Source organism: Bufo bufo, chromosome 2 (genome assembly GCF_905171765.1).
Source record: "Bufo bufo chromosome 2, aBufBuf1.1, whole genome shotgun sequence".
Lineage (NCBI taxonomy): Eukaryota > Metazoa > Chordata > Amphibia > Anura > Bufonidae > Bufo > Bufo bufo.
Window position 1 is genome coordinate 15,484,806 of NC_053390.1, and position 552,021 is coordinate 16,036,826.

At 45.5% G+C, this 552,021-nt stretch overlaps 3 protein-coding genes, 1 long non-coding RNA gene and 3 pseudogenes across 4 annotated transcripts; 5 read left to right on the top strand and 2 right to left on the bottom strand.

Annotated features, from left to right (window-relative positions):
- The first annotated feature begins 2,553 nt into the window (after nucleotides 1-2,553).
- LOC120992024 lies at nucleotides 2,554-366,397 on the top strand (annotated as a pseudogene).
- LOC120992027 lies at nucleotides 43,775-251,611 on the bottom strand (annotated as a pseudogene).
- Nucleotides 107,858-108,399, top strand: LOC120992065. The gene is made up of 2 exons (XR_005776909.1): nucleotides 107,858-107,914; nucleotides 108,051-108,399. It is a non-coding gene; the product is annotated as an uncharacterized LOC120992065 (long non-coding RNA).
- Nucleotides 366,398-456,857: 90,460 nt separating the features above from the next.
- Nucleotides 456,858-462,073, top strand: LOC120990630 (gastrula zinc finger protein XlCGF57.1-like). The gene is made up of 3 exons (XM_040419549.1): nucleotides 456,858-456,871; nucleotides 457,314-457,366; nucleotides 460,766-462,073. Exons 1-3 carry the CDS (start codon nucleotides 456,858-456,860, stop codon nucleotides 462,046-462,048), a joined length of 1,350 nt encoding a protein of 449 aa, XP_040275483.1. The 3' UTR covers nucleotides 462,049-462,073.
- A 6,163-nt stretch (nucleotides 462,074-468,236) lies between these two features.
- Nucleotides 468,237-489,917, bottom strand: LOC120990631 (zinc finger protein OZF-like). The gene is made up of 3 exons (XM_040419550.1): nucleotides 489,803-489,917; nucleotides 485,934-486,911; nucleotides 468,237-468,676 (listed from the first exon to the last, which is right to left on the bottom strand). The coding sequence occupies exons 1-3, from the start codon at nucleotides 489,864-489,866 to the stop codon at nucleotides 468,237-468,239; spliced, it is 1,482 nt and encodes a 493-aa protein (XP_040275484.1). The 5' UTR covers nucleotides 489,867-489,917.
- Nucleotides 489,918-510,436: 20,519 nt separating this feature from the next.
- LOC120992040 lies at nucleotides 510,437-515,259 on the top strand (annotated as a pseudogene).
- A 25,941-nt stretch (nucleotides 515,260-541,200) lies between these two features.
- Nucleotides 541,201-544,569, top strand: LOC120992043 (gastrula zinc finger protein XlCGF17.1-like). Its single transcript, XM_040420803.1, has 2 exons — nucleotides 541,201-541,315; nucleotides 543,201-544,569. The coding sequence occupies exons 1-2, from the start codon at nucleotides 541,252-541,254 to the stop codon at nucleotides 544,208-544,210; spliced, it is 1,074 nt and encodes a 357-aa protein (XP_040276737.1). The 5' UTR covers nucleotides 541,201-541,251; the 3' UTR covers nucleotides 544,211-544,569.
- Nucleotides 544,570-552,021: the final 7,452 nt, after the last annotated feature.

A 552,021-nucleotide genomic window follows, 5' to 3' on the forward strand; every position in this document is an offset into this window, starting at 1 on the left:
TGCTGGGAATGCTGGGAAATTCTCCAGTAACAGCACTGGAGGGGTCTGGGTGATGACGGTGTCATTGTGTTGTCAGGTTCCTATAAGGTGTCAGGACGTCACTGTCTATTTCTCCATGGAGGAGTGGGAGTATATAGAAGGACACAAGGATCTGTACAAGGAGGCCATGATGGAGGAGCACCAGCCTCTTATATCACAGGGTAAGAGCCGTCATGTGCAGTGTGTACACGTGTGTGCAGTGACATGTAATGGAGGAGCACCAGCCTCTTATATCACAAGGTAAGAGCCGTCATGTGCAGTGTATACACGTGTGTGCAGTGACATGTAATGGAGGAGCACCAGCCTCTTATATCACAAGGTAAGAGCCGTCATGTGCAGTGTATACACGTGTGTGCAGTGACATGTAATGGAGGAGCTCCAGCCTCTTATATCACAAGGTAAGACCCGTCATGTGCAGTGTATACACGTGTGTGCAGTGACATGTAATGGAGGAGCACCAGCCTCTTATATCACAAGGTAAGAGCCGTCATGTGCAGTGTATACACGTGTGTGCAGTGACATGTAATGGAGGAGCACCAGCCTCTTATATCACAAGGTAAGAGCCGTCATGTGCAGTGTATACACGTGTGTGCAGTGACATGTAATGGAGGAGCACCAGCCTCTTATATCACAAGGTAAGACCCGTCATGTGCAGTGTGTACACGTGTATGCAGTGACATGTAATGGAGGAGCACCAGCCTCTTATATCACAAGGTAAGACCCATCATGTGCAGAGTATACACGTGTGTGCAGTGACATGTAATGGAGGAGCACCAGCCTCTTATATCACAGGGTAAGAGCCGTCATGTGCAGTGTATACACGTGTGTGCAGTGACATGTAATGGAGGGGCACCAGCCTCTTATATCACAGGGTAAGAGCCGTCATGTGCAGTGTATACACGTGTGTGCAGTGACATGTAATGGAGGAGCACCAGCCTCTTATATCACAAGGTAAGAGCCGTCATGTGCAGTGTATACATGTGTGTGCAGTGACATGTAATGGAGGAGCACCAGCCTCTTATATCACAGGGTAAGAGCCGTCATGTGCAGTGTGTACACGTGTGTGCAGTGACATGTAATGGAGGATCACCAGCCTCTTATATCACAAGGTAAGAGCCGTCATGTGCAGTGTGTACACGTATGTGCAGTGACATGTAATGGAGGAGCACCAGCCTCTTATATCACAAGGTAAGAGCCGTCATGTGCAGTGTATACACGTGTGTGCAGTGACATGTAATGGAGGAGCACCAGCCTCTTATATCACAAGGTAAGAGCCGTCATGTGCAGTGTATACACGTGTGTGCAGTGACATGTAATGGCGGAGCACCAGCCTCTTATATCACAAGGTAAGAGCCGTCATGTGCAGTGTATACACGTGTGTGCAGTGACATGTAATGGAGGAGGAGCACCAGCCTCTTATATCACAGGGTAAGAGCCGTCATGTGCAGTGTATACACGTGTGTGCAGTGACATGTAATGGAGGAGCACCGGCCTCTTATATCACAGGGTAAGAGCCGTTATGTGCAGTGTATACACGTGTGTGCAGTGACATGTAATGGAGGAGCACCGGCCTCTTATATCACAAGGTAAGAGCCGTCATGTGCAGTGTATACACGTGTGTGCAGTGACATGTAATGGAGGAGCACCAGCCTCTTATATCACAGGGTAAGAGCCGTCATGTGCAGTGTATACACGTGTGTGCAGTGACATGTAATGGAGGAGCACCAGCCTCTTATATCACAAGGTAAGAGCCGTCATGTGCAGTGTATACACGTGTGTGCAGTGACATGTAATGGAGGAGCACCAGCCTCTTATATCACAAGGTAAGACCCGTCATGTGCAGTGTATACACGTGTGTGCAGTGACATGTAATGGAGGAGCTCCACAGTTTCTTCTCACATTACATTAGAGGCTACGTGTTCTTTATATGTCAGTCATATCCATAGGGCTCCAGTCACATGATGGGAGCGTGTCCTTCTGGCCTCCATCGGGCCGGTATAGTAGACTATACTGCTCTATCAGAGGCGTCCTGTGAAATCTGTGTTCCGCAGCGTATACATTGTAGATGATACATGGAGCTTCTGGGCAATGTCTGCCCCTGTGTGACTGTATAGAGCCTGACGTCGGAGCTTCTGTCAGAGGGAGATATCAGGAAACCCTCCAGTGTTATCTCCTCCGATCACTAAACCTAGAAGTGAAGGAGCTGAGAGAAGAGTCTGATCTATAGACAGATCTACAGGAGGCCATGTATTCAGTCACTGTGTCCTTGTGTCTCCACAGATGGATCCAGGAGGAGAAATCCACCAGAGAGATGTCCCCGTCCTCTGTATTCCCAGGACTGTCCAGAGGAGAAGGTCCCAGAGAACCCTCAGGTAGATGGAGCTGAGCCCTATACACATCTATATAGGGGGGTCCTGCAGTCATAGAGGGGTCATAGATTGTGGGGGTCTCTTCTGTGGACCTGTTAGATTTCCCACCTGTCTGCTGTATTGTACTGAATTGTTACAGATGACAAATCAGGGAGAAGATCTGACTGATATTAAAGTGGAGGATGAAGAAGAGCGGATGATGGGTGATCCCCCGTGTAAGAGTGAGGTGGAGGAGGACATTCCAGGAGATGTCACCACAGGTATGGAATCATGAATGGGGAAAGTGACTTCAGGTTCTGTCCTTGGTGCCTTCAGGGCAGGAGGAGAATCTGATCACCGGCTGCTGCTCTCTGATTGGAGATGTCTCCATCACATCATGAAGTGTTCCCCTTATCCAGCTGACGGAGATCTCTGATCAGATTCTTCTCTGATCCCGGCTGTTCCTGCAGGACATGACGGTCAGTCACATCCACACACCCACTGGGGACTATGTGGGCACAGATTTTGTGTCTGTGATATCATGATGAACTACATGTACACGGCATTGTGCAGGAATTACATGACATCAGTGACCTACATGTACCTCATTGTACAGGAAAGGGTTAAGCATCGTTTTGGGCTCATTAGTAGACCTTACAATAAATCCTGACATTTTGGTGATTTCAGTTAAATCAAAGAAATTTGTGAAGAAATCCCCCAATAATAACAGCGGAGAAGAAAGCTCCTCATCTTACTTCTATATTTCATATATGAGGCTGGGGGCAAGAACTGAGGAGACATCTGACAACACACAAGGTCTCCTGACAACTCTGCACACAAGTCACAGGGGGACATGTTGTCTATAGAACAACCTTAGACTGTGATATCAGCAGTCAGATGTCTATAACCTAGTGCCCACTATACAGCTCTCCGGGAACATGTCTTCTGGGGGTCTCCTATAAGGTCTATGGAGGGAACCTTTCCCCCCTTATGCCCCCTCTCTGAGCGGTGACCGGCTGATGTCTATAATCTAGTGCCCACTATATAGCTCTCCAGGAACATGTCTTCTGGGGGTCTCCTATAAGGGTCTATGGAGGGAACCTTTCCCCCCCTTATGCCCCCTCTCTGAGCGGTGACGGCTGATGTCTATAATCTAGTGCCCACTATACAGCTCTCTGGGAACATGTCTTCTGGGGGTCTCCTATAAGGGTCTATGAGGGAACCTTTCCCCCCTTATGCCCCCTCTCTGAGCGGTGACGGCTGATGTCTATAATCTAGTGCCCACTATACAGCTCTCCGGGAACATGTCTTCTGGGGGTCTCCTATAAGGGTCTATAGAGGGAACCTTTCCCCCCTTATGCCCCCTCTCTGAGCCGTGACCGGCCGATGTCTATAATCTAGTGCCCACTATACAGCTCTCCGGGAACATGTCTTCTGGGGGTCTCCTATAAGGGTCTATGAGGGAACCTTCCCCCCTTATGCCCCCTCTCTGAGCGGTGACGGCCGATGTCTATAATCTAGTGCCCACTATACAGCTCTCCGGGAACATGTCTTCTGGGGGTCTCCTATAAGGGTCTATGGAGGGAACCTTTCCCCCCTTATGCCCCCTCTCTGAGCGGTGACGGCTGATGTCTATAATCTAGTGCCCACTATACAGCTCTCCGGGAACATGTCTTCTGGGGGTCTCCTATAAGGGTCTATAGAGGGAACCTTTCCCCCCTTATGCCCCCTCTCTGAGCGGTGACCGGCTGATGTCTATAATCTAGTGCCCACTATACAGCTCTCCGGGAACATGTCTTCTGGGGGTCTCCTATAAGGGTCTATAGAGGGAACCTTTCCCCCCTTATGCCCCCTCTCTGAGCCGTGACAGGCCGATGTCTATAATCTAGTGCCCACTATACAGCTCTCCGGGAACATGTCTTCTGGGGGTCTCCTATAAGGGTCTATGGAGGGAACCTTTCCCCCTTATGCCCCCTCTCTGAGCGGTGACGGCTGATGTCTATAATCTAGTGCCCACTATACAGCTCTCCGGGAACATGTCTTCTGGGGGTCTCCTATAAGGGTCTATGGAGAGAACCTTTCCCCCTCATGCCCCCTCTCTGAGCGGTGACCGGCTGATGTCTATAATCTAGTGCCCACTATACAGCTCTCCGGGAACATGTCTTCTGGGGGTCTCCTATAAGGGTCTATAGAGGGAACCTTTCCCCCCTTATGCCCCCTCTCTGAGCGGTGACCGGCTGATGTCTATAATCTAGTGCCCACTATACAGCTCTCCGGGAACATGTCTTCTGGGGGTCTCCTATAAGGGTCTATGGAGGGAACCTTTCCCCCCTTATGCCCCCTCTCTGAGCGGTGACAGGCTGATGTCTATAATCTAGTGCCCACTATACAGCTCTCCGGGAACATGTCTTCTGGGGGTCTCCTATAAGGGTCTATGGAGAGAACCTTTCCCCCCTTATGCCCCCTCTCTGAGCAGTGACGGCTGATGTCTATAATCTAGTGCCCACTATACATCTCTCCGGGAACATGTCTTCTGGGGGTCTCCTATAAGGGTCTATGAGAGAACCTTTCCCCCCTTATGCCCCCTCTCTGAGCGGTGACCGGCTGATGTCTATAATCTAGTGCCCACTATACATCTCTCCGGGAACATGTCTTCTGGGGGTCTCCTATAAGGGTCTATGGAGGGAACCTTTCCCCCCTTATGTCCCCTCTCTGAGCGGTGACGGCTGATGTCTATAATCTAGTGCCCACTATACAGCTCTCCGGGAACATGTCTTCTGGGGGTCTCCTATAAGGGTCTATGGAGGGAACCTTCCCCCCTTATGCCCCCTCTCTGAGCGGTGACGGCTGATGTCTATAATCTAGTGCCCACTATACAGCTCTCCAGGAACATGTCTTCTGGGGGTCTCCTATAAGGGTCTATGGAGAGAACCTTTCCCCCCTTATGCCCCCTCTCTGAGCGGTGACCGGCTGATGTCTATCATCTAGTGCCCACTATACAGCTCTCCGGGAACATGTCTTCTGGGGGTCTCCTATAAGGGTCTATGGAGAGAACCTTTCCCCCCTTATGCCCCCTCTCTGAGCGGTGACCGGCTGATGTCTATAATCTAGTGCCCACTATACAGCTCTCCGGGAACATGTCTTCTGGGGGTCTCCTATAAGGGTCTATGGAGGGAACCTTCCCCCCCTTATGCCCCCTCTCTGAGCGGTGACGGCTGATGTCTATAATCTAGTGCCCACTATACAGCTCTCCGGGAACATGTCTTCTGGGGGTCTCCTATAAGGGTCTATGGAGGGAACCTTTCCCCCCTTATGCCCCCTCTCTGAGCGGTGACCGGCTGATGTCTATAATCTAGTGCCCACTATACAGCTCTCCGGGAACATGTCTTCTGGGGGTCTCCTATAAGGGTCTATGGAGAGAACCTTTCCCCCCTTATGCCCCCTCTCTGAGCGGTGACGGCTGATGTCTATAATCTAGTGCCCACTATACAGCTCTCCGGGAACATGTCTTCTGGGGGTCTCCTATAAGGGTCTATGGAGAGAACCTTTCCCCCCCTTATGCCCCCTCTCTGAGCGGTGACCGGCTGATGTCTATAATCTAGTGCCCACTATACAGCTCTCCGGGAACATGTCTTCTGGGGGTCTCCTTTAAGGGTCTATGGAGGGAACCTTCCCCCCCTTATGCCCCCCTCTCTGAGCGGTGACCGGCTGATGTCTATAATCTAGTGCCCACTATACAGCTCTCCGGGAACATGTCTTCTGGGGGTCTCCTATAAGGGTCTATGGAGAGAACCTTTCCCCCCTTATGCCCCCTCTCTGAGCGGTGACCGGCTGATGTCTATAATCTAGTGCCCACTATACAGCTCTCCGGGAACATGTCTTCTGGGGGTCTCCTTTAAGGGTCTATGGAGGGAACCTTCCCCCCCTTATGCCCCCTCTCTGAGCGGTGACCGGCTGATGTCTATAATCTAGTTCCCACTATACAGCTCTCCGGGAACATGTCTTCTGGGGGTCTCCTATAAGGGTCTATGAAGGGAACCTTTCCCCCCTTATGCCCCCTCTCTGAGCGGTGACCGGCTGATGTCTATAATCTAGTGCCCACTATACAGCTCTCCGGGAACATGTCTTCTGGGGGTCTCCTATAAGGGTCTATGGAGGGAACCTTTCCCCCCTTATGCCCCCTCTCTGAGCGGTGACGGCTGATGTCTATAATCTAGTGCCCACTATACAGCTCTCCGGGGACATGTCTTCTGGGGGTCTCCTATAAGGGTCTATGGAGAGAACCTTCCCCCCTTATGCCCCCCCTCTGAGCGGTGACCGGCTGATGTCTATAATCTAGTGCCCACTATACAGCTCTCCGGGAGCATGTCTTCTGGGGGTCTCCTATAAGGGTCTATGGAGGGAACCTTCCCCCCCTTATGCCCCCTCTCTGAGCGGTGACGGCTGATGTCTATAATCTAGTGCCCACTATACAGCTCTCCGGGAACATGTCTTCTGGGGGTCTCCTATAAGGGTCTATGGAGAGAACCTTTCCCCCCTTATGCCCCCTCTCTGAGCGGTGACCGGCTGATGTCTATAATCTAGTGCCCACTATACAGCTCTCCGGGAACATGTCTTCTGGGGGTCTCCTATAAGGGTCTATGGAGGGAACCTTTCCCCCCTTATGCCCCCTCTCTGAGCGGTGACCGGCTGATGTCTATAATCTAGTGCCCACTATACAGCTCTCCGGGGACATGTCTTCTGGGGGTCTCCTATAAGGGTCTATGGAGAGAACCTTCCCCCCTTATGCCCCCCCTCTGAGCGGTGACCGGCTGATGTCTATAATCTAGTGCCCACTATACAGCTCTCCGGGAACATGTCTTCTGGGGGTCTCCTATAAGGGTCTATGGAGAGAACCTTTCCCCCCTTATGCCCCCTCTCTGAGCGGTGACGGCTGATGTCTATAACCTAGTGCCCACTATACAGCTCTCCGGGAACATGTCTTCTGGGGGTCTCCTATAAGGGTCTATGAAGGGAACCTTTCCCCCCTTATGCCCCCTCTCTGAGCGGTGACGGCTGATGTCTATAACCTAGTGCCCACTATACAGCTCTCCGGGAACATGTCTTCTGGGGGTCTCCTATAAGGGTCTATGAAGGGAACCTCCCCCCCCTTATGCCCCCTCTCTGAGCGGTGACCGGCTGATGTCTATAATCTAGTGCCCACTATACAGCTCTCCGGGAACATGTCTTCTGGGGGTCTCCTATAAGGGTCTATGGAGGGAACCTTTCCCCCCTTATGCCCCCTCTCTGAGCGGTGACCGGCTGATGTCTATAATCTAGTGCCCACTATACAGCTCTCCGGGGACATGTCTTCTGGGGGTCTCCTATAAGGGTCTATGGAGGGAACCTTTCCCCCTTATGCCCCCCCTCTGAGCGGTGACCGGCTGATGTCTATAATCTAGTGCCCACTATACAGCTCTCCGGGAACATGTCTTCTGGGGGTCTCCTATAAGGGTCTATGGAGGGAACCTTTCCCCCCTTATGCCCCCTCTCTGAGCGGTGACCGGCTGATGTCTATAATCTAGTGCCCACTATACAGCTCTCCGGGAACATGTCTTCTGGGGGTCTCCTATAAGGGTCTATGGAGGGAACCTTTCCCCCTTATGCCCCCTCTCTGAGCGGTGACCGGCTGATGTCTATAATCTAGTGCCCACTATACAGCTCTCCGGGGACATGTCTTCTGGGGGTCTCCTATAAGGGTCTATGGAGAGAACCTTCCCCCCTTATGCCCCCCCTCTGAGCGGTGACCGGCTGATGTCTATAATCTAGTGCCCACTATACAGCTCTCCGGGAACATGTCTTCTGGGGGTCTCCTATAAGGGTCTATGGAGGGAACCTTTCCCCCCTTATGCCCCCTCTCTGAGCGGTGACCGGCTGATGTCTATAATCTAGTGCCCACTATACAGCTCTCCGGGAACATGTCTTCTGGGGGTCTCCTATAAGGGTCTATGGAGGGAACCTTTCCCCCTTATGCCCCCTCTCTGAGCGGTGACGGCTGATGTCTATAATCTAGTGCCCACTATACAGCTCTCCGGGAACATGTCTTCTGGGGGTCTCCTATAAGGGTCTATGGAGGGAACCTTTCCCCCCTTATGCCCCCTCTCTGAGCGGTGACGGCTGATGTCTATAATCTAGTGCCCACTATACAGCTCTCCGGGAACATGTCTTCTGGGGGTCTCCTATAAGGGTCTATGGAGAGAACCTTTCCCCCTTATGCCCCCTCTCTGAGCGGTGACAGGCTGATGTCTATAATCTAGTGCCCACTATACAGCTCTCCGGGAACATGTCTTCTGGGGGTCTCCTATAAGGGTCTATGGAGGGAACCTTTCCCCCTTATGCCCCCTCTCTGAGCGGTGACGGCTGATGTCTATAATCTAGTGCCCACTATACAGCTCTCCGGGAACATGTCTTCTGGGGGTCTCCTATAAGGGTCTATGGAGAGAACCTTTCCCCCTCATGCCCCCTCTCTGAGCGGTGACCGGCTGATGTCTATAATCTAGTGCCCACTATACAGCTCTCCGGGAACATGTCTTCTGGGGGTCTCCTATAAGGGTCTATGGAGAGAACCTTTCCCCCCTTATGCCCCCTCTCTGAGCGGTGACCGGCTGATGTCTATAATCTAGTGCCCACTATACAGCTCTCCGGGAACATGTCTTCTGGGGGTCTCCTTTAAGGGTCTATGGAGGGAACCTTCCCCCCCTTATGCCCCCCTCTCTGAGCGGTGACCGGCTGATGTCTATAATCTAGTGCCCACTATACAGCTCTCCGGGAACATGTCTTCTGGGGGTCTCCTATAAGGGTCTATGGAGGGAACCTTCCCCCCCTTATGCCCCCTCTCTGAGCGGTGACGGCTGATGTCTATAATCTAGTGCCCACTATACAGCTCTCCGGGAACATGTCTTCTGGGGGTCTCCTATAAGGGTCTATGGAGAGAACCTTCCCCCCTTATGCCCCCCCTCTGAGCGGTGACCGGCTGATGTCTATAATCTAGTGCCCACTATACAGCTCTCCGGGAGCATGTCTTCTGGGGGTCTCCTATAAGGGTCTATGGAGGGAACCTTCCCCCCCTTATGCCCCCTCTCTGAGCGGTGACGGCTGATGTCTATAATCTAGTGCCCACTATACAGCTCTCCGGGAACATGTCTTCTGGGGGTCTCCTATAAGGGTCTATGGAGAGAACCTTTCCCCCCTTATGCCCCCTCTCTGAGCGGTGACCGGCTGATGTCTATAATCTAGTGCCCACTATACAGCTCTCCGGGAACATGTCTTCTGGGGGTCTCCTATAAGGGTCTATGGAGGGAACCTTTCCCCCCTTATGCCCCCTCTCTGAGCGGTGACCGGCTGATGTCTATAATCTAGTGCCCACTATACAGCTCTCCGGGGACATGTCTTCTGGGGGTCTCCTATAAGGGTCTATGGAGAGAACCTTCCCCCCTTATGCCCCCCCTCTGAGCGGTGACCGGCTGATGTCTATAATCTAGTGCCCACTATACAGCTCTCCGGGAACATGTCTTCTGGGGGTCTCCTATAAGGGTCTATGAGGGAACCTTTCCCCCCTTATGCCCCCTCTCTGAGCGGTGACGGCTGATGTCTATAATCTAGTGCCCACTATACAGCTCTCCGGGAACATGTCTTCTGGGGGTCTCCTATAAGGGTCTATGGAGAGAACCTTTCCCCCCTTATGCCCCCTCTCTGAGCGGTGACGGCTGATGTCTATAACCTAGTGCCCACTATACAGCTCTCCGGGAACATGTCTTCTGGGGGTCTCCTATAAGGGTCTATGAAGGGAACCTTTCCCCCCTTATGCCCCCTCTCTGAGTGGTGACGGCTGATGTCTATAATCTAGTGCCCACTATACAGCTCTCCGGGAACATGTCTTCTGGGGGTCTCCTATAAGGGTCTATGGAGGGAACCTTTCCCCCCTTATGCCCCCTCTCTGAGCGGTGACCGGCTGATGTCTATAATCTAGTGCCCACTATACAGCTCTCCGGGAACATGTCTTCTGGGGGTCTCCTATAAGGGTCTATGGAGGGAACCTTTCCCCCCTTATGCCCCCTCTCTGAGCGGTGACCGGCTGATGTCTATAATCTAGTGCCCACTATACAGCTCTCCGGGGACATGTCTTCTGGGGGTCTCCTATAAGGGTCTATGGAGGGAACCTTTCCCCCTTATGCCCCCCCTCTGAGCGGTGACCGGCTGATGTCTATAATCTAGTGCCCACTATACAGCTCTCCGGGAACATGTCTTCTGGGGGTCTCCTATAAGGGTCTATGGAGGGAACCTTTCCCCCCTTATGCCCCCTCTCTGAGCGGTGACCGGCTGATGTCTATAATCTAGTGCCCACTATACAGCTCTCCGGGAACATGTCTTCTGGGGGTCTCCTATAAGGGTCTATGGAGGGAACCTTTCCCCCTTATGCCCCCTCTCTGAGCGGTGACCGGCTGATGTCTATAATCTAGTGCCCACTATACAGCTCTCCGGGGACATGTCTTCTGGGGGTCTCCTATAAGGGTCTATGGAGAGAACCTTCCCCCCTTATGCCCCCCCTCTGAGCGGTGACCGGCTGATGTCTATAATCTAGTGCCCACTATACAGCTCTCCGGGAACATGTCTTCTGGGGGTCTCCTATAAGGGTCTATGGAGGGAACCTTTCCCCCCTTATGCCCCCTCTCTGAGCGGTGACCGGCTGATGTCTATAATCTAGTGCCCACTATACAGCTCTCCGGGAACATGTCTTCTGGGGGTCTCCTATAAGGGTCTATGGAGGGAACCTTTCCCCCTTATGCCCCCTCTCTGAGCGGTGACGGCTGATGTCTATAATCTAGTGCCCACTATACAGCTCTCCGGGGACATGTCTTCTGGGGGTCTCCTATAAGGGTCTATGGAGGGAACCTTTCCCCCCTTATGCCCCCTCTCTGAGCGGTGACGGCTGATGTCTATAATCTAGTGCCCACTATACAGCTCTCCGGGAACATGTCTTCTGGGGGTCTCCTATAAGGGTCTATGGAGGGAACCTTTCCCCCCTTATGCCCCCTCTCTGAGCGGTGACGGCTGATGTCTATAATCTAGTGCCCACTATACAGCTCTCCGGGAACATGTCTTCTGGGGGTCTCCTATAAGGGTCTATGGAGAGAACCTTTCCCCCTCATGCCCCCTCTCTGAGCGGTGACCGGCTGATGTCTATAATCTAGTGCCCACTATACAGCTCTCCGGGAACATGTCTTCTGGGGGTCTCCTATAAGGGTCTATGGAGAGAACCTTTCCCCCCTTATGCCCCCTCTCTGAGCGGTGACCGGCTGATGTCTATAATCTAGTGCCCACTATACAGCTCTCCGGGAACATGTCTTCTGGGGGTCTCCTTTAAGGGTCTATGGAGGGAACCTTCCCCCCCTTATGCCCCCCTCTCTGAGCGGTGACCGGCTGATGTCTATAATCTAGTGCCCACTATACAGCTCTCCGGGAACATGTCTTCTGGGGGTCTCCTATAAGGGTCTATGGAGGGAACCTTCCCCCCCTTATGCCCCCTCTCTGAGCGGTGACGGCTGATGTCTATAATCTAGTGCCCACTATACAGCTCTCCGGGAACATGTCTTCTGGGGGTCTCCTATAAGGGTCTATGAAGGGAACCTTTCCCCCCTTATGCCCCCTCTCTGAGTGGTGACGGCTGATGTCTATAATCTAGTGCCCACTATACAGCTCTCCGGGAACATGTCTTCTGGGGGTCTCCTATAAGGGTCTATGGAGAGAACCTTTCCCCCCTTATGCCCCCTCTCTGAGCGGTGACGGCTGATGTCTATAACCTAGTGCCCACTATACAGCTCTCCGGGAACATGTCTTCTGGGGGTCTCCTATAAGGGTCTATGAAGGGAACCTTTCCCCCCTTATGCCCCCTCTCTGAGCGGTGACCGGCTGATGTCTATAATCTAGTGCCCACTATACAGCTCTCCGGGAACATGTCTTCTGGGGGTCTCCTATAAGGGTCTATGAGGGAACCTTTCCCCCCTTATGCCCCCTCTCTGAGTGGTGACGGCTGATGTCTATAATCTAGTGCCCACTATACAGCTCTCCGGGAACATGTCTTCTGGGGGTCTCCTATAAGGGTCTATGGAGGGAACCTTTCCCCCCTTATGCCCCCTCTCTGAGCGGTGACCGGCTGATGTCTATAATCTAGTGCCCACTATACAGCTCTCCGGGGACATGTCTTCTGGGGGTCTCCTATAAGGGTCTATGGAGAGAACCTTCCCCCCTTATGCCCCCCCTCTGAGCGGTGACCGGCTGATGTCTATAATCTAGTGCCCACTATACAGCTCTCCGGGAACATGTCTTCTGGGGGTCTCCTATAAGGGTCTATGGAGGGAACCTTTCCCCCCTTATGCCCCCTCTCTGAGCGGTGACCGGCTGATGTCTATAATCTAGTGCCCACTATACAGCTCTCCGGGAACATGTCTTCTGGGGGTCTCCTATAAGGGTCTATGGAGGGAACCTTTCCCCCCTTATGCCCCCTCTCTGAGCGGTGACCGGCTGATGTCTATAATCTAGTGCCCACTATACAGCTCTCCGGGAACATGTCTTCTGGGGGTCTCCTATAAGGGTCTATGGAGGAACCTTTCCCCCTTATGCCCCCTCTCTGAGCGGTGACCGGCTGATGTCTATAATGTAGTGCCCACTATACAGCTCTCCGGGAACATGTCTTCTGGGGGTCTCCTATAAGGGTCTATAGAGGGAACCTTTCCCCCCTTATGCCCCCTCTCTGAGCGGTGACCGGCTGATGTCTATAATCTAGTGCCCACTATACAGCTCTCCGGGAACATGTCTTCTGGGGGTCTCCTATAAGGGTCTATGGAGGGAACCTTTCCCCCCTATGCCCCCTCTCTGAGCGGTGACCGGCTGATGTCTATAATGTAGTGCCCACTATACAGCTCTCCGGGAACATGTCTTCTGGGGGTCTCCTATAAGGGTCTATAGAGGGAACCTTTCCCCCCTTATGCCCCCTCTCTGAGCGGTGACCGGCTGATGTCTATAATCTAGTGCCCACTATACAGCTCTCCGGGAACATGTCTTCTGGGGGGTCTCCTATAAGGGTCTACAGAGGCTCAGATCTATGGACATCCTATAAAAAAAAAAATCTAATCCCAAGCGGATATTTGGAGAATCCTCATTCTTTTGTTGTCCACACCATGAAGCAATTATTTTTCCATATTTAAGGTACATTTTGGAGGTGGTAGACTTTCTACTACATAGTTAGTTCTGCACCACTCTCAGATATGACATTTTGTAACAGGATGGATTTCTCAAACTCCAGGCGGATAACTGCAGAATTTGTAAGTGTTTGGTGGCGGACTGGACCCTGGGTCAACAACCCTGGAGATAAGGGGAGTGTGATGGGTTTTCATTAGGCCGAACTATCTCCTCCTGGGTCAGTATGGTATGATGAGAACTTGAGTGCAGTTCTCCTTCATGAACTTCTGAAAGTCTCTGGGAATCAAAGGAATGCAGGAAATTCCAAATTTCTGGGTCTTTGCTTTACAATGGAGAGAAGTATCATCCCTATCACATGTGGACACAAATTGTACTGATGTCAGGCTAGTCACAACAATCTGAGCTGTAGGGGGCTCTGATACCGAGCCTTGTGTGGCTGGGACACTCGTGCTGAAGCTCCAAAGATGGCCCGTCCAGAAGGGAAGCTGGCTGGATTATAGGTAATAGTCCCGGTGCCATTATAAAAGACCATGTGCTTTAAGGCTGTGAAGACTGGAAAGGGCACGTTCTACCCCCTGAGTCTGATGTGATCACCAAGGCCTTGCTCCGGTCCCAAGCTGCCTTTCCACATTAAGCCCCCTGGGCCACCACTGGAGGGAATTTCATTAGGGCTACAGTGACTGCAGAGTCGGGGACCAGGCCGCAACATGAGGAGGGAATGCCGCTGCCCGTCGGATCTGACCTCGGCCTAGACAGAGTAAAACCCCAGAGGAGCTCCCCGCACCTCACTGATCTGCCTGCCTTTGACAGGACAGGAAAGAACACTGGAGGGGTGGGGTTTTAAACCTTTGTTTTTTCCTGTCCTATCAGGAGAAGGCAGTCTCAGATGTGCTGTCATGGAGACGACAGGGGAAATAGTTTTTCTTTAAAATTGTTAACCATAGAACAATCTACATATTTGGTTCCAGTGCAATCCTAGCAACCCATAGAATAAATATAACTTATTCATACTCAACTACGCATTGCGCTAAAAATAGACATATTTGCCATCATTTGCCTTCCCCCACCCCAAAAAAATTAAAATTGTCAATAGATTAATTGTACTGCAAAATCATTACATGTACCAATAAAAATGAAAACTCATCTTGCAAAAAAATAAATCCTCATACGGGTATGTCGAGCAAAAAAGTTAGGAGTTTTGGAATTAAATAAAAAAATTACTTTTTGATGCATAAAATAAGATTTTTTGCGTAAAAGTACTAAAACATCATAAATATTACAACATATTTGATATCACCACATAGTTACCTAAACAATATATTACATATACCCCAAAATGGTCACAACTCTTCGCACAAAAAACCAAGCCCTCATACAGCTACACTGCGTGCAGAATTATTAGGCAAATGAGCATTTTGACCACATCATCCTCTTTATGCATGTTGTCTTACTCCAAGCTGTATAGGCTCGAAAGCCTACTACCAATTAAGCATATTAGGTGATGTGCATCTCTGTAATGAGAAGGGGTGTGGTCTAATGACATCAACACCCTATATTAGGTGTGCATAATTATTAGGCAACTTCCTTTCCTTTGGCAAAATGGGTCAAAAGAAGGACTTGACAGGCTCAGAAAAGTCAAAAATAGTGAGATATCTTGCAGAGGGATGCAGCACTCTTAAAATTGCAAAGCTTCTGAAGTGTGATCATCGAACAATCAAGCGTTTCATTCAAAATAGTCAACAGGGTCGCAAGAAGCGTGTGGAAAAACCAAGGCGCAAAATAACTGCCCATGAACTGAGAAAAGTCAAGCGTGCAGCTGCCAAGATGCCACTTGCCACTAGTTTGGCCATATTTCAGAGCTGCAACATCACTGGAGTGCCCAAAAGCACAAGGTGTGCAATACTCAGAGACATGGCCAAGGTAAGAAAGGCTGAAAGACGACCACCACTGAACAAGACACACAAGCTGAAACGTCAAGACTGGGCCAAGAAATATCTCAAGACTGATTTTTCTAAGGTTTTATGGACTGATGAAATGAGAGTGAGTCTTGATGGGCCAGATGGATGGGCCCGTGGCTGGATTGGTAAAGGGCAGAGAGCTCCAGTCCGACTCAGACGCCAGCAAGGTGGAGGTGGAGTACTGGTTTGGGCTGGTATCATCAAAGATGAGCTTGTGGGGCCTTTTCGGGTTGAGGATGGAGTCAAGCTCAACTCCCAGTCCTACTGCCAGTTTCTGGAAGACACCTTCTTCAAGCAGTGGTACAGGAAGAAGTCTACATCCTTCAAGAAAAACATGATTTTCATGCAGGACAATGCTCCATCACACGCGTCCAAGTACTCCACAGCGTGGCTGGCAAGAAAGGGTATAAAAGAAGAAAATCTAATGACATGGCCTCCTTGTTCACCTGATCTGAACCCCATTGAGAACCTGTGGTCCATCATCAAATGTGAGATTTACAAGGAGGGAAAACAGTACACCTCTCTGAACAGTGTCTGGGAGGCTGTGGTTGCTGCTGCATGCAATGTTGATGGTGAACAGATCAAAACACTGACAAAATCCATGGATGGCAGGCTTTTGAGTGTCCTTGCAAAGAAAGGTGGCTATATTGGTCACTGATTTGTTTTTGTTGTGTTTTTGAATGTCAGAAATGTATATTTGTGAATGTTGAGATGTTATATTGGTTTCACTGGTAAAAATAAATAATTGAAATGGGTATATATTTGTTTTTTGTTAAGTTGCCTAATAATTATGCACAGTAATAGTCACCTGCACACACAGATATCCCCCTAAAATAGCTAAAACTAAAAACAAACTAAAAACTACTTCCAAAAATATTCAGCTTTGATATTATTGAGTTTTTTGGGTTCATTGAGAACATGGTTGTTGTTCAATAATAAAATTAATCCTCAAAAATACAACTTGCCTAATAATTCTGCACTCCCTGTATATCGAAAAAATATATAGAAGTTGTGGGTCTTATAATGTGGCAGCGAAAATATAAACAGTACAAAGTAAAAAGTGCTCCATAAAATTAGATTTCACAATACAGATTACATTAAATTGGTCTCTTACATCTGATGAGGCCGGTGTACTTACTTTGAAACACTATTAGAATGGCTGATATAAAAATAAGCATTTTATGAGTCCATCTAGAATATTAGCGTTCTCATGAGTCCGATGTGTCCACCTATAATATAATTGACAGGCTCCTTTACCTTTCAATGTACCTCCTCCTCTGCTGCTGCTGAAATGTCACACATGTTTATCCTGCAGTAAAAAGAACATGTTCATTTTATTCTATGGGTTTGTACAAATATTTATTGCATTTATTTGTCTTGCTCGTGCTCGGTACAAGCTGCAGAACAATAAAGGAATTAGAAGCTGTGATTTCCCATGCCCCTAGAAGATGGGTGCTCTCTCACTAAAGAGCCAGGGAGACTGCAGCCTGTACTGAGCATGTGTGGGATTCTTATCAGGGGAGGAGGTGCACTAAAAATAAAAATGGACATTATGACATGGATTCTTCTAATGAGTACACCAGTGTCATCAGGTTTAATAGCTGTTTAATAATAGATGCAGTTTGTGTTGAAAGGTGACAGATCATTGATCCTTGTTGTTAAGAATATGTGGAGTTATAATTTAATTGCTGCCATTTGCTCCAGTAGTGGGCAGAGGAAATCAGGCTCCACAGGTCACAGCAGGGCCACGTGTTCACATTTCACACCCCACTCTGCCACACTGGCAGCTCAGCTTCTCTGGCAGGATGAATGCCTGTGGGGGCTGAGCAGGTCAATAAAAACAAAGAAATTCTGTAGACATCGTGGAACCGGCACCTTTCACGTCTTTGCGACCATGGGTATTCTCTTGTATGTGGGATGCAGAGAAGGGGAGATTCGGAGAAATCCTAGTAGGAACCAAATAATGGTGCCATGTTTGGTCTCGAATTGTACCCAGAACCCAGGCGGATCCGTTGGTACCAGAACCCTCCCCTATGATCTTCCGGTGTGGAGCTATGAGCCATAATAAGTTTTGTGGATTTTTGGCGACCAGGAAGGGGAAGTGGAATCCTCCCAGGTGGAGGAAGGGGCATAAGGTTTAAAGTGCCCGTGCAGGGCACAGGTCATTGTCTTTTCTCTGAAGGAGGTCATGTTGTGTAACATGTTTGGAGGAACATCACTACCTCCATGTGACTGTGACAACCATCCAAGAATAAAGCTAAGGAACTATAGTTTTCATATTTGGTAACAGACTTTCATTTGCTAACTGATTATACCACAATCTGTATTTGCACATCTGACCATTGCATATACCTGTGTGTGTGTATATAGTGTTGTGTGTGTATATAGTGTTGTGTCTAGTGCACCCTTAAGACAATTAAATATATAACTGAATCTTGCGTTGTTCTGTATCTCAATCCACGAATCCCCACATCCGTCTTTTGGCATAACGTTATATGCTACCTGTGGGTTGGTTTCTAACCCCATATAATCCCATTAATGGACCAGGCTTATATCTTATGAGAAACTGGTGGCAGTCTCGATACCATTCGATACCACGTGAAAAAAATAAAACACCAAAAAAGCCACGTGCATTCCGCATTTAAAAAAAATGGCGAATCACGCAGTTTATATATATATATATATATATATATATATATATTTTTTTTATTTTTTTCTGTACCGGCGTTCACCGCATAGATTTTTTTAAAATATTTTAATAGTTTGGACTTTTCTGACGTGGTGATATGTATGTTTATTTATTGTTTATATATTTTATATGTAAAATTGGGAAAAGGGGTGATTTTATAATAAATATATATACATATAATGTTTTTTTGTTTTTTTTACTTAGTTATTAAAAAAAAAATTCCCCCCTTAGGGGCTAGAACCTGGGATCTTTTAATCCCTTGTCCTATTTACCCTGATAGATCTCTGTTGTGGTGAATAGGACTTCACACTCTCCCTGCTGCCCTGTGCATGGTACACACAGCAGCAGGGAGCTGACTATGGCAGCCAGGGCTTCAGTAGCGTCCTGGCTGCCATGGTAACCGATCGGAGCCCCGCAATTACACTGCTGGGGCTCTGATCAGAGGCTGCCACTGCTACCAATGATGAGGACGGGAGGGGACCCTGTGGCCACTGCTACCAATGATTTTAATAATGGGGGGTTTGAGGAGGGCGGGCGCACTTCGCCACCAATGATAATTAACCTTTAATACAGGAGGTGGGTGCCGGCAGCAGATCAGCGGCAGTCAACCCCTCAGGTGCCGCACCTGAGGGGGTTAATTGCTGCTGATCGCAACTCCCTGTCAGAGACATGCGCTCATGTTCTGTGATACTAGACTGTGCAGCAGCGCAGCCCAGTATCGATACCGGGACAAAAGTATCGATTGGCTATCGAAACCCTAGTCATGCCTGAAGGTAGCGTGGACCACCCTCTCTCACTCCCCGTGCCCGCGTAATGCCAGCGTACAGTGACATCAGGCGGGGCTGCGAGGTGTGGTATCGTCACACTTGTGAACTTGTATAAAAGCCCAGTTGGAGAGCAAAAAGTACTGTGGCAGAGAGCAGGACTGGGTGCCAGACATGGTCGGGCTTTTCACATTTTTGAGTTTTATCAAGTCATAATTTACTGTATGTAATAAAAGTCATGACCTGGTGTAAAACAGAATCCTGGACTTTGTCAGGAAGTTATAGAAGCTTTGTAAGGTGGGAATCCCAAATGTAGTTTTTATTTTTGTTAGCCAAAGCCAGGACTGGTTTCAAAGTAAATGGCCTATAGTTCTCCTTCCTGCTCGATCAACCTTCAGTCTAATGGTAATGTTATAAGTTTCTATACTCTGCATTTTGGAAAAATAAAATAATTTTTCAATTCTTATCTTAACAGAAAACCCCAGTAACCATTCTGAGGAAAACTTCATGTTATCTCTAGAAGATGAAGATATCATGGAGAACTTTACAGAACAAAACCTCATTACCCCTAATGTTCATCCAGGAAGTCACAGTACAGAGCTTTCATATAATCCCCCTAATCATGAAGAACCATCTTCTGATCAATCACAGATTGTAACCACAAGTACAACTCAGAAAGGAGGTGAAAGGTTTCATTGTGATAAAGAGTCCACAAAAAGCTCAGGTCTTTCTACACACAGAGGAATTCACACAGGAGAGAAGCCATACTCCTGCTCAGAATGTGGGAAATGTTTTACACTGAAATCACATCTTGTTATACATGAGAGACGCCACACAGGAGAGAAGCCATATTCATGTTCAGAATGTGGGAAATGTTTTACATATAATTCACAACTTGTTAGACATGAGATAATTCACACAGGAGAAAAACCTTATTCATGTTCAGAATGTGGGAAATGCTTTAGAGAGAAATCACATCTGGTTACACATGAGAGAAGTCACACAGGAGAGAAGCCATATTCATGCCCAGAATGTGGGAAATGTTTTACACAAAAATCAGCTCTTGTTAGACATGAGATAAGTCACACAGGAGAGAAGCCATTTCCATGTTCGGAATGTGGGAAATGTTTTGCACGGAAATCGCATCTTGTTAGACATGAGAGAAGTCACACAGGAGAGAAGTCATATACATGTTCAAAATGTGGGAAATGTTTTACACGGAAATCACATCTTGTTACACATGAAAGAATTCACACGGGAGAGAAACCATATTCATGTTCAGTATGTGGGAAATATTTTAGACAAAAATCAGATCTACTTAAACATGAGAAAATTCACACCGGGGCAAAGCCGTTTTCATGTTCAGAATGTGGGAGATGTTTTACACAGAAATCAAATCTTGTCATTCATGACAGAATTCACACATCAGATAAGTCACAAAGGAGAGAAGCTGTTTTCATGCTCAAAATGCAAGAAGCGCTTTTCAGATAAATAAAATCTTGTTATACATAGATATCACAGAGGGACCATTTTCATATATATTTAACATATTAGGCAATTCATTGTCTTTAAAGGGGTTGTCCACCTTTTAACATGTTATATCAGACCCCACATAGTGGCCAGACCCGTGGTAGTGATCATACTTACCTGGTCCCTGCTGCTGGGTTCTGGCTAATCTGTTCTCATATCTGGGCATGTGACTGCTGTAGCCAATGAATGGCAGCGAAGTATTACCCATTTGGCATGTGACCCTGTGATATGCCACACAGGTGATATGTTACCGCTGCCGGTATTCATTGGCTGCTATGTTCATGTTCCCAGGGTCTGGGATACCCGTGGAGCCGACTGGGCAGGAGAGGGAGCCGGAAACCAATGACAAGGACCAGGTAAGTATAATCAGCATTGTATATCTGGCCACTCTGTGGGGTCTGATAAAACAACCCCTTAATCTTCTTGATGAGGCCGGTGAGCAACATGGCCTCTTCGTAGGCCAGTAAAGTACTGTTCACGGGTCACATGGCTTATTTGTAGTTCACTCCTTTTGAAGTGAATGGGGCTGAGCTGCAATACCAAGCACAGCCATTATACAATATACGGCACTGTGCTTTGTAAGCTGCATGGAGGCTGCGGTGGTGCTGGGAGTCAGACTTCTAATATTTCCTGGTCGTCCTACCAACGGGGATTTCTAATTCTCCTGAAACATAGGACAGGAGATTTCAATTAAATGCAGATCCTATAAGACTGCCTAACTTAGACCCTCCTATTTTTTTTATGTCCTTCCTGGAAAACTCCTTCTATGAAGAAGTGGGGAGATGTTGAGAAGTATTTATTTGTTATATTCCCTCCTTTAGATCGTGGCAATAGGTTGGTTAGCAGCCTTAAACTTAGGCTAAATGCACACAGTCAGGATTCATGTTCGGAGAATCCGCACGGAAATCCGCAGGTGTTCGCAGGCAAATCTTTTTGGTCAATCCGCATCAAATGCGGATTTTACTAAGTGAATTAAGAAAATCCAGTCAGGAAAAATAAATTGACATGTTGCGGATTTTAAAATCTGCACGGAAAAAAATCTGCATCATGTGCATTGAGAATTTCAAATTCTCATAGAATACAAATGTCAAGATAGGTAGGTAAGCGGGGAAATAACCAAACACGGGAAAACAAACAGAACAAACGACTAGGCCCAAAAGCTAGGAAGAAAAGGGTCACCTCCTAGCGATCCCTAAAAGCTTTCCCTAAACTGCTGTGCCCATGTGCATACCCTTAGGGTGGATATGCACATGCCCTCGTGCTTAAACCTAAACACCCTGGGCAAACGCTAAGCAGCAGGGGAAAGGGAAGAGGCAACCTGCTTCTTCAAATTAGGAGGAAGCAAGCATCTCCCTAGAGGCCTAGATAAAACACACAGGGAAATAAAGGAGAGGACTTATCTTGAGCAGAGCTGGAGCAGACTATCCACCACAAATCAAGAGCTCCCAGGAAAAAACTATAACCCGCACAGGCCACTGGGGGAAGGAGGGATAAATAGCCTCACTAACAATGAAACCCAGTACACCTGAGGGAAGGTGGATCCAGCTCAAACCCAAAACAAACAGAGAAGTCAGACATGTGCAGCCAGTCTGACAGACCTCCGCACATTCACAAGGCAAGGCATGACAGTAACCCCCCCTTCTACGGGTGACCTCCGGACACCCCAAACCAACTTTATCCGGGTGCGCCCTGTGAAAGGCCCTCACTAGGCGGCTAGCACTGACATCAGCAGCAGCACCCACATTTTTTCCTCGGGACCGTATCCCTTCCAGTGCACCAGGTACTTGAGGGAACCCCAAAGAACACATATTTCTTTAATAAAGACCTGTGAAACACATTAAGGATCTTCCAGGTCTGCGGAAGATCCAGACAAAACGCCACCGGGTTAACAATCGCAGAGATTTTGTAAGGGCCAATAAATCTTGGACCCAATTTCCAAGATGGTACCTTCAGCTTAATGTTTCTAGTGGACAACCACACCGAATCACCCACACACAGGTCCGGACCAGTCATGCGTCACCTGTCAGCCATCCGTTTGTATCTTTCACCCCTTCTTTTCCAATTTAACTTGGATCTTCCGCTAGATAGATGACAAGGCGGAAGAGAATCTCTCCTCTTCTGGCATCCCAGAAGATCCAGTCCCAGAAAAAGTACCAAACTGTGGGTGAAAACCATATGTGCCAAAAAATGGCGACTTATCAGTGGACTCCTGTCTACCGTTATTCAAGGCAAATTCGACTAGAGACAAGAACGATGACCAGTCATCCTGGTTCTCGGCAACAAAACACCTCAAATAGGTCTCCAGGTTTTGGTTAGTGCGCTCTATCTGACCATTCGACTGGGGCTGAAAAGCCGAAGAAAAAGTTGAATTCCCAGACGAGATCAGAACGCCCTCCAAAACCTGGAAACAAATTGCGTCCCCCTATCAGACACCACATCAGAAGGAACGCCATGTAGTTTCATAATGTTATCAATAAAAACCTGAGCGAGAGTTTTGGCATTGGGCAAGCTAGGCAACGGTACAAAGTGAGCCATCTTACTGAAGCCGTCCACTACCATTAAAATCACCGTTTTCCCATAGGAACTCAGTAATAAAGTTCATGGACAAATGCGTCCAAAGACGGAATGGATAAAGGAAGAAGGGATCCTGAAGGCCGAGTGTGAGCCTCCTTCGTGCGTGCACAGGTCTCACAAGCTGTCACATAACCCTCCACACCCTTGCGCAACTCTGGCCACCAGAATCTCCGGGAAATAGGGTCTATGGTGGATTTGCTTCCAGGATGTCCCGCAAAGACCGTATCATGATGTTCCTTGAACACCTTGTATCGCAGTTCAGCAGGAACAAACAACTTGTCTATAGTCGTGGCCAAAAGTTTTGAGAATTACATAAATATTGGAAATTGGAAAAGTTGCTGCTTAAGTTTTTATAATAGCAATTTGCATATACTCCAGAATGTTATGAAGAGTGATCAGATGAATTGCATAGTCCTTCTTTGCCATGAAAATTAACTTAATCCCAAAAAAAACTTTCCACTGCATTTCATTGCTGTCATTAAAGGACCTGCTGAGATCATTTCAGTAATCGTCTTGTTAACTCAGGTGAGAATGTTGACGAGCACAAGGCTGGAGATCATCATGTCAGGCTGATTGGGTTAAAATGGCAGACTTGACATGTTAAAAGGAGGGTGATGCTTGAAATCATTGTTCTTCCATTGTTAACCATGGTGACCTGCAAAGAAACGCGTGCAGCCATCATTGCGTTGCATAAAAATGGCTTCACAGGCAATGATATTGTGGCTACTAAGATTGCACCTCAATCAATAATTTATAGGATCATCAAGAACTTCAAGGAAAGAGGTTCAATTCTTGTTAAGAAGGCTTCAGGGCGTCCAAGAAAGTCCAGCAAGTGCCAGGATCGTCTCCTAAAGAGGATTCAGCTGCGGGATCGGAGTGCCACCAGTGCAGAGCTTGCTCAGGAATGGCAGCAGGCAGGTGTGAGCGCATCTGCACGCACAGTGAGGCAAAGACTTTTGGAAGATGGCCTGGTGTCAAGAAGGGCAGCAAAGAAGCCACTTCTCTCCAAAAAAAACATCAGGGACAGATTGATCTGCAGAAAGTATGGTGAATGGACTGCTGAGGACTGGGGCAAAGTCATATTCTCCAATGAAGCTTCTTTCCGATTGTTTGGGGCATCTGGAAAAAGGCTTGTCCGGAGAAGAAAAGGTGAGCGCTACCATCAGTCCTGTGTCATGCCAACAGTAAAGGATACTGAGACCATTCATGTGTGGGGTTGCTTCTCATCCAAGGGAGTGGGCTCACTCACAATTTTGCCCAAAAACACAGCCATGAATAAAGAATGGTACCAAAACACCCTTCAACAGCAACTTCTTCCAACAATCCAACAACAGTTTGGTGAAGAACAATGCATTTTCCAGCACGATGGAGCACCGTGCCATAAGGCAAAAGTGATAACTAAGTGGCTCGGGGACCAAAACGTTGACATTTTGGGTCCATGGCCTGGAAACTCCCCAGATCTTAATCCCATTGAGAACTTGTGGTCAATCCTCAAGAGGCGGTTAACCCACTAATTCTGACAAACTCCAAGAAGTGATTATGAAAGAATGGGTTGCTATCAGTCAGGAATTGGCCCAGAAGTTGATTGAGAGCATGCCCAGTGGAATTGCAGAAGTCCTGAAAAAGAAGGACCAACACTGCAAATACTGACTCTTTGCATAAATGTCATGAAATTGTCGATAAAAGCCTTTGAAACGTATGAAGTGCGTGTAATTATATTTCACTACATCACAGAAACAACTGAAACAAAGATTTGAAAGCAGTTTAGCAGCAAACTTTGTGAAAACTAATATTTTTGTCATTCTCAAAACTTTTGGCCACGACTGTAGAGGACAAGAATCAGGAGCCTCCTCCTGGGCCCCCAAAACCTCCAACTCAGGGTACAGAGCGGAAACCACCACCCCATCAGCCAAAATCGGAGCAGGATCCTCCGAATCACTCCCCCCAGGTAAACTACGTGACAATGCATCTGCCTTGATGTTTTTAACCCCAGGGCAAAAGGTGACCACAAAATTGAACCTAGTAAAAAAAACAGTGACCATCTAGCCTGTCTAGGATTCAGGCGCTTAGCAGACTGCAGGTAAGCCAAATTCTTGTGGTCAGTATATACCGTAATAGGATGAGTAGCCCCCTCTAACCAATGACGCCATTCTTCAAAGGCCAATGTAATGGCCAGCAACTCTATCTCCTACATCTTAATTTCTTTCAGTGGCCGAGAGTTTCTTGGAGAAAAAAAGCACACGGATGCCATTTGATAGGGGATGGACCCTGCGAGAGAACTGCTCCGACTCCCACTTCTAAAGCATCAACCTCCACGATGAACGGTTGAGACACATCAGGTTGCATCAGAATTGGAGCAGAGGCAAAACATTTCTTAACCACTTAAGGACCACAGGTTTATAACCCCCTAAAGACCAGGCCCTTTTTTACAAATCGGCACTCCACAACTTTAACGGTTTATTGCTCGGTCATGCAACTTACCACCCAAATGAATTTTACCTCCTTTTCTTCTCACTAATAGAGCTTTCATTTGGTGGTATTTCATTGCTGCTGACATTTTTACTTTTTTTGTTATTAATCGAAATTTATTGATTTTTTTGCAAAAAAATGACATTTTTCACTTTCAGTTGCAAAATTTTGCAAAAAAACGACATCCATATATAAATTTTTCTCTAAATTTATTGTTCTACATGTCTTTGATAAAAAAAAAATGTTTGGGTAAAAAAAAATGGTTTGGGTAAAAGTTATAGCGTTTACAAACTATGGTACAAAAATGTGAATTTCCGCTTTTTGAAGCAGCTCTGACTTTCTGAGGTTCTACAATGCCCAGACAGTACAAACACCCCACAAATGACCCCATTTCGGAAAGTAGACACCCTAAGGTATTCGCTGATGGGCATAGTGAGTTCATAGAACTTTTTTTTTTTTGTCACAAGTTAGCGGAAAATGATGATTTATTTATTTATTTATTTTTTCTTACAAAGTCTCATATTCCACTAACTTGTGACAAAAAATAAAAACTTCCATGAACTCACTATGCCCATCAGCGAATACCTTGGGGTGTCTTCTTTCCAAAATGGGGTCACTTGTGGGGTAGTTATACTACCCTGGCATTCTAGGGGCCCAAATGTGTGGTAAGGAGTTTGAAATCAAATTCTGTAAAAAATGACCAGTGAAATCCGAAAGGTGCTCTTTGGAATATGGGCCCCTTTGCCCACCTAGGCTGCAAAAAAGTGTCACACATCTGGTATCTCCGTATTCAGGAGAAGTTGGGGAATGTGTTTTGGGGTGTCATTTTACATATACCCATGCTGGGTGAGATAAATATCTTGGTCAAATGCCAACTTTAGAACAAAGTTGTATGGACGAGCACTCTAGCAGTTGGCACACATTTATTGAAAATATATAATAAGCTAGCAATATAAAATAGATAAAACAATACAATAAAATACAAGTGTATGAATACAACCACTATGGGGTAATGGGTATTGGTGGATATTCTTCAATATCCGAAACAGTCCTTGAGATGAAATGATAAAATTGGTATAGAGGCCTTGTAATGGCCTGAGTGTCTATAGGAGTCCAATATACCCTAATCAAATAGCAATGATGCTTATATAGCTCCAACGGTTCTGGCAAGCTGCCGCTATTCAGTGCATTCAGTGGTAGTCCCGTATCATACAAAAATACTCTAATGGAGATACACTTTCCGGCTTTTCAGCCGCTTACCTCCCCTTCGTATGCGGCTTCAGTCCTGCGGTTTGCTCAGACTGCGTGCATGGGGCCCATAGGATGCGGCGTCTCCCGTTGTTAGATACAATAGCCGGGCTTGCCGACTATAATAGCGCTTACCTTTTCTTGTGAGTGGTGTACTTAGCTTTCACAGTGTGGGTAAAGCGCATAGATCACCCCTGTTGGTATGCAGGGCCGGCGTCTCGCAGTGTTCTGTTTGATGCCCGCGTTGAACGCTTGCGGGGTGACGGGATAGTATTTGCTTGCGTCACTTCCTGTAGATACCGGTGGTGACGTATTCCTTGTATAGCGTCCGATAATTCCAGGCTTCTTGCTGTTCTCCTTCGTTTGACATGTGCTGCACATGTCAAACGAAGGAGAACAGCAGAACACTGCGAGACGCCGGCCCTGCATACCAACAGGGGTGATCTATGCGCTTTACCCACACTGTGAAAGCTAAGTACACCACTCACAAGAAAAGGTAAGCGCTATTATAGTCGGCAAGCCCGGCTATTGTATCTAACAACGGGAGACGCCGCATCCTATGGGCCCCATGCACGCAGTCTGAGCAAACCGCAGGACTGAAGCCGCATACGAAGGGGAGGTAAGCGGCTGAAAAGCCGGAAAGTGTATCTCCATTACAGTATTTTTGTATGATACGGGACTACCACTGAATGCACTGAATAGCGGCAGCTTGCCAGAACCGTTGGAGCTATATAAGCATCATTGCTATTTGATTAGGGTATATTGGACTCCTATAGACACTCAGGCCATTACAAGGCCTCTATACCAATTTTATCATTTCATCTCAAGGACTGTTTCAGATATTGAAGAATATCCACCAATACCCATTACCCCATAGTGGTTGTATTCATACACTTGTATTTTATTGTATTGTTTTATCTATTTTATATTGCTAGCTTATTATATATTTTCAATAAATGTGTGCCAACTGCTAGAGTGCTCGTCCATACAACTTTGTTCTATTTTCATTTTCTTTAGAGAGGTAGGGTGTCCTCTCCCTGGACTTGTAGCACCATATCATAGGCTATATAGGAGAGCAGCCACCACCAACTCCATTTTTTCAAATGCCAACTTTGTATAAAAAAATGGGAAAAGTTGTCTTTTGCCAAGATATTTCTCTCACCCAGCATGGGTAGATGTAAAATGACACCCCAAAACACATTCCCCAACTTCTCCTGAATACGGAGATACCAGATGTGTGACACTTTTTTGCAGCCTAGGTGGGCAAAGGGGCCCATATTCCAAAGAGCACCTTTCGGATTTCACTGGTCATTTTTTACAGAATTTGATTTCAAACTCCTTACCACACATTTGGGCCCCTAAAATGCCAGGGCAGTATAACTACCCCACAAGTGACCCCATTTTGGAAAGAAGACACCCCACGGTATTCCGTGAGGGGCATGGCGAGTTCCTAGAATTTTTTATTTTTTGTCACAAGTTAGTGGAAAATGATGATTTTTTTTTTTTCTTACAAAGTCTCATATTCCACTAACTTGTGACAAAAAATAAAAACTTCCATGAACTCACTATGCCCATCAGCGAATACCTTGGGGTGTCTTCTTTCCAAAATGGGGTCACTTGTGGGGTAGTTATACTGCCCTGGCATTCTAGGGGCCCTAATGTGTGGTAAGGAGTTTGAAATCAAATTCTGTAAAAAATGACCAGTGAAATCCGAAAGGTGCTCTTTGGAATATGGGCCCCTTTGCCCACCTAGGCTGCAAAAAAGTGTCACACATGTGGTATCGCCGTACTCAGGAGAAGTTGGGGAATGTGTTTTGGGGTGTCATTTTACATATACCAATGCTGGGTGAGATAAATATCTTGGTCAAATGCCAACTTTGTATAAAAAAATGGGAAAAGTTGTCTTTTGCCAAGATATTTCTCTCACCCAGCATGGGTATATGTAAAATGACACCCCAAAACACATTCCCCAACTTCTCCTGAGTACGGAGATACCAGATGTGTGACACTTTTTTGCAGCCTAGGTGGGCAAAGGGGCCCATATTCCAAAGATCACCTTTCGGATTTCACTGGTCATTTTTTACACATTTTGATTTCAAACTTCTTACCACACATTTGGGCCCCTAGAATGCCAGGGCACTATAACTACCCCACAAGTGACCCCATTTTGGAAAGAAGACACCCCCAGGTATTTCGTGATGGGCATAGTGAGTTCATGGAAGTTTTTATTTTTTGTCACAAGTTAGTGGAATATGAGACTTTGTAAGGAAAAAAAAAAAAAAAAAAAAATCATCATTTTCCGCTAACTTGTGACAAAAAATATAAAATTCTAGGAACTCGCCATGCCCCTCACGGAATACCTTGGGGTGTCTTCTTTCCAAAATGGGGTCACTTGTGGGGTATTTATACTGCCCTGGCATTTTCCAGGGGCCCTAATATGTGGTAAGTAGGTAAATGACCTGTGAAATCCTAAAGGTGCTCTTTGGAATGTGGGCCCCTTTTCCCACCTAGGCTGCAAAAAAGTGTCACACATGTGGTATCGCCGTATTCAGGAGAAGTTGGGCAATGTGTTTTGGGGTGTCTTTTTACATATACTCATGCTGGGTGAGAGAAATATCTCAGCAAAAGACAACTTTTCCCATTTTTTTATACAAAGTTGGCATTTGACCAAGATATTTATCTCACCCAGCATGGGTATATGTAAAATGACACCCCAAAACACATTGCCCAACTTCTCCTGAGTACGGCGATACCAGATGTGTGACACTTTTTTGCAGCCTAGATGCGCAAAGGGGCCCACATTCCTTTTATGAGGGCATTTTTAGACATTTGGATCCCAGACTTCTTCTCACGCTTTAGGGCCCCTAGAATGCCAGGGCAGTATAAATACCCCACATGTGACCCCATTTTGGAAAGAAGACACCCCAAGGTATTCAATGAGGGGCATGGCGAGTTCATAGAATTTTTTTTTTTTTGGCACAAGTTAGCGGAAATTGATTTTATTTATTTTTTTCTCACAAAGTCTCCCTTTCCGCTAACTTGGGACAAAAATTTCAATCGTTCATGGACTCAATATGCCCCTCACGGAATACCTTGGGGTGTCTTCTTTCCGAAATGGGGTCACATGTGGGGTATTTATACTGCCCTGGCATTCTAGGGGCCCTAAAGCGTGAGAAGAAGTCTGAAATATAAATATCTAAAAATTTTTACGCATTTGGATTCCGTGAGGGGCATGGTGAGTTCATGTGAGATTGTATTTTTTGACACAAGTTAGTGGAATATGAGACTTTGTAAGAAAAAAATAATAATTTCCGCTAACTTGGGCCAAAAAAATGTCTGAATGGAGCCTTACAGGGGGGTGATCAATGACAGGGGGGTGATCAATGACAGGGGGGTGATCAGGGAGTCTATATGGGGTGATCACCCCCCTGTCATTGATCACCCCCCTATAAGGCTCCATTCAGATGTCCGTATGTGTTTTGCGGATCCGATCCATGTATCCGTGGATCCGTAAAAATCATACGGACATCTGAATGCAGCCTGACAGGGGGGGTGATCAATGACAGGGGGGGGTGATCAATGACAGGGGGGTGATCAGGGAGTCTATATGGGGTGATCACCCCCCCTGGAAGGCTCCAGGGAGACGCCTGTATGTGTTTTGCGGATCCGATCCATCTATCAGTGGATCCGTAAAAATCATGCGGACGTCTGAATGGAGCTTTACAGGGGGGTGATCAATGACAGGGGGGTAATCAATGACAGGGGGGGTGATCAGGGAGTCTATATGGGGTGATCACCACAGTCATTGATCACGCCCCTGTAAGGCTCCATTCAGACGTCCGTATGCGTTTTGCGAATCCGATCCATCTATCAGTAGATCCGTAAAAATCATGCGGACATCTGAATGGAGCTTTGCAGGGGGGTGATCAATGACAGGGGGGTAATCAATGACAGGGGGGTGATCAGGGAGTCTATATGGGGTGATCACCACAGTCATTGATCACGCCCCTGTAAGGCTCCATTCAGACGTCCGTATGCGTTTTGCGGATCCGATCCATCTATCAGTGGATCCGTAAAAATCATGCGGACATCTGAATGGAGCTTTACAGGGGGGTAATCAATGACAGGGGGGTGATCAGGGAGTCTATATGGGGTGATCACCACAGTCATTGATCACGCCCCTGTAAGGCTCCTTTCAGACGTCCGTATGCGTTTTGCGGATCCGATCCATCTATCAGTGGATCCGTAAAAATCATGAGGACGTCTGAATAGAGCTTTACAGGGGGGTAATCAATGACGGGGGGGTAATCAATTAAAGGGGGGTGATCAGGGAGTCTATATGGGGTGATCAGGGGTGATCAAGGGTGAATAAGGGGTTAATAAGTGACAGGGGGGGGGGGTGTAGTGTAGTGGTGCTTGGTGCAACATATTACTGAGCTACCTGTGTCCTCTGGTGGTCGATCCAAACAAAAGGGGCCACCAGAGGACCAGGTAGCAGGTATATTAGACGCTATCAAAACAGCGACTGATATACCTTTCAGGGGTTAAAAAAAACACATCTCCAGCCTGCCAGCGAACGATCGCCGCTGGCAGGCTGGAGATCCACTCTCTTACCTTCCGTTCCTGTGAGCGCGCGCGCCTGTGTGCGCGCGTTCACAGGAAATCTCGGCTCACGCGAGATGACGCCAATCGGCGTTAGCGTAGCCTGGGGGAGCCGCCGCGATGACGCCTTTCGGCGTTACAGTTGCGGCAAGTGGTTAATAGCAGAAAAGGCCTGTAATGTCTCATCCGACCAGACAGAAAAGTCGGCGCCTTTTTTAGTCATATCTGTCAAAGGTTTTACAATGGTGGAATAATTTAAGATGAATTTTCTGTAGTAATTGGTAAAACCCAAAAACCGCATCAGAGCTTTCTGATTCTCAGGCCGGTCCCATTCCAGTACCGCCCGGACCTTTTCGGGGTCCATATGAAAACCAGAGTCAGAAAGCAGGTATACTAAAAACGGTAGTTCCTGGACAGCAAATACACATTTTTCCAATTTTGCATCCAATTTATTCTCCCAAAGGATCGACAACACCTGTCTCACGTGATCCTGATGGGTCTCCAAATCGGGTTAGTGAAATAGTATATCATCAAGGTAAATAACAATGAACCTTCCCACTAAATGATGGAAAATATCATTGACAAATCGCTGAAAGACCACTGGCGCATTAGTTAAACCAAAGGGCATGACAAGATTCTCGAAATGACCTTCGGGTGTATTGAAGGCCGTTTTCCACTCATCTCCTTCCTTAATTCTGATCAGATCCTCTTAAATCCAACTTGGAGAACACCTTGGCTCTGACAATTTGATCAAATAGATCAGAAATCAAAGGAAGGGGATATGGATCACGGACCGTAATGAGATTCAATTCCCGGAAATCTAAACACGGTCTAAGTGATCCGTCTTTCTTTTTTACAAAAAAGAAGCCGGCGGCCACAGGGGACTTAGATGGCCTAATATGTCCCTTTGCCAAACTCTCTGCAATATACTTCCGCATAGCTTCTCTTTCGGGTTGGGAAAGGTTTTATAGTCGAGATTTTGGCAGTTTAGCTCCAGGGATGAGATTGACCAATCATATTCTCGATGGGGAGGCAGCTCCTGAGCTCCACCCTCCGAGAATACGTCTGCAAAATCAAAGAGAAACTGAGGTAGGACCGTAGTTGACACCCCTGAGATAGAAGCACAAAGACAGTTTTCCAAACAAAATTCACTCCAGCTACTGATTTGTCTTGTTTGCCAGTCAATAGTAGGGTTATGCTTTATCAACCACGGTAAACCCAGAACCATCGGAGCAGGCAAGCCCTTCATAACAAAACAAGCAATGGACTCAAGATGTGAATCACCCACCCTTAACTGAATGTCATGAACGATATGAGTAATCAATAGCAAACACTGGTATATCTTTATCTAAAGTGCTAGTTCTAAAACCAAGATTTTGGAGGAACTGAAAATCAATAAGGTTTACCCCCGCACCACTGTCAACAAATACCTCAAAATTTCCTGAGTCCAGCGCCACCATGGCAGGCAGTAGTAAACGGGTATTGCAGGGAGAATGCATATTTGCTTTCTCAGACCCCCCATTCACACTACCTAGAGTCAGGGAAGTCTTTTTTTTTCTCTTTATGTGAATACCTCCGTAGTTTTTCATTACCGCTTTGAGGTTTAACAAAAGGACACGCACAAACAAAATGACCTTTTTTTCCACAGAAGTAACATAGCTTATTCAGCTTCCTAAAATCCCTATCACCTGAGCGAAAGGAAACCTGGCCCAACTGCATAGGCTCCTCTCCTGCCCCAGATTCAAAAGTCATATTACCCCGCGGGGACTAGGTGGGACGGATCCTCTTACAGACGGGACCCCGAGAGGAATCTTATACCTCTCTCTAAGACGTCTATCAAGCCGCACTGCCAAAGACATGGCCGTCTCCAATGAATCGGGATACTCATGAAAAGCAAGGGCATTTTTCAACCTCTCAGATAGCCCCTGACAAAACTGACTCCGGAGTGCAGGATCATTCCACCCCGAGTCAGTTGCCCATCTTCTAAATTCTGCACAATACGACTCCGCAGTACGTTATCCCTGTAACAAACTGCGCAGCTTACATTCAGCCATAGAGACCCGGTCTGGGTCATCATAAATCAAGCCCAAGGCTCTAAAAAATACATCCACCGACCAGAAGGATGGTGAACCGGTCGGCAGAGAAAAAGCCCAGGACTGCGCATCCCCTTTGAGCAAAGATATAATGATCCCCAGATGACATCGGCCGCAGACGAAAATACAACCTGCAGGACTCCCTGAACTGAATAAAGTCATCACCACCCCCTGAGAATCTATCAGGGAGAACGACTTTAGGCTCTAAGCAGACCTGATTTCCTCCAACGGCGCCAGACGCCAGAGCATTCTGACACAGTGCAACAGAACTGCGGAGATCAGCAACCTCCAGCGATAATCCCTGCATGCGATCAACCAAGTCATCCATAGCCTCCATTTCGCAAACAGCAGGTTATAATGTCACGATAGGTAGGTAAGCGGGGAAATAACCAAACACGGGAAAATAAATAGAACAAACGACTAGGCCCAAAAGCTAGGGAGAAAAGGGTCACCTCCTAGCGATCCCTAAAAGCTTTCCCTAAACTGCTGTGCCTATGTGCATACCCTTAGGGTGGATATGCACATGCCCTCATGCCTAAACCTAAACACCCTGGGCAAACCGTAAGCAGCAGGGAAAAGGGAAGAGGCAACCTGCTTCTTTAAACCAAGAGGAAGCAAGCGTCTCCCTAGAGGCCTAAATAAAACACACAAAGGGAAATAAAGAGCTGAGCTGGAGCAGATGAACCACCACAAATCAAGAGCTCCCAGGAAAGAACTATAACCCGCACAGGCCACTGGGGGAAGGAGGGATAAATAGCCTCACTAACAATGAAACCCAGGGGGAAGGTGGATCCAGCTCAAACCCAAATCAAAACAGAGAAGTCAGACATGTGCAGCCAGTCTGACAGACCTCCGCAGATTCACAGGGCAAGGCGTGACAACAATGTACATGACCTAAGGTGCAGATTTTCCGCATGCAAACCCGCACGGAAAATCTGCACGCAATCCTGATCATGTGCATTGGGTACTGCAATTTGCGGTCCCCAATGCACGAGCATCGTGCGGCTGGGATGGATCCATACTCATTTAACTTAAATGGGTCTGTGATCCGTCCGCATTGCAAAAAAATTGAACATGTTCTATTTTTTTGCGGTGCAGAGGCACGGACAGAAACACCACGGAAGCACTCCATAGTGCTTCCGTGGGGTTCCGATCCGTGCTTCCGTTCCGCATCCCTGTGATTGTGGACCCATTTAAGTGACTGGGTTCACATCCGTGATGCGGAGTGCACTTGGGCCAATGCCCGTGTATTGCGGACCCGCCGTATTCGGGCTGCAATACGGCCACGGGCACACAACGGTCGTGTGCATAAGCCCTTAGGTAACACTCAGGATTTTTATCCTGTATGCTTTTATCCTGCAAGAGCTAAACAGCGCGCTTGTGCTGTTGTGCAGGAGATTTGTATTTTGTGTGCAGACGTAGGCTGTTACCTATGGTGGCGTGTCCCGGCCGACACTGCAAGCGTGCTTCTTGCGCGTGCGCTGCCTCGCAGGGAGGGGGAGAGGGATAAAAACATGGTGGTGTCCATCATCCTCTACACTCTGCTGGGCTTTGCCACACTCCTGCTAAGGTAAGCGTGCTCTATGCTGGATCTTGTACGTATTGAAAGAGGCCCCTTACACATGAACTCTGTTGTAGTAGGGGCTTCTCTGCTGGGGGCACGTTATTATTGTTTGCCTTTGGAGCTGCTGCTGCTGCTGATGTTTTCTATGCTGGGTCTGCTCTCCTAAGGCATGGAGGTTCTTTCTTTTTTTCTCACTCTGGTGTATGTGTAGTAGTATGGCATTGGCTCTCTGCAGTTCTCAGACTTTACAGTAAGCATTACGCATGCAGTTTTATGAACCTAGGTTGTTGTTTTTTTTGACTGTCACAATAGAGCAGAATAATCTTAATGACTTGCTCTGCTCTATTGTAGAAGAATGTCTCAAGGTTCTGAATATAGAAACTCCTCTGCAAGAAAGTCCGCTGGGAAGCGGAAACACGTGTCCTGCAGATCGTATAACACCCCCCTGCCGGATGGCAGTGAGTTTTATTTCTGCTCAGACTGCAGAGCAAATTACTTTCCTGTGGAGGATCAGCCTTTATCCAATAAGGATGTGTTACTATGGATGAAAGACTTTGTACAAACAGTGAAACCGCTAAGAATAATGAAGCTGAAGCTTCTCCGACAGAGTTGAGGCTGGCAGCTACTTCTGAGAGGATGGATTCTTCTCCCAGAGAGTCTGACATGTTTGATGAACACAGAATCATAGATGAGATTAACTCTTCAGAATCTGAGAATAGCGATCAGGAAATACATTTATTTTCATTACAGAAAATGTCAAAACTATTTAAATCTCTAGAGCCTGAGTCTGTAGTACAGGGAGAAATAGTTGGAGATGATGGTATCCCATATATGAGAATCAAAGGGGCAGTAACATATTAAAATATAACTTTTAATGGTCTAGATTAGAATATCCCAAAAACAGGGAGATATGACCCCTTACAAACATGAACAGACAGACACAGTCGGGACCCTAAATGCGCGTATCCCGTGGTGAAACGGGTCACGCTAGGTGGGGTCCCACGGTCAGACCCTTGTTATGAGGATGTTGGGTCTGACTAGACACCTGGAAAGACGAGAAATGCAAAGCCTAATATGTGTGGACCCCAAGAGTAAAGAGGAGCCACACGTAATGGTGAAGACTAACGTCAGAGTCCTGTGTATCAATGCAAGGACTAGGACGGTGCCTTATGTGGGTAAGATAACAAGGAAAGAACTTACCGGTAAAGATTCATAGGCAGCGCTATTCACCGATCACAGGATGTCGCTGGAAAGGATGGTCTTTTCCAAATTGTAGATTCTGAGTAAGGTGTCTTTTTAGGGGGGGTCTTCAGGGAGTCGGTCATATGTCGTAGAGAGCCTCAGGGAGGTAAACTGCCCCTGTTGCACCCTACTTGACCTGTTAAGACCTTAGTGCCCTAACACGGGATCCGTGCCCCGCAAGGGGTGGTCCCGCCCGGAACCTCACCCTGGTCTAAGGTCCCTGTAAGACCCTGCAACCCTGGATAAACACCTGGTGTGATGGTAGTAAAACCGTAAATGTAATAAATGGGTATATTCACCTGTCCCTACGCGTTTCATCAATTGAACATACCTATGGGTTAGTCACAATAAACCCCATGAATCGTCAGGGGACGAGGGGTGACACTATTGGAGCTGCCCTTAACTGCAAAGTGTAGATAGTGTATTACTAAGCAGGGGGGAGGGGGACGCAGACTGGCTCAGACCACTTAATAGTATCTGGCATACTTTCACTGTATACCTGGATCGCGTATGGCAAATAACCAGGAGCACCTGTAACACACAAAAGTACAAGGGAAAGCCCTCTAAACAGAACCGTCTTAAGCTAATTATAATACACTAATTATAATACACATGGAGATGCATCGGCTGACCCCATTGGAAGAGGGGCCTGCAAGCAATGCACCAAAGGTCATATGAAATGTATAAAGTGTATATTGTGTCTACTTACACTCTACCTAGGGTGCGTGTGGCAGTCGTCTAGGTGAACCGGCGTCAGACAAGATGTGTCATGCCGGCAGCGTAGCATCTGGCAGCACTGTTTGGCGCGCTGATTCTATTTCAAAGGAAGGGGGGAGAAGGAGATTAGTCAGTGCATGTGCGCATGGGACGTTGCCGCGGGTGTGACGAGCAAGCATCACGCGTTGCGGCATGTGTCACATGAGCGCGCGCCAAAGTTCAGGTGAGCGCAGGAGCTGTCCTACTGTTATCGGTACATGTCAGTGCAATCTGGCCATGCGCATTGCTACCGGAGGGAAGCCTATTGAAGTGGGCAGATGCAAAGTGGACACAGTGGGCAGATACAACACATCGCTCAGTTAATCTGAGTGGGTGGAGCTAGACAACGTGTCAGTGCCCAGCTACTACAGAACCACTCACATATATACTTAGGGGTGGGGGGGGGGGGGTCATAGTAACAGACCCCACCAATAATGGACAACATAGTGGACATTAAAAGGCAGGGAAACCACGGTAACTAGAAGGGACCATATTGGGGAGTGAGTGAGTGACAGACTCCCAACCCTCATGAAGGGGTGATAAATAAACATGTTAAAAGGGTATCACGGAATGAAGTGTATGTGGGCAGTGAGACGTCATACACTTATCAGGAGGGTATATTTGGGCTTATGTCTGACGCTTATGGGTGGCGAAATGGCGCTCATTCGCCCCAGACCAGCTACAGATGGTGCAGGTTGGAATGAAGGCAGGTCTAAAACATGACCCCATTAGAGGAAGCATCCAAACTGTAGCTGGTCATTAAGGCCATGGGGGTTGGTGGTATTCAATTTGAAGATCCACCAACATTCCCAGTCTCCCCCCCCGTTGAGGTTTCAGGACATGCTCAATGCACATAATGTCACGGCTGAGGTCCGGCCACCATGATCGGTGTGGATATGCCTCGCCACCGGGGTATCTCTGTAATTGCGTATGTCCCCAATGTGTTCACCCATACCCTTTTCCCCACATAACGCTTGCCGCATTCACAGGTGAGAAGGTAAATAATGCCTGTGGTGCGGCAATTGATGAAATCACATATGTTGTGGGTGTTACCAGCAGGGTCCAACGCAAAAGATTTACCTTGGGTGAGACAACTGCAGAAGCTGCAGTGTCCACATTTGTAGCAGCCTCTAACCGGGCTATCCAGCCACGTGCGTTGTCTCTCTGGTGGGCTGTAGTGGCTGCCTACCAACCGGTCCTTTAAATTGGTGCCTCTCTTAAAAGTCACAGAGGGGTGGGGGCTTAAAACCGCGGCCAGATCCGGGTCCATGAGAAGAGTCTGCCAGTTACAGCCTAAGATCTCCCTTATTCTGGTGGCTGCTGAATCGAAGGTGCCTATCACTCGTATAGTTTTCTGAGAGTCATTCCCTGGGCACGGGGTGGGGTGTAGGAGGGTGGTACGCGTCTCCGCCCGTGCCCTCTGATAGGCCCTTATTATTGACTTATCGGGGTAACCGCGTTCTCGGAAGCGCCTTCTCAGATCATCTGCCTGGCGCTTGAACTCCCCTTGTTCGGAGCTATTTCGTTTCAGCCTTAAATATTGCCCAACAGGTATACCCCGTTTCAGCGGGGTGGGATGACAACTATCCCACCTGAGCAGGGAGTTTGTTGCCGTGGATTTACGGTAGATAGTAGTCTGTAGGCCACCACTACCGTCCCTGGATATGGAGATGTCCAGGAAGGGAAGATGATTATGTACAATTATGGAGGTGAACCTAAGATTAAAAGTGTTATGGTTAAAGGATAACTGTCTTTTTTTTTTTTTTGGAGTATTGGATTGTGGTGATTAATATCTCCTTGGTTTAGTTCCCTGTACTGCCTACTTTTACCTCTGCTTAAAATCAGGTTGCTATGCAGGTCCGTCCTCTGTGTTGAAGGACGCAAAAGCACGCAGCCTGCAAGGTCAGATTACAGAAAGCCAGGGACTGTAGGTAAATGATTAAAGCCAGGTCCTCCCCAGCAGCTGATAACAGTGCCTGGGCTGTGTGCACTTCTCCATGTCCCTGCACTTGGCAGACGCTCCCTCACTCAGCAGAGCTGGAGAATGCAGAGTTGGAGCAGCGCAGAGCAGGGAAGGGAGATCTGCCGTCTGCTCAGTGTATACATGAAAGCAACATGTGGTAAGAGGACCCCTCTGTGCTGCAGGAGATTAACCCTTTAGGGGGGAGGGCTCTGGTTACTGACACTTTTGGGGGGCTATTGTTACTGGCTAGTGAGGGCAGGTGGGATTAGCCTCAGGGTGAGGGCAGTGGCGGCCATCTTAACTGAATAGTGAAATTACATTTTTATGCAGACTGGTTGCTAAGGGCTGAATCTTATTAAATATGGGGTAAGTCAGTCTAATAGTAACTGATTCTGGAATATCATGTTATTAGCAACTACATATATGAAAATTGAAATTAGGGTCTAAATGTGACAGTTATCCTTTAAGTTCTTTGACCAGCCTCATAAAGTCACCCTCTGACCCGCTCCACAGAATTAAAATATCATTTATGGAATGAGACCAGAGGGCGATATGCTCAGAGTAACAACCAGGTACATCACCAAAGACCACTGTCTCTTCCCACCAGCCCAGGAGCAGATTTGCGTAGGTTGACCCACATGAACTGCCCATCGCGGTGCCCCTGAGCTGGTGGTAAATGTGGCCGTCAAATAGAAAATAGTTGCTGCGGAGAACAAAATTCAATAGGTTCAGAACCAATTGTTGTGTGCAGAGAACTGTTGACCCCTGGCTCTCAGGAAGTGTGCAGCGGCTTCGAGACCCTTTTCGTGCGGAATGGATGAATATAGGGCCTCTACATCGATCGAGGCTAGGAACCAGTGCGGTTCAATATATATATTCTCTAGTTTAGTCAGCAAATCCCCTGTGTCCTTCACATAGGAGGGTAGTGATTGTACGAAGGGGCAGAGTATGTGGTCCACATAGATGCCAATATTCTGTGAAAGGTTCCCCACTCCTGAGACAATGGGGCGTCCCTTAATAGGCAAGGTGTCCTTGTGGACTTTGGGTAAACAATAAAATGTTGCCGTGACTGGTTGGGGAGGATAGAGAAACTCAAATTAATCGGCACTGATTAGTTTGTCAGATTTGTTAAGATTTATAGCAGCTCACTCCGAAATCTAGGAGTGGGATCAGAGGGCAGGATTTCATACCCCTGGCTGTCATTAAGAATCACTAGACACATGTCCCTGTAAGTTGGAGTGTTCATAACGACCACGTTTCCCCCTTTGTCGAAGGGTTTAATCGTTCTTTTCTTATCTTTCTCCAATACTTGTATCGCGCACCTCTCTTCCCTACTACAATTGAACCTCATGGAGGCAGAGTCCAAGGTAGAGAGTTCAGAAATAGTATGTTTTAGGAAGACGTCGATGCACGAGATCTCCCCTGTGGGCGGCATTTTAGTGCTTCTGTTTTTGAGGTCCGTAAAAGGACCTTTTCCTTCGGGGTTACTAGGCATAGTATCCAAGTTATACAGGAGATGGATGTCACCAAGGATCTCCACCGGTATCCCAAGCTCACGACTTTCTTTTTTATCTCTTAGCTTAAAGTGCTTATGCCACTTTAGCTTGCGGGCAAAGAGGTGGAGATCCTTGGTTCAGCGAAACAAATCGAATCTTGTGGTGGGCACAAATGACAGACCACATCTGAGAACCTTGATCTCAGTTTGGGTCAGGGGACGAGATGACAAATTGATAACCAGCTTGTCATCGGTTAGCACTGTTGTGTTGGCGGTGGTTGATTGTTGCGACTCTGCAGTGGATAGTGCGTCCCCTGATCTAAAAAAGATGAAGAGGAGGATGATTGAGCGGCAGAGGGGACACATTGTGGTTGGTGAGTGTACTGACTCGTATTATAGCGCCCACCCCGGCGCCTTGATCTGTAACCACCCCGGCCCCATCCCCTGGTCTTGGGGTATCTATCTCTTTCGTTATCTGAGATCTCGGTTTCAGTTGAGGATTGATCGGTTTTCTGGGAGGTATCAGGGTTCGTCAGGAATAGGTTTGCCTGGTTTTCCTTGAAGTCCTCTGGTGAACTGCCTATGCTTGCGTTCCTTAAGGTGGTACTGGTAACGCTCTATAGTATTCTGAAATTGAGTTTCCTTGTTATTGAACTCAGGATCTTGATGGAACTTTTTAGTTATATCAATCTGATCTGCTAGATTTTTTTCGACCCTTTCTAGTACAATCTTCTCCTCGTCCAATAATATTTGCATAAATCTTAAGGAGCTGTTTGTGGCCTCCCTTTCCCACTTTCTCAGTAGATCTGGGTTTCTAATGCGATTTGCTGGGGTGAGGGATATGCGGAGGCCCCGCGGTACAATCCCCTGTTTGATATATTGATCTAAACCCTGCACCTCCCACCATGAGCTGATGTGATCCTTGTAAACACGGGTCAGTTCAGCAAATGCTCCGTTCAAAGTGGGGGTGTATTTTTTCTGAGTAAAAGTTTGTTCAGAAAACACTCTTTTGGCCTCGCTAAGCCAAATGTCCCTATCTAGGCCTGTGGTTAAGAAACCTGCCATGTACACAAGAAAAACTAGAAAATACAAAAAGGGAGAGTCGTCCCTCCAAGGGAGAATGGTGCGGCCGCACCTCTCACCGAAGTACTGCTCAAAAACGTAAATACTGTATATGAGAATCAAAAGGGGCAGTAACATATAAAAATATAACTTTTTATGGTCTAGATTAGAATATCCCAAAAACAGGGAGAAATGACCCCTTACAAACATAAACAGACAGACACAGTCGGGACCCTAAATGCGTGTATCCCGTGGCGAAACGGGTCACGCTAGGTGGGGTCCCATCAAGAAATCTAAAGCCTTTAGGTATTAAAATTGGACCCTCGCCTCATTCTCTGTATAATCTCAACTATACACCGTTGATAAAGCAGATTAAACAAGAGCTAGAGAGATGGCAATCACTGCCCTTAACTCTGCTGGGTAGGTGCCATTTGATAAAAATGGTTAGTGTCCCCAAACTGTTTTATCCAATGCAAACATTACCCATTCTAATCAGACATAGGGATATAAAAGAGTTAAATAAAGCATTCTCACAATTTATATGGTCCAAAAAGAGAGCTAGGATAGCCCTACGGAAGCTATATTTGCCAGCGGAAAAAGGGAGGGGTCTGCTTTCCTGACCTTAGAAGATACAATTTGGCCAGTCTTTTCCCCCATTGTAGGGATTGGTTGGCTAAGACATCTTACTATTCAAATCTGTTGTTGGAAAAAGAACTAGCCCAGGGGTGGGATTTGGGAGCACTTTTGCATACACACTTAGCCTCGATGCCAATAGATATTAAGAGTTCAATAATACTGAAAGATAGAATATCATTGATGTTGAATGATACCTGAGACATGTGATATGTATACTCTCTTTTATGTACCTGTCTGTCTGAATAATTTTTTCTATATGTGGAAATGAAATAAAATGTTTTGGAAAAAAAATAAAAAATGGTACCAATAAAAACGTCAACTCTTCCTGCAAAAAACGAGACCCTGCACAAGACGATCGGCAGAAAAATTAGAAAAAATGTGGCGTTCAGAAAATGGAGACACAAAAACATAATTTTTTTTCAAATATGCTTTATTATGTAAAACTGAAACCAACAAACAAAGTAGTCATATTTGATATCATTGTGTCTGTAACAACCTGCTCTATAAAAAATAGCACATGATCTACCCTGTCAGATGAATATTGTAAAAAATAAACAGTGCCAAAACAGCCATTTTTTGGTTACCTTGTCTCACAAAAAATGTAATATATAGAGCAATTAAAAATCATATGTACCCCAAAATAGTACCAATAAAATTGGCACCTTATCCCATAGTTTCCAAAATGGGGTCACTTTTTGGGAGTTTCTACTGTAAGCGTGCATCAGGGGGGCTTCAAATGGGACATGGCATCTAAAAACCAGTTTAGCAAAATCTGCCTTCCAAAAATCATATGGTGCCCCGTTTATTCTGCGTCCTGCCGTGTGCCCTTACATCAGTTTACGACCACATGTGGGGTGTTTTATGTAAACCGCAGAATCAGGGTAATAAATATTACGTTTTGTTTGTCTGTTACTCTCGATGTGTTAAAGAAAAAAATGGAATAAAATGGAAAATCTGCCAAAAAAGGGAAATTTTTAAATTTCATCTCCATTTTCCTTTAATTCTTGTGGAACACCTAAATGGTTAACAAAGTTTGTAAAATTAGTTTTGAGTAACTTGAGGGGTGTAGTTTCTACAATGGGGTCATTTATGGGAGGTTTCCACTATGTAAGCCCCACAAAGTTGACTTTTTTGATTTTCTTAAAAATTCTAAACCTCCTAAAAATAATAAAATTACATTACCAAAATGATGCCCACATAAAGAAGATATATGGTGAATGTTAATTAATTAATATTTTATGAGGCATCACAATGTAGAAAACAGAGAATTTTTTTCAAATTTTCGTTAACTTTTGTATTTTTTTTATAAATAAAGAAATAAATAAAACATATTGACTCAAATTTGCCATTAACATGAAGCACAATGTGTCATTAGAAAACAATCTCTGAATGGCCTGGATGAGTAAAAGCGTTCCAAAGTTATTACCACATAAAGTGACACATGTCAGATTTGCAAAATTAGGCCTTGTCAGGAAGGGGGTAAATGGCCCGGTCTGGAAGTGGTTAAGGTCCACGAATAACCTAATATGTTACATTATGTGAAAATGTTTCTCTCCTATGTGAATTTTCTCATGTGTAACAAGATCTGATTTATCTTTAAAACATTTCCCACATTCTGAACATGAATATGGCTACTCCCCTGTGTGAATTATCTTATGTTTAACAAGATATGATTTTTGTGTAAAACATTTCCCACATTCTGAACATGAATATGGCTTCTCTCCTGTGTGAATTCTCTCATGTTTAACAAGATCAGATTTTTGTTTATAACCTTTCCCACATTCTAAACATGAATAAGGCTTCTCTCCTGTGTGAATTTTCTGATGTGTAACCAGATAGGATTTCCATGCAAAACATTTACCACATTCTGAACATGAATACGGCTTCTCTCCTATGTGAATTTTCTGATGTGTAACAAGATTTGATCTATTTGGAAAACACTTCCCACATTCTGAACATGAATATGGTTTCTCTCCTGTGTGAATTCTCTCGTGTTTAGAAAGATATGATTTTTGTGTAAAACATTTCCCACATTCTGAACATGAATATGGCTTCTCTCCTATGTGAATTTTCTGATGTGTAACAAGATTTGATCTATTTGGAAAACACTTCCCACATTCTGAACATGAATATGGTTTCTCTCCGGTGTGAATTCTCTCGTGTTTAGAAAGATATGATTTTTGTGTAAAACATTTCCCACATTCTGAACATGAATGTGGCTTCTCTCCTGTGTGGCATCTTTCATGTATAACAAGAAAAGATTTATATTTAAAACATTTCTCACATTCTGAACATGAATAAGGCTTCTCTCCTTTGTGAATTTTCTGATGTGCAATAAGATTTGATTGCCATGTAAAACATTTACCACATTCTGAACATAAATACGGCTTCTCTCCTGTGTGAATTTTCTGATGTGTAACAAGATTAGATTTTTTGGGAAAACACTTCCCACATTCTGAACATGAATATGGTTTCTCTCCTTTGTGAATTCTCTTGTGCGCAGAAAGATAAGATTTATATTTAAAACATTTCCTACATTCTGAACATGAATATGGCTTCTCTAATGTGTGAATTCCTTTGTGTGTAAAAAGACCTGAGCTTTCTGTGAACTCTTTACCACAATGAAACCTTTCACCCCCTTTCTGACTTGTACTTGTGGTAACAATCTGTGATTGGTCAGGAGAAGGTCCCTCATGATTTGGAGGATTATAGGATATATCTGGACTGTGAAGTCCTGGATGTACATTAAGGGTAATGATGTTTTTTTCTGAAGACCGCTGCAGGATATCTTCATCCTTTAGTGATAACAAAAAATTTTCCTCTGAATTCTTGCTGGGATTTTCTGTTAAGATAAAAATTAGAAACTGCATTTTTTTCCCCCAAACTAGATAAACATAATATCCCTCTTAGGCTGGAAGTGGATTCAACAAAAAGGAGAAGCCTAAGCCATTCTTCTGGATTTCAGTAAAAAAATTTAATAAAATCAGCACCAAAAACTGCACATAAGACTGAATTGATATTGCCTTAAAGCATGTTGCATGGTGACACCATTAAAATACATTACATGAGATGTCTCGCGACTTTGTCACATGACACCATCACCGTGGAGCCCTAGATTAAATCAAAATAACGATTAATTGAACATTTTTCTGTGGTTACAATGAATGGACCGATATTTTGTTAGCGATGTGCAGGCAGACTGCGGCCACCCCTCTCTGCTGTCTCCATCCCTGCAGTCAGTGGCTTCTCTGGGATATATGAAGGTGCTCTGGATAGCAAGCATACCCTGAAGTATCACTGGCACTGCTCCTTTTAATGGGAGTACCATCTGTCCCAAGGAAACACGATTCAATGAAAGAGCGGAGGGAGTACCACCTTTTAGTGGGAGGGAAATATATATATATATATATATATATATATATATATGTGTGTATCCTTCAGGAAACAGCAGCTGGATATGGCAGGAGTACCTCCACCAGCTTCAGCTTATTTTATATGGGAGTACCACCTGTCCTTGGAAGACAAGACTATTTCAGTGGCAGCTGGGAGTACCACCCTTCTATGAAGGGCAATACACTCAGCTATGTGTAATATATAAGAAATGAAGCATTTTCAGCAGGACATTACAGGACTACCACCACCACCATCCTGAGCTGCTTTCAATGGCTCAACTAATAAAGTTTTGCTTCCCATAAAGCAGATCCTGGATTTGAGACCCAGCAATATTCCCCTAAGCACCTCCACCCCTTCCACAGGACTCCTTACAGCTCAGCGGAAGGGCCCTTCCCTGAGGAAATCCCCATCCCTATGACGGGACTCCTTACAGTGCAGCAGAGCCGATGAGGGGCGAGGACACGATCAGGTCAGTTACTGAGTCTGCATTTTGGTTTCTATTCTATTTCTATTAATTGCCCAGACCAAACTCCACGTGTGATCCCAGCCTTATAAAGCCTTCTATAAGTTCCTGACAGAATCCAGGATTCTTCTCTACACCCGGTCATGACTTATATCTAAACGCCCGACCATCTCTGACAACCAGCCCTGCACTCTTCCGACATATTTTACCCTTCAACACCAACTGGACAACACTTTATTTTAACAAGTTTATGTAAAAGGATCCGTCAGCACATTCCTCAACACAACCTGCATTCATTATTTAACAGATCTTAGCCCTGAGTAAGTACACCGGCCTCATCAGGTCTAAGAGATCTCCTTAATACTACATGTCTCCTGTATTGAGAAATTTAGTGAGAGATTCTCTACTATATTATTATTTTAAGTATCCAATGTGTGAGAGAGAATCTAAATCGCACATCCTCACTACTATGCTTTTGATACAACAACTGTTTTAAATTTAAGCAAGATAAACAATGGCTATACAGCACTTCTTATCATGAATTTGCTATGCACTATTAGGAGGCATTAGTATACAGTTTGATCAAAGAGCATAGGCCCACTTACCACGACAAGGTCGCCTCCTTTTAAGTGGGGACCTACTCTAACTATGGCGCGGCGCAGTGCGGCGACCATCGCGCCCCCACACCGCTCCAGCTGGCAATGGGACCCAGTAGCCACACAGCACCCACTGTGCAGAAAAGCCACCAAGGCCCTGGGTCCCATTACTCCACCAGCACGGCACAAAAGCAGCGACGGCCACCGTCCAGCACCGCATTATTTTAACATTAGTTTTTTTTTTTTAAACATAATATGTAGCAGCTTCACGTTTGTTACAGCAGTAATAAAGATATAAAATCTTCCATTATCACCTGATTATATTTATATTACATATGTAAACTGCCTGATAGAGACATAAGAAAAGAAACATAAATAAAACTAAATGAAAGTAATAAACCTTTCAAGTATCAGATCTGGTCCGAGTCTGTAGGGAGAGTCTTATATCTCACCTAACTCCGACAACAGTCCGAGATCGAGAGTCAGAGGGAGTATCTGAGATTTCCCCAAACTAAGACTGCTCTTCTATCTTCATCGTCCTCGTCCCTTTGGCATAAAAATACGTCTAGCTATGTTGGAGCGGTTTTTGGGGGGTGCTTCCTCCATAGGTCCCACAAGGTTTTAAATGCCTCATATCTGTTTAGTCTGATTGCAGTCATTTCCTCCACAGAGATCCTCTATAATATTATGGACAATCTGGTCCTGACCACACAATCCTACATTTACTAAGATCATGCACCATGAGGTGAAGCGCACGTCTCAGGGAGAATTCACGGACATGACAATGCGGTCTGTAATGTCTAATGGCCGCACAGTAATCAGATCTCGGGTTTATAGACATCTTTTGAGTTTTTTATGTCATGACTTGTATTTCTTGATGGCACCACTTTGGGGCACATGTAATCGGTTTAGGTTTTATTCATTTTATTTGAGGGAACACATAAAGCCCCGCTATTCCTCCAATGTTCCTTGTGTTTTTTTCCCCCCGTTTATTGCTGTCACGGCGCGGTGTGGGTGGTGAACTCCACACCGAACACAAGAGGGAAGGGAAAAGGCTCTAGGCCCGGAAACTAGGGAAAGGGGAAAGGTCACCCCCTAGTGAATCCCTAAACCGAGCCTGACTACTATCAGTATGAACAGACCTCGATGGTAGGAATGTTCATACGCTGGAACCTAGAGCCCTATCTGACCCTAAAGGGCCCTGGAAATAGTGTCAGGACAAAAGATGACCCGTTTCCTCCCAGCTGAAGGAACATGAGATTCCCTCAGGCCTAACACCAAAAGATAAGGGAACACAACAAACAAGAAATAGGGAAAAGACACTTTACTCCGAAGTATGCGGACGATCAGGAACTCAGAGGAGAACCAGCACCTGCACAACCAGAAAGGAGCTATCAACCGCATAGCATGGGTGAGACCAGACTAAATAGAGGAGTTGGAATGACCACTAAGCTACACCTGAGACAAGAGGTGTGGTCATAACCAGCAACAACACAGAAACAAGTAAAACCAAAGAGGCTGTCAGATCACATCACGTGCAGCCAGTCTCTTAGATCTTCTGACTCCTGTCACAGGGGAGACCGTGACAATTGCGCAGTAAAAAAAAGTGTGACTTTTATTCAATGGGACGGCACGAATGATGTGCCACCAGAGATGGAGATTATTTATGATGTTTTGCTCAATACAAATATATTTTATAAACAAAAAAGTGCTTTTTGGATTTTTTTTTCTTCTTACAAGACACAACTATTTCCTGTTACCATCGATGTGCCGGTACGAGGCCCTTATTGTTTTACTGAGTTATCATTTTTAATGGTTCCATTTTGGGGTACTTATAATTTATTGACTAATTAAAACATTTTGGGGGGTGGAGAATGGAAAAAATTGCGAATCCAACTTTTTGTTTTTTTACACATTGCTCTGTTCTATATGAATACGTTCTCTTTATTCTAGGGTTCTTTATAAATGTGTCTAAACCAAATTATATATACAGGGTCGGACTGGCTCACCGGGAAGCCGGTGAAATGCCCGGTGGGCCCCTTGCCTGTCTGCTTATACTACAGCCAGAGCCACCAGCAGGGCAGTTACTTTCAGGCGCCTGGCTGTTATCAGGTGCTGGACTGCAGCACTGGCACACATATCATTTTACTTTGATGAAAGGGACAGCACAGTACCTTGCGGCGCTTGTTCCTTTCTCCAAAGTAAACTTCACCGACCCGACATGAGCGGACAGCTCCCCCCCTCCTCTCTGCAGTGTGCTATTCCATCATGTGTGAGGAGGGGGCGGAGCCAGAGGAGCCAAGGCAGCAGCAGGAGGTGATGGAGACGCTGCTCTCTCTGAGTCACTGTGCCTCCAGTATAAAGTTCAGTCCTCTTCTCTGGTCCCACTACTCCACACAGCAGCACGGGGGTAAGTTACTGTGGGAGGGAACTGGGAAGTTAGGAGAGTCCTGAAGCTGCTGCCCCTGCACATCTTGTGTCCCCTCACAGACCTTTCCCACCAACTATCTCACCTATACTTTATACAGGGCAAGAAGTCATGTCTCCCAGTGTCCCCCTCTTCCCTCTCATCAGTGGCATTTCACACTTTCCCAGCCCCTCACCCCCACATAATATGTAATGTCTCTGGAGGTTATATCAGCACTGGAGCGCTATAAGAGGAGCGGCTGATATCAGTCACATAGGATGTAATGTCTCTGGAGGTTATATCAGCACTGGAGCGCTATAAGAGGAGAGGCTGATATCAGTCACATATGATGTAATTTCTCTGGAGGTTACCGTATTTTTCGCCCCTATAAGACGCACTTTTCCCCCCCAAAAGATGGGGGCGAAATGCCCCTGCGTCTTATGGGGCGAATGCTGACATTTTTACATCGCAGGCTGCGATGTATGAGCGAGCGGGGAGGGACTGGGAGGAGGAGCTGGGGGCCGGCAATTGCGCGGGGCCGGTGCAGTCACTGTACTCCGGCCCCGCCGCTCCAGTGCTGCAGTATACAAATATAAAATGTCTCATTCAATTAAAAGTGATTAAACATGCCCCCCCCCCCCCACTTTTAATATTACCGTACACCCTAACAGCTTCTGTACAACGCAGGCAGGCCAGGTGGGCGGCAGTGTAACTCCCTGATGTCACGTGCCTGCGCCGCCTACTTTATGAATGAAGCAGGCGGCGCAGGCACGTGACGTCAGTGAGTTACGCTGCCGCCCGCCCGGCCTGCCTGCGTTGTACAGAAGCTGTTAGGGTGTACGGTAATATTAGGAGTGGGGGGGCATGTTTAATCACTTTTATTGAATGAGACATTTTATATTTGTATACTGCAGCACAGGAGCGGCGGGGGGGGGGGGGAATCATCTGTGGATGGCACTGTTAAGGGGTGGGGGGGTCTGTGGATGGCACTGTTATGGGCTGGGGGGTCTGTGGATGGCACTGTTATGGGGTGGGGGGGTCTGTGGATGGCACATATATAACAGTGCCATCCACAGATCCCCCATAACAGTGCCCTCCACAGATCCCCCATAACAGTGCGTCATCCACAGATCCCCCATAACAGTGTCCTTCACAGATCCCCCCATAACAGTGTCCTTCACAGATCCCCAGTAATAGTGCCATCCACAGACCACCATTAGTTCCAAACCCACCAAAAGCACACCTTTTGGTTAAAAATATTTTTTTTCTTATTTTCCTCCCCAAAAACCTAGGTGCGTCTTATAGGGTGAAAAATACGGTATATCAGTACTAGAGCGTTATAAGAGGAGCGGCTGATATCAGTCACATATGACTGTAGATAGGTCATCAGTATCTGATCGGTGGGGGTCTGACACCCGGGACTAGGGATCAACCGATATTGATTTTTTTTAGAGCCGATAACCTGTGAACTTTCAGGCCGATAGCCGATAATTTATACCAATATTCTGTGCAGTTTTATTTTTAAAAAATAAAAAATTCCTACACAAATCTGTTGTTAAATGAAGAGATGCCATTATATATCTAAGATTAAATATTTATACTTAATATTTAGTTTTTTTTTAAATTTAATAACTATTTCCCCCTTAGGGGCTAGAACCTGGATCCCTTGTCCTATTCCCCCTAGTAGAGCTCTATTAGGGTGAATAGGACCTCGCACTCTCCCTGCTGCCCCGTGCATAGTACACACAGCAGCAGGGAGCTGACTATGGCAGCCAGGGCTTCAGTAGCATCCTGGCTGCCATGGTAACTGATCGGAGCCCCAGGATTACACTGCTGGGGCTCCGATCAGAAGCTGCCACTGCCACCAATGAAGATAACTTGCCCATTAATTCAAATATAGCGACACCTGACCTCTATGAGAGGTAGCTGCGATCCGCGGCAGTTAACCCCTCAGGTGCGGCAGGGGTTAACTGCCGCGGATCGCAGCTACCTCTCATAGAGGTCGGGTGCAGCTATATGATTCACCCGCCTCCTATATTTGAATTAATAACTGCGTTAACATCATTGGTGGCGCAATGGCCACAGCCCCTCCCCTCCTCCTCCCCTCTTGCCTCTCACTGGTGGCAGCGGCAGCAGCGGCACAGGGGGGAGGGACCGCTTCCTTCTCCCCTGTGCTGCTGAGGGAACATTGAACGCGTTGATAGCAGCGCGATCCATGTTCGCGATTCGTTATCGGCATATCGGCAAGGTAAATCCGATAATCGGTCGATCCCTACCTGGGACCACTGATGATCAGCTGTTTGAGAAGGCACCGGGGCTCCTGTGAGCGCTGTGCTCTTCTCTGTGATTTTTCTGGGCCATGTGACGTCACGTTAATTGATCAAGTGGCCTAGGAGCAGCTCAGCCCCATAGAAGTTAAAAGGGGCTGAGCGCGATACCAAGCACAGCCGCTATACAATGTACGGCGCTGAGCTGAGCTGAGAGGAGGTCGGGGCACTACTGCCAGCACTTCAATAAACTTATCCTTCTGAATATGCAGGAAACATTTCCTTCACTTTGGATATTGTTTAGGCTGGGGGACTGGGTGGTTCATCTAGGACATGGAAGGTCCATGTGTGACCGCTGTCCACACTACTGACTGTACATAACAGACACAGTTATCAACTAAATGAGTTACTTAAAGGGAGTCTGTCATCACAGTTTCACCCTTTTAACCCTTCCCATAGCTTTCGAGCAGTATTACAGTTGATAAAAAACGTTACCTTTATAAGCAATCGTGGACTTATAAAACTGGCAAAAATCATCTTAGTAGGATATGCAAATGAGGGCTCGCAAGTGCCCAGGGGCGGCGTCAACCTCGTAGGTGCCCAGGCAGCTCTGCCTTATCGTCGCTTCCCCCCACTCAGTCTTTCCCTCTGCCCGCCCATCTTCTTACTTCTTCTTTCGCCGAGATCCCGCGCCTGCGCGCTGAGTCCGTCGGCCGGCGCATGCGCACTGCGATGTCCATTCCTGGTACGGCATCACAGTAATTAATGCGCATGCGCCGGCTAACTCGCGACGGACTCAGTGCACAGGCGCGGGCGGGATCTCGGCGAAAGAAGAAGTAAGAAGATGGGCGGGCAGAGGGAAAGACTGAGCGGGGGGAAGCGACGATAAGGCAGAGCTGCCTGGGCACCTACGAGGTTGACGCTGCCCCTGGGCACTTGCGAGCCCTCATTTGCATATCCATAAGTCCACGATTGCTTATAAAGGCATCACGGCGTTGTGTATATTACACTGCGCCTGCTCAGAGTAGCGCCAATCGGGAAGCTCATGCAGCCGCGGACGTTATGCGTCATAGCCACTTGCCGACGCATGCACCTTCCCCAGCTAGCGCACCACTAAGCAGCCTCGGTGGGTTGAATATTCTGCGCATGCCCAGTATGGTTCAGGCACACACCCGCCATCTTAGTTAGTGGAAAACCCACCGAGGCTGCTTAGTGGTGCGGCAGCTGGGGAAGGTGCATGCGTCGGCAAGTGCCTATGACGCATGACGTCCGCGGCTGCATGAGCTTCCCGATTGGCGCTACTCTGAGCAGGCGCAGTGTAATATACACAACGCCGTGATGCCGCATGGATTGTGCCCCTTACCCGATTGGTAGGTCTGCGCTACCTTTTCTTTTGCTCCTCCCCCTGTATTTTAGATCATCACGTATCACGGTCAATTTTTGTATATGAATAATATGTTTTTGTCACAAGATTAGCACATCATGTATCACGATCCATATGTATGACCAGCTCCTTACTCAATGTTGGATTGTTTTCACTGTATCATTTTGTAACACACCCACCGGACGGATTGTGGTCACATGACTTGTATACGGATCGTTTCACCTATATATATGTCACCATTTGTATGAGTTCTCTGATTGAAAAAGGCTCTAGTACTGAGCCGAGACCTTGCACCGCACGGGAGATTAACGGAGTCATTTGTTCTTAATCTACTGGAGTGCCGTTCATTTTCTGGACTATTTATTGGGGTAAGAAGCCTATTCCCTTAGGAGCGTGCACCCATTTTTTCTAACATTTGCCGGTGCTGCCATTTTTCTCTGTTTTATAGATAGATAGATAAAACAATTCTAAGATCCCCCATAACAGTGCCATCCACAGATCCCCCATAACAGTGTCAGCCACAGATCCCCCCATAACAGTGTCAGCAACAGATCCCCCCATAACAGTGTCAGCCACAGATCCCCCATAACAGTGTCAGCAACAGATCCCCCCATAACAGTGCCATCCACAGATCCCCCATAACAGTGCCATCCACAGATCTCCCATAACAGTGCCATCCACAGATCCCCCATAACAGTGTCAGCCACAGATCCCCCCATAACAGTGTCAGCAACAGATCCCCCCATAACAGTGTCAGCAACAGATCCCCCCATAACAGTGTCAGCAACAGATCCCCCCATAACAGTGTCAGCCACAGATCCCCCATAACAGTGCCATCCACAGATCCCCCATAACAGTGCCATCCACAGATCCCCCATAACAGTGCCATCCACAGGTCCCCCATAACAGTGTCCTTCACAGATCCCCAGTAATAGTGCCATCCACAGACCACCATTAGTTCCAAACCCACCAAAAGCACACCTTTTGGTTAAAAAAAATTTTTTTCTTGCCTCCTCAGTTCTTGCCCCCAGCCTCATATATGAAATATAGAAGTAAGATGAGGAGCTTTCTTCTCCGCTGTTATTATTGGGGGATTTCTTCACCAATTTATTTGATTTAACTGAAATCACCAAAATGTCAGGATTTATTGCAATATCTGCTGACGAGCCCAAAACGATGCTTAACCCTAGAGCAGCAGCCGGTGATCAGATTCTCCTCCTGCCCTGAAGGCACCAAGGACAGAATCTGAAGTCACTTTCTCCATTCATGATTCCATACCTGTGGTGACATCTCCTGGAATGTCCTCCTCCACCTCACTCTTACACGGGGGATCGCCCATCATCCTCTCCTCTTCATCCTCCACTTTAATATCAGTCAGATCTTCCCCCTGATTTGTCATCTGTAACAATTCAGTACAATACAGCAGACAGGTGGGAAATCTAACAGATCCACAGAAGAGACCCCCACAATCTATGACCCCTCTATGACTGCAGGACCCCCCTATATAGATGTGTATAGGGCTCAGCTCCATCTACCTGAGGGTTCTCTGGGACCTTCTCCTCTGGACAGTCCTGGGAATAGAGAGGACGGGGACATCTCTCTGGTGGATTTCTCCTCCTGGATCCATCTGTGGAGACACAAGGACACAGTGACTGAATACATGGCCTCCTGTAGATCTGTCTATAGATCAGACTCTTCTCTCAGCTCCTTCACTTCTAGGTTTAGTGATCGGAGGAGATAACACTGGAGGGTTTCCTGATATCTCCCTCTGACAGAAGCTCCGACGTTAGGCTCTATACAGTCACACAGGGGCGGACATTGCCCAGAAGCTCCATGTATCATCTACAATGTATACGCTGCGGAACACAGATTTCACAGGACGCCTCTGATAGAGCAGTGTAGTCTACTATACCGGCCCGATGGAGGCCAGAAGGACACACTCCCATCATGTGACTGGAGCCCTATGGATATGACTGACATATAAAGAACACATAGCCTCTAATGTAATGTGAGAAGAAACTGTGGAGCTCCTCCATTACATGTCACTGCACACACGTGTATACACTGCACATGACGGGTCCTACCTTGTGATATAAGAGGCTGGTGCTCCTCCATTACATGTCACTGCACACACGTGTATACACTGCACATGACGGCTCTTACCTTGTGATATAAGAGGCTGGTGCTCCTCCATTACATGTCACTGCACACACGTGTACACACTGCACATGACGGCTCTTACCTTGTGATATAAGAGGCTGGTGCTCCTCCATTACATGTCACTGCACACACGTGTATACACTGCACATGACGGGTCCTACCTTGTGATATAAGAGGCTGGTGCTCCTCCATTACATGTCACTGCACACACGTGTATACACTGCACATGACGGGTCCTACCTTGTGATATAAGAGGCTGGTGCTCCTCCATTACATGTCACTGCACACACGTGTATACACTGCACATGACGGCTCTTACCCTGTGATATAAGAGGCTGGAGCTCCTCCATTACATGTCACTGCACACACGTGTATACACTGCACATGACGGCTCTTACCTTGTGATATAAGAGGCTGGTGCTCCTCCATTACATGTCACTGCACACACGTGTATACACTGCACATGACGGCTCTTACCTTGTGATATAAGAGGCTGGTGCTCCTCCATTACATGTCACTGCACACACGTGTATACACTGCACATGACGGCTCTTACCTTGTGATATAAGAGGCTGGTGCTCCTCCATTACATGTCACTGCACACACGTGTACACACTGCACATGACGGCTCTTACCCTGTGATATAAGAGGCTGGTGCTCCTCCATTACATGTCACTGCATACACGTGTATACACTGCACATGACGGCTCTTACCCTGTGATATAAGAGGCTGGTGCTCCTCCATTACATGTCACTGCACACACGTGTATACACTGCACATGACGGCTCTTACCTTGTGATATAAGAGGCTGGTGCTCCTCCATTACATGTCACTGCACACACATGTATACACTGCACATGACGGCTCTTACCTTGTGATATAAGAGGCTGGTGCTCCTCCATTACATGTCACTGCACACACGTGTATACACTGCACATGACGGCTCTTACCTTGTGATATAAGAGGCTGGTGCTCCTCCATTACATGTCACTGCACACACGTGTACACACTGCACATGACGGCTCTTACCTTGTGATAAAAGAGGCTGGTGCTCCTCCATTACATATCACTGCACACACGTGTATACACTGCACATGACGGCTCTTACCCTGTGATATAAGAGGCTGGTGCTCCTCCATTACATGTCACTGCATACACGTGTATACACTGCACATGACGGCTCTTACCCTGTGATATAAGAGGCTGGTGCTCCTCCATTACATGTCACTGCATACACGTGTATACACTGCACATGACGGGTCTTACCTTGTGATATAAGAGGCTGGTGCTCCTCCATTACATGTCACTGCACACACGTGTACACACTGCACATGACGGCTCTTACCCTGTGATATAAGAGGCTGGTGCTCCTCCATTACATGTCACTGCACACACGTGTATACACTGCACATGACGGCTCTTACCTTGTGATATAAGAGGCTGGTGCTCCTCCATTACATGTCACTGCACACACGTGTATACACTGCACATGACGGCTCTTACCTTGTGATATAAGAGGCTGGTGCTCCTCCATTACATGTCACTGCACACACGTGTATACACTGCATATGATGGGTCTTACCTTGTGATATAAGAGGCTGGTGCTCCTCCATTACATGTCACTGCACACACGTGTATACACTGCACATGACGGGTCTTACCCTGTGATATAAGAGGCTGGTGCTCCTCCATTACATGTCACTGCACACACGTGTATACACTGCACATGACGGCTCTTACCTTGTGATATAAGAGGCTGGTGCTCCTCCATTACCTGTCACTGCACACACGTGTATACACTGCACATGACGGCTCTTACCTTGTGATATAAGAGGCTGGTGCTCCTCCATTACATGTCACTGCACACACGTGTATACACTGCACATGACGGGTCTTACCTTGTGATATAAGAGGCTGGTGCTCCTCCATTACATGTCACTGCACACACGTGTATACACTGCACATGACGGCTCTTACCTTGTGATATAAGAGGCTGGTGCTCCTCCATTACATGTCACTGCACACACGTGTATACACTGCACATGACGGCTCTTACCCTGTGATATAAGAGGCTGGTGCTCCTCCATTACAGGTCACTGCACACATGTGTATACACTGCACATGACGGCTCTTACTTTGTGATATAAGAGGCTGGTGCTCCTCCATTACATGTCACTGCACACACGTGTATACACTGCACATGACGGGTCTTACCCTGTGATATAAGAGGCTGGTGCTCCTCCATTACATGTCACTGCACACACGTGTATACACTGCACATGACGGGTCTTACCTTGTGATATAAGAGGCTGGTGCTCCTCCATTACATATCACTGCACACACGTGTACACACTGCACATGACGGCTCTTACCCTGTGATATAAGAGGCTGGTGCTCCTCCATTACAGGTCACTGCACACATGTGTATACACTGCACATGACGGCTCTTACCTTGTGATATAAGAGGCTGGTGCTCCTTCATTACATGTCACTGCACACACGTGTATACACTGCACATGACGGCTCTTACCTTGTGATATAAGAGGCTGGTCCTCCTCCATTACATGTCACTGCACACACGTGTATACACTGCACATGACGGCTCTTACCTTGTGATATAAGAGGCTGGTGCTCCTCCATTACATGTCACTGCACACACGTGTATACACTGCACATGACGGCTCTTACCTTGTGATATAAGAGGCTGGTGCTCCTCCATTACATGTCACTGCACACACGTGTATACACTGCACATGACGGGTCTTACCTTGTGATATAAGAGGCTGGTGCTCCTCCATTACATGTCACTGCACACACGTGTATACACTGCACATGACGGCTCTTACCCTGTGATATAAGAGGCTGGTGCTCCTCCATTACATGTCACTGCACACACGTGTATACACTGCACATGACGGCTCTTACCTTGTGATATAAGAGGCTGGTGCTCCTTCATTACATGTCACTGCACACATGTGTATACACTGCACATGACGGCTCTTACCCTGTGATATAAGAGGCTGGTGCTCCTCCATTACATGTCACTGCACACACGTGTATACACTGCACATGACGGGTCTTACCTTGTGATATAAGAGGCTGGTGCTCCTCCATTTCATGTCACTGCACACACGTGTATACACTGCACATGACGGCTCTTACCTTGTGATATAAGAGGCTGGTGCTCCTCCATCATGGCCTCCTTGTACAGGTCCTTGTGTCCTTCTATATACTCCCACTCCTCCATGGAGAAATAGACAGTGACGTCCTGACACCTTAGAGGAACCTGACAACACAATGACACCGTCATCACCCAGACCCCTCCAGTGCTGTTACTGGAGAATTTCCCAGCATTCCCAGCAGTGTCACCTCTCCAGTCAGCAGCTCCATCATCTTGTGGGTGAGTTCTAGGATCTTCTGCTCATGTATCAGGGGGTGAGGGGGAGGCTCTGTGATGGGGGGAGGGGTCCTGCTCCGCCCTCCTGACTCCTGGAGATGGATGATGGGAGTCACACAGTCCCCCGATGTCTTCTTCACTATTGTGTACTCCTGTGGATGGAGAGAGACACTTAGGGAATAAACCCTTCAGGGGCCATGTGCTCTCCTCCGGCCCTCTCCTCCTGGTACAACGTGCCTACTTACCTCCTCATGGCTCCTACAACATGACTATTGGTCACTGGTCACATGACACATCACTCACTATACTGGGGGCTGATCTTCAGGTTCTCCATCACTTGGAAGGTCTGGAGGCCGTTCTCCAGGACCCTGGACTCTTCCTATCACTTCCTATGATGGATTCTCCTTCCCGATGTCTGACTTGTTACAGAATACAATAAAGAGGAGAGAAATCTGATAAGGTTTACCTCTCCGCTCAGCAGGGAGATGATCTCCAAGGTGAGGTCTAATATTCTTCTGCTGATCTCCTTCCTGTCCATCCTTGGTGGTCATTCAGGAGAAGAGGAGAGAACTGGAGGAGCTGGAGGCTTCTAGTACTGCAGGCGCCTTTATGAGAAGAGGAGAGGACATCATCCAGGGGACAAGACCAGATGTCACCTCCAGAACCGCACTTCCTGAGCCTGGAGGGGCCCCGCTTCTCAGAGCCCCCACCACATGGATTCCAGGGGCCCCAACATGGAGATCTCTGGTGGCTCCACAGGAGATAAATGTCTGATAGATGCAGGTCCCACCTCTGGGCTGTGCTCAGCTGTGTCCACAACTCCTAGAGAAGAGACTGGAGAGAGCTGAGCTCAGGCCGGGCCCCGCTCCATTCATTCTCCTCCTGGAGGCAGGGGCCCCTCACCAGGACAGTCAGGGGCCAGCGAATGATGACAACCCCCACTATCCCCACTACTACTCCCCCATCATACTAAGCTGAGGAGCGGAGAAGGATTCCTTGTGTGTAATGGAGGAGAATCTCCAGAGGTGACATGTCTGAGCTCTCCACCACACTGTCTCCTCACAGCTCATCTTACCTGCAGGCTGGAGGAATGGCTGATACCAGAGAGAACAAGAGCCCTGACTACCGACCAGGACCTGCCCAGTATCTGCTGCACTGCCAGAGCTGAAGGACCTGGGGTGACATCAGTCATGTGATCAGTGCAGGGGGCGGGGCTCAGCAGTGACTACCGACCAGGACCTGCCCAGTATCTGCTGCACTGCCAGAGCTGAAGGACCTGGGGTGACGTCACCGTCATGTGATCAGTGCAGGGGGTGGACCTGAACTTTAACAAAGATCACATGACAATGACATCATCCCAGGTCCTAGAAATACCTGAAGCCTCCAGCTCCTCCAGTTCTCTCCTCTTCTCCTGAACGACCACCAAGGATGGACAGGAAGGAGATCAGCAGAAGAATATTAGACCTCACCTTGGAGATCATCTCCCTGCTGAGCGGAGAGGTAAACTTTTCTAGATTTCTCTCCTCTTTATTGTATTCTGTAACAAGTCAGACATCGGGAAGGAGAATCCATCATAGGAAGTGATAGGAAGAGTCCAGGGTCCTGGAGAACGGCCTCCAGACCTTCCAAGTGATGGAGAACCTGATGATCAGCCCCCAGTATGGTGAGTGATGTGTCATGTGACCAGTGACCAATATATATATATATATTTGCTAAATCGATCGATTCTAACCAATTTTTTCGAATATTCGCTATATTGCAAGAAGCAGGGTGGAATCAATCTTGTTATTCGAGTTCCTGATTTTTACCCGAAAATCGGGAATGTTATGAATGATCGCGTGAGGAATGCAAACTGCAAACATCATTCAGTATTCCGGTCAACGTCCACGACCATTACATACATCCCCTACTTAATTTGCATGGGATTCAAGATTATATGTATGTATGTTCCGCAAAAACTCAAAAACGCAACCATCGATTTCAATTAAACTTGGTATACACATCCCTTGCTACCTGGAAAGAAATCTTGCAGGGTCTCGGCTCTCTACGACGTACACGAGAGATTCCCAAAAAATTAACTGTATTATCCAATACAAGCCTGCCGGCCTTTCACTTAAATCCTAACTGCCAATTGACGGGAGCTGTGGAGTTCACAGTTAAAGGGGCGATCACTGTGAAAGGGGCGGTCACCATCAAAGTCACTGTTAAAGGGGCGGTCACCATCAAAGTCACTGTTAAAGGGGCGGTCACCATCAAAGTCACTGTTAAAGGGGCGGTCACCATCAAAGTCACTGTTAAAGGGGAGACTTTAAGCCTCCTTCTAATTATAAAGTTACCTTGACAACTAAATCAACAGGGAGGGAGGGCGGTTTGGCAGCAGATCTTCAAAATGCGGCTTGGCAGACAGTCTAACGCTGGCAGCCACAAAAAATTATATACCCAACATAACACCATCCAATAACCCCTTATCTAATTTCCAAACTGTTTGGTTTACCTAAACATCCATTACCCAGTCACAATACCCCATAGGGCACCTTCCTAACAAATCCCATGTTACCTCATCCTACCTTTACCCATCTATAACCGTTTTTTTTAATAAGGTAAATCCACTATTGGTATAATTCATAATCCCATATAGGAATTTCTTGATCTTTACCTTGGTTATGGTTTATGAGTTGTTTGTGTAAATTCTTAACATTGTGTCATTGTTACAGGTAAACCTGTTCCCTCGGTCCGCCACCACAAAAAAAAAAGATGGCGCACATCGAGGAGGAGGTCGAAAATGTGCAGGCCACTTCACCCCCAGATGTAGGTGATACAGAGGCCACTGAGGAGGAGGCCAGACCTTCCCAGCTCCAGAAGAGGTGGTCTACACCCCCCACCGGGAGGGTAAATATGTGCACACATTACTATAATTTGGTATACATAACATATTCACAAGCATCCCACGATCCCCCCAACACCCTGCATCTCCGGAGCTGTAATGCACATGTGTAATGAATCTGACAAATAGCAGCCCTTAGTTAACCACTTAAGGACCACAGGTTTATACCCCCCTAGTGACCAGGCCCTTTTTTACAATTCTACACTACTTTCACCGTTTATTGCTCGGTCATACAACTTACCACCCAAATGATTTTTACCTCCTTTTCTTCTCACTAATAGAGCTTTCATTTGGTGGTATTTCATTGCTGCTGACATTTTAACTTTTTTTGTTATTAATCGAAATTTTTGCAAAAAAATGAAATTTTTCACTTTTGGTTGTAAAATTTTTCAAATAAAACTACATTTCTATATAATTTTTTTTCTCTAAATTTATTGTTCTACATGTCTTTGATAAAAAAAAAATGCAATAAGTGTATATTTATTGGTTTGCGCAAAAGTTATAGCGTTTACAAACTATGGTACAAAAATTTGAATTTCCGCATTTTGAAGCAGCTCTGACTTTCTGAGCACCTGTCATGTTTATTGAGGTGCTAGAATGCCAGGGCAGTATAACTACCCCACAAGTGACCCCATTTTGGAAAGAAGACACCCCAAGGTATTCCGTGAGGGGCATGGCGAGTTCCTAGAATTTTTATTTTTTTGGCACAAGTTAACGGAAAATGATGTATTTTTTTTATTTTTTTCGTACAAAGTCTCATATTCCACTAACTTGTGACAAAAAAATAAAAACTTCCATGAACTCACTATGCCCATCACGAAATACCTTGGGGTGTCTTCTTTCCAAAATGGGGTCACTTGTGGGGTAGTTTTACTGCCCTGGCATTTTCCAGGGGCCCTAATGTGTGGTAAGTAGGTAAATGACCTGTGAAATCCGAAAGGTGCTCTTTGGAATTTGGGCCCCTTTGCCCACCTAGGCTGCAAAAAAGTGTCACACATCTGGTATCGCCGTACTCAGGAGAAGTAGGCAATGTGTTTTGGGGTGTATTTATACATATACCCATGCTGGGTGAGAGAAATATCTATCTAAAAGACAACTTTTCCCATTTTTTTTTTTTTATACAAAGTTATCATTTGACAGAGATATTTCTCTCACCCAGCATGGGCATATGTAAAAAGGAGGGGAAAGGCGTCTGCCAGGACATAGGAGGTCCGCCCAACATCCATACCCACTTAGCTCGTATGCCCTGGCAAAATCGATTTCTCCATTCACATCAATCGATGTGGATGAATAAATCATTGCCGGGATTTTTTTTTTTTTTTTTTTTATAAAAAAATTTGCCAAAGTATATGAACACCGCCCCTCAGCTCATAAGCCTCGGCAAACGTATCTTTTACTGCAGAGGAGAAATCTCGTCTTGCAGCGCCGCATACACCGACTTTTGTGTAATCTGACAGCAGCGCAATGCTTCTGTCCGAATGCACATCAGTGCTGCAGCTGGTTGATCGCTTGGTCCACCTAGAAGGTAAAAAAAAAAAAAAAGCCGCAACGTAATAAATTTATTAACATTAAATTTTTATAACATTTGAACAGAACATTAACTTTTTTGCTTACCTATGATTTTTATTTTTATTTTTTACCTTTATAGGACAAACCTCTCCTTCCCCATGGGACAATGTGCAAAAGCGCAAATCGCCCAGAGATGTGGCGAAGTACGTTATGCTCTTTGTCCCAGGAGAAAGGAGAGGTTATCAGCAGCTCTGTGTGTAAGGGCCCTAAGACCCCTGTGTGCCTGTCCTGTGTCACGCGATCCCTACACTAATAGTGTACCTGTGTGTGGTACTTGCGGAAACACTCCCCTATGCATAGGGCAGGCTGGTCAGGACAGTCAGGACAAAAAACGGTGGTGTCACGCCTTATTCCAGCCCTGCTACAGACACAACATCTTTTTGTTGCCGGCTAACTACATCAGGGACTTGGGGCACGGACCCTCCTGGATACAGGATTTCCAAAATGATCTCTTCCTGCAATTTTAGGAAGGATCCTGTTCTCCCAGCCTTACTGTAGAGAACAAAACGATTATAGACAGCCAATTCAATTAAATAAACAGACACCTTCTTATACCAGCGTCTGGTGTGGCGGGACACTAAATAGGGAGCCAACATCTGGTCATTGAAGTCCACCCCTCCCATGTGAAGGTTATAGTCATGGACAGAGAGGGGTTTCACAATGACTCCAGTTGCCAGTTGTACTGTTGTGTCTGCGTGAATGGTGGACAGAAGGTAAACGTCCCTCTTGTCCCTCCACTTCACCACAAGCAGTTCTTGGTCACACAAGGCAGCCCTCTCCCCCCGTGCAAGTCAGGTACTAACGAGCCGTTGGGGGAAGCCCCGGCGACTAGGTCGCGCGGTGCCACAGCATAGAATTCCAACTATATGTAAGTGCCGAAAGAGGCCCACACTTGTGTAAAAATTGTCCACGTATACCTTGTGGAGTAAGGGTGACACCAAGTCCCAGACAATCTTGCCACTGCTCCCCAGGTAGTCAGGGCATCCGACCGGCTCCAGTTTTGAGTCTTTTCCCTCATAGACCCTAAAACGATATGTATAGCCTGTGGCTCTTTCACAGGCTTATACAGTTTGACCCCATACCGGGCGCGCTTGCTGGGGATGTACTGTTTGATGCCAAGGCGCCCGGTAAAATGTACTAGGGACTCGTCTATGCAGATGTTCTGATTGGGGGTATACGCATCTGCAAATCTGGATGACAAATGGTCTATGAAGGGCCCAAATTTTGTGGAGCCGGTCATAAGCAGGGTGGCCTCTTGGATGACAGGTTTTATTGTCAGTGAAATGCATAAAGCGCATGATGACCTCAAAACGTGCCCTGGACATAGCAGCAGAGAACATGGGCATGTAATGTATTGGGTCTTTAGACCAATATGACCGCAATACATTTTTTTTTTAGTTAGACCCATGCTGAGGAGAAGGCCCAAAAATATTTTAAACTCGGAAACTGTGACTGGTTTCCACCGGAAAGGCTCGGCATAGTAGCTTTCCGGATTGGCGGTAAACTGTGTGGCGTAGCGGTTGGTTTCTGCCACAACTAGGTCAAAGAGATCTGCGGTGAAGAACAGCTCAAAAAACTGAAGGGCCGATCCTAAATGAGCCGTCTCCACTCTAACTCCAGACTGGGCGGTGAAAGGGGGCAATACGGGTGCGGCGGAAGCAGGGGAGTGCCAATTAGGATTTGCCAGCACCTCTGGGAGACTAGGGGTTCTACGGGCCTGTGAACGCGGTGGCTGCAAGTGTGCGCACAAGAACAGGCCTGATCGGGCGAACACTGCGTTTTTTGTAGAGCCTAAGGTGACCCTAATGTACTGATATAGATCTGATTGCGATCAGTCTTGATCACTTACAGATACTATATAGTACTAGTGCTGATTAGTCGCTGATTAGAGTCATCGCTGTCGCTAATCAGTGACTGCGGTGCGGTGGGCTGGGCGCTAACTACCTGGCGGTGATGAGGGACCCTTACAGGGGGGTGATCAATGACGGGGGTGGACAAGGGGGTGATCAGGGAGTCTACTATGGGTGATCAGGTGCTAAATAAGGGGTTAATAAATGACAGGGTAATGTGTAGTGTGGTGATTGGTGCTACTTACAGAGCTGCCTGTGCCCTCATGGTCGATCCAAGCAAAAGGGACCACCAGAGGAGCAGGTAGCAATTATATCAGACGTTATTTTCAAAATAGCGTCTGACATACCTCTTTGATTGATCATTTCAAAAATCCACAGCCTGCCAGCCAATGATCGCGGCTGGCAGGCTGCAGATGAACTTGTGAACTGCGCGATCCTGTGAACGCGCGCTCCTAGGAAATCTCGGCTCACGCGAGATGACTCCGATGGGCGTTAGTGTGACCTGGCAGCGCCGCCGCAATCACGCCTTTCGGCGTTAGCGAGACGGGAGGTGGTTAACATGGCTGCCTGTTTAGCTGAGTTGCATTTGCACCCCGGTTCACAAACGATTATGCCTGGGGGCAGGGTGTTTGTTGGTCCGTAATAGACTGTCCCTCTGCATCAAGTCACGTTCCGCTGAGGCCTACGCTTAATGGCCGGCCGTGAAGTGGTTAAAAGTGGTAACAATGAGGGGACAACAGAAACTAGTGTTATAGTAAAATAAAATAAAAATGCACTATTTGTCTTATAAGTAACCCTAATTTTAATTATAATATTTTTTTGATGTTGTGGAGCCTAAGAAAATGCAGCATCGCTTTAATAAGAGGATTCGGCAAATGGAGGAAAAACACCTTCACCAGCTCCAAAAAATTAACAAAATATTATTGGAGCTAAAAATGTTGCCATAGAGGCTTGCTTTATTATTTTTGTTATAAATAAATTTTTTACAGTTTGACGTGTGTTTTTTAATTTTTTTAATGTAATGTTACGGTGTAATTTTAGAAATTTGTTGTAAGGCCCCTTTATTCCAGGGTCAGGACAGACAGCAGAACAGACAGCATTAGGTACATGGTAACACTGTAGTATACGCCCCACACATAACTCAGCAGTGTCAGGACCTACAACAGCAAGTATCGGTAACGGTGGAGTATAATGCCCACACATAACTCAGCAGTGTCAGGACCTACAACAGCAAGTATCGGTAACAGTGGAGTATAAGGCCCACACATAAGTCATCAGGGTCAGGACAGACTTCAGCAGCAGGTAGATGTTAAGGGTCCAGTATAAGGCCTACACATAGCTCGGCCTAACTCAGCATGACAGCCAGCAGCATGTTCGAAGTGTGCAGCCAGCAGCGGGTTCGAAGTGTGCAGCAGGAATTTGTTCACAGGAATGGGCCCCTACCAGACCAGGACAACACCGAAAATAAACCAAGACACCTCTAACAGCATCATGTTGTAAGTGTGCAGCAGGAATGGGCTAGCATGAAAAAAATTACATTATTTGACTTTCTAAAATTTTTGTTTAAATAAAAAATATATTTTTTTAAACAACAAGAAAAAGAAGTACAAAATTAGCTACACACGACAACGCATTCCTCTGACTGATAGAACTTTCAAGATCGGACACATCAAGTCTGTGGCAGATAAATGTTTTTAATAACATTTTAACAATAACAGTCATTTTTGGCTTATTTTTAATTTGTTTCATGAAATGCATATGTTTTATTATTTACGGTTCCTCTGATCCATCCTCCAAACCTTTTTTGAAACCCGCCGCAGAAGCTTATGTAGAGCCAATCGATCCTTTTCTTGCTCCTTCTGGTACTTGGCCATTCGTTTATAACATTTATTGATTACTGTAGGTTTAAAAGAAAATATTAATGCAATTTAGTTTATCAGAGAATTAGTGCATTATGTGGAGTAGGTGTATAAACACTTAAGATTTACATCTAAATCCAAAAGTTACACGTTTATGGTCATTATAGTGTTTTTTTAGATTAGAGATAGTTCGGATACAGTTTAATGTTATTTTTTGGGGTAGTTTATATTTATTAGCTACTTTAGACACTTCCCTGAGATCGTGTAAACTCAGATCCGATGGTATATTCTAACCCACAGGCGTTCCCATGGTTATGGGGACGCTTGTCAGGGAGCAGTATGCCAAAGTGGAATAACAGTACACATTGGAAAAAAAAAAGACGAATATTCTAAATAACGAATTTATTCGCTCTATTGCTATAACTTCGTCTTTTAGAATATTACGAATATTCTAAAAAACGAAGTTATAGCAATATAGCGAATATTCGTAAAATAAACATACAGACTGTAATTTAGCTAATATAGTGCTATAGTAATTTTTTTAATAGTCTACATATTTTCCAAAACTGAAGTTCAGAAGAGGCAAAAAAAATTTGACCAAAAAAAAAAAAAGATTATAGCACTATATTAGCTAAATTAGTCTATATGTGTATTTTACGAATATTCGTAATATTGCTATAACTTCGTCTTTTAGAATATTCGTTATATTCTAAAAGACGAAGTTAGAGCAATATTACTAATATTCGTAAAATACACATATTAGCCTAGCCATAGTCATAGGAACGTTGCCTTATACTGTCAAAAGAAAAAAAAAAAATCACAATACGCGAATAATTAAATCGTATATTATTCGCGATAAATAGAATAATGACGAATATTCGATTTCGACGAATATAAGACAAATATTCAATCGAATATTCGCAAAATATCGCGAAATCGAATATGGCACCTCCCGCTCATCACTAGTGTATACATGTGTGTGCAGTGACATGTAAAGTAGACATATTAGGTATCGCCGCATCCGTAACAACCTGCTCTATAAAAATTCCACATGACCTAACCCCTCAGTTTTATACCGTAAAAAAAAGTAAAATAAAAAGTGTCAAAAAAGCCATTTTTTGTCACCTGACATCACAAGAAGTGTAATACCAAGCGATCAAAAAATCATATTCACCCTAAAAAAGTACCAATCAAGCCGACATCTTATTCTGAAAAAAATGATACCCTACCTAAGACAATCGCCCAAAAAATAAAAATAAACTATGGCTTTCAGAATGTGGAGACGCTAAAAAATCATATTTGGTATTTTCCAGTCCGTAACAACCTGCTCTATAAAAATGCCACATGATCTAACCTGTCAGATAAACATTGTAAATAACAAAAAATAAAAACGGTAACAAAACAGCTATTTTTTTGTTACCTTGCCTCACAAAAAGTGCAATATAGAGCGACCAAAAATCATATGTACCCTAAAATAGTACCAACAAAACTGCGACCTTATCCTGTAGTTTCCAAAATGGGGTCATTTTTTGGGAGTTTCTACTCTAGGGGTGCATCAGGGGGGCCTCAAATGTGACATGGCAACTTAAAATTATCCCAGGAAAACCTACCCTCCAAAAACCACATGGCGCTCCTTTCCTTCTGCGCTCTGCCGTGTGCCCATACAGCAGTTTACGACTATATATGGGGTGTTTCTGTAAGCTACAGAATCAGGGCAATACATATTGAGTTTTGTTTGGCTGTTAACCCTTGCTTTGTTACTGGAAAATATGGATTAAAATGGAAAATCTGCCAAAAAAAGTGAACTTTTTAAATTTCATTCCCATTTTCCTTTAATTCTTGTGGGGCACCTAAAAAGTTAACAACATTTGTAAAATCAGTTTTGAATAGCTTGAGGGGTGTAGTTTCTAAAATGGGATGATTTATGGTTGGTTTATACTGCAAAGAAAAAGGGGGTCAGTCAGCACATCCCAAAGCGCAGGGGCACGTTGCTATGGCTGAGAACAACACTGTAAAACAAAACATGCAATGCAACAGCTCACTGCAAACCAAATAAAGTACAAAATTGCATAATAATTGCAAGTGCTATACTAATAAGTTAGAGATGCTTGGCAAATCATTTTGCACAAAATTATTTGAGCCCGTCTGCCGCACATCAAGGCGATCTCTGTAAGACGGGTTCCTAAAACTAAATTCTACCTGTTATGTGCCATGACGGCTACCATATAATTCAGCGAGTGTAGGTTCCACATGCATGCTGGTCCTGCTTTACTTTCTGTAATTTTTGGTGCCAAAATGGCCTCCATTATATCCAAGGAATGCAGGTACCAACATGCATGCCGGGCCCATTCAACACCACCCCTGGTGCCAAATGGCCAACAAAGACTGCAATGAGAGTCCACAAACTATCTCTCTCCTGGTGCCAAATGGCTTCCAGTGAGTGAGGAGGAGCAGGCCAAGCTATATACTCACACTAATTAAAATCAGCCTATGGGGCAGACGAGTTTGTCACTAGCATAATAATGATCTTCCTGAACAATGATCTTCCTTAAAAAATAGGGCTAATAGTATGGCTAATAGATTCTTAGCCCTATTTTTTAAGGAAAATCATTGTTCAGGAAGATCATTATTATGCTATGTCGGGTATTTATTTCATATAAGATATGAAATCATAAAAATTATGATTTCATATTTTTATGAAATATGAAAAATTAAAAATTAAAATTTTTATTGGCGGACATATAAACGCCAGTTCTTTTATTGATGAGATCTAAAGTTAATTTGTGCAGATAATGAAACAGGGTGCAATTAATTATATAAAATATAATTTATTACAAATAAATACATGCAGTAAAAATGGCATACAAATGAATACAAGGATAATATCAAAATTGACCACAAAATGATGCTCCGCCGTTTACGCCGGGCTTACTTAATTTAGTACACCAAGTACAATACAATGTTATTCAAATTATTATCAAATTATTACCGATTATTAAAATATTATAATGTAACAATAACAACAAAACAATAGAAATGAATCTGTGGAAAATTCCTTATGCTCAATCAAAGAATATGGCAGTAAGAGACATCTTATAAATACGCCCGTTGGCCTAACTACGGATAATAAAATCCGATCAGAGATTCCACTCTGATAGCAATATTACAAGAATTCTAATGATGTGCACGTTCATTAAAATTTCCCATAAAATTATTGTTTTAACACTATTGACCCACTAATAATGGGGTCTCAACTATATGCCAATTGGAGCGATTTATAATTACTGCAAATGAAATAAATTATACATTACCCCTGGCTTTGGGATAAAGAGCTTTTAGAATGGACTCAGCTTTCCAAGGTTCAGATATGTCCCGTCCTATGGTATGTTCCTGACGTGTGAAGTGATGCTGATGAATGAATCTTTGTAAAGAGTTCCGTTGTGAAGAAGTCCTTGTGAAGTTTTTCTTTTTGTGAAGTTTGTGAAGTGTCTGTGAAGAAGTTTTTGCTCTCCCAAAAACTGGATCAGATATCCCCATCCTTATCTATGCCCATCCCCTCTTGGAATAGGGATTACCAATTAGATAAGGTGGGTGTGACGTATGTTAAACATGGGGATGATGTCATCTAATTGACATTCCTAAGAAACTTCTGGCCATCTACCACTTGATGGCACTGTTGTATCACATAACAATTTTAAATATTTTAAGAATTAACATATTATATTGCTTTATTATACCACTAAAACTTTGACCTTTCCCACCTTAAATCAATTAGGAGGGACTCTTTCTTACACTTTGCTCAGACTGACTGGCGGTATCAGAAGTTTTCCTAATCCCTGAATTTATGGGGCAGATAGGAGTTCTTCTGGTTTGTGTATCTTAACTGTCTCAGCGATTGAGTGATGATGTTTGAGATAACATCAGCTCCTCTAAAATAAACCCTATTTAAGAAATTTCCACTTAAACACATTTTATATCCCCTAGAATATACCCTCTCAGTGAGATACAGACATATAAAGATACATTAATAATATTTGGTTATAATACATCAATATCACATAGTATATATGAATCATTAATAAGTTCAAACGCTAAATAAATGCACACAGGAATATATATCTATATGCGAATATATGAATAGATATCTGTTCCACACCAGATGTGTTTTATGGACGTCTCTTATCAGATCATGGTTTAGCCATGAAACACCCATTGTTCCTCAGACAGACAAGTTTAGAGAAACCTGTGTAGATAAATCCATGTCTCTAAACAATAATAAAAGTATAGTCTTCTCTATAGATTCACTTTTAACACATTGAACTTGCTATGAACCCATCTTGGTTTTTTTCAGGTTCATGCTGATCACATGCTGTTAAAGGCAATGATCATCCATATTGAATATAGTATCATCAGATACATTATACACTTATGAAAATGCACAACAGCTAGTGGGTCCGAAAATTCATGAATCTTATTATGCATCTGTGATATACACTCACCTAAAGAATTATTAGGAACACCATACTAATACGGTGTTGGACCCCCTTTTGCCTTCAGAACTGCCTTAATTCTATGTGGCATTGATTCCACAAGGTGCTGATAGCATTCTTTAGAAATGTTGGCCCATATTGATAGGATAGCATCTTGCAGTTGATGGAGATTTGAGGGATGCACATCCAGGGCACGAAGCTCCCGTTCCACCACATCCCAAAGATGCTCTATTGGGTTGAGATCTGGTGACTGTGGGGGCCATTTTAGTACAGTGAACTCATTGTCATGTTCAAGAAACCAATGTGAAATGATTGGAGCTTTGTGACATGGTGCATTATCCTGCTGGAAGTAGCCATCAGAGGATGGATACATGTTCTCATTCTGTTTACGCCAAATTCGGACTCTACCATTTGAATGTCTCAACAGAAATCGAGACTCATCAGACCAGGCAACATTTTTCCAGTCTTCAACAGTCCAATTTTGGTGAGCTCGTGCAAATTGTAGCCTCTTTTTCCTATTTGTAGTGGAGATGAGTGGTACCCGGTGGGGTCTTCTGCTGTTGTAGCCCATCCGCCTCAAGGTTGTGCGTGTTGTGGCTTCACAAATGCTTTGCTGCATACCTCGGTTGTAACGAGTGGTTATTTCAGTCAACGTTGCTCTTCTATCAGCTTGAATCAGTCGGCCCATTCTCCTCTGACCTCTAGCATCAACAAGGCATTTTCGCCCACAGGACTGCCGCATACTGGATGTTTTTCCCTTTTCACACCATTCTTTGCAAACCCTAGAAATGGTTGTGCGTGAAAATCCCAGTAACTGAGCAGATTGTGAAATACTCAGACCGGCCAGTCTGGCACCAACAACCATGCCACGCTCAAAATTGCTTAAATCACCTTTCTTTCCCATTCTGACATTCAGTTTGGAGTTCAGGAGATTGTCTTGACCAGGACCACCCCCCTAAATGCATTGAAGCAACTGCCATGTGATTGGTTGACTAGATAATCGCATTAATGAGAAATAGAACAGGTGTTCCTAATAATTCTTTAGGTGAGTGTATAACCAAGTTAAACGAATAGAAACATAGAATGTGTCGGCAGATAAGAACCATTTGGCCCATCTAGTCTGCCCAATATACTGAATACTATGAATAGCCCCCGGCCCTATCTTATATGAAGGATGGCCTTATGCCTATCCCATGCATGCTTAAACTCCTTCACTGTATTTGCAGCTACCACTTCTGCAGGAACGCTATTCCATGCATCCACTACTCTCTCAGTAAAGTAATACTTCCTGATATTACTTTTAAACCTTTGCCCCTCTAATTTAAAACTATGTCCTCACAATATGGCTCACAATATGTCTGAGAGTACTATTAGATTTTATATCAGTGAATGTGATACCCTGTAACTTGACCAGATATAAAGTGTGTTTATGAATAGAGATGTCGAGAACATAAAATTTTCCGTTCGCGAAATGCGAACGCGAATTTCCGCCAATTTTCACGAACGGGCGAACCGCCATAGATTTCAATAGACAGGCGAATTTTAAAATCCACAGGGACTCTTTCTGGCCACAATAGTGATGGAAAAGTTGTTTCAAGGGGACTAACACCTGGACTGTGGCATGCCGGAGGGGGATCCATGGCAAAACTCCCATGGAAAATTACGTAGTTGACGCAGAGTGTGGTAAGTTAAATTCGCAATGCGATTAATATAACCTGCATTAATCGCATTGCGATTACAACTTAGATCTGAGTTCCTAATGGTTGTATTGCTAGAATATAACGAAGATTGAGAATATAGTGCTATATTCGTCAATTCTAGCAATACAACATAAAGTAACACAGTACTGTGTGTTAAGTAGTACTATTCCTATCAGTTTAATCCCTGTTACGTTCACTAGTATTATTATTATTATAAGGTGTGTTAAGTAGTACTATTCCTATCAGTTTAATCCCTGTTACGTCCCCTATCAGGGGACGTGTATATGGAATCGATTTTAGGAACCGGGAGATGGAAAAAGATGCTTGGTCGGTCCTCCTACTTCAAATTTGGGGCACTGCGCGTGCAATCTAATGTGCCACCAGATATGAGTGGTGTGTTAAGTAGTACTATTCCTATCAGTTTAATCCCTGTTACGTCCCCTATCAGGGGGCGTGTATGTGGAATCGATTTTAGGAATCGGGAGATGGAAAAAGATGCTTGGTGAGTCCTCCTACTTCAAATTAGGGGCACTGCGCGTGCGCTGCGTAATGTACTGTGCAATCCCAATATGTGTGGTGTGTTAAGTAGCACTATTCTTATCAGTTTAATCAGTTTAATCCCTGTTACGTTACGTGTATGTGGAATCGATTTTAGGAACCGGGAGATGGAAAAAGATGCTTAGTCGGTCCTCCTACTTCAAATATGGGGCACTGCGCGTGCAATCTACTGTGACACCAGATATGAGTGGTGTGTTAAGTAGTACTATTCTTATCAGTTTAATCCCTGTTACGTTCCCTATCAGGGGATGTGTATGGAATAGATTTTAGACAACCGCAAAGAGTTGTCAATAGTTGACACACTCATGACATAAATTTTATTCCTCTATGCGTCAATCTTGGTGTAGTTATGACTTTGCTTGTGCGCACGTTTGGGAGATTGCAGGCGATGGGGGTTTTTCAAAGCCTATGGTCATGCTGAGGTAGTTCAGTGACAGTTAAGTGACCCAGAAAACAATGATTCTGCAGTGTGGGCCCATTGTTGGCCTAGTAGGCTTTAATGATCACCTTAGATGATCACAAAGAAAATTAATGTTTTTTCTATGCAAAATTATCCAGTCGATCGCTTTTGGTCTGTTCACAATGAAGCAACGACCTTATCATCTGGGGTGTGCCAACATTGCCATTGCCAACACACTCATAGAGGTGGTCGCTTCATTGTGATACGCAAGCCCCTTCACCATGACAAGGTAACGATCACGAAGGGGAATTGACACATGTATGTGCCTTTTTTTTTTTTTGTTTTTGAAGCCACAGTGCAGCACCAGAGGCCAGAAAAATTAGGCATGTACACATGCCTGAAAAATTAGGTATTGTTGCAGCCGCTGCTGTAGCAGCGGCCAGAAAAATTGATGTTTGTTTCCCAGGCAGAAAGTGCCCTAAAACATTGCGGCTTTAACCCTAGTTGGTGGCGGATAAGTCACGCAAGTCATCTGGCATTCAGAGATAAAATACAGCAGCGTGTGGACCATTTTTAGCTCAAGGCAGCTCATCTCATCAGGCCTTTTTTAGTCGAATGTGTCGCCTACTGTCACTCCCTTCGGGATCCATCCCTCATTCATCTTAATAAAGGTGAGGTAATCTAGACTTTTTTGACCTAGGCAACTTCTCTTCTCAGTGACAATACCTTCTGCTGCACTGAAGGTCCTTTCTGACAGGACACTTGAAGCGGGGCAGGCCAGAAGTTCTATCGCAAACTGGGATAGCTCAGGCCACAGGTCAAGCCTGCACACCCAGTAGTCAAAGGGTTCATCGGTCCTCAGAGTGTCGATATCTGCAGTTAAGGCGAGGTAGTCTGCTACCTGTCGGTCGAGTCGTTCTCTGAGGGTGGACCCCGAAGGGCTGTGGCGATGCGTAGGACTTAAAAAGCTCTGCATGTCCTCCATCAACAACACGTCTGTAAAGCGTCCTGTCCTTGCCGGCGTATTCGTGCGAGGAGGAGGATAACTTTCACCTCTTCCCCTGTTAGATTCCCGTTGTGCTGTGACATCACCCTTATATGCTGTGTAAAGCATACTTTTTAATTTATTTTGGAACTGATGCATCCTTTCCAACTTGCGGTAATTCGGTAACATTTCAGGCACTTTCTGCTTATACCAGGGGTCTAGTAGCAAGGACACCCAGTACAAGTCGTTCTCCTTCAGCCTTTTTATACGAGCGTCCATCAACAGGCACGACAGCATGAAAGACCCCATTTGCACAAGGTTGGATGCCGAGCTACTCATGTCCCATTCCTCGTCCTCAGTGATCTCACTGAAGGTATGTTCTTCCCCCCAGCCATATACAACACCACGGGTACCAGATAAGTGACAACGAGCACCCTGGAATGCCTGCTGTGGTTGGTCTTCCTCCTCCTCAAAGCCACATTTCTCCTCTAACTCCTCTTCCTCACAATCCTCTTCCAGCGTTGCCGCAGGTCCAGCAAGCGATGCTGATAAGGCTGTTTCTGGTCGTGATGGTGACCACAACTCTTCCTCTTCCTCTTCACGCTCATCTACGGCCTGATCCAGCACTCTTCGCAGGGCACGCTCCAGGAAGAAAAAAAATGGGATGATGTCGCTGATGGTGCCTTCGGTGCGACTGACTAGGTTTGTCACCTCCTCAAAAGGACGCATGAGCCTATAGGCATTGTGCATGAGCGTCCAGTAACGTGGCAAAAAAATTCCCAGCTCCGCAGAGGCTGTCCTAGCACCCCGGTCATACAAATACTCGTTGACGGCTTTTTCTTGTTGGAGCAGGCGGACGAACATTAGCAGTGTTGAATTCCAACGTGTCAGGCTGTCACAAATCAAGCGCCTCACTGGCATGTTGTTTCGCCACTGAATATCGGAAAAGTGAGCCATGGCCGTGTAGGAACGCCTGAAATGGTCACACATCTTCCTGGCCTGCTTCAGGACGTCCTGTAAGCCTGGGTACTTATGCACCAAGCGTTGTACGATCAGATTACACACATGTGCCATGCACGGCACATGTGTCAACTTGCCCAAATTCAATGCCGCCAACAAATTGCTTCCATTGTCACACACCACTTTGCCGATCTCCAGTTGGTGCGGAGTCAGCCACTGATCCATCTGTGCGTTCAGGGCGGACAGGAGTGCTGGTCCGGTGTGACTCTCTGCTTTCAGGCAAGTCAACCCCAAGACGGTATGACACTGCCGTATCCGGGATGTGGAATAACCCCTGGGGAGCTGGGGGAGTGCCGTTGATTTGGAGCAAGACGCAGCAGCAGAAGAGGACTCATCCGAGGAGGTTATGGAAGAGGATGGAGTAGGAGGAGTAGAGGAGGTGGCAGCAGGCCTGCCTGCAAGTCGTGGCGGTGTCACCAACTCCTCTGCAGAGCTACGCATTCCATGCTTGGCGGCCTTCAGCAGGTTTACCCAATGCGCAGTGTACGTGATATACCTGCCCTGGCTGTGCTTTGCAGACCAGGTATCAGTGGTCAGATAGACCCTTGCCCCAACACTGTGTGCCAGACAAGCCATTAATTCCTTTTGCACAATCGAGTACAGGTTGGGGATTGCCTTTTGTGCAAAGAAATTTCGGCCGGGTACCTTCCACTGCGGTGTCCCAATAGCTACAAATTTTTTGAACGCCTCAGACTCCACCAGCTTGTATGGTAAAAGCTGGCGGGCTAAGAGTTCAGACAAACCAGCTGCCAGACCCCGGGCAAGGGGGTGACTCTGTGACATTGGCCTCTTACGCTCAAACATGTCCTTGACAGACACCTGACTGTGGGCAGATGAGCAGGAACTGCTCAAGGCGAGAGACGGAGTGGCGGATGGTTGAGAGGGGGCAAGGAAGACAGCAGTGGTTGACGTGGCTGAAGATGCTGGACCAGGAGGAGGATGGCGGCTTCGAGTTTGTGTGCTGCTTGTACTCATGTATTGATCCCATAGGCGTTTGTGATGTGCGATCATGTGCCTTCGCAAAGCAGTTGTACCTAGGTGGGTGTTGGACTTCCCACGACTCAGTTTCTTTTGGCACAGGTTGCAAATGGGATCGCTGTTGTCAGAGGCAGACACACAAAAAAATGCCACACTGCTGAGCTCTGCAATGACGGCATTCTGGTGGTGGCAACAGCATGCGTTGATTGGCGTGCTGTCTGGCTGACCCCGGGTGCCGATTCATGCTGTCTGACTGTGCCACTAGCTCCTTGCAACGACCTCCCCCTGCTTACAACTCGTCTCCTCCTCCTCTCTGTCTCCCCATCAGAACTTTCCCCCTGTTCTTCTCTTTGAGCGGGCACCCACGTGACATCCACGGACACATCGTCATCATCAACCGCTTCACTTGTATCTGACAACTCAGCAAAGGAAGCAGCAGCGGGTACAACATCATCATCATCACACCGTACGTCCATGTGTGTAATGCTGCCTGACTGAGACATATCCCTGTTATCTACATCCTCTGGCAATAATGGTTGCGCATCACTCATTTCTTCCAACTGATGTGTAAATAACTCCTCTGACAGATCAAGTGAAGCGGCTGTGGTGCTAGTGTTGGTGGTGGCAGCAGGCGGGCGAGTGGTAACTTGAGAGGTGCCCGAAGCTGAGCTGGAGGAGGATGGTGCATCAAGGATCCGAGCGGAAGCTGTAGAAGATTGGGTGTCCTGTGTTAGCCAGTCAACTATGTCCTCAGAACTTTTCGAGTTCAGGGTACGTGGCCTCTGAACACTGGGCATTATTCTAGGGCCAAAGGGAATCACAGCACCACGACCACGACGGCCCCTGCGGGGTGGCCTGCCTCTGCCTGTCATTTATTTTTGGATTCGTTAAAGGCATTCTGTCACCAGGTTTCACCCCTGTCAGCTAAACATATGCTGATGTTCAGGGCCTCATCAGGATTCCTAATGTGGGCTTCTAAATGTGATCTGTAGCCTTATTTTGCTAAAAAACTGGTTTTACTAACCTGTCACTCAAAGAAATAAGGTGCCCAAGGGGATGTCAAGGGATGCAAGGTGCCAGCCGCACCCACCGCCGTTCGTGCCCAGCGCCGCCTTTCCAGACTTCTGCACTGCCTCCTAATCCTCTGTGCCGCCTCTCGCTCTCCCTCCCTCCCCCCTCCTCCTGCTGCTGTAAGATCTCGCGCGTGCGCACAGGGCTCTGAGAGGCTGGCGCCAGAGTGCAGGTCATACCTGGGTTGTGCGAAGTGCAGGCGCATGCGCACTTCGCTTTAAGAAGCAAATCGAGAAGTCTGCACGGGCGCATCAGGCAGAGCCCTGTGCGCACGCACGAGATCTTACAGCAGCAGGAGGAAGAGGAGGGAGGAGGGAGGGAGAGCGAGAGGCGGCACAGAGGATTAGGAGGCGGTGCAGAAGTCTGGAAAGGTGGCGCTGGGCACGAACGGCGGTGGGTGCGGCCGGCACCTTGCATCCCTTGACATCCCCTTGGGCACCTTATTTCTTTGAGTGACAGGTTAGTAAAACCTGTTTTTTAGCAAAATAAGGCTATGGATCACATTTAGAAGCCCACATTAGGAATCCTGATGAGGCCCTGAACATCGGCATATGTTTAGCTGACAGGGGTGAAACCTGGTGACAGAATCCCTTTAAGTTGTACTATGTGTGCAAGCTACTGTGACACCAGATATGAGTTGCGCTGAAGTGACACTATGCGCTTGCAGCTGGGCCTTAAACACATAAACACGTGTGTGCAACTGACTGCTATTTATTCACAGTCAAAATTGTTGTTTTTCTTTAAATGGAATCGAATGTGACACCAGATATGAGTTGCGCTGGTGACACTATGCACTTGCAGGGCATGAAACACACGCGCGTGCCGGCAACTGACTGCTATTATATTACAGTCAAAAAAGTTTTTTTTTTTTAAATGCAAGCTACTGTGACACCAGATATGAGTGGTGGCACTGGGCAAGTGGGCACAGTACACGCTGTGAGCCTGACACACACGCTGGCAGGCAGGCAACTGCAATTAGATTACACAGGGGAAAAAAAACAAAGCAGACTGATGTTCTAGCCCTAAAACTGGCTTTTTGGGGTGCTGTCCTTACAGCAGAGATCAGATGAGTCTTTCAGGACTGTAGTGGACACTGAATACCTAGCTATCGATTTCCCTATTAGATCAGCAGCAGCTGCACTGTCCCTCCTCTCACTAAGAATGCAGCTTCAGAATGAATCTAAAATGGATGCTGTCCAGGAGGTGGGAGGGTCTGGGAGGGAGGGTCTGCTGCTGATTGGCTGGAATGTGTCTGCTGACTGTGAGGTACAAGGTCATTAGGAACCAGCTCTAAGTTGAATTCGCAATGCGATTAATATAACCTGTATTAATCGCATTGCGATTACAACTTAGATCTGAGTTCCTAATGGTTATATTGCTAGAATTGACGAATATAACGAATATCGCACTATATTCTCAATCTTCGTTATATTCTAGCAATACAACCATTAGGAACCCAGCTCTAAGTTGAATTCGCAATGTAATTAATATAACCTGTATTAATCGCATTGCGATTACAACTTAGTCAAATTTGTGACACTGCAGCTTCCGAATGAATCTAAAATGGATGCTGTCCAGGAGGTGGGAGGGTCTGGGAGGGAGGGTCTGCTGCTGATTGGCTGGAATGTGTCTGCTGACTGTGAGGTACAGGGTCAAAGTTTACACAATAATGATGACGAATAGGGGGCGGACCGAACATCGCATATGTTCGCCTGCCGCGGCGAACGCGAACAAGCGATGTTCGCTGGGAACTATTCGCCGGCGAATAGTTCGGGACATCTCTATTTATGAACTATGGAATATCTCCCATTCCTTAATAAACAAATAGATATTCTACCATTGTACTAGATTCGAAAATGACTGGATAATCAGAGGACGGCGATTTTTGTTATATAGAAATATATCATGGATATGTATTGATATACAAGGATGTCATTTAACTTATACTATGTTTTACTGAAAATATCCTATTACAACGCTTGTATTGGACTGTGAGAAATGCAGCAAAGGCTGCAAATGTATTATTTTGCACAAAATGGGCGTTTTTTTAAACCCAGAATATAACTGCAGTATTTACAGCTTGTATTTGACTGTAACAAATGCACATATGCTGTGCTGGTGCACTGAACTTGCACAAAATGGCCGCCGACGCCCACCTAACTAACAGATGGATAAAAGTTCTTTTTCTGTGTTACTGGGCTCAGGGCAGGGTAAACAAATGGTGCCCTGCACCCACACAACAAAATCGCTGTCGATCGCAGAATTAACAAGTACTTCTGATAACAGATTCTGTCCTATTCTCTCCCTCACAGCAGCAGCATCCTCTCCCTACACTAGTAACAGCAGAGTGACGTGCCGCACTACGTGACCCAAGCTTATATAGAGGCTGGGTCACATGCTGCACTGGCCAATCACAACCATGCCATTAGTAGGCATGGCTGTGATGGCTTCAAAGGGCACAAGAGATAAACGCTTGTTGATTGACTGCTCTGCAGCCTTTCAAAAAGCGCCATTAAATCGCCGAACACCGAACTCGAACTTTTACTGAAAAGTTCGGGCCCATTGTTTTTATTATGTGTATTCACACATCCGTGATTTACCACGGTCCAGGGATCCATTGTTACATAATGGAAGCACGCCCATTTCTTAGTGTTTACGGATGGATCATGCCCATTATAGTCTATGGGTCCATGAAAGGACACAGACACAACACAGATGGCATCTGTATTTCATCCCTGTTTCATGGATCATTGCTAGATGCTCCTAAATTAATCTTCTGCTGAATAGTTCTGGTAGAATACGGATGAGACACAGAAGGCAAAAAATGGACGCACTGATCTTTCATGAACATCTTCACAGATAAACCACTGACTGTCTTGTCACTGATGTAATGGAAACATATGTGTGAATGAGTCCTCATTCTAGATTCTCCCGCAGTGTGGGTGGAGGTATGAATACAGGGATAAGAAGCAAGATTCATGGGGACAGTTCATCTTCACTGCTCTGGAAGCAAACAATGTGCAACGTCCAACGGCGGCAAAGCAGTCCCTTTATAGAAATGGCGTTGGTGGTACCCAGGTGTAGGAATTGGAGGGTTGGAGGGTTGGAGGGTTAGAAAAAAGAAAAAAAAAAAGACAGCAGTGGGGTGCAGACGTGGTAATGCCACTCTGGGGTATTACAAAAGCTCTTCTCTTCCTTAAATCCACAATACTTTTCCTCCATGGATCCCGGACAGTTGACCTCAGAGAAATATCATTAGGTCATGTGGGAGATCCAGCATAATACCACCCAAAAAATAAACCTTTTTAACCACTTTACAACCGCCAATTGACTATAAACTTCCTATGGGCGGTTGTTTATCTCTGGACGTTCTGGAACGTGTAGCTGACGAGCGGGGGGCCTGCTGTCAGTGACAGCAGGACAGCCCAGAGAGATAAATAAATAAAAAAGTGAAGTTAAATGTCCCCCAGAGGTCTTGTATGACTTTATGGGGGACGCAAAGTGTAAAATAAAATATAAAAAAAAAAAAATATATAAAAAATAGGTTTCATATGTAAAAAAAAAAAGTTAACAAGTGTTAAAAATGTTAATAAATACGTAAGCGTGCATCTGTGGGCTTCAAATGGGACATGGCATCTAAAAACCAGTTCAGCAAAATCTGCCTTCCAAAAACCATATGGTTCTCCTTTTCTTTTGCGCCCTGCCATATGCAGAGTCAGGGTAATAAATATTAAGTTTTGTTTAGCTGTTACCCTCGATGTGTTAAAGAAAAAAATTGATTAAAATGGAAAATCTGCCAAAAAAGTGAAATTTAGAAATTTCATCTCCATTTTCCTTTAAAGGATTAACAAAGTTTATATAATATGTTTTGAGTAACTTGAGGGGTGTAGTTTCTACAAGGGGGTCATTTATGGGGGGTTTCCACTATGTAAGCCCCGCAATGGGACTTTAAAACTGAACTGGTCCTTAAAAAAATTTACTTTGATTTTATTAAAAATATTCTAAACCTTCTAACGTCCTAAAAAAAAGGGACGTAACCTGGGTAAAGGTATCTATATGCAAAAATAACAATGCCAATAATGGTCTAAACATATCTTGACCCAGGTACAACGTATTTGCTAAAATGTCACTTTTAATTGTTCATAATAATAAAACAGCCGTTTTATTATTATGAACAATTAAAAGTGATGTTTTAGCAAATACGTTGTACCTGGGTCAATATAGGTTTAGGCCAGTATTGGCATTGTTATTTTTGCTAAAAAATTAATAAATTACATTACCAAAATGATGCCCACATAAAGAAGATATGGGGAATGTTAATTAATGAATATTTTATGAGACCTCACAATCTGTCTTAAAAGCAGAGATTCAAATTTAGAAAACATAGATTTTTTTCAAATTTTCGGTATCTTTATAAATAAAGGTAAAACATATTGACTCAAATTTACCATTAACATGAAATACAATGTGTCATGAGAAAACAATCTCTGAATGGCTTGGATAAGTAAAAGCATTCCAAAGTTATTACCACATAAAGGGATACATGTCAGATTTGCCCGGTCTGGAAGTGGTTATGGTCCACGAATACATAAATCACTACGAAAGGTGCACCACAATGAAATGCAACTGACAACACTGGCCAATCCCTCAAGCTGATGTTAAGAACTGAGACTTTAGCCAATGTATTCCTGTCAGGAACACATCGGAGCCCTTATGCACCACCGTCAAGGTATCTTAGTGTGGCATGGGGTCCTACCATTAGACTACCTACGGTGTGTGAACACGGTCCGAGAGGTGCTAAGATACAACTTACAGCCAAGCTCCCACACACCTCCATAGTGAGATCACTCAGGTAGTGGGAGAGATGATAAGGCTGTAAGCCCCGCCTATAACAGGCCATGTGACACAGGCTACCAGGTGCAGCAGAATGTTACCAGCAGTACGCAATGGCACATTCTAAACATATCAAGCAAAATAACTGAAATAGCATTCTGTTGCACCTGGTAGCCTGTGTAACAGGGCCTGTTATAGGTGGGGCTTACAGCCTTATCTCTCCCACTACCTAAATGATTTCACTATGGAGGTATGTGGGAGCTTGGCTGTAAGTTGTATCTTAGCACCTCTCAGACCGTTGTTCACACTCCGTAGGTGGTCTAGTGGTAGGAACCCATGCCACACTGAGATACCTTGATGGTGGTGCAAAAGGGCTCCGGTGTGTTCCTGACAGGAATACATTGGCTAAAGTCTCAGTTCTTAACATCAGCTTGAGGGATTAGCCAGTGTTGTCAGTTGCATATCACGGTTGTGCACCTTTCACAGTGATTTATGTATTTTTATATTTGCATCACACATCATCCCATCTTGTGTAGGATGCTTTTGTGGTCCGCTGCCGACATCCTCCATTGTATGCATTTTTGCTGGGGATTCCCGTTAGCAACGGATCACATGCGGAGGAATTGCTCCCCCAGTTATAAACACGCCACAGTGTTTGGGGTTTTTGAGCATTTCCTCCCATTTATTAGGCCACTTTATTTCAGTTATTTTCCTAAGGTCCGCGAATAACCTAATATGTTAAAATATGTGAAAATGTTTCTCTCCTGTGTGAATTCTCTCATGTGTAACAAGACTTGATCTCTTTGTAAAACATTTCCCAAATTCTGAACATGAATATGGCTACTCCCCTGTGTGAATTATCTTATGTTTAACAAGATATAATTTTCGTGTAAAACATTTCCCACATTCTGAACATGAATATGGCTTCTCTCCTGTGTGACTTCTTTCATGATTAACAAGATCTGATTTTTGTATAAAACATTTCCCACATTCTGAACATGAATATGGCTTCTCTCCTGTGTGAATTTTCTGATGTTTAACAAGATTTGATTTCCATATAAAACATTTACCACATTCTGAACATGAATATGGCTTCTCTCCTGTGTGACTTCTTTCATGATTAACAAGATCTGATTTTTGTATAAAACATTTACCACATTCTAAACATGAATAGGGCTTCTCTCCTGTGTGAATTTTCTGATGTGTAATAAGATTTGATCTATTTGGAAAACACTTCTCACATTCTGAACATGAATATGGTTTCTCTCCTGTGTGAATTCTCTCGTGTTTAGAAAGATATGATTTTTGTGTAAAACATTTCCCACATTCTGAACATGAATGTGGCTTCTCTCCTGTGTGGCATCTTTCGTGTATAACAAGAAAAGATTTATATTTAAAACATTTCTTACATTCTGAACATGAATACGGCTTCTCTCCTGTGTGAATTTTCTGGTGTGTAAGAAGATTTGATTGCCATGTAAAACATTTCCCACATTCTGAACATGAATACGGCTTCTCTAATGTGTGAATTCCTCTGTGTGTAGAAAGACCTGAGCTTTCTGTGAACTCTTTACCACAGTGAAACCTTTCACCCCCTTCCTGACCTGTACTTGTGGTAACAATCTGTGATTGGTCTGGAGAAGGTCCCTCATGATTAGGAGGATTATAGGATATATCTGTACTGTGAAGTCCTGGATGTACATTAAGGGTAATGATGTTTTTTCCTGAGGACTGCTGCAGGATATCTTCATCCTTTAGTGATAAACATTTTTCCTCAGAATTCTTGCTGGGATTTTCTGTTAAGATAAAAATTTGAAATTGCATTTTTTCCCCAAACTAGATAAACATAACATTCCTATTAGGCTGGAAATGGATTCAACAGGAAGGAGAATCATAAGCCAGTCTCCTGGATTTCAGTAAAAAAAAAAAAAAAAAAAAACAGCACGAAAAACTGCACATAAGACTGAATTGATATTGCCTTAAAGCTTGGGCTACATGGCCGCTTGGATTTTAGTCACAGCTTGTTGCATGGTGACACCATTAAAATACATTATATGAGATGTCTCGCAACTTTGTCGCATGACACCATCACCGAGGAGCTTTAGCTTAAATCAAAATAACGATTAATTGAACATTTTTCTGTGGTTACAATTAATGGACCGATATTTTGTTAGCAAAATGTGGGGAGACTGCAGCCGCCACTATCTGCTGTCTCCAAACCTGCAGGCAGTGGTTTCTCTGGGATATATGAAGGTGTTCTGGATAGCAAGTATACCCTGAAGTATCACTGGCACTGCTCCTTTTAACCCCTTAAGGACACAGCCTTTTTACACCTTAGGACCAGGCCATTTTTTGAAAATCTGACCAGAGTCCCTTTAAGTGCTGATAACTTTAAAACGCTTTGACTTATCCAGGCCGTTCTGAGATTGTTTTTTCGTCACATATTGTACTTCATGACACTGGTAAAATGAAGTCAAAAAAATTATTTTTTTTGCACCAAAAAATACCTAATTTAACAAAAAATTTGGAAAAATTTGCAAATTTCAAAGTTTCAGTTTCTCTACTTCTGTAATACATAGTAATACCCCCAAAAATTGTGATGACTTTACATTCCCCATATGTCTACTTCATGTTAGAATTGATTTGGGAATGATATTTTATTTTTTGGGGATGTTATAAGGCTTAGAAGTTTAGAAGCAAATCTTGAAATTTTTCAGATATTTACAAAAACTCAATTTTTAGGGACCCGTTCAGGTCTCAAGTCACTTTGCGAGGCTTACATTATAGAAACCACCCAAAAATGACCCCATCTAAGAAACTACACCCCTCAAGGTATTCAAAACTGATTTTGCATACGTTGTTAACCCTTTAGGTGTTGCACAAGAGTTATTGGCAAATGGGGAGGAAATTTGAGAATTTCATTTTTTTGTCTAATTTTTCATTTTAACCCATTTTTTCCACTAACAAATCAAGGGTTAACAGCCAAACAAGACTGTATCTTTATTGCCCTGACTCTGCCGTTTACAGAAACACCCAATATGTGGCCGTAAACTACTGTACGGCCACACAGCGGGGCGTAGAGTGAAAGGTGCGCCGTATGGTTTTTGGAGGGCTGATTTTTATGGACTGGTTTATTTACACCATGTCCCATTTGAAGCCCCCTGATGCACCCCTAGAGGAGAAACTCCCTAAAAGTGACCCCATCTAAGAAACTACACCCCTCAAGCTATTCAAAACTGATTTTACATACATCGTTAACCCTTTAGGTGTTGCACAGGAGTTATTGGCAAATGGCGATGAAATTTGAGAATTTCATTTTTTTGCCTAATTTTCCATTTTAACCCATTTTTTCCACTAACAAAGCAAGGGTTAACAGCCAAACAAGACTGTATCTTTATTGCCCTGACTCTGCTGTTTACAGAAACACCCCATATGTGGCCGTAAACTACTGTACGGGCACACAGTAGGGCGTAGAGGGAAAGGTGCGCCGTTTGGTTTTTGGAGGGCTGATTTTGCTGGACTGTTTTTTTGGCACCATGTCCCATTTGAAGCCCCCCTGATGCACCCCTGGAGTAGAAACTCCATAAAAGTGACCCCATCTAAGAAACTACACCCCTCAAGGTATTCAAAACTGATTTTACAAACTTTGTTAACCCTTTAGGTGTTGCACAAGATTTAATGGAAAATAGAGATACAATTTCAAAATTTCACTTTTTTGGCAGATTTTCCATTTTAATATTTTTTTTCCAGTTACAAAGCAAGGGTTAACAGCCAAACAAAACTCATTATTTATGGCCCTGATTCTGTAGTTTACAGAAACACCCCATATGTGGTCGTAAACTGCTGTACGGGCACACGGCAGGGCGCAGAAGGAAAGGAACGCCATACGGTTTTTGGAAGGCAGATTTTGCTGGACAGTTTTTTTTTACACCATGTCCCATTTGAAGCCCCCCTGATGCACCCCTAGAGTAGAAACTCCAAAAAAGTGACCCCATTTTAGAAACTACGGGATAGGGTGGCAGTTTTGTTGGTACTAGTTTAGGGTACATATGATTTTTGGTTGCTCTATATTACACTTTTTGTGCGGCAAGGTAACAAGAAATAGATTTTTTGGCACGTTTTTATTTTTTGTTATTGACAACATTCATCTGACAGGTTAGATCATGTGGTAATTTTATAGAGCAGGTTGTCACGGACGTGGCGATACCTAATATGTATACTATTTTTTTATTTATGTAAGTTTTACACAATGATTTCATTTTTAAAACAAAAAAAATGTTTTAGTGTCTCCATAGTCTAAGAGCCATAGTTTTTTCAGTTTTTGGGCGATTATCTTAAGTAGGGTCTCATTTTTTGCGGGATGAAATGACGGTTTGATTGGCATCTATTTTGGGGTGCATATGACTTTTTGATTGCTTGCTATTACACTTTTTGTGACGTAAGATGACAAAAAATGGCTTTTTTTTACACCGTTTTTATTTTAATTTTTTTACGGTGGTCATCTGAGGGGTTAGATCATGTAATATTTTTATAGAGCCGGTCGATACGGACGCGGCGATACCTAATATGTATACTTTTTTTTTTATTTATGTAAGTTTTACACAATGATTTCATTTTTGAAACAAAAAAAATCATGTTTTAGTGTTTCCATAGTCTAAGAGCCATAGTTTTTTCAGTTTTTGGGCGATTATCTTGGGTAGGGTATGATTTTTGCGGGATGAGATGACGGTTTGATTGGTACTATTTTGGCGTACATGCGACTTTTTTGATCACTTTTATTACCTTTTTTGGGAAGTAAGGTGGGCAAAATTTCAATTTCATCATAGTTTTTTATTTTTTATTTTTATGGCGTTCACCGTTCGGGTAAAGTAACATAACCGTTTTATAGATCAGGTCGTTACGGACGCGGCGATACCAAACATGTGTAGGGAATTTTATTTTTTTCATTTTTAATCAGTGATAAATGTGTTTTTTGATTTTTACTTTTTTTTCACTTTTTTTCACTTTTTTTTTGACCCAGACCCACTTGGTTCTTGAAGATCCAGTGGGTCTGATGTCTGTATAATACAGTACAGTACAATATATATTGTTCTGTACTGTATTTTACTTACACTGAACAGATCTATGCTTTCAGCACAGATCTGTTCAGCACCATGGACAGCAGGACGCCTGAGAGGCGTCCTGTTGCCATGGGAACCTTCCCCGTCTGCTCAGAACTGCGCAGACGGGGAAGGGTAAGCACAGGGCTGAGGGGGGCTCTCTGGGGGCTCTCTCCCTCTCCCATCGGGGGGCTGCAAAGGCACAGCAGCCCCCCGATGGGAGAGGGAGGGAGCTCCCTGCGCTGTTAACCTTTTCCATACAGCGGTCCGTACGGACCGCTGTATGGAAAGGGTTAACGGCTGACATCGCATCGCAGATGTCAGCCGTTTATACCAGGGTGCCAGCAATGTGCTGGCACCCTGGTATACCCACTAGAAACCAACGATTATACAAGGGGAGGCGGGCGGGGGATCGCGATCCCGCCTGCCGCACCGCCCGCCTCCCGCACCGCCCGCACTGCCCGCAACCCTCCCCCTGCACCTCCCACCGGGCTAAAATCACTCGGGGGGTGCAGGGGGAGGGATACAGATCTATTTTAGGAATACTAAAGTTTCTGATCCCCGCGGTCAGGGACCGCAGGGATCAGAAACTGCAGAAATCGCAGCAAACCGCAGGTCTGAATTGACCTGCGGTTTGCCGCGATCGCCGACATGGGGGGGTCACGGGACCCCCCCGCGCATTTAGCCTAGGTGCCTGCTCGATGATTTGAGCAGGCACCGGGTTCCGATCACTGCTGGCCGGGCGGCAGTGATCGGAACAACACATGACGTACCGGTACGTCATGTGTCCTTAAGTACCAGGACATCATGACGTACCGGTACGTCATGTGTCCTTAAGAGGTTAATGGGAGTACCATCTGTCCCAAGGAAACATGATTCAATCAAAGAGCAGAAGGAGTACCACCTTTTAGTGGGAGGGCAATGACTAGATTTTTGTACTTACCGTAAAATCTGTTTCTCTTCCGTTCATTGGTGGACACAGGGTTTGACCATGGGTATAGCTGTTGCCGCTAGGAGGCAGACACTAAGCAACAAAGTGTAAGCACCTCTCTCTTCAGCTATATCTTTCCTACAGGGACTAAGCTAAATCAGTTTAGTGCAAAAGCATTAGGAGAAGCCAGACACCAGAAAATTACGTTATGTACAAACCCAGAACCACACAGGCCCGAAAAGGCCCACAAACAAAAGAATGGGTGGGAGCTGTCCCCCCCAATGAACGGAAGAGATTTTACTGTAAGTACAAAAATCTAGTTTTCTCATCCGTCTCATTGGGGGACACAGGCTTTGACCATGGGACATTACAGAGCAGTCCCTGAGGATGGGCTTAAATTCAACCCCCCTGCCAATCGGAGAACCGCTGTCTGCAAAACTCTACACCCCAACAAAGCGTCAGAAGATGCAAAAGGTATGCAAAGACGACTCGCCACCTTGCACACCTGAAGGGCTGAAGCCCCATGATGCACCGCCCAAGAGGCCCCCACTGCCGAATGAGCAGTCACCCGGAAGGGTGGAGCCCGGTCCATAACGCGGTACGCTTCCACAATAGCCAAACAAATCTATCAGCCCTCGTCTCGCTGCCAGCCCTCGTCTCGGCCCCTCTGGAATCACGAACAGGGAATCCGTCCGCCTAAAAGATGCCGTCTTGGACAGATAAACCCGCATGGCTCGTACTAAATCCAGGTTATGGAACGACTGTTCCTGAGGAGAATAATCTAATTTAAATGGAATGCCGACACCACCTTCGGCAGGAAGGACTGCACAGTGGAAGGACCAACTTATCCTGATGGAGAATCAGGAAGGGCAACCGACATGACAGAGCCGCGAGTTCCGACACTCGACGGATAGAAGTAATTGCAACCAAAAAAGCCACCTTATAAGACAGGAAGTGCAGCGACACCTGCTGCAAAGGCTCAAACGGAGAAGATTGGAGAGTGTTGAGCACTAGATTAAGATCCCAAGGATCCGATGGAGGACGCAAAGGGGGCGCAGCATGTGCCACCCCCTTCATAAAAGTCTGTACCACCGAAAATGAAGCTAAATTTCACTGAAAAAGAATGGAGAGAGCCGACACTTGCCCTTTGAGGGAGCTGAGAGCCAGCCGCAAGTCCATGCCCGACTGCAGGAAAGCCAAAAGTCGCGGGAAAGAAAAACGAGCGGGAGACAGCTGTCGCCACTCGCACCAACTAAAGTAGGACTTCCAGGTCCAGTGGTAGATTCTGGAAGACGACGGCTTCCTGGCCTAAATCATTGTCTGAACCACCACATCCGAAAACCCACAAGCTTTAAGTACGGCGGCTTCAACGGCCATGCCGTTAAATGTAGTGACCTTAAATTCGGGTGGAAGATCGGCCCCTGCGACAGCAAGTCCTCCCGAAGACGCCAAGGTTTGTTGGCGAGAAGTGCGACTAGGGATGCGTGTCACACCCTGCGTGGCCAATCTGGGGCCACGAGAATGGCGGGCAGTCCCTTGGACCTGATCTTCCGGAGAAGATGCGGAATGAGAGGAAGAGGCGGGAACACGTAAGGAAACGTGAACTGACTCCACGGCATCACAAGCGCGTCACATGCCAGGGCCATGGGGTCCCTGGACTGCTCGACAAAGTCCTCGACCTTGTTGAAGCGTGAGACCATGAGATCTACATCCGGCTGACCCCACTTCTCACAGATGGCCCGAAAGACCTGCAGGTGAAGAGCCCACTCGCCGGGATCGAGACGCTCCCGGCTGAGGAAATCTGCAATCCAGTTGTTGACGCCGGGTATGTGAACTGCCGACAGTGCCGGTACATGTTTCTCCGCCCAGCTAAAAATCTGCGCCGTCTCCACCATGACTGCTGGGCTCCGGGTGCTGCCCTGGTGATTAATGTACGCCAGCGCCTTGGAGTTGTTGAAGTGCACCCGCATCGGACAACCCCTGAGATGGTCGGCCCAATGTCGCAGTGAGAGACGAATCGCCCTCAACTCCAGAACATTGCTTGAAAGAGAGCGCTCCTCGTGTGACCATACCCCTTGAACAGAGAGATTTTCCAACACTCCCCCCCCCCAACCCTTGAGGCTTGCGTCTGTTGTTAACACCTTTTAACGGAAAAGGAGGAACGAGTGACCCGTCGTCAACATCGGAGAGACCATCCACCATTTGAGGGTCCGGCGCACTGGGGCAAGGAGATGCATTGGCCGATCCAAGGAGGCTGGGGAGCAATCCCAGCTGGACAGAATGGCTTGCTGAAGCTTTCTATTATGGAATTGAGCATAGGGAACTGCTTCGAAGGCAGAGACCATGTGCCCCAGAGCCTGCATGCAGAGACGAATGGGAACCGGAGCTGGCCACAACAAGGGGAGAATCTGAAGACTGAGAGCGGATAGTTTTTCTGGAGGCAAGAACACCTTGGCCTGACAAGTGTCCAGTACCATGCCCAGATAAGTCAACCGCTGCGATGGATAAAGACAAGACTTCCATCCGAAGGATAAAGACCTGTTCCATCCGAAGCGCTCCAGGGTGTCTAGAACAATGTTCAAGCTGTCCGCCGTCCCCTGCAACAACGGACCATTCACCAGGATGTCGTCTAAGTAAGGGATCGCCACGATCCCCCTGGCATGGAGCAGGTCCATGACTGCTGCCAGAACTTTTGTAAAAACCCTGGGAGCTGTGGCCAGGCCGAACGGGAGGGCTATAAATTGGTTGTGAAATGGACCCACTGCAAACCTGAGAAACCTCTGATGACTGACGCATATGGGCACAGGAAGATAAGCGTCCTTGATGTCTATCAGGGACAGGTACTCTCCCGGTTCCATGGACGCAATGACTCACCTCAGTGACTCCACCAGGAATCTGCGTACGCAAAAGGAAACAATTGAGCGCATTGAGGTCCAGAACGGGACGGACAGTCCCCTCTTTTTTGGGAACCACAAAAAGATTTGAGTAAAACCCCTGAAAACGGTCTTGCACAGGAACCGGAACAATCAAGCCTTGCTGCAGCAGCATGTGAATTGCCAGAAAAAAAGAATCTGCGGCTGCAGGAGAGGCCGGAGGAGATGACCGAAAAAAACAGGACAGAGGGGAGGACTTGAAGTCCAGCTTGTAGCTCTCTGCAATGACCTCCCTCACCCACGCATCTGAGATGTGAGCCAGCCAAACATGTCGAAACACATGAAGCCGGCCACCCACCCAAACGGAGGACGCCGGAAGCTGCCCGTCATGCAGTGGAGCTCATAGGGTTAAAGGACTTGGAGCCCTGTTGATGGGAATGCCAGGAAGGCCGCGGCTTGAAGGAAGGCTTGCGCTTCTGGCCGCTCTTATCGGACGCTCCCTTGGAGCCGGAAAAACTCTGAAAGGGACGAAGAAAAGGCTTCCGCTTTTTTGCCTTATTAGACCGTCCCCTGTTCTGAGGTAAATGGGTACTCTTACCACCTGTAGCGTCCGAAATAATCTCATCCAGGCGCTTACCAAAAAGTCTGCCGCCGATAAAGCATTATCTGACACCCAACACGAGAGCCATAGGGTACAGCGAATAGCCACTAACAGTGCCGATGAGCGAGAGCTGCAGGGCCACATCTGCACATTCCCCTGAGGGGACTCCCGAGTCGAGACCCTGATGTAAATTACTTGCCCACTCTCCCATCACCTTGCTCACCCATGTAAAGGCAAACACCGGCTGCAGCGCTGTGCCCATGGCAGATTTTGCAAACGCTTCCAGCTTCTTATCTTTGATATCAGAAAAAGAAGCCCCACCCACGATTGGCAAGGTGGTATGTTTAGCCAAGTGGGAAACTGGCGAGTCCACTATAGGTGGAGCCGACCATTTCTTAGTCAATTCCTCCGGAAAAGGATAAAGAATGTTCAAGCGTTTTGGCAACATGAAATGTTTATCAGGGAAATTCCCCTGGCACCCTAATGAGGAAAAAAGGGACAAACCACACTTACCCAGCTTGTGTCCCTGCAAGCAGCAAGCACAATCAGCGTCCCGCCAGGTGGTTAAAATCCCGGAAGTGGGCGGAGCCTACACTCCATCTGCTCAGCTGTTGGCGTGGAGGCGGGGTGATCACAAGCCCCGCCCCCAAAATGACGCCGACTCTCAGGACCCACCCATTGTCTTTGGCATCATCTCGCTGGAACTACGCTGGCATCACCGGCCGTCTCAGACACTGGCCAGGGAAAAAATAAGCCCTGCAAGAGTAGGCCGCACAGAAGCCGGGGCCTCAATTAATAATGGCCCCGGCTGCTCTAGAAGACGCGCCAACCAGAAAGTGGCTCTCGGGAAGAAAAAAGCTCCGCCCCCTCCTCCCCCAGGCGCGTTCAGGAGAACGCCGCTGGATCAAGCAAGCCGCATGAGGATGCCACAGCGTGCAGCCAACCGCAGGAGCAGCCCCCTGAGTCCTGTAAGACGAACGCCCCCAGGTACCATTAAAGGGCTCCTTTGCTGCCCATAATACAGATGACATCACACATGAGGGGGAAGAGGGAACTGGAGGGGGGCACTGTGGGCAGTCTCCTACTCACCTGTCTGAAGTCTTCTGCCCCCCTGGCTCTAGCTGGATCACCACCTTCGGTGTGCGGCCCCTTGGTGAGGGACGCTACACCAGAAACAGAGGAGACTTTCGCTGGGGGGGCCGTGGTGATGCGATTGCTGGCGGGAGACAGAGGTTTTTACGGGAACCTCTGGTACTTCTTTTCTTCCAGAGGGCGGGAACGAGCAGGGGGTTTGGGTGACCCCCTGGTCTCCCGGCTCCTGGTTGGGAGTGCAGGCTGTTTAAAAGACTGCCTAAAGCTTCCCGCTAGAAGGAAAAAAAGAGACAAAATTTGAAAACTAGCAGACCTGCAACGCAGGAAGGTCTGCCTCCTACAGACACTAAGCTAAAACTGATATAGCTTAGTCCCTGTAGGAAGGACATAGCTGAAGAGGGAGGAGCTTACACTTTGTTGCTTAGTGTCCGCCTCCTAGCGGCAACAACTATACCCATGGTCAAAGCCTGTGTCCCCCAATGAGACGGATGAGAAATATCTATGTGTTGTATCCTTCAGTAAACAGCAGCTGGATATGGTAGGAGTACCTCCACCAGCTTCAGCTTATTTTATATGGGAGTACCACCTGTCCTTGGAAGACTAGACAATTTCAGTGGCAGCTGGGAGTACCACCCTTCTATGAAGGGCAATACACAGCTATGTGTAATATATAAGAAATGAAGCATTTTCAGCAGGACATTACAGGACCACCACCACCACCATCCTGAGCTGCTTTCAATGGCTCAACTAATAAAGTTTTGCTTCCCATAAGGCCTCCTGCACATGAACGTGTGCGCCCCGGGACCGAGTTGCAGGCCGCAATGCACGAACACCGACCGTTGGGCAGCCGCAGCGGATCGCGGACCCATTCACTTTAATGGGTACGCAATACGCCCGTTCCGCAAAAAGATAGGACATGTTCTATCTTTTTACAGAACGTAAGCACGGAACAGAACCCCACAGAAGCACTCCGTAGTGCTTCCGTAGGGTTCCGTTACATGCTTCCGTTCCGCATCTCTGGATTTGCGGACCCATTCAAGTGAATGGGTCAGCATCCGTGATGCGGAATGCACACGGAACGGTGCCCGTGTATTACGGATCCGCAAATGCGGTCCTCAATACGGCAATGGGAAGCGCACGTTTATGTGCAGGAGGCCTAAAGGAGATCCTGGATTTGAGACCCAGCAGTATTCCCCTAAGCACCTCCATACCTTCCACAGGACTCCTTACAGCTCAGCTGAAGGGCCCTTCCCTGAGGAAATCCCCATCCCTATGACGGGACTCCTTACAGTGCAGCAGAGCCGGTGAGGGGCGAGGACACGATCAGGTCAGTTACCGAGTCTGCATTTTGGTTTCTATTCTATTTCTATTAATTGCCCAGACCAAACTCCATGTGTGATCCCAGCCTTATAAAGCTTTCTATAAGTTCCTGACAGAATCCAGGATTCTCCTCTACAGCCGGTCATGACTTATATATAAACGTCCGACCATCTCTGACGACCAGCCCTGCACTCTTCCGACACATTTTACCCTTCAACACTTTAATTTAACAAGTTTATATAAAAAAGGATCCGTCAGCACATTCCTCAACACAACCTGCATTCATTATTTAACAGATCTTAGCCCTGAGGATGTTGGTGGACTCACTAGAAGAATCCATGTCATAATACACATCTAGAGCTGAATTCACACTGTCTTTTTTAGTGCACCTCCTCTCCTGCTGCTGCTGAAATCTCACACTGTTCAGTACACGCTGCAGTCTCGCTGGCTCTTTGGTTAGAGAGCGCCCGTCTCCAGGAGCAGTTTCAGTGTGGACTTCCATCTGCTGCTTTATTTTACTGCACGTTGTACTGAGCATGTGTGAGATATCAGCAGCAGCAGGAGAGGAGGTGCACTGAAAGGAGCTCGTCAGTTAAGCCATAGATGGTCAGAGAATGAGGATAGGTCATGAATACAGGACTCAGGAGCGCTCTTACTTTCTAGATGGGGTCATAAATGCTCATTTTAAGATCAGCCATTCTGACACAGAATTTCAAAGTAAGTAAGTACACCGGCCTCATCAGGTCTAAGAGATCTCCTTAATACTACATGTCGTCTGAATTGAGACATTTAGTGAGAGATTCTCTATTATATATATTTTTTTAACATTACTTTTTTTATTTAAAGTTTTACATCCAACAAATATGCAGCAGCTTCACATTTGTTACAGCAGTAATAAGTAATAAAGATATAAAATCTTCCATTATCACCTGATTACATTTATATTACATATGTAAACTGCCTGATAGAGACATATAAGAAAAGAAACATAAATAAAACAAATCATATCAGATCTGGTCCGAGTCTGAAGGGAGAGTTTTATATCTCACCTAACTCTGACAACAGTCCGAGATCGAGAGTCAGAGGGAGTATCTGAGATTTCCCCAAACTAAGACTGCTCTTCTATCTTCATCGTCCTCGTCCCTATGTTGGAGCGGTTTTTGAGGGGTGCTTCCTCCATAGGTCCCACAAGGTCTTAAATGCCTCATATCTGTTTAGTCTGATTGCAGTCATTTCCTCCACAGAGATCCTCTATAATATTATGGACAATCTGGTCCTGACCACACAATCCTACATTTACTAAGATCATGCACCATGAGGTGAAGAACATGTCTCAGGGAGAATTCACGGACATGACAATGCGGTCTGTAAGGTCTAATGGCCGCACAGTCACCAGATCTCGGGTTTATAGACATCTTTTGAGTTTTTTATCTCATGACTTGTATTTCTTGATGGCACCATTTTGGGGCACATGTAATCGGTTTAGGTTTTATTCATCTTATTTGAGGGAACACATAAAGCCCCGCTATTCCTCCAATGTTCCTTGTGGTATTTTCCCCCGTTTATTGCTGTCACGGCGCGGTGTGGGTGGTGAACCTCACACCGAACGCAAGAGGCAAGGGAAAAAGTTCTAGGCCTGGAAACTAGGGAAAGGGGAAAAGGTCACCACCTAGTGAATCCCTAAACCGAGCCTGACTACTATCAGTATGAACAGACCTCGATGGTAGGAATGTTCATACGCTGGAACCTAGAGCCCTATCTGACCCTAAAGGACCCTGGAAATAGTGTCAGGACAAAAGATGACCTGTTTCTTCCCAGCTGAAGGAACAGGAGACTCCCTCAGGCCTAATACCAAAAGATAGGGGAATACAACAAACAAGAAATAGGGAAAAGACACTTAACGCCGAAGTATGCGGACGATCAGGAACTCAGAGGAGAACCAGCACCTGCACAACCAGAAAGGAGCTATCAACCGCATAGCATGGGTGAGACCAGACTAAATAGAGGAGTTGGAATGACCACTAAGCTACACCTGAGACAAGAGGTGTGGTCATAACCAGCAACAACACAGAAACAAGTGAAACCAAAGAGGCTGTCAGATCACATCACGTGCAGCCAGTCTCTTAGATCTTCTGACTCCTGTCACAGGGGAGACCGTGACAATTGCGCAGTAAAAAAAACGTGTGACTTTTATTCAATGGGACGGCACGAATGATGTGACACCAGAGATGGAGATTATTTATGATGTTTTACTCAATACAAATATATTTTATGAACAAAAAAAGTGCTTTATTGTTTTTTTCCTTACAAGACACAACTATTTCCTGTTCCCGTCGCTGGGCCGGTACGAGGCTCTTATTGTTTTACTGAGTTGTCATTTTTAATGGTTCCATTTTGGGGTACTTATAATTTATTGACTAATTAATTTTTTTGGGAGGGTGGAGAATGGAAAAAAATACTGAATCCAGCTTTTAGTTTTTTCACACACTGCTCTGTTCTATATGAATACGTTCTCTTTATTCTAGGGGTCGTTATAAATGTGTCTGAACCAAATATATAGAACAACTCTAACGACGTTATTTTTCATTGTATACGTTTTTTTTTTCTTTTAGTTTTTTTGTGCGGAGGGGGAAGAATCCTACATGTCTTTCTTCCTAGGGGACTTGAATCCTGATCCTTTTATCACTTGTATAATGCTTTGCAGTTTATAGTTTTCCATAGCATTACTGGCGGTAGTACACTGACCGGAGATCTATTAGGCTGTACCGCTGGGGTCTCCTATTACACAGCAGGTCTGGGGTCTTTGTGAGGCCTCTGGGCGCCATTGTACCTGATTACATTTTGGGGTGTCTATGGCCAGACAGATGGAGACCCAGCCTCGTCTATACCACTTAGATGTTGCTACACGTATGATGGACATTTCCATTATGAGTCCAGTGTATTCATCAGATATGGGCTCCCCCCACCCTCATACTACTGACTTGCCCCCAGCCTCATATATGAAATATAGAAGTAAAATGAGGAGTTTTCTTCTGCTGACGAGCCCAAAACGATGCTTAACCCTAGAGCAGCAGCCGGTGATCAGATTCTCCTCCTGCCCTGAAGGCACCAAGGACAGAATCTGAAGTCACTTTCTCCATTCATGATTCCATACCTGTGGTGACATCTCCTGGAATGTCCTCCTCCACCTCACTCTTACACAGGGGATCGCCCATCATCCGCTCCTCTTCATCCTCCACTTTAATATCAGTCAGTTCTTCCCCCTGATTTGTCATCTGTAACAATTCAGTACAATACAGCAGACAGGTGGGAAATCTAACAGATCCACAGAAGAGACCCCCACAATCTATGACCCCTCTATGACTGCAGGACCCCCCTATATAGATGTGTATAGGGCTCAGCTCCATCTACCTGAGGGTTCTCTGGGACCTTCTCCTCTGGACAGTCCTGGGAATACAGAGGACGAGGACATCTCTCTGGTGGATTTATCCTCCTGGATCCATCTGTTGAGACACAAGCACACAGTGACTGAACACATGGCCTCCTGTAGATCTGTCTATAGATCAGACTCTTCTCTCAGCTCCTTCACTTCTAGGTTTAGTGATCGGAGGAGATAACACTGGAGGGGTTCCTGATATCTCCCTCTGACAGAAGCTCCGACGACAGGCTCTATACACACACGTGTATACACTGCACATAACAGCTCTTACCTTGTGATATAAGAGGCTGGTGCTCCTCCATTACATGTCACTGCACACACGTGTATACACTGCACATGACGGCTCTTACCTTGTGATATAAGAGGCTGGTGCTCCTCCATTACATGTCACTGCACACACGTGTATACACTGCACATGACGGCTCTTACCTTGTGATATAAGAGGCTGGTGCTCCTCCATTACATGTCACTGCACACACGTGTATACACTGCACATGACGGCTCTTACCTTGTGATATAAGAGGCTGGTGCTCCTCCATTACATGTCACTGCACACACGTGTATACACTGCACATGACGGCTCTTACCTTGTGATATAAGAGGCTGGTGCTCCTCCATCATGGCCTCCTTGTACAGATCCTTGTGTCCTTCTATATACTCCCACTCCTCCATGGAGAAATAGACAGTGACGTCCTGACACCTTATAGGAACCTGACAACACAATGACACCGTCATCACCCAGACCCCTCCAGTGCTGTTACTGGAGAATTTCCCAGCATTCCCAGCAGTGTCACCTCTCCAGTCAGCAGCTCCATCATCTTGTGGGTGAGGTCTAGGATCTTCTGCTCATGTATCAGGGGGTGAGGGGGAGGCTCTGTGATGGGGGGAGGGGTCCTGCTCCGCCCTCCTGACTCCTGGAGATGGATGATGGAAGTCACACAGTCCCCCGATGTCTTCTTCACTATTCTGTACTCCTGTGGATGGAGAGAGACACTTAGGGAATAAACCCTTCAGGGGCCATGTGCTCTCCTCCGGCCCTCTCCTCCTGGTACAACGTGCCTACTTACCTTCTTATGGCTCCTACAACATGACTATTGGTCACTGGTCACATGACACATCACTCACCATACTGGGGGCTGATCTTCAGGTTCTCCATCACTTGGAAGGTCTGGAGGCCGTTCTCCAGGACCCTGGACTCTTCCTATCACCTCCTATGATGGATTCTCCTTCCCGATGTCTGACTTGTTACAGAATACAATAAAGAGGAGAGAAATCTAGAAAAGTTTACCTCTCCGCTCAGCAGGGAGATGATCTCCAAGGTGAGGTCTAATATTCTTCTGCTGATCTCCTTCCTGTCCATCCTTGGTGGTCATTCAGGAGAAGAGGAGAGAACTGGAGGAGCTGGAGGCTTCTAGTACTGCAGGCGCCTTTATGAGAAGAGGAGAGGAAATCATCCAGGGGACAAGACCAGATGTCACCTCCAGAACCGCACTTCCTGAGCCTGGAGGGGCCCCGCTTCTCAGAGCCCCCACCACATGGATTCCAGGGGCCCCAACATGGAGATCTCTGGTGGCTCCACAGGAGATAAATGTCTGATAGATGCAGGTCCCACCTCTGGGCTGTGCTCAGCTGTGTCCACAACTCCTAGAGAAGAGACTGGAGAGAGCTGAGCTCAGGCCGGGCCCCCGCTCCATTCATTCTCCTCCTGGAGGCAGGGGCCCCTCACCAGGACAGTCAGGGGCCAGTGAATGATGACAACCCCCACTATCCTTACTACTCCCCCATCATACTAAGCTGAGGAGCGGAGAAGGATTCCTTGTGTGTAATGGAGGAGAATCTCCAGAGGTGACATGTCTGAGCTCTCCACCACACTGTCTCCTCACAGCTCATCTTACCTGCAGGCTGGAGGAATGGCTGATACCAGAGAGAACAAGAGGCCTGACTACCGACCAGGACCTGCCCAGTATCTGCTGCCCTGCCAGAGCTGAAGGACCTGGGGTGACGTCACCGTCATGTGATCACTGCAGGGGGTGGAGCTGAAATTTAACAAAGATCACATGATGATGACATCACCACAGGTCCTAGAAGTCCTAGAAGCCTCCAGCTCCTCCAGTTCTCTCCTCTTCTCCTGAATGACCACCAAGGATGGACAGGAAGGAGATCAGCAGAAGAATATTAGACCTCACCTTGGAGATCATCTCCCTGCTGAGCGGAGAGGTAAACTTTTCTAGATTTCTCTCCTCTGTATTGTATTCTGTAACAAGTCAGACATCGGGAAGGAGAATCCATCATAGGAAGTGATAGGAAGAGTCCAGGGTCCTGGAGAACGGCCTCCAGACCTTCCAAGTGATGGAGAACCTGAAGATCAGCCCCCAGTATAATGAGTGATGTGTCATGTGACCAGTGACCAATAGTCATGTTGTAGGAGCCATGAGAAGGTAAGTAGGCACGTTGTACCAGGAGGAGAGGGCCGGAGGAGAGCACATGGCCCCTGAAGGGTTTATTCCCTAAGTGTCTCTCTCCATCCACAGGAGTACACAATAGTGAAGAAGACATCGGGGGACTGTGTGACTCCCATCATCCATCTCCAGGAGTCAGGAGGGCGGAGCAGGACCCCTCCCCCCATCACAGAGCCTCCCCCTCCCCCCCTGATACATGAGCAGAAGATCCTAGAACTCACCCACAAGATGATGGAGCTGCTGACTGGAGAGGTGACACTGCTGGGAATGCTGGGAAATTCTCCAGTAACAGCACTGGAGGGGTCTGGGTGATGACGGTGTCATTGTGTTGTCAGGTTCCTATAAGGTGTCAGGATGTCACTGTCTATTTCTCCATGGAGGAGTGGGAGTATATAGAAGGCCACAAGGACCTGTACAAGGAGGCCATGATGGAGGAGCACCAGCCTCTTATATCACAGGGTAAGAGCCGTCATGTGCAGTGTGTACACGTGTGTGCAGTGACATGTAATGGAGGAGCACCAGCCTCTTATATCACAAGGTAAGAGCCGTCATGTGCAGTGTATACACGTGTGTGCAGTGACATGTAATGGAGGAGCACCAGCCTCTTATATCACAGGGTAAGAGCCGTCATGTGCAGTGTATACAGGTGTGTGCAGTGACATGTAATGGAGGAGCACCAGCCTCTTATATCACAAGGTAAGAGCCGTCATGTGCAGTGTATACACGTGTGTGCAGTGACATGTAATGGGGGAGCACCAGCCTCTTATATCACAGGGTAAGAGCCGTCATGTGCAGTGTGTACACGTGTGTGCAGTGACATGTAATGGAAGAGCACCAGCCTCTTATATCACAGGGTAAGACCCGTCATGTGCAGTGTATACACGTGTGTGCAGTGACCTGTAATGGAGGAGCACCGGCCTCTTATATCACAGGGTAAGACCCGTCATGTGCAGTGTATACACGTGTGGGCAGTGACATGTAATGGAGGAGCACCAGCCTCTTATATCACAGGGTAAGAGCCGTCATGTGCAGTGTATACACGTGTGTGCAGTGACATGTAATGGAGGAGCACCAGCCTCTTATATCACAGGGTAAGAGCCGTCATGTGCAGTGTATACACGTGTGTGCAGTGACATGTAATGGAGGAGCACCAGTCTCTTATATCACAAGGTAAGATCCGTCATGTGCAGTGTATACACGTGTGTGCAGTGACATGTAACGGAGGAGCACCAGCCTCTTATATCACAAGGTAAGAGCCGTCATGTGCAGTGTATACACGTGTGTGCAGTGACATGTAATGGAGGAGCTCCAGCCTCTTATATCACAGGGTAAGAGCCGTCATGTGCAGTGTATACACGTGTGTGCAGTGACATGTAATGGAGGAGCACCAGTCTCTTATATCACAAGGTAAGAGCCGTCATGTGCAGTGTATACACGTGTGTGCAGTGACATGTAATGGAGGAGCACCAGCCTCTTATATCACAGGGTAAGAGCCGTCATGTGCAGTGTATATACGTGTGTGCAGTGACATGTAATGGAGGAGCACCAGCCTCTTATATCACAAGGTAAGAGCCGTCATGTGCAGTGTATACACGTGTGTGCAGTGACATGTAATGGAGGAGCACCAGCCTCTTATATCACAGGGTAAGAGCCGTCATGTGCAGTGTATACACGTGTGTGCAGTGACATGTAATGGCGGAGCCCCAGCCTCTTATATCACAGGGTAAGAGCCCTCATGTGCAGTGTATACACGTGTGTGCAGTGACATGTAATGGAGGAGCACCAGCCTCTTATATCACAGTGTAAGAGCCGTCATGTACAGTGTATACACGTGTGTGCAGTGACATGTAATGGAGGACCACCAGCCTCTTATATCACAAGGTAAGAGCCGTCATGTGCAGTGTATACACGTGTGTGCAGTGACATGTAATGGAGGAGCACCAGCCTCTTATATCACAAGGTAGGACCCGTCATGTGCAGTGTATACACGTGTGTGCAGTGACATGTAATGGAGGAGCACCAGCCTCTTATATCACAAGGTAGGACCCGTCATGTGCAGTGTATACACGTGTGTGCAGTGACATGTAATGGAGGAGCACCAGCCTCTTATATCACAAGGTAAGAGCCGTCATGTGCTGTGTATACACGTGTGTGCAGTGACATGTAATGGAGGAGCACCAGCCTCTTATATCACAAGGTAAGACCCGTCATGTGCAGTGTATACACGTGTGTGCAGTGACATGTAATGGAGGAGCACCAGCCTCTTATATCACAAGGTAAGAGCCGTCATGTGCAGTGTATACACGTGTGTGCAGTGACATGTAATGGAGGAGCACCAGCCTCTTATATCACAAGGTAAGAGCCGTCATGTGCAGTGTATACACGTGTGTGCAGTGTATACACGTGTGTGCAGTGACATGTAATGGAGGAGCACCAGCCTCTTATATCACAAGGTAAGAGCCGTCATGTGCAGTGTATACATGTGTGTGCAGTGACATGTAATGCAGGAGCACCAGACTCTTATATCACAAGGTAAGAACCGTCATGTGCAGTGTATACATGTGTGTGCAGTGACATGTAATGGAGGAGCACCAGCCTCTTATATCACAAGGTAAGAGCCGTCATGTGCAGTGTATACACGTGTGTGCAGTGACATGTAATGGAGGAGCACCAGCCTCTTATATCACAAGGTAAGAGCCGTCATGTGCAGTGTATACACGTGTGTGCAGTGACATGTAATGGAGGAGCACCAGCCTCTTATATCACAGGGTAAGACCCGTCATGTGCAGTGTATACACGTGTGTGCAGTGACATGTAATGGAGGAGCACCAGCCTCTTATATCACAAGGTAAGAACCGTCATGTGCAGTGTATACACGTGTGTGCAGTGACATGTAATGGAGGAGCACCAGCATCTTATATCACAGGGTAAGACCCGTCATGTGCAGTGTATACACGTGTGTGCAGTGACATGTAATGGAGGAGCACCAGCCTCTTATATCACAAGGTAAGAACCGTCATGTGCAGTGTATACACGTGTGTGCAGTGACATGTAATGGAGGAGCACCAGCATCTTATATCACAAGGTAAGACCCGTCATGTGCAGTGTATACACGTGTGTGCAGTGACATGTAATGGAGGAGCTCCAGCCTCTTATATCACAAGGTAAGAGCCGTCATGTGCAGTGTATACACGTGAGTGCAGTGACATGTAATGGAGGAGCACCAGCCTCTTATATCACAGGGTAAGACCCGTCATGTGCAGTGTGTACACGTGTGTGCAGTGACATGTAATGGAGGAGCACCAGCCTCTTATATCACAAGGTAAGAGCCGTCATGTGCAGTGTATACACGTGTGTGCAGTGACATGTAATGGAGGAGCACCAGCCTCTTATATCACAGGGTAAGACCCGTCATGTGCAGTGTATACACGTGTGTGCAGTGACATGTAATGGAGGAGCACCAGCCTCTTATATCACAAGGTAAGACCCGTCATGTGCAGTGTATACACGTGTGTGCAGTGACATGTAATGGAGGAGCACCAGCCTCTTATATCACAAGGTAAGAGCCGTCATGTGCAGTGTATACACGTGTGTGCAGTGACATGTAATGGAGGAGCACCAGCCTCTTATATCACAGGGTAAGAGCCGTCATGTGCAGTGTATACACGTGTGTGCAGTGACATGTAATGGAGGAGCACCAGCCTCTTATATCACAGGGTAAGACCCGTCATGTGCAGTGTGTACACGTGTGTGCAGTGACATGTAATGGAGGAGCTCCACAGTTTCTTCTCACATTACATCGGGCCGGTATAGTAGACTACACTGCTCTATCACTTTGCAGCTTATCTTCCTCACTTCCTCTCTTCTGAATCACCAACTCTTATTATGAGTGTTTTTAATATCCCCATTGATGATCCCATCTCCCTATCAGCCGCTCACTTTCTTTCTTTAACCTCCTCTCTTGGCCTATCACAACTGACTTCCTCTGCCACGCATGAACAGGGCAATACACTCAATCTAGTCTTCTTCCATCACTGCTCAGTCTCAAACTTTAGTAACTTATCCTTCCCACTTTCTGACCACAATCTTCTTTCATTTACTAAGACCTCTCACTTTTCTCATGACAATCCTACTTTTCACATTTCCAGAAACCTACACACCATTAACCCCCAGCAACCTATTAACCCCCTACAATTAGCTCTTACCCCAATCTCTTCCCTCCCCTGTCCAGACTTGGCTGCCAATCATTACAACCAGACCCTCAAAACCACCCTAGAGGAAGTTGCTCCAATATCAATCCGACCCTCCCTACACATAACACGGCAGCCCTGGCACACACCTGAAACACGTTTTCTCCAGCGCTGCTCCAGATGTGCAGAACGCTTATGGAGAAAATCGCAAATATCAGCAGACTTCCTCCATTATAAATTTATGCTCAAAAATCATCTCATCTCCTTACTCTCAAATAACAAAATGACTCTGACGCTTTACATTCCCTTCTAAGCCCTAAAGTTCCAGAACCTGTCACTGACCTCTGCGCTGATGGCATGGCCAGCTACTTCAGAGACAAGATTGGCAGTATCCGGCAGGAAATAATCTCCCAGTCCCCAAATAATTTCAATCCTCCTCCCTCCCATTCCTCCACATGCTTTCTCTCCTCTTTTGACCCTGTAACAGAGGAAGTAGTCTCCAGGCTTCTCTCTTCTTCTCGACCCACGACCTGTAGCAGTGATCCTATTCCATCACACCTCCTCCAGTCCCTCTCTCCGGCTGCCATCACTCACCTACCTACAATTTTTAACCCCTCGCTCTCCTCTGATGTCTTTCCCTCCTCTTTCAAACACTCTGTTATAACCCCACTACTAAAGAAACCATCTCTTGACCCGACCTGTGCTGCTAACTACTGACCTGTTTATAACCTCCCCTTCATCTCTAAACTCCTTGAACGTCTTGTCTACTCTCACTTAATAAGCTATCTCTCTGCAAACTTTCTTCTTGACCCCTTACAATCTGCCTTTCGCCCTCCTCACTCTACAGAAACTGCCCTTACTAATCTCCTAACAGCAAAAAGAAATGGTGATTATTCTCTACTGATTCTGCTGGATCTTTCTGCAGCATTTGATATCGTAGACCATAAACTCCTCCTCACCATGCTCCACTCATTTGGCCTTAAGGACACTGCCCTCTCTTGGTTTTCTTCCTATCTCTCTGGCCGCTCCTTTAGTGTATCATTTGCTGGCTCTTCTTCTCCTCTTCCTCTTGATGTCGGTGTTCCTCAGGGCTCAGTACTAGGTCCTCTACTCTTCTCCCTCTAAACAGCCCCCATCGGACAGACTATCAGTAGATATGGCTTTCCGTACAGTGACGAAACCAACCTCGCCACTGGGTTTTGGAGGGGCCTGTTTGCCAGCCTCTTGCCTCAGGATTATGGTCCATATACTAACTTTGAAGGAGAAGACAGACCGGCCGCACAGCCTAAATCTGTGGAACTGTTTTAGGCAGCAAAGCTATGCTTGCGGTCGGCAAAATGTGATTTCCATGGAATTCGGGAACCCCTGCTCGGATCTGGGTGATTTTTGGATGTGTTGTTCACCCAGATCAGAGCTATCCATGGATGTATAAATTATGGGAATATGTAGGGTTTTGAGGTGTGTTCTGTGTTTTGGGGAAAATGTGTGCATTAAAGGCTGACATGTAGCCCCATTAAAGAGTCCCTGTTTTATCCTTAACATAGAGCCTCGTCTCATGTGTGGGGGGAAAGGCTGTATCTACACTGGGGAATGCTATACGCTGTATATTCCCCTGGCTATAATCACTGAGCTCTTTTAAGAGCTTGTTCCTGCATCGCTCTCTGAAGGAAGAGAGGTTCACCCACTGGATCCTGGAGCCTTGTCATAGGTCCATGGTGGGAAGGAGACGGTGAGACCCCCAACCAAGCTGCGGCGGTTCGTGGGGTCTGCAGTGCTTACGGTGTCAAGTGGAGTGCTTGGAGCCCTCGGGAAGCACTAGGAGCATCCATTAACGGAGGTACCTAGTCGGGGTGCCAGGAGATCTGTTAGTTACCATCTCTATGCTGATGAACCCAACTATACACTTCATCCCCTGACATCATCCCTGCTTTACTCCAGAACACCAGTAATTGTCTGGCAGCTGTCTCTAACATCCTGTCCTCTCTGTATCTAAAACTGAACCTCTCAAAAACTGAACTTCTTGTCTTTCCCCATCTACTAACCCACCTAAACTTGATATTTCAATTTCGGTCTGCAGCACTATCATATCTCCTGTGCAACATGCCCGCTGTCTTGGGGCCACATTTGACTCTGATCTTTCCTTTGTTCCCCATATTCAGTCACTTACACGCTCTTGTCGTCTGCACGTCAAGAATATCGCCAGAATCCGCCCTTTTCTTTCCATGGAAACTGCAAAATCTCTTGTTGTTGCCTTGATTCATTCTCGTCTTGACTACTGCAACGCATTACTAATCGGTCTCCCTCTCACTAAACTCTCCTCCTTCAGTCTGTCCTAAATGCTGCAGCCAGGCTCATCTATCCATCTAACCGCTACACTATTTCTACTAGTCTGTGCCAGTCACTTCACTGGTTGCCCATCCACCACAGAATACAGTCCACACTTCTCTCCCTCATGCACAAAGCTCTTCACAGTACTGCACCTCCATACATCTCCTCCCTCATTTCCATCTACCACCCTACTCCTGCTCATTGTTCTGTTAGCGATTAAGATTAATAACCTCCATAATTCGTACCTCTCCTGTCTTCAAGACTTTTCTCGAGCTGCACCTACTCTCTGGAATACTCTGCCCGGAATACTAGGTCAATTAACAACTTCTCCACCTTCAAACGTGCCTTAAAAACACATCTTGTCAGGCAGGCTTATCAAGCTTCCTAAACTGACTTTTCCCCGACTAAACCTTCCCCCACCAACTCCTCTGGCTTGAACTCTATCCTCTAGCAGTCCCAAACCCGAAGCAGATCGGCCGGCACCACTCCTGTCGGTTCAATAATGGCTCAAATCCTACTTATCACAATCAACAACCTTATGTGTCACCCCCAATTCCTCAAAGATTGTAAGCAGGGCCCCGACTCCTAGTGTTTCAGTTGTATATTAGGCAGTTACTTTTGTTTTGTACATGAACCCTATGAATTTGTAAAGTGCTGCAGAATATGGTGGCGGTATAGAAATAATAATTATTATGAGAGGCTTCCTGTGAAATCCGTGTTCCGCAGCGTATACATTGTAGATCATACATGGAGCTTCTGGGCAATGTCCGCCCCTGTATGACTGTATAGAGCCTGACGTCGGAGCTTCTGTCAGAGGGAGATATTAGGAAACCCTCCAGTGTTATTTCCTCCGATCACTAAACCTAGAAGTGAAGGAGCTGAGAGAAGAGTCTGATCTATAGACAGATCTACAGGAGGCCATGTGTTCAGTCACTGTGTGCTTGTGTCTCCACAGATGGATCCAGGAGGAGAAATCCACCAGAGAGATGTCCCCGTCCTCTGTATTCCCAGGACTGTCCAGAAGAGAAGGTCCCGGAGAACCCTCAGGTAGATGGAGCTGAGCCCTATACACATCTATATAGGGGGGTCCTGCAGTCACAGAGGGGTCATAGATTGTGGGGGTCTCTTCTGTGGATCTGTTAGATTTCCCACCTGTCTGCTGTATTGTACTGAATTGTTACAGATGACAAATCAGGGGGAAGATCTGATTGATATTAAAGAGGAGGCTGAAGAAGAGCGGATGATGGGCGATTTCCCCCCGTGTAAGAGTGAGGTGGAGGAGGACATTCCAAGAGATGTCACCACAGGTATGGAATCATGAATGGAGAAAGTGACTTCAGGTTCTGTCCTTGGTGCCTTCAGGGCAGGAGGAGAATCTGATCACCGGCTGCTGCGCTGCTCTTTGATTGGAGATGTCTCCATCACATCATGAAGTGTTCCCTTATCCAGCTGATGGCGATCTCTGATCCCAGCTGTTCCTCCAGTATATGACGGTCAGTCACTGTCACTGCCGGCCCTGTGAGAGATCTGAGGAGATCAGATAAACTTGCTGCATGTAAGTCTCACAGGTTCTAGGTATTTCCTTTCAGTTTGTTGTTGTGGGCGGGATCCCACCTCTCCACAGGTTCAGCTCGTTTGCTGGTTAGAGGCTATATTTTAGTCTGCCTCTGACTTCTCACCATGCGGTTGATATTTCCTTCTGGAGTTCCTGCTGGTTGTTTGTGGATCCCTTGTTCCTCACTTTTCCCAAGCTAAGTTCCGCTTTTGCTCTTTGTTGTTTGTGTCAGTCTAGGTCTCAGGGACACGCTGGCCCCTTTTCTGTGGAAGGTACCAGTAGTCCCATTCCCCGTTCCCTAATCTAGGGTTTGCTACAATATTAGCAGGGTCTAGGTACGTGTGTATGTGTTCGTCCACCATCAGGGCTTGCACATACTGTCAGGAGTCAGGGAGAGACTTGGGGATTGCTAGGAGGTAACCATCTCTCCCTCACTAGCTTCTAGGCCTAGACTGTTATCCTATGCTGTCTGTTTATCTGGTGTACCTGTTATCCACATTACCCCGTGACAATAACATCCACACACCCACTAGCGATTATGAGGGCACAGCTTTTGTGCTATCATGATGAATAAATGTACTTCAGTGTGCAGGAGAGAGTTAAAGGTATGCACATCATCCGGGGAAATTTTTCATAATTGCAAATTGCCAATTTTGGGCTAAAAATCTTTTCTTTTTCAATTGGTCTTTATTAAATATATTAAGCCATTCTGTCAGAAAGCGTTCACTTTCTAGCTGTGTGAATCCTACTTTCAGTTTTGTTTTGTGTTGCTTTTCTAATAACCCTTATCTCTAAATTCCTAATAGCTCAAAACACTTGGGTAAGCCACGTTCTTATTAGTAATATAAGAGCGGAGCTATAATGTTTACAAGGTCAGAGCTAAATAGCCGTCAGCTGAGCTGCCTGACTGGAAATAGCAGAAATACAGAACCTGCTACTAGAGAATCTCAAGGCTGTACAGAGAAAGGGGCTCAACACATTTTAATAGAGATCAATTGCAAAAAAAAAATTTTTATCTCAAAATAAGTGCAATGCAATAATAAAAAATTGCCCCAAAGTTGTACATAGCTTTCTCATCTGTCTCATTGGGGGACACAGGCATTGACCATGGGTATAGCTGTTGTCGCTAGGAGGCGGACACTAAGCACACAAAGTGTAAGCTCCTCCCTATTCAGATATATATTTCTTCCTGCAGGGACCAAGCTAATCAGTTTTTGCTTAGTGTCTGTAGGAGGCAGACCTTCCTGCGTTGCCAGTCTGCTGATTTACTAAATTTGTCTCTCTCTTTTTTTTCTATCAGGAAGCTCAGGCTGTCCGGGTAAAAACTTCCTGCACTCCCACCCAGGAGACGGGAGACTAGGGGGTCACCCAAACCCCCTGCTCGTTCCCACTCTCTAGAATAATAAAAGGACCAGAGGTCCCTGTAACAACCTCTGTCTCCCGCCAGCAAGCGCATCACCATGACCGCCCCAGCGAAAGCCCCCTCTGTTCTGGTGTAGCGTCCCTCACAGACGGTGGTGATCCGGCTGGAGTCAGGGGGGCAGAAGACGTCGGACAGGTGAGTAGGAGCAGTGCTCCCTTGCACCGTCCCTCCAGTAACCCCCTCAGTACCACCTCCAGTGCCCCGATCAGTGCCCCCTCCAGGACCCCGGCCAGTATTCCCTCCTCCCCACGTGTGGACTTGAGCAGCAATCTCCTTTAAGAGTTAACATACCTGGGACACTGCTGCAGAAAGGGGGTGTCTGCTTTCTTTGTACACGCCGTGTAGCTGGCCAGCTAAGACCTGTCCTAGGTTGCTAGTATAGCTTATATGTGTATACAGCTAAACCTGCTAATAGCCTTAATACAGTTCCTATGTTTATGTCTTAAAGACAAAAGCAGAGTTATTTACTGTGACATTATGTTTTGGATGTCATATAACTGATATTTTGTGTTCACAGAAGCAGAAAAAGATAATATGCCTTTAAGATTTATTTTGTAATGCAAGGTAAGCTCAGTGACACAGCAGAAACAGAAAGCATAGTGTTAATCTGAAAAAGTCTAGATCAATCAAAGCCAGCTTCTCACACAGAAAGTTTTCACCAATCACAGCCAGCCTCACACACAGCCTGTCTGGGAATTCACCTAGCAGGAGCTGCTAGAATGATTATTCACCAGAGACAGGAGCTGAAGAGACATTCACTCCACTGAAAGCTGTGTTTTTATGGAAGCAGAGAGGCCAAAATACTGTAGGTATTTAAAACAGTTATATAATGTTCCTACTGTTAGTATAGTGATAAGAACTGTATACTAGTGATAAGAACTGTATACAAATTGCAAGCTACAAATTGCAAGCATTCAGAATCCATATTGCAATCCAAATTGCATACAACCATACCAGATTATACTCGACCAATCTGCAAATAGTCACTGCTAACTACATACTGCAAGTAAACCAGTAGTTAATTCTCAGATATACCTCTCAGAGAGATCATAAAGTGCTTAAATAACTTGAAGTGACAGTACAGATAATGAAGAGAGAAATATATCCATAATTTTATGTTGACTGACAAGATTGAAGAGTTGAACCACCATCTTATGCATACCGACATTTTGTGATATCTTTTCAACACGTGTTTTGTACATGGACTATCTGCTGCGGAGGTGGCAGTGTTATATATGAAGAAAAGTTAATAAAGAAGTTATTTGAAGCATTTGGTGTGTTCCTTAAACCTACTGTTTCCATAGAACAGCGCTAGTGGAATTTCAGAGTAATAGACAGTCTGGTTAGACTAAAAGTCAGAGATATTAATATTCTTCTAATGCCACAGCGCAAAAGGCACTTCATAGTGCTGCGCCTGCCACAAGCGCGTCTGCTGCAGCTTCCCGGGCTGATGGCGTCCTCTGGAGAGCATCGGGAGATGAGGGGGCGGAGTTTACTCCTGAGTGCCGCTTTCGGGTCAGTGCAGCGGTTCTGGGGCAGCCGGGACCGTTGTTAATGGAGGCCCCAACTTCTGTGCGGCCTATTCATGCAGGGTCCCCCCATGGCTTATTTTCACTGGCCAGTATCTGAGACGGTCGGGGATGCCGGCATAGTTCCGGCGAGCTTGGGGGCGTGGCCTGAGAGCGAGGGGACATGGCTTGAGAGAATGGACGGGTGCTGGAGTCTGCAGCATTTGGGCGGGTGGCAGGGCTTGTGTTCGCCCTGCCCCCACATCGGCTCCGCCCACTTCCGTATTTTTAAAGCTCCTGGCGAGAAATGAGGGTCTGACTGGCATTTGGAGGGACACAGGCTGGGTAAGTGTTGTTTGGCCCTTCTTGCAGGGCCTAACTCTCCCATTTGCCTAATTGGGGTGACAGGTGTTTCATTATGTCTGAACCCATGTCCCGAAGCAGGCGGTCCCTTTGGTGCGTCATTTTGCCTGCGTATCATGCTGCGCAAAATTTCCATCCCCTCAGTCAGACTCCCTCTGCTTTGCATGTGCTGCGCCGCCGTTAAGCGGCTCTGCTCCGGACCCATTGCCTCCCGCTGGCCAACCTATGGAAGGGTGCGTTCCCTGTCTAAGGTGGTACAGGATGTCTCCAATACCAACAAAGCTATTGTTGATATATTGGGGCGTTTGTCGGCAAGGCAGCCCTCTGACCTGTCTGACTCTGGGGATCATGGGGCTCGTGCCCATCGCGGCCGCCCCACAAAACGGGCCAGAACTTCCTCCCCCAAAAGGGGTTCTGTGTCTCCCTTGTCCTCAGCCTCCTGATAGAGAGTCTCACTCCGACATGTCCTTAGCTGAAAAGAATTTTCCGAGGAGAGAGGGTCAGATGAACATGTTGTCTCACCGGCCGGTCAGTCACCCAAATCCCGCTCTGTCATCTGCCAGCTCGGGTTTTTCCTTTAGAAGGTCCCGTCGCTCGCACAAGTGTTCCCCCAACCACCAGGAGTTTGATTCCTCTCTCTCCAAGGAGTGGAATTTTTCAGATAGAGGTTTATGTTGCAAACACGCTTGAACATCCTTTTCCGGAGGATTTGACTAAGAAATGGTCGGATCCACCTATAGTGGACCCGCCAGTTTCCCGCTTGGCTAAACATACTACCTTGCAAATGGCGGATGGGGCATCTTTTTCTGATATCAAAGATAAGAAGCTGGAAGCGTTTGCAAAATCTGCCTTTGAAGCAGTGGGCACATTGCTGCAGCCAGTGTTTGTCTACATGGGTGAGCAAGGCTATGGGGGAGTGGGCAAATAACTTACGTCAGGGTCTTGAGTCAGAAGTCCCCTCGGAGGAACTTGCAGATGTGGCCCTGCAGCTCTCGCATGCCAGTGCATTTATTTGTGAAGCATCTTTGGACGCGGCCAGGTTTATGGCTCGCTCGTCAACCCTTTTGGTGCCTATTCGCCGTGCCCTATGGTTCTCATGCTGGGTGGCAGATAATGCTTTAAAGCGGAACCTGACGGCCCTCCCATTTACCGGCATGTCCAGCTGGGATCGCTCCCTTAGACTCCTTGGATCGGCCGATGCATCTCCTTGCCCCAGTACGCCAGGCCCTCAGATGATGGATGGACTCTCCAAAGGTGACATCGGCGTGTTCGTTTCTCCCTCTCTGTTGGAGGGTGTTAACAACGGATGCAAGCCTCAGGGGTTGGGGGGAGTGTTGGAAAATCTTTCGGTCCAGGGGGTATGGTCACGTGAGGAGTGCTCCCTACCAATCAATGTTCTGGAGTTAAGGGCTATTCGGCTCTCTGCAACACTGGGACGACCATCTGAGGGGTTGTCCGGTGCGGGTGCAGTCCGACAACTCCACGGCGGTGGCGTACATCAATCACCAGGGTGGCACTTGGAGCTCGGCAGTCATGGAGGAGACGGCGCTGATTTTCAGCTGGGCTGAGAAACAGGTTCCGGTGCTATCGGCAGTTCACATTCCAGGCATAGACAACTGGATCGCAGACTTTCTCAGCCGGGAGCGTCTCAATCCCGGCGAGTGGGCTCTTCACCCGTAGGTCTTTTGGGACATCTGCGAGAGGTGGGGTCAGCCGGATGTGCCTCTCATGGCCTCACACTTCAACAACAAGGTCGAGGAATTTGCTGCACGGTCCAGGGACCCCAGGGCCCTGGCATGCGATGCACTGGTGATCCTGTGGAGTCTGTTCATGTTTCCTTACGTGTTCCCGCCTCTTCCGCTCATTCCGCGGCTTCTCAGGAAGATCAGATCCGAGGGACTGCTCGTCATTCTCGTGGCCCCAGATTGGCTGCACAGGGTGTGGCACGCATCCCTAGTCGCACTTCTCACCGATGAACCTTGACGTCTTTCTCTTCGGGAGGACTTGCTGTTGCAGGGGCCGATCTTCCACCCGAATTTAACGGCATGGCTGTTGAAGCCGCCATACTGAAGGCTCAGGGTTTTTCAGATGCAATGATCCAGACTGATGCCAGGAAGCCGTCGTCTTCCAGAATCTACCACCGGACTTGGAAGTCCTACTTTAGTTGGTGCAAGCGGAGACAGCTGTCTCCAGTTTTGTTTGTTTTTGCCGCGACTTTTGGCTTTTAATGTAGTCGGGCATGGACTTGGGGCTGGCTCTCAGCTCTCTCAAAGGGCAAGTATCGGCTCTTGCGGCTCTGTCATGTAGCTCACCCTTCCTGATCCTCCATCAGGATAAAGTGGTCCTTCGCACTGTGCAGTCCTTCTTGCCAAAGGTGGTGTCGACATTCCATCTAAATGAGGAGATTATTCTTCCTTCATTTTGTCCGGACCCGTCTCCTCCTCGAGAACAGTCGCTCCATGCTCCTAGATCTGGTGCGTATCTATCTGTCCCAGATGGCATCTTTCAGGCGGATGGATGCCCTGTTCGTGATTCCAGAGGGGCTGAGACCAGGGCTGGCAGCGTCAAAGACTTCTATTTCCAGATTGCTTCGTTTGGCAACCTTCCGGGTGACTGCTCATTCGGCTTGGGCAGTGGGAGCCTCTTGGGCGATGCATCACAGGGCTTCGGCCCTTCAGGTGTGCAAGGCGGCAACCTGGTTGTCTTTGCATACTTTTTCTAAGTTTTACAGGGAGCACACCTTTGCATCTTCTGATGCTTCTTTGGGGCGTAGAGTTTTACAAACAACGGTTCTCTGATTAGCATGGAGGTTGTAGTTAAGCCCATTCCCAGGGACTGCTCTGGAACGTCCCATGGTCAATGCCTGTGTCCTCCAATGAGATGGATGAGGAAACTAGATTTTTGTACTTAACGTAAAATCAGTTTCTCTTACGTTCATTGGGGGACACAGCTCCCACCTAGTTTTTTGTTTATGGGCCTTTTCGGGCCTGTGTGGTTCTGGGTTTGCACATAATGTTATTTTCTTATGTCTGGCTTCTCCTACGGCTTTTGCACTAAACTGATTAGCTTGGTCCCTGCAGGAAGGGATATAGCGCTTGCACTTTGTGTGCTTAGTGTCCGCCTCATAGCGTCAACAGCTATACCCATGGTCAATGCCTGTGTCCCCCAATGAACGGAAGAGAAACAGATTTTACGGTAAGTACAACAAATTTTGGGCTTGTCAGCAGACATTACAAGAAATCTAGACATTTTTGTAATTTCCTTTTGTAAACGGTTAAATCAAATAAATTAGTGAAGAAATCCCCCAATAATAACAGCGGAGAAGAAAGCTCCTCATCTTACTTCTATATTTCATATATGAGGCTGGGGGCAAGAACTGAGGACCTATCTGACAACACACAAGGTCTCCTGACAACTCTGCCCACTAGTCACAGAGGGACATGTTATCTTCAGGACTTTCCTATTGTGCAACCTTAGGCTGTGATATCAGCAGTCAGATGTCTATAATCTAGTGCCCACTGTACAGCTCTCCGGGGACATGTCTTCTGGAGGGGTCTCCTATAAGGGTCTATGGAGGGAACCTTTCGCCCCCTAATGCCGCCCTCTCTGACCGGTGACAGGCTGATGTCTCTGGTATATCACGTATGTGTGGATCTTCAGTAGTTCTGGAGAAGTCACCGATTGTGTGAGTGCTAGGAGTCCGGAGATGAGGCTCTTACTGCCCACCTGCCGCTGATTGACAGCCTTCTCCCTATTAGCGTCAGTATTATGAGAGTGGGGGGAGGCAATATCTCATGAATACACTGGACTTCTGCTTTATCCCTTTAATGACCCATGATGGTAATGTCCATAATATATGTAGCAACATCTAAGTGGTTGACAGGATGTTGGGGCTCCCTCTTTCTAGCCTTCAGCACCTCACAGTTTAATTGGTCAAGTTGGGTACAATGGCACGCAGGGACCTAACAAATAGGCCATGCCAGATGCACAGTTCAATAGATTTTACCAATTAATCATTTAAAGGGGTTCTGCACTTTCATTTAACTGATGATCTATCCTCTGGATAGATCATCAGCTTCTGCTCCGCGGGGGTCCGACACCCGGGACCCCCGCCGCAGCCTTCTCACTGTTTACTGCCGGCCCACTGACGTCACGACTAGTATCAACTAGCGGGGCTAAGCTCTGTTAACTTGAATGGAGCTTAGCCGCGCCCACGCTAGTTGATACTAGTCGTGACGTCACTGGGCCAGCGGTAAACAGTGAGAAGGCCACGGCGGTGCTGGAGCGCCGCTGCCTTCTCAAACAGCTGATTGGCGGGGGTCCCGGGTGTCGGACCCCCGCCGATCAGAAGCTGATGATCTATCCAGAGGATAGATGATCAGGTAAATGAAAGTACAGAACCCCTATAATAAATTATTTAGCCCATTTAAAAAATAAAATAAGGTAGCAGACTCTCTGGTAATTCTGTTTCCTACAAGTCTCCATGACCACACATCCAAGACTTTCTTTCCCTGGTAAGACAAGAAAGAAAAACCTTGTTTAAACGCCAATTGTACTGGTTGAATGGGCTTTAGGAGCAACGGGCAATCTCGCCACTAGCTGTACTCTTTGGGTTAGCACAAAAGAATGGAATTATGACATCATATCACCGATGGAAAGAGGCGGATACCTTGGGTAAAAAACTCAGGTCTAACTAAAACATAAGCATCAGTGATTCTGAGAAAAGGTTCCTGAATAATGAGAGCTTGTATCTCACTAACTCTCCTCGTTGAAGGAATCACTACTGAGGAAATTGTCTGAAGTGTAAGAAACCTCATGGAGATTGCATCTAGAGAGAAGTCATAACAGAACTACATTAAGGTTCCAAAGAGGAACCAGATTTTAAATTTTTGTTTTAAACCTGTCAGCTGCTCCAAGGAGTCTAGAAAGTAACTTTCAACAGACTGGTGTTCTACAAAGCACTCAAGGCTGAGACTTGGATCTTAAGCGTACTATGGAAAAAGCTCAGATCTATGGACATCCTGTAAAAAAAATCAAATCCCAAGGGTATATTTGGAGAATCCTCATTCTTTTGTTGTCCACAACATGAAGCAATTTTTTTTTTTTTCCATATTTAAGGTAAATTTTGGAGGTGGTAGACTTTCTACTACATAGTAATTTCTGCACCACTCTCAGATATGACATTTTGTAACAGGATGGATTTCTTAAACTCCAGGCTGATAACTTCAGAATTTGTAAGTGTTTGGTAGAGGACTGGACCTTGGGTAAACAACAACCCTGGAGATAAGGGGAGTGTGATGGGTTTTTCTAAGCAGATTTTTCAGTAAGCCCAACAAATTCCTCCTGGGTCAGTATGGGAGGATGAGAATTAGAGTGTAGTTCTCCCTCATGAACATCGGAAAGACTCTGGGAATCCAAGGAATAGGGGGAAATTACACATTTCTGGGATTTTGTTTTACAATGGAGAGAAGTTTTAGTCCTGTCACATGTGAACACAAATTGTACTGATGTCAGGCTGGTCACAACAGCCTGGCCTCCGCATTAAGCCCCCTGGGCCACCACTGGAGGGAATTTCATCAGGACTACAGTGCCTGCAGAGTCGGGGACCAGGCCGCAACATGAAGAGGGAATGCCGCTGCCCTCCAGATCTGACCTTGGCCTAGACAGAGTAAAATGTCTTCAGCTCGGAACCCCAGAGGAGCTCCCCGCACCTCACCAATCTGCTTGCTTTAACAGGACAAGAAAAAAACACTGGAGGGGTGGGGTTTTAAACATTTCTGTTTTTTTTTCCCCTGTTCTATCAGAAGGCAGTCTCATATGTGCTGTCATGGAGACAAAAAAAAAAAGAATAAAACTGAAACATAAATTGCAAAATGGTGCCATTAAAAAAACACAAGTCTTCACACAAAAAACAGGCCCTCATACAGCTGTATCAATAGAAAAATATAAAAGCTACTAGTACTAAGGTACTAGGCCCATTTCATAACAATATTAAATAGGATCTCTGACTAGACATCACAATACAGACTATGTGTAGTATTAAATTGGTCTCTTACATCTGAGGAGGCCGGTGTACTTACTTTGAAACACTATTAGAATGGCTGATATAAAAATAAGCATTTTATGAGTCCATCTAGAACAGGCATGCTCAACCTGCGGCCCTCCAGCTGTTGTAAAACTACAACTCCCACAATGCCCTGCTGTAGGCTGGTAGCTGTAGGCTGTTTGGGCATGCTGGGAGTTGTAGATTTGCAACAGCTGGAGGGCCGCAGGTTGAGCATGCCTGATCTAGAATATTAGCGTTCTCATGAGTCCGATGTGTCCACCTATAATATAATCGACAGGCTCCTTTACCTTTCAATGTACCTCCTCCTCTGCAGCTGCTGAAATGTCACACATGTTTGTTCTGCAGTAAAAAGAACATGCTTTACACAGTCTGACACCCAGTCCTGCTCTCGGCACTGCACATTTTGCCCTTCAACACTAACTGGGCTTTCATACAAGTTCACAAGGATTAGTGATTTGTCACCATTCAACAGAAACTGCATCCATTATCAAACAGATATTAAACCCGATGACACTGGTGTACTCATTAGAAGAATCCATGTAATAACGCCCACTTACAGCTTACTTATTTTTAGTGCACCTCCTCCCCTGATAAAAATCCCACACATGCTCAGTACAGGCTGCAGTCTCTTTAGTGAGAGAGCACCCATCTTCTAGGAGCATGGGTGTAACGGATCTCCTGGCACCCCGACTGGGTACCTCCATTGATGGATGCTCCTAGTGCTTCCCGAGGGCTCCAAGCACTCAACTTGACACCATAACCACCACAGACCCCACGAACCGCCACAGCTTGGTTGGGGTCTCACCATCCTCCACCCACGCTGGACCCAAGACCGGGCTTTAACTTCCAGTTGGTGAACCTCTCCTAAATCCAGAGAGCAGGAACCATGAAGAAGCTCTTACAAGAGCTAGTAGTTATAGCCAGGGGAGTATAGCAAATCTTCAGCGTATAGCAATCCCCAGTGTCAATCAGTTACCCAAACACCAGCCTCAACATGATGAAGGGTAAAACAGGAACTCCCTTTTTGAACACACAAGCATTGACTTATATACACATTTTCCAACAAGGGTACAACCCCCGTGGACCTGGCTGGGAACTGAGGACATAACATAGCAGCCAATCCTTTACAGTTTTACAGTTTAAACACAAAAGCTATACATTCAACAAACACAATGTCATTGCCTGTGACGCAATTAACAAACACAATGGCATTGCCTGTGACGCACTCAATAACAGAATAGGCATTGTCTTTGACGCAATCAACAAAATACAATTACCAAAACACAATGGGCTAACTTAATTACTCACAGGCCATATGGGTTTCCCCCCAGGACCAGTCTATGAGGTCCCCTACCTCCGTAGCTGGTACTGAAGCAGGGGATACTTCAGTTGGGTCTTCCCAGCTGTAGAGTTGTAGGTCTGGGACTGCCACCCAGCTCTCTGGCAGTGTATGTTGGGGCCGAATTGAGCTGAAGAAGTATTGGTAATCCTGCTCCAGCTCCCATTCCATTGTCACTAGAGATGCCAGGTCTTGTCTCACCTCTCTCGCTGTAGCCCAATCATGCATAGCCTCCCTGTAGTCATAGATATCCCAGAACCGGGACTCTCCAGCATCTCTGAACTCCGGTTCTGCGAAGGACTCAAACAACAGGCCAGGGCCATCATAATACTCACCCTCAGGTCTGTCGTGCTCAGCCATCCAGGGGGAGTGCCGAATCACATACCACCAGAGTGCCTGGTAGGCGTCGTCTAGCCAAAGCTCCTTCTATACCAGGCTCTCAAGTTCCGTCACCCACTCATCCAGGGGCTGCTCTCCCAGAAGGGGCATTCGCAGGGCCACTCGCATCCGCAAGTGCTTCTCCTCACTGGGGAGACTCTCGCCCCACTGACACTGTACATCTTCCAGGGCCTCGTGCCAGACGTTTTTCCGGACCAGTCCGGGTAATCCTCTTCCTCATCGTGGAACGCTGTCCTAAGACTAACCGATTCCATCCTGCTGTATCCCGAGGCGCTGTATGGATACTAGCATTGCCCTCAATTTTGTAAATCCACGAACGGTGTCACTGAGCTGCTTCTTCCATTTACTAGGGCGCCATCCCACTGCTGCCACCAATGTAACGGATCTCCTGGCACCCCGACTGGGTACCTCCTTTGATGGATGCTCCTAGTGCTTCCCGAGGGCTCCAAGCACTCAACTTGACACCATAACCACCACAGACCCCACGAACCGCCGCAGCTTGGTTGGGGTCTCACCGTCCTCCACCCACGCTGGACCTAAGACCGGGCTTCAGCTTCCAGTGGGTGAACCTCCTAAATCCAGAGAGCAGGAACCATGAACAAGCTCTTACAAGAGCTAGTAGTTATAGCCAGGGGAGTATAACAAATCTTAGGCATATAGCAATCCCGAGTGTCGATCAGTTACCCAAACACCAGCCTCAACATGATGAAGGGTAAAACAGGAACTCTTTATTGAACACACAAGCATTGACTTATATACACATTTTCCAACAAGAGTTCCACCCCCGTTGACCTGGTTGGGAACTGAGGACATAACATAGCAGCCAATCCTTTACAGTTTTACAGTTTAAACACAAAAACTATACATTCAACAAACACAATGTCATTGCCTGTGATGCACTCAATAACAGAATAGGCATTGTCTTTGACGCAATCAACAAAATACAATTACCAAAATACAATGGGCTCTGCCTGTGATACAATTGCCAAACATAATGGGCTAACTTAATCACTCAAGTCAGAATACACACATTTTTTCCCAAAACACAGAGAACACCTTAAAACCCCACATATCCCCATAATTTATGCATCCATGGATAGCTCTGATCAGGGTGAACAACATATCCAAAAATCACCCAGATCCGAGCAGGGGTTCCCGAATTCCATGGAAGTCACATTTGGCCGACAGCAAACATAACCAAAACAGTTCCACAGATTTAGGCTGTGCGGCCGGTCTATCTTCTCCTTCAAAGTTAGTATATGGACCATAATCCTGAGGCAAGAGGCTGGCAAACAGGCCCCTCCAAAACCCAGTGGCGAAGTTAGTTTCGCCACAATGGGAAATCACAGCTTCTAATTCCTTTATTTTTCTGCAGCTTGTACTGAGCACGTACATAGATGCTAAAAAGAAAACAAACAAAAAGGCAGAAAGAGGGGGGGGGGGGAGAATCTACTCATTTGTGGCCCTAGTATACAGATATATATAAAGAAGGGTCATCCCTTATAATGTACCAGAAGATCGAATCTGTATATACAGTCAGGTCCATAAATATTGGGACATCGACCCAATTGTAACATTTTTGGCTCTATACACCACCACAATGGATTTGAAATGAATGAACAAGATGTGCTTTACCTGCAGACTGTCAGCTTTAATTTGAGGGTATTTATATCCAAATCAGGTGAACGGTGCAGGAATTACAACAGTTTGCATATGTGCCTCCCACTTGTTAAGGAACCAAAAGTAATGGGACAGAATAATAATCATAAATCAAACTTTCACTTTTTAATACTTGGTTGCAAATCCTTTGCAGTCAATTACAGCCTGAAGTCTGGAACGCATAGACATCACCAGACGCTGGGTTTCCTCCCTGGTGACGCTCTGCCAGGCCTCTACTGCAACTGTCTTCAGTTCCTGCTTGTTCTTGGGGCATTTTCCCTTCAGTTTTGTCTTCAGCAAGTGAAATGCATGCTCAATCGGATTCAGGTCAGGTGATTGACTTGGCCATTGCATAACATTCCACTTTTTTCCCTTAAAAAACTCTTTGGTTGCTTTTGCAGTATGCTTTGGGTCATTGTCCATCTGCACTGTGAAGCGCCGTCCAATGAGTTCTGAAGCATTTGGCTGAATATGAGCAGATAATATTGCCAGAAACACTTCAGAATTCATCCTTCCGCTTTTGTCAGCAGTCACATCATTAATAAATACAAGAGAACCAGTTCCATTGGCAGCCATACAAGCCCACACCATGACACTACCACCCCCATGTTTCACTGATGAGGTGGTATGTTTAGGATCATGAGCAGTTCCTTTCCTTCTCCATACTCTTCTCTTCCCATCACTCTGGTACAAGTTGATCTTGGTCGCATCTGTCCATAGGATGTTGTTCCAGAACTGTGAAGGCTTTTTTAGATGTTGTTTAGCAAACTCTAATCTGGCCTTTCTGTTTTTGAGGCTCACCAATGGTTTACATCTTGTGGTGAACCCTCTGTATTCACTCTGGTGAAGTCTTCTCTTGATTGTTGACTTTGACACACATACACCTACCTCCTGGAGAGTGTTCTTGATCTGGCCAATTGTTGTGAAGGGTGTTTTCTTCACCAAGGAAAGAATTCTTCGGTCATCCACCACAGTTGTTTTCCGTGGTCCTCCGGGTCTTTTGGTGTTGCTGAGCTCACCGGTGCATTCCTTCTTTTTAAGAATGTTCCAAACAGTTGTTTTGGCCACGCCTAATGTTTTTGCTATCTCTCTGATGGGTTTGTTGTGTTTTTTCAGCCTAATGATGGCTTGCTTCACTGATAGTGACAGCTCTTTGGATCTCATCTTGAGAGTTGACAGCAACAGATTCCAAATGCAAATAGCAGACTGGAAATTAACTCTGGACCTTTTATCTGCTCATTGTTATTGGGATAATGAGGGAATAACACACACCTGGCCATGGAACAGCCGAGAAGCCAATTGTCCCATTACTTTTGGCCCCTTAACAAGTGGGAGGCACATATGCAAACTGTTGTAATTCCTGCACCGTTCACCTGATTTGGCTGTAAATACCCTCAAATTAAAGCTGACAGTCTGCAGTTAAAGCACATCTTGTTTGATTCATTTCAAATCTATTGTGGTGATGTATAGAGACAAAAATGAATTGTGTTGATGTCCCAATATTTATGGACCTGACTATGTATATATTTGTTTCAGGAGTTTTACTAGGCATTCATAGGAAGTTTTGATAATCTGCAAACTGGTCCCCTGATGATTTGGCGGATGCCAATGAAACGCATCGGGACAATATAGCATAATTGCACCTGGGACCATTGAGTCACTTTTTGGATTACTATATATTTTTCCCTTTCTGTTTCCTTTTATTCTTGACAACTGGGCAGTCACTGTTGCCTTATTAAGGGACAGTAAGGGGAAGTCTAGAGAGGGAGTACCACTAGTGAGAGCTTCCAGGGATACATAGGGGCAGCGTCCCAGTACCCCTGTCTCTCCACTCTATCCTCCATCCCGTCCTTTGCCTATAGGATTGTGCACTGTTCTGAAGGCATTTAGAGGTCGCATTGATTGAATTTTTCAGTGTGTCCTTGTCTTGTTTTATAAATAATTTTGGGCCTTTTAATATTGTATATCAATAAATGTTATGTTTTAATTGCGGTGAATCATTCATGTGAAAAGAGTTGTGACGCGTCATCGGGTGCTATATACACATATGTGGACCGTATACGGAAACATTCATTTCAATGGCTCTGCAAAAAAAAAATGCATAACGCACAAGGATAGTACTGTTCTATCAGGGGCCAGCTGTTCTGTTCCGCAAAAAACGGAATGCACACAGACGTCATCCGTATTTTTTGCGGATCTGTTTTTTGTGGACCGCAAAATACTGAAAAAGCCATAATGTCGTGTGCAAGAGGCCTTAGTCAGGGAGAGCTGTCCCTTTTTTTTTGAAGAAAAACTTGTCAGAGACCCAAAAGTCCTGTTAAGGACTATTGTGTGTGACAGCAATATCTATTTTTAGCGCATCCTGCGCTAAATAGCTTGCAATAGTTAGGCTGCTGCAGACAGCACCATTATCTGCGCTACATTTCCTGTGTAACGTGTGCGCACCCCAAAAATATCTGTAACATCCAGTGTACTTTTGCCGTAGACGTTGTCCGCTGTGAACAGTGAAATTAGCTGCGCTACATCTCCTGTGTAACGTGTGCACATCCCAAAAATATCCGTATGCCTTCCATTTCCATTTTTCTGTTCCATTCAAAGATAGAACATGTCCTATTATTGTCCGCATAACGGACAAGGAAAGTACTGTTCTATCAGGGGACAGCTGTTCCGTTCCGCAAAATACACACGGACGTCATCCATATTTTTTGCGGACCACAAAATACAGAAAAAGCCATACAGTCGTGTGCAAGAGGCCTTAGTCAGGGAGAAAGTTTAGAGGAAAAGATAGTGTAGGGAGTGAAATTCATTATTTTTTGGTAAAAAACTTGTTAGAGACCCATAAGTCCTTTTAAGGACTATTGTGTGTGGCAGCAGCAATATATATTTTTAGCGCAATCTGCGCTAAATTGCTAAAACTTTACAGACCCAAAAGTACTTTTAAGGACTATTGTGTGTGGTGGCAATATCTATTTTTAGCGCATCCTGCACTAAGTAGCGTGCAATAGTTAGGCTGCTGCAGACATCGACATTATCTGCGCTACATCTCCTGTGTAACGTGTGCACATCAAAAAAGTATTAATGACATCCAGTGTACTTTTTCAATAGACGGTGTCCGCTGCGGACAGTGACATTACCTGGGGTACATCTCCTGTTCAACGTTTCCACATCCCAAATACCTGTGACATTCCCTGTAATTTTTTATTAGCCGCTGGTGACATCCGCAACATTATCTGTGGTATTTCTCCTGTGTAACGTTTCCACATCCCAAATACCTGTGACATTCCCTGTAATTTTTTATTAGCCGCCGGTGACATCCACGACATTATCTGCGGTATATCTCCTGTATAACGTTTCCACATCCCAAATACCTTTTTTTTTTTTTTTTTTTTGCGCATACACTTACAAATCCTACGCTACTGTACGTGTGACATACTTTCAAGCATATGTAACATTTAATATGAAGACGGCGAGCAGTAAGGGACAGGGAAGTGGCCGTGATGCTGATGGAGCACGCAGAGTCCGTGGACCTGGGCGCGTTGAAACTGTGCCTGCTGCCAGAGCACAAGAAAAACAATCATCCACAATACCTAGCTTCATGTCCCAGTTTGCAGGGCGGCGCAGGGCAACGTTCTCGAAGTCAGACCAGTGCGGTGGTCGGTTGGATTGCAGCAGATAATGCTTCCAGTCGGTTAAGCACCACCCTGTCTTCCACCAAGTCCAGTCTCAGTAGCCAAGAGTCTGGTCAACACACCCCCTCACCCTGATCCTCCTTCCTCCCACCATGTAGAGTCTTGCCAAACAAGTGATACCACACTCGGATATTCCGAGGAGCTCTTTTCAGCACCATTCCTTCATTTGGGCCTCTCAACAAGCCCGCTTGAAGAGGGACATGAGATCTTGTGCCCTGATTCCCAAACTCTTGAGCATCCACAGTCACAAGAAGATGACAGTGGGGAACGGCAATAAGTGTTTCACGAGGTGGATGATCATGATGAGACACAGTTGCCAATAAGTCAATGGGAATTAGTGTCTCAAGAGGTTGATGATGAGGATGAAACACAGTTGTCAATAACTGATGTGGTTGTTAGGTCAACAAGTCAGGGGGATGAGCAGAGTGAGGAAGTGGAAGAGGAGGTGGTGGACGATGAAGTCACTAACCCAACCTGGGAATGTGGCAAGCCGAGCAAGGATGGCAGTACAGAGGGGGAGGGATCCGCAGCACCGCAACAGTCTGTAAGAGGCAGTGGGGTGGCAAAAGGGAGAAGGCGGGCACCACCAAACAGGCTCACAACTGTTCTCCGGAGCACACCCTTGCGGAAATCTCCCTTGCCAAGGGGTAGGTGTTCCGCAGTATGGCGCATTTTTGAGGAAAGTGGGGACAAAAAAGAATTGTAATTTGCAACCTGTGCCATACAAAAATGAGCAGGGGCGTGAACACTAGCAACCTCACCACCACCACCAGCATGATCTACCACATGGCATCAAAGCACCGTAATAGGTGGGCCGAACACCTGGGTCTACAATCTGTGTCTGCGGGTCACACAACTGCCTCCTCTTCCCCTGTGTAACGTGCTGGCCAATCCCCTGTCGAAGGCGCAGGCCTCCTGCCTTGTACCTGGACCTTTGCAAGCACCATCAGCGACCACATCCACTTCCGTGTCCCAGCGCAGCGTATAAATGTACTTACCCCAGGCATTTGAACGCAAGTGCAAATACCCAGCCACCCACCCACAGGCCATAGCCCTAAATGCGCACCTTTTCAAATTACTGGCCCTGGAAATGTTGCCATTTAGGCTTGTGGACACTGAGGCCTTCCGCAGCCTGATATCGGCGGCCGTCCCTCGTTATGCAGTTCCCAGCCGCCACTATTTTTCACGGTGTGCTGTGCCTGCCCTACACCAACATGTGTCCCGTAACATCACCCGTGCCCTGACCAACACAGTTACTGGTAAGGTCCACTTAACCACTGACACATGGACAATTGCTTGTGGCCATGGACGCTACATTTCCCTGACGGCACACTGGATGAATGTTGTGGAGGCTGGGAGCGAGTCGTACCCTGGGAGGGCACAGGTGCTACCGACGCCAAGGATTGTGGGCCCTAATTCCATCAGGGTTTCCGCCACCACCTACGTTAGTGGCTCCAACCTCAACTTCTCCTCCTCCACTTCCACCTCTGAATTATCATCTTGCAGCACCTGTCATGCCCTGCTCAGGTTATGTGCGGAGGTCTGCCAGGTTAGCAGCACGTGTGTAGTTTTTGTTTTGGAGTTGAGCTGTATCCGCCTCCCATCAGGTGCACTGGGTGGGGTCGTTTGTATGAGTTTAAAGGGTTTCTACCACCAGAAATACTGTTATGTAGCTGACTGACATTAGCGATGTGCTAATGTCAGCACTACATAACAGTATGTTTCTAACGTTAGTCCCTGCAGCTGTTTTTGTTAAAAAAAGCACTTTTATAATATGCTAATGAGCCTCTAGGTGCTATGCGGGCGTAAAATCAGCACCTAGAGGCTCCGTCCACTCACCCAGTATGCCGCCCAGGTCCAGTGTTGTGCCCACCCAGCTCCTCTTGATTGATGGCACGGTCCGCCGCATCGCTGCCGAAATCCCGCACCTGCGCCGTTCACTTCTGTCTTCGGCGCAGGCGCAGTGAGTGAAGGCCGCTCTCCCGATTCCGGCTTCCTCACTGTGACGTAGTCGGCGCAGGTGCAGTAAGGAAGCCGGCACCAGGATGGCATCATTCACTCACTGCGCCTGCGCCAAAGACAGAAGTGAACGGCGCAGGCGCAGGATTTCGGCATCGATGCGGCGGACCGTGCCATCAATCAAGAGGAGCTGGGCGGGCACAACACTGGACCTGGGCGGCATAATGGGTGAGTGGACGGAGCCTCTAGGTGCTGATTGTACGCCCACATAGCACCTAGAGGCTCCGTCCACATAGTAAAAAACTTGTTAGAGACCCATAAGTCCTTTTAAGGACTATTGTGTGTGGCAGCAGCAATATATATTTTTAGCTCAATCTGCTCTAAATTGCTAAAACTTTACAGACCCAAAAGTACTTTTTTTTTTAATAGTATCTTTTTATTTATTAATTTAGCAAAAAGCATAACAAACACATCAAATACAGACAATCATCAATTGAGTCCAGTACAAATCAAATACATGGGATCAATCATAACAGTTCCTCATGACCCAAGTTCGGGACAGAAGAAAAAGATATCACTTTCAGGATGAACAGTACCCAACATATCAATCCTAAGGAAGATTCAAAGTACTGCACACACACACACACACACACACACACACACACACACACACATTCACACCTGCCTTCATTGGTCAGAACAGTCTTTCAGTCTTCTATGGTACTAGAGTCTGGGCTCCAATCCAGGGGTCCCATATCTTCATGAAACGATCAGGGGTCCCTCTTCTCTCAAACACAAACTTGTATAATTCAAGATCAGCATTAACTAGATGTACCCATTGTTGCACAGTAGGATTCTTAGGAGGTTTCCAGTTGAGAAGGATAGTTTTCCTAGCATAATATAAGAGTATTCTATACAGCTTCCTGCCAAATTTGGTTGGAACAATCTCGTTAGCTACTCCCAACAGACTAGTGAGCTCAGTACAGACGTTAGGAAAGACTAGTTTGTCATTAAGATATTTATGGATTTCTTCCCAGAAGCCAAGAATAATCAGACACTGCCAAACCATGTGTATAAGACAACCGTTTTCATGTCCACATCTTGTGCAATGAGGGTTCGGCAATTTACCCATTTTAAATAGCCTCACAGGAGTATAATAAATCCTATGAAGCCACTTAACTTAAATCAACTGATCCCTAGCACTTACCACTGTAGATCTCCATGTACAGCTAGATTCTTTAACATGAACATCTTCCAAACCTTCAATGTCCCTTTTCCACCTAACAAATGCCCTGTCCAGGGGGGAGTCCTGCAACGCCATCAACGACGCATACAGGGTCGACACTGGTTTGACCAACGGAACCCTCCTAATCGCTGCCTCAACTGTACCACACTCCAGTTTTAAAGGTTCTCTACCAAACTGAGCCTGACAGGCATGCCTGAGTTGAAGATATCTATACAAACAACGCTGGGGCAAATTAAATTCCTGTTTCAAACTATTAAAGGTTCTAAATAGGCCTTTATCATATAGTTGGGTAAGGTAGCGCACCCCCCTCTGAGGCCAAAATTCAAACTCCAGTAATGAGAACAGCTCCGGAAGCACTCTGTTTCTCCACAAAGGCAAATACGGCGACCAAGTAATATCATTCTCATCAGGGTTACATTTCTGACCCCATTTGACCCACATCTGTACTGCAGCAGCCATTGATTGGGTGTAGTGTACTGTACTAGCCCCCCTCCTATATGCCAAGTTCGTAAGTGCCTCATAGGACCCCAATAAAGCTGCCTCCAACACTACCGCCGGGTTACCTGAGTCAGCCCGTACCCACCACGCCACATAGCTCAGCTGCACCGCTACATAATACATGTACAGGTTTGGCAAGGCAAGACCCCCCCGCAGGTAAGACGCCTGGAGGGTGGATCTCGCTATTCTGGGAGAAGACTTATTCCATAGAAAGGGAGCGATTATCCTATCCAAAGTAGCAAAATGTCTCTTGGGGAGTAACACTGGGGCAGCCCTATATAAGTATAGCAATTTTGGAAGAAGAATTATTTTTACCACATTGATACGCCCAACCAGAGTTAAAGGAAGGTTTTCCCAAGCCTCTAGCTTTCGAGTAATGGATTGCATTGTAGGAGCAACATTCAAATCATAAAATTTTGCCACTTCTTTATGAACAATAATCCCCAAATACGTAAATTGCTCCACTATCTGAAGCTTATTGTTCACTGAAATGCGAGCTGGGTCAACATCATCAACCAGACATAGACTAGACTTAGCCCAGTTCACACGGAGACCCGAGAAACCCCCAAATTGATCAACAACACCTAAAAGGGTATCCAAGGATTTCCCTGAATCTGCTAGGTAAACCAGCATGTCATCAGCATATAATGAAAGCTTTTCTGATATTCCAGCTATTTCCCAACCTTCTATACCTGAGTTAGAGGATATGAGTATCGACAAAGGTTCCATGATTAATGCAAATATCAGGGGGGAGAGAGGGCAGCCTTGTCTAGTGCCTCTACCCAAGGGGAAGGAGTCCGATGTGTACCCATTCACCCTGACTCTCGCCGAAGGGGATCTATAAAGCATTCGTAACCAGCACAAAAATTTCTCCGGAAAGCCCATTTGAGTCAGCACTGCCCACATAAATTCCCATTCTACTGAATCAAATGCTTTTTCATTGTCTAAGGACGCAAGAGCCCTCATACCTCTGTTATCATGTTTGACCTGAAGATTAGTGAACAATCGCCTTAAATTAATATCTGTGGTTTCCCCTGGCATAAAACCCGATTGATCTACCCCCACCAAGGAGAGAATTACCCCCCGCAATCCTAACGCCAGTACCTTCGCAAAGATTTTGAAGTCAAGATTCAGAAGTGAGATAGGTCGATAAGAGCTACACTGGTCAGATGGCTTCCCCGACTTGTGAATCACTACTATCGTTGCCTCCAGAAAGGACGGTGGCAACGAACCACTTTCCAGTGCATACCTCAACAGCTTCCCAAATCTACTAACCAGGTCTTTAGAAAATCGCTTATACCATTCAGCAGGAAATCCATCGGGTCCCGGGGTTTTCTTGGTTGCTAAGGAACTAATGGCCGTTTCAATCTCCAGGTCAGATATGTCTGCCGCCAGGGCCCCCCTGTCATCTCTGTCCAAAGAAGGGATATTAATATTGACAATTTTCTCCAAAGTACACGTGATCTTGGGGGCATACAATGTCTCATAATAGGAGGCAAACTGTCGGCAGACATCTCTAGGCTCCCTCAATAAGATCCCTTGGTCATTCAGAACTCCCGCCACCACCGTTTGTTGAGTCTCAGATCTAGTCAAGTACGCCAAGGCCCTGCCACATTTATCACCATCTGAAAAAATAGTTTGCCTCTGATTTAAAAGTTTCTTCTCAGTATATTCAGTTAAATGCAAAGTAAACCTACGCTGCGCCTCAAGCCACAAAGTCTGTTTCTCAGGGCACGGATCTAGTATATATAACCTCTCCTTATCAGCTAGTTCCGTCTCTAGTTTTATCCGTTTGATATTCAGTTCCTTTCTATGAGTTGCAATAGCAGCAATCAATGCCCCCCTCATTACTGACTTGAAAGCATCCCATTCTACCAGAGGATTCGTAGACCCTTCATTTTCTGCCCAGTAATTCCCCATTGCATCTAGACTCTCGCTCACCACAGGTAATACCTCGAGCCACATAGGGTTTAACCGCCACTGCTTATCAGTCGAAGCCAGCGGCTGTGACAGTATCAGAAGGAGGGGGGCATGGTCTGAAACTCCTCTCGGTAGATAATCACTAGACTTGATATAGGGGGATAAATCTCTTCTGACAAAGACCATATCTATACGAGAGAGTGAGCCAGTAGAAGCTGAATAGCAAGAGAATTGCGCATCTGTGGGGTGGAAATAGCGCCAAGCCTCTACTAAATCATAAGTATTAGCCCAATGTGACAGAACATTGTTGTGTGAGGCCTGGGGAACCCTTCTGTCCCGTATAGGATCTAAAGTGGCATTGTAGTCACCCATAATAATATAAGGCATTGCTGGAAATCCTGCTATTTTAGCTGTAATTAAGTCTAGGACCTCTCTGCGGAATGGCGGAGGGATATATAATCCCACAAATAGGTACTGCAGGCCTCTGACACAAGCATGTAAAATCACATACCTACCATAAGGGTCCAGCTGCACAGATAGTATTTGAAACTGAAGACTTTTAGCAATTAAAATAGACACGCCTCTAGCGTGATTTGAGTAAACTGCATGATATGTGGGGCCTATCCATGGGCGCCGCAAAGCTAGTACTTTCTGGCCCTGCAGGTGCGTTTCTTGCAATAACATTATGTCAGGATTATACCTCTTCAGATAATTGAACACTAAAGACTGTTTAATCTTATCATTCAGACCCCGAACATTCCACGAAAGTAGCTTAATTTCCGCCATTTATTCTTCCAAAGATAACATCTCCATAGTTTCCGACCAATGAAGGCACATTCACGCACACATACAATCCACATCAAAGAACCCCTCAACAGAGAAACCCTCTCCAACCCACCCGCTCCCAACCTCCCTAACCCACCCTGCCCAAACCTTCCTAACATGGTTGAGCCTGACACCCCAAACTAGTAACTCCTGGGTACGATAACCTACCCTAACTCATTAGAACATATATACCATATAGGTACGTTGGTGATAGGAATCAAGTATATACGTCTACCCACAACAGTGCATAGTCATACAGAGTGTTGCCACCCAGCATACCAATATGGGGTTAAACATCTGATCAATAGACAAAGTCAAAGAACAGGGATTCTAACAGGAGTAATAATGGTGCATTTAAACCAGATACTCCCCCCCCTCCCCCAACTATCTTGTCAGCAAAACAATTTAACATTTAATCATGTATTATTTGCTCCAGCTGCCAACACTATAGTATAGACCAGGGGTCTCCAAACCCCGGCCCGCAGGCCACAACCGGCCCGCTTGTGCGTTCGATCCGGCCCGCCCGCAGCTGGCAGGTTGCAGGAACCAAATCCGCACAACCGCCCATGCTGTCACGCTTGTGTTGTGTGTTCGATTCCGCGCCCGCCCGCAGCTGACAGGTTGCAGGAACGAAAGCCGCACAACCGCCCATGCTGTCACGCTGTGCTTTTTGATTGGCTGCTGGGACCGCCGATGTCCCGGCAACCAGTGACGTCACAGGTGCGGCACCTCCCCTCTTCCCGCCCGCTGTTTGAAATAACAAATCCACGTGTGTAGCAGCGGGCGGGAGTCGGAACTCAGGAGTCCAAGAAGAAAAAAAAAAGAAGAGGAGCAGAAGCCGGCTACAGCGGAGGCAAGTGTTGCACAACGCTGATGGGGACACAATGGGGAACGCTGACATTGCTGTGCTGCGCTGATGGGGACACAAGCTGCTGGGGACACCTCTGATGGGGACATTGCTGTGCTGATGGGGACACTGCTGATGGGGACTTTGCTGTGCTGATGGGGACATTGCTGTTCTGATGGGGACACCGTTGATGAGGACACGGGTGTCCCCATCAATGGTGTCCCCATCAGCACAGCAATGTCCCCATCAGAGGTGTCCCCATCAGCGATGATGGGCACACTTTTGATGGGGACAATTCTGTTCTGATGGGGACATTGCTGGGGACACCGCTGTTTGGCACACTGCTGATGGGGACATGGGTGTCCACATCAATGGTGTCCCCATCAGGATAGCAATGTCCCCATCAGCGGTAACCCCATAATCGATGTCCCCATCAGCACAGCAATGTCCCCATCAGAGGTGTCCCCATCAGCGGTGATGGGGACACATGCTGCTGGGGACACCGCTGACAGGGACATTGCTGTGCTGATGGGGATGTTGCGGTGGACACTGCTGATGGGGACAGTGCTGTTCTGATGGGACATTGCTGGGGACACCGCTGATGGGGACATGGGTATCCCCATCAGCGGTGACCCATCATCGGTTTCCACATCAGCACAGCGGCGTCCCCATCAGCAATGATGGGGACGCTGCTAATGTGGAAACTGCTGATGTGAACATTGCTGTGCTGATGGGGACATTGCTGAGGACACCGCTGATTGGCACACTGCTGATGGGATAAAGGGTGTCCCCATCAATGGTGTCCCCATCAGTACAGCAATGTCCCCATCAGCGTCCCCATTCTGATGGGGACATTGCTGTTCTGATGGGGACACCACTGATAGGGACACGGGTGTCCCCATCAACCGCGTCCCCAAAGGCAGTGTCCCCATCAGTGGTGTCCCCATCAGCTGCTAATGGGGACTCCGCTGATGGGGACATTGCTGTTCTGATGGGGACATCATTAATGGGGACATTGCTGTGCTGATGCTGACATTGCTGTTCTGATGGGGACATTGCTGTGCTGATGGGGACACCGCTGATGGGGACATTGCTGTGCTGATGGGGACACCGCTGATGGGGACATTGCTGTGCTGATGGGGACAACGCTGATAGGGACACGGGTGTCCCCATCAATGGTGTCCCCATCAGTGGTGTCCCCATCAGCACAGCAATGTCCCCAACAGCAGCGTCCCCATCAGTGGTGTCCCCATCAGCACAGCAATGTCCCCAACAGCAGCGTCCCCATCAGTGGGTGTCCCCATGATGGGAATATTGTTTTTCTGATGGGAATATTGTTTTTTTGATGGGAATATTTTTTTTTTTATGGGAATATTGCTTTCTGATGGGGACATTGCTGTTCTGATTGGCCATTGCTGTTCTGATGGGGACACCGCTGATAGGGACACGGGTGTCCCCATCAATGGTGTCCCCATCAGCCGCGTCCCCAACAGCAGTGTCCCCATCAGTGGTGGCCCCTATCAGCTGCTAATGGGGACTCCGCTGATGGGGACATTGCTGTTCTGATGGGGACATCGTTGATGGGGACATTGCTGTGCTTAAGGGTGACACGGCTGATGGGGACATTGCTGTGCTGATGCTGACATTGCTGTGCTGATGGGGACATTGCTGTGCTGATGGGGACATTGCTGTGCTGATGGGGACATTGCTGTGCTGATGGGGACATTGCTGTGCTGATGGGGACATTGCTGTGCTGATGGGGACATTGTTGTGCTGATGCTGACATTGCTGTGCTGATGCTGACATTGCTGTGCTGATGCTGACATTGCTGTGCTGATGGGGACATTGCTGTGCTGATGGGGACATTGCTGTGCTGATGGGGACATTGCTGTGCTGATGGGGACATTGTTGTGCTGATGCTGACATTGCTGTGCTGATGCTGACATTGCTGTGCTGATGGGGACATTGCTGTGCTGATGGGGACATTGCTGTGCTGATGCTGACATTGCTGTGCTGATGGGGACATTGCTGTGCTGATGCTGACATTGCTGTGCTGATGCTGACATTGCTGTGCTGATGGGGACATTGCTGTGCTGATGGGGACATTGCTGTGCTGATGGGGACATTGCTGTGCTGATGGGGACATTGCTGTGCTGATGGGGACATTGCTGTGCTGATGGGGACATTGCTGTGCTGATGGGGACATTGCTGTGCTGATGGGGACATTGCTGTGCTGATGCTGACATTGCTGTGCTGATGCTGACATTGCTGTGCTGATGGGGACATTGCTGTGCTGATGGGGACATTGCTGTGCTGATGCTGACATTGCTGTGCTGATGGGACATTGCTGTGCTGATGCTGACATTGCTGTGCTGATGCTGACATTGCTGTGCTGATGGGGACATTGCTGTGCTGATGGGGGACATTGCTGTGCTGATGGGGACATTGCTGTGCTGATGGGGACATTGCTGTGCTGATGGGGACATTGCTGTGCTGATGGGGACATTGCTGTGCTGATGGGGACATTTTTGTGCTGATGGGGACACCGCTGATAGGGACACGGGTGTCTTTGCGTTGTTTGCTAAAGTTTTTTCTCTTTTGTTCTCAGTCATATCATGCTGATTACAAAAACGATCCATGTAAAATATATACATTTAATTTAATACATAACTGATTTTTTTTTCCGGCCCCCGAATACTTGTAAAATCTTCAATGTGGCCCTCCTGTTGAAAAGTTTGGAGACCCCTGGTATAGACCATCAGCGGTGAGGCCTTGCATTTAGATTTCTCTCAATCCATTCAGTAGCCTCTTCAGGAGTACTAAAAAAACGGACTGTTTCACCATCTTGCACCCTCAAGCGAGAAGGGTAGATCATGGCATATTTCACATTTTTGTCCCTCAGCCGCGCTCGGACCTCAGTGAACTGCTTCCTTTTCTTCTGGACCTCTGCAGTAAAGTCCGGGTAAAAGGACAAATGGACATTCTCATAGCTGACATTTCTCTTCTGTCGAGCAGCTAGCAAAATAGCGTCTCTGTCCCTGTAGTTCAGGATCTTCATGATGAAAGGTCTAGCAGGGGATCCCGGCGGTAAGGGCCTGGTTGGAATCCGATGCGCCCTTTCTATAACAAAGCAACTGGAAAGTGAGATGGGATGTAATACTTCTTTTATGAGCTGTTCCGCAAAAATTTCCGGGGTAGACCCTTCTGCTCGCTCCGGTAAGCCCAGGATACGAACGTTGTTACGTCTATTGCGGTTCTCAGCGTCCTCCGCCCTGGCTTGCAGCATCTGTACCTGTTGCAGTAACTGCCTGGTGTCATTTCCAGCTGCTCTGGATGCATCTTCAACATCACTCACTCTTTGCTCCACTGCAGATGTTCTTTCACGTATTTTGTCAAAATCGTGTCGCAAACAGCTAAGGTCAGACTGTAGATGGTCTATCTTTGATGTAAGAGCAGCTTGACAATCAGCAATAGCTTTCATAATTTGAGAGGCTTCAGCAGAGGCACCAGGGACAGGAGACCCCTCACTTTCCTGTTCAGTTTGACTCATGGCGTCCATGAATCGTTTAACAGATGATGGAGCCACAGAAGAAGTTTTGCGGCCCATAGAAATAGTCCACAGACACTTTAAAGATCTGCTGGGGTTTGTCACTCATGCAGCAAATCAAGATGAGGCTTTATTAAATTCAGCAAGTCCTGCCACTCAGCCAAGTAGACTGCCAGATATCTTTACATTCCTCAGGGGGGAAGGGAATAAGTACACCAGCACCACCACTAAACTTTCATATAAACTGTGGTGAACTCTGCAGCTTTCATATATAAGGGCTCCTAAGAGGATTACCACTGCAGGACTTCAGGATAATAGTGGAAGTAGGGAGATACAGAGCGTTTCGCCGATCCCCTCCGTTTGCTGGGGCAGAGAGGAGCGCCGCTGCACATACACTTAACGGCAAGATGGCGCCCACCGCGCGGCTTCTTCCAGCCTCGGTCGCCGGGCTCAAGACACCAGCAGGTAACAGCAGCAGTCCAAGGTAAGTTGTTAGCTACCTGCTCTGTGTACCTTGCGGCGGATCGTGCCCCGGCCTCACTCCACACTCTCCTCAGTTTGCGTCCCTCCGCTCCTCTCCCTCAATCCGTCGGCATCCACAGTGCCACAGCCAAAACTCAGCAATCCAGCACCAGGCAGAGTGTCCCTGAGTATGAAGGGATCCAATATATGATGAATGAGCTCAATAAACCCCGATTATGCCAGGTGTATAAAGGATATTTCACAGAATTTTGTAGGAGCACTGCAATCCTGCTTCCTCACTCCATGCTGGCTCGGCCACGCCCCCTCCAAAAGTACTTTTAAGGACTATTGTGTGTGGTGGCAATATCTATTTTTAGCGCATCCTGCACTAAGTAGCATGCAATAGTTAGGCTGCTGCAGACATCGACATTATCTGCGCTACATCTCCTGTGTAACGTGTGCACATCTAAAAAGTATTAGTGACATCCAGTGTACTTTTTCAATAGACGGTGTCCGCTGCGGACAGTGACATTACCTGGGGTACATCTCCTGTTCAACGTTTCCACATCCCAAATACCTGTGACATTCCCTGTAATTTTTTATTAGCCGCCGGTGACATCCGCAACATTATCTGCGGTATATTTCCTGTATAACGTTTCCACATCCCAAATACCTTTTTTTTTTAAATTGCGCATACACTTTGTTCTGTCCCCACATGAAGGCGAATGAAGGTGTACTGATAATGGCTTTGTGACTGGCCTACCTTCGTATCCAAGCAGTGGAGCAGACCGGACCGGCAGATGCTCAGGTTAGATGGATCCGACGTAGACATGAGGATGCCTCAAACGTGGGTTTATTTGATCCAGAGCAGTGACATACGGTGATACAATACAGGAATACAGTAGATGCTGTCATGTGGATGTCTTTCCTGAGGCTAACTGCTGAGGCTACTGCTGGTCAAAAACTGATGCCTTCACAAGCCAAGGTGGGTGTCTCCAGTCCCAAAGGAATGCAGCACTGAAAAAGGCTACAGGAAGTGACAAGGCCCAAGGCTGCTAAAACCACGCCCAGAGATAACTGTATAGACAACGAACGAGGCGTGCAGCATGCAATTCCGGCCAGCAGATGGCAGCAGAGAACAATAGACTTAAACAACATAGGTAAAACAAGAAACTAATACAGTGCAGAAATTCAATATGAAAGGAACAGCACACTCCCCGTCTGAAATTCACTTTGGGGATTTCACTATGACGAATGTCCATAAAATATAAACAACCTGTAAAAGAAAAACATGTTAGAATGCAAACATAGATTAGTCCTGTGTTCCAACTTGGATGGAGAAGATCTGCGAAGCTAGATACAGTCCTGTTCACCCAGCAGGGACGTTCTCGATGGGCAATATTAAAATGAGTTCGTTGATTGGTCTTGAGAACGTTTTGAGCTCGCCTTTCCTGAAGATCTTCACTTCCACCTTTCTGACCTTGCCATCCTTGCTAGGGAAAACCTTTGAAATTAGTCCGATAGGCCAGTCAATCCTTTCGGTTTGTTGCTCTTTTCTCGGAGGGAAGTGGGGTATCCCAATCCTTGACTGTTTTAGAAAACTGTCTCAGTAGAGATTTACCTTGTATGGTGATGGGCGCTACAAATCCAGCGGATCAAATAGGCTGTTTACCACTGATAGGACGCCTCGTTTTGTGAATGGCTTGTCTGCACAACTTATCTGAAAACCGAAGGAGTCAGCCGAGAGATCCCATCTGAGGCCCAAGCTCCTCTGCACAGGTGGACTGTCCAGTCCCAAGTTAATGTCCTTGAATCCTGGTGCATGATCGCCTGATTCGAAGGCCCTCATAACGGCCAGGCTGTTTGAAGCAATTTTGTGTAGTCTAAGTTTAGCTTGGTACAACATACTTTGAGTCCTTTTTGAGCAGATCGATAGCCGCTTCTTCAGTCGGTAGTGATTTGAGTTCATCGTCTACGTAGAAGTCCTTTTCTACAAAGTCTCTGGCGTCTTACCGTACTCGGATTCTCCCTCTAATGCAGTGCGCCGAAGGCCATAAGTTGCCACGGCAGGTGAAGGGCTGTTTCCAAATACGTGTACCCTCATTCGATATTCTGCCATCTCTGCGCTGGTGTCATTATTCTTGTACCACAGAAACCTGAGGAAATTCCGGTGGTCCTCTCTGACTACGAAACAGTGGAACATCTGTTCAATGTCGGCGGTGATGGCAACGAGCTCTTTTCTGAACCTCATCAGCACTCCACCTAGGTTATTCGTCAGATTAGGGACCTGTGAGAAGGACATCATTAAGCGATACACCTTGATGTTTGGCCCTTGAGTCGAAAACAACCCTAATTTGATTAGGTTTCCGTGGGTGATACACTCCAAATGAAGGCAAGTACCAGCACTCGTCGTTCTTTCCCTAAGGATGGAGCTGGTTCTGCATGGTTGTTGCGGAATATTTTGTCGCTAAAGGCAACGATGTGTTCTCTCATCTCAGGCTACTGTTCATGGTACGCTGAAGAGAGTTAAATCTAGACAGAGCTTGTTCCCTATTGTTCGGGAGTCTCACCCTGGTAGCTCGGAAGGGTAATGGAGAAACCCAGTGATTGGTTTCGTCTTTAAGGAACTCATTGTCCATTATCTTGATAAAATTCTCTGTCCTCTACTGACAAAGCTACTTTTCATCGTCCTTGCTTGTGTGAAAGACTAATCTTCCCAAGTTGTCAGCAAAGTAGGGAGGAATGTCGTCAGGTGGTTGTATGAGGTCTGGAGGCTTCTCTTTCACCTCCATAGTGATGAGGGCAGGCTTAATGCAAGTTGTGCGTCCATCTCCCGCACGTACGTTTTGAGTGAGTGGATTTTTGGCTGATCCAAACATACATTTCCTATGACTACCCATCCCAAGTCCAGTCTCTGGGCGTATGGTGCATAGTCGGGACCATTACACTGTTGACGCACCTTGTGTACCCTTAGATTGTTTCTGCCAAGCAGGAGTAGATCTCAGCGTTGTTGCCCATAGGTGGGATAACGTTGGCTAGGTGCCTTAGGTGTGGATGTGAAATGCAGCTTCCGGGGTAGGATTTCATCCCTATGGTGGGTATTTGATCGCATTTCGATCAGCGTCGGTAGAGATATTTCCGTATTTCCCACTGACGGAACAAGCGATGAATCCTTGTGCCCTCCTGCCGCTAGTCTCTATGCGACCCGAGCAGGTGTTTAAGATGTAGGGTTCTGATGGTCCCTTTATTCCAAAGGCTTCAAAGAATTTAGGTCCTGCTAGGGAGCGGTTGCTTTGGTCGTCAATGATGGCATACATTTTTACTGCCTTTCTGGTAGCCCCTCCGGGTAGACCTTGATTAGGCATATGCGGGCACAACATTTCTCACTCTGGCCCTCCCACATACGTCCGAGCATGAGCAGGAAACAGCAGTGGCTGTGTTAGCGTGGTTCTGGGGCTCCCCGCCATGACTTTGAGCAGGACTGGTGGTGACAGCAGCAGGTGAATCCCTTGTGAGTGGAGTTGGGTGCATAGCTGAGGCATGTCTTTCACTATGACACTCCTCACACTTGATAATGGATTTACAGTCCTTAGCCATGTGCTCCAATGAAGCGCAGCACCTGAAGCATACCCCAAGCTCGGTGAGGACTTTCTTGCGCTCCTGTATGGTTTTGGATCTAAAGCCTCTGCATTGGTTCAGTGAGTGTGGTTTTTTATGAATGGGACATTCACGATTGAAGGCCCTTGTCTCCTGATGAGGTAGTGTACTGTTTACCAGTGGGTACTGCAGATGATGGTAGGTTAGTCTTTCTAACATTCACGCTGCTCTTAAGTCTCTGTGTTTATGTACAATACTTTCATACCTTGATGATGGTGTCACTGAGGCTGTAGTATTGAACTCCAGGAAGTCAAGGCTGGGGGTCATTCCTCATCTGGGACTGTTCATCGATGAACCTACAGAAATGAATAAATGGGGGAAAAGTGACGTCATGCCACTCTTTTGTACCTTGAGACTGATGCGCCCACTTCTCTTGCAGGCTGTATGGTAACTTCACGACAATTGGGTTCACCCCATGGGCTGTATCCAGGTAGCACAGCCCGGACAGACGAGGGTCTCTTTTGGCGAGCTCCAGTTCCATGAGCAAATCACTTAAATCCTGAAGCTTATGGACATCTTTGAGACTGATCTTGGGACGTTCTGCAGTCTTCTGAATAGTGCCTTCTCTATTGCTTCTGCACTGCCAAAGGTGCGTTCGAGTCTCTGCCAGGCTGCAGCGAGACCTGCTCTGCTTGTCCCACATAGACAGTTCTAAGGCTCTTGATGCGATTTGTGAGCCTGGGCCCAGCCATTTGATCAAGAGGTCGAGCTCCTGCTCTGCGGTTAGGTTGAGGTTGGCGATGGCAGCTTTGAAGGTTGCCTTCCAGGCTCTGTAGCTCTCTGCACGGTCATCAAATTTTGAGAGACTGGTGTTAATTAGCTCTCTGCTCACCATAAACCTGGCAAACTCAGACATATCTGATTTCTCACTGCTTGTTGCCATGACAACTTGTGATGCCCCTGGGGCGTATAGGCTGCGTGGCGTGAAAGGGTGAGATGCTTCCGGGTAGAATGATGTTGCTGCAGGGTTGAGCTGTGGTCCTAGCCTCTGTAGATTCTGATGACTGCTGCTTGAGCTGTGGAGGTAGGCCAGGAAACACCTGGTAGCCATCTTGCTGTAATAACTGCCCTTGAGAGGGCGCGTCTGGGCGACTGTTATTGAATTGCTCGTGTGCTGTGGGTAGAGCTGACTTGGAGGTTTCAGTGTTGTTGGCTTGGACAGTGCTGGCACACTGGGGGTGGTGCAGATAACTGTTTCAGTACATAGTCGCTGGTGCGATCAACTGGATCGTCTATCTCCTCTGGTGGTAAGCAGACTGAATCAAAGCCTTGGCTCAATGCTTGCTCAAGTAGTCTTACTTTTGCTAATGCGATTTCCTCTTCCCTCTGTGATTCAAGGATCTTTATTCGAGCCTCCTGCTTTCCGCTTCTGCCCTCTTGGCTTCTGCCCTCCGCTTCTGCCCTCTTGGCTTCTGCCTCCGCTTCTGCCTCTTGGCTTCTGCCTCGCTTCTGCCCTCTTGGCTTCTGCCTCCGCTTCTGCCCTCTTGGCCGCCGCCGTCTGTGCTTCTGCCCTCGCAAGGACTTCTTTTTCGCCGAAGGAACGCCTCACTTTGGATTGCTCTGCATTTATGCGGGCCTCTAGTAATCTGTCGCTCAGGGTGGAGCTTCTAGAGCATGATGATCTATAGGACCGCGAGGAATGTTTTGATGAATGCGATCCTGTGTGATCTGGTTTCTTGTAATGAGAGATGCGGAGTCCACTTATCTTTAGCATCCAGCACCATGGCGTCTCTTTGTCTGTCTATTGATTCTGCCTTGCACAATTCTGACGGGGCTTCTTCAATATTAGAGTCCTTTTAGAAAGGTTATATACCTTGTGGACAGTTTCTTGTACCTTTCATGGGCTGCATCCAGCCGCCGAAGGCAACTTGTAAGCTGGTGGCATGCCTGAGGAGGACTTAAGTCCTGATATGAGGGAGGAAATTCGTTCCCATAGCTCTTCCAGGTTTGTCACATAGCTCATCTTTCCTGGTGTGATAATTTTCTGTGATCTTTATAGTTGGTTTGAGAGAGCGCCTAGGTCGCGTGACTTGGTCTGCTGGAAGTGTGGGTTCTACCTCCAGCTCTTCATAATGATCAGTATCAGGTTGCATTGCTTTGTTTTCATCACTGGGGAACTGTACGAGGTCCTTTTCGGCCATTTTGATTTAAGGTGTGCTGTCTCTTTAGAAATGAACTTTTGAATTGGGGGCTGAAAATTGCAGTGCGGCTCAGATAAGGGACACCCCGATGAGTTTCCCAAGGTGTTTGAGTGAATTGCGGGGTTTTGGTTTGAGGGAGGCCCCGCGTGCGTGAACAGTTCTTATATCATGCAAGCAAGGTTAATATAGGATGTAGAAAGTGGCTTGGCGAGTAGTGGAGGACTTCCAGGCGAGAGTATATCTACTGCGGACACGCCGTGCTTCCCTTTAGGCTTATGGGACATGCACTGTTGCTGGGCAGATTTGCTGCGAGTGGGCCTGTTGCAGGGGAGGTTCCTGAGTGTGGCGCTGGCTCTGAGGGAACCTGTAGCCGGGCATTGGACGTTGAGACGGGTATTTACTGGGGTATAAGGCTTTAAGGCAGTTTTTGACTGTTCTGTCCCCACATGAAGGCGAATGAAGGTGTACTGATAATGGCTTTGTGACTGGCCTACCTTCGTATCCAAGCAGTGGAGCAGACCGGACCGGCAGACGCTCAGGTTAGATGGATCCAGCGTAGACATGAGGATGCAATCAAAACGTGGTTTATTTGATCAGAGCAGTGACATACGGTGATGAACAATACAGGAATACAGTAGATGCTGTCATGTGGATGTCTTTTCCTGAGGCTAACTGCTGTGGCAACTGCTGAGGCAACTGCTGGTCAAAACTGATGCCTTCACAAAGCCAAGGTGTGTGTCTCAGTCACAAAGGAATGCAGCACTGAAAAAGGCTACAGGAAGTGACAAGGCCCAAGGCTGCTAAAACCACGCCCAGAGATAACTTTATAGACAACGAAACGAGGCGTGCAGCATACAAATTCGGCCAGCAGATGCAGCAGAGAACAATAGGACTTAAACAACATAGGTAAAACAAGAAATAATTACCGTGCAGAAATTCAACTATGAAAGGAACAGCACACACTTACAAATCTACGCTACTGTACGTGTGACATACTTTCAAGCATATGTAACATTTAATATGAATACGGCGAGCAGTAAGGGACAGGGAAGTGGCCGTGATGCTGATGGAGCACGCAGAGGCCGTGGCCCTGGCGCGTTGAAACTGTGCCTGCTGCCAGAGCACAAGAAAACACATCATCCCACATACCTAGCTTCATGTCCCAGTTTGCAGGGCGGCGCAGGGCAACGTTCTCGAAATCTGCCAGTGCGGCCAGGTGGTCGGTTTGGATTGCAGCAGATAATGCTTCCAGTCGGTTAAGCACCACCCTGTCTTCCACCAAGTCCAGTCTCAGTAGCCAAGAGTCTGGTCAACACACCCCCTCACCCTGATCACCTTCCTCCCCACCATGTAGAGTCTTGCCAAACAAGTGATACCACACTCGGCTATACGAGGAGCTCTTTTCAGCACCATTCCTTCATTTGGGCCTCTCAACAAGCCCGCTTGAAGAGGGACATGAGATCTTGTGCCTGATTCCCAAACTCTTTGAGCATCCACAGTCACAAGAAGATGACGGTGGGGAACGGCAATTAGTGTTTCACGAGGTGGATGATCATGATGAGACAACAGTTGCCAATAAGTCAATGGGAATTAGTGTCTCAAAGGTTGATGATGAGGGATGAAAACACAGTTGTCAAAAACTGATGTGGTTGTTAGGTCAACAAGTCAGGGGGATGAGCAGAGTGAGGAAGTGGAAGAGGAGGTGGTGGACCGATGAAGTCACTAACCCAACCTGGGAATGTGGCAAGCGAGCAAGGATGGCAGTACAGAGGGGAGGGATCCGCCAGCACCGCAACAGTCTGTAAGAGGCAGTGGGTGGCAAAAGGGAGCAGGCGGGGCACCACCAAACAGGCTCACAACGGTTCTCCGGAGCACACCCTTGCAGAAATCTCCCTTGCCAAGGGGTAGGTGTTCCGCAGTATGGCGCATTTTTGAGGAAAGTGGGGACAAAAAAGAATTGGTAATTTGCAAACTGTGCCATACAAAAATGAGCAGGGGCGTGAACACTAGAACCTCACACTACCACCAGCAGTGAGTGAAGGCCGCTCTCCTGATTCTGGCTTCCTCACTGTGACGTAGTCGGCGCAGGACGCAGTGAGGAGAAGCCGGCACCAGGATTGCATCATTTCGCTCACTGCGCCTGCTCCAAAGACAGAAGTGAACGGCGCAGGCACGGATTTCGGCAGCGATGCGGCGGACCGTGCCATCAATCAAGAGGAGCTGGGCAGGCACAACACTGGACCTGGGCAGCATAAAGGGAGAGTGGACGGAGCCTCTAGGTGATGATTTTACGCCCACATAGCACCTAGAGGCTCATTAGCATATAATAAAAGTGCTTTTTAACAAAAACGGCTGCAGGGACTAACGTTAGAACCATACTGTTATGTAGTGCTGACATTAGCGCATCGCTAATGTCAGTCAGCTACATAAACAGTATTCTGGTGGTAGAAACCCTTTAAATGACGCCCCTTCCCAGTGTCCTGTGCGGGTTATAGCTCTATCTAGCTCAGTGGAAGGAAGGAAGGATTTGCTGTATCTGCTCTGTGACAAGATAAGTTGGTTTTGTTTTCTTGTGTGTGTTCTGTCTAGGCTGTTAGAAAGACGCCTGCCTCCTCCAGGTCTGGGGAAGCAAGCTGTCTCTTTCCCCCTGTCACCATCTTAGGGATTTTCGGGAATCTTCACCCTTAGGCACGGGGCACGTTTATTCCAACCTCTAGGGTATGAACGTGGGCACAGAAGTCTAGGGAAAGCTGGGTAGGGATTTGTAAGGAGGTGACCTTTAATCCCCAGCTTCTGGCCTAGACACTTGTTTGTAGATTTTTGTTGTATCTTGTATCCTGTCCAGCGTGACCGTATAACCCCGCCCAAAACCTAGACTGACATTTCTCAGCATCTTTGAAATGTAGTCAATTGATTCGTTGGTGATCGCATGCAGGAGTTAACTTGGGAGGTAGCTGACCGCCGCCAATGCAGTTTCACTTTGTCAGAATTTTCTGCTTCATGGCTCCGCTGGTGGGAGTCAGTCCAGCCTTGAACCTAAGGTTGCTCTCCCTGATCGGTTTTCTGGGGGTGTGGATGATTTTTATCCGCTTTAGAGAGTCATGCAAGTTGTATTTTCAGCTGCGGTCGTCTTCATCTGGTGATGAGAGTCAGAGAGTAGGGATAATAATTTCCCTGCTTAAAGGGGACGCGCAGTCCTGGGCCTTTTCTCTGCCGACCGGTTCTCAGTGGATGAATTTTTTAAAGCCTTGGGATTAATTTATGAAGACCCAGATCGGGTCTCAATGGCAGAATCTAAGTTGCGTACTTTATTACAAGGAGAACGTTCTGCAGAGGTGTATTGTGTTGAGTTTAGGAGATGGGCTACGGAGTCTGGGGGGAATGACCCCGCGCTTCGTAGTCAGTTTTGTCAGGGGTTGTCTGAGAGATTAAAAGATGCCCTCGCTTTTCATGAGTATCCGGATACATTGGAGAATGCTATGTCTTTGGCATTACGGTTAGATAGACGCATTAGAGGGAGGTGTAAGGTCCCCTCCACGCGAGGGATCCCTTCTGTGAGTGGTTTCGTCCCACCAGTTCCCCAGAGTATTATGACATGTAATTCTGGGGTAGGGGAGGAACCCATGCAGCTGGGTCAGGTGTTGTTCCGTTCTGGTAATAGGAACTTTAGGAGGTTGCATAAGCTATGTTCTTACTGTGGAGAAAGTGGTCATTTTGTTTATTGCTTGTCCTTTTGTTAAATCGCGTGTTGATGATAAAGAACCACAAAGAGGTTTACATAAAGAGAAAAAAAAAACATCCTTGACTCTTGGTAGTGTGAATGTGCTGCCGGAGCAAGCAAGTATGCAATCTCCCTGCAATACTCGTTTTCTCCTTCAGCTATAGTCCGGCGCTAGACTCTAGAAAATTTAATTTTGAAGTATTCCTTGATTGTGGTGCTGTGGTAAACCTTATTGATTATCTTTTTCTTCAAAATCTGGGCCTAAGTACTTGCAGCACCTTGGAAAGAGAGATTCTCGTGTTCGCAATCGATTCTTCCCCTCTTTCTCAAAGGAGTCTCACTCATATTGCTCATGGTATTCAGTTAAGGGTGGATGATTCACATGTTGAGATCATCTCTTGTTTTGTCATGAGGACTTGCCCGCTCCTTATGGTCTTAGGGTTACCCTGGTTGATCAAACATAACCCTACTATAGATTGGCAGGCAAGGCCAGCTCATTGGTTGGAGTGAATTTTGTTCGGACAATTGTCTTAGTGCCTCTATCTCTGGGGTGTCTACTACGTTTTACCCCAGTATCTCTCAGATTTTGGGGATGTATTTTCAGAAGGTGGGGCTCAGGAATTGCCTCAGGAATTCATCGTAATATGATTGCCCGGTTAATCTCATCCCAGGGGCTAAGTGCCAAAGTCTCGGCTATACAATCTTTCTCAACCCGAAAGAGAGGTCATGCGGAAGTATATTGCCGAGAGTTTGGCAAAGGGTCATATTAGACCATCTAAATCTCTGGTCGCAGTTGGGTTATTTTTTGTTAAGAAAAAGGATGGATCGCTTAGACCCTGTTTGGATTTCTGGGGAATTGAACCGCATTACGGTTCGTGATCCGTATCCCCTTCCCTTGATCTCTGATCTCTGACCTTTTTGATCAAATTGTTGGAGCCAAGGTGTTCTCCAAGTTAGATTTAAGAGGGGCCTACAATCTGATCAGAATCAAGGAGGGGGATGAGTGGGAAACCGGCCTTCAACACACACGAGGGTCATTTTGAAAATCTGGTTATTCCTTTTGGGTTAACTAACACGCCAGCCTGTGTTTCAGCGATTTGTCAATGACATTTTCCATCATTTTGTGGGAGGTTCATGGTAATTTACTTGGATGACATTCTAATTTACTCTCCTGATCTGAAGACTCATCAGGATCACGTGAGACAGGTTTTGTCGATCCTTCGGGAGAATAAATTGTATGCTAAATTGGAGAAATGTGTGTTTACTGTTCAGGAGCTTCCGTTTCTGGTTACCTGCTTTCTGACTCTGGTTTTCGTATGGACCCCCGAAAAGGTTCGGGCGGTTCTGGAATGGGACGACCGGAGAGTCAGAAAGCTTTCATGCGGTTTTTGGGGTTTACCAATTATTATAGAAAATGTATCTTGAACTACTCTACCATTGTAAGACCCCTGACTAAGAAAGGCGTCGACTTCTCTGTCTGGTCGGATGAGGCATTGCAGGCCTTTTCGGCTATTAAGGAATGTTTTGGGTCTGCTCCCATTCTGATGCAGCCCGATGTGTCTCAGCCATTCGTGGTGGAGGTGGATGCATCAGAGGTGGGGGTTGGAGCAGTGTTGTCGCAGGGTTCATCTCCTGGCAAGTGGCGTCCGTGTGCTTTTTTTTCCAAGAAGCTCTCGGTCGCCGAGAGGAATTATGATGTAGGAGATAGGGAATTGCTGGCCATCAAATTGGCCTTTGAGGAATGGCGTCACTGGTTGGAGGGGTGTCTCATCCAGTATGGTATATACTGTCATAAGAACTTGGCTTACCTGCAAACTGCCAAGCGCCTGAATCCTAGACAGGCTAGATGGTCACTGTTCTTTACTAGGTTCAACTTGTGGTTCCTTTTTGCCCAGGGGTTAAAAACGTCAAGGCGGATGCATTGTCTCGTAGTTTTCCTGGGGGAGGTAAGATAAGATGCCTTTATTGTCACTGTACAATACAATGTAATACAATGTACAATACAATGATTCAGAGGATCCTGCTCCGATTTTGGCTGATGGGGTGGTTGTTTCCACGCTGTACCCAGAGTTGGAGATGGAGGTATTGGGAGCCCAGGAGGAGGCTCTGGATTCTTGTCCCCCAGGTAGGTTGTTTGTTCCTGCTGGATTGCGATACAAGGTATTCAAGGAACATCACTATACTGTCCTTGCGGGACATCCTGGTGGCAAGTCCACCTTTGATCTGATTTCCCGGAGGTTTCTGGTGGCCCCGGGTTACGTAAGAGTGTTGAGGATTACGTAGCAGCTTGTGAGACCTGTGCATGGGCAAAGGTTGCTCACACTCGCCCTTCTGGTTCACTTCTTCCTTTGTCTATTCCATCTCGTCCTTGGACGCACTTGTCTATGGACTTTATTACTGATCTGCCGAGTTCCTCTGGGGAAACTGTGATTTTGGTGGCTGTTGACCGTTTCAGTAAAATGGCTCACTTTGTATCGTTAGCTAGTCTGCCCAATGCCCTTGCTCAGATTTTTGTGGATAACATCGTGAAATTACATTGCATTCCCTCGGATGTGGTTTCTGATAGGGGCACGCAGTTTGCTTCCAGATTTTGGAGGGCGTTCTGCTCTCGTCTTGGTATCCAACTTTCGTTCTCTTCGGCTTTTCATCCGCAGTCAAATGGACAGACAGAGTGTACTAATCAAAACCTGGAGACCTACTTGAGGTGCTTTGTGGCTGAAAAACCAGGAGGACTGGTCCTCATTCTTATCACTAGCAGAGTTTGCTTTGAATAACCGTAGGCAGGAGTCCACGGGTAAGTCGTAATTTTTTGGCGCATACGGTTTTCATCCTCAGTTTGCTACCTTTTCTGAGACTAGTTCCTCTGGGATGCCAGAGGAGGAGAGATTTTCTTCTGCCTTGTCCTCTATCTGGTGGAAGATTCAAGTGAATTTGGAGAGGATGGGTGAGAGGTACAAGCGAATGTCCTGACAAGAGACGTATGACTGGTCCGGACCTGTGTGTGGGTGATCTGGTGTGGTTATCTACTAAAAATATTAACTGAAAGTACCATCTTGGAAACTGGGTCCAAGATTTATTGGACCTTACAAAAATATCTGCGGTGATCAATCCAGTAGCGTTTCGTCTGGATCTTACGCAGATCTGGAGGATCCACGATGTGTTCCACAGGTCTTTACTTAAGAAATATGTTAAAACCGATGGAACCATGGCCATTGCCTCCTTCCCCTGTTCTGGTTGATGGAAATGTAGAGTTCAAGATCTCTAGGGTTCTCGACTCACGGGTTCTTCAGGGTTTCCTTCAGTACCTGGTACACTGGAGGGGATACGGCCCTGAGGAGAGGATGTGGGTTCCGGCTGTGGATGTTAGTGCCAGGTGAGGGCTTTTCACAGATCCCACCCGGATAAAGTTGGGCCGGGGTGTCCGGAGGTCACCCGTAGAAGGGGGGGGGTACTGTCATGCCCTGCTCAGGTTATGTGCGGAGGTCTGCCAGGTTAGCAGCACGTGTGTAGTTTTTTTTTTTTGTTTTGGAGTTGAGCTGTATCCGCCTCCCTTCAGGTGCACTGGGTGGGGTCGTTTGTATGAGTTTAAATTGCGCCCCTTCCCAGTGTCCTGTGCGGGTTATAGCTTCTATCTTGCTCAGTGGAAGGAAGGAAGGAAGGAAGGAAGGAAGGAAAGAAGGAAAGAAGGAAGGAAGGATTTGCTGTATCTGCTCTGTGACAAGATAAGTTGGTTTTGTTTTCTTGTGTGTGTTCTGTCTAGGCTGTTAGAGAGACGCCTGCCTCCTCCAGGTCTGAGAAAGCAAGCTGTCTCTTTCCCCCTGTCACCATCTTAGGGATTTTAGGGAATCTTCAGCCTTAGGCACGGGGGCACGTTTATTCCCACCTCTAGGGTCTGAACATGGGCACAGAAGTCTAGGGAGAGCTGGTAGGGATTTGTAAGGTAAGGAGGTGACCTTTATCCCCAGCTTCTGGCCTAGACACTTGTTTGTGGATTTTTGTTGTATCTTGTATCCTGTCCAGCACCAGTCAGCCATCAGTCGGTAGCTGGAAGCAGTGGTGAAGCGTCAACAGGCCGTGCTTAAGCTGATCTGCTTAGGTGACAAACAGCACACTGCCGCAGAGCTGTGGCAGGGGATAAGAGACCAGACTGAGTTGTGGTTCTCGCCACTCAACCTAGGACCAGGTATGGTTGTGTCTGAAAATGGTCGTAACTTGGTGGCGTCTTTGGAGCTCGGCAAGCTCACACACATCCCATGCCTAGCCTATGTCTTCAACTTAGTGGTTCAGCGGTTTCTCAAACCTACCCCAATTAGCCTGAGCTACTGGTGAAGGTGCGCTGTGTGTGCCCATTTCCGCAAGTCATCGATAGCTTCCGCCGGTCTGTCACGCTGCAGCAGTGCTTACAATTGCCAGCTCAATGACTGTTGTGCGATGTGAGCACACTCTGGAACTCGATGTTCCACATGTTGGCCAGGCTTTGTGAGCAGCAGAGGGCAGTAGTGGAATACCAGCTGCAACATGGTCATCGCTTTCCCAGTCAGCTTCCCTCTTCACAAGCGAGGAGTGGGCATGGATATATGACCTCTGTGGGGTTTTAAGAACTTTGAGGAATCAACACAGATGGTGAGTGGCGATAACGCTATTATTAGCGTCCCCATCCCAATTTTGTGTCTACTCAAACGCTCGCCGCTCACAATTAAGGCCGGACGCTTTGCATGTGTAAGAGGTGAAATGGGAGAAGACATTACACAGGGTGATAGCCAGACCACCCTCAGTTTGTCTTCTCAGCGCAAATTGGATGAGGAGGAGGAGCAGGAGACGGTTGCCTCCGCTACAGAGGGTAGTACCCATGGAAGTTTAATTCCATCTGTTCAGTGTGGATGGGCAGAAGAGGAGGAAGAGGATGAGGAGATTGAGAGTCATCCTCCTGATGACGACAGTGAAGTCTTGCCTGTTGGGACTCACATGGCTGACGTTATGTTAGGCTGCCTTTTCTGCAACCCACGTGTTTTAGGCATTTTGGACAACACTGATTACTGGTTGTTTACCCTTCTCGACCCCCGCTACAAAGAGAACTTCTCATCTCTTATTCCTGTGGTGGAGAGGATAAACAAAATGGTGCAATAACAGAAGGTCCTTGTGAAAAAATTGCTCCCAAAATTTCCAGCTGACAATGCTGGCGGCAGAGTACGTAGTTCCTTGGGCAACAAAGGAGGGGAGATGAGGGGAACACACAGCACCCCTTCCATCACAAAAAAAGGGTATATGGTTCAATCTTCCTTTTCTCGTTCTCCTCCTCCTCTTCCATCAGGGGCGTTCCTAGGGTCTCAAAAGATTCTGGGGCCAAGCCCCAATGCATAGTGACCAATTCTCTAAGTCGACCAACCGACCCCAACCCCCCCACCACCGCAAACACTAGCACTGAAGACATTTTACTGTACTTGCTATGCAGCTAAACCTCTTATATCCAGTGCCTCCAATGTGACGTCTCCTCTCATGTAGATCTTCTCTGTCATCATCTTCTCCTTTCGGTCCGGACAACTTCTCTCAGCTGCCTCTTCTCTGCAGAGTGTGACAAACAGACATCTTAGGTTCCTCACTTTTGTGTACCCCCAAATACTATTCTGAAGAACAATTTGTGCCATACAGATAATCTTCCCCATAGTAATAGTGCTCCTCATAGTCCCACCAATAGTAATTCCCTTCTAGAATGCCCCCATTAGTAATACTGCTCCCTATAGTGCCCCCAACAGTGATAGTGCTCCCCAAGAGTGCTTCCATTAGTAGAAGAGCCCTCCAGTATTAATAATGCCCTTACAGAGCCCCCCAGTAGAAATAAGGCCCCTATTGTTCCCCCAGTGGTAATAAAGCTATCTACAGAACCCTCCGTAAAAATAAGGCCCCACCAGTGCTCTTAGTAGAAATAATGCGGATCTATAAGTCCCTCCTATCGAGCCCTCAGTAGTAATAAGAATGCCTAATGTCCCCTGGATTTAAAATGCCCCCACCGTGCCCCTATTTTTATATAACCCCCTACTGTTATAATGCTCACTCTGAAGTGCCCCAGTATTTATATCTCCCCCTACTGTTATAATGCCCCTACAGTGCCCCCAGTATTCATATCGCCCCCTGGTGTTATTATACTCACCATGACATGCCCCAGTATTTATATTGCCCCCTACTGTTATAATGCCCCTAAAGTGCCCCCAGTATTTATATCGCCCCTACTGTTATAATGCCCCCTTCAGTGCCCCCTGTAGGTATATTCCTCCATTTAGTTTCCTCAGAAACTATAATTCCTCAGCCCCTCACCATACAGTCATATGTAAATAACATTATTTCCCTCCCTTCATCATAGAGTCCCATGTAAATACCATCACACCACCTCTCCAGCCCCCTCCAATATACAGTCCCATGTAAATAACATCCCTCTCTACCTACAGCCCCCTCCAAAATACAGTTTCATGTAAGTAACATCACACCATCTCTCCTGCCCCCTCCAATATACAGTCCCACGTAAATAGCATCACCCCTTCCGAGCCGCCTTCAACATACAGTCCAATGTAAAGAACATCACCCCCTCCCCAGCCGCCTTCAACATACAGCCTCATATAAATAACATAACCCCTCAACATTAATAATAAATAATATCACTCCCTTCCACAGCCGCCTTTAACATATAGTCCCAAATAAATAACATCACCCCTGCCCTAGCAACCTCCAACATGCATCCCCATGTAAATAACATCACCCCCCTCAATTTTCAGTCCCATGTAAATAACTTCCCTCCCTTCAGCCCTAACATACAGTCCAAGTTAAATAACCACAACTCCCAGCATTGCTCTGCCTCTCCCTTCACTTACCTCTCCTCATGTAGCAGACATCACCATAGCTTCTTCCCAGGACTTCTCTTCACTGCTGAGCCGTCCTCTCCTGCACTGGTCACATGATGGTAACATCATCACAGGTCCTTTTCAGCTACTGCATTTAGAACTGATCACATGACCTATGATGTCACCACAGGTCCTTCAGCTCTTGCAGTGCATTAGATTCAATTGTATTGCTGTCCTGAGGACGGCAATACAGTTGTATCTATCTGGCAAGCAGGAAATTCGGGGTCTGGGACAAAACATCAGGGGCCCAGGCCCCAAATGTTTTATCCTAGCAACGTCCCTGTCTTCCATCATATCAACATGCTTATTAGTCTGCCCTCGCTCCTAATGTTGTAGAGGGTCAGCTCACCAGCAGACCCTCACCTACAATCTTTTAGAGGGTAAGTTCACCTGCAATCCCTTGCATATAATGTTTTAGAGGGTCAGCTCACCAGCAGGCCCTCACCTACAATCTTTTACAGCTTCAGCTCACCTGCAGGCCCTCGCATATAATGTTTTTGAGGGTCAGCTCACCAGCAGACCCTCACCTACAATCTTTTACAGGGTCAGCTCACCAGCAGGCCCTCAATCATAATGTTTTACATGGTCAGCTCCCCAGCAGACCCTTGTCCATAATTTTTTAAATGGTTAGCTATACAGCAGGCACTCGCCCATAATTTTTTCAATGGTCAGCTCAGCAGCAGGCACTCGCCCATAATTTTTTCGATGCTCAGATCAGCAGCAGGCCCTCGCCCCTAATGTTTTAGAGAGTCAGCTCTGCAGCAGACCCTCACCCCTAATGTTTTAGATAGTCAGCTCAGCAACAGGCCCTTGCCCGTAATGTTTTAGAGGGTCACCAGCAGGCCCTTGCTCCTAATGCTTTTGAGGGTCACCAGCAGGCCATCAATCATAATTTTTCAAGGGTGCATGATGCCCTCCTTTATGTGTAATAAAGGGTGTATTGGAGTGCCGCTTCCTTGTAATTTTTGGAAGCCCTTTCACCTAGTGCATAGGCTTTATGAGTGTAGGAGCCCCACTACCTGAACAATTGTACCACAATGTGAATGGGGCCCTCCTTTATGTGATATACAGGTTGTGCCTCTTCCTTGTAATTTTTGGCAGCACTTGCACTTTATATACAAGTAAATATACAGGAAAGAATGTTTCCTTCTCGTCTTACAGCAGCAGAACCAATGGGGATTCCTGATCCTCCTGAAAGATAGGACAGGAGATGTCAATTAATCTGATTAACCTTTCGTCCTATAAGAACCCTTCATGCAATAATGCTCACTGTGTTTTTTTTTCTGTCCTTCTGGAGGAGTGTCTTCCTGGATCAGAGGAGACCAGGAGATGTTGGAAAGTAGTTAATATCTTTTATTTTTAGGATAGAGTGAAGTTTATCTACCTTAAGCTGCCTTGTGGATAAGGGCGCAGGATAAGCTTTCGGCAGCTGCCTTTACGTGCCTCTGGAGGTTCCACGTTTCTTCTGTGATCTACGGGTGCGCAGCCTTACGTGCCTCTGGAGGTTCCACGTTTCTCCTGTGATCTACGGGTGCGCACGGTTCTGTGCGTATGCGCTGGTATGCGAGGAGAAGGGGAGGCACTATTTAAACATGGCGGCGCCCTATTACAGCGCCGCTCTGCCACGCTTTGATGCCCCTCTATTAAGGTAACTTGGAGCGCCAGTTCGCTCTTTCTGTCATCCCTCTTGTGAGGTATGCGTCTCCCTCTGGGGGGGGGGGGGGGGGTAGGGTTATATACTGTATATATAAGTATATATTACATATGTGTACTGATACAGCATACTAGGGTTACTGTTATCTCTTCTTATAGAGTTATAACTTACTATAAATGGGAGGTATTGTGCTAAGTGCTGGGACTTGTGGTTCCATATTTTGAGCCTTGTCTGTGGAGATCTAGTACTGTTAGTTGGTGGGTCCTTATGATCCAACCCTTTAAAAAAAAGCCTGACAACAGAGAGGAGGTGTATGCATCCCCCAGAGAGTCTGACTTATTAGAGGAATATAGGATAATTGATGAGGTTGAGACATCTTCCTCTGAAGAGAGTGATCAAGAGTTAAATCTCTTTCTGTTTCTAAAAATGTCTAAGCTTTTTAAGATGTTTCAGCCAGAGGGTGTAGTTCAGGGAGAAATAGTAGGAGAGGATAGAGTTCCTAAAAAGTCCAGAGCTTTTAGAATTGATAGTATGGTGAAGAAATTCATGGCGAATGAATGGAAAACTCCTGATAAGGGGCCTATCTTAAATAAGAGATTTAAAACAATGTGTGTAGTAGAACAGGAGGAGGATAAGCAGTGGGGAGAACCACCAAATGTAGATGTAGCAGTATCAAAATTATTTAAAACGCACGATAGTACCAAGTGAGGATGGTTCTAATTTTTCGGACCCAATGGACCAGAAAATAGATAAAGCTTTTCGCAGAGGCTATCTCACGGCCGCAGCTCAAGCAAAGTCTGCGATCTCCTCCTATACGGTTGCAAAAAAGATTTTGGAGAAGCCCAGATCTTGGCTTCTCCAAATGGAGGAGGACATAGATAAAGGAGTACCAAGGGATGATATGCTTTTTTCCTTTAAGAGGATTGCTCTAGCTTCCGATTTTATCTGTGATATGGATGTTCAACTGGCCAGATTTGCTGCAAGATCTATGTCTCTATCGATAGCGGGCAGAAGATCATTGTGGATTAAGCCGTGGGGAGCTGATGGTCACTCCAAATCTACCTTGTGTGCTAGGGCGTTCCGCCCTAACAGACTGTTTAGTCCTGATTTAGATTCCCTGATGGAGAACCCATCAGACAAGAAAGGAAAATCTCTCCCTTATCTTAAAAGGCGGAAATGGTCTTCTTCCTTTTGTTCATCTAACAGGACAGATCGGAGAAGATCAGATAGCGGAGAACCATCTGTGGCAAGAGGTGGAGCTTAGCAGAGGAGGCCAACCCAGCAAAGAAGAGGACGTGGAAGAGGAAATCCATCCGACAGCCGCAAGCTGGAGTTCTGACGCCAGAGGTATGCCTGTAGGGGGAAGATACTGCAGTTTTTCTACCCACAATGGGAGAAAGTGGTAAAAGACCTGTGGGTACTAGATGTAATAAAAGGTGGCTATCGTATAGAACGTATCGCTCATCCCCCAGACAGGTACATTATAACACCAAGGTTGGTCACACAAAAGCAGCTCCTACTAGAGCAGGCGGTACTGGAGTTAGTTCACATGAACGTGCTGGAAGAGGTCCCTCATTCAGAAATAAACCAAGGGATTTACTCCAGAGTGTTTTTAGTTCCAAAACCTCAGATGAGGTGGAGAACTATTATAGATCTAAGATTCCTAAATCGGTACATAAAGAAAAAGGGGTTCCGCATGGAAACAGTACAGTCCGCCCTAAACATATTAGAGGCAGGAGACTACCTTGCCACTATCAATTTAAAAGACGAGTATCTGCATATCCCTATACATACGAAACGCATAAAATGGTTACGAATAGCAATATTTATAAGAGGGGAACTCCACCATCTTCAATTCACCTCACTACCCTTCGGGATCTCATCTGCCCTGTTCACATTTACAAAGACAAAGAAAAGCATTTACAAAGACAAAGAAAAACAATACTTTGGCAGACAGACTAAGTCGCAATCTGCCCCTCCCGGGAGAGTGTTCGCTAGACCAGGAAGTCTTTCTCCATCTAACAAGGCTATGGAATGTTCCTCACATAGACTTGATGGCTACACAGGCCAATGCCAAGGTAGCCCGGTTTTGCGTCTGTTCAAAGAAGACAGTCCATGGGCACTGGATGCCCTGTCAGCTCCATGTCACTACAAGCTAGTCTATGTGTTTCCGCCCATTCCCATGATCTCAAAGGTCTTACAGAAGATAAAACGGGACCAGGTCTCCAAAATTCTAGTGTGCCCATACTGGTCAAAACAAACATGGTTTACGTTTCTGATCAAAATGAGCCGCAACACATTCTGGAAGCTCCCAGACATTCCACATCTGGTGACACAGGGCAGCAGATGTTGCCCACACCTAAGCCAACTGTAACTGACAGCCTGGAGATTGACCGCTCCCTTTTAAACAAAGGTCTTTCAGAGGCAGTGGTCAACACTCTACTACAGTCTAGAACGCAGACTACAAATAAAGTGTACCTTAGGGTCAAAAAAGAGTTTCTCACGTGGTGTGGGGAAAATCATGTGTTTGCAGAACACCCCTCAATTCAAGATATTTTGAATTTTCTTCAGCAGGGTTTTGATAAAGGCCTAAAACCTGGAACGATAAAGGTTCAAATGTCAGCCTTGTCAGCTATACTAGATAGAAAGCTGGCACACGAGCCACTAGTGCAAAGATTTGTGAAGGCGATACTAAAGATCACCACAGGTCATACAACCGGTTCCAAAATAGGACCTTTCTGTTGTTCTAGACCAGTTATGCAAACACCCTTTTGAGCCATTAGAAGAGGCGGACATCAGATTCCTTTCTCTCAAAGTCTGTTTCCTGGTGGCTATCACTTCAGCGAAACGTGTCAGTGAGATACAGGCTCTATCATGCATCAAACCTTATATAATCTTCCTACAAGACAAAGTAGTACTGAGGACATTGCCCTACTTTCAGCCCAAGGTGCCTTCATTCACTAATTTGAATCCGCTGATTGAGCTACCAGTCTTCTACTCAGACCCATCTTCTGAGGATGAAAAAAAACTAAATTCTTTAGATGTGGGCAGAGCTTTGAAAATATACATTGAACGCACAAAGCAGTTCAGGAAGAGAGACCATCTGTTTGTATCCCATTCCGGGAAATCCAAAGGAAATAAATTAACAAGAGCTACCTTGTCCAGATGGATAAGAGAAGCGATTACCTACACTTATGAGCAAGAAGGTCTGGAGGTTCCAGGCACATTCAACCAGGGCTGTGTCCACTTCATGGGCTGAAAGAAATTCCATCCCAATAGACATCTGTAGAACAGCATCCTGGAGCTCGTCCAACACGTTTGTACGGCACTATAGACTCAACATGTGCGCGGCAGGGGAGGCAGCCTTTGGCAGAGCGGTAATACAGTCCGTGATATGAAATACCCGCCCGAGAGAGGATTAATTACTAAATCCCCATTGGTCCTGCTGCTGTAGGACGACAAGGAAAGTGTAATTTTGACCTACCGTAAATTCTCTTTCCTTTAGTCCAAAGCAGCAGCACATAATTGCCTCCCTTTTTGCTTGGAAACAGTTCTTGAAGCGCAATTTTTTCTCTTATTCGTTATAAATACATAATGAGCATTATTGCATGAAGGGTTCTTATAGGACGAAAGATTAATCAGATTAATTAACATCTCCTGTCCTATCTTTCAGGAGGATCAGGAATCCCCATTGGTTCTGCTGCTGCTTTAGACTAAAGGAAAGAGAATTTACGGTAGGTCAAAATTACACTTTCCTAACAATTTTTCCTCTAAAATTGATTTTATCTTTGGCTTTGTGCGTAGTATTGTCAGTCTGTAAAAGTGGCGTACTTCTTGGACAACATCATTCACAGCAGAGATCTGGGAGTCCAAGATGCATTCAGACATCCTCCCCATGCTGTTCCCGAACCATTTGGTGTTTCCATCAATTTCTGACCTTTTCATGTGAACCAGACCCCCCCCTCTTCAGAGCAGGGGGTGCCTGGTTTAAAGGGAACCTGCCATCAACTTTTTGCTGACCTCACTGAGGGCAGCATAAAATAGTGACAGAAATGCTGATTTCAGCAGTGTGTCACTCGTGAGCTAAAAGTAAGTGGTTGCTGAGAACCAGCATCATAATCCTTGAAAAGATTCAAATCACAGCACAGGCCTTGAACCAGAACAGGCCTTGAAAAGAGTCAAATCTACTTGAGAAGAGTCCTGGTTATTCATAATCTCTTGCACTCTCACCCATCTGGTGATGATTGGCAGTTCTCTTCTAAGGAGAAAACTAGGCAGAAGACTGTCAGTCATCAGCAGGTGTAGTAAGGTAACGGCCAAAGGGTGAGAAAGGCGCTCATAGAGTAAGTAAATCGAGGTACAACAGCTTCCTTCAAAGAGCTGGTGGATACGATAGACTCACCTGTTATGGTTGCACCGAAGTTAAGGTCACCAGCAGGTGGGCAGGGAGAGCAGGAATTTATGAGTAACCATGACTCTTTTGAGGTGGCCATGACTCTTTTCCAGGCCCAAGCTGCAATGATTATGATGTTGGTTCTCGGCAACCACTTACTTTTAACTTTTAAATGACAGACTGCGGAAATCAACTCACCTGTCTCTACTTTATTCTTCCGTTAGTATGGGCAGCATAAACTTGATGACAGGTTCCCTTTAACCCCTTAAGGACACATGACGTACCGGTACGGCATGTTTCCCGAGTCCTTAAGGACACATGACGTACCAGTACGTCATGTGTTGTTCCGATCACCGCCACCCGGCGGGGGGTGATCAGAACAAGGTGCCTGCTCAAATCATTAAGCAGGCACCTCGGCTAAATGTGCGGGGGGGTCCCGTGACCCCCCCCCCGTGTCGGCGATCGCAGCAAACTGCAGGTCAATTCAGACCTGCGGTTTGCTGAGCCTTCTGCAGTTTCTGATTCCCGCGGACCCTGACCGCGGGGATCAGAAACTTAAATCTATATTTTCGGCATATTATTCACCCCCCCCCCTGCACCCCTGAAAGATTTTATGCCGGCGGGTGGTGCAGGGGGGTTGCAGGGGGTGCGGGCGGTGCCTCCTCTTGAATGTATGAAACTGTAGAAAAGGTAAATCAGTGGCACATGTGCTTTTGGAAATAAATACCAAGGAGTGATGCTTTGCGGTGGTGCTCAGCCTGTAGCAGCAGTACGTATGCAAAATAATCTTCAAAGGAGAGAAACAAAACAAGCGGCACTCACCGATTTGTAGAAAGGTATACTTTAATCCAAAGCAGGAGGGGGGTGCATGGGGTGCAAACACAGCATCAAGCAACAGCCGTTTCGCGCGTGTATGCGCTTCTTCTGGCTTTCCACCATTGACAGGAAGCCGCATCATCGCAGTAATTGCTTACTTAGTCAACACCTGAGGTTTGATAACGAACGACAGGGATTGTTAATCGAAGGCGGGATCCCTTCAATGGTGTAAAGTGCATGTGCAAATACATAACCAATAAAAACAATATAAGTACGTAAATACAATTAATACAAGAATGCTTCATTACAGAAATACACTCATATCTATTTTTTCATTTAATCCCAGAGGACCCATTGCGTCTGTGCGTAGGATCCACCTCGTTTCTCTTCTCAGAAGCTCCCTCTCCCTATCACCACCTCTCTCAGTGCGATTAACTATTTCAAGACCGGCAAAGGTTAATACGCTGGGATTTCCGTTATGTGCCCTGTTCACATGATCTATTAACCCTGGCACCCCCTTCCCTGTTTTTAGGGAATTTAGGTGTTCGTGGAATCTTTCAAATAGACAGCAGATGGTTTTTCCAATGTAGAAGCGTCCGCAACTACATAAAATAATATAAACCACAAATTTCGGCCATGGGGCTAAATTTAAAGGAGAAAGCAAAGGGTGGGATTTTGTTATGGTTTTACCCTCCCTCAATTCGGTCTGATGTACTTTTGACGCTTTTTGCATAGCTTGATTTAACAAATCTGAAGGATAGCCTCTATGTCTCAGCCTCTAGCGCAAATCCAGCGCCTGTTTTTTGTAGCTCAATGGGGTAGTATTGATACGAGCAAGTTGTCTAAATTGGCCATATGGCACCGATTTTTTCACTGTATTTGGGTGATAGCTTGAGAAGTGGAGGAGGGAGTTGGCGGCTGTCGGCTTGCGAAATCACTCCGTCACCAACTCCCCCTCCACTACAGACACCACTACATCCAGGAACTCGATTCGATTACCCCCAAACTGGTAAGTAAAGCGCATATTCATGTCATTCTGTACGTTCAAGTGTTCCACAAAATCCTGAAACTGTGCCTCATCGCTGGACCATATAATAAAAATATCGTCCACAAATCTGTAATAGGCATGTATATGTTTCAAAAATGGATTGGAAACAATATACAAAGCGATCTTCGAAACGGGCCAGGTACAGATTGGCAAAAGTACATGCCACAGGGGTACCCATCGCGGTACCGACCATTTGTTTATACCATAGATCCCCAAACATGAAGGCATTGTTGGTGAGAATTAATTTCAGGCCTTCTTGAATATTCATTGGCGTCCAGTGGTTATACCAGAGTGTCAGCACATTGCTGACACTCTGGTATAAACGGCTGAAATCTGTGCTGTGATGTCAGCCGTTTAACCCTTTCCATACCGTGGTCCGTACGGACCACTGTATGGAAAAGGTTAACAGTCAGGGAGCTCCCTCCCTCTCCCATCGGGGGGCTGCTGTGCCTTTGCAGCCCCCAGACAGGATGGGGTCACAGAGGGAGGGAGCCCCGCTCCTTCCCCTTCCCCATCTGCTCAGTTGTGGCCACAATTGAGCAGACGGGGAAGGTTCCCATGGCAACAGGACGCCTTCTCAGGCATCCTGCTGTCCATGGTGCTGAACAGATCTGTGCTAAAGGCATAGATCTGTTCAGACAAAGTGTAAGTAAAATACAGTACAATACACTATATAGTGTACTGTACTGTATTATACAGACATCAGACCCGCTGGATCTTCAAGAACCAAGTGGGTCTGGGTAAAAAAAAAATACACTACAGATATTAGGTATCGCCGCGTCCGTAACGACCTGATCTATAAAACGGTCATGTTACTTTCCCCACACGGTGAACGCCATAAAAATAAAAAAAATATAAACTATGAGGAAATTTTGCCCACCTTACTTCCCAAAAAAGGTGATAAAAGTGATCAAAAAAGTTGCATGTACGCCAAAATAGTACCAATAAAACCTTCATCTCATCCCGCAAAAATCATACCCTACCCAAGATAATCGCCCAAAAACTGAAAAAACTATGGCTCTTAGACTATGGAAACACTAAAACATGATTTTTTTTGTTTCATGACCTAACCCCTCAGGTGACCACCGTAACTAAATAAAAACGGTGTAAAAAAAGCAATTTTTTGTCATCTTACGTCACAAAAAGTGTAATAGCAAGCGATCAAAAAGTCATATGCATCCCAAAATAGTGCCAATCAAACCATCATCTCATCCCACAAAAAATGAGACCCTACCTAAGATAATCGCCCAAAAACTGAAAAAACTATGGCTCTCAGACTATGGAGACACCAAAACATGATTTTTTTTTGTTTCAAAAATGAAATCATTGTGTAAAACTTACATAAATAAAAAAATTGTATACATATTAGGTATCGCCGCGTCCGTGACAACCTGCTCTATAAAAATACCCCATGATCTAACCTGTCAGATGAATGTTGTAAATAACAAAAAAAAACGGTGCCAAAATAGCTATTTCTTGTTACCTTGTCTCACAAAAAGTGTAATATAGAGCAACCAAAAATCATATGTACCCTAAACTAGTACCAACTAAACTGCCACCCTATCCCGTAGTTTCTAAAATGGGGTCACTTTTTTGGAGTTTCTACTCTAGGGGTGCATCAGGGGGGCTTCAAATGGGACATGGTGTCAAAAAAAACAGTCCAGCAAAATCTGCCTTCCAAAAACCGTATGGCATTCCTTTCCTTCTGCGCCCTGCCGTGTGCCCATACAGCAGTTTACGACCACATATGGGGTGTTTCTGTAAACTACAGAATCAGGGCCATAAATCTGGAGTTTTGTTTGGCTGTTAACCCTTGCTTTGTAACTGGAAAAAAAATATTAAAATGGAAAATCTGCCAAAAAAAGTGAAATTTTGAAATTGTATCTCTATTTTCCATTAAATCTTGTGCAACACCTAAAGGGTTAACAAAGTTTGTAAAATCAGTTTTGAATACCTTGAAGGGTGTAGTTTCTTAGATGGGGTCACTTTATGGAGTTTCTACTCTAGGGGTGCATCAGCGGGGCTTCAAATGGGACATGGTGTAAATAAACCAGTCCAGCAAAATCTGCCTTCCAAAAACCATACGGCGCACCTTTCCCTCTACGCCCTACTGTGTGCCAGTACAGTAGTTTACGGCCACATATGGGGTGTTTTTGCAAACTACAGAATTGAGGCAATAAATATAGCCTTTTGTTTGGCTGTTAACCCTTGCTTTGTTACTGGAAAAATTTGATTAAAATGGAAAATTTGCCCAAAAATCTAAATTCTGAAATTTTATCACCATTTGCCATTAACTCTTGTGGGACACCTAAAGGGTTAACGACATTTGTAAAATCTGTTTTGAATACCTTGAGGGGTGTAGTTTCTAGAATAGGGTTTCTATTATGTAAACCTCACAAAGTGACTTCAGACCTGAACTGGTCCCTAAAAAGTGGATTTTTCAAAAATTTCAGAAAAATTTAAAGATTTGCTTCTAAACTTCTAAGTCTTGTAACATCCCCCCCAAAAAAAAAAAATATCATTCCCAAATTGATCCAAACATGAAGTAGACATATGGGGAATGTAAAGTAATAACTATTTTTGTAGGTATTACTATGTATTATAGAAGTAGAGAAATTGAAACTTTGGTATTTTTTTATAAATAAAAAAGATTTTTTTTTTACTTAATTTTACCAGTGTCATGAAGTACTGTACAATATGTGACGAAAAAACAATCTCAGAATGGCCTGGATAAGTCAAAGCGTTTTAAAGTTATCACCACTTAAAGTGACACTGGTCAGATTTGCAAAAAATGGCCTGGTCCTTAAGGTGAAATAAGGCTGTGTCCTGAAGGGGTTAATGCTCGGGTTCTCCCATTGTCTTCCATTGGGCTCGGGTGTTCTGTAGAGCTTCCGAGCATCCTGAGGTGTTCGACCCGAGCACTTTGGTGCTCGATCAACACTAGTCATTAATGACCAAGCCAGATTTTAGAAATCTGGCATGTGTGACTTTATCAGAGAATTCATGAAAGTTATTGCACATCCAAGTAATTCTGACATTGGTTTTTCCTCGCATATTATACTTTATTTAGGTGGTAAAATTAGACCTATACAATTTGCATATATTTACAAAAAATACAAAAATTGGTGACATTACAGATATACATTTTCATATGTTTACTTTATTTTAGAAGCACTTTTGAATCAGGTCATTACAGATGCATATATTACATTCATATATACCCTGCACATGTAGAGGCACTTAATATCGTGTATACATTTAGTCGTAGACTACTGGTTGCCTACTCTTGACATGTGCATTTATGTAGTATTTTGTATTGATTTAAAATATAACTTTTATTATTTGTGATAATACTAAAATGAATTTTTTTCCCAATAATTATCTAACCTACTAGTTAAAACTCTCTCTGGACTTCGAGATGGTGCTTCCTTTTCTATTTATTTTTAGATTTTTATTTTTATACACTCTAACTGCAGCAGTGGTGATTAGTTAGCAGTTGCTATCAATTAAACAGCCTTTGTGGATGCAGGCTGCCTTATATTTCAATACTGTATTTATACCTTATCTTATAGTAATTAGGTGGTTATTACTGGTATATTTTGGCTCCAGCACTTGGATACTTTAGAGCCAGCCTGCTTGCTGCTCGTTGTCCAAGACTTGTGACTGTAGCCTATTTATTGCAACATTGTTGCCTGTAATTGCCCTGTAACTTTTCCTATATAGCTGCTGCTATGCGCACCACTGTCTGCTGGTAGTGCTCTTTCTGTATTCTAACTGCTTTGATCGCTGACTATTTGTGACAGCCTGTCTCTGTTTAAACAGTCTATTGGCCCACTATTGCGGTTTGCTGCGTTTGCTTATAATGCTGTTGCCAGCGTGGTGCCATGGTGGGCTGTCACTAAGTTAGTCAGACGCTGGGTCACTGATCTACTAGATGTCCAGAGTCTAAAATTCTAATTGCTGCCCCCCGACATGTTTCGCCATGTCCATGGCGTCTTCAGGGGATCGGGCAGTCTGCACGGAGTGATTGTGTGGCTCGGTTCTTTATAACCTCCCCTAGGGTGACGTGACATATGCTCGGCCTATCACTTTCCTTGTAAGACCTCGCTTACTTGGTACCTGGAATCTGTGTGGCTAGTTGGATTCAGTTAGAACTGACGTGCGTCTTCTCGCGATAGTTGGTCAGTTTACGCGCATGTCATTTGACTTAGAGTATTTTCAGTTTGTTGTTATTCTTCGGCCGATGATGCGCATGTCTTTATCTTGTATCGTCGTGTAATTCCTTTTCATACCTCACTGCTTCTCCATTCTTTTGCCATTGGTTGGCTAGTTTTCATGATTTATTAGCGTTAGTATTGCCATCTGAAGTTAGGTCTCTACTAAGTGTGTATTAATTTTGTATATAAATCTAGGTGGTATTTATGATAGCTACTTATGTCTGATGATTTATGAATTCTATATATTTATTTATTGGTTGTTCTAAATTTATAGTGATTCTTTGGTGCTTTGTGAGAACAATTGTATTTGAATTTATCAATTTACTTCTTTTATTACATTATAATTATATCCATTGGCTATCTACTTGTGACAGTTATAATGGTGATGGTGTGCTTACATATTTGCCCTAATTAATTGACAATTATTTTATAGTTGATCTTTATTCTATAATATATTAATTTCATAGTACTTTTATACCTTTTGTGATTTTCAAAAATTATTTATTGTGATTTTGAATTTTTGTGTATATTTTTTATTTATTTATTTTTTAAAATATATTTTATTTTATTTTAAGTGTATTTTTATTTTTTTAAGAGTTTTTATTTTTTTATTTTTATTTTATTTTTTTATTTTAAATTTTTAATTGGTATTTATTTTATTTTGGTGACTTTTTAATGTGGTAGAGACATGATTTGGAGTTCTATCTAACAATTATTTATTTCTTGATTTTACTCACAGATGGATACTTCACTTCGGATGGATTGGACAGTGAGGTAATGATTTGATTTTTAATTTTTAATATATTTTAGATTTTTTATTATATGGATTGTGATTTGGGTAGGTATTGGCCACTACTCCATGGTTTAATAATAGTTAGATACCTGATAATTCTCATATATTTATGATTTTTTAAGGGTGTGCATTTTTTTCGTATATTAATTACAGGAATGATGCATACGTGAAGCCTTCGTTTAAACCTTGAGGTGTGAGGCTTTTTAGTCTATAAATCCAGCGCGTTTCTTCCTGCTGTAGTTTTTTATCTATATCGCCCTGTCTCGGGCCTGATTTAATTTTTATTATTCCCCATATTTTTAAGCTGTCGCTTTTACCGCTATGTACTGCTTGTACGTGTCTGGATAGGGTGTTGTCCGTTTTTAGGTTGATATCACTGAAGTGTTTTGATACCCTTCTTCTGAGTTGTTGTACTGTTTTTCCCACGTATATTTTGGGGCAACTGCATTGTATGGCGTAAACTACCCCTGTAGTCTTACAGTTTATATACTGGGAAATTTTGTACTTCTTCTGATCAACCGGATTTTCAAATTCCTTACAAGCTAGCATCTTGCAGCAAAATTGGCAATCGCCACACGGATAAGATCCTTTTGTGGTTAGCCATGTGGTCTTTTCTGTGTGTTGATAGTTCCACTGAAAATGGCTGTGCACAAGCTGTTCTCTGAGGTTAGGTCCTCGTCGGTATGTAATGGAGGGGTATGGTGAAATCACTTGCTGTATGTCCTGCTGCAGTTAGAGTGTATAAAAATAAAAATCAAAAAATAAATAGAAAAGGAAGCACCATCTCGAAGTCCAGAGAGAGTTTTAACTAGTAGGTTAGATAATTATTGGGAAAAAAATTCATTTTAGTATTATCACAAATAATAAAAGTTATATTTTAAATCAATACAAAATACTACATAAATGCACATGTCAAGAGTAGGCAACCAGTAGTCTACGACTAAATGTATACACGATTACAGATGCATGTCTCGACCAAAATCTGTTCTCAGGTCTCTTCTACACGTTTTCAATGTTGGTGCATACTGGGCGACTCACTTGGGTACAAATACAGCTTTTTCTTCAACTCTACCCACAAGTGTACATTTTTATTTCATTTTTTTGTTTTTCTTTTTTCTTATATTCACACTTTTTTTTTCATCAAGTCCCACTTGGATCTAGAAGATTCAGTGGGTCTGATGGCTATACAGTACATTGCAATGCTGTGTACTGTCAGTTTTACACTGACACAAAGCCTGATCACACTCTCAGGGTCTGTCAGGCTTAGATACCATGGCAAGCCTGGATGTGTGTGTAAGGCATCCTGTTGCCATTGTAAACATCAGCCACGGATCTATGCTGTCTGAGCGTGAGCTGCAGGGAGAAAGTCCCCCTCCCTCCCGCTGCAGCTGAAGTTCGTTCTGCATTTTATTTTTAAAGTCTCCATTGGTTGTGTGAGGTCAGGGTGTGTGGCCTAACAGGATCGGGGCATGGTTTAGTTGAGCCGGGTACGGCGTTGTAAAGTCCAGCTTTGAGGGTGGTCTGAGTGACCACCTTAGCTTAAAGGCTCCTGTAACCAAGCCTGGAGAAGAACAGCAGCACATGTCTTGTATCAATATCTCAAGGTCCATCATTGACCGAACTTACAAAGTTTAAGTCGAAACGTCGCTATGAAGTTTGTTCAATGATACAAGATACAAGGCGCGTGCTGCAGTTCTTCTATAAACTATATACCATATAGTCATCTTGTATACGCATTCATCAACGGTTTCCAGAAAGCGGCCAACCCCTTTAATATGCCTACATATGTTATAAATCAATTACATGGAGTTATCCAAATGTCAGGCTTTATTCAGACATCAGTGAATCCTGGAAGTGTGCTGTCATGTTCTTCCCATAGCCATTGTTTTTATTATGTGTATTCACAGATCCGTGATTTACCATGGTCCAGGGATCCATTGTTACATAACGGAAGCATCGCCCATTTCTTAGTGTTTACGGATGGATCATGCCCATTATAGTCTATGAAAGGACACGGACACAACACAGATGGCATCTGTATTTCATCCCCGTTTCATGGATCATTGCTAGATGCTCCTTAATCTTCTGCTGAGTAGTTCTGGTAGAATATGGATGAGACACAGAAGGCAAAAAATGGACGCACTGATCCTTCATGGACATCTTCACAGATAAACCACTGACTGTCTTGTCACTGATGTAATGGAAGCATATGTGTGAATGAGGCCTCATTCTAGACTCTCCCACAGTGTGGGTGGAGGTATGAATACAGGGATAAGAAACAAGGTTCATGGGGACAGTTCATCTTCACTGCTCTGAAAGTAAACAATGTGCAACGTCCAACAGCGGCAAAGCAGTCCCTTTATAGAAATGGCGTTGGTGGTACCCAGGTGTAGGAATGGCCGAGTGGTATAGGGTGGCCTACAATGTCCCTTAATGTTTGTGTTGTGTAACGGTGCTCCTACCTGGATACACTGAACCCCAGGCATTGTCGTCCGAAGCAGCAAAAAGGGGGTAGTAGTAGAAAGGGATGAAGAATAAATTGAGTCCAGACCTTGTGATGAAGTTGAAAACAGCTTTACTTTGGTAAACGTTTCTCCAAACGGTTTACAGACTTTGTCTTGGTTCCCAGCAGGCTTTAGCATTAGAACTCTGTAGCAGGCAAACTCTTCTCTACTACATCTGTTGCTCTCTGGCTCTGCTGTACTAACAGGGTATCTGTATAACTTTGCTTCCTCTGGATGCTGCAACTTCTATCGGTAGTCCTTCTCTAGGTTTGGGAACTATACTTCCTGGCTTCTGAGGCTTTAGGCTGTGGCCTCCAGATCCAGCAGATATGAAGGTGCTCTGGCTGGCTTGCTTTGCTTGGCTGGGACACGTCCAGCAGGGACGTGCACCTACTGCACACCCTTCCCCTAGCTGGGGTTGCACTAGACTGACCTAACTAACTAGTCCCCTCCTTAGAGGGAGGGTTAGAAAGGAATTAAGGGTTCCATTCTCTGTAACTGTAGCTCTGTCTTGCTTGCTGCCACCTACTGGTGAACCAGGTACATTACATATTAACATAACCGTTTCAAAATAGGAAATGTACAGTGTTTGGACCTGAAATAAATACATAAGATGACATGATGTTAAACAATAAAGACAGTAGCGGGGTGAAGACGTGGTAATGCCACTCTGGGGTATTACAAAAGCTCTTCTTCTCTGGTGGTACCCAGGTGTAGGAATGGCCGAGTGGTATAGGGTGGCCTACAATGTCCCTTAATGTTTGTGTTGTGTAACGGTGCTCCTACCTGGATACACTGAACCCCAGGCATTGTCGTCCGAAGCAGCAAAAAGGGGGTAGTAGTAGAAAGGGATGAAGAATAAATTGAGTCCAGACCTTGTGATGAAGTTGAAAACAGCTTTACTTTGGTAAACGTTTCTCCAAACGGTTTACAGACTTTGTCTTGGTTCCCAGCAGGCTTTAGCATTAGAACTCTGTAGCAGGCAAACTCTTCTCTACTACATCTGTTGCTCTCTGGCTCTGCTGTACTAACAGGGTATCTGTATAACTTTGCTTCCTCTGGATGCTGCAACTTCTATCGGTAGTCCTTCTCTAGGTTTGGGAACTATACTTCCTGGCTTCTGAGGCTTTAGGCTGTGGCCTCCAGATCCAGCAGATATGAAGGTGCTCTGGCTGGCTTGCTTTGCTTGGCTGGGACACGTCCAGCAGGGACGTGCACCTACTGCACACCCTTCCCCTAGCTGGGGTTGCACTAGACTGACCTAACTAACTAGTCCCCTCCTTAGAGGGAGGGTTAGAAAGGAATTAAGGGTTCCATTCTCTGTAACTGTAGCTCTGTCTTGCTTGCTGCCACCTACTGGTGAACCAGGTACATTACATATTAACATAACCGTTTCAAAATAGGAAATGTACAGTGTTTGGACCTGAAATAAATACATAAGATGACATGATGTTAAACAATAAAGACAGTAGCGGGGTGCAGACGTGGTAATGCCACTCTGGGGTATTACAAAAGCTCTTCTTCTCTTCCTTAAATACACAATACTTTTCCTACATGGATCCCGGTCAGTTGACCTCAGAGAAATATCATTAGGTCATGTGGGAGATCCAGGATAATACCACCCAAAAAAATAAACCTTCCTATTGACTTTTTAAACACTTCACAACCGCCCATTGACTATAAGCGGCCTATGGGCGGTTTATCTCTGAATGGACGTGCTGGATGCGCTTCCTGTCCCGACCTGGTGGTTATGAGACCGCCGGGGCCGGGGGAGTGCAGGAGCTGTACAGCCTCTCTGGGGGGAGTATTTCCCCTTGTAACTGGGGCTACTATGTCAGCCCTGCACTGAGGTTGTACTATGAGGCTACTATGTCAGCCCCAGTTACAGGAGAAATCAAAAGAGAGAAAAAATATAAAAAAGTGAAGTTAAATATCCCCCAGAGGTCTTGTATGACCTTATGGGGGACACAAAGTGTAAAATATTTTTTTTTTAAATAAAGTGTTTTATAAAAGAAGGTTTCACATGTGAAAAAAAAAATATATTCCCCAATTAAGTAATAAAAAAAAAAGTTAAAAATAAATAAAAAAATATAAAATAGACATATTTTGTATTGCCGCGTCCGTGATGGCGGCTCTATAAATATATCACATGATCCACCCTGTCCTATAAACACCATAAATTTTTTTTTAAAAACTGTGTAAAAAAAAAGCCATTTTTGTCACCTTACATCACAAAAAGTGCAACACAAAATGGTACCAATAAAACCATCACCTCATCCTGCAAAAAATTAGCCCCTACATAAGAAAATCACTCAAAAAATAAACTAAAGCTCTCATGGAGACATTAAAACATCATTTTTTTTTTCAAAAATGCTATTATTGTGTATAAGTGAAATAAAGAAAAAAAGACATATTAGGTATCGCCGCGTCAGTAACAACCATCTCTATAAAAATTTCACATGACCTAACCCCTCAGATGAACACTGTAAAAGAAATTAAATAAAAACAGTGCCAAAAAAAGCCATTTTTTGTCACCTTACATCAAGCGAGCAAAAAGTCGTATGCCCCCCAAAATAGTATCAAACAGTCACCTCATACCTCAAAAAATGAGATCCTACCTATAACAATCGGTCAAAAAAGAAAAAAAAAATATGACTCTCAGACAATGGAGACACTAAAATATGTTTTTTTTGCTTCAAAACTGCTATTATTGTGTTAAAGTGAAATAAATAAATAAAAAAGTATACATATTAGGTATTGCCGTGTCCGTAACAACCTGCTCTATGAAAATATCACATGAGCTAACCCTTCAGGTGAACATCGTAAAAAAATAAAATAAAAAAAGCCATTTTTTGTCACCTAACATCACATAAAGTGCAACCCCAAGCGATCAAAAAGGCGTATGCCCCCCAAAATAGTACCAATGAAACTGTCACCTCATCCCACAAAAAATTAGACACTAAGTAAGACAATCGGTCAAAAAAAAAAAAAAAAATATGGTTCTCAGACTATGGAAACACTAAAACATAATTTTTTTGGTTTCAAAAATGCTATTATTGCGTATAACCTAAATAAATAAGAAAAAGTATACATATTAGGTATTGCCACGTCCATAACGATCTGCTCTATAAAAATGTCACATGACCTAACCCCACAGGTGAACGCTGTAAAATAAAAAAATAAAAAAATTGCTAAAACAACCAATCTTTGTTCACCTTGCCCCATAAAGTGTAAGGATCTCTTAACAACCAACAGTAAAAAACGCATTGCATCCGCACCTGCTTGCGGATGCAATGCGTTTTTCACGCAGTCCCATTCACTTCTATGGGGCAAGGGCTGCGTAAAAAAAAACGCAGAATATAGAACATGCTACAATTTTTTAACGCAACGCAGAACTGATACGTGAAAAACAACGTTCGTGTTCACGTCACTCATTGCACTCGCGCGGAAAACTCGCTCATGTGAACGAGGCCCAATAATAAATGTCAACTCTTCCTGTAAAAAACGAGCCCCTGCAGAAGACAATCGGCAGAAAAATAAAATTACATTACCAAAATGATGCCCACATAAAGAAGATATATGGTGAATGTTAATTAACGAATATTTTATGAGACATCACAATCTGTCTTAAAAGCAGAGAGATTCAAATGTAGAAAACAGAGAATTTTTTCAAATTTTCATTAACTTTTGTATTTTTTTTTTATTAATAAAAGGTAAAACATATTGACTCAAATTTACCATTAACAGGAAGTACAATGTGTCATGAGAAAACAATCTTTGAATGGCTTGGATAAGTAAACATGTCAGATTAGCAAAATTAGGCCTGGTCAGGAAGGGGGCAAAGTCCACGAATAACCTAATATGTTAAATTATGTGAAAATGCTTCTCTCCTATCTGAATTCTCTCATGTGTAACAAGATTTGATTTATCTTTAAAACATTTCCGACATTCTGAACATGAATATGGCTACTTCCCTGTGTGAATTATCTTATGTTTAACAAGATATGATTTATGTATAAAACATTTCCCACATTCTGAACATGAATATGGCTTCTCTCCTGTGTGAAATCTCTGATGTCTAACAAAAGCTGATTTTTGTATAAAACACTTCCCACATTCTGAACATGAATATGGTTTGTCTCCTATGTGAAATCTCTGATGTCTAACAAGAGCTGATTTTTGTGTAAAACATTTCCCACATTCGGAACATGAATATGGCTTCTCTCCTGTGTGAATTTTCTGATGTGTAACAAGATTTGCTTTCCACGCAAAACATTTACCACATTCTGAACATGAATACGACTTCTGTCCTATGTGAATTTTCTGATGTGTAACAAGATTTGATCTATTTGAAAAACACTTCCCACATTCTGAACATAAATATGGTTTCTCTCCTGTGTGAATTCTCTCGTGTTTAGAAAGATATGATTTTTGTGTAAAACATTTCCCGCATTCTGAACATGAATGTGGCTTCTCTCCTGTGTGGCATCTTTCATGTTTAATAAGATAAGATTTATATTTAAAACATTTCTCACATACTGAACATGAATACGGCTTCTCTCCTGTGTGGCATCTTTCATGTATAACAAGATAAGATTTATATTTAAAACATTTCCCACATTCTGAACATGAATATGGCTTCTCTAATATGTTATTTCCTCTGTGTGTAGAAAGACCAGAGCTTTCTGTGAACTCTTTACCACAGTGAAACCTTTCATCCCTTTTCTGACTTGTACTTGCGGTAACAATCTGTGATTGGTCCGAAGAAGGTCCCTCATGATTAGGGGGATTATAGGATATATCTGTACTGTGAAGTCCTGGGTGTACATTAAGGGTAATGATGTTTTCTACTGAAGACCGCTGCAGGATATCTTCATCCTTTAGTGATAACAAAACTTTTTCCTCAGAATTCTTGCTGGGATTTTCTGTTAAGATAAAAATTTGAAATTGCATTTTTTTCCCCCAAACTAGATAAACATAACATTCCTATTAGGCTGGAGGTGGATTCAACAGGAAGGAGAAGCATAAGCCATTCTCCTGGATTTGAGTAAAAAAATTAATAAAAAATGAGCACCAAAAACTGCACATAGGACTGAATTGATATTGCCTTAAAGCTAGGGCTACATGGCCGCTTGGATTTTTTGATATTCTCATCGCAGTCACAGCATGTTGCATGGTGACACCATTAAAATACATTACATGAGATGTCTCGCGACTTTGTCGCATGACACCATCACCGAGGAGCCCTAGCTTAAATCAAAATAACGATTAACTGAACATTTTTCTGTGGTTACAATTAATGGACCGATATATTGTTAGCGATGTGCGGGCAGACTGCGGCCGCCCCTCTATGCTGTCTCCATCCCTGCGGGCAGTGGTTTCTCTGGGATAAATGAAGGTGCTCTGGATAGCAAGCATACTCTGAAGTATCACTGGCACTGCTCCTATTAATGGGAGTACCATCTGTCCCAAGGAAACACGATTCAATCAAAGAGCGGAGGGAGTACCACCCTTTAGTGCAGTGCAATATATATATATATATATATATATATATATATATGTGTTGTATCCTTCAGGAAACAGCAGCTGGATATGGTAGGAGTACCTCCACCAGCTTCAGCTTATTTTATATGAGAGTACCACCTGTCCTTGGAAGACAAGACTATTTCAGTGGCAGCTAGGAGTACCACCCTTCTATGAAGAGCAATACACTCAGCTATGTGTAATATATAAGAAATGAAGCATTTTCAGCAGGACATTACAGGACTACCACCACCACCATCCTGAGCTGCTTTCAATGGCTCAACTAATAAAGTTTTGCTTCCCATAAAGCAGATCCTGGATTTGAGACCCAGCAATATTCCCCTAAGCACCTCCATCCCTTCCACAGGACTCCTTACAGCTCAGCTGAAGGGCTCTTCCCTGAGGAAATCCCCATCCCTATGACGAGACTCCTTACAGTGCAGCAGAGCCGGTGAGGGCGAGGACACGATCAGGTCAGTTACTGAGTCTGCATTTTGGTTTCTATTCTATTTCTATTAATTGCCCAGACCAAACTCCACGTGTGATCCCAGCCTTATAAAGCTTTCTATAAGTTCCTGACAGAATCCAGGATTCTTCTCTACACCCGGTCATGACTTATATATAAACGTCCGACCATCTCTGACAACCAGTCCTGCACTCTTCCGACACATTTTACCCTTCAACACCAACTGGACAACACTTTCATTTAACAAGTTTATGTAAAAGGATCCGTCAGCACATTCCTCAACACAACCTGCATTCATTATTTAACAGATCTTAGCCCTGAGGATGTTGGTGGACTCACTAGAAGAATCCATGTCATAATACACATCTAGAGCTGAATTCACACTGTCTTTTTTAGTGCAACCTCCTCCCCTGCTGCTGCTGAAATCTCACACTGCTCAGTACAGGCTGCAGTCTCGCTGGGTCTTTGGTGAGAGAGCGCCTGTCTCCAGGAGAAGTTTCAGTGTGGACTTCCATCTGCTGCTTTATTTTACTGCACATTGTAATGAGCATGTACAGCTTCCCGTTTGTTACATCAGTAATAAGTAATAAAGATATAAAATCTTCCATTATCACCTGATTATATTTATATTATACACTGCTCAAAAAAATAAAGGAAACACAAAAATAACACATCCTAGATCTGAATTAATTAAATATTCTTCTGAAATACTTTGTTCTTTACATAGTTGAATGTGCTGACAACAAAATCACACAAAAATGAAAAAATGGAAATCAAATTTTTCAACCCATGGAGGTCTGGATTTGGAGTCACACTCAAAATTAAAGTGGAAAAACACTACAGGCTGATCCAACTTTGATGTAATGTCCTTAAAACAAGTCAAAATGAGTCTCAGTAGTGTGTGTGGCCTCCACGTGCCTGTATGACCTCCCTACAATGCCTGTGCATGCTCCTGATGAGGTGGCGGACGGTCTCCTGAGGAATCTCCTCCCAGACCTGGACTAAAGCATCTGCCAACTCCTGGACAGTCTGTGGTGCAATGTGACGTTGGTGGATAGAGCGAGACATGATGTCCCAGATGTGCTCAATTGGATTCAGGTCTGGGGAACGGGCGGGCCAGTCCATAGCTTCAATGCCTTCGTCTTGCAGGAACTGCTGACACACTCCAGCCACATGAGGTCTAGCATTGTCTTGCATTAGGAGGAACCCAGGGCCAAACGCACCAGCATATGGTCTCACAAGGGGTCTGGGGATCTCATCTCGGTACCTAATGGCAGCCAGGCTACCTCTGGCGAGCACATGGAGGGCTGTGCGGCCCTCCAAAGAAATGCCACCCCACACCATTACTGACCCAATGCCAAACCAGTCATGCTGGAGGATGTTGCAGGCAGCAGAACGTTCTCCACGGCGTCTCCAGACTCTGTCACGTCTGTCACATGTGCTCAGTGTGAACCTGCTTTCATCTGTGAAGAGCACAGGGCGCCAGTGGCGAATTTGCCAATCTTGGTGTTCACTGGCAAATGCCAAACGTCCTGCACGGTGTAGGGCTGTAAGCACAACCCCCACCTGTGGATGACGGGCCCTCATATCACCCTCATGGAGTCTGTTTCTGACCGTTTGAGCAGACACATGCACATTTGTGGCCTGCTGGAGGTCATTTTGCAGGGCTCTGGCAGTGCTCCTCCTGTTCCTCCTTGCACAAAGGCAGAGATAGCGGTCCTGCTGCTGGGTTGTTGCCCTCCTCCACGTCTCCTGATGTACTGGCCTGTTTCCTGGTAGCGCCTCCATGCTCTGGACACTACGCTGACAGACACAGCAAACCTTCTTGCCACCGCTCGCATTAATGTGCCATCCTGGATAAGCTGCACTACCTGAGCCACTTGTGTGGGTTGTAGACTCCGTCTCATGCTACCACTAGAGTGAAAGCACCGCCAGCATTCAAAAGTGACCGAAACATCAGCCAGAAGGCATAGGAACTGAGAAGTGTCTGTGGTCACCACCTGCAGAACCACTCCTTTATTGGGGGTGTCTTGCTAATTGCCTATAATTTCCACCTGTTGTCTATCCCATTTGCACAACAGCATGTGAAATTGATTGTCACTCAGTGTTGCTTCCTAAGTGGACAGTTTGATTTCACAGAAGTGTGATTGACTTGGAGTTACATTGTGTTGTTTAAGTGTTTATTTTTTTGAGCAGTGTATATGTAAACTGCCTGATAGAGACATATAAGAAAAGAAACATAAATAAAACAAAATTGGTCAGAGTCTGTAGGGAGAGACTTATATCTGACCTAATTCCAACAACAGTACAAGATCGAGAGTCAGAGGGAGTATCTGAGATTTCCCCAAACTAAGACAGCTCTTCTATCTTCATCGTCCTCGTCCCTTTGGCATAAAAATATGTCTAGCTATGTTGGAGCGGTTTTTGGGGGGTGCTTCCTCCATAGGTCCCACAAGGTCTTAAATGCCTCATATCTGTTTAGTCTGATTGCAGTCATTTCCTCCACAGAGATCCTCTATAATATTATGGACAATCTGGTCCTGACCACACAATCCTACATTTACTAATTAGTTGAGCGGAAACCTCGATGTTTGGGTTCGGCCGAACTTCACCAAAAAGTTCGAGTTCGGGACCCGAACCCCATTGAAGTCAATGGGGATCCGAACTTTTGAGCACTAAAATTGCTCTAAAAATGTCATGGAAAATGCCAGCAAAATGTGGTTAAGAGCATGGCAAGTGCTCTGCAAACAAATGTGGATAGGGAAATGACTTCAAATAACATAAAATATGTAAAAATATAAAATAATAATCTTGATCTCGGACAGTGATGGTGAACCTTTTAGAGACCGAGTGCCCAAACTGCAACCCAAAACCCACTTTATTGCACAGTGCCAACACGGCAATGTAACCTGAATTCTACAGTCCAATACAGTATATCTTCCATGTACTTCATCACTTAGCTATAATAGCCGTAGCCGCCTACATTCAATGCGCTGCCTGTGCTGTTCATAGTACGCCCTGCGCTGATTAATGGTAGCAAAAGTCTAAGGCATATTAGTACACCATAGACTTTTTCCAGGGCTCTGAGTGCCGCCTCTGGCACCCGTGCCATAGGTTCACCATCACTGATCTAGGAGGACGAGGTCCATATGGAGTAGGAGGTTGAGGAGGCGGTGGATGTGGCGGTGTAGGTGGAAGCGGCGGTGGAGGAGGAGCCGAGGAGGTAGCCTACACTGCTTTTTGGCTTTAAATGTATTTTTTTAAATTAGGGTACACCCCAAAACATTGGGAAATATGACCTGTGATAACCCCCTCCAGTCGTGCTAAACACACGTTCATAAATACACTGGCTGCAGGGCAGGCCAGCACCTCCAAGGGGTAAAGGGCAAGCTCAGGCCATGTGCCCAATTTGGAGACCCAGAAGTTGCAGGGGGCAGACCCATCAGTCAGTTCATGTAGGCGTGTGCACACATACTGCTCCACCATGTCGCACGTCCCCGTGATGTTCACGATCCAATTGGATATCTGCTCTATAAACTTTCGATGTTCATTTCTGCGCCTACCATGTTGATCACGGTTAGCGGCGAATCAGGGTTCCACGCTGGAGAGGGAGCCTGAGAAAGAGAGACCACATCCAAGGGAGATCAATGGATGAAATTTAATTGTGATTGAGCGGAAATGTGGGAGAAGCTATTAAAACGGAAGAATTTAAGGAAAGGAGGGGACGCGTGGCAATTACCCACTCCCGACTCGGGGAGGTAGTGACGATAAATAACAATACAGGACTCTTAAGATGCCCCGTTATTGGAATGATTAATAAAAAGTTATAGGGAATGTCACTGGGGGATTTAGGATTTGGAAAGGTTAGCCAGGAGAGGCCCTGCTGCCGCTTTGTTGACTCTAGATAACTTCTGACTGATCGCACGTCCCTGTGACGTCCACGATCCATTTGGATATCTTCTCTATTAACTTTCGATGTTCTTTTCTGAGCCTACCATGTTGATCACGGTTATCGGCGAATCAGGGTTCCACGCCAGAGAAGGAGCGTGAGAAAGAGAGACCACATGCAAGGGAGGTTAATTTTTTTAAATTAAATATGATCGAGCGGAAATATGGGACAAATTATGTCCCTGTCACCTATGCAGAGCAGGGGTTTAATCACGGCAAAAATGGTCAAATGTCACCCAAGAATGTAACAGACAATTTAGTGAAATTTGTTTACCTGTCTACTATGTACAGCAGGGGTATATCACACCCAAAAATTGGTGAATTTCACCTGAATATGTAACAGACAAATTCATGATTTTTTTTTTACCTGTCTACTAGGTATAGCAGTGGTATATCACACCCAAAAATTTGTGAATTTCACCCGAAAATGTAACATACAAATTAGTGAAATGACAAAATAAAATACGTACAAAAAAATAAAAATAAACTTGATTTAAGAGGTGGCGTTCCATATGGAGTAGGAGTTTGACTAGGCGGTGGACGTAGCGGTGTAGGTGGAAGAGGACGAGGTAGCCAACACTGGTTTTTGGTTTTAATTTTTAATTATTATGGTACACTCCAAAAAATTTGTGAAATATCCAAAATACAACAATGAGCAATTGCGCTTCAGTATAACAATGGCTGCTTAGTGCCGGTATACATGTCTATTCTGCACAAGGTACGGACAACTCCTGTGGGATCCATGCCTGGTTTATTTTAATGAACGTGAGCTTGTCCACATTGGCTGTGGACAGGCGGCTGCGCTTATCTGTGATAACTTCACCTGCCGTGCTAAACACACGTTCAGACAATACACCGGCTGCAGGGCAGGCCAGCACCTCCAAGGTGTAAAGGGCAAGCTCAGGCCATGTGCCCAATTTGGAGACTCAGAAGTTGAAGGGGGCAGACCCGTCATTCAGTACGTGTAGGCGTGTGCAGACATACTGCTCCACCATGTTGGTGAAATGCCGCCTCCTGCTAAGACATTCCATATCAGCTGGTGGTGCTGGTTGTTGTGGCGTGCTGACAAAGCTTTTCCACATTTCGGCCATGCTAACCCTGCCTTCTGAGGTGCTGGCGGTGCCCCAGCTGCGTTGGCGACCTCTTCCTCCTCCTCTGCCTTCGCCTTGTGCTTCCACTGTGCCCCCGCTGTCAGGTGGGAATGCTACCAGCAGCGCGTCTACCAGCGTGCGCTTGTACTCGCGCATCTTACAATCACGCTCCAGTGACGGAATTAAGGACGGTAGGTTGTCCTTGTAACTGGGATCCAGCAGCGTGGCCACCCAGTAATCAGCACAAGTTAGAATGTGGGCAACTCTGCAGTCGTGGTAGAGACACTGCAGCATGTAATCGCTCATGTGTGTCAGGCTGCCCAGAGGCAACGAAAAGCTGTCATATGAGGGAGGTGTATCATCTGTGTCCTCTATATCCCCCCAGCCACGCAGCAGTTATGGCCATTAGCTGGTCTGGGTGCCACCCTGCTGTGAACAAGGTTCCTCCTCCTCCATCTCTTCCTCCTCATCCTCCACCTCGTCATCCTCCAGAACTGTGCCCTGGCTGGACAATTGTGTACCTGGCGTTTGTGGGTGCAGGAACCCACCCTCGGAGCCACTTGTGAATGACTGTCCGGAAACCCTATGAAATTATCCCTCATCCTCCTCCTGTGCCACATCCTCTTCCATCATCGCCGCAGCGTTTTTTCAAGAAGGCATAGAAGTGGGATAGTAATTCTGAGAACGGCGTTATCGGCACTGGCCATGTTGGTGGAGTACTCGAAACAGTGCAACAAGGAACACAGGTCTCGCATGGAGGCCCAGTCATTGGTGGTGAGGTGGTGCTGTTCCGCAGAGCGACTCACATGTGTGTGCTGAAACTCCACTATCACCTGCTGCTGCTCGCACAGTCTGGCCAGCAGGTGCAAGGTGGAGTTCCACCTTGTGGGCACGTCGATATGAGGTGGTGAGCGGGAAGGCCGAAGTTACGATGCAGCACTGACAGGCGAGTAGCAGCAGGGTGAGAACGCCGAAAGCGCACAAAGACGGCCCGCACTTTATACAGCAGCTCTGACATATCGGGGTAATTTTTAGGGAACCTCTGCACCACCAAATTTAGCACATGCGCCAGGCAAGGAATGTGCGTCAAACTGGCTAGTCCCAGAGCGGCTACGAGATTTCGCCCATTATCGCACACCACCAGGCCGGGTTTGAGGCTCACTGGCACTAACCACTCATCGGTCTGTTCAAGGCCCGTCAACAGTTCCTGCGCGGTGTGGGGTTTGTCCCCCAAACAGATACGTTTTAAAACTGCCTGCTGTCGTTTACCCTGGCTGTGCTGAAGTTGGTGGTGAAGGTGTTACGCTTACCGGATGAGGAGCCGGTAGAGGATAAAGAAGCGGAGTAGGAGGAGGAATGAACAGGAGGCAAACTGAAGCGCCCTGCAATCCTCGGTGGTGGAAGGACATGCGCCAAACTGCTATCCACCTCAGGCCCAGCCGCCACTGCATTTACCCATATATAATGTCCCTAACTGTGCTTACTGGTCCACATATCCGTAGTTAGGTGGACCTTGCCACAGAAGGCGTTGCGCAGTGCACACCTGATTTTGTCCCCCACTTGGTTGTGCAGGGAAGGGATGGCTCGCCTGGAAAAGTAGTGGCGGCTGGGCATGACATACTGTGGGACAGCCACCGCCATAAGGCTTTTAAAACTCTCTGTCTCCACCAAACGGAATTACAGCATTTCAAAGGACAGGGATTGCGGGTGGGAAGGGGGGTACTTCCTCTTCCTCTCCAGTGTTTGGGAGATGGAGAGCTGAACGCTTCCGTGGGACATTGTGGAGATGCTTGGTGACCCAGGTGGTGGTGTTGTTGGCAGATCCTCTGTTTGCGGGGTGGAAGGTGGCACTGTCACTCCAGAGGTGGATGAAGAGGCTGAGACTGCAGCAGAAGAGGAAGCAGGAGGAGCCAGAGACCTTTCTTTGTTTTTGAGGTGTCTACTCCACTGCAGCTCGTGCTTTGCACTTAGATACCTGTCATGCAGGTTGTGCTCAGGTTGAGAACGTTTATGCCTCGCTTGAGGCTCTGATTGCACAGCGTGCAAACCACTCGTCTTGTTGTCAGCACATTGTCTGAAGAACTGCCACGCCAGGGAACTCCTTGGAGCTGGCTTTGGTGTGCTCGGTCCCTTGCTGCGGTGGGCAGTAGCAGGCGTACTGTCTAGGGGACGGCCGCGCCGCTTTTGCACCCTGCTCCCTCTTCTGCTGTGTTGGTGGCTCTGTGCGACCACCGCCTTTTCCTCCGAACTACACAGGTCACTCGCATGACCTTGATTCCATGTGGGGTCGAGGACCTCATCGTCCTCCACATAATCTTCCACCCAGTCTTCACCCCTGCACTCCTTGTCGGTCTGCACACTGCAGAAAGCCACAGCAGTTGGCAACTGTGTTTTGTCATCATCCGAGACGTGCTGCGATGGTCCTCCCATGTACTCATCTTGAAACATAAGTGGTTGGGCATCGGTGGAATCTAATCCACTTCTGGGGCAGGGCTAGGTGGATGGCCCTGCGAAACCCTGCTAACAGAGTCATCAAAAAGCAGAAGAGACTGCTGCATGACTTGGGGCTCAGACTGCTTGGCTGATTTGAAAGGGGGTGAGGTGAAAGACTGATGGACATCGGCGGAAGGTGCCAACTGTGGTCTTTTAGCAGGAGACTGGGTGGAAGACAATGTGAAGGAACTGGATCCACTGTCACCAACCAATCTACTATCGCCTGTACTTGTTCAGGCCTCACCATTCGTAGAGTAGCATTAGGCCCGACCAAATATCGCTGCAGGTTCTGTCGCCTACTCGCACCTGAGGAAGGTGTTTCACTTGTGCGTGTAGCTGGCACAGATCGACCACGTCCTCTCCCTGCAACAGGAGCTCCACCAGCAGCACCACGACCGGGGCCACGTCCCTTATTTGACGCTCTCCTCATATTTCTCAAATTTAGGATCTTGCCTAAAATGGGTGTTTTTTAATAACAGAATAGAACAAGAGGATCTAACGCGTGTATCTCACACTGGCAGATGCAGCTAAGGCTGCATAATTCAGTATTTTGCCCAAAATGGGCGTTTTTGCCAGAAAAGAACTGATCAGGCATATCCCAATGCATTCTGAATGGATAGAAATCCATTCAGTTTGCATTAGTATGCCTTCCGTTCAGTCACTGTCAGGTGTTTTGGCCGGACATAATACTGCAGCATGCTGCGGTATTATGTCCGTCCAAAATGCCTGATCAGTCGCCGGAATGCCAGATTAATTCCCATTAACTTCCATTAGTGCAGGATTCGGCATTGCAAAACAAATGAAGGACGGAACCGCCCTCCCATCTGCGCATGCTGTGAAAAAGACTGCAAGACGGATCCGTCCATCCGCATGACAAGCGGAGAGACGGATCCGTTCTTGCAATGCATTTGTAGACGGATCCGCACCCGGATCCGTCTACAAATGCTGTCAGTTGTCACACTGATCAGCGAATCCGGCAGGCAGCTCCGACGAAGTACCCTAAGGCTGCAAAATTCAGTATTTTGCCCAAAATGGGTGTTTTTTTTAAACCCAGAATATTGTTGCTGTATTTCAAGCTTGTATCTCACACTGACAGATGCAGACAAGGCCGCAAATTTAGTATTTGGTCCAAAATGGGTGTTTTTTTTAATACCAGAATAGAACACCAGTATCTAACGCATGTATCTCACACTGACAGATACAGAAAAGGCCACAAATTTAGTTTTTTTTACCAAAATGGGTGTTTTTTTTAATAACAGAATAGAACACCAGTATCTAACGCATGTATCTCACACTGACAGATGCAGCAAAGGCTGCAATATTAAGTACTTTGTCCAAAATGGGTGTTTTTTCAATAACAGAATATGAATTTCACTCTGACAGATGCAACCAGAGCTGTAAAATTGAGTATTTTGCCCAAAAAGGGTGTTTTTTAAAACCCAGAAAATTCTAGCTGTATTTCTAGCTTAAATTGCACACTGACTTATGCTGCAGAGGCACCAAATGGGTGTTTTTATTTATTATTGCAGTATTTCAAGCTGATTTGAATGTCACAAATGCACAGATGCAGTGCTGGTGCACTGAGCTTGCCTAAAATGGCTGCTGTCACTGGGCTCAGGGCAGGGTAAAAAGATTGTGCACTGCACCCACAAAACTAAATCTAGGTAGATCGCCGAGTTAACAAGCACTACAGATTAAAGATTCTCTCCTATTCTCTCCCTCACAGCAGCAGCATCCTCTCCCTACACTTGTATCAGCAGAGTGACGTGCAGCGCTACGTGACTCCAGCTTATATAGAGGCTGGGTCACATTCTACACTGGCCAATCACAGCCATGCCATTAGTAGGCATGGCTGTGATGGCTTCTAAGGGCACAAGAGTAAAACGCTTGTTGATTGGCTGCTCTGGAGCATTTCAAAAAGTCCCAATAAATCGGCAAACACCGAACCCGAACTTTTACTGAAAAGTTTGGGTTCGGGTCCGGGGTCCAAAAATCCTAAAGTTCTGTACGAACCCAAACTTTACAGTTCTGGTTCGCTCCACCCTAACTAAGATCATGCACCATGAGGTGAAGCGCACGTCTCAGGGAGAATTCACGGACATGACAATGCGGTCTGTAAGGTCTAATGGCCGCACAGTCACCAGATCTCGGGTTTATAGACGTCTTTAGAGTTTTTTATGTCATGACTTGTATTTCTTGATGGCACCATTTTGGGGCACATGTAATCGGTTTAGGTTTTATTCATTTTATTTGAGGGAACACATAAAGCCCCGCTATTCCTCCAATGTTCCTTGTGGATTGTTTTGCCGTTTATTGCGCAGTAAAAACTACGTGTGACCGTTATTCAATGGGACGGCACGAATGATGTGACACCAGAGATGGAGATTATTTATGATGTTTTGCTCAATACAAATATATTTTATGAACAAAAAAAGTACATTTTTTTTTTCCCCTTACAAGACACAACTATTTCCTGTTCCCGTCGCTGGGCCGGTACGAGGCTCTTATTGTTTTACTGAGTTGTCATTTTTAATGGTTCCATTTTGGGGAACTTACAATTTATTGACTAATTTACATTTTTTTGGGGGGTGGAGAATGAAAAAAATACTGAATCCAGCTTTTAGTTTTTTCACACACTGCTCTGTTCTATATGAATACGTTCTCTTTATTCTAGGGGTCGTTATAAATGTATCTGAACCAAATATATAGAACAATTCTAAGTAGGGATGTCCCGATACCATTTTTTTTAAGACCGAGTACGAGTACCGATACTTTTATTTAAGTACTCACTGATACCAATTACCGATACCAATTATGGTGTGGTAAGGTTTTTACTTCAAATTTAATTTAGTCTTAGGGGAGATTTATCAAACTTTGTACAAAGAAATAGCGGCGCAGTTGCTGATAGCAATGAAAAAAATTAAAGCTGGAATTTGGTTGCTATGGACAACTGCTTTACTTTTCCTTTGTACAAGGGTTAATAAATTAATAAATGGGCATATAACAGTGCTTCCCAACCAATGTGCCTCCAGCTCTTGCAAAACTACAACTCCCAGCATGCCCGCACAGCTTTTGGCTGCAGGCACACTGGTTGGGGATCACTATTATATGCCCATTGCCCCCCCACCACCACCTTATTTTATTATTCACAGTTTGTCTGTTTTAACATGAAATGGAGAGAAATTAACTGGATTTCTTCTCCATTTCCTGCATCATACCCACCTGGCCACGTGACCTCTCCGATATTCTTTACTTCGTTACATATTTCCGGCATAAATCTGTGACAACCCCTTTAATGGCCAGCATGATGAAGGCGACTGAGTAGTCACAGACTGTAGGAGTGCTCCCAGTCTGGTAGATCCTTGGTGACAACCACAGCAGCCAGCGTCACAGCAGTCACAGGGGTTGTCACCCACTTTCCCTGAAGTTCTCAATGCCAGATCCCCCCACTTCTGCTCTGGATGGCTCTGCTTATGAGAGGCGGCCATATTGGCTGTCACACAGCTTTCTCAGAATCAGATGTGGCTGGCAAACATAAGAATGGACTGCAGTACCTGGGCTCCGGCAGCTCCTGCCATCTCTCCACCTCCGGCCCAGCTTCTTGCAGTCCCCTGAGGAGAATATCCAGAACCCCAGCCAGAGGCGGCCTCCTCCTGCCGCTGCCGCGCCAGCACGTCCCCAGGTGTATAATATCCGCTGCCATCCCCACACTGATCAGCTGGGAGCAGCGCCACCGCCGACCGGAAGAGAAGATGGGACACGCCGCTGCAGCCGCCGCCCGGAAGAAGATGGGACACGCCTCCGCCACCGCTGATCTAGGGCCATGAGGTATCGGCGACATTTGCACGAGTACAAGTACTCGTGCAAATGTCCAGTATCGGGACATCCCTAATTCTAAGGACGTTATTTTTTATTGTATAAAAGTTTTTTTTCCTTTTTTGCTTTTTTTTTGTGCGGAGGGGGAAGAGTCCTACATGTCCTTCTTCCTAGGGGACTTGAATCCTGATCCTTTTATCACTTGTATAATGCTTGGCAGTTCATAGTTTTCCATAGCATTACTGGCGGTAGTACACTGACCGGAGATCTATTAGGCTGTACCGCTGGGGTCTCCTATTACACAGCAGGTCTGGGGTCTCTGTGAGGCCTCTGGGCACCATTGTACCTGATTACATTGTGGGGTGTCTATGGCCAGACAGATGGAGACCCAGCCTCGTCTCAACCACTTAGATGTTGCTACACGTATGATGGACATTTCCATTATGAGTCCAGTGTATTCATCAGATATGGGCTTCCCCCCCCCCTCATACTACTGACTGACAGTAATAGGGAGAAGGCTGTCAATCAGCGGCAGGTGGGCAGTAAGAGCCTCATCTCCGGACTCCTAGCACTCACACTGCACTGCCACAATCAGCGACTTCTCCAGAACTACTGCAGAGTCACAGATATGTGATAGACCAGAGACATCAGCCGTCACCGCTCAGAGAGGGGGCATAAGGGGGGAAGGTTCCCTCATAGACCCTTATAGGAGACCCCCAGAAGACATGTTCCCGGAGAGCTGTATAGTGGGCACTAGATTATAGACATCAGCCTGTCACCGCTCAGAGAGGAGGCATAAGGGGGGAAAGGTTCTCTCCATAGACCCTTATAGGAGACCCCCAGAAGACATGTTCCCGGAGAGCTGTATAGTGGGCACTAGATTATAGACATCAGCCGGTCACCGCTCAGAGAGGGGGCATAAGGGGGGAAAGGTTCCCTCCATAGACCCTTATAGGAGACCCCCAGAAGACATATTCCCGGAGAGCTGTATAGTGGGCCCTAGGTTATAGACATCAGCCGGTCACCGCTCAGAGAGGGGGCATAAGGGGGGGAAAGGTTCCTCCATAGACCCTTATAGGAGACCCCCAGAAGACATGTTCCCGGAGAGCTGTATAGTGGGCACTAGATTATAGACATCGGCCGGTCACCGCTCAGAGAGGGGGCATAAGGGGGGAAAGGTTCCCTCATAGACCCTTATAGGAGACCCCCAGAAGACATGTTCCCGGAGAGCTGTATAGTGGGCACTAGATTATAGACATCAGCCGGTCACCGCTCAGAGAGGGGGCATAAGGGGGCAAAGGTTCCCTCCATAGACCCTTATAGGAGACCCCCAGAATACATGTTCCCGGAGAGCTGTATAGTGGGCACTAGATTACAGACATCAGCCGGTCACCGCTCAGAGAGGGGGCATAAGGGGGAAAAGGTTCTCTCCATAGACCCTTATAGGAGACCCCCAGAAGACATGTCCCCGGAGAGCTGTATAGTGGGCACTAGATTATAGACATCAGCCGGTCACCGCTCAGAGAGGGGGCATAAGGGGGGAAAGGTTCCCTCATAGACCCTTATAGGAGACCCCCAGAAGACATGTTCCCGGAGAGCTGTATAGTGGGCACTAGATTATAGACATCAGCCGGTCACCGCTCAGAGAGGGGGCATAAGGGAGGAAAGGTTCCCTCCATAGACCCTTATAGGAGACCCCCAGAATACATGTTCCTGGAGAGCTGTATAGTGGGCACTAGATTATAGACATCAGCCGGTCACCGCTCAAAGAGGGGGCATAAGGGGGGAAAGGTTCCCTCATAGACCCTTATAGGAGACCCCCAGAAGACATGTTCCCGGAGAGCTGTATAGTGGGCACTAGATTATAGACATCAGCCGGTCACCGCTCAGAGAGGGGGCATAAGGGGGGAAAGGTTCCCTCCATAGACCCTTATAGGAGACCCCCAGAAGACATGTTCCCGGAGAGCTGTATAGTGGGCACTAGATTATAGACATCAGCCGGTCACCGCTCAGAGAGGGGGGCATAAGGGGGGGAAGGTTCCCTCCATAGACCCTTATAGGAGACCCCCAGAAGACATGTTCCCGGAGAGCTGTATAGTGGGCACTAGATTATAGACATCAGCCGTCACCGCTCAGAGAGGGGGCATAAGGGGGGAAAGGTTCCCTCATAGACCCTTATAGGAGACCCCCAGAAGACATGTTCCCGGAGAGCTGTATAGTGGGCACTAGATTATAGACATCAGCCGGTCACCGCTCAGAGAGGGGGCATAAGGGGGGAAAGGTTCCCTCCATAGACCCTTATAGGAGACCCCCAGAAGACATGTTCCCGGAGAGCTGTATAGTGGGCACTAGATTATAGACATCAGCCGTCACCGCTCAGAGAGGGGGCATAAGGGGGGAAAGGTTCCCTCCATAGATCCTTATAGGAGACCCCCAGAAGACATGTTCCCGGAGAGCTGTATAGTGGGCACTAGATTATAGACATCAGCCGTCACCGCTCAGAGAGGGGGGCATAAGGGGGGGAAGGTTCCCTCATAGACCCTTATAGGAGACCCCCAGAAGACATGTTCCCGGAGAGCTGTATAGTGGGCACTAGATTATAGACATCAGCCGGTCACCGCTCAGAGAGGGGGCATAAGGGGGGAAAGGTTCCCTCCATAGACCCTTATAGGAGACCCCCAGAAGACATGTTCCCGGAGAGCTGTATAGTGGGCACTAGATTATAGACATCAGCCGGTCACCGCTCAGAGAGGGGGGCATAAGGGGGGAAAGGTTCCCTCATAGACCCTTATAGGAGACCCCCAGAAGACATGTTCCCGGAGAGCTGTATAGTGGGCACTAGGTTATAGACATCAGCCGGTCACCGCTCAGAGAGGGGGCATAAGGGGGGAAAGGTTCCCTCCATAGACCCTTATAGGAGACCCCCAGAAGACATGTTCCCGGAGAGCTGTATAGTGGGCACTAGATTATAGACATCAGCCGGTCACCTCTCAGAGAGGGGGGCATAAGGGGGGGAAGGTTCCCTCATAGACCCTTATAGGAGACCCCCAGAAGACATGTTCCCGGAGAGCTGTATAGTGGGCACTAGATTATAGACATCAGCCGGTCACCGCTCAGAGAGGGGGCATAAGGGGGGGAAGGTTCTCTCCATAGACCCTTATAGGAGACCCCCAGAAGACATGTTCCCGGAGAGCTGTATAGTGGGCACTAGGTTATAGACATCAGCCGGTCACCGCTCAGAGAGGGGGCATAAGGGGGAAAGGTTCCTCCATAGACCCTTATAGGAGACCCCCAGAAGACATTACACACTGCACACACGTGTATACACTGCACATGACGGCTCTTACCTTGTGATATAAGAGGCTGGTGCTCCTCCATTACATGTCACTGCACACACGTGTATACACTGCACATGACGGGTCTTACCTTGTGATATAAGAGGCTGGTGCTCCTCCATTACATGTCACTGCACACACGTGTATACACTGCACATGACGGGTCTTACCTTGTGATATAAGAGGCTGGTGCTCCTCCATTACATGTCACTGCACACACATGTATACACTGCACATGACGGGTCTTACCTTGTGATATAAGAGGCTGGTGCTCCTCCATTACATGTCACTGCACACACGTGTATACACTGCACATGACGGGTCTTACCTTGTGATATAAGAGGCTGGTGCTCCTCCATTACATGTCACTGCACACACGTGTATACACTGCACATGACGGGTCTTACCTTGTGATATAAGAGGCTGGTGCTCCTCCATCACATGTCACTGCACACACGTGTATACACTGCACATGACGGCTCTTACCTTGTGATATAAGAGGCTGGTGCTCCTCCATTACATGTCACTGCACACACGTGTATACACTGCACATGACGGGTCTTACCTTGTGATATAAGAGGCTGGTGCTCCTCCATTACATGTCACTGCACACACGTGTATACACTGCACATGACGGGTCTTACCCTGTGATATAAGAGGCTGGTGCTCCTCCATTACATGTCACTGCACACACGTGTATACACTGCACATGACGTCTCTTACCTTGTGATATAAGAGGCTGGTGCTCCTCCATTACATGTCCCTGCACACACGTGTATACACTGCACATGACGGCTCTTACCTTGTGATATAAGAGGCTGGTGCTCCTCCATTACATGTCACTGCACACACATGTATACACTGCACATGACGTCTCTTACCTTGTGATATAAGAGGCTGGTGCTCCTCCATTACATGTCACTGCACACACGTGTATACACTGCACATGACGGCTCTTACCTTGTGATATAAGAGGCTGGTGCTCCTCCATTACATGTCACTGCACACACGTGTATACACTGCACATGACGGCTCTTACCTTGTGATATAAGAGGCTGGTGCTCCTCCATTACATGTCACTGCACACACGTGTATACACTGCACATGACGGCTCTTACCCTGTGATATAAGAGGCTGGTGCTCCTCCATTACATGTCACTGCACACACGTGTATACACTGCACATGACGGCTCTTACCATGTGATATAAGAGGCTGGTGCTCCTCCATTACATGTCACTGCACACACGTGTATACACTGCACATGACGGCTCTTACCTTGTGATATAAGAGGCTGGTGCTCCTCCATTACATGTCACTGCACACACGTGTATACACTGCACATGACAGCTCTTACCCTGTGATATAAGAGGCTGGTGCTCCTCCATCATGGCCTCCTTGTACAGGTCCTTGTGTCCTTCTATATACTCCCACTCCTCCATGGAGAAATAGACAGTGACATCCTGACACCTTATAGGAACCTGACAACACAATGACACCGTCATCACCCAGACCCCTCCAGTGCTGTTACTGGAGAATTTCCCAGCATTCCCAGCAGTGTCACCTCTCCAGTCAGCAGCTCCATCATCTTGTGGGTGAGTTCTAGGATCTTCTGCTCATGTATCAGGGGGTGAGGGGGAGGCTCTGTGATGGGGGGAGGGGTCCTGCTCCGCCCTCCTGACTCCTGGAGATGGATGATGGGAGTCACACAGTCCCCCGATGTCTTCTTCACTATTGTGTACTCCTGTGAATGGAGAGAGACACTTAGGGAATAAACCCTTCAGGGGCCATGTGCTCTCCTCCGGCCTCTCCTCCTGGTACAACGTGCCTACTTACCTCCTCATGGCTCCTACAATATGACTATTGGTCACTGGTCACATGACACATCACTCACCGTACTGGGGGCTGATCTTCAGGTTCTCCATCACTTGGAAGGTCTGGAGGCCGTTCTCCAGGACCCTGGACTCTTCCTATCACTTCCTATGATGGATTCTCCTTCCCGATGTCTGACTTGTTACAGAATACAATAAAGAGGAGAGAAATCTAGAAAAGTTTACCTCTCCGCTCAGCAGGGAGATGATCTCCAAGGTGAGGTCTAATAGTCTTCTGCTGATCTCCTTCCTGTCCATCCTTGGTGGTCGTTCAGGAGAAGAGGAGAGAACTGGAGGAGCTGGAGGCTTCTAGTACTGCAGGCGCCTTTATGAGAAGAGGAGAGGAAATCATCCAGGGGACAAGACCAGATGTCACCTCCAGAACCGCACTTCCTGAGCCTGGAGGGGCCCCACTTCTCAGAGCCCCCACCACATGGATTCCAGGGGCCCCAACCAGTTGCGTCGCCAGGCGGGGGGCCAGAGGGGGCCACGGCCCCCCCTACATCATGCTGTGCCCCCCTATGTGCCCCCCCCCAACTAAAATGCCCCCCCCCCCCCCCCAAGTGAGCCGACGCCGCAGCCGCTGCCGCCGGGCACAGGGAGATGAGCGCTTCCATTGCGCTCATCTCAATTGTAATCTGCCTGTGCCAGCGGAGGTGCAGGGGAGGGAGAGGCGTGTCCCTTCCCCTTCCTCTGATAGGCTGCAGGCACTAGGCCGGCAGCCTATCAGAGGCCGGCGCAGGCGGGGCGATGACGTCATCGCGCCGCCTGAGCCTTACAGCGCGGGACACAGGAAGAGTCTGCATCGCATCGCTGACACTGAGGTAAGTATAAGTGTTTTTTTTTTTTACAATAGTGTTACTGGCACATTGGGGGGGGCTTATTACAATGGGGGGGGGGGACTTAATACTGGCACATGATGGGGGGGACTTATTACAATGGGGGGGGCTTATTACAATGGGGGGGGCTTAATACTGGCACATGATGGGGGGGACTTAATATTGGCACATTGGGGGGGCTTATTACAATGGGGGGGACTTAATACTGGCACATAATGGGGGGGACTTATTACAATGGGGGGGGGGCTTATTACAATGGGGGGGACTTAATACTGGCACATGATGATGGGGGGGACTTAATACTGGCACATGATGATGGGGGGGACTTAATACTGGCACATGATGATGGGGGGGACTTAATACTGGCACATGATGGGGGGGGCTTAATACTGGCACATGATGGGGGGGGCTTAATACTGGCAAGTGATGGGGGGGGCTTAATACTGGCAAGTGATGGGGGGGCTTAATACTAGCACGTAATGGGGGGCTTATTACTGGCACGTGATGGGGAGCTTATTATTGGCACGTGATGGGGGCTTATTACTGGCACGTAATGGGGGGCTTATTACTGGCACGTAATGGGGGGGCTTATTACTGGCACGTGATGGGGGGCTTATTACTGGCACATTGGGGGGCTTATTACTGGCACGTGATGGGGGGCTTATTACTGGCAGGTGATGGGGGGGCTTATTACTGGCACGTGATGGGGGGGCTTATTACTGGCACGTGATGGGGGGGCTTATTACTGGCACATGATGGGGGCTCTTGTTACTGGCACGTGATGGGGGCTCTTGTTACTGGCACGTGATGGGGGCTTATTACTGGCACATTGGGGGGCTCTTGTTCCTGGCAGTGGCACGTTATTGAGGGCACTTATTACTGGCACATTATTGGTGGGCACTATAGGGGCATCTACTGAGGCCATAAAGAAGGGGTGTTTTATATGGGGGGCTCTGTACAGTAGCATTTTATACTGGGACACATTATGGTGGGTACTATGGAGAAGGGGAGAGGAGTACTATGGAGTCATCTACGGGGGGCACTAAGAAGGGGTATTTTATACTTGCAAATTATAGGGGACACTGAGGGCATCTACTGGGGCACGATATATGGGGCATTTTATACTGGTACATTATGGGGGGCACTAGCAGGAAGGGGGGAGAGGAGCACTATGGAGGCATTTACTGGGGCACTATATAGGGGTATTTTATACTGGCACATTATGGGGGACATTAGCTCAACTGGGGGCATAAGGGGGTATGTTTTGCACATTATAAGGAGAATTATTTCTACTGGGGGGGGGGCATTATGGTGGGCTTTATTACTCCCAGATGGTATGAGCCCCTAGTAGCAGCACCAGCCTCTCCCTGCTCTGATATCCCTCTGCCCCTTCTCCAAATCCTTATTATGAAATCTTTCTCATTAGGATAAAGCACAACATCAGCTCCGCCGAGCCCCCGGCCAAAGTGTTGAAGTGGATCCCCAAGGGCCAAGTAACTGTAAGTGTTCATATGAAATATGTTTATTTTATTTTATATATGTACACTCCTGTGAGAGGCGGGGAGGGAGATCTGTGGATGACACTGTTATAGGGAGGGAGATCTGTGGATGACACTGTTATGGAGGGGGAAATGGGGATGACACTGTCATGGGGTGGATCTGTGGATGACACATATAGCATAAGATGCTATATACGGTATGTGGCATCCACAGATCCACCCCATGACAGTGTCATCCCCATTTCCCCCTCCCTATAACAGTGTCATCCACAGATCCCCCTCTCTATAAAAGTGTCATCCACAGACAGCTGGACTTTTCTTCCCTGTTGCGGTTTTAGGTATTGGATAAAGTATTGCAGCATTTCTAAGCATACTTGTGTAAATGTATCGTTGTTATAGCTGCCCCCCCTACTTTTGTCCTGGCCCCCAGTGTGGCCCCCCCCCCCCCCAAAATTTGAAAGCTAGAGACGCCACTGGCCCCAACATGGAGATCTCTGGTGGCTCCACAGGAGATAAATGTCTGCTAGATGCAGGTCCCACCTCTGGGCTGTGCTCAGCTGTGTCCACAACTCCTAGAGAAGAGACTGGAGAGAGCTGAGCTCAGGCCGGGCCCCGCTCCATTCATTCTCCTCCTGGAGGCAGGGGCCCCTCACCAGGACAGTCAGGGGCCAGTGAATGATGACAACCCCCACTACTCCTCCCCCATCATACTAAGCTGAGGAGCGGAGAAGGATTCCTTGTGTGTAATGGAGGAGAATCTCCAGAGGTGACATGTCTGAGCTCTCCACCACACTGTCTCCTCACAGCTCATCTTACCTGCAGGCTGGAGGAATGGCTGATACCAGAGAGAACAAGAGCCCTGACTACCGACCAGGACCTGCCCAGTATCTGCTGCACTGCCAGAGCTGAAGGACCTGGGGTGACGTCACCGTCATGTGATCAGTGCAGGGGGCGGGGCTCAGCATTTGGTGGGGAAATGAGGTGGTGAAGGACCTGGGGTGACGTCACCGTCATGTGATCACTGCAGGGGGCGGGGCTCAGTAGTAGAGAGGAGAGGAGGTGGTGAAGGACCTGGGGTGACGTCACTGTCATGTGATCAGTGTAGGGGTTGGAGCTGAACTTTAACAAAGGATGACATCACCCCAGGTCCTAGAAATACCGGAATACCTCATACATGAAATATAGAAGTAAGATGAGGAGCTTTCTTTTCCACTGTTATTATTGTGGGATTTCTTCACCAATTTATTTGATTTAACCAAAATGTCTAGATTTCTTGTAATGTCTACTGATGAGCCCAAAACGATGCTTAACCCTTTCCTGCACAATGAGGTACATGTAGGTCATCATGGAGGTGCAGACACAAAATCTGTGCCCTCATAGTCCCCAGTGGGTGTGTGGATGTGACTGACCGTCATGTCCTGCAGGAACAGCCGGGATCAGAGAAGAATCTGATCAGAGATCACCGTCAGCTGGATAAGGGGAACACTTCATGATGTGATGGGGACATCTCCAATCAGAGAGCAGCAGCCGGTGATCAGATTCTCCTCCTGCCCTGAAGACACCAAGGACAGAACCTGAAGTCACTTTCTCCATTCATGATTCCATACCTGTGGTGACATCTTCTGGAATGTCCTCCTCCACCTCACTCTTACACGGGGGATCACTCATCATCCTCTCTTCTTCATCCTCCACTTTAATATCAGTCAGATCTTCCCCCTGATTTGTCATCTGTAACAGTTCAGTACAATACAGCAGACAGGTGGGAAATCTAACAGATCCACATAAGAGACCCCCACAATCTATGACCCCTCTATGACTGCAGGACCCCCCTATATAGATGTGTATAGGGCTCAGCTCCATCTACCTGAGGGTTCTCTGGGACCTTCTCCTCTGGACAGTCCTGGGAATACAGAGGACGGGGACATCTCTCTGGTGGATTTCTCCTCCTGGATCCATCTGTGGAGACAAAAGCACACGGTGACTGAATACATGGCCTCCTGTAGACCTGTCTATAGATCAGGCAAAACAACTCCTCCCAGTCTTCTCTCCACCAGGCTCCGAGGTGTTTGAGAAAGCTCTACATCTATATCCCCCTCCAGGTCTTTTTTTTCCTGGGAAGACAAATCCTTTCTCCTAAGGAGTAGAGTTGAGCGAACACCTGGATGTTCGGGTTCGAGAAGTTCGGCCGAACTTCCCGGAAATGTTCGGGTTCGGGATCCGAACCCGACCCGAACTTCGTCCCGAACCCCATTGAAGTCAATGGGGACCCGAACTTTTCTTCACTAAAAAGGCTGTAAAACAGCCCAGGAAAGAGCTAGAGGGCTGCAAAAGGCAGCAACATGTAGGTAAATCCCCTGCAAACAAATGTGGATAGGGAAATGAATTAAAATTAAAATAAAAAATATATAAATTAACCAATATCAATTGGACAGAGGTCCCATAGCAGAGAATCTGGCTTCACGTCAGCAGAGAATCAGTCTCTTCATGCCATAGCAGAGAATCTGGCTTCATGTCAGCACAGAATCAGTCTTCATGCCATAGCAGAGAATCTGGCTTCATGTCAGCAGAGAATCAGTCTTCATGTCATAGCAGAGAATCAGGCTTCACGTCACCCACCACTGGAACAGGCCACTGTCAGACATTTAGGCCCCGGCACCCAGGCAGAGGAGAGAGGTCCCGTAACAGAGAATCTGGCCTTATGTCAGCACAGAATCTGTCTTCATGTCATAGCAGAGAATCAGGCTTCACGTCACCCACCACTGGAACAGGCCACTGTCACACATTTAGGCCCCGGCACCCAGGCAGAGGAGAGAGGTCCTGTAACAGAGAATCTGGCCTTATGTCAGCACAGAATCAGTCTTCATGTCATAGCAGAGAATCAGGCTTCACGTCACCCACCACTGGAAAAGGCCACTGTCACACATTTAGGCCCAGGCACCCAGGCAGAGGAGAGAGGTCCCGTAACAGAGAATCTGGCTTCATGTCAGCACAGAATCAGTTTTCATGTCATAGCAGAGAATCAGGCTTCACGTCACCCACCACTGGAACAGGCCACTGTCACACATTTAGGCCCAGGCACCCAGGCAGAGGAGAGAGGTCCCGTAACAGAGAATCTGGCTTCATGTCAGCACAGAATCAGTCTTCATGTCATAGCAGAGAATCAGGCTTCACGTCACCCACCACTGGAACAGGCCACTGTCACATATTTAGGCCCAGGCAGAGGAGAGAGGTCCCGTAACAGAGAATCTGGCCTTATGTCAGCGCAGAATCAGTCTTCATGTCATAGCAGAGAATCAGGCTTCACGTCACCCACCACTGGAGCAGGCCACTGTCACACATTTAGGCCCCGGCACCCAGACAGAGGAGAGCGGTCCCGTAACAGAGAATCTGGCCTTATGTCAGCACAGAATCTGTCTTCATGTCATAGCAGAGAATCAGGCTTCACGTCACCCACCACTGGAACAGGCCACTGTCACACATTTAGGCCCCGGCACCCAGGCAGAGGAGAGAGGTCCCGTAACAGAGAATCTGGCCTTATGTCAGCACAGAATCAGTCTTCATGTCATAGCAGAGAATCAGGCTTCACGTCACCCACCACTGGTAAAGGCCACTGTCACACATTTAGGCCCAGGCACCCAGGCAGAGGAGAGAGGTCCCGTAACAGAGAATCTGGCTTCATGTCAGCACAGAATCAGTCTTCATGTCATAGCAGAGAATCAGGCTTCACATCACCCACCACTGGAACAGGCCACTGTCACATATTTAGGCCCAGGCAGAGGAGAGAGGTCCCGTAACAGAGAATCTGGCCTTATGTCAGCGCAGAATCAGTCTTCATGTCATAGCAGAGAATCAGGCTTCACGTCACCCACCACTGGAACAGGCCACTGTCACATATTTAGGCCCAGGCACCCAGGCAGAGGAGAGAGGTCCCGTAACAGAGAATCAGGCTTCATGTCAGCACAGAATCAGTCTTCATGTCATAGCAGAGAATCAGGCTTCACGTCACCCACCACTGGAACAGGCCACTGTCACATATTTAGGCCCCGGCACCCAGACAGAGGAGAGGTTCATTCAACTTTGGGTTGCCCCACAATATAATGGTAAAATTAAAATAAAAATAGTATTGAATGAGGAAGTGCCCTGGAGTAGAATAATATATTGTTAAGGGGAGGTAGTTAATATCTAATCTGCACAAGGGATGGACAGGTCCTGTGGGATCCATGCCTGGTTCATTTTTATGAACGTCAGCTTGTCCACATTGGCTGTAGACAGGCGGCTGCGTTTGTCTGTAATGACGCCCCCTGCCGTGCTGAATACACGTTCAGACAAAACGCTGGCCGCCGGGCAGGCCAGCACCTCCAAGGCATAAATGGCTAGCTCTGGCCACGTGGACAATTTGGAGACCCAGAAGTTGAATGGGGCCGAACCATCAGTCAGTACGTGGAGCGGTGTGCACAGGTACTGTTCCACCATGTTAGTGAAATGTTGCCTCCTGCTAACACGTTCCGTATCAGGTGGTGGTGCAGTTAGCTGTGGCGTGGTGACAAAACTTTTCCACATCTCTGCCATGCTAACCCTGCCCTCAGAGGAGCTGGCCGTGACACAGCTGCGTTGGCGACCTCTTGCTCCTCCTCTGCCTTCGCCTTGGGCTTCCACTGGTTCCCCTGTGACATTTGGGAATGCTCTCAGTAGCGCGTCTACCAACGTGCGCTTGTACTCGCGCATCTTCCTATCACGCTCCAGTGTAGGAAGTAAGGTGGGCACATTGTCTTTGTACCGGGGATCCAGCAGGGTGGCAACCCAGTAGTCCGCACACGTTAAAATGTGGGCAACTCTGCTGTCGTTGCGCAGGCACTGCAGCATGTAGTCGCTCATGTGTGCCAGGCTGCCCAGAGGTAAGGACAAGCTGTCCCAGCCACGCACCAGTGATGGGCCCGAGCTGCGTTGTGGGCCAGCCCTCTGTGAACCTGCTTCATCCTCATCCTCCTCCACCTCCTCATCCTCGTCCTCCTCGTCCTCCAGTAGTGAGCCCTGTCTGGCCACATTTGTACCTGGCCTCTGCTGTTGCAAAAAACCTCCCTCTGAGTCACTTCGAAGAGACTGGCCTGAAAGTGCTAAAAATGACCCCTCTTCCTCCTCCTCCTCCTGGGCCACCTCCTCTTCCATCATCGCCCTAAGTGTTTTCTCAAGGAGACATAGAAGTGGTATTGTAACGCTGATAACGGCGTCATCGCCACTAGCCATGTTAGTGGAGTACTCGAAACAGCGCAACAGGGCACACAGGTCTCGCATGGAGGCCCAGTCATTGGTGGTGAAGTGGGGCTGATCCGCAGTGCGACTGACCCGTGCGTGCTGCAGCTGAAACTCCACTATGGCCGGCTGCTGCTCGCACAGTCTGTCCAGCATGTGCAAGGTGGAGTTCCACCTGGTGGGTACGTCGCATATGAGGCGGTGAGCGGGAAGGCCGAAGTTACGCTGTAGCGCAGACAGGCGAGCAGCGGCAGGGTGTGAACGCCGGAAGCGCGAACAGACGGCCCGCACTTTATGCAGCAGCTCTGACATGTCGGGGTAGTTGCGAATGAACTTCTGCACCACCAAATTCAGCACATGCGCCAGGCAAGGGATGTGCGTCAAACCGGCTAGTCCCAGAGCTGCAACGAGATTTCGCCCATTATCGCACACCACCAGGCCGGGCTTGAGGCTCACCGGCAGCAACCACTCGTCGGTCTGTTGTTCTATACCCCGCCACAACTCCTGTGCGGTGTGGGGCCTGTCCCCCAAACATATGAGTTTCAGAACGGCCTGCTGACGTTTACCCCGGGCTGTGCTGAAGTTGGTGGTGAAGGTGTGTGGCTGACTGGATGAGCAGGTGGAAGAAGAGGAGGAGGAAGCTGAGTAGGAGGAGGAGGAGACAGGAGGCAAAGAATGTTGCCCTGCGATCCTTGGCGGCGGAAGGACGTGCGCCAAACAGCTCTCTGCCTGGGGCCCAGCCGCCACTACATTTACCCAGTGTGCAGTTAGGGAGATATAGCGTCCCTGGCCGTGCTTACTGGTCCACGTATCTGTGGTTAGGTGGACCTTGCCACAGATGGCGTTGCGCAGTGCACACTTGATTTTATCGGATACTTGGTTGTGCAGGGAAGGCACGGCTCTCTTGGAGAAGTAGTGGCGGCTGGGAACAACATACTGTGGGACAGCAAGCGACATGAGCTGTTTGAAGCTGTCTGTGTCCACCAGCCTAAATGACAGCATTTCATAGGCCAGTAGTTTAGAAATGCTGGCATTCAGGGCCAGGGATCGAGGGTGGCTAGGTGGGAATTTACGCTTTCTCTCAAATGTTTGTGAGATGGAGAGCTGAACGCTGCCATGTGACATGGTTGAGATGCTTGGTGACGCAGGTGGTGGTGTTGGTGGTACATCCCATGTTTGCTGGGCGGCAAGTGCCAACGTCCCTCCAGAGGCGGAGGAAGAGGCCGAGGCGGCGGCACCAGCAGAAGAGGCCGAGGCGGCAGCAGCAGAAGAGGTAGCAGGGGGAGCCTGAGTGAGTTCCTTGTTTTTAAGGTGTTTACTCCACTGCAGTTCATGCTTTGCATGCAGGTGCCTGGTCATGCAGGTTGTGCTATGGTTCAGAACGTTAATGCCTCGCTTCAGGCTCTGATGGCACAGCGTGCAAACCACTCGGGTCTTGTCGTCAGCACATTGTTTGAAGAAGTGCCATGCCAGGGAACTCCTTGAAGCTGACTTTGGGGTGCTCGGTCCCAGATGGCGGCGGTCAGTAGCAGGCGGAGTCTCTTGGCGGCGGGTGTTCTGATTTTGCCCACTGCTCCCTCTTTTGCTACGCTGTTGGCTCGGTCTCACCACTGCCTCTTCCTCTGAACTGTGAAAGTCAGTGGCACGACCTTCATTCCATGTGGGGTCTAGGACCTCATCGTCCCCTGCATCGTCTTCCACCCAGTCTTGATCCCTGACCTCCTGTTCAGTCTGCACACTGCAGAAAGACGCAGCAGTTGGCACCTGTGTTTCGTCATCATCAGAGACGTGCTGAGGTGGTATTCCCATGTCCTCATCATCAGGAAAAATAAGTGGTTGTGCGTTAGTGCATTCTATCTCTTCCACCCCTGGGGAAGGGCTAGGTGGATGCCCTTGGGAAACCCTGCCAGCAGAGTCTTCAAACAGCATAAGAGACTGCTGCATAACTTGAGGCTCAGACAGTTTCCCTGATATGCATGGGGGTGATGTGACAGACTGATGGGCTTGGTTTTCATGCGCCATCTGTGCGCTTTCTGCAGAAGACTGGGTGGGAGATAATGTGAACGTGCTGGATGCACTGTCGGCCACCCAATTGACTAATGCCTGTACCTGCTCAGGCCTTACCATCCTTAGAACGGCATTGGGCCCCACCAAATATCCCTGTAAATTCTCGCGGCTGGGACCTGAGGTAGTTGGTTCACTAGGACGTGTGGCTGTGGCAGAACGGCCACGTCCTCTCCCAGCACCAGAGGGTCCACTAACACCACCACGACCATGTCCACGTCCGCGTCCGCGTCCCTTATTAGATGTTTTCCTCATTGTTACCGTTCACCACAATAAGAAAAATATTATTCGGGCCAATGTATTGAATTAAAATTCAGGCCTTTTTTTACAGACACCTAACACTATCTGGCTATCTATTTAGGTACCGTATTACACTAATACAGGCACACCAGTAATGACAGATTTAGCTGAATATAAATGTGAGGCCTATTATTTAGGCGCTGGGTGACAGGTATACGTTTACACACAGAATTAGACTTGGATCTGCACTGTAGCGTGTGTGTTAAGTTTTTCAGAATGACACTATCAGCACCTTGAATCTAAGATATCCTTTTTGGGATAGATTTAAAGTAGGCCTGATACAGCAGAAACCACTAATATTGAGAATTGCAAATTTGGGAATTGTATTTCAACCCAGAACAAAAACTGTGCTTTTACGGTCACTAAAAATAACTTGACCAGCTAAAACAGTACTGATTTGGAGGAATATAAATGTCAGGTCTATTTTTTAGGCGCTGGGTGACAGGCTCAACTTGCCCCTGATGTAGTATATGGCCAAAAAATAACCACACTGTTGATGGTTAAATGCACTTGATGAAAGCTTGACCCTGATGTAGGATATAGCAAAAAATAACCACACTATTGATGGTTAAATGTACTTGGTGGCAGCTTGTGCTGGCGCACCACAAGCCACAAAATGGCCGCCGATCACCCCAGAAAAAAGTGATATAAAAACGCTCTGGGCAGCCTAAAAACACTGAGCAATTGAATATCAGCACTTCAATGATCCACAGCTGTAGATCGATCACTGAATGAAGTCTTTTGGAGGAGTTAATCACTGCCTAATCTCGCCCTAACGTCGCAGCTGCAACCTCTCCCTACACTTGTATCAGCAGAGTGACGTGCAGCGCTACGTGACCCAAGCTTATATAGAGGCTGGGTCACATGCTGCACTGGCCAATCACAGCCATGCCAATAGTAGGCATGGCTGTGATGGCCTCTTGGGGCAAGTAGTATGACGCTTGTTGATTGGCTGCTTTGCAGCCTTTCAAAAAGCGCCAAGAAAGCGCCGAACACCGAACCCGAACCCGGACTTTTACGAAAATGTTCGGGTTCGGGTCCGTGTCACGGACACCCCAAAATTCGGTACGAACCCAAACTATACAGTTCGGGTTCGCTCATCCCTACTAAGGAGCTTTCATGGTGAATTGGGGAAAAAGAAAAGTATCAGATGAGAGAGACTGCCGCCCTGCTGGACAGGATCAGGAACCTCTGAGATCACTGAAACCCCCATTTTCCTCTGTAGGAAGTTTCATCGGAAGGACAGTTACACCCTTTTTAGGTTGATCCTGCTGACAGATCCAGTGTTATTGATGTATTTTATTAAGTATACACATTTGGTGGATACAAAATAAAACCCTTTAGGAGGAAATAGAGCTACTGCCCCAGAAGAAGCAGAAAACGAGGAGAAACTCAGGTTGGGCGTTTTTATAGACTCCATGCGACTTCCACACTGTAGATGTTCTGTGAAATTGCTTAACCCTTTCCTGCACAATAAGGTACATGTAGGTCACCGGCAACCACCCTCTGTATTAGTGGGAGAGGGGGAAAGATGTAGACAAAGAGATTCTTTCACTGCAGAGAGAGGGCATTTACCGCGTACCGAAGATCCTTTTTGTAAACAGAGCAAAATAGTGGCAGTTTCGAATTCTCTCTGGTTGCCATTAGATCAATTTTTGGCTCTCCAACTCCACTGATGATCTGGTGGAACATTGTCTGATTGAGTCACCATTCTCCCGGCTCTAAAATGGTTCATACATAGTAACATAGTTTATAAGGCTGAAAAAAGCCCTCTGTCCATCCAGTTCAGTCTGTTATCCTGCAAGTTGATCCAGAGGAAGGCAAAAAAAAAAACATGAGGTAGAAGCCAATTTGCCTCATATTAGCTGAAAAGGCATCAGAATATCTCCCTGGATCAACGACCCCTCTCTAGTAGCTATAGCCTGTAATATTATTACACTCCAGAAATACATCCAGGCCCCTCTTGAATTCCTTTATTGTACTCCCCATCACCACCCCCTCAGGCAGAGAGTTCCATAGTCTCGCTGCTCTTACCGTAAAGAATCCTCTTCTATGTCTGTGTACAAACCTTCTTTCCTCCAGACGCAGAGGATGTCCCCTCGTCACAGTCACAGTTCTGGGGATAAATAGATGATGGGAGAGATCTCTGTACTGACCCCTGATATATTTATACATAGTAATTAGATCTCCCCTCAGTCGTCTTTTTTCTAAAGTGAATAACCCTAATTTTGACAATCTTTCTGGGACCTGTACTCCACACATTACAGTTATTACTTTAGTTGCCCTCCTCTGGACCCTCTCCAGCTCTGCTATGTCTGCCTTGTTCACAGGAGCCCAGAACTGTACACAGTCCTCCATGTGTGGTCTGATTAGTTATGTGTAAAGTGGAAGCACTATGTTCTCATCATGGGCAGGTATGCCCGTTTTGACTCAGTACATCTGCTTGAGTGTGTACTGCTGAGATTTTGACAGAACGTCACTGTGCCCAGTTCATGATTTTCTGACACTGTTTCGCTAGTGTCATTGACCTGGGGCCCCCTTGCTTGTTGAGGTGGAACACACAGACCAGATTGTCCGTCTGTATTTATATTCCTTTGTTCACCAGAAGTTGAAAGTGTTTCAGGGCCAGATATATCACTTTCATCTCCCTCATATTGCACGCAAGGCAGCGATGCTATGACTGCCACAATCCTGCCACGTGACCTGTCCCGCTATTCCAATGGGGTCCCCCGCAGGCCGAGCCCCACGAGAATTCCTGGGGGCCCCATTGGACCGCGAAACAGGAGAGTGTCTTACACAACCTTATGGATTCCATCTTGGAAAAGATTTTCTTCAGATACTTGTTTAGAAATAGAAGATGTATCATTAGTCTCCATCTGCCGTCTGGTTTGGGAACCGCAAAAATAATTAACTCCAAAATTCCGCTTTGTCACTTCTTTCAGGACTTATTTTGCTAGAAACTAGGTCTTGAACATGATGTTTTCCTGCAGACATGGTGACTAGAGATGAGCAAAGTTTCGAAAAATTCAATTCGGCTGCCTTGCCGAACTTCAACAAGAAATTAGATTTGTTACGAATTACTCCATCACAAATCGCTTTCCATTGTATGGCACAATGACTGGAAATGGTGATCGCTCCACTCCCTGTCATTTAACCCCTCAGATGCCGCATTCAGCACATTCACATTTAGTCGTTCAGGGATCAATCAGGGAATGAATGATGTCGTGTGTGCCCAGCATGATCAAGTGGTGAGGTCATCACGCTCTTCGCAGGTCTGTTGGCGGGTTTTCTTCAATCAAGACAGGAGCAGATAGTCTCTATGCAAGCAAGTGGATGACGTGGGTATAATTTTTTTTATTTTTGCCCACCATTTTAGGAAAAATTGATTTTAAGAATGAGGAAATTTGGCTTTGTGGTGAATTGAAGTTTTCCTGAAATTAAAATCAAAGTACACTTGGGATACTTTGATTTGCTCGACACTAATACTGACATATTTGTTTGGAGGCAGGGTTTTGAACTCTAGTGCGTAACCTTCTTGGACTGTGGACAAGACCCAGAAATGAGTGGTGACATTTGCTAAAGGTGAGCAAATTCTTGCAATCTGGAACCTACAGGCGGCAGAGCAAGGCTGGTGTCAGAACTGGGTTTTCTTGTATTTCTTGGGAAAGAAAGAGCTCTGGTTCCCAGTGGCAGCCCTGGAACGTTGCCTTCCAAACCCGCGATAGGTTTGACTATTTCTCTTTGCGAACAAAAAGGCTGTGGCATGAATTCCCTTGGAACCTAGGTAAGAGAATTGCCTTTCTATTCACTGAGATTTCGCAAGACATCTTTAAGTTCTTCGCCAAACAAGCTAGAGAGATGGAAGGGCAGAGTACAAAAATGTCGCTTGGAGGCTACATCTCCCGACCATGGTTTTATCCAGAGAGCCCATCAACCATAATTAACAGCCCCAGTGTGTCTACGAGAAAATCACAAAGAATATCTGCTGCCAATTTTAAACTGGACAAAGATTTTTTTCTCTTACTCCATCCAGTAGGTCTTGACCAATTTGACTTAAAGTGGTCCTCCAGGAATTAAGAATATGAAAATTTTTAAATATTACTTTATTATAAATATATTCCCAAATACCTTTCATTAGTTATAGTGGCTGGTTTTGTCTAGGGAGAAATCATTAGGAGAAATAAAATGGCTGCTGTCTTATTAGTACACACAAAATCTGTCCTAATCACACAGCAGGACAAGTTACTTCACAACACTGAGCTAAAGAGCTGCCTCATATTCCTCTCTGCTCTGCTTTGTCAGGGACTATGATCCTGAATGCAGTTTGATATGCTCTTCAGCTGAAGCTCTGGAGGAATGGAGTTCATAAGGAGACATGAAATACAGAGACGACAGACTGTGGTAATGTGTTGCTATGGTAATGGAGACTGCATACAAGTGCTGCTGCTCATTATTATACCCCCACCTTCTCTCCATACTTCACCTTTCATGAACTTCATTCCTACAGAGATTCAGCTGAAGATTTTATCATGTGTATTTAGGATCATAATCCCTGACAAGCAGAGAGGAGGATGTTGTGAAGTAACTTGTCCTGTGTGATTAGGACAGGTTAAGGGGGTACTAATAGGATGGCAGCCATTTTGTTTCCCCTGATGATTGCTCCCCAGGCAAAATGAGCCATTATAACTAATGAAAGGTATTTGGGAATATATTTATAATAAAGTAATATTTAAGTATTTTCATTTTTTTAATTCCCGGAGAACCCCTTTAACCAGAGCTAAAGGGCTCTTGCCACTGGTACGACAGCGAGTGATGCTTTAGATACTGCAGCAGAAATTTTATAGCTTCTGCACAGCACAGCATCCTCTTTATGGTTAAGGTCAATCGTTGGTAGAAAAGATGGATTTTTTTGGCCTATGTCAACTTTAGGTGGCATTTCCTTAGGCATTGGATCAAAGTTTATAAACTGCCCCAAATCTAGACCCATAATCAAGTCTTTGCCTTGCTCAGAAACAGAACTTTTAACTCAGGGTGACTAAGTAGCACTTTAGCTTTTTTACAGGGGAAATAAAATAAGGTATTTTTATTTATTTTGTCACCTTATGAGAATCGTCCTTCTCCACCAAACTTTTAACAGCTTTAATAAGTCTAGCAGCTTTATCTTTCTGGAGAAAAAAAAACCCTCTGAGACATCAGGATCAGAGTCATCTGAGTTCTCCTCGTCAGACACAATCTGTACAGATGAAAAGTAAGAAGACAACGAACGTCTCAGTTTAGACTGTTTTTTTTAGCTTTCTGGGGTTTGCTTTTTTTCGATTTTTTTGGAGTGAATTTCCTCAAAAAATTTACTTAACTTTTCTTTGAACCAATCAAGAAAACAGGCACCTTATCTTGTGACGCAGGATCGGAGATTTTTAATTTACATTTTATTTTTTTTTACACCCAAAGAAAACCTTTAAGGATAGGGAATGTGAAAAGGTGAAACAGCTATGACACGACAGGTGATAAGTGTCTGATTGGAGTTGGATTTATCATGTAGAGAAAGTTAATACAAGCCACTTACTAATATATTGTTATCCATATTGCTTCCTTGGCTGGCTGGATTCATTTTACCATTATGCACTGCTCGTTTCCATGGTTACAGAACACCCTGCAATCCATCAGTGGTGGTTGTGCTTGCACACTCTGGGATAAAGCACTAGCCTATGTGTGCTCCTATGGTCCCGGCCACCAGAGAGGCTGATGCTTTTGCCTATAGTTTTCAAGCATGACCACCACTAAAGGATTACAGGATGGTCTGTAACCATGGAAACGAGCAGTGTATAATGGGATGGAAAAATGATTCCAGCCAGCGAAGGAAGCAATATGGATAATAACAGTATAATAGTAAGTGGTTTGTATTAACTTTCTCTAGATGATAAATGCCACTTACTGAAGTGACAGGACCCCTTTAAGACCCTTGTGTACATAGATCGGCCCCTTTTTTCATGATCAGTGGGTGTTCCAGCAGTCAGACCCCAGCAATCTGATATTTATCACCGATCCTGTAGATAGGCAATAGGTCATTATGGTAGGACAACCCTTTTAATTATACTGTAGATTATGTGCAATATGAGGAGGTTACGATTTGGTAAATTTCCTGCCAGACATTTATGCTTAAGGCCTCTTTCACACGGGCGTGTCCGGATTAGGTACGGATGCGTCCCGGTGCAAACCTGCGCGAGTAGGTACGCAATTGCAGTCAGTTTTGACTGCGATTGCGTTCCGATGTTCAGTTTTTATCACAGAAGTTCAGGTTTGGGTTAGGTGTTGTGTAGATTGTATTATTTCCCCTTATAACATGGTTATAAGGGAAAATAATAGCATTCTGAATACAGAATGTATAGTACAATAGTGCTGGAGGGGTTAAAAAATAATTTAACTCACCTTAATCCACTTGTTCGTGCAGCCGGCATCTCTTCTGTCTTCACCTGTGAGCAATAGGACCTTTGATGACGTCACTGCGTTCATCACATGGTCCATCACATGATCCATCACCATGTGATGGACCATGTGATGAGTGTAGTGACGTCATCAAAGGTCCTATTGCTCACAGATAAACACAGACAAGATGCCGGCTCCGCGAACAAGTGGATTAAGGTGAGTTAATTTTTTTTATTTATTTTTTTAACCCCTCCAGCCCTATTTTACTATGCATTCTGTATTCAGAATGCTATTATTTTCCCTTATAACCATGTTATAAGGGGAAATAATAATGATCGGGTCCCCATCCCGATCGTCACCTAGCAACCGTGTGTGAAAATCGCACCGCATCCACACTTGCTTGCGATTTTCACGCAACCCCATTCATTTCTCTAAATCACCGCTCGTGTGCACAGCCCCATAGAAATGAATGGGTCAGGATTCAGTGCGGGTGCAATGCGTTCATCTCACGCATCGCATCCGCGCGGAATACTCGCCCGTGTGAAAGGGGCCTTAAGGGGTGAAAGGGGTTGTCTCACTTCAACAAATGGCATTTATCATGTAGAGAAAGTTAATACAAGGATTCTCCATATTGGCTCTTTTCCATCACATTATACACTGCTCGTATCCATGGTTTTGACCACTCTGCATTCCAGCAGCGGTGGCCGTGCTTACACACTATAGGGAAAGGCTGGAGGTGTGCATAGGCCAACACCTTTACCTATAGTGTGCGAGCACGGCCACCGCTGCTGGAATGCAGAGTGGTCAAAACCATGGATACGAGCAGTGTATAATGTGATGGAAACGAGCCAATATGGAGAATCCTTGTATTAACTTTCTCTACATGATAAATGCCATTTGTTGAAGTGAGGCCGCCCTTTACACTTAATAGGGTTAGGCATTGTAGGAAGGTGCAAGGATCCGTCATTGACGGAAGGTATGTGTCACCGAAATTTCTGGCCTCGGTGAGGTAAGAGCCGGTAATTTCATGTGTCAGCGACAGCTAGTGCTGGCTAACAGCACCACACAGTATGCAGTATAGCACCCCACACTATACAGTACCCCACAGTATAGCAGCCCACAGTATACAGCACCCCACAGTATACAACACCTCACAGTATACAGTAGAGCAGTATAGCACCTCACCGTATACAGCACCCCAAACTATACACGATACAGCACCCCACACTATACAGTACAGCAGTATAGCACTCCACACTATACAGCACCCACAGTATACAGTATACAGCCCCCCCACAGTATACAGGCCCCCACACAGTATACAGGCCCCCCACAGTATACAGGCCCCCCCACAGTATACAGGCTCCCACACAGTATACAGCCCCCAACACAGTATACAGCCCCTCACACAGTATACAGCCCTTCACACAGTATACAGGCCCCCACACAGTATACAGCCCCCCCCCCACAGTATACAGCCCCCCCACAGTATACAGCCCCCCCCCCACAGTATACAGGCCCCCCCACAGTATACAGGCCCCCACACTATACAGCAGTTTACAGTATATTAGTATAACAGGCCCTGTCACCTTTTTCTGATGTAATCTTCACAAAAAAAAGCCAAACTTCTCCTACAACACTCCTGATAGGACCTGTGATGACCTCATAGCCATGTGACCAGTAATATTGCTAGGTTACTGGTCACATGGTGATGATGTCATCTAAGGTCCTAGATCACACTCACAGCTCTCAAAGACACAGTTTGCTAGCTGGACTCAGTGCCGGCAGGCATTGCATAGTATGGCAGCACCCCCTGTGTAGCTGACAGCCTGACAACCGGGGCAGTGGCTAGCAGGGCTCAAGAGGCAGCTGCCTTGGGCCCCCCAGGAGCAACTGGGCCCGGGGCAGCTGCCCCTTTTGCCCCTTGGTAAAGACGGCCCTGTAAGGGGGCAATTCCTGAACACCACTCTCAGAAAACACATCCGAAAATTCAGAGAGAAAAGATGGTACAGTCTTAGTAGAAACCTCTGAAACAGATGTCGTGAGGCAATTCTCTCTGCAAAAGTCACTCCAACCATTTAGTTGCCTCGCTTGCCAATCAATGGTGGGGTTATGTTTAGTGAGCCAGGGTAGCCCCAACACTAGAGGAGTAGGCAACCCGTTTAGGACGAAACATGACACATCCTCAACATGAGCATCACTCACAATCAAACGGATATTGTGAACTATGCCCTTTAACGATTTCTGAGAGAGTGGAACGGAATCAATAGCAAAAACAGGTATATCCTTTTCCAAAGTGCATACCTGGAAACCATGAGTTATAGCAAATTGATTATCAATAAGATTGACAGCTGCTCCACTATCCACAAAAATCTCACAAAAAATATTCTTGCTCTCTAGCGCCACCCTGGCAGGTAGGACAAAACGGGAACTACAAGCAAACGGAAAACCTTCAATTTCCGCATCAACCTTGCCAATAGTAACAGATGGAACGTTTTTAGAGGATTTTTTTCTTTTTGTTTCTTTATTACTCTCAAAAAACTGCCTGAATCTCCTAGAGCAGTGGTGGGCAACCTTTTTTGTCAACTGAGCCAAATATCGCCAAAACCACGATTGGAATTTCTTTCGAGAGCCACATTTTTAAAACCTAAAATATTGCATCAACAGTACCAGTGAGGACTATTAGGCTCATGCACACGACCGTGTGCCAGCAAAAAAGTAGCACATGCTGAAGTGAATGGGTCCATGATGCGGGCTGCACACTGCCGTGTGCAGCCCGCATCAAGGACCCATTCACTTCAATGTGTCCAGGATCCGGGCGCATGCACTACTTTTTTGCGGTGCGGAGGCACAGCCAGAAGCACCACGGAAGCACACTGTAGCACTCATATCCTGGATCCTGGATCCTGGACCCATTGAAGTGAATGGGTCCATGATGCGGGCTGCACACGGCCGTGTGCAGCCCGCATCATGGACCCATTCACTTCAGCATGTGCTACTTTTTTGCGGTGCGGGCAGTCGGATGCGGATCGCGAACCCCATTAAAGTGAATGGGTCCGCGATCCTCATGCAGCTGCCCCATGGTCTGTGTCCGTGCATTGCGGACCGCTATTTGCGGTCCGCAGCACAGGCACGGCGCCCTTACATTCGTGGGCATGAGCCCAGAGTGTGTTTTTGAATACTTTTATATGTACTTTCTTTTATTTGGATCTTGATTATTATTTCATTTTATCTTTATCATTTTTTACTTTTCTTAAACTTGTCTGCAGATGTGGATGTAATGTGGATGACGCACTTATGGGGGATATCTGTGGATGACGCACTTATGGGGGATATCTGTGGATGACGCACTTATGGGGGATATCTGTGGATGACGCACTTATGGGGGATATCTGTGGATGACGCACTTATGGGGGATATCTGTGGATGACACATATATAGCATAAGATGCTATATATGTGCCCTCCACAGATATCCCCCATAAGTGAGCCATCCACAGATATCCCCCATAAGTGCCTTCCAGTAAGTAATGTATTAGTGGGGGGAAGGAAGGGGGCAGGGACACTTGCGGCGGGGCCGGTGCAGTGCACACACCGGGGGCAGGTCCTACCTTTCTGCTGCAGAACATTTCGTTCCTCCTGAGCGGCGGCCTCTTCACCACTCCACCCCTCCTCACAGTGGGCAGCCGAACTAGAGCCACGCTGCCCGCCCTTCTGCTGCTGTGCGCAGCGTGACATCTCTCCCTCCGTCATGCGCCTCCTGCCCCGCCTGCCTGCTTCATTCATAAAGTGGAAGGAGCAGACAGACGGGGCAGCAGGCGCATGATGGACAATTTACAAGCAGCTTGAGCAGCGCGATATGGCTGCGCGGCCGCCCACCCGCCAGCCCGAACCAAAGAGCCACAGTGAAGGATCAAAAGAGCCGCATGTGGCTCGCGAGCCGCGGCTTGCCGACCACTGTCCTAGAGGGACAAACATTTGCCAAATGATTTATACCTCCACAACAGAAACAAACCTTCCCATGAGAGCTGAATCCTCTAATCTCAGAGGCAAGCAAACCCAGCTGCATGGGCCCCTGCTCAGAAGGGATTGAGAGCGACTGAGACCCCTGTGCACTGAATGAGACCGCCGCACTGTCCTTGGACTGAGTATGACAGGAAGGAGTGATCTCTCCTCTCTCTCTCTAAGACGCCTGTCAATACGAACGGCCCGAGACATGGCAGAGTCCAAGGAGGTAGGTCTCTCATGAAAGGCAAATGCATCTTTCAATCCCTCTGAAAGACCATGGCAAAATTGACGTCGGAGTGCAGCATCATTCCAAGCAGTATCAGCTGCCCATCTCCGAAATTCTGAGCAGTATATCTCTGCGGATTGTTTACCCTGGCATAAAAGACGTAGTCTAGACTCAGCCAGAGCAATACGATCCGGATCATCATATATCTGACCCAGGGCTAAAAAAAATTCATCCACTGAACGGAGGGGCCGTGCCCCCACCGGCAGCGAAAAGGCCCAAGACTGAGCGTTATCCCTGAGCAGCGAGATGATGATCCCCACCCTCCGCTCCTCATCACCAGAGAAATGGCGAAGTAAGCGAAAATGGAGTTTGCAAGCCTCTCTAAAATGAACAAAATTATCACTTCCCCCGGAGAACGTATCCGGAAGCGAGATTTTAGGCTCAGAACAAATTCCATGAACGCAAGCAGAAACGGTCACCTCAAACTGAGAGACAGTTTTCCGGAGATCTTCTACCTCCAGTGAAAGACCCTGCATGCGGTCAATTAAGGTTGAAACCGGATTCATGCTTAAGACGGTTTTGGCGGTTTATAATGTCACGGAAGGTGTACAAAAAACTAGAAGACACAAAATGAAGATCCGACTGACTGGATACAAAACTAAGGAACCAAAGGGATAGCCCTGCAACAGACCTGGCTCTCTCTCTAACTGCTCAGCCTATGCAAAAAAATCAATGGTAGATGATCGCATATCCTCGTACCTCGACTGTATAACACCTGAACACCCTATAATAGTGAGGGGACACGACCACCGGCTCCCTACACTTGATACGGAGGGAGTCAGGGTCACCTGGGATCCAGCAAACAGGGAAATACAAATGAATGAACAAAACTTATCTGTAGAAGACTCAGTAGTAGCATCCAGCGTGGATACACTCCAGGAAGTTGTATAAACCGCAAAGTTATGCAGTATGGGAAGGGATTTAAAGGGATGCAATCAGTGCAACTACATGACAGCTGAGAGAGGCTAACGAGATGAGAAAATGAAAGCAAAACAAAAGGAACCTCAAGGAGGAGGTTCTGAAGGACGTCTGTCAGAGCTTCTCAGATGTCTGGTGGTGACAACAACGCTTTGTGTCTAAGTACCCAGGCTTACAGCACTTTTCAGACATTCAGCGCCGAAACAACATGCCAGTGAGGCGCTTGATTTGCGACAGCGCGACACGTTGGAATTCAACACTCCTAATGTTCGACCGCCTGCTCCAACAAGAAAAAGCCGTCAACGAGTATTTGTATGACTGGGGTGCTAGGACAGCCTCTGCAGAGCTGGGAATTTTTTTGCCACGTTACTGGACGCTCATGCGCAATGCCTGTAGGCTCATGCCTCCTTTTGAGGAGGTGACAAACCTAGTCAGTCGCACCGAAGGCACCATCAGCGACCTCGTCCCATTTGTTTTCTTCCTGGAGCGTGCCCTGCGAAGATTGCTGGATCAGGCCGTAGATGAGCGTGAAGAGGAAGAGTTGTGGTCACCATCACCACCAGAAACAGCCTTGTCATCATCGCTTGCCGGACCTGCGGCAACGCTGCAAGAGGAGTATGAGGAAGATGAGTCAGAGGAGGAATGTGGCTTTGAGGAGGAGGAAGACCAACCACAGCAGGCATCCCAGGGTGCTCGTTGTTGTCACCTATCTGGGACCCGTGGAGTTGTACGTTGCTGGGGTGAAGAACAGACCGTCAATGACATCAGTGAGGACGAGGAACGAGTAGCTCGGCATCCAACCTTGTGCAAATCGGGTCTTTCATGCTGTCATGTCTGTTGAGGGACCCTTGTATAAAAAAGATGAAGGAGAACGACCTGTACTGGGTGGCCACGCTACTAGACCCCCGGTATAAGCAGAAAGTGGCGGAAATGTTACCAACTTACCGAAAGTCAGAAAGTATGCAGCAGTTCAAAACAAAACTAAAAAATATGCTTTACACAGCTTATAAGGGGGATGTCACAGCACAACGGGAATCTAACAGGGGAAGAGGTGAAAGTAATCCTCCTTCTACCACGACCACGGCGGCAAGGACAGGACGCTTTACAGATGTGTTGTTGATGGAGGACATGCAGAGCTTTTTCAGTCCTACACATCGCCACAGCCCTTCGGGATCCAGCCTTAGAGAACTACTCGACCGACAGGTAGCAGACTACCTCGCCTTAACTGCAGATATCGACACTCTGAGGAGCGATGAACCCCTTGACTACTGGGTGTGCAGGCTTGACCTGTGGCCTGAGCTATCCCAGTTTGCGATAGAACTTCTGGCCTGCCCTGCTTCAAGTGTCCTGTCAGAAAGGACCTTCAGTGCAGCAGGAGGCATTTTCACTGACAAAAGAAGTCGCCTCGGTCAAAAAAGTGTTGATTACCTCACCTTCATTAAGATGAATGAGGCATGGATCCCGAAGGGACTGACAGAGGGGGATACGTTTGACTAACAAAAGGCCTGATGACATGCCTTGGCCTCAAAATGGTCCCCACGCTGCTGTATTTAATGTCTGCATACTGAATGACTTTCGTGAATTCTCCGCCACCAACTAGGGTTCAAGCCGCAATGTTTTAGTCACCTTTCTGCCTTGAAAACATACATTTTTCCAGCCGCTGCTACAACAGCGGCTGCAACAATAACATTATTTTTCAGGCATGTGTACATGCCTAATTTTTCTGGCCTCTGGTGCTGCACTGTGGCTGCAAAAACAAAACAAAAAAAAAGGCACATACAAGTGTCAATTCCCCTTCGTGATCGTTACCTTGTTGTGGTGAATGGGCTTGCGTATCACAATGAAGCGATCATCACCTCTGAGTGTGTTGGCAATGTTACCACGCCCCAGATGATGAGGTCGTTGCTTCATTATGATCAGACCAAAAGCGATCGGCTGGATAATTTTTCATAGAAAAAACTTAAATATTATTTTTTTTTTTTTTAAGTTGTATGGGTGGGTTTTTAATACATAAAATAAAAAAATCATAATAAAGTCTCTTAATAGTTTATTAGAAATAATGCAGACAATTTAAAAAATCCCCATCAATTCCAATACAAAGGGATTAAACTGATGAGAAGAGAGAACTACAGAAAATAGCACTCATATCGGGTAGGACAGTAAATTGCGCGGCACAGACGCAGTGACCGTGGATTCAAACAATGGGGAGGGAGCCAGCGTTTTTTTAACCATCTCCCCCTTCAAAAAATCAATTCAATTCACCTTTCCGGGACCCTTGGTGTTGTACGTGGCTGGGTGGAGGAAGAAACCTTTAATGACATCAACGGGACATGGCTAGCTTGGTATCCAACCTTGTACAAATGGGGAGTTTGCGGTTGGGCAAATGGACTGTTTGCGGTTGTTTGCGGTGCATTAAAAGGGGAGTTTGGTCTGTCAATGTCTGTGAAGCGGGCGTAACCCTTACACTACCTGATCGATACAACATCATACCTGATCGTATACACACCCTGGATGTTTTAAACCACGTTGTTCAAAAAAAATTTGGATTGTTAGGTTAAAATCCAACTCTGCGTCAACTATGTAATTTTCCATGGGAGTATTGCCATGGATCCCCCTCCGGCATGCCACAGTCCAGGTGTTAGTCCCCTTGAAACAACTTTTCCATCACTATTGTGGCCAGAAAGAGTCCCTGTGGGTTTTAAAATTCGCCTGCCTATTGAAGTCTATGGGGGTTCGCCCGTTCGCAAACATTTGCAGAAATTTGCGTTCGCCGTTCGTGAACGGAAAATTTTATGTTCGCGACATCTCTAATGGGGTGTTGTCATTCTCGGGAAAAATTAAGTAAGAAAATTGCAGGTGCTTTTTCTAATATTACTACTTATGAAACTACATATAATTGAAATACAATGTCATTTTTCATTTCATGTCCCCATTTAAAAAAAAAAATTCTATGAAACACCTGTGGGGTCACAACGCTCACTACATCCATCGGAAAATTCCTAGAGCGGTGTAGGTTACAAATATGAGGTCCCTTTTTGGGTCTTTCCACTATACTGGTACCTCAGGGTGTTTTGAAATACAACATGGTGTGAAAACCATTCCAGTGAAATCTGCTCCCTGAAAGCCATATGGCACTCCATCCATTCTGAGCCCTCCCATGTGCCCATACAGCAGTATATGACCACATATGGGGCCTTGCCGTGTTTAGAAGAAAATTGGTAAGAAATTGTGGGGTGCTTTTTCTCCTAGTACCCTTTGTGAAAGTGAAAAAATTGGGGCTACAGCAACATTTTTTGGGAAAAAATATAATTTTTCATTTTAAAGGCCCAGTGTTTCTAAATTCTGTAAAACGCTTGTAGCTCATTGTGTCTTCTATTATGACATGGTGTCCAAAAACCATTTTAGCAACATATGCCCTCAAAAAACCATATTGATCTTCTTTCCTTCTGTATCCTGCTGGGTGCCCCTACAGCAACTTACAACCACATAGAATCAGGGTTATAAATATTGAGGTTTGTTTTGCAGTTAACCCGTGCACTTCCTTGCCAGGAAAAATTTATTAAAATGGAATAGCTGCAAAATTAAATTAAATTACATTTTTAAATTTCACCTCCATTCTGCTTTAATTCCTGTGGAACACCTAAAGGGTTAACAAAGTTTGAGGAGTGTAGTTTCTAAAATGGGGTCATTTATGTTCATTTTTGTAGCTCTATGCTATTTTCAAGTATAATCTGTGCCCTGAGAGAAACTGGCTGCTCCTTCTGGGCCCTGCAATGTGTGCCGGCACCGGATTAGAGCCACAAGAATAGGTCTGAAAATGGGAGAAGTAGAATGATAAAATATCCGGTGCATTTCTTCATTTTTATGTGCACTGTTCAAAAAGTCGTCTTTAAAAGGACACATTTGCGGAAAAAAAAATGCAATTTTAATTTTCACTTGCTTTTCATTTATTTCTTCCAAAAAGATAAGACCCCTTGCAGACGAGCGGTTGTAAGACTTCAAAACTGTTCAAAAATTTTCAAAAGTGCTTCTAAAATAAAGTAAACATATGGAAATGTATATCTGTAATGCAAATTGTATAGGTCTAATTTTACCACCTAAATAAAGTATAATATGGGAGGAAAAACCAATGTCAGAATTAGGCCTCATGCACACGACCGTTGTTGTGTTCCGTTCCGCAAATTGTGCGTCCGTTGTTCCGTGATCCGTTTCCGTTTTTGCTTCCGTGTGTCTTATTTTTGGAGGATCACCAGACATGAAGGAAAGTAAAAAAAAAGTCTAAGTCAAGTTTGCCATGCAAATGATAGGAAAAAAACGGACGCGCGGATGGCAATCTTGTGTGCTTCCGCGTTTTTTCACGGACCCATCGACTTGAATGGGTCCGTGAACCGTTTTCCGTGAAAAAAATAGGACAGGTTATATTTTTTTGACGGACTGGAACCACGGATCACGGACGCGGATGACAAACGGTGCATCAGCCGAGTTTTCAACGGACCCATTGAATGTCAATGGGTCCGCAGGAAATCACAGAAAACGGAACAGACACGGAACACAACAACGGTCGTGTGCATGAGGCCTTACTTGGATGTGCAATTCCTTTAATGAGTTCTCTGATAAAGTCACACATGCCAGATTTCTAAAATCTGGCTTGGTCATTAAGGCCTTCTCAGGGCTGGTCATTAAAGGGTTAAATTTGCACACACAATATAAAAACCACTTCTCCAGCCATACCCGTTACATGCTACAGTAATAGGTGATCTGATCTATTAGCCGTCACCGGTTCTGTCATCAGAAAAATAAAAATGTTCCGGGTCTTGGAGTGCAGCCACACAAAAACATCAATTTTTAAAACAGGTGTTTATTATTATGCAAGTATAACGTAATAAAACCAATATAAATGTGGCATCATCATAATCGTAGTGACCCACAGAATAAATGTATCATATTACTTATAGCACACAGTGAACATCGTAAACATCAAAATAATATGTAACAGATACTCACATCCATTTGCTAATACCTCACTTACCTATGTTCATTATATCTATGACCATTTCTTTATCTGCTCACTTCAGTCATTATAGTTGTGCGGCCACTATATTTACTCCAGAAGTCTGACTCCCAGCACCACCGCGGCCTCCACGGAGTGCCGTATATTGTATAATGGCTGTGCTTGGTATTGCAGCTCAGCCCCATTCACTTCAATAGGAGTGAGCTACAAATAAGCCAAGTGACCCATGAACAGTACTTCACTGGCCTACTGGTCCATGTTGCTTACCGGCCTCTTCAGGCAGATTAAGGGGTTGTCCAATTATAAGCTTGTTTTATCAGACCCTACAGAGTGGCCAGATATGCAATGCTGATTATACTTACCTTACGCTGGGTTTAAGCTTCCTCGCTGCTCAGTCGGCTCCCGGACAACAATATCCGTTTTGACACCTGAGAACATGACCATAGAAGCCAATGAATGCTTGCAGCAGTAACATATCACCCGTGTGGCACGTGACCCTGTGACAGTGGCTACAGCAGTCACATGCCCAGACATCGGAAGTGATTAGCCAGAACCCAGTGGCAGGGACAAGGTATGTATGATCACTACCACAGGTCTGGCCACTATGTGTGGTCTGATATAACAAGTTAAAGATGGACAAACCCTTTAAGACAATGATTAACCTAATATGTTAAAATATATGAAAATGGTTGTAAATTGTTCCTGTGTGATATCTATGTATAACTTTATCTGAAAAGCGCTTCCTGCATTCTGAGCATGAAAACAGCTTCTCTCCTGTGTGACTTCTCTCATTAATTTTTTTTTCTTTTTATAGTATCTGTTTATTAAATTTTCAAAGAGAAAAACAACCCTTTCAAGGTATAACAGTGCACAGACAATTACATTTGCATATGTAATCCAGTGGTTTCTACTGAACAAAGTCCATGTCCTTATTCAGAACTGAATGTACAGGTAGTTTCTGTCCGAAAAGAAATTGGTGGTGAAACCTCAATATTAAATGCCAAATGTTCCATCACAGTCACACGGACACACATTCAAACCAGTCACTTCCCCACGGGACCAAACAAGGAAATATTACTCAATCAAGGTGTTACTGTTTGTGCATTAATCCAAGGATCACATATTTTAAGGAAACGGTGAGTGGTTGCCCGATGTTTGTAAACAAGCTTGTAAAGCCCTAGATCAGAATTGACTAACTGTATCCAGTGTTGTTTGGTGGGTATTTTAGGGGTCTTCCAGTTTAGAAGGATAGTTTTCCTTGCGTAATATAGCATGTATAGTTTCCTACCATATTTTGTGGGGATAACATCATTGACTATTCCCAACAGACTCGTCTTTGGCGTGCAAATCTCTGGAAATCCTAGTTTAGTGTTTATGTAGGCATGTATCTCTACCCAAAAGTTCTGGATAATCGGGCATTGCCCCACCATGTTAAAGAAGTAGCCATCATCACATCCGCAGCGGGTGCACTGAGGGCTAGCCAATCTGCGCATCTTAAATAATCTACCAGGTGTATAGTACACTCTATGTAACCATTTCAACTGTATAAGTTGATCTCTGGCACTACAACCGTGGATCTCCACGTGTGGCTAAATTCCTTCACATAATGAGCCGCTAGATCCACCACATCTCATCTCCATTTGACAAAAGATTTATCAATCGGAGAATCTTGCACAGCCATTAATGCTACATACAAAGTGGATAATGGTTTATTTAATTAAGCCCTTCTTATTTCCACCTCCACCGGGTTACATTCCAACCTCAGTGGACTGTTACCGAACTGAGCACTGAATTCTCTCATGTATAACAAGACTTGATTTCCGTGTAAAACATTTCCCACATTCTAAGCATGAAAACGGCTTGGCCCCTGTATGAATTCTCTCATGTTTAAGTAGATCAGATTTTTGTCTAAAACTTTTCCCACATACTGAACATGAATATGGTTTCTCTCCTGTGTGAATTCTTTCATGTGTAACAAGATATGATTTCCGTGTAAAACATTTCCCACATTCTGAACATGAATATAACTTCTCTCCTGTGTGACTTCTCTCATGTCTAACAAGATGTGCTTTCCGTGTAAAAAATGTTCCACATTCTAAACATGAAAACGGCTTCTCTCCTTTGTGACTTTTCTGATGTATAACAAGAGCTGATTTTTGTGTAAAACGTTTCCCACATTCTGGGCATGAATATGGCTTCTCTCCTGTGTGAATTCTCTTATGTATAGAAAGATGTGAATTATATGTAAAACACTTCCCACATTCTGAACATGAATATGGCTGCTCTCCTGTGTGACTTCTCGCATGTGTAATAAGACTTGATTTCTCTGTAAAGCACTTTCCACATTCTGAACATGAATATGACTTCTCCCTTGTGTGAATTCTCTCATGTGTAACAAGATGCGATTTCTGTGTAAAGCATTTCTGACATTTCGAACATGAATATGGCTTCTCTCCTGTGTGACTTCTCTGATGTATAACAAGATGTGATTTCAGTGTAAAACATTTCCCACATTCTGAGCAGGAGTATGGCTTCTCTCCTGTGTGAAATACTCTGTGTGTAGAAAGACCTGAGCTTTTTGTGGACTCTTTATCAAAGTGAGCTGTACTTGTGGTTAAAATCTGCCATTGGTCAGAAGATGGTTCTTCATGATTAGGGGGATTATATGAAAGATCTGTACTGTGACGTCCTGGATGAACATTAGGGGTAATGAGGTTTTCTTCTGAAAAGTTCTCCATGATATCATCATCTTCTAGAGATAACATGACGTTTTCCTCAGAATTGTTACTGGGGTTTTCTGTGAAGATAAGAATTGAAAACTTGTGTCTTTTTCCCAAACTACATAGTAGACAAACTTATAGCATTACTATTTGGCTGGAAGTTGATCCAGCAGGAAGGAGAACTATAGGCCATTTATTTCGATTCCACTCCTGGCTTTAGCTAACAAAAAAACTACACTTGTTATTTCAATCTTACGAAGCTTCTATAACTTCCTGACAAAGTCCAGGATTCTGGTTTACTCCAGGTCATGACTTATATTACATACAGTAAATTATGACATGATAAAAAACTAAAAAATTTAAAAAGCCCGACCATGTCTGGCACCCAGTCCTGCTCTCGGCATGGCACATTTTGCCCTTCAACACTAACTGGGCTTTCATACAAGTTCACAAGGATTACTGATCTGTCACCATTCAACAGAAACTGCATCCATTATCAAACAAATATTAAACCTGATGACACTGGTGTACTCATTAGAAGAATCCATGTAATAACGCCCACTTACAGCTTACTTATTTTTAGTGCACCTTCTTCCCTGATAAAAATCCCACACATGCTCAGTACAGGCTGCAGTCTCCCTGGCTCTTTAGTGAGAGAGCACCCATCTTCTAGGGGCATGGGAAATCACAGCTTCATTAATTCCTTTATTGTTCTGCAGCTTGTACTGAGCATGTGCAAGACAAATAAACGCAATAAATATTTGTACAAACCCATAGAATAAAATGAACATGTTCTTTTTACTGCAGGATAAACATGTGTGACATTTCAGCAGCAGCAGAGGAGGAGGTACATTGAAAGGTAAAGCAGCCTGTCGATTATATTATAGGTGGACACATCGGACTCATGAGAACGCTAATATTCTAGATGGACTCATAAAATGCTTATTTTTATATCAGCCATTCTAATAGTGTTTCAAAGTCAGTACACCGGCCTCATCAGATGTAAGAGACCAATTTAATACTACATGTATTTAATATTGTTATGGAGCAGGTCCGGTACCTTATACTTTTTATATTTTCGCTGTCACATTACAAGACCCACAACTTTTATATTTTTCTATTAATAAAGCTGTATGAGGGCCTGTTTTTTGTGTGAACAGTTGTGTTAATGGCACCATTTTTGGGTACATGTAATTTTATTCATTTTTTTGTTGTCTCCATGACAGTACATATAAGACTGCCTTCTGATAGAACAGGAAAACAAAAAACACAGAAATGTTTAAAACTCCACCCCTTCAGAGTTTTTTCCTGTCCTGTTAAAGCAAGCAGATTGGTGAGGTGCGGGGAGATCCTCTGGGGTTCCGAGCTGAAGACATTTTACTCTGTCTAGGCCAAGGTCAGATCTGGAGGGCAGCGGCATTCCCTCCTCATGTTGTGGCCTGGTCCCCGTCTCTACAGTCACTGTAGCCCTGATGAAATTCCCTCCAGTGGTGGCCCAGGGGGCTTAATGCAGAGAGGCAGCATGGGACCGGAGCAACGCCTTGGTGATCACATCAGACTCAGGGGTCAGAACGTGCCCTTTCCAGTCTTCACAGTCATAAAGCACATGATCTTTTATAATGGTGCCGGGACTATTACCTACAAACTTGCCTTGTGGGCGTGCCATCTTTGGAGCTTCAGCACGAGTGTCCCAGCCACACAAGGCTCAGTGTTGGAGCCCTCTACAACTAAGACTGTTGTGACTAGCCTGACATCAGTACAATTTGTGTCCATATGTGATAGGACTGATAATTCTCTCCACTGTGAAACAAAATCCCAGAAATGTGTAATTTCCCCCTATTCCTTTGATTCCCAGAGTCTTTCCGATGTTCATGAGGGAGAACTGCACTCTAATTCTCATCATGCCATACTGACCCAGGAGGATTTTGTTGGGCTTACTGAAAAATCTGCTTAGAAAAACCCATTAAACTCCCCTTATCTCCAGGATTGTTGACCCAGGGTCCAGTCCGCTACCAAACACTTACAAATTCTGCAGTTATCAGCCTGGAGTTTGAGAAATCCATCCTGTTACCAAATGGCATATCTGAGAGTGGTGCAGAAATTACTATGTAGTAGAAAGTCTACCACCTCCAATTTACCTTTAATATGGAAAAATAATTGCTTCATGTTGTGGACAACAAAAGAATGAGGATTCTCCAAATATCCCCTTGGGATTAGATTTTTTACAGGATGTCCATAGATCTGAGCTTTTTCCATAGTACACTTAAGATCCAAGTCTCAGCCTTGAGTGCTTTGTAGAACACCAGTCTGTTGAAAGTTACTTTCTAGACTCCTTGGAGCAGCTGACAGGTTTAAAACAAAAATAAAAAATCTGGTCCCTCTTTGAAACCTTAATGTAGTTCTGTTATATAGGACTTCTTCTCTCTAGATGCAATCTCCATGAGGTTTCTTACACTTCAGACAATTTCCTCAGTAGTGATTCCTTCAGCGAGGAGAGTTAGTGAGATACAAGTTCTCGTTATTCAGGAACCTTTTCTCAGAATCACGGATGAAAACCTATGTTTTAGTTAAACCTGAGTTTTTTACCCAAGGTATCCACCTCTTTCCATCGGTGCCATGATGTCATAATTCCATTCTTTTGTGCTAACCCAAAGAGTATTCAACGTCAGGCAGGCCACCCTGCAATATTTAGAAGCAACTAAAGACTGGAGGTCCACATAAGGGTAGAAAAGCAGCAGAGTTGTATTCCCAGATCGATTTCTTTAGGTATTTGGCGAGATTGCCCGTTGCTCGTGCAGAGTCTGGGACCATCTTTCTCTTTCAGAAGAGTAAGTAAGGGCCTCACTGCCCTACGCAGCTGGAGTGTCCTCCTGGATAGATCCGGCATGGTCTGAATGATAGAACCCCCAACCTCCCTCTTGTCTGCCTGGCGGGGGCGGCTCTCAGAATGTCCTCCTTTATTTTGGGGTCGGGAGATGTCGTTAGAGCGGGGCCCTAGGGCCCTGTATATGCGATCCAACTCAATAGGAAATTGCACCTTGCCTTGCAGCAGAGACTCGAACAGGTTCTGGATTGTGGCCTCCAGCTCCCCCGTCTGAACTGTTTCAGCGACCCCTCTTATCCGCAGGTTATTTCTGCGGTGACGGTTATCAATATCGTCCAGGTGGGTCAACAATTGAGATATATGCTGGGAGTGGGCCGTCAGTACCTTGTGATGGTCCTCTAGGTGCGTGTGCATAGCCTCTTGCGTCTTTTCAGAGGCCTCGGCTCGGTGGCCTACAGTAAGTGCTTGATTTCTCCCTTTAGGGTCTCCATCTCTGTGCGGTATGTCCGCTCCAACCTGGAAACAGTTCTCCAGATCCTCCTTTGTGGGGAGAGATTGTAATTGAGCCTGGAGGTCCCATCCCGCGGCAGACGATGCCGATGCTGGGCTGCCTGATTCACGGTCAGACATAGAAGAGCGCGTGCTCTGGCTTGCCGCCGGGGGAGACGCTCCAGCGGCCATCTTGGGTAAATCCGGAGGCCCCGGCGTTTGAGACTGGGATCCGAAAAACTTTTGGATGCCCGCTTTGTCGGACTGCTGGTCAGCCTCAGATGATCCCTTAGTTGTTCTGCGACCCATCAGGCTGGTATTTTAGTGAAATTCACTGGCTGGATGGTTATATCAGAAGTGGATGGAGAGTTGCAGTCCTGCACGTCCTACTCCATCAGCAAGCCAAGCCCCAATTCCTCATAGATTGTAAGCTCTTGCGAGCAGAGTCGGGGACCAGGCGCAACATGAAGAGGGAATGCCGCTGCCCTCCAGATCTGACCTTGGCCTAGACAGAGTAAAATGTCTTCAGCTCGGAACCCCAGAGGATCTCCCCGCACCTCACCAATCTGCTTGCTTTAAAGAGGACCTTTCACAAGGTCACGCCTCATACAAGAAATCAGTCAGAGGGAGCGCAGACACCGGAGCCTACACCGGGCAAACGGAGCGGCACCCAGACATACTAGTAAGTGCAGGGGGACCCCTGGGCGCCGCTCTGCCCACTGATATAGTTAGTTTTTATTTTGTACAGTTGTGAAAGGTCCTCTTTAACAGGACAGGAAAAAACTCTGAAGGGGTGGAGTTTTAAACATTTCTGTGTTTTTTTTTCCTGTTCTATCAGAAGGCAGTCTTATATGTACTGTCACGGAGACAACAAACAAAAAGTATAAAACATTAATTACATGTACCCAAAAATGGTGCCATTAACACAACTGTTCACACAAAAAACAGGCCCTCAACCAGTACAATGTCTGTTTCCTGGACCGAGAACAAATCTGCATAGAAGAGAAGTCATACCTTCATCAAGCACTATAAACTTGAGGTTTTTGCTAATAAAGATATGGCCTTTGGACGCAAAGACCTTTGTGGGGTTATCCCACCCTGGTCCTTCCGTAATTCCGTTTCAAGTCTCCATGACAACACAGGGGATTCCAGCCCAAATTTTTTTTCTTTTCTTTTTCCTTTCATGTTTGTCTTTGGTGGTTCTGTTAAAATACACTGGAGGTGGAGGGAGATGGGGGGAAGGGGGGGCGTTTAAACCAGTATTTCTTTCTTGTCCTACCAGGGAAAGTCTTGGATGTGCAGTCTTGGAGACTTGCAGGAAACAGAATTACCAGAGAGTCTGCTACCTCATTGAATTTTTTTTTTAAATGGGCTAAATAATTTATTAAATGATTCATTGGTAAAATCTATTGAACTGTGCATCTGGCATGGCCTATTAAATACTGATGGCCGGTCTGGAGGAATTTTCTAGGTCCCTGTGCGCCATTGTACCTGACTGGACCAATTAAACTGTGAGGTGCTGAAGGCCAGAAAGAGGGAGCCCCAACATCCTTTCAACCACTTAGATGTTGCTACATATATTATGGACATTACCATCATGGGTCATTAAAGGGATAAAGCAGAGTCCAGTGTTTTCATGAGATATTGGCTTCCCCCACCCTCATACTACTGACGCTAATAGGGAGAAGGCTGTCAATCAGCGGCAGGTGGGCAGTAAGAGCCTCGTCTCCGGACTCCTAGCACTCACACTGCACTGCCACAACCAGTGACTTCTCCAGAACTACTGCAGAGTCACACATATGTGATAGACCAGAGACATCAGCCTGTCACCGCTCAGAGAGGGGGCATAAGCGGGGAAAGGTTCCCTCCATAGACCCTTATAGGAGACCCCCCAGAAGACATGTTCCCGGAGAGCTGTATAGTGGGCACTAGATTATAGACATCAGCCTGTCACCGCTCAGAGACGGGGCATAAGGGGGGAAAGGTTACCTCCATAGACCCTTATAGGAGACCCCCAGAAGACATGTTCCTGGAGAGCTGTATAGTGGGCACTAGGTTATAGACATCAGCCGGTCACCGCTCAGAGAGGGGGCATAAGGGGGGAAAGGTTCCCTCCATAGACCCTTATAGGAGACCCCCAGAAGACATGTTCCCGGAGAGCTGTACAGTGGGCACTAGATTATAGACATCAGCCTGTCACCGCTCAGAGAGGGGGCATAAGGGGGGAAAGGTTCCCTCCATAGACCCTTATAGGAGACCCCCAGAAGACATGTTCCCGGAGAGCTGTATAGTGGGATCTAGGTTATAGACATCTGACTGCTGATAGCACAGCCTAAGGTTGTTCTATTGGAAAGTCCTGAAGACAACATGTCCCTCTGTGACTAGTGGGCAGAGTTGTCAGGAGATCTTGTGTGTTGTCAGATTGGTCCTCCGTTCTTGTCCCAGCCTCATATATGAAATATAGAAGTAAGATGAGGAACTTTCTTCTCTGCTGTTATTATTGGGGGATTTCTTCAGTAATTTATTTGATTTACCGTAACCGTTTACAAAGGAAATTACAAAAATTTCTGGATTTCTTGTAATGTCTGCTGACGAGCCCAAAATGATGCTTAAAGGCTATGTTCAGCTTTGGGGCAATTTTTTTATTATTGTATTGCACTTATTTTGAGATAATTTTTTCAGTTGTTATTTATTAAAAATGTTGAGTCCCTTTCTCTGTACAGCCTTGAGATTCTCTAGTAGCAGGCTCTGTATTTCTGCTATTTCCTGTCAGGCAGCTCAGCTGACGGCTATTTATTTCTCATCTTGTAAACACTATTATAGCTCCGCTCTTATATTACTGATAAGAATGTGGCTTACCCAAGTGTTTTGAGCTATTAGGAATTTAGAGATAAGGGTTATTAGATAACCAACACAAACTGAAAGCGAAAGTAGGATTCACACAGCTAGACAGTTAATGCTTTCTGACAGATACTGATAAAAACCAATAAAAAATATTTTTAGCCCAAAATTGGCAATTTACAATTATGAAAAAAAGATGTGCATAACCTTTAACTCTCTCCTGCACAATGAGGTACATTTATTTATCACGATAGCACAAAAGCTGTGCCCACATAGTCCCCAGTGGGTGTGTGGATGTTACTGACCATCATGTCCTGCAGGAACAGCCGGGATCAGAGAAGAATCTGATCAGAGATCAGCTGGATAAGGAGAACACTCCATGATGAGATGGAGACATCTCCAATCAAAGAGCAGCGCAGCAGCCAGTGATCAGATTCTCCTCCTGCCCTGAAGGCACCAAGGACAGAATCTAAAGTCACTTTCCCCATTCATGATTCCATACCTGTGGTGACATCTCCTGGAATGTCCTCCTCCACCTCACTCTTACATGGGAGATCGCCCATCATCCTCTCTTCTTCATCCTCCACTTTAATATCAGTCACATCTTCCCCCTGATTTGTCATCTGTAACAATTCAGTACAATACAGCAGACAGGTGGGAAATCTAACAGATCCACATAAGAGACCCCCACAATCTATGACCTCTGTATGACTGCAGGACCCCCCTATATAGATGTGTACAGGGCTCAGCTCCATCTACCTGAGGGTTCTCTGGGACCTTCTCCTCTGGGCAGTCCTGGGAATACAGAGGACAAGGACATCGCTCTGGTGGATTTCTCCTTCTGGATCCATCTGTGGAGACACAAGCACACAGTGACTGAATACATGGCCTCCTCTAGATCTGTCTATAGATCAGACTCTTCTCTCAGCTCCTTCACTTCTAGGTTTAGTGATCGGAGGAAATAACACTGGAGGGTTTCCTGATATCTCCCTCTGACAGAAGCTCCGACGTCAGGCTCTATGCAGTCACACAGGGGCGGACATTGCCCAGAAGCTCTATGTATAATCTACAATGTATACGCTGCGGAACACGTATTTCACAGGGCGTCTCTGATAGTAATAATAATAGTAGTTATTTATATAGCGCCACCATATCCCGCAGCGTTTTACAAATTCATAGGGTTCATGTAGAAAACAAAAGTAACTGGCTAATATACAACTGTCAATAGGAATCAGGGCGCTGCTCGCAAGAGCTTACAATCTATGAGGAATTTGGGCTTGGCTTGCTGATGGAGGAGTAGGACGCGCAGGACTGCAGCTCTCCTTCCACTTCTGATATTATAACCATCCAGCCAGTGAATTTCACTAAAATACCAGCCTGATGGGTCGCAGAACAACTAAGGGATCATCTGAGGCTGACCAGCAGTCCGACAAAGCGGGCATCCAAAAGTTTTTCGGATCCCAGTCTCAAACGCCGGGGCCTCCGAATTTACCCAAGATGGCCGCTGGAGCGTCTCCCCCAGCGGCAAGCCAGAGCACGCGCTCTTCTATGTCTGACCGTGAATCAGGCAGCCCAGCATCGGCATCGTCTGCCGCGGGATGGGACCTCCATGCTCAATTACAATCTCTCCCCACAAAGAAGGATCTGGAGAACTCTGTTTCCAGGTTGGAGCGGACATACCGCACAGAGATGGAGACCCTAAAGGGAGAAATCAAGCACTTAGGCCACCGAGCCGAGGCCTCTGAAAAGACGCAAGAGGCTATGCACACGCATCTAGGAGGACCATCACAAGGTACTGACGGCCCACTCCCAGCATATATCTCAATTGTTGACCCACCTGGACGATATTGATAACCGTCACCGCAGAAATAACCTGCGGATAAGAGGGGTCGCTGAAACAGTTCAGATGGGGGAGCTGGAGGCCACGATCTAGAACCTGTTCAAGTCTCTGCTGCAAGGCAAGGTGCAATTTCCTATTGAGTTGGATCGCATCCACAGGGCCCTAGGGCCCCGCTCTAACGACATCTCCCGACCCAGAGATATTGTGTGCCGGGTCCATTTCTTCAAAATAAAGGAGGACATTCTGAGAGCCCCCGCCAGGCAGACAAGATGGAGGTTGGGGGTTCTATCATTCAGATCATGCTGGATCTATCCAGGAGGACACTCCAGCTGAGTAGGGCAGTGAGGCCCTTACTTACTCTTCTGAAAGAGAAAGATATCACATACAGATGGGGATTTCCATTCCAACGTTCAAGGATCCTGATGACCTTCCTAAGTTCCTGGAGATTTCTCTGCCCGATTGGCCGATCGTGTCATTGCCGAGGCCATTGCCCATGAGTGAGCAGTGGTCTCAGGTGTCCCCTAGTTCTTCTAAACAAAGGAAGACACCGTGAACCATGTCTCTTATTTACAATGTTTTACTAGTTCTGCTGCCTATTTTGTTGAGAGGGTGCCTGGGTTAGGTCCCTTGATCAGAGTAATACCTCATTGGGGCTCCTTGTGGGAGGGGTCCGTGTTATTTACTCCCCCTACCGCTAGGATGCCTCTCTTCATTGGGGGCGTTTTGTTGGGGGGGGGGGGGGGTCTTCATCGGTTTAGGCAGTCAAATGTTGGATGGTTTCATAATTCTATGTTATAAGAAATATATCAGAAGCAGAGGTGGAGGGGGAACGTTCGCTGCGTTGAGGCTTTCACTTCCCCCTTGTGTAGTTGGTGGTAGCAGTGGGTTCTCCCCTAGCTGTTGTTTATAATTGATATCCTATCCTAGAGGGTAGATAGAAAGTGTGCCACATGCATGCTGTTTTCCCCTGGTATGTCTTGTCTTTCCTCTTGTTCTTCCCACCCCCCTCAATTCCCACTCCTGGGTATACAAAATTGGTAACTAAGATACCACAGTTAGCACTATGGCTTCTATTAAGATATGTTCATACAATGGCTTAAATGACCTGGCCGAGAGGAACCAGATTCTGTATAGCCTCCATAAACAGAAGGTTGCTATAGCCCTCCTGCAGGAGACTCACTTTAAATCGGGACATGTCCCGTCTTGCAAGAATCGGTACTTCTCGGTCTGGTCTCATAGTACATTTGATGCCTCCAAAGCTAGGGGTGTATCCATAGCTGTTCATAAGTCATTCCCTTGCACCATATTAGATAGAATGGCCGATGATTTATGTCGTTATATCTTTCTTAAACTGACTATTTCTTCAAAGACGCTTTTTATTGCTAATGTAAATTTCCCTAATTTAGGACAGGCCTTATTCGCCTCTACGGAATTTGCAGCTTTGGATGACTTTGCAGATGGCCTCCCAGTCATTCTGGGTGGAGACCTAAATTTCCCTCTAGAGGCAGCTCTGGGCACATCTACAGGTAGGTCCTCCGTATCTGCTGGAGTTGCCCGATGCTTTAGGCGACGCCTCCAGTCCCTTAGATTGGTGGAGGTGTGGCGTATCCTGAATCCCACTGCTAAAGACTTCACATACTTCTCCTCTGCTCATAATTCATACCATCGCCTCAACTATCTTTTCCTTTCCCACTCACTCCTGAATCTGCACCCTAGTGCAGGTATTAAACCTGTCCTCTTCTCTGATCATTCTCTCACATGGGTTTCACTGAGGTTGGGTGATCCTACCCGTTCTAGAGGCTCGTGGAAGCTTAATGATAATATCCTTAGAGACCCACTATGTGTAGCAGATATTAGATCTACTATCTCAGAATTTGTGGAGGTTCATACAGGGGATGCTTCAAGCCCTACGATTAAATGGGAAGCATTAAAATGTGTGGTACGTGGTAGATTTATCTTGCATGCCTCTAGGCTTAAGAAAATGCGAGCTGCGGAAATACAGGCACTCCTTCATAAACTGGCGGTCCTGGAGAGGAGACACGAAGGCTCCCTCTCTACTGTGGTTTATCAAGAGCTTTGTGATACAAGATCAGCTCTTAGGAAACTGATAGATCAAAAGTACTTAAATGCACGGGATAAGCTCAAGAAGCCTTTTTATGGTCAGGGAAATAAAAGCGGCAGGTGATTGGCAAGAATGTTGAGGCCCAGACAGACTTCCTCTTATATTCCCACCCTTAATAGAAGAGTGGGGGGTCGCATTCACTCTACTGGGGACATCCTGCAGGAGTTTCAATTGTACTATGAGGACCTCCATAACCTAAAAGGAAAATACACAGACCTTCCTATAGACCTTAAGACTCAAAAGATCAAAGAATATATCTCCAACCTACTGGGCCCTAGGCTATCGTCAGCTGATAGGGACAATTAGGAGAGGGAAATAACATTACAGGAAGTTCAAGGGGTTATTAAAAAGTTGGAGGTTGGGAAATGCCCTGGTCCTGATGGATTCACTCCTCGTTTTTATAAGAGATTCCTGAAGGATGTCTCCAAACCTCTCAAAATAATGTGTAACTCCCTCTCGGGGGGTGCCTCTTTTCCTCCTCAGGCCCTGACTGCTCACATCTGTGTCCCTAAACCGGGCAAAGACCCCCTGGCATGTAGTAACTACCGGCCGATTTCACTGATCAATATCGATGTAAAGATTTACTCAGAAAATTCTGGCTGATTGACTGAAAATCCATATGCCTTCCTTAATTCATGAGGACCAGGTGGGCTTTGTCCCGGGTAGGGAAGCCAGAGACAATACAATACATTCTTTGGCTCTTATAGCTCGTGCCCAAGCAACAGCTTCCCCCCTGTGTCTGCTCTCGGTCGACGCTGAGAAAGCGGTCGATCGGGTAGACTGGGTCTTTTTGGAAGAGACCTTGGAGGCCTTTGGATTGGGCCCTCAAGTGGTTACTCGTATCCTTGCTGTTTATGAGAACCCTAGAGCCCAGGTTCGAATTAATGGCTCGTTATCATCTCCTTTTGGGATCCACAATGGTACCAGACAGGGGTGCCCACTTTCCCCTTTATTATATATTATGATTATGGAATTCCTGGCTAGGGCCCTGAGGGCTAATAAATCCATTAGAGGAGTAGGTCTTGGAGAAGTAGACTCTAAAATAGCTACTGTATCTATGCGTACGACCTCCTCATATATTGCTCAGACTCGGTTGTTGGCCTTCCCAATATTCTGAAGGAGTTCTCGGCCTTCGGGGACTTAAGTAACTTTAAAGGGAACCCGTCACTGGGATTTTGGGTATAGAGCTGAGGACATGGGTTGCTAGATGGCCACTAGCACATCTGCAATACCCAGTCCCCATAGCTCTGTGTGCTTTTATTGTGTAAAAAAAACAATTTGATACATATGCAAATTGACATAAAAGAGTCATATCTTACTTGTGTGACCAGAGAAGAGTCATATTTTCAAATTTGCATATGTATCAAATCGGTTTTTATACACAATAAAAGCACACAGAGCTATGGGGACTGGGTATTGCGGACATGCTAGCGGCAATCTAGCAGCCCATGTCCTCAGATCTATACCTAAAATCCAGGTGACAGGTTCCCTTTAAGGTGAACCTCCACAAATCTGAGATACTTAATATAAACCTACCCTCTTCCACTGTACTTATGTTACAGTCGTCATTTCCTTTTCAATGGGCGCAGGGTCATATTAAATACCTGGGTATTGCTATCCCCTCAAACTTAAAAGACCTCTACTCTGCCAATTTCACCCCCCTCTTGGAGGAAATTACAAAGGATTTACAGGCTTGGAAGACAGCACCATTATCATGGTTTGGAAGGATTCATACTGTCATGCCCCACTCTGACGATGTGCGGAGGTCGGCCAGGATAGCAGCACGAGTTTAGTATTTGTTTTGGTGCCGTGCTGGATCCGCCTCTCATCAGGTGCACTGGGTGGAGTCATTAGTTTAAATGGCCTCCAGCTAAGTGCTCTGAGCGGATTTTACTGATCATTTGGGTCTGGGAAGTTTGGAGGAAAGGTTGGCTGTCAGTTCCTGCTCTCAGAAGATAAGTGTCATTTCTAGTTTGGTTGTTTGTGTCATCTATCCCATCCAGGTTCTGTGCGAGCAGGCTGCTCCTATCTCCCCACTTCACCATCTCAGGGAGTTCAGGGTTTTGTCAGTCCAGGCTGGAGGACACAGCACACCTACCATCAAGGTCTGCCTGTGGGCTGAGCAGTGCAGGGAAAGAGGTCAGGGATAAACTAGGAGGTGACCCTTCCCCTGTCTCTCGTCCAGAGCCTGGTTGGTGTGTTATCTTTTATACTGAGTGCACGTCCGTCGTGACACATACGATCAAAATGAATATCCTGCCTAGGATTCTGTATGTTTTTAGAACTATCCCCATCACCCTACCATATAAATACTTTAAGGCCTTCAGATCAATGTTCCTAGATTTTATATGGGCAGGTTCATCTCCTAGGCTGGGTATACGTTTCTTGACTCGTTCCAAGCTGAGGGGTGGAGTTGGGCTCCCTGATCTACAATTGTATCATAAAGCATCTATGCTTTCATACATTCTCGACTGGTTCCACAGTGGCTTAACTAAACGGTGGATCCAGTTTGAGAGGATGGAGATTGGACGGCCAGCCAAGGACTTGTTATGGATTACGAAATCACAAAGACCCAAAAGCCTTCCCCTTTTGACATCAGGAATATTACAATTCCGGGATAAAAGTGCGGCACCTTTGGGTATCACAACCCTCCCGGGGCCCATGACACCTATGTTTGATAATCCAGATTTCCCCCCAGGGGTGGGGCAACAGGTATTGCTGGGCCTGTGGAGAGAGGATTGCCCGAGGGCATACCAGTTACTGAAGAGGGGGACAATACGTTCTTTAGACTCATTCCCTGGTGACAGGGGTAGAGGGGCTTGGTATCTATATACCAGTATTAAAACATTTTTGCTGTCCCTGGGTCCCTTATCGACTATCTCCAGAGATCTTACCCCCTTTGAATCTTTGTGTCTTCAATCTACTCCACCTACACATCTTGTGTCTTTGGTCTACGGGCTGCTCCAGGAGAGCGGAGGCTCCCTATCCTCCCTACCATATGTGTCGGCCTGGGAGAGAGAGTTGGGTAGATCCTTTTCTTCGGAGCAGTGGTTGAAAGCATTTACCCTATCGCATAAGGCGTCCATTAGCTGTGATATACAGGAGAAGAATTTCAAGACCGTGTCCAGATGGTACAGAACCCCAGCACTTCTTCACTCTTTTTATCCCACTTGTTCGGATTTATGTTGGCGCTGCAAAAAAGAGATAGGCTCAATGTTCCATATTTGGTGGCAGTGTTCCAGATTAACTTCCTTTTGGGAGACCTTAAATGATCTGTATGAACGAGTATGTGGTTGCTCGGAAAGGTGGACTCTTGAAGGGGCTATACTTTTTATGCTCCCGAGATCCATCTCCGCTCTAAAAAGGGGTCTTTTAAGATTTTTTTTGCAGGCTGCACGCTTGGTCATACCTAGATACTGGAAATCCCAAACCACACCACACATTAGGGACTGGTTGCACACTTTTGAACAAATACGTAGAATGTAGGAGTTGTCAGCAGAGGATGAGGGAACAGATGAGAAATATATCAAAATCTTTACTCCTTGGATCATCTTTAAAGGATCTCAGGCATTCCAAAATTGTCTTGAATGTGTCTAGTAATAAAAGGAAACAATATACCTAACTGTAATCCCTCCCAGTCTTCCCTTTCCTGTTTTCCATTTCCCCTTGAGTATGCAGATGGGTTGTCTATTTGTAATCCTTTCATGATCATTTATATTACATGTTTTTCACAAAATTTGGTGATATTCAAAATATTCTGAAGTGGATAGGTGTCTGATAACTGTACTTGATTTCGATTGGACTGTGTCCAAAGTGATTTTATTCATGTCAATAAATGTCATGCCCTGCTCAGGTTATGTGCGGAAGTCTGCCAGGTTAGCAGCACGTGTGCAGCCTTTTGTTTTTGTTTTGGAGTTGAGCTGTATCCGCCTCCCTTCAGGTGCACTGGGTGGGGTCGTTGGTTTGAGTTTAAGTTACGCCCACTCCCAGTGTCCTGTGCGGGTTATAGGTTCTGTCTTGCTCAGAGGAAGGATTTTCTGTTCCTGCTCAGTAACAAGATAAGTTGGTTTTGTTTTCTTGTGGTTGTCTGTCTAGGCTGTTAGAGAGACGCCTGCCCCCTCTAGGTCCTGAGGGAGCAGGCTGCCTCTTTCCCCCTTTCACCATCTTAGGGATTTTAGGGAATCTTCAGCCTAGGCATGGGGACACGTTTATTCCCACCTTCAGGGTCTGAACGTGGGCATAAAAGTCTAGGGAGAGCTGGTAGGGATTTGTTAGGAGGTGACCTTTATCCCCAGCTTCTTGCCTAGACACTTGTTTGGTGGTATTCTGTGTATCTTGTATCCTGTCCACCGTGATAATAAAAGTATTTGAACAACAATTTATGAGGAATTGGGGGTGACACATAAAGGTAGTTGATGGGTGAGCCATTATTGAACTGACAGGAGTGGTTCCGGCCGATCTGCTTTGGGTTTGGAACTACTAGAGAATCGAGTTTAGGCCAGAGGAGTTGGTGGGGGAAGGTTTAGTCGGGGAAAAGTCATTTTAGGTAGCTTGATAAGCCTGCCTGACAAGATGTGTTTTTAAGGCACATTTGAAGGTGGAAAAGTTGTGAATTGACCTAGTATTCCGGGCAGAGTATTCCAGAAAGTAGGTGCAGCTCGAGAAAAGTCTTGAAGATGGGAGTGAGAGGTACGAATTATGGAAGTTATTAATCTTAGGTCGCTAACAGAACAGAGAGCACGAGTAGGGTGGTAGATGGAGATGAGGGAGGAGATGTATGGAGGTGCAGCACTGTGGAGAGCTTTGTGGGTGAGGGTGAGAAGTTTGAACTGTATTCTGTTGTGGATGGGCAACCAGTGAAGTGACTGGCACAGACTAGTAGCATCAGTGTAGCGGTTGGATGGATAGATGAGCCTGGCTGCAGCATTTAGGACAGACTGAAGGGGGGAGAGCTTAGTGAGAGGGAGACCGATTAGTAATGCGTTGCAGTAGTCAAGACGAGAATGAATCAAGGCAACAACAAGAGTTTTTGCCAATTCCACTGTAAGAAAAGGGCGGATTCTGGCGATATTCTTGAGGTGCAGACAAGAGCGTGTAAGTGATTGAATATGGGGAACAAAGGAAAGATCAGAGTCAAATGTGGTCCCAAGACAGCGGGCATGTTGCACAGGAGTTATGATAGTGCTGCTGACCGAAATTGAAATATCAAGTTTAGGTGGGTTAGTAGAAGGGGGAAAGACAAGAGGTTCCGTTTTTAAGAGGTTTTTTTTTTAGATAAAGAGAGGACATGAGGTTAGAGACAGCTGCCAGACAATTACTGGTGTTTTGGAGTAAAGCAGGGGCGATGTCAGGGGATGAAGTGTACAGTCGTGGCCAAAAGTTTTGAGTATGACACAAATATTAGTTTTCACAAAGTTTGCTGCTAAACTGCTTTTAGATCTTTGTTTCAGTTGTTTCTGTGATGTAGTGAAATATAATTACACGCACTTCATACGTTTCAAAGGCTTTTATCGACAATTACATGACATTTATGCAAAGAGTCAGTATTTGCAGTGTTGGCCCTTCTTTTTTAGGACCTCTGCAATTCGACTGGGCATGCTCTCAATCAACTTCTGGGCCAATTCCTGACTGATAGCAACCCATTCTTTCATAATCACTTCTTGGAGTTTGTCAGAATTAGTGGGTTTTTGTTTGTCCACCCACCTCTTGAGGATTGACCACAAGTTCTCAATGGGATTAAGATCTGGGGAGTTTCCAGGCCATGGACCCAAAATGTCAACGTTTTGGTCCCCGAGCCACTTAGTTATCACTTTTGCCTTATGGCACAGTGCTCCATCGTGTTGGAAAATGCATTGTTCTTCACCAAACTGTTGTTGGATTGTTGGAAGAAGTTGCTGTTGGAGGGTGTTTTGGTACCATTCTTTATTCATGGCTATGTTTTTGGGCAAAATTGTGAGTGAGCCCACTCCCTTGGATGAGAAGCAACCCCACACATGAATGGTCTCAGGATGCTTTACTGTTGGCATGACACAGGACTGATGGTAGCGCTCACCTTTTCTTCTCCGGACAAGCCTTTTTCCAGATGCCCCAAACAATCGGAAAGAAACTTCATCGAAGAATATGACTTTGTCCCAGTCCTCAGCAGTCCATTCACCATACTTTCTGCAGAAGATCAATCTGTCCCTGATGGGTTTTTTTTTTGAGAGAAGTGGCTTCTTTGCTGCCCTTCTTGACACCAGGCTATCTTCCAAAAGTCTTTGCCTCACTGTGCGTGCAGATGCGCTCACACCAGCCTGCTGCCATTCCTGAGCAAGCTCTGCACTGGTGGCACTCCGATCCCGCAGCTGAATCCTCTTTAGGAGACGATCCTGGCGCTTGCTGGACTTTCTTGGATGCCCTGAAGCCTTCTTAACAAGAATTGAACCTCTTTCCTTGAAGTTCTTGATGATCCTATAAATTGTTGATTGAGGTGCAATCTTAGTAGCCACAATATTCTTGCCTGTGAAGCCATTGTTATGCAACGCAATGATGGCTGCACGCGTTTCTTTGCAGGTCACCATGGTTAACAATGGAAGAACAATGATTTCAAGCATCACCCTCCTTTTAACATGTCAAGTCTGCCATTTTAACCCAATCAGCCTGACATAATGATCTCCAGCCTTGTGCTCGTCAACATTCTCACCTGAGTTAACAAGATGATTACTGAAATGATCTCAGCAGGTCCTTTAATGACAGCAATGAAATGCAGTGGAATTTTTTTTTTGGGGATTAAGTTAATTTTCATGGCAAAGAAGGACTATGCAATTCATCTGATCACTCTTCACAACATTGTGGAGTATATGCAAATTGCTATTATAAAAACTTAAGCAGCAACTTCTCCAATTTCCAATACTTTTGGCCACGACTGTACAGGGTGGGCCATTTATATGGATACACCTTAATAAAATGGGAATGGTTGGTGATATTAACTTCCTGTTTGTGGCACATTAGTATATGTGAGGGGGGAAACTTTTCAAGAAGGGTGGTGACCATGGCGGCCATTTTGAAGTCGGCCATTTTGAATCCAACTTTTGTTTTTTCAATAGGAAGAGGGTCATGTGACACATCACACTTATTGGGAATTTCACAAGAAAAACAATGGTGTGCTTGGTTTTAACGTAACTTTATTCTTTCATGAGTTATTTACAAGTTTCCGACCACTTATAAAATGTGTTCAATGTGCTGCCCATTGTGTTGGATTGTCAATGCAATCCTCTTCTCCCACTCTTCACACACTGATAGTAACACTGCAGGAGAAATGCTAGCACAGGCTTCCAGTATCCGTAGTTTCAGGTGCTGCACATCTCGTATCATCTGAAGGCAATCGTCTATGCTGTGAAGATACGAGATGTGCAGCACCTGAAACTATGGATACTGGAAGCCTGTGCTAGCATTTCTCCTGCGGTGTTGCTATCAGTGTGTGAAGAGTGGGAGAAGAGGGTTGCATTGACAATCCAACACAATGGGCAGCACATTGAACACATTTTATAAGTGGTCATAAACTTGTAAATAACTCATGAAAGAATAAAGTTACGTTAAAACCAAGCACACCATTGTTTTTCTTATGAAATTCCCAATAAGTTTGATGTGTCACATGACCCTCTTCCTATTGAAAAAACAAAAGTTGGATTCAAAATGGCCGACTTCAAAATGGCCGCCATGGTCACCACCCTTCTTGAAAAGTTTCCCCCCTCACATATACTAATGTGCCACAAACAGGAAGTTAATATCACCAACCATTCCCATTTTATTAAGGTGTATCCATATAAATGGCCCACCCTGTATAGTTGGGTGTTTTCAGCATAGAGATGGTACCGAAATCCAAATCTACTGATAGTCTGTCTGATGGGGGCTATATAGAGGGAGAAGAGTAGAGAACCTAGTACTGAGCCCTGAGGAACGCCAACATCAACAGAAAGAGGAGAAGAAGAAGAGCCAGCGAATGATACACTAAAGGATGGCCAGAGATATAGGAAGAGAACCAAGAGAGAGCAGTGTCCTTAAGGCCAAATGTGGAGCATGGTGAGGAGGAGTTTATGGTCTATGGTATCAAACGCTGCAGAGAGATCCAGCAGAATCAGTAGAGAATAATCACAATTTCTATTTGCTGTTAGGAGATTGGTAAGGGAAGTTTCTGTAGAGTAAAAAGGGTAAAGGCAAATTTTAAGGGGTCAAGAAGAGAGTTTGCAGAGAGATAGCTTATTAAGCGAGAGTAGACAAGACGTTCAAGGAGTTTAGAGATGCTTTTCTTTTCTTTAATCCATTTTTGCGCTGCCTCAACTGTGTCAAAAAAAACTAATTTTATTCTCCTATTCAACTTAGCTGGAAACATCATTGAGTTCTTTACATTTTTTAAACGCAACATTTTTTTTTGTCAATAAATTGACTTCTTTTTCTTACTGTTCCTTGTTCATAATCAGAGAATAACATTATTGCGGTACCCACATATTCTAACTTGCCCTTAATTCTTGACCTGCGTATTATCTCCTCCTTATCTCTAACCGATAAAAAGTTAATTATAATTGGTCTTGGTCTTGTACCCGGAGGGGGCAGCCTTGCTGACAATCTATGAACTCGCTCTATAAAGTTTTTATAATCTGAAATATCCTGACCCAATTGCTCCCTCAAACATCTCAAATTGGACCTCCTGGACCTATTTTCCAAATCCAATATTTTTTTTTTTTAAGTTCTCTATTTTCTTCCTTTAATACACTTTTTTTGTTAACTATTGTCTGCAGCAGGTCCTCAGCATCAGATGTTCTCTTCTCTACTATTACCAGTCTGTCTTTATATTTATGTAAATCTGTCCTAAGGAGTCCCACTGTTTCCTTGATATTTCCAGTCTGGAGAGAGAGATCCTGTATCGCCAGGTTACATTTTTTTATTTCTCGAAATATATCCTGCAAACTTGGCCCCTGCTCCTCCTGGGCAGGAGTAATTCTCTCCACCTTTTTCAACTGATTGTTGCCGCTCCCTCCAGGCTGGAATTCATCAACAGGTAATCTCATATTAGATTTCTCTATTACACAAGTAGGTTCCCCCTCAGGAATTTGGGATACATCATCCTGACCTTCTTTCTCCTAGGGGGGCTGATCTGTCCACTTGTGTTAATCAATAATTGTTGTTTCGATCTTTTAAACATAGGAGAGATAGAGGTATTTAATTCTGGTTGGGTTCTCCCCTTTTTACCTACCACCTGTCTAGACATTTCTACTTTTTCTTCCTTTCCCCTTCTCTTCTTCCTTCTCCCCTCTCCTATCCCCCTCCCCTCTCTTTTTTCCCCCCTCCCCCCTTCTTTTAATACAATCAGCCGATTAAAAAATTAGTGAAAACCAAGAAAAAAAATTGTTCAGTATACATAAATAATTAATAATTATGAAGCAGTTCTCCAGAAGCAGTTCATCAAAGGCGACTCAGCTTTCGCCTAGCACCAGATTAAAAACCTGCTCCAAATCAATCAGTATGTTAAAGGGTTCAGTTAATCCACCATTATTAGTAAGGGGGAAGGAAAAAATGCCGCTATACATGTAAAGGGAGCAAAGGAGAAAAATGTTCTAGAATCTTGCAGTCCACCTATCTTCTTAAAACAGAGACCAACAGAGTCAATCTCAGAGGGAGAAGGGGGTACCTCCAGGATCTTCCAGTTGCGCAAATTAGAGAGGCATATATTACCTCGCCACTACAGGGCTCATTCACATAGACTACATCACATATAACTGGAAGAGGAGAAAAGGGGAGAAAAAAACAAACAAAACAGCAGTCATGTACACATCGTTCTCTCCACAAAACAAGAGTTCAGCAATCCTCTCCAGTTTGAAATTGTCTGCCGACCATCTGGTCTACGGGTAGGGAAATTTGCAGGGTGCTACCCTGGCCAGAGTCAATTCCAGATTGTACTCCACTCCCTCTGTCCCCCTCTTACTCTTCACGGTGCATAACATCGGGCATCTCACTTCAACTCCAGGGTATGGACTCAGCCTCTAGTGTATATTCCAAGGCAGGAGGGGGCTGCCAGCCGGCTCCACAGCTGGACTTTGGGACCGCTCCGCCAGCAACCCCAATCCCCTCAGCAATCTCCTCACCACACCACTGCCTCTCCTCGGCACACAGCCCAGCCCGATGATCAACTCCCCAACGGCATTGCACCAGAAGCACCAAAAACAGCGAGTTTCGCCTTGTCCACGGCTCTCGCCAAGAGAGGGACCCGAAAGTAGGGGAGCAAGCAACTTTCAAACCTGAATAGGAGTCGCCATCTATCGCAGCCCGTCTTCTTCTGTATTCCAATCGCGCTCCCCTTAAAGCCGGGTTCGGCTAGAACTCAGCGGTTCACTTTTCCTTCAATGCGCATACCGACTGGATACATGACCACGGTAACAGCTACGATTCGTAACAGGGTTTTGCAGGCAGGAGTTCACCGCAGGCTACGCGACCACATTCACAAAGGCATTCGCATGTTAAACCGGCTAGTGGGCAAGCTCACAGCTGAAGCGGCGTCTCACATGAATACACCTGGGCTGGGTGCTCACTGCACGAGAGGGAGGCGCATGCAAGATAAAAACTTGAGTAAATAGGGCTGGGACCTAGCCGGGAGGGAGTAATGCAAGAGAGAGGGCCAGGTTCGGATGTTATCCTGGGCCATTCAGCTAGGGTGGGTTAGGGAGGGATTTGTAACCTGTTGCTGCGTTTACTCCTGGGTAGGTGGTAAAAAGGGGCAATTTTTTTTTCTGCTTCTCCCTTTCCCCCCTCCTCTGCCCCCCTTGGTGTCCCCTCCCATCCCCACCCCTGGTTTCATATTGATAGATAGGAAATAGATAGCCGCCATAATGAGATTGGATGAGACTAATCTCATAGAATATTAGGGGATTTAATAGGGCGATAAAGAGAGTCACAGTTTTTGATGCAATACATAGGATTCTTCCCGCCATAGTCTGCTTACAAGAAACACATCTGACAGGCGAGACGACAATAGGGCTGGATAGGCCATGGGTACAATATGCTTTTCATTCGGTTTTTTCATCATATGCGAGAGGAGTGAGTACATTGATTCATCGAAATATAGACATTAAAATAGTAAATACAGCTATAGATGAGGAAGGTCGATATGTATATTGGAAGGCAGACCATGGATAATAGCTAATGTATATATCCCCCCCCCCCCCCCCTTTAGATCAGATGTTTCTATTAAAGATAAATGAGTTTGTGCTTAAGGTGGGAGACAAGCCACTTCTAGTTATGGGAGACTGGAATAATGTAATGGATGGTCAAATGGACAGATGTAGATTAAATAATCCCCAATTTCGGATCACAATTCAATTATTATAAATATAAAAACACAAAAAAACTAAAAATAGAGGGATGAATAGAAGTATAGGATTGATTAATATAATGGGTATTCACAATAAGATATTAAAAGAGATTAGGGAATATTGTGAGTTAAATGAGGGGTCAACTGAAAAATAACATGGTATGGGACGCCGCAAAGGCCTTTTTAAGAGGGATTATCACTAAATACACCATAATATATAGGAAGGGTATAAGGAAAAAAAATTATGGATTTAGAAAGTGAGGTGGAAAAATCTTAAATAAAATCTATCGATGACCCCATAGTCCAAAATTATAAAGAGTGGACAGATAAAATGGCCAAATTGGAAACGGATTTGCTCCTAATGGCGGAACAACATAAAGAGAACTATGTAAGGGACAATTTCATATATGCACATATACCCGGAAAAAATGTGTCCGCTTTGGTGGCAACTCATACAAAAAATAACAAATATATTCATTGCCTGATAGATAAATCTGGCCACAAAATTACTGAACAATCGGCTAAAATAGTTCTCCTCAAGGAATATTTTGAAGATACGTATTGTAGTAAGCTAAATAAGAGTGGGCTGGAATACAACAGTTTTATAGGTAAAATTACTATTACCATGTTAACTGCTGATGAAAGAGAAAGCCTAGAAGCTCCTATACACTCGGTAGAGGTGGAGGCAATATTGTCAAGGATAACTAAGAACAAGACCCCAGGAAGAGATGGGATCCCATTTGAAATCTATGCACAATATGAAGAGCTATTCATTCTGAAACTCCTTACAATGTGGACCGCCTTGAGGGAATTAGGAAAACTCCCAGATTCTGTGAGAGAAGCCTTGATAACACTTATTTTAAAACCAGGGAAAGACAACACTTCCGGACACCGATCACATAATATTAGCAAGGATCCTGGCAAATAGACTTGGGAGTGTGGTCCCTGGGATTATTCATGAGGATCAGTCGGACTTTATGTCAGGTAAAACCACAACTGATAATATAATGAGATACTTTATGGGCACCCAGTTGGAACCCACAAACCGTGGAGAACGTATGATTGTAACCATAGATGCATCTAAAGCTTTTGATACGATAGAATGGCCCTTGGGATTTGGAGATAATTTTATAGATTGGGTCAAGTTACTATACACTGAAGCCTCTGCAAGGGTAATATTGAATGGTGAATATTCGGATAAAATATATATTGGCAAGGGGGTTAGGCAGGGTTGTCCCCTATCCCCTCTGCTATTTGCTTTAGCTATGGAACCCTTAGCTGACCTGATTAGACAAGATAAAGAAATCGTTAATTTCTAACGATAATTTGTTTTCCCTTAGTCCTAACAGCAGCACAGATGGGGGTTAACTGCCCCTGTGGACTGGTGGAACCGGCAGAATTTTTAATGAGCCCAAGAACCAATAAACGATCTTCAGCTCCCTAAAAGGGAGGAGATCGCCCCCCAGCCCACCGTGTTTTTAACCAGCATAATGTACCTAGGGTGGGATATGTGTGTGCTGCTGTTAGGACTAAGGGAAAACAAATTATCGTTAGAAATTAACGATTCCCTTACATCCTACCAGCAGCACAGATGGGGAGATAGCAAGAAGAATCCCCTAGGGAGGGTCCTCATGCCTGGCAGATCTAAGAACTGTCTGCCCAAAAGCCGAAAACTCTGCCATCCTAGCATCTATCCTATAATGGGAGATGAAGGTTGACTCAGAACTCCAGGAAGCCGCCTTACAGATCAACTCTAGGGGGAGAAGTCTTCTCTCCGCAACAGAGGTGGAGACAGCCCTAGTAGAATTGGCCCTCACAAACTCCGGAGGATCTAGAGATTGGGAGACGAAAGCCTCCCTAATGGCTTCCTTGATCCAGCGACTAATGGTAGCTTTAGACGCTTTACGGCCTTTAGACTTACCGGCAAACAGGATGAGGAGATTCTCATCTATCCTGAACTCTCTGGATCTATCCACATAGACCTGGAGGCACCTTGAAATATCCAGCGGGTCTCTAGCTGGAGTATCAGAGGAGGAGGCTGAAAACAAAACTGGTAAAGAGATTACCTGGTTAATATTTTGGAAGGTTGGAACCTTAGGCCTGAAGTAGGGTAAAAACTTCAGGAGTACTCTGTCCTGCAAGAAGATGATGTAAGGGTGAATTGCAGAAAAAGCCTGCAATTCAGATATCCTTTTGGCTGAAGCTACAGCCAGAAGAAAAACCATCTTTAAGGTCAAAAATCTGAATTCCACCTCCTCCAATGGCTCGAAGGGGGGAGATGCTAGCCCCCTGAGCACTACTGAAAGATCCCACTGGGGAATAGGTTTCAGTATAGTAGGCTTTAGTCTTTCAGCTCCCTTCAGGAAGCGTTTGATGAGTGGGTCCCGAGAATGTGGCCTGTTAAGACAGGCCGAGATGGCACAAATCTGTACCCTCAAGGTAGCTGGAGAAAGACCTTTATCTAATCCATCTTGAAGGAATTGCAATATCGCAGGAAGGGGCGGATCTGCAGACGCCACCTGTTTGTAATCACACCATGACACGAAGATTCTCATGATCCTGGAGTAGGCCTTCTTCGTAGACTCTGCTCTGGAATGCGACAAAGTTCTCAGGACCGACTCGGAAAGCCCTTCTATGTTGGGAAGGGACTGATCAACCTCCAGGCTGTCAGGTTGAACCTGTGCAGATCTGGGCAGAGGTGAGTGTCCCACGACACCAGGGTCTGCTCCGGGGGGAGTCTCCAGTATTGTCCCTGACTCATCTGAATGAGCTGGGTAAACCAGGATCTCCTGGGCCAGAACGGTATGATGGCTATTACCGAGGCCTGATCCTGACCGATAGCTCGCATCTCGCGAAGATTGGAAGAGAGACGCCGCTCCAGAGGAGACCAAGATCCCTGTACTGGGGATTCATCCAGGTGAGCGCCCCAGCCTACAAGGGACGCGTCTGTAGTCAATATGAGCCAAACTGGTTGGGTCATAGACTTCCCTGCTGTTAGCTGGAACCACCATCTGAGGGAATTCCGGGTTTGACCGGACAGGGAGCACAGGGAATCTAGCCCCGCAGGGCTGCCGTTCCATAAGTGTAAGACCTCCGACTGAAGGGGACGGAGGTGCCATAGCGCCCAAGGGACTGCGTCCACAGCCGCTGACATGAGCCCCAGCATCTTCATGAGAGTCCGGATGGAGACTCGACGAGGGACATAAAAGGACCCTTGCCAGGTCCTGAATCCGCGCTCTCCTTTCTAGAGTCAACTGGAGGGACATCTCCACAGAGTCAACCACGAATCCTAAATAATGGATTGAAGTCGATGGGCTCACATCCGACTTCTGCCAGTTGATAATCCAGCCCAGGCGGAGGAGAAAAGAGATTGCGATCTGAAGATGGTGGGTAAGGATCGGAACTGAAGAGGCTATGAAAAGCCAATCGTCCAGATAAGGAATAATAGTCAGTCCTTGAAGTCTCAAAGCTGCCACCACCGACACCACCACCTTGGTGAAGATAAGAGGGGCAGAAGAGATTCCGAAGGGAAGCGCAGCGAACTGAAAGTGCCTGCAAACCCCTGAAATCTGGACAGCGATCCTGAGGAACTTCCGGGAGGTGGAATGGATCGGGATGTGAAGGTAAGCATCCTTGAGGTCCAGAGTAGCCATGACGTCCCCGGGGTTGAGGATATGGCTGACTGACCTTATGGTTTCCATCCGAAACCTGGTTTTCCTTATAAATCGATTGAGGAATCTCAAGTCGATGATCATCCGGAGATCTCCAGTCTTCTTGGGAACCAGGAACACTGGAGAATAAATCCCTAGGCCTCTTTCCCCTGCCGGCACCTCCTCCAGAGCTCCCTTGGAGATATAGTCCTGAATGTAAGACTCTAGGATCTTTTGTTTGGCAGACCCGAAGTTTCGTGTGGCGATGAATCTCTCTGGGGGGAGGGAGATGAGAGCTACCCGGTAACCGGCAGAAACTATACCCTGAACCCAGGGGTCTACAATTTGCTGGGCCCAAAAGTTTTTGAAGTGGGAGAGACGGTCCCCCATGGGAATCTGGGGGAGGGGTACGGGAAAATCTAGAGGAGATACTGCAGGGGCAGCAGGGCTTAACCAAGAGCCTCGGGGAGGCCCATAGTCAGGAGGGTTTCGCCTCCTTGGTGGGTTTGCGGGGGCTTCGAGGATCTACAAGACGGCCCCCCCCCCCCAATCTCTGCGCCTAGCCTGCTGCCCTGAACGGCCTCCGACTTTTTGATCCTGTCTGGGGCGTCCCCGAAAGGGCTGCTGGGGGAGACTCTTCCCTTTCTTGTCGGAGAGTACCTCCATAATCTTGTCCAATTCGGACCCGAACAGCCTATCCGGCTCGAAGGGGAGCCCACATAAATTAAATTTGGACGCGTTGTCCGCATTCCACGGCTTCAGCCATAGTGGTCTGCGGGCAGCTGAAACCAGAGCCATTGTTTTGGCTGCCAGTTTCAATTGCATCTGGGTGGAATCACACAAAAAAATCCATAGCCAGATTGACTGACTTGAAGGCGGTCGAGATGTCGTCTTTGGAAACGCTTTGGTCCACGTCTGTCTGGATCTGATTCAGTTTGGAGCGTAGGAAGGAGGCTACTTCAGTGGCCGCAATAGATGTCGATGCGGAGGCAGCGGCCGCCGCGTAACCCCTTCTAAGGGTGCACTCTGCCCTCCGGTCTAGAGGGTCCTGCAGACTAGACCCATTGTCTGCAGGGACCAGAGTGCGCCTGGACAACTTGGCTATTGCCATGTCCACCTTGGGAACGGAACCCCACGATTCCACCAAGAGTTTAGCCATTGGGTACATCAGCTTGAACTTCCTGGTGAGGACTGGACCTTTTTCAGGCTTTCTCCACTCTGTGCGCATCACAGAGAGAAGGGTCTTATCCGCTCTAAAGACACGCTGTGTCCGTCCGGCGGGATCGGAGGACTCCCCCATGTCAACATCATGGTCCCCCGACCTGATGGACTTCAGCAACTTCTGTGTTTTCTCTGGAGGAAAAAAACAAGAAGTTAGTTCTTCTTCCTCAGAAGATGACCCCACCGAACAGGGGGTGGGTCTCTCAACAGGTGCAGCCACTTCCATGGGAGTCTGGGAGGATCCTGGTAGCCTATCATTAAGAAGGCGCACAACTCCCTTTATGGAATCATCCACGTAGGTTTTCGTCCACTGGAACATCTCCTGCATCGTGGGTTCCGTGGATGCCTGTGTTCGACAACTTTCACACCTTGAGTAAGGGCAGTTGTCGTCCAAGGGTGTGTTACAGTTGTAACAGGCCAAGTGCTTTCTTTTGGCCCCGGACTTCCGCTGTTGATCAGAATCCCTAGGGGAAGCCATCACTGTAACAGAAAAAAAGACAGGTCATAACACCTACAAACACCTGGGGAGGTGAAAGAGAGACCATATGGGCGCCCACCAGCACTTGAAGCAAATAGAGCTGCAAGAAAATACCCAAAGCAAAGCAATATATCTAGCAATATATCCAAGCACAGGGAACTCTGGAGCTAGCTTGTGAAAGCGATGCAACCAGAGACTGAATGACCGGCTCTGGGCGTTTAAAAAGGGGAAGCCCCGCCCCTTGGGCGGGACCTCGAGGGAACAAAGCCCAGAGATGTAATGGAGCCTTATTCTAGGCTCAGTTTAAACCTATATGTCTCCCTAAACTACCCTGACCATTCAGGATGTCCTAGGAGGAAAACAACCGAGCAGTGAGAAGAAAAACCCACCGCATCGGAGATACGAAAAACCGGAAGTGACGTTGCGCACCTGCGCATCACTTCCGGAAGATGGCGGCACCCATGGCGCCGCACAAATGCGGCGAGAGTAAAACGGGGCACCGCTGAGTCGCCGAAAACCAGGCGGAAGAAGAGGGGAGGGAAGCCCCCCCGGGAGGGAAGCCCCCCCGACGGTACCCTGTTTAAAATATAGCCGCAATTAAGCCTAAAATAAAGGCAAAAAAGGCAACAAAAAGCGGCGATTTCTTTAGATAAAAACAAGAGAGCCCCCTCAGCACTCTTCAGCTCCCCGAAGGGGGAGCGACACGCCAGTCCACCTGTCCAAAGGACAGAAAAAAACACGGTGGGCTGGGGGGCGATCTCTTCCCTTTCAGGGAGCTGAAGATCGTTTATTGGTTCTTGGGCTCATTAAAAATTCCGCCGGTCCTACCAGTCCACAGGGGCAGTTAACCCCCATCTGTGCTGCTGGTAGGATGTAAGGGAATTGTGGGTTTCAGGTTTGGGGCCCATGAGGAAAAAATTTCCTTATATGAAGATGACATCATGCTGTTTGTAGGATCGCATGGCTCACTTAGGAAGATTTTTCAAGTATTTGAAGAGTATAGTAATTATGCTGGACTGAATATAAACTGGTCCAAATCAGCTTGTATCCCGACTGATCCCTTGAATGGTTTTTTACCAGGGCTACTTGAAATTAAAGAGAGGCAGGAACCGGTTAAGTGTCTAAGTATTCAAATAACAACTAACCCTAGGGATTATGTACAGTTGAATGTACTCCCCAAAATAGATGCGTAAAAGGATAGAGGTTTGGAAGAAAATACATATTTCGATGGCGGGTCGCATTTCGCTCGTGAAAAGGTGTATATTGCCCTCCTTGAATTATATGCTTTGGATTGCACCGATAACAATCCCTAAGAGAATTTTTAAAATAATAGCCACTTTAATAACAGACTTGATATGGCGAGGGGAAAAAAACGAGAATAAGAGCACAGATATTGTATATTCATTAGAAAGAGGGTGGACTATCAGTTCCCGATTTGGATCTTTATTTTATTGCTGGACAGATTAAAAATATGATAATGTGGAGTAAGTCACATAGTTACACGAGTATGATAGCAGGGATTAATAAAAACGTGGAAAATTGCAGTATTTTTCAACTACTAGAAGCGGATATTTTGTCACAAGTTAATAAACTACCCTTATTTGAGTTGTGGACTAAATCTTGGAATAGTGTAAAGGAACTGTGGTCCCAGAAGGGACTACATTCAGACACGTTACTAGGGGACAACATTCATCTAAGGGAATTCAAATTAATAGAACAAAAAGTCTGGTGGAAATATGGAATTTTTAAACTGGGCCAAATATGGAGAGAGGGAGATATAATTTCTTATCAAGACCTTAAGAATGAATATTTATTTGAAGACAGAGATTTGAGTTTTTTTTTATTTTCAATTAAAACAAGCTGTACGAGCAGAGATAGGAAAAGGAACGTAAATTGCCCCCCTCCCACCACCAAGTTAGTTGCAGGGAAGAAATTGGCTTCCAAGATAAATTCCAAGATATATAGAGGTCTACTTTATCAGAAGACAAAAAAAAAAAAGAGCTGTTACTACTCTAAATCATAGATGGGAAGAGGTACTAAACCTGCAACGGGAAGAATTTTGGGAAAAGGCTATATGGTCCAAAAATAGTGTGTCAAATATCTTCTCTTATAGAATCACGCAATTTTGGAGGACGGTGAACGAAAAAATAGAGAGGTATCATTTGTTTAAAGTCCCGACTTGCCTTGAGGTCTGCATTTTGGGAGTGATGGACAAAATAGATATTGCTCAAGATCGAGAAGTAGCAGCCAAACTTCAGTTTTTAGTAAAAAAATGCATTGTAGCACATTGGGGAGCCAGAACAATACCAACAGTTAATGAATGGGAGAATTTGACTAGACTGTCGCTTGTCAGAGAGGAATTTCACTTGGCATCAATTAAGAAAAAATACATATTTGCTAAAAAAAAATGGCTGAAATAGCAGCTAGGCGGGTGGTGGACTCGGGGAGTTGGGGGTACGGGATATGTGGTGGACTCGGGGAGTGGGGGTACAGGATATGTGGTGGATGCGGGCGGGGGGGAGTAGCGGGAGAAGCAAGGCTGGAATTTTTTATTTTTTTTTCTTCCCCTCTGCCTCCTCCAGGAGAGGACTAAGCAACAGTCCAGGGACCACAGGGTATGCAACTGTGCATGGAGTTAGCAGTACAGGTCGGGTCAAGAGATGGTTTCTTTAGTAGTGGGGTTATAATAGAGTGTTTGAAAGAGGAGGGAAAGACACCAGAGGAGAGCGAGGGGTTGAAAACTGTAGGTAGGTGAGTGATGACAGCCGGGGAGAGGGACTGGAGGAGGTGTGATGGAATAGGATCACTGCTACAGGTCGTGGGTCGAGAAGAAGAGAGAAGCCTGGAGACTTCTTCCTCTGTTACAGGGTCAAAAGAGGAGAGAGAGCATGTGGAGGAATGGGAGGGAGGAGGATTGAAATTATTTGGGGACTGGGAGATTAGTTCCTGCCGGATACTGCCAATCTTGTCTTTGAAGTAGGTGGCCATGCTATCAGCGCAGAGGTCAGTGACAGGTTCTGGAACTTTAGGGCTTAGAAGGGAATGTGAAGCGTCAAAGAGTCGTTTTGGGTTATTTGAGAGTAAGGAGATGAGAGAGGTGAAGTACTTTTGTTTGGCAATGTTGAGAGCCGAATTGTATGTTTTGAGCATAAATTTATAATGGAGGAAGTCTGCTGATATTCACGATTTTCTCCATAAGCGTTCTGCACATCTGGAGAAAACGTGTTTCAGGTGTGTGCCAAGGTTGTCGTCTTCTGTGTATGGAGGGTCGGATTGATATTGGAGCAACTTCCTCTAGGGTGGTTTTGAGGGTCTGGTTGTAATGATTGGCAGCCAAGTCTGGACAGGGGAGGGAAGAGATTGGGGTAAGAGCTAATTGTAGGGGGTTAATAGGTTGCTGGGGGTTAATGGTGTGTAGGTTTCTGTAAGTGTGAAAAGTAGGATTGTCATAAGAAGAGTGAGAGGTCTTAGTAAATGAAAGAAGATTGTGGTCAGAAAGTGGGAAGGATGAGTTACTAAAGTTTGAGACTGAGCAGTGATGGAAGAAGACTAGATCGAGTGTATTGTCCTGTTCATGCGTGGCAGAGGAAGTCAGTTGTGATAGGCCAAGAGAGGAGGTTAAAGAAAGAAAGTGAGCGGCTGATGGGGAGATGGGATCAATGGGGATATTAAAATCACCCATAATAAGAGTTGGTGATTCAGAAGAGAGGAAGTGAGGAAGCCAAGCTGCAAAGTGATAGAGCAGTGTAGTCTACTATACCGGCCCGATGTAATGGGAGAAGAAACTGTGGAGCTCCTCCATTACATGTCACTGCACACACGTGTATACACTGCACATGACGGCTCTTACCCTGTGATATAAGAGGCTGGTGCTCCTCCATTACATGTCACTGCACACACGTGTATACACTGCACATGACGGGTCTTACCTTGTGATATAAGAGGCTGGTGCTCCTCCATTACATGTCACTGCACACACGTGTATACACTGCACATGACGGCTCTTACCCTGTGATATAAGAGGCTGGTGCTCCTCCATTACATGTCACTGCACACACATGTATACACTGCACATGACGGGTCTTACCTTGTGATATAAGAGGCTGGTGCTCCTCCATTACATGTCACTGCACACACGTGTACACACTGCACATGACGGCTCTTACCTTGTGATATAAGAGGCTGGTGTTCCTCCATTACATGTCACTGCACACACGTGTATACACTGCACATGACGGCTCTTACCTTGTGATATAAGAGGCTGGAGCTCCTCCATTACATGTCACTGCACACACGTGTATACACTTCACATGACAGGTCTTACCTTGTGATATAAGAGGCTGGTGCTCCTCCATTACATGTCACTGCACACACGTGTATACACTGCACATGACGGCTCTTACCTTGTGATATAAGAGGCTGGTGCTCCTCCATTACATGTCACTGCACACACGTGTACACACTGCACATGACGGCTCTTACCTTGTGATATAAGAGGCTGGTGCTCCTCCATTACATGTCACTGCACACACGTGTATACACTGCACATGACGGCTCTTACCTTGTGATATAAGAGGCTGGTGCTCCTCCATTACATGTCACTGCACACACGTGTATACACTACACATGACGGCTCTTACCTTGTGATATAAGAGGCTGGAGCTCCTCCATTACATGTCACTGCACACACATGTATACACTGCACATGACGGCTCTTACCTTGTGATATAAGAGGCTGGTGCTCCTCCATTACATGTCACTGCACACACGTGTATACACTGCACATGACGGCTCTTACCCTGTGATATAAGAGGCTGGTGCTCCTCCATTACATGTCACTGCACACACGTGTATACACTGCACATGACGGCTCTTACCCTGTGATATAAGAGGCTGGTGCTCCTCCATCATGGCCTCCTTGTACAGATCCTTGTGGCCTTCTATATACTCCCACTCCTCCATGGAGAAATAGACAGTGACGTCCTGACACCTTATAGGAACCTGACAACACAATGACACCGTCATCACCCAGACCCCTCTAGTGCTGTTACTGGAGAATTTCCCAGCATTCCCAGCAGTGTCACCTCTCCAGTCAGCAGCTCCATCATCTTGTGGGTGAGCTCTAGGATCTTCTGCTCATGTATCAGGGGGTGAGGGGGAGGCTCTGTGATGGGGGGAGGGGTCCTGCTCCGCCCTCCTGACTCCTGGAGATGGATGATGGGAGTCACACAGTCCCCCGATGTCTTCTTCACTATTGTGTACTCCTGTGGATGGAGAGAGACACTTAGGGAATAAACCCTTCAGGGGCCATGTGCTCTCCTCCGGCCCTCTCCTCCTGGTACAACGTGCCTACTTACCTTCTCATGGCTCCTACAACATGACTATTGGTCACATGACACATCACTCACCATATTGGGGGCTGATCTTCAGGTTCTCCATCACTTGGAAGGTCTGGAGGCCGTTCTCCAGGACCCTGGACTCTTCCTATCACTTCCTATGATGGATTCTCCTTCCCGATGTCTGACTTGTTCCAGAATACAATAAAGAGGAGAGAAATCTAGAAAAGTTTACCTCTCCGCTCAGCAGGGAGATGATCTCCAAGGTGAGGTCTAATATTTTTCTGCTGATCTCCTTCCTGTCCATCCTTGGTGGTCGTTCAGGAGAAGAGGAGAGAACTGGAGGAGCTGGAGGCTTCAGGTTTTTCTAGGACCTGGGATGATGCCATCATCATGTGATCTTTGTTAAAGTTCAGCCCCGCCCCCTTCACTGATCACATGACAGTGACATCACCCCAGGTCCTTCACCAACTCTTCTCCTCTCCACTGCTGAGCCCCGCCCCCTGCACTGATCACATGATGGTGACGTCACCCCAGGTCCTTCAGCTCTGGCAGTGCAGCAGATACTGGGCAGGTCCTGGTCGGTAGTCAGGGCTCTTGTTCTCTCTGGTATCAGCCATTCCTCCAGCCTGCAGGTAAGATGAGCTGTGAGGAGACAGTGTGGTGGAGAGCTCAGACATGTCACCTCTGGAGATTCTCCTCCATTACACACAAGGAATCCTTCTCCGCTCCTCAGCTTAGTATGATGGGGGAGGAGTAGTGGGGATAGTGGGGGTTGTCATCATTCGCTGGCCCCTGACTGTCCTGGTGAGGGGCCCCTGCATCCAGGAGGAGAATGGAGCGGGGCCCGGCCTGAGCTCAGCTCTCTCCAGTCTCTTCTCTAGGAGTTCTGGACACAGCTGAGCACAGCCCAGAGGTGGGACCTGCATCTATCAGACATTTATCTCCTGTGGAGCCACCAGAGATCTCCATGTTGGGGCCCCTGGAATCCATGTGGTGGGGACTCTGAGAAGCGGGGCCCCTCCAGGCTCAGGAAGTGCGGTTCTGGAGGTGACATCTGGTCTTGTCCCCTGGATGATTTCCTCTCCTCTTCTCATAAAGGCGCCTGCAGTACTAGAAGCCTCCAGCTCCTCCAGTTCTCTCCTCTTCTCCTGAATGACCACCAAGGATGGACAGGAAGGAGATCAGCAGAAGACTATTAGACCTCACCTTGGAGATCATCTCCCTGCTGAGCGGAGAGGTAAACTTTTCTAGATTTCTCTCCTCTGTATTGTATTCTGTAACAAGTCAGACATCGGGAAGGAGAATCCATCATAGGAAGTGATAGGAAGAGTCCAGGGTCCTGGAGAACGGCCTCCAGACCTTCCAAGTGATGGAGAACCTGAAGATCAGCCCCCAGTATGGTGAGTGATGTGTCATGTGACCAGTGACCAATAGTCATGTTGTAGGAGCCATGAGGAGGTAAGTAGGCACGTTGTACCAGGAGGAGAGGGCCGGAGGAGAGCACATGGCCCCTGAAGGGTTTATTCCCTAAGTGTCTCTCTCCATCCACAGGAGTACACAATAGTGAAGAAGACATCGGGGGACTGTGTGACTCCCATCATCCATCTCCAGGAGTCAGGAGAGCGGAGCAGGGCCCCTCCCCCCATCACAGAGCCTCCCCCTCACCCCCTGATACATGAGCAGAAGATCCTAGAACTCACCCACAAGATGATGGAGCTGCTGACTGGAGAGGTGACACTGCTGGGAATGCTGGGAAATTCTCCAGTAACAGCACTGGAGGGGTCTGGGTGATGACGGTGTCATTGTGTTGTCAGGTTCCTATAAGGTGTCAGGACGTCACTGTCTATTTCTCCATGGAGGAGTGGGAGTATATAGAAGGACACAAGGACCTGTACAAGGAGGCCATGATGGAGGAGCACCAGCCTCTTATATCACAGGGTAAGACCCGGCATGTGCAGTGTATACACGTGTGTGCAGTGACATGTAATGGAGGAGCTCCAGCCTTTTATATCACAAGGTATGACCCGTCATGTGCAGTGTATACACGTGTGTGCAGTGACATGTAATGAAGGAGCTCCAGCCTCTTATATCACAAGGTAAGAGCCGTCATGTGCAGTGTATACACGTGTGTGCAGTGACATGTAATGGAGGAGCACCAGCCTCTTATATCACAAGGTAAGAGCCGTCATGTGCAGTGTATACACGTGTGTGCAGTGATATGTAATTGAGGAGCCCCAGCCTCTTATATCACAGAGTAAGAGCCGTCATGTGCAGTGTATACACGTGTGTGCAGTGACATGTGATGGAGGAGCACCAGCCTCTTATATCACAAGGTAAGAGCCGTCATGTGCAGTGTATACACGTGTGTGCAGTGACATGTAATGGAGGAGCTCCAGCCTTTTATATCACAAGGTATGACCCGTCATGTGCAGTGTATACACGTGTGTGCAGTGACATGTAATGAAGGAGCTCCAGCCTCTTATATCACAAGGTAAGAGCCGTCATGTGCAGTGTATACACGTGTGTGCAGTGACATGTAATGGAGGAGCACCAGCCTCTTATATCACAAGGTAAGAGCCGTCATGTGCAGTGTATACACGTGTGTGCAGTGACATGTAATGGAGGAGCACCAGCCTCTTATATCACAAGGTAAAAGCCGTCATGTGCAGTGTATACACGTGTGTGCAGTGACATGTAATGGAGGAGCACCAGCCTCTTATATCACAAGGTAAGAGCCGTCATGTGCAGTGTATACACGTGTGTGCAGTGACATGTAATGGAGGAGCACCAGCCTCTTATATCACAAGGTAAGAGACGTCATGTGCAGTGTATACACGTGTGTGCAGTGACATGTAATGGAGGAGCACCAGCCTCTTATATCACAAGGTAAGACCCGTCATGTGCAGTGTATACACGTGTGTGCAGTGACATGTAATGGAGGAGCACCAGCCTCTTATATCACAAGGTAAGAGCCGTCATGTGCAGTGTATACACGTGTGTGCAGTGACATGTAATGGAGGAGCACCAGCCTCTTATATCACAAGGTAAGACCCGTCATGTGCAGTGTATACACGTGTGTGCAGTGACATGTAATGGAGGAGCACTAGTCTCTTATATCACAAGGTAAGACCCGTCATGTGCAGTGTATACACGTGTGTGCAGTGACATGTAATGGAGGAGCTCCAGCCTCTTATATCACAAGGTAAGAGCCGTCATGTGCAGTGTATACACGTGTGTGCAGTGACATGTAATGGAGGAGCTCCAGCCTCTTATATCACAACGTAAGAGCCGTCATGTGCAGTGTGTGTAGAGCCTGACGTCGGAGCTTCTGTCAGAGGGAGATATCAGGAAACCCTCCAGTGTTATCTCCTCCGATCACTAAACCTAGAAGTGAAGGAGCTGAGAGAAGAGTCTGATCTATAGACAGATCTACAGGAGGCCATGTGTTCAGTCACTGTGTGCTTGTGTCTCCACAGATGGATCCAGGAGGAGAAATCCACCAGAGAGATGTCCCCGTCCTCTGTATTCCCAGGACTGTCCAGAGGAGAAGGTCCCAGAGAACCCTCAGGTAGATGGAGCTGAGCCCTATACACATCTATATAGGGGGTCCTGCAGTCATAGAGGGGTCATAGATTGTGGGGGTCTCTTCTGTGGATCTGTTAGATTTCCCACCTGTCTGCTGTATTGTACTGAATTGTTACAGATGACAAATCAGGGGGAAGAACTGACTGATAATGAAGAGGAGGATGAAGAAGAGAGGATAATGGACGATCCCCCATGTAAGATTGAGGTGGAGGAGGACATTCCAGGAGATGTCACCACAGGTATGGAATCATGAATGGAGAAAGTGACTTCAGGTTCTGTCCTTGGTGCCTTCAGGGCAGGAGGAGAATCTGATCACCGGCTGCTGCTGCTCTAGGGTTAAGCATCATTTTGGGCTCGTCAGCAGATATTACAATAAATCCTGACATTTTGGTGATTTCCTTTAAATCAAATAAATTGGTGAAGAAATCCCCCAATAATAACAGCGGAGAAGAAAGCTCCTCATCTTACTTCTATATTTCATATATGAGGCTGGGGGCAAGAACTGAGGAGACATCTGACAACACACAAGGTCTCCTGACAACTCTGCCCACAAGTCACAGGGGGACATGTTATCTTCAGGATATTCCTATAGAACAACCTTAGGCTGTGATATCAGCAGTCAGATGTCTATAACCTAGTGCCCACTATACAGCTCTCCGGGAACATGTCTTCTGGGGGTCTCCTATAAGGGTCTATGAGGGAACCTTTCCCCCCTTATGCCCCCTCTCTGAGCGGTGACGGCTGATGTCTATAATCTAGTGCCCACTATACAGCTCTCCGGGAACATGTCTTCTGGGGGTCTCCTATAAGGGTCTATGGAGGGAACCTTCCCCCCCTTATGCCCCCTCTCTGAGCGGTGACCGGCTGATGTCTATAATCTAGTGCCCACTATACAGCTCTCCGGGAACATGTCTTCTGGGGGTCTCCTATAAGGGTCTATAGAGGGAACCTTTCCCCCCTTATGCCCCCTCTCTGAGCGGTGACGGCTGATGTCTATAATCTAGTGCCCACTATACAGCTCTCCGGGAACATGTCTTCTGGGGGTCTCCTATAAGGGTCTATGGAGGGAACCTTTCCCCCCTTATGCCCCCTCTCTGAGCGGTGACGGCTGATGTCTATAATCTAGTGCCCACTATACAGCTCTCCGGGAACATGTCTTCTGGGGGTCTCCTATAAGGGTCTATGGAGGAACCTTTCCCCCCTTATGCCCCCTCTCTGAGCGGTGACGGCTGATGTCTATAATCTAGTGCCCACTATACAGCTCTCCGGGAACATGTATTCTGGGGGTCTCCTATAAGGGTCTATGGAGGGAACCTTTCCCCCCTTATGCCCCCTCTCTGAGCGGTGACGGCTGATGTCTATAATCTAGTGCCCACTATACAGCTCTCCGGGAACATGTCTTCTGGGGGTCTCCTATAAGGGTCTATGGAGAGAACCTTTCCCCCCTTATGCCCCCCTCTCTGAGCGGTGACGGCTGATGTCTATAACCTAGTGCCCACTATACAGCTCTCCGGGAACATGTCTTCTGGGGGTCTCCTATAAGGGTCTATGAAGGAACCTTTCCCCCCTTATGCCCCTCTCTGAGCGGTGACGGCTGATGTCTATAATCTAGTGCCCACTATACAGCTCTCCGGGAACATGTCTTCTGGGGGTCTCCTATAAGGGTCTATGGAGGGAACCTTTCCCGCCTTATGCCCCCTCTCTGAGCGGTGACGGCTGATGTCTATAATCTAGTGCCCACTATACAGCTCTCCGGGAACATGTCTTCTGGGGGTCTCCTATAAGGGTCTATGAGGGAACCTTTCCCCCCTTATGCCCCCTCTCTGAGCGGTGACGGCTGATGTCTATAATCTAGTGCCCACTATACAGCTCTCCGGGGACATGTCTTCTGGGGGTCTCCTATAAGGGTCTATGGAGGGAACCTTTCCCCCCTTATGCCCCCTCTCTGAGCGGTGACCGGCTGATGTCTATAATCTAGTGCCCACTATACAGCTCTCCGGGAACATGTCTTCTGGGGGTCTCCTATAAGGGTCTATGGAGGGAACCTTTCCCCCCTTATGTCCCCTCTCTGAGCGGTGACGGCTGATGTCTATAATCTAGTGCCCACTATACAGCTCCCTGGGAACATGTCTTCTGGGGGTCTCCTATAAGGGTCTATGGAGGAAACCTTTCCCCCCTTATGCCCCCTCTCTGAGCGGTGACGGCTGATGTCTATAATCTAGTGCCCACTATACAGCTCTCCGGGAACATGTCTTCTGGGGGTCTCCTATAAGGGTCTATGAAGGAACCTTTCCCCCCTTATGCCCCCTCTCTGAGCGGTGACCGGCTGATGTCTATAATCTAGTGCCCACTATACAGCTCTCCGGGAACATGTCTTCTGGGGGTCTCCTATAAGGGTCTATGGAGAGAACCTTTCCCCCCTTATGCCCCCTCTCTGAGCGGTGACGGCTGATGTCTATAATCTAGTGCCCACTATACAGCTCTCCGGGAACATGTCTTCTGGGGGTCTCCTATAAGGGTCTATGAAGGAACCTTTCCCCCCTTATGCCCCCTCTCTGAGCGGTGACCGGCTGATGTCTATAATCTAGTGCCCACTATACAGCTCTCCGGGAACATGTCTTCTGGGGGTCTCCTATAAGGGTCTATGGAGGGAACCTTTCCCCCCTTATGCCCCCTCTCTGAGCGGTGACCGGCTGATGTCTATAATCTAGTGCCCACTATACAGCTCTCCGGGAACATGTCTTCTGGGGGTCTCCTATAAGGGTCTATGGAGGGAACCTTCCCCCCCTTATGCCCCCTCTCTGAGCGGTGACCGGCTGATGTCTATAATCTAGTGCCCACTATACAGCTCTCCGGGAACATGTCTTCTGGGGGTCTCCTATAAGGGTCTATGGAGGAACCTTTCCCCCTTATGCCCCCTCTCTGAGCGGTGACCGGCTGATGTCTATAATCTAGTGCCCACTATACAGCTCTCCGGGAACATGTCTTCTGGGGGTCTCCTATAAGGGTCTATGGAGGGAACCTTTCCCCCCTTATGCCCCCTCTCTGAGCGGTGACCGGCTGATGTCTATAATCTAGTGCCCACTATACATCTCTCCGGGAACATGTCTTCTGGGGGTCTCCTATAAGGGTCTATGGAGAGAACCTTTCCCCCCTTATGCCTCCTCTCTGAGCGGTGACAGGCTGATGTCTATAATCTAGTGCCCACTATACAGCTCTCCGGGAACATGTCTTCTGGGGGTCTCCTATAAGGGTCTATGGAGGGAACCTTTCCCCCCTTATGCCCCCTCTCTGAGCGGTGACCGGCTGATGTCTATAATCTAGTGCCCACTATACAGCTCTCCGGGAACATGTCTTCTGGGGGTCTCCTATAAGGGTCTATGAGGGAACCTTTCCCCCCTTATGCCCCCTCTCTGAGCGGTGACAGGCTGATGTCTATAATCTAGTGCCCACTATACAGCTCTCCGGGAACATGTCTTCTGGGGGTCTCCTATAAGGGTCTATGAAGGGAACCTTTCCCCCCTTATGCCCCCTCTCTGAGCGGTGACCGGCTGATGTCTATAATCTCGTGCCCACTATACAGCTCTCCGGGAACATGTCTTCTGGGGGTCTCCTATAAGGGTCTATGTAGGGAACCTTTCCCCCCTTATGCCCCCTCTCTGAGCGGTGACCGGCTGATGTCTATAATCTAGTGCCCACTATACAGCTCTCCGGGAACATGTCTTCTGGGGGTCTCCTATAAGGGTCTATGGGGGAACCTTTCCCCCCCTTATGCCCCCTCTCTGAGCGGTGACGGCTGATGTCTATAATCTAGTGCCCACTATACAGCTCTCCAGGAGCATGTCTTCTGGGGGTCTCCTATAAGGGTCTATGGGGGAACCTTTCCCCCCCTTATGCCCCCTCTCTGAGCGGTGACGGCTGATGTCTATAATCTAGTGCCCACTATACAGCTCTCCAGGAACATGTCTTCTGAGGGTCTCCTATAAGGGTCTATGAGGGAACCTTCCCCCCCTTATGCCCCCTCTCTGAGCGGTGACCGGCTGATGTCTATAATCTAGTGCCCACTATACAGCTCTCCGGGAACATGTCTTCTGGGGGTCTCCTATAAGGGTCTATGGAGGGAACCTTTCCCCCCTTATGCCCCCTCTCTGAGCGGTGACGGCTGATGTCTATAATCTAGTGCCCACTATACATCTCTCCGGGAACATGTCTTCTGGGGGTCTCCTATAAGGGTCTATGGAGGAACCTTTCCCCCCTTATGCCCCCTCTCTGAGCGGTGACCGGCTGATGTCTATAATCTAGTGCCCACTATACAGCTCTCCGGGAACATGTCTTCTGGGGGTCTCCTATAAGGGTCTATGGAGGGAACCTTCCCCCCCTTATGCCCCCTCTCTGAGCGGTGACCGGCTGATGTCTATAATCTAGTGCCCACTATACAGCTCTCCGGGAACATGTCTTCTGGGGGTCTCCTATAAGGGTCTATGAGGGAACCTTTCCCCCCTTATGCCCCTCTCTGAGCGGTGACCGGCTGATGTCTATAATCTAGTGCCCACTATACAGCTCTCCGGGAACATGTCTTCTGGGGGGTCTCCTATAAGGGTCTATGAGGGAACCTTTCCCCCCTTATGCCCCCTCTCTGAGCGGTGACGGCTGATGTCTCTGGTCTATCACATATCTGTGACTCTGCAGTAGTTCTGGAGAAGTCGCTGATTGTGGCAGTGCAGTGTGAGTGCTAGGAGTCCGGAGATGAGGCTCTTACTGCCCACCTGCCGCCGCTGATTGACAGCTTTCTCCCTATTATTGTCAGTCAGTAGTATGAGGGTGGGGGGAGCCCATATCTGATAAATACACTGGACTCATAATGGAAATGTCCCTCATACGTGTAGCAACATCTAATTGGTTGAGACGAGGCTGGGTCTCCATCTGTCTGGCCATAGGCACCCCAAAATGTAATTGTGGGGTTCCAATCAGGTACAATGGCGCCCAGAGGCCTCACAAAGACCCCAGACCTGCTGTGTAATAGGAGACCCCAGCGGTACAGCCTAATAGATCTCCGGTCAGTGTACTACCGCCAGTAATGCTATGGAAAACTATGAACTGCAAAGCATTATACAAGTGATAAAAGGATCACAGCTTCAAGTCCCCTAGGAAGAAAGACATGTAGGACTCTTCCCCCTAAAAGAAAAAAGAAAAAAAACGTATACAATGAAAAATAACGTCCTTAGAATTGTTCTATATATTTGGTTCAGACACATTTATAACGACCCCTAGAATGAAGAGAACGTATTCATATAGAACAGAGCAGTGTGTGAAAAAACAAAAAGTTGGATTCACAATTTTTTCCATTCTCCACCCCCCCCCCCAATTTTTTTTTATTTGTCAATAAATTGTAAGTTCCCCAAAATGGAACCATTAAAAATGACAACTCAGTAAAACAATAAGAGCCTCGTACCGGCCCAGCGACGGTAACAGGAAATAGTTGTGTCTTGTAAGGAAAAAAACAAAAAAAGCACTTTTTTTGTTCATCAAATATATTTGTATTGAGCAAAACATCATAAATAATCTCCATCTCTGGTGTCACTTCATTTGTGCCGTCCCATTGAATAACGGTCACATGTAGTTTTAACTGCGCAAAAAACAGCAAAAAAACCCACAAGGAACATTGGAGGAATAGCGGGGCTTTATGTGTTCCTTCAAATACAATGAATAAAACCTAAACCGATTACATGTGCCCCAAAATGGGGCCATCAATAAATACAAGTCATGAGATAAAAAACTCAAAAGATGTCTATAAACCCGAGATCTGGTGACTGTGCGGCCATTAGACCTTACAGACCGCATTGTCATGTCCGTGAATTCTCCCTGAGACGTGCGCTTCACCTCAAGGTGCATGATCTTAGTAAATGTAGGATTGTGTGGTCAGGACCAGATTGTCCATAATATTATAGAGGATCTCTGTGGAGGAAATGACTGCAATCAGACTAAACAGATATGAGGCATTTAAGACCTTGTGGGACCTATGGAGGAAGCACCCCCCAAAAACCGCTCCAACATAGGGACGAGGACGATGAAGATAGAAGAGCTGTCTTAGTTTGGGGAAATCTCAGATACTCCCTCTGACTCTCGATCTCGGACTGTTGTCGGAGTTAGGTGAGATATAAGACTCTCCCTACAGACTCGGACCAGATCTGATACTTGAAAGGTTTATTACTTTCATTTAGTTTTATTTTTGTTTCTTTTCTTATATGTCTCTATCAGGCAGTTACCATATGTAATAAAAATATAATCAGGTGATAATGGAAGATTTTATATCTTTATTACTTATTACTGCTGTAACAAACGTGAAGCTGCTACATATTTGTTGGATGTAAAACTTTAATTTAAAAAACTAATTTTAAAAAACTAATAATATAATAGAGAATCTCTCACAAAATTTCTCGATACAGGCGACATGTAGCATTAAGGAGATCTCTTAGACCTGATGAGGCCGGTGTACTTACTTACTTACTTTGAAATTCTGTGTCAGAATGGCTGATCTTAAAATGAGCATTTATGACCCCATCTAGAAAGTAAGAGCGCTCCCAAGTCCTGTATTCTTGAACTATCCTCATTCTCTGACCATCTATGGCTTAACTGACAAGCTCCTTTCAGTGCACCTCCTCTCCTGCTGCTGCTGATATCTCACACATGCTCAGTACAATGTGCAGTAAAATAAAGCAGCAGATGGAAGTCCACACTGAAACTGCTCCTGGAGACGGGCGCTCTCTCACAAAAAAGCCAGGGAGACTGCAGCCTGTACTGAACAGTGTGAGATTTCAGCAGCAGCAGGAGAGGAGGTGCACTAAAAAAGACAGTGTGAATTCAGCTCTAGGTGTGTATTATGACATGGATTCTTCTAGTGAGTCCACCAACATCCTCAGGGCTAAGATCTGTTAAATAATGAATGCAGGTTGTGTTGAGGAATGTGCTGACGGATCCTTTTACATAAACTTGTTAAATGAAAGTGTTGTCCAGTTGGTGTTGAAGGGTAAAATGTGTCGGAAGAGTGCAGGACTGGTTGTCAGAGATGGTCGGACGTTTATATATAAGTCATGACCGGGTGTAGAGAAGAATCCTGGATTCTGTCAGAAACTTATAGAAAGCTTTATAAGGCTGGGATCACACGTGGAGTTTGGTCTGGGCAATTAATAGAAATAGAATAGAAACCAAAATGCAGACTCAGTAACTGACCTGATCGTGTCCTCGCCCTCACCGGCTCTGCTGCACTGTAAGGAGTCCCGTCATAGGGATGGGGATTTCCTCAGGGAAGGGCCCTTCAGCTATAGGAGCAGTGCCAGTGATACTTCAGGGTATGCTTGCTATCCAGAGCACCTTCATATATCCCAGAGAAGCCACTGACTGCAGGGATGGAGACAGCATAGAGGGGCGGCCGCAGTCTGCCCGCACATCGCTAACAATATATCGGTCCATTAATTGTAACCACAGAAAAATGTTCAATTAATCGTTATTTTGATTTAAGCTAGGGCTCCACGGTGATGGTGTCATGCGACAAAGTAGCGAGACATCTCATATAATGTATTTTAATGGTGTCACCATGCAACATGCTGTGACTGTAATGAGAGTCTCAATCAGTTCAGTCCTATGTGCAGTTTTTGGTGCAGATTTTATTTTTATTTTTTACTGAAATCCAGGAGAATGGCTTATGCTTCTCCTTCCTGTTGAACCCACTTCCAGACTAATAGGAATGTTATGTTTATCTAGTTTGGGGGGAAATAATACAATTTCTAATTTTTATCTTAACAGAAAATCCCAGCAAGAATTCTGAGGAAAAATGTTTATCAATAAAGGATGAAGATATCCTGCAGCGGTCTTCAGGAAAATACATTATTACCCTTAACGTACATCCAGGACTTCACAGTACAGATATATCCTATAATCCTCCTAATCACGAGGGGCCTTCTCCTGACCAATCACAGATTGTTACCACACATACAAGTCAAAAAGGGGATGAAAGGTTTCACTGTGGTAAAGAGTTCACAGAAAGCTCAGGTCTTTTTACACACAGAGGAATTGACATATTAGAGAAGCCACATTCATGTTCAGAATGTGGGAAATGTTTTAAATATAAATCTTATCTTGTTATACATGAAAGATGCCACACAGGAGAGAAGCCACATTCATGTTCAGAATGTGGGAAATGTTTTACACAAAAATCATCTCTTTCTACACATGAGAGAATTCACACAGGAGAGAAACCATATTCATGTTCAGAATGTGGAAAGTGTTTTCCAAATAAATCAAATCTTGTTACACATCAGAAAATTCACACAGGAGAGAAGCCATATTCATGTTCAGAATGTGGTAAATGTTTTACATGGAAATCAAATCTTGTTACACATCAGAAAAAACACACAGGACAGAAGCCGTATTCATGTTCAGAATGTGGAAAATGTTTTGAATATAAATCTTATCTTGTTCTACATGAAAGATGCCACACAGGAGAGAAGCCACATTCATGTTCAGAATGTGGGAAATGTTTTACACTAAAATCATATCTTTCGATACACGAGAGAATTCACACAGGAGAGAAACCATATTCATGTTCAGAATGTGGGAAGTGCTTTCCAAATAAATCAAAACTTGTTACACATGTGAGAATTCACACAGGAGAGAAGCCATATTCATGTTCAGAATGTGGTAAATGTTTTATAGGGAAATCAAATCTTGTTACACATCAGAAAATTCACACAGGAGAGAAGCCGTATTCATGTTTAGAATGTGGAAAATTTTTTACACAAAAAACAGATCTTGTTAAACATGAGAGAATTCACACAGGAGAGAAGCCATATAAATGTTCAGAATGTGGGAAATGTTTTACACTAAAATTACATCTTGTTAAACATAAAAGAATTCACACAGGGGAGAAACCATATACATGTTCAGAATGTGGGAAGTGTTTTCCAAATAAATCAAATCTTGTTACACATGTGAGAATTCACACAGGAGAGAAGCCATATTCATGTTCAGAATGTGGTAAATGTTTTATAGGGAAATCAAATCTTGTTACACATCAGAAATTTCACACAGGAGAGAAGCCGTATTCATGTTCAGAATGTGGGAAATGTTTTACACAAAAATCAGATCTTGTTAATCATGAGAGAATTCACACAGGAGAGAAGCCATATTCATGTTCAGAATGTGGGAAATGTTTTACACTAAAATCATATCTTGTTAATCATGAGAGAATTCACACAGGGGAGAAGCTGTATTGATGTTCAGAATGTGGGAAATGTTTTAAAGATAAATTAAATCTTGTTACACATCAGAAAATTCAGGAGAGAAAATTCACACAGGAGAGAAACATTTTCACATAATTTAACATATTAGGTTATTCGTGGACCTTAAGAAGCCAATAAGAAGGTTTATTTTTTGGGTGGTGATATCCTAAGGACCTGTTGATATTTCTCTTTTTTATATAATAGCATTTTTATTGAAATATAACAAAACAATTCTGTTTCAACTGTATGCACAATTGTACAAGGTAAAGTGAACAAAGCAATATGCACGACTCATGCAATATGCAACAAATAAACATATACTATAACTTCACATTTTATGTGCAATGTAAATCAATCAAGAACCAATATAAAGGTTACTTAAGAATCCAGTGTCTTGTCGTACTCATTTCTTTGATAAAAATGGATATTGGAAAAAAAGAAAAAAATGTAAAGTAATTAAAAAAAGAAAGACAATTATAAGGATGTCCCAACATATAAGGAACTCTCGTGAGGGAGTAGCTACATTGATCTAATATTAGGGTGTGTGTGATCTAAGCTGAAACCTATTTGAATAACACTAATAAAGAAAGACATAGACAATACAGACAATGACACATTAAGGGGGGGGAATACATCATTCTCTTGGGCTCTTCTCAGGGTTGCCTAGTAGCCCAGTAATTGTTCCAAACATCCCAAATAGCATGAAATAGATCTATTTTGTCCTGGAACATTGCAGTCGTATATTCCAGGGTTCATATTTCCATCACCCTGGTATATACAGTGGATATAATAAGTCTACACACCCCTGTTAAAATGTCAGGTTTCTGTGCTGTAAAAAAAAATGAGACAAAGATAAATAATTTCAGAACTTTTTCCACCTTTAATGTGACCTATAAACTGTACCACTCAATTGAAAAACAAACTGAAATATTTTAGGTGGAGGGAAGAAAATAAAATAATGTGGTTGCATAAGTGTGCACACCCTCTTATAACTGGGGATTTAGCTGTGTTCAGAATAAAGCAATCACATTCGAAATCATGTTAACTAGGAGTCAGCATACACCTGCCATCATTTAAAGTGCCTCTGATTAACCCCAAATAAAGTTCAACTGCTCTAGTTGATCTTTCCTGAAATTTTCTTAGTCGCATCTCACAGCAAAATCCATGGTCCACAGAGAGCTTCCAAAGCATCAGAGGGATCTCATTATTAAAAGGTATCAGTCAGGAGAAGGGTACAAAAGAATTTCCAAGGCATTAGATATACCATGGAACACAGTGAAGACAGTCATCATCAACTGCAGAAAATATGGCACAACAGTGACATTACCAAGAACTGGACGTCCCTCCAATATTGATGAAAAGACGAGAAGAAAATGGGTCTGGGAGGCTACCAAGAGGCCTACAGCAACATTAAAGGAGCTGCAGGAATATCTGACAAGTACTGGTTGTGTGGTACATGTGACAACAATCTCCTGTATTCTTCATATGTCTGGGCTATGGGGTAGAGTGGCAAGACAAAAGCCTTTTCTTACGAAGAAAAACATCCAAGCCAGTCTACATTTTGCAAAAACACATCTGAAGTCTCCCAAAAGCATGTGGGAAAAGATGTTATTGTCTGATGAAACCAAGGTTGAACTTTTTGGCCATAATTCCAAAAGATATGTTTGGCGCAAAAACAACAATGCATATCACCAAAAGAACACCATACCCACAGTGAAGCATGTTGGTGGCAGCATCATGCTTTGGGGCTGTTTTTCTTCAGCTGAAACTGGGTCCTTAGTTAGGCTTGAGGGAATTATGAGCAGTTCCAAATACCAGTCAACATTGGCACAAAACCTTCAGGCTTCTGCTAGAAAGCTGAACATGCAGAGGAACTTGCAACGACCCAAAGCATACAGTACAGACCAAAAGTTTGGACACACCTTCCATTCAAAGAGTTTTCTTTATTTTCATGACTATGAAGGCATCAAAACTATGAATTAACACATGTGTAATTATTTACATAACAAACAAGTGTGAAACAACTGAAAATATGTCATATTCTAGGTTCTTCAAAGTAGCCACCTTTTGCTTTGATTACTGCTTTGCGCACTCTTGGCGTTCTCTTGATGAGCTTCAAGAGGAAGTCCCCTGAAATGGTCTTCCAACAGTCTTGAAGGAGTTCCCAGAGATGCTTAGCACTTGTTGGCCCTTTTGCCTTCACTCTGCGGTCCAGCTCACCCCAAACCATCTCGATTGGGTTCAGGTTCGGTGACTGTGGAGGCCAGGTCATCTGGCGCAGCACCCCATCACTCTCCTTCATGGTCAAATAGCCCTTACTTTCAACGTTTTCCCAATTTTTCGGATGACTGACTGACCTTCATTTCTTAAAGTAATGATGGCCACCAGTTTTTCTTTACTTAGCTGCTTTTTTCTTGCCATAATACAAATTCTAACAGTCTATTCAGTAGGACTATCAGCTGTGTATCCACTTGACTTCTCCTCAACGCCACTGATTGTCCCAACCCCATTTATAAGGCAAGAAATCCCACTTATTATACCTGACAGGGCACACCTGTGAACTGAAAACCATTTCAGGGAACTACCTCTTGAAGCTCATCAAGAGAATGCCAAGAGTGTGCAAAGCAGTAATCAAAGCAAAAGGTGGCTACTTTGAAGAACCTAGAATATGACATATTTTCAGTTGTTTCACACTTGTTTGTTATGTATATAATTCCACATGTGTTAATTCATAGTTTTGATGCCTTCAGTGTAAATATCCAATTTTCATAGTCATGAAAATAAAGAAAACTCTTTGAATGGAAGGTGTGTCCAAACTTTTGGTCTGTACTGTACATCCAAATCAACAAAGGAATGGCTTTACCAGAAGAGGATTAAAGTTTTGGAATGGCCCAGCCAGAGCCCAACCCTGAATCCATTGAAAATCTGTGGGATAATCTGAAGAGGGCTGTACACGGGAGATGCCCTCGCAATCTGGCAGATTTGGAGTGTTTTTGCAAAGAAGAGTGGGCAAATCTTGCCAAGTCAGAATGTGCCATGCTAATAGACTCATACCCAAAAAGACTGAGTGCTGTAATAAAATCAAAAGGTGCTTCAACAAAGCATTAGTTTAAGGGTGTGCACACTTATGAAACCATATTATTTTATTTTTATATTTTTTCTTCCCTATACCTAAAAGATTTCAGTTTGTTTTTCAATTGAGTTGTACAGTATATAGGTCACATTAAAAGGTGGAAAAAGTTCTGAAATGATTTATCTTTGTCTCATTTTTTTACATCACAGAAACCTGACATTTTAACAGGGGTGTGTAGACTTTTTATATCCACTGTAGGTCGGAGACCTCTGGGGAAGTCAGGGAGTTTCTAAAAGTGCAAAATAAGGCAGCGGGCTGCAGTTAGTACTTGTATTAACAGTTTGAGTGAATGTTTCCTTATATGTGTTGGTGTGATATTAAGTAAGAAGGATATGGGGTCAGGTGGTATACTGCAGGCAAAAATGTCACTCAGGGGAGTGCTGACTATGGTCCAGAAGGGATGTATTAGAGGGCAGTCCCAGAAGATATGGTGTAACATAGCCCCATGTGTCCCGCATCTCCAACAGACCTTCGCAACTGCCGGGTTCAATCTATGAAGGAGATCAGGAGTATACCAGTAAATCAGGATCTTATACTGGTTCTCTTGGTAGAGAACTGACATTGAGGATTTCGCTACTCTCCTCCATATAAGGCGCCACAGTGCATCTGGCAGAACTCTCCCCAAGTATTCCTCACATTGGACCGATTAAGAGTGTCTTTGAATCCGTTCCAGGAAGGGGGTCAGCAAGATGGAGTATAGCTCAGATATCAGCCCTTTCATATGCATCCCTCTTCTACAAAGGCATTCAAATGCCGTCGGGAGGGAGACATTGAACCCCGAGAAGATAGATTGGGCAAAGTGTCTAATCTGAATGTAGATATAGTTGGTCGATGGGGAAAGGCCATATTTGTTCTGAATAGCTGAGAAGAGTAAAAGGTCCCTAGTGAATGGGTCTACAATGTCTGCATAGCGAAAGACCCCACGCTGAAACCATAGTCTCGTCGCTGAAGCGATGAAACTTGCTGGAAGTAGAGGTTGATATAGAAAGGAGGTCATGGAAGAATTGCAAGAGACCAGAGGAAACCTACTACTATAGGTCCGCCAAATGGATTTAGTGGAGGCCAACTAGATCCCTAGTTGATGACGTACTATATGGGTTAGACCATAGCAGAGAATAAGGGTGTATAAGAGCCAGCCAGATTCTTTCTATCTGCATCCAGATAGAATAAGGTTGCAGAGATGCCCAAGCTGTGATGCAGTGTAGCTGAGCTGCCCAATAATATTTGATCAAGTCAGGTACTCCCAGACCAACCTGAGACTTGCTAGACAGAAGTACAGACCTAGGGATCCTAAGGCGTCTATCAACCCATATAAATAGGAGGAGCTGGGATTGAACAGATCTCAAGTCTTTGAGGGGGACCATAACGGGTAAGGTCTCAAACAGGTACAGGATGTTAGGGAAGATTGTCATTTTTACCGCCGCAATGTGGCTTAGGAAGGATAATGGGAGTGTGTGCCATTTGGCAAAGAGATCTCTAATATCTTTATACATACATGGGAAATTAGTCCTGTAGAGGTCTGTGTAACAGGGGGGGGGGGGGGTAATGTCCACGAGTATCGCAAAGAGTCCTCCTTCCAATGGAAAGGAAAGTTTGCCCGGAGGAAGCCAAGGGTTGCCTGAGGAATATTGAGGGGGAGACCCTCAGTTCTATGGTTGTTGACTTTATACCCCGACAGACGTCCAAACTCTTGTAAAATGGAGTAGAGGTTTGGGAGGGAGATATGGAGTTTAGTGAGGGTGAGGAGGACATCGTCCGCATATAGTGACAGCTTAAAATCTTCATCCCTGACCATGATACACCTGACATCTGGGCAAGCCCTGATTGTAGCCGCTAGGGATTCAATACACATTGCAAATAGTAAAGGGGATAAGGGACATCCCATTGGCTATGTGTATTGGTCGAGACTCAGCGTGTGGAAGCTTCATTGTCGCCGTGGGGGAGAAGTATAAGCCTCGAATGGCCTGAACAAAGGGGCCAGAGAGACCGTATGCCTTCAAGGTCACAAACAGAATTGGCCAACTTAAGCGGTCAAACGGTTTTTCAACATCTAAACTATGAAGCAATGCCTCCTTCCCTGAACGGTCAGCCACCTCCATCAAGTCGATGTTCCGGCTTGTGTTGTCACTGCCCTGTCAACATGGGACAAACCCTACCTGGTCTTTATGAATCAATAATGGAAGAAAGGCGTTTAAGCGGGAGGCCAATATTTTAGTAAAAATCTTGAGGTCCGAAATAGTAGTGCAATGGGCCTGTAATTTTGGCAATCGAGAGGGTACTTTCCGGGTTTTGGGATCAACGTAGGATGTGAGTGGGACATGGGAGTAGGTACCACATCACCAGTTGGAATCCATTAAAGAGATTTGCCATATGGGGGATCAGTTCTGTCTTAAAGATCTTATAATATTTATAGGAGAAGCCGTCAGGGCGCGGGGACTTACCCTCCGGTAGGTGGTCAATAACCTCCTCTATCTCTTCCACAGTCACAGGTCTATTAAGAGCAGTAGTATCTGCAGTTAAGAGGGTGGGGAGGTTACATGAGGCCAAATATGACTTCAATAGGCGCTCTCTGGTCCCTTTGTTTCTGTGGAGGTCACTAGGCAGATTATAGAGGGTGGCATAGTAGGTCGAGAATCGATCTGCAACTTCCCTGGGGTCATAGTGAACGGACCCATCCGCTCCCTTAACTGCACAGGGACCTTTTTGTTGGGGGCGATTCCTAATTTGTCTGGCCAACAGCGTGTGGGGCTTATTCCCCCATGCATAATACCGTTGTCGGGTGTATGACATTAGTTTGTCAACCCTGCCAGGACTATCCTATGTAGGTGGACTCTAACATCAACTATATGCTTTAGTGTGCAGCGGGTAGGGTGGGCAGACAATTATCTCCTCCAGGTTATGCAAACGGGATTTCAGGGACCGTACTGTAGCTATCGAGTCCTTTTTTAGTCTTGTGCCCATAGGGAACATATATTCCCCACCGACCCTTTATTAAGCTCAAAATAGGATTTTAGGTGACTGCGTAGTTCGTCCCGTAATAGTGGTCTCGTAAGGAGAGTGTCATTAAGACGCCAATGACATTTGCGAGTGTGGCCGGACCCGAGGTCTATTCCAACCATTACTGGGGCATGGTCGGACCAGGTGATTTGACCCATATGAGCCCCCTTAAACACACGGAGTAAAAGGAGAAGGACCTATCAGTAGGACGATTAAGTCGCCAAAGGTCATATAAGGAGTATCGCCGGATTAATTTGCGAAAGTCCCTGGCTAATCGCTGTTGTGTTGAGTGAAAGGGCCTGCCCGGCAGAGTCAGCCTGTCCATAGAGTCAGAAAATATGTTGTTAAAGTCCCCTCCCAGTAGAACCAATCCGAAAACCTTGTGGAACACTCTGCTAAGAAACTGAATCTGGGACGTGTTCGGGGCATACAAATTACAAAGCGTGATTGACTGACCTGCAAGTTTACCTCTTGATATAGAATGATATAGCGCCCCTGCGGATCTAATATTGAAGATTCAATTCTGATGGGGCAGTGGGCTGAGAATGGGTGGCCGAGTATGCAGTGGGATATAGGTGAGATGCAAAGTGAAAGGAGGACTTTTCCTCAAAGTGGGTTTCCTGAAGAAACACAGTGTCCGCTTTGAGGGATTTCAACTCCAAGAGCAAAAGTCTCCTCTTGGCGTTGGAGTTGAGTCCCTTGACACTTAGGGTCATACACTGCACCATGGTAGTGTAGGAGGGAGTGAAGTGTAAGAAGAATACAGCTCACCAATATTCACAGAAATTAATTCTGTGTGTTCCTTGTTCGTTAGTCGAGGAACTTCACATCTGATGAATTCTCGTCTAATGCCGAGGTCAGAGTCCGTAGGGGCTTTGATCGTAGCTAGAAAGGGATATGGAAACAAGAGGAAGAGGGAGACAAGACAAGACAAAACCCCAAAAAATATAACTAGCAGTCTGTTTTATCAGACCCTACAGAGTGGCCAGATATGCAATGCTGATCATACTTACCTGGTCCCCGCCGCTGGGTTTCAGCTCCCTCGCTGCCCAGTCGGCTCCACAGGTTTTCGGGTTTTGACACCTGGGAACATGACCATAGAAACCAATGAATTATTTTTTTTTGGGCTTGTTAAAATCCTTATTTAACGACTATTCCCTATATAGGGCTCTTACCTTTGTCTGTGGCTTTGTTTCCTTAAAAATCGATCTTTTAAAATATGCAAATCACTTCACTACCAGCAAGTAGGGTGTCTACTTGCTAGTAGCCGCCGCAAAAACTGCCCCCTCCTCCTGTTGATTGACAGGGTCAGGGAGCGCTCTCCTCCTCCGGCTGGCCCTGTCAGCATTTCAAATCCTGCGGCTGTCTTCATTTGGCGCCGGCGCTCTGAAAGAAGGAGGCTCGCCTCCTCAGCACTCCCTCAGTGCGCCTGCGCCGATGACGTCTTCTCTTTCGGTGACGTCAACGGCGCAGGCGCACTGAGGGAGTGCTGAGGAGGCGAGCCTCCTTCTCACAGAGCGCCTGCGCCGAATCAAGACAGGCGCAGGATTTGAAATGCTGACAGGGCCAGCCAGGGGAGGAGAGCGCTCCCTGCCCTGTCAATCAACAGGAGGAGGGGGCGGTTTTTTGCGGCGGCTACCAGCAAGTAGACGCCCTACTTGCTGGTAGTGAAGTGATTTGCATATTTTAAAAGATCTATTTTTAAGGAAACGAAGCCACAGACAAAGGTAAGAGCCCTATATAGGGAATAGTCGTTAAATAAGGATTTTAACAAGCCCAAAAAAAAATAATTTGTGTTTTGGGGGTGACAGAAGCGCTTTAATGTAGTTGTGTTATATATGACGACTTGTCACTAGATACAATCTCCATGAGGTTTCTTACACTTAAGACAATTTCCTCATTAGTGATTCCTTCGGCGAGGAGAGTTAGTGAGATACAAGCTCTCATTATTCAGGAACCTTTTCTCAGAATCACTGATGAAAGCTTATGTTTTAGTTAGACCTGAGTTTTTTACCCAAGGTATTTACCTCTTTCCATCGGTGCCATGATGTCATAATTCCATTCTTTTGTGCTAACCCAAAGAGTATTCAGGAAACAACCTACCATAACCTCAACGTCAGGCAGGCCGCCCTACAATATTTAGAAGCAACTAAAGACTGGAGGTCCACATAAGGGTAGGAAAGCAGAAGAGTTGTATTTCCAGATGGATTTCTTTTGCTATTTCTGCAGCTTACACAGCTAGTGGCGAGATTGCCCGTTGCTCTTAACCCCTTCAAGACTATGCCATTTTTCACCTTCAGGACACAGCCTAATTTTGCAAATCTGACATGTGTCACTTTATGTAGTAATAGCTTTAAAACGCTTTTACTTTTCCAGGCCATTCTGAGATTGTTTTCTCCTCACATATTGTACTTCATGACAGTGGTAAAATTGAGTCAAAATATCTAAAAAAAATTGCAAATTTCAATTTCTCTACTTTTATAATAGATAGTAATACCTCCAAAAATAGTTATTACTCTACATTCCCCATATGTCTACTTCATGTTTGGATCATTTTAAAAGCAAATCTTAAAATATTTAATAAAAATTCTAATTTTTTCAGGACCAGTTCAGTTATGAAGTCACTTTCTGGGGCTTACATATTAGAAACCACCAATAAATCACCCCATTTTAGAAACTACACCCCTCAAGCTATTCAAAACTTATTTTACAAATGTTAACTTTTTAGGTGCCCCACAAGAATTAAAAGGAAAATGGGAATGAAATTTTAAAATTTCATTTTTTTGGCAGATTTTCCATTTTAATCCATTTTTTTCAGTAACAAAGCAAGGGTTAACAGCCAAACAAAACTCAATATTTATTGCCCTGATTCTGTAGTTTACAGAAACACCCCATATGTGGTCATAAACTGCTGTACGGGCACACGGCAGGGCGCAGAAGGAAAGGAACGCCATATGGTTTTTGGAAGGCAGATTTGACTGGGATAATTTTAAGTTGCCATGTCACATTTGAAGACCCCCTGATGCACCCCTAGAGTAGAAACTCCCAAAAAATGACCCCATTTTGGAAACTACGGGATAAGGTGGCAGTTTTGTTGGTACTATTTTAGGGTACATATGATTTTTGGTTGCTCTATATTTTTTTTGATCAAATAGTTTTTTATTGATTTCCTCCATTTTTTGTACATAAACAGAGATAACATAGATTTACATATGTGAACATATATATACCCTAATTGGGTACAGCATTGGTCAAAGACTGAACACATACAAACACTATGTAATTATATAACCCCTTTCCCCCTCCCTACCCTGAACCGCACCATGCCATATTGACCTTATATCTCTCTCCTTTCCCGGTTTGTAATGCAATATTTCTTGTGGTCGGGGCTACAACTAGAACAGGAATCCAAACTAAGTAATTACCTGAATAAGCGGTTTGATTTGTGCCGTAACCGCAACGTTGTAGGGATGAGTGAAGGAGGCCATTCCCTGGTGTGACAATGGAATAGAGGGTGGGAAGGGTGGGTGTGCTGAAACGGACGTACAATGTGGAGGGGGGAGAGTGACCTTAAAATAGCGGGGCAGAGCCCACTCCCACAAATACAGGCCAATAAATCGGCCTTATTACTTGTGGTCGGGGCTACAACTAGAACAGGAATCCTAACTAAGTAATTACCCGAATAAGCGGTTTGATTTGTGCCGTAACCGCAACGTTGTAGGGATGACTGAAGGAGGCCAAAAGAGACAACATATAACCAGAAAAACGTTATTAAAATTCGCACTTACAACACCAAGTTCTGAAAGGCAAGAGACATCTCAACGTTCGGATGAGGTATACATATATCTGTAATAACAGGAGGACTGACACCGCCCTAGTTTCCTGATGACATGAGCCGGAACTTGGTTCTTGGATGCTGCAGAAGTGGTGCCAATTCGAAAGGAGTGGCCAGAGACAGATGCTGGGTCTATACCTAGGTTGGCCACCAGGGTACGGATATGAGAGACAAATTGCGTAGTTGTGAGATGCGCAGCATTCAATGGCAACAATGGACTATCGGGTGGTTTACTGTATGAATTTTTTAACAACTGGCGTAGCACTTGAACAGGGCACCAGCGGTGGGTGGTAGGCAGTGCTTTAAGTGGGCCAAAAGAGGTGCCGGTACTCTATTAGGCGCCGGTGCTCCCCCCCCTGCACATCAGACCCCCCCATCACACACATATATATTAGTTCCTCTATGTACCAGTACCCCCCCCCCCCACCACCGCACATTCGTTCCTCTCTGTACCAGTACCCCCCTGCACATCAGACCCCCCCCCCCCCACTCATCACACACACACACATTAATTCCTCTCTGTACCAGTACCCCCCTGCCAGGTACAGAGAGGAACAGAGAGGAACGAATGTGCGGTGGTGGGGGGGGGGGGTCCTGGTACATAGAGGAACTAATATATATGTGTGTGATGGGGGGGTCTGATGTGCAGGGGCCCCCTACACATCAGACCCACCCATCAGACACATATATATTAGTTCCTCTATGTACCAGTACCCCCCCCCCCCCCCACCGCACATTCGTTCCTCTCTGTACCAGTACCCCCCTGCACATCAGACCCCCCCCCCCTCATCACACACATTAATTCCTCTCTGTACCAGTACCCCCCTGCCAGGGGGGGGGGGGGGGTACTGGTACAGAGAGGAACTAATGTGTGTGGGGGGAGGGGGGGTGCCTGTCACTCACCAGTACTCTTCAGAAGTTGGATTCCAAAGCAAAGTCGATGTTCTTTGCTGCACCGTCCGACTCCTGACTCCAAGGAGGACCAGTCACTGGTCGCCGCACTGATCGCTCCACAGTCACAGGCGCGCGGGAAGGAGTTGACGTCACCTAACGTGAGGTCAACTCCCTGCCTGCGCCAGCCTGAGCCGTACTCTGCAACGACCCGCCCCCCTCCACTAGCTGCCCAGCCAACGACATTAGGAAGGAGATACTGCCAGCAGGGGCGGATTAAGTGCATGATAGGCCCGGGGCTGTCTAACCAACTCTCCCCCCCCCCCCCCCCATTGTAGTTTAGTGTTTTTTTTTGTATGAAGAGGCTGTGGTGCTTCATGAGCGCCACAGTCTCTTCATAGGCCATATGACATCTTCAGACAAAAAAAAAATACCCCAAATTGGGTCCTAAACTGAAAAATTTGGTCGCCAAATTTAAAATACATATAATTATAATAAAAAAGACATGGAGGAGAATACAGCACCACATACCTCTTACATCCAGTGACATCTCCTGTCATGTAGACCTTCTCTTTCCTCTTCTCCTCCATTTGACCCAGACCGCCATGGCAAATTCTTTCAGCCGCATCTCGTCTCTACAGTTTGTAACACAGACACGTTAGATTTCTAAATTCCTCCTCATCCTGGTGTCCCCACAGTGTCATCCTGCTGCCACTCCCAATACTGTGGCCGTTGTGCCCCCCAATGCCCCAGGTACTATACTGCTGAAAAAATAGTGACCCTAATAGACATAATTGGAGTCATTTATCAAACTGGTGTAAAGTAGAACTGGATTTCCAAAAGAGCTGTCAAATATGAAAGTTGGAATCTGATTGGTTGCTATGGGCAACTAAGCCAGTTCTGCTTTACACCAGTTTGATAGATTACCCCAAATGTTCCTATAGTGTCCACAGCAATTATAATGTCCCCTAGAGACCCCCAGTAATAATAACACCCTATATTGTGCTCCAGGTAATAATCCCTGTATAGTGTCCCCAGAAATAATAGAATTGTCCCTACAGTGCCTCCCCAATAGCAACACCCCCATATAGTAATTTCCACCACACTGCCCCCACATAGTAATTACCCCATTGTAATTTGCCCCCACACAGTAATTTCCCCCAAACTGCCCCCACACAGTAATTTGCCCCACACTGCCCCTACATAGTAATTTCCCCCACATAGTAATTTGCCCCCACATAGTAATTTGCACCCACACTGCCCCCACATAGTAATTTCCACCACACTGCCCCCACATAGAAATTACCCCCACACAATAGTTTCCCCCCACACTGCCCCCACATAGTAATTTGCACCTACATAGTAATTTGCCCCCACATAGAAATTACCCCACACTGCCCCCACACAATAGTTTCCCCTACATAGTAATTTGTCCCCACATAGCAATTTCCCCACACTGCCCCCCACATAGCAATTTCCCCCACACTGTCCCCACACAATAGTTTCCCCCACATAGTAGTCCCTCCCATAATAATTTGGCCCCACACTGCCCCCACATAGTAATTACCCCACACAATAGTTTCCACCACACTGCCCCCATATAGTAATTTGCCCCCACATAGTAGTCCCTCCCATAATAATTTGCCCCCACACTGCCCCCACATAGTAATTTGCCCCCACACTGCCCCATATAGTAATTTGCCCCCACATAGTAGTCCGGCTCCCATAATAATTTGCCCCCACATAGTAGTCCCTCCCATAAAAATGTAGCCCCACACAACCCCACATTCCCCCTCCCATGTACTCGAGGTCCCTTCCCTAATATGTCCTCCTCTGTGTCTCGTCCCCCACATGTCTCCCAAAGTAGGCACATGAAATAAAAAAATTAAAATTGGAAAACAAAATGAAAAGCTAAATACTTACCGTCCAGGGCCAGGCACTTGATCGCAGACGGAAGCGGGATGAGGCAGGCACACGTCAATGTGCTGTGTCCCGGCACAGGCGCGTGATGACGTCATCACGCACGCCTGCGCCGGGATTTCACTACCGCATAGGCCTCAGGCCTACTAGGCCTGAAGCCTATGGCGGTGATAGGCGACGGGACAGGGAGCTATGCGCAGGGCCGGACTGGGGATAAAAACCAGCCCTGGAAAAAGTTGCATACCAGCTCCACAGCATTGCGTCGTTATTTACTTGTTTATAAAAGGCGAAAGCATTCATTTTAAAACACGTGTGTAAACACGAATATGAATTTTGCCCCACAATAGCTCTTTTGTAGAACCCCCATTGTTTATATTATCACAGCAGACCAGCTTTTCCCAAACAGGATGCGATAACGATATGCGATGCGATATTTTAAGGGAATTGTGGTAGAGGTCTATTTGCAGTGTTATGGGGGATCTGTGGATGGCGCTGTTATGGGGGATCTGTGGATGACACTGTTATCGAGGGGATCTGTGGATGACACTGTTATGGAGGGGATCTGTGGATGACACTGTTATTGAGGGGATCTGTGGATGGCACTGTTATGGGGGATCTGTGGATGGCACTGTTATGGAGGGGATCTGTGGATGGCACTGTTATGGGGGATCTGTGGATGGCACTGTTATGGAGGGGATCTGTGGATGACACTGTTATTGAGGGGATCTGTGGATGGCACTGTTATGGGGGATCTGTGGATGGCACTGTTATGGAGGGGATCTGTGAATGGCACTGTTATGGAGGGGATCTGTGGATGGCACTGTTATGGGGGATCTGTGGATGGCACTGTTATGGGGGACGTATGGATGATGCACTGTTATAGGGGATGTGTGCTATGACACATAGGGCCATGAGGGGGGCCTGCATAAGATGCTATATGTGTGAATGACAGACATATAGCATGTTTTGCTGGCCCCTCTCATGGCCCTATGTGTCACAGACTCACAGCATTACTTTATTAATGTCCCCTCATGTGTCCTAAACCACGAACATAACTGTCTTTGTATGCAAACAAAGTCTTTCTTTACTGCTGAAACAATCCCTCTCCTATTGATATTGAAAATCACCAGCCTCTCTGTATTCAGCCTCCTACCTGACACACAGCCCTGGCCCCTGAACAGCCGGATGACAGCTCTGCACAAGCAGGCTTAAGGACCTTCCGTGATGTCATGATCATGTGATCAGTCACATGTGTGGGAGGAGTCAGGCTCCGGGCAATGTCTGTGCTGGAGCCTGCTGTTGGGGGCGGGGCCGGGGGTGGGCTCCTCTCTCTGTCAGTCACTCTGTGTAAAATACTACACCAGCCAAGGAGCCTCCTCGCTGTCTGCACGGCCGGCAGTATGTGGGCGTTCGGGTCGGCGCTGGGCCCCCCAGCGGTGCTGGGCCCGGGGCTGCCGACCCGAACGTCCCTATTGTAATCCGCCACTGACTGCCAGCTCTCCGCTGCGCTCCGGTACCGGAAACCCACGTACTGGGCGCACGGAGAGGTGCTGGTACTCTCCAGGGCAATTTTTGGAAGTGGCGGTACTGAGTACCGCCGCGTTCCGGCCCACTTCAAGCACTGGTGGTAGGGTAGTATATGATCTGGGTTGGAGGGCCTGATTGTGATGTTTTGGTGGATGTGAGCGAGAGAATAAAGCTTTCTCTATTTGCCTTGAGTTGACCGACGGTAAGATACCTACTGCTACTAAGGGCTGAGGTAAATTCCCCTGGTCTCAGGAACCCATAGAAAGCCAGGTACATGGCTGCTTTGATCACTAGATTCTGTTGGGCTCCAAAGGGGCTTCTGTCTAGCATGTCAGATAACTCACGAAATGTTTGCCCGGTGATGGCCTGTCGGCCAGGACGTTTATCTTGATTGCATTTGTCAAGACCCCTGAGAGTAGCCTTAATTACATGAATGGAGAATAGTGAGAGAGCTTCTGGTTGACTCAAGGCTCGGAAATGCTGAATACCGGCTAAGTAGGACTTAACTGTAGAGTATGACAGTTTCAATTCAGAATGACAATAGCCGATGAAAGCTAAAATGTAGTTGGTAAAATCGAGATTGCCTTGGGGAAACCTACCTTGGAACTTGAGAAATGCCCTCCAACCTGTATGGTAAGATCTGGCCGTGGTAGGTGACAGGGACTTGGCTAGTAATGAACGAGCTATGACCAGATGAGAGTTTAAACCCAGATCAGTGACGGAAAAGGAGGGACTGTGGCACCGTTGACGTCCGCATCGGGAAATACCTGTGAGAAAAGGGCAAAATTAGCTCTAGACAGGGCATCGGCCACGACATTCTTTTCCCCGGATATATGTGAGCATATGTATCGAAATTGGTGCTGCAACGAAAGAAGCACTAGACGTCTGACGAACAACAAAACCTGAGGGGATTTAGATGACCCGTTATTCAAGATATCAATGACCGCTGCGTTGTCGGAAACGAATAATACCGTATGACCGATCCATTCGTGACCCCAAACAGGAGCGGCTGCAACTGTGGGGTAAATCTCAAAGGAAGCTGAAGACTGTAGAAACGCCGGCAGTGTCTTGACCTCGTTAGGCCACTCGTTCGCTAGCCAGTGTGTGCTAAAAATGGCTGCGAACCCAGAACTGGGAGCGGCATCGGAGAATACTACAGGGGAACTGTTGGACACTTCAGGGATGAAAAGTGAAATACTTTTGTTTGTTACTTACCCCTCCCACCACCTGTGCAGGTGAGGGGAGTTGGTGATGATGTCACAAGGGGAGGAGTTATCCCATTATATATACTTGGTCATTTTGTATACCTGTACCTGTTGATAAAGGCATGCTAGCCAAAACGCGTCCTGGATTGAGGACATCTTTTGATTTGATGCAATAAAACATCATATACTTGAAGACATGACTGCTGGGAGGCAGGCTGGGCCCAGTGTGGGCTGGAGGCAGGCTGGGTCCGGTGTGGGCTGGAGGCAGGCTGGGCCCGGTGTGGGCTGGAGGAAGGCTGGGCCCGGTGTGGGCTGGAGGAAGGCTGGGCCCGGTGTGGGCTGGAGGAAGACTGGGCCCGGTGTGGGCTGGAGGAAGGCTGGGCCCGGTGTGGGCTGGAGGCGGGCTGGGCCCGGTGTGGGCTGGAGGCGGGCTGGCTCCGGTGTGGGCTGGAGGCGGGCTGGCTCTGGTGTGGGCTGGAGGCAGGCTGGGCCCGGTGTGGGCTGGAGGCAGGCTGGGCCAGGTATGGGCTGGAGGCATGCTGGGCCCGGTGTGGGCTGGAGGCAGGCTGGGCCAGGTGTGGGCTGGAGGCAGGCTGGGCCCGGTGTGGGCTGGAGGCAGGCTGGGCCCGGTGTGGGCTGGAGGCAGGCTGGGCCCAGTATGGGCTGGCCGAGTTGAGGGAGGCTGAGCTGAGTGCCTGAGATTGCTGCTGCCTGGACCTGGCTGGCGAGGGTGTTTTCAACAGTCGAGTGAGTGTTTGAGAGTGTCTGAGTGTGTGTACACTGTACTGTAGTCTGTACAGACTCTGTAGATAGAGATTGGGCAAGTGTGGCAGTGGCGGCAACTGCGGTCTCTCCACGTCCGACGCTCCTCTGTTCCCGCCTGTAAAAACCAGAATTGGCTGGTGCTACGTGCAGTGCTGATGATGATACAGCGCACTGTGATCTGGACCTGCTGCCAGGCCCTGCCTCCTGTCAGGGATACTTAAAACGACCATGTCTGAGCCGGAGGCGGCCGGCTGTCAGCTTAACCGGCAAAAAGGAGGACTTATGGCTGACCATCCTGGCCTTGTGCCGGACGGAGGACCAGAAGTCTAAAAACCGGACGTCTGGCCACCCTAGGAGATAGACACTTTGGGAATAAACCCTTCAGGGGCCATGTGCTCTCCTCCGGCCCTCTCCTCCTGGTACAACGTGCCTACTTACCTCCTCATGGCTCCTACAACATGACTATTGGTCACTGGTCACATAACACATCACTCACCATACTGGGGGCTGATCTTCAGGTTCTCCATCACTTGGAAGGTCTGGAGGCCGTTCTCCAGGACCCTGGACTCTTCCTATCACTTCCTATGATGGATTCTCCTCCCCGATGTCTGACTTGTTACAGAATACAATAAGAAGGAGAGAAATCTAGAAAAGTTTACCTCTCCGCTCAGCAGGGAGATGATCTCCAAGGTGAGGTCTAATATTCTTCTGCTGATCTCCTTCCTGTCCATACTTGGTGGTCGTTCAGGAGAAGAGGAGAGAACTGGAGATGCTGGAGGTCAGAATTAAAGGGAACCTGTCACCTGGATTTTGTGTATAGAGCTGAGGACATGGGTTGCTAGATAGCCGCTAGCACATCTGCAATATCCAGTCCCCATAGCTCTGTGTGCTGTTACTGTGTAAAAAAAACGATTTGATGCATATGCAAATTAACCTGAGATGAGTTCTGTACCTGACTCATCTGTCATACAGGACTCAGCTCAGAATAATTTGCATATGTATAAAATCGTTTTTTTAAAACACAATAAAAGCACACAGAGCTATGGGGACTGGGTATTGCGGATGTGCTAGCGGCCATCTAGCAACCATGGCCTCAGCTCTATACACAAAATCCTGGTGACAGGTTCCCTTTAAGGAAGAGAATAGTTGGCGAAATACCTGTAATAATGTCAGCATCATGTGATCAGTGCATCAATGGCTGAGCCCCGCCCCTTGCACTGATCACATGATGGTGACATCATCACAGGTCCTTTTCCACCACTTCTCCCCTCCACTCCTGAGCTCCGCCTACTGCACTGATCATATGACACTAAATTCATCCCACCTCATTCCCTCTCCAGTAATGTGCCCCTCCCACTGCACTGATCACATGATGTATATCACCACAGGTCCTTCACCACCTCTTCTCCTCAACTCTGCTAAAATCCGCCCCCTGTACTGATCACATGACGGTGACATCAACCCAAAGGTCCTTCCCACTACTTATCCTCTCCACTACTGAGCCCCGCCCCCTGCACGGATCACATGACAGTGACGTCACCCCAGGTCCTTCACCACATCTTCTCCTCTCCACTGCTAAGCCCCGCCCCCTGCACTGATCACATGACGGTGACGTCACCCCAGGTCCTTCAGCTCTGGCAGTGCAGCAGATACTGGGCAGGTCCTGGTCGGTAGTCAGGGCTCTTGTTCTCTCTGGTATCAGCCATTCCTCCAGCCTGCAGGTAAGATGAGCTGTGAGGAGACAGTGTGGTGGAGAGCTCAGACATGTCACCTCTGGAGATTCTCCTCCATTACACACAAGGAATCCTTCTCCGCTCCTCAGCTTAGTATGATGGGGGAGGAGTAGTGGGGATAGTGGGGGTTGTCATCATTCGCTGGCCCCTGACTGTCCTGTGAGGGGCCCCTGCCTCCAGGAGGAGAATGAATGGAGCGGGGCCCGGCCTGAGCTCAGCTCTCTCCAGTCTCTTCTCTAGGAGTTGTGGACACAGCTGAGCACAGCCCAGAGGTGGGACCTGCATCTATCAGACATTTATCTCCTGTGGAGCCACCAGAGATCTCCATGTTGGGGCCCCTGGAATCCATGTGGTGGGGGCTCTGAGAAGCGGGGCCCCTCCAGGCTCAGGAAGTGCGGTTCTGGAGGTGACATCTGGTCTTGTCCCCTGGATGATTTCCTCTCCTCTTCTCATAAAGGCGCCTGCAGTACTAGAAGCCTCCAGCTCCTCCAGTTCTCTCCTCTTCTCCTGAATGACCACCAAGGATGGACAGGAAGGAGATCAGCAGAAGAATATTAGACCTCACCTTGGAGATCATCTCCCTGCTGAGCGGAGAGGTAAACTTTTCTAGATTTCTCTCCTCTGTATTGTATTCTGTAACAAGTCAGACATCGGGAAGGAGAATCCATCATAGGAAGTGATGGGAAGAGTCCAGGGTCCTGGAGAACGGCCTCCAGACCTTCCAGGTGATGGAGAACCTGAAGATCAGGCCCCAGTATGGTGAGTGATGTGTCATGTGACCAGTGACCAATAGTCATGTTGTAGGAGCCATGAGAAGGTAAGTAGGCACGTTGTACCAGGAGGAGAGGGCCGGAGGAGAGCACATGGCCCCTGAAGGGTTTATTCCCTAAGTGTCTCTCTCCATCCACAGGAGTACACAATAGTGAAGAAGACATCGGGGGACTGTGTGACTCCCATCATCCATCTCCAGGAGTCAGGAGGGCGGAGCAGGACCCCTCCCCCCATCACAGAGCCTCCCCCTCACCCCCTGATACATGAGCAGAAGATCCTAGAGCTCACCCACAAGATGATGGAGCTGCTGACTGGAGAGGTGACACTGCTGGGAATGCTGGGAAATTCTCCAGTAACAGCACTGGAGGGGTCTGGGTGATGACGGTGTCATTGTGTTGTCAGGTTCCTATAAGGTGTCAGGACGTCACTGTCTATTTCTCCATGGAGGAGTGGGAGTATATAGAAGGACACAAGGACCTGTACAAGGAGGCCATGATGGAGGAGCACCAGCCTCTTATATCACAAGGTAAGACCCGTCATGTGCAGTGTGTACACGTGTGTGCAGTGACATGTAATGGAGGAGCACCAGCCTCTTATATCACAAGGTAAGAGCCGTCATGTGCAGTGTATACACGTGTGTGCAGTGACATGTAATGGAGGAGCACCAGCCTCTTATATCACAAGGTAAGAGCCGTCATGTGCAGTGTATACACGTGTGTGCAGTGACATGTGATGGAGGAGCACCAGCCTCTTATATCACAAGGTAAGAGCCGTCTTGTGCAGTGTATACACGTGTGTGCAGTGACATGTGATGGAGGAGCACCAGCCTCTTATATCACAAGGTAAGAGCCGTCATGTGCAGTGTATACACGTGTGTGCAGTGACATGTAATGGAGGAGCCCCAGCCTCTTATATCACAAGGTAAGAGCCGTCATGTGCAGTGTATACACGTGTGTGCAGTGACATGTAATGGAGGAGCACCAGCCTCTTATATCACAAGGTAAGAGCCGTCATGTGCAGTGTGTACACGTGTGTGCAGTGACATGTAATGGAGGAGCACCAGCCTCTTATATCACAAGGTAAGAGCCGTCATGTGCAGTGTATACACGTGTGTGCAGTGACATGTGATGGAGGAGCACCAGCCTCTTATATCACAAGGTAAGACCCGTCATGTGCAGTGTGTACACGTGTGTGCAGTGACATGTAATGGAGGAGCACCAGCCTCTTATATCACAAGGTAAGAGCCGTCATGTGCAGTGTATACACGTGTGTGCAGTGACATGTGATGGAGGAGCACCAGCCTCTTATATCACAAGGTAAGACCCGTCATGTGCAGTGTATACACGTGTGTGCAGTGACATGTAATGGAGGAACACTAGCCTCTTATATCACAAGGTAAGAGCCGTCATGTGCAGTGTATACACGTGTGTGCAGTGACATGTAATGGAGGAACACTAGCCTCTTATATCACAAGGTAAGAGCCGTCATGTGCAGTGTGTACACGTGTGTGCAGTGACATGTAATGGAGGGGCACCAGCCTCTTATATCACAAGGTAAGAGCCGTCATGTGCAGTGTATACACGTGTGTGCAGTGACATGTAATGGAGGAGCACCAGCCTCTTATATCACAGGGTAAGAGCCGTCATGTGCAGTGTATACACGTGTGTGCAGTGACATGTAATGGAGGAGCACCAGCCTCTTATATCACAAGGTAAGAGCCGTCATGTGCAGTGTGTACACGTGTGTGCAGTGACATGTAATGGAGGAGCACCAGCCTCTTATATCACAAGGTAAGAGCCGTCCTGTGCAGTGTATACACGTGTGTGCAGTGACATGTGATGGAGGAGCACCAGCCTCTTATATCACAAGGTAAGACCCGTCATGTGCAGTGTGTACACGTGTGTGCAGTGACATGTAATGGAGGAGCACCAGCCTCTTATATCACAAGGTAAGAGCCGTCATGTGCAGTGTATACACGTGTGTGCAGTGACATGTGATGGAGGAGCACCAGCCTCTTATATCACAAGGTAAGACCCGTCATGTGCAGTGTATACACGTGTGTGCAGTGACATGTAATGGAGGAACACTAGCCTCTTATATCACAAGGTAAGAGCCGTCATGTGCAGTGTATACACGTGTGTGCAGTGACATGTAATGGAGGAGCACCAGCCTCTTATATCACAGGGTAAGAGCCGTCATGTGCAGTGTATACACGTGTGTGCAGTGACATGTAATGGAGGAGCACCAGCCTCTTATATCACAAGGTAAGAGCCGTCATGTGCAGTGTATACACGTGTGTGCAGTGACATGTAATGGAGGAGCACCAGCCTCTTATATCACAAGGTAAGAGCCGTCTTGTGCAGTGTATACACGTGTGTGCAGTGACATGTGATGGAGGAGCACCAGCCTCTTATATCACAAGGTAAGAGCCGTCATGTGCAGTGTATACACGTGTGTGCAGTGACATGTAATGGAGGAGCACCAGCCTCTTATATCACAGGGTAAGAGCCGTCATGTGCAGTGTATACACGTGTGTGCAGTGACATGTAATGGAGGAGCACCAGCCTCTTATATCACAAGGTAAGAGCCGTCATGTGCAGTGTGTACACGTGTGTGCAGTGACATGTAATGGAGGAGCACCAGCCTCTTATATCACAAGGTAAGAGCCGTCATGTGCAGTGTATACACGTGTGTGCAGTGACATGTAATGGAGGAGCACCAGCCTCTTATATCACCGGGTAAGAGCCGTCATGTGCAGTGTGTACACGTGTGTGCAGTGACATGTAATGGAGGAGCACCAGCCTCTTATATCACAAGGTAAGAGCCGTCATGTGCAGCGTATACATTGTAGATTATACATGGAGCTTCTGGGCAATGTCCGCCCCTGTATGACTGTATAGAGCCTGACGTTGGAGCTTCTGTCAGAAGGAGATATCAGGAAACCCTCCAGTGTTATCTCCTCCGATCACTAAACCTAGAAGTGAAGGAGCTGAGAGAAGAGTCTGATCTATAGACAGATCTACAGGAGGCCATGTATATAGTCACTGTGTGCTTGTGTCTCCACAGATGGATCCAGGAGGAGAAATCCACCAGAGAGATGTCCCCGTCCTCTGTATTCCCAGGACTGTCCAGAGGAGAAGGTCCCAGAGAACCCTCAGGTAGATGGAGCTGAGCCCTGTACACATCTATATAGGGGGGTCCTGCAGTCATAGAGGGGTCATAGATTGTGGGGGTCTCTTCTGTGGATCTGTTAGATTTCCCACCTGTCTGCTGTATTGTACTGAATTGTTACAGATAGCAAAGCAGGAAGAAGATCTGATTATTATTGAAGTGGAAGATGAAGAAGAGTGGATGATGGGCGATCCCCCGTGTAAGAGTGAGGTGGAGGAGGACATTCCAGGAGATGTCACCACAGGTATGGAATCATGAATGGAGAAAGTGACTTCAGATTCTGTCCTTGGTGCCTTCAAGGCAGGAGGAGAATCTGATGTCTATAATCTAGTGCCCACTATACAGCTCTCCGGGAACATGTCTTCTGGGGGTCTCCTATAAGGGTCTATGGAGGGAACCTTTCCCCCCTTATGCCCCCTCTCTGAGCGGTGACAGGCTGATGTCTATAATCTAGTGCCCACTATACAGCTCTCCGGGAACATGTCTTCTGGGGGTCGCCTATAAGGGTCTATGGAGGGAACCTTTCCCCCCTTATGCCCCCTCTGAGCGGTGACCGGCTGATGTCTATAATCTAGTGCCCACTATACAGCTCACCGGGAACATGTCTTCTGGGGGTCTCCTATAAGGGTCTACGGAGGGAACCTTTCCCCCCTTATGCCCCTCTCTGAGCGGTGACGGCTGATGTCTATAATCTAGTGCCCACTATACTGCTCTCCGGGAACATGTCTTCTGGGGGTCTCCTATAAGGGTCTATGGAGGGAACCTTTCCCCCCTTATGCCCCCTCTCTGAGCGGTGACGGCTGATGTCTATAATCTAGTGCCCACTATACAGCTCTCCGGGAACATGTCTTCTGGGGGTCGCCTATAAGGGTCTATGGAGGGAACCTTTCCCCCCTTATGCCCCCTCTCTGAGCGGTGACAGACTGATGTCTATAATCTAGTGCCCACTATACAGCTCTCCGGGAACATGTCTTCTGGGGGTCTCCTATAAGGGTCTATGGAGGGAACCTTTCCCCCCTTATGCCCCTCTCTGAGCGGTGACGGCTGATGTCTATAATCTAGTGCCCACTATACTGCTCTCCGGGAACATGTCTTCTGGGGGTCTCCTATAAGGGTCTATGGAGGGAACCTTTCCCCCCTTATGCCCCCTCTCTGAGCGGTGACGGCTGATGTCTATAATCTAGTGCCCACTATACAGCTCTCCGGGAACATGTCTTCTGGGGGTCTCCTATAAGGGTCTATGGAGGGAACCTTTCCCCCCCTTATGCCCCCTCTCTGAGCGGTGACGGCTGATGTCTATAATCTAGTGCCCACTATACAGCTCTCCGGGAACATGTCTTCTGGGGGTTTCCTATAAGGGTCTATGGAGGGAACCTTCCCCCCTTATGCCCCCTCTCTGAGCGGTGACGGCTGATGTCTCTGGTCTATCACATATCTGTGACTCTGCAGTAGTTCTGGAGAAGTCGCTGATTGTGGCAGTGCAGTGTGAGTGCTAGGAGTCCGGAGATGAGGCTCTTACTGCCCACCTGCCGCTGATTGACAGCTTTCTCCCTATTACTGTCAGTCAGTAGTATGAGGGGGGGGGGGGAGCCCATATCTGATGAATACACTGGACTCATAATGGAAATGTCCATCATACGTGTAGCAACATCTAAGTGGTTGAGACGAGGCTGGGTCTCCATCTGTCTGGCCATAGGCACCCCAAAATGTCATTGTGAGGTTCCAATCAGGTACAATGGCGCCCAGAGGCCTCACAAAGACCCCAGACCTGCTGTGTAATAGGAGACCCCAGCGGTACAGCCTAATAGATCGCCGGTCAGTGTACTACCGCCAGTAATGCTATGGAAAACTATGAACTGCAAAGCATTATACAAGTGATAAAAGGATCACAGCTTCAAGTCCCCTAGGAAGAAAGACATGTAGGACTCTTCCCCCTAAAAGAAAAAAGAAAAAAAACGTATACAATGAAAAATAACGTCGTTAGAATTGTTCTATATATTTGGTTCAGACACATTTATAACGACCCCTAGAATGAAGAGAACGTATTCATATAGAACAGAGCAGTGTGTAAAAAACTAAAAGCTGGATTCAGTATTTTTTCCTTTCTCCACCCCCCAAAAAATTTAAATTAGTCAATACATTATAAGTTCCCCAAAATGGAACCATTAAAAATGACAACTCAGTAAAACAATAAGAGCCTCGTACCGGCCCAGCGACGGGAACAGGAAATAGTTGTGTCTTGTAAGGAAAAAAAAACAAAAAAGCACTTTTTTTGTTCATAAAATATATTTGTATTGAGCAAAACATCATAAATAATCTCCATCTCTGGTGTCACTTCATTCGTGCCGTCCCATTGAATAACGGTCACACGTAGTTTTTACTGCGCAATAAACGGCAAAACAATCCACAAGGAACATTGGAGGAATAGCGGGGCTTTATGTGTTCCTTCAAATACAATGAATAAAACCTAAACCGATTACATGTGCCCCAAAGTGGTGCCATCAAGAAATACAAGTCATGAGATAAAAAACTCAAAAGATGTCTATAAACCCGAGATCTGGTGACTGTGCGGCCATTAGACCTTACAGACCGCATGGTCATGTCCGTGAATTCTCCCTGAGACGTGCGCTTCACCTCAAGGTGCATGATCTTAGTAAATGTAGGATTGTGTGGTCAGGACCAGATTGTCCATAATATTATAGAGGATCTCTGTGGAGGAAATGACTGCAATCAGACTAAACAGATATGAGGCATTTAAGACCTTGTGGGACCTATGGAGGAAGCACCCCCCAAAAACCGCTCCAAAATAGGGACGAGGACGATGAAGATAGAAGAGCAGTCTTAGTTTGGGGAAATCTCAGATACTCCCTCTGACTCTCGATCTTGGACTGTTGTCGGAGTTAGGTGAGATATAAGACTCTCCCTACAGACTCGGACCAGATCTGATACTTGAAAGGTTTATTACTTTCATTTTGTTTTATTTATGTTTCTTTTCTTATATGTCTCTATCAGGCAGTTACCATATGTAATATAAATGTAATCAGGTGATAATGGAAGATTTTATATCTTTATTACTTATTACTGCTGTAACAAACGTGAAGCTGCTGCATATTTGTTGGATGTAAAACTTTAAATAAAAAAAGTAATGTAAAAAAAATATATATAATAGAGAATCTCTCACTAAATGTCTCAATTCAGGCGACATGTAGTATTAAGGAGATCTCTTAGACCTGATGAGGCCGGTGTACTTACTTACTTACTTTGAAATTCTGTGTCAGAATGGCTGATCTTAAAATGAGCATTTATGACCCCATCTAGAAAGTAAGAGCGCTCCTGAGTCCTGTAACATAGTAACATAGTAACATAGTAACATAGTACATAAGGCCGAAAAAAGACATTTGTCCATCCAGTTCGGCCTGTTATCCTGCAAGTTGATCCAGAGGAAGGCAAAAAACCCTGTGAGGTAGAAGCCAATTTTCTCCACTTTAGGGGAATAAAAAATTCCTTCCCGACTCCAATCAGGCAATCAGAATAACTCCCTGGATCAACGACCCCTCTCTAGTAGCTATAGCCTGTAATATTTTTACGCTCCAGAAATACATCCAAGCCCCTCTTGAATTCCTTTATTGTACTCACCATCACCACCTCCTCAGGCAGAGAGCTCCATAGTCTCACTGCTCTTACCGTAAAGAATCCTTTTCTATGTTTGTGTACAAACCTTCTTTCCTCCAGACGCAGAGGATGTCCCCTCGTCACAGTCACAGTCCTGGGGATAAATAGATGATGGGAGAGATCTCTGTACTGACCCCTGATATATTTATACATAGTAATTAGATCTCCCCTCAGTCGTCTTTTTTCTAAAGTGAATAACCCTAATTTTGATAATCTTTCAGGGTACTGTAGTTGCCCCATTCCAGTTATTACTTTAGTTGCCCTCCTCTGGACCCTCTCCAGCTCTGCTATGTCTGCCTTGTTTACAGGAGCCCAGAACTGTACACAGTCCTCCATGTGTGGTCTGACTAGCGATTTGTAAAGTGGTAGGACTATGTTCTTATCACGGGCATCTATGCCCCTTTTGATGCAACCCATTATCTTATTGGCCTTGGCAGCAGCTGCCTGACACTGATTTTTGCAGCTTAGTTTGCTGTTTATTAAAATTCCTAGATCCTTTTCCATGTCAGTGTTACCGAGTGTTTTACCATTTAGTATGTACGGGTGACTTGCATTATTTCTTCCCATGTGCATAATCTTACATTTGTCAGTGTTAAACCCCATCTGCCACTTATCTGCCCAAGCCTCCAATCTATCCAGATCCCTCTGTAGTAGTATACTGTCCTCTGTAGTATATATACAGTATACTGTCCTCTGTAGTATATATACAGTATACTGTCCTCTGTAGTATATATACAGTATACTGTCCTCTGTAGTATATATACAGTATACTGTCCTCTGTAGTATATATACAGTATACTGTCCTCTGTAGTATATATACAGTGTACTGTCCTCTGTAGTGTATATACAGTATACTGTCCTCTGTAGTATATATACAGTATACTGTCCTCTGTAGTGTATATATACAGTATACTGTCCTCTGTAGTGTATATATACAGTATACTGTCCTCTGTAGTATATATACAGTATACTGTCCTCTGTAGTATATATACAGTATACTGTCCTCTGTAGTATATATACAGTATACTGTCCTCTGTAGTATATATATACAGTATACTGTCCTCTGTAGTATATATACAGTATACTGTCCTCTGTAGTATATACAGTATACTGTCTACTGTAGTATATATACAGTATACTGTCCTCTGTAGTATATATACAGTATAAGGTCCCCTGTAGTATATATACAGTATACTGTCCTCTGTAGTATATATACAGTATACTGTCCTCATCAGTGTAAATTACTTTACACAGTTTAGTGTCATCTGCGAAAATTGATACTTTACTATGCAAGCCTTCTACAAGATCATAAATAAATATATTGAAGAGAATAGGGCCCAATACTGACCCCTGAGGTACCCCACTAGTGACAGTGACCCAATCTGAGTGTGTACCGTTAATAACCACCCTCTGTTTTCTATCACTGAGCCAGTTACTTACCCACATACAGACGTTTTCTCCCAGTCCGAGCATTCTCATTTTATATACTAACCTTTTATGCGGTACAGTGTCAAATGCTTTGGAGAAGTCCAGATATACGACATCCATTGATTCGCCGCTGTCAAGTCTAGAACTTACCTCCTCATAGAAACTGATTAGTCTGACATGACCGATCCCTCATGAAGCCATGCTGATATGGCGTTATTTGCTTATTTCCGTTGAGATGCTCTAAGATAGCATCTCTCAGAAAACCTTCAAACAGTTTACCCACAACAGATGTTAAACTTACCGGCCTATAGTTTCCAGGCTCTGTTTTTGGCCCCTTTTTGAATATTGGCACCACATATGCCACGCGCCAATCCTGTGGGACATTTCCTGTCAGTATAGAGTCCGCAAATATCAGAAATAAGGGTCTGGCTATGACATTACTTAATTCCCTTAGGATACGGGGGGGTGTGCCATCTGGTCCTGGCGATTTGTCTATTTTAATCTTTTTAAGTCGCTGATGTACTTCTTCCTGGGTCAGACAGGACACTTTTAATGGAGAATTTATTTTTGCATTCTGCATTTCATCTGACAATTTATTTTCCTCAGTGAATACATTGGAGAAAAAAATATTTAACAGCTTTGCTTTCTCCTCGTCGCTCTCTGCGACTCCCCCCTCATTACTCTTTAAAGGGCCGACACCTTCAGATTTATACTTTTTAACATTTAAATAATTGAAGAACATTTTAGGGTTAGTTTTACTCTCTTTGGCAATTAATCTCTCGGTCTCTAGTTTGGCCGCTTTTATTTGTTTTTTACATGTTCTATTTTTTTCCTTATAGTTTTTCAGTGCTTCCGTGCTACCCTCCTGTTTTAGTGTTTTATATGCTTTCTTTTTGTCATTTATTGCTTTCTTTACAGTTCTGTTTATCCACATTGGTTTCTTTTTGTTCCTTAACTTTTTATTACCATACGGTATGTACCTCTCACAATGAGATTTTAGGATGTTTTTAAAGATATCCCATTTTGTGTCTGTATTTGTGAGGACTTTGTCCCATTTAGTTAGGCCTATGGCCTCTCTTAGTTGGCTAAATTTAGCTTTTTTGAAGTTTGGTATTTTTGTTCCTCCCTGTAGAAACGCTCTTTTGAATGATAATTGGAAGGTTATTACTTTATGGTCACTATTTCCCAGGTGTCCCCCAACCTGCACGTCTGTTGTTCTGTCAGGTCTATTCGTTAATACTAAGTCCAGTATGGCCGTCCCTCTAGTCGGGTCCTGAACCAGTTGGGAGAAGTAATTGTCTTTGGTTATTGTATTCATGACCTATCCACATTCTCTGACCATCTATGGCTTAACTGACGAGCTCCTTTCAGTGCACCTCCTCTCCTGCTGCTGCTGATATCTCACACATGCTCAGTACAAAGTGCAGTAAAATAAAGCAGCAGATGGAAGTTCACACTGAAACTGCTCCTGGAGACGGGCGCTCTCTCACCAAAGAGCCAGCGAGACTGCAGCCTGTACTGAACAGTGTGAGATTTCAGCAGCAGCAGGAGAGGAGGTGCACTAAAAAAGACAGTGTGAATTCAGCTCTAGATGTGTATTATGACATGGATTCTTCTAGTGAGTCCACCAACATCCTCAGGGCTAAGATCTGTTAAATAATGAATGCAGGTTGTGTTGAGGAATGTGCTGACGGATCCTTTTACATAAACTTGTTAAATGAAAGTGTTGAAGGGTAAAATGTGTCGGAAGAGTGCAGGACTGGTTGTCAGAGATGGTCGGACGTTTATATATAAGTCATGACCGGGTGTAGAGAAGAATCCTGGATTCTGTCAGGAACTTATAGCAAGCTTTATAAGGCTGGGATCACACGTGGAGTTTGGTCTGGGCAATTAATAGAAATAGAATAGAAACCAAAATGCAGACTCGGTAACTGACCTGATCGTGTCCTCGCCCTCATCGGCACTGCTGCACCACGGTGATGTACCATGTGATTGGAGCATGTGATCTGACGTCACCAAAGGTCCTTTAGCCCATAGTTCATCTTTTAAAGAAGTAAAGAAGAGACCGGGACCTACGCGAACAAGAGGAGAAGGTGAGTTAATTTTTTTTATTTTTTTTAACCCTCAATTGATCACCTACTAAGCATTCTGTTTTCAGAATGCTATTATTTTCCCTTATAACCATGTTATAAGGGAAAATAATACAGTGAATAGACTGTCACCTAGCAACCATGCGTGAAAATCGCACCGCATCCGCACTTGCTTGCGGATGCTTGCGATTTTCACGCAACCCCATTCACTTCTATGGGGCCTACGTTGCGTGAAAAACGCAGGATATAGAGCATGCTGCGATTTTCACACAACGCACAAGTGATGCGTGAAAATCACTGCTTATCTGAACAGCCCCATAGAAATGAATGGGTCAGGATTCAGTGCGGGTGCAATACGTTCACCTACCGCATCGCATCCGCGCGGAATACTCGCCCATGTGAACGCAGCCTAAGGAGTCCTGTGGAAGGGATGGAGGTGCTTAGGGGAATATTGCTGGGTCTTTATAGGAAGCAAAACTTTATTAGTTGAGCCATTGAAAGCAGCTCAGGATGGTGGTGGTGGTAGTCCTGTAATGTCCTGCTGAAAATGCTTCATTTCTTATATATTACACATAGCTGAGTGTATTGCCCTGCAGAGAAGGGTGGTACTCCCAGCTGCCACTGAAATAGTCTAGTCTTCCAAGGACAGGTGGTACTCCCATATAAAATAAGCTGAAGCTGGTGGAGGTACTCCTACCATATCCAGCTGCTGTTTCCTGAAGGATACAACACATATATATATATTGCCCTCCACTAAAAGGTGGTACTCCCTCCGCTCTTTGATTGAATCGTGTTTCCTTGGGACAGATGGTTCTCCCATTAAAAGGAGCAGTGCCAGTGATACTTCAGGGTATGCTTGCTATCCAGAGCACCTTCATTTATCCCAGAGAAGCCACTGCCTGCAGGGATGGAGACAGCAGAGAGGGGTGGACGCAGTCTGCCCACACATCACTAACAATATATCGGTCCATTAATTCTAACCACAGAAAAATGTTCAATTAATCGTTATTTTGATTTAAGCTAGGGCTCCACGGTGATGGTGTCATGTGACAAAGTCACGAGACATCTCATGTAAAGTATTTTAATGGTGTCACCATGCAACATGCTGTGACTGCGATGAGAGTCTCAATCAGTTCAGTCCTATGTGCAGTTTTTGGTGCTGATTTTTTATTTTTGAAATCCAGGAGAATGGCTTATGCTTATACTTCCTGTTGAATCCACATCCAGACTAATAGGAATGTTATGTTTATCTAGTGGGGGAAAAAATGCAATTTCTAATTTTTATCTTAACAGAAAATCCCAGCAAGAATTCTGAGGAAAAATGTTTGTTATCAATAAAGGATGAAGATATCCTGCAGCGGTCTTCAGGACAAAACATCATTACCCTTAACGTACATCCAGGACTTCACAGTACAGATATATCCTATAATCCTCCTAATCACGAGGGGCCTTCTCCTGGCCAATCACAGATTGTTACCGCAAGTACAAGTCAGAAAAGGGATGAAAGGTTTCACTGTGGTAAAGAGTTCACAGAAAGCTCAGGTCTTTTTACACACACAGGATTTGACATATTAGATAAGCCACATTCATGTTCAGAATGTGGGAAATGTTTTAAATATAAATCTTATCTTGTTATACATGAAAGATGCCACACAGGAGAGAAACCACATTCATGTTCAGATTGTGGGAAATGTTTTACACAAAAATCATATCTTTCTACACACGAGAGAATTCACACAGGAGAAAAGCCATATTCATGTTCAGAATGTGGGAAGTGTTTTCCAAATAAATCAAATCTTGTTACACATCAGAAAATTCACACAGGAGAGAAGCCGTATTCATGTTCAGAATGTGGTAAATGTTTTATTGGGAAATCAAATCTTGTTACACATCAGAAAATTCACACAGGAGAGAAGCCGTATTCATGTTTAGAATGTGGAAAATGTTTTACACAAAAAACAGATCTTGTTAAACATGAGAGAATTCACACAGGAGAAAAGCCATATTCATGTTCAGAATGTGGGAAATGTTTTACACTAAAATTACATCTTGTTAAACATAAGAGAATTCACACAGGGGAGAAACCATATACATGTTCAGAATGTGGGAAGTGTTTTCCAAATAAATCAAAACTTGTTACACATGTGAGAATTCACACAAGAGAGAAGCCATATTCATGTTCAGAATGTGGTAAATGTTTTACATTTAAATCAAAGCTTGTTACACATCAGAAATTTCACACAGGTGAGAAGCCATATTCATGTTCAGAATGTGGAAAATGTTTTACACAAAAATCAGATCTTGTTAATCATGAGAGAATTCACACAGGAGAGAAGCCATATTCATGTTCAGAATGTGGGAAATGTTTTACACTAAAATCATATCTTGTTAATCATGAGAGAATTCACACAGGGGAGAAGCCGTATTGATGTTCAGAATGTGGGAAATGTTTTAAAGATAAATTAAATCTTGTTACACATCAGAAAATTCAGGAGAGAAAATTCACACAGGAGAGAAACATTTTTACATAATTTAACAAATTAGGTTATTCATGGACCTTAAAAAGCCAATAAGAAGGTTTATTTTTTGGGTGGTGATATCCTAATGACCTAATTATATTTCTCTTTTTTATATAATTGCATTTTTATTGAAATACAACAAAACAATTGTGTTTCAACTGTATGCACAATTGTACAAGGTAAAGTGAACAAAGCAATATGCACGACACATATACTATACAAATAAACATATACTATAACTTCACATTTTATGTGCAATGTAAATCAATTAAGAACCAATAAAGGTTACTTAAGAATCCAGCGTCTTGTCGTACTCATTTCTTTGATAAAAATGGATATTGAAAAAAAATGAAAAGTAATTAAAAAAAGAAAGACAATTATAAGGATGTCCCAACGTATAAGGAACTCTCATGAGGGAGTAGCTACATTGATCTAATATTAGGGTGTGTGTGATCTAAGCTGAAACCTATTTGAATAACACTAATAAAGAAAGACATAGACAATACAGACAATGACACATCAAGGGGGGGGGGGATACATAATTCTCTTGCGCTCTACTCAGGGTTGCCTAGTAGCCCAGTAATTGTTCCAAACATCCCAAATATCATGAAATAGATCTACAGGGTGGGCCATTTATATGGATACACCTTAATAAAATGGGAATGGTTGGTGATATTAACTTCCTGTTTGTGGCAAATTAGTATATGTGAGGGGGGAAACTTTTCAAGATGGGTGGCGACCATTTTGAAGTCGGCCATTTTGAATCCAACTTTTGTTTTTTCAATAGGAAGAGGGTCATGTGACACATCAAACTTATTGGGAATTCCACAAGAAAAACAATGGTGTGCTTGGTTTTAACGTAACTTTATTCTTTGATGAGTTATTTACAAGTTTCTGACCACTTATAAAATGTGTTCAATGTGCTGCCCATTGTGTTGGATTGTCAATGCAACCCTCTTCTCCCACTCTTCACACACTGATAGCAACACCGGAGGAGAAATGCTAGCACAGGCTTCCAGTATCCGTAGTTTCAGGTGCTGCACATCTTGTATCTTCACAGCATAGACGATTGCCTTCAGATGATACGAGATGTGCAGCACCTGATACTACGGATACTGGAAGCCTGTGCTAGCATTTCTCCTGCGGTGTTGCTATCAGTGTGTGAAGAGTGGGAGAAAAGGGTTGCATTGACAATCCAACACAATGGGCAGCACATTGAACACATTTTATAAGTGGTCAGAAACTTGTAAATAACTCATGAAAGAATAAAGTTACGTTAAAACCAAGCACACCATTGTTTTTCTTGTGAAATTCCCAATAAGTTTGATGTGTCAAATGACCCTCTTCCTATTGAAAAAACTAAAGTTGGATTCAAATTGGCCGCTATGGTCACCACCCATCTTGAAAAGTTTCCCCCCTCACATATACTAATGTGCCACAAACAGGAAGTTAATATCACCAACCATTCCCATTTTATTAAGGTGTATCCATATAAATGGCCCACCCTGTATTTTGTCCTGGAACATTGCAGTCGTATATTCCAGGGTCCATATTTCCATCACCCTGGTATATACAGTGAATATAATTAGTCTACACACCCCTGTTAAAATGTCAGGTTTCTGTGCTGTAAAAAAATTAGACAAAGATAAATCATTTCAGAACTTTTTCAACCTTTAATGTGACCTATAAACTGTACCACTCAATTGAAAAACAAACTGAAATATTTTAGGGAACAAAATAAAATAATGTGGTTGCATAAGTGTGCACACCCTCTTATAACTGGGGATGTAGCTGTGTTCAGAATTAAGCAATCACATTCAAAATCATGGTAAATAGGAGTCAGCATACAGTGTGCCAACTACTGCCAGTGCACAGTGCCACCACTCATATCTGATGTCACAGTAGATTACATAAAAAAAACAAAAACTTTTTTGACTGTAATATAATTGCAGTTAGTTGCCTGCAAGCGTGTGTTTCAGGCCTACAGCGTGTACTGTGCCCACTACTGCCAGTGCCCAGTGCCACCACTCATATCTGGTGTCACAGTAGATTACATTTAAAAAAAAAACTTTTTTGACTGTAATATAATTGCAGTTGCCTGCAAGCGTGTGTGTCAGGCATACAGCGTGTACTGTGTCAACTACTGCCACTGCCCAGTGCCACCACTCATTTCTGGTGTCACAGTAGATTACATTTAAAAAAAAATACTTTTTTAACTGTAATATATTTGCAGTTATTTGCCTGCAAGCATGTTTTTTCAGGCCTACAGCGTGTACTGTGCCTACTACTGCCAGAGCCCAGTGCCACCACTCATATCTGGTGTCACAGTAGATTACATAAAAAAAAAATATAATTGCAGTTGCCTGCAAGCGTGTGTGTCAGGCCTACAGCGTGTACTGTGCCAACTACTGCCAGTGCCCAGTGCCACCACTCATATCTGGTGTCACAGTAGATTACATTTAAAAAATAAAATAAACTTTTTTAACTGTAATATAATTGCAGTTAGTTGCCTGCAAGCGTGTGTGTCAGGCCTACAGCGTGTACTGTGCCAACTACTGCCAGTGCCACCACTCATATCTGGTGTCACAGTAGATTACTGTCAGGGCGGACAGGAACTCAGATACACAGACAACCAAATACACCAGTGTCTAGGCTAGATGCTGGGGACAGTTCACCTCCTAGCACATCCCTGACTTCTCTCCCTATGCTGCTAAGCCCACATTCAGACCTTAATGGTAGGAATGAAGTGTCCTCGTGCCTGGACTGCAAACACCCTAGAATCCCTGAGATGGTGAAAGGGGAGAAGGGGCAGAAGACACACAAATAGCCTAGACCGCAAACAACACAAACAGAAATCAAACTTATCTGAGCTGGAACAGACAATCCTTCCTTCCTTGAATCCAAGGCCAGACTGAAAGCTATAACCCGCACGGCCCTCTGGGATTGAAGGCAATTTAAGCCAATGACCCCACCCAGAGCACCTGAAGGAAGGCGGATCCAGCATGATTCCAAAACAAACAAAAGGTTAGACACATGCTGCCAATCTGACAGACCTCCGCACACCGTCTGAGCAGGGCATGACAGTACCCCCCCTTCTAACGGGTGACCTCCGGGCACCCCGGACCAACCCTATCCGGGTGGGCTCTGTGAAAAGCCCTAACCAGTCGGCTGGCGTTGACCTCCAGTGCCGGAACCCACATCCTCTCCTCGGGGCCGTGTCCCCTCCAGTGTACCAGATACTGAAGGGAACTCCGAAGAACTCTAGAGTCAAGAATCCTGGAGATCTCGAACTCTAAATTCCCATCGACCAGAACAGGAGGAGGGGGCAATGGCGATGGTTCCACTGGTCTCACATATTTTTTCAATAAAGATCTATGGAACACATCATGGATCTTCCAAGTCTGCGAAAGATCCAGTCGAAACGCTACTGGATTGATCAGCGCAGATATTTTGTATGGGCCGATAAATCTTGGACCCAGTTTCCAAGATGGCACTCTCAGTTTAATGTTTTTAGTGGACAACCACACCAGATCACCCACACACAGGTCCGGACCAGTCACACCTCTCCTGTCAGCCATTTGCTTATATCTCTCACCCATCGTCTCCAAATTCACTTGTATCCTCCGCCAGATAGAGGATAAGGTAGAAGAAAACCTTTCCTTCTCTGGCATCCCAGAGGAACTAGTCCCAGAAAAGGTACCAAACTGAGGATGAAAACCATTTGCGCCAAAAAATGGCGACTTACCCGTGGATTCCTGTCTACGGTTATTCAAAGCAAACTCCGCTAAGGGCAGGAATGAGGACCAGTCCTCCTGATTCTCCGCCACAAAGCACCTCAAGTAGGTCTCCAGGTTCTGATTAGTACGCTCCGTCTGTCCATTCGACTGCGGATGGAAAGCCGAAGAGAACGAAAGTTGAATGCCAAGCCGAGAGCAGAACGCCCTACAGAACCTGGAGACAAACTGTGTGCCCCTATCAGAAACCACATCCGAAGGAATACCATGCAATCTCACGATATTTAAGAAACAGAGGTAAAGGACGGCTCACCTCTGATTAGTGATGGCCAGGTGCACCAAACAGATGTTGTACCCAATCACCAAAAAACAATAGTAGTAAAAATAGAATGGGCACTCATATATCCGGTACACAAAGTAGGCAAAGCGACTCGGGTGGTGTGATAATAATATATTAGTTTATTATAGCAATATATGTGTGCAGATAAATATCAATAATATTGTAACCATACACAATTAATATTATAACCTGAATAGAGCAATATCCCCAATATATCCTAAATAGATAAAACTTACATAAAATACACGATATATAATAAAAGATACACGAATATATATAACAATCCACTGTTGTAGCTAATAGAAATCCGGTGCAAATAATTGCGCTAAATAGATTATTGCTGTTATCTAGAACAGTGGCTAGCAGCAAATATATCTCCAGAGATAAATGAAGTGAATAATGATTAAATAGTGTATCATGTGATATAAAACAGTTTAGTGCATATTATACCTCTATATAAAATATATAAAAATAGTGAATATAGAAAAAATGGTGTACAATCTGTGCAAAATTGAAAATATAAATATATGAATATATAAATAAATGTGAAAGTATCTCTAGAGAGTCAACAGTATGAAATAGTATGAAATAATTTGCTGCGTCCTACTGGTATAGTCTTTCTTTAATATTAGGAAGTGTGGTCTGAATATCAACTGGATCCACACAATTCCTAGAGGTAGACTCGATTCCAGCAAATATCTGCCTAGGCAGGCTTGAACGCAGTCAGCCGCAACAAGCGCGGCAAGATAATTGTGCCGCAATATAAATGTGTCCAGCAATGTTGCAAGGTAATTGAGCAACAATACAATTTTCTCCGGCAATGTTACAGAGACAGTGCAGATGTATCTAGCAATGTTACGCCGGTTCAAATGTAGCCAGCAATGTTACTCCGGTTCAAATATAGCAGTGCCGAATCGGTTTTACTCACGTGCAGTCCTACTCCCACCGTGGCGTCCCACGTGGTATGGGTTCAGGAGGACTTGCCTTTAGGTAGCACGATCAGAGTCTGTCTTGTTATCCGCTGGCAATGCTGTGTCTATCCGACTGTAAACGGGAGCACTGGCTATCTCAAGCTGTGAGTCCACGTCAGATTTCTTTGATTAGGATAAGTATCCCACCTGTCTGGGTCAGTACTGGTGATAGAAAGTCTCACCCGCTGTACTATATCCAAAGGGATCCACAGTTCGGTTGGCCGCAATTCAGATGTCCTTTTTTAGAAAGCGCTTTCTCAATTCAGTCAATAGTAGAAAATTGTAGCCGGTCTTTTGTCAGGTCCAATTGCTCCTCACCAGACGCATTTCGAAGGCTATCTGCCTTCTTCCTCAGTGGCTAATTTGGATCTGACTGACTTGCCGGCTTTTTATCCATTTTACCTCCAAAGGGCTCCTTATTAAACCTGGGATGGGCCCAAGAGATCTGGATTTCATGAATATAATTAACATGTGTTGCGGTATTCCTGCGGTATATCTGCGGTTTTTATACACACATGCGTTTTTTTATATTGTGTGTTCTTAAATCCGCCAAGATCCTTAGGCATGTCCAATTTTTATTATAGCAGGTTGCATTTAGATCCTATAAACATGATTATATCCAATATCATATATTAATAAAAACACATTTTTATTTTTTTTTAAAATAAATATATCAGATATATATAAAAGCTAGACACCTTAATTAAGAACATATTAAATAGTAGGGAGCTTCTGTATAAGGTCTAAAAATATATATAAAAAACTCTTTATAAAAATTTCTATATAAAATATAGATTATATAATTATTATATTCTCCATGGTTTCTTGGGGTATTATATCTACTGCAGGGTATATATAAATATTTTTATAAGGTGTATATCAACATTTTTAATAGGCGGCAGGGTATATCTGGTGAGGCTCATCCCCTAAAATGGTTCGGGCAGAATATAGAAGAATGGTAAAGATGGTATGGGGCCGGAGATCTCCAGCGCAGGGGGGGTCATAGTGCTGCTAAACAGCCCGACTAGTACCCCCCATGGGCCGAAGACACCCGACCCATCACAGAAAACCAAATATTTCCAACTCGGCATTTAGCCCTGCTGGGGCCAAACTGCCGAATTCGAAAATCTTCCTAGACTCTGCCCTAGACATTCGGGCAATGTGGTTGCCCCCTCTCCAATGCCGTTCTATCTGTTCGAATGCTGCGAAAGTTAGAGACTTAGGATCTTGATTATGTATCAATTTAAAATGTTTTGATAGTACATGTTTTTCATACCCTTTCTTAATATTATTTATATGTTCCGCTATCCTAATTTTTAAGGGTCTTTTAGTCCTGCCAATGTATTGTTTAGCACATGAGCATTCAATGATGTAGATTACATTTGAACTATTACAAGTGAGAAGATCTTTTATCTCAACTGAAAAATTATTTTGTGTTGAGGTCACTCGTGTAGTCTTTTTTGCAAAAGATGTATTCCTACAATTTATACAGCATCCACATCTATGAAACCCACTCCTTTTTAACCATTTATTAATGGATCCGGTTTCTCTTGTCTGACTTTTAATAGATGGTGCTATCTTCAGGCCCAAATTAGGGGCCTTTGTATACACTATCTCCGGTGTTGGTGGGATTAGAGGGCCTATAGTTTTATCCTTCTGGATAAGATGCCAGTTGTTTTTGATGCTCTGCTCTATTTTTTTGTGTTGTGCGTTATAGGGCAGTATTATGCGGAATTTGTTGTCATCAATGGGTTTATCATCCTTTTGTTTAGTTTCAAAAAACTATTTTCTATCCATTTTTCTAACCTTACATAGAGCTTTTTCAACAACCATCTCTGGATATTCCTTCTCCAAAAATTTATTCCTCATAATAACAGCTTCATCTTCAAACTCTGTCTGATTTGTGCAGTTCCTCTTTATTCTACGGAACTGTCCTGTAGGTATATTCAATAACCAAGAGGGCAAATGACAGCTAGAAAAGAGGATGAAGCTGTTCTTAGCTACCTCTTTCTGAAAAGTGGTACAGATATAATGTTCCATCTGGGTAGTGATCCGAATATCTAGGAATTCTGTATATTCCTGATTGATATTAGAGGAGAATTTTTAATTAAATTCATTTTTGTTGATGTCCTCCAAGAAGGTGTGGAGACTAGATATATCTCCCTGCCAGACAAAAATAATATCATCAATATAGCGCTGCCAGAGCACCAGATCCGACCCCAGCATGGGTAAGATGGTCTCCTGTTCCCATTGCGCCATAAATAAATTGGCATAGCTGGGGGCGAATCTGGTGCCCATGGCAGTGCCACGGGTCTAGAGGTAATAAGCCCCCTCAAAAAAGAAATAGTTGTGCGTTAAGATATATCTCACACCCTCTGCCAAGAATTCTATTTGTCTATCTCTAAGATTGCCATAATTCCTCAGCTGTGACTTCATACTGTTTATGCCCTGTTCATGATCAATCACGGTATAGAGTGACTGTACATCCAATGTCCCTATAAGCCAATGTGGCTCCACCTTCAGATTTTCCAATATCTGGACAATCTGTGTGGTGTCTTTGAGATAAGATGGAGTGTTCTTCACTGTAGGCTGAATTAGTTGGTCTATATATTGGGACAAATTGGATGACAAGGACTCTATACCCGAGATTATGGGGCGACCTGGTGGATCCGACATACTTTTATGTATCTTGGGCAGACAGTAAAACACAGGTAATCTCTGTTGTGTCCCCAAGATAAAATCAAATTCCTGTTTGGAAAGTAGTCCGTCCTCCAGTCCTCCATTACAGTATTGACTTAATAATTCTGAAAATTCTTCTATTGGATCCTTCCTCAGTTTCTTGTATGTTGTTGTATCCGCAAGCTGCCTCAAACATTCTGCATTATATTTGATAGTTTCAAGGAGAACAATAGCTCCGCCTCAACTGTTTGAGGAGAAATAATTTGACCTCACAGGAGATTAAAGCAATCAAGGAATTACAAAAAATCAATACCCTGACTATTCGCCCTGCCGATAAAGGCGGAGCTATTGTTCTCCTTGAAACTATCAAATATAATGCAGAATGTTTGAGGCAGCTTGCGGATACAACAACATACAAGAAACTGAGGAAGGATCCAATAGAAGAATTTTCAGAATTATTAAGTCAATACTGTAATGGAGGACTGGAGGACGGACTACTTTCCAAACAGGAATTTGATTTTATCTTGGGGACACAACAGAGATTACCTGTGTTTTACTGTCTGCCCAAGATACATAAAAGTATGTCGGATCCACCAGGTCGCCCCATAATCTCGGGTATAGAGTCCTTGTCATCCAATTTGTCCCAATATATAGACCAACTAATTCAGCCTACAGTGAAGAACACTCCATCTTATCTCAAAGACACCACACAGATTGTCCAGATATTGGAAAATCTGAAGGTGGAGCCACATTGGCTTATAGGGACATTGGATGTACAGTCACTCTATACCGTGATTGATCATGAACAGGGCATAAACAGTATGAAGTCACAGCTGAGGAATTATGGCAATCTTAGAGATAGACAAATAGAATTCTTGGCAGAGGGTGTGAGATATATCTTAACGCACAACTATTTCTTTTTTGAGGGGGCTTATTACCTCTAGACCCGTGGCACTGCCATGGGCACCAGATTCGCCCCCAGCTATGCCAATTTATTTATGGCGCAATGGGAACAGGAGACCATCTTACCCATGCTGGGGTCGGATCTGGTGCTCTGGCAGCGCTATATTGATGATATTATTTTTGTCTGGCAGGGAGATATATCTAGTCTCCACACCTTCTTGGAGGACATCAACAAAAATGAATTTAATTAAAAATTCTCCTCTAATATCAATCAGGAATATACAGAATTCCTAGATATTCGGATCACTACCCAGATGGAACATTATATCTGTACCACTTTTCAGAAAGAGGTAGCCAAGAACAGCTTCATCCTCTTTTCTAGCTGTCATTTGCCCTCTTGGTTATTGAATATACCTACAGGACAGTTCCGTAGAATAAAGAGGAACTGCACAAATCAGACAGAGTTTGAAGATGAAGCTGTTATTATGAGGAATAAATTTTTGGAGAAGGAATATCCAGAGATGGTTGTTGAAAAAGCTCTATGTAAGGTTAGAAAAATGGATAGAAAATAGTTTTTTGAAACTAAACAAAAGGATGATAAACCCATTGATGACAACAAATTCCGCATAATACTGCCCTATAACGCACAACACAAAAAAATAGAGCAGAGCATCAAAAACAACTGGCATCTTATCCAGAAGGATAAAACTATAGGCCCTCTAATCCCACCAACACCGGAGATAGTGTATACAAAGGCCCCTAATTTGGGCCTGAAGATAGCACCATCTATTAAAAGTCAGACAAGAGAAACCGGATCCATTAATAAATGGTTAAAAAGGAGTGGGTTTCATAGATGTGGATGCTGTATAAATTGTAGGAATACATCTTTTGCAAAAAAGACTACACGAGTGACCTCAACACAAAATAATTTTTCAGTTGAGATAAAAGATCTTCTCACTTGTAATAGTTCAAATGTAATCTACATCATTGAATGCTCATGTGCTAAACAATACATTGGCAGGACTAAAAGACCCTTAAAAATTAGGATAGCGGAACATATAAATAATATTAAGAAAGGGTATGAAAAACATGTACTATCAAAACATTTTAAATTGATACATAATCAAGATCCTAAGTCTCTAACTTTCGCAGCATTCGAACAGATAGAACGGCATTGGAGAGGGGGCAACCACATTGCCCGAATGTCTAGGGCAGAGTCTAGGAAGATTTTCGAATTCGGCAGTTTGGCCCCAGCAGGGCTAAATGCTGAGTTGGAAATATTTGGTTTTCTGTGATGGGTCGGGTGTCTTCGGCCCATGGGGGGTACTAGTCGGGCTGTTTAGCAGCACTATGACCCCCCCTGCGCTGGAGATCTCCGGCCCCATACCATCTTTACCATTCTTCTATATTCTGCCCGAACCATTTTAGGGGATGAGCCTCACCAGATATACCCTGCCGCCTATTAAAAATGTTGATATACACCTTATAAAAATATTTATATATACCCTGCAGTAGATATAATACCCCAAGAAACCATGGAGAATATAATAATTATATAATCTATATTTTATATAGAAATTTTTATAAAGAGTTTTTTATATATATTTTTAGACCTTATACAGAAGCTCCCTACTATTTAATATGTTCTTAATTAAGGTGTCTAGCTTTTATATATATCTGATATATTTATTTAAAAAAAAAAAAAAAAAAAAAAAGTGTTTTTATTAATATATGATATTGGATATAATCATGTTTATAGGATCTAAATGCAACCTGCTATAATAAAAATTGGACATGCCTAAGGATCTTGGCGGATTTAAGAACACACAATATAAAAAAACGCATGTGTGTATAAAAACCGCAGATATACCGCAGGAATACCGCAACACATGTTAATTATATTCATGAAATCCAGATCTCTTGGGCCCATCCCAGGTTTAATAAGGAGCCCTTTGGAGGTAAAATGGATAAAAAGCCGGCAAGTCAGTCAGATCCAAATTAGCCACTGAGGAAGAAGGCAGATAGCCTTCGAAATGCGTCTGGTGAGGAGCAATTGGACCTGACAAAAGACCGGCTACAATTTTCTACTATTGACTGAATTGAGAAAGCGCTTTCTAAAAAAGGACATCTGAATTGCGGCCAACCGAACTGTGGATCCCTTTGGATATAGTACAGCGGGTGAGACTTTCTATCACCAGTACTGACCCAGACAGGTGGGATACTTATCCTAATCAAAGAAACCTGACGTGGACTCACAGCTTGAGATAGCCAGTGCTCCCGTTTACAGTCGGGTAGACACAGCATTGCCAGCGGATAACAAGACAGACTCTGATCGTGCTACCTAAAGGCAAGTCCTCCTGAACTCATACCACGTGGGACGCCACGGTGGGAGTAGGACTGCACGTGAGTAAAACCGATTCGGCACCGCTACATTTGAACCGGAGTAACATTGCTGGCTACATTTGAACCGGCGTAACATTGCTAGATACATCTGCACTGTCTCTGTAACATTGCCGGAGAAAATTGTATTGTTGCTCAATTACCTTGCAACATTGCTGGACACATTTATATTGCGGCACAATTATCTTGCCGCGCTTGTTGCGGCTGACTGCGTTCAAGCCTGCCTAGGCAGATATTTGCTGGAATCGAGTCTACCTCTAGGAATTGTGTGGATCCAGTTGATATTCAGACCACACTTCCTAATATTAAAGAAAGACTATACCAGTAGGACGCAGCAAATTATTTCATACTATTTCATACTGTTGACTCTCTAGAGATACTTTCACATTTATTTATATATTCATATATTTATATTTTCAATTTTGCACAGATTGTACACCATTTTTTCTATATTCACTATTTTTATATATTTTATATAGAGGTATAATATGCACTAAACTGTTTTATATCACATGATACACTATTTAATCATTATTCACTTCATTTATCTCTGGAGATATATTTGCTGCTAGCCACTGTTCTAGATAACAGCAATAATCTATTTAGCGCAATTATTTGCACCGGATTTCTATTAGCTACAACAGTGGATTGTTATATATATTCGTGTATCTTTTATTATATATCGTGTATTTTATGTAAGTTTTATCTATTTAGGATATATTGGGGATATTGCTCTATTCAGGTTATAATATTAATTGTGTAAGGAAAAGGATTTAGGAAAACTAGAAGAATGGTCAGAACTCTGGCAACTGAAATTTAATGTGGATAAGTGCAAGATAATGCACCTGGGGCGTAAATATATAGAATATTTGACACAGTCCTGACCTCAGTATCTGAGGAAAGGGATTTAGGAGTAATTATTTCAGAAGACTTAAAGGTGGGAAGACAATGTAATAGAGCAGCACGAAATGCCAGCAGAATGCTTGGATGTATAGGGAGAGGTATAAGCAGTAGAAAGAGTGAAGTGCTTATGCCGCTGTACAGAACACTGGTGAGACCTCACTTGGAGTATTGTGCGCAGTACTGGAGGCCATATCTCCAGAAGGATATAGATACTCTAGAGAGAGTTCAGAGAAGAGCTACTAAACTAGTACATGGATTGCAGGATAAAACTTACCAGGAAAGGTTACAGGACCTTAATATGTATAGCTTGGAAGAAAGAAGAGACAGAGGGGATATGATAGAAACTTTTAAATACATAAAGGGAATCAACTCGGTAAAGGAAGAGAGCATATTTAAAAGAAGAAAAACTACCACAAGAGGACACAGTTTTAAATTAGAGGGGCAAAGGTTTAAAAGTAATATAAGGAAGTATTACTTTACTGAGAGAGTAGTGGATGCATGGAATAGCCTTCCTGCAGAAGTGGTAGCTGCAAATACAGTGAAGGGGTTTAAGCATGCATGGGATAGGCATAAGGCCATCCTTCATATAAGATAGGGCCGGGGGCTATCCATAGTATTCAGTATATTGGGCAGACTAGATGGGCCAAATGCTTCTTATCTGCCGACACATTCTATGTTTCTATGTTTCTATGTGTATGGTTACAATATTATTGATATTTATCTGCACACATATATTGCTATAATAAACTAGTATATTATTATCACACCACCCGAGTCGCTTTGCCTACTTTGTGTACCGGATATATGAGTGCCCATTCTATTTTTACTACTAATCTCACGATATTGTCAACAAAAATTTGCGCAAGAGTCTTGGCATTAGGCAGACTAGTTAACGATATAAAATGAGTCATCTTGCTAAAACGATCAACTACCACCAAAATTACTGTTTTCCCCGAGGAACTCGGCAGATCTGTAATAAAGTCCATGGACAAGTGCGTCCAAGGACGAGACGGAATAGATAAAGGAAGGAGTGAACCAGCCGGTCAAGTATGAGCAACCTTAGATCGTGCACAGGTCTCACAAGCTGCCACGTAATCCTCAATGCTCCTACGTAACCCGAGCCACCAGAACCTCCGGGACACAAGGTCACAGGTGGACTTACCACCAGGATGTCCGGCAAGGACAGTATCGTGATGTTCCTTGAAAACCTTGTATCGCAGTTCTTCGGGAACAAATAACCTCCCTGGGGGACAGGAACCAGGAGCCCCCTCCTGGGCTCCCAACACCTCCATCTCCAATTCGGGATACAGAGCGGAAACCACAACCCCGTCAGCCAAAATCGAAGCAGGATCCTCTGATCACCTCCCCCAGGAAAACTGCGAGACAACGCATCTGCCTTGATATTTTTGACCCCCTACCTTTAAGTAGGAGGAGGAGGGAGGGAGAGCAGGAGACTCGCAGCAATCTTACAGCAGGAGGAGGGGGGGGAGGGAGAGCAGGAGGCGTCACAGAAGATTATGAGGCGGCGCTGGGCACGAACGGCAGCAGGTGCGGACGGCAGCTTGGAGCCATTTACATCCCCTTGGGCACCTTATTTTTATGAATGACAGGTTAGTAATAGCGTATTTTTAGCAAAATGAGCCTACAGATTACATTTATAAAACCACATTAGGAATGGTTAAAGCTCCCTGAACATAACCATATTTTTATCTGGAGCTGGTGACAGAATCCCTTTAATAGTCGAAAAGGCCTGCAATGCCTCCTCCGACCAAACAGAGACGTCAGTGCCCTTCTTTGTCATATCAGTCAGAGGTTTAACAATGGTGGAATAGTTTAGAATAAATTTTCTATAATAGTTAGTAAACCCCAAAAATCACATCAAAGCTTTCTGATTCTCTGGTCGGTCCCATTCCAGAACCGCCCGGACTTTTTCGGGGTCCATACAAAAACCAGAGTCGGAAAGCAGATATCCCAAAAAAGGGAAGCTCCTGCACGGAAAACACATTGCAGATTTGAGACCGGCCGAGGTATTTTATGGGCCTCCCTAACTTATCGACTAAACCAGAGGTTTCCTGGGGTTCAGAGTACCCAGATGGCTGTGCGGAAAGGCTGCTATCGACACTTGAGGCAGCTTTGTGACACCATCCTGCTGTATGGTAGATGGACTGGCATAGGGAACAAGCAGGAGCCCTAAGGCCAGCAAAATGTCTACAAAATATCTCAGTGTCGAAATTAGCCCAGTTCGTGACGAATTGAAACTGACTAAGGGCCGCAGCAGCCTTAGCGGAAAAGGAACAGTGATAGTTGTAGAACGAACTACCACCATATTTGTACCCCAATTCGGTTACTCTGAACAAATAAAGATCTAATTCCTCCCTCCGGTCTGGCCGTACAGAGCAAATAACAACCCTATATAGGCTAAAAGCTAGAATGAACTCAAGGATGGTAAGCTTTCTATTCAACCTGAGATCACGGCTCCTGAGTACCACTGAAACATCACCGCACGCGATGACTTTGCTGTCTGAGAAATCCCGGGTAGCAATCAACAAGGAAGCCAAGTTGACGTCCTTGCCTTCAAGGATATCTTTTTTGGTGTTAGCCGGTATGAAGTGAGCCGGAGTGATATTGGGAACTGAGACTGTCGTACCGGTACCCCCAGTGGCGGACGTGGACGGGATGGCCAACTCCGGATTCGGAGGAGTGAGGATGGCACCACGGGACTCGACCGTTTCCAGTCTGGATTGAATGTCGTGACCGATGACGTGAGATTGTTAAGCATAACATGAATTTGAGCGATTGAAGTCTGGACCGTGGCCATAGAGACTTCCTCCTGGCGTTGAGGACATGAATTGGACATGAGTAGGCGGTATAATTCTGCCTTTCTGGCTGAGGCTGAAAACGGTATACCCATCCTAGATAGCTCCGACATCAACTTGGGTACGGTTCAATTCCTTAATGACGGGATGCTACCCCCTTCGGACAGTCTGGTGGCATTATCATTGACCGAGGCCTCCACAATATCAGAAGCGTGAGACATGGTCCTGTAGGTACAGTATGTAACAATGAGGATCAGCGACATGACCCGAGACCAGACACCAGTGACAAACCTACCACCGAATAATGTGGTGTGCACAAACATGCTATTTTGTGAAAAAAGGAGTCGCGAATAGTGTCACCTCGTGACCGAGAATTGTTGCAACCGATAGACTGAGCTGACTTACCCACAGCGCGGGGAGAGCAGATGGCAAGTTGAGGAGTTAAACCGTATGTTGTAGAAAACAAATAAGGGAGCGAACCTACCCCTGTAACTTCCCTATACTACCTGTTGGAAACTAAACTGGACCACCCAGAATCGATAGTTGACCCAGAGAAGAAAGAACGTCCCTGGAGAGAGAATGAAAAAACATACTTAAATGGATAAGGAAACCGCGATAAGTGACTTGAAACGTGAATGAGATTGATGAATATACGAGCGTGCTATGCGTGGTCTGTTGCGGTATGAAGCGAACTAACGTGATAATTTCGTATCTGAAAATGACTGAACACGATCTAGTGAGATGAGAATGGAGAACCTCGCTATAACCATTGTACGTGTATCTATATATATTTTTTTTTTTGCAAACATATATATATATATATTTTTTTTGCAAACATATATATATGAGTATATATATATATATTTTTTATTTTTTTTATTTTGTGCAATAGCAGGAGTGAAACACCAGAAGGCGCCAGTATCCTTGCCTGCAACAATGCTGGCTTGCGAACCCCCGGCCTGAAAACCCAGCTGTGGCCACCAGGGGCGCAAGAACCCAGACAGGATCGGGGAGCGTGTCAGCCAAAGACACCGCGCGGGAAACCGGTAGCGAGCAAGCCAGCTGATACAAGGAGAGGGGACAAAACGTGAGTGATCGGAGAAAAACAAAAAACAAAAACCCTGCCTCACTAGTGGCACAGCGGCCCATGCCAAACATTAACCGAGCGGCGAAACACGAGATCGGGATCACGCTGACCCCTGCATCCTACCTACACTGCCGCGTGGGAGCCGGGGCTGCCGGGCAGATCGCTTAACTGGGGGACCGGACTGAAAAAAACGGGGCCGCTGACTGAGGTGGCTACTTACCTGGGCTTGCGGGGCGCAGTCCGGAGACGAACGAGGGACAGTATGGGAATGTTGTAGCGCTGCAGTCTGCTGTAGCCACGCTTACCTGGGTAACGTGATCTGAAACGGACGTACAAAGTGGAGAGGGGAGAGTGACCTTAAAATAGCAGGGCAGAGCCCCTCCCACAAATACAGGCCAATAAATCGGCCTTATTACTTATCACAGGTGTGTCCTATGTTCCGACAAAGTTAAATTATACCCTTTTTTTCATTACTTAGCGGCACCTCCCACCAATTGGATAGATAAAAGGCACCCTGAGGGCAATCCCGGTGCTGTCAGCCATGGTCCCCATATAGACTCAAATTTTTTAATAGTTCCTCTACAGTTGTGGCCAAAAGTTTGGAGAATGACACAAATATTAATTTTCACAAACTTTGCTGCTAAACTGCTTTTAGATCTTTGTTTCAGTTGTTTCTGTGATGTAGTGAAATATAATTACACGCACTTCATACGTTTCAAAGGCTTTTATCGACAATTACATGACATTTATTCAAAGAGTCAGTATTTGCAGTGTTGGCCCTTCTTTTTCAGGACCTCTGCAATCCGACTGGGCATGCTCTCAATCAACTTCTGGGCCAATTCCTGACTGATAGCAACCCATTCTTTCATAATCACTTCTTGGAGTTTGTCAGAATTAGTGGGTTTTTGTTTGTCCACCCGCCTCTTGAGGATTGACCACAAGTTCTCAATGGGATTAAGATCTGGGAGTTTCCAGGCCATGGACCCAAAATGTCAACGTTTTGGTCCCCGAGCCACTTAGTTATCACTTTTGCCCTATGGCACGGTGCTCCATCGTGCTGCAAAATGCATTGTTCTTCACCAAACTGTTTTTGGATTGTTGGAAGAAGTTGCTGTTGGAGGGGTGTTTTGGTACCATTCTTTATTCATGGCTGTGTTTTTGGGCAAAATTGTGAGTGAGCCCACTCCCTTGGATGAGAAGCAACCCCACACATGAATGGTCTCAGGATGCTTTACTGTTGGCATGACACAGGACTGATGGTAGCGCTCACCTTTTCTTCTCCGGACAAGCCTTTTTCCTGATGCCCCAAACAATCGGAAAGAGGCTTCATCGGAGAATATGACTTTGCCCCAGTCCTCAGCAGTCCATTCACCATACTTTCTACAGAAGATCAATCTGTCCCTGATGTTTTTTTTGGAGAGAATTGGCTTCTTTGCTGCCCTTCTTGACACCAGGCCATGTTCCAAAAGTCTTCGCCTCACTGTGCGTGCAGATGCGCTCACACCTGCCTGCTGCCATTCCTGAGAAAGCTCTGCACTGGTGGCACTCCAATCCCGCAGCTGAATCCTCTTTAGGAGATGATCCTGGCGCTTGCTGGACTTTCTTGGATGCCCTGAAGCCTTCTTAACAAGAATTGAACCTCTTTCCTTGAAGTTCTTGATGATCCTATAAATTGTTGATTGAGGTGCAATCTTAGTAGCCACAATATCCTTGCCTGTGAAGCCATATTTATGCAATGAAATGATGGCTGCAAGCGTTTCTTTGCAGGTCACCATGGTTAACAATAAAAGAACAATGATTTCAAGCATCACCTTGCTTTTAACAGGTCAAGTCTGCCATTTTAACCCAATCAGCCTGACATAATGATCTCCAGCCTTGTGCTCGTCGACATTCTCACCTGAGTTAACAAGACGATTACTGAAATGATCTCAGCAGGTCCTTTAATGAAATGCAGCGGAAAGGTTTTTTTGGGATTAAGGTAATTTTCATGGCAAAGAAGGACTATGCAATTCATCTGATCACTCTTCATAACATTCTGGAGTATATGCAAATTGCTATTATAAAAACTTAAGCAGCAACTTTTCCAATTTCCAATATTTATGTAATTCTCAAAACTTTTGGCCACGACTGTATATTCCTCTCTGTAGCCCAATTATTACATTCATACGTGCAATGAACTCCTCTTTAGTTGGTACATTGGTACTGATCCAATATTTGGCTATTAGTTTCCTAGCCTGATATAGTAGTCTACTTATACCGATACTAAGACCCTCTGTGGGATCATCTTGTAGTAGGCCCAATATACATGTCAATGGCTCAGCTGGAAGTCTAATTTTATATACCTCAAAAATAATATCCAGTATTGCTCACCAGAAAGGGCCTAAGACAGTACATTCCTAAAACATATGGATTAGATGCATCACATACACCCAGCCTATGGAGGAACATGGGTGTCCTGTATACCCTATGTATCAGATACATCTGTGGGAGTCTGTGCGTCCCACACAATGATAGCAAGGGACCCTGGGATAGCACCTCCGACCATTGTGAATCGGTTAAGGGACCTCATCTCTAGATCACTTTTCCCTGACTGTTAGTAGAAAGCGCTCCTGATAGAATGAAAGCAGTCATTTATAAAAGAAAGAGATCACTCCCTTAGTCTCACCCTCTGTTCTAATCTGCTCCACTCTCATAGAAGCCTGTATAGTAGGTACTGTAGGTACTGGTAAAAGTAAGTATTAGTGAGGCTAAACTCCTCCTTCAGTTGTTCAAAGCTTTTGAGTGTCTCATTAACATATAATTGTGACATCCAGTATATACCCCTGCCCTCCCAAGCACCAAAACCATCTAATCTTCTTAGTTCTGATAGAGTATGATTGTTCCAAAGAGGAGTGAGGGCACTGCATCCCGAAATTTTAGCAATATCTCTCAGTTTCTGCCAGACTTTGCAGAATAGGTTCACGCTCGGGACATTATCTGGGGCACGTATAACTGAGCCAAGTTCCAGTATATATCCTGGTGGCCTCTGTCCTATCAAATGAGACACCAGCATGCCGGGCTCAAGCTGCACACCATACCCCATGTTTTGCATTGTGGGGCCTGTGCCGCCAAGAAATATAGCCATGGGTTGGGGATTGCCAATCCCCCATTATCCTCATCTCTTTGTAGAGTTTCTAAAAATGGAGACTTCTTGTTCCATATTAGGGACCTGAAAAGACCCTGTATTTTATAAAAGTGTCGCATTGGTATCCACACTGGGCTCTTATGCAATATGTAGAGAAATTGTGGCATTAATACCATCTTGACTAGGTTGGCTCTCACTATAACTGAGAGTGGTAGTTTACACCAACTAGTCACCTTCTTAGTACTCCTTGATGTAATTTTGTGTTCTATGTGACACCTGTATTCCTAAGTATTTGAAAGTTGTAGCTATTTGTAGGGGGGCTATCTTGTTCCGAAGTGGTACCGACACAGGGTCCAGGGGGAGCATTACGGATTTGTCCCAATTCATGGCTAGACCAGAATAGGTGCCAAAATCCTCTATTAGCTTCATTACATAGGACAGAGAGTGCTCTACTTTATCCAAAAATAGCAGCATATCGTCAGCATAGAGTGCAATTTTCTCCTCCATGCTTCCATATTTTAGACCTGTCACTTTGGGATAAATACGTATCATCTTGGCCAGGGGTTCTATAGCATTAGTAAAAGGGGACAGCCCTGACAGGGGCAACCTTTCTAGGGCAAATGCATCAGACAACAGCCCATTCATGAGTATACGAGCCCTCGGTTGGTCATACAACAATTTTACCCATGACATGAATTTTGGCCCAAAACCCATAGCTTCCATCACTCCCCATAAGAACTTCCACTTGACGCTGTTGAACGCTTTTGCAGCGTCAAGTGAAAGAATAGCATGACCCCCCGCCCTACCTCCAGACATTTCCATATTAAAATATAATCTTCTAATAATGATAGCGGTTGTTTTGCCTGGCATAAAACCAGTTTAGTCACCATGAACCAGGCTAAGGCTACTTTCACACTAGCGTTCTGCTGTCCGCTCGTGAGCTCCGTTTGAAGGGGCTCACGAGCGGAGCAGAACGCTTCCGTCCAGCCCTGATGCAGTCTGAATGGATGCGGATCCGCTCAGACTGCATCAGTCTGGCGGCGTTCAGCCTCCGCTCCGCTCGCCTCCGCACGGCCAGGCGGACAGCTGAACGCTGCTTGCAGCGTTCGGGTGTCCGCCTGGCCGTGCGGAGGCGAGCGGATCCGTCCACACTTACAATGTAAGTCAATGGGGACGGATCCGCTTGAAGATGACACAATGTGGCTCAATCTTCAAGCGGATCCGTTCCCCATTGACTTTCAATGTAAAGTCTGAACGGATCCGCTCAGGCTACTTTCACACTTAGAAAATTTTCTAAGTTTTAATGCAGACGGATCCGTTCTGAACGGATGCGAACGTCTGCATTATCGGAGCGGATCCGTCTGATGAAACATCAGACGGATCCGCTCCGAACGCTAGTGTGAAAGTAGCCTAAGAATCACTTTTGCTAACCTATTGGCCAAGAGTTTAACATCTGTGCATAAAAGAGAAATAGGCCGGTACGATTCTGGACACGTGGGATCCCTGCCAGGTTTGGGCAACACTATTATTATCTTGCATGGTTTCGGGTGGTCTGCCGCCTGCTGAAAGACGGTCAGGAGCTGGCAGCAGAAAGTCTTTATATTTTTTTAAAAGCTCCCCTGGTATTCCATCCGACCCAGGTGCCTTCTCATTCGAAAGCCCCCTCACTGCCTCCTCAAGTTCTTCTAAGCTTAGAGGTTCTTCAAGACTCGCTTTCTGTTCCGCCATCAGAGCTGACAGTCGAATAGAGGTGAGGAGATTCCTGATCTCACTGTCACTACGCTGTAATCTAGTGGAGTACAGTTGTTTATAGTAGTCACTAAATACCTTCAGAATGTCTTGACTTTCCGCTACCAAGCCACTTGTCACATCCTGGATACATCCTATATAGGAAGGACCCTGTTGAGCCTTAATAACAGTGGCTAGCATATGTCCTACACACTCTCCCTCTTCAAAGTACTTCTGTTTCCAGAAAAAACTTTTACGGTCCGCTACTTCCAGCTGATGATCCCTAAATGTGTGCTGTGCCTCGATCCAATTAGTCCGGTTCACATCCGTGGGATTTTCTACATACTTACATTCAGTGTCAGTGACTCTGGACTGCAATTCTTCTAACAATTCCCTATTTTTGGTCTTATGCCGTTGAATAGGTTTAATGAACATCCCTCTAACAAAAGCTTTGAAGGTGTCCCAAACAACCGTCATAGATGTCGACCCAATGTTAAAGGACATGAATTCCTGCATCTCTGCCAGTATTCCCACATCGTCTTGTAATATACAGTACAGACCAAAAGTTTGGACACACCTACTCATTCAAAGAGTTTTCTTTATTTTCATGACTATGAAGGCATCAAAACTATGAATTAACACATGTGGAATTATATACATAACAAAAAAGTGTGAAACAACTGGAAATATGTCATATTCTAGGTTCTTCAAAGTAGCCACCTTTTGCTTTGATTACTGCTTTGCACACTCTTGGCATTCTCTTGATGAGCTTCAAGAGGTAGTCACCTGAAATGGTCTTCCAACAGTGTTGAAGGAGTTCCCAGAGATGCTTAGCACTTGTTGGCCCTTTTGCCTTCACTCTGCGGTCCAGCTCACCCCCAAACCATCTCGATTGGGTTCAGGTCCGGTGACTGTGGAGGCCAGGTCATCTGGCGCAGCACCCCATCACTCTCCTTCATGGTCAAATAGCCCTTACTTTCAAAGTTTTCCCAATTTTTCGGACTGACTGACCTTCATTTCTTAAAGTAATGATGGCCACTAGTTTTTCTTACTTAGCTGCTTTTTTTTTTTCCATAATACAAATTCTAACAGTCTATTCAGTAGGACTATGAGCTGTGTATCCACCTGACTTCTCCTCAACGCAACTGATGGACCCAACCCCATTTATAAGGCAAGAAATCCCACTTATTAAACCTGACAGGGCACACCTGTGAAGTGAAAACCATTTCAGGTGACTACCTCTTGAAGCTCATCAAGAGAATGCCAAGAGTGTGCAAAGCAGTAATCAAAGCAAAAGGTGGCTACTTTGAAGAACCTAGAATATGACATATTTCAGTTGTTTCACACTTGTTTGTTATGTATATAATTCCACATGTGTTAATTCATAGTTTTGATGCCTTCAGTGTGAATCTACAATTTTCATAGTCATGAAAATAAAGAAAACTCTTTGAATGAGAAGGTGTGTCCAAACTTTTGGTCTGTACTGTAGTTAGCCAGAAAGAGTTTAACCGCCACTCTGATGGGGGAATGATCAGAAATACTTCTGGGCATATACTCCACTTTTCCTACAAGTCTCAATCTCTGTTGGTTACCTGCTGCTAAGTCAATTCGGGATAGTGTGTTATGGGAACTAGAATAGCAGGAGAATTGTCTGACTTTTGGGTTACGGATCCTCCAAATGTCACTGAGTGCTGCTTCCATAAATACCTTTGCCATATTTGACAATAGCACGTCCTCTGAGTTAGCGACCTTACGGTTTCTATCCATATTATAGTCAAGCACCATGTTGAAATCTCCAACAATGAGTGTAGGGGTACCCGGTGACGCAGCCACAAACGCCAGCACTTGTTTCAGTACCTCTCCCGTATAGGGGGGGGGATATACTGTATTTTGCCACTATTAAAAGCGTTGATTGAAATCCTGTGCATTGCAGGCAAACATATCGACCGTAAGGGTCTATACTTGTCTTAGAACTCTGAAATGTGATCTGCTTATATACAAGTACACTGACCCCTCTAGCGTGACTAGAGTACACAAAGTTGTACGTATAACCTATTCATGCTCAGTTCAGTGTAGCTATGGACTCTCTTGTCAGGTGTGTTTCTGATAAACATACAATGGCTGGTTGGGACTGTCTTAAAGAGTTAAATACTGCGTATCTCTTGGATGTGTCACAGAGACCCCTCACATTCCAGGCTATACATTAACCCCCATCATCAAACCCTAGAGATGGAATTCTCCAGACACCCCCTCCACTCCAATTATCATTCCCCAACTTTGACTCCGATCTAATGGGTGGTTTAGTATTACTAAGAGAGATAGTATAGCGGTCATGGTGCGGTTCCCAAAAACGTACAAACATAATACACCTACATAAACACATTCCCCTCTGCAACGCGGGGATTAGGGGTGCAAAACTAGAGTATACCCAACAAACGTGGGCAACTTGAGCCTATATAATACCTAGGCTGTAACAAATAGGTCTCAGGCTACTCCACTTCCATTTCACTCTCCTCCTGGACTCATCTTGCATAGAGAACAGATATGCATCATATTCTACATAACATTTGCTGTAATTTCCTCCTTATAAAGACTCTTAGTGACCATTCAATAGTCCCGGATATCCCTGTCTCACTCTAAACTGAAGACACAGTCCCCTTGATATACTTATCATCCGGGGTACTAGTATGCCAGACAGCTGGGTTAGTCCCACTCTTCCTCTCGGCAACTGGGGGGTCATTCATAAGATGGGTCAGGATCCGCTGACTGGTGTGTAGACTCTATCCATTGCGCCGCCGCTGTAGTCGTTTCAAAGACGTGGACCTCAGCTTAGATGGATATAGCATCGAATATGGTAGCTGTTGCTCCCTCAGTTGGCGTTTCATCTCCACGTACTTGCTCTTTTATTTTGTACTTCTGCTGAGAAATCCGAAAAGATGAACACTTGTCGGCCATCTATTAGTAAATCTTCATGATCTCTCGCTTTACGTAGGATGACGTCTCTGTCTTTGAAATTCAGCAATTTAATCAGGATCGGTCTTGGGGGGGGCCCTGGTGGTGGTGATGATCGGAAGGGCACTCTGTGAGCTCTTTCAATAGCAAACATGTTAGATAAAGAGTCTTTTCCAAACTTTGCAATCAGCCACTGCTCAAAAAAGACTGCAGCATTTGTTCCTTCCGCTTTTTCTGGTACTCCTACGAGCCTTAAATTATTTCTACAGAGCCCGTTTTCTAAATCATCCGCCTTGTTTAGCAGATAGGAAACATCATGGACAACTTTTCCTAGGTCTTTTCTTAAAGGAGATACTTTATCTTCCAAGCAGCTGACCCGATCTTCTACTTCTTTAATTCTCTCAGAGACCTTCCTTAGATCATGCCTAATGAAGGACATGTTTTCTTGTAAGCTCCCCATTTGAGTATTGAGGGAAACAAGCGCTTTGCTGCATTTAGTGACAGCTTTAAACACATCAGTGATGGTGGGTTCTCCCGTTTCCTGTGGAGGCTCTACACTGCTTTCATCATCTGTGGTCGCCATATTTGCTGTGGCCTCTCCAGCAGCCCACTGGCCCTCTATATTCTCTGGGCTGCTTGTACGTGTATTAAGTGGGGAGTACACCCACCACCCGGTGTACCCCCTCTGTGATTCATCTGGAAATGTTAGGGCGCTTGTTTGTGGGAGCCACTCTTGCGAACTGCTCCAGTCACCCTGCCACCTCCGCGGCTTTCACCCCTGCTCCGGCGCCATCTTGCTTTGCGCACACCGCAGGCCCGCTGTCTTTCCTTTCCCTCTCCTTCTTACTTTGGCGCGTCATGACGGCAATGTATGGACTGCCCGACCTCTGGTGAATAGTTGCGCTGCTTTGGAGCCTTATGTGCCACTATGGATGCAGGAGGATTAGCAGGAGTCCCGTCCAGGAGAGCGCGCTTCAGGGTCCTCTCACATATTGAGCCAGGCCACGCCTTGGTTGCTCTATATTACACTTATGTAGGCAAGGTAACAAAAAAAGCAGTTTTGGCACCATTTTAATTTTTAGTTATTTATAATGTTCATCTGACAGGTTAGATCATATGGTATTTTTATAGAGCAGGTTGTTACGGACCCGACAATACCAAATATACCAAACTTTATTGGTTGTTTGTTTCAGTTTTTTTTTTGTGTCTCCATATTTTTTAGTGTCTCCATATTCTGAAAGCCATAGTTTTTTTGTTTTTTTTGGGCGACTGTCTTATGTAGGAAGTTAATATGGTTATAAGGCAGCTCTCACCTGTGTTATTGCAATCACCCCTTGTGCACGGATGCCGCACCTGGATGCGGTAAAGTCCAGAAATATGTGAAGAAAATATCCACAGCCCAGTTCAGGTGAAGTATAGTTGACTTTATTCCAGCATCTAAAAACCGTACAGCAGGTATATATCCTGGAAGCACCTCCACATATATCCTGAAATGGATATCACCTGGGAGGAGGAGATGTCAGGAGGCGGTCCCATACAAATTAAGTGGGTTAAAAAACCTACAAGCCAAAACATGAAAAAAAACCACACAGTGGAAAGAGGCTGAGGTACAAATCCTAGCACTAAAACAATAGTGATGAATAGAATTCAGTGTTCATAAATGATCAACATGGAAATACACATAAATTAAAGAAACAAATATAGCATATAATCAGTACTGCAGAATGAGGTCATGGCGTTTATTTAGTCCCTGTGGCTGGCGGGATCCCAGCTGGAAGATCCAGAAGGCTTCCTCTATTTAGGAGTTTCCTTCTGTGATCCCCCGCCCCTAGGTGGCAAATAAACCCTTTCTATACCTTTGACCTTTAAGCAAGACACATCACCCGCAGGTGCAATTTGCAAAATGCAGGCTGGCTTGCTGAGACATTGCGGTCCTCTGTAATGTGGCACGTCGGATATGTGTCTACGTATCCGGTTTTTGAGGGATTAGCAGTTCAGCCTACATATTGCAAAGAGCACATTGTACACGTGATAAGATAGACCACATGTCTGGTGTTACAATTAATGTAGGATTGTATTTTATATTCTTTTCCATTGCGGTGGATCGAAGAGTTTTTTGTGTCCACATTTGAAGCTGCCTTTATAGTGGAGACCATTGTGGCTTGTGACTTTCCCCATCTGAGAAAAAACTTGGGCTGATAATGTTGCTCAAGGTAGGGTGCTCTCCTAGCCACACATTTATTCCATTAGACCACAGTTCCTGACCAATTATCATCAAAATTAAGGATGTGAAAATATTTTTTCATAATCCTGCAGATGGCAGGAAATTCTTGGCTAAACTGTGTAATGAAATAAGTGGCCTGTTTTGTTGTTACCAATATTTTCAGACTGTCTGGATTTTGGAGAAAATTAGGATGACTACGGATTGTCTATTGATGTCAGCAACCATTTTAGTAGCCCGCTCTATATTGATGCGTGAATGTTTCCTGCGCAGGAGTCTATCACTAATATTGGATGTTTCCCTCTCAAAGCCCTCTTGGTCAGAACAATTTGCGGCGGGCACGGATCAATTCCCCTTTGGGGATATTACGGATGGTGTGGGATGGATGGCATGAATGGGCTATAGTAGGTATTTCCAGCAAGCTGTTTCTGATAAGTGGACGTGCTGACTCTGTGGGTGGAAGTATTCCCCCTCAGGCACAAATCCAAAAATTGAATTTTCAGTGTCATTAGTTTAAAAAACAAATTGTATGCAGTCAACACAGGAGTTGAAATACCTGATAAGCTCTGGTATAGACGCCACATCACCAGACCATACCATCAGCAGGTCATCGATGTAACTTCCATACCAGAGTAACCGATCCAGCGCAGCGCAGGGGGCCGCTAACGGCGGATGCAGCAGGGGCCCGGCTATCGGTATCAGCCGGGCCCGTGCAGCTCCTGCACCCCACCCGATCACATCATGTACATGCACTGGGAATGCGGGAAGGGGTTAAAGCCCATTCAACTAGTACAATGTCCGTTTCCTGGACCGAGACAAATCTGCATGGAAGAGAAGTCATACCTTTATCAAGCACTATAAACTTGATGTTTTTGCTAATAAAGATATGGCCTTGGACGCAAAGACCTTTGTGCTACTATCCCACCCTGGTCCTTTGTTTGTTCTCGGATGTGTTTTCATGGAGATGATAAAGCGTTAGACTTACCAGTAATTCAGTTTCCTGGAAAGTCTCCATGACAAAACAGGGGATTCCAGCCCAAATTTTTTTCTTTTCTTTTTCCTTTCATGTTCCTGTCTTTGGTGGTTCTGTTAAAATACACTGGAGGTGGAGGGGAGATGGTGGTGGGGGGCGTTTAAACCAGTTTTTTTTCTTAATAGAATAATGAGCGAGCACTCATACACTTGGCAAGCCAAATTTGACATGTGCAGAAAATATTTATTATATTCCCCATAAAATTACAAGTAATAAAATTTATAAGAACAATGTACAATAATATACAACATTACAATCACATATTGTGGTAGATATGATCAACACTATATTCATATGACTCAATAGTGTCGATAATTCAATAATATATATCACACCAAGAAACTTCAAGTATATGCTGTTATTTGGGAAGAGGGGGGTATTATCTCTAGCGCTCTATCCCAATTTGGGAAACTGAATGTCACTGAAAATGTTGTAGGTGTATTCACTGGGAGCGCAATATGTTCATAAAGTGTCCACAGGAATCCTGATAATGTGAAAAGTCTCTTATAGCATATCCTTTTAAGGTCGATATGAGCTTTGAATTGAAGAAAACTTTAAATCGATATTTGGCTTACCGTCTAGCGTCTGCTGTCTCCCTATTGATTCAATGGAGCTTTAAATATTTGCCGCTTATTCAGTCGCTCCATACAGCAAGCTGGTTTAAATTTTGCGGGAGTTCCAAAGATCGCAGGAGTTGCCACTCTGTTCCGCAATTTCCTTTGGTGCAGCTTTCGACGATAAGAATAATTAATCCTTTACTGTAGAGATTTTCTTCTGTATGGCCATACAGTATTATCGGAGGCTTTTCAATGCAGGTACATCACTTGTTTCACCATACGCGTTACGGGTAGATTCACTCTCCCTTCCTCAGTGGTCAAGTGTCTGCCTCTCTGCCTCCATTTTTATCCATTCCTTTGATTGCTTCCTAAATCTCGGACACCTGTTGTTCATGCTACTTCCCCAGTTTGCAAGGGAATCCTCACACATAATCAAGGGATAATTCTATACAGCCTTGATTTAAAAAAAAAAAAAAAAAAAAAAAAATTCTTTTTTTTTTTTTTTTTTTTTCTTCCCTCTTGCAGTTTCCATGCGTTTTTTATGCGTTTTTTGGGGACACATGCGTTTTTTTGGCCCAGATGTCCCAATTGGTGTGATATATCATTATGTGAAATATAAACTTGATATCTGATTGCCAACACTTATAAAATGACTTTTTATAATAAAATATTATTAAACAAATTTTCAAGATTAAAATATCAATACAAGAATATAAAACAATAAATAATAAATGTGAGGAATCTTGAAAGTTTCATAGGAATCCTAGAGTTTTGATACAATTATTCGGATTTGATAGAGAAAGAAGGGTGGGTATCTCGGAGCCAAGGACACGTCGCAGCGCCGCTAAGACGGCCTAGCATGCGACGTGCCGTCGGCCTCGAGACATCCAACCTACATAAATCCAAAAATTTCCAACTCCGAATTAAGGCCTTTCGGTTGTAGAGATCCAAATTCATAAATGCGTCTGGATTTCTATCCTAGACATTTGTCTGATAAAATCACCGCCTCTCCAGTGTTTCTCCACCTTCTCCAGGCCGTAAACACCAGACTTGATGGATCCTGATTATGCATCTCTTTATAATGTTTAGATAGGGAATGTTTATCGTACCCCTTCCTGATGTTGGCAATATGTTTCGGCCACTCCTTTTTTTGATGGCCTCTTGGTACGTCCTATATATTGTCTGTTACAGGGGCACTGGAGAAGGTAGATAACTCCACTGGAGTCACATGTAAGACAATCTTCTATCTCCCAATTATAGTTGTTCTGAGTCGAGGGGACATTAGTCGTCAGGAGGCGGGGTTTTTTATTCATTCTACAACCCATACAACCCTTCCACATTTATAAAAACCCTTCAAACTCAGCCAAGTTCCTGAAAAACTCAACTTATTCTGTTTCCACGGTTTTACGGTAGGGGCCCACCTTATACCTAGATTGGGTGCCCTAGTGAAGGTAATCGTCGGAACAGTCGGGAGTAAGTGTCCCACAATTTTGTCATTCAACACATGGTGCCAATGGGTTTTAATAATTTTCTGAATCTTCCTATAATTCTCATTAAATGGAAGAACAACTCTCATGGCTTCTTTATTTAGTGTTTTATCTTCCTCATTATCCATCTCATTTTTATCTTTATTGTCCTCCTTATTAAAGAACTCTCTTCTATCTAATTTCCTAATTTGGTTGAGTGACTCCTCCACTAAGTTTTCAGGATATTCCTTCTCAATAAATTGTCTTTTCATCTCAATGGCTTCCATCTCAAAAGTATGTCCCTCTGTGCAGTTCCGCTTATCCTACGGAACTGACCAGAGGGAACATTTGTCAGGCCATTTCGGCAGGTGACAGCTAGAAAAACGATATAACTATTTCTAGCTGTGGATTTACAAAATGTCTCACATATATATTTATTATCAATTGTGTGATTAATAAATCCAAGAATTCGGTGCTCTCCTGTATGTTTGAGGTAAAGACCAGATTTAAATTATTAATATTGATTGTTTCTAGGAATTTTTCCAATTCTTCTTTACTCTTTTTCCAGATGAAGATCACATCATCTATATAAACGGCGCCACAGGGCCAGATCCGTCCCCAGCCTTGGCTTGATGTGGTTATATTCCCACTCGGCCAAGAATAAATTAGCATAGCTGGGGGCGAATCTGGTCCCCATGGCGGTACCCCCCGCTTCTGCAGGAAGAATTCCCCCTCAAAAAAAGAAGTAGTTGTGGCTCAGGATATACTCTATTCCTTTCGTTATAAACTCTTTTTTTATTGCTCCATACGAGCCATCTCTTATTAATTGCATTTTTACAGCATCAATTCCTTGCTGATGTTCAATCACAGTATAAAGTGACTGAACATTCAAGTGTACCCATAATCCATCCAGTCTGGACATCTAAGTTTTCCAGAATCTGTATGATTTGGGTCGTATCTTTAATATAGGAATTGGTTTTCTTGACTATTGGCTGTAACTGTACGTCTATATATTTGGACAGGTTGGATGTGATGAGATCCAATCCCTTAGACGATAGGGCGTCCTGGGGATCATTCGATTTTTGTGCACTTTGGGCAGACAGTAGAAGCATGTAAGCCTCCTCTGTGTGCCCAAAATGAAATCCAGTTTCCTGGCTGTGATATGCGTACCATTTCCAATCCGTCCCTACTGTATCTCCTGGAGCTCCAACTCAAATCTCTCAAGGGGGTCTCCCCCCAATTTTTGATAGGGTCTCCCCATCTGAGATGGGGAGACCTATCAAAAATTGGGGGAGACCCCCTTGAGAGATATGATGTTGGAGCTCAGGAGATACAGTATGGACGGATTGGATAATGGTACGATATCACAGCAGAACTGATTCATTTTGGGCACACAGAGGAGGCTACCATGGCTTCTACTGTCTGCCCAAAGTGCACAAAAATCCGAATGATCCCCAGTGACGCCCTATCGTCTCAGGGATTGGATCTATCACATCCAACCTGTCCAAATATATAGACGTACAGTTACAGCCAATAGTCAAGAAAACCAATTCCTATATTAAAGATACGACCCAAATCATACAGATCTGGAAAACTTAGATGTCCCGACTGGATGGATTAGGGTACACTTGATGTTCAGTCACTTTATACTGTGATTGAACATCAGCAAGGAATTGATGCTGGTAAAAATGCAATTAATAAGAGATGGCTCGTATGGAGCAATAAAAAAAGAGTTTTATAACGAAAGGAATAGAGTATATCCTGAGCCACAACTACTTCTTTTTTGAGGGGGAATTCTTCCTGCAGAAGCGGGGTACCGCCATGGGGACCAAGTTCGCCCCCAGCTATGCTATTTATTCTTGGCCGAGTGGAATATAACCACATCAAGCCAAGGCTGGGGACGGATCTGGCCTGTGGCGCCGTTATATAGATGATGTGATCTTCATCTGGAAAAAGAGGTAAAGAAGAATTGGAAAAATTCCTAGAAACAATCAATATTAAGTAATTTAAATCTGGTCTTTACCTCAAACATACAGGAGAGCACCGAATTCTTGGATTTATTATATCACACAATCTGATAATAAATATATATGTGAGACATTTTGTAAATCCACAGCTAGTAATAGTTATATCGATTTTTCTAGCTGTTCACCTGCCGAAATGGCTGACAAATGTTCCCTCTGGTCAGTTCCGTAGGATTAAGCGGAACTGCACAGAGGACATACTTTTGAGATGGAAGCCATTGAGATGAAAAGACATTTATTGAGAAGGAATATCCTGAAAACTTAGTGGAGGAGTCACTCAACCAAATTAGGAAATTAGATAGAGAGAGTTCTTTAATAAGGAGGGACAATAAAGATAAAAATGAGATGGATAATGAGGAAGATAAAACACTAAATAAAGAAGCCCATGAGAGTTGTTCTTCCTTTTAATGAGAATTATAGAAGATTCAGAAATTATTAAAACCCATTGCACCATGTGTTGAATGACAAAATAGTGGGTACACTTACTCCCGACTGTTCCGACGATTACCTTCACTAGGGCACCCAATCTAGGTATCAAGGTGGCCCCTACCGTAAAACCGTGGAAACAGAATAAGTTGAGTTTTTCAGGAACTTGGCTGAGTTTGAAGGGTTTTTATAAATGTGGAAGGTGTATGGGTTTAGAATGAATAAAAAACCCCGCCTGACGACTAATGTCCCCTCGACTCAGAACAACTATAATTGGGAGATAGAAGATTGTCTTTCATGTGACTCCAGTGGAGTTATCTACCTTCTCCAGTGCCCCTGTAACAGACAATATATAGGACGTACCAAGAGGCCATTCATAAAAAGAGTGGCCGAACATATTGCCAACATCAGGAAGGGGTACGATAAACATTCCCTATCTAAACATTATAAAGAGATGCATAATCAGGATCCATCAAGTCTGGTGTTTACGGCACTGGAGAAGGTGGAGAAAACACTGGAGAGGCGGTGATTTATCAGACAAATGTCTATGATAGAATCCAGACGCATTTAGGAATTTGGATCTCTACAACCGAAAGGCCTTAATTCGGAGTTGGAAATTTTTGAATTTATGTAGGTTGGATGTCTCGTGGCCGACGGCACGTCGCATGCTAGGGGGGGCCGTCTAGCGGCGCTGCGACGTGTCCTTGGCTCCGAGATACCCACCCTTCTTTCTCTATCAAATCCGAATAATTGTATCAAACTCTAGGATTCCTATGAAAACTTTCAAGATTCCTCACATTTTATTATTTATTGTTTTATATTCTTGTATTGATATTTTAATCTTGAAAATTTGTTTAATAATATTTTATTATAAAAAGTCATTTTAATAAGTGTTGGCAATCAGATATCAAGTTTATATTTCACATAATGATATATCACACCAATTGGGACATCTGGGCCAAAAAACGCATGTGTCCCCAAAAAACGCATAAAAAACGCATGGAAACTGCAAGAGGAAGAAAAAAAAAAAAAAAAAAAAAAAAGATTTTTTTTTTTTTTTTTTTAAATCAAGGCTGTATAGAATTATCCCTTGATTATGTGGGAGGATTCCCTTGCAAACTGGGAGTAGCATGAACAACAGGTGTCCGAGATTTAGGAAGCAATCAAAGGAATGGATAAAAATGGAGGCAGAGCAGGCAGACACTTGACCACTGAGGAAGGGAGAGTGAATCTACCCGTAACGCGTATGGTGAAACAAGTGATGTACCTGCATTGAAAAGCCTCCGATAATACTGTATGGCCATACAGAAGAAAATCTCTACAGTAAAGGATTAACTATTCTTATCGTCGAAAGCTGCACCAAAGGAAATTGCGGAACAGAGTGGCAACTCCTGCGATCTTTGGAACTCCTGCGAAATTTAAACCAGCTTGCTGTATGGAGCGACTGAATAAGCCGGCAAATATTTAAAGCTCCATTGAAGCAATAGGGAGACAGCAGACGCTAGACGGGTAAGCCAAACATCGATTTTAAAGTTTTCTCCAATCCAAAGCTCATATCGAGCTTAAAAGGATATGCTATAAGAGACTTTTCACATATCAGGATTCCTGTGGACACTTTATGAAACATATTGCGCTCCCAGTGAATACACCTACAACATTTTCAGTGACATTCAGGTTTCCCAAATTGGGATAGAGCGCTAGAAGATAATACCCCCTCTTCCCAAATAACAGCATATACTTGAAGTTCGTGGTGTGGATATATATTGAATTTATCGACACTATTGAGTCATATGAATATAGTATCGATCATATCTACCACAATATATGTGATTGTAATGTTGTATATTATTGCTACATTGTTCTTATAAATTTTATTACTTGTATTTTATGGGGATTTAATAAATATTTTCTGCACATGTCAATTTGGTTGCCAAGTGTATGAGTGCTCGATCATTACTCTATTACTACATTTGCCTTTAAGAGAGGGTGGGGTGATTCCCTCTATATGAGCTTGCAGCACCATACCTTAACTACTTGCTAGTGAGCCACCACAACCTACCACCAGTTTTTTTTCTTCTTGTCCTACCAGGGGAAAGGAAAGTCTTGGGATGTGCGGTCATGGGAGACTTGTAGGAAACAGTATTACCAGAAAGTCTGCTACCTCAGTTTTTCATAATGGCTAAATAATGTTGGTTAAATTATTAATTGGGTAAAATCTATTGAACTGTGCATCTGGCATGGCCGATTAAATATTGATGGCCGGTCTGGAGGAATTTGTTAGGTCCCTGTGTGCCATTGTACCTGACTGGACCAATTAATACTGTGAGGTGCTGAAGGCCAGAAAGAGGGAGCCCCAACATCTGTCAACCACTTAGATGTTGCTACATATATTATGAACAATCCCAGTCATTAGTCATTAAAGGGGATAAAGCAGAGTCCAGTGTATTCATGAGATTATGGTGCTCCCCCCCCCCCCCTCATACTACTGACTGACAGTAATAGGGAGAAAGCTGTCAATCAGCGGCAGGTGGGCAGTAAGAGCCTCATCTCCGGACTCCTAGCACTCACACTGCACTGCCACAATCAGTGACTTCTCCAGAACTACTTGCAGAGTCAGCAGATATGTGATAGACCAGAGGACATCAGCCGTCACCGCTCGAGAGAGGGGCATATAGGGGGGGAAGGTTCCCTCCATAGACCCTTAGAGAGACCCCCAGAAGACATGTTCCCGGAGAGCTGTATAGGTGGCACTAGATTATAGACATCACCTGTCACCGCTCAGAGAGGGGGGCATAAGGGGGGGAAAAGGTTCCCCTCCATAGACCTTATAGGAGACCCCCAGAAGACATGTTCTCGGAGAGCTGTATAGTGGGGCACTAGATTATAGACATCAGCCTGTCACCGCTCAGAGAGGGGGCATAATGGGGGGAAGGTTCCCTCCATAGACCCTTATAGGAGACCCCCAGAAGACATGTTCCCGGAGAGCTGTATAGTGGGCACTAGGTTATAGACATCAGCCGGTCACCGCTCAGAGAGGGGGCATAAGGGGGGAAAGGTTCTCTCCATAGACCCTTATAGGAAACCCCCAGAAGACATGTTCCCGGAGAGCTGTATAGTGGGCACTAGATTATAGACATCAGCCTGTCACCGCTCAGAGAGGGGCATAAGGGGGGAAAGGTTCCCTCCATAGACCCTTATAGGAGACCCCCAGAAGACATGTTCCCGGAGAGTTGTATAGTGTGCACTAGATTATAGACATCAGCCGGTCATCGCTCAGAGAGGGGGCATAAGGGGGAAAAGGTTCTCTCCATAGACCCTTATAGGAGACCCCCCAGAAGACATGTTCCCGGAGTAGCTGTATAGTGGCACTAGATTATAGACATCAGCCTGTCACCGCTCAGAGAGGGGCATAAGGGGGGAAAGGTTCCCTCCATAGACCCTTATAGGAGACCCCCAGAAGACATGTTCCCGGAGAGCTGTCTAGTGGGCACTAGATTATAGACATCAGCCGGTCACCGCTCAGAGAGGGGGCATAAGGGGGAAAAGGTTCTCTCCATAGACCCTTATAGGAGACCCCCCAGAAGACATGTTCCCGGAGAGCTGTATAGTGGGCACTAGATTATAGACATCAGCCTGTCACCGCTCAGAGAGGGGCATAAGGGGGGAAAGGTTCCCTCCATAGACCCTTATAGGAGACCCCCAGAAGACATGTTCCCGGAGAGCTGTATAGTGTGCACTAGATTATAGACATCAGCCGGTCACCGCTCAGAGAGGGGGCATAAGGGGGAAAAGGTTCTCTCCATAGACCCTTATAGGAGACCCCCAGAAGACATGTTCCCAGAGAGCTGTATAGTGTGCACTAGATTATAGACATCAGCCGGTCACCGCTCAGAGAGGGGGGCATAAGGGGGAAAAGGTTCTCTCCATAGACCCTTATAGGAGACCCCCCAGAAGACATGTTCCCGGAGAGCTGTATAGTGGGCACTAGATTATAGACATCAGTCTGTCACCGCTCAGAGAGGGGGCATAAGGGGGGAAAGGTTCTCTACATAGACCCTTATAGGAGACCCCCAGAAGACATGTTCCCGGAGAGCTGTATAGTGGGCACTAAATTATAGACATCTGACTGCTGATATCACAGGCCTAAGGTTGTTCTATAGCAGGCATGGCCAACCTGAGGATCTCCAGCTGTTGCAAAACTACAACTCCCAGCATGCTTAGACCCGCCTACAGCTATCAGCCTGTAGCAGGGCATGGTAGGAGTGTAGTTTTACAACAGCTGGTGAGCCGCAGGTTGGCCATGCCTGTTCTAAAGGAATATCCTGAAGACAACATGTCCCCCTGTGCCTTGGTGTTGTCAGATAGCTCCTCAGTTCTTGCCCCCAGCCTCATATATGAAATATAGAAGTAAGATGAGGAGCTTTCTTCTCCGCTGTTATTATTGGGGGGATTTCTTTACTAATTTATTTGATTTAACCATTTACAAAGGAAATTACAAAAATGTCTGGATTTCTTGTAATGTCTGCTGACGAGCCCAAATTATGCTTAAAGTCTACAGTATGTACAACTTTGGGGCAATTTTTTTATCATTGCATTGCACTTATTTTGAGATAAAAATATTTTTTTACAATTGATCTTTATTAAAAGTGTTGAGCCCCTTTCTCTGTAGAGCCTTGAGATTCTCTAGTAGCAGGCTCTGTATTTCTGCTATTTCCTGTCAGGCAGCTCAGCTGACGGCTATTTTACTCAGACATTGTAACACTATTATAGCTCCGCTCTTATATTACTGATAAGAATGTGGCTTACCCAAGTGTTTTGAGCTATTAGAATTTAGAGATAAGGGTTATTACATAACCAACACAAACTGAAAGTGAAAGTAGGATTCACATGGCTAGACAGTTAACGCTTTCTGATAGAACGGCTGAATATATTTAATAAAGAACAATTGAAAAAAATGATTTTTAGCTCAAAATGGGCAATTTGCAATTATAAAAAATTGCCCCCGAAGATGTGCATAACCTTTAACTCTCTCCAGCACAATGAGGTACATTTATTTATCACGATAGCACAAAGCTGTTTCCCTCATAGTCCCCAGTGGGTGTGTGGATGTGACTTGACCGTTCATGTTCTGCAGGAACAGCCGGGTTCAGAGAAGAATCTGATCAGAGATCGCCATCAGCTGGATGAGGGGAACACTCCATGATGTGATTGGGGACATCTCCAATCAAAGAGCACCGCAGCAGCCGGTGATCAGATTCTCCTCCTGCCTTGAAGGCACCAAGGACAGAAATCTGAAGTCACCTTCTCCATTCATGATTCCATACCTGTGGTGACATCTCCTGGAATGTCCTCATCCACCTCACTCTTATACGGGAGATCGCCCATCATCCTCTCTTCTTCATCCTCCACTTTAATATCAGTCATATCTTCTCCCTGATTTGTCATCTGTAACAATTCAGTACAATACAGCAGACAGGTGGGAAGTCTAACAGATCCACATAAGAGACCCCCACAATCTATGACCCCTCTATGACTGCAGGACCCCCCTATATAGATGTGTATAGGCTCAGCTCCATCTACCTGAGGGTTCTTTGGGACCCTTCTCCTCTGGACAGTCCTGGGAATACAGAGGACGGGGACATCTCTCTGGTGGATTTCTCCTCCTGGATCCATCTGTGGAGACACAAGCACACAGTGACTGAATACATTGCCTCCTGTAGATCTGTCTATAGATCAGACTCTTCTCTCAGCTCCTTCACTTCTAGGTTTAGTGATCGGAGGAAATAACACTGGAGGGTTTCCTAATATCTCCCTCTGACAGAAGCTCCAACGTCAGTCTCTATACAGTCATACAGGGGCGGACATTGCCCAGAAGCTCCATGTATAATCTACAATGTATACGCTGCGGAACACAGATTTCACAGGACGCCTCTCATAATAATAATAAAATGTATTTATATAGCCCCACCATATTCCGCAGCACTTTACAAATTCATAGGGTTTCATGTACGAAACAAAAGTAACTGCCTAATATGCAACTGAAACACTAGGAGTCAGGGCCCCTGCTCACAAGAGCTTACAATCTGTAACGGGGGTTCCAAAGGTGCACTCGGTCCCCACTATAAATACAGGCAGCCTGCTAGTCACAGGTTGCCTGTTAATTTCTAGGTTCCTGGCTATTTGTTGGACTACTGATTACTTACCTGATTCTGTTCCCTGAAGATCCTTTGCCTGCCTCCTCCTGTACTGCGCATCCGTCCTGTATTGTGACCTCGGCTCCCACCTGACTACTCTCTTAGGACTCCTCTGGTACTTCTCTGCTCTCCTGGTATTTGACCCCGGCTTCTCCTGACCATTCTTTGCTTAACCCTTTGTACTGCGTAGCTCTCTTGGTTCTGACCCGGTCCGTTCATATTTCCGTATTTTGTCTTGCCTGTCTTCCCTGCACGTATCCTAAGTTAGGGACTGTCATCCAGTTGTCCCCTGTCATAGGACTCGTGAGGCAAGTAGGCAGGGCCAGGGGTGAGGGTGGAGCGCAGTGGTCACTATCCCTCCCCCTGTGTGTGTGTGGACGTGACCATTACACAATCTATGAGGAATTGGGGTGACACACAAGGATTGTGATAAGTAGGAGTTGAGCCATTTATTGAACTGACAGAGTGGTGCCGGCCGATCTGCTTCGGGTTTGAGGGACTGCTAGAGGATCGAGTCAGGGGAGTTGGTTGGCAAAAGGTTTAGTCAGGGAAACATCATTTTAGGTAGCTTGATAAGCCTGCCTGAAAATATGTGTTTTTAAGGCACGATTGAAGGTGGAGAAGTTTGTAATTGACCTAATATTCCGGGGTAGAGTATTCCAGAGAGTAGGTGCAGCTCGAGAAAAGTCTTGAAGACGGGAGTGAGAGGTACGAATTATGGAGGTTATTATCTTAGGTCGCTAACTAGAACGGAGGCACGAGTAGGGTGTGTGACAACCACCCCGCAATCCCGTCGTACTATGCCCCAGTTGCATACAGTTCTCCACTAGAGACTTCTGGAGGCGAATCCACTATGAGCACAGAAGACGTTTAGATTGGTTGGTGGGCCCATACATGATACAATCACGATTGTATGTACAATCGTAAAATAAATTACTGATTTCACGCTGGAAATCAACTTAATTTGCTGCCACCACTCTTGCGTATTGAATCGGGCGAAGAGACCACCGCTAGCTAATCCTAAAGGGACGAAACGGTTATTTGCAACCTAGCTAGTAAATTAACAATTTATAAAAATAAAACAATTTGGTAGTATGTCTTCTGAGGACAGAGTTCTTAGCATAGATCAGTTCATCAAGTAACAAGGGCAAAACTGGAACGATGAAATCGTTAGTTTTTTATTCTAAAACTATACACAAAATATATATATTAAAGCTGACAGATAAATATTACCTGCCAGTTGAACAGATTGGTTTGGATAGAAATAGGTAAGAGGTGGAAGGGAATAGAATGTCTGTAAGTTCAGAATTACCGTGGTAAAGTCAGTAAAAGGCAAAGTCTTTGTAGAATAATCCAAGATGGTAGGGGGTGTGCCCGTGTCCAGCGGGCGGTCGTGATGTTTGTCCGACGTCAGATGGTAGAAGAAGGACGCAGGACCTGAGTGTGTCCACTGTTTTACCCACTCTGAAGCGGGGAGTGGTTATGACCACGTTCAGGTCCAGCCTTGTGAATTGGAACAGGGGCAGTCCTTTGCCCCATAGGGAGAAAATCCTGGCAGAATCTTTGCTTGCCATTTCCCATATCCCGTAAGTCCAATCAAGAAATATAGTTGATATTGATAATCAGTACATTTTACGCATCATCTGATAACAATACGACTAAAAGATAATACAGGGTGCCTGAGAACCTTTATATCTCAGATCGGGAATCTCTGATTTTCCCGCGGGGTTCCTAGAAGGTGGTTAGAAGAACCAAACCATCTCTGAAAAGATGGTTCCTTTCACATTTCCACTACCATGAAATATTAGGAAATATGGGAAAAATATGAAGCTTGTGGATTGAAGGGGACTTTCAGGTCATTCCTTCTTCCTGTACAACCAGCTGTGTGAGTAAGGATCTGTCCTTTTCTTCTGAAGCTCGCTGCCAGGTAAAGGTGTGAGACCCCTGCTGGTATTGGAGACAACTATGGCGCAGAAAGACCAGGTTTATGAGGTTCTGTCATAAGAGAACTAGATTGATGGCTACTCAACTTGGCATGGGCAGGAAAGATTTGTCACAGGAGGTGGATAATGGCACCTCTGCTCTGTGAATTACCTCCTTTAGTGAAAAGAGGAAGATTTTTAGTGAAGGCTCTGGTGTCTCTGTGATTGTGAAATATGGCGCAGTTTGCGATTTTCCCTAGTATCGCTGTGGATCGCAAAGCGTCACACCTCCCCCTTTGAAGATTGGGAAGGAAGGGTCAGCAAGACTGGGACTGAAGCAAACCCAACTCCCTATTTGAGCTCGTTACAGCGGGAAAGTCCGTCAGCATTCTGTTGGCGACTTCCCGGTTTGTGCTGAAATCGTGAAATTGTACTGTTGGAGCGCTAAGCTCCACGGAGAAGTTTCCGTTGGTACCAGAAGTACGTTTCAGCCAGCTGAGAGGGTTGTGATCTGTGATGACCATGAAGATCGTCCATATAGGTACGACTGTAATTTCTGTAGGGCCATACGATCGCTAGGCACTCTTTCTCAGTGGTGCAGTATGCGGTTTTCCCGCGGAAGTAGTTTTCGGCTCAGGTAGAGGACAGGGTGCTCATTCCCGGTTGTGTCCACCTGACTAAGGACGGCTCCCAGACCGTGGTCTGAGGCGTCAGTTTGTACTAGGAACTGACGGGAGAAGTCGGGAGCTTTGAAGGACAGGAGTGCTAGCTAGCGCTTCCTTCAGGGCCTGAAATGCCTGTTCTAGTTCCGAGTTCCATGTGACTGTGTTGGGTTGTTTTTTGCCCGTTGCATCGGTCAGTGGTTTAGCAGAGTACTATAGGATGGAACACACTTCCTATAGTACCCTGCCGTTCCCAGGAAATGCTGTATTTGTTTTTTGGTGTTAGGCCGTGGCCATGCAACAATGGCATCGACCTTCCCTATCTGAGGTTTCAGGGTCTGGCTGCCTACTCTGTGTCCTAAGTACTGAACCTCTGTCATGACAATCTGACATTTGTTGGGCTTAATGGTCAGATTGGCAGCGGACAGTCTTCCCAATACCTGTGACAGATGGTCAAGGTGATCTTCCCAGGTTGGACTATATATGGCTATATCGTCCAGATATGCTAGGGCATAACCTTGCATTCCTTCCAACAGTTCATTCATGGCCCGCTGAAATGTGGCGGGCGCATTCTTCATCCCAAAGGGCATACGAGTAAACTCATAGAGGCCAAAAGGGGTGATGAATGCGGATTTCGCTCTCGCCTCTGGCGCAAGCGTAATCTGCCAGTATCCACGGCTCAAGTCCATGATTGTTAGATAGCTGGCGGACGCCAGCTGATCCAGCAATTCATCAATTCGAGGCATGGGATACGCATTGGTTATGGTGATGTCATTCAGTCTCCGATAGTCGACACAGAGCCGGGTTGTCTTGTCCTTTTTGGGGACTAAAACAACCGGGGCAGCCCATGGACTAGAGGATTTCTGGATGACCATTAACTGTAGCATCTCCATCAATCTCTCGTTTGATCTCAGCCTGCACTTTCGGGTGAGGTGCGATAGGGGCCCTGCCGTAAGGGCTTGTGGGTCCCTGTGTCAACTCGGTGAGCTGCTAGGTTGGTTTGGCCAGGGATGCCTGAGAATGTGGCGCTGTGAGCACTCAGGAGAGTGGTGAGCTGAAGCTTCTGTGGGTACGAGAGGGGGGTTGATGTTCAATCATCTGCCATGTCTCGTAGCTCTGCTAGCAAGTCTATCAGTGGATCTGGCTCTTCGGGTTCTAGCTGGCTACACACTGCTAATATATACTGCTCTCTTTCCTCGTGTGCTTTTAACATGTTCACGTGGAACAGTTTCTGTCGCTTACCCCCGAGACTCACTAGGTAAGTGACTGGGTTCACCTGTTTCAGAATGGTGTATGGCCCGTCCCAGGCAGCCTGCAATTTGTTCTGCCTGACAGGGAGTAGGGCGTATACCTTCTGACCTGCTTGGTATGACCGCTCTCTGGCATGCTGATCATACCAAGCCTTCTGTTTGGCCTGTGCCTTTGCGAGGTTTTCCGTCACTATGGTCATGAGGGACTCCATCTTGTCCCGAAATTTTAGGACATATTCAACCACGGAGACTTCTGAGGGGTCACCTTTTCCCTCCCAGGTCTCCCGAATCAGTTTTAAGGGCCCTCGGACGTCTCGTCCATATAGGAGTTCAAAGGGTGAGAACCCAGTTGACTCCTGTGGCACTTCTCTGTAAGCGAACAGCAAATGAGGCAGGTGCCGCTCCCAGTCCTTCCCCTGCGATTCCACGAACGTGGCCAGCATTTGCTTTAACGTTCCATTGAAACGTTCGCAAAGGCCGTTGGTTTGCGGGTGATACGCACTGGAAGTGGTGTGCTTGATTTGCATCCTCTCACAGAGGGCTTCCGTTAACTCCGACATGAAGCAAGAGCCCTGATCAGAGATCATCTCGGCGGGGAAACCTACACGCGAGAAAATCCCGATCAAGGCGTCCGCCACCGTGGCCGACCTAAGGGAAGACAGTGCTACCGCCTCTGGATAACGGGTGGCATAGTCCACGACCGTTAAGATGTAGCGCTTGCCAGATCTGCTAGGAATGGGAAGGGGACCAATTATATCCACTGCCACTCTCTGGAAGGGCTCTGTGATCACGGGCAGTGGCTGCAAAGGAGCTTTGCGGGGTCCTCCAGCCTTCTTAACCCTCTGGCAAGTGGTACACGATCGGCAGTACTTACTTATGTCCGTTCCCATCGTGGGCCAGTAAAAATGGTTCTGAACACGTTTGTGGGTCTTTCTGATTCCCAAATGTCCTGCAAGTGGAATGTCGTGGGCTGCTTTGAGCACCTGTGCCCGAAATTCCCTAGGGACTACCAGCTGTCTCGTGTTCTCACCTGCGCCACCTTTTGTAGGCTGCACAGCTTCACAGTACAGTCGGTTGTTCTCCCAATAGATTTTATATGGAGTGCCCTCACCTGAAGGCTGGCCGGCTCGGGCCCTAAGGGCCTCCAGACTAGGGTCACCCTTCAAGGCCTGCACGAATGCAGCGCCACCGGTCTCCTCCAGCTGACCAGTGACATATGAAGTCAGCTGTGGAGAGTTACCTTCAATGCTGGGGTCAGAGGTGGGTGGAGGGACGGCTGGTTCTGTCCCCGCAGCCCCATCTGAGCCCAGGTTACTGGCGACACTGGAAGCGTCTACCAGCGCAGTGACATAATCATCATCATCACATGAAAAGGTCGTTCTCGCATTGTCATCCGCCTGAGGGTCAGAATCGCCCGAGGGGGTCCCTTCGGTCGGTTCTGAGTTCAGGCGGCTGGCCATGGAACGTGTAATGGCCAGAACAGGTACAGCATCATTTATATCACCATTGCTACCACTAACACACGCATTCGGATCAACAATGACAGTTGCAGAAGTAGGTAAATGACATTCGGTTGCTTGTACATTTAAATCTGATACCTCCCTAGGTGCATTAGGGACAGTAAAAATAGCAGGCAAAGTTTCCCCGTCTCCCTGTTTCCCCAAAGGGCTGTACAGTACCTGGTTTGGTCAGGGAGTCCTGCTTGGGCCTCCTGCGCGCTTGCAGGGTATTCGTAATGGGAAACAAGGGTGCCCAAATCAGTGCCAAGCACTGTGGCAACGGGAATATCATCCAGGACCCCAACAAACCGCTTTTGCTGTCCCATTCCCCAATCAATGGTGACTTGGGCTTGGGCCACATGAGTGCGAGTGCCCCCAACTCCGGTCAGAGCGAGGTACTTTCCTGGAAGGATATCCTTCTCCGTAACAAGATGTGAACGGACCAAGGTGACATCTGCACCGGTATCACGGAATCCGATGACAGTCTGGCTGTTCACAGTGACAGGCTGGTGATTCTGGGATCTGCTGTGCACCTCGGGTCCTCCGACCAGCAATACAGCAGACGAGGTAGGTGTGGAAGCGTTGGCCCCCTTAGGGCTTGGCGTCGTCGTGGTGCTAGGAGGTTGGGCCGGCTTTCCTGCGTAACAGGTTTGCTTGGTGTGACCGGGCCTGCGACACAGCTCACACCAGGGCCTGGTTGTCTCACGGTTCACAGGGCCAGCGGGCCTGCCTTCTCTCCAGTTCTGGGACATGGCTCTGTCCTGGTTGGGTACTGGAGTTTTGTGGCTGTCAGGTACCAGGGGTTTGCGGATGTCTGATACCACCGGCCTGCGGATGTCCGTCATCACAGGTTTGCGAATGTCCGGTACCTGGGTTGCGACAAACATGTCTGCCAGCTCAGCAGCTTCTTTCACAGACTGGGGCTTGCGCTCCAGCACAAACTGTCTCACATCTGTAGGGCATATCGCAAGGAGTTGGTCATGGATCATCAAATCCTCAAGGTGAGCATAAGTCTTTTCTTTAAGAATTCTAGTCCATTGGCGGAATGTGGTGCATAAGCGGCTAGCCACATCCGCGTAAGAGTCTGTGGATCCTTTCTGGGTGGCACGGAACTTTCTCCGGTAAACCTCAGGGGTTAACTGGAACTTAGCAATTATGGCATCCTTGATAGTCTGATAATCGCAGTCTTGGTCTGTGGGTAGTTCCGCAAAAGCATCCAGCGCTTTACCAGTCAGCTGAGGCGTCAGGTGTAGAGCCCACTGATCCTCAGGGATGCAGAACTGGCGGCACGCTCTCTCAAACGAGCGTAAATATAAATCAATGTCCCCGTTTTTCTCCATAACTGAAAACCTTGCTTTGGGGACCACGGGTAGAGGAATGCCTCCTGCAGCAGGAGTGTTAGGAGAGGAAGACCGCTCGGCCTGTCTCACTTGGGACAGTTCTAGTGCACGCTGGTGTTGCAGCGCTTCCCTCTGAAGCTGGAACTGCTGCTGCCGCTCCTCTCTTTGCTGCTGCATCTGAAGCTGGAACTGATGCTGTTGCTCCTCTCTTTGCTGCTGCCGCTCCTCTCTTTTGAGCTGCATCTCCAGGTATAAACGCAAATCCGCGCCAGTCAGGCCCGGTAACAACTGCTGGCTCATAGGGCCCAAGGCAGTGAAGTTTAGTCCAGAGCTGCTTGTTCCTTGCTGAGGGTTAGCAGGAGCTGTGGAAAAATGTAAACCAATCTATTCCTATCAATGTGTACCGTTTTGCGCCCGGAACTCAAGTTCCGCAGGACAGGATACTAAGTAACCGCTGTCCTATTGTTATGATTGCTCAAAAAGCTGCACTTGTCAGTTCTTTGTGCTCTGATCTCCCAAAAGCTGACTTCTGCCTGGTTTTGGGTTCTGCTATTCCACTAGCTGCCAACAATGTGACAACCACCCGCCAATCCCGTCGTACTATGCCCCAGTTGCCATACAGGTCTCCACTAGAGACTTCTGGAGGCGAATCCACTATGAGCACAGAAGACGTTTAAGATTGGTTGGTGGGCCCATACATGATACAATCACGATTGTATGTACAATCGGTAAAAATAAAATTACTGATTTCACGCTGGAAATCAAATTAATTTGCTGCCACCACTCTTCGTATTGAATCGGGGCGAAGAGACCCCGGCTAGCTAATCCTAAAGGGACGAAACGGTATTTGCAACCTAGCTAGTAAATTAACAATTTATAAAAATAAAACAATTTGGTAGTATGTCTTCTGAGGACAGAGTTCTTAGCATAGATCAGTTCATCAAGTAACTAGGGCAAAACTGGAACGATGGAAATGTTAGTTTTTTATTCTAAAACTATACACAAAAAAAATATATTAAAGCTGCCAGATAAATATACCTGCCAGTTGAACAGATTGGTTTGGATAGAAATAGGTAAGAGGTGGAAGGGAATAGAATGTCTGTAAGTTCAGAATTACCGTGGTAAAGTCCAGTAAAAGGCAAAGTCTTTGTAGAATAATCCAAGATGGTGGGGTGTGCCCGTGTCCAGCGGGCGGTCGTGATGTTAGTCGACGTCAGATGGTAGAAGAAGGACGCAGGACCTGAGTGTGTCACTGTTTTTACCCACTCTGAAGCGAGGAGTGGTTATGACACGTTCAGGTCCAGCCTTGTGTAATTGGAACAGGGGCAGTCCTTTGCCCCATAGGGAGAAAATCTGGCAGAATCTTTGCTTTGCCCATTTCTCCATATCCCGTAAGTCCAATCAAGAAATATAGTTGATATTGATAATCAGTACTATTTTACGCATCATCTGATAACAAATACGACTAAAAGATAATACAGGGTGCCTGAGAACCTTTATATCTCAGATCGGGAATCTCTGATTTGCCCGCGGGTTTCCTAGAAGGTGGGTTAGAAGAACCAAAACCATCTCTGAAAAGATGGTTCCTTTCACATTTCCATAACCCATGAAATATTAGGAAAATATGGGAAAAATATGAAGCTTGTGGATTGAAGGGGACTTTCAGGTCATCTTCCTTCCTGTACCAACCAGCTGTGTGATAAGGATCTGTCCTTTTCTTCTGAAGCTCGCTGCCCAGGCTAAAGGTGTGAGACCCCTGCTGGTATTGGAGACACTATGGCTGCAGAAAGACCAGGTTTATGAGGTTCTGTCATAAGAGAACTAGATTGATGGCTACTCAACTTGGCATGGGGCAGGAAAGATTTGTCACAAGGAGGTGATAATGGCACCTCTGCTCTGTGAATTACTCCTTTAGTAAAAAGAGAAGATTTTTAGTGAAGGCTCTGTGGTCTCTGTGATTGCGAAATATGGCACATTTGCGATTTCCTAGTATCGCTGTGGATCGCAAAGCGTCACAGGGTGGTAGACGGAAATGAGGGAGGAGATGTATGGAGGTACAGCACTGTGAAGAGCTTTGAGGGTGAGAAGTTTGAACTGTAAACTGTGGTGAATGGGCAACCAGTGAAGTGACTGGCACAGACTAGTAGAAATAGTGTAGCAGTTGGTTGGATAGATGAGCCTGGCTGCAGCATTCAGAACAGACTGAAGGGGGGAGAGTTTAGTGAGAGGGAGACCGATTAGTAATGCGTTGCAGTAGTCAAGACGAGAATGAATCAAGGCAACAACAAGAGTTTTTGCCATATCCACCGTAAGAAAAGGGCGGATTCTGGCGATATTCTTGAGGTGCAGACGACAAGAGCGTATAAGTGACTGAATATGGGGAACAAAGGAAAGATCAGAGTCAAATGTGGTCCCAAGACAGCGGGCATGTTGCACAGGAGTTATGATAGTGCTGCAGACCGAAATTGAAATATCAAGTTTAGGTGGGTTAGTAGATTGGGGAAAGACAAGAAGTTATTTTTTTGAGAGGATCAGTTTTAGATACAGAGAGAACATTATGTTAGAGACAGCTGCCAGACAATTACTGGTGTTTTGGAGTAAAGCAGGGGTGATGTCAGGGGATGAAGTGTAAAGTTGGGTGTCGTCAGCATAGAGATGGCATCGAAAAGCCAAATCTACTGATAGTCTGTCCGATGGGGGCTGTATAGAGGGAGAAGAGTAGAGGACCTAGTACTGAGCCCTGAGGAACACCGACATCAAGAGGAAGAGGAGAAGAAGAAGAGCCAGCGAATGATACACTAAAGGAGCGGCCAGAGAGATAGGAAGAGACCCAAGAGAGGGCAGTGTCCTTAAGACCAATTGAGTGGAGCATGGTGAGGAGGAGTTTTTGTTCTACAGTATCAAATGCTGCAGAAAGATCCAGCAGAATCAGTAGAGAATAATCACCATTTATTTTTGCTGTTAGATTAGTAAGAGCAGTTTCTGTAGAGTGAAGAGGGCGAAAGGCAGATTGTAAGGGGTCAAGAAGAAAGTTTGCAGAGAGATAGCTTATTAAGTGAGAGTAGACGAAACGTTCAAAGAGTTTAGAGATGAAGGGGAGGTTAGAAACAGGTTGGTAGTTAGCAGCACAGGTCGGGTCAAGAGATGGTTTCTTTAGTAGTGGGGTTATAACAGAGTGTTTGAAAGAGGAGGGAAAGATACCAGAAGAAAGAGGTTAAAAATTGTAGTTAGGTGAGTGATGACAGCCGGGGAGAGGGACTGGAGGAGGTGTGATGGAATAGGATCACTGCTACAGGTCGTGGGTCGAGAAGAAGAGAGAAGCCTGGAGACTTCTTCCTCTGTTACAGGGTCAAAAGAGGAGAGAGAGCATGTGGAGGAATGGGAGGGAGGAGGATTGAAATTATTTGGGGACTAGGAGATTATTTCCTGCCGGATACTGCCAATCTTGTCTCTGAAGTAGCTGGCCATGCTATCAACGCAGAGGTCAGTGACAGGTTCTGGAACTTTAGGGCTTAGAAGGGAATGTAAAGCGTCAAAGAGTCGTTTGGAGTATTTGAGAGTAAGGAGATGAGAGAGGTGAAGTACTTTTGTTTGGCAATGTTGAGAGCCGAATTGTATGTTTTGAGCATAAATTTATAATGTAGGAAGTCTGCTGATATTTGCGATTTTCTCCATAAGAGTTCTGCACATCTGGAGCAAAGCTGTAGAAAACATGTTTCAGATGTGTGCCAGGGTTGTCGTCTTCTGTGTCAGGAGGGACGGATTGATATTGGAGCAACTTCATCTAGGGTGGTTTTGAGGGTCTGGTTGTAATGAATGGCAGCCAAGTCTGGACAAGAGAGGGAAGAGATTGGAATAAAAGCTAATTGTAGGGTGTTAATAAGTTGCTGGCAGTTAATGGTGTGTAGGTTTCTGGAAGTGTGAAGAACTTACACTACTCTTACCCGTAATCGTTTTTTTCCTTTAGCCTCCACAACGGCAGTAACATGGCAGTAACATGGAGATTATCCCGCCTTCTCAGGGACAGGAAACAACTTTGTGGACCAGCCCATATAAGGCCCCCTCCCTCTTACCTCTCCAGTTAGTAACCTAGTACTCAGAGATAAATGCAAGGAAGGTTTAATAAAGAAATATAAGCAACAAAATACAAATATCAGAGCCAGAACTCTGTAACTTACAGGATTAGAACATATATATTCCACTAATAGAAATACATGCATATACACTCACCTAAAGAATTATTAGGAACACCATACTAAGACGGTGTTGGACCCCCTTTTGCCTTCAGAACTGCCTTAATTCTACTTGGCATTGATTCAACAAGGTGCTGATAGCATTCTTTAGAAATGTTGGCCCATATTGATAGAATAGCATCTTGCAGTTGATGGAGATTTGAGGGATGCACATCCAGGGCACGAAGCTCCCGTTCCACCACATCCCAAAGATGCTCTATTGGGTTGAGATCTGGTAACTGTGGGGGCCATTTTAGTACAGTGAACTCATTGTCATGTTCAAGAAACCAATTTGAAATGATTCGAGCTTTGTGACATGGTGCATTATCCTGCTGGAAGTAGCCATCAGAGGAGGGATACATGTTCTCATTCTGTTTACGCCAAATTCGGACTCTACCATTTGAATGTCTCAACAGAAATCAAGACTCATCAGACCAGGCAACATTTTTCCAGTCTTCAACAGTCCAATTTTGGTGAGCTCGTGCAAATTGTAGCCTCTTTTTCCTATTTGTAGTGGAGATGAGTGGTACCCAGTGGGGTCTTCTGCTGTTGTAGCCCATCCGCCTCAAGGTTGTGCGTGTTGTGGCTTCACAAATGCTTTGCTGCATACCTCGGTTGTAACGAGTGGTTATTTCAGTCAACGTTGCTCTTCTGTCAGCTTGAATCAGTCGGCCCATTCTCCTCTGACCTCTAGCATCCACAAGGCATTTTTGCCCACAGGGTGCCGCATACTGGATGTTTTTCCCTTTTCACACCATTCTTTGTAAACCCTAGAAATGGTTGTGCGTGAAAATCCCAGTAACTGAGCAGATTGTGAAATACTCAGACCGGCCCGTCTGGCACCAACAACCATGCCACGCTCAAAATTGCTTAAATCCCCTTTCTTTCCCATTCTGACATTCAGTTTGGAGTTCAGGAGATTGTCTTGACCAGGACCACCCCCCTAAATGCATCGAAGCAACTGCCATGTGATTGGTTGACTAGATAATTGCATTAATGAGAAATAGAACAGGTGTTCCTAATAATTCTTTAGGTGAGTGTATATATATATATATATATATATATATGACTACATAGAGTATATATTAAATAATGTATATATATATTTTTTATTTTGGGGGGGGAGGGGAATTTCTCCTACCGTTGTGGAGGCTAAAGGGAAAAAACGATTACCGGTAAGAGTAATGTAAGTCTTTTCCCCACGCCTCCACAACGGCAGTAACATGGAGGAAATAACATAGGAAATAGCCTAGGGTGGGACAACTGCAGATAGGACCCTACGCCCGAAAGCTAAATCCCTATTTGCAGAAACATCCAATTTGCAATGCCTGAAAAATGTACATGGATTGGACCATGTGGCTGCAAGGCGGATATCCTCTAAGGAAGCTGAAGCACCCTCGGCCCAAGACGTGGCTAGGGCCCTGGTAGAGTGAGCTTTGAGAAACGGTGGAGGAGAAACACCCTCTGTCTGGTAGGCTAGATAGATACAGGACTTGATCCATCTTGATATTGAAGTCTTGCTGGCAGCTTTTCCCTTAAACATGCCCAGGTATTGAATTAGTAGTTGATTAGTTTTCCTAATCTCCTTGGTGACTTCCAGATACTGGAGGACACATCTCCTGACGTCCAGGTTATGAAAGAGTTTCTCTTTTTCTTTCTTTGCCTGAGAACAAAAGGAGGGAAGGATAATTTCCTGTTGGCAGTGGAATTTAGAGACTACTTTCAGAAGGAATTCGGGAGCGTGTTTTAACGTGATCCTGTCGTCTGAAACAGAAAGGTATGCATGCAGGATAGAAAAGGCCTGTATTTCGCCTACCCTTCTGGCCATAGTGATGGCTAGCAGGAATGATGTCTTAAGAGTAAGAATTCTTAAGGGTATATCTGCAATTGGCTCAAATGGAGGGTACATAAGTTTGGACAGTACCAAGTTTAAGTCCCAGGGAGGCACTAGGGATCTTAACCTAGGGCGAATCCTGGTAGCTGCTTTAAAAAACCTTTTTATTATTTCCATGTTAGCCAGTTTACAGTCCATAAACACGCTCAAGGCTGCTATCTGAACTTTCAATGTACTTACTGCGAGACCTTTATCCAACCCCGCCTGAAGGAAATCCAGTATGAGGGACAATTGAGGCTCTCCTGATGGATCGTATCTGTTTTCCCCAAAGAGTAGAAAGGATTTCCAGGCCCTCAGATATATTTTTGAGGTGACAGGTTTCCTACTAAGTAGTAAAGTGGAGATCACTTTCCCAGAGAAACCTTTGTTCCTCAGGATATTTCTTTCAGCCTCCAGGCCGTCAGACGGAGTTGAGAGACCTGAGGATGAGAAACCGGACCCTGAAGTAGAAGGTCTGGGCGAGGGGGGAGAATCCAGAATTCTTCTCCTGCAAGATTCTTCAGGATTGGAAACCACGATCTCCGGGGCCAAAATGGCGTGATTAGGATGATTTGGACTTTTTCTTCCAAAATTTTTGCTATGACCCTCTGTATGAGGGAGAATGGCGGGAACGCATATAACAGGATTGGTGGCCAGGGTACCGAAAGTGCGTCCACTCTTAAGGGCTGATCTTCTACTGACAGAGAGTAAAAATCCGGAACCTGTCTGTTCTTTCTTCTGGGGAACAGGTCGATCTTTGGCGTTCCCCACCTGGAACAGATCTGTTTGAATACCTGGGGGTTTAGCATCCATTCTCCTGCGTTTAGCTGGTCCCTGCTGAGGAAGTCCCCTACTTGATTCTCTTTCCCTCTCACATGGGCTGCTGAAAGAGACTGAATATTTTTTTCCGCCCAACTGAAGATTTTTTTCACCACCAGGGCTAGAGATAGACTTCTTGTACCTCCCTGCTTGTTCAGATATGCCACCGTCGTAGAGTTGTCCGACAAGATCTTTACATTCCTCTGTAGGAGGGAGGGAGCAAATGTCTTCAGGGCTTCCCAAACTGCAGATAATTCTCTTTTGTTGGAAGAGGCTTCTTGTAGAACGAGACCCCATTGGGCCTGGGCTAGTTTCCCTTCCATGTGGGCTCCCCATCCTTGTTGGCTGGTGTCTGTAGTAATAACTACCTGGTCTGATAGTCTCCAGGGCACTCCCTTCGAAAGGTTTTTCCGATCTGACCACCAATTCAAGGATGTCTTTACTGCCTGAGGGATTTTTACCTTCTTGTTTAAGGATGTCTGCTTTTTGTCCCAGGTTCTTAAGAGGAATGATTGAAGGATCCTTGAGTGAAACTGTGCCCATTTTACTGAAGGGATAGTGGATGTCATTAGACCCAGGATGACCATTATCTCTCTGAAAGAGACCGAGCTCTGTTTCTGAAATTCCCTCACAGTCGTGATCAGGAAGTCTTGTTTCTGCAGAGGAAGAAAAGACGTCATTTTCTCCGAATCTAATAGCACTCCTAGAAAGCTTATCTGGGTTGAGGGTAGGAGACAGGATTTTTCCATATTGATTATCCACCCCAGGCTGGCAAGTGTGGTCTGGATTGTCTGTAGCCGTAGAAGTAACCGATGCGTTGATGGGGCTGCTATTAGGAAATCGTCTAGATAAGGAAAAAATAGAATTTCCTTTAGGTGAAAGAATTTTGACACCTCTGTCATGACTTTTGTAAAAAGTCTTGGGGCTGAGCTGAGACCAAACGGAAGTACCCGGAATTGGAAGTGGCACAGTTCTCCCTTGAACCACATAGCCAGTCTCAGGAATTTCTGATCTTCTTTTCTGATGGGTATATGGTAGTAGGCGTCTGCCAGATCTAGTGTTACCATAGCGCCGTTCCCTGGGAGCAGGCTGATGACTGTCTTTATAGTTTCCATTTTGAACTTTTTGTATATGATGTATCTGTTCAATATCTTCAGGTTTATTATTAACCTGAACGAGCCGTATGTTTTTTTTACTAAGAAGATCGGGGAATAGAAACCTTTCCTCTGTTCCTGCTTTGGAACTGGGATGATGGCCCCTTTTTCCAGCAGAAGTGTCAGTTGATGATTCATAGCTTTCTGGCTTACTTCCTCCAGACGAGGGTTCTCTATATATCTGTCTGGTGGGCAGGATTTTAGTTCTAGACTGTACCCATTTTTTATTACTGATAGAACCCATGGAGAGGCCTGGATATTTACCCAGGCAGGATAGAATTGGGACAGTCTTCCTCCCACCACGCCATTGGCGTCATTGAGAAGAGGTGTGGGCGGATTTATCAGGGTTAAACAGGAACTCTCTGCCTTTACCCTTATTGGACTGCCAGGCTGGTCTTGTGTCCTTTCTCTTTTGGTCAGGTCTACCACGCTTCTGGGACCGAAAGGAGCGCCTTTGGTGAAAGAATTTAGATTCTGTAGGGAACCCTTTCTTCTTATCCAAAGCTTTCTCCAGAATGTCATCCAAGGCCGTACCGAACACCCTATACCCCTCACATGGTAAAGTGCATAGCTTGTTTTTAGAGGCTGTGTCACCGGACCAGGTGCGTAACCATAGTGCTCTTCTAGCAGAGTTAGAGAGGGCGGCGGATCTGGCCCATAGTTTCACTATATCTGCTGATGCATCTGCCATGAAGTTAGCGGCCTGCTTCAGCACTGGTATAGAGGCCAAGATGTCTTCCCGTGGAGTGCCTGACTCTAAATGTTCCTCTAATTGTCCTAACCAAAGGCCCAGGGTTCTTGCAGTGTAAGTTGCGGAGATCCCAGGTCTTAGAGTAGCCGTAGAAGATTCCCACATCTTTTTAAGGAGGCTCTCACATTTTTTGTCCATCGGATCTTTAAGAAGATCGAGGTCTTCAAATAGAAGGGCAGTTTTTTTTTTAGAGATTTTTGCCACTGGGGCATCTACTTTAGGGGTCTTATCCCAGGCCACAGAATCTTCTTCAGCGAATGGGTATTTTCTTTTTAACCATTTAGAGGCCGATTGTTTTTTCTCAGGGTCTTTCCATTCTGAGTGTATTAACGCCCTGATGTTAGGGTGGATGGGAAAAACTAGTTTTTTCTTGTCCCCTAACCCAGCAAACAATTGATCTCGTACTGAAAGGGTTTATCTGGGTTCTTCCAGAATTATTGTAGCTCTGATTGTTTTCAGAAGAGAATCCGTATCTTCAACTGAACAGAGAGCTTTACCGCCTGCTTGGTCTGAGACATCAGAATCAGACTTAGAGGAAATTTCACCCTCATCCAGGTCAGAGTCTTGTATAGAGACTATGGCTCCGGAGGTAGACGGTCTGGGTGACAATGTAGATAATTTAGCTTCTACAGCTGCCACTACTTCTTCTCTAATTATGATTTTTAGGCTCTCTAGTAAAGATGAGGTCTCCTCAGACACAACCTTGTCACAACACTTTTGGCACAAGGATTTATTGAATGAACTAGACAGTGATCGCTAGTGTCTGACAGCTAATTATGTGAAACGAAGTGGTAGAAACCCTTTAAAGGGTTTCTATCACTTGGTATGACATAATTAGCTGTCAGACACTAGCGATCTGCTAGTGTCTGCTCTGGCCAACCATCCTACTATAATCACTTGTGGGGCAGCGGTTTTGCTAAAAAACGAACTTTAATAAATATGCTAATGAGCCTCTAGGTGCTATGTGGGCGTCATTAGCACCTAGAGGCTCCGTCTACCTTCATAAACAGTCGCCGCCCAGCGCGTCCCTCCAGCCCGCCCATGTCCTGCTGAATGCGATCCTTCGTGTGACGCAGCAGACGAATTCTCGCGCATGCGCCGTGCGCGGCTGTATTGGGCGCATGCGCATCGAATGTCTGCTCCCAGCTCAGACGTCTCAAATGCGCCGAATACAGCCGCGCACGGCGCATGCGCGAGAATTCGTCCGCTAGCTCAGACATCTCAAATGGGCCGAATACAGCCGCGCACGGCGCATGCGCGAGAATTCGTCCGCTGCGTCACACGGAGGATCGCATTCAGCAGGACATGGGCGGGCTGGAGGGACGCGCTGGGCGGCGACTGTTTATGAAGGTAGACGGAGCCTCTAGGTGCTAATGACGCCCACATAGCACCTAGAGGCTCATTAGCATATTTATTAAAGTTCGTTTTTTTAGCAAAACCGCTGCCCCACAAGTGATTATAGTAGGATGGTTGGCCAGAGCAGACACTAGCAGATCGCTAGTGTCTGACAGCTAATTATGTCATACAAAGTGATAGAAACCCTTTAAGGAAGAGAATAGTTGGTGAAAGACCTGTAATAATGTCAGCATCATGTGATCAGTGCATCAATGGCTGAGCCCCGCCCCCTGCACTGATCACATGACGGTGACATCATCACAGGTCCTTTTCCACCACTTCTCTACTCCACTCCTGAGCTCCGCCCACTGCACTGATCATATGACACTAAAGTCATCCCACCTCATTCCATCTCCAGTAATGTGCCCCTCCCCCTGCACTGATCACATGATGTATATCACCACAGGTCCTTCACCACCTCTTCTCCTCAACTCTGCTAAAACCCGCCCCCTGCACTGATCACATGACAGTGACATCATCACAGGTCCTTCACCACTTCTTCTCCTCTCCACTGCTGAGCCCCGCCCCCTGCACTGATCACATGACAGTGACATCATCACAGGTCCCTCACCACTTCTTCTCCTCTCCACTGCTGAGCCCCGCCCCCTGCACTGATCACATGACGGTGACGTCACCCCAGGTCCTTCAGCTCTGGCAGTGCAGCAGATACTGGGCAGGTCCTGGTCGGTAGTCAGGGCTCTTGTTCTCTCTGGTATCAGCCATTCCTCCAGCCTGCAGGTAAGATGAGCTGTGAGGAGACAGTGTGGTGGAGAGCTCAGACATGTCACCTCTGGAGATTCTCCTCCATTACACACAAGGAATCCTTCTCCGCTCCTCAGCTTAGTATGATGGGGGAGTAGTAGTGGGGAGAGTGGGGGTTGTCATCATTCTCTGGCCCCTAACTGTCCTGGTGAGGGGCCCCTGCCTCCAGGAGGAGAATGAATGGAGCGGGGCCCGGCCTGAGCTCAGCTCTCTCCAGTCTCTTCTCTAGGAGTTGTGGACACAGCTGAGCACAGCCCAGAGGTGGGACCTGCATCTATCAGACATTTATCTCCTGTGGAGCCACCAGAGATCTCCATGTTGGGGCCCCTGGAATCCATGTGGTGGGGGCTCTAAGAAGCGGGGCCCCTCCAGGCTCAGGAAGTGCGGTTCTGGAGGTGACATCTGGTCTTGTCCCCTGGATGATTTCCTCTCCTCTTCTCATAAAGGCGGCTGCATTACTAGAAGCCTCCAGCTCCTCCAGTTATCTCCTCTTCTCCTGAATGACCACCAAGGATGGACAGGAAGGAGATCAGCAGAAGAATATTAGACCTCACCTTGGAGATCATCTCCCTGCTGAGCGGAGAGGTAAACTTTTCTAGATTTCTCTCCTCTTTATTGTATTCTGTAACAAGTCAGACATCGGGAAGGAGAATCCATCATAGGAAGTGATAGGAAGAGTCCAGGGTCCTGGAGAACGGCCTTCAGACCTTCCAAGTGATGGAGAACCTGAAGATCAGCCCCCAGTATGGTGAGTGATGTGTCATGTGACCAGTGACCAATAGTCATGTTGTAGGAGCCATGAGAAGGTAAGTAGGCACGTTGTACCAGGAGGAGAGGCCGGAGGAGAGCACATGGCCCCTGAAGGGTTTATTCCCTAAATGTCTCTCTCCATCCACAGGAGTACACAATAGTGAAGAAGACATCGGGGGACTGTGTGACTCCCATCATCCATCTCCAGGAGTCAGGAGGGCGGAGCAGGACCTCTCACCCCATCACAGAGCCTCCCCCTCTGATACATGAGCAGAAGATCCTAGAGCTCACCCACAAGATGATGGAGCTGCTGACTGGAGAGGTGACACTGCTGGGAATGCTGGGAAATTCTCCAGTAACAGCACTGGAGGGTCTGGGTGATGACGGTGTCATTGTGTTGTCAGGTTCCTCTAAGGTGTCAGGACGTCACTGTCTATTTCTCCATGGAGGAGTGGGAGTATATAGAAGGACACAAGGACCTGTACAAGGAGGCCATGATGGAGGAGCACCAGCCTCTTATATCACAAGGTAAGAGCCGTCATGTGCAGTGTATACACGTGTGTGCAGTGACATGTAATGGAGGAGCACCAGCCTCTTATATCACAAGGTAAGAGCCGTCATGTGCAGTGTATACGCGTGTGTGCAGTGACATGTAATGGAGGAGCACCAGCCTCTTATATCACAAGGTAAGAGCCGTCATGTGCAGTGTATACACGTGTGTGCAGTGACATGTAATGGAGGAGCACCAGCCTTTTATATCAAAAGGTAAGAGCCGTCATGTGCAGTGTATACACGTGTGTGCAGTGACATGTAATGGAGGAGCACCGGCCTCTTATATCACAAGGTAAGACCCGTCATGTGCAGTGTATACACGTGTGTGCAGTGACATGTAATGGAGGAGCACCAGCCTCTTATATCACAAGGTAAGAGCCGTCATGTGCAGTGTATACACGTGTGTGCAGTGACATATAATGGAGGAGCACCAGCCTCTTATATCACAAGGTAAGAGCCGTCATGTGCAGTGTATACACGTGTGTGCAGTGACATGTAATGGAGGAGCACCAGCCTCTTATATCACAAGGTAAGAGCCGTCATGTGCAGTGTATACACGTGTGTGCAGTGACATGTAATGGAGGAGCACCAGCCTCTTATATCACAGGGTAAGAGCAGTCATGTGCAGTGTATACACGTGTGTGCAGTGACATGTAATGGAGGAGCACCAGCCTCTTATATCACAAGGTAAGAGCCGTCATGTGCAGTGTATACACGTGTGTGCAGTGACATGTAATGGAGGAGCACCAGCCTCTTATATCACAAGGTAAGAGCCGTCATGTGCAGTGTATACACGTGTGTGCAGTGACATGTAATGGAGGAGCACAAGCCTCTTATATCACAAGGTAAGAGCCGTCATGTGCAGTGTGTACACGTGTGTGCAGTGACATGTGATGGAGGAGCACCAGCCTCTTATATCACAAGGTAAGACCCGTCATGTGCAGTGTATACACGTGTGTGCAGTGACATGTAATGGAGGAGCACCAGCCTTTTATATCAAAAGGTAAGAGCCGTCATGTGCAGTGTATACACGTGTGTGCAGTGACATGTAATGGAGGAGCACCGGCCTCTTATATCACAAGGTAAGACCCGTCATGTGCAGTGTATACACGTGTGTGCAGTGACATGTAATGGAGGAGCACCAGCCTCTTATATCACAAGGTAAGACCCGTCATGTGCCGTGTATACACGTGTGTGCAGTGACATGTAATGGAGGAGCACCAGCCTCTTATATCACAAGGTAAGAGCCGTCATGTGCAGTGTATACACGTGTGTGCAGTGACATGTAATGGAGGAGCACCAGCCTCTTATATCACAGGGTAAGAGCCGTCATGTGCAGTGTGTACACGTGTGTGCAGTGACATGTAATGGAGGAGCACCAGCCTCTTATATAACAGGGTAAGAGCCGTCATGTGCAGTGTATACACGTGTGTGCAGTGACATGTAATGGAGGAGCACCAGCCTCTTATATCACAAGGTAAGAGCCGTCATGTGCAGTGTATACACGTGTGTGCAGTGACATGTAATGGAGGAGCACAGGCCTCTTATATCACAAGGTAAGAGCCGTCATGTGCAGTGTATACACGTGTGTGCAGTGACATGTAATGGAGGAGCACAGGCCTCTTATATCACAAGGTAAGAGCCGTCATGTGCAGTGTATACACGTGTGTGCAGTGACATGTAATGGAGGAGCACCAGCCTCTTATATCACAGGGTAAGAGCCGTCATGTGCAGTGTGTACACGTGTGTGCAGTGACATGTAATGGAGGAGCACCAGCCTCTTATATAACAGGGTAAGAGCCGTCATGTGCAGTGTATACACGTGTGTGCAGTGACATGTAATGGAGGAGCACCAGCCTCTTATATCACAAGGTAAGAGCCGTCATGTGCAGTGTATACACGTGTGTGCAGTGACATGTAATGGAGGAGCACAGGCCTCTTATATCACAAGGTAAGAGCCGTCATGTGCAGTGTATACACGTGTGTGCAGTGACATGTAATGGAGGAGCACAGGCCTCTTATATCACAAGGTAAGAGCCGTCATGTGCAGTGTATACACGTGTGTGCAGTGACATGTAATGGAGGAGCACCAGCCTCTTATATCACAAGGTAAGAGCCGTCATGTGCAGTGTATACACATGTGTGTAGTGACATGTAATGGAGGAGCACCAGCCTCTTATATCACAAGGTAAGAGCCGTCATGTGCAGTGTATACACGTGTGTGCAGTGACATGTAATGGAGGAGCTCCACAGTTTCTTCTCACATTACATTAGAGGCTACGTGTTCTTTATATGTCAATCATATCCATAGGGCTCCAGTCACATGATGAGAGCGTGTCCTTCTGGCCTCCATCGGGCTGGTATAGTAGACTACACTGCTCTATCAGAGGCGTCCTGTGAAATCTGTGTTCCGCAGCGTATACATTGTAGATGATACATGGAGCTTCTGGGCAATGTCCGCCCCTGTGTGACTGTATAGAGCCTGACGTCGGAGCTTCTGTCAGAGGGAGATATCAGGAAACCCTCCAGTGTTATCTCCTCCGATCACTAAACCTAGAAGTGAAGGAGCTGAGAGAAGAGTCTGATCTATAGACAGATCTACAGGAGGCCATGTATTCAGTCACTGTGTGCTTGTGTCTCCACAGATGGATCCAGGAGGAGAAATCCACCAGAGAGATGTCCCCGTCCTCTGTATTCCCAGGACTGTCCAGATGAGAAGCTCCCAGAGAACCCTCAGGTAGATGGAGCTGAGCCCTATATACATCTATATAGGGGGGTCCTGCAATCATAGAGGGGTCATAGATTGTGGGGGTCTCTTCTGTGGATCTGTTAGATTTCCCACCTGTCTGCTGTATTGTACTGAATTGTTACAGATGACAAATCAGGGGGAAGATATAATTATTATTAAAGTGGAGGATGAAGAAGAGCGGATGATGGGCGATCCCCCGTGTAAGAGTGAGGTGGAGGAGGACATTCCAGGAGATGTCACCACAGGTATGGAATCATGAATGGAGATAGTGACTGCCATATGTGAACGTGCTCTTAGATAACCAGTGACTGATCTGTGCTGCTCTTGTAGTCTGCCATAAATTGGGATTGTAAGGTTCCGCTATATGGAGACAGCAAACAACTAGAAATTATTGCAGCGGCAGGGCTTAAGTTACGCCATTGTGTCACAGAAGTCAGCCACTAGGTGATATAATATGTTCACTGTTGAGCTTTGCGGTGGAGTAAATCAAATCTCACTCTAAGGTCTCTTGCACACGACCGTATGGCTTTTTCAGTATTTTGCGGTCCGCAGAAAACGGATCTGCAAAAAAATACGGATGACGTCCGTGTGCATTCCGTTTTTTACATAACAGCTGGCCCCTGATAGAACAGTACTATCCTTGTCTGTTATGCGGACAATAATAGGACATGTTCTATCTTTAAACGGAACAGAAATACGGAAATGGAAGACATACGGAGTACCTTCCGTTTTCTTTGCAAATCCATTGAATTGAATGGTTCCGTATACGGAACGCAAAAAAAATGGAACGTAAACAGGATAAAAAACGTTTGTGTGCAAGAGGCCTAAGGGTCCATTCTCACAGATATTGTCCGTGTGCGTTCTGCGTTTTGCAGATTAGAACGTCCTTCCCTATGATAGAAATGCCTATTCCTGTCCGTAAAAACAGACAAGAATAGAAACATAGAATGTGTCGGCAGATAAGAACCATTTGGCCCATCTAGTCTGTCCAATATACTAAATACTATGGATAGCCCCTGGCCCTATCTTATATGAAGGATGGCCTTATGCCTATCCCATGCAACTCCTTCACTGTATTTGCAGCTACCACTTCTGCAGGAAGGCTATTCCATGCATCCACTACTCTCTCAGTAAAGTAATACTTCCTGATGTTACTTTTAAACCTTTGCCCCTCTACATGAATAGGACATGTTCTATCTTTTTTGTGGCGTCGCGGACAGCACACAGTGTGCTCTACACATTTTTCGCACTCCATTGCAATGAATGGGCTCACATCTGTTCTGAAAAGTATAGCAATGACCGATCTGTTATATGACTGTATGATTAGGAGTGAAGTGTGATACGAGGGCCCAGAAGTGCACACCGCCGTTACTCGTCATACACTGTTAAGATTGATTATACGGCGCTGATTGACTACAGATATTGATATTTCATCAGGACTAAATATCAGTTTTTTATATATTGTTAAAAAATTAGTTTTTAGTCCTATTACATTGTTATGTCCGGTTACTAGAGAGGCCGTTATTTATTATCTGTCATCTGTGTCTATGGAGATGGGGGATCTCTTTTACCATGCGCTCGTAAGCAGACCATTCTCCATTATCTTTTGGTGAGTCACATCCGTATTATACTATATGTGAATGTCTATATAGCTGGCATCTGGGAACTGTGCGGCCATCAGGCCATTACATACATGAATCTGAGATCTAAATCACTTATTCCATCTAAAAAGAGGATCACCTTGTCGTGGTGGATGGGTCACTTGTCCCATCTAAAAGAGGTCACCTTGTCGTGGTGGATGGGTCATTTGTCCCATCTAAAAGAGGTCACCTTGTCGTGGTGGATGGGTCTCTTGTCCCATCTAAAAGAGGTCACCTTGTCGTGGTGGATGGGTCACTTGTCCCATCTAAAAGAGGTCACTCTCAGGTTTATTGCATAGCAGCTAAGAGTATACTGTAATTAGGTGAGTAATTAGGGTGTGGCTGTCTAATTAGGAGAAGTTCAATAGCCAGCCATGAGGGCAGCTCAGTCCTTTGAATCCAGAGGGAAAAAAAGCAGTCTGGTTTGAGATCTGCATTTATACAAGCAGACAAATAACGCGAGTTTGTGAGCGTTCGTGTGTTTGATTTCCAGTGTGTGTTTGTATTAAGTGTGTGACTTTAGATTACGTGACTTGAGATTCAGGGACTTTAGGGGAGGGGACTACAGTAATTTAGATTCTTTTTTTTGGGAAATCTTTGTCATTTTCAATAACAAGACATGTATAACACAATAGTGTACATCAGAGGGTATGGTACAGATAGAGATCATTAGGACATTTCTCTTATTTTCAAGTAAAATGGTTATAAGACCCACCCTAGAACCTCGGGGTGACATGGGAGACAAATAAAGGGTAACAGTATAATTACAATAAGCTAGAGTCATCTAACTCCTCCAATTATGCTGATGTTAACTGTTACCTCATGCACAATTTAGCTAAAGGACACATCTCCTTCTGTTTGGTCTTATTCCATATTGATCAGTGCAGTATGTAATGAACAAACAAAGGTAACAACAACCAAAAATAAATTAAGGTTCATAAATAAAGGTCAGTCAGGAACTCAACAAATTAAGCAGATACATATTACTTTCATAAAATAAACCTCCAGTTCATGTGAACTGTAAGGGATGACATTGCCTAAGTTATCAATGTTGTGAAAAGGACACATCTGATGGATCTACCCTTAAACCGAAGCATACCTCTCTTCCATGTGTGAGAGCCAAGGTTGCCATATTTTTTTAAACTCACTCCTTTTGTTGTTCTCCCACCCCGCCAATTCTTCCATTTGACATAGAAAGTTTGTTTTTTCATACCACATGGTCAAAGTGGGGGGATCCGTTTCCCTCCATTTAATTGGAATAAGGAGTTTAGCAGCTGTGATCATATGTGTGGCAAGAGAAGTTTTATTTGGCCTGAAATCCTTCTCGGGGTGCCACAATAAAATCAGGGGGCCTGTGAGTTTTATTTGGGAGTGGCAAACCTTATTAATGGCTGTTTCAACCTCATGCCAGAAGTGCCTCAGAGCCGGGCAGGTCCACCAAATGTGAGAGATGTTGCCCACTCCATTAGAACATCTCCAACACTTATTAGAAGGAATCAAGTTAATTCTGTGTAGGAAGTCCGGTGTGCGATACCATCTGGTAAGTATCTTTATCGAATTTTCCTGGACTCTAACGCACCTGGAGATGTTCAGTTCTCTCTCCCATTCCTTCAGATATGCCGGGGTCTGTTGGTCTCTCCCTGTTAGCAATTGCCTATAAATGAATGATGGGCACTTTGTGGGAATGGAAGGTAGAAGGACATAGCTTTCCAACCAGGTCGGGTCTGGCAGAGGGAGGTATTCAGACTTTAAAAACTTGGCACATGTACTCTCAAAATCCCATTTCTGGATCATATTTATCTCAGATGTGGAATTCCCAGTAGGGGTGGAGTAAAAATCAGAGTTCGGAGACAATCTAGAGAGATCACCCAGTCTGTAATCTTGGACAAACCTCCAGACATTCGATCTTTTGATGGGATGAGTCGAGAGCACACGTTGAAGTAAGGGAAGGGGCATTATGGGAGATAGACGTTTTTTCCACTCATGTTAAGTGCTGGAGAGGTATTACAGTGCTTAATAGTACACCTCGTGATCTCACTTATTACTTCTTGTCTAATGGGGGCTCTACTGTTGTAACTCCAGAGAAGATGTTTCCTATTTCTCCCCAGCAGGGCTCTTTCTAAAGCTATATGAATGGGAAATGGTTGTGGTCTGGACAAGGCAATCCACCTCTCTAATTGTATAGCTTGAATATAGGCTGACAAATCCGGAAGGGAGATACCACCTTGTTTTCTCCTCCTCGTAAGAAGGGAGAATGATAATCTGGCTCTTTTACCTGCCCATAGAAACTTTCCCATGAGCACCTTTAATTTTATTAAGGAACGACTTCGGGACTCAAATGGGGAGGGATCTAAAAGTATACATAACTTGAGGTAGAACATATGTTGTTAAAACGTTTTTTCTCCCCAACCAAGACAGATTAGGTACTAAGGTTCTGGAGAGAAATGATTTAATTTTATTTATTAAGGGGATGTAATTAAGTCGAAAGAGGAGTTTCGGGTTAGCTGGAACTAGGATTCCTAAATATTTTATAGCCTCATTAGGCCATTTGAATGGGGTCGAGGCCTCTATGTGTCTCTTTTGAGCCGGATCAAGTGAGACTCCCAAAGCTTCAGATTTTCCCATATTTATTTTAAAATTGGAGAGAGTTCCAAAAAAGTTCCAATACATGGCGCATCGCTTCCTTGGGATTCGTTATCATCAGTAAAAGGTAGTCGGCAAACGCCGCCATCTTATGTTGAACACCTTCTATCTGTATACCCTTGATATTGGGAGATTGTCTGAACTTCAAGAGAAGGATTTCCAATGTTAGGACAAAGAGGGCAGGAGAAAGGGGACATCCCTGTCTAGTGCCGTTTCTAATCTGAAAGGCGTCCGACAGAGTTCCATTAACTAGTACTCTTGCAGAAGGGGCTGAGTATAAGGAAAAAATGGCATCAATAATTTGTATAGGGAAGCCAAAAGCTTCTAAGCAGGATTTCATAAACAGCCAATTAACTCTGTCGAACGCCTTTTCAGCATCCGTTCCTAAAGTAGAAGTGATGTCTTCTTCTCTTTAGCTAGAAATACTGTATTCAGTACTTTACTGATGTTGTGTCTTCCCTCCCTGCCAGGCACAAATCCCACTTGTTCTTCTCCTATCAGTTCTGGGAGCAGTTTTGAAATGCGTTGGTATGAGCTTTGCCCACCACTTCAGATCTGTGTTGAGGAGTGAAATGGGTCGATAGCTACCACATTCCTCCGGGTCCTTCCCATCTATATGTAAAATGGTGATGTGAGCCAACTGAGCCTGTGGAGTGAGGGAAGAACCCAACATCAGAGAGTTGCACATTTTGGTGAAGTGTGGTAACAGGACCTCTCTGTATTTTTTATAGTAAGCGATAGGGAATCCGTCTGGGCCAGGGCTTTTTCCAGATGGAATAGTATTAAGTGTTTTTTCTACTTCCATATCTGTAAAAGGCAATAAGAAGCAGTTTTTTCCTGCTTCAGAGATAGTTGGGATTTTGATGGATTGAAGGAAGGAGTCAATGTGGTTTTGTAGATGAGGGGGGTTATTCCCAGGGGCATCCGAGTGTTCCTCAAGGTTATATAATGATTTGTAGAATTTACAAAACTCTTCCGCTATGGCAGGGGTCGTAATCAATCTAATTACCATCTTTAGCTTTAATGGCACTAAACAAAGGTTTTATTTCTCTGGGCTTTCAAAAGGGAAGACATTAATTTGGAGCCTTTATCTCCATGCGAATAATATTTAAACCGTTATGACTGCAAAGTCCTAGCCAACTTGACATTTAGCGTATCCTTCAATTGGGAGTGTAAAAGGTTTAGTGAATTTTGTGGACATCTGTCATATTGTTTTTCTAGCGTGGAGATTTGTAACATAAGGGATTCTATTTTTTTTGTTCTTTGTCTTTTTACCTTGGTGCCCAGGCTGATCAGTTCTCCCCTGATGACTGTTTTGTGGGCCTCCCAAAGTGTTGTTTTGGAGATATTAGGTGTGTCATTATCTCTAAAGTATTCCAAAATCTTCTCTTTAATCTGTTCCTTATTAACCACATCTTCGATTAGTGTGGTATTAAGTCTCCAAGACCATGCTTTAGGTGGTATATCTTGAAGCCTCATTTGCAGGCTTACTGGAGCATGGTCTGAGACTGTTATAGAACCTATAGACGTGCTAATGACTGATGGGAGGGCATTATTAGAAAGGAATAAATAGTCTAGCCGTTGGTAGGACCTATGGACTCGGGAGTAATAGGTATAGTCCCTATCACTTGGATGGAAAATTCTCCAGACATCAGATATTCCCAAATCCGCTAATCCTATCTGAAGCCTACGGATTTGTTTCAAAGGTACAGAGGCCTGTTTGGAGGTGGAGTCTTTTGAGGAATCTAGGGCCAAGTTAAGATCTCCGCCCATAATGAGTGTTCCCTCAGCAAAAGGTTTCAGTATACCTAATGTCTGGATCAACCATGTAACCTGCTTAGTGTTAGGGGCATACAAATTAGCAAGCGTAACAGTAGAGTTCAAGATCCTGCCTTTGATAAACACATATCTTCCTTCAGGATCAACTATTTTTGCTAGCACCACTATAGGGATGTTTTTACTAACTTGCTGCTGACGTATAAGTAGCATGATACCAGTTAGTAAAATGTTTGTTCACCAAGCTGGGTACATGGAGATGTCTGAAGTGGGTTTCTTGAAGAAACGCTATATCTGCTTTCTCCTTCCTAAGCATATGGTATATTTGACTGCGTTTTTGTGGTATGTTCATCCCGTTCACATTAAGTGTCACAGCTGTGACCTTAGCCATTTGAGAATTGTTTGAGGTTGAAAGCTAGCATTGATATCAAGATCCTAACCGACTTAAAAAATAAGAGTGAACCATAAACAAGTGTCAGCCTAAAATAGAGGCGGAAACACCCCAGAAACATAAAACTGTATATAAATGAGGCAACATACAGAGAAATGCATGTTGGGGGTAGTAACTTAGTGGTGAGAGCCAAGGTCAAATTCGGAGCACCACAACCACGGCTTAAGCTGAGTGTAACCTGCCTAAAGCTGCATAATAAAGAACTGGATTGAGGGCCTTGGGATATCTCTTCAGGAGGGGGGTCTAAGATAATATCATATTGACTAGGCGGTGTCATTGCCCAATCACCCCCAAAGATCTACCCCAAGGTCTGCTATTATCTATGTAATTCATAGAAATAGTGACCCTGCCAGTAAAAATAATCAGGTGTAAAAGGTGCTATTAACCATAAACTGTGCAAACTTCTAGATCCTATTATAGGAAATTGATGTAAGCCCAAACAGTAAGTTAAATACAACTGTTTACTAATAATTATGCTATTAAGTCCCATCACTCGGACCTAAAAAGCAAAGGGTTAAAGCATTTTCACAGGACTCTCACGTGAGGGACCTCAGTCTGCTGGATCCGCTCTCTTCTTTGGAGACTTGAACTTCGTCACTCGATTCCATGGAGAAGGAATGGTTAACTGGGGAAGCTCATCAAAGTCCGCGACCGGGAGCCAAGGTGGGATGTTCATCGGTGCAATATCTAGTGCTTCCCAGATCTTGTGTAAATCATCAGGGTGTTTCACCAGGATCTGTCTCCCGTTTATGGTGTCCCTAGGAGGGTCTCCTGTCGGAGGTTTTGGCCTCAGTGCTCTACGCGCTCTTTCGATCGTTATAGTGGCCACGCGATCCGGGCCCAGCAACATGGCGAATATGCGTCGGACCGCTTCCATCAGCTCTTCTGTTGGAACCGATTCGGGTATGCCTCTCAGCCTCACATTTTTTCTCCTTCCCAGATTTTCTTGATCTTCAAGATACAGGTAGGCATTGTTAATCTGTGAGTGGAGCGTTTGCACTTGAGATTGCATCCCTTTACTATGCTGAACTATTGCAGCTTGCGATTCTTCCAAAGCCTCCACTCTGTGCCCCATGTGCTTTACCTCCGATTTTATATCTGCCAGCTCCTTCATTACTGGTGTTAAGGCTTGTGCTAGCGTGTGCTTCAGGAAGGATCTGGTAATGGGCATCGGGTCTTCCCCACCTTGTGCTTCAGAGTGAGCGCACGAACTCGCGCCATCTGAATCTTCTTCCTCATGAGCCGCATCACTGTAATCTGCAGACGCCATTTTGCAGCGCTCGGCCGTTAGGGATAACTTCTTCTGGAAGTATTTATTCATATCCCCCTGGGATTTCTTGACCCGTGGGGTGGCCTCTGGGTCTCTGCTTCGTTCCTTGCTGAGTTTGCCCATGATTTGGCAGGTGAAAGCGCTGTTTTAGCTAGTAAGCCAGGTAGTGTGGTGAGGAGCTCTGAGTTCAAGCGTCCTGCACCATGCTCCGTTGGCTCCCCCCCCCCCCCAGTAATTTAGATTCTTATCACTGCACTACATTGTATTTTTTTTTCTTTTGTTGCGTAATCCCCATTTAGTATGTGTTCCATTATTGACAGCGCAGTCCAGTGCACATCTTGTCTAATATATGCTGTCCTGGAACAGCCCTTTGATCCAGGGAGTCATTCTGATGCCTGATTGGAGTCGGGAAGGAATTTTTTCCCCTAAAGTGAGGAAAATTGGCTTCTACCTCACAGGTTTTTTTTTTGCCTTCCTCTGGATCAACTTGCAGGATAATAGGCCAAACTGGATAGACAGCAGGGGCGTCACTAGGGCTTTTTATCCGGGGCCAGAGCCCCGAATGAAACTACCACTGCCCCGAACCTCGGGAGACTGGTGGTGACTTGCTGCAGTGCTGCACACTGCGAAATTACATCTATTAAGGCAGCTACTCGGCTTACATCAGCTGCGGCATGACATCTGATTTCTGGGCTGGCTCAGCTCAGCTGACTCACTCTCACAGCTGGGTGCCCACGGCGCTAGTGCAATATTGCTTCGCTAAGTACGGCAGCAACGACTGCAGTGGATCTTCTGACCTTATTGGCTACTGGCTCCTCCTCACTTCTCCTCTTATTAGTTATCCTATGGGTGCACAGGAAGTCTGGCTGGCTCGGCTGCTCCTCGCTCGTCTTATCAGTACTGGGCTGGCAGGAAGTGAGGCTCAGCTCAGCAATAGCCTGAGACAGAGTGCAAGCTGTGCAGGCTTGGCTTTTACTAAATAGTTTTTAGGGACCCACAAGAACAGCAGCAGTATAATAGAGGTGTGTTGTGTTGGCAAGACTCAGTAACACAGCAGAGCAGGCTCATGGACAGGCAGTGTGACAAAAGCTCCCAGTCAAAAAGAGGCAGTGTCCCAATGCCTGAGTGTGTCAGGAAACCAACAGGCAGAAAGAAGTTGCCTGGGCTAGAGGGAGTGATGTTATTTACATAGGACTGTATGTTGGAGGGGGCTCTCGATAGAGAAGTATGTTATTTACATGGGACTGTATGTTGGAGGGGGCTCTAGATAGATAGGGATGTTATTTACATGGGACTGTATATTGGAGGAAGGAATATAACTACAGGGGGCACTGCAAATCCAGGGGACATTATAGGCATTCTTATTACTACTGGGGGCTCTCTAGAAGGGACTTATAGATCTGCCTTATTTCTACTAAGAGCACTATGGGGGCCTTATTACTACTGTGGGGTCTGTAGAGAGCTTTATTACCACTGAGGGAAAAATAGGAGGCCTTATTAGTTATTCTACTAATAGGGGCACTCTTATGCTTCTCCTTCGTGTTGAATCCACTTCCAGCCTTATAGGAATGTTATGTTTATCTAGTTTGTGGGGGAAAAAAATGCAATTTCTAATTTTTATCTTAACAGAAAATCCCAGCAAGAATTCAGAGGAAAAAATTTTGTTATCACTAAAGGATGAAGATATCCTGCAGCGGTCTTCTGGAGAAAACATCATTACCTTTATTGTATATCCAGGACTTCACAGTACAGATATATCCTATAATCCTCCTAATCATGAGGGACCTTCTCCTGACCAATCACAGATTGTTACAACAAGTCAGAAAAGGGGTGAAAGGTTTCACTGTGGTAAAGAGTTGACAGACAGCTCAGGTCTTTTTACACACAGAGGAATTCACACATTAGAGAAGCCATATTCATGTTCAGAATGTGGGAAATGTTTTAAATATAAATCACATCTTGTTATACATGAAAGATGCCACACAGGAGAGAAGCCACATTCATGTTCAGAATGTGGCAAATGTTTTCAACGGAAATCACATCTTAATACACACAAGAGAATTCACACAAGAGAGAAACCATATTCATGTTCAGAATGTGGGAAATGTTTTCCAAATAAATCACAACTTGTTACACATGTGAGAATTCACACAGGAGAGAAGCCATATTCATGTTCAGAATGTGATAAATGTTTTACACGGAAATCACATCTTGTTACACATCTGAAAATTCACACAGGAGAGATGTATTCATGTTTAGAATGTGGGAAATGTTTTATACAAAAATCACATCTTGTTAGGCATGAGAGAACTCACACAGGAGAGAAGCCATATTCATGTTCAAAATGTGCGAAATGTTTTACACTAAAATTACATCTTGTTAAACATCAGAGAATTCACACAGGAGAGAGGCCATATACATGTTCAGAATGTGGGAAATGTTTTACACAAAAATCATATCTTGTTACGCATCAGAAAATTCATACAGGAGAGAAGCCATATTCATGTTCTGAATGTGGAAAATGTTTTAGAGATAAATCAAATCTTGTTACACATAAGAGAATTCACACAGGAGAAAAACCCTATTCATGTTCAGTATGTGGGAAATCCTTTAGACAAACATCAGCTCTACATAAACATGAAAGAATTCACACAGGGGCAAAGCCGTTTTCATGTTCAGAATGTGGGAAATGTTTTAAAGATAAATCAGATCTTGTTACACATGAGAAAATTCACACTGGATAGAAACGATATTCATGTTCGGAATGTGGGAAATGTTTTACACTAAAATTACATCTTGTTAAACATAAGAGAATTCACACGGGAGAAACTATATACATGTTCAGAATGTGGGAAGAGTTTTGCAGAGAAATAATATATTGTTAAAGATAAGATAATTCACACAGGAGAGAAGCCGTATTTATGTTCAGAATGTGGTAAATGTTTTACACGGAAATCACATCTTGTTACACATCTGAAAATTCACACAGGAGAGATGTATTCATGTTTAGAATGTGGGAAATGTTTTATACAAAAATCACATCTTGTTAGGCATGAGAGAACTCACACAGGAGAGAAACCATATTCATGTTCGGAATGTGGGAAATGTTTTACACGGAAATCACATCTTGTTACACATCTGAAAATTCACAACTTGTTACACATGTGAGAATTCACACAGGAGAGAAGCCATATTCATGTTCAGAATGTGGTAAATGTTTTACACGGAAATCACATCTTGTTACACATCTGAAAATTCACACAGGAGAGATGTATTCATGTTTAGAATGTGGGAAATGTTTTATACAAAAATCACATCTTGTTAGGCATGAGAGAACTCACACAGGAGAGAAACCATATTCATGTTCGGAATGTGGGAAATGTTTTACCCAAAAATCAAATCTTTTGGCACATGAAAGAGTTCACACAGGAGAGAAACATTTTCACATAATTTAACATATTAGGTTATTCGTGGACCTTAAAAAGCCAATACGAATATTTATTTTTTGGGTGGTATTATCCTGGATCTCCCACATAACCTAATGATATTTTTCTGAGGTCAACTGACCGGGATCTTTGGAGGAAAAGTATTGTGGATTTAAGAAAGAGAAGAAGAGCCTTGTTTACTTCCATAGCATTGAAGATGAATTGTCCCCATGAATCTTTCTTCTTATCCCTGTATTTATACCTCCACCCACACTGCGGGAGAATCTAGAATGAGGCCTCATTCACACATATGTTTCCATTACATCAGTGACAAGACAGTCAGTGGTTTATCTGTGAAGATGTCCGTGAAAGATCAGTGCGTCCATTTTTTTGCCTTCTGTGTCTCATCCGTATTCTACCAGAACTACTCAGCAGAAGATTAATTTAGGAGCATCTAGCAATGATCCATTAGACAGGGACGAAATACCATCTGTGTTGTGTCCGTATCCTTTCATGAACCCATAGACCAGGCATGGCCAACCTGGGGCTCTCCAGCTGTTGTAAAACTACAACTCCCACCATGCCCTGCTGTAGGCTGATAGCTGTAGACTGTCCGGGCATGATGGGAGTTGTAGTTTTGCAACAGCTGGAGAGCCTCAGGTTGGCCATCCCTGCCATAGACTATAATGGGCATGATCCATCCGTAAACACAAAAAAATGGGCGTGCTTGCGTTATATAACAATGGATCCGTGGTAAATCACGGATGTGTGAATACACCTAATAAAAACAATGGGTATGGGAAGAACATGACAGCACACTTCCGTGATTCACTGATGTCTGAATAAAGCCTGACATTTGGATAACTCCATGTAATTGATTTATAACATATGTAGGCATATTAAAGTGGTTGGCCACTTTCTGGAAACCGTTGATGAATGCGTATACAAGATGACTATATGGTATATAGTTTATAGAAGAACTGCAGCACGCGCCTTGTATCTTGTATCATTGAACAAACTTCATAGCGACGTCAATGGAGACTTAAAATGGAGACAGTCAATGGAGACTTAAAAAACTTAATGCAGAACCAACTTCAGCTCAGCTGCAGCGGGAGAGAAGGGGACTTTCTCCCTGCAGCCCATGCTCAGACAGCACAGATCCATGGCTGATGGTTACCATGGCAACTGGATGCCTTACACAGGCATCCAGGCTTGCCATGGTATCTAAGCCTGACAGACCCTGAGAATCTGATCAGGCTTCGTGTCAGTGTAAAACTGACAGTAAAACAAATTGTGTATACCACTCTTAGTGTTAGTTATATGTGGTATAAAGTTACACCCAAATCATGCAGAAAAAATATTTGTAAACTGGGATTATTTAAAACGTAACCTTTACTAGGTCATTTAAAAAATTAAGTCACACTAGGTGAGAGACGACAAAGACAACAATAAATTCCTCCGCTGCATCAATTCATATTCCGTTAAGAACTAATAAAAAGAAAAGATGGGTGGATCTCACCTCGTCTGGGCGGGGTCCAACTGGGAAGGATGGTCCTGGCGATGGTTTAGCCGCGGACCAATGTGACCAGGTGCTGTTGTGGTATTGGCACAGTATATATCCTGGAAGGCCCTATTGTGGCTTTCCTGCCTGCCTAGGGGGATAGGGACTCAAGCCTGCCTACCACAATGGAGCACCCGCCCCGACAGGGGCGACCCCACACCGAGCCTTTCCCTCAGTATGGGTCTGTATACCTATTAAGCCCTAATTATAACGCCCTACATGCCATGTTTCTGTCATTTCTGGACATCATCAGGGGACTCCGTATGTATATTCAAGGGCAACTACAAATAAAAGTTATAAACAGACACTCAATACAGGTCACCAATTAATGAGCACCGCATACAAAGTGGCTAGTTAACAGCCACAATTTACTTACTCAGAATCAAGGTGAGTTTGGCCTCGTATTCTTTGGACAAGGAAAAGGATAGCTCTTGTCCTCACTGATGCAGGGGAAGTGTCCCTTGTCAGTCCATGTCTCACCCAACATAACAGTAGTTTGGGTGAGCATTGGATGGTCATTAGCCGCCTCCTCTTATACCTCTACCTCCTCTGCGTGTGCGCCCCCCGTGATCAGTTGACTCACCTGTCCAGGTATCGTGGAACGCATGTATTTCAACGTGGAACGCACGCCGCTCGCGTGCGTTCCACCGGACCGGAAGTCAGCGTCACATGATGCGGCTAAACCGGAAGTGAGGTCGGAGCCTTAGTCAGAGCGTTGCTGTTGCGTAGCAACTGCTAGGCTCATGACACTTGGCCTCGGTAGCAGGCACTTGATACCTTGCCTGTCATTTTCATAAATGCACAATCGCATTACAGATATTATTTGGCATTACCACCGTGTATAAGCTCCTCCCCTTTCAAACACTGACCGATTCTTAGGCCAAAAAACCTGAGCATGATCATATTATAATGCTATTTTTTAGGTGATTCCACCATCGCGTCCTTTGCGCTCATGGTTTAAAAGGTGACAGCATTATAACTGGAGATCATAATTCAGTCAAAGAAAGCCCACTCCTTATCAATTGCACTATATGTAAACACAGTGGAATGTATCCACCATCATAACCCGTATGCTCAGATGGGACAGCGTCTAGTCTGAGAATCATCCTGAACACTTATAGGGGAGGGGCGGAGGGATGGAAGAGGGGAATGGAAGCCGCGGTTGGCGGATTCCCTCTCTGTTATTTACATTCTTGTCCATCATCCCTTCCCATGCGTCCATAAATTGGGCACATACCATGAGAGGAGGGGCACGGCAAATATCCCTCCATAATTGTTAAGCTTTAAATGTGCGTCACAAAAAACAGCAAAAGTTTTGCTGTTCGTTTAACCCAAATGGATGGACTGTTTTGAGATAGAAGATCCATTTAGCCTCGCATTGCAGGATCCTTCTATCAAAATCACCTCCTCTGGTGCCAGGTTTAATTTTTTCAATTCCAGAGAAGGATAGACAGTCCGGTCTCCCTCCATGTTTGGTGTTAACGTGACGTGCCACCGATGTGTCTTTTTCGTTTCTTATATCGCTCAAATGTTCTCCTATTCTCCTCCTAAACTCCCTACCAGTCTTCCCAATATACTCTTCGCCACATTCGCATGTAATCTTGTACACCAGACCTGTGCTTCTGCAGTTAATAAAGTCCGTAATTGTATAGACTTTATTTGTGTTACTCCTGAATGACTTCGCTTTGACCATAAAGGGGCACGCCACGCATCTACCACATTTGTGGTTTCCACTGATGCCTCTTTCCAGCCAAGTCTTAGGCTTGGGCCCTGATGTATAATGGCTGTGTACCAGCATATCGCAGATGCTTCTGCCCCGTCTGTAAGTGATGCTGGGGTACCCCTTTATGGCCCCGCGAACATCAGGATCCATTAAGAGCACGTGCCAATGTTTTGAGATGATATCTCTGATACCTGAGGAACAACCATTAAAGGTACTAATAAGACGGATCTCTCTGTCATCACTGGGGCTATTGTTTGCAGGGGCATCTGTTCTTGGCGTCAGGAGAGACACTCTGTCCTTGTTCAGGGCGGTCTGGTTACACCAGCTTACCAGACCGCCCTGAACAAGGACAGAGTGTCTCTCCTGACGCCAAGAACAGATGCCCCTGCAAACAATAGCCCCAGTGATGACAGAGAGATCCGTCTTATTAGTACCTTTAATGGTTGTTCCTCAGGTATCAGAGATATCATCTCAAAACATTGGCACGTGCTCTTAATGGATCCTGATGTTCGCGGGGCCATAAAGGGGTACCCCAGCATCACTTACAGACGGGGCAGAAGCATCCGCGATATGCTGGTACACAGCCATTATACATCAGGGCCCAAGCCTAAGACTTGGCTGGAAAGAGGCATCAGTGGAAACCACAAATGTGGTAGATGCGTGGCGTGCCCCTTTATGGTCAAAGCGAAGTCATTCAGGAGTAACACAAATAAAGTCTATACAATTACGGACTTTATTAACTGCAGAAGCACAGGTCTGGTGTACAAGATTACATGCGAATGTGGCGAAGAGTATATTGGGAAGACTGGTAGGGAGTTTAGGAGGAGAATAGGAGAACATTTGAGCGATATAAGAAACGAAAAAGACACATCGGTGGCACGTCACGTTAACACCAAACATGGAGGGAGACCGGACTGTCTATCCTTCTCTGGAATTGAAAAAATTAAACCTGGCACCAGAGGAGGTGATTTTGATAGAAGGATCCTGCAATGCGAGGCTAAATGGATCTTCTATCTCAAAACAGTCCATCCATTTGGGTTAAACGAACAGCAAAACTTTTGCTGTTTTTTGTGACGCACATTTAAAGCTTAACAATTATGGAGGGATATTTGCCGTGCCCCTCCTCTCATGGTATGTGCCCAATTTATGGACGCATGGGAAGGGATGATGGACAAGAATGTAAATAACAGAGAGGGAATCCGCCAACCGCGGCTTCCATTCCCCTCTTCCATCCCTCCGCCCCTCCCCTATAAGTGTTCAGGATGATTCTCAGACTAGACGCTGTCCCACCTGAGCATATGGGTTATGATGGTGGATACATTCCACTGTGTTTACATATAGTGCAATTGATAAGGAGTGGGCTTTCTTTGACTGAATTATGATCTCCAGTTATAATGCTGTCACCTTTTAAACCATGAGCGCAAAGGACGCGATGGTGGAATCACCTAAAAAATAGCATTATAATATGATCATGCTCAGGTTTTTTGGCCTAAGAATCGGTCAGTGTTTGAAAGGGGAGGAGCTTATACACGGTGGTAATGCCAAATAATATCTGTAATGCGATTGTGCATTTATGAAAATGACAGGCAAGGTATCAAGTGCCTGCTACCGAGGCCAAGTGTCATGAGCCTAGCAGTTGCTACGCAACAGCAACGCTCTGACTAAGGCTCCGACCTCACTTCCGGTTTAGCCGCATCATGTGACGCTGACTTCCGGTCCGGTGGAACGCACGCGAGCGGCGTGCGTTCCACGTTGAAATACATGCGTTCCACGATACCTGGACAGGTGAGTCAACTGATCACGGGGGCGCACACGCAGCGGAGGTAGAGGTATAAGAGGAGGCGGCTAATGACCATCCAATGCTCACCCAAACTACTGTTATGTTGGGTGAGACATGGACTGACAAGGGACACTTCCCCTGCATCAGTGAGGACAAGAGCTATCCTTTTCCTTGTCCAAAGAATACGAGGCCAAACTCACCTTGATTCTGAGTAAGTAAATTGTGGCTGTTAACTAGCCACTTTGTATGCGGTGCTCATTAATTGGTGACCTGTATTGAGTGTCTGTTTATAACTTTTATTTGTAGTTGCCCTTGAATATACATACGGAGTCCCCTGATGATGTCCAGAAGTGACAGAAACATGGCATGTAGGGCGTTATAATTAGGGCTTATTAGGTATACAGACCCATACTGAGGGAAAGGCTCGGTGTGGGGTCGCCCCTGTCGGGGCGGGTGCTCCATTGTGGTAGGCAGGCTTGAGTCCCTATCCCCCTAGGCAGGCAGGAAAGCCACAATAGGGCCTTCCAGGATATATACTGTGCCAATACCACAACAGCACCTGGTCACATTGGTCCGCGGCTAAACCATCGCCAGGACCATCCTTCCCAGTTGGACCCCGCCCAGACGAGGTGAGATCCACCCATCTTTTCTTTTTATTAGTTCTTAACGGAATATGAATATGAATTGATGCAGCGGAGGAATTTATTGTTGTCTTTGTCGTCTCTCACCTAGTGTGACTTAATTTTTTAAATGACCTAGTAAAGGTTACGTTTTAAATAATCCCAGTTTACAAATATTTTTTCTAAAACTGACAGTACACAGAATTGCAATGTACTGTATAGCCATCAACCCATTAAATCTTCAAGATCCAAGTGGGACTTGATGGGGAAAAAAAGTGTAAATATAAAAAATTTATAAATAAAAATTTACACTTCTGGCTAGAGTTGAAGAAAAAGCTGTTATTCGTACCCAAGTGAGTCGCCCAGTATGCACCAACATTGGGAACATGTAGAAGAGACCTGGGAACAGATTTCGGCCAAGACATACTTGAATCTGATCGAGAACATGTCCAGAAGGATTCATGCAGTGCTGAAAGCCAAAGGTGGATTTACAAAATATTAACAAAATAATAAAAATTTTAATTTAGAATTTTAGGAGCAAAACAGTAACAATGCAGTTACATGACAGGAATCTGCAGAACTAATCTTATGCTAAATAGCTGCAAGTCCAATGTATGTATGAGATAGCCGAGATGATTGTCCATAAAATGATGGGAGTCTCACGTTCAAAGCTGTAGTGGATGGTGAGATATGGAGCCTGAAAGTCAAAAGTTCAAAACATTGTTACCCTTTTGATCGTCAGTGTATATGGTATCGCCGCATCTGTAACGACTGGATCTATAAAATGATGATCCCGCATGGTAAATGCCGTAAAAAATAAAATGAAAAAACAATGATGGAATTTCTGTTTTGTCACCTCACCTCCCCAGAAAATTGAATAAAAAGTGATCAAAAAGTCATATGTATCCTAAAATTATACCAATGAAATCTACAGTCCTGCAAAAAACAAGCCCTCACAAAGCTACATTGGTAAAAAAAAAAAAAATTATGGCCCCTAAAAATAATTTCAGCAAATTCCATGTTAGAAAATCCTGATGCTGCTCCTTTCCTTCTGAACACTGCCGTGCCTCCAAACAGCAGTTTACAACAACATATGGGGTGTTGCCGTATTCAGGAAAAATGCATAACAAATTGTGGGTTGCATTTTCTCTAAAATGACACCCCAAATAAGAAAAAGTGAAGTTTCAAGAAAAATAAGTAGATAAAGCAAGTCTTTATATATAATAGTTAGGAATAGATGCCAAGAGCTGTAAATCACTCAATGTGCCTGAATAATAAAATGTCCAAAGGAGCATCTCATCCTGACAGGGGGCAGTACTGAACATGCAGTGCCGCAGAGGAGCTAATAAAGGTGTTTACCAGTCTGAGTGTGAGGCATTATAGTTTCAGCACACAGTGGCCCAGGAAAGACCATTGTATTTTGAGGGATCACAGTATAGCAAACGGCACAGAACATCAACAGAGGCTGTATTAGTAGGTGCCGTATAGACATCTTACCTACTCGTTGGTCAGCAGAAAGTGGCCAGTCGCTATCATCTTCATCCAAACTGTCACTGACAGACATTGTCTTCTTGGCTCATATTGTACTGCTGCGGCGGCTGGCCATAGCACGTGTTATGGCCAGAACAGATATAGCATCATTCACAATTAACACTGACACATGCATTTTGATCAACAATGACAGGTGCAGAAATAGGCAAATTACATTCAGTTGCTTGCACGTTTAAATATGATACCTCCCGGCTAGATGCGTTAGGTACGGTAGAAATAGCAGATAAAGTGTCCCCGTATCCCTGTTTCCCCAAAGGGTTGTACAGTACCTGGTTTTGGTCAGGGTGTCCTGCTTGGGTCCTCAAATCAGTGCCAAGCACTGTGGTGACAGGAATATCATCCAGGACCCCAACAACTCGCTTTTGACATCCCATTTCCCAATCAATGGTGATTTGGGCTTGGGCCACATGAGTGTGAGTGCCCCCAACTCCAGTCAGAGTGAGGTATTTTCCTGGAAGGATATCCTTTTCTGTAACAAGATGTGAACGGACCAAGGTGACATCTGCACCGGTGTCTCGGAATCTAATGACAGTCTGGCCATTCACAGTGACGGACTGGTGATACTGGGATCCGCCGTGTAACTCTGATCCCCCGATGAGCAATACAGCAGATGAGGCGGGTGTGGAGGCATTGGCCCCCTTAGGGCTTGGCGTTGTTGTGGTGCTAGCTGCCTGGCTAGGTGGTTGGGCTGGCTTCCCTGCGTAACAGGTTTGCTTGGTGTGACCGAGCCTGCGACACAGCTCACACCAGCGGGCCTGCCTTTTCTCCAGTTCTGGGACATGGCTCTGTCCTTGTCGGGTACTGGAGGTTTATGGTTGTCAGTTACTAGGGGTTTGCGGATGTCTAGAACCATAGGCCGGCGAGTGTCCACCACCACAGGTTTGCGAATGTCTGTCACCCGGGTTGCAACAAACATGTCTGCCAGCTCAGCGGCTTCTTTGGCAGACTGGGGCTTGCGCTCGAGCACAAACTGTCTCACGTTTGTAGGGCATACAGCGAGGAGCTGGTCATGGATCATCAAATCCTCGAGGTTAGCATTTATTTTCCTTAAGGGTTCGAGTCCATTGGCGGAATGTGATGCATAAGCGGCTAGCCACATCCGCGTAAGAGTCTGTGGACCCTTTCTGGATGGTATGAAACTTTCTTTGGTAAACCTTGGGGGTTAACTGGAATTTAGCGATTATGGCATCCTTGATAGTCTGATAATCGCAGTCTTGGCCTGTGGGTAGCTCTGCAAAAGCATCCAGCCCTTTACCAGTCAGCTGAGGCATCAGGTGTAGAGCCCACTGATCCTCAGGGATGCAGAACTGGAGGCACGCTCTCTCAAACGAGCTTAAATACAAGTCAATGTCCCCGTTTTTCTCCATAACTGGAAACCTTGCTTTGGGGAACACGGGTAGAGGTGTGCCTCCTGCAGCAGGAGTGTTAGGAGAGGAAGACCGCTCAGCCTGTCTCACTTGGGCCAGTTCTAGTGCACACTGGTGTTGCAGCGCCTCAGCGCCTCAGTGAAGCTGGAACTGCTGATGCCGCTCCTCTCTTTCGAGCTATCGCTCCTCTCTTTGCCGCTGTTGCTCCTCTAGTTCGAGCTGCATCTCCAGGTATAAACGCAAATCTGAGCCAGTCAGGCCTAGTAACAACTGCTGGCTCCTAGGGCCAAAGGCAGTGAAGCTTAGTCCAGAGCTACTCGTTCCTTGCTGAGGGTTAGCAGGTGCTGTGGACATAGTGTTATCCAGGGTATCCACAACACCCAGAGCTGAAGTAGCAAAATCAGCACTCCTGGCGGTGCTGGGTGACGTTGAGCGAAGTGGCGGCGAAGCCTCCTGTCTGGGATTGGAATCCTCCATCGCCTGGTCGTCTCGCTCCATCAAAGCTTTAATCAGCTTTGATCGATTTTTGTTCAGAATGGCAATGCCTTGCGACTCACATAAGGCTTGTAAGTCGGCAACAGACCAACTTTGGTAATTTGGAATTGAATCAGACATTCAGAAAAGAAGGTATTACGATCGGCGTGACTATCACATACGTGACACAGAGGGAGGGAAAGAGGAAGGCCCTGCCCAAGTGAGAGGGAAGGTGGTGACCCCTGACTCACCTTGCGGCTGGCACCTGGCTGCCCTGACGTCCCTAGACGGGTGCCTAAAACCCTGGCTTTCCCTAAGCTGAGCCCTAGATAGTGAACAGGGCGGTGGGAACACTAGTCCGCACCACTAGCTCTAAAGGAAAACACCAAGGGGAGGACAGACAATACAGACTCAACATATAATCCCAGGTGGGCGACAACAGGAGACAACAAGAAGTCCAACAGGGATCCGGAGGGTAGCACTCTGGAACGACAACCAGGATTCACAACTCCAGTGGGTCAGTATAGATGTCCAGGCAGGAAGCTCTATAACTGGCAACTAGAGAAGTGTGAGGGGAGAATATAAGGAGGTTGGGAGTGGCAGACAAGAAGCAGCTGAGGAGGAGAAGCTACGGATCCCTGAGTGAGACAAAAAGGATAGCAAGGCAAACACAGAAAACAATCACTAAGAAACAACGTGATCTTTAGATATAGAGCGCGCAGCCACCCGCTGCGACTTCCTGACCCCGGGTATAACGGAGTCAGACGTGGCTCTTGATACCCTCGTGACAGTACCCCCCCTTTCACGAGGGGCCTCCGGACACTCAGGACCAGGTCTCTCCGGATGAGAGGCATGGAAAGCCTGAATTAACCTGTTGGCGTTTACCTCTGACGCTGGAACCCACATTCTTTCCTCGGGACCGTAACCCCTCCAATGCACCAGATACTGAAGAGAGCGGCGGACCCGACGAGAATCAACAATTCTGGCTATTTGAAACTCCAGATTACCATCCACAATAACAGGAGGAGGTGGCAGCGGTGATAGTTCTAGAGGTGGAACATACTTCTTGAGTAACGATTTATGGAAGACGTTATGGATCTTAAAAGTCTGAGGTAGCTCCAGGCGAAAAGCCACAGGGTTAATGACGGCTACTATTTTATAAGGGCCAATGAACCTAGGGCCCAGTTTCCAAGAGGGAACCTTCAACTTAATATTCCTAGTAGACAACCACACATAGTCATTCACTCCTAGGTCCGGACCTGGCGACCGTTTCTTATCGGCCATGCATTTATATTTACCACTCATCTTTTTCAAGTTAGCTTGCACCTTCTGCCATACCGATGAAAGAGACAAAGAAAATTTTTCCTCTTCGGGAACCCCAGAAGACCCCCCCTCTTTGAAAGTACAAAATTGGGGATGAAAACCGTATGCACCAAGGAATGGTGACTTGCCAGTGGACTCCTGATAATGATTATTTATGGCAAACTCAGCTAACGGTAAATATGATGACCACAACTCTTGGTTTTCAGACACAAAACACCTTAAATATGTTTCTAGGTTTTGGTTGGTACGCTCAGTCTGTCCATTCGACTGAGGATATAAAGCTGAGGAAAAGGACAAGTGTACCCCCAAACGGGAACAAAAAGCTTTCCAAAACTTAGAAATAAACTGGGTTCCCCGATCCGAAACCACATCAGAAGGGACCCCGTGAAGCTTCACGATTTCACTGATAAACACCTGAGCAAGAGTCTTAGCATTAGGAAGTGCAGGTAACGCAATAAAGTGTACCATTTTGCTAAACCTGTCTACTACTACCAAGATAACTGTTTTACCCGCAGACAACGGTAAGTCAGTGATGAAATCCATTGACAGATGTGTCCATGGCCTATTGGGGATGAAAAGTGGCAATAAAGACCCTGCTGGACGTGTATGAGAGACTTTCGCGCGTGCACAAGTAGAGCAAGTAGACACGAAATCTATTACATCCTGACGCAACCTTGGCCACCAAAAACGACGAGATAATAGCTCCAAGGTTGCTTTACTACCCGGGTGCCCAGCAAGTGTCGAATTATGATGTTCTTTTAATAATTCAAAACGCAGGTTTAACGGTACAAACAATTTCTCTGAGGGGCAAGAGGCCGGGGCGTCCCCCTGGGCCTCTAACACCTTTCCCTCTAGAACAGAGTGTACAGCAGAGACAACCACTCCTCTTTGTAAAATAGGTACCGGATCACTAACATTACCCCCTCCAGGGAAACTACGAGATAAGGCGTCGGCCTTGGTATTTTTTGCCCCAGGACGATAGGTGATTACAAAGTTAAATCTGGTAAAGAATAGCGACCACCTAGCTTGTCTAGGGGTGAGACGCTTAGCCGATTCTAGGTACAGAAGGTTTTTGTGATCCGTAATCACCGTGACGGGGTGGATTGCTCCCTCTAAGAAGTGACGCCACTCTTCAAGCGCCAGTTTAATCGCCAACAGTTCCCTATTTCCAATATCATAGTTCTTCTCTGCAGAAGATAATTTTTTGGAAAAGAAAGCGCAAGGACTCCATTTGCCAGGAGACGGACCCTGAGACAATACAGCCCCCACTCCCACCTCTGACGCATCTACCTCAACAATAAAAGGCTGGGAGACATCAGGTTGAATTAGAACAGGTGCCGAGGTAAACCTCTCTTTTAGAGAGGAAAATGCATTTTTAGCGGCGTCAGACCATTTGGAAAAATCAGTCCCCTTCCTAGTCATGTCGGTAAGGGGTTTAACGATCACTGAATAATTTTTAATGAACTTTCTATAAAAATTTGCGAAACCCAAAAACCGTTGTAGGGCTTTAAGGTTCTCAGGAAGATCCCAATCTAAAATTGCCTGGACCTTCCCAGGATCCATACGGAAACCTGAAGCAGATAATAGATATCCCAGGAACTGTATTTCCTGAACGGCGAAGACACATTTTTCAATGTTTGCATATAATTTATTCGTCCGTAGGACCTGCAGTACTTGCCTGACATGCACCTCATGTGTTTTCAGATCAGCCGAATAAATTAAGATATCATCTAGGTATATGACTACAAACCTGCCGATGAGATGACTAAAAATATCATTAACGAAATGTTGGAAGACAGCAGGGGCATTGGTCAGACCGAAAGGCATAACTAGATTTTCATAATGCCCCTCAGGGGTGTTAAAAGCTGTTTTCCACTCATCCCCTTCCTTGATACGAATCAGATTGTATGCCCCCCTAAGATCAAGTTTGGAGAACCACTTAGCACCCGCAATCTGATTAAAAAGGTCAGGAATGAGAGGAAGAGGGTATGGGTCTCGGATGGTTATCCGGTTTAGCTCACGGAAATCTAGGCAAGGACGCAGGCCCCCATCTTTCTTTTTAACAAAGAAAAACCCTGCAGCCACGGGTGAAGAAGAGGGTCTGATGTGTCCCTTAGCCAGACTCTCGGAGAAATAATCTTTCATGGCTTGTCTCTCGGGACCCGAAAGATTATATAACCTGGTCTTGGGTAATTTTGCACCGGGAATCAGGTTAACCGGGCAATCATAAGGACGATGAGGTGGTAGCTTCTGACAACCCTTTTCAGAAAAAACGTCCTCAAAGTCCGAAATAAATGTAGGTAGGGAAGCTATGGAGGCGATTAAGCAATTGTTATTTAAGCAATTCTCTCTGCAATGCTCACTCCACTCCAATATCTCCCTGGCCTGCCAATCCACCACTGCATTGTGCGCTATCAACCAGGGAAGACCCAATACCACAGGAGGGGGAAGGCCCTCCAGAACGTAACACGAAAGACACTCATTATGGTGGTCCCCTACCCGAAGGTGTAAATTATGAACAATGTGGGTGAGGTTTCTCTGAGACAGAGGAGCAGAATCTATAGCGAATACGGGAATAGGTCTCTGCAGCGTACAGAGAGACAACCCCATAGTGCGGGCAAAATGGGCATCTATCAAATTTACCCCTGCTCCACTGTCTAGAAAAAAAGAAATAGACTCCGTCTTAACACCAAAAACAATAACCGCTGGTAACACAAATTGAGATGTTCGTATGGAGGAAACGTATACCCCCCGGCTGACATCCTCCGCACAGCCTGGGGTTAGTAGTTTTCCCACGGTCTTTTGTTTTTGAGAAAGAAGGGACAGACATTAATGAAATGACCCTTTCCCCCACAGAAAAAACAAGCCCCCCCCTACGGCGAACCTCAGGAGGACGGGCCTGACGAGAAGTTCCGCCTAGCTGCATAGGCTCATCTAAGTCAGTACAGACTAGCTGTTGCTTGGGAGAGGTAACCAATTGCTCAGGAATTTTCGATCTCTCCCTAAGACGTCTATCTATTCTGATAGAGAGGGACATAACAGCATCAAGGGAAAGGGGGGTCTCATACAGCGCCAGTGCATCCTTAACCCTTTCAGATAACCCAGAGCAGAACTGACTCCTGAGAGCCGGGTCGTTCCACTGAGTATCCGTAGCCCACCTACGGAACTCTGAGCAATATTCCTCTGCTGACCGATCTCCCTGTACGAGTCTCCGTAACTTCGACTCAGCCAGGACGACTCGGTCAGGGTCATCATATATGAGACCCAAAGCCCCAAAAAATTCCTCCACTGACCGGAGAGCCTGGGAACCAGGGGGTAACGAGAACGCCCAGGATTGCGGGTCCCCCTGAAGAAGGGAAATGACAATCCCTACCCGCTGTTCTTCATTACCTGAGGAGTAAGGGCGCAACTTAAAATATAATTTGCAGGCCTCACGGAACGTCGCAAATTTGTCCCTTCCCCCAGAAAATCTGTCAGGAAGAACAACCTTGGGTTCTGTAACAACCTGGTTACCCATAGCAACCGCTGGGCTTGCGGTCTGCTGCATTTGCTGCTGTTGTTGGAGAACAGACGCCTTCAATCCTGCCACCTCCAAAGACAGGCCTTGAAGCTGTTTTGCCAAGGCAGCAATAGGATCCATATTGGATTCTAAGTAGAGAAAAAAAAAAAAGAAAAAAAATTGTTTATTTTTTTTTTATTTTTTTTTTCTCAAAAAGTAAGGGCCAGTTATAATATCACGATCGGCGTGACTATCACATACATGACACAGAGGGAGGGAAAGAGGAAGGCCCTGCCCAAGTGAGAGGGAAGGTGGTGACCCCTGACTCACCTTGCGGCTGGCACCTGGCTGCCCTGACGTCCCTAGACGGGTTCCTCACCCGTACGCCGATCAAGTGCCTAAAACCCTGGCTTTCCCTAAGCTGAGCCCTAGATAGTGAACAGGGCGGTGGGAACACTAGTCCGCACCACTAGCTCTAAAGGAAAACACCAAGGAGAGGACAGACAATACAGACTCAACATATAATCCCAGGTGGGCGACAACAGGAGACAACAAGAAGTCCAACAGGGATCCGGAGGGTAGCACTCTGGAACGACAACCAGGATTCACAACTCCAGTGGGTCAGTATAGATGTCCAGGCAGGAAGCTCTATAACTGGCAACTAGAGAAGTGTGAGGGGAGAATATAAGGAGGTTGGGAGTGGCAGACAAGAAGCAGCTGAGGAGGAGAAGCTACGGATCCCTGAGTGAGACAAAAAGGATAGCAAGGCAAACACAGAAAACAATCACTAAGAAACAACGTGATCTTTAGATATAGAGCGCGCAGCCACCCGCTGCGACTTCCTGACCCCGGGTATAACGGAGTCAGACGTGGCTCTTGATACCCTCGTGACAGTACCCCCCCTTTCACGAGGGGCCTCCGGACACTCAGGACCAGGTCTCTCCGGATGAGAGGCATGGAAAGCCTGAATTAACCTGTTGGCGTTTACCTCTGACGCTGGAACCCACATTCTTTCCTCGGGACCGTAACCCCTCCAATGCACCAGATACTGAAGAGAGCGGCGGACCCGACGAGAATCAACAATTCTGGCTATTTGAAACTCCAGATTACCATCCACAATAACAGGAGGAGGTGGCAGCGGTGATGGTTCTAGAGGTGGAACATACTTCTTGAGTAACGATTTATGGAAGACGTTATGGATCTTAAAAGTCTGAGGTAGCTCCAGGCGAAAAGCCACAGGGTTAATGACGGCTACTATTTTATAAGGGCCAATGAACCTAGGGCCCAGTTTCCAAGAGGGAACCTTCAACTTAATATTCCTAGTAGACAACCACACATAGTCATTCACTCCTAGGTCCGGACCTGGCGACCGTTTCTTATCGGCCATGCATTTATATTTACCACTCATCTTTTTCAAGTTAGCTTGCACCTTCTGCCATACCGATGAAAGAGACAAAGAAAATTTTTCCTCTTCGGGAACCCCAGAAGACCCCCCCTCTTTGAAAGTACAAAATTGGGGATGAAAACCGTATGCACCAAGGAATGGTGACTTGCCAGTGGACTCCTGATAATGATTATTTATGGCAAACTCAGCTAACGGTAAATATGATGACCACAACTCTTGGTTTTCAGACACAAAACACCTTAAATATGTTTCTAGGTTTTGGTTGGTACGCTCAGTCTGTCCATTCGACTGAGGATATAAAGCTGAGGAAAAGGACAAGTGTACCCCCAAACGGGAACAAAAAGCTTTCCAAAACTTAGAAATAAACTGGGTTCCCCGATCCGAAACCACATCAGAAGGGACCCCGTGAAGCTTCACGATTTCACTGATAAACACCTGAGCAAGAGTCTTAGCATTAGGAAGTGCAGGTAACGCAATAAAGTGTACCATTTTGCTAAACCTGTCTACTACTACCAAGATAACTGTTTTACCCGCAGACAACGGTAAGTCAGTGATGAAATCCATTGACAGATGTGTCCATGGCCTATTGGGGATGAAAAGTGGCAATAAAGACCCTGCTGGACGTGTATGAGAGACTTTCGCGCGTGCACAAGTAGAGCAAGTAGACACGAAATCTATTACATCCTGACGCAACCTTGGCCACCAAAAACGACGAGATAATAGCTCCAAGGTTGCTTTACTACCCGGGTGCCCAGCAAGTGTCGAATTATGATGTTCTTTTAATAATTCAAAACGCAGGTTTAACGGTACAAACAATTTCTCTGAGGGGCAAGAGGCCGGGGCGTCCCCCTGGGCCTCTAACACCTTTCCCTCTAGAACAGAGTGTACAGCAGAGACAACCACTCCTCTTTGTAAAATAGGTACCGGATCACTAACATTACCCCCTCCAGGGAAACTACGAGATAATGCGTCTGCCTTGGTATTTTTTGCCCCAGGACGATAGGTGATTACAAAGTTAAATCTGGTAAAGAATAGCGACCACCTAGCTTGTCTAGGGGTGAGACGCTTAGCCGATTCTAGGTACAGAAGGTTTTTGTGATCCGTAATCACCGTGACGGGGTGGATTGCTCCCTCTAAGAAGTGACGCCACTCTTCAAGCGCCAGTTTAATCGCCAACAGTTCCCTATTTCCAATATCATAGTTCTTCTCTGCAGAAGATAATTTTTTGGAAAAGAAAGCGCAAGGACTCCATTTGCCAGGAGACGGACCCTGAGACAATACAGCCCCCACTCCCACCTCTGACGCATCTACCTCAACAATAAAAGGCTGGGAGACATCAGGTTGAATTAGAACAGGTGCCGAGGTAAACCTCTCTTTTAGAGAGGAAAATGCATTTTTAGCGGCATCAGACCATTTGGAAAAATCAGTCCCCTTCCTAGTCATGTCGGTAAGGGGTTTAACGATCACTGAATAATTTTTAATGAACTTTCTATAAAAATTTGCGAAACCCAAAAACCGTTGTAGGGCTTTAAGGTTCTCAGGAAGATCCCAATCTAAAATTGCCTGGACCTTCCCAGGATCCATACGGAAACCTGAAGCAGATAATAGATATCCCAGGAACTGTATTTCCTGAACGGCGAAGACACATTTTTCAATTTTTGCATATAATTTATTCGTCCGTAGGACCTGCAGTACTTGCCTGACATGCACCTCATGTGTTTTCAGATCAGCCGAATAAATTAAGATATCATCTAGGTATATGACTACAAACCTGCCGATGAGATGACTAAAAATATCATTAACGAAATGTTGGAAGACAGCAGGGGCATTGGTCAGACCGAAAGGCATAACTAGATTTTCATAATGCCCCTCAGGGGTGTTAAAAGCTGTTTTCCACTCATCCCCTTCCTTGATACGAATCAGATTGTATGCCCCCCTAAGATCAAGTTTGGAGAACCACTTAGCACCCGCAATCTGATTAAAAAGGTCAGGAATGAGAGGAAGAGGGTATGGGTCTCGGATGGTTATCCGGTTTAGCTCACGGAAATCTAGGCAAGGACGCAGGCCCCCATCTTTCTTTTTAACAAAGAAAAACCCTGCAGCCACGGGTGAAGAAGAGGGTCTGATGTGTCCCTTAGCCAGACTCTCTGAGAAATAATCTTTCATGGCTTGTCTCTCGGGACCCGAAAGATTATATAACCTGGTCTTGGGTAATTTTGCACCGGGAATCAGGTTAACCGGGCAATCATAAGGACGATGAGGTGGTAGCTTCTGACAACCCTTTTCAGAAAAAACGTCCTCAAAGTCCGAAATAAATGTAGGTAGGGAAGCTATGGAGGCGATTAAGCAATTGTTATTTAAGCAATTCTCTCTGCAATGCTCACTCCACTCCAATATCTCCCTGGCCTGCCAATCCACCACTGCATTGTGCGCTATCAACCAGGGAAGACCCAATACCACAGGAGGGGGAAGGCCCTCCAGAACGTAACACGAAAGACACTCATTATGGTGGTCCCCTACCCGAAGGTGTAAATTATGAACAATGTGGGTGAGGTTTCTCTGAGACAGAGGAGCAGAATCTATAGCGAATACGGGAATAGGTCTCTGCAGCGTACAGAGAGACAAACCCAAAGTGCGGGCAAAATGGGCATCTATCAAATTTACCCCTGCTCCACTGTCTAGAAAAAAAGAAATAGACTCCGTCTTAACACCAAAAACAATAACCGCTGGTAACACAAATTGAGATGTTCGTATGGAGGAAACGTATACCCCCCGGCTGACATCCTCCGCACAGCCTGGGGTTAGTAGTTTTCCCACGGTCTTTTGTTTTTGAGAAAGGAGGGACAGACATTAATGAAATGACCCTTTCCCCCACAGAAAAAACAAGCCCCCCCTACGGCGAACCTCAGGAGGACGGGCCTGACGAGAAGTTCCGCCTAGCTGCATAGGCTCATCTAAGTCAGTACAGACTAGCTGTTGCTTGGGAGAGGTAACCAATTGCTCAGGAATTTTCGATCTCTCCCTAAGACGTCTATCTATTCTGATAGAGAGGGACATAACAGCATCAAGGGAAAGGGGGGTCCCATACAGCGCCAGTGCATCCTTAACCCTTTCAGATAACCCAGAGCAGAACTGACTCCTGAGAGCCGGGTCGTTCCACTGAGTATCCGTAGCCCACCTACGGAACTCTGAGCAATATTCCTCTGCTGACCGATCTCCCTGTACGAGTCTCCGTAACTTCGACTCAGCCAGGGCGACTCGGTCAGGGTCATCATATATGAGACCCAAAGCCCCAAAAAATCCCTCCACTGACCGGAGAGCCTGGGAACCAGGGGGTAACGAGAACGCCCAGGATTGCGGGTCCCCCTGAAGAAGGGAAATGACAATCCCTACCCGCTGTTCTTCATTACCTGAGGAGTAAGGGCGCAACTTAAAATATAATTTGCAGGCCTCACGGAACGTCGCAAATTTGTCCCTTCCCCCAGAAAATCTGTCAGGAAGAACAACCTTGGGTTCTGTAACAACCTGGTTACCCATAGCAACCGCTGGGCTTGCGGTCTGCTGCATTTGCTGCTGTTGTTGGAGAACAGACGCCTTCAATCCTGCCACCTCCAAAGACAGGCCTTGAAGCTGTTTTGCCAAGGCAGCAATAGGATCCATATTGGATTCTAAGTAGAGAAAAAAAAAAAAAAAATAATTATTTATTTATTTTTTATTTATTTTTTCTCAAAAAGTAAGGGCCAGTTATAATATCACGATCGGCGTGACTATCACATACGTGACACAGAGGGAGGGAAAGAGGAAGGCCCTGCCCAAGTGAGAGGGAAGGTGGTGACCCCTGACTCACCTTGCGGCTGGCACCTGGCTGCCCTGACGTCCCTAGACGGGTTCCTCACCCGTACGCCGATCAAGTGCCTAAAACCCTGGATTTCCCTAAGCTGAGCCCTAGATAGTGAACAGGGCGGTGGGAACACTAGTCCGCACCACTAGCTCTAAAGGAAAACACCAAGGGGAGGACAGACAATACAGACTCAACATATAATCCCAGGTGGGCGACAACAGGAGACAACAAGAAGTCCAACAGGGATCCGGAGGGTAGCACTCTGGAACGACAACCAGGATTCACAACTCCAGTGGGTCAGTATAGATGTCCAGGCAGGAAGCTCTATAACTGGCAACTAGAGAAGTGTGAGGGGAGAATATAAGGAGGTTGGGAGTGGCAGACAAGAAACAGCTGAGGAGGAGAAGTTACGGATCCCTGAGTGAGACAAAAAGGATAGCAAGGCAAACACAGAAAACAATCACTAAGAAACAACGTGATCTTTAGATATAGAGCGCGCAGCCACCCGCTGCGAATTCCTGACCCCGGGTATAACGGAGTCAGACGTGGCTCTTGATACCCTCGTGACAGAAGGGTAAAAGAATAGGATATAGCAATCTATCAGATATCAATGTGTACCATTTTGTGCCCAGAACTCAAGTTCTGCAGGACAGGATACTAAGTAACCACTGTCCTATTGTTGCATTTGTCAGTTCTTTGTGCTTTGATCTCCCAAAAGCAGACTTCTGCCTGTTTTTTTGGGTTCTTCTATCCCACTGCTGTCAACCAATGCGACAACCACATGCCAATCCCGTTGTACTATGCCACAGTTGCCATACAGGTCTCGTCCACTAGAGACTTCTGGAGGTAAATCCACTGCGAACACAAGTAAACGTTTAAGATTGTTTAATTATCGATTTCACGCGGGAAACCAACTTAATTTGCTGCCACCATTCTTCGTATTGAATCGGGGCGAAGAGACCCCGGCTTGCTATTCCTAAAGGGAAGAAATGGTTATTTGCAACCTACCTAACAAATCAACAATTTATAAAAATAAGACAATGCGGTAGTATGTCTCTTCTGAGGACAGAGTTCTTAGCATAGACCACATAATCAAGTAACAAGGGCAAAACTCGAACGATTAAATCGTTAGTTTTATTATAAAAACTACACACAGAAATATACATTAAAACTGACAGGTAAATATACCTGCCAGTTGGATAGAAATAAATAAGAGATGAAAGGGAATAGAATGTCTGTAAGTTCATAATTACCGTGGTAGAGTCCAATAAAAGATAAAGTCTTTGCAGGGAAAAATCCAAGATGGTGGGTGCCCGTGTACAGCACGCGGTCGTGATATTATTCGACTTCAGATGGTAGATGAGGGACCCGGACCTGAGTGGGTCACTGTGTTTTACCCACTCTGTAGCTGGAAGTGGTTATGACACGCACAAGCCCCACCTTGTGTAATTGGAACCGGGGGCAGTTCTTGCCCCAGATAGAGAAAATCTGGCAGCATCCTTGCTTTGCCAGTTTCTCAGTACGTGTATGTCAAATCAAGAAGTAGAGTTCATATTTATAATTAGTAGAACTTTACGAATCATCCGATACCAAATTTGACTGGAAGACAATACAGGTTGCCTGAGAACTTTTATATCTCAAAGCGGGAATTTCTAATTTGCTTGCGGATTTCCTGGAAGGTGTGTTAGAATAACCCGAACAACCTCTGAAGAGCTTGTTCATTTTCTATTTTCCTAACCCATGAAATATGAAGAAAATGTGAGAAAAATATGTTAGGACCCCTGCTGTGCTGGGGCCGCTCAGACTATAGAGAGGGCACTTTTATGGGGTTTTGTCAAGACAATATCAGATTGATGGATGTATAACCCGGCATGGGGACAAGAAGAATCTTTGGCAAGGATTTGCTAATTTACCTCTATTCTGTGAGCTGTAACTGAAAGTTTTAACTCTTTGTGTGAATGAGAGGGCTCTTGAGATTTTTGTCATTTTAAAACAGGATGCATTCGCAATTTATTCGTATTGCCGAGATCGCGAAGCATCACAGTGAACAGTACTTGAAAAGGACCATCGAATCTGCCTCTTTATCACCACCCAGTCTCCGGGCTGCAAGCTGTGAGTTCCTTCTACTGAGTCAGGATCTGGAAGTGAAGCAAACACTTGTTTATGAGTATGTTCAAGCTGTTTTATGAGGGCCTGGACATACCCAGCGAGATTGTCATTGTTCATCTGTAACTGCTAGGGGAAGTACAACCCAAGCCTGGGAGCTCACCCAAACAAAATCTCAAAAGGAGACAGTCCTGTTTTTCGGTTGGGAGTGGCCCTAACAGAATATAGGGCGAGGGGCAGGAATTATTGCCAAGGTCTTTGGGTTTCCTGCATGGCTTTCTGGATCTTTAACTTCAATGTGCCATTAAGGCGTTCAACTCGACCGCTGCTTTCAGGATGGTAGGCCGTGTGAAACGCTTGAGTGACCCCTAGCGCCTGCATGACCTCCCTCATTACCTCTCCTGTGAAATGGGACCCCCTATCTGACTCAATGACTTCAGGAACACTGTACCTGCATATCTTTTCACTGACCAATTTCTTGGCGGTATTCTTTTCATTTGCCTTTGCTACTGGGAAGGCTTCCGGCCATCCTGAAAAGTGATTAACACACACAAGAACAAACTCATACACACCTACCTTAGGTAGATGTATATAGTCTATCTGCAATCTCTGAAATGGGTAAAATGGCCTCGGGGTGTGCTTGCTTGGAGTCTTCACCACTTGATCTGGATTATTCAATGCACAAATCATGCACCCCTGTACAAACCGAGCTGCTTCTGTGGAAAACCCTGGTGCAATCCAACCAGCATTTAAAATACTTACCATAGCACCTTTAAACAGATTGGTAGGCCCATGGGCCTCCTGTGCTGTAGCAGGATACATTGGACGAGGTAAACAAGTCCTTTCTTTGTTTCTCCAGATTCCTTGTTCATCAACCTTGGCCGCGTGCTTTGCCCAAAGTTGTTTTTCCTCAGGAGGGGTTTGATCAGTCATTTTTTGGAGCATATTTACAGACCCGTCTTCAGGCTTCAGGATTTTTACGGGCTGTAGTGTGGCATGTTTGGCCGCTTTGTTAGCTTGATCATTACCTTTTGCCTCCACTGTGGTGTGCCTGATGTGTGCCTTGACCTTGATGATGGCAACTTCTTCTGGTAACAACAGAGAGTTCATAAGTTCTAGTACAGAGTCTTTATTCTTTATAGGCTGGCCTGCAGATGTTAGGAATCCCTGGCCCGCCAAATAGGTCCATAGTCATGTGAAATACCAAAAGCATACCTTGAGTCTGTGTAGATGTTCACCTTCTTCCCCTTGGCCATTTTACACGCCTCAGTGAGTGCCTTCAACTCCGCCTCTTGTACTGATATATGAGGTGGGAGTGGTTCAGCTGTACTTACCTCATGCTGTGTGACAACTGCATATCCAGTATAGAATCGGCCATCCTTTCCCATGAACCTGCTTTCATCTACAAAATACTAAAAGTCAGGATTAGAAAGAGGTTTTTCATGAAAACCAGAAGGTTCCTACTGCATTAATTGTACGCAATCATGAGGGTCATGTTCAACAAGATCAGTTAAAAGTTCTGATACACCTCCCTCCCCCATTTCAGAATCGGTAACAGAGTAGCAGGATTCAGAGCAGTACAACGTTTGAATGAGATGTTTGCAGGCATGAGGAGTGCACACTGTAGTCTCAGTTGTCTGGCCATGGAGATATGTTTTGGTTGCACTTGAGTGAGAATGCCTTGAATGTCATGAGGAATTTGAACAGTTACAGGGCAGTCCAGAACAATTTCAAAAGCTTTTTCAATCATGGCTTGCACTTCTGCTACTGCCTCTGGCAACAGGATCGAGGCGAGCAGAAAAGTAGGCAACGGGGCGTACAGCAGTGCTATGCCCCTGCATTTCAGAACAAAACAAACAGAAAGGTTTGTCATATTTTGGAATGCCCAGAGCAGGTGCAGACAGTATGCACAGTTTCAAAGTATGAAAGTTATTAACAGCCTTTTCTGTAAGGTGAAAGGGATCAGAAGACAAACAATTATAGAGGGGCTGCGATAACATACATGCGTGCCATATCCAGGAGCGGCAGTATGAGACAAGACCCAAAAATCCTCTCAAGTTCTGTGCTCCTTTGGGCACCTGTATCTTTTCCACTGCCTCTTTTCGTTCGAGGGTAAGGTGACGGGCACCGTGTGACAGGCAGTGTCCAAAAAATATCACCTAGTATTTACAAAATTGCAGCTTATGCCTAGAAATAGAGTTGAGCGGACACCTGGATGTTTGGGTTCGGCAGGTTCGGCCGAACTTGAAAAAAAAGTTTGGGTTCGGGACCCGAACTTGACCCCGAACCCGAACCCCATTGAAGTCAATGGGGACCCGAACTTTTGGCCACTAAAATGGCTCTAAAATAGTCCTGAAAAGGGCTAGAGGGCTGCAAAAGGCATCAAAATGTGCTTAAGAGCATGACAACTGTTCTGCAAACAAATGTGGATAGGGAAATGACTTAAAATAACATAAAATACAGAAAAATTTAAAATAAAAATCTGGATCTAGGAGTAGGAGGTTGAGGAGGCGGTGGATGGGTGGATATGGCAGTGTAGGTTGACGTGGCGGTGTAGGTGGAAGCGGCGGTGAAGGAGGAATAGGTAGCCAACACTGATTTGTGTTATTTTTTATTTTTAAATTGGGGTATCCCCCAAAATATTGGGACATATAACAAAATAAAACAAAGAATAAGTGCACTTGAGTACAAGAATGAATGGTTGAGGCTGGTATAAATGTCTATTCTGCACAAGGTACGGACAAGTTCTGTGGGATCCATGCCTGGTTCATTTTAATAAACGTCAGCTTGTCCACATTGGCTGCGGCCTGTGATAATGCTCTCTGCTGTGCTAAACACACATTCACACTATACACTGGCTGCAGGGCAGGTCAGCACCTCCAAGGCTGACAAAGCTTTTCCACATTTTGGCCATGCTAACCCTGCCTTCTCAGGTGCTGGCGGTGCCCCAGCTGTGTTGGCGACCTCTTCCTCCTCCTCTGCCTTCGCCTTGTGCTTCCACTGTGCCCCCGCTGTCAGGTGGGAATGCCATCATCAGCGTGCGCTTGTAGTCGCGCATCTTCCGATCAGTAACAGATGTTTTCACAAAATTTAGTTCCCTGTCAGCAATGCAGAGCAGGGGTTCATTCACGGCAAAAGGGGTTTTATGTCACCCAGCAATAGAACAGAGGATTTTGAGAGATTTAGGCCTCTGTCACCCAGGCACAGCAGGGGTTCATTCACGGCAAAAGGGGGTTTATGTCACCCAGCAATAGAACAGACGATTTTGAGAGATTTAGTTCCCTGTCACCCAGGCACAGCAGGGGTTCATTCACGGCAAAAGGGGGTTCTTGTCACCCAGCAATAGAACAGAGGATTTTGAGAGATTTAGGCCTCTGTCACCCAGGCACAGCAGGGGTTTGTATACGCCAAAAATGGTAAAATGTCTCCCGACAATTGAAAATAAGATTTTTTTCAATTTAGGGCACTAAAATCTGCACTTTTTTAAATTAAAATGGCTCTAAAATAGTCCTTGAAAAGGCTAAAGGGATGTAAAAGGCAGTAAAATGTGCTTAAGAGCATAGCAACTGCTCTGCAAACAAATGTGGATATGGAAATAACTTAAAATAAAATAACAAAAAATTACAAATTATTAACCTGCAACTCAGAGAAGGAGGTGGATATGGAGTCGGAGGTTGAGGAGGCGGTGAATGTGGTGTTGTAGGTGGAGACAGCAATGTTTTTTTATTTTTTTATTGGGACAAATAAAAATAAAAATAAAACAAAGAATCATTGCACTTGACTTGAGTACAAGGATGGATGGTTGAGGCTGTTAGAACTGTCTATTCTGCACAAGGTACAGACAAGTCTTGTGGGATACAGGCCCGGTTCATTTTAATGAACGTGAGCTTGTCCACGTTGGCTGTGGACAGACGGCTGCGTCTGTCTGTAATGACGCCTCCTGCCGTGCTAAATACACGTTCAGAGAGTACACTGGCTGCAGGGCAGGCCAGCACCTCCAAGGCATACAGGGCAAGCTCTGGCCATGTGGACAATTTGGAGACCCAGAAGTTGAATGGGGCAGAATCATCAGTCAGTACATGTAGGCGTGTGCACAGGTACTGTTCCACCATGTTGTTCAAATGCTGCCTCCTGCTAACACGCTCCATATCAGCAGTTGGGGCCGGTTGTTGCGGCGAGGTGACAAAGCTTTTCCACATGTCGGCCATGCTAACCCTGCCTTCTGAGGTGCTGGCGCTGACACAGCTGCGTTGGCGACCTCTTCCTCCTCCCCTGCCTTCGCCTTGTGCTTCCACTTGTCCCCCGGCGTCAGTCGGGAATGCTCTCAGGAGCGCTTCTACCAGCGTGCACCTGTAGTCGTGCATCTTCCGATCACGCTCTAGTGAGGGAATTAAGGATGGCACATTGTCTTTGTAACGGGGATCCAGCAGGGTGGCCACCTAGTAGTCAGCACACATTAAAATGTGGGCAACTCTGCTGTCGTTGTGCAGGCACTGCAGCATGTAGTCGCTCATGTGTGCCAGGCTGCCCAGAGGTAAGGACAAGCTGTCCTCTGTGGGAGGCGTATCGTCTGCATCCTCCGTATCCCCCCGGCCACGCACCGGTGATGGGCCCAAGCTGCGTTGGGTGCCACCCTGCTGTGAACATGCTTCATCCTCATCCTCCTCCTTCACCTCGTCCTCCAGTAGTGGGCCCTGGCTGGCCAAATTTGTGCCTGGCCTCTGCTGTTGCAAAAGACCTCCCTCTGAGCCACTTCTAAAAGACTGGCCTGAAAGTGTTAGAGATGACCCCTCTTCCTCCTTCTCGTCCTGGGCCACATCCTCTTCCATCATCGCCCTAAGTGTTTTCTCAAGGAGACATAGAAGTGGTATTGTAATGCTGATAACGGCGTCATCTCCACTGGCCATGTTGGTGGAGTACTCGAAACAGGGCACACAGGTCTCGCATGGAGGCCCAGTCATTGGTGGTGAAGTGGTGCTGTTCCGCAGTGCGACTCACCCGTGCGTGCTGCAGCTGAATCTCCACTATGGCCTGCTACTGCTCGCACAGTCTCTCCAGCATGTACAAGCACGCACAGGCGGCCCGCACTTTACGTAGTAGCTCTGACATGTTGGGGTAGTTGTGAATGAATTTCTGCACCACCAAATTCAGCACATGCGCCAGGCAAAGGATGTGCGTCAAACCGGCTAGTCCCAGAGCTGCAATGAGATTTCGCCCATTATCGCACACCACCAGGCCGGGTTTGAGGCCCACTGGCAGCAACCACTTGTCGGTCTGTTGTTCTATACCCCGCCACAACTCCTGCGCGGTGTGGGGCCTGTCCCCCAAACACATCAGTTTCAGAACGGCATGCTGATGTTTAACCCTGGCTGTGCTGAAGTCTGTCGCTGACCGGATGAGGAGGTGGTAGAAGAGGAGGAGGAAGCCGAGTAGGAAGAGGAGGCAACAGGAGGCAAAGAATGATGCCCTGCAATCCTTGGCGGCTGAAGGACGTGCGCCAAACAGCTCTCCGCCTGGGGCCCAGCCGTCACTACATTTACCCAGTGTGCAGTAAGGGAGATATAGCATCCCTGGCCATGCTTACTGGTCCACGTATCTGTGGTTAGGTGGACCTTGCCACAGATGGAGTTGCGCAGTGCACACTTGATTTTATCCGATACTTGGTTGTGCAGGGAGGTCACGGGTCTCCTGGAGAATTAGTGGCGGCTGGGAACGACGTACTGTGGGACAGCAAGCGACATGAGCTGTTTGAAGCTGTCCGTCTCCACCAGCCTGAATGACAGCATTTCAAAGGCCAGTAGTTTAGAAATGCTAGCATTCAGGGCCAGGGATAAAGGGTGGCTAGGTGGGAATTTACGCTTTCTCTCAAAGGTTTGTGAGATGGAGAGCTGAAAACTTCCGTGTGACATGGTGGAGATGCTTGGTGACGTAGGTGGTGTTGTTGGTGGCACATCCTCTATTTGCTGGGCGGCAGGTGCCAACGTTTCTCCAGAGGCGGAGGAAGAGGGAGCAGGAGGGGCCTGAGCCCTTTCTTGGTTTTGAAGGTGCTTACTCCACTGCAGCCCGTGTCTCGCATGTAGATGCCTGGTCATGCAGGTTGTGCTAAGGTTCAGAACGTTAATGCCTCGCTTCAGGCTCTGATGGCACAGCGTGCAAACCACTCGGGTCTTGTCGTCAGCACATTGTGTGAAGAAGTGCCATGCCAGGGAACTCCTTAAAGGTGCCTTTGGTGTGCTCGGTCCCTGGTGACGGTGGCCAGTAGCAAGCAAACTGTTTTGGCAATGGCTGCTCTGCTTTTGCACCCTGCTCCCGCTTTTGCTACGCTGTTGGCTCGGTCTCACCACTGCCTCTTCCTCCAAACTCTGAAAGTCAGTGGCACGACCTTCATTCCATGTGGGGTCTAGGACCTCATTGTCCCCTGCATTGTCTTCCACCCAGTCTTCCTCCCTGACCTCCTTTTCGGTCTGCACACTGCAGAAAGACACAACAGTTGGCACCTGTGTTTCGTCATCATCAGAGACGTGCTGAGGTGGTATTCCCATGTCCTCATCAGGAAACATAAGTGGTTGTGCGTCAGTGCATTGTATGTCTTCCACCCCTGGGGAAGGGCTAGGTGGATGCCCTTGGGAAACCCTGCCAGCAGAGTCTTCAAACAGCATAAGAGACTGCTGCATGACTTGAGGCTCAGACAGGTTCCCCGATATGCACGGGGGTGATGTGACAGACTGATGGGAATGGGTTTAAGGCGCCACCTGTGCACTTTCTGCAGAAGACTGGGTGGGAGATAATGTGAACGTGCTGGATCCACTGTCGGCCACCCAATTGACTAGCGCCTGTACTTGCTCAGGCCTTACCATCCTTAGAACGGCATTAGGCCCGACCAAATATCGCTGTAGATTCTGGCGGCTACTGGGACCTGAGGTAGTAGGTTCAGTAGGACGTGTAGCTGTGGCAGAATGGCCAAGTCCTCTCCCTGCACCAGAGGCTCCACCAACACCACCATCACGACCATGACCGCGTCCCTTATTAGATGTTTGCCTCATAGTTAGCGTTCACAAAGCAAAGTAAAAAGTGGTTAAGTATGTTAAAAATAATTAACCGCCAATATAAACCCTGATGTAGGGTATCGCACTAAAAAAAATGTTTTAACTCTATATGACAGCGGTATTTGTGGCCTAAATGTGACAGTCACGTATGCACGTGTAATCACAGATGTGCAGTATATGAAAAAAAGGTTTTTTTTCACCACAGTATCCTAATAGCAGTATTTGTGGCCTAAATGTGACAGTCACCTATGCAAGTGTAATCCCAGATGTGCAGTATATCAGAGGAATTTTTCACCACAGTATCCTAAAAGCCTTATATGGGGCCTAAATGTGACAGTCACCTATGCACATGTAATCACAGATGTGCAGTATATGAAAAAACTTTTTTTTTTCACCACAGTATCCTAAAAGCCTTATTTGTGGCCTAAATGTGACAGTCACCTATGCACTTGTAATCACAGATGTGCAGTATATGAAAAAAGTTTTTTTTTTAACAACAGTAACCTAATAGCTGTATTTGTGGCCTAAATGTGACAGTCACCTATGCACGTGTAATCACAGATGTGCACTATATCAGAGGGTTTTTTCACCACAGTATCCTAAAAGCCGTATTTGTGGCCTAAATGTGACAGTCACCTATGCACGTGTAATCACAGATGTGCAATATATGAAAAAAAGGTTTTTTTTCACCACAGTATCCTAAAAGCCTTATTAGTGGTCTAAAGGTGACAGTTACCTTTGCACGTGTAATCACAGATGTGCAGTATATGAAAAAAAGTTTTTTTTTAACAACAGTATCCTAATAGCCGTATTTGTGGCCTAAATGTGACAGTCCCTTATGCATTTGTAATCCCAGATGTGCAGTATATCAGAGGGATTTTTCACCACAGTATCCTAAAAGCCTTATTTGTGGCCTAAATGTGACAGTCACTTATGCACGTCTAATCCTACATGTGCACTATATGAAAAAAACTTTTTTTAAGCACAGTAAGCAAAACGCTTTCTTTTTGGACTAGCAGACATGCAGATAGATAGTGCTGGTGCACTATCGTTGCATAAAATGGCTGCCGATTATGTATTAATATTGACAAACTGAAGTAAAAAAAAGTTTGTTTTCAGCAGTAGTTGGCTGAAAAAAAAAGGTTTCTTTTAACAACAGTAACCTAATAGCCGTATTTGTGGCCTAAATGTGACAGTCACCTATGCACGTGTAATCATAGATGTGCAGTATATGAAAAAAAGGTTTCTTTTAACAACAGTAACCTAATAGCCGTATTTGTGGCCTAAATGTGACAGTCACTTATGCAAGTGTAATCACAGATGTGCAATATATGAAAAAGGGGGAAACAGGAGAAAAAGCACCACAAATTTTGTTAAGCATTTTCTCCTGAACATGGCAACACCCCATATGTAGTCGTAAACTGCTGTATGGGCACACGGCAATGATCGGAAGAACGCCATATGGTTTTTGGAGGGCAGATTTGGTGGAATGGTCTACGGGTGCCATTTTGCTATTGATCACCCTTTGGAGACCAGTACAGCCATTTTGTGACAATCATACATTTTATTTTTCTCTCTACGGAGCTTTATCATTGGTTCTATTATGGGGTACATACAACTTTTTGATTGCTTTAGCTTTTTGGGAACCAGGATAAAGATAAGGCGACAACTCTGGTCAGTACGATTACAGAGATACCAATTATATATATATTTTTTTTTTTTACATTTTACCACTTTTGCACAAAGCATTTTTGAAAAAATATGCTGTTTTTTAAAATTCTTCTGTTGATCGCCTTGTGTGGGAGCTAATTTTTGCGGGATGAGTTGACATTTTCATTGGTACCATTTTGAGATAAAGTGTACTTTTTGGCCGCTTGCTATTACGCTTGTTGTAAGGCAAGGTTACAAAAATGGCTGTTTACATTTACATTCACCAGAAGGGGTAGACCTCTAGATATATTAATACAGCTAATCATTATGGACGCAACGATACATAATATGTCTGTTTTTCTTTTCTTTTTTCTAGCTGGGTCTCACAGGCTTCTGTAGAAGGCAAGCCCCAATGTCTCTGGAAGGTATCTGGTTGCCTTCCCAGCCATCGAGTCTCCGTTACAGTAGCGCAGAGACCCGATGGGGACGGGGAGGAAACCCCCCTCTCTCCATAAACCCTGTACATGCCGCGGTCAAGGTTTTTTTTCACCACAGTATCCTAAAAGCCTTATTTGTGGCCTAAATGTGACAGTCACTTATGCACGTGTAATCCTAGATGTGCAATATATGAAAAAAAGTTGTTTTTTTTAACAACAGTATCCTAATAGCCGTATTTGTGGCCTAAATGTGACAGTCCCTTATGCACTTGTAATCACAGATGTGCAGTATATCAGAGGGATTTTTCACCACAGTATCCTAAAAGCCTTATTTGTGGCCTAAATGTGACAGTCACTTATGCACGTCTAATCCTAGATGTGCACTATATGAAAAAAACTTTTTTTTAAGCACAGTAAGCAAAACGCTTTATTTTTGGACTAGCAGACATGCAGATAGATAGTGCTGGTGCACTATCGTTGCATAAAATGGCTGCCGATTATGTATTGATATTGACAAACTGAAGTAAAACAAAGGTTCGTTTTCAGCAGTAGTTGGCTGGAAAAAAAAGGTTTCTTTTAACAACAGTAACCTAATAGCCGTATTTGTGGCCTCAATGTGACAGTCACCTATGCACGTGTAATCACAGATGTGCAATATATCAGAGGGTTTTTTCACCACAGTATCCTAAAAGCCTTATTTGTGGCCTAAATGTGACAGTCACCTATGCACGTATAATCACAGATGTGCAGTATATGAAAAAAAGGTTTCTTTTAACAACAGTAACCTAATAGCCGTATTTGTGGCCTAAATGTGACAGTCACCTATGCAAGTGTAATCACAGATGTGCAATATATGAAAAAAAAGTTTTTTTTTTAACCACAGTATCCTAAAAGCCTTATTTGTGGCCTAAATGTGACAGTCACCTATGCACGTGTAATCAGGGCCGGCCTTTGGGGTGTGCGGGCTGTGCGGCCGCACAGGGCGCCATAGCAACAGGGGCGCTGGGCGGCCGACAGCTCGCAATGTAATATGCGGCAGGCGAGGCTGCACTTGTGTTCTCCCTCGGGGCGCCCCCTCCATCTCCCCCCTCCCCTGTCTGACCTGATTCCTCCTCCCCTGTGTCTGACCTGCCTGCTGCCCCCGCCGCTGCCAATAAGAAGAGAGACGGGAGGAGGAGGCGGGTGCTGGAATCAAATAGCCGGCACCCGACCTCTGTGACAGGGAGCTGCGATCAGCTGCAGTTGAGTTAACCCTTCAGGTGCGGTACCCGAGGGGTTAACTGCCGCTGATCGCAGCTCCCTGTCACAGAGGTCGGGTCCTGGCTATTTGATTCCAGCACCCGCCTCCTGTATTTGTATAACTTTATAAGAAACGTTGGTGGCACAGTGCGCCCCCCTCCCCCCCCCAACACCCCAGTATAAGAAACGTTGGTGGCACAGTGCGGTCCCCAACCCCCCCCCCCCCGCCAACACCCCAGTATAAGAAACGTTGGTGTCACAGTGCGCCCCCCTCCCCCCCCCCCCCAACACCCCAGTATAAGAAACATTGGTGGCGCAGTGGGAAGTGCCAATGAGGTTTAAAAAATAATTTAAAAAATTATCTCACCTCCTCCAGTTGATCGCGTAGCTGCCGGTCTCCTGTTCTTTCTTCAGGACCTGTGGTGACGTCATTGACCTCATCACATGGTCCATTACCATGGTGATGGATCATGTGATGTATCATGTGATGAGAACAGTGATGTCACCACAGGTCCTTTGACAGGTCATGAAGAAAGAACAGGAAACGATCAATTGGAGGAGGTGAGTTAATTATTTTTTAATTTTTTAACCCTCATTGGCACTGCCCACTGCACCACCAATGTTTATTATATTGAGGGGGGGCGCACTGCACCACCAATGTTTATTATATTGAGGGGGGGCGCACTGCACCACCAATGTTTATTATATTGAGGGGGGGCGCACTGCACCACCAATGTTTATTATATTGAGGGGGGGCGCACTGCACCACCAATGTTTATTATATTGCGCCACCAATGTTTATTATATGGGGGGGCGCACTGCACCACCAATGTTTATTATACTGGGGTGTTGGGGGGGCGCACTGCGCCACCAATGTTTATTATACTGGGGTGTTGGGGGGGCGCACTGCGCCACCAATGTTTATTATACTGGGGTGTTGGGGGGGCGCACTGCGCCACCAATGTTTATCATACTGGGGTGTTGGGGGGGCGCACTGCGCCACCAATGTTTGTTATATTGGGGGGGCCCACTGCGCCACCAATGTTTATTATACTGGGGTATTGGGGGGGGGCGCACTATGGGCCAGGGCACAGGTGCGGTGATCGGATGGATGTTCTCAGCTGGACACCGGCCGACACTGCGCATGCGCTGGGAGCCTCACCAGCGGTTAGGGTAGGGAAAAAGCACTGGCCCGTACGTAATTTTTCCCTTCCCTAACCGCTGGTGAGGCTCTCGCTGCATGCACAGTGTCGGCCGGTGTCCAGCTGAGAACATCCATCCGATCACTGCACCTGCGAACTGGCCCATAGTTTTTCCCTACCCTAACCGCCGGCGAGGCTCCCGGCGCATGCGCACTCTGCTGTGAAATTTCCCTAACCTGTCGTTGTGCGCCTGCGCGGAGCTGCACACCTCCTCACGTCATGTCCGGTGCGACCGGAAGTGACGAGGGTAGGGAAATCTCACGAAGTAGGGAAGTATAACATTACACCGGCCTTTGGGGTGTGCGGGCTGGTAACTACTTGGTTGGATAGTCAGCCAGCCTATGCCATGATGCCAGCAACAAGCAGTGTTTTGTTTTGTTTTTTGGGCGGGGGGGGGGGCGCCACAAGGTTAGCTCGCACAGGGCGCCTGAACACCTAAGGCCGGCCCTGCGTGTAATCACAGATGTGCAGTATATGAAAAAAAGGTTTCTTTTAACAACAGTAACCTAATAGCCGTATTTTTGTGGCCTAAATGTGACAGTCACCTATGCAAGTGTAATCATAGATGTGCAATATATGAATAAAAGGTTTTTTTTCACCACAGTATCCTAAAAGCCTTATTTGTGGTCTAAATGTGACAGTCACCTATGCACGTGTAATCACAGATGTGCAGTATATGAAAAAAAGTGTTTTTTTTTTAGCACAGTAAGCAAAACGCTTTATTTTTGGACTAGCAGACATGCAGATAGATAGTGCTGATGCACTATCGTTGCATAAAATGGCTGCCAATTATGTATTGATATTGACAAACTGAAGTAAAAAAAAGTTCGTTTTCCACAGTAGTTGGCTCACGGCAGGCTTAAAAAAATACACAATACACATTTGATGTAGATCGCTGAGTAAAAAGGCAGTTCTTCTTAATATTTCTCCCTGACAGCAGCTGCAGCCTCTCCCTACACTAATCTGAGCAGAGTGACGTGACTACGTGACTCCAGCTTAAATAGAGGCTGGGTCACATGCTGCAGTTGGCCAATCACAACCATGCCAATAGTAGGCATGGCTGTGATGGCCTTTTGGGGCAAGTAGTATGACGCTTGTTGATTGGCTGCTGTGCAGCCTTTCAAAAAGCACCAAGAAAGCGCCGAACACCGAATCCGAACTTTTACATAAATGTTCGGGTTCGGGTCCGGGTGCCGAAAAACCTAAAGTTCAGTACGAACCCGAACTTTACAGTTCGGGTTCCCTCAACTCTACCTAGAAGCTTTACACCCATTTTCTTGGAGAAAAATTAGGAGTGACAGAGTGGTGGCTTGACAACTGGTCTCTGTTTTAGCACACAAAAGTAAGTCATTGACATATTGCAATAAGATCACTATTCCAGGAGGGGACCAGTTGGCTAGGACAGACTGTAGGGCCTGACTGTACATGGTGGGTGAGTTCTGACCCCCCTGGGGGTAAAACAGTCCATGTATACTGGTTCCCCTTGAAAGTGAAAGCAAAAAGATAGCGACAATCTGGATGCAGAGGTACACTGAAAAATGCATTTGCCAGGTCAATCACAGTGAAACAGGTATCTGTGGACAGAACTTAGGACAGCAAAGTGTGCGGATTGGGCACTATTGGGGTTTGTAGGACTGTGACTTTGTTGACCTCTCGAAGATCATGGACCATTCGATATGTGACTGGCTGACCCTTAACGGCCTTCTTCTTCACTGGAAATAGGGGAGTGTTTGCCGGGGACACAGTCTTGATGAGAACACCTGCTCGGAGAAAATCTTCTATTTGGCTGGACACTGCTATTTCCTGAGCATGACTCAATGGTTACTGTTTAACTTGCGGGGGCTGACACCCGGGCTTTAGAGACACCATCACAGGGGACACAGGTAATTTGCCTATGTCCGTCTTTGAGGTGGCCCAAAGGCTCTCGGGGACCTGGCTGAGCAGACTCTTTTCAGATTCTGTCCAATCAGGAAGATTTAATTCAGCCACCGTTATAGAAGCCATCATTGTGCAGAGAACTTCTTCTGGGGCTCCAAAGTCTACGTGACTAGTTCCATCTGGGTGTAGATGGATACTGGCCCCGAACGCTTGGAGTACATCAGTTCCCCGAATAAGTTCAGGGAGATCACCCTTTACCAAAATTTGAGTGATAACAGTACTGTCTTTGATTTTTAGTTTGACTGGTTCAGACTCACAGACAAACCCATGAAACCCATGGCTGGGACGTGGCATGGACTGAGTTGATAGGGTTTTAAAAAGTTCTGGTCAACAACTGTTATGGCTGCCCCGTGTCGACCAGGAATGGTACTGCCTTTTTATTTCCTAGGGATACCAGGATATGTATTTGGGGGCCCACGGACTCTACTTTTATAGGCAGAACCGTCACGGGGATGCCGATATCCTAGTCTGAAGACGGTGGTGATTGTGGACTAAATTGGCCACCGCTGTCTCTAGATTTCCTGGGAGCCCTGCAATCTCTCTTCATGTGACCTGGTTTTCCGCAAGTGTAACATTTTAAATCACCGGTGCCCTGCCCCATGTATTTAACCGGAGCAGGGTTTTTCTTCATGTCTAGTTCTAACCCTTTGACTGCAGCAATTAATTGGGTTAAAGGGGTCACACGCCATTCAGGTTTACAAGCTTTCTGCTTAGCCTGGAGGGCGGGTCGAAGGCCCTCCATGAATGCACGTGTCAACTGTTTTTCTCCCATGTTTCCAGCTTGATCCCAACCCATGTCGGTCCAGATAGTCCTTAGTCCTGCAGCATAAGTCTCTTACTATGTCTTTAAGACTTCGGGAACTTTCTTCCTCCCTTGACCCAGTCTCTAGTCATAATATCCATGGGGACATTTCTGTGTTCGTTCATATAGTCATTCACCATTTGATGTTGTGACTCGCTAATCTTCTGCAACATCAGATCCTTCAAGTCAGTCCACATAGCCCCATAAGTCACCTGTATCTGTTGAAGAGTCCTAGAAGTAAGCATAGGTATCGTCAGAGGGTTGGGCAGTCGGGTCAAAAGTCAGAGTTGGTCTTTCGGACTCCAGGGGTGGTACTCAGTCACAATGGCGTGAAGAAATTCAGGTTCCTGATTCCGGATGGTCGCTCCAATGACCTGTCCGGGTGGTCCGGAGGTTGTATCAGGTCCTCCTCTTGTCGCCCCTTGTTGTCCTATTGTGGGTCTGGGTAGGAGTCTTGTCTTAGAACAGGGTAGAATCCTACAGGTCTGTGGGGCGGGGGGCACCACAGGCTCTGCATGCATTGGCCCAGTCTGGATTCTGATTGCCATAGACATATCAAGTCCATTCCCTCTTAGAGGTCTAGCGGCAGTTGAATATGGGGGAGGTCGTTCGTCAGTGTCATTGTCTTTTGATTTCTGAGTATATAACAGTCTACCTCTGACTACTTCTCCTTGCCACCCCTCAGTTTCAACTTCCCCTGCCACTTTAACCCAGGTATTAACTACTTCTTCACATCCATGATCCTTTATCCAACCACAATGTGTCCTTCTGAATCTTTCCCAAGTATCCACATTCAAATTTCAATGCTTCATTCCTACCTTCTTCAACACCCTGTCAAAATTTTTCAAACCTTCTTTTCCTTCCCTCTCTTCGACTAAAGTCTTAGCTGTTTTGTAACCCTCTGGTATACTGAAATTGTTCCCCATTTTGTATGTCAATCTTTTTCCACAGAAAGTTAAACAATTATTCAGACGTCTATTTTCCCTCCGTTTTCTTAACTAATCAAAACCTCACAAACCAGACATTGGAGTCCAAGGACTTTGATTACAGTATTTTTCGCCCTATAAGACGCACCTAGGTTTTTAAGGAGGAAAATAAGAAAAAAAATATTTTGAACCAAAAGGTGTGCTTTTGGTGGGTTTTTAACTAATGGTGGTCTGTGTATGACACTATTATGGGGATCTGTGGATGGCACTGTTATGGGGGCATATGTGGATGGCACTGTTATGGGGAAATATGTGGAGGGCACTGTTATGGGGGCATATGTGGATGGCACTGTTATGGGTGATCATTGTGGGGGCATCTGTGGATTGCACTGTTATGGGGGCATCTGTGGATGACACATATATAGCATCTTATCTAATGTGTCATCCACAGATCCCCCATAACAGTGTCCCTGTGTAGTGAATGGGGGCCGGCATATGATTTTGTAATGGCAGCATGGCTCGGTGCAGTCACTGTATTCTACTACACCGGGCCCGCTCACTGTAGTATAATCATATCTAACTTGGAGGTATTGTTAAACTATTCAAATCATCTGAAATCCAGCGCTTCTACTACTTACTACTAACTTCGTAGCAGGCTGCAGGCCGGACGGGCTCTGGCAGTGTGACTCACTACATCACGCACCTGCGCCGCCTGCTTCATTCATAAAGTGGGTGGAGCAGGTGCGTGACGTAGTGAGTTACGCTGCCGCCCGCCCGGCCTCCTGACTGCCAAGAAGTTGGTAGTAAGTAGTACAACCACTGGATTTCAGATGATTTGAATAGTTTATCAATACCTACAAGTTAGATATGATTAAACTACAGTGAGCGGGGCCCATTGTAGTAGAATACAGTGACTGCATCGGGCCCCGCTGCCATTACAGAACCAGATGCCGGCCCCCAGCCCCTCTTTCCTCTCAGCCGATACACCCGACGGTTGCAGCATTCGCCCCATAAGACCCACTGCTATTTTCCCCCCACTTTTGGGGGAGGGAAAGTGCGTCTTATAGGGCGAAAAATACGGTATCCTTCCTGTAATTCTCCAAGATTTTCCACATACAATAAAGAACAAATAAGGCATATACAAAAACTCTGAAAACTAAACCAAAGACTTCCCAATTAAAACTGTCCATCTCTTAGGTCTCAAAATCCAACAATCATAGTCATTTTCAGGTTCTTACCAAAAATAGACTCAAATATATATTTTTTTAAGTTAATAAATTTTTATTTTCCATCGAAAAACATTAACAAATTTAACAATCATGATGTAACAAAAATACATTACATAATAAACATAGCTTAGATGAATTCTTCTATCATGAATACCAAATAAAAACATATTTATTCCCAATTCCTCCCCCCTACCCCCACCCTCACCCTCTTTGTCATTGTCTGGGGTGCACATCCGCAACAAAAGCTAGACCTTACGACCAAGTCTGCCAAGTTCTCTCCCATCTGGCTTTCTGTCCCTTGTTGTGAATAGCCAGTTTTTCATATCTCCTCACTTTATCTACCAGATGGTCCCATTCAAATACCAGCAAAGGGTTCCTTGCGCCCCAATTCCTAGCAATTATTACCCTGGCCAGCATAAGTGACTTCATCCAGAGCAGGTTTTCCCGTCCCTGCTCATCAAATACAGAGGAGCCTAAATCTGCCGTAGTAATGTCTATTTGAGAATCTGATAAAGAGCTTCTGCAAAGCTGAGAGCGAACATCATTCCAAAAAACTTGTACCATAGGGCAGGACCAGACCAGATGTATAAAGTCTGCACATTGGGCCTGACACCTGTGGCATCTATCTAACACATCCTTATAAAACCGAGAAAGAGAGCTAGGTGTGTAATATAAACGATGTAGAATCCTAAACTGAATTAATCTGTGATTCCCGGATATAGAATTTTTCCGAACATTCCTATAGATTAGTTCCCATTTTATTCTTTTATTATTTCCGATATCTTGACCCCACTTCTCCTCACTTCTAAATTTGTTCAGTTTGGCCACTTCCATTCTCCATTTACTGTAAATTAGTGAGAGGGACGTACTATTCTGGTATAAGTTGAAACACCAATCTATAAATTTGTGTGATTTAACCGTAAACACCTCTTTATCTTTCGTGCTCATATATGCGTGCTTAACCTGAAAGTATTTATACTTCTCCAATATTTTAACATCCTAATATTACCATTAAATATCAATTGCTCTACCCTAGTTATTCCCTTCCTTTCCCAAAATTCAATATCCTCCATCTTATTAAATTCCGTAAAGTGCACATTATACCATATAGGGGTAAATTTAAATACACTGCTCAAAAAAATAAAGGGAACACAAAAATAACACATCCTAGATCTGAGTTAATTAAATATTCTTCTGAAATACTTTGTTCTTTACATAGTTGAATGTGCTTACAACAAAATCACACAAAAAAAAAAAAATGGAAATCAAATTTTTTAACCCATGGAGGTCTAGATTTGGAGTCACACTCAAAATTAAAGTGGAAAAACACACTACAGGCTGATCCAACTTTAAAGTAATGTCCTTAAAACAAGTCAAAATGAGGCTCAGTAGTGTGTGTGGCCTCCACGTGCCTGTATGACCTCCCTACAACGTCACATGCTCAGTGTGAACCTGCTTTCATCTGTGAAGAGCACAGGGCGCCAGTGGCGAATTTGCCAATCTTGGTGTTCTCTGGTAAATGCCAAACGTCCTGCACGGTGTTGGGCTGTAAGCACAACCCCCACCTGTGGACGTCAGGCCCTCATATCACCCTCATGGAGTCTGTTTCTGACCGTTTGAGCAGACACATGCACATTTGTGGCCTGATGGAGGTCATTTTGCAGGGCTCTGGCAGTGCTCCTCCTGTTCCTCCTTGCACAAAGGCGGAGGTAGCAGTCCTGCTGCTGGGTTGTTGCCCTCCTACGGCCTCCTCTATGTCTCCTGATGTACTGGCCTGTCTCCTGGTAGCGCCTCCATGCTCTGGACACTATGCTGACAGACACAGCAAACCTTCTTGCCACAGCTCGCATTGATGTGCCATCCTGGATAAGCTGCACTACCTGAGCCACTTGTGTGGGTTGTAGACTCCGTCTCATGCTACCACTAGAGTGAAAGCACCGCCAGCATTCAAAAGTGACCAAAACATCAGCCAGGAAGCATAGGAACTGAGAAGTGGACGTGGTCTGTGGTCACCACCTGCAGAACCACTCCTTTATTGGGGGTGTCTTGATAATTGCCTATAATTTCCACCTGTTGTCTATCCCATTTTCACAACAGCATGTGAAATTGATTGTCACTCAGTGTTGCTTCCTAAGTGGACAGTTTGATTTCACAGAAGTGTGATTGACTTGGAGTTACATTGTGTTGTTAAAGTGTTCCCTTTATTTTTTTGAGCAGTGTATATGCGTGATTCCTAGGTTAGCTTTAAGTGTGTTCCATATACGTTGAATAGAGTGTGATATAATACATTCCCCCCCCCCCCTGTCCCATATATCCAGTTTCTAATATACTAAATATGTCATGCTGGAGGCCTCTATAGTTTGCAATAAGTTTGGAGAAGGTATGAGGAGGTGCAGAGATATACCAGTGCAGTTGAGAGGCAAAAAAATAGCCCCGTAGGCAAGGGAGGGACAGACCGCCACTGTCCTCTGCCAACCAAAAATAGCTCTGCTTAATACGTACTCTTTTCCTGCCCCAAATTAGTTCATTAAATCCATATCGGGCAGGGAGTCAATTGATATAATATCTGTGGGAGGAGAACCATTTTGATTAAGGCAATTCTGTCGGCCTGCCCCAGCGTCAACTTTTGCCACACATATATTTTGTTTTTAACTTTTTCTATCAATGGGATGATAATATTCAATTTGGTGTACTCCTTCACCATGGGGCTGATCCGGACCCCAGGTATTCCAATGAATCTGTTAACTTTAGGCATCTAACCTCTCCGACAGTAACTGGGGGAATTTTATTTAGTGGGAGCAGAGCTGACTTCTGCCAATTCACTTCATATCCCGAGAAAACGCCAAATTCATTTATTATCTTCATCGTATAGAGCAAGGCCAAATATCCGTCCCTTAGATATATGAGAACATTGTCGGCATATAAGCTAATTTTTTCCTGCAAATCCTGGCTCCCAAAACCAAAAATCTGCGAGTCTTGTCTAATACGACATGCCAGGGGCTCCAAAAAAATAGCAAATAAAAGAGGGGATAAGGGGCAGCCCTGCCTCGTACCCCATTGTAGTTCAAAGGGAGCCGACAGAGAGCCATTCACATTTATCCTTGCCCTAGGTGCATCGTACAGAAGTTTAGCCCATTTAACAAAATTAGGACCAAAATTCATCCTATTCATTACTTCCCATAAGAAATCCCACTCCACCCTGTCAAATGCCTTGGCAGCATCTAAGGACAGGATGGAGCGGTGCTCTCCCTCTCCCAGGTGAATATTTATTAAATTTCGACGAATATTAGTCTGCGCTGAACGCTTTGGTATAAAGCCCGTTTGGTCAGTATGAATTATCTTATCCACTACCCTCTTAAGTCTGTTGGCAAGTGCCTTCACACCAATTTTATAATCAGTATTGAGTAAGGAGATGGGTCTGTATGACCCCATCTCCAATTCATTTTTACCTTTTTTTAAACCCAGTGTGATGATAGCTTCAGACATTGATGCGGGCAGGTGGCCCTCCTTCCAAGAGATATTTAATAATTGCAGTAAGCGAGGTAGTGTCACGGATGGTGTACAGGAAACAAGACAATGCAAAATAATCTATGACTCACTGGATCCACAACTAAGGAACAAAAGGGAGACCCCTGCATGAGACCTGGCACACTCTCCCTGACTGCTCAGCCTATGCGAACACCCCAAAGGTGGATGGTCGCATATCCACGTACCTCGACTATCTAACACCTGAAGACCCTACAATAGTGAGGGGACACGACCACCGGCTCCCTACACTAGACACGGAGGGAGTCAGGGTCAGCTGAGATCCAGCAAACAGAAAATCACAAATAAAAGAACAGCACTTATCTTGCAGAAGACTGGGAAATAGGAACAGCATGCACACACACTCCAGGAAGTTGTATAAGCCGCACACTACTGCATTATGGGGAGGAATTTAAAGGGATGCAATCAGTCCAACTGCATGACAGCTGAGAGAGGTTAACGAGATGAGGAACTGAAAACCAAAACAAAGAAAACTCAAGGAGGAGGTTCTGAAAGGCTTCTGTCAGAGCTTCTCAGCTGTCTGGTTGTGACAGTACCCCTCCCTCTACGAGTGGACTCCGGACACTCAGGGCCCACCTCCTCAGGATGGGACCTATGGAAAGCCCTGATGAGACGAGTGGCCTTAATGTCAGTCACTGGGACCCACATCCTCTCCTCAGGACCATAACTCTCCCAATTAACGAGGTACTGGAGAGAACCGCGGACAAGACGAGAATCCACAATCCTAGAGACCTGAAATTCAAGATTCCCATCAACCATAATCGGAGGAGGAGGCAAAGGCGAGGGTACAATGGGTTGAACATAAGGTTTCAATAAGGACTTATGAAAAACATTATGGATCTTCCAAGTCTGAGGAAGATCAAGACGGTAGGCAACAGAATTGATGACAGAGAGGATCTTGTAATGCCCAATAAACCTAGGACCCAACTTCCAGGAGGGAACCTTCAATTTGATATTCTTGGTAGGCAACCACACCAGATCACCAACATTCAGGTCCGGACCAGGCACACGTCTCTTATCTGCCACACGCTTATATCTCTCACTCATGCTCTTTAGATTATCCTGAATCTTTTGCCAAATAGATGACAAAGACGAGGAGAATCTGTCCTCATCAGGTAAACCAGAAGACCCCTCTCCCGAGAAAGTCCCAAACTGCGGATGAAACCCATATGCACCAAAAAATGGTGACTTATCAGAGGACTCCTGACGACGGTTATTTAAAGCAAACTCAGCAAGGGACAAAAAAGAACACCAATCCTCCTGATTCTCCGCCACAAAACAGCGCAGATATGTCTCCAGATTCTGATTGACGTGCTCTGTCTGGCCATTCGACTGCGGGTGGAAAGCAGAAGAGAATGACAACCGAACCCCCAAGCGAGAACAGAAAGCCTTCCAGAATCTGGAAACAAACTGCGTGCCCCTATCAGAGACTATGTCTGAAGGAATACCATGCAATTTGACAATGTGGTCAATAAATGCCTGCGCCAGCGTCTTAGCATTGGGCAAACCAGAAAAGGGATGAAATGCACCATTTTGCTAAAACGATCCACCACCACCAGAATCACAGTCTTCCCCGAGGAACGAGGCAGGTCCGTTATGAAGTCCATGGACAGATGTGTCCAAGGACGGGAAGGAATGGGTAAGGGAAGGAGAGGACCTGATGGCCGTGAATGAGGGACTTTGGCACGAGCGCAAGTCTCGCAGGCTGCCACAAAACCCTCAACCGACTTACGAAGCGCAGGCCACCAGAATCTCCGAGCGATGAGATCCAGTGTGGCTCTTGCCCCCGGGTGCCCAGCAAGGACCGTATCTTGGTGTTCCTTAAAAATCTTGTGTCTCAAAGCGAGAGGCACAAACAACCTCCCAGGAGGACAAAGATCAGGAGCCTCTGACTGGGCTGCCTGCACCTCTGCCTCCAATTCAGGAAAAAGAGCAGAGACAACCACACCTTCAGCCAAAATGGGACCCGGGTCTTCAAAATTCCCACCTCCCGGAAAACAACGTGACAGGGCATCTGCCTTCACATTCTTAACCCCAGGGCGGAACGTGACAACAAAATTAAACCTTGAAAAGAACAAAGACCATCTGGCCTGTCTCGGGTTCAGACGCTTGGCTGACTCCAAGTAGGCCAGATTTTTATGGTCAGTAAACACGGTAATAGGGTGTCTGGCTCCCTCTAGCCAATGGCGCCATTCCTCAAAAGCCAACTTGATGGCCAACAATTCCCTATCTCCCACATCGTAATTTCTCTCTGCGGAGGACAGTTTCTTCGAGAAAAAGGCACACGGTCGCCATTTGGCAGGAGAGGAACCCTGAGACAAGACCGCACCCACACCTACCTCAGAAGCATCAACCTCAACTATGAAGGGTAAAGAAATATCAGGTTGTACCAGGATGGGAGCGGAAGCAAAACTCTCCTTGATATTAGAAAAGGCCTTACGCGCCTCTACCGACCAGGAAGAAAAATCTACCCCCTTTCTGGTCATATCAGTGAGTGGTTTAACAACAGAGGAATAATCCAAAATAAACTTCCTGTAATAATTGGCAAAGCCCAAAAAACGCATCAGCGCCTTCTGATTCTCAGGAAGCTCCCACTCAAGCACAGCGCGGACCTTCTCGGGGTCCATGCGAAAACCAGAAGCGGAGAGAAGAAACCCCAGAAATTGAATTTCTGGAACCGCAAACACACATTTTTCCAGTTTTGCGTATAATTTATTCTCCCGCAGGATGAGCAAGACCTGACGTAAGTGTTCCTTATGAGTTTTGAAATCAGGAGAAAAAATCTAAATGTCATCCAAATACACTAATACAAATTTTCCCATTAAATGATAAAAAATGCTGTTCACGAAATGCTGAAAAACGGCTGGGGCATTCATCCATCCAAAAGGCATAACCAAATTCTCAAAATGGCCCTCAGGGGTATTGAAGGCCGTCTTCCATTCGTCTCCTTCTCTGACCCTGACCAGGTTGTATGCCCCTCTTAGGTCTAATTTGGAAAAGACTTTAGCCCCAACAACCTGGTTAAACAGGTCCGAGATCAGAGGAAGCGGATAAGGGTCACGAATAGTGATACTGTTCAGCTCCCTGAAATCCAGACAAGGTCTTAAAGAACCATCTTTTTTCTTAACAAAGAAAAAACCAGCGGCAACAGGTGACTTCGAGGGTCGTATGTGTCCTTTTCTCAGACTCTCAGAGATATAAGCACGCATAGCGACCCTCTCAGGTTGGGAAAGATTGTATAAACGAGATTTAGGCAGCTTGGCGCCTGGGATGAGATTAATAGGGCAATCGTACTCCCTGTGCGGGGGCAAATCCTGAACTCCACTCTCAGAGAAAACATCCAAAAATTCAGAGAGGAAAGGTGGTACAGTCTTAGTAGAAACCTCAGAAACCGATGTCGTGAGGCAATTCTCTGTGCAAAAGTCACTCCAACCATTTATTTGCCTCGCTTGCCAATCAATGGTGGGGTTATGTTTAGTGAGCCAGGGTAGCCCCAACACTAGAGGAGTAGGCAAACCGCTAAGGACGAAACATGACACATCCTCAACATGAGCATCACTCACAATTAAACGAATATTGTGAACTATGCCCTTTAATGATTTCTGAGAAAGTGGAGCGGAATCAATAGCAAAAACAGGAATAGCCTTTCCCAAAGTACATACCTGGAAACCATGAGTTATTGCAAATTGATTATCAATGAGATTGACAGCTGCTCCACTATCCACAAAAATCTCACAAAAAATGCTCTTGCTCTCTAGCGCCACCCTGGCAGGCAGGACAAAACGGGAACTACAAGCAAACGGAAAACCTTCAATTTCCGCCTCAACCCTGCCAATAGTAACAGACGGAACATTTTTAAAAGATTTTTTCCTTTTTGTTTCTTTATTACTCCCAGAAAACTGCCTGAATCTCCTAGAGGGACAAACATTTGCCAAATGATTTATACCTCCACAACAAAAACAAAGCCTCCCATGCGGGCTGAATCTTCTATTGTCAGAGGCAATCAACCCCAGCTGCATGGGCTCCTAATCAGAAGGGGCCGATAGCGACTGAGACCCCTGCGCACAGAATGAGACCGCTGCACTGTCCCGGGATTGAGAATGACAGGAAGGAGAGATCTCTCCTCTCTCTCTAAGACGCCTGTCAATACGAACGGCCTGAGACATAGCAGAGTCCAAGGAGATAGGCCTCTCATGAAAGGCAAATGCATCTTTCAATCCCTCTGAAAGACCATGGCAAAATTGACTTTGGAGTGCAGCATCATTCCAACCAGTATCAGCTGCCCATCTCCAAAATTCTGAGCAGTATATCTCTGCGGATTGTTTACCCTGGCATAACAGATGTAGTCTAGACTCAGCCAGAGCAATACGATCCGGATCATCATATATCTGACCCAGGGCTAAAAACAATTCATCCACTGAACGGAGGGGCCGTGCCCCCTCCGGCAGCGAAAAGGCCCAGGACTGAGCGTTACCCCTGAGCAGCGATATAATGATCCCCACCCTCCATTCCTCATCACCAGAGGAATGGGGAAGAAGGCGAAAATGGAGTTTGCAAGCCTCTCTAAAACGCACAAAATTCTCACTACCCCCGGAGAACGTATCCGGGAGCGAGATCTTAGGCTCAGAACAAACTCCATAAACGCAAGCTGAATCGGTCACTTGAAACTGAGAAAAAGTCTTACGGAGATCAGCTACCTCCAATGAAAGACCCTGAGGCGTTCAGCCAAAAGTGAAACCGGATCCATGCTTGAGACGGTTTTGGCGGCTTATAATGTCACGGATGGTGTACAGGAAACAAGACAATGCAAAATAATCTATGACTCACTGGATCCACAACTAAGGAACAAAAGAGAGACCCCTGCATGAGACCTGGCACACTCTCCCTGACTGCTCAGCCTATGCGAACACCCCAAAGGTGGATGGTCGCATATCCACGTACCTCGACTATCTAACACCTGAAGACCCTACAATAGTGAGGGGACACGACCACCGGCTCCCTACACTAGACACGGAGGGAGTCAGGGTCAGCTGAGATCCAGCAAACAGAAAATCACAAATAAAAGAACAGCACTTATCTTGCAGAAGACTGGGAAATAGGAACAGCATGCACACACACTCCAGGAAGTTGTATAAGCCGCACACTACTGCATTATGGGGAGGAATTTAAAGGGATGCAATCAGTCCAACTGCATGACAGCTGAGAGAGGTTAACGAGATGAGGAACTGAAAACCAAAACAAAGAAAACTCAAGGAGGAGGTTCTGAAAGGCTTCTGTCAGAGCTTCTCAGCTGTCAGGATGTGACAGGTAGTAACACCTCGCTATACCGCCGGTATAATTCAAAAGGAAGGCCGTCTGCCCCTGGAGAGGAGTTGCCTCTAGTTGCGTGCAATGCCTCTTCCAACTCCAAGATTTGGAGAGGCGTCTCCAGCATCATTCGATCCTCCTGGGAGAGGGAGGGAAGACTAATGCTATCCAGGAAGATATTATAGTCACCAGGCCGACCCAGCAACACCGCTTAACTTGTGGGAATGTATAATACCAGGGATTTGATTAAATGTAAATCCTGTTACAGAGATGAAACATGTGACCTAACCGGAGGGCAAATAGTAAAATGTTCCCCAACATATCAATGTCACTGAATGCACATGCCACCAATGACATGGATACCAACAACGTACTGATGATATGTAGCACACATTGTCAGAAACCTAGCAAACCGCACATCAATCAACCAATAAAGCTAACATAGGACATATGATCACAGGGTCTCCAATTTGAAGGTCCATCGAGCCTCCTTCTTTAGGACTCTTTGATCTAAATTTCCTCCACGAGGCCAAGACCGTATAAACTCGATCCCCTGAAAGGATATTGCCCGTACATCACCCGAGTGACAGGCTTTTACATGACGGGCAACTGGGGTGTCATCCATTTTGCGGACATCATTTAAATGCTCTCCAATGCGACGTCGAAACTTGCATACAGTTTTGCCCACATACTGTAACCCCCAGGTACACGTAAGCAGGTATACCAACCCCACAGATCTGCAATTGATAAACGTACGGATAACATAGGATTTATTTGTAACCGTGCTGCAGAATGTGGGGCCGGATTTAATAGAGTCGCACGCAATGCATCTGCCACAGCGGCATGTCCCTTTTAAGGGATTCGTCAGCCAAGTGGATGACACTGGTGTTGGAAAAAAGCTGTGGCAGAGGCGATCTTTAAGACTGCGACCTCTATGGTACGTGACCGCAGGAGTGGGACTAATAAGATGACCGACGTCGGGATCCATCTGCAAAATGCCCCGGTATTTGCGAAGAATCTCCTGAATTGGTCCATTGACCTCATCATAGTTGTCGATCAAGCGAATCTGACCCTCGGCGCTATCCCTTTCATGAGGGTTGAGAAGTGATTCCCGGGTACAGGATAACACATGCTGATATGTCTATTTGATTATAAAACCACACCTGCCAAGGGCCTAGAAGCACAAACTAAACCCTCGTCCTCAGAAGGGGATACTGATACAGAGTCCTCAAAGAGTGGGAGGGCACATTCCCAGCCCCCCAGACCCTCTAGGGGACAAAATAGGGGAAGGCTGCATAGAGGTAGGGGTTTTCAATCTAGTGCCAATTTTTTAGGCCAAGGTCCTCCTCTATCGTCATACTTTTTGAGAGAGAGGAAGGATCAATAAGGATGTGTCTCCCTAAGTCCCCCTCTAATGCATTGGTAGCAGATGAGTTACAAGTGATTAATTTGTCTCACAGGACTCTAACTGGTTAGCCTTCTCAAAAAAGGCCTTTCATTTGTTCCTGCCCATTCCTTTGACCTGTTCACCTGGGTCAAGGATTTGCATTTATTTATTAGGAACTTATAATGGAAAAATGTTTTGCCCACCATGATAGGCGTCAATGTGAGTTGATGGGTGTTGACCTGGCTGACCTAGTAGATGTACGCAGACCTGCTTGCTGAAGGTGAAAAGACTCCTGGGGAGGGACCATTCACCTTTATGAGGAAACGCTCCCACCTTAATCCCCCTATCAATGATGTCACCCCCATGGATGTTTTCTTGAGGGTAGTCATTGACAAATTAATACAACTGGAAGGGCATAGGGTGGGCAGGAATAATCTCACCAAGCAGGAATGCAATGATCTTTTATCCCTTGGGGCAGATGACACCATCATTATAAAGCCTGCCGATAAGGGAGGTAATATTGTTCTTATGGATCATGAACAGTAGGTCAAGATGTGCAGTGACATTCTTAACAACAAGGATTGCTATAACATCTTGCCATCTAATCCAACTAAACAGTATTTAGTAGTACTCAAGCACATCTTGAGTTCATCCCTTGATTTGCGTATTATTAGTAAGGCCGAATTTGACACATTTCTGCCGAAACATCCACAGATGGCATGTTTTTAGTCTTCCAAAGGTACATAAGGCCAGACAGACACCCCCTTAAAGGCAGACCAATTGTTTCCGGCACTAACAGTCTCACCCAACAAATTAGTACTTATGTTGACATCATTCTGCGTCCCTTTGTGTTGGCTTTACCATCCTACGTGAGGGATTCGATGGAGATTGTCAACAAAATGGCCCTTTATAGCTCGATCCCTCATGTAGATGGCTGTAGGGCAGTACAGCACTTTTTACAAGAATGGAGTAGTGAATATGGCCCGCATAATGAATTTATCATCAAGTTGCTTTATTTTGTGCTACACCATAACATCTTTTTGTTTAATCATAGCTTCTACCACCAGGTTAGGGGCATCGCCATAGGTAGTCCATGTGCGCCATCTTACTCCAATTTGTAGCTGGGCTAGTGGGAGAGGGAGACGGTATTCAGAGAAGAGATGAGTGTATGGTCAGGTCATATCACCCTCTGGGTGAGATACATCGATGATGTACTGATATTTTGGAATGGGACCACAAAAGAGTTTAATGAATTTGTGGAGGCCTTGAATATAAACAACTATGGCCTATTTTTTACCTCAGAAATTGATTTCACCAAAATTTCATTTCTTGACCTGACTATTATTAAATTGGATGATGGCAGCATTCACACTAGTCTGCATCGCAAAAGCACAGCAACCAATACCTTGCTTCATTGGGGGATCTGCTACCCATACCCTCTGAAAAAGGAAATACCAAAAGGACAATTTCTAAGGGTGTGCCGTAACTGCTCATCTCTTGATGACTTTCGGAGTAAAGCTGATGACCTTACCAATCGATTCATCAATAGAGGCTATCCCCGGAAGGTACTTCTGCGTATCAGCATGTTTTATCCTGTACCCAGGAATCACTTCTGAAGCCTCGTGAAAGGGATAGCGCCCACGGTCAGATTCGGTTGATCAACACTTATGATGAGGTCAATGGCCCAATTCGGGAAATTCTTCGCAAATACTGTGGCATTTTGCAGATGGATCCCAACGTCGGTCATCTCATTAGTCCCACTCCTGCGGTCACGTACCGAAGAGGTCGCATTCTTAAAGATCGCCCCTGCCACAGCTTTTTTCAGACACCAGTGTCATCCACTTGGCTGACGAATCCCTCAAAGGGGTTGTCCGGGTTCAGAGCTGAACCCGGACATACCTCCATTTTCACCCTGGCAGCCCCCCTGACGAGCATCGGAACAGTTCATGCTCCGATGCTCTCCTTTGCCTGCGCTACATCGCGCAGGGCAAAGGCATTTTTAGGAGTTCCGGTGACGTACCGGGGCTCTCCATGGGGTTGCAAGGAAGCCCGGTGACATCACCGGCACTGATGGGTGGGCTTTAGCGCTGCCCTAGCCAGTAAAACGGCTAGGGCAGCGCTAAAGCCCGCCTATCAGAGCCGGTGACGTCACCGAACACACTGCCAAGCGAAAGTTTCCACCCGGAAGTGTGTTATCATAAACAAAAGAGCCCATGCCCTGGGCAAGGGAGCGCATCGGAGCATTAGAAGCTCTGATGCAAGCCTCAAGGATGCTGCCGGGGTGAAAATAAGGGTATGTCCGGATTCAGCTCTGAACCCAGATAACCCCTTTAAAAGGGACATACCGCTGTGGCAGCTTCATTGCGTGGGACTCTATTAAATCCGGCCCCACATTCTGCAGCACGGTTACAAATAAATCCTATGTTATCCGTATGTTTATCAATTGCAGATCTGTGGGGTTGGTATACCTGCTTACATGTACCTGCGGGTTACAGTATGTGGGCAAAACCGTACGCAAGTTTCGACATCCGGTAAATGTCTGACACCCTGGCTGCCCATCATGTCAATGCCTGTCACTCGGGTGACTTATGGGAAATATCCTTTCAGGGGATCGAGGTAATATGGTCTTCGCCTCGTGGAGGTAATTTAAATCAAAGAGTCCTACAGAAGGAGGCCCAGTGGACCTTCAAATTGGGGACCCTGTGGCCTCATGGATTCAATGATCATATCTCCTATGTTAGCTTTATTGATTGATGTGCGGTCTGCTAGGTTTCTGACAACGTGTGCTACATATCATCAGTACGTTGTTGGTATCCATGTCATTGGTGGCATGTGCATTCCGTTACATTGATATGTTGGGGGACATTTTACTTTTTGCCCTCCGGTTAGGTCACATGTTTCATCTCTGTAACAGGATTTACATATAATCAAATTCCTGGTATTATACATTCCCACATGTTGAGCGGTGTTGCTGGGTCCTCGACTAACTTTATATGTCTGGACTTCAGCAATGCTTTGAGTAACAGATTGTATGCTCTCTTTCCTTTCTCCCCTTGATCTGTTCACCCTTTTTGCCCCTGGAACTGTCCCCTGCCTTATTTTGCCTCTTCATACCTGTTTACACATGTGGCAATCCTCTACTCTGTGCGGCCGGATCCTTGTCTGGAGCTGACAGGCGGTGGTTGCTGCCCCCTGGCCTGTGATTCGCCTGCACTGGATTCCCACGTCATGAGGAGGGAGGGACCTTCTCCTTAAAATGAAGTGCATTCGTCCGCTGCTTCACGGCCAAACTAACGCCGGAGGTTGTCACCACTCCGGTGGGACAGCTGGTGTACAGCAATACTCACATGTTTTACAGCCAGTCAGTCCTGCTCCTGATGAATCTAATGTAGATGAAACGCGTTGAGCTTACCAACTGAAATGAGATGATAAGCTGTAATGTGCTGACAAGCGCTGCTTTAGATGAAGCTGAGCCACTTGATTAGCTCTCGAGTCCCTTAGTTTTGGGGTTCGTATCCCTTCATCTGTGCTTAATATCAGCTACCAGGCAGTTGTTTAGGGAATTATCCCAAGTGTTTATCCTCATGTTAAGTTCCTAAAAACCAATAATTTGTGTGGGACACTTATGTGGATTTCATTAGTGGACTCGATATCTCACTGTGCCAATCCATATCTCTCCCCTTTCACAGAGGGAGTGGTTTTGGCCGCAGTGTTATTATGTACACGTTCATTCCTGGTGTTGTTACCTCCTGAGCTCAGTGAACGTCAAGTGGTGTGTTACCAATATCACACCCATCTGAGCATTGTGGAGGTTATTGTTCACCAGTTGAGCACAAATACATTCCCCTGTTGGTAGTAGTGGGTGGCGAAGGTATTTGTCCAATACCTAACTCTAGCCAACCCTTGTCGCTCATGACCTATTGTCACGGTGGGGAGTGGGGGAAACACCCCACCGTACAATGTAAAAGGGATAGTGGTAGCAACTAGGCCAGGATGCCGGAATCAGGGAGCAGGTCACCTCCTAAAGCGTCCCTAATCCTCAACCTAACTCCTCACCGTATGAGCAGAACTAGATGGTAAGACGGCTCATACCAGAATACCTTTGGCCCTGAGTCGCCCTGATAATCCCTCACATAGCATCAGGGGAGAGACGACCTGTACTTCCCAGACACGGATGAACAGGAGTCTCAAATGGCCTAGCAGCAAGGAAAGGAAAAGACCATATGCAGCAAGAGGATCGGCAGGTAAGAACAACAAGACAACTAACTTACCTGCCGAAGCCTCCACAACTGGAACCCGTGCATCAGTACAGGAGCCCAAACACACAGCAGGTCACAGTACAAATAACCGACACAGGAATCCAGCATACCAACTCTGCCAGAGCCCCCTATGCTCACACAGTGCATGGCAGCCCCAAACAGCACTGCGTACAGGCTTATGGTTCACCCCTCTGAGAAACCAGCCCCCTTTCGGAGATACAACACACACGGAAAACATCTTGCACACATGCAGGGACAAACACCAACAACAGCCCAGACATGTAACAACAAACAAGACATACAACAAACCCTGAACATAAACCCACACCAAACATACAACAAGTGAGGTTGGGTACATAGAGGATAAGGGAGACAAAGGAATGACATCGCAGATGACCTCGATGTCCTACAAGGTGGCCCTCAAGGACTGGGCAGATAGAACACCCTGGACTAGAGCAGAGCTCCAGCACCGACAGCTGAAGTGCAACTGACTCCAGCCAGGAAGCCATAGGAGATAAAAGCCAAGTGACCACACCCAGTCAGGGAGTTAACCCTTACAGCACCAGAAAGGGGAAGGCTACAACTTAAAGAGGAAGTACACACACCAGCCAACACGCAAAACGTTGCCACCGGCAACAGCATGCGTGGCAACAATGTCACCCACGGCGCACACAGCCAAAGCCGAGACACTGCCACCACATGCCAAAACAGCAACACCTTGCCACTGGCAACCACAAGCATGGCACAAGTGTCACGGCGCACACAGCAGGCCGTGACACCTATGTGTCTTCTGAGCGTCAATTAGTCGCACTGTTCCATATAGGGAATTTTGCATTAGGTTCTTACTCCTGTTTCCCCTGTTTTTAGTGTATATTAATAAAAGTTGCAGTTTTATACAGTTTCACACACCTCCTCCCCTTCTCCGTTAATTATTTGGGAATATATTTATAATAAAGTAATATATAAATATTTTCATTTTCTTAATTCCTGGAGAACCCCTTTAAGTCAAATTGGTCAAGACCTACTGGATGGAGTCTCAAGAGAAAAAATCTTTGGAAGATTTGTCCAGTTTAAAATTGGCTGGAGATATTCTTTGTGATTTTCTGGTAGACACACTGGGGCTGTTAATTCTGGTCGATGGGCTCTCTGGATAAAACCATGGTCAGGAGATGTAGCCTCCAAGCGACATTTTTGTTCTCTGCCCTTCCATCCCCCTAGCTTGTTTGGCGAAGAACTTAAAGATGTCTTGCAAAATCTCAGTGAAGAGAAAGGCAATTCTCTTTCACGTTCCAGAGGTTCCAGTTCTTACACCAGCCTTGCTCTGCCACCTGTAGGTGCCAGATTGCAAGAATTCGCTCACCTTTAGCAAAATGTCACCACCGATTTCTGGGTCTTGTCCACAGTCCATGAAGGTTATGCACTAGAGTTCAAAACCCTTCCTCCAAACAAATATGTCAGTATTAGTGTTGAACGAATGAAAGTATCCCAAGTGTACTTTGATTTGAATTTCAGGAAAACTTAAATTCACCACAAAGCCAAATTTCCTCATGCTTTGTGATAGCAAATAAATTTTTCCTAAAATGTTGGCTGAAAATAAAAAAATTATACCCACGTCATCCACTTGCTCGCGGAGAGACTATCCGCTCCAGTCTTAATTGAAGAAAACCCGCCAAAGGACCTGCGAAAATGCGTGATGACCTCACCACTTGATCACGCTGGGCACGCACGGCATCAGTCATCCCCTGATTAATCCCTGAACGACTAAATCTGAGTCACAGATGCCGCGATCAGCATTGAATGTGGCATCTGAGGGGTTAAATGTCAGGGAGTGGTGCGATCATCATTTCCAGTCATTGTGCCATACAATGGAAAGCGATTTGTGACGGAGTAATTCGTAACAAATCTAATTTCTTGTTGAAGTTCGGCAAGGCAGCCGAATTGAATTTTTAAAAACTTTGCTTATCTCTAGTCACCATGTCTGCAGGAAAACATCATGTTCAAGACCTAGTGTCTAAGTTTCTAGCAAAATAAGTCCTAAAAGAAGTGCCAAAGCGGAATTTTGGAGTTTATTCTTTTTGCAGTTCCCAGTGGCAGATGGAGACTAATTATACATATTCTATTTCTAAACAAGTATCTGAAGAAAATCTTTTTCAAGATGGAATCCATAAGGTTGGCTATGGCTATTATCCAACAACAGAATTTCATGGTCAAACTTGATCTAGCAGATGCCTATCTGCATGTACTCATAAAAAAATAAAAAAAGAGCACAAGAAATACTTGCGGTAGCTCTTGTTCTTCCTACTCAGATGGTCCACTATAAGTTCACAGGGTCTTCTGTTCCGGATCATGTGTGCAACCCTGGTATTTACGAAAATAGTGGTAACTTCAAGGCATCCAAATAATTCCTTATCTAGACGGTTCCTGATGTATTCGTCAGATCTCCTTCTCCAGCACTTGACAACAACATTAGATCTCCCCCAGAGATACGAATTCTTCATAAATTGGAAAAAGTTGGTGCTCAGTCGAACTACTAATATCCAGTTTCTAGGATTTGTTCTAAATTCAGAAAGTATGATGATGATCTTCCTTTAGAGAAGATTCAGAAAATCAAAAGATCAGTTTGTCAGCTTCCGGCTTCACCACAAACAAACATCAGAGAATTGACGCAGATTCTTGGTCTCCATAGAGGTAGTACCATGGCCCAAGGCTCATTTCAGCCTATTACAGATGAACATTCTGACAGTCTGGAACAAATGGCTGTTAGGCCTGGACAGGTACTTGTGTCTCCTCATTTAGGTTAGTGTGAGCCTTAAATTGTTGCTTGTCAAAACCAATCTCACTTGAGGCAGATCATTCAGACTGGCACAACCCAAGATATTGACAACAGAAGCATCAGCCTTGGACTGGGGAGCCCATTTAGACCATCTTTGGAGACAAGGATCGTGGCAGTCCCAGGATCGCTGCCTTTCGTGCAATATGAGGGAGATGAAAGTGATATATCTGGCCCTGAAACACTTTCAATTTCTGGTGAACAAAGAAATATAAATACAGACGGACAATCTGGTCTGTGTGTTCCACCTCAACAAGCAAGGGGACCCCAGGTCAATGACACTAGCGAAACAGTGTCAGAAAATCATGAACTGGGCAGAGTGACATTCTGTCAAAATCTCAGCAGTACACATCAGAGGTGCCAACAACACTCAAGCAGATGTATTGAGTCAAAACGGCATAGATGCCGGTGATGAGAGCAAAGTCCTACCACTTTAGACATCACTAATCAGGCCACACATGGAGTACTGTGTACATTTCTGGGCTCCTGTGAACAAGGCAGACATAGCAGAGCTGGAGAGGGTTCAGAGGAGGGCAACTAAAGTAATAACTGGAATGCGTGGAGTACAGGTCCCAGAAAGATTGTCAAAATTAGTGTTATTCACTTTAGAATAAAGAAGACTAAGGGGAGATCTAATAACTATGTATAAATATATCAGGGGTCCGTACAGAGATCACTCCCATCATCTATTTATCCCCAGGACTGTGACTGTGATGAGGGGACATCCTCTGCGTCTGGAGGAAAGATTTGTACACAAACATAGAAGAGGATTATTTACGGTAAGAGCAGTGAGACTATGGAACTCTCTGCCTGAGGCGGTGGTGATGGTGAGTGCAATAAAAGAGTTCAGGAGGGGCCTGGATGTATTTCTGGAGTGTAATAATATCACAGGCTATAGCTACTAGAGAGGGGTCGTTGATCCAGGGAGGTATTCTGATTGCCTGATTGGAGTCAGGAAGGAATTTTTTGCGCTAAAATTAGGAAAATTGGCTTTTACCTCAGTGGTTTTTTGCCTACCTCTGGATCAACTTGCAGGATAACAGACTGAACTGGATGGACAGAGGACTTTTTTCAGCCTTAAAAACTATGTTACTGTGTATGAACCATTTTAAAGCCGGGGGAATGGTGACTCAATCAGACAATGTTCCACCAGATCATCAGTGGAGTTGGAGAGCCAAAAATAGATCTAATGGCAACTAGAGAGAATTCGAAACTGCCACTATTTTGCTCTGTTTACAAAAAGGATCTTCAGTACACGGTAGATTCCCTCTCTCTGCAGTGAAAAAATCTCTTTGTCTACAGTCGTGGCCAAAAGTTTTGAGAATGACACAAATATTAGTTTTCACAAAGTTTGCTGCTAAACTGCTTTTAGATCATTGTTTCAGTTGTTTCTATGATGTAGTGAAATATAATTACACGCACTTCATACGTTTCAAAGGCTTTTATCGACAATTACATGACATTTATGCAAAGAGTCAGTATTTGCAGTGTTGGCCCTTCTTTTTCAGGACCTCCGCAATTCGACTGGGCATGCTCTCAATCAACTTCTGGGCCAATTCCTGACTGATAGCAACCCATTCTTTCATAATCACTTCTTGGAGTTTGTCAGAATTAGTGGGTTTTTGTTTGTCCACCCGCCTCTTGAGGATTGACCACAAGTTCTCAATGGGATTAAGATCTGGGGAGTTTTGTCAACGTTTTGGTCCCCGAGCCACTTAGTTATCACTTTTGCCTTATGTCACGGTGATCCATCGTGCTGGAAAATGCATTGTTCTTCACCAAACTGTTGTTGAATTGTTGGAAGAAGTTGCTGTTGGAGGGTGTTTTGGTACCATTCTGTATTCATGGCTGTGTTTTTGGGCAAAATTGTGAGTGAGCCCTGTAACGGTCACGTACACACACACACACAGGGGGGAGGATAGTGACCACTGAGCTCCACCCTCACCCCTGGCCCTGCCTACTTGCCTTATGAGTCCTGATGACAGGGGACAACTGGACGGCAGTCCCTAACTTAGGATACGTGCGGGAAGGACAGCCAAGACAAAAAACGGATAGTGAACGGACCGGGTCAAAACCAAGAGGACAACGCAGTACAGAGGGATAAGCAAAGAAAGGTCAGGAGAAGCCGGCGTCATAAATACCAAGAGAGTCAAGAAGTACCAAAGGAGTCCGCAAAGAATAGTCAGGTGGAAGCTGAGGTCAATATACCAGGAAGGATGCGCAGTACAGGTGGAGCAGGCAAAGGATCGTCAGGGAACAGGATCAGGTAAGTACACAGGTATCCAACAACTGCCAGGAACGTAAATTAACAGGCAACCTGTGGCCAGCAGGCTGCCTGTATTTATAGTGGGGAGTGAGGGTCATGTGATGTGGCCAGCGTCACATGACCGACAGACCAACCAGTCGAGCACCGAGTGATCAGCTCGGCGCTCAAGGCAGACCTAAGAGCAGGGAGCCTCCCAGCTAGCAAAGCCGCCCTGGGAACGAGGTCAAACACAGATCCTCGCTCCCGAAGCTAAGCAGCAGGTCTGCGGCTGATGGGAGACCGAGTGCGCCTTCGGCACCCCGTTACAAGCCCACTCCCTTGGATGAGAAGCAACCCCACACATGAATGGTCTCAGGATGCTTTACTGTTGGCACAGGACTGATGGTAGCGCTTACCTTTTCTTCTCTGGAAAAGCCTTTTTCCAGATGCCCCAAACAATCGGAAAGAGGCTTCATCGGAGAATATGACTTTGCCCCAGTCCTCAGCAGTCCATTCACCAAACTTTCTGCAGAAGATCAATCTGTCCCTGATGTTTTTTTTTGGAGAGAAGTGGCTTCTTTGCTGCCCTTCTTGACACCAGGCCATTTTAATGACCGACGTCACGCACAAGGAGGGAAAAGGGAAAGCCCTGCCCAAGGGAGAGGGAAAGGTGGTGACCCCTGACTCACCTTGCGGCTGGCACCTGACTGCCCTGACGTCCCTAGACGGGTTCCTCACCCGTGCGGCGATCACGTGCCTAAACCCTGGCTTTCCCTAAAATGAGCCCTAGATAGTGAACGGGCCGGTGGGATCGCTAGTCCGCACCACTGACACTAAGAGGGAAACACCAGGGAGAGGACAGACAATACAGACAAACACATAAACCCAGGTGGGCGACCACAGCAGACCACAAAGGTCCAACAGGGATCCGGAGGGTAACGTTCTGGACCAACAACCAAAGAACGCAGCAACACAGCTCCAGAGGGTCAGTATAGAAGTCCAGGCAGGAAGCTCTATATCTGGCAACCAGAGAAGTGTGATAGGGGAATATAAGGAGGTTGGGAGTGCTGGACAAGTAACAGCTGAGGAGAAGGAGCTACGGATCCCTGAGTGAGCCAAAAAGGGTTGCAAAGCAAACCCAGAAAGCTACCATAAGGAAACAGCCCTATCTTACATAGAGCGCGCAGCCAACCGCTGCGGCTTCCTGACCCCCGGTATAATGGAGTCAGGCGTGGTTCTTGACACCCTCGTGACAGCCATCTTCCAAAAGTCTTCGCCTCACTGTGCGTGCAGATGCGCTCACACTTGCCTGCTGCCATTCCTGAGCAAGCTCTGCACTGGTGGCACTTCGATCCCGCAGCTGAATCCTCTTTAGGAGACGATCCTGTGCTTGCTGGACTTTAGGAGACGATCCTCTGCTTGCTGGACTTTCTTGGACGCCCTGAAGCCTTCTTAACAAGAATTGAACCTCTTTCCTTGAAGTTCTTGATGATCCTATAAATTGTTGATTGAGGTGCAATCTTAGTAGCCACAATATCCTTGCCTGTGAAGCCATTTTTATGCAACGCAATGATGGCTGCACGCGTTTCTTTGCAGGTCACCATGGTTAACAATGGAAGAACAATGATTTCAAGCATCACCCTCCTTTTAACATGTCAAGTCTGCCATTTTAACCCAATCAGCCTGACATAATGATCTCCAGCCTTGTGCTCGTCAACATTCTCACCTGAGTTAACAAGACGATTACTGAAATGATCTCAGCAGGTCCATTAATGACAGCAATGAAATGCAGTGGAAAGTTTTTTTGGGGATTAAGTTAATTTTCATGGCAAAGAAGGACTATGCAATTCATCTGATCACTCTTCATAACATTCTGGAGTATATGCAAATTGCTATTATAAAAACTTAAGCAGCAACTTTTCCAATTTCCAATATTTATGTAATTCTCAAAACTTTTGGCCACGACTGTACATTTTTCCCCCTCTCCCACTAATACAGAGGGTGGTAGCCAAAATATAGGCAGAGCGACCAGATGCGATTGTGGTAATTCCCTTTTGGCCTTGCAGAGATTGGTTTGCTTTATTGATGAAATTCTCTCAAGAACAGTTCTGGAAACTTCTAAACTTTTTTCATCTCCAGCTCCTCACAGACTGCAACTTTTGGCCTGGAGGCTGAAAATACTTCCTTTTGGCAACTTGGACTTTTTTCTGCAGTAATCAAAACTCTTGGCAGAGAAAACACCAGGCACCTTTAAGCCAGCTACTCTAAAACTGCAGTTTTCAGTGATTAATTTTCTTCATAACAATAAGTTTACAGGAAATTATTTAATAAGGAGTTTTTTCAGAGCAGTGAGAAACTTGTGACCACCAATAAGACCACCTTGTCCTCACTGGGATCTCTCTTTAGCTTTATGCTTCTCCATTTGAATCACTCCAGAAGGCTCTTTTAAAAGTCCTGTCTTTGATGGTGTTGGTTATTGTCACTTTTGCTACAGCAAGGAGGATTTCAGAAATCCAGGTTACGCAGAGAACCATACCTCCAGGTCAGACCAGACTGTCTAATACTGTTTAAAGTATCTTCTAAAATAAATGTAGATGGCTCACTTGTATAAGTATAAACCGAGGACTCTCAGTTACACAGGTAGCTCAGAGTCTCCTGTCTACACATACTGCACTGCCAGGAGCTTAGATACATACGGAGCTCAGAGTCTCCTGCCTCCACACACTGCACTGACAGGAGCTTAGATACACCCTACACTGCTAGGAGCTTAGATACACATGAAGCTCAGAGTCTCCTCCCTCCACACACTGCACTGCCAGGGGCTTAGATACTCACGGAGCTTAGAGTCTCCTGCCTCCACATACTGCACTGCCAGGAGCTTAGATACATGACCATGGTTGATAATGGCTGATTGAGATTGTTCCAGATAAGGTCCAGAGAGCTCTAGATCAGGTTTTGATTAAGAATATCTCTGTACTTTGCTCCATTCAGCTTTCCTGCCACCCTGACCAGTCCCCTTGTCCCCCCAGCATAATGCTGCCATCACCATGCTTCACTGTAGGGATGATATTGGGCAGATGATGAGTAGGGCCTGGTTTCCTCCAGACATGAATTGAGGCCAAAACATTCACTCTTGAAACAATCATCAGACCAGAGAATCTTGTCTCTCACAGTCTGAGAGTCCTTTGGGGGATTTTTGCAAATTTTCATGTGTCTTTTATTGAAGAGAGGTTTCTTTCTGGAGTGCTGCAATGATGGTTGACCATCTGGAAGTTTCTCCCATTTATACACAGGATCTTTGGAGCTCAGCTAGAGTGACCATTGGGATTTTGGTCACCTCTCTCTAGCGGATAGCTCTAGAAAGAGTCCTGGTTGTTACAAAAAAAAAAGTGCAGCAGAAATGTTTTACTACCCTTCTCCAGATCTGTGTCTCCACACAATCCTGTGTCTGAGCTTTACAGGCAGTTGTTTCCGCCTCATGACTAGTGTTAGGCGCGAATATTCAAATAGCGAATATTAATCGCGAATATCGGCACTTCGAGAATTCACGAATATTTAAAATATAGTGCTATATATTTGTATTTTTGAATATTCTATTTTTTTTTTTCATCTGAACCCATGATCCCTCCCTGCTTCTTGCTTGTTGGCCAATGAAAAGGCTGCAATGTCTTTGTCTGAGCTTAGCAACATCCCTAGCAACCAATAGGAAAGTTGCCTACCCCTCACTATATAGGAAACTCCCCAGCAGCCATTTTCGACAGTTTTTTAAAGTTCTGAGAGAGAGAGACAGCAGTGTCGTTGCTGTGCTCTCCACACTACATTAGATAGATAGTTAGATAGCTTATATATATAATACAGATAGTCAGTGTAGGTTATATCTGGTGCCCAGCGCCGCCCTCCCTTTCTATAGAGCCGCCTTCCTCACCTCAGCGCTGCCTCCCTCACCTCAGCACCGCCTCTGAAATTGTCCGCTCCCTCAGCCAGATCCCGTGCAGCTGTGAGAGGATGGCTGCAATAGGGCGGTCAAGGCAGGTTTGAGCGAAGTGCGCCGGACAGCGCATGCGCACTTCGCTCAACGAGGCCGCTGCCAGGAGTCCGCACGGGCGCATCAGGTTATACCTAGTGTGCACGCGCGGGATCTGGCTGAGGGAGCGGACGATTTCGGAGGCGGTGCTGAGGTGAGGGAGGCGGTGCTGAGGTGAGGAAGGTGGCTCTATAGAAAGGGAGGGCGGCGATTTCAACTGGGAAGGAGGCGCTGGGCACCAGACGGAGATGGCTGCAGCCGGGCACCCTGTATGAAGCGACGTCCCCTTGGACACCTTAGGTTGGTGAATGACAGGTTATAAAAACCTGTTTTATGTGCTAATAGAGCCACAGGCACATTTAATAAGGACAGTTTCAGATTCAGGTTATTAGTAGGGACCTGACCATATGTTTAGGTTATAGGCCTCAAATGTCATGACAGAATCCCTTTAACAAAATGTGAAGAAAGTGAAAGGTTCTAAAGTATACAGTAGTAGTTTTTGTACTATATATATTTTCAATGTTGGCAGGGTTTAGCTCATGAAGGAAGTCACGTGTGGTGAGCTGCCTCAGAATATCCCTTATTGCTGTCAGGGGTAAAAGGGGCGTTTCATCAGAGCTGCAAAAACGTATGATTATTGCCTTTCAGGTCGAGGGATAGCAGTATTTCTGAAACTGCGCAGTTTGTGAACTGTTCTCGTGCTGTGGACAAATGGCACCATTGCAAATAAGTGACATAGAAATTGTGGAGCCATTGATGAGAGGTGAACATTGGCTATGAAGTGGAGCAGCTCACGACCAAAATTAACCATGGGGCTACAGGCTTGTGGCTTAAACAGCAGTTCAGTGAAACTAACTGTATATGGGGCTCCAAAGCAGACGGATGGTCACCACACCTCTGATAATGAAGTTGCATCGGTAGAAAAGGATTCCATTTTCACTGCAGTATCAGAAGTGGACCTTCGCTGTTTGGCAAAGGGTTTCCTTCTCTGATGAGTCACATTTTCGAACAGATGGACATTGGAATCTCAGGCGAGAAACATCAGAGAACCAATGCCCTGCCTCCACTGCTGGAAGAACACAAGCTGGAGGTGGCAGCATTATGGTCTGGGGATTGTTTTCATGGCATTCTCTTGGCCCACTGATCCATGTGGAAGGCACTCTCAACCGATTTTGGGTAAGAATCCACCCTTGCAGATCACATACATCAATACATGATGATTGTCTTCCCTATGGTGGATTGGATCTTCCCGCAAGACAATGCGACTTGTCACACAACTAGAAATGTCTAACAATGGTTGGAAGAGCATGACCAAGACTTTAAAGTACTATCCTGGCCCCCTAATACCCCAGACTTGAACCCAATTGAGCATCTGAGGGACCACCTCAATCATCATGTTCGCTCTCCTACACCCTCTCCAGCAGGTGTGGGATGCATTGATGTCAGGATGGCTCCAGATACCTGTGACAACCTACCGGGACCTTATTGAGTCACTCCTAGCCCATGTAGCTGCATACAGATATTACTCTGAATGATAGATGGTGGTCATAATAACTTTACATTCACACAATCAAAGTTTCATTCCATTCGAACAAATCATTCTTGTGTGTTTTTTTTGTCAATGACTGTACAAAATAAGAATAATTCATCAACGTGCCGTGCTCTGCAGGTAATAAAGATGAAGTGAGGATACATATGAAACACATATATGAGCCTCACTTGGTCACGGACTTCATATTGGCATTATTCAGGGGTTAATTAACAGATATGACACCACCAGCGATTACCACCACCGACATATCACTCAGCTCCAGTATCTAGATAGGTTTACTATTAAACGGCAGGAATGTACATATGGATTTAATTAGCACAGATCACCCGGTCAGATAAATCAGTGATGTAGTCATCTTGCCACCAATATCACTGTCTCCGCACAGGAGGGGGTTAGTCTGTAGGAGCAATGAAGGTCACAGCGTGAGGAGAAAGTATAATATGAGCCAAGAAGGCAATGTCTGTCAGTGACAATGGTGACGCTGTCGTGGAGCAAATAGAAGAGTTTATTTTATCTGTAAATACTGTTTGAATGAAGATGAAATATTAATATGTCCACATACGTTATAAAACTATTCCATGGAGCGTCGTTACTTCTCCCCAAGTCACTTTGGTCTCTCCCGCAGTGTGGGTGGAGGTGTGAATACAGTGATAAGAAGCAAGGTTTATGGGGACAATATATCTTCTCTGCTTTGGGAGTAAACAAGGCTCTTCTTCTCTTCCTTATATCCACAATACTTGGATCTCAGTTACAATTGAGCTCAGAGAAATAGAATCACAATGCGATATCCGATATCCAATATCCTGCGACAGTCAAAAAATAAATCCAACACTTGGATATTTGGTTGGCAAGTAATATGCAAATTTGCCACTACAGAACGCTATGCAAGTCATGTGCCACTGCAACTTGACTGTGACTTTTCTAGTTTTGCTGCTTTTTACTTTTTAACAGCTAAAAAAGCTGCACGACTAGTCTGTGAATAGCACTGGTTTTAAAAAGAAAATTCGATCTTATAACATTTCCTATATTTAAAAATATAATATTAAATCGATGTTTAAAGCCAAAATTTTCTCCTCCATCAAAACAGCTTTTGTCCTATGTGAATTCTCTGATGCTTATTAAGTTTCTCTTTAGTAGTAAAACATTTCTCACACTCTGAGCACGAAAATGGCTTCTGTCCTGTGTGACATCTCTCATGTCCATCAAGACATGACTTCTGGGTAAAACATTTCCCACATTCTGAGCATGAATACGGCCTCTCTCCTGTGTGAATTCTCTTATGCGTGACAAGATGTGATCTCTTAGTAAAACATTTCCCACATTCTGAACATGAATACGGCTTCTCTTTTGTGTGAATTCTCTTATGTCTAACAAAATCTGATTTATCTGTGAAACATTTTCCACACTCAGAACATGAATATGGCTTCTCTCCTGTGTGAATTCTCACATGTTTAACGAAATTTGATTTATACGAAAAACATTTTTCACATTCTGAACATGAATATGGCTTCTCTCCTGTATGACTTCTCCCACGTCTAACAAAATATGATTTATCTGTAAAATATTTTCCACATTCTAAACATGAAAATAGCTTCTCTCTTGTGTGAATTCTCTCATGTCTAACTAAATCTGATTTATATCTAAAACATTTCCCACATTCTGAACATGAATATAGCTTCTCTCCTGTGTGACATCTCTTATGTGTAGCAAGATGTGATATTTGTGTAAAGCATTTCTCACATTCTGAAGATGAATATGGCTTCTCTTCTGTGTGAATTCTCTCATGTCTAACAAGACTTGATTTCACTGTGAAGCGCTTCAAACATTCTGAACATGAATATGGTTTCTCTCCTGTGTGAATTATCTGATGTGTAAGAAGATTTGATTTATTTGTGAAGCGCTTCCCACATACTGAACAGGAGTATGGCTTCTCTCCTGTGTAACTTCTTCTGTGTGTAGAAAGTCTTGATCTTTTCCTGAACTCTTTACCACACTGAAACCTTTCACTTCCTTTCTGCCCGGTACTTGTAGTAACAATCTGTGATTGGTCAGGAGAAGGTTCCTTATGATTAAAGGGATTATATGATAGAGCTGTACTGTGAAGTCCTGTTTTTACATTTAAGGTAATGAGATTTTCTCAGGAAGAGCACGGCCTGGTATCTTCAGCTTCTGCTTTAAAATGTAGTGATAATATAACATTTCCATTAAAATTTTTATGATTTTCTGTAAAAATAAAAAATAGAACTTGTGATTTTCAAACTACAAAGTAGACAAACCCATAACATTCATTTTTGGTTGGAAGTGGATCCAGCAGGAACTAGAGATACAATTCATTCATTTTTAATACACTCCTACTTTGGAACAAAAAAACTGCACCAAAATGGATTCCGGCCTAATAAAGCTTTGTGTAACACTCTAAAAAAAGTCCAGGATTCTGGTCTATATCCCACACCACTTATATAATGCAAAAGTTGACATGTCTGGCAACAGAGCCTACCTTCTCACAACACATTTGGTCCTTCAATGTTAAAGGATAACTGTCATATTTTTATTTTATTTGCTAGTTTATTAGAGCTAGGCATGTATACCTGAGTTAGTCTGTCAATGATTGCTAAAAGATCTGTAATTACCTCATAATAACAGCTTTCATTAATGTCTCCTGTCCCTTTCCACTGCTCCCTTAAAAGACCGTTGCTAGGGCTCATCTGTCTTCCAACTTAATGTAAACAGAAGTCAGATAGGCGGTCCTACACACTGCATGCCTGCATTAGGCTTTAGAGTGGGGAGGCGTGTCTTTCAGTAATCCAATCTGATTGGCTGGCAGGAAACTGCTGTCTACAGCAAGTGTGTATGGGAAGTAAGGGAAGGCAGTTTTGACCTCAGAGAACTGGCAGAGGAGCCATCTTGAGAAGATCCTCATATTGTAGGATTCAAGACAGCCGTAACTAAGGGGAAAACTCAAGGAAAACAGTGGTAAGTGAAGAAACTAAAGATTGCTTTATGCATAATGCTGCTGCAGCAGTAACATATGCTAAAATAGATTTTTTTAATGAAGACATGACAGTTATCCTTTAAGTGGGAATCACATTAATACAAGTTTACTTATAAATGATCTATCGCCACAATTCTAAACACAAACTGCATTCATTATTAAATAGATCTGTTAGACGTGATGAAGTTGGTGGATTCACTAGAAAAATCCATGCCGTAATGCCCACATAGAGCTTAAGTGACAGACACTTTTTAGTGTACCTCCTCCCCTGCTGCTGCCACTGAACTCTCACACTGGTCAGGACAAGCTTCAGTTTTGCTGCTGTGAGAGATCCCCCTTGCTCCAGTAGGAGTTTCAGGGTAGAACTACAGCTTCTGATGTCATCTGATGGAGCATGTGTGAGATATCAGCAGCAGAGGAGGAGGTGCACTGAAAGAGCTTTTCAATTAAGCTATAAGTGGACAGAGACTGAGTTTAGCTCATGAATACAAGACTGTCACTCTCTGACGGTTGAGAAAGGCTACATGAGCTGAAACGCGTCCTGTTGATGGAGATTTTTACTGGAATGAAAATACAAGGCTGAAGCGAGCACATCTGCTGGGAATAATTAATTGGATTTTGCTGTGGGGATTGCCCCTTTCCTGTGCAGCGGCAAGGGGATCGTGAGCTGCTGAATTTGGTTCCGACTCTCTGATTGGAGTCACAATATGCTCATAATATCAGACAGGAAAGCGCACGTCTCAGGTTGAAGTTATGGACATGACAATGCGGTCTGTATGACCTAGGGGCCGCACAGTCACCAGATCTCAGGTTTATAGACATCTGTAGGATGCAGTGGAATAGACAGAGTGAGGTCATCAATCAGAATCTGTAATAAAGGTCTCCAGCACCTTGTTGGGTCCATTACACTAAGAATTCAGGATGTTCTAAGGGGAACGAAGGTCCTATAAAGAATTAAGAAGGTGGAGCTAATGAAGTGTCCTGTGAGTGCAGGTGGCCATCACTGAGACGTCTGTGTCTGTACAATAATCCCATGTGACCAGGGGTGGATCAGACCTTACAGGGAAATTTCCCGGTGGGCCGATGCCCAGGGGGGCAGCCTGAGCCCTCCTCATGGCCGGCCAGTGGAAGTTTTTGGGGATGTATTTTGTCCTGCTGGCAGTATTTGGACTATGGTATTTGACTCTGTTGGGGCGGTATAATGTGCCACAATATGGGATTGCTGGCCCTGCATTCTATCAATTTGGAACCAACTACAAAATGGGGCCACTTTACGTATTTTTTCCAGGGCCACTTTAAGTTCCTAGTCCGCTCCTGCATGTGACATAAGAGCTCCCTGCTAATCATGGAGACTGGAGTGCACCGAAAGGAAGGCAAAAACACAACAACCAAACATTTTTAACCCCTTAACGACCAGACTAAGCATGTCTGATTGTCATTACATGACTACTCATTTTTTGGTATTTTTATCAGATTCCAAGATATATTTCTAACGATCTGGCTATATGAGGGAGTATTTTTTGTGTGACGAGTTGTATTCTTTAATGGCGCCATTTTAGGGTACATGTAATTTATTGTTAAGGTTTTGTTGATTGATTTTATTCTATGTGACGGTACAAATGTGTAGATACCAAATATGTAGAATGTTTTTTCACATCGGTTTATTACTTTTGCACAATATAAACACATTTTACTGTCATAAAGGGAGTTTAAAGAAATAACTGGCACAATCTGTTAAAGTGGGGGCGTGACCGCCGCTCAAAAAGGGGAGCTGCAGCCGAAAGTGAAAGGGGAGACTTTAAAAGTCATATTGTTTATAAAGCTATGTTATTTTTCTTTGTTTTCCTTTCTTGTAAAACCCCTTTAACCATTTTAGAGAAAAATCACCAAAATGTACAGATTGTTTAATATCTCTTTACTACACCAAAGTGATCGTTAATCCTTTCCTGTACAATGAGGTACTTGTAGGTCACTGATGTCATGTAATTCCTGCACAATGCCGTGTACATGTATCCACCATGATAGCACAGACACAAAATCTGTGCCCTCATAGTCCCCAGTGGGTGTGTGGATGTGACTGACCGTCATGTCCTGCAGGAACAGCCGGGCTCAGAGAAGAATCTGATCAGAGATCTCCGTCAGCTGGATAAGGAGAACACTTCATGATGTGATGGGGACATCTCCAATCAGAGAGCAGCAGACGGTGATCAGATTCTCCTCCTGCCCTGAAGGCACCAAGGACAGAACCTGAAGTCACTTTCCCCATTCATGATTCCATACCTGTGGTGACATCTCCTGGAATGTCCTCCTCCTCCTCACTCTTACACGGGGGATCACCCATCATCCTCTCTTCTTCATCCTCCACTTTAATATCAGTCAGATCTTCCCCCTGATTTGTCATCTGTAACAATTCAGTACAATACAGCAGACAGGTGGGAAATCTAACAGATCCACAGAAGAGACCCCCACAATCTATGACCCCTCTATGACTGCAGGACCCCCCTATAGGGTTCTATAGGGTTCTTTGGGACCTTCTCCTCTGGACAGTCCTGGGAATACAGAGGACGGGGACATCTCTCTGGTGGATTTCTCCTCCTGGATCCATCTGTGGAGACACAAGCACACAGTGACTGAATACATGGCCTCCTGTAGATCTGTCTATAGATCAGACACTTCTCTCAGCTCCTTCACTTCTAGGTTTAGTGATCAATGTTCTGCTGCTCACTACCTGTGCCGAGGTCCAGCACCTGGCAGGCCATAGGCCTAAAGTAAAACCTGGTCTATGAGAACAGGTGGCAGGCAGTGGGGCGACAGTTATACATTGCAAGACCTTGGGGGGGGGGGGGGGGGGGGGATTGTTTATACAGCGCCCTCCTTCACCCTACAAATCAAAAAAGATGCCAGGGTCTCATCCTGGCACAATGACACCTCTGCTTATAAGGTCAAGTTTTAGAGAGAACCCACAGTGAAGACCTTCATCAGTCAAAGTACATGGAGAAAGTAAAACAACTTCTCCCAGTCTCTTCTCCACCAGGCACTGAGGTGTTGGAGAAATATCTACATCTACATCCCCTTCTAAGTCTCCTTTCCTTTCTCCTGAGGAGCTGTTATGGTGAATGAGGAAAATAGAAAAATATCTGGTGAGAGAGACTGCCGCCCTGCTGGACAGGAACGGGGACCTCAGAGATCACTGGATTTTTGGATTTAATTTTTTGTGGGCTTGGTATGATACTGATGGTGTTTTTATATACCTATGGATTCCATGTTTTTATACATTTGCTTCCTTTGCATTTTTTATGACGTTCATGGAATGATGATTAATGGATTCAGAGCACAAGATCTGACGGTCATTTGCATTAAGTGATAGAGCGGAGACACATCATGTTTCAGCCTCTTGTTGGAGGTTTCATGATATACTTCTCATACAGAAGCTCTGACATATGACACAATTACACGGATGCATTCATTGCACAAAGGCCTCTATTTTTAAATAACATATATGTGATAATACTTTTTTATGGGACGTCTCTACATAGTACAGTGTGTTCTACTATAACGGCCCAACAGTGTACCGTCTCCATTTTTTGGGGTGGGTGCTATCTCTTCTTGGGGAGAGCGCATTAATCGGCGTGAGGAGGCTTATAGGCCTTGAGACATGACTTGGATAATAAATAAATAAGCCAGCACCTCAACTGCAGAGGGGATTGTCCCTCATCAGTGCAGAGCAGAGAAAACTGGCCTAACTAAGACCTAACACCATAATCGGCATGAGCTGAAACAGCTGTCGGCAGAAGAGATGCTGACTTATTTATTATCCAAGTCATGTCTCAAGGCTTATTTAACGGGTCAAACACTGACTTACAGGATAGCTGCCTTACATCTGGTGGCATCAGAGGAGGAGGTTGTTAAGAGCTTATATGCATCCCTTATCTCCTCCATTACATGTCACACACGTGTATACACTGCACATGACGGCTCTTACCTTGTGATATAAGAGGCTGGTGCTCCTCCATTACATGTCACTGCACACACGTGTATACACTGCACATGACGGCTCTTACCCTGTGATATAAGAGGCTGGTGCTCCTCCATTACATGTCACTGCACACACGTGTATACACTGCACATGACGGCTCTTACCTTGTGATATAAGAGGCTGGTGCTCCTCCATTACATGTCACTGCACACACGTGTATACACTGCACATGACGGCTCTTACCTTGTGATATAAGAGGCTGGTGCTCCTCCATTACATGTCACTGCACACACGTGTATACACTGCACATGACGGCTCTTACCTTGTGATATAAGAGGCTGGTGCTCCTCCATTACATGTCACTGCACACACGTGTATACACTGCACATGACGGCTCTTACCTTGTGATATAAGAGGCTGGTGCTCCTCCATTACATGTCACTGCACACACGTGTATACACTGCACATGACGGCTCTTACCTTGTGATATAAGAGGCTGGTGCTCCTCCATTACATGTCACTGCACACACGTGTATACACTGCACATGACGGCTCTTACCTTGTGATACAAGAGGCTGGTGCTCCTCCATTACATGTCACTGCACACACGTGTATACACTGCACATGACGGGTCTTACCTTGTGATATAAGAGGTTGGTGCTTCTCCATTACATGTCACTGCACACACGTGTACACACTGCACATGACGGCTCTTACCTTGTGATATAAGAGGCTGGTGCTCCTCCATTACATGTCACTGCACACACGTGTATACACTGCACATGATGGCTCTTACCTTGTGATATAAGAGGCTGGTGCTCCTCCATTACATGTCACTGCACACACGTGTATACACTGCACATGACGGGTCTTACCTTGTGATATAAGAGGCTGGTGCTCCTCCATTACATGTCACTGCACACACGTGTACACACTGCACATGACGGCTCTTACCTTGTGATATAAGAGGCTGGTGTTCCTCCATTACATGTCACTGCACAAACGTGTATACACTGCACATGACGGCTCTTACCTTGTGATATAAGAGGCTGGTGCTCCTCCATTACATGTCACTGCACACACGTGTATACACTGCACATGATGGGTCTTACCTTGTGACATAAGAGGATGGTGCTCCTCCATTACATGTCACTGCACACACGTGTACACACTGCACATGACGGCTCTTACCTTGTGATATAAGAGGCTGGTGCTCCTCCATTACATGTCACTGCACACACGTGTACACACTGCACATGACGGCTCTTACCTTGTGATATAAGAGGCTGGTGCTCCTCCATTACATGTCACTGCACACACGTGTATACACTGCACATGACGGCTCTTACCTTGTGATATAAGAGGCTGGTGCTCCTCCATTACATGTCACTGCACACACGTGTATACACTGCACATGACGGGTTTTGTGATAAAAGAGGCCGGTGCTCCTCCATTACATGTCACTGCACACACATGTACACACTGCACATGACGGCTCTTACCCTGTGATATAAGAGGCCGGTGCTCCTCCATTACATGTCACTGCACACACGTGTATACACTGCACATGACGGCTCTTACCTTGTGATATAAGAGGCTGGTGCTCCTCCATTACATGTCACTGCACACACGTGTATACACTGCACATGACGGCTCTTACCTTGTGATATAAGAGGCTGGTGCTCCTCCATTACATGTCACTGCACACACGTGTATACACTGCACATGACGGCTCTTACCTTGTGATACAAGAGGCTGGTGCTCCTCCATTACATGTCACTGCACACACGTGTATACACTGCACATGACGGGTCTTACCTTGTGATATAAGAGGTTGGTGCTTCTCCATTACATGTCACTGCACACACGTGTACACACTGCACATGACGGCTCTTACCTTGTGATATAAGAGGCTGGTGCTCCTCCATTACATGTCACTGCACACACGTGTATACACTGCACATGATGGCTCTTACCTTGTGATATAAGAGGCTGGTGCTCCTCCATTACATGTCACTGCACACACGTGTATACACTGCACATGACGGGTCTTACCTTGTGATATAAGAGGCTGGTGCTCCTCCATTACATGTCACTGCACACACGTGTACACACTGCACATGACGGCTCTTACCTTGTGATATAAGAGGCTGGTGTTCCTCCATTACATGTCACTGCACAAACGTGTATACACTGCACATGACGGCTCTTACCTTGTGATATAAGAGGCTGGTGCTCCTCCATTACATGTCACTGCACACACGTGTATACACTGCACATGATGGGTCTTACCTTGTGACATAAGAGGATGGTGCTCCTCCATTACATGTCACTGCACACACGTGTACACACTGCACATGACGGCTCTTACCTTGTGATATAAGAGGCTGGTGCTCCTCCATTACATGTCACTGCACACACGTGTACACACTGCACATGACGGCTCTTACCTTGTGATATAAGAGGCTGGTGCTCCTCCATTACATGTCACTGCACACACGTGTATACACTGCACATGACGGCTCTTACCTTGTGATATAAGAGGCTGGTGCTCCTCCATTACATGTCACTGCACACACGTGTATACACTGCACATGACGGGTCTTGTGATAAAAGAGGCCGGTGCTCCTCCATTACATGTCACTGCACACACATGTACACACTGCACATGACGGCTCTTACCCTGTGATATAAGAGGCCGGTGCTCCTCCATTACATGTCACTGCACACACGTGTATACACTGCACATGACGGCTCTCGCCTTGTGATATAAGAGGCTGGTGTTCCTCCATTACATGTCCCTGCACACACGTGTATACACTGCACATGACGGCTCTTACCCTGTGATATAAGAGGCTGGTGCTTCTCCATTACATGTCACTGCACACACGTGTCTACACTGCACATGACGGCTCTTACCTTGTGATATAAGAGGCTGGTGCTCCTCCATTACATGTCACTGCACACACGTGTATACACTGCACATGACGGCTCTTACCTTGTGATATAAGAGGCTGGTGCTCCTCCATTACATGTCACTGCACACACGTGTATACACTGCACGTGACGGCTCTTACCTTGTGATATAAGAGGCTGGTGCTCCTACGTTACATGTCACTGCACACACGTGTATACACTGCACGTGACGGCTCTTACCTTGTGATATAAGAGGCTGGTGCTCCTCCATTACATGTCATTGCACACACGTGTATACACTGCACGTGACGGCTCTTACCTTGTGATATAAGAGGCTGGTGCTCCTCCATTACATGTCACTGCACACACGTGTATACACTGCACATGACGGCTCTTACCTTGTGATATAAGAGGCTGGTGCTCCTCCATTACATGTCACTGCACACACGTGTATACACTGCACATGACGGCTCTTACCCTGTGATATAAGAGGCTGGTGCTCCTCCATTACATGTCACTGCACACACGTGTATACACTGCACATGACGGCTCTTACCCTGTGATATAAGAGGCTGGTGCTCCTCCATTACATGTCACTGCACACACGTGTATACACTGCACATGACGGCTCTTACCTTGTGATATAAGAGGCTGGTGCTTCTCCATTACATGTCACTGCACACACGTGTATACACTGCACATGACTGGTCTTACCTTGTGATATAAGAGGCTGGTGCTCCTCTATTACATGTCACTGCACACACGTGTATACACTGCACGTGACGGCTCTTACCTTGTGATATAAGAGGCTGGTGCTCCTACGTTACATGTCACTGCACACACGTGTATACACTGCACGTGACGGCTCTTACCTTGTGATATAAGAGTCTGGTGCTCCTCCATTACATGTCATTGCACACACGTGTATACACTGCACATGACGGCTCTTATCTTGTGATATAAGAGGCTGGTGCTCCTCCATTACATGTCACTGCACACACGTGTATACACTGCACATGACGGCTCTTACCTTGTGATATAAGAGGCTGGTGCTCCTCCATTACATGTCACTGCACACACGTGTATACACTGCACATGACGGCTCTTACCCTGTGATATAAGAGGCTGGTGCTCCTCCATTACATGTCACTGCACACACGTGTATACACTGCACATGACGGCTCTTACCCTGTGATATAAGAGGCTGGTGCTCCTCCATCATGGCCTCCTTGTACAGGTCCTTGTGTCCTTCTATATACTCCCACTCCTCCATGGAGAAATAGACAGTGAATGTCCTGACACCTTATAGGAACCTGACAACACAATGACACCGTCATCACCCAGACCCCTCCAGTGCTGTTACTGGAGAATTTCCCAGCATTCCCAGCAGTGTCATCCCTCCAGTCAGCAGCTCCATCATCTTGTGGGTGAGTTCTAGGATCTTCTGCTCATGTATCAGGGGGTGAGGGGAAGGCTCTGTGATGGGGGGAGGGGTCCTGCTCCGCCCTCCTGACTCCTGGAGATGGATGATGGGAGTCACACAGTCCCCCGATGTCTTCTTCACTATTGTGTACTCCTGTGGATGGAGAGAGACACTTAGGGAATAAACCCTTCAGGGGCCATGTGCTCTCCTCCGGCCCTCTCCTCCTGGTACAACGTGCCTACTTACCTTCTCATGGCTCCTACAACATGACTATTGGTCACTGGTCACATGACACTTCACTCACCATACTGGGGGCTGATCTTCAGGTTCTCCGTCACTTGGAAGGTCTGGAGGCCGTTCTCCAGGACCCTGGACTCTTCCTATCACTTCCTATGATGGATTCTCCTTCCCGATGTCTGACTTGTTACAGAATACAATACAGAGGAGAGAAATCTAGAAAAGTTTACCTCTCCGCTCAGCAGGGAGATGATCTCCAAGGTGAGGTCTAATATTCTTCTGCTGATCTCCTTCCTGTCCATCCTTGGTGGTCATTCAGGAGAAGAGGAGAGAACTGGAGGAGCTGGAGGTCTGAATTAAAGGGGTTCTGCACTTTGTTTTAACTGATGATCTATCTTCTGAATAGATCATCAGCTTCTGATCGGCGGGGGTCCGACACCCGGGACCCCCGCCGATCAGCTGTTTGAGAAGGCAGCAGCGCTCCAGTAGCGCCGCGGCCTTCTCACTGTTTACCGCTGGCCCAGTGACGTCACGACTAATATCAACTAGCATGGGCGGGGCTAAGCTCCATTCAAGTGAACAGAGCTTAGCCCCGCCCACGCTAGTTGATACTAGTCGTGACGTCACTGGGCCAGCGGTAAACAGTGAGAAGGCCGCGGCGCTACTGGAGCGCTGCTGCCTTCTCAAACAGCTGATCGGCGGGGGTCCCGGGTGTCGGACCCCCGCCGATCAGAAGCTGATGATCTATTCAGAGGATAGATCATCAGTTAAAACAAAGTGCAGAACCCCTTTAAAGGGAATCTGTCACTAGCATATTAGCAAAAAATTTTTTTAGGAATCCATGTGTAATAAAGTACCTTATTTCCATTTGTCTTGTTCTTTTTATTCTGTGTCTTGTCATTTCTTCAAAAAACGCTTTTTATTATATTCAAATGAAGCTGTAAGGAGCCCAGAGGGGCATTATTCTTTGGCCCCTCTGAAGTGCCGTGCCCGCCTAAATTTGAAAACTAATAACTCCTCCAAGATCGCCTAAATCGCCTCCCAGAGGCGAGGCTAAGTGCTCCCCCCCCCAGCGCCGCGCTCTGCGGCAAACACCTCCGATCGTCCTCTCGCCCGCATCCGAAATCCCACGCAGGCGCAGTGCCGGCGATTGCCTGCGCGATGATAGGACAACTGAGGGCAACAGCTTCAACAGCGTCACTGGGCATGCGCCGATCCCAGTGACGTGTTCGCTGTTTCCTCAGCCAGCTGGGATCGGCGCATGCCCAGTGACGCTGTTGAAGCTGTTGCCCTCAGTTGTCCTATCATCGCGCAGGCAATCGCCGCCACTGCGCCTGTGCGGGATTTCGGGACTTTGATAAAAAAAAAAGTTTGGGTAAAAAAAAATGGTTTGGGTAAAAGTTATAGCGTTTACAAACTATGGTACAAAAATGTGAATTTCCGCTTTTTGAAGCAGCTCTGACTTTCTGAGCACCTGTCATGTTTCCTGAGGTTCTACAATGGCCAGACAGTAGAAACACCCCACAAATGACCCCATTTCGGAAAGTAGACACCCTAAGGTATTCGCTGATGGGCATAGTGAGTTCATAGAACTTTTTATTTTTTGTCACAAGTTAGCGGAAAATTATGTTTTTTTTTTTGTTTTTTTTCCCATACAAAGTCTTATATTCCACTAACTTGTGACAAAAAATAAAAACTTCCATGAACTCACTATGCCCATCACGAAATACCTTGGGGTGTCTTCTTTCCAAAATGGGGTCACTTGTGGGGTAGTTATACTGCCCTGGCATTTTAGGGGCCCAAATGCGTGAGAAGTAGTTTGAAATCAAAATCTGTAAAAAATGACCTGTGAAATCCTAAAGGTGCTCTTTGGAATGTGGGCCCCTTTGCCCACCTAGGCTGCAAAAAAGTGTCACACATCTGGTATCTCCGTATTCAGGAGAAGTTTACTGAGCTGCCATTGAGCTGTCATTGATCACGCCCCTGTAAGGCTCCATTCAGACGTCCGTATGTGTTTTGCGGATCCGATCCATGTATCAGTGGATCCATAAAAATCCTACAGACGTCTGAATGGAGCCTTACTGGGGGGCGATCAATGACAGGGGGGTGATCAATGACAGGGGGGTGATCAATGACAGGGGGCTGATCAGGGGTTAATAAGTGACACGGGGGGGGTGTAGTGTAGTGTAGTGTAGTGGTGTTTGGTGCTACTTTACTGAGCTGCCTGTGTCCTCTGGTGGTCGATCCAAACAAAGGGGACCACCAGAGGACCAGGTAGCAGGTATATTAGACGCTGTTATCAAAACAGCGTCTAATATACCTGTTAGGGGTTAAAAAAATCGCATCTCCAGCCTGCCAGCGAACGATCGCCGCTGGCAGGCTGGAGATCCACTCGCTTACCTTCCGATCTCGCGAGATGACGCGTATATGCCTGACTCTGCGCATGGCTGCCACCTCCGGAACGCGATCCATCCTGCATTAGGCGGTCCGGAGGTGGTTAAGGAAGAGAATAGTTGGTGAAAGACCTGTAATAATGTCATCATCATGTGATCAGTGCATCAATGGCTGAGCCCCGCCCCTTGCACTGATCACATGATGGTGACATCATCACTGGTCTTTTTCCACCACTTCTTCCCTCTACTCCTGAGCTCCGCCCACTGCACTGATCATATGACACTAAAGTCATCCCACCTCCTTCCCTACCTCTTTTCCTCTCCAGTAATTTGCCCCTCCCCCTGCACTGATCACATGATGTATATCACCAAAGGTCCTTTGCCCCTCCCCCTGTACTGATCACATGACTGTGACGTCAACACCCCAGGTCCGGACTTCCGGTTCCGGCGCCATCGAGTGAGCAGCATGTGTTAGGAGCTCCGGCGCTCGGGACACAGAAGACACTGAATCGGTTCATTACTGGCTGTCAAACTTAATCAGGCGGCCAGGACAATCACCCAAAGAGGGAGGAACTCCAGTATATGGACCGCTTCCTCATACATATGGGGAACAAGTCGAAAAAAAAACCAGCGAAACCCGGCGCGGTTCCCGTGGAGGGCAAGATGGCGCTTGCGGCGGTGTCCGCTCAACAACCTGACTCCTTAGCGTCCGAAGATAGTCAAGAACACACTATGTCTCAGGAGATGGAGACTACGGATCTGGACTATAAGCAACTGGCGATTGAGGTGGCTGCGCGCATTCTCCCGGACTTACAAGAGTCACTTTCGTCCACCATTGCTCAGTCATTTGCCTCACTTCAGGCTGAAGTGTCTCTCCACTCCACCAAGATTGGGGAGATGGAACTAATAGTCCAGGAGATCGATGCTCGGACTGTATCCCTGCAGTCGCAACTGCAGAAATCCATGGCGGAGAATAATAGGCTATGGGATAAGCTGGACGATCTGGAAAACAGGTCGAGACGCAGCAATCTGAGGATTGTCGGTCTCCCTGAATCTATCCCAGCTAAAGATTTAATAGAGATCTGTGAATTTGAAATACCGGAGACTTTGGGCATAAACTGCCGTTGCAAAGTGGAAAGAGCCCACAGAGTGGGCGCGAGCTCTCTCCCCGCATCTGACCCTAAACGGTCATACAGTTCTGTATTGCAAGAACCCAAGAAAACTAGGCCAAGACAGGTCATAGTCAAGTACTTGGATTACTCAGAGAAGATGGCTATACTGAGGGCTTATAAACAAAATAGCGGCCAAATCTCCATAAGAAACCATCGCATCCTCATATTTGGAGACTTTTCCGCGGAGGTGGCTCGTCGGAGACGAACTTTCGTACCTACCTGCTCTGTCTTGGTCAAGCAAGGGACCCGGTTTGCACTAATGTTTCCGGCTGTCCTGAAAATCTTCAATCAAGATGGATCCACCATTACATACCTTGATCCGGAGGTGGCAGCGAAAGAATTGAAGATCTTCTATCCTAAAGCTCCTAATTTGCCGGCGCTGACTTACGGAGAGGGCCCGGACGCTCCAAGGGAGTCCCTACCACATCGCAGAGGACCAGATCTTCGCCCGAGACCTCCTAGATCGCCTCGCCCAGCGGACAGAAACACCACATCCGCACCTAATAATGAAGTGGGCTGAGGTTTCTGCGGCATGCATCGGATAAGTACTTTGCTAACTTCGTTAGCACTTGAGGGGAGAAGGGGTCCTTATTTCATCTATAGGTCCCCCTCCCTATTACTGCAGTAGATGTCGACATGAGACCGTGATGATATTGTTTTATTTAATATTCTTTATTTAATGGGATTTACTTTATGGGGTCAATGTTCTGATCTAATGTTATGACATGTCTGGCAATAGTCGTTATATTCTGACAGGGGATAGAGTTTATAACGAAGTTGGCGCCGGCGGGAAAATTGTATTTACATTGCAGTTCCATGTCTTCCCTATTATCTCCTTAACTTTATAGTTTCTAATATACTGAAACAGCGACCGGAGGTAGGGGAACAGGTGGAATTAGCGCCGGTGGGAAAGCTATACTCGCATTGGAATTCCATGTCCTCCATGTTATCTATCTCTTTAACTCTATAGTTTCTAGTGTGCGGAAACAGGGACCGGAGGAAGGGGATCGGATGGAATTGGCGCCGGCGGGAAAATACACCTGCTTTGAAATTGCTCATGCTCTTTATTAATCTGATATTGGTAGTAGGTTTAACTATATATGACCAGACGTGTGCAAGATACTAAACCGTTTATATGCTTTGTTATCTGCTTAATTTTGCAGTATATTTGCCGGGGTTCTGGGAGGTATGACTGCTCATGACCGGGGTTCAATCCGCACCTGGTCTGGGGTTGCATGCATATCCCAAACCTTCGGGAAACAGGGGGTTCCTTTTCTGGAGTTCAGTTTCGTACAACAGTGTCTGATGTCCACGAGTTAAAAAAAAAAACACACGGTCAAACGAAGCATGCGCTTTGAGATGGAAAAAAGTGAAGTAAGAGCTCATGTTGTTTTATTTGTGTTTTTTTATTTGAGGGCTGAGGTGAAAGCTATTGCCTCCTGTGCCTTCACTAAGTTAGGTTTTGAAGTTAATGTTCAGGGGTTGGGGGGGAAGGGGTGGGTGGGTTTTTCCTTCAGTATACCGGATCACTTTGATATATCTCTCTTGAGTGCTGGGAATGGCTGATAAGATTAAAGTTGTTTCGTGGAATGTCAAAGGCCTCAGATCTCCGTGCAAAAGGATGATGATCCTGAAACACCTAAAGCGGCTGCACACAGATATTGCTTTATTGCAGGAGACCCATCTGACTCTCGCTGACTTTCCGCGAATGAAACGTTTATGGGTGGGGGAAGTTTTAGGCTCTCCCGCAGATGGGAAAAAAGCAGGGGTTATCATCTTACTAAAAAAGGGTCTCGCTTATAAGTTGGTGAGTCATGACTCTGATGAAAAAGGTCGGATTTCTCATATACACCTCACATCCCCTACTGGTGACCTGAGCATATACAATATATATGGCCCAAACATCGTTGATACTGGCTTTTTCTCGGCTCTTACATATCAGATTTTACAGGACCCAATAGCTCTAAAGATTGTTGGAGGTGACATGAATACGGTCCTAAATTATCTAGAGGATAGACAGAGGGGATGTACTTCTGGTAGAGGAGGGTCTCCAGGGGATGAAAGATTAACTACTCTCTTAAATGATACGGGCCTGCAAGATCTTTGGAGATATTTTAACCCTGAGGGTAGGGACTACACCCACTTCTCCCATGCCCACGGCTCATGGTCCCGCATTGATTATATCTTGACAAGTAGGGAAATTGCGGGTCTTTGCTCCAAGCCCACCATAGAAGAAATGGTGATTTCCGACCACGCGCCAATATCACTATTTGGAGATTCCCCTCTTCACTAATCCAAGACGAAAACTTTAGAGATCTTCTAAGGGGTTGGTGGCTTGAGTACAAATCAGAGAATGAGACTTCCATTAGCCCGCAGCTGTTGTGGGATGCGGGAAAAGCGGTTATTAGAGGCCGAATCATGGCGTATATGTACAATAAAAAAGCATCCCTGAAAAAAAGGATCAGTCAGTTAAGCGACAATCTTAGTTCAGCATACACAATGTTCAGACAATCCCCTTCACAACTCCTACTTAAGAAATGGCAAGCAGCCAAGATGGGATATGAAAGCGTCCTTAGGAGTTGGGAAATATTAGCCCAATCTTAATGGGAAGCTCATTTATTCAGGCACGGAAATAAATCTGGCAAATTACTAGCTACCTTGGCAAGAGGTCATAGGCCAGTGACAAACATCAACACTCTTAGGAATAACTCAGGGAATTTGTGTTCGGATCCCAAAGGGATTAATGCCATATTAAGGGATTTCTATGCAACTTTATATAAGAGCCCGGATCATTCGAGTGGTAAACTGACCGATTGGCTAGAAGGGACTGGTCTCCCCATACTCTCTGACCTTGACAGAGACTCACTTAATACTCCCATATCCGTAGAAGAAGTTACCACCACCATCAAAAACCTATCTTTGGGTAAGGCCCCTGGTCCAGACGGATACTCTGGGGAATTCTTCAGAATTCTATCACTAGATATTGCCCCAACTTTATCCCAGATATATACGGGATATTTACAGGGATCCGTCATACCCTTACATACAAACACGGCTCACATAAAAGTATTACCGAAGCCAGGAAAGGACCCTCTCTTAGCAGCATCATACCGACCGATATCATTAATCAATGTAGACCTAAAGATAGTCTCCAAGATTTTGGCTGATCGTTTGGCGCGTATTATGCCGTCATTGATTTCTCCGGCTCAGGTGGGTTTTGTACAGGGGAGAGCGGCAGTGACTAACCTGCGTAAGGTATTAACGGTGTTGGATGAAGTAAAAATGCGTCCCCTAGTACACCCCTCCGCGGCTATTGTGTCAATAGACGCTGAAAAAGCATTTGACAATGTAAGCTGGGGGTGGCTGGGGGCCGTATTAGATCATATGGGGTTCAGTGGCTCATTCCGTAATTATATCTCAGCATTATATACTGACCCACAAGCTAGAATATGCACGCCGGGCTTTCTATCTTCACCGTTTAAGTTACATAAAGGGACTAGGCAGGGTTGTCCGCTCTCCCCTTTACTGTTTAACCTTGCTATTGAACCCCTGTCGCGTAGAATCAATGCTTGCCAAGATATAGAAGGTATTAGGATAGGTAGAACATCCATTAAACATTCACTTTTCGCCGACGATCTATTGGTCTTTCTAGAAAACCCGGAAAGGGACTTAGTCAGGGTATTTGAGTTGTTGGAAAATTTTGGATTGGTATCAGGTCATAAAGTAAATGCTGCTAAATCTGAAATCCTCTTTTTAGGAAACAAACACTGCAAGAGAGACCCCCAGCTACTCGGTGTGCCCATTCAAATTGCCCCAGTATCCATTAAATACCTAGGAATCCATATAGGTAAACAGCCGGAGTCTTTATATCACCTAAATTATCCACCACTCTTTAAAAAGATTCTCTCAGACATAGAGAGATGGATGAACCTCCCCTTGTCCCTAGGAGGAAGATGTCAACTATTAAAAATGATTGCCATCCCAAAACTCTTGTATCCCATGCAGACAGTTCCACTCCTTCTTAAACATAAAGACATCAAACTATTAGAAAGAGCTTTTAACAGCTTTTTATGGGCAGGAAAGAGACCCAGAATAGCATTATCAAAGTTGCAGTTGCCCAAGATTAAGGGAGGTATGGCGTTTCCTAATTTGCGGTTGTATAATTTGGCGAGCCTCATGCGGCATTGCATTGACTGGTTGTTTGATACCAATTTTTACACTAATAGACCACTAGAATCTCAACTTGTAAAACCTTGGTGCTTGAAGGCCCTTTTACATACCAAATACTCGGCCCAACCCTCATTGATAAGAACAAGCCTAGTAATAAAAGATACCATTGCAACATGGAAAGAAGTCCGTAAAATTTTCAAATTGCCCTTTTCCCTCTCTAAACTTATGCCTTTGTGGGGTCACCCAGAATTTCCTGTGGGAATGCAGCTTAAGCACTTTATCGCCTGGAAAGCAGCAGGTATCATACAAGCATCTGATCTGTGGCATCCACAAGACCAGCGGTTTTATACATATTCAGAATTAAAAGAGAAGTTTCTATTAAGACACCCACAACATGTTTTTGCTTTTCTTCAAGTAAAAAGCTTTTTATACACTAGAATTCATGATCCTAGACCATTGTTCTCTGCGAGCGGTTTTGATAGTTTAATAGGACAGGGAAGAAATAAAAAATCATTATCTGAGTTGTACCAGGGAATCAGTGAAACCAAACATAAACCCCTTGCGGAGACTCTCTTCTTATCCTGGAAAAAGGACTTCCCGGAGGTTGATATACAACAAATAATACAAAAGGGTTGGGAGAAGATTAGAAAGGTAGTTATTAATGAGGGGTGGAGGGAAACGCAGTTTCGCCTAATACATAAGGCAATCTATGGTTTTCGCTTCTCTCCTCTATCGCAAAGGCAAGATAGATTGACATGCTGCCCAAAATGTCTCCTACAGGGGTCAAATATGCTGCACGGGATTTGGTCATGCCCAAATTCAACTAATTTCTGGAAGCTAGTGAGACAACAAATTAAAAGACACCTTGGTGTCGCCATCCCTGATACTCCTGAGTGTATTTTATTTCATGCTCCTCCAGAGAATAAGCACATACGACCAATTGTGCATATCATTATTCTGGCGGCTAAAAGATGTCTACTGAATAGCTGGCTTAAACCCCAGGTACCTTCAATGAATGAGGTATTAGAACATGTCAAAAAATGCTTTGATATGGAGAGAATAGAGGCGAACTCTGTTAGGGGTAACCGTATCGAACATTTTTTCAAGAGATGGGAGGATTTTATGGTAATAGTGTATTCAGATCTGGAGTTGAAGAGTTGATGGCACCATTTCTATCCTCGGAGTGGTATTTGAAACGAAAAGTGGCGGGGACGTTGGGGAGATTACTGTCCGATTAATACATCAATTAAGTCGGGACCTGGTATACTGAAGGAAAAAAAAAAAAAATAATAAAAAAAGTTAGGAGGGGGGGAGGGGTTATCTTCAGTTGGGGGCTAGTAAAGATCAGAATTTTGATCAAGGGATCAATAAATAATGTGAAAAGCTAGGGGTCAGCTTTCCCCATGCAAAGAATTGGTCAATATGAGACGGATATATTGTATCTTTATGCCAAATCTTGTCAATTTTTCATAATTTTGTAACATGCTTTTGGATTGTAAATTGATAAAAGTTAATAAAGATTATATTTAAAAAAAAAAAAAACAAACACCCCAGGTCCTTCCCACCACTTCCTATCTACCGCTGAGCCCCGCCCCCTGCATGGATCACATGACAGTGACATCATCCCAGGTCCTTAACCACCTCCTCTCACCTCTGCTGAGCCCCGCCCCGCCCCCTGCACTGATCACATGACGGTGACAACAATACAGGTCCTTCCCCACCTCCTCTCACCACTGCTGAGCCCCGCCCCCAGGTCCTTCACCACCTCCACTGCTGAGCCCCGCCCCCTGCACTGATCACATGACAGTGACGTCACCCAAAGTCCTTTCCCACCTCTTCTCCTCTCCACTGCTGCTGAGCCATGCGCCTTCTACTGATCACATGACGGTGACGTCACCGCAGGTCCTTCAGCTCTGGCAGTGCAGCAGATACTGGGCAGGTCCTGGTCGGTAGTCACTGCTGAGCCCCGCCCCTGCACTGATCACATGACTGTGATGTCACCGCAGGTCCTTCAGCTCCGGCAGTGCAGCAGATACTGGGCAGGTCCTGGTCGGTAGTCACTGCTGAGCCCCGCCCCCTGATCACATGACGGTGACGTCACCCCAGGTCCTTCAGCTCTGGCAGTGCAGCAGATACTGGGCAGGTCCTGGTCGGTAGTCAGGGCTCTTGTTCTCTCTGGTATCAGCCATTCCTCCAGCCTGCAGGTAAGATGAGCTGTGAGGAGACAGTGTGGTGGAGAGCTCAGACATGTCACCTCTGGAGATTCTATGCCTCCCAAGTGTCCCTTGTTTTGTCCCTCTTTGATCCTTAAAGAGGACCTTTCATGGGTCCAGACATTATAAACTAAGTATCAGGATAGGTAGTGCGGTGCCCAGGGATCTCACTGCACTTACTATTTTCCTGGGCGCCGCTCCGTTCGCCCGCTGTGGCCCCCGTTGTATTCTCCTGCCTGATATGCTAATTTTTGCATCAGAGCAATGAAGGGGAGACTGAGTCTTTCTCCGCGGGCGTCTCCTTCTGTCCAATCGCAGCGGAGAGTTCATAGCGAGGGAGAAAAAAAAAACTCTGCTGCGATTGGACAGAAGGAGACGCCCACGGAGAAAGACTCAGTCTCCCCCTCATTGCTCCGATGCAAAAATTAGCATATCAGGCAGGAGAATACAACGGGGGCCACAGCGGGCGAACGGAGCGGCGCCCAGGAAAATAGTAATTGAGATCCCTGGGCACCGCACTACCTATCCTGATACTTAGTTTATAATGTCTGGACCCATGAAAGGTCCTCTTTAAATGTCCCTCTTTTGACCCGAGTCCCTTTGTCCCTCTTTTTGTCCCGGGGAATTAATGTATAATTCTGTGCATTAATAAATGTAGTAAGTTGCTCCTTAGTAAAGTGTCTTATGGTTTCTACCTGTGTATTAGACCAGAAGTCGATGGTAAACCTTATCCTCTAATTAATAAAGGACACAGACGCCATTTTAGGTGGAGAATATTTGGCCACAGCCTTCATTCGTTATCCTTAAGTGTCACTAACTTCAAAATTCAACAAGATATTTAACAACAAACCAATACAAATGAATAAATAACCATGAAGATAATAAAGCAGCGGTATAGAAGCTCAGCCATGAGCTCCGGTTACCGGAAACTCTGCTTATTAATAAGACATTTTACCCGGGTTAATAAAATGACAAATAAATAAATCAAAAAAGGAAAAGGGGGGAGGGCGGACGTGCGCCTCAGATTTCCATTCAGGTAAGGCAAATACCCCCAAATACCCCCCAATGTATCCATCACATGTTTCCTACTTCTTCTGGTCCGGGAGAATAATTCTGTCCTGATCCGGCAGCCATGGGACAGACCCTTACCATCCCAGTGGTAGTCACCGACCCTTCCTGCCCAGTGATGACACCTACTTGACCCTTCCTCAGAATTTTCCCTCCAACAACCAAAACATTAAAACCACCGGTATGCCTATAATCCCATGGGGACCTCTCCTTATAGTCCGGCTCCTGCAGTTTGGACCTTACAATATCTTTAATTTGATGATTTACCCGATATGTGCTAATATTTACAGGAATATTGAAGTGCAAGGAAAAAATGGTCCCCGGGGCTCCACATGCTGTAAAAAAATAAAGGAACTTATACTCGCCGATCCCCGGCCGCTGCCGTTCTGACGAAGTCAGGAATTAGGCTTTGGGCGGACTTAGAGGCGTGGCCTAGAATGAAAAAAACTGACGTGATCCGCGTCACACATATTGTCCCTCTTTGCAGTATACAAAAGCTGGGAGGTATGGATTCTCCTCCATTACCCACAAGAAATCCTTCTCCGCTCCTCAGCTTAGTATAATGGGGAAAGTAATAGTGGGGATAGTGGGGGTTGTCATCATTTGCTGGCCCCTGACTGTCCTGGTGAGGGGCCCCTGCCTCCAGGAGGAGAATGAATGGAGCGGGGCCCGGCCTGAGCTCAGCTCTCTCCAGTCTCTTCTCTAGGAGTTGTGGACACAGCTGAGCACAGCCCAGAGGTGGGACCTGCATCTATCAGACATTTATCTCCTGTGGAGCCACCAGAGATCTCCATGTTGGGGCCCCTGGAATCCATGTGGTGGGGGCTCTGAGAAGCGGGGCCCCTCCAGGCTCAGGAAGTGCGGTTCTGGAGGTGACATCTGGTCTTGTCCCCTGGATGATTTCCTCTCCTCTTCTCATAAAGGCGCCTGCAGTACTAGAAGCCTCCAGCTCCTCCAGTTCTCTCCTCTTCTCCTGAACGACCACCAAGGATGGACAGGAAGGAGATCAGCAGAAGAATATTAGACCTCACCTTGGAGATCATCTCCCTGCTGAGCGGAGAGGTAAACTTTTCTAGATTTCTCTCCTCTTTATTGTATTCTGTAACAAGTCAGACATCGGGAGGGAGAATCCATCATAGGAAGTGATAGGAAGAGTCCAGGGTCCTGGAGAACGGCCTCCAGACCTTCCAAGTGATGGAGAACCTGAAGATCAGCCCCCAGTATGGTGAGTGATGTGTCATGTGACCAGTGACCAGTAGTCATGTTGTAGGAGCCATGAGGAGGTAAGTAGGCACGTTCTACCAGGAGGAGAGGGCCGGAGGAGAGCACATGGCCCCTGAAGGGTTTATTCCCTAAGTGTCTCTCTCCATCCACAGGAGTACACAATAGTGAAGAAGACATCGGGGGACTGTGTGACTCCCATCATCCATCTCCAGGAGTCAGGAGGGCGGAGCAGGACCCCTCCCCCCATCACAGAGCCTCCCCCTCACCCCCTGATACATGAGCAGAAGATCCTAGAACTCACCCACAAGATGGTGGAGCTGCTGACTGGAGAGGTGACACTGCTGGGAATGCTGGGAAATTCTCCAGTAACAGCACTGGAGGGGTCTGGGTGATGACGATGTCATTGTGTTGTCAGGTTCCTATAAGGTGTCAGGACGTCACTGTCTATTTCTCCATGGAGGAGTGGGAGTATATAGAAGGACACAAGGACCTGTACAAGGAGGCCATGATGGAGGAGCACCAGCCTCTTATATCACAGGGTAAGAGCCGTCATGTGCAGTGTGTACACGTGTGTGCAGTGATATGTAATGGAGGAGCACCAGCCTCTTATATCACAGGGTAAGAGCCGTCATGTGCAGTGTGTACACGTGTGTGCAGTGACATGTAATGGAGGAGCACCAGCCTCTTATATCACAAGGTAAGAGCCGTCATGTGCAGTGTGTACACGTGTGTGCAGTGACATGTAATGGAGGAGCACCAGCCTCTTATATCACAAGGTAAGAGCCGTCATGTGCAGTGTATACACGTGTGTGCAGTGACATGTAATGGAGGAGCACAAGCCTCTTATATCACAAGGTAAGAGCCGTCATGTGCAGTGTATACACGTGTGTGCAGTGACATGTAATGGAGGAGCACCAGCCTCTTATATCACAAGGTAAGAGCTGTCATGTGCAGAGTATACACGTGTGTGCAGTGACATGTAATGGAGGAACACCAGCCTCTTATATCACAAGGTAAGAGCTGTCATGTGCAGTGTATACATGTGTGTGCAGTGACATGTAATGGAGGAGCTCCAGCCTCTTATATCACAGGGTAAGAGCCGTCATGTGCAGTGTATACACGTGTGTGCAGTGACATGTAATGGAGGAGCACCAGCCTCTTATATCACAGGGTAAGAGCCGTCATGTGCAGTGTATACACGTGTGTGCAGTGATATGTAATGGAGGAGCACCAGCCTCTTATATCACAGGGTAAGAGCCGTCATGTGCAGTGTATACACGTGTGTGCAGTGACATGTAATGGAGGAGCACCAGCCTCTTATATCACAAGGTAAGAGCCGTCATGTGCAGTGTATACACGTGTGTGCAGTGACATGTAATGGAGGAGCACCGACCTCTTATATCACAAGGTAAGAGCCGTCATGTGCAGTGTATACACGTGTGTGCAGTGACATGTAATGGAGGAGCACCAGCCTCTTATATCACAGGGTAAGAGCCGTCATGTGCAGTGTATACACGTGTGTGCAGTGACATGTAATGGAGGAGCACCAGCCTCTTATATCACAGGGTAAGAGCCGTCATGTGCAGTGTGTACACGTGTGTGCAGTGACATGTAATGGAGGAGCACCAGCCTCTTATATCACAGGGTAAGAGCCGTCATGTGCAGTGTATACACGTGTGTGCAGTGACATGTAATGGAGGAGCACCAGCCTCTTATATCACAAGGTAAGAGCCGTCATGTGCAGTGTATACACGTGTGTGCAGTGACATGTAATGGAGGAGCACCAGCCTCTTATATCACAAGGTAAGAGCCGTCATATGCAGTGTATACACGTGTGTGCAGTGACATGTAATGGAGGAGCACCAGCCTCTTATATCACAGGGTAAGAGCCGTCATGTGCAGTGTATACACGTGTGTGCAGTGACATGTAATGGAGGAACACCAGCCTCTTATATCACAGGGTAAGAGCCGTCATGTGCAGTGTATACACGTGTGTGCAGTGACATGTAATGGAGGAGCACCAGCCTCTTATATCACAGGGTAAGAGCCGTCATGTGCAGTGTATACACGTGTGTGCAGTGACATGTAATGGAGGAACACCAGCCTCTTATATCACAGGGTAAGAGCCGTCATGTGCAGTGTATACACGTGTGTGCAGTGACATGTAATGGAGGAGCACCAGCCTCTTATATCACAGGGTAAGAGCCGTCATGTGCAGTGTATACACGTGTGTGCAGTGACATGTAATGGAGGAGCACCAGCCTCTTATATCACAAGGTAAGACCCGTCATGTGCAGTGTATACACGTGTGTGCAGTGACATGTAATGGACAAGCACCAGCCTCTTATATCACAGGGTAAGAGCCGTCATGTGCAGTGTATACACGTGTGTGCAGTGACATGTAATGGAGGAGCACCAGCCTCTTATATCACAAGGTAAGAGCCGTCATGTGCAGTGTATACACGTGTGTGCAGTGACATGTAATGGAGGAGCACCAGCCTCTTATATCACAGGGTAAGACCCATCATGTGCAGTGTATACACGTGTGTGCAGTGACATGTAATGGAGGAACACCAGCCTCTTATATCACAGGGTAAGAGCCGTCATGTGCAGTGTATACACGTGTGTGCAGTGACATGTAATGGAGGAGCACCGGCCTCTTATATCACAAGGTAAGAGCCGTCATGTGCAGTGTATACACGTGTGTGCAGTGATATGTAATGGAGGAGCACCGGCCTCTTATATCACAGGGTAAGAGCCGTCATGTGCAGTGTATACACGTGTGTGCAGTGACATGTAATGGAGGAGCACCGGCCTCTTATATCACAAGGTAAGAGCCGTCATGTGCAGTGTATACACGTGTGTGCAGTGACATGTAATGGAGGAGCACCGGCCTCTTATATCACAAGGTAAGAGCCGTCATGTGCAGTATGTACACGTGTGTGCAGTGACATGTAATGGAGGAGCTCCACAGTTTCTTCTCACATTAAAGGCTAGGTGTGCTTTATGTCATATCCATAGGGCTCCAGTGACATGATGGGAGCGTGTCCTTCTGGCCTCCATCGGGCCGGTATAGTAGACTACACTGCTCTATCAGAGGCGTCCTGTGAAATCCGTGTTCCGCAGTGTATACATTGTAGATTATACATGGAGCTTCTGGGCAATGTCCGCCCCTGTGTGACTGTATAGAGCCTGATGTCGGAGCTTCTGTCAGAGGGAGATATCAGGAAACCCTCCAGTGTTATTTCCTCCGATCACTAAACCTAGAAGTGAAGGAGCTGAGAGAAGAGTCTGATCTATAGACAGATCTACAGGAGGCCATGTATTCAGTCACTGTGTGCTTGTGTCTCCACAGATGGATCCAGGAGGAGAAATCCACCAGAGAGATGTCCCCGTCCTCTGTATTCCCAGGACTGTCCAGAGGAGAAGGTCCCAGAGAACCCTCAGGTAGATGGAGCTGAGCCCTATACACATCTATATAGGGGGGTCCTGCAATCATAGAGGGGTCATAGATTGTGGGGGTCTCTTCTGTGGATCTGTTAGATTTCCCACCTGTCTGCTGTATTGTACTGAATTGTTACAGATGACAAATCAGGGGGAAGATCTGACTGATATTAAAAAGGAGGATGAAGAAGAGAGGATGATGGGCGATCCCCCGTGTAAGAGTGAGGTGGAGGAGGACATTCCAGGAGATGTCACCACAGGTATGGAATAATGAATGGAGATAGTGACTGACATGTGTGAACCTGCTCTTAGATAACCAGTGACTGATCTGTGCTGCTCTTGTAGTCTGCCATAAATTGGGATTGTAAGGTTCCGCCATATGGAGACCAGTGATGGCCAGTTCGCAGTGTTCGCCGACGAACACATGCGATCTGCCATCTTTATTCCCAAGCCCGGCGATGCAGAGGTAAGTCCTTACCTGTGCCTGCGCCGCGAGCCGCTCTGAAACACATGCGGTCACCGGGAGCAGGCAGTTCCGAGAACAGCCTTCATCGGGCTGTTCTTGGAACTGCCTACTCCCGGTGACCGCATGTGTTTCAGCGCGGCTCGCGACGCAGGCACATGTAACGACTTACCTCTGCATCACCGGGCTTGGGAATAAAGATTGCAGATCGCATGTGTTCGTCGGCGAACACTGAGAACTGGCCATTACTGATGGACACAGCAAACAACTAGAAATTTTTGCAGTGGCGGGGCTTAAGTTACGCCATTGTTCCACAGAAGTCAGCCACTAGGTGATATAATATGTTCACTGTTGAGCTTTGCTTTTTCTGGAATACAAGGCGGTGGAGTAAATCAAATCTCACTCTAAGGTCTCTTGCACACGACCGTATGGCTTTTTCAGTATTTTGCGGTCCACAGAAAACGGATCTGCAAAAAAATACGGATGACGTCTGTGTGCATTCCGTTTTTTACAGAACAGCTGGCCTCTGATAGAACAGTACTATCCTTATCTGTTATGCAGACAATAATTGGACATGTTCTATCTTTAAACGGAACAGAAATATGGAAATGGAAGGCATACGGAGTACCTTCCGTATACAGAACGCAAAAAACGCAAGGTAAACAGGAAAAAAAAATGTTTGTGTGCAAGAGGCCTAAGGGTCCATTCTCACGGATATTGAACAGACATGAATAGGACATGTTCTATCTTTTTTGTGGGGTCGCGGACAGCACACAATGTGCTCTACACATTTTTCGCACTCCATTGCAATGAATGGGCTCACATCTGTTCTGAAAAGTATAGCAATGACCGATCTGTCATATGACTGTATGATTAGGAGTGAAGTGTGATACGAGGGCCCAGAAGCGCACACCACCGTTACCGTCATACACTGTTAAGATTGATTATATGGCGCAGATTGACTACAGATATTGATATTTCATCAGGACTAAATATCAGTTTTTTATATATTGTTAAAAAATTTGTTTTTAGTCCTATTACATTGTTATGTCCGGTTACTAGTGAGGCAGTTATTTATTATCTGTCATCTGTGTCTATGGAGATGGGGGATCTCATTTACCATGCGCTCGTAAGCATAAAATTCTCCATTATCTTTTGGTGAGTCACGTCCGTATTATACTATATGTGAACGTCTATAAAGCTGATATCTGGGAACTGTGCGGCCATCAGGCCATTATATACATGAATCTGAGATCTAAATCACTTATTCCATCTAAAAAGAGGATCACCTTGTCGTGGTGGATAAGTCACTTGTCCCATCTAAAAGAGGTCACCTTGTCGTGGTGGATGGGTCATTTGTCCCATCTAAAAGAGGTCACCTTGTCGTGGTGGATGGGTCACTTGTCCCATCTAAAAGAGGTCACTCTCAGGTTTATTGCATAGCAGCTAAGAGTATACTGTGATCACATTTTTTTTCTGTTCCTTCTCCATGGTTATGCACAGGTGAGTAATTAGGATGTGGCTGTCTAATTAGGAGAAGTTACATAGCCAGCCATGAGGGCAGCTCAGTCCTTTGAATCCAGAGGGGAAAAAAAGCAGTCTGGTTTGAGATCTGCATTTATACAAGCAGACAAATAACGTGAGTTTGTGAGCGTTCGTGTGTTTGATTTCCAGTGTGTGTTTGATTTCCAGTGTGTGTTTGTATTAAGTGTGTGACTTTAGATTACGTGACTTGAGATTCAGGGACATTAGGAGGGGATTACAGTAATTTAGATTCTTATCACTGCACTACATTGTATTATTTCTCTTTTGTTGCGTAATCCCCATTTAGTATGTGTTCCATTTTTGACAGCGCAGTCCAGTGCACATCTTGTCTAATGTATGCTGTCCTGGAACAGCCCTTTGATCAAAGGAGTTATTCTGATGCCTGATTGGAGTCGGGAAGGAATTTTTTCCTTGAGGAAAAAGTGAGGAAAATTGGCTTCTACCTCACAGTTTTTTTTTTTGCCTTCCTCTGGATCAACTTGCAGGATAATAGGCCGAACTAGATAGACAGCAGGGGCGTCACTAGGGCTTTTTATCCGGGGCCAGAGCCCCGAATGAAACTACCACTGCCCCGAACCTCGGTACTCGGGAGACTGGTGGTGACTGGCTGCAGTGCTGCACACTGCGATATTACATCTATTAAGGCAGCTACTCGGCTTAGATCAGCTGCAACATGACATCTGATTTCTGGGCTGGCTCAGCTCAGCTGACTCACTCTCACAGCTGGGTGCCCGCGGCGCTAGTGCAATATCGCTGTGCTAAGTACGGCAGCAACGACTGCAGTGGATCTTCTAACCTTATTGGCTACTGGCTCCTCCTCACTTCTCCTCTTATTAGTTATCCTATGGGTGCACAGGAAGTCTGGCTGGCTTGGCTGCTCCTCGCTCGTCTTATCAGTACTGGGCTGGCAGGAAGTGAGGCTCAGCTCAGCAATAGCCTGAGACAGAGTGCAAGCTGTGCAGCCTTGGTTTTTACTAAAAAGTTTTTAGGGACCCACAAGAACAACAGCAGCAGTGGCAGTGCTGCAGGAATATAGAGGTGTGTTGTGTTGGCAAGACTCAGTAACACAGCAGAGCAGGCTCCTGGACGGACAGTGTGGCAAAAGCTCCCAGTCATAAAGAGGCAGTGTCCCAATGCCTGAGTGTGTCAGGAAACCAACAGGCAGAAAGAAGTTGCCTGGGCTAGAGGGAGTGATGTTATTTACATAGGACTGTATGTTGGAGGGGGCTCTGGATAGAGAGATGTTATTTACATGGGACTGTATGTTCGAGGGGGCTCTAGATAGATAGGGATGTTATTTACATGGGACTGTATATTGGAGGAAGGAATATAACTACAGGGGGCACTGCAAATCCAGGGGACATTATAGGCATTCTTTTTACTACTGGGGGCTCTATAGGAGGGACTTATAGATCTGCCTTATTTCTACTAAGAGCACTATGGGAGCTTTATTACCACTGGGGGGGAAATAGGAGGCCTTATTTCTACTGGGGGCTCTGTGAGGGTATTATTAATACTGGAGGGCTCTTCTACTAATAGGGGCACTCTTATGCTTCTCCTTCGTGTTGAATCCACTTCCAGCCTAATAGAAATGTTATGTTTATCTAGTTTGGGGGGAAAAAAATGCAATTTCAAATTTTTATCTTAACAGAAAATCCCAGCAAGAATTCTGAGGAAAAAATTTTATCACTAAAGGATGAAGATATCCTGCAGCGGTCTTCTGGAGAAAACATCATTACCTTTATTGTATATCCAGGACTTAACAGTACAGATATATCCTATAATCCTCCTAATCATGGGGGACCTTCTCCTGACCAATCACAGATTGTTATCACAAGTACAAGTGAGAAAAGGGGTGAAAGGTTTCATTGTGGTAAAGAGTTGACAGAAAGCTCAGGTATTTTTACACACAGAGGAATTCACACATTAGAGAAGCCATATTCATGTTCAGAATGTGGGAAATGTTTTAAATATAAATCACATCTTGTTATACATGAAAGATGCCACACAGGAGAGAAGCCATATTCATGTTCAGAATGTGGGAAATGTTTTAAACGGAAAACACAGCTTTCTACACACAATAGAATTCACACAAGGGAGAAACCATATTCATGTTCAGAATGTGGGAAGTGTTTTCCAAATAAATCACAACTTGTTACACATGTGAGAATTCACACAGGAGAGATGTATTCATGTTTAGAATGTGGGAAATGTTTTATACAAAAATCGCATCTTGTTAGGCATGAGAGAACTCACACAGGAGAGAGGCCATATACATGTTCAGAATGTGGGAAATGTTTTATAGAAAAATCATATCTTGTTACACATCAGAAAATTCATACAGGAGAGAAGCCATATTCATGTCCAGAATGTGGTAAATGTTTTACACGGAAATCACATCTTGTTACACATCTGAAAATTCACACAGGAGAGATGTTGTCATGTTTAGAATGTGGGAAATGTTTTATACAAAAATCACATCTTGTTAGGCATGAGAGAACTCACACAGGAGAGAAGCCATATTCATGTTCAAAATGTGGGAAATGTTTTACAATAAAATTACATCTTGTTAAACATCAGAGAATTCACACAGGAGAGAGGCCATATACATGTTCAGAATGTGGGAAATGTTTTATACAAAAATCATATCTTGTTACACATCAGAAAATTCATACAGGAGAGAAGCCGTATTCATGTTCAGAATGTGGAAAATGTTTTAGCAATAAATCAAATCTTGTTACACATAAGAGAATTCACACAGGAGAGAAACCATATTCATGTTCAGTATGTGGGAAATCTTTTAGACAAACATCCGCTCTACATAAACATGAAAGAATTCACTCAGGGGCAAAGCCGTTTTCATGTTCAGAATGTGGGAAATGTTTTAAAGATAAATCAGATCTTGTTACACATGAGAAAATTCACACAGGATAGAAATGATATTCATGTTCGGAATGTGGGAAATGTTTTACACTAAAATTGCATCTTGTTAAACATAAGAGAATTCACACGGGAGAAACTATATACATGTTCAGAATGTGGGAAACGTTTTACAGAAAAATCATATATTGGTAAAGATAAGATAATTCACACAGGAGAGAAGCCATATTTATGTTCAGAATGTGGGAAATGTTTTAAAAATAAATCAGATCTTGTTACACATGAGATAATTCACACAGGAGGGAAACCATATTCATGTTCAGAATGTGGGAAATGTTTTACCCAAAAATCTAATCTTTTGGCACATGAAAGAGTTCACAGAGGAGAGAAACATTTTCACATAATTTAACCACCTCAGCTCCCCTAGTTTAAACCCCCTTAATGACCAGACCACTTTTTACAATTCTGCACTACACTACTTTCACGGTTTATTGCTCGGTCATACAACTTACCACCCAAATGAATTTTACCTCCTTTTTTTCTCACTAATAGAGCTTTCATTTGGTGGTATTTCATTGCTGCTGACATTTTTCCTTTTTTTGTTATTAATCGAAATTACATTTTTCACTTTCTGTTGTAAAATTTTTCAAACAAAACTACATTTCTATATAAATTTTTCTCTAAATTTATTGTTCTACATGTCTTTGATAAAAAAAAATGCAATAAGTGTATATTTATTGATTTGCGCAAAAGTTATAGCGTTTACAAACTATGGTACAAAAATTTGAATTTCCGCATTTTGAAGCAGCTCTGACTTTCTGAGCACCTGTCATGTTTCCTGAGGTTCTACAATGCCCAGACAGTAGAAACACCCTACAAATGACTCCAGTTTGGAAAGTAGACACCCTAAGGTATTCGCTAATGGGCATAGTGAGTTCATGGAAGTTTTTATTTTTTGTCGCAAGTTAGCGGAAAATGATAAAAAATAATTTTTTATTTTTTTTTCTTACAAAGTCTCATATTCCACTAACTTGTGACAAAAAATAGAATTTTACATGAACCATACCCCTCACGGAATACCTTGGGGTGTCTTCTTTCCAAAATGGGGTCACTTGTGGGGTATTTATACTCCCCTGGCATTTTAGGGGACCTAAAGCGTGAGAAGTAGTTTGGAATCCAAATGCGTAAAAATGCCCTGTGAAATCAGAAAGATACTCTTTGGAATTTGGGCCCCTTTGCGCACCTAGGCTGCAAAAAAGTGTCACACATGTGGTATTGCTGTACTCAGGAGAAGTAGGGCAATGTGTTTTGGGGTGTCTTTTTACATATACCCATGCTGGGTGAGATAAATATCTCTGTAAAAGACAACTTTTCCCATTTTTTTATACAAAGTTGTCATTTTACAGAGATATTTCTCTCACCCAGCATGGGTATATGTAAAAAGACACCCCAAAACACATTGCCCTACTTCTCCTGAGTACGACGATACCACATGTGTGAAACTTTTCTGCAGCCTAGGTGCGCAAAAGGGCCCAAATTCCAAAGAGTATCTTTACGATTTCACAGGGCATTTTTTACGCATTTGGATTCCAAACTACTTCTCACGCTTTAGGGCCCCTAAAATGCCAGGGCAGTATAAATACCCCACAAGTGACCCCAAGGTATTCCGTGAGGGGCATGGCGAGTTCCTAGAATATTTAGTTTTTTGGCACAAGTTAGCGGAAAATGATTATTTTTTTTTTTTATTATTTTTTTTTTCTCTTACAAAGTCTCATATTCCACTAATTTGTGACAAAAAATAAAATTTCACATGAACTCGCCCTGCCCCTCACGAAATATCTTGGGGTGTCTTCTTTCCAAAATGGGGTCACATGTGGGGTATTTATACTGCCCTAGCATTTTAGGGGCCCTAAAGCATGAGAAGATATCTGGAATATAAATGTCAAAAAAAATTTACGCATTTGGATTCCGTGAGGGGTATGATAACTCCATGTAATTGATTTATAACATATGTAGGCATATTAAAGGGGTTGGCCGCTTTCTGGAAACCGTTGATGAATGCGTATACAAGATGACTATATGGTATACAGTTTATAGAAGAACTGCAGCACGCGCCTTGTATCTTGTATCATTGAACAAACTTCATAGCGATGTTTCGACTTACACTTTGTAAGTTCGGTCAATGATGAACCTTGAGATATTGATACAAGACATGTGCTGCTGTTCTTCTCCAGGCTTGGTTACAGGAGCCTTTAAGCTAGGGTGGCCACTCAGACCACCCTCAAAGCTGGACTTTATAGCCCTATACCCGGCTCCACTAAACCACGCCCCCATCCTGTTAGGCCACACTCCCTGGCCTCACACAGCCAATGGAGACTTAAAAAATTAAATGCAGAACGAACTTCAGCTGCAGCGGGAGGGAGGGGGACTTTCTCCCTGCAGCTCACGCTCAGACAGCACAGATCCGTGGCTGATGGTTACCATGGGAACTGGATGCCTTACACAGGCATCCAGGCTTGCCATGGTATCTAAGCCTGACAGACCCTGAGAGTCTGATCAGGCTTTGTGTCAGTGTAAAACTGACAGTACACAGAATTGCAATGTACTGTATAGCCATCAGACCCACAAAATCTTCAAGATCCAAGTGGAACTTGATGAAAAAAAAGTGTAAATATAAAAAAAATAAAAAATAAAAAATTAAATAAGAATTTACACTTCTGGCTAGAGTTGAAGAAAAAGCTGTTATTCGTACCCAAATGAGTTGCCCAGTATGCACCAACATTGGGAACATGTAGAAGAGATCTGGGAACAGATTTCGGCCGAGACATACTTTAATCTGATCGAGAACATGTCCAGAAGGATTCAGGCAGTGTTGAAAGCCAAAGGTGGATTTACAAAATACTAACAAAATAATAAAAATAAAAATTTTGAATTTTAGGAGCAAAACAGTAACAATGCAGTTACATGACAGGAATCTGCATAACTAATCATATGCTAAATAGCTGCAAGTCCAATGTATGTATGAGATAGCCGAGATGATTGTCCATAAAATGATGGGAGTCTCATGTTTAAAGCTGTAGTGGATGGTGAGATATGGAGCCTGAAATTCAAAAGTTCAAAACATTGTTACCCTTTTGATCGTCAGTGTTTATGGTATCGGCGCATCTGTAACGACTGGATCTATAAAATGATAATGTTACTTATCCTGCATTGTAAATGCCGTAAAAAATTAAATGAAAAACAATGATGGAATTTCTGTTTTGTCACCTCACCTCTCCAAAAAATTTAATAAAAAGTGATCAAAAAGTCATCTGTATCCTAAAATTATCCCAATAAAATCTACAGTCAGTCCTGCAAAAAACAAGCCCACACAAAGCTACATTGGTAAAAAAAAAAATTGAATGTTATGGCCCCTAGAATGTCGGGTATTTATTTCATATAAGATATGAAATCATAAAAATTATGATTTCATATTTTTATGAAATATGAAAAATTAAAAATTTAATTGGCGGACATATAAACGCCAGTTCTTTTATTGATGAGATCTAAAGTTAATTTGTGCAGATAATGAAACAGGGTGCAATTAATTATATAAAATATAATTTATTACAAATAAATACATGCAGTAAAAATGGCATACAAATGAATACAAGGATAATATCAAAATTGACCACAAGATGATGCTCCGCCGTTTACGTCGGGCTCACTTAATTTACTACACCAAATACAATATAATGTTATTCAAATTTCTATCAAATTATTACCGATTAATATACTGATTATAAAAATATTATAATGTAACAACAAAACAATAGAAATGAATCTGTGGAAAATCCCTTATGCTCAATCAAAGAATATGGCAGTAAGAGACACCTTATAAATACGCCCGTTGGCCTAACTACGGATAATAAAATCCGATCAGAGATTCCACTCTGATAGCAATATTACAGGAATTCTAATGATGTGCACGTTCACTAAAATTTCCCATAAAATTATTGTTTTAACACTATTGACCCACTAATAATGGGGTCTCAATTATATGCCAATTGGAGCGATTTATAATTACTGCAAATGAAATAGATTATACATTACCCTGGCTTTGGGATAAAGGGCTTTTAGAATGGACCCAGCTTTCCAAGATTTAGAAATGTCCCGTCCTGTAGTACGTTCCTGACGTGTGAAGTGATGCTGATGAATGAATCTTTGTAAAGTGTTCCTTTGTGAAGTCCTTGTGAAGTTTTTCTTTTTGTGAGGTTTGTGAAGTGTAGTTTGTGAAGTGTGTGTCCTGATCTCCCAACACTGGATCAGATATCCCAATCCTTATCTATGCCCATCCCCTCTTGGATTAGGGATTACCAATTAGATAAGGTGGGTGTGACGTATGTTAAACATGGGGATGATGTCATTTAATTGACATTCCTCAAAAACTTCTGCCCATCTACCACTTGATGGCACTGTTGTATCATATAACAATTTTGAATATTTTAAGAATTAACATATTATATTGCTTTATTATACCACTTAACCTCTGATCTTTACCACCTTAAATCAATTAGGAGGGACTCTTTTTGACACTTTGCTCAGACTGACTGGCGGTATCAGAAGTTTCCCTAATCCCTGAATTTATGGGGCAGATAAGAGTTTTCCTGGATTGTGTATCTTAACTGTCTCAGCGATTGAGTAATGATGTTTGAAATAACATCAGCTCCTCCAAAATAAACCCTATTTAAGAAAATTCAACTTAACATTCTCTATACCCACTAGAATATATCCTCTCAGTGAGATACAGACATATAAAGATACATTAATAATATTTGGTTATAATACATCAATATCACATAGTATATATGAATCATTAACAAGTTCAAACGCTAAATAAATGCACACAGGAATATATAAGAATCTATATGTGAATATATGAATAGATATCTGTTCCACACCAGATGTGTTTTATGGACGTCTCTTATCAGATCATGGTTTAGCCATGAAACACCCATTGTTCCTCAGACAGACAAGTTTAGAGAAACCAGTGTAGATAAATCCATGTCTCTAAACAATAATATGAAGTATAGTCTTCTCTATATATTCACTTTTAACACATTGAACTTGCCATGAACCCATCTTGGTTTTTTCCAGGTTCATGCTGATCACATGCTGTTAAAGGCAATGATCATCCATATTGAATATAGTATCATCAGATACATTATACACTTATGAAAATGCACAACAAGAAACATTTTCAGCAAATTCCATGTTAAAAAATCTGATGCTGCTCCTTTCCTTCTGAACACTGCCGTGCCTCCAAACAGCAGTTTACAACGACATATGGGGTGTAAGAAAAAGTGAAGTTTCAAGAAAAATAAGTAGATAAAGCAAGTCTTTATATATAATAGTTAGGAATAGATGCTGGGAGCTGTAAATCACTCAATGTGCCTGAAAATTGTCCAAAGGAGCATCTCATCCTGACACAGACAGGGGGCAGTACTAAACATGCAGAGGAGCTAATAAAGGTGTTTACCAGTCTGAGTGTGAGGCATTATAGTTTCAGCACACAGTGGCCCAGGAAAGACCATTGTATTTTGAGGGATCACAGTATAGCAAACGGCACAGAACATCAACAGAGGCTGTATTAGTAGGTGCCGTATAGACATCTTACCTACTCGTTGGTCAGCAGAAAGTGGCCAGTCGCTATCATCTTCATCCAAACTGTCACTGACAGACATTGTCTTCTTAGCTCATATTGTACTGCTGCGGCGGCTGGCGATAGCACGTGTTATGGCCAGAACAGATATAGCATCATTCACAATTAACACTGACACATGCATTTTGATCAACAATGACAGGTGCAGAAATAGGCAAATGACATTCAGTTGCTTGCACGTTTAAATCTGATTCCTCCCGTCTAGATGCGTTAGGTTGATAGAAATAGCAGGTAAAGTGTCCCTGTTTCCCCAAAGGGTTGTACAGTACCTGGTTTTGGTCAGGGTGTCCTGCTTGGGTCCCCAAATCAATGGCAAGAACTGTGGTGACAGGAATATCATCCAGGACCCCAACAACTCGCTTTTGACATCCCATTCCCCAATCGATGGTGACTTGGGATTGGGCCACATGAGTGCGAGTGCCCCCAACTCCAGTCAGAGTGAGGATTTTTCCTGGAAGGATATCCTTTTCTGTAACAAGATGTGAACGGACCAAGGTGACATCTGCACCGGTGTCTCGGAATCCAATGACAGTCTGGCCGTTCACAATGACGGACTGGTGATACTGGGATCCGCCGTGTATATCTGATCCCCCGACCAGCAATACAGCAGATGAGGCGGGTGTGGAGGCGTTGGCCCCCTTAGGGCTTGGCGATGTTGTGGTGATAGCTGCCTGGCTAGGTGGTTGGGCTGGCTTCCCTGCATAACAGGTTTGCTTGGTGTGACCGGGCCTGCGACGCAGCTCACACCAGCAGGCCTGCCTTTGCTCCAGTTCTGGGACACGGCTCTGTCCTTGTCGGGTACTGGAGGTTTACGGCTGTCAGGTACTAGGGGTTTGCGGATGTCTGGAACCATAGGCCGGCGAGTGTCCACCACTACAGGTTTGCGAATGTCTGGCACCTGGATTGCGACAAACATGTCTGCCAGCTCAGCGGCTTCTTTGGCAGACTGGGGCTTGCGCTCCAGCACAAACTGTCTCACGTCTGTAGGGCATACAGCGAGGAGCTGGTCATGGATAATTAAATCCTCAAGGTTAGCATTTATTTTCCTTAACCCCTTAAGGACACAGCCTTTTTTCACCTTAGGACCAGGCCATTTTTTGCAAATCTGACCAGTGTCACTTTAAGTGCTAATAACTTTAAAACGCTTTGACTTATCCAGGCCATTCTGAGATTTTTTTTTCGTCACATATTGTACTTCATGACACTGGTAAAATGAAGTAGAAAATTTTATTTTTTTTTGCACAAAAAAATACCTAATTTACCAAAAATTTGGAAAAATTAGCAAATTTCAAAGTTTCAGTTTCTCTACTTCTGTAATACATAGTAATACCCCAAAAAATTGTGATGACTTTACATTCCCCATATGTCTACTTCATGTTTGAATTATTTTGGGAATGATATTTTATTTTTTGGGGATGTTATAAGGCTTAAAAGTAGAGTTGAGCGAACACCTGGATGTTCGGGTTCGAGAAGTTCGGCCGAACTTCCCGGAAATGTTCGGGTTCGGGATCCGAACCCGACCCGAACTTCGTCCCGAACCCGAACCCCATTGAAGTCAATGGGGACCCGAACTTTTCGGCACTAAAAAGGCTGTAATGCAGCCCAGGAAAGAGCTAGAGGGCTGCAAAAGGCAGCAACATGTAGGTAAATCCCCTGCAAACAAATGTGGATAGGGAAATGAATTAAAATAAAATAAAAATAAAAAAAAATAATCAATATCAATTGGACAGAGGTCCCATAGCAGAGAATCTGGCTTCACGTCAGCAGAGAATCAGTCTCTTCATGCCATAGCAGAGAATCTGGCTTCATGTCAGCAGAGAATCAGTCTTCATGTCATAGCAGAGAATCAGGCTTCACGTCACCCACCACTGGAACAAGCCACTGTCACATATTTAGGCCCAGGCACCCAGGCAGAGGAGAGAGGTCCCGTAACAGAGAATCTGGCTTCATGTCAGCACAGAATCAGTCTTCATGTTATAGCAGAGAATCAGGCTTCACGTCACCCACCACTGGAACAGGCCACTGTCACATATTTAGGCCCAGGCACCCAGGCAGAGGAGAGAGAGGTCCCGTAACAGAGAATCTGGCTTCATGTCAGCACAGAATCAGTCTTCATGTCATAGCAGAGAATCAGGCTTCACGTCACCCACCACTGGAACAGGCCACTGTCACATATTTAGGCCCCGGCACCCAGGCAGAGGAGAGAGGTCCCGTAACAGAGAATCTGGCTTCATGTCAGCACAGAATCAGTCTTCATGTCATAGCAGAGAATCAGGCTTCACGTCACCCACCACTGGAACAGGCCACTGTCACATATTTAGGCCCCGGCACCCAGGCAGAGGAGAGAGGTCCTGTAACAGAGAATCTGGCTTCATGTCAGCACAGAATCAGTCTTCATGTCATAGCAGAGAATCAGGCTTCACGTCACCCACCACTGGAACAGGCCACTGTCACATATTTAGGCCCAGGCACCCAGGCAGAGGAGAGAGGTCCCGTAACAGAGAATCTGGCTTCATGTCAGCACAGAATCAGTCTTCATGTTATAGCAGAGAATCAGGCTTCACGTCACCCACCACTGGAACAGGCCACTGTCACATATTTAGGCCCCGGCACCCAGACAGAGGAGAGAGGTCCCGTAACAGAGAATCTGGCTTCATGTCAGCAGAGAATCAGTCTTCATGTCATAGCAGAGAATCAGGCTTCACGTCACCCACAACTGGAACAGGCCACTGTCACATATTTAGGCCCCGGCACCCAGGCAGAGGAGAGAGGTCCCGTAACAGAGAATCTGGCTTCATGTCAGCACAGAATCAGTCTTCATGTCATAGCAGAGAATCAGGCTTCACGTCACCCACCACTGGAACAGGCCACTGTCACATATTTAGGCCCAGGCACCCAGGCAGAGGAGAGAGGTCCCGTAACAGAGAATCTGGCTTCATGTCAGCACAGAATCAGTCTTCATGTTATAGCAGAGAATCAGGCTTCACATCACCCACCACTGGAACAGGCCACTGTCACATATTTAGGCACCGGCACCCAGACAGAGGAGAGGTTCATTCAACTTTGGGTTGCCCCGCAATATAATGGTAAAATGAAAATAAAAATAGGATTGAATGAGGAAGTGCCCTGGAGTACAATAATATATTGTTAAGGGGAGGTAGTTAATGTCTAATCTGCACAAGGGATGGACAGGTCCTGTGGGATCCATGCCTGGTTCATTTTTATGAACGTCAGTTTGTCCACATTGGCTGTAGACAGGCGGCTGCGTTTGTCTGTAATGATGCCCCCTGCCGTGCTGAATACACGTTCAGACAAAACGCTGGCCGCCGGGCAGGCCAGCACCTCCAAGGCATAAAAGGCTAGCTCTGGCCACGTGGACAATTTGGAGACCCAGAAGTTGAATGGGGCCGAACCATCAGTCAGTACGTGGAGGGGTGTGCACAGGTACTGTTCCACCATCTTATTGAAATGTTGCCTCCTGCTAACACGTTCCGTATCAGGTGGTGGTGCAGTTAGCTGTGGCGTGGTGACAAAACTTTTCCACATCTCTGCCATGCTAACCCTGCCCTCAGAGGAGCTGGCCGTGACACAGCTGCGTTGGCGACCTCTTGCTCCTCCTCTGCCTTCGCCTTGGGCTTCCACTTGTTCCCCTGTGACATTTGGGAATGCTCTCAGTAGCGCGTCTACCAACGTGCGCTTGTACTCGCGCATCTTACTATCACGCTCCAGTGCATGAAGTAAGGTGGGCACATTGTCTTTGTACCGTGGATCCAGCAGGGTGGCAACCCAGTAGTCCGCACACGATAAAATGTGGGCAACTCTGCTGTCGTTGTGCAGGCACTGCAGCATGTAGTCGCTCATGTGTGCCAGGCTGCCCAGAGGTAAGGACAAGCTGTCCTCTGTGGGAGGCGTATCGTCATCGTCCTGCGTTTCCCCCCAGCCACGCACCAGCGATGGGCCCGAGCTGCGTTGGGTGCCAGCCTGCTGTGAACCTGCTTCATCCTCATCCTCCTCCACCTCCTCCTCATCCTCGTCCTCCAGTAGTGGGCCCTGTCTGGCCACATTTGTACCTGGCCTCTGCTGTTGCAAAAAACCTCCCTCTGAGTCACTTCGAAGAGACTGGCCTGAAAGTGCTAAAAATGACCCCTCTTCCTCCTCCTCCTCCTGGGCCACCTCCTCTTCCATCATTGCCCTAAGTGTTTTCTCAAGGAGACATAGAAGTGGTATTGTAACGCTGATAATGGCGTCATCGCCACTGGCCATGTTGGTGGAGTACTCGAAACAGCGCAACAGGGCACACAGGTGGTCTCGCATGGAGGCCCAGTCATTGGTGGTGAAGTGGGGCTGATCCGCAGTGCGACTGACCCGTGCGTGCTGCAGCTGAAACTCCACTATGGCCTGCTGCTGCTGCTCGCACAGTCTGTCCAGCATGTGCAAGGTGGAGTTCCACCTGGTGGGCACGTCGCATATGAGGCGGTGAGCGGGAAGGCCGACAGGCGAGCAGCGGCAGGATGTGAACACCGGAAGCGCGAACAGACGGCCCGCACTTTATGCAGCAGCTCTGACATGTCGGGGTAGTTGCGAATGAACTTCTGCACCACCAAATTCAGCACATGCGCCAGGCAAGGGATGTGTGTCAAACCGGCTAGTCCCAGAGCTGCAACGAGATTTCGCCCATTATCGCACACCACCAGGCCGGGCTTGAGGCTCACCGGCAGCAACCACTCGTCGGTCTGTTGTTCTATACCCCGCCACAACTCCTGTGCGGTGTGGGGCCTGTCCCCCAAACATATGAGTTTCAGAATGGCCTGCGGACCTTTACCCCGGGCTGTGCTGAAGTTGGTGGTGAAGGTGTGTGGCTGACTGGATGAGCAGGTGGAAGAAGAGGAGGAGGAAGCTGAGTAGGAGGAGGAGGAGACAGGAGGCAAAGAATGTTGCCCTGCGATCCTTGGCGGCGGAAGGACGTGCGCCAAACAGCTCTCTGCCTGGGGCCCAGCCGCCACTACATTTACCCAGTGTGCAGTTAGGGAGATAAAGCGTCCCTGGGCGTGCTGACTGGTCCACGTATCTGTGGTTAGGTGGACCTTGCCACAGATGGCGTTGCGCAGTGCACACTTGATTTTATCGGACACTTGGTTGTGCAGGGAAGGCACGGCTCTCTTGGAGAAGTAGTGCCGGCTGGGAACAACATACTGTGGGACAGCAAGCGACATGAGCTGTTTGAAGCTGTGTGTGTCCACCAGCCTAAATGACAGCATTTCATAGGCCAGTAGTTTAGAAATGCTGGCATTCAGGGCCAGGGATCGAGGGTGGCTAGGTGGGAATTTACGCTTTCTCTCAAATGTTTGTGAGATGGAGAGCTGAACGCTGCCGTGTGACATGGTTGAGATGCTTGGTGACGCAGGTGGTGGTGTTGGTGGTACATCCCATGTTTGCTGGGCGGCAAGTGCCAACGTCTCTCCAGAGGCGGAGGAAGAGGCCGAGGCGGCGGCAGCAGCAGAAGAGGCCGAGGCGGCAGCAGCAGAAGAGGTAGCAGGGGGAGCCTGAGTGACTTCCTTGTTTTTAAGGTGTTTACTCCACTGCAGTTCATGCTTTGCATGCAGGTGCCTGGTCATGCAGGTTGTGCTAAGGTTCAGAACGTTAATGCCTCGCTTCAGGCTCTGATGGCACAGCGTGCAAACCACTCGGGTCTTGTCGTCAGCACATTGTTTGAAGAAGTGGTATGCCAGGGAACTCCTTGAAGCTGCCTTTGGGGTGCTCGGTCCCAGATGGCGGCGGTCAGTAGCAGGCGGAGTCTCTTGGCGGCGGGTGTTCTGATTTTGCCCACTGCTCCCTCTTTTGCTACGCTGTTGGCTCGGTCTCACCACTGCCTCTTCCTCTGAACTGTGAAAGTCAGTGGCACGACCTTCATTCCATGTGGGGTCTAGGACCTCATCGTCCCCTGCATCGTCTTCCACCCAGTCTTGATCCCTGACCTCCTGTTCAGTCTGCACACTGCAGAAAGACGCAGCAGTTGGCACCTGTGTTTCGTCATCATCAGAGACGTGCTGAGGTGGTATTCCCATGTCCTCATCATCAGGAAACATAAGTTGTTGTGCGTTAGTGCATTCTCTCTCTTCCACCCCTGGGGAAGGGCTAGGTGGATGCCCTTGGGAAACCCTGCCAGCAGAGTCTTCAAACAGCATAAGAGACTGCTGCATAACTTGAGGCTCAGACAGTTTCCCTGATATGCATGGGGGTGATGTGACAGACTGATGGGCTTGGTTTTCATGCGCCATCTGTGCGCTTTCTGCAGAAGACTGGGTGGGAGATAATGTGAACGTGCTGGATGCACTGTCGGCCACCCAATTGACTAATGCCTGTACCTGCTCAGGCCTTACCATCCTTAGAACGGCATTGGGCCCCACCAAATATGGCTGTAAATTCTGGCGGCTACTGGGACCTGAGGTAGTTGGTACACTAGGACGTGTGGCTGTGGCAGAACGGCCACGTCCTCTCCCAGCACCAGAGGGTCTACTAACACCACCACGACCATGTCCACGTCCCCGTCCCTTACTAGATGTTTTCCTCATTGTTACCGTTCACCACAATAAGAAAAATATTATTCGGGCCAATGTATTGAATTAAAATTCAGGCCTTTTTTTACAGACACCTAACACTATCTGGCTATCTATTTAGGTACCGTATTACACTAATACAGGCACACCAGTAATGACAGATTTAGCTGAATATAAATGTGAGGCCTATTTTTTAGGCGCTGGGTGACAGGTATACGTTTAATCACAGAATTAGACTTGGATCTGCACTGTAGCGTGTGTGTTAAGTTTTTGAGAATGACCCTATCAGCACCTTGAATCTAATATACCCTTTTAGGGATAGATTTAAAGTAGGCCTGATACAGCAGAAACCACTAATTTTGTGAATTGCAAATTTGGGAATTGTTTTTCAACCCAGAACAACAACTGTGCTTTGACGGTCACTAAAAATAACTTGACCAGCTAAAACAGTACAGATTTGGATGAATATAAATGTGAGGCCTATTTTTTAGGCGCTGGGTGACAGGCTCAACTTGCCCCTGATGTAGTATATGGCCAAAAAATAACCACACTATTGATGGTTAAATGCACTTGATGAAAGCTTGACCCTGATGTAGGATATAGCAAAATATAACCACACTATTGATGGTTAAATGCACTTGGTGATAGCTTGTGCTGGCGCACCACAAGCCACAAAATGGCCGCCGATCACCCCAGAAAAAAGTGACTGAAAAAAGCTCTGGGCAGCCTAAAAACAGTGAGCAATTGAATAGAAGCAGTTCAATGATCCACAGCTGTAGATCGATCACTGAATGAAGTCTTTTGGAGGAGTTAATCTGCCTAATCTCGCCCTAACGTCGCAGCTGCAACCTCTCCCTATGCTTGTAACAGCAGAGTGACGTGCAGCGCTACGTGACCCAAGCTTATATAGAGGCTGGGTCACATGCTGCACTGGCCAATCACAGCCATGCCAATAGTAGGCATGGCTGTGATGGCCTCTTGGGGCAAGTAGTATGACGCTTGTTGATTGGCTGCTTTGCAGCCTTTCAAAAAGCGCCAAGAAAGCGCCGAACACCGAACCCGAACCCGGACTTTTACGAAAATGTTCGGGTTCGGGTCCATGTCACGGACACCCCAAAATTCGGTACGAACCCGAACTATACAGTTCGGGTTCGCTCATCCCTAGTCACGTACCGAAGAGGTCGCAATCTTAAAGATCGCTTCTGCCACAGATTTTTTTCAGACACCAGTGTCATCCACTTGGCTGACGAATCCCTTAAAGGGGTTGTCAGGGTTCAGAGATGAACATGGACACACCTCCATTTTCACCCAGGCAGCCCCCCTGACTTGAGCATCGGAGCAGTTCATTCTCCGATACTCTCCTTTGCCCTGCTCTAAATCGCGCAGGGCAAAGGCATTTTTAGGAGTTCCGGTGACGTACCGGGGCTCTCCATGGGGCTGCCAGGAAGCCGGCACTGATGGGCGGGGTTTAGCGCTGCCCTAGACAGTAAAACGGAAGTTTCCACCCGGCAGTGTGTTATGATAAACAAAAGAGCCTGTGCCCGGCGCGATCTAGCCCAGGGCAAGGGAGCACATCGGAGCATGAAATGCTTCGATGCTAGCCTCAGCTCTGAACCCGGACAACCCCTTTAAAAGGGATATACCACTGTGGCAGCTGCATTGCGTGCGACTCTATTAAATCCGGCCCCACATTCTGCAGCACGTTTACAAATAAATCCTATGTTATCTGTACGGTTATCAATTGCAGATTTGTGGGGGTTGGTATACCTGCTTACGTGTACCAGCGGATTACAGTATGTGGGCAAAACCGTACGCGAGTTTCGACGTCGCATCGGAGAGCATTTAAATGATGTCCGCAAAATGGCTGACACCCCGGTTGCCCGTCATGTCAATGCCTGTCACTCGGGTGACGTACGGGCAATATCCTTTTAGGAGATCGAGTTGATATGGTCTTCGCCTTGTGGAGGTTATTTAGATCAAAGAGTCCTACAGAAGGAGGCCCAGTGGACCTTCAAATTGGGGACCCTGTGGCCTCATGGACTCAATGATCATATCTCCTATGTTAGCTTTATTGATTGATGTGTGGTCTGCTAGGTTTCTGACAACGTTTGCTACATATCATCAGTACGTTGTTGGTATCCATGTAATTGGTGGCATGTGGATTCCGTTACATTTATATGTTGGGGGACATTTTACTATTTGCCCTCCGGTTAGGTCACATGTTTCATCTCTGTAACAGGATTTATATATAATCAAATCCCTGGTATTATACATTCCCACATGTTGAGCGGTGTTGCTGGGGGGTCCTCGACTAACTTTATATGTCTGGACTTCAGCAATGCTTTGAGTAACAGATTGTATGCTCCCTTTCCCTTCTCCCATTGATCTGTTCACCCTTTTTTCCCCTGGAACTGTCCCCTGCCTTATTTTGCCTCTTCATACCTGTTTACACATGGGGCAATCGTCTACTCTGTGCGGCCGGATCCATGCCGGGAGCTGACAGGCGGTGGTTGCCGCCCCCTGGCCTGTGATTCGTCTGCACTGGATTCCCGCGTCATGAGGAGGGAGGGACCTTCTCCTTAAAATGAAGTGCATTCGGCCGCTGCTTCACGGCCGAACTAACGCCGGAGGTTGTCACCACGCCGGTGGGACAGCTGATGTACAGCAATACTCACATGTTCTACAGCCAGTCAGTCCTGCTCCTGATGAATCTAATGTAGATGAAACGCGTTGAGCTTACCTACTGACATGGTTTTGGCCGCAGTGTTATTATGTACACATTCATTCCTGGTGCTGTTACCTCCTGAGCTCAGTGAACGTCAAGTGGTGTGTTTAACAATATCACACCCATCTGAGCATTGTGGAGGTTATTGTTCACCAGTTGAGCACAAATACATTCTCCTGTTGGCAGTAGTGGGTGGCGAAGGTATTTGTCCAATACCTAATTCTAGCCAACCCTTGTAGCTCATGGCCTATGTGTCTTCTGAGTGTCAATTAGTTGCACTGTTCCATATGGGGAATTTTTCATTAGGTTCTCACTCCTGTTTCCCCTGTTTTTAGTGTATACTAATAAAAGTAGCAGTTTCATACACTTTCACAAACCTTCTCCGTGAATTATTTGGGAATATATTTATAATAAAGTCATATTTAAATATTTTAATTTTCTTAATTCCTGGAGAACCCCTTTAAGTGAAATTGGTCAAGACTTACTGGATGGAGACTCAAGAGAAAAAATCTTTGGAAGATTTGTCCAGTTTAAAATTGGCGGGAGATATTCTTTGTGATTTTCTGGTAGACACACTGGGGCTGTTAATTCTGGTTGATGGGTTCTCTGGATAAAACCATGGTTGGGAGATGTAGCCTTCAAGTGACATTTTTGTTCTCTGCCCTTCCATTCCTCTAGCTTGTTTGGCGAAGAACTTAAAGATGTCTTGCAAAATCTTAGTGAAGGCAATTCTCTTCCCTAGGTTCCAATGGAATTCATGCCACAGCCTTTTCACCACAAAGAGAAATAGTCAAACCTACCGCGGGTTTGGAAGGTAACGTTACAGAGGTTCCAGGGCTGCCGCTGGGAACCAAGAAATACAAGAAAAGCCAGTTCTGAAACCAGCCTTGCTCTGCCGCCTGTAGGTGCCAGATTGCAAGAATTCACTCACCTTTAGCAAATGTCACCACCGATTTCTGGGTCTTGTCCACAGTCCAAGAAGGTTACGCACTAGAGTTCAAAACCCTGTCAGTATTAGTGTCGAACGAATCAAAGTATCCCAAGTGTACTTTGATTTGAATTTCAGGAAAACTTCAAATCACCACAAAGCCAAATTTACTTATGCTTTGTGATAGCAAATCTATTTTTCCTAAAATGGTGGCTGAAAATAAAAATTTATACCCATGTCATCCACTTGCTCGCAGAGAGACTATCTGCTCCAGTCTTGATTGAAGAAAGCCCGCCAAAGGACCTGCGGAAAGCGTGATGACCTCTCCACTTGATCATGCTGGGCACGCACGGCATCTGTCATCCCCTGAATCCCTGAACGACTAAATCTGAGTCACAGATACCGCGATCAGTGTTGAATGCGGCATCTGAGGGGTTAAATGACAGGGAGTGGCGCGATCACCATTATCATTCATTGCGCCATGCAATGGAAAGCGTTTTGTGACGGACTAATTCGTAACAAATATAATTTCTTGTTGAAGTTTGGCAAGGCAGCCAAATTAAATTTTTCTAAACTTTGCTCATCTCTAGTCACCATGTCGGCAGGAAAACATCATGTTCAAGACCTAGAGTCCAAGTTTCTAGCAAAATAAGTCCTAAAAGAAGTGACCAAGCGGAATTTTGGAGTTAATTCTTTTTGCGGTTCCCAAACCAGATGGCAGATGGAGACTAATGATACATCTTCTATTTCTAAACAAGTATCTGAAGAAAATCTTTTTCAAGATGGAATCCATAAGGTTGGCTATGGCTATTATCCAACAATGAAATTTCATGGTCAAACTTGATCTGGCAGATGCCTATCTGCATGTACTCATAAAAAAAGAGCACAAGAAATACTTGCGGTAGCTGTTGTTCTTCCTACGGTCCACTATAAGTTCACAATATCTTCTGCTCCGGATCATGTGTGCAACCCTGGTATTTACGAAAATACTGGTGACTTCAAGGCATCCAAATAATTCCTTATCTAGACGGTTCCTGATGTATTTGTCAGAGCTCCTTCTCCAGCACTAAACAACAGCATTAGATCTTCTCGAGAGATACGGATTCTTCATAAATTGGAGAAAGTCGGTGCTCAGTCGAACTACTAGCATCCAGTTTCTAGTATGTGTTCTAAATTCAGAAAGCATGATGATGATCTTCCTTTAGAGAAGATTCAGAAAATAAGAAGATCTGTTTGTCAGCTTCCGGCTTCACCACAAACAAACATCAGAGAAGAGGTAGTACCATGGGCCAAGGCTCATTTCAGCCTATTACAGAGGAACATTCTGACAGTCTGGGACAAATGCCTGTTAGGTCTGGACAGGTACATGTGTCTTCTCATTTAGGTTAGTGTGAGCCTTAAATTGTGGCTTGTCAAAACCAATCTCACTTGAGGCAGATCATTCAGACTGGCACAACCCAAGATATTGACAACAGAAGCATCAGCCTTGGACTGGGGAGCCCATTTAGACCATCTTTGGAGACAAGGATCGTGGCAGTCCCAGGATCGCTGCCTTTCATGCAATATGAGGGAGATGAAAGTGATATATCTGGGCCTGAAACACTTTCAACTTGTGGTGAACAAAGAAATAAAAATACAGACAGGCAATCATATCTGTGTGTTCCACCTCAACAAGCAAGGGGACCCCAGGTCAATGACACTGGCGAAACAGTGTCAGAAAATCATGAACTGGGCATAGTGACATTCTGTCAAAATCTCAGCTGTACACATCAGAAGTGCCAACAACACTCAAGCAGATGTACTGAGTCAAAAGGGCCATAGATGCTGGTGATGAGAACATAGTCCTGCCACTTTACACATCGCTAATCAGGCCACACATGGAGTACTGTGTACAGTTCTGGGCTCCTGTGAACAAGGCAGACATAGCAGAGCTGGAGAGGGTTCAGAGAAGGGCAACCAAAGTAATAACTGGAATGGGTGAACTACAGGTCCCAGAAAGATTGTAAAAATTAGTGTTATTCACTTTAGAATAAAGACGACTGAGGGGAGATCTAATAACTATGTATAAATATATCAGGGGTCAGTACAGAGATCTATCCCATCATCTATTTATCCCCAGGACTGTGACTGTGACGAGGGGACATCCTCTGCGTCTGGAGGAAAGAAGGTTTGTACACAAACATAGAAAAGGATTCTTTACGGTAAGAGCAGTGAGACTATGGAACTCTCTGCCTGAGGAGGTGGTGATGGTGAGTACAATAAAGGAATTCAAGAGGGGCCTGGATGTATTTCTGGAGCGTAATAATATTACAGGCTATAGCTACTAGAGAGGGGTTGTTGATCCAGGGAGTTATTCTGATGCCTGATTGGAGTCGGAAAGAAACTTTTTTTCTGCTAAAATTGGGAAAATTGGCTTTTACCTCAGTGGTTTTTTGCCTTCCTCTGGATCAACTTGCAGGATAACAGACTAAACTGGATGGGCAGAGGACTTTTTTCAGCCTTAAAAACTATGTTACTATGTATGAACCATTTTAAAGCCGGGAGAATGGTGACTCAATCAGACAATGTTCCACCAGATCATCAGTGGAGTTGGAGAGCCAAAAATCGATCTAATGGCAACCAGTGAGAATTCGAAACTGCCACTATTTTGCTCTGTTTACAGAAAGGATCTCCAGTACGCGGTAAATGCCCTCTCTCTGCAGTGAAAAAATCTCCTTCTACATCTTTCCTCCTCTGCCAATAATACAGAGGGTGGTGGCCAAAATATAGGCAGAGCGACCAGACGCGATTGTGGTAATTCCCTTTTGGCCTTGAAGAGATTTGTTTGCTTTATTGATGAAACTCTCTCAAGAACAGTTCTGGAAACTTCTAGTGACCCACGATCTGCTCCTTCAGAAAGGCTTTTTTCATCTCCAGCTCCTCACAGACTGCAACTTTTGGCCTGGAGGCTGAAAATACTTCCTTTTGGCAACTTGGACTTTTTTCTGCAGTAATCAAAACTCTTGGCAGAGAAAACACCAGCCACCTTTAAGCCAGCTACTCTAAAACTGCAGTTTTCAGCAATTAATTTTGTTCATAAAAATATGTTTACAGGAAATTATTTAATAAGGAGATTTCTCAGAGCAGTGAGAAACTTGCGACCAACAATAAGACCACCTTGTCCTCACCTGGATCTCTCTTTAGCTTTACGCTTCTCCATTTGAATCACTCCAGAATGCTCTTTTGAAATTCCTGTCTTGGACGGTGTTGGTTATTGTCACATTTGCTACAGCAAGGAGGATTTCAGAAATCCAGGCTCTGTTACGCAGAGAACCATACCTCCAGGTCAGACCAGACTGTCTAATACTGTTTAAAGTATCTTCTAAAATAAATGTAGATGGCTCACTTGGGGAACCTAGGATATATATAATAAGGATGGAAATATAAATATAAACCGAGGACTCTCGGTTACACACGGAGCTCAGAGTCTCCTGCCTCTACACACTGCACTGCCAGGAGCTTAGATACACATGGAGCTCAGAGTCTCCTGCCTCCACACACTGCACTGACAGGAGCTTAGATACATACGGAGCTCAGAGTCTCCTGCCTCCACACACTGCACTGACAGGAGCTTAGATACACATGGAGCTCAGAGTCTCCTGCCTCCACACACTGCACTGCCAGGAGCTCAGATACATACGGAGCTCAGAGTCTCCTGACTCCACACACTGCACTGACAGGAGCTTAGATACACCCTACACTGCTAGGAGCTTAGATACACACAGAGCTTAGAGTCTCCTGCCTCCACACACTGCACTGCCAGGGGCTTAGATACTCACGGAGCTTAGAGTCTCCTGCCTCCACACACTGCATTTCCAAGAGCTTAGATCCTCACGGAGCTTAGAGTCTCCTGCCTCCACACACTGCATTGCCAAGAGCTTAGATACTCACGGAGTTTAGAGTCTCTTGCCTACACATACTGTACTGCCAGGAGCTTAGATACATGAACATGGTTGATAATAGCTGATTGAGATTGTTCCAGATGAGGTCCAGAGAGCTCTGGATCAGGTTTTGATTAAGAATATCTCTGTACTTTGCTCCATTCAGCTTTCCTGCCACCCTGACCAGTCTCCTTGTCCCCCCCAGCATAATGCTGCCATCACCATGCTTCACTGTAGGGATGATATTGGGCAGATGATGAGTAGGGCCTGGTTTCCTCCAGACATGATAAATTGAGGCCAAAACATTCACTCTTGAACCAATCATCAGACCAGAGAATCATGTCTCTCACAGTCTGAGATTCCTTTGGGGGCTTTTTGCAAGTTTTCATGTGTCTTTTACTGAAGAGAGGTTTCTTTCTGGAGTGCTGCAATGATGGTTGACCATCTGGAAGTTTCTCCCATTTAGGCCTAATGCACACAACCGTTTTTCGGGTCTGCATCCAAGCCCATTTTTGCGGCTCGAGTGCGGACCCATTCACTTCAATGGGGCTGCCAAAAATGTGGACAGCGCTCCGTGTGCTGTCCGCATCCTTTGCTCCGTTCCGTGGCCCTGCAAAAAAAAGGTGCGAATATCCGAATAGTGAATATTAATCGCAAATATAGGGACTTTGAGAATTTGCGAATATTTAAACTATAGTGCTATATATTCTTTTTTTTGAATATTCTAGATTTTTTTTTCATCTGAACCCATGATCCCTCCCTGCTTCTTGCTTGTGGGCCAATGAAAAGTCTGCAATGTCTTTGTCTGAGCTTAGTAACATCCCTAGCAACCAATAGGAAAGTTGCCTACCCCTTACTATATAGGAAACTCCCCAGCAGCCATTTTCTACAGTTTTTTTAAGTTCTGAGAGAGAGAGCAGTGTCATTGCTGTGCTCTGTGCTTTCCACACTACATTAGATAGATAGTTCGATAGCTTATATATACAGTATAATACAGATAGTCAGTGTAGGTTATATCCTGATCTAGTGTAGCTGATAGGTTCCAGTGCAGGGTGTTAGGTAGTGTGATAGGCTCTGCTGTCCATACATACATGCAGACCTGCTAAAATGTGAAGTTTCACGTATTGCGGCAAAATATGCGCATCATTAATTGCTGATTAGCGGAATTGCGAATATATTGGAGCACTCTATCTGCATATAAAACTAATTTTTAATGTTCTGCCATGCCAACCACTTTCTCCAGTCTCAGGAAATTTCTAGCAGCTTTGAAAATGTAGCAAAAGTGACCCACGCCTGTATTGCGCGCGCTTTACGTGAATATTACATTGCCGATTTTCGCAATCAAGAAAATAATAGCGAATTCTCGAATATATGACAAATATTCTATAAAATATTTGTGAAATATTGCCCCTGCCGCTCATCACTACTCATGACCTGGTCTCTGATATGCATTGTCAGCTCTGAGACCTTAGATAGACAGCGATTTGTCTCTCCAAATTATGTCCAATCAACTGAATCTACCACGGGTGACTCTGATCAAGGAGTAGAAACATTTCAAAGATGAAAAAGAGAAATGCCAGGCCCCAGAGCCAAATATCAAGTGTCACAGCAAAGGGTCTGAATACTGAATGTCCTTACAAAATTATAGTTTTTCCTTTTTAATAGATTTGCACAAATTAGTAAAATTGTGTTTTCAATTTCTCATTATGAGGTACTGAGTGCAGAATGATGGGGAAAACATCATTTTTAAAAAAAAAAAATTTTAGCTGAAGACCACAACTTAACAAAATGTGAAGAAAGTGAAAGGTTCTAAATCTAAAGTATACAGTAGTAGTTTTTGTACTATATATACTTTCAATGTTAGCAGGGTGTAGCTCATGAAGGAAGTCACGTGTGGCGAGCTGCCTCAGAATATCCCTTATTGCTGTCAGGGGTAAAAGGGGCGTTTCATCAGAGCTGCAAAAACGTATGATTATTGCCTTTCAGGTCGAGGGATAGCAGTATTTCTGAAACTGCGCAGTTTGTGAACTGTTCCCGTGCTGTGGACAAATGGCACCATTGCAAATAAGTGACATAGAAATTGTGGAGCCATTGATATGAGAGGTGAACATTGGCTATGAAGTGGAGCAGCTCACGACCAAAATTAACCATGGGGCTACAGGCTTGTGGCTTAAACAGCAGTTCAGTGAAACTAACTGTATATGGGGCTTCTAAACAGACGGATGGTGACCACACCTCTGATAATGAAGTTGCATCGGCAGAAAAGGATTCCATTTTCACTGCAGTATCAGAAGTGGACCCCCGCTCTTTGGCAAAGGGTTTCCTTCTCTGATTAGTCACATTTTCTGCTTCATCGAACAGATGGACATTGGAATCTCAGGCGAGAAACATCAAAGGACCAATGCCCTGCCTCCACTGCTGGAAGAACACAAGCTGGAGGTGGCAGCATTATGGTCTGAGGAATGTTTTCATGGCATTCTCTGGGCCCACTGATCCATGTGGAAGGCACTCTCAACTGATTTTGGGTAAGAATCCATCCTTGCAGATCACATACATCAATACATGATGATTGTCTTCCCTATGGTGGATTGGATCTTCCCGCAAGACAATGCGACTTGTCACACAACTAGAAATGTCTAACAATGGTTGTAAGAGCATGACCAAGACTTTAAAGTACTATCCTGGCCCCCTAATACCCCAGACTTGAACCCAATTGAGCATCTGAGGGACCACCTCAATCATCATGTTCACTCTCCTACACCCCCTCCAGCAGGTGAGGGATGCATTGATGTCAGCATGGCTCCAGATACCTGTGACAACCTACCAGGACCTTATTGAGTCACTCCCAGCCCATTTAGCTGCATACAGATATTACTCTGAATGATAGATGGTGGTCATAATAAAGCAACTTTACATTCACACAATCAAAGTTTCATTCCATTCCAACAAATCCTTCTTGTGTGTGTCATTTTTTTTTGGTCAATGACTGTACAAAATAAGAATTATTCATCAACGTGCCGTGCTCTGCAGGTAATAAAGATGAAGTGAGGATACATATGAAACACATATATGAGCATCACTTGGTCACGGACTTCATGTTGGCATTATTCAGGGGTTAATTAACAGATATGACACCACCAGCGATTCCCACCACCGACATATCACTCAGCTCCAGTATCTAAATAGGTTTACTATTAAACGGCAGGAATGTATATATGGGGTTAATTATCACAGATCGACTAGTCAGATAAATCAGTGATATAGTCACCGCACAGGAGGGTTAGTCTGTAGGAGCAATGAAGGTCACAGCGTGAGGAGAAAGTATAATATGAGCCAAGAAGGCAATGTCTGTCAGTGACAATGGTGACGCTGTCGTGGAGCAAATAGAAGAGTTTATTTTATCTATAAATACTGTTTAAATGAAGATGAAATATTAATATGTCCACATACGTTATAAAACTATTCCATGGAGCGTCGTTACTTTTCCCCATGTCACTCTGGTCTCTCCTGCAGTGTGGGTGGAGGTGTGAATAGTGATAAGAAGCAAGGTTCATGGGGACAGTTTATCTTCTCTGCTTTGGGAGTAAACAAGGCTCTTCTTCTCTTCCTTATATCCACAATACTTGGATCTCAGTCACAATTGACCTCAGAGAAATAGAATCACAATGCGATATCCTGCGACAGTCAAAAAATAAATCCAACACTTGGATATTTGGTTGCCAGGTAATATGCAAATTTGCCACCACAGAACGCTATGCAAGTCATGTGCCACTGCAACTTGACTGTGACTTTTCTAGTTTAGCTGCTTTTTAACAGCTAAAAAAGCTGCATGACTAGTCTGTGAATAGCACTGGTTTAATTTTTTTTTCCGATCTTATAACATTTCCCATATTTAAAATTTTATTTTAAATCGATGTTTAAAGCCAAAAGTTTCTCCTCCATCAAAACAGCTTTTGTCCTGTGTGAATTCTCTCATGCTTATTAAGTTTCTCTTTAGTAGTAAAACATTTCTCACACTCTGAGCACGAAAATGGCTTCTGTCCTGTGTGACATCTCTCATGTCTAACAAGACATGACTTCTGGGTAAAACATTTCCCACATTCTGAGCATGAATACGGCCTCTCTCCTGTGTGAATTCTCTTATGTGTGACAAGATGTGATTTTTTGGTAAAACATTTCCCACATTCTGAACATGAGTACGGCCTCTCTCCTGTGTGAATTCTCTTATGTCTAACAAAATCTGATTTATCTGTGAAAGATTTTCCACACTCAGAACATGAATATGGCTTCTCTCCTGTGTGAATTCTCACATGTTTAACGAAATCTGATTTATGCGAAAAACATTTTTCACATTCTGAACATGAATATGGCTTTTCTCCTGTGTGAATTCTCTCATGTCTAAGAAAATATGATTTATCTGTAAAATATTTTCCACATTCTAAACATGAAAATAGCTTCTCTCCTGTGTGAATTCTCTCATGTCTAACTAAATCTGATTTATATCTAAAACACTTCCCACATTCTGAACATGAATATAGCTTCTCTCCTGTGTGACATCTCTTATGTGTAGCAAGATGTGATATTTGTGTAAAACATTTCTCACATTCTGAACATGAATATGGCTTCTCTCCTGTGTGAATTCTCTCATGTCTAACAAGACTTGATTTTACTGTGAAGCGCTTCAAACATTCTGAACATGAATATGGTTTCTCTCCTGTGTGAATTATCTGATGTGTAAGAAGATTTGATTTATTTGTAAAGCGCTTCCCACATTCTGAACAGGAGTATGGCTTCTCTCCTGTATAACTTCTTCTGTGTGTAGAAAGTCTTGATCTTTTCCTGAACTCTTTACCACACTGAAACCTTTCACTTCCTTTCTGCCCGGTACTTGTAGTAACAATCTGTGATTGGTCAGGAGAAGGTTCCTTATGATTAGAGGGATTATATGGTAGATCTGTACTGTGAAGTCCTGTTTTTACATTTAGGGTAATGAGATTTTCTCCGGAAGAGCACGGCCTGGTATCTTCAGCTTCTGCTTTAAAATGTAGTGATAATATAACATTTCCATTCAAATTTTTGTGATGTTCTGTAAAAAGAAAAAAATAGAACTTGTGATTTTCAAACTACTAAGTAGACAAACCCATAACATTCATTTTTGGCTGGAAGTGGATCCAGCAGGAACTAGAGGTACAATTCATTCATTTTTAATACACTCCTACTTTGGTACAAAAAACTGCACCAAAATGGATTCCGGCCTAATAAAGCTTTGTGTAACACTCTAAAAAAAAGTCCAGGATTCTGGTGTATATCCCACACCACTTATATAATGCAAAAGTTGACATGTCTGGCAACAGAGCCTACCTTCTCACAACACATTTGGTCCTTCAATGTTAAAGGATAACTGTCATATTTTTATTTTATTTGCTAGTTTATTAGAGCTAGGCATGTATACCTGAGTTAGTCTGTCAATGATTGCTAAAAGATCTGTAATTACCTTATAATAACAGCTTTCATTAATGTCTCCTGTCCCTTTCCACTGCTCCCTTAAAAGACCGTTGCTAGGGCTCATCTGTCTTCCAACTTAATTTAAACAGAAGTCAGATAGGCGGTCCTACACACTGCATGCCTGCATTAGGCTTTAGAGTGGGGAGGTGTGTCTTTCAGTAATCCAATCTGATTGGCTAGCAGGAAACTGCTGTCTACAGCAAGTGTGTATGGGAAATAAGGGAAGGCAGTTTTGGCCTCAGAGAACTGGCAGAGGAGCCATCTTGAGAAGATCCTCATATTGTAGGATTCAAGACAGCCGTAACTAAGGGGAAACTTCAAGGAAAACGGTGGTATGTGAAGAAACTAAAGATTGTTTTATGCATAATGCTGCTGCAGCAGTAACATATGCTAAAATAGATTTTTTTATGAAGACATGACAGTTATCCTTTAAGTGGGAATCACATTAATACAAGTTAACTTATAAATGATCTATCGCCACAATTCTAAACACAAACTGCATTCATTATTAAATAGATCTGTTAGACGTGATGAAGATGGTGGATTCACTAGAAAAATCCATGCCGTAATGCCCACATAGAGCTTAAGTGACAGACACTTTTTAGTGTACCTCCTCCCCTGCTGCTGCCACTGAACTCTCACACTGGTCAGGACAAGCTTCAGTTTTGCCGCTGTGAGAGATCCCCCTTGCTCCAGTAGGAGTTTCAGGGTAGAACTACAGCTTCTGATGTCATCTGATGGAGCATGTGTGAGATATCAGCAGCAGAGGAGGAGGTGCACTGAAAGAGCTTTTCAATTAAGCTATAAGTGGACAGAGACTGAGTTTAGCTCATGAATACAGGACTGTCACTCTCTGACGGTTGAGAAAGGCTACATGAGCCGAAACGCGTCCTGTTGATGGACCTTTTTCTCTGGAATAAAAATACGAGGCTGAAGCGAGCACATCTGCTGGGAATAGTTAATTGGATTTTGCTGTGGGGATTGCCCCTTTCCTGTGCAGCGGCAAGGGGATCGTGAGCTGCTGAATTTGGTTCCGACTCTCTGACTGGAGTCACAATATGCTCATAATATCAGACAGGAAAGCGCACGTCTCAGGTTGAAGTTACTGACATGACAATGCGGTCTGTATGACCTAGGGGCCGCACAGTCCCCAGACCTCAGGTTTATAGACATCTGTAGGATGCAGTGGAATAGACAGAGTGAGGTCATCAATCAGAACCTGTAATAAAGGTTCCCAGCACCTTGTTGGGTCCATTACACTAAGACCTCAGGATGTTCTAAGAGGAACGAGGGTCCTATCAAGAAGGTGGAGCTAATGACGTGTCCTGTGAGTGCAGGTGGCCATCACTGAGACGTCTGTGTCTGTACAATAATCACATGTGACCAGGGGTGGATCAGACCTTACAGGGAAATTTCCCGGTGGGCCGATGCCCAGGGGGGCAGCCTGAGCCCTCCTCATGGCCGGCCAGTGGAAGTTTTTGGGGATGTATTTAAGATCCCAGTCCGCTCCTGCATGTGACATAAGAGCTTCCTGCTAATCATGGAGACTGGAGTGCACCGAAAGGAAGTCAAAAACACAACCAAACATTTTTAACCCCTTAACGACCAGACTAAGCATGTCTGATTGTCATTACATGACTACTCATTTTTTGGTATTTTTTATCAGATTCCAAGATATATTTCTAACGATCTGGCTATATGAGGGAGTATTTTTTGTGTGACGAGTTGTATTCTTTAATGGCACCTTTTTAGGGTACATGTAATTTATTGTTAAGGTTTTGTTGATTGATTTTATTCTATGTGACGGTACAAATGTGTAGATACCATTTATGTAGAATGTTTTTCACATCGGTTTATTACTTTTGCACAATATAAACACATTTTACTGTCATAAAGGGAGTTTAAAGAAATAACTGGCACAATCTGTTAAAGTGGGGGCGTGACCGCCGCTCAAAAAGGGGAGCTGCAGCCGAAAGTGAAAGGGGAGACTTTAAAAGTCATATTGTTTATAAAGCTATGTTATTTTTCTTTGTTTTCCTTTCTTGTAAAACCCCTTTAACCATTTTAGAGAAAAATCACCAAAATGTACAGATTGTTTAATATCTCTTTACTACACCAAAGTGATCGTTAATCCTTTCCTGTACAATGAGGTACTTGTAGGTCACTGATGTCATGTAATTCCTGCACAATGCCGTGTACATGTATCCACCATGATAGCACAGACACAAAATCTGTGCCCTCATAGTCCCCAGTGGGTGTGTGGATGTGACTGACCGCCATGTCCTGCAGGAACAGCCGGGCTCAGAGAAGAATCTGATCAGAGATCGCCGTCAGCTGGATAAGGAGAACACTTCATGATGTGATGGGGACATCTCCAATCAGAGAGCAGCAGACGGTGATCAGATTCTCCTCCTGCCCTGAAGGCACCAAGGACAGAACCTGAAGTCACTTTCTCCATTCATGATTCCATACCTGTGGTGACATCTCCTGGAATGTCCTCCTCCACCTCACTCTTACACGGGGGATCGCCCATCATCCTCTCTTCTTCATCCTCCACTTTAATATCAGTCAGATCTTCCCCCTGATTTGTCATCTGTAACAATTCAGTACAATACAGCAGACAGGTGGGAAATCTAACAGATCCACAGAAGAGACCCCCACAATCTATGACCCCTCTATGACTGCAGGACCCCCCTATATAGATGTGTATAGGGCTCAGCTCCATCTACCTGAGGGTTTTCTGAGACCTTCTCCTCTGGACAGTCCTGGGAATACAGAGGACGGGGACATCTCTCTGGTGGATTTCTCCTCCTGGATCCATCTGTGGAGACACAAGCACACAGTGACTATATACATGGCCTCCTGTAGATCTGTCTATAGATCAGACTCTTCTCTCAGCTCCTTCACTTCTAGGTTTAGTGATCAATGTTCTGCTGCTCACTACCTGTGCCGAGGTCCAGCACCTGGCAGGCCATAGGCCTGAAGTAACACCTGGTCTATGAGAACAGGTGGCAGGCAGTGGGGCGACAGCTCCTACTCCACAACAGTAACTTCTGAGGATGAAGATACATGGCAAGGCCTGGGGGGAGGGGGGGATTGTTTATACAGCGCCCTCTTTCACCATACCAATAAAAAAAGATGCCAGGGTCTCATCCTGGCACAATGACACCTCTGCTTATAAGGTACATTTTTAGAGAGAACCCACAGTGAAGACCTTCATCAGTCAAAGTACATGGAGAAAGTAAAACAACTTCTCCCAGTCTCTTCTCCACCAGGCACTGAGGTGTTGGAGAAATATCTACATCTACATCCCCTTCTAAGTCTCCTTTCCTTTCTCCTGAGGAGCTGTTATGGTGAATGAGGAAAATAGAAAAATATCTGGTGAGAGAGACTGCCGCCCTGCTGGACAGGAACGGGGCCTCCGAGATCACTGGATTTTTGGATTAAATTTTTTGTGGGCTTGGTATGATACCGATGGTGTTTTTATATACCTATGGACTCCATGTTTTTATACATTTGCTTCCTTTGCATTTTTTATGACGTTCATGGAATGATGATTAATGGATTCAGAGCACAAGATCTGACGGTCATTTGCATTAAGTGATAGAGCGGAGACACATCATGTTTCAGCCTCTTGTTGGAGGTTTCATGATATACTTCTCATACAGAAGCTCTGATATATGACACAATTACACGGATGCATTCATTGCACAAAGGCCTCTATTTTTAAATAACATATATGTGATAATACTTTATGGGACGTCTCTACATAGTACAGTGTGTTCTACTATAACGGCCCAACAGTGTACCGTCTCCATTTTTTGGGGTGGGTGCTATCTCTTCTTGAGGAGAGCGCCTTAAATCGGTGTGAGGAGGCTTATAGGCCTTGAGACATGACTTGGATAATAAATAAATAAACCAGCACCTCAACTGCAGAGGGGATTGTCCCTCATCAGTGCAGAGCAGAGAAAACTGGCCTGACTAAGACCTAACACCATAATCGGCATGAGCTGAAACAGCTGTCGGCAGAAGAGATGCTGACTTATTTATTATCCAAGTCATGTCTCAAGGCTTATTTAACGGGTCAAACACTGACTTACAGGATAGCTGCCGTACATCTGGTGGCATCAGAGGCGGAGATTATTAAGAGCTTATATGCATCCCTTATCTCCTCCATTACATGTCCCTGCACACACGTGTATACACTGCACATGACGGCTCTTACCTTGTGATATAAGAGGCTGGTGCTCCTCCATTACATGTCACTGCACACACGTGTATACACTGCACATGACGGCTCTTACCCTGTGATATAAGAGGCTGGTGCTCCTCCATTACATGTCACTGCACACACGTGTATACACTGCACATGACGGCTCTTACCCTGTGATATAAGAGGCTGGTGCTCCTCCATTACATGTCACTGCACACACGTGTATACACTGCACATGACGGCTCTTACCCTGTGATATAAGAGGCTGGTGCTCCTCCATTACATGTCACTGCACACACGTGTATACACTGCACATGACGGCTCTTACCTTGTGATATAAGAGGCTGGTGCTCCTCCATTACATGTCACTGCACACACGTGTATACACTGCACATGACGGCTCTTACCTTGTGATATAAGAGGCTGGTGCTCCTCCATTACATGTCACTGCACACACGTGTATACACTGCACATGACGGCTCTTACCCTGTGATATAAGAGGCTGGTGCTCCTCCATCATGGCCTCCTTGTACAGATCCTTGTGTCCTTCTATATACTCCCACTCCTCCATGGAGAAATAGACAGTGACGTCCTGACACCTTATAGGAACCTGACAACACAATGACACCGTCATCACCCAGACCCCTCCAGTGCTGTTACTGGAGAATTTCCCAGCATTCCCAGCAGTGTCACCTCTCCAGTCAGCAGCTCCATCATCTTGTGGGTGAGCTCTAGGATCTTCTGCTCATGTATCAGGGGGTGAGGGGGAGGCTCTGTGATGGGGGGAGGGGTCCTGCTCCGCCCTCCTGACTCTTGGAGATGGATGATGGGAGTCACACAGTCCCCCGATGTCTTCTTCACTATTGTGTACTCCTGTGGATGGAGAGAGACACTTAGGGAATAAACCCTTCAGGGAACATGTGCTCTCCTCCGGCCCTCTCCTCCTGGTACAACGTGCCTACTTACCTTCTCATGGCTCCTACAACATGACTATTGGTCACTGGTCACATGACACATCACTCACCATATTGGGGGCTGATCTTCAGGTTCTCCATCACTTGGAAGGTCTGGAGGCCGTTCTCCAGGACCCTGGACTCTTCCTATCACTTCCTATGATAGATTCTCTTTCCCGATGTCTGACTTGTTACAGAATACAATAAAGAGGAGAGAAATCTAGAAAAGTTTACCTCTCCGCTCAGCAGGGAGATGATCTCCAAGGTGAGGTCTAATATTCTTCTGCTGATCTCCTTCTTGTCCATCCTTGGTGGTCGTTCAGGAGAAGAGGAGAGAACTGGAGGAGCTGGAGGCTTCTAGTACTGCAGGCGCCTTTATGAGAAGAGGAGAGGAAATCGTCCAGGGGACAAGACCAGATGTCACCTCCAGAACCGCACTTCCTGAGCCTGGAGGGGCCCCGCTTCTCAGGGCCCCCACCACATGGATTCCAGGGGCCCCAAGATGGAGATCTCTGGTGGCTCCACAGGAGATAAATGTCTGATAGATGCAGGTCCCACCTCTGGGCTGTGCTCAGCTGTGTCCAGAACTCCTAGAGAAGAGACTGGAGAGAGCTGAGCTCAGGCCGGGCCCCGCTCCATTCATTCTCCTCCTGGAGGCAGGGGCCCCTCACCAGGACAGTCAGGGGCCAGCGAATGATGACAACCCCCACTATCCCCACTACTCCTCCCCCATCATACTAAGCTGAGGAGCGGAGAAGGATTCCTTGTATGTAATGGAGGAGAATCTCCAGAGGTGACATGTCTGAGCTCTCCACCACACTGTCTCCTCACAGCTCATCTTACCTGCAGGCTGGAGGAATGGCTGATACCAGAGAGAACAAGAGCCCTGACTACCGACCAGGACCTGCCCAGTATCTGCTGCACTGCCAGAGCTGAAGGACCTGCGGTGACCTCACCGTCATGTGATCACTGCAGGGGGCGGGGCACAGCAGTGGAGAGGAGAAGAGGTGGTGAAGGACCTCGGATGATGTCCCTGTCATGTGATCAATGGAGGGGGCGGGGCTCAGCAGTGGAGAAGAGGTGGTGAAGGACCTGTGTTGATGTCACCATCATGTGATCACTACAGGGGGCGGGGCTCAGTAGTCAAGAGGATAAGAGGCGGTGAAGGACCTGTGATGATGCTATAGTCATTCTTATATAGGAAAGGGTCAGCACTGCTGGAATAGACGCAGTGCACGAGTCAATGGGGAGACGTCCCAATACTTGCAATAAAGAAGGAAAGACCGGCACTCGCGATGATGATGAATGTTGCGTTTATTCAGTCACATATTAAGGACATATAGTGACGCGTTTCAGCACAACACGTGCTTTCTTCAGACTATACAATAAACTCCTATCACATCTCTTTTATACACAGAGAGAGGGAGGAGTAACAAAACAAAAGGGAAATGACATCATACTATGTAGCTCCACCCACCTCAGGGCTGACACAGGTGAAGTAATGAAAGATGCAATAAACCAAAAAAAAAAAAAAATAATCAATGTGAATACATTGATGAAACAATGGAACAGTTGATAACAATTCAGGAATCAAGTCCGGTGAAAGAGACAAATGAAATATATATTATTATAATCTAAATTCTTATAATAAGAATAATATAGTCAAGAACTAAGTGAAACTGGAAATATTGTACTCGCGGTTGAGCCCCCTTGGATCCACAGTTTGTAACCGGTGGATCCAATAAGCCTCACACTTTAAAAGCAAACTATTCCTGTCACCGCCACGGCGAGGTAAAGATACGCTCTCAATCACTTGAAACCGCAACTGCGATATCGCATGACGCTTCTCGTGGAAATGATGCGGTAGGGGTAACAGCAAATTCTCAGTGTGGATAGTGGACTTATGCTTACTTAGTCTATCTTTAATCCGCATTGAGGTTTCCCCTACATAGACCAAACCGCAGGGACATTTCAAAATATAAATGACATTTTTACTATCGCATGTGAACATGCCTTTAATGGGAATTTGTTCTCCAGAATGAGGGTGGGTCAAGGTGGAACCTCTAATGACACTTGAACAGTTGTTACAATTTAAACACGGAAATGTGCCCTGATGCTCTTTTGAAACACATCATTGGAGAATTTTGAAATATCTCCATATGAGGATATGATCTAGACATGATGTGCCAGTGCTTATTGATTATGCCCCTTATTCTCTGTGTCCAAGGATGGTACTTCACTATTAATGGGATACACAGAGAATAAGGGGCATAATCAATAAGCACTGGCACATCATGTCTAGATCATATCCTCATATGGAGATATTTCAAAATTCTCCAATGATGTGTTTCAAAAGAGCGTCAGGGCACATTTCCGTGTTTAAATTGTAACAACTGTTCAAGTGTCATTAGAGGTTCCACCTTGACCCACCCTCATTCTGGAGAACAAATTCCCATTAAAGGCATGTTCACATGCGATAGTAAAAATGTCATTTATATTTTGAAATGTCCCTGCGGTTTGGTCTACGTAGGGGAAACCTCAATGCGGATTAAAGATAGACTAAGTAAGCATAAGTCCACCATCCGCACTGAGAACCTGCTGTTACCCCTACCGCATCATTTCCACGAGAAGCGTCATGCGATATCGCAGTTGCGGTTTCAAGTGATTGAGAGCGTATCTTTACCTCGCCGTGGCGGCGACAGGAATAGTTTGCTTTTAAAGTGTGAGGCTTATTGGATCCACCGGTTACAAACTGTGGATCCAAGGGGGCTCAACCGCGAGTACAATATTTCCAGTTTCACTTAGTTCTTGACTATATTATTCTTATTATAAGAATTTAGATTATAATAATATATATTTCATTTGTCTCTTTCACCGGACTTGATTCCTGAATTGTTATCAACTCTTCCATTGTTTCATCAATGTATTCACATTGATTTTTTTTTTGGTTTATTGCATCTTTCATTACTTCACCTGTGTCAGCCCTGAGGTGGGTGGAGCTACATAGTATGATGTCATTTCCCTTTTGTTTTGTTACTCCTCCCTCCCTCTGTGTATAAAAGAGATGTGATAGGAGTTTATTGTATAGTCTGAAGAAAGCACGTGTTGTGCTGAAACGCGTCACTATATGTCCTTAATATGTGACTGAATAAACGCAACATTCATCATCATCGCGAGTGCCGGTCTTTCCTTCTTTGATGCTATAGTCATGTGATAGTGGTGGGGAGGAGAGATGATGAGTTTAGAAGTGACTGAGCTCATGTTGGAGAGTAGTTGCTCTGAAGGGTGAGCTCATTAAGTTGATTATTCCTCCGGCCGCTGCTGACCGGTGATTAGAGCACAGATCTGCTCTGTACACTCAGAACCTGAGACAGGAACCAGGAACAAGCTCTTACAAGAGCTTATACTCAGGGGAGTATTATGATATAGCAATCCCCAAGAGTGTAGTTATCCCATTCCCCAAACATGAGCCAAAACTTCATGAAGGTATAAAAACAGGAACTCTCTTTATTTTAACACAAGCATTGATTTATACACATCTTCCAACAGGGTTTTGTAAAAACAGCCAATCACATGCATTTACAGTATTCAAACCTTCCCAGCAATTGTACACAAAATCCCCTTACCTCTGTCTGTAATAAACAATAAACAAAACACAATGAGCATTGTCTGAGACGCAATTAACTAAGACAATGAGCATTGTCTGAGACGCAATCCACAAAATACAATTACCAAACGTAATGGACTAACTTAATCACTCACAGACAGAAAACACACATTTTTCCCAAAACACAGAAAACACCTCAAAACCCCACACATCCCCATAATGTATACATCCATGGATAGCTCTGATCTGGGTGAACAATGAAAGGATTTGGACCTTTCTGGACCTCTACGACCACCTTGGTTTGATGTCACTGACGTCAGGAGAGATGTTTCTCAGTTGGCAATAACAGACACGCACACAGGCAATCACTGAGAAACACTCTGATTTTATTATGCTATTGCTTGGCCTCATATAGGCAGCAGAAAAGTTTGCACAACAACAGCGTTAAACCAGTCATAAAATGATAAACATTGACGCCCATACAGATACAATTGGAACATCCCTTTTATGGGTATGTAATACGTCACATATAAGAATGTACGTTGTTGTGCCGAATGACCCTGAGTGAATTAGAACATTTGGTCTATTTCTGGGAGATTCCCAGAATCTGTCCAGAGACAGATGAGTGAACCTAACTCACGGGGGGGGGGGGGGGGGGGGGGATGTGAAGTGCGTAGGTGAGATATTATAACAATTCTGTACATCATAGAGAAGACAACATGGAGTCACATTTGCCTTCAATCCCCTCTTTAGAACCAAATTTCTTAGATAATATGGTTCTTACCCTTGCCCTTTTCCCTGTATACCGCCAGATATTTTCTATATCCTTCATGTGAGTTGTCTTCAGGATTAGGCAGCAGAGTCTCATAAAATGACATATTTGATACTCCTTTCATTATCAGTTTCTGTACACATGGTATGATACATGTTGCAACTAATGCTATTACTATAATAATTATCAGGATAATAATTCCCAACTGTACAAGTGCCTGTTTCCAGGTAGTGAACCAGCCAAAATACTGATCCCAGGGGTTATCGATACCTGAGTTTCTTTTGAGCTCGATTGATAAATCCTTGAGTTATTGCCACTGTGACCTTACCATTAGGGCCGGTGTGGTTGGGTATGAACGTGCAGCAGGATGAGGGCTCTGTCAATACCTTACAGACACCACCTCTTTCTGCAAGTATCATATTGAGTACCATGCGGTTTTGAAATGTCATAATGGAATCTGCCTGTAACTGTTCTGCTACACCCTGTAACGCATCCCTGGTGTAGTTTACAAACCTTTGTTGATTATAGTAAATATAGTTGATCCAGTCTACATTTTTGTTGATTGTTATGTGGGGAATTATGGATTCAAATCCTGCTGCCACCTGACCTCTGGCCTTGAATTCATCAGGGACCCCTCTTGGGACCCCGATTGCATCAATATATATGTGTGGGTCGAAGCTACCTTTTGGGAGGGCACGACGGTTGCGTATATGTGTGTTGGTGTCTTTTTCATTTTCAGTGAAGATGTGTATGTTCATGATGGCTTTAGCAAGGGCACATTCACCTTTCCAGGAACCCTCTATCTAGATCTAATCTTTCCATCCCCACAGATCCAATATACATCTCCAATTGAGTATACTTGATTCTGTGTGAGGGAGGTATCTGTTTCACTGTAAGTAGCACAGTATCCTTCAGTGAACTTACCCAGGGATCTTCCTTGATCTCCCCCTTGAGTGGTTATTTCAGTCAACGTTGCTCTTCTATCAGCTTGAATCAGTCGGCCCATTCTCCTCTGACCTCTAGCATCCACAAGGCATTTTTGCCCACAGGACTGAAAATCCCAGTAACTGAGCAGATTGTGAAATACTCAGACCGGCCCGTCTGGCACCAACAACCATGCCACGCTCAAAATTGCTTAAATCACCTTTCTTTCCCATTCTGACATTCAGTTTGGAGTTCAGGAGATTGTCTTGACCAGGACCACCCTCCTAAATGCATTGAAGCAACTGCCATGTGATTGGTTGACTAGATAATTGCATTAATGAGAAATAGAACAGGTGTTCCTAATAATTCTTTAGGTGAGTGTATATCTAAGCACATTTCCCAATCAAGATGGTATCTTATCTAAACACATTCCCCAGTCAAGTACATATCATCATGATTTGTATTATGAAATATACAATAAATAAAAATACAAAAAATATAAAAAATATGCAAAAATATTATCTGATCCAAATGTTCAATGATTAGTAATATTAGAAGAAATTAATCATGTTAGTTGATCCAGATACTGAATAAATGTTCATAATTCATCCAATAATTAGTATTCATAATTGGAATAACAATAGATTGTTAATGGTGTTATTTAATCCAGATTATTCCATTCAAAAGTCAATGTCAATGATTATCCTTAATGAGTTGTACATGTGTTTCTCATGTATCTAAAACATTATTGATAAAAATTCCTTTGGGATAAATGTTATATATATAACTTTTCTTTTATTGTTAGCAACTCGATTTTACCACATTTTCAATAATCAATGTTCATGATTGAGATGATAACAGATAGTTAATGATGTTCCTTGATCCAGATTATTCAAAAAACAATGTTCATAATCATTATCAATCAGCAGATCGACATCTCTGCTGTTCAGTTATATATACTTTGCATATATATATATATCAGTTCCAATGTTGATAGTAGCTGAATGATCCATTTCTCAGATTGGATCTTATCTGAATAAACTATTGGTGGTCCATCCCACATTTTTTATGGATTCTATAGAAAAGCCTCGTTTTGAATAGAAACAGGGCATAAAAAAGCGCAGTCTAATGGACTATATGTAAAGCCACTGAAGAAGGAGTTGGTAGCTTCGAAACGTGTCTGGTGAAACTAATCAATTGGATATTTTAAAAGGATCCCCCAATACACCCGAGAAATACAAGTGTGACCACAAATCGCTGGCTACAACGCGTGATACAGCATATTTAACAGCACGTTGTACCGGAGGAAAGGCGAAGATATCAGAACACGTGGGATGCCACGTGGCATGCCTAGGGAAAGGCAACTTGTACGGACTGATACACGGGGAGCCAGGTGTTTTAGATGGATGAGAAACACATGTACAACTAAATAAGGATAATCAGGATGAATTATGAACATTTATTCAGTATCTGATCAACTAACATGATTAATTTCCTCTGATATGACTAATCATTGAACATTTGGATCAGATAATATTTTTGTACATTTTTTATATTTTTATTTATGGTATATTTCAAATAATAATACAAATCCTGATGATATGTACTTGACTGGGGAATGTGTTTAGATAAGATACCATCTTGATTGGTAAATGTGCCTAGATATATATGATAACTGAATAATCATTTTCGCTGCGAGAATGCCCTCATAGTGTATTTAATCTTGTTTATATATAATTTTTTATAATTACTTGTTGTATTGTGTACTGGTTATTAAATAAATTAATTCTTAATACAGTTCCGGGTGATTGAGTGCCAGGTAACCTTCCTATTCTTAGACATTTATCATTTAAAGGTTGTGGGGGAAGCCTGTAACAGTGCACCTACAACCAGAAATCAAGACGGTTGAGCCGCTATATCACTTTCTTTATATTATTTATTATTTGATGCTAATATTAAGCATAGTCTTTTACTACCCTTCTCTTTTATCTTGTGTCACATGTCGCTCTGATCACATGATCACAATCTGCTAGACATGCTTGCAGGAAGATACGTCATGTGTGAATGGATGTATGAAGTGAAGTGGGGCTTAACTTATATGATTTTCATCATGTGTGACTAATTGGTAGTACTGGGTATATATATATATAGGGGTCTCTACTCCCCCTGAGGAAGCTGACGCGAAACACATGTCGGGGTCTCTTGGAGGTGCCACTAACCGGGTCTGTATTGTGTATATGTTGTGAATCACGTTTTTTTTATCTAGGTGGGGAAGCCACATGGTTTGATTTTGTATTTATTTATACTTGTTTTTTCATCTCACCTTTTCCACTACTTGCACTGCTATAACTTGATGTCCCAACGTGTTTTGTGCACTCTCCATGTGGTTGCGTTTGTCTTTGCCCATTTATGCATCTATTTATTTGTTTTATCGTTTTCAATAAAGATATATTTTTGTATTATATTTTTGTATATGGTGAGTGCCTGTTTTGTCCCATCTAGGAGCTAAAGATTGCCAGAAGGTAGACGTTTCCCCTTTCTAAGTTAGTTTAAGTAGCGAACACCTTACCTTTTGAGAATACAGGATCTTTAAAGGATCTAATGGATAAAAAGGTGGATAATTGTCAAAAAAAAATCATGGGAGGCTTGGACAGGAGATGTTAGTTCTAAACTAAAACTATGTGTATCTGTAAAGAATAAATCAAGGCAACTGGACTTACTGTAGATTTCTTGAAAACGTTTCACTCGTTCTTCCAACGAGCTTTCTCAATTCTGAGTGACTGTACAAGAATTCTCTGGGAATAAATATGTAACTGAATCAACATCTGGTAATTATACCCAGCATGGGGTCAAAGGTTTTAATTCCATTATCCTAATCGAAGTCAGTAGGTGATAATGACTTCCCAGAAAAAGGTGTCAAGACAGCATTGTATGGCGAGAAGTACGACAGACGCAAGAATATGGTTATCCCATATGTAGCTGGGGTGTCTGAGAAACTCAAAAGGATTTTTAATAAACATCACATCCCTGTCTGCTTTAAACCCAGCAACACACTGAGGCAACAACTGGTTCACCCCAAAGACCCAACTCAAGATGGACAACATTGTGTACGCAGTCCAGTGCAATGAGGAATGCTCAGAACTGTATATCGGCGAAACAAAACAACAACTACATCAGCGTATGGCTCAGCATAGAAGAGCCAAAACCTCTGGTCAAGATTCAGCCGTGTACTTACATCTAAAAGAAACAGGTCACACCTTTGAAGACAGTCAAGTACGTGTTTTGGATAAGGAGGTCGATTGGTACAAACGAGGTGTGAAGCAGGCCATCTACATAAAAATGGAGAGGCCAAGCTTGAATAGAGGCCGGGGGGTTAGACATCTATTGTCTGCCACATACAATGCTGTCTTGACACCTTTTTCTGGGAGGTCATTATCACCTACTGACTCCAATTAGGATAATGGAATCAACACCTTTGGTCCCATGCAGGGTATAATTACCAGATGTTGATTCAGTTACATATTTATTCCCAGAGAATTCTTGTACAGTCACTCAGAATTGAGAAGGCTTGTTGGAAGAACGAGTGAAACGTTTTCAAGAAATCTACAGTAAGTCCAGTTGCCTTGATTTATTCTTTACAGATATACCATGACCTGGATAAATGAGAACCTTCACAGACATAAAACTATGTGGGTTTCCTTTTCATGGTGGTCTATTTTTAGGTCAGGATTTGGAAAAGATTCTAGAAATGGCTGCAGACTCCCGATGGATTCCTGTAAAATGAAATATCCCTTTCAGAAATTCAAAAGAGGAAGTTTTTTTCAGCAGCAAAAGACTGAAAGAGGGAAAGGACAAAAAACGGGTAAAGCCAAGGCATTTTTAATCAATCCCAAAGGTACTGAAGTCTCTAAACGATGACACCAGTCTTTAGGTAGGAGGAAGACTAAGTCATTTAATACCTCAATGGGAAGATATTACAGAGCTACCAGTCATTGCAACTGGCTTTGGAAGAAGTGATACAAAAACTAGTTGGTATGAGAGTAAAAAAAACAAATGGAACTGATCAGATAATAATAAATTTCAAGTCCCTGAACAAATATATAAATTATGAAAAGTTTAAAATGGAGTCGGAGAAGTCTACCATAGGCATTCTAAAGGGAGGGGGATTTTATGGCATCCCTAGATCTTCATGATGCCTATTATAATGTTCCGATTTGCAAGGAAGATCAGGGTTTCTCAGATGAGCAGTCTTCCTGAAAGACCAGAATTTTCACTTCCAATTTCAGGCCCTACCATTTGGGATAATATCTGCCCCGAGAGTATTCACAAAAATAATGGTAGAGGTAGTCACCCACTTAAGAAAATCAAAGGCTTTAAAATGCACTGCTCTTTTTTTTTTTTTGGACAATAGGAAAATACTTAAGTTATTATTATTTATTATTAAAGTGCCATTCATTCCATAGTGCTGTACATATGAACAGGGGTATACATACATGATACAGACAATTGCACTAAGTATGAACAAGACGAGTTACAAACTGGTACAGAAGGAGAGAGGGCTCTGCCCGTAAGGGCTTACCATCTATCTACAAAGTATGGGAGAAGGACACAGTAGGAGAGGGTGAAGCTGGTCATGGCGGTATAGAGGCAGCAGGGTCACTGGTTGTAGGCTTGTCTGAAGAGGTGGGTTTTCAGTTTTTTTTTTAAGGATTCCGCTGTAGGTGAGAAGCTGATATGTTGGGGTAGTGAGTTCCAGAGTGTGGGGGATGCACGGGAGAAATCTTGGAGGCGATTGTGGGAAGAGGTGATAAGAGAAAGAAGGAGGTCTTGTGAGGATCGCAGAGTGCGTGTGGGGATGTATCGGGAAAGTAGGTCAGAGATGTAGGGACAGGTTGTGGACAGCCTCTTATGTACTTGTTAGTATTTTGAACTGAATTTGCTGGGCAATGGGGAGCCAGTTAAGGGATTGGCAGAGGAATAACAGGGTGAGAGGTGGATTAGTCGGGCAACAGAGTTGAGGATAGATTGGAGGGGTGTGAGAGTGCTAGATAGAAGGCCACAGAGGAGGATGTTGCAGTAGTCTAGGCGGGAGATGATGAGGGCTTGTACAAGCATTTTCACACACTCAAAGTTGAGGAAACTGCAGATGTGACAGATGTTTTTGAGTTGGAGGTGGCTGGTGATGGAAAGGGCTTGGATGTGCGGTCGGAAGGAGAGGGCAGAATCCAAGGTCGCTCTAAGGCAGCGGACTTGGGTGACCGGGGAGAGTGTGCAGCCATTGATTGTGATAGATAGGTCTGTTGGGGGGGGGGGGGGGGGTTGAGCAAGATGTTAAGTTTTAGAAAGCGAGAGGAGAAGGAAGATATGGAAGATAGACATTGTGGGATTCTGGATAGTAAGGTGGTGATGTCTGGACCAGAGAGGTAGATTTGTGTGTCATCAGCATAAAAGTTATACTGAAAGCCTTAGGACTCTATGAGCTGTCCCAGGCCGAAAGTGTAGATAGAGAAGAGCAGGGTTCCTAGGACAGAGCCTTGCGGGACACCAACAGAGAGGGAATGAGATGAGGAGGTGGTGTGAGAGTGGAAGATGCTAAATGTCCGCTCCATGAGGTATGATCCAGGAGAGGGCCAGGTCAGTGATGCCAAGAGATGAGAGAGTTTGTAACAGAAAGGAGTGGTCGATGGTGTCAAAGGCAGAGGACAGGTCAAGGAGAAGGAGGACAGAGTAATGTTTTTTGGTTTTGGCTGTTAGTAGGTCGTTGGTGACTTTGGTGAGGGCAGTCTCAGTTGAGTGGTGGGGTCGGAAGCCAGACTGTAGCCGGTCAAAGAGGGATCAGGAGGAGAGATGAGAGGACAGTTCAGAATGGAGATGTTGCTCAAGTAGCTTTGAGGCATATGGAATAAGTGATATGGGCTGATAACTGGACAAAGAAGATGGGTCAAGTGAAGACTTTTTGAAGATGGGTGTAATGGTAGCATGTTTAAAAGCAGAGGGGAAGACACCAGAAGTTAGTGATAGGTTGAAGAGATGAGTTAGGGCTGGGATAAACACTGTGGTGAAGTTAGGTATGATGTGGGGTGGGATTGGTTTAAGTGCACAGGTGGTGAGATCTGATCTGGAGAGTAGAGTGGAGAGTTTTTCTTCTGTAATGGTGGAGAAGCAGGTCTTGGGGACTGTGCGCTGAAGCTTTCTCTGATGTTGACTATCTTTTGTTTGAAGTATGTGGCAAAGTCCTCAGCTGAGATGAGAGACTGGGGGCGCTGGGGGACAGAGAAGGAAATTAAAAGTGTTGAAAAGTTGTTAAAGTCATCCATGATTATAGTGGGGATGTCGGCAGAAAGAAAGTGTAGGAGCCAGGTGTTAAAGTGGTCAAGAAAGATGGTGGCTGGGCCTGGGGGGCGGTAAATGACGGCTACTTGGAGGTTGGAGGGAGAGTAGATGCAAACAGAGTGTACTTCAAATGAAGTGAGTGTAATGGAGGGTGGCAATGGAGTTAGGCTGTATGAGCAGGTGTCTGATAGGAGAAGACCAACTCCTCTACCATGTTTGCTACCGGGGCGGAGGGTGTGAGTGAAATGAAATCCACTGCAAGAGAAACCAAAGTAGCAGGGTTCAGAGGAATTGTTATTAGGTTTAAGGGGTTGCAGAAATTTGTAGAAGGATATTTGTAGTAGGAGGTAGAGGTGATAGTGGGGATCTGCTGAGGGGGGCCTGGATTTGGAGAGATATCACCAGCAGTAAGGAGAAGCAGAGAAAGTGTTAGTAGGTGAGAATAAGAGAGGGCATGAGGTATCTATGTGTGTTTGGGAAGGAAGTGTTTTACGTTGCCAAACAGTTTTGTGCAAGCGGTCAGATGAGAAGGTAAGATGGAGGGAGAGATGAATAGTTCCTTGTTGGGTGAATGGATGTGGGGGTATTTCAGGAGGTTGTGGAAAAGTGCGTAGAGTAATATGAAAGATTGAAACATTGTTTGCATTTACTATTTCTGTAATCACAATTGGTCCCCTTGTGGTGCCATTCTGGTATAATTCAGTATGTGCACTTAAAAAGTTGCACTTTAAAGATGTTGCATTGAAAAGAACAAGGTCTGAAAGACCTAAATACTTCGATTTATACCACTGAGTGTTCAATTAAGTGTGAACAAGAAGGGAGGGGGCTACATTTGGCCTAATCAAGGGAGGACCAGATACAGGGGTGAAATAGTCAATGTAAATAAACACTCAATAAATACAGCAGGGAAAGAGACATTAATAGTTCAATGCAGACATACCAGGGGGTGAGAAGGAAAGATGAGGGGTATGGACAAGATCAGACTCGGGAAAAGTTGTGTGCAGCAGTTAGGTTCAATGCAGACATACCAGGGGATGAGAAGGAAAGATGAGGGGTGTGGGCAATATCAGACTTTGGAAAAGTTGGCTGCAGCAGTTAGGTTCAATGCAGACATACCTGGAGAGGAGAGAATTGGGTGATGGTCAGTAGTAATGACAAAGTGGATTCCATATCCATAATATTACATTCTGGTATAATTCGGTATGTGCACTTAAAAATTTGCACTTGAAAGATGTTGCATTGAAAAGACCAAGTTTGATCTTTCTTTTCTTCCCAGAGTGGTTATGTATGTCCACAGACACGAGGAGATTGTTCTTCCCTCCTCCTGTGAGAACCCAACAGATGAGAACCCAACACTTAAGTCTTGCACGATGGCACACTATATCCCCCCCCCCCCCCGCCAAAAAAAAAAACCCAATGCTCATATTGAAATATTGATTAGGAGTGTTTAGGTGTTTGGTTTGAGTGTGTATGTGGTTAGACTCTCTAGGCGATCGGTCCAGTAAAACACTGAGGAGTCGTCAAATTTATTCTTCCTGTCCCTGCCTGGTTGGAGGAAGGTCTCTCTCATAGTACTGCCATTGTGGAGGACTCAAGAAAAGGAAATTACCGGTAAGAGTAATTCCGATTTTTTTATCTCATAACAGCATCTGGCCCCCGATTAGGGACAATTTTTGGAAACTTTGGAATAAGAAGAAGCATGAGGCATGTACCGGTGCCGTGTCTTTATAAACACCCTGTATGTTAACGCCGTCAAACCTGTGTTTCCCCACAGCTATGTATGTCAGTGTCATTCAGACATTATTTACTATTGCTGTCATTGCGTTCCAGAGCTTGGGGAGGTGGGAGGAGAATCATAAAAAATAAACAAGAAGAGATAACAAGTTTTCCTAAAAAGGAGGATAGATGGGTTATATACCAACTTTCAGGGCAATTGGAGCAACTTCAGTTTGGCCGGAACCTATTCGGGTCCAAACCGAACTTTCTAAAAAATTTGCCAAACTGGACTCCAAACAAATCTTCTCTGGTTCGGTCATCTCAACTAGGGATGAGCGAGTCGACTTCAGATGAAACATATGAAGTCGATTTGCATAATACTTCGCTATTCCTTAGAATGTATTGGCTCCGATGAGCCAAAGTTATTACTCCACGAAGTCTCGCGAGACTTCGAGTAATAACTTCATAAATAAATTTCTACTGTAAATAACATTTCCCAAACTCAGGTTCGGTTCCTTGGTGCCACTTGGAGCCGAACCTGAGTTCAGGAAATGTTTTTTTACAGTAGAAATTAATTATGAAGTTATTACGCAAAGTCTTGCGAGACTTCGTGAAGAAATAACTTCGGCTCAACGAAGCCAATACATTCTAATACTGTACGGAGCACTCGCTCAGTACAGTATTCAAACAAAGTATTATGCTAATCGACTTTGGCTGTTTCATCCGAAGTTGAGTCGCTTATCCCTAATTTTAACCCCAGCGGCTCATACTGGGGGCTCTGGTGCGGGGGACACACTTTTCTCTAACTTATACCAACTCCTGATCGGCTTCTTGTGGGGCATCACTGCGGCACATTATACCACAAAGGCCGATGTGTTAAACACAAGTCACCCATGTGCACAGGACGTCTCGTTTCCTTCTAGAAAATATGAAGAAACCAGAAGGAGTGCAGAATCTAATCCTTCTCCTCCAGATCTGACGTGACGGACACACTATGAACTAGTCAATGAAGAAGCACATCACTGCAAATGGGAGACGTTTCTATGTGAAACGTCACAGAGAAGGAGCTCACACTACGAGACCTGCCACCTATAGAAGACACCGAGAAGATCCTTCTGGAAATAGTCACCGACTAGAGACCCATCCTCCACTGCCTTCTCCTTCTCACACAGGAGCCCTGCCACTCATGTCACATGACCATCATCACAGTCCTGTCACCTCCTCTCATACTCTCCACTTCTGATCTCCGCCCCCTGCACTGATCACATGATGCTGACATCATCCCAGGTTCTTAACCTCCTATTCTGAGCCCCGCCCCCTGCACTGATCACATGACAATGACATCAGTCCAGGTCCTTCACCACTGCTGAGCCCTGCCCCCTGTACTGATCACATGACAATGACATCACCCCAGGTCCTTCACCACCTGGTATCTTTACCACTGCTGAGCCCTGGCCCCTGTACTGATCACATGACGGTGACGTCACCCCAGGTCTTTCAGCTCTGGCAGTGCAGCAGATACTGGGCAGGTCCTGGTCGGTAGTCACTGCTGAGCCCCGCCCCCTGCACTGATCACATGACGGTGACGTCACCCCAGGTCCTTCAGCTCTGGCAGTGCAGCAGATACTGGGCAGGTCCTGGTCGGTAGTCAGGGCTCTTGTTCTCTCTCCACTGCTGAGCCCCGCCCCCTGCACTGATCACATGACGGTGACGTCACCCCAGGTCCTTCAGCTCTGGCAGTGCAGCAGATACTGGGCAGGTCCTGGTCGGTAGTCAGGGCTCTTGTTCTCTCTGGTATCAGCCATTCCTCCAGCCTGCAGGTAAGATGAGCTGTGAGGAGACAGTGTGGTGGAGAGCTCAGACATGTCACCTCTGGAGATTCTCCTCCATTACACACAAGGAATCCTTCTCCGCTCCACAGATTAGTATGATGGGGGAGTAGTAGTGGGGATAGTGGGGGTTGTCATCATTCGCTGCTGGATGAGAGAATCTGCTCCGTGTGAATGAGATTTTCACTGCCAGGAGCTTAGATACACCCAGAGCTCAGGGTTTTCCCATCAGTACAGCTTTATGAGGGTCTCAGTTTTGCAGGATGAGTTTTACTTTTTCTCGGCATCATTATCGGGAAAATGGGACTCACTGATTAACATTTATTCCTTTTTTTGGAGGGGGGATGAAGAAAACCAGCAATATGACCTCTCTCCTGAATGACCCACCAAGGATGGACAGGAAGGAGATCAGCAGAAGAATATTAGACCTCACCTTGGAGATCATCTCCCTGCTGAGCGGAGAGGTAAACTTTTCTAGATTTCTCTCCTCTGTATTGTATTCTGTAACAAGTCAGACATCGGGAAGGAGAATCCATCATAGGAAGTGATAGGAAGAGTCCAGGGTCCTGGAGAACGGCCTCCAGACCTTCCAAGTGATGGAGAACCTGAAGATCAGCCCCCAGTATGGTGAGTGATGTGTCATGTGACCAGTGACCAATAGTCATGTTGTAGGAGCCATGAGAAGGTAAGTAGGCACGATGTACCCTGGAGGAAAGGGCCAGGAACAAGAGGATGAGATGGCGGAGTGCGGCCTGGAGGGAGGATTTCTACCACTGGTCTGACGTCTGTATAGACACATATAAGATGACAGTAGAAGGAAATACCAGGGTCCACTTAAAGGACTATTCCGGTTATATTCAGATATACCCTATGCACAGGATTGGAGTTAACTATTAAATCAATGGGGCCCTACCACTGATCATGAGAACAGGGGAGCCCTGTGAACCCCATGGAGCTTCCTCTATCCCCCTCGGCTATCTCCTAATCTCCCATAGAATTAAATGGAACATCTGCACACATGCCGACTGGCCGTTCCGTGTATGGTGCCCCCATAATCATGTTCTAGTGGTAGGACCCCCGGCTACCGATCTAATAGTTATCTGCTATCCTGCGGATATCAGGACTTATTACTCCGATGCCTCAGCCCTGTGCCAGAAGCACTACAGGTACCGGCTGGTGATGGCTCTTACAGCTTTATATCTACTCCCCTATTTGTTAAGATGGCCGGACTATTGTACAAATCAAGCATTTGTTGCTTTTTGTGTCACCCCAATCTCCTCATAGGTTGTAAGCTCTTGTGAGCAGGTCTTTCATTGCTTTTAAATTGTTGACCTGTCTGTTGCTTTGTTATTTATGTTTGTTCTTGATTGTAAAGCGCTGCAGCATATGTTGGCGCTATATAGATAAAGATCACTATTATTATTATTATTAAAAATAGGGGTTCCTTGACCAGCATAAGTAACATCAGCAGATGGATGAAGAAGGTTATTTTTTGGCTTATGTCAGTCAGGACTTTCCGCCTCCTTCTTAAATTTAGGGGCTCATTCCACCAGACCAGTGTCCACCTCCTAGGTTGAGAGATCGGAGACCTCCTCCGATATGTAAGGTGGCCACCTGGGCTTCCGTCATACCTTTCTCAGGCACTATAGGTTGCACTGTTTCCTCGTGTCTGATCTTGCCTTTGGTCAGAAAGTCTCGCAGGCAGGCGGAATTTGCTTTACTTCTAGTTTATTTCTCCAGGGGTGCAGTTATGGGAGAGGAGGTCAAAGATGGATTAAATTTACCGGTAATCTGCTTTCCTAGAACCCATTACAGCTCCCCATCCTTTTCCCTCCTCATTTTCTTTCACTTTTTCTGTGTCTAGACTGTGACTAGAGAATAAAAAGGAGATAGCAAGGATTAAGGCTATTCAGATTAGGTAGGGCTTTCTTCTCTAAAAGAAGAAAAACTGCTACAAGAGGACATAGTTTTAAATTAGAGGGGCAAAGGGTTAAAAGTAATATCAGGAAGTATTACTTTACTGAGAGAGTAGTGGATGCATGGAATAGCCTTCCTGCAGAAGTGGTAGCTGCAAATACAGTGAAGGAGTTTAAGCATGCATGGGATAGGCATAAGGCCACCCTTCATATAAGATAGGGCCAGGGGCTATCCATAGTATTCAGTATATTGGGCAGACTAGATGGGCCAAATGGTTCTTATCTGCCGACACATTCTATGTTTCTCTGTCTTACCATTGGTCAGATTTCTAGTAAAACTGAGGTGTGGAGAGATGTGTACTGCTCTTATGTTCCAAGTGTCCTGTCCAGTGAGGAGGAGGGGGGGGGGGACTTTTCCATGGGAGCCGCTATGAGGTCTGGAAGAACAGGTTACCGGTAAAAGTAATTTAGATCTTTTTGTTTCTCTCCATCCACAGGAGTACACAATAGTGAAGAAGACATCGGGGGACTGTGTGACTCCCATCATCCATCTCCAGGAGTCAGGAGGGCGGAGCAGGACCCCTCACCCCATCACAGAGCCTCCCCCTCACCCCCTGATACATGAGCAGAAGATCCTAGAACTCACCCACAAGATGATGGAGCTGCTGACTGGAGAGGTGACACTGCTGGGAATGCTGGGAAATTCTCCAGTAACAGCACTGGAGGGGTCTGGGTGATGACGGTGTCATTGTGTTGTCAGGTTCCTATAAGGTGTCAGGACGTCACTGTCTATTTCTCCATGGAGGAGTGGGAGTATATAGAAGGACACAAGGATCTGTACAAGGAGGCCATGATGGAGGAGCACCAGCCTCTTATATCACAAGGTAAGAGACGTCATGTGCAGTGTGTACACGTGTGTGCAGTGACATGTAATGGAGGAGCACCAGCCTCTTATATCACAAGGTAAGACCCGTCATGTGCAGTGTATACACGTGTGTGCAGTGACATGTAATGGAGGAGCACCAGCCTCTTATATCACAGGGTAAGACCCGTCATGTGCAGTGTATACACGTGTGTGCAGTGACATGTAATGGAGGAGCACCAGCCTCTTATATCACAAGGTAAGACCCGTCATTGTCAGTGTATACACGTGTGTGCAGTGACATGTAATGGAGGAGCACCAGCCTCTTATATCACAAGGTAAGAGCCGTCATGTGCAGTGTATACACGTGTGTGCAGTGACATGTAATGGAGGAGCACCAGCCTCTTATATCACAAGGTAAGAGCCGTCATGTGCAGTGTATACACGTGTGTGCAGTGACATGTAATGGAGGAGCACCAGCCTCTTATATCACAAGGTAAGAGCCGTCATGTGCAGTGTGTACACGTGTGTGCAGTGACATGTAATGGTGGAGCACCAGCCTCTTATATCACAAGGTAAGAGCCGTCATGTGCAGTGTATACACGTGTGTGCAGTGACATGTAATGGAGGACACCAGCCTCTTATATCACAAGGTAAGAGCTGTCATGTGCAGTGTATACACGTGTGTGCAGTGACATGTAATGGAGGAGCACCAGCCTCTTATATCACAAGGTAAGACCCGTCATGTGCAGTGTATACACGTGTGTGCAGTGACATGTAATGGAGGAGCACCAGCCTCTTATATCACAAGGTAAGAGCCGTCATGTGCAGTGTATACACGTGTGTGCAGTGACATGTAATGGAGGAGCACCAGCCTCTTATATCACAAGGTAAGAGCTGTCATGTGCAGTGTATACACGTGTGTGCAGTGACATGTAATGGAGGAGCACCAGCCTCTTATATCACAAGGTAAGAGCCGTCATGTGCAGTGTATACACGTGTGTGCAGTGACATGTAATGGAGGAGCACCAGCCTCTTATATCACAAGGTAAGAGCCGTCATGTGCAGTGTATACACGTGTGTGCAGTGACATGTAATGGAGGAGCACCAGCCTCTTATATCACAAGGTAAGAGCCGTCATGTGCAGTGTATACACGTGTGTGCAGTGACATGTAATGGAGGACTACCAGCCTCTTATATCACAAGGTAAGACCCGTCATGTGCAGTGTATACACGTGTGTGCAGTGACATGTAATGGAGGAGCTCCAGTCTCTTATATCACAAGGTAAGACCCGTCATGTGCAGTGTATACACGTGTGTGCAGTGACATGTAATGGAGGAGCACCAGCCTCTTATATCACAAGGTAAGACCAGTCATGTGCAGTGTATACACGTGTGTGCAGTGACATGTAATGGAGGACCACCAGCCTCTTATATCACAAGGTAAGAGCCGTCATCTGCAGTGTATACACGTGTGTGCAGTGACATGTAATGGAGGAGCACCAGCCTCTTATATCACAAGGTAAGACCCGTCATGTGCAGTGTATACACGTGTGTGCAGTGACATGTAATGGAGGAGCACCAGCCTCTTATATCACAAGGTAAGAGCCGTCATGTGCAGTGTATACACGTGTGTGCAGTGACATGTAATGGAGGAGCACCAGCCTCTTATATCACAAGGTAAGAGCTGTCATGTGCAGTGTATACACGTGTGTGCAGTGACATGTAATGGAGGAGCACCAGCCTCTTATATCACAAGGTAAGAGCCGTCATGTGCAGTGTATACACGTGTGTGCAGTGACATGTAATGGAGGAGCACCAGCCTCTTATATCACAAGGTAAGAGCCGTCATGTGCAGTGTATACACGTGTGTGCAGTGACATGTAATGGAGGAGCACCAGCCTCTTATATCACAAGGTAAGAGCCGTCATGTGCAGTGTATACACGTGTGTGCAGTGACATGTAATGGAGGACTACCAGCCTCTTATATCACAAGGTAAGACCCGTCATGTGCAGTGTATACACGTGTGTGCAGTGACATGTAATGGAGGAGCACCAGCCTCTTATATCACAAGGTAAGAGCCGTCATGTGCAGTGTATACACGTGTGTGCAGTGACATGTAATGGAGGAGCACCAGCCTCTTATATCACAAGGTAAGACCAGTCATGTGCAGTGTATACACGTGTGTGCAGTGACATGTAATGGAGGACCACCAGCCTCTTATATCACAAGGTAAGAGTCGTCATGTGCAGTGTATACACGTGATCCTGTCGTTTGTGCAGGCACCTAAATTATTGTTTCTGGGTAGCAGATTGTGATGTCTAAACAGCGATCTGCTGCTCAGAAACAATGCAGCTCTATGAGGACAAACAATTGCAGTAGCTTTCCCTCGTTCTCATACTGTGAAGGCGATTGCTGCTTGTAAATGTGTTTCTTCCACTGAATGAGCAGCCGATTGCCGGGAAGGTGCCGCTTGGTGTTTCTAAATGAACCTTTACCCTTGGAGTAGAAACAATAGGACATGCTTCTTCACTCCTCACAGTCCTAGTTAGGGCTACTTTCACATTAGCGTTTTTTGTGGATCCGTCATGGATCTGCAAAACCGCTTCCGTTACCATAATACAACTACATGCATCCGTCATGAACAGATCCAGTTGTATTATGTCTTCTATAGACAAGACGGATCCGTCATGAACATCATTGAAAGTCAATGGGGGACGGATCCCTTTTTTTATTGTGTAAGAGAAAATGGATCCGTCCCCATTGACTTACATTGTGTGCCAGGACGGATCCGTCTTGCTCTGCATCACATCGCGGACAGAAAAACGCTGCTTGCAGAATTGGTGGAATTGAAAATGCTAATGTGAAAATAGCCTAACACTCCCCTCTCCTGACAGGAAGTAGGACTCCTACCAAGAGGGGAGGAATGAAGTGGTTAGCCCCCTGATGCCAACCATACCTCATCTGCTGGAGTACAGTGCAAGCAGTAAATAATATTACAAACCAAATATTTGCAGATACCCGCTGTACTGGGGTGCTGCAAAGTCAAGCTTCGTTGCCAGTTATAGCTGGGTTTTCAAAGTGATGACCGGATGTAGAACCGAATCCTGAACTTTGTTATAGAAAGCTTTATAACGCTGGGATCACACATTCAGTTTTTGGTGCAGTTTTATGAACCATAGTCAGGAGTGGATTAGAAATTAATGGTTTTACATCTCCTTCCTGCTGGATCCACTTTCAGTCTAATTTGAATGCTATAATTTTGTCTACTCTGTATTTTTTTAACGCACCAAGTTTAATTTTTATTTTGACAGAAAATCCCAATAAGAATTCTGAGGAAAAATTAATGTTATCACTAAATTATAAAGTAGAAGATGAAGATATCATCCAGCGCTCTTCAGGAGAAAACCCTAATGTACATCCAGGACTTCACAGTACAGATCTATCATATAATCCCCCTAATCAAGAGGAACCCTCTCCCGACCAGTTACAGATTGTTACAAGTACTGCTCACAAATGGGGTAAAAGTTTTCAACATGGTAAAGAGCTTTCAAAAAACTCAAGCCTTTCTACACACAGAAGAACTTGCACAGGAGAGAAGCCATACTCCTGTTCAGAATGTGGGAAGCGCTTTACAGCTAAATCACATCTTGTTACACATGAGATAAGTCACATAGGAGAGAAGCCATATTCATGTTCAGAATGTGGGAAATGTTTTACAGATAAATCACATCTTGTTAGACATGAGAGAGTTCACACAGGAGAGAAGCCGTATTTATGTTCAGTATGTGGGAAATGTTTTACACATAAACCAAGTCTTGTTTCCCATGAGAGAATTCACACAGGAGAGAAACCGTATTCATGTTCAGAATGTGGGAAATGTTTTACGCATCAATCAAATCTTGTTAAACATGAGAAAATTCACACAGGAGAGAAACCGTATTCATGTTCAGAATGTGGGAAATGTTTTACAGATAAATCATATCTTGTTACACATGAGAGAATTCACACAGGAGAAAAGCCGTATTCATGTTCAGAATGTGGAAAATGTTTTACAGAGAGATCAAGTCTTGTTAGACATGAGAGATGTCACACAGGAGAGAAGCCATATTCATGTTCAGAATGTGGGAAAAGTTTTAAAGATAAATCATATCTTGTTACACATCAGAGAAGTCACAAAGGAAAGAAGCCATATTAATGTTCAGAATGTGGGAAATGTTTTGCATATAAATCACATCTTGTTAGACATGAGAGAGGTCACACAAGAAACAAATATTTATGTCCAGAAAGTGGCAGATGTTTTATACAAAAACCACGTCTTGTTACACTGATGCCTGCCCGATTAGCAGCAGGGGTCCAGCTGTTCCTGACAGCTGAGCACCTGCTGTATACACCAGCAACGGTGAATACACCGATTTCGGCGCTTTAACCCTTTGGATGCCGTGGTTAGCGCTGACCGCGGCATGTACGGGGTTTATGGAGAGAGAGAGGGGTTTCCTCCCCGTCCCCATCGGGTCTCTGCGCTACTGTAACGGAGACCCGATGGCTGGGAAGGCAACCAGATACCTTCCAGAGACATTGGGGCTTGCCTTCTACAGAAGCCTGTGAGACCCAGCTAGAAAAAAGAAAAGAAAAACAGACATATTATGTATCGTCGCATCCATAATGATTAGCTGTATTAATATATCTAGAGGTCTACCCCTTCTGGTGAATGTAAATGTAAACAGCCATTTTTGTAACCTTGCCTTACAACAAGCGTAATAGCAAGCGGCCAAAAAGTACACTTTATCCCAAAATGGTACCAATGAAAATGTTAACTCATCCCGCAAAAATGAGCTCCCACACAAGGCGATCAACAGAAGAATTTTAAAAAACAGCATATTTTTTCAAAAATGCTTTGTGCAAAAGTGGTAAAATGTAAAAAAAAAAAAACTATATATAATTGGTATCTCTGTAATCGTACTGACCAGCAAAATGAAAATAATGTTTCATTTTTCCTGCATGGCAAAAAGCAATGGCAGAGTTGTCGCCTTATCTTTATCCTGGTTCCCAAAAAGCTAAAGCAATCAAAAAGTTGTATGAACCCCATAATAGAACCAATGATAAAGCTCCGTAGAGAGAAAAATAAAAGGTATGATTGTCACAAAATGGCTGTACTGGTCTCCAAAGGGTGATCAATAGCAAAATGGCACCCGTAGACCATTCCACCAAATCTGCCCTCCAAAAACCATATGGCGCTCTTCCGATCCTTGCCGTGTGCCCATACAGCAGTTTACGACTACATATGGGGTGTTGCCATGTTCAGGAGAAAATGCTTAACAAAATTTGTGGTGCTTTTTCTCCTGTTACCCCTTGTGAAAATAATAAATGGGGAGCTTTCATTTTCACATCTAAGTTCTATCAAAAGCCTCTGTGGTCAAAGTGGTCAGTACACCCCTCAATAAATTCCTTGAGGGGTGTAGTTTCAAAAATGTGGTCAATTATCGAGGGTTTCTACTGTGGGGACACCTTAGTGTGCCTTCAAATGTAACATGGCACCCAAAAACCATTCCAGCAAAAACTGCCCTCTAAAAACCATATGGTGCTCTTTTCCTTCTGAGCCCTGCCATGTGCCCGTACCGCAGTTTACAACCACATAAGGGGTGTTTCTGTAAACTGCAGAATCAGGGTAATAAATATTGAGGTTTGTTTGGCTGTTAATACTCTTTCTGCCTTACAGGAAAAAATTGATCAAAATGAAAAATCTGCAAAAAAAAAAAGCTAAATTTTGAAATTTGGCCTCCATTTTCCTTTAAATCTTGTAAAAGATATAAAGGGTTAACCACATTTGTAACATCACTTTTGAATAACTTGAGGGGTGTAGTTTCCAAAATGGGGTCATTTATGGGTGGTTTCTACTATGTAAGCCCCAAAGTGACTTCAAAACTCAATTGGTCCTTTTCTTAAAAATTTGCCTTCTAACTAGAGATGAGCGAAGTTTTGAAAAATGTGATTTGGCTGCTTCATCGGTTTTCTCAAAGAAATTCGATGCATGACAAAATACTTTGTCACATTTCTTTGTATGTAGCAGGCGCAATGACAGGGAACAGCGATCACGCTGCTCCCTATCATTGAACCCCTCAGATGCCGCATTCATCACTGATTGCGGCATCTGAGGCGACAATTTAGGCCTTTCAGAGGTTAATCAGGGTAAAAATAAAAATAAATAACTTTATCCATTTGCTCGCATAGAGGCCATCTTGATTGAAGGCACAGCGCAAATTTTATTGAAGACAGTCATACATCACCCTGAGCGAGATTTTGTGTGGTTTCTACAATGAAGATGGCCGCGACAGCCCCTGCGTGTGCAAATGAATAAGGTATGTTTGGTTTTTTGTACCCCCATTTTAGGGAAAATTTGGCTTCGGGGTGAATCAAATTTTTCCTGAAATTTGGATCGAAGTCCACTTCAGTTACTTTGATTTGCGCAACACGACTTTTAACGTCCTAAAAAAATAAAATGATATAAAGTAGACATTTGGTGAATGTTAATTAATAACTACTTTATGAGGTATCACTATTCATCTTAAACGTAGAGAAATTCTAATTTCGAAAATAGTGAATTTTTCCAAATTTTGGGATTTTTTTAAATAAAGGTAAAACATATCGACTCACATTTACCTTTAACATAAAGTACACTGTGTCACGAGAAAACAAGCTCAGAATCACTTGGATAAGTAAAAGCTTTCCAAAGTTATTACCGCATAAAGTGGCTCATGTCAGATTTGCAAAAATAGGCTCTGTCAGGAAGGTGAAAAATGGCTATGTCCTGAAAGGGTTAAAGTGGCAGTGACCTAAATAGCTATGGGTAAAGATATGGTGGCCGGTGGTAACAAACAGCCTGTGTCACTCATTACACACTGCCTTGTCGGCTTTGTTATACAGGGTGAGATAAGTCTGGACACTGCTATGCTAACTGTCTCTATGTGCTGAAAAACTGCTGACTGGTGATGGATCATAAGATTTCAATAAATAACAGGTCGGCACTACCTTTTCGAAGTTTGCGGTGCACGTGTCAGTGGAATGGCGTCCAATCAATCATATAGTAAGAAGACCGGCACTTCGCAGAATTTTCAATCAAGATGCGATTTATTGGTCACCTTGCCAGCCCCTAGACTGGGCACGTTTCCCTGTCTTAACTGTGTGAATTGCTCCAGTGTCATCAAGGGTTCATGTTTTTCTCATCCCCATTCAGGTGAAAGTATTTCGATAAGGGGCACATTCACATGTGATAGTAGATTTGTGATTTACATTCTTAAGTGTCCATGTGGATTATTTTATGTGGGGGAAACCTCCATGAGAATGAAGGACAGACTAAGTAAGCACAAATCTACTATCAGAAAAGGGAATTTATTACTCCCGATACCCTTTCATTTTCATGAAAAAAACCCATAATATTTCACAATTACGGTATGAGTGTCATTACCCCGTCGTGGGGGTGACAGAAATAAAATGTTACTTAAAAGAGAGGCCTACTGGATCCATCGTTTACAAACGATGGAGCCCAGGGGCCTCAATCGCGAATACAATGTGTCTTGCTTCCTATAGGGTACCCTGCCCATATAAAGTTTATAAATGTATTTTCTCTTTTTTTCTCCAGCGGGATTGATTACTTAACGTATTCAATTATATCCTATTATTAAATTTTGATGATATGGCTACTATCATAAGGGGGAGGAGCTTTACTGATGACGTCAGTTCCCCTGTATTTCACTTGTCTATTTAAAGTCTGTAAGCGAGATGTTTGTTTGTAGTCTGATGAAAGCACACTAGCGCTGAAACGCGTCACTATGGAAGAATAATATGTGACCAATAAATCACATCTTGATTGAAAATTCTGCGAAGTGCCGGTCTTCTTACTATATGGTGATGGATCATGTGATGGACCGTGTGATGAGCATAGTGACGTCATCATGAAGACAGAAGAGAAGCCGGGCTGCGCGAACAAGTGGATTAAGGTGAGTTTAAATTATTTTTTTTTTAACCCCTCCAGTCCTATTGTACTATGCATTCTGTATTAAGAATGCTATTATTTTCCCTTATAACCATGTTATAAGGGAAAATAATACAATCTACACAACACCTAACCCAAACCCGTATTTCTGTGGAGAAGTTCGGGTTCGGGTCTGGGTACCAAACATGCCGATTTTTTTCACGCGCGTGCAAAACGCATTACAATGGAACGCAAGTGAAAACTGACTTGTTTTAGTGTTAAAATCGCACCATTTTCCCTGAACGCATCCGGCCCCAATCCGCAACGCCCGTGTGAAAGAGGCCTAAAGGGTAAGGAGAGGTCCTAACAGTGAGCTGTCTTTTGGGTACAGTGCACTAAATACTTAAGACGGGTTATCCTTGTTTACAGCATCACTAAGGGACGACTTCTGAGCCTGTTTTTTTAACAAAAGGGAGCAAAATCACTTAATAAATTATACAAAAAAAGTACTACACATAAAAAATACTTGAAGTGACAGTTACACTATAACCCCATGTGTACTACGGTTTAATAATAAACATATCTGGATACTGGAACTGAGTGAATCACTTTTTTTTTTTTTACATAATTAAAAAAAAAAAAAATCCAGACCATTTTATTACATTTTATCAATATAACACTGAACCTCAGGTGTGGGGAGCAATAAATGTATAAAAAAATAATAAATTAAACAAGAGCAACACAGTTATACAACTATATAGTCGCAATACAGCTGAACAACAGGTTTCATTTCAGGTTGTATATTTGGATATAATAGGTCCATAGATGCCACGTGACGTCTTCTAGAAAACATCTGATAAATCCAGTATAGGAAGATGTATTCTTTATGACTTACATTTTTATCCAGGTCACTAAGATCTCGGAGTCGGTGTGGTTGAAACGCTGTGTTTAACGCTGCTCCCTTGCTCAGAATACAGCGTTTATCATAGAAAAGCGACTCTGCAATCCTAATCTTGCGCCCCCGCCCAGTGGGGTCTCTTCATGATTGAAGCACTGTGCTCTCTGTATGCATGGTGATCACCTAGGAGAGCTTGGATATGGTGGCCAGGTGAGGGGACCCCCATCCTAGAGATACAGTCGGTGCAGAACACAAGGGATGGGACCCTCACCTCAGATATGCCATAAATGTCTGGAAGGAGAGTAAAACGACTAATTTGCTTTTTTAATTATATTGAAGATAATGTTATGTAGCAATGTTCTGAAATGAAATCCTGGTGACTATCTACTGCTCAGACTTGCTCCATGTTCTCCCACCTGAAGACGTGTTCAAGGAAGTTTTTCAATTAAGGACACTCAGAGTTCCCCGAGCTTCTCTGTAAGAAACCATTGATTGTATTGAAGTATTGTCCTAGACTGGACTATTATTCTCCTCAACCAGTGTGTAACAATTAAAGTTTTTTTTTTTGTCTTTTTGTCAAATAATTTTTGGTGTTTTTTTTTTCTTGTTCCACGTATGTCCTTTCTAGACAAAGCAATTTCTGTAGCTGCACTATGAGTTTTGAGCTTGGGGGGTTTCTCAAGAACGAGTGTGAGATCATTGGTGAACAACACTATGTTGAATTCACTGGACAATATTTTAATTCCCTGATAAAGGGACAAGTCCTTGAGATAACGATCCAGTGGTTCAAAGGCTATATCACATACTAATGGTTTTCTGACAGGCAATTACTGGGAACAAACTAGACATTCCTGATAATTACCTCATTGTCAGTGAAGATTAGGGCTATATTTACATGCAGCAATCACCTTCAGTGTCTGGGGACAAGTGATCATAGAAATTCACTGTTCCTGGCAGCAGAACTCTCTTTACACAGTACAATCTGCTGCACAGGAACAATAATTGTGGGTGATCGTTGACACCTTTTACACAGGCTGACAACAAGTGTTCTACAAATGCTCATCCCTGATTTTTGGCCAGTGTAAAAGGACCGTAAGGGTAACAGGAAGCATCCCTGAGTTGCTAACTTTGGTCAATTTAAAGGGATTCTGTCATGAAAGTCTGCGGCGCATCAGGCTGAGCCTCGTGCGCAGGCGCGGGATCTGGCAGAGGGACGGGTAGGATTGCGGCGCTGAGCTAGGGAAGGCGGCGCTGGGCACCGGACGACGAGGGGTGCCTTAAGTTGTTATAAAAACCTGTTTTTTGTGCAAATAGAGCCACAGTGAAGTTTAATAATGCCAGCTTAGGATTCTTATTATTACTCCAGACATGAGCATATGTTTAGGTTATAGGGGTAAAATCTCATGACAGAATCCCTTTAAATGGTCCAGAAAGAAGCCTTGAGTATGGATTTGGGCTGTAGGATTTGCATATAGGTCTGAGATGAACACTCTGAAATTGCCCACCTTTTCTTGAACCTTCCCCAGACAGCTCAACCTGACATTATTAAAGACTTTACTTGAGTGTAGTGCTAGCAATGTGGTATACTCACCTGACTAAGGACGGTGCAAGGACCTTGCGGACATTCGTAAAAGCTGCTCATCCTTCACAATATCCTACATAGATTATATTAAGAGGCAAGAAGGACAATCTATTAGCTAGCAATTAAGACATAAGCTTTAAGTCAAGGTCCATCGAGGATATCACCTAACATGAACTTAGAAGGGCCTGTACATAACACCACTATAATCCGTACACTCCACAGAGTAAATGGAAGGATCTGTCCATAGGACCACTATAAGCCGCACACTCCACAGAGTAAATGGAAGGATCTGTCCATAGGACCACTATACGCCGTACACTCCACAGAGGAGATGGAAGGCTATGGCCATAGGAGCACTATACACCCCACACTCCACAGAGCAGATGGAAGTATCTATCCATAGGACCACTATAAGCCTTACCATCCACAGAGAAAATGGAAGGATCTGTTCATAGGACCACTATAAGCCGTGCACTCCACAGAGGAGATGGAAGGATCTGTCCATAGGACCACTATAAGCTGTACACTCCACAGAGGAGATGGAAGGATATGGCCATAGGAGCACTATACACCCCACACCCCACAGAGCAGATGGAAGTATCTATCCATAGGACCACTATAAGCCTTACCATCCACAGAGAAAATGGAAGGATCTGTTCATAGGACCACTATAAACCGTACAGTCCGCAGAGGGGATGGAAGGATCTGTCCATAGGACCACTATAAGCTGTACACTCCACAGAGGAGATGGAAGGATCTGTCCATAGGACCACTATAAGCTGTACACTCCACAGAGAAGATGGAAGGATCTGTCCACAGGACCATTATAAGCCGTACACTCCACAGAGGAGATGGAAGGATCTGTCCATAGGAGCACTATAAGCTGTACACTCCACAGAGAAGATGGAAGGATCTGTCCACAGGACCATTATAAGGCGTACACTCCACAGAGGAGATGGAAGGATCTGTCCATAGGACCACTATAAGCTGTACTCTCCACAGAGGAGATGGAAGGATCTGTCCATAGGACCACTATAAGCCGCACACTCCACAGAGTAAATGGAAGGATCTGTCCATAGGACCACTATACGCCGTACACTCCACAGAGGAGATGGAAGGCTATGGCCATAGGACCACTATACGCCGTACACTCCACAGAGGAGATGGAAGGATCTGTCCATAGGACCACTATAAGCTGTACACTCCACAGAGGAGATGGAAGGATCTGTCCATAGGACCACTATAAGCTGTACACTCCACAGAGAAGATGGAAGGATCTGTCCACAGGACCATTATAAGCCGTACACTCCACAGAGGAGATGGAAGGATCTGTCCATATGACCACTATAAGCTGTACACTCCACAGAGAAGATGGAAGGATCTGTCCACAGGACCATTATAAGCCGTACACTCCACAGAGGAGATGGAAGGATCTGTCCATAGGACCACTATAAGCTGTACTCTCCACAGAGGAGATGGAAGGATCTGTCCATAGGACCACTATAAGCCGCACACTCCACAGAGTAAATGGAAGGATCTGTCCATAGGACCACTATACGCCGTACACTCCACAGAGGAGATGGAAGGCTATGGCCATAGGACCACTATACGCCGTACACTCCACAGAGGAGATGGAAGGATCTGTCCATAGGAGCACTATACACCCCACACTCCACAGAGCAGATGGAAGTATCTATCCATAGGACCACTATAAGCCTTACCATCCACAGAGAAAATGGAAGGATCTGTTCATAGGACCACTATAAACCGTACAGTCCGCAGAGGGGATGGAAGGATCTGTCCATAGGATCACTATAAGCTGTACACTCCACAGAGAAGATGGAAGGATCTGTCCACAGGACCATTATAAGCCGTACACTCCACAGAGGAGATGGAAGGATCTGTCCATAGGACCACTATCTTACACTACATAGAGGAGATGGAAGTACAACACAAGAGCAGCAGAAACAAACACTTCTAACATCCAGCTATATATCAATTGCACATTGTGTATTGAAACAATAGTCCTTTAATATCACGTGTACCCTATAATATCTGTTGATCACGTGTACGCTATGACTAAGGGCCATACTGTTGCCAGAAAGGCTTCAGTGATTTTGTCTATTGAGATGTACACATCTTGTTTTTAATGTTTTTGCAATAAAGAAATATTTTTAATCCATATTTTTTCTCAACCACGTGGATGCTGTACTTTTCAAAATATTTTGGACTAATTCACACCTGGGTTCCGTCCGGTGACCTACGGGCGACACCAATCCAGTGTGGACTTTCTATTCATTTGGGAATGGTGTGCCGATTTCATACAAACTCTTCTTCAGATATTTGAGTGCAGGGGCGTTAGGATGGTTGAGAGCTTAGATACCTTGATGACAGAGGTCACACACTTCTCTCATGTACACAATGGGCTCTGTATAGACGACCTCCCCATATCAACATCGAGATTAAAGACCTTGTGCTGTCAGATCATGACCCAGTCTTTGTTTATTTCGCCACAAACACATGCGGGCTGCCATCTTAAATCACAAGTCCGGCGATGACCAGGTAAGTCCTTACCTGTGCCTGTGCGCGAGCCGGTCTGAAACAAATGCGGTCACCGGGAGCAGGCAGTTCCGAGAAGCCGCCGGGGGCCTTCATTGGGCTGTTCTCGCAACTGCCTGCTCCCGGTGACCGCATTTGTTTCAGACCGGCTCCCGACACAAGCACAGGTAAGGGCTTAACTGTGCATCGCCGGACTTGTGAGTTAAGATGGCAGCCCGCATGTGTTCGCGGGTGAACACGGCGAACTGGCCATCACTGGTCATAATATTATTTGGAGATGTCTGGCCTTTTTAGAAAAGACAATGCCTTTAAGGAACTACTACAGGGCTTGAAGATGGAGTACAAAACATATAGTAGGAAACAAAGACAAACCTTCCCCTTTTTTGGGCCACAGCTAATGTTGTCTTAGAGTGTTTTTTATGATTTGCTTATTAACTATGTGTCACGGCGGATGGGATCTCAGATACACAGATAAACCAACAAACAAGTTTCTAGGCGAGAAGCTGGGGAAAGGTCACCTCCTAGCAAATCCCTGACTTCTCTCCCTACACTGCTAAGCCCACATTCAGACCTTGAAGGTAGGAATAATGTGTCCTCGTGCCTGGGCTGAAAATACCCTAGAATCCCTGAGATGGTGAAAGGGGAAAGGGGCAGCCTGCTCCCTCAGAACCTGGAGGGGACAGACGACACACAAACAGCCTAGACAGCAAACAACAAAAACAGAAACCAAACTTATCTTATCTGAGCTGGAACAGACAATCCTTCCTTCCTTGCTTTCAAGGCCAGACTGATTTCTATAACCCGCACAGAACACTGGGAATGAGTGAGATTTAAACCAATGACCCCACCCAGTGCACCTGAAGGGAGGCGGATCTAGCACGACTCCAAAACAAAACAAAAAACTAAACACGTGCTACTATTCTGGCCGACCTCCGCACATAGTCAGAGCAGGGCATGACACTATGCTTAGAATAGATCATTAATATCAGATGGGCGGGGTCTGACTCGACACTCCCGCAATCAGCTGTTTCAGAAGCTTCAGCACTGAAAATACACATGGAGTGAATGGGAACAGAGCTGCAGTACCAGGCCTGCCAACTACATGGTGGATAGAACTGTGAATTTCAAGTGGTAGGACCGTCAGGAGTCAGATCTCTGCCTTATTGATATTGACCTATACGAAGAATAGCTCATCATTAAGTAAATCCTTGGAAACCCTTTAAGGCATAATATTAGAGCATATGAAATGGGGAGTATTCATATAAAGCCCCATTCATCAAATTTCTGTTATACAAAAGTTGTAAATTTTTGTGTAGGCATCACTTGTGACTGTTGGTTTCTAAAACACATCTATTTTCTAAAGAAGAGGAAGGCCTTAACAGAAGGGGCATAGCCTCCACAGCCCATAGGTGGTGTAGATTTGATTTCTGGCATACATACTGCTGGAAAATGTGCAAAACTTAAGTGGCCTGCGCTTTTTTGTTAATTTGGCACATCTTATTAAAACTCTCTTTATATACAAATGGAGTATACAATGCCGGCCCTAATAAAATCTCAACTTTTTGCCACTTTACAAATCAGACCACACATGGAGGACTGTGTACAGTTCTGGGCTCCTGTAAACAAGGCAGACATAGCAGAGCTGGAGAGGGTCCAGAGGAGGGCAACTAAAGTAATAACTGGAATGGGGCAACTACAGGACCCTGAAAGATTATCAAAATTAGGGTTATTCACTTTAGAAAAAAGACGACTGAGGGGAGATCTAATTACTATGTATAAATATATCAGGGGTCAGTACAGAGATCTCTCCCATCATCTATTTATCCCCAGGACTGTGACTGAGACGAGGGGACATCCTCTGCGTCTGGAGGAAAGAAGGTTTGTACACAAACATAGAAGAGGATTCTTTACGGTAAGAGCAGTGAGACTATGGAGCTCTCTGCCTGAGGAGGTGGTGATGGTGAGTACAATAAAGGAATTCAAGAGGGGCCTGGATGTATTTCTGGAGTGTAATAATATAACAGGCTATAGCTACTAGAGAGGGGTCGTTGATCCAGGGAGTTATTCTGATGCCTGATTGGAGTCGGGAAGGAATTTTTTATTCTCCTAAAGTGAGGAAAATTGGCTTCTACCTCACAGGTTTTTTCTGCCTTCCTCTGGATCAACTTGCAGGATAACAGGCCGAACTGGATGGACAAATGTCTTTTTTCAGCCTTACAAACTATGGGGGTCATTTACTGCGACTTTTCCCCACTCACGCCAGGTGTAAATTTAGAACTGACGCTGGATGCGCCGAAGTTATGGAGAGGCCTGCACCTTTTCATAACTTTGGCGGATCCACCGCCAGCTATAAGGCTTATTAAGACCGGCATCTAAAACGTCACGGTGCTTGCATGGATATCTGTGATCTCACTATGACAAAGCATACAAGCCACATCCACTGCCATGTTTGTCGCGCCAGAACTGATAGATGATGACTGATATTTTTTTTATGGACCCATAGATATATGCGTGAGGGATCCGTAATCACAGACCAGATAGGATATAATCCTGCAGTGTCTCCATGGACCGTGAAAACCACTGACGTGTGAATCCACACATTAAAGTCAATCCGTGGAGACACAGACAGCACACATCCATAATTCATTAATGGGCGAAGGAGACTTTAAGGGCAATTTGAGAGTGTTCATCTCAGATCTAGATGAAACTCCCACACTTTGAATACAAAAGCAATGCGTTATTTTAGGAACATGTAAATTGACCAGTGGAGGGAAGCTCTCTATTATCCTTACCATGTAATATAACTTTCGAACCACTGGACTATCTTGAGAACTTATTAATTTATGAGGGAATTCATTTTAACTATATCACAATATCAAAGTTGAGATATGTTCACTGCACACACATAAGTGTACATAAGTAATATACTGGGGTGTTCAGTGCTCATCCTAGTGGGGGCAATGAGCTATATACATACTCATTGTTTATCACAGAGGCTAAGCTCTAAAGGCTGTATTAGACAGGTAGATTTCGTACCGATGACGATTTACGATTGTATAGCTAGAATATAGAATTAGCAAGTCTTTTGAACCCTAACCCTGGCACTTTGTTATGCTCCATCTTGGGTGTTAACAAAGTGCAGAGAAAGCTAGTCAAGAACTGACCCTAGCTTAGTTTCTTTATTTTATATTCTTTTATATGAGATATGTATCTGCATTTATTAATTATACCACTATTGTTCAGAAAATCATTTATTCACTTAGTCATTTTAAGCCTATTTATTCTCATACCTTTGAATTTACAGTAAATACAAAAAATGTTGGGTCTAATGAGGACATATGCGGAAGAACACAAAGAAACAACACAAATTTTTGACAAAAGAAAGCCCTTTTATTGTAAGACATTGATCGAGGACAAAAATATTCCAGTCTACAGGGAGTGCAGAATTATTAGGCAAGTTGTATTTTTGAGGATAAATTTTATTATTGAACAACAACCATGTTCTCAATGAACCCAAAAAACTCATTAATATCAAAGCTGAATATTTTTGGAAGTAGTTTTTAGTTTGTTTTTAGTTTTAGCTATTTTAGGGGGATATCTGTGTGTGCAGGTGACTATTACTGTACATAATTATTAGGCAACTTAACAAAAAACAAATATATACCCATTTCAATTATTTATTTTTACCAGTGAAACCAATATAACATCTCAACATTCACAAATATACATTTCTGACATTCAAAAACAAAACAAAAACAAATCAGTGACCAATATAGCCACCTTTCTTTGCAAGGACACTCAAAAGCCTGCCATCCATGGATTCTGTCAGTGTTTTGATCTGTTCACCATCAACATTGCGTGCAGCAGCAACCACAGCCTCCCAGACACTGTTCAGAGAGGTGTACTGTTTTCCCTCCTTGTAAATCTCACATTTGATGATGGACCACAGGTTCTCAATGGGGTTCAGATCAGGTGAACAAGGAGGCCATGTCATTAGATTTTCTTCTTTTATACCCTTTCTTGCCAGCCACGCTGTGGAGTACTTGGACGTGTGTGATGGAGCATTGTCCTGCATGAAAATCATGTTTTTCTTGAAGGATGCAGACTTCTTCCTGTAACACTGCTTGAAGAAGGTGTCTTCCAGAAACTGGCAGTAGGACTGGGAGTTGAGCTTGACTCCATCCTCAACCCGAAAAGGCCCCACAAGCTCATCTTTGATGATACCAGCCCAAACCAGTACTCCACCTCCACCTTGCTGGCGTCTGAGTCGGACTGGAGCTCTCTGCCCTTTACCAATCCAGCCACGGGCCCATTCATCTGGCCCATCAAGACTCACTCTCATTTCATCAGTCCATAAAACCTTAGAAAAATCAGTCTTGAGATATTTCTTGGCCCAGTCTTGACGTTTCAGCTTGTGTGTCTTGTTCAGTGGTGGTCGTCTTTCAGCCTTTCTTACCTTGGCCATGTCTCTGAGTATTGCACACCTTGTGCTTTTGGGCACTCCAGTGATGTTGCAGCTCTGAAATATGGCCAAACTGGTGCCAAGTGGCATCTTGGCAGCTGCACGCTTGACTTTTCTCAGTTCATGGGCAGTTATTTTGCGCCTTGGTTTTTCCACACGCTTCTTGCGACCCTGTTGACTATTTTGAATGAAACACTTGATTGTTCGATGATCACGCTTCAGAAGCTTTGCAATTTTAAGAGTGCTGTCCCTCTGCAAGATATCTCACTATTTTTGACTTTTCTGAGCCTGTCAAGTCCTTCTTTTGACCCATTTTGCCAAAGGAAAGGAAGTTGCCTAATAATTATGCACACCTGATATAGGGTGTTGATGTCATTAGACCACACCCCTTCTCATTACAGAGATGCACATCACCTAATATGCTTAATTGGTAGTAGGCTTTCGAGCCTATACAGCTTGGAGTAAGACAACATGCATAAAGAGGATGATGTGGTCAAAATACTCATTTGCCTAATAATTCTGCACGCAGTGTATAGCTATACACTCAATGCTGGAGAACCTCAGGGAACTCTGAGTGTCCTTAAAGGGGTATTCTGTTACATTAAGTAAATTGGAGGGTATCCTACGACTGGGACCCACACCAATCACAAGAACAGGGGCCCCGTACCTCTTGCAGCCCCCTGAAATGAACTGCATGAGTACTGTGCTTGTCTATTTTGTTCATTTCAGGGGACTGAAGGGGACGGGGCCTCCTTTCCTACCACTGGGACCCCCACCAATCTGATAGTTATCCCCTATCCTGTGGATAGTGGATAACAATGTAACCCCGGAATGCCCCTTTAACAGCGTTGTGAAAGAATGGGGGGGGGGGGGGGCAATACCCCTTTTATCTGTATCCCTTTAACTGTAAACTGTAAAATATAATTAAGAAAGTATCTATCTTCATATATAGGATTTGTCAGCTATTTCCTAGAATTTGTCATGTGGCATCAATGGACCTTTATATCCAAATATACAACCTGAAATGAAAACTGTGAATCACCCAGAGATATATTGTTTGGCTTCACCGTATAAAGCTGTAGAACTGGGTTGTTCTTGTGCGATTATATTTAATTTTTCTTAGTTTTTCTTACAGTTTAATTTTTTTCCACAGTGTTTTATTGAGAAAATGTAATAACTTTTTGGGGAAAAATAGAAAAAAGCATGCAGTGTATTCATGAGTCCCAAATCAGTGGGCGACCTACCGGCCAGTACTTATCTAAGACATACAAGATACTAATAATTCAGCACCATGCCTCCATTCATGTTCTGTAGGTAATAAAGATGGAGTGAGGATACATATGAAACACATATATGAGCATCACTTGGTCAATGACTTCATGTTGGCATTATTCAGGGGTTAATTAACAGATGTGATATCACAAGCGATTCCCACCACGATATATCACTCAGCTCCAGTATATAGATAGGTTTACCATTAAACCGCAGGAATGTACATATAGGGTTAATTATCACAGATCACCCGGTCAGATAAATCAGTGATATAGTCATCATGCCACCAATATCACTCTTTCCGCACAGGAGGGTTAGTCTGTAGGAGCAATGAAGGTCACAGCGCTAGGAGAAAGTATAATATGAGCCAAGAAGACAATGTCTGTCAGTGACAATGGTGACGCTGTCGTGGAACAAATAGAAGAGTTTATTTTATCTGTAAATACTGTTTGAATGAAGATGAAATATTAATATGTCCACATACATTATAAAACTATTCCATGGAGCGTCGTTACTTCTCCCCAAGTCACTCTGGACTCTCCCGCAGTGTGGGTGGAGGTGTGAATACAGTGATGAGAAGCAAGGTTCATGGGGACAATCCATCTTCACTGCTCTGGAAGTAAACAAGGCTCTTCTTCTCTTCCAAGAAATATAATTTGGTCCTTTGGCATAAGGCCTCGTGCACATGAACATTGTTTGGTTCTGCATCCGATCCGCATTTTTTTGCAGTTCAGATGCAAACCCATTCACTTCAATGGGGCCACAAAAGACGCGGACATCACTCCACGTGCTGTCTGCATCCTTAGCTCCGTTCCGTGGGGCCGGAAAAAAATAGAACATGAACTATTCTTGTCCGTTTGGCGGACAAGAATAGGCATTTCTATTAAGGGAGACCCCTTCCGGTCCTCAAAAACGGTCAGCATTCGTGTTTTGTGGATCCGCAAAACACATGGCGGTCGTGTGCACGAGCCCTAACCTGGAAAAATCCACTGAAAAAATTAACATTTTTATCTGCCGTCAGGATGGAGTTGCACAGTGACGCGTCACGTGATATGAAGATCATAATGTCGCGTTGTGACACTGCATCTAGTGTTTGTCAGTTGGGTCACAAACAGTCCGACACTTCGCAGGTCATCATGGAACACAATGCAAGTCACATGGAATTGCATATTGACTGGAACTGTCTGCAATTTGGCTACGACTTATCATGTGATACACATTGCCACGCAGCCACGTGGGTTTAACATTCTTTTTTGCTCTGATAGCAAGTAAAACATTTCCCACATTCTGAACATCAATCCAGTTTCACGCCTGTTTGAATTCTCTTATGTCCATCAAGACTTGATTCATCTCAAAAACATCTTCCGCATAAAGGACATGCATAATGTAAAACTGGGTCAGTACGATTACAGCGATACCACATTTATATCGTTTTATAGGTTTTGTTTGTATGACGTTTCTTATGAGATAAAACTAATCTCTTCCCTTCATTCTCCGGGTCAGTACGATTACAGTGATACCACATTTATATCGTTTTATAGGTTTTGTTATTACTGCGTTCCCTATAAGATAAAACTGACCTGTTCCCTTCATTCTCCGGATCAGAACGATTACAGTTTTTTTTTTTATAGTTTTTCTTGTATTTTAAAAAAAAAATCCTTATTCTGACCCCTATATATTTTTATAGTTTTGTGTACGGAGCTGTGTGGGGCTCGTTTTTTGCGGGGCGATCTGTACTTTTCACTAATACTATTCTGTGTGTGACTTTGCAATCACTTTTTATTTAATTTTTGGGGGAGCTAAAGTGATCAAAAAATTACTAATTGGCCATTTAGAATTTTTTGCCATTTCTCCGTTTGCTATACGGGATATATTTTTTATATTTTAATAGTATGGGCGGAATGCGGGTGCGACAAATCCTATATTTTTTTTATTGCTTATTTTTGAGAAAGGGGGTGATTTGAACTTCTATATATTTATTTATTTTAAAAACTATTTTACTTTTTAAAAAAAAAACTTTTGGCCCATTGTGCTCTGTGATGACTATATAGCCATCCTATAACCTAATCCAGCGCTGCCACCTGCTGGCCTGGGTTGGTATATGTCAGTGATGGGTATCTGCTCGAGGTTCTACTAGAGCTCATCTGGTCTAAGCCGGGAAACACTGTGAGGGCTCATGTGCCTCTGCCCAGTCTACGGAGCGCACTGCACTGGCCTTGTACACGCTGTGTGCAGGTGCGGACCCTTTCACTTGAATGGGTCCACGGTCCGCACAATTCAGTCCGCACCGTAAAAAAATAGAACATGGAACCGAAAACCCATGGAAGTGTTCGTTAGTGCTTCCGTGGGCTTCTGCTCCGCATCTTGCCAATCCATTGAATAGGTCCACATCCGTGATATGAAGCGCACACCGCCAGTGCTCATATACTGCGGATCTGCTGTCTGCAATACGGGCACAGGGGACACGCGGTCATGTAGGAGCCCTTATGGCTAATCGCATACAATCGCCGCGGGTATCTGCTGTTTGAAACATGACGACTTCCACGGGCGAGGTCACCAAGGGGTTAATGATTTGTGTACTACTGCAGGGTTCAGCAGCCTCCAGCAGTGGGGAAACTACCACTCCCAGCATGCTCCATTCACTTCTATAGGAGTTCTGCCATGTAAGTGTGCATGCTGGAGGCATAGTATCCCACAACTGGAGAGCTAGAGATTGCTGATCCCCCGCTGTATTGTCTGCAGTGGAGGAGAATCTCCAGAGGTGACATGTCTGAGCTCTCCACCACACTGTCTCCTCACAGCTCATCTTACCTGCAGGCTGGAGGAATGGCTGATACCAGAGAGAACAAGAGCACTGACTACCGACCAGGACCTGTATCTGCTGCACTGCCAGAGCTGAAGGACCTGGGGTGACGTCACAGTCATGTGATCAGTGCAGGGGGCGGGGCTCAGCAGAAGAGAGAGGAGGTGGTGAAGGACCTGGGGTGACGTCACTGTCATGTGATCAATGCAGGGGGCGGGGCGGGGCTCAGCAGTGTAGAGGAGAAGAGGTGGGAAAGGACCTGCCCAGTATCTGCTGTACTGCCAGAGCTGAAGGACCTAGGGTGACGTCACCGTCATGTGATCAGTACAGCGGGCGGGGCTCAGCAGTGGTAAAGATTCCATGTGGTGAAGGACCTGGGGTAATGTCATTGTCATGTGATCAGTGCAGAGGGGAAGGGTTTAGCAGTGGAGAGATGAAGAAGGACCTGCGGTGACATCACTGTCATGTGATCAATGGAGGGGGAGTGGTTCAAAAGTGAAGAAGAGAATTGTTGGTAAAGGACCTGGTGGGTGACGTCGCCGTCATGTGATCAGTGCAGAGGGCGGGCTTCAGGAGTGGAGAGAAGCAGAGGTGATGAAGGACCTATGAAGATGTCATTGTTGTAAAGTCTATGGTTACAGTTGAGCCCCGCCCCTGCACTGATCACATGACGGTGACGTCACCCCAGGTCCTTCAGCTCTGGCAGTGCAGCAGATACTGGGCAGGTCCTGGTCGGTAGTCAGGGCTCTTGTTCTCTCTGGTATCAGCCATTCCTCCAGCCTGCAGGTAAGATGAGCTGTGAGGAGACAGTGTGGTGGAGAGCTCAGACATGTCACCTCTGGAGATTCTCCTCCATTACACACAAGGAATCCTTCTCCGCTCCTCAGCTTAGTATGATGGGGGAGGAGTAGTGGGGATAGTGGGGGTTGTCATCATTCGCTGGCCCCTGACTGTCCTGGTGAGGGGCCCCTGCCTCCAGCAGGAGAATGAATGGAGCAGGGCCCGGCCTGAGCTCAGCTCTCTCCAGTCTCTTCTCTAGGAGTTCTGGACACAGCTGAGCACAGCCCAGAGGTGGGACCTGCATCTATCAGACATTTATCTCCTGTGGAGCCACCAGAAATCTCCATGTTGGGGCCCCTGGAATCCATGTGGTGGGGGCTCTGAGAAGCGGGGCCCCTCCAGGCTCAGGAAGTGCGGTTCTGGAGGTGACATCTGGTCTTGTCCCCTGGATGATTTCCTCTCCTCTTCTCATAAAGGCGCCTGCAGTACTAGAAGCCTCCAGCTCCTCCAGTTCTCTCCTCTTCTCCTGAATGATCCACCAAGGATGGACAAGAAGGAGATCAGCAGAAGAATATTAGACCTCACCTTGGAGATCATCTCCCTGCTGAGCGGAGAGGTAAACTTTTCTAGATTTCTCTCCTCTTTATTGTATTCTGTAACAAGTCAGACATCGGGGAGGAGAATCCATCATAGGAAGTGATAGGAAGAGTCCAGGGTCCTGGAGAACGGCCTCCAGACCTTCCAAGTGATGGAGAACCTGAAGATCAGCCCCCAGTATGGTGAGTGATGTGTCATGTGACCAGTGACCAATAGTCATGTTGTAGGAGCCATGAGGAGGTAAGTAGGCATGTTGTACCAGGAGGAGAGGGCCGGAGGAGAGCACATGGCCCCTGAAGGGTTTATTCCCTAAGTGTCTCTCTCCATCCACAGGAGTACACAATAGTGAAGAAGACATCGGGGGACTGTGTGACTCCCATCATCCATCTCCAGGAGTCAGGAGGGCGGAGCAGGACCCCTCCCCCCATCACAGAGCCTCCCCCTCACCCCCTGATACATGAGCAGAAGATCCTAGAACTCACCCACAAGATGATGGAGCTGCTGACTGGAGAGGTGACACTGCTGGGAATGCTGGGAAATTCTCCAGTAACAGCACTGGAGGGGTCTGGGTGATGACGGTGTCATTGTGTTGTCAGGTTCCTATAAGGTGTCAGGACGTCACTGTCTATTTCTCCATGGAGGAGTGGGAGTATATAGAAGGACACAAGGATCTGTACAAGGAGGCCATGATGGAGGAGCACCAGCCTCTTATATCACAAGGTAAGACCCGTCATGTGCAGTGTATACACGTGTGTGCAGTGACATGTAATGGAGGAACACCAGCCTCTTATATCACAGGGTAAGAGCCGTCATGTGCAGTGTATACACGTGTGTGCAGTGACATGTAATGGAGGAGCTCCAGCCTCTTATATCACAAGGTAAGAGCCGTCATGTGCAGTGTATACACGTGTGTGCAGTGAGATGTAATGGAGGAGCACCAGCCTCTTATATCACAAGGTAAGAGCCGTCATGTGCAGTGTATACACGTGTGTGCAGTGACATGTAATGGAGGAGCACCAGCCTCTTATATCACAAGGTAAGAGCCGTCATGTGCAGTGTATACACGTGTGTGTGCAGTGACATGTAATGGAGGAGCACCAGCCTCTTATATCACAAGGTAAGACCCGTCATGTGCAGTGTGTACACGTGTGTGCAGTGACATGTAATGGAGGAGCACCAGCCTCTTATATTACAAGGTAAGAGCCGTCATGTGCAGTGTGTACACGTGTGTGCAGTGACATGTAATGGAGGAGCACCAGCCTCTCATATCACAAGGTAAGACCCGTCATGTGCAGTGTATACACGTGTGTGCAGTGACATGTAATGGAGGAGCACCAGCCTCTTATATCACAGGGTAAGAGCCGTCATGTGCAGTGTATACACGTGTGTGCAGTGACATGTAATGGAGGAGCACCAGCCTCTTATATCACAAGGTAAGAGCCGTCATGTGCAGTGTATACACGTGTGTGCAGTGACATGTAATGGAGGAGCACCAGCCTCTTATATCACAAGGTAAGACCCGTCATGTGCAGTGTATACACGTGTGTGCAGTGACATGTAATGGAGGAGCACCAGCCTCTTATATCACAAGGTAAGAGCCGCCATGTGCAGTGTATACACGTGTGTACAGTGACATGTAATGGAGGAGTACCAGCCTCTTATATCACAAGGTAAGACCCGTCATGTGCAGTGTATACACGTGTGTGCAGTGACATGTAATGGAGGAGCACCAGCCTCTTATATCACAAGGTAAGAGCCGTCATGTGCAGTGTATACACGTGTGTGCAGTGACATGTAATGGAGGAGCACCAGCCTCTTATATCACAAGGTAAGAGCCGTCATGTGCAGTGTATACACGTGTGTGCAGTGACATGTAATGGAGGAGCACCAGCCTCTTATATCACAGGGTAAGAGCCGTCATGTGCAGTGTATACACGTGTGTGCAGTGACATGTAATGGAGGAGCACCAGCCTCTTATATCACAAGGTAAGAGCCGTCATGTGCAGTGTATACACGTGTGTGCAGTGACATGTAATGGAGGAGCACCAGCCTCTTATATCACAAGGTAAGAGCCGGCATGTGCAGTGTATACACGTGTGTGCAGTGACATGTAATGGAGGAGCACCAGCCTCTTATATCACAAGGTAAGAGCCGTCATGTGCAGTGTATACACGTGTGTGCAGTGACATGTAATGGAGGAGCACCAGCCTCTTATATCACAAGGTAAGAGCCGGCATGTGCAGTGTATACACGTGTGTGCAGTGACATGTAATGGAGGAGCACCAGCCTCTTATATCACAGGGTAAGAGCCGTCATGTGCAGTGTATACACGTGTGTGCAGTGACATGTAATGGAGGAGCACCAGCCTCTTATATCACAAGGTAAGAGCCGTCATGTGCAGTGTATACACGTGTGTGCAGTGACATGTAATGGAGGAGCACCAGCCTCTTATATCACAAGGTAAGAGCCGTCATGTGCAGTGTATACACGTGTGTGCAGTGACATGTAATGGAGGAGCTCCAGCCTCTTATATCACAAGGTAAGAGCCGTCATGTGCAGTGTATACACGTGTGTGCAGTGACATGTAATGGAGGAGCACCAGCCTCTTATATCACAAGGTAAGAGCCGTCATGTGCAGTGTATACATGTGTGTGCAGTGACATGTAATGGAGGAGCACCAGCCTCTTATATCACAAGGTAAGAGCCGTCATGTGCAGTGTATACACGTGTGTGCAGTGACATGTAATGGAGGAGCACCAGCCTCTTATATCACAAGGTAAGACCAGTCATGTGCAGTGTGTACACGTGTGTGCAGTGACATGTAATGGAGGAGCACCAGCCTCTTATATCACAAGGTTAGACCCGTCATGTGCAGCGTGTACACGTGTGTGCAGTGACATGTAATGGAGGAGCTCCAGCCTCTTATATCACAAGGTAAGAGCCGTCATGTGCAGTGTATACACGTGTGTGCAGTGACATGTAATGGAGGAGCACCAGCCTCTTATATCACAAGGTAAGAGCCGTCATGTGCAGTGTATACACGTGTGTGCAGTGACATGTAATGGAGGAGCACCAGCCTCTTATATCACAAGGTAAGAGCCGTCATGTGCAGTGTATACACGTGTGTGCAGTGACATGTAATGGAGGAGCACCAGCCTCTTCTATAACAAGGTAAGAGCCGTCATGTGCAGTGTATACACGTGTGTGCAGTGACATGTAATGGAGGAGCACCAGCCTCTTATATCACAGGGTAAGAGCCGTCATGTGCAGTGTATACACGTGTGTGCAGTGACATGTAATGGAGGAGCACCAGCCTCTTATATCACAAGGTAAGAGCCGTCATGTGCAGTGTATACACGTGTGTGCAGTGACATGTAATAGAGGAGCACCAGCCTCCTATATCACAAGGTAAGAGCCGTCATGTGCCGTGTATACACGTGTGTGCAGTGACATGTAATGGAGGAGCACCAGCCTCTTATATCACAAGGTAAGAGCCGTCATGTGCAGTGTATACACGTGTGTGCAGTGACATGTAATGGAGGAGCACCAGCCTCTTATATCACAAGGTAAGACCCGTCATGTGCAGTGTATACACGTGTGTGCAGTGACATGTAATGGAGGAGCACCAGCCTCTTATATCACAGGGTAAGAGCCGTCATGTGCAGTGTATACACGTGTGTGCAGTGACATGTAATGGAGGAGCACCAGCCTCTTATATCACAAGGTAAGAGCCGTCATGTGCAGTGTATACACGTGTGTGCAGTGACATGTAATGGAGGAGCACCAGCCTCTTATATCACAAGGTAAGAGCCGTCATGTGCAGTGTATACACGTGTGTGCAGTGACATGTAATGGAGGAGCTCCAGCCTCTTATATCACAAGGTAAGAGCCGTCATGTGCAGTGTATACACGTGTGTGCAGTGACATGTAATGGAGGAGCACCAGCCTCTTATATCACAAGGTAAGAGCCGTCATGTGCAGTGTATACATGTGTGTGCAGTGACATGTAATGGAGGAGCACCAGCCTCTTATATCACAAGGTAAGAGCCGTCATGTGCAGTGTATACACGTGTGTGCAGTGACATGTAATGGAGGAGCACCAGCCTCTTATATCACAGGGTAAGAGCCGTCATGTGCAGTGTATACACGTGTGTGCAGTGACATGTAATGGAGGAGCACCAGCCTCTTATATCACAAGGTAAGACCAGTCATGTGCAGTGTGTACACGTGTGTGCAGTGACATGTAATGGAGGAGCACCAGCCTCTTATATCACAAGGTTAGACCCGTCATGTGCAGCGTATACACGTGTGTGCAGTGACATGTAATGGAGGAGCTCCAGCCTCTTATATCACAAGGTAAGAGCCGTCATGTGCAGTGTATACACGTGTGTGCAGTGACATGTAATGGAGGAGCACCAGCCTCTTATATCACAAGGTAAGAGCCGTCATGTGCAGTGTATACACGTGTGTGCAGTGACATGTAATGGAGGAGCACCAGCCTCTTATATCACAAGGTAAGAGCCGTCATGTGCAGTGTATACACGTGTGTGCAGTGACATGTAATGGAGGAGCACCAGCCTCTTATATCACAAGGTAAGAGCCGTCATGTGCAGTGTATACATGTGTGTGCAGTGACATGTAATGGAGGAGCACCAGCCTCTTATATCACAAGGTAAGAGCCGTCATGTGCAGTGTATACACGTGTGTGCAGTGACATGTAATGGAGGAGCACCAGCCTCTTCTATAACAAGGTAAGAGCCGTCATGTGCAGTGTATACACGTGTGTGCAGTGACATGTAATGGAGGAGCACCAGCCTCTTCTATCACAAGGTAAGAGCCGTCATGTGCAGTGCATACACGTTATGTCTACAGAACTGTGTGAGGGCTTATATTTTGCAGGATGATCTGTTGTTTTTGATACCACTTTTAGGTGTATATGACTTTTTATTAAAAAAATTGTGGGGAGGTGAAGTGAAAACAGCAAATCGTTCATATAGATTTTATTTTTTCACTACGGCCATTCACAGTATGGGATAATTTTTTTTTTGTATTTTAATAGTTCAATGCAGCAATGCCTATAACTTTTTTATTTTTATTTACTTTATTTTGGGAAAAGGGGGGTGATTTTAATTTAAATTTTTTTAAAAACTTTTTTAGGCTTCCAAGTGGACCCCAACATGTAATCATTAGATTGCAGTTTGTATAATAAAGTAATGACATTTTATCCATTACACTATACAAAGATCGGTATATTCCAATTCGGTGCTGCCACCTGCTGGCCTCAATTGGAATATACTAGTAATAAGCCTAGTACAGGCTCTGGCTCATTACACTGATGGAACGCCTTCCCTGATATCAGCTGGCGGAGACGTTCCTGCCCAGGAAGTGCATGCTTCTGGGTTTTTGGCCTTCCAGATGCCGTGGTCTCATTTGTGCCTTCCAGATGTCCGTGTTCAGCAATAATGCCGATCGTGGACTTTAAAGTCCTGAGTGTCTGATGTGTGAAACAGCAGGCACCCAGTAGCTATGGTGCTCGCTTCCCTCTAGAGTACTATTCTGGTGGATGTCGGGAAGGGATTAAAGGGGTCTCCGGACTTTTAATATTGAGGACTTATCCTCAGGGTAGGTCATCAACATTGGATCGAATCATTTTTTCAATTGACCGTTGTGTCACAGAGAGTTAACTGTTTGTTAGCTGTGTGCGTCCTCCTTTCACTTTGTGCCGGTCATCTAACCCTGATCTCCAAACTACTAGGAGGTCATCAACACTTATCAGTAAGATAAGAAATGAGCCATAATGAGTGTTTATAGCGTCAGAGATAAGGAGTCCGTCAGCTCCTTACTGACGGAAAAGACTGAAAATCCAAAGGGTGCTTCTAGAGCATCTCGGCAACGTACAGAAAAAAAAACGCCATATTTTTTATATAACCTATTAAAAAAAAAAGTTGCTAAAAATGAGTATAATGCAATAAAAAAAAATGCCCTCAAAGGTGTACATAACCTTTAGGTTTCCTCTTAACATGTTACCGGCTGGGGATGTCTGATGCCGCAGATGATTGGTGAGTTCTTCATCACTCCCTTGGCTCAGTTACTAGGGAGGGGGGAGAGGAGGATCCGTTGCCTGTCTCCTCTTTCTGGATGACCGGGTGGCTTCTTTAAATGAGGCGGAGATACCACAACTGGCCTTCTAGGTCATCCTGGAGCTGTGGTTCGTCCGCGCTGTGGTTAGGTAGATAGTTGCTACTCAGCCACCATTTTGTACCTCCCTGTCCATCCTGTCTCAGACCTGCAGTCACTCAGTGGCGCCTCCTGTGTTTCTCCTGCATCAACACCTCTGCCGTCTGACTCATTTAACAGCATGTGCACAGAAAACGGGCGCATATTACACAAAGAATGATCTCCAGCACCTGGGCAGCTGTAGATTTCTTTGTCTGCCTCACAGAACTCATGAAGACGCTTCAGAATCATTACCTCTTAATAATGCTCTCACATTATACACCGGCGGGGTTCACTATTTAGACTGCTGTAAGAAGCTTCAATCTTATTCCATCCCCCCACTCTGTCTATAACACTCCACACCCAATGTCACCAAAACAGCCCCTTTATTACTCCCGCCAGGAATAGCTCATTTCCAATTATAAGTGTTGGCCTGTTCTCCTTCCCCTGCACAAGCGCCATCAGCGCCCCTCACAGTGAAGAGACATTATGGCGTACAGGACATAACAAAAGGTGTAATAGACAGAACAGAAGGTGGACCGATTCAAGCTGAGCAGACGACGGAGAGCGATGGGTAAAAGGATCCCATAGTAACTACCTCAGATACAAGTCCATCAGGATGGGAGCTACCTGCATCTTTCCCACTTCAGGGGAGGTAGAATACGGCTCAGGAGGAGGATTCTCACCACGGGAGGGAGTTTAGAGCCATTCTCCTCACGTTCATTCAGTGACCATAGCCTATGTCTACAGATGGTTTCTAAAGCAAGTCTTGTAAGTTGCTTGGTGCGGCCCCCGTGGGTTGGATGTTTTCCAGCACATCCCACAGATGACGATTGGATTGAGATCTGGAAATCTGAAGACAAGTCATCATCCTGATCTCTTTGTCATGTTCCTCATTCCTGAACAGATTTTTGCGGTGTGGCCGGACATTATCCTGCCGTTAGGAGATATCAGTGCCATGAAGGGTGGTACTTGTTGGTACAGTGTTTAGGTAGGTGGTAAATGTCACATCCACATGGCTGGCAGGAGCTACAATTCCAAGAAGAACATTGTCTAGAGTACCACACTGTCTCTGCCAGCTTGTCTTCTTCCTATATTGCACTTGGTGCTATCTCTCCTTTAGGGAAGTGCCGCACACCGAGCATTCCACATGACTTACCATGATTCATCAGATCATGCATATTCTTCCATTGTTTCTTTTCTGATGCTCAAGTTCCCATTGTGGACATCTCAGCACAGGGGGTGAGGAACATTGTTATTTCCTCCGATCACTAAACCTAGAAGTGAAGGAGCTGAGAGAAGAGTCTGATCTATAGACAGATCTACAGGAGGCCATGTATTCAGTCACTGTGTGCTTGTGTCTCCACAGATGGATCCAGGAGGAGAAATCCACCAGAGAGATGTCCCCGTCCTCTGTATTCCCAGGACTGTCCAGAGGAGAAGGTCCCAGAGAACCCTCAGGTAGATGGAGCTGAGCCCTATACACATCTATATAGGGGGGTCCTGCAGTCATAGAGGGGTCATAGATTGTGGGGGTCTCTTCTGTGGATCTGTTAGATTTCCCACCTGTCTGCTGTATTGTACTGAATTGTTACAGATGACAAATCAGGGGGAAGATCTGACTGATATTAAAGTGGAGGATGAAGAAGAGAGGATGATGGGCGATCCCCCGTGTAAGAGTGAGGTGGAGGAGGACATTCCAGGAGATGTCACCACAGGTATGGAATCATGAATGGAGAAAGTGACTTCAGGTTCTGTCCTTGGTGCCTTCAGGACAGCAGGAGAATCTGATCACCGGCTGCTGCTCTCTGATTGGAGATGTCTCCATCACATCATGGAGTGTCCCCTTATCCAGCTGACGGAGATCTCTGATCAGATTCTTCTCTGATCCCGACTGTTCCTGCAGGACATGACGGTCAGTCACATCCACACACCCACTGGGGACTATGTGGGCACAGATTTTGTGTCTGTGCTATCATGGTGGACTACATGTACATCACTGTGCAGGAATTACAGGCCACCAGTGACCTACATGTGCCTCATGGTATAGGAAAGGGATAGTAGAGATATCACAAAATTATCTGTTGCCCCTCCCCCCTAGACACAATGTGCCAGTTTACTCCCTTTATGACTGCATCCCAAAGAACAAGCACTCATATGGGTACGTCAATGGAAAAAGAAAAAAATATGGGTTTTGGAATATAAGAGCACAAACATTACTCCTGTCCCTATAAAATGTTCTTTTATTGTGCTAAAGTAAAAAAAAAACATTTTCTACATTTTTGGTATGTCTGCATTCATACCATTCCCTACAATAAAGTTTACATTTTCACTTAATGACAACCAGCCTAGTCATTAAGTGGTTAAAGCTGTTTGGTTGTTGTGTTTTTTCCTTCCTTTCGGTGCACTCCTGTCCTCAGCTACATAATTATCAGGAAGCTCCGATGTCACATGTGATTATTGTACAGACACAGACGTCTCAGTGATGGCCACCTGCACTCACAGGACACTTCATTAGCTCCACCTTCTTAATTCTTGATAGGACCCTTGTTCCCCTTAGAACATCCCAAATTCTTAGTGTAATGGACCCATCAAGGTGCTGGAAGCCTGTAGCCTAATTGACAAACTGCTTCCAAGCCGCCTCCGCCCCATGCCTTTTTGTTAAGTTCTAGGTGGACATTATGCTATGAATTTTTCTAGTGAATCCACCAGCTTCATCAGGTCTATTAAGTAAGTAATTAATTTTTTGCTGAGGAATGTGGAGACAGATCATTTTTTAAGTTGACTTTTATTAATGTGATGGCCAGTCGGCACAAAACGGCCAAATGTGTTGTGAGCTTGGTTTTTGTAATAAAAATGATGACTGGATGTAGAGTAGGATCCTGAACTTTGTCCAAGTGATAAAGAAAGCTTTGTAAGGCTGGAATGTTTTTTTAATCAAATCCAAGATTGGATTTAAAATAATGTCTTGTACCTCTAGTTCGTGCCAGAAGCACTTCCAGCCTAAAGCCTCATTCACATGTCGAATGTCTGTGTTCAAATCCCTGAAAAGGTGGTCAGTGATGCCTCCGTGAAGTTGTCTGTGATGGATCCGTGTGTCCGTTGTTTGCTGTCCGTGTGTCATTCGTGATTTGTTTTCAGAAATCGATTGCCACATTCAGAGTTGCAATATTTCTTGTGGTTCAAAAGTTATCAACACAGAAAGTTACAATAACCATCGGGAACGTTTCCTGTGATGCACAGCTAATTGACTGAACACAGAACTTTGAAGTTTTGAAATTTCTGTGTTGATAACTTTTGAACCACAATAAATATTGCAAATCTGATTGCAGCAATCGATTTCTGGGCAAATTTTGGTCTTTTTTTCATATGCTACATGACCCCCTTCCCATTGGAAAAATGTGCGCTTTATCCAATGTGGCGGCTTTCAAGATAGCAGCAATGTTTCAGGCATTACCTAAAAGATAGACCCCCTCACCCATTACTTGCTGGGGTATTCAGATATTTCATTTTCCCTTTAGTTTCTGAAATAAAAGGGTGTCAAGGGACTTTTGACTCTGTAGTTTGAAAAATAATTGCAAATTCCAATTTGTATCTTCACAGAGAATCCCAGTAAAGATTTTAAGGGAAATGCTATATTATTACAAAATTATAATGTAGAAGATGAAGATATCCTGCACCGTTCTTCAGGAGAAAATCTCAGTACTGTTCGGTCATATAATTCCACCAATTATGAGACAATTTCTCCTGACCAAACACAGATTGTTACCGCAAGTACAGGTCAAAAAGGGGGTAAAGAATCCACAAAAAGCACGGGTCTTTTCACACAAAGAATAATTCAAACAGAGGAGAAGCCATACTCCTGTTCAGAATGTTTGAAGCGCTTCACAGAGAAATCAAGTCTTGGTAGACATATGAGAACTCACACAGGAGAGAAGCCATATTCTTGTACAGAATGTGGGAAACGTTTTACACGGAAATTAAGTCTTGTTACACATGAGAAAAGTCATACAGGAGAGACGCCATATTCATGTTCAGAATGTGGGAAATGTTATTCGTGGAAATCAGAATTTGTTAAACATAAGAGAAGTCACACAGGAGAGAAGCCGTATTCATGTTCTGAATGTGAGAAATGTTTTACATGGAAATCAGATCTTGTTAAACATGAGAGAATTCACACAGGAGTGAAACCATATTCATGTTCAGAATGTGGTAAATTCTTTTCCAAAAAATCACATCTTGTTAGACATGAGGGAATTCATACAGGGAAGGGACAGTATTCATGCTCAGAATGTGGGATCAGTTTTACATGTAAATCAGAACTTGTTAAACATGAGAGAATTCACACAGGAGAGAAACCATATTCGTGTTCAGAATGTGGGAAATGTTTTACATATAAATCTTATCTTGTTATACATAAGAGATGTCACACAGGAGAGAAGCCATATTCATGTTCAAAATGTGGGAAATGTTTTACACAGAAATCAAATCTTGCTACACATGAGAGAAGTCACACAGGGGAGAGGCCATATTCATGTTCAGAATGTGGGAAATGTTTTACTGAGAAATCACATCTTGTTAGACATCAGAGAATTCATACAATCAAATTCTAAAACTCCTCAAATGAGATGGGACTACATATAGTTTCTAGAATATGGAAAATGTTAGAGGAGTAAAAAAGAATTTGGAACCCATGTTATTTATAGACATTAAAGGGGTTTTGCCATATCAGACAAAGGGGGCATATCTTTAGGATATGCCCCCATTGTCTGATAGGTGCGGGTCCCACCTCTGGGACCCGCATCTACAACAAGAATGGAGCAGGGAAATGAACAGAGGGCGCACTGCTCATGCACAGCCGCCCTCCATTAATTTCTATGGAGCCGCCAAAAATACCCGAGTGCTGGCTCGGCTATTTCCGTCTGCCCCATAGAAATAAATGGGAGCAGGGGCTATGCGTGTGCGGTGCGCTCCCATTCACTTTTTATCCATTCTCCTTGTAGGTGCGGGTCCCAGAGGTGGGACCCGCACCTATCAGACAAAGGGGGCACATCCTATCGATATGCCCCCATTGTATGTGATGGGAATACCCCTTTCAAGGTTGGGGCTACATGACAACATGTCATATGACAGCATCAGCGAGTCTCAGAAAAGTTGCGCAGCTGAGATTTGGCTGTAAAAAAAATCAGCCAAATTGTAGAAAAGTCGGTGGCCCCATTGACAATCATTAGATGCAGTATCACAATGCGATCTTGTGATTTCACATCACATGACACGTCACCGTGAAGCTCCGGCCCGAAATCCAATTGCAGTATTTACTTTATTTGCCTGGAATACTGGATCTCAAAGAAACCAAATTCTACATCTCTGACCAACTGTGACCTGGATACATGGAGGAAAAGTATTGTGGATACAAGGAAGAGAAGAAGAAGACCCTTGTTTACCTCCAGAGCAGTAAAGATGAACTGTCCCCATAACCCTTGCTGCTTATCACTGTATTCTTACCTCCACCTTCACTGCGGGAGATACGCACATCTTCTACTCTCACTATGTACACACCAATACTAAACAGTATGTTTCCAAAATTGCTGAGTCTACTTCTATATGATTTCTGAGAGTGTGGACATAGAACCTGTATATGTAAAAAGTCCCATATCCCTCTCAATGAACTTTCCCTACAATACTTGCTTTATAATAGCATGGATGGCGATTATAGCAACATATGCGGTAAAATGGGTATATCACTCTGTGTACAGATATAACCAAAAAGAAGTAGTGGATATAGATGTTAATACTATTGATGACCTAGATGTATTGTGTCATTGCTGTAACCTTTTAACTAGGAATCAAATTAATGATGTTAAAACTTTACCTCTTGTTATAGCGATAATATAGAGCCCTGGAGAGGATTAATTATATCTCCTGTTATAATGATAAAAGGCGTGTAGATATGGCGAGTGTTTTTTGCTTGAATATGTAGTGTCGTTACTGTATAATCAACAATAAAGATCTGATGAGCATTAAATCTCTGCATCTGATTATATCAAGAAAGATGAATTTTATATCAAGAAAGAAGAATTTTAGATGCGGCCAAATACTAAATAAAAGCTGTAAAAGAGATCCCCTCATTAAGCCCACTAGGACTTAGATCCATCTCGCTTCCTCTTGAAGCACCCTATTTTCCAGTTTGCCAGCCCTGGGGCCTAGCTTAACTTGTGAAATGCCCTGGAATTTGAGGACGTTAATGTCCCCTCATGCATATACAGTAGGTAACATGTCTAGGTAGAGGTGAGCCCTTTTCAGTATTAATCACACTTTGCATGTCCTGAAATCTTTCTACATTGGTCTTGTACCATTTTACCTACATATAGTTTAGGGCACATGCATGAAGCTACGTATACAACCCCTGTACTCGATTATCCACAGGGTTAGTGTACCCTTTTATTCAGGGGATAAATTTACAAAAAGAACAGTTTCCACAAGGGAAGGATTCGTTAATTTCTAACGATAATTTGTTTTCCCTTAGTCCTAACAGCAGCACAACTGGGGTATTACTGCCACTGTGGACAATCAGGACAGGTGGAACTTTTATTAATTAAATCAAAATAAAGTGATAAACCAATTAGGCCCCTGTAAAGACCTCCCCAAACACACTGTGCGAAATGTTAAGTAATAAACCCACAAAAAATTAGAGGGAGCTGCTGTTAGGACTAAGGGAAAATAAATTATCATTAGAAATTAACGATTCCCTTACGTCCCAACAGCAGTACAACTGGGGACTTAGCAAGAAGAAAACCTATGAGGGAGGGTCTTCCAGCTGAACTAAATTCAGGACAGACCTACCAAAGGCGGTGTGTTCTGAACTCCTTAAGTCAAGCCTATAATGGCTTACAAATGTAAAGTGGGAACTCCATGAGGCAGCAGCACAAATGTGCTCCAAAGGTACTAGGCTCCTCTCAGCCGTAGATGCAGCTACCGCTCGGGTAGAATGAGCGTGGATAAAAGCAGGGGCGCCAATCCCTGAGCGACAAAAGCTTCTCTGATGGCTTCTTTGATCTAATGGCTTAATGTCGGTTTAGAAGTTTTAAGACCTTTGTTCCTTCCAGCAAAAAGAATGAAAAAATTCTCGGATCTTCGAAAGTCTTTAGTTCTTTCTAGGTATATTCTCATACTTCTGGCAACATCTAGGGTCTGTCACCAAATATCAAGTTCGGATTCCAATGAATAATATACAGGAGGCATAAATACTCACTAAATATAACCCACATAAAGAAACACTAAACCTCCATTCAAAAATAATAACAAAATCTTTATTGAATATTACAACACAAGCTAAAATATATCATGAAAATATAGCAGCATGTGAAACCCCCCAAGAGAGGACAAAGAGGGAGACGCAGAGTCGGTGAGCCCACGCAAATGGAAAACAGAGAAAAAGAGACAACAACACTTGCAGTCTCCCCTTTATATACATTTGGAATCACAGAGGTAAATATCTCAAATAGTCAGTACTGGAGCCATAAAAGCAGAAAAAAAGGGGAGCAAGGTGGATTCACAAAAGTTAATTACAATACCATGTGCGGAACGCCGACTCTGCAGCCTCCTCCTCCCAATGCCGTTTCTCCTAACAGGCTTCTTCCAGGCAACGGAAGAAAGGGGGGGATCCAATGAGGACACCTCATTTAGGGCACACAACTGGAGAAAAATCCTTCTGATTCTGGAATAGGCTTTGTTGGTAGCTACCGATCTGGAATGAGATAAAGTCCTCAGGACCCTCGCAGAAAACCCTCTAGACTCGATTAGGGGGCGATCAACTTTCAGACTGTCAGGTTGAGACTCTTCAAGTCTAGGCAGGACCCTGCCAAATGTACTAGGTCCGGCCTCAGGGCAAGCTTCCAATATTGCCCCTGGCTTATGTGCCTGAGCTGGGTGAACCAAGACCTTATTGGCCAGAAGGGTATTATGGCGATCTTGCCTGAGTTTCATCAATACTGTGGTATCATGGAAACTAGAGGGAATACATATGCCAGCCTGAACCTCCACGGAATGGACAGAGCATCTACCGCCCAAGTGTCATGCCCCGCTCTGACGATGTGCGGAGGTCGGCCAGGATAGCAGCACGAGTTTAGTGTTTGTTTTGGAGCCGTGCTGGATCCGCCTCTCATCAGGTGCGCTGGGTGGGGTCATTCGTTTAAATAGCACACCATCCCAGTGCTCTGAGCAGATTATAGGAATCACTGTGGTCTTGGAAGTTAGGAAGGAAGGTTGTCTGTTCCAGCTCAGAAAGATAAGTGTGGTTTTAAGTTTGGTTGTTTTGTGTCATCTCTCCCATCCAGTTTCTGTGCGAGCAGGCTGCTCCTATTTCCCCTCTTCACCATCTCAGGGAATTTAGGGAGTTTCAGCCCAGGCACGGGGACACATCATACCTACCATGTAGCTCCACAACCTCTAGGGATAGCCCCTGCAAGCGGTCAACCAGTGCTTCAATTGACGCCATCAAAAAACCGCTGAGTAATGGCAGTCACAGTATGGCGGATTATAATGTCACGGCGGACGTGCACTCAGACTCACAAATAAACCACCAACCAGGCTCCGAGCGAGAGACAGGGGAAGGGTCACCTCCTAGCTAATCCCTGACCTCTTTCCCTGCACTGCTCAGCCCACATGCAGACCTTGGTGGTAGGTATGATGTGTCCCCATGCCTGGGCTGAAACTCCCTAAATTCCCTGAGATGGTGAAGAGGGGATGCTCGCACAGAACCTGGATGGGAGAGATGACACAAAACAACCAAACTTAAAACCACACTTATCTTTCTGAGCTGGAACAGACAACCTTCCTTCCTAGCTTCCAAGACCACAGTGATTCCTATAATCCGCTCAGAGCACTGGGATGGTGTGCTATTTAAACTAATGACCCCACCCAGTGCACCTGATGAGAGGCGGATCCAGCACGGCTCCAAAACAAACACTAAACTCGTGCTGCTATCCTGGCCGACCTCCGCACATTGTCAGAGCGGGGCATGACACCAAGGATTGTCCTCCCTTTATAGGGAGCAGAATCTGTCCACCTTGGCATTGAACCTTGTCGCCATAAGATCGATCTCTGGCATTTCCCACCGTTGCGTAATCTGATGGAAGACTTCTTGGCATTGAGAGTTCCTCTGATGTGAACTGCGGCTAGGTGGGTAAGGTTCTTCTCTGCCCAAGACAGGATCAATCCCACTTCCTGGAGGAAAGGTTGAGATTTCGTTCCTACCTGTCTGTTTATGTAGAATACTGTTGACATATTGTCCCAAGTGAAGTCTGACTGCCTTGCCCTGGACTTGAGGCACGAAGTGTAGGAGCGCCAACCGGACCGCTCTTAATTCTCTTAAGTTTGACGACATTTGGCTTTCTTGGGGAGTCTGAGTACCCTGTACTGGATTTTCTTCCAGTTGGGCTCCCCAACCTAGAAGGGTGGTCAAAATGACCGGGGTGGAATCAAGGACCTCCCATCTTTCAGCTGCTTCCACCACCTGAGGGAGAGGCATACCCGAAGAGACAGAGACAGCATTTCTTGTCTAACCCAGTAGGGTTGCAGTTCCACAGGCCCAACACTTCTGACTGAAGAGGTCACAAGTGTGCTAGGGCCCAAGGCACTGCCTCTGCAGGTCCTGACATGTGGCCCAACATCTTCATCAAGGTTCTGATGGAAACCACACGGGGAACACTGCGGCTCTGATTACTTTCTGGCCTCTCTCCGGAGTGAGGGAGAGAGTCATCTGAGAGGAGTCTATTTATTATCCAGCACAAATGCTGGAGAAAAGTAAGAGCCTGATGAAGATGGTTCTGCAACATATCTAGAGATGCAGCTTTTAGTAGCCAGTCGTCTAGATAAGGAATCATTTCTGAACCCCCTAGCCTCAAGGCTGCCACTATAGTGAGCACAACCTTTGTGAAGGTGTGGGGGACAGAAGAAATTCCAAAGGGCAGGACAGCAAACTGAAAATGACTGACAGTGCCCCTGAGAGAGACAGAAATCCGTAGGTATCTTCTGTGATCCAGATGAACGGGTACGTGAAGATATGCATCCTTGAGGTCTATGGTGACCATGAGATCCCCTGGTTGCAGAACCTGTATGACCGAGCGAATGGTCTCCTTTCTGAACCGCTTTTGGGTTATAAAACGGTTCAGGTAACAGAGATCTATTATCATTCGTCAGCTCCCGTCCGGCTTGGGTACAAGAAACATGGTGGATTGTTCTAAGCACGCCTTTTTAGAGGAGAGAGGAGTGAGGTCCTCACGTACCTTGAAGGAGGAGGAGCTAAAAAGCTTATTCTGTACCCCTCTCTTATAACTTGAAGGACCCATTGGTCTGAAATACTGTGTTCCCAATCTTTTAGGAAATGGCGGAGACGTCCGCTACAGGAGTGAGCAAGCCGGGGGAAATAAGAGGGTCTACAATAAGACCTGCCAGGAGAGTAGAGATGGCGTCAAAGGCTCTAATTCTTCTACCTAGGGTCCTGGGTGCGAGGATTTCCTCTGCCGCGAGAGCTTTGTCCTCTGTGGAATCTATGGTAGGATTGGGATCTGGATCCCCTAAACTGCCTTACTCTCCCCCTAGAGGATTGCTGAAGGAGACACATTACCTTTTTTATCAGAGAGTCCCTCCATAATCCTATCTAGCTCAGACCCTAATAGTCTCCCTGGTTCGTAAGGGAGACCACAGAGATTGTACTTAGAGGCATTGTCTACCTTTCAGGGTCTAAGCCAGAGGGGCCACTTACTGGCCACAGAAAAAGTCGGCGACTTTGAAGCCAACTTAAGCTGTTGATATGCTGCCTCACTCAAGAAATCCGCTCCCAAAAGAGCAGACCTGAACTGAGAATTGATATCAGTTCTAGCCACACCAAAATCTTCATCTGTTTGAATTTCCAGGAGCTTCTTCCTGAGAAAATTAGCAACCTCTGAGGATGAAACTGCGGCAGAATAGCTTCTTCTTAGGCCGAATGCACACGGCCGTGTTCCACGGCCGAGAGCGGTCCGTGGTATGCCGGGCTGGATTCCTGTTCAGAGCAGGAGCGCACGGCCCCATTGGATGCTATGACGCCGTGCGCTTCATGCCGCCGCTGCACTACAGTAATACACTCGTATAGTGTATTACTGTAGTGCAGTGGCGACATGAAGCACACGGCGTCATAGCAACCAATGACGCAGTGCGCTCATGCTCTGAACAGGAATCCAGCCCGGCATACCACGGACCGCTCTCGGCCGCGGAACACGGCTGTGTGCATGAGGCCTTAAAGTGCATTCAACTCTTCTATCCAGTGGATCCTGGAAATTAAAACCATTCTCAGAGGGAACTACAGTGCGTCTTGACAGCTTGGATATGGCTAAATCCACCTTGGGAGGAGAACCCCATTGGTCCAGATGACTTTGGACTAGGGGATATAAGTTTTTAAACCTTTTAGATATTACCAGTCCCTTTTCTGGATGCTTCCATTCAGTTGTCATCAAACTTCTGAGTGACTCTTCCACTTTAACCACCTCAGCCCCCAGAGCTTAAACACCCTTAAAGACCAGGCCACTTTTTACACTTCTGACCTACACTACTTTCACCGTTTATTGCTCGGTCATGCAACTTACCACCCAAATGAATTTTACCTCCTTTTCTTCTCACTAATAGAGCTTTCATTTGGTGGTATTTCATTGCTGCTGACATTTTTACTTTTTTTGTTATTAATCGAAATTTAACGATTTTTTTGCAAAAAAATGACATTTTTCACTTTCAGGTGTAAAATTTTGCAAAAAAAACGACATCCATATATAAATTTTTCTCAAAATTTATTGTTCTACATGTCTTTGATAAAAAAAAATGGTTTGGGTAAAAGTTATAGCGTTTACAAACTATGGTACAAAAATGTGAATTTCCGCTTTTTTTTTTTTGGGCCTGGGGGTTTTTTTTTTGTTTTCTTCCAAAAATTGTTTTATTTGTTTCACCACAGAAAAAAAAAAAACAGTACAAGACTTTGATTACAGATTCAATGCAATGTGATACATCATTTTATCATTTTCATAAACAATAATGAAAAATACCCCATCTCCCCAATTCCCCCCCCCCCCCTCCCACCCAACTAGGTCACTTCAGCAAAAATTGTCTCTTTAAGTTTACTAATCTGTCATTTCTAGCATCTCATGTCATCTGTCATTTCCATTTTCTACCTGATTCCCTCTCCTCTCCTCACATCAGTGGTTAAATGGCTAACTTCCCTAAGGTGCCTTTGAGGGCTTCTAGACTATACCATTCTGTGTATTTGAATGATTGCATAATGTTTTTAATTTCTTCCTGTGTATAACTATTGGTAATAAACACTTTCCACCTTTTAAAAAACCCTTTGGTTTTTTTTATCTTTATTTGACTCAGTGTCTAGTTTATCTAGAAACAT

Excerpts from the sequence above, each read along its gene's own strand:
- LOC120990630 (XM_040419549.1), top strand. Across the intron at positions 457,367-460,765 it reads TCCAGGAGATGTCACCACAG|AAAATCCCAGCAAGAATTCT; the intron begins GTATGGAATAAT and ends TTATCTTAACAG.
- LOC120990631 (XM_040419550.1), bottom strand. The coding sequence starts at position 489,866 with ATGATGGGCGATCCCCCGTGTAAGAGTGAGGTGGAGGAGGACATTCCA. Across the intron at positions 486,912-489,802 it reads TCCAGGAGATGTCACCACAG|AACATCACAAAAATTTGAAT; the intron begins GTATGGAATCAT and ends TTCTTTTTACAG. Across the intron at positions 468,677-485,933 it reads AGGAGAGAGGCCGTATTCAT|ACGTGAGACAGTTTGTGCTG; the intron begins GCTCAGAATGTG and ends TATGCCCTACAG.
- LOC120992043 (XM_040420803.1), top strand. The coding sequence starts at position 541,252 with ATGATGGGCGATCCCCCGTGTAAGAGTGAGGTGGAGGAGGACATTCCA. Across the intron at positions 541,316-543,200 it reads TCCAGGAGATGTCACCACAG|AGAATCCCAGTAAAGATTTT; the intron begins GTATGGAATCAT and ends GTATCTTCACAG.